General features: G+C 42.1%; 13 protein-coding genes, 5 long non-coding RNA genes and 1 pseudogene across 22 annotated transcripts; 15 read left to right on the top strand and 4 right to left on the bottom strand.

The window, feature by feature from the left end:
• The first annotated feature begins 10,666 nt into the window (after nucleotides 1-10,666).
• On the top strand, nucleotides 10,667-271,262 carry LOC108020539 (uncharacterized). 2 transcript variants are annotated; one of them, XM_070996948.1, is made up of 9 exons: nucleotides 10,674-10,798; nucleotides 11,435-11,513; nucleotides 11,567-11,688; nucleotides 11,744-11,815; nucleotides 12,115-12,324; nucleotides 12,456-12,752; nucleotides 12,881-13,040; nucleotides 13,168-13,252; nucleotides 271,007-271,262. In XM_070996948.1, the coding sequence occupies exons 2-9, from the start codon at nucleotides 11,435-11,437 to the stop codon at nucleotides 271,026-271,028; spliced, it is 1,047 nt and encodes a 348-aa protein (XP_070853049.1). In that variant the 5' UTR covers nucleotides 10,674-10,798; the 3' UTR covers nucleotides 271,029-271,262. The 2 variants fall into 2 exon arrangements, with proteins under 2 accessions (XP_036678182.3, XP_070853049.1); XM_036822287.3 differs by lacking the exon at nucleotides 271,007-271,262 and having other exon boundaries at nucleotides 10,667-10,798; nucleotides 13,168-15,222.
• Nucleotides 24,081-24,945, top strand: LOC108017575 (eukaryotic translation initiation factor 3 subunit J-like; annotated as a pseudogene).
• Nucleotides 271,263-308,699: 37,437 nt separating the features above from the next.
• Nucleotides 308,700-335,788, bottom strand: Tim17b (Translocase of the inner mitochondrial membrane 17b). Its single transcript, XM_017084667.4, has 3 exons — nucleotides 335,523-335,788; nucleotides 335,221-335,398; nucleotides 308,700-309,209 (listed from the first exon to the last, which is right to left on the bottom strand). The coding sequence occupies exons 1-3, from the start codon at nucleotides 335,664-335,666 to the stop codon at nucleotides 309,010-309,012; spliced, it is 522 nt and encodes a 173-aa protein (XP_016940156.1). The 5' UTR covers nucleotides 335,667-335,788; the 3' UTR covers nucleotides 308,700-309,009.
• A 292-nt stretch (nucleotides 335,789-336,080) lies between these two features.
• Nucleotides 336,081-337,344, top strand: LOC118879408 (uncharacterized). The gene is made up of 3 exons (XR_005015772.3): nucleotides 336,081-336,546; nucleotides 336,739-336,838; nucleotides 336,918-337,344. It is a non-coding gene; the product is annotated as an uncharacterized lncRNA (long non-coding RNA).
• Nucleotides 337,345-356,281: 18,937 nt separating this feature from the next.
• LOC139352770 (uncharacterized) lies at nucleotides 356,282-357,342 on the top strand. Its single transcript, XM_070995401.1, has 3 exons — nucleotides 356,282-356,686; nucleotides 356,766-357,033; nucleotides 357,108-357,342. The coding sequence occupies exons 1-3, from the start codon at nucleotides 356,408-356,410 to the stop codon at nucleotides 357,236-357,238; spliced, it is 678 nt and encodes a 225-aa protein (XP_070851502.1). The 5' UTR covers nucleotides 356,282-356,407; the 3' UTR covers nucleotides 357,239-357,342.
• Nucleotides 357,343-362,962: 5,620 nt separating this feature from the next.
• Nucleotides 362,963-364,694, top strand: LOC136117549 (uncharacterized). Of its 2 annotated transcripts, XR_011604387.1 has the most exons (3): nucleotides 362,981-363,485; nucleotides 363,552-363,631; nucleotides 364,523-364,694. It is a non-coding gene; the product is annotated as an uncharacterized lncRNA (long non-coding RNA). The 2 variants fall into 2 exon arrangements; XR_011604386.1 differs by having other exon boundaries at nucleotides 362,963-363,631.
• An 865-nt stretch (nucleotides 364,695-365,559) lies between these two features.
• LOC139353169 (uncharacterized) lies at nucleotides 365,560-366,381 on the top strand. Of its 2 annotated transcripts, XR_011604324.1 has the most exons (4): nucleotides 365,560-365,664; nucleotides 365,899-366,069; nucleotides 366,136-366,215; nucleotides 366,268-366,381. It is a non-coding gene; the product is annotated as an uncharacterized lncRNA (long non-coding RNA). The 2 variants fall into 2 exon arrangements; XR_011604323.1 differs by lacking the exon at nucleotides 365,560-365,664 and having other exon boundaries at nucleotides 365,695-366,069.
• Nucleotides 366,382-369,565: 3,184 nt separating this feature from the next.
• On the top strand, nucleotides 369,566-372,526 carry LOC136117577 (uncharacterized). The gene is made up of 5 exons (XM_065868551.1): nucleotides 369,566-369,845; nucleotides 369,935-370,099; nucleotides 370,154-370,348; nucleotides 370,423-370,830; nucleotides 371,010-372,526. The coding sequence occupies exons 1-5, from the start codon at nucleotides 369,566-369,568 to the stop codon at nucleotides 372,524-372,526; spliced, it is 2,565 nt and encodes an 854-aa protein (XP_065724623.1).
• A 30,112-nt stretch (nucleotides 372,527-402,638) lies between these two features.
• Nucleotides 402,639-403,801, bottom strand: LOC139352899 (uncharacterized). Its single transcript, XM_070995571.1, has 2 exons — nucleotides 403,205-403,801; nucleotides 402,639-403,093 (listed from the first exon to the last, which is right to left on the bottom strand). Exons 1-2 carry the CDS (start codon nucleotides 403,276-403,278, stop codon nucleotides 402,751-402,753), a joined length of 417 nt encoding a protein of 138 aa, XP_070851672.1. The 5' UTR covers nucleotides 403,279-403,801; the 3' UTR covers nucleotides 402,639-402,750.
• An 8,296-nt stretch (nucleotides 403,802-412,097) lies between these two features.
• On the top strand, nucleotides 412,098-412,623 carry LOC139353016 (uncharacterized). 2 transcript variants are annotated; one of them, XR_011604099.1, is made up of 3 exons: nucleotides 412,098-412,256; nucleotides 412,323-412,402; nucleotides 412,457-412,623. It is a non-coding gene; the product is annotated as an uncharacterized lncRNA (long non-coding RNA). The 2 variants fall into 2 exon arrangements; XR_011604098.1 differs by having other exon boundaries at nucleotides 412,098-412,402.
• Nucleotides 412,624-414,335: 1,712 nt separating this feature from the next.
• On the bottom strand, nucleotides 414,336-416,151 carry LOC139353015 (uncharacterized). Its single transcript, XR_011604097.1, has 2 exons — nucleotides 414,719-416,151; nucleotides 414,336-414,662 (listed from the first exon to the last, which is right to left on the bottom strand). It is a non-coding gene; the product is annotated as an uncharacterized lncRNA (long non-coding RNA).
• A 54,251-nt stretch (nucleotides 416,152-470,402) lies between these two features.
• On the top strand, nucleotides 470,403-471,650 carry LOC139352771 (uncharacterized). Its single transcript, XM_070995402.1, has one exon. It carries the CDS (start codon nucleotides 470,403-470,405, stop codon nucleotides 471,648-471,650), a length of 1,248 nt encoding a protein of 415 aa, XP_070851503.1.
• A 34,307-nt stretch (nucleotides 471,651-505,957) lies between these two features.
• On the top strand, nucleotides 505,958-506,956 carry LOC139352772 (uncharacterized). Its single transcript, XM_070995403.1, has one exon. The coding sequence runs from the start codon at nucleotides 505,958-505,960 to the stop codon at nucleotides 506,954-506,956; it is 999 nt and encodes a 332-aa protein (XP_070851504.1).
• A 546-nt stretch (nucleotides 506,957-507,502) lies between these two features.
• Nucleotides 507,503-509,137, top strand: LOC136117578 (uncharacterized). The gene has a single exon (XM_065868552.2). The coding sequence runs from the start codon at nucleotides 507,503-507,505 to the stop codon at nucleotides 509,135-509,137; it is 1,635 nt and encodes a 544-aa protein (XP_065724624.2).
• A 342-nt stretch (nucleotides 509,138-509,479) lies between these two features.
• Nucleotides 509,480-511,231, top strand: LOC136117579 (uncharacterized). Its single transcript, XM_065868553.2, has one exon. It carries the CDS (start codon nucleotides 509,480-509,482, stop codon nucleotides 511,229-511,231), a length of 1,752 nt encoding a protein of 583 aa, XP_065724625.2.
• Nucleotides 511,232-514,138: 2,907 nt separating this feature from the next.
• Nucleotides 514,139-517,711, top strand: LOC136117580 (uncharacterized). Its single transcript, XM_065868554.2, has 2 exons — nucleotides 514,139-514,331; nucleotides 514,383-517,711. Exons 1-2 carry the CDS (start codon nucleotides 514,139-514,141, stop codon nucleotides 517,709-517,711), a joined length of 3,522 nt encoding a protein of 1,173 aa, XP_065724626.2.
• A 3,723-nt stretch (nucleotides 517,712-521,434) lies between these two features.
• LOC136117581 (uncharacterized) lies at nucleotides 521,435-524,167 on the top strand. Its single transcript, XM_065868555.2, has one exon. The coding sequence runs from the start codon at nucleotides 521,435-521,437 to the stop codon at nucleotides 524,165-524,167; it is 2,733 nt and encodes a 910-aa protein (XP_065724627.2).
• Nucleotides 524,168-553,010: 28,843 nt separating this feature from the next.
• LOC139352773 (uncharacterized) lies at nucleotides 553,011-554,190 on the top strand. Its single transcript, XM_070995404.1, has 3 exons — nucleotides 553,011-553,088; nucleotides 553,222-554,023; nucleotides 554,090-554,190. The coding sequence occupies exons 1-3, from the start codon at nucleotides 553,011-553,013 to the stop codon at nucleotides 554,188-554,190; spliced, it is 981 nt and encodes a 326-aa protein (XP_070851505.1).
• Nucleotides 554,191-571,851: 17,661 nt separating this feature from the next.
• On the bottom strand, nucleotides 571,852-574,357 carry LOC139352774 (uncharacterized). Its single transcript, XM_070995405.1, has 5 exons — nucleotides 574,193-574,357; nucleotides 573,258-574,059; nucleotides 573,100-573,191; nucleotides 572,324-572,698; nucleotides 571,852-572,268 (listed from the first exon to the last, which is right to left on the bottom strand). The coding sequence occupies exons 1-5, from the start codon at nucleotides 574,355-574,357 to the stop codon at nucleotides 571,852-571,854; spliced, it is 1,851 nt and encodes a 616-aa protein (XP_070851506.1).
• Nucleotides 574,358-576,716: the final 2,359 nt, after the last annotated feature.

Here is a 576,716-nt window from a genome sequence, read left to right on the forward strand (position 1 = left end):
AGGCTCGCCCAGATTTTCAAAAATGCACGTGGCCGATCTTGGCCGGATTTCGCACGCTGGCCACTTTGTAATGAACTGATTTTTGTGGTCTGCTCGCTACGAGATTCGTGCGGCTAGCTCAGTAGATTGTGTGTTTGTCTCACCAAATTTTAATGAACGTGACCGCCCAGTAGGTCAGTAAGAAAGCACAGAATTCAAGGGTTCGTAGTGGGCTTATTGCGGGTATATTATTACATATGTCTTGGTAGCTTGGTTGGCCTTGATATCGCCACTTGTGGCTTCGGTACTTCCAACGGTCCTGGTTGTCTCAACGATCTCTCGCCTCGTTGACTCGGTGCTCCAGTCCTGTAGCTCCCTGAAGATCCTTGAGGCTCCCTGAAGATCCCTGAGGCTCCCTGAAGATGCTCGCTCGTTGCTTGTCTCTGACGCGTTGACTCGGTGACTGCTCGTGACGACTCGGACTCGCGAGGGGGATCAGCCGTGCGGGCTTAGGGAAGCGTCACCGTTCTCAGACTAGGGTGAAAAGAAGCTGCCCTCTCCAGGATCACTCTTTTCGACACACCGCCGCCTGTCCCTTGCTCTGTCCCGGATGGTCCCACTGGGGTTTTTGGTCAGCCCGCGCGGACAGTCAAGGCTGAACGCCAGGAAGCTGCCTCGCGCTTTACTTCGCTTCTACGCCTAGTGTAAACGAACATTCCACCCTAGCCTCACCCTTCTGCTTATTTTCCGGGACGTTCCGCGGGGCTCGCTCTGTGTTGCGTGGCTGTCGTGATGTGGTGGCTGGCTTGCTGCTGACAATGTCTTGCGCACTGCTCCTGGCGGTGCTGGCTGAGCGGCTGGACGTAGCGTGGCTTTTGGTACTCGGGGTTTCGGACGTTTGCCGATCCGGGACTTTACGGGTCGAAACCGTAGGGCTCTCCTTGACAACTCCACTCGAGACCGTACCGATCGACTGCTCTCCCTTCTGGCTTGTTATACTCGTTATTCTCCAGGCGTAATGCCAGGACTTAGTTGATAGGGATAATTTTACCGCCTTGACCTAGCCGTCTGACGTCCCCTGGACCTCAGCTACCTGTGTCTCAAACAGAAGATTCCTGGTATCCCAATCCCGAATGTCTCGAAGTAGCAATCTTGCCCCTCGTAGGCTCCCACGGCGCTGCTTTTCCGACGACTCGACTTGATGTGGCTCCCTTGCAGTTTATTTGGTTGACTGACTGTTCACCTTAGTATCTGACTCGATCTTGACGGTTTGACTCCTCTGCGGCCTTATAAAGGCCCTCCGGGAACCGTTATTTCCCTTTTGCGCACGGCCCGTTGAATCTCTCCACTCCGGGTCCGAAGTCAGTGACTCCTGTTTGACCCACTTGTCCTTCACTTACAGCTCTTAACCTATGTTCTGCCCACTGCTGCTGTCCCGCTGGTTCCCGTGATGCTTGTGGCACGCCTGTGTGCCGCTCCACTGCCGAGATGTGGCACTTCTTCTCCCGGTGCAAAGTTCACGGGAGAGTCCAATGTCCGGTGGAGTTCCGTTATCCGCTTTTGCACACGGCACTCTTGCTCTGCCCGCCAAGTCTCCACTCTCTTATTATCCGCTCCTTGGTCTTCAAACTCCCTTGTTCTCCATCCTTGGTCTCCAAACTCTCTTGTTCTCCATCCTTGGTCTCCAAACTCTCGTGTTCTCCATCCTTGTTCTCCGAATTGTCTTCTTCTCCAACCGCTCCTCGCTGCGCCGTTACTACCCGAATTCGCCTCGTATCTGGTAAAAGGCCGGCCATCTGTTGCTGCTGCTGCTTAGATTTGTGGGGAGTTATTCAACTCCTCACATTCCCCCCTTACTTCAGGAAACATTTAAGACTCGTTTCAACTCTCCGGCGTTTCCTTGCACATCCTTGTGATGGTCCTCCTGTTTCCAGCGGCGCTACCTCGTTGCTCCCTCGATGATCCCTCGACGCTCTTAAATTCATTAAGTTTCTACAGCGCTGGTCATCCTCCTTGTAGCAACTTGAAATCTCCTGCGCCGATATTTCCCATGTTTCAATTGGGACATCGATACTCATGGGCAATCAATCCCCAGCTCGCTGCTCATTGCTGCGCCCTACTCCTTTCCATGGTTCCTCCGTCTGGTCACACTATCCATGCGTGATCGATGTTTCATCGACTATCGATACCGACGGTGAGGCGTTGCCACCTGCTCGTTGCGATATTTCCACCTTTTGCCGATATTTCCATTTTCGTGTGCCCTTCGATCGCACTATCGTCCAGTGCCAGTGCCCTGGCTCATGGTGATTTTGAAACTTTCATAGGTAAGTGTTCGCATTTCTTACCTCCTTTCTATTTCGGCTTAGCCTGGCTCCACTCGAGAGCGGAGAGGACATCGCATTTGCTTCGCAGCAGGTAAGTATTGTGGTATTTGTTTGTCTGCTTCCTGCATTAACCCAATTTGAGTTTCAGGTTGCCGGAGCTGCCATGTATCCCCCTTTCTTCTTGCCCTTGTTTCAGCCGCGTTCCCCGCCCTATGCCGACTTCAAACTTGGTCTCGTTTTCTTTTGTTTTTTTTTTAAACTTTATTTGCCTGCTCCTCAAACACTCTCGTGACCGCGAGCCCCAACCGGACTCGGAACGCGCGCCCTTCTCTCCACCGTCGGTGCCTCCGCGATCCCCTCGGGCCACACGTGCTTCTCGATCTCGCGCCACCGCCACTGTCCCATCGGGACCCCTTGCTGTTGCTGCGGCGGATCGGGTTTTTGCTGCTGGCGTTGCTCGGGCTGCTGCTGTGGTGGTGGCTGCTCGAGTTGTTCGCATTGCTGCTGAGGTGGTGGCTGCTCGCGTTGTGGCTGCTCGAGTTGTTGCTGCTGTCGTTGCTAAAAAAAAGCATTTGGAAAGCATTTTTCAAGCCCTTTCCAATGGTATAATTTTCTCTGTTCTAAAATAAAAACTGCACATTTTGAACAAAACTCACAAAAAAAAATTTTACACCTTCGCGCACAAGCAGTCATGAGCAAGGACTCGAGGGTAGGGGGTGAGATTCGGGTTCGTGGGTACGCACGTTCACTTTCTCCTGCTCATTCTCAGAAGATAACGAGGGGTCACAATATTTGAAATGCAATAAAACGGGAGGGTTCCGTGGAATACCAAACACACTGATTATGGGATGAGTATACGCTTGCAATTAAAAACAACTCATACAAAATACATTTAAAACCGCCTAAAAAACCTCCGCAACCGCTTTTATTAACTACTCTTAGCTTAAGGCTTAGGAAATTCGAATGGTTGCATCGCGACATCTTATGCCAATGCTGGCCCGACCTTAACTGACCATTTATTCATATCTTGCTTACACAGAGATTGCCTTTCCTTAACCTATGTCGAAGTTGTACACCTTCGATATTTACCTACATCCAGACCCGTCCTACACCACGTTCACCCCCGGCAACTTGTTATCAATCCTTGTGTTCGTTTTCCTTCTAATAACCATTCTACTGGGGTATTGGGCTGTCCTTATGTTCGAGAACCAATCGGATTAGTTCTATGAGTACAACATGCCTGTATGCACTCCCTGTACATAGATGTCAACCTGTTAAGTGAACATTCTGGACTATAAAAATGACACCACTCAAATTGCTCAGGATCAGTTCTTCAAATGCCTCAGTACTGCATACCTATGGATCTAACCGTAGAATTTGTCGATTCGGAAAACGAGGTTGAGATTGACAACCTGGAATTACCACCCACGCAAGATTCTGATCTTGAAATAATCGAAAACTCGGATCTGGACCTTGTGCAGGTTTCCGAAGCAGAAGATTCGGTTGATCGCCTCCTACAAAGCGTATTTCAACCCGCTGCATCGTCGACCCAAAATAGGGACCCAGGATTGGAGTCTCTTGAGTGGAGCCAGTTTCCATTGGGGACTACTACGCAGGCTTTTTTGGAATCCCTTATCACACACGAAGAAGGTGAAGATGTATTTCAGTGTGCACAGGAATTTCAATTGGACGACGACCTATCCAGCCCAGAAGATGAGGTTTTTCCTAACGACGACCACATCTTTGAAGAACTTATGGGACCTCAACCGCCACCGACTAACCATTATTTAACTTAGCTTGATGATGGAGATGACGACGCATTACTAGATGTTTTATTTGATCTAGATTCTTAACTTTTTAATTATAAATACACGATGGATAAAGATAAATAAAGTAAAAACTATTTTAAAATTGAGGGCTTATAATTGTTTTTTATTTATTGGACAATTTTTCTTTGCCTTACAAATACTGTTTAGCTCTGCGTTGTGAACCAATAGACGATGCATATTAAAGTCGTATCGCAACCAAATTTTCCGTACTTTAGGACAGAAATAACAATAATAAAAGGAGGACTTAGATTTCTGATAGGCGAAGTTGTGTATTTTTAAAGTATGCGCTTTTAGGCCGCTGCGAGTAGTAAAGGATTTTGTTTCTTCTCACAACTCGCAATGATACTTCACCATTTCGATGTTTTTAAAAATAAACTGACTTTTCTATAAAAAATGTATCTTATATAGCATTTGAGGGACAATTCTTACGTTATATATACTAACTTTATTTAACGCTATATACATACTGATATGTATTTCTGACTTTATTCTCAAGTATTACATAGTTTGAATAAGTATTTTGGTACATATAATGAAGACATATTGTTATCTCATTTACTCCACATGAATTGATAGAAATGTATAGTTTTTGACAAGTATAAAAGACCATGTAATTTCTGGTTAAAGAATTAGTATACAAAAGATAGGTACTAGTGCACAACGAATCCAATCTTACGCTGATCAAGAATGGTATGCATATAAATTAAAAGTAAATACTTTATCACCTAATTTTGTTGAATTTGATAGGACTTCTTAGAGACCTTAAATAACGCGAAGCCTGTGATTGGCTACACAAAAATTGAAAATCTATGTATTGGATTTGAGTATAAGATCACTGGATGTAAGCTGAAAAAGACACCATATGGAACTAAAATAGCTCTGTATTTAACTGATAAGGACGATAAAGATGTTTGGATATTTCTACCTAAAAGTTATGTGAACAAATTTTCTACAAAGACACCATTTAGGAAATTAAATGAGAATGGAATAACTCATATGGTATATAAAGGAAAAGATCTGAACAGATATAGTTGTGCTCAAATTGAATTTTTATCAGTAAATAAGTAAAGTAAATATGATTCTTCAATATAAAGAGCTGAGTTTTTAAATCCAACAACAGTCTCAAAAAGAAATAGTTTTCCTTAAAAATGTACGCTCAACAGATAGAACTATTCTTGATGCAATTTGAAGGCATGCTTTTCGAGCAACACACAAAGGATGGAGTTCCTAAAAGCTACTTTGGAGGATTTAGAGGAAAAAGAGTTGATCCATTCGAAGTTTGGATTTCATTATAAACTTTGTCCCTTGAGCGACGATGATGCCTCATCTGGACCAGACACATGTCAGTGTCATATGCTGACTGCACTAAATGAGGAAGCCCTTAGTCTAATGATTAAATATTATAAGTTAAACAAACGTATTGCTCCAAAACCATAAAGAAAACGAATTAATTTTACTTAAATATATATGTTTTTTATTTTTTTAAATGGTTCTTAAACATTTTTATTATTGATTTATCATTAAATGAATAGTCGTTTTTCTTGAATTTTCTTTAAAAAAAATGTAGTGTTTTCTTTTTACTTTTAAAAAGACCGTACAGCATACAATAAAGTCCGCAAGTGTTAGAAGAGTATCCCTGCAGTTGTTGCTTATTAAAAAAAAATTTATAAGCGTTAGATTTTAAAAATTTGAAAAATTCTTTTTTCTGGGGATATTGTCAAAATAAAATGCAATCCAATGAGTTCCAGGTTGATTTGAAGTGTCGGTACTCGCAATTATTAGTGCGGGACACTTTAAAATAGTTTTTGGTAACCTATCCGAAAAAGAGCGTATGAATATTTCTATGCTTATCAATATCAATCAACGAATCGTATAATATAAAACTGTTTGAATCAAACATTTCCTTGCTAATTTGTAGTCCACGATCGTAATGTTTAATTCCACATGATCTAAAAAGCATATTATAACCTCTTGAGCTTTGAACCTTTTCAGCGTTCGAGTAATCGAACTCCAGAGCCTGGGAAGGAACTTGAACTCCATTGGCCAATAGGTTAAAGCGTTGAATTTTAAAATGTTCAATTTGAAATGGGTCTAAGGCTCGGTTTCCTGAGTATGAGCGGTTTTTAACCACACAAAAGGCCAGAAAATTTGGTATTTGACCAATAACTGCGTTGTCTATCGACAGTGTATTGTTGCCCGGATATATTGTAAATGATTTGACTTAAACCTTGCTGAAAGGGTACAGACCATTTTTTTTTTGTAAAACATGATGATGATCCAATAAAATGCTTGGGTTAACTGTTATGTGGTTCATGAAAAGTTGTGCTTCAAGTATCTTTAAATTTGATTCAGTACCAGTTTCCATTAAATAAAACGCTGTTTTTTCAATATTGAAATCAATCAATCATTCTTAAATCAACATTGTTAACAAGCAGTTTGGTTTGATTGAAAATATCTCCATGAACTTTTCCGAATAACTCAACCTTGTTACTTGTTGAAACATATTTTTAAGGGTTTCATTCGAGTCCCTGCTGTTATTCTTCCAAAATTGGGAAAATAACCTTGGGAGGCCAAGTGACTTTCAGAGGCGTCACTCCCATAGTTTAAAATTGTTTGCAAATACGCTCTATAGTGATAATTATTATCACTTTGCGATACCAGTATTTTATTTTAATAAGCTGACGAACTTCTAAATATTGAATGTAGAATATTGTTTACAACACCAACAGCATTTCCTTCAATGCTGTTGTTATCATTTTTTTTAAGTTGCACAACAAGTTGTAAATAAACACTTGATAAATCTCGATACGTTTCACCATTTCCCAAGCAAACAAATTCGATTGAAGAAGCGCCGTCCAAAGAAGCAATTGGATTGTATGAGACTTCTTCAGTTCTTAGAATAGAACTTTGCGTGGGGTGTGCCGCAAACAAATCTAATTCACTTTTCATACATTCAAAATTTTCAAAAATATCTTAAATATTTAATTTTCTTGTTGTTTTTCTTTTTATGTTGCGTTTGGGTACGTTTACGTTGTCGTTTAGATGTGTAATGAAGTCGTTTTTTCCTATTACCTAGCCTTTTATTTCTTTTTCCACTTCCACTTTGAAAACGGGTAATTTTATCAATTGCTTTATTTGAAAGATTTTGTAAAGCAACTTTACTTTGTTCTTGAATTATATTTCTTAAAGGCTTTCTCCCAAAAATGAATTGATTACAGCCTTACCAGTCTCAGCAGCCTGATTTTTTATAGCAGTTATGCCCGAAAGAAAAAGTTGTTTTTTGTAATTAAAAAGACCGCTAAAAAATTTCCGATTCCTCGTCCTTGTTGCACTATGTGCGGATATATGTAAAGACTTCCGATGTTGCTTAAGCCCCCACCACACTGATTTACATAATAATCCTGATAAGATTTCACCATGATGACTATTTTGGTTCTAAATAAATAATATTTGGGTATGCATTATTTATAGTCCTGACCTTCTCCTTCTTCTAAAGTGAAGAGTATCGAAAATCGGAACAGCTGAAGTTTCAAATGGTACCTTATATCCATTGGAATCAGTAATTAGTATTGAGATTTCATTTGGTGACCATATGTCCAAAGGGTAACATTCAATATTTTTAAATTGAATATTTTTTTCCTTTCCATTATAATGCATTACACGAAGACATCGCGGTCTTTTACTACCTACTGACCTTGGTTTTATTATGTCAGTGTAAATAAAAATCAATCCATTTTCAGGAATATTCGTTTGAACGGATACATTTTTATACCTAAATGTTTCAGCATTTACAAGACTAACAAACTCGGTTTTTTCAACGACATTTTTATCTTGGTTAGGTGTATATATAATGTAATTATTCAAATATATGTCTAAAATACCGACTTCCCAATCATCGTTCATGTCTTCTGGAATGTTTGTAAATGCACACTTTACGTTGTCAGGAAATACATTCATTGAGTCATTACTTAACAATGTGATAAAAATCTCATTTAAATAACCCATATTTGATTTTTATGGAAGTTAATGATTCGAAATCCAATTTAGTTTATTTTTACCAGTTTGTACTGGATTTTTTGTTCTAACCGATCGCATTAACCTTTCACGTCCTGTTACATATTTAAAATTTTGATAAGGTAAAGTTTCCGATCTAAATTTTTGTAGTTTTGCTTTGAATTTGCGTTGTCGTTCATTAAGCTTCACTTTGAGCACTGGTTTCTCTAATCCTATTTTCTTTTTATCTGTTTGACTATCTAAAAAAGAGGTATCACTCACTTTTCGTGTATCTGATACAACATTTTCTTTTTTATTTGAACTAAAATCCTCATCATCACTTTCAGGTGGTAAATCGGGAAACTCAAATTTTTCCGGACGTGGGTGATCGTACTTTGATGTTGATTTTGATGTGCTGGGTTTTATATCAATCCAATCAGTGGTTTGGGATTCAATTGTTTTGGTTGTAATAGGATTCGCTTTTTGTCCATTTTGAAAATTCCATGATTTATTACGTTTTTTATTTTGATAGTAACTTAATTCTGGACGAATTTTGATCCATTTATCGAAATCACTTATTTTGTTATTATTTAATATTGGTAAAAATTTTATATTTATTAATTCATTTCCTCTATCATTGTTTATCAATTTCTGATAGCTGTTAGGATGCATTAAAATTAATTTGCTTAAATTATGTTTATTCTTAATCATTTTCTAATAGTTTTCCAAAAACTCCAGAAAGCAATGAAGTTATTAGAATCTGTAGAAATCCCTCTTTTTGAATAAGGACTTTTCTCTTAGAGTTTAATGTACGCTTTGGGCACGAAAGGTAGCGCAATACATTTTTATTTTTTTTTAGAGCATTAAGATTGGATTTAGTAACTTTATGGTTTCCCTGTAATGTATTCAATACAATCTCTACTATTGTTTTTACCAGGTCACTATTACTATTGCTTATAATTGCCTTACGTAGTCTATTGTCGGCCCTTTTGAGCACATACAATAAATGTTTGTTCGCTTTCAAGCGATTTAGGCTCTTTTTGTAAACCATTTTCATTTGAATAGCACACAGAATATTCTGAATTAAAAATGTCAGATCTAAATCTTAAGAGATCGTTAATGCCCTGAGTGAGATCAATAAGTAAATATTCGTGAGGTTGCTCCGTTACTTCTTTATATATTCTAAATAGCTCCGTGGGGTTTTCTGGGTAAATTTGTCTTGCTAATCATTGAAATTGAAGCTTATCACGAAGATTTTGAAAGCAACAATGTATTTCGTATTTAGTGAAATATCTCTGGTGTGCGAAGATTTATGAAATATGTTCTGATTTACCACTATTACTGATAAATTCCTATGGTGTGATCCTTTTGTAAACAGCTCACACACATTTTTATTAAAGGCTCCCATCATCAAGTCATACAATATTAAAAGAATTGGTTCATTCGTTTCATTTTCAACTGTTTTAGGGACTCCTTTAAAATACACTGGTAGAAAAAACACGAAGTGAAATCAAATATATTTTTATTTGATTTTTTTTACTCCCATGCATAGTCATATTAAATATTAAAACCTTTCATTTAAATAAAAAACATATTTAAGCCGTATGTCAAATATGTAAGTATTCAATTCAAAGTGATTTTTATTTAAAAACAAGTTAGTCACATTCAAATCCAATGTGGCCATCTTGGTTTTAACTATTACAAAAAGTAGTTCAATTCATAATATATTTGATGGTTTTTTATATTTCGAGTAAATACTTTTTCCATTTGTTCGGAATATGAACTCTTTTAGTTTGAACATAGAACGCTTTTACAATTTGTATATGACCAAATAATAGTAAATTAGAAATCAAATTACATATATGCATATGTATCTATGTACATATATGTATTAAATTTGTGACCCATATTCACAACATAATTTAAATTATTAATAATTTGCAAAAGAAAAACAGCTTTAATATTTAAAGAACATGGTTTTAGTTACGGCTGCCCAACCATCGGCAGCCTCTTTCTATTTCCATGACAATTATCATAAGATTTGGCTTTGTAATTTACTATTAAAAGTACAAAAACATGCTTAGCCAAAGAAAAAAGGTGCGTGTATTGTAAACGCTGGGCCGTAAAACCAACGGCACAATGTGCATACTTACATACATTCAGACAAATTAGAGATAAATATGAACAAGCAAAACGGCAAACGCAAGCGCGTCTTCTTTTTCCATTCGCATTCGTACATTGGTAGTCAAGAAAATATGTATGCGCATAAGAACATTAATATTTCTTGTGTATCGATGTTTTGACAATAAGATATGGTCATATAATATATAAATATAATAAAATAAAATAAATATTACTAAATTGACATATACAAGTTATTAAACTTAAGGACTTATTTGTACATATTTTGTTATTTTCTTCCCCATTACTTTGACTTCTATTGTAAAGTAACGGCACGCGACAGAATTTGTCCGTCCTTTTTGCACACATGCATATGTATGTATGTATGTATACACGAAATATTTTGACACTCCGCTTTGTAGCGAATCCCGCGATCACTTCGAAGCAAGCGGTCCTCCTGATCAGAAGTAAAAGTAATTTATAGTTTTGTGAGTGAGTTTTTAGAGAGAGTTTGAGAGTTGAAAAAATGAAAAGTACAGCAAAAAGCAAAAGGTGAGTCAAATAAAAATACAATAATTACTTAATACATGTCCACGTTTTTTTTGTCGCATTTTTCCTTTTTGAGTTTCTTCTTTGTTGTGCGCGTTATTATTTCGTGATAATTTACATTTGAAGAAATTAAAGCTTAAAAGAGCATTACATTTAAAACAAAAAAAGACATACGGTTGTGAAATAAACATAAAGTGGATAAAAAATACGAGAAAGAAATGAAGAATACGAAAGAAAATTAAGTGAAAACCCGCCCAAGCTAGATAAAAGGAGTAGAATGCACGAGAAGAAAAACTCTAAAAGGGCGCTAAAAAGACGCTTTGCTGCCGTTGCATTCTGCTCTGTGGCGCAGTCGTTTCACCTTTTTTTACGCATACTATTCGGTAAGTGGTAAACACGTGTATCAGGATTTGGCTGAAATTACATTACCTAAATTACCTTTCCACTGATGCCAAAGTTTACAAGAAATAAGTTCAAATTATGAGTATATTTAACTTTTGTTTTGTCAAAATACTTATGCCGAACAGTGTACGTAAAAAAAATTTCAATAAAATCAAAAATGCGAAAAATTTAAAAAAACATTTGCACATAAATTCGAATTTATAAAAATATAACAACATTCCTTTACACATATAAAAGATGGACAAAAACGACGAACTCCAGCTGCAAAGTTTGCTCGTCTCCTTTGGCTTGCCCGAAGTTTTTGAAGAGTTAAATCGTAAGTTCCTCTTTTTTTAAAAATACATTTTTTGTGAATCAATTTTTTGGCAGGTAAAGGTGTGACCTTTAAGTCTCTCAAATTTTTGACCGCGGACGACATAAGGGATGCTATTGGCAATATAGGTATTCGAGCTGAGTTTCGGTACAAACTGTTAGGGTGGCAAAAATCACAGGTATGTATGGAAAAAAAGAGTTTTTAATATTACATTCTAACGTTTCTTTTAATAGAATTTCGGTGAAGACTCAGGTGAGGAACAAGACCAAGAGATCCCCATTGCAGGTGCTGCGAAACCCAAATTGGTAAGATTTAAAATTATATTTAACAACCTAACTACTTTTGAACAAGACTAACCTCTACATAATCTGAAAGGATTTTACGACCCAAATCAAAAACTTTCCATCACACCACAGTTTAAAGAAAGTATTGGTCGAAGTCTTTATAACAACAGAGCTAATTTATACTTTGACCACGATTTTTTTCAAGCTGTGACGTGAGGTAAAGTATCTAGGTCTGTGGTCGCCTACAGGTAAAATCCTTTTAGATCTTGTAGCGTTTAATCTTGTTAATTGTCGACCTGTCTTATTATTGTTTTTAACAGGTTGCAGACATTTTGAAGGGGTATCCACGGGGAAGGTTTCTCCTCGAGCAATATAACCTAAAAAACACCTTAACGACGGATCAAAGAGACCAGATAATTAATATCATTATAGAGGACATCTCAGCTAGGAAGCAGACGCTTAAAACTACAGATTTTGCTGATATTGTGGACCAAATCGTGGAGGTATTTCCCTCGGAGAAGAACTGGAGAGTAAGTTATGACCGTGCTTTGTTCTTAATCTAAACACTATCAATGTTTTTGAACTGTGTTTTGGCTTAACAAATCTGTTCTTCATTAAGTTATTTATGCTTTTATTAATTTCTTCCCGAAACCTTATACAGAAGCATCCTGCAGGAAAACTGTACTGGAAGTACGCAAATCTAAGGTCAAAGCTTTTGAAACGCGGTCGATCCGGTCCATTACAGGAATCCGATCCTGTGTCCCAAACAAGTGGTTTTGCTGACATAACAAGCTTTGCTTTGAAAGCAGAGTTAAAGCGGGAAATTTCTGATTGGCTCTCTGTGTGTCAGAAATGGAGGGAATCTCATGCCCAACGCAAAAAAGACATCGAATTGCTGGATGGTCCACAATTTCTAAAGAAGTGGCCAAAATACGGTGATTGCCGTGCTCCAGACTTGGTAACTTCTTTTAATTTCTATTCCGTACATTTGTATACCATCTCCTATTAGTTTATGTATTTAAATCCTTATATATAAAACAACCTACTCGAAACATATTATAAAACTACTTAACTTTTTCTTTAAAGATAAAAATTGATTTCAACTTATTATACCCTGAGAAAGGAGATATTTTATTTCGTAAATGGGACCCATTCAAAGAAAAGGTTTTTTGCTTTTACGGAGATCAGATACAAAACAAAGAGTGTCTTAGAATATTAAAGACAGCTCAGAAAACGGTATCAATCGGTAATATATAATTTTTTAAAATTCAATCTACACATTTTGCAGATTACACTTTATCTTCTTATGATAAGCTTAGCTTTTTCTAAATTATGCCATAACCAAAAATCTAATAAAATATTCTTATTCACAGATTCCAAGGACTACATTTACACTATTTTACTTACCTCAGTCGTGTCAAATAATTCATGGGCCGTAATAAAAGGAACAAACAAGAGAAAGAAATTCTCCCTACTGGACTCACTGGAAAGTCTTGTCCTCAGAATCAATTCCATTGCGGACTATGAGGAAAAGCTTCAGCAGTTAATTATTAAGTATTATATAAGCTCAGAAACGGTGCAGCCTTTTTTGATAGTTGAAGGTGAATGCATAGAAAATTTGAAAGGATTTTTCGTATACTTTGATAAGTCATTATATAAGTTTGACTCCTTTATAGAGTCGTTAGATGTATGCTTTAAGATTTTTAATACATTGAACTTAAAACATATTTGTAACTCGCATGCTGAGATTACATTATCGGAAAATGACAACATTGAAGAAATCAATATTATCGAAATTAATAATACTTATGTTACTGCAGCTTCCAATTGCGACTCAAGTGTCGCTCTAAAGAATAACTTAGCACATATTAAAACCACAGATTGTCAAAACAATTTTGAAGACAAGTCTTTTTTTTTCTTGTGGCTTGCACGCTCGACCTGGACTGCCAAGAAATGAGATTCTGTTTATACAAAAACAAATTGCTGATCTGCTAGCCCCAATAGCTAGTGCAGTTAAAGATGCTCTGACAAGTTCAACTTTATCATACGAAATACTTAATTATGTTTTAGATTTCTGTAAGAGTCCATTTAAGCCGATAGTATCTGAGTATAAATTTTTAAAGTTTTTAAAAGAGAAAAATCTCTATGAAAATCCTTTGGCATATACAATTTCAAACAAACTAGTACCTAAAATTAAAAGAGGCAAAGCAGAACTCATGCCTCACAAAGTGAACATACAACTTATGCCTGTAAAGTTCCAAATAACAAAATTTTTCGAGATTCCAGACGTTTTGAACCTTACTGTTAAAAATCAAGAAGAGCTAATGAAAAAGGAAACTATTTGCAACTTTGTCAATACCTGTACGTTTGCTAACAAGCTTTCACATTATGATATAAATGATATTATTATTCCGTTAAATTTCTATGCCGATGAATTTCAAATTAATAATGCCATAGGTGCACATGTTTCATCTATATGTGGCTGCTATTATTCTTTTCCTACTTTGCCTCAATACTTGCAATCTAAGTTAGACTTTATTTTTCCCTTTGCATATATACCAAGTCAAGCATTTAAGGAAATAGATAATGATGTTGTATTTTATCAAATATATCAGGTTTTAGAAGAACTAGAAAATGGAATTAGGGTAACAATAGGGAAAGAGTCATTTACTATATAGATTGTAGTAGGTCTAATTTTAGGTGACAATTTAGGACTCAACTCGATATTAGGTTTTATAAAATCATTTAGAGCAAAACGATTTTGCAGAGCATGCAGGCGAAACAACATAGAAATGAAAAGAGACATTTGTGAACATCCAAATTTGTTAAGAAACAGGGCTTCGTATGAAAATGACATAAAAGCACAAGATGTTCTTGAAACAGGAATTAAGAGCGACTGTTTATTTAACGAACTTAAAACTTTTCATGTAACAGAAAATTTTTATTTTGATCTCATGCACGATGTCCTAGAAGGCGTATGTGTTTATAGCGTATGCCAAACTCTCACAGCTTTGATAAAAGGAAAAATTTTAAGTTTAGACATTATTAATTATCGGAAAAAATGTTTTTCCTTTGGAGAGTTAGACATAAAAAATGCATCGCGTCCTCTTGTTCTGAGTAAGTTACAAAAAAACGAACTAAGAATGACCGCTAGTGAGAAACTTTGCCTAGCTAGGTATCTGCTATTTATGATAGCGAGCTATGTGCCCAAGAATAACAAAAACTGGATTTTATTCACGGAAATGCTAGAAATTATTGACATGTTATTTCAAAATGAATTTAATGATGCTGACTTACAAGTTCTTGATAGAAAGATTCAAGCTCATCATAAATTATATGTTTCGTTATATGGACCAACTTTGAAACCTAAGCATCATTTTCTTGTTCACTACCCGACCGCGATAAGAAAATGTGGACCTCCTAAGCTATCTTGGGTTATGAGATTCGAAGCTAAACACAGAAACTCTAAGTCATATTTAAGTTCTATAACGTCGCGGATAGCTGAATGTCGTTCTCTCGCTATAAAAGAAAGTCTTAGTTTCTCTTACTTTCTAATGAAGAACAAGGACGGAATTCCTCCCCACTTTAAAGTAATAAGTTTTGTAAATGACGACATACATAAAGAATACTTGAAACAAATTAGTTCCTATAAGTTGTCATCTGAAAATGTTCAAATATCTGAGCATATTTTGTACAAAGGTATAACATATAAGAAAGACTATTGTTTGGGAATAAGAAATACAAACTTTTTATTATTTAAGATACTTTTTTGTGTTTGTGGAAGCACAAACAGTTTACGTTGCCTGTAATAATATTGCAATTAAAAAGTTTTGTACGCACATGCAGGCGTACGAATGTGGCAAAATACAAAAATCTGTGATTATAAAAAACATTGAAGACTTTACTAGCTGCCCTATGCATACGTATCATATAAATTCTAAGACTTACGTTAAGTACAAATGTATTTAAAACAAAAGTAATGATGAAGTGTTAGCATGGTAAAAAAAGAGTTTAAGCAGAATTGTTTGGATTATAAGTTTACGTTTATTTTAAATAAAACCACATACTTATTTGGGTCTTTATTTAATATAAATCACGCTTGTTTTAAACTACGGATCGGTTTAAATTGAATATGCACCATAATAGTATGGCTTAAATACTATATTTAAATCAAAAATAAAGTACAGTTCTTTTAACGGGGATTATATTTAATTTAAATAAAATTTGTATTTATATTAAAGTTCATCCCAGTCTGATTTAAATATGAGAATTATTTAATCCAAATAAAAATATGCTGAGTTTGAGGGCGGGCTATAATTATTTTAACTATAAAAACCATTCAAATGAAATATTCTATTTACTGGAACTAAATATGAAAATATTTAAAATAAATATAAAAATATAATACTTTTTACTATGGAACATATTTAATTTAATTATTTTGTACTATTTTAACATATTTGATCGAAATTAAAAAATCGTTGAACTTACTACGAGAATTTTCAAAAAATAATTAACTATTTAACGTTTTCGTTTTTACGATTTTCATGTTAGGTTCTAAACCGCTGGGAAAAATAGTTGAAACGTTGGCGAAATAGTGACATTTACGATGTTTTTTTTTACCAGTGTATTCAATCTTTTCGAAATTGGGCTCGGCACTCTCCTCTGCATAACACCAAATAATTCGATCTATTGAAATATTAAAAAGATCATTCTTTTTGGTGATTAGATTTTCTAAAAAGGTTGTTTTTCCCGATCCTGAGGGTCCACAAATAAGCATTGTAAAAGGATGTATAAATTGTGTAAACATTTTTCTTAATAAAAAAATTTATTTTATTCGGAATGAATTTTAATATATTATATTATTACTAATTGCTTACATAATGTTTTTAAGTTACACTAGGTTTTATTAATATTCTCTTGATCGCGTTTCTTGGAGCAGTTCTTCTCGAAATGAGTATCAGATCCGCAATGATTACAACAAATAAGTTGCGTGTATCCATTTTTACGGGGATTATTTCCAAAAAATCTCTTAAAAGAATCCATAATAAGAGACAACCTGATAGGGCCATGAATCTATTTTTACTAAATTTTAAACACATGTGTCACCATTACTATATATTTCATAATTGGTGTTTTCTAAGAATACAAACAGCTTAAATAAATTATTTAACGAACATCGAAGTGGATGTTTTTTCTTGTGTATTCTACAATTTGTAAAAAAATTGGGTAGTTGAGTTAAACTTCATCCAATATGTAAAAAAATTCTTTTTAATTTCACCACGAACAACAACTGTGTGATACTTATTGAGTGGTGTGAGTATTTCTTCAAGATTTGTGTATGGAATATCTCCAGCTGACCAATCCAATCCGTTTACGTTCTGCTGGTTAAAGTGCTGCTGCTTAAGAGCTCCATTATCCAATTCTTTTATGTTACATGGCGGTTTGAAATGGAAAAAATTAGGTATAACAGTTCCAGCAGGCATAAACGCCAGCTCCTTAACGAAAACTTGTTTGTTGTTACCAAGTACATATTGAAAATCTACTATAATGCTTGAATTACGATCGACTGTGTTCATCATTGGTTGAGATTTTTTAATCAACTGAGGGTGTGCTTGCTAGGGCTTTCTCCTTTATATACCGGTAAGACTAGAACATATTTACAGTTTATTTAAAGTAGTCTTACCTGATGGACATGTGTGTAACTAAAAGAAATAAAATTTCTCGAAAGAAACAGGACCACGAAGTCATTTTTGGATTCGAGTATTATGTTGTTCATAACTTGTGAGGAGTTGAATAACTCCCCACAAATAGAAGCAGCAGCAGATGGCCGGCCGCTTACCAGATACGCGGCGAATTCGCGTAGTAACGGCGCGGCGTGGAGAGCGAGAGAGTTTGGAGACCAAGGAAGGAGAGCGAGAGAGATTGGAGACCAAGGATGGAGAGCGAGAGAGTTTGGAGACCAATGAAGGAGAGCGAGAGAGATTGGAGACCAAGAATGGAGATCGAGAGAGAATGGAGACTTCGCGGGCAGAGCAAGAGTGCCGTATGCAGAAGGGGATAACGGAACTCCTCTGGACTTTGGACTCTCCCGTGAACTTTGGACTTGGAGAGGAAGTGCCACATCTCGGCAGTGGAGCGGCACACAGGCGTGCCACAAGCGGCACGGGAATCAGCGGAACGGCAGCAGTGGGCGGAACGTCTATTGGAAGCGGTACATAAAGGACAAGTGGGTCATCCAGGAGGCACGGACTTTGGACCCAAAGTGGAGAGATCCAGCGGGCCGTGCGCAAAAGGGGAATAACGGTGCTTGGAGGCCCTATATAAGGCCGCAGAGCGCTGGCAGCAGGATCAGTCGATCACAAGGAGTCAAACCGTCAAGATCACTCAGATACCAAAGTGAACAATCAAACAACCCGATAACCTACAAGGGAGCAGCAGCAAGTCGAGTCGCCAGAGAAGCAGCGCCGTGGGAGCCTACAAGGAACGAGATTGCTACGTCGAGACGTTCGGGATTGGGATACCAGGAATCTCCGAATTGAGACGCAGGTAGCTGAGATCCAGAGGGCATCACACGGCTAGGTCAAGGCGGTCGGTTAACCCTGTCCACAAAGTCCTGGCGTTACGCCTGGAAAGAGTATAACAAGCCAGAAGGGAGAGCGGTCGATCAGTAAGGTCTCGAGTGGAATTGTCCAGGAGAGCCCTACGGATTCGACTTGCGAGGTCCCGGAGCGGCGTGCCCGAACCACGAATATAACAAGCCAGAAGGGAGAGCGGTCGATCGGTACGGTCTCGAGTGGAATTATCCAGGAGAGCCCTACGGATTCGACTTGCGAGGTCCCGGAGCGGCGTGCCCGAACCCCGAGTACCAAAAGCCACACGGAAACGTCCCGGACAAAAAGCAAAAGGGTGAGGCTAGGGTGGAACGTTCGTTTACACTAGGCGTGGAAGCGAAGTAAGGCGCGAGGCAGCTTCCTGGCGTTACCGCCTTGACTGTCCGCGCGGGCTGAGCAGAAACCCCAGTGGGACCATCCGGGACAGAGCAAGGGACAGGCGGCGGTGTGTCGAAAGGAGCGATCCTGGAGAGCGCAGCTTCTGTTCCCCCTAGTCTGAGAACGGTGACGCTTCCCTAAGCCCGTAGGGCCGATACCCCTCGCGAGTCCGAGTCGTTACCAGCAGTCACCAAGTCACGCGTGAGAAGTGAACCGCGAGCGAGCATCTTCAGGGAGCTGCGAGGATCTTCAGGGAGCTGCGAGGATCTTCAGGGAGCAGCGAGCATCTTCAGGGAGCTGCGAGGATCTTCAGGGAGCGGCGAGGATCTTCAGGGAGCTGCGAGTATCTTCAGGGAGCTACAGGACTGGAGCACCGAGTCATCAAGGCGAGAGGTCGTAGAGTCATCCAGGACCGTCGGAAGCACCGAAGGGCACAAGCAACGAGTCAAAGCCAACCAAGCGACTAAGACACTTGTAATAATATACCCGCAATAAAACCCAATACGAACCCGTGAATTCTGTGCTTTCTCACTGAGCTACTGGGCGGTCACGTTAATATAAATTTGGTGGGACGAACACACAATATACTGAGCTAGCCGCACGAATCTCGTAGCGAGCAGACAATAAAAATCAGTTCGTTACATCTGGCGCCCAACGTGATTGTCCCAGCAGTGAAAGCAATTTAAACAGAATGGGGAAGAAGTGGATCTACCGACTTAAAAAGGAGGATTTCGCCAATGTCGCACAGAGGCTTAATGTCACCCTGGACGGCAGATTAGAGGACATGAGAAAAGCATTATCCGAGTATTACTCAGAAACGGATAATGACCCACAACTCGTTGACATCTGGGCCGAGTTGGAAGCCACATACCACGACAAAGCCGGCCCCAGCATCACGTTAACAACCGTCGAAGGGGACAACTTAGTGGCAAGCCTGAGCGTTGACAACCTACAAAAGGAGGCAAACAGGAGAGAATCAAGCCAAGACAGGAAAACAACAGCGCTGATCTCGAGACCCAGTCAATCAGACTATGCAAGGATCGCTACACAGGTCCGCGAATGGTCGTTCAGGTTCGACGGGGCGGAAAAACCGTTCGAGTTCCTGGAACAGGTGGAATGGTCCGCCAACACATACGGCTTGGAGTTAGACATGATTCCCCGAGCGATGCCTGAATTACTGAAGGGAAAGGCTTTGAAGTGGTTCATCGCCAACAACAAACAATGGAAAACCTGGGCGGAGTTCATAGATAGTTTCCACACATACTTTCTACCGAGAGACTTCTTCATCAGGCTGGCGGATCAGGTCAGGCAACGGAAGCAGGGCTTCAGCGAGTCGTTCAAAGACTACATGATCGACATGCAGACGATGGTGAGGCCACTTAATTACTCCACTATAGAGACCCTAAGAATCATCAAGGAGAACTGCACTCCCAGTCTAAGGATCTTCCTAAGGGCATACAAAGTGTCGGACCTGGACACGCTGATGATATTAGCAGACGAGTATGAAGAACTCGAAAAGGAGCGGGAAGCGTTCGCGCAAGAAAACAAATTCTTGAAGAACAAGTCGTCATCGCCAGCGCAGGTAACACGCAGAAGATGCGAAGAGACAGGAATCCAGGAGACGCGGGGAAACGACCAATGGTCGCCACCTAACCGAGTACCACGGCAGCAGGCAACAGGAGCACCACGCGGAGGCCAATGGACACCACCACAACAGCAACAGATGCAACCAGCAAACAATGTTTGGAGGCCACCAAGTACAACACAAAGGCCTCGTGAAACGACACACATCACAGACCCCCAGGAGGCCTGCCGAAAGTGCGGCGGTCATGGACACTGGGCGCGGGGATGTCGGCACCAACGCCTGTTGTTCTGCTGGGTGTGCGGGAGAGTAGGCGTCAGGAGCGTTGAATGCTGCCAGCAGGCGGGAAATGCCCAGCGATCTCAGCCGCAGAGAGGCGAGCGGGGGTCGCAAGATGCTACCTCTCCAAACTAACGGGAAAGCTGATCGAGGAGGAGCAGCAGTTGTCCGCAGCGGTGACGATTGGTGGGGGCACATACAAGGCCACAATCGACACCGGGGCAACAGCAAGCTTTATAAGCAAAGAGCTGGCGGACGACCTGGCTGCCCTCGGAAAGATTACGAGGATACGACGGCAAGTTAGGTTGGCAGACGAAAGATGTGGCGGAAACGATGAGCAGCTGGAGGTGGAAATTGCGTTCGGGAACAAGCGACTGAGCATGAGCCTGCTGATACTACCAGGAGTAGTGGATTCATTGGTGTTGGGATGGAACTTTCTAACACAAGTCGGTACCGAAATTAAGTGCGCTGGACACGAAGTGATAATACCGGCCAGGAATCGTCACAAGGGATGGCTCGAGGAAAAGTTGTCGGTGGCAGTCGTACAACGGGCAAGCGAAGATGACGACACGACGAAATTCCTGGAGGCAGAGCTATCGACATTCAGCAGCATGAAGGGAACATCAAACATGGCAGAGCATCAGATCACGATGAAAGACGACAAACCAATAAAGCAGCGATACTATCCCAAGAATCCGAAAGTTCAAGGGGAGATCAATGCGAAGGTGGACGAGCTTCTCCAAATGGGATACATAGAACACTCAACAAGCCCATACAGTTCTCCCATCGTGATGGTTAGAAAAAAGACGGGCAAATGGAGACTGTGCGTCGACTTTAGGCAAATAAACGCCAAATCTGTAAAGGATGCCTACCCGATGCCCCGAATAAATTATATTCTCGACCAACTGAGGGAAGCACGGTACATCAGCAGCTTGGACCTAAAGGATGGGTACTGGCAAATCCCACTGAAAGCGGACAGCAGGCAGTATACGGCATTTACAGTGCCGGGGAAAGGTTTATTCCATTGGAAAGTAATGCCATTCGGACTTCATTCGGCGTCTGCGACTTTTCAACGGGTGCTGGACCGGGTGATCGGCCCAGAAATGTCGCCGCACGCATTTGCTTACCAGGACGACATCATAGTGATCGGGCGCTCGCTGGAAGAACATAAGGCCAACCTAAAGGAAGTTTTCCGACGACTAAAGGAGGCAAATCTGAGATTAAACCCGGAGAAGTATCAATTTTTCAAGAAAGAGCTGTTATATCTCGGTCATCGAGTGACTAGCGAAGGAATAGGCACGGATCCGGAAAAGGTAGCAGCCATCGCCGAACTAGAACCACCATCGACAGTAAGAGAGCTCCGACAGTACCTGGGCGTAGCATCATGGTACCGCCGGTTTGTACCTGACTTCGCAAAAATAGTCAAACCTCTCAACGATCTGCTACGCAAGGGCAATAAATGGGTGTGGACACAGGAACATCAGACGGCGTTCGAAGAGGTGAAGGCAAGACTCGTCGCAGACCCCGTACTGGCATGCCCGGACTTCGACAAACCATTCATCTTGCAAACTGACGCAAGCGACTACGGCATCGGGGCAATCTTGACCCAGGAAACTGAACGAGGCGAAAAGGTAATCTCTTACTCAAGCCGAACGCTCAACGGCGCTGAGAAGAATTACTCAACAACCGAGAAGGAGTGCTTGGCAATCGTCTGGGCAATCCGAAAGCTCAAGCCATATCTGGAAGGTTACCACTTTAAAGTAGTAACCGACCACATGGCACTGAAGTGGCTCAACAGCATAGAGAGCCCTTCAGGGAGGATCGCCAGATGGGCCCTGGAGTTGCAGCAGTACGACTTCGAAATAGCGTACAGGAAAGGGCAACTCAACGTGGTGGCAGACGCTTTGTCAAGGCAGCCACTGCCGGAAACGCTTCGAGGGATCAAGGAGACGTCGGCGGCGGAAGCTTCTGCAGTATGCAGCTGGATTCTGGAAATGCGCGAAAAGATAAGGACCCAGCCGCAAAAGTATCCAGACTACGTGATGGAGGGTAACACCCTCTACAGGAATATACCTCATAGAGCGGGCAGCGAAGAAGTTGCAACATGGAAGATGTGCGTCCCGAAAGCGCTGCGGAAAACGGTGCTGAAGGAGAACCACGACTCACCGGCGGCTGGCCATGTAGGAAGCCGAAAGACAATAGCACGTCTGGCAGCCCGGTACTACTGGCCAGGAATGCACAGAGACGCCCGAGCCCACGTGCGAGTATGCGAGACATGCATGAGGTTCAAGCCGAATCAGATGCAAATGGCTGGGAAATTGCTTACGCAGGTGCCAGAGGAACCATGGGCTACGGTATGTGCGGACTTCGTCGGACCCCTGCCGCGTTCGAAACACGGCAACCAAATGCTGCTGGTATTGATAGACAGGTTCTCCAAGTGGACTGAGTTGGTGCCGCTGCGAAGCGCGACGGCCGAATCCCTAAAGAAAGCTTTCAGAGAACGCATAATCGAGAGGTATGGGGTCCCCAAAATAGTCATAACGGACAACGGAGTCCAGTTTACCAGCAAAACCTTTAAGAGTTTCCTGGCCGAAATGGGAGCCAGGCAACAGTTCACAGCTCCATACACCCCACAGGAGAACCCGACTGAGAGAGCCAATAGGACGGTGAAAACAATGATTGCGCAGTTCGCAGGGCAGAACCAAAGAGACTGGAACGAAAAATGGCCAGAAATCATGCTGGCAGTAAATACGAGCGTTTCAGAATCCACAGGTTACACACCGTCGTTCATTACCCAAGGCAGAGAACCAAGACTACCGAGCGCCCTATACGACAGAGAAACCGTAGGGACCGGACGACCGACAGAGACCCCGGAAGAGAATGCTAACAAACTCAGGGAAATCTTCGAGATTGTAAGGCGGAACCTGGAGAAAGCATCCCAGGACCAGGCTAGGCATTATAACCTAAGGAGGAGGCAATGGACGCCAAAGGTGGGTGACGTCGTGTGGGCCAAGGAACACCATTTATCAAAAGCGGCCGAGGGGTTCGCAGCAAAATTGGCCCCAAGATACGACGGACCTTACCAAGTCATAGGTTTTGCGTCACCAGTGATCTGCAAAATAAGACACATAAACACAAAGAATGAGCGGACCATCCACGTAAGCGAGCTGAAACAGCAACGGAAAACACAAGCGAGCGGCTACAGCAAGCAGACACAACAGATGCAAAACAACATTAAAAGTCCAAGGATACCTCCAAGGATGACCAAAGGATAATACGAAAGGATCCCAAGGATACCTCCAAGGATGGCCAAAGGATACTACGAAGGGAGTCCAAGGATACCTCCAAGGATGACCAAAGGACACTACGAAAGGATCCCAAGGATACCTCCAAGGATGCCCAAAGGATACTACGAGAGGAGTCCAAGGATACCTCCAAGGATGCCCAAAGGATACTACGAAAGGAGTCAAAGGATACGTCCAAGGATTCCCAAAGGGTACTACGGAAAGAGTCCAAGGATACCTGCAAGGATTCCCAAAGGATACTACTAACAAATTCCAAGGATACCTCCAAGGATACTACAGGGCATCTACAAAGGCGCGATGAAACACATAAAGGACATCAGGAGAACGTTAAGAACACAAAGGGAGCGAACCAGAGCGTCTAAGGTCTCGATTGGGACTGATCGGAGGAAAAGAAAAACACGCATCAAAAGTCTGCCGAAGGAAGGGGGAAGACGGCACAGAGCAGAGAGCTGTACCGTAGATCTGGGTAGTAAGAAGGACGAGGAGAAGCCCACGAAAACAGAAGCCCCAGCCAAAACCAAGCCAAGCAAGGCACTAAATGCCAAATTGGAGCAGCAAGCGCGGCTGGAAGAGTAAGCGGAGGCGGAACGACTGGCTAACTTATCACCCGAGGATAAACTGGCCGAGAAGCTGCGCCTGCAAAAGATCCAGGAGGCCTCAGACCTCAAACACGCCCAAGACGCCTTCGGCGTGACGAGTACGAGCGGCGGCCTCGATGCCTTCAATCCGGAAAGCAAGGAGGAGTTCAAGGAGTTCGGCGCCACGATCAGCTGGAAGGTGGCCCAGTTCCGGGAATCGGAGCACTTTCCCCAGTTCGTCGAAGATCTGGTGCGCAGCCTATGCGTGAACCTGAGCGCCGCTGACATCAAAAGGGTCGAAATGACCGTGGAGATATTGCACTCGGAAAAGCTGAAACAGGGGCCAGAAGTAAGGGGCATACATGGCAGCTCCAGCATTCTGAAATTCATACTGGGTTAATACAGGAAGCAGCCAAGCGACACCAAAATACTTACCTGCAGCGAAGCAAATGCGAAGTCCTCTCCGCACCAGCGTTCGAGTGTTGCCAGCGTAAAGCCAGGCTCAGCCGGCTGAGGACGATTGAAATAGAAATAGAAAGGAGTGAGGAAATGCGAAAACTTACCTAGAAAGTTGCAAAATCACCATGAGCCAGGGAAGGGGGCGCCTCGATAGGCGATCGATTGGCACTAGATGAAAGTGCGATCGATGGGTACACGTCAAATGGTAATATCGGCCAAAGGTGGAAGTATCGCAACGAGCAGGTGGCAACGCCGCACCGTCGATAGCGAATAAATATCGATCACGCACGAATGGTGTGACCAGGCGGAGGAAACACGGAAAGGAGTGAGACGCAGCAATGAGCAGCGAGCTGGGGATCGATAGCCCAGGAGTATCGATGTCCCAGTGGGAACACAGGAAATATCGGCGCGGGAGATTTAAAGTTGCTACGAGGAGGATGACCCCCGCTGTAGAAACTCAAGGGAGTTAGGAGCGTCGAGGGAGCATCGAGGGAGCAACGAGGGAGCGCCGCGGGAATCACAAGGACTCAAAGGCTAGGATAAGCAAGGAAACGCCGGAGAGTAGGAACCAGTCTTAAATGTTTCCCGAAGTAAGGGGGGAATGTGAGGAGTTGAATAACTCCCCACAAATAGAAGCAGATGGCCGGCCGCTTACCAGATACGCGGCGAATTCGCGTAGTAACGGCGCGGAGTGGAGAGCTAGAGAGTTTGGAGACCAAGGAAGGAGAGCGAGAGAGATTGGAGACCAAGGATGGAGAGCGAGAGAGTTTGGAGACCAATGAAGGAGAGCGAGAGAGATTGGAGACCAAGGATGGAGATCGAGAGAGAATGGAGACTTCGCGGGCAGAGCAAGAGTGCCGTATGCAGAAGGGGATAACGGAACTCCTCTGGACTTTGGACTCTCCCGTGAACTTTGGACCGGGAGAGGAAGTGCCACATCTCGGCAGTGGAGCGGCACACAGGCGTGCCACAAGCGGCACGGGAATCAGTGGAACGGCAGCAGTGGGCGGAACGTCTATTGGAAGCGGTACATAAAGGACAAGTGGGTCATCCAGGAGGCACGGACTTTGGACCCAAAGTGGAGAGATCCAGCGGGCCGTGCGCAAAAGGGGAAAAACGGTGCTTGGAGGCCCTATATAAGGCCGCAGAGCGCTGGCAGCAGGATCAGTCGATCACAAGGAGTCAAACCGTCAAGATCACTCAGATACCAAAGTGAACAATCAAACAACCCGATAACCTACAAGGGAGCAGCAGCAAGTCGAGTCGCCAGAGAAGCAGCGCCGTGGGAGCCTACAAGGAACGAGATTGCTACGTCGAGACGTTCGGGATTGGGATACCAGGAATCTCCGAATTGAGACGCAGGTAGCTGAGATCCAGAGGGCATCACACGGCTAGGTCAAGGCGGTCGATTAACCCTGTCCACAAAGTCCTGGCGTTACGCCTGGAAAGAGTATAACAAGCCAGAAGGGAGAGCGGTCGATCAGTAAGGTCTCGAGTGGAATTGTCCAGGAGAGCCCTACGGATTCGACTTGCGAGGTCCCGGAGCGGCGTGCCCGAACCACGAATATAACAAGCCAGAAGGGAGAGCGGTCGATCGGTACGGTCTCGAGTGGAATTATCCAGGAGAGCCCTACGGATTCGACTTGCGAGGTCCCGGAGCGGCGTGCCCGAACCCCGAGTACCAAAAGCCACACGGAAACGTCCCGGACAAAAAGCAAAAGGGTGAGGCTAGGGTGGAACGTTCGTTTACACTAGGCGTGGAAGCGAAGTAAGGCGCGAGGCAGCTTCCTGGCGTTACCGCCTTGACTGTCCGCGCGGGCTGAGCAGAAACCCCAGTGGGACCATCCGGGACAGAGCAAGGGACAGGCGGCGGTGTGTCGAAAGGAGCGATCCTGGAGAGCGCAGCTTCTGTTCACCCTAGTCTGAGAACGGTGACGCTTCCCTAAGCCCGTAGGGCCGATACCCCTCGCGAGACCGAGTCGTTACCAGCAGTCACCAAGTCACGCGTGAGAAGTGAACCGCGAGCGAGCATCTTCAGGGAGCTGCGAGGATCTTCAGGGAGCTGCGAGGATCTTCAGGGAGCAGCGAGCATCTTCAGGGAGCTGCGAGGATCTTCAGGGAGCGGCGAGGATCTTCAGGGAGCTGCGAGTATCTTCAGGGAGCTACAGGACTGGAGCACCGAGTCATCAAGGCGAGAGGTCGTAGAGTCATCCAGGACCGTCGGAAGCACCGAAGGGCACAAGCAACGAGTCAAAGCCAACCAAGCGACTAAGACACTTGTAATAATATACCCGCAATAAAACCCAATACGAACCCGTGAATTCTGTGCTTTCTCACTGAGCTACTGGGCGGTCACGTTAATATAAATTTGGTGGGACGAACACACAATATACTGAGCTAGCCGCACGAATCTCGTAGCGAGCAGACAATAAAAATCAGTTCGTTACAAACTTAAAATTGAAATGTGGTCTGTCAACTACTCGAAAATTTTTGCCGATGGTTTGGATGCAGCAAAGTAAAAACAATTTCATTGGATTTGACATAGACGAATGGATGCAACTGCTTACGTATAAGGAATTTATACAGTTGAAACTGGACCAGTATGACTTCTTGATGCCTGATACAATTATTGATCATCCGTGCTTGCACTCCATAAAATGTAACTTTAGATTTAGGAAATCAGATAATCAGTACGTTTTTGTGATTAATCAGTATGGTAACAAAATTGAGTTTGATTCTGAGTCCTGGAGATCATTACTAAGATTAGGCATATTTATACCCGTTACTCGTAGAGTAAAAGGGTATACTAGATTCGTCGGAAAGTATGTAACAGGCAGAAGGAAGCGTTTCCGACCCCATAAAGTATATATATTCTTGATCAGGATCACTAGCCGAGTCGATCTAGCCATGTCCGTCTGTCCGTCTGTCCGTCTGTCTGTCCGTCCGGATGAACGCTGAGATCTCGGAAACTATGGGAGCTAGGCTATTGAGATTTGGCGTGCAGATTCCTGAGCTTCTTACGCAGCGCAAGTTTGTTTTAGCACAGTGCCACGCCCACTCTAACGCCCACAAACCGCCCAAAACTGTGGCTCCTACAGTTTTGATACTAGAATAAAAATTTTAGCTGAAATGTATTGTTCTCATCAATACCTATCGATTGATCCAAAAAAAAGTTTGCCACGCCCACTCTAACTCCCACAAACCGCGAAAACCTGTGACGCCCAAAATTGTTATGCTAGATAAAAAATTTTAACTGAAATGTATTGGTCTCGACAATACCTATCGATTGGTCCAAAAAAAAAATTTGCCACGCCCACTCTAACGCCCATAACGCTTAAATCTGTATACCGCCGGTAGGTGGCGCATTTTAATCTCGCTTTGCTGCTTGCATATCTCCATTTAGCTGAGTAACGGGTATCTGATAGTCGAGGTACTCGACTATAGCGTTCTTCCTTGTTTTTACTACATTTTTATGTTGGAACTCCATATTAAGACAGCAAGTAATATATCTTTACAATAATCATATTATTCCTAAGTGTGTATCTTTACAAAAATTTGATATTCAACCATCTGATTTAGAAGGTGTGCAAATAGATTTAACACGATTATGTTTTGAAATTTCAAAAAAGATGCGTACAGAAATAAAAAGGGATGTTCTTGTATATAAGCAAGCATTATTGATTTAGCAACCACCGTCATCAAATAAAAATAACACTAATAAATCAACACCTTAAGATGAGCAAACAACAAGTTGTCGATGAAATTCATAAGGCAGCGCGAAAAAACTTTATACGGAGAAAATTCGTTCAAAAAGGGATAAGTGACACATGGCAAATTGATTTAGTTGAAATGATACCGTTTTCGAAAGAAAATAGGGGTTTTACATATTTACTGACCGTTATTGACACGTTCTCAAAGTATGCATACGCCGAGGCAGTTAAGTCAAAGTCTGCCCTGGATGTAAAAGGGGCAATGAAATCTGTTTTTAAAAAGAGTAAAAGTACACCCAAGAATATTCAGTCAGATCAAGGGAAAGAATTTTTTAATTCCACTTTTAGGAAATTAATGGATAAATTTGATATAAATCAGTATCATACTTATACGCATCTCAAGGCTTCTATATGTGAACGCTTTAATCGAACATTAAAAAATCTTATGTGGAAAATGTTTAGTATGCAGGGTAAATATAAGTGGATTCATAACATTAATTATCTCGTAAATCAATACAATAATTCTTATCACCGAACAATTAAAATGAAGCCTATAGATGTCTGCACGAAAAATGAAGAGTTTATTTTAAAATCAGTATATAATATACCAAAAATATTTCCAAAACATAAATTTTTAGAAGGTGATTTTGTTAGAATAAGTAAATACAAGGGAGCATTTATGAAGGGATACGAACCTAATTGGACCACAGAAGTTTTTAAAGTTTTAAAAGTCAAGTCTACATACCCCGTAACATATGTAATACAAGATTATATGGGTACCCCTATTAATGGGTCATTTTATGAAGAGGAACTTCAAAAAGTGAAAGACAAAAATGCTTTCCTAGTAGAGAAAATACTAAAAATGAAAAATAATCAAGTGCTTTTAAAATGGAGCGGTTTCGATTCCAGCCACAATTCATGGATATCTGTAAATGACCTGGTAAATAATAAAACGCAACAATAACAAGTTTAATTTTTTATCTATTTATTTACAAATTTGGGTTTAATTTTGGTTACTACTTAATATATGTTCAATATTATAATGACCATGAGCCAATGTATTACAATTATCTGGTAAAATATATCTTTTATCATCCTTATAATTAAGACTTCTTTTATTCATAATTTCAGTATAGAGGATGTGCGACCTACTTCGAATAACTCGCTGGGATCCATAAAATGTTTTTTTATATTTTATACATTCTATATAATCTTCATGATTCAGTTTTTTAATAACTGATTTCTTAACTCCTTTAATTTTTTTTATACATTCGTTTTCGTTTCCTTCCTTATCAACTAAACAAGAGTATGCCTTAGCCTTAAGTCCAGCAAAAGAAGTCATATCCCTACCTGCATGTTCATCCTTCATTTTTCCAGGTTCCCTATTATTAGCTTAAACTATACTAAATTGGTTTTCTAGTTTATAATTTGAGGTATCGAATCGTTCAGGATTTTCTTTTATAGTTTCGTAAAAGTCTTCCTCTGAAGATAAAATAAATGAATCTGTATCCATATAAATTATTTTCGAAGAAGGACTTTTAAGTAATAGAAAATTATAATAAAATTCATACATTAAACATTAAGATAATTCTAAAACAGCAACTCCTATGTATATTGGCTTATCATACATAATTTTTGATGGTGTTGATTCAATCGCTGCAAGATCTGTCCCAAATATCTAAACGCCATGGAAGTCATGTCTAGCTATGCGTTGCCTGAAGCCTGGCGAATTTTGTCTTAATTTATAATGTATTACTAATACTATATTTCTTCGCTTGGCGACATTTTCCATTGTTTTGCCGTATACTGCCTTATTCATTAACTTAAAAAAATTTTTTTCAAAATCATTTTCGGCTAGCTTTCTTTGATCAGTGTTTAAATCAATATAAGGCTTTAACCAGCATGATTGTGTAAAAGCTAAAACCATATGTATTTGTTTTACAATTAAACCATGCTGTATACAAAGTTGAAGCTGTTTTAAGTGGATTATGTATTCGCTTTTATTCGTTAAATCAGCTATTAGTTTTTTCTGCTTACCTCCTGGAGGAACTTTGTTTTCTGGACAGAAAGGCAAGTAGTTATGTGAGTCATGCCGATCAGTAGGATATTCTAAATCCACTTCTAATATATATCCTACATTTCCCTCAGCAGAAATATTTATATAATCGAACGATTCTAATTGATCATTACTTAAAAATTTAAATTCTGAAAGCGGTAACGGTTGACTCATTGCCCAACCATATAAATTATTTGCATCAATATAGCTGAGGTAGTTATTTGGCTTACTTGAATTAAAGTTAGTTATATATTTATTATTAGCTATAGAAATTCTTTGGGTACATTGAGTTAACCCACCTCTTATCGCTCTTTTTAAAAAGTTGTACAAGTCTCCGTCGCTAATAAGTTCTAAATTTACATTAGTATTCTTGAGCATAGCATCCCAAGATATTGACGGTGCTGTAACATAGTTGATAGGGTCAAGCTTATAAATTTTCTGACAAATTTTTCAAAAATTTTCGAAAACATCGGTCAAAATTAAAACATCACTTTCTAAATAAAGTTTTATATAATCTTTTATAGTATTACAGTTGAAAGTTTTCCAAACCTTTTGTGCAAAATTGTAATCATCTATACTACAATTTTCTTCGCTGAGAGAATTGTAAAAACTATCAATGTCAGGAAGCTGGGTATCCTCAAATTTTTCAAAACTGTCTAAATAGTCGTAAGGGAAAACACCCTTCCTACGTATTTGCTTAAATTTTTCTCCCTGAAACTTAGTACTTAGAATTTTAAAATCTTTGTCCTCCATGTAGCTCTATAGTTTTTCTAAACTAGAATTTTAAAATCTAATCGAATCGATATATCTTATTTTATATCTATTTGGTGCATTTATTTTAATTGTTTGCGTTAGCGCTATATAAAGCTCTTTATTACAGGGTATGGGGCTTAAGTCTCCTTCTAATTCAGTAATGAATAAATGTATGTCATATTTAGATAAGTTATGAAATACTACAGGAAAGAAGGGATCACTTAATTTTTACTTTGGCTTACAATTTTTATGAATGGGACCCATGTATTTTCCAGAAAATTGATCAAAATATTTGTCCAGGTCGTCAGCGTTTATTTCCTTTTCACAGGCACAGCAATTGCCTTCCTGTTCATGGATTGTGCTAGCAATCGGGTTTTTGGGGGTCGACCAGTACATGTAAAACAAGCTCGTAGTTTTTTCCTTAAGTGATTTGCAGAATTTTTGTATGCAGTCAGTGCCTATAAAATTACACAAAATTTGAATTAGTTTTTAAAATACTAAGAAATTAAGTATTTGTTGTTTTTATACATACCTTCATATGTCCACAATTCGTTAAGATCCGGATTATATTTATGTGCTATATAAAATGATACGGCACATGCAGTATGCTTCTGCACTTTTGTTGTTGACGACGTTGAAGACGAACTTAGGCATGTTCTATAGTTTTCAAGAACAGCCTCAATATCGGCATATATCACCACCGGAGGAGATAATTTTTTGTGAAAGCCCTTTAATGAAGTTGTAGTATTTGGTTCAGGGTAAAACGAGGCCACTTTTCCGCATTCAAGTTTGTTGTGGAAAACTGTAGACAGTTATCACAAAATATCCTCCTGATTTGGCCTTAGAATGCTGTGAGTAGCATAATCTTTTTACACTTGTAATGTATGCGTAATGCATACTTTCTTGGTTTACGTTATTTATTCCCAATATATTGATGTGGTTAGTTCGAATACATTTGGTTCTAAACGTTGTACCGATAATTTTGTCACCATCAGCATCGATCTCATAAACATTTATACTAAAGTCCTTATTATTTTTCTCGAAATGGCTAATCCCTTTATTTGTTATTGGAAACTCGATTCCTGAAAAATCCAATCTTATTCCGTCATATACAATTATTTCGTTATTAATATTAATGTGGTAAGTTGTGGGCTTTGTCATTTTCTCTCGTGAATACTTTTTTTGCTTTGCTGTTGTAAAGGTAGCACTCTCATGAGTTTTGTTAGCTATGAATGCCAGTATGCACCATTTGAAACAAAATACGTCAGTATTCTGTACGTTTATAAGTGCATTTTGGGCTCTTATATTCTTCGGGGCCTGAATGTATCCGCTAGCAGGAATGTTTTCTAGCTTTATTATAGTACTTTCAAAATAATTGAAATTTGTTATTGCCCAACCAGAGTCTTTTTCTTGAAACTCACTGCTCGATGCTAATAAGCTACCTACTGCCATATTTAGTTCATCGATAATGTTTTCATTTTGGTTTACAGATTTATAAGATGTCCCAAAATGTTTTGTTGTTTCAACAGTAACTCCTTCGTCTGTTTGCTTAATATAGGTATACTCTTATAGGTAAACTCTTAAGTTGAATTTAATGGCTCTATATTCTATCTATAATTTCAATTATATTTTTTTGGCAATGCTCATAAAAATCTTTAAAATCAATAGTGTTTTGGACTGTACTATTGATTCGATATGATTTAACAGGAAAAACAGTTTGAGAGTTAAGAAGAATTATGTTTTCATTATTTTTTACTTCTCTGGCTGATGCATTTTTATGCTTATCGGTCAATATGTGTTGACGTTCCCTTGATGCAAGATATTTATCACCACAAGTACACATTAAAACCTCGAAGGCATTCCGAGGCTTTGAGCACTGAGCATAATGAGCTTCAACCTCACTCATCTCCACATTTTTGGTGCACAAATCACAAGCAACGAATGACTCCATTTTTAGGGTTTTTGTTTTAATATTTTTATTCAAAAAATATATTGTTATATGTTGTAATCTTGTTAACAATTTTCACCCACTCGTTAAAAAGGTAAAAAGCACGATAATGTTGTTAACAATTTTCACCCACTCGTTTAAAAGGTAAAAAGCACGATTAGAATTGTTAGGCGCGATTGCAAGGACCGATGTGGATCTAATTATTTTATTAGAATACAGTACTGAGGCATTTGAAGAACTGATCCTGAGCAATTTGAGTGGTGTCATTTTTATAGTCCAGAATGTTCACTTAACAGGTTGACATCTACAGGGAGTGCATACATACTCCTAGAACCAATCCGATTGGTTCTCGAACATAAGGACAGCCCAATACCCCAGTAGAATGGTTATTAGAAGAAAATTGAACACAAGGATTGATAACAAGTTACCGGGGGTGAACGTGGTGTAGGAGGGGTCTGGATGTAGGTAAATAGCGAAGGTGTACAACTTCGACATAGGTTAAGGAAAGGCAATCTCTGTGTAAGCAAGGTATGAATAAATGGTCATTTAAGATCGGGCCAGCATTGGCATAAGATGTCGCGATGCAACCATTCCTAAGCCTTAAGCTGAGAGTAGCTATTAAAAGCGGCTGCGGAGGTTTTTTAGGCGGTTTTAAATGTATTTCCCACTACTCGACTGAAAAAGGCAAAAAACGACGATGACCTCCGATACCGTAAATAGTATACTCCCTCACTAAAAAAAAAATTTGGTATCATTGGAAAGCATTTTTCAAGCCCTTTCCAATGGTATAATTTTCTCTGTTCTAAAATAAAAACTGCACATTTTGAACAAAACTCACAAAATTAAAATTTCACACCTTCGCGCACAAGCAGTCATGAGCAAGGACTCGAGGGTAGGGGGTGAGATTCGGGTTTCGTGGGTACGCACGTTCACTTTCTCCTGCTCATTCTCAGAAGATAACGAGGGGTCACAATATTTGAAATGCAATAAAACGGGAGGGTTCCGTGGAATACCAAACTGATTATGGGATGAGTATACGCTTGCAATTAAAAACAACTCATACAAAATACATTTAAAACCGCCTAAAAAACCTCCGCAACCGCTTTTAATAGCTACTGTTGCTGCTGCGGTGGTGGCTGCTCGAACCTTGGCGTGGGTGGTCGTGCTGGCGACCACTGCGGTGATCCCTCGTACCGCGGTGTGGGTCGGATTTCGGGCAGCCACCGCGGAGGTGAGGGCGCCCAGTCTTCTGCCACTTCTGGTGGCGGGATACAAGGCTCGGGCGCATATCTCGAGGTGGGTTGGTACCCCGGGTTCTCCCACAGCTGCTGCTCTTCCTCCTCGGCCGTCCGTAGTTGGGCCTGCCACTCCGGCTACTACTCCATCTCCTTCAACCGCCGCTCCTCGCTCCGCCGTCGCGTCCCGCACTTCCGGCGGGTACCGGGAGCCTGCTGCTCCTGGGGCGACTCCTCGCTGGCACATTCGACCTCCGCTGCGCCAGTGGGGATGCGGCCGTCGGTCCGGTTGACGTCTCCTCGAAGCCGCCATCGCCGCTGCTCCACCCGCGGGTCTTCCACCAACTCGTCGTCGCTGTCGGAGCTGATGACCGGCTCGGGCACGCCCCGCCCGGAGATCCTCCGCGAGGTTCGGGTAGGCCGGGCTGTCGACCATCCTTGCCCCGGGCTGGATCCTCCGGACGGCTGGTGGGCAGCCATCATGTGCTCATGTTGATCGTCGATTTTGATTGTTCATTTGAAGCCTGGGCTCCCTTTAACGATAGTTCGGTTCCGAGCTTTCCTCTTTGCCCAATTCCGCTATTTCTTTCGGCCCCTCCTTCTTCCTACCCAGATCTACGGTACAGCTCTCTGATCTGTGCCGTCTTCCCCCTTCCTTCGGCAGACTGTTGATGCGTGTTTTTTTCCTTTCCTCCAATCAGTCCCAATCGAGTCTTTGTAGTATTGTTTGAGAATCCTTGGAGTTATCCCTGGACTCTTTCGTAGTAACCCTTGAGAATCCTTGGAGTTGTCCTTGGACTCTTTTCGTAGTATCCTTTGAGTATCCTTCGAGATATCCTTGGACTCTTTTCGTAGTATCCTTTGAGTATCCTTTGAGTATCCTTGGAGATATCCTTGATCTCTTTTCGTAGCATCCTTTGAGAATCCTTGGAGATATCCTTGGACTCTTTTCGCAGTATCCCTTGAGAATCCTTGGAAATATCGTTGGACTCTTTTCGTAGTATCCTTTGAGAATCCTTGGACTCTTCACATAGTATCCTTTGAGAATCCTTGAAGATATCCTTGGTCTCTTTTCGTAGTATCCTTTGAGAATCCTTGAAGATATAATATATTGTTGAACGTTGATGCACTAAGAGCAGTACAAACAAGTGGCCCAAACGGCACCAAGCACGTGCTTGTTACGCGCTGGCCCAATTTTATTTCGGGCAAATACGGTTCGCGAGGATGGTACATAGAACAAATAAAGACAGGACATAATATAGATCAACAAGACTAAAGCAAAGATTTTAGTTTTTAGTACAGGGATAGAAGTTGAGGAACAAATTAAATGATATAACTTGTTATAATTATTAGAAAGAACGCGAAAGGGCTCATGCTGACTAAAATTAGATGAACATCGTGGCAAGTTGGTATGATGGTAGTTTCGCATTAGTCTAACAGGAACATTGAAAGTTAGGCGGCTTACCAAATCTACAGAATCAATATCGCCACTGATAAGATTATTCATAAAAATAGTACATAGCATAATTCTACGGCTTACTAGACTAGGCAAATTAATTAATAGCAATCTACTCGAGTAAGAAGGCAACCTGACGTTTTGATCCCAGTTCAAACCACGTAAGGCAAAAAGAAGAAATTGTTTCTGTACGGACTCTATACTTACTTATACACTTGATATTGAGGACTCCAAACGGCAGAACAGTATTCTAAATTAGGACGGACAAGTGAGGTAAATAATAATTTGGTAGTGTATGAATCATCAAATTCTTTAGACCAACGCTTTATAAACCCAAGAACACTAATAGCCAGGGACATGTTCTGAAGAGAGTAACTCATGAAAGTTGGCGTACCCCAATAAAAAGTCATAACGTGGCATTTAAGATACTTTAAATTCAAAAGGTTGTACTGACACCATTCCTGGAATCTATTAATGTCTGACAGCAAGCAGAAACCAGATTCAATATTATTGTATGTGTCGTATCTTAAATTATGGTAGTCAGTATAAAAGCATTAAATCAAATGCGTGTACCAAGTGACAATTCTCGTCTCTGCACTCTAACGGTTGTTTGTTAGCACGCTTTGTTCCGTCTATTCGCCAGGTGGTCAGTATAGTTCGATGCGAACACGAGAAAGAAAGTTGTGAGAGGTTAGAGGTTTGAGAGAGAGATGCGCACTACCATTGTTGTGCGTGTATCCTTGAGTCACTGCGAGAGACAGAGACACAAGTATGCTCGTTGCAGCATTTTCGGGAGGACTTTTTCGGTATGCAAGAAGGCTGGCGCGCATTCTCAAATCGACTGTGGTGTGCTCAAGGATATTCGCCGTATACAATCTGCGCCAAATATGGAAAATGAAATCCATAACCCGACATATGAAAAACAAAGCTTAACATCATCAGCATAGTACACGAGAGTGATTTACGATAGAAGGAAGATCATTTATAAGCAGAGTAAACAGCAAAGGGTCTAAATGACTGCAAAAATGTTGCAATTGAGAGGTAATAATGCGTTCAAATGTTTTAGGAATGGCAGGCAATTTGGAGATTCCTCTATAGTTCTGAACATTAACCTTCGCACCCTTTTTGTGGAGTGGAATAATAAAAGAATCTTTCCAGATAGTAGGAAAAACAGATGAACAGATAGACAAATGAAAAAGTTTAAGAATGGGTTTACAAATAGTTCGGGAACAATACTTAAGGACACACCCAGGGAGTCCATCTGGCCCCGGAGAATAGGTTAGCTTTATAGTTTCTAAATCACTTAAGAGAGAACTTTCGGTGACTACAGGAGAAACAAGGGAGAACGCTATAGTCGAGTACCTCGACTATCAGATACCCGTTACTCAGCTAAATGGAGATATGCAAGCAGCAAAGCGAGATTAAAATGCGCCACCTACCGGCGGTATACAGATTTAAGCGTTATGGGCGTTAGAGTGGGCGTGGCAAATTTTTTTTTGGATCAATCGATAGGTATTGACGAGACCAATACATTTCAGTTAAAATTTTTTATCTAGCATGAAAATTGTGGGCGTCACAGGGTTTTGCGGTTTGTGGGCGTTAAAGTGGGCGTGGCAAATTTTTTTTTGGGTCAATCGATAGGTATTGATGAGAACATTACATTTCAGTTAAAATTTTCTATCTAGCATCAAAACTGTAGGAGCCACAGTTTTGGGCGGTTTGTGGGCGTTAGAGTGGGCGTGGCAGTCTACTGAAACAAACTTGCGCTGCGTAGGAAGCTCAGGAATCTGCACGCCAAATCTCAATAGCCTAGCTCCCATAGTTTCCGAGATCTCAGCGTTCATCCGGACAGACGGACAGACGGACAGACGGACAGACGGACAGACGGACAGACGGACATGGCTAGATCGACTCGGCTAGTGATCCTGATCAAGAATATATATACTTTATGGGGTCGGAAACGCTTCCTTCTGCCTGTTACATACTTTCCGACGAATCTAGTATACCCTTTTACTCTACGAGTAACGGGTATAAAAATACAATTTGCCCTGTTTACGTGATTAAGGTAGCTAGAATAAGACCAAGAAACAGAACTATAAGTAGATTGGAAGAATTCAGCAAATAAATCTGCAATTTCGGGATCCGTAGATGCCTCAATAGCGTTTAATCGTACGGATGATGGCAATGCTGAAGATTTTCGCTTAGCATTGACAAAGCTATAAAACTGCCTCGGATCCTTTGAAAATTCAAATTTACATCGGTTCAAATACATGGAATACAGGCACAACTAGTGGGTCAATTATAGATACAGTGACTTCAGACGGGTCTAAAACAAATACAAGATCTAATTGTCTGTTTAGTGAATTACGTATAAAGCTAACTTGCTGTAATGATAATTCTAACAGACCGTCAAGGAAGCCATGGTCAGATAAAGGGGTAGAGACAAGTGAGTCAGTGGAAAGGGACCAAGAAATGTCAGGGAGATTGAAATCAACCAAAACAATTAAAAGATCCCTTTCGGAAAGATGAGATAAAACAGTTTATATTGCAGACAAATGTTGGTCATAAATTGTTAAGTCGGATCCAGGTGGAATATAAGAACAAATTACATAAATAGAAAAAGATTTCAAAGAAACTTTAACACCAACGAATTCTATGTCATTAAGATTAAGAAAGTATATTCTTTCCGATGTTAAAGTAGAGGTAACGGCAACCAGCAACCAGCAGAATTTAGTACATTAAATACTTCCGGAGGAGCAGATATTTTAAATTTAAACTCTTCCACTGTGATGTTTTGAGATGGGAATTCCTGTTGTATAAATTCCCAAACGAGACACAAATAATTGGAACAACCGAGAGGCTCTTTCTTCCACCAACAGCAATCTGAACATCGTTCGTCTGATTATCGAGACTAGGGTCTCCTATAGAGCTAACTTCACCTGTAGGCACAGAAAGCTGCGTAGGGTTTGACCCCTTAGGCTGACTAGCAGAAACAGGACTCCTCCAGAGCTTTTGGTACCTATGGGTACTGCTGTGAGTGAAACTTTAGGTGCCCCAGCCCCAGTAGATGCCGACATAGCTGCCATTACCGATCGGGAAAAAATGTTCGAAGCTACGTTGGGATTTGGAACAGATGCCTTTACTTAAACAGATTTTGAAGGAGCGGTCTTTTTGCGTTTAGGTGACCCTACTGACACTTTTTTATTATCAAGGTCCGCCTTAAACTCTTTAAAATCAGCAACTACGCTCATAAGTTTATACATAGCCATCCAAATCACGGTCTATTTCAACGCATGAGGCACAAGTCCACGAAAAACCAACACGTAGATCAATACAATATTTTACTCTGCCAACAAGTCCAGTACATTTTGGATGTATGACTGTATCGCAGAGACGACAGTAAATAAAAACGTCATTAGGTGACGATCCAAACTGACAATCTTTCTTGGAACAAAAAAGAGCCATTTTTAAGTATTTAAATTTAAGAAAAAAAGTTATTTATAAAACCAAAGAATCAAAAGAATTTTAAATACCTCACTTAATTTGACACTGGGATCAAACAATAAAAATGTAGACACACAAAATCACAAAAGTATAATAGCGCGTAGAGACTGCGAAAGCGAGAGAGCGCGGCAGAGAGGCTGTCGACTGAGCGTGGCTTGCGAAACGCAAGCAAAATATACACGACAACAGTTTTGACGGCAAGAAACGGGAGAGATATTACAAGAAAATTATGGGAAACAACAACAAAAGCTATTGAAACAAATGCACCGCAGCGTACAGAAGTTACAATAACAAAATGCACAGGCTAAAAACAGAGTTAGGTTTTGTTAAAATTGCTACAATGAAAAAGACAATTAAACATAAACAAACGATTTAAAACACAAGCACGGCTGGTAATGTTGGACTAAGTCACAAAGCAAGGCACCAGTAACACAGATATTAATGACAAATTGACAAAAAACACAGAGCACAAGATAAACACAACCGGTCACAAGCGACGCTTAATCGATACTTGGACTCTTTTCGTAGTATCCTTTGAGAATCCTTGGAGCTATCCTTGGACTCTTTTCGTAGTATCCTTTCAGAATCCTTGGAGATATCCTTGGACTCTTTTCGTAGTATCCTTTGAAAATCCTTGGAGATACCCTTGGACTCTTTACGTAGTATCCTTTGAGAATCCTTGAAGATATCCTTGGACTCTTTTCGTAGTATCCTTTGAGAATCCTTGGAGATATTCTTCGACTCTTTTCGTTGTATCCTTTGAGAATTCTTGGAGTTGTCCTTGGACTCTGTTCGTAGTATCCCTTGAGAATCCTTGGAGATATTCTTGCACTCTTTTCGTAGTGTCCTTTAAGAACCCTTGGAGTTATCCTTGAACTCTTTTCGTAGCGTCCTTTCAGAATCCTTGGAGTTTCAATCTTGTTTTGCGTCTGCTGTGTCTGCTTGTTGTAGCCACACGCTTGTGTTTTCCGTTTGTTGCTCTTTCAGCTCGCTTACGTGGATGGTCCGCTCTATCTTTGTGTTTATGTGTCGTATTTTGCAGATTACTGGTGACGCAAAACCCATGACTTGGTAAGGTCCGTCGTATCTTGGGGCCAATTTTGCTGCGAACCACTCGGCCGCTTTTGATAAATGGTGTTCCTTGGCTCACACGACGCCACCCACCGTTGGCGTCCATTGCCTCCTCCTTAGGTTATAGCCTAGCCTGATCCTGGGATGCTTTCTCCAGATTCCGTCTTTTAATCTCGAAGATTTCTCTGCGTTTGTTGGCCTTCTCCTCCGGGGTCTCAGTCGGTCGTCCGGTCCCTACGGTGTCTCTGTCGTATAGGGAGCTCGGTAGTCTTGGTTCTCCGCCTTGGGTAATGAACCTGTGGATTCTGAAACGCTCGTGTTAATTGCCAGCACGATTTGCGGCCATTTTTCGTCCCAGTTTCTTTGCGAACTGCGCTATCATTGTCTTCATTGTATGGAGCTGTGAACTGTTGCTTGGTTCCCATTTCGGTCAGGAAACTCTTGAACATTTTGCTGGTAAACTGTACTCCGTTGTCCGTCATGACTACTTTCGGAACCCCATACCTCGCGATTATGGGTTCTCTGAAAGCTTTCTTTAGGGACTCGGCCGTCGCGCTTCGCAGCGGGAACTCAGTCCACTTGGAGAACCGGCCTATCAAAACCAGCAGCATTTGGTTGCCGTGCTTCGAACGGGGTCCGACGAAGTCCGCACATACCGTCCTCTGCCCATGGTTCCTCTGGCACCTGCGTCAGCATTTTCTCAGCCATCTGCATCTGATTCGGCTTGAATCTCATGCATGTCTCGCATCCTCGCTCGTGGGCTCGGGCGTCTCTGTGCATTCCTGGCCAGTAATACCGGGCTGCCAGCCGTGCAATTGTCTTTCGGCTTCCTACATGGCCAGCCGCCGGTGAGTCGTGGTTCTCCTTCAGCACCATTTCCTTCCATAGAGCTTTCGGGACGCACATCTTCCATGTTGCGACATCTTCGCTGCCTGCTCTATGAGGTATATTCCTGTACAGGGTGTTACCCTCCATCACGTAGTCCGGATACTTTTGCGGCTGGGTCCTTATCTTTTCGCGCATTTCCTGAATCCAGCTGCATGCTGCAGAAGCTTCCGCCGCCGAAGTCTTCTTAATCCCTCGAAGCGTTTTCTATACTGGCCGCCTTGACAAAGCGTCTGCCACCACGTTTAGTTGTCCTTTCCTGTACGCTATATCAAAGTCGTACTGCTGCAACTCCAGGGCCCATCTGGCGATCCTCCCTGAAGGGCTTTCAATGCTGTTGAGCCACTTCAGCGCCATGTGGTCGGTTACTACTTTAAAGTGGTAACCTTCCAGATACGGCTTGAGCTTTCAGATCGCCCAGGCGATTGCCAAGCATTCCTTCTCGGTCGTTGAGTAATTCTTCGCAGCGCCGTAAAGCGTTCGGCTCGAGTAAGAGATTACCTTTTCGCCTCGTTCAGTTTCCTGGGTCAAGAATTCCCCGATGCCGTAGTCGCTCGCGTCAATTGCAAAATGAATGGTTTGTCGAAATCCGGACCTGCCATCACCTTTTGCCTCCTTTAGCCATCGGAACACTTTCTTCAGGTTAGTCTTGTGTTCTTCCAGCGGGCGCCCGATCACTATGATTTCATCCTGGTAAGCAAATGCGTGCGGCGACATTTCGGGACCAATCACCCGGTCCAGAACCAGTTGAAAGGTCGCAGACGCCGAATGGCATTACTCTCCACTGAAATAAGCCTTTCCCCGGCACTGTAAACGCCGTGTACTGCATGCTGTCTGCTTTCAGTGGGATTTGCCAGTACCCATCCTTTAGGTCCAAGCTGCTGATGCACCGTGCTTCCCTCAGTTATTCGAGAATATAATTTATTCGGGGCATCGTGTAGGCATCGTTTACAGACTTACAGGCCTTGATTTGCCTAAAGTCGACGCACAGTCTCACTTAATTTGACACTGGGATCAAACAATAAAAATGTAGACACACAAAATCACAAAAGTATAAGAGCGCGTAGAGACTGCGAAAGCGAGAGAGCGCGGCAGAGTGGCTGTCGACTGAGCGTGGCTTGCGAAACACAAGCAAAATATACACGACAACAGTTTTGACGACAAGAAACGGGAGAGAGATTACAAGAAAATTATGGGAAACAACAACAAAAGCTATTGAAACAAATGCACCGCAGCGTACAGAAGTTACAATAACAAAATGCACAGGCTAAAAACAGAGTTAGGTTTTGTTAAGAATTCTACAGTAAATAAGACAATTAAACATAAACAAACGATTTAAAACACAAGCACGGCTGGTAATGTTGGACTAAGTCACAAAGCAAGGCACCAGTAACACAGATATTAATGACAAATTGTCAAAAAACACAGAGCACAAGATAAACACAACCGGTCACAAGCGACGCTTAATCGATACTTGGACTCTTTTCGTAGTATCCTTTGAGAATCCTTGGAGCTATCCTTGGACTCTTTTCGTAGTATCCTTTCAGAATCCTTGGAGATATCCTTGGACTCTTTTCGTAGTATCCTTTGAAAATCCTTGGAGATACCCTTGGACTCTTTACGTAGTATCCTTTGAGAATCCTTGAAGATATCCTTGGACTCTTTTCGTAGTATCCTTTGAGAATCCTTGGAGATATTCTTGCACTCTTTTCGTAGTGTCCTTTGAGAACCCTTGGAGTTATCCTTGAACTCTTTTCGTAGCGTCCTTTCAGAATCCTTGGAGTTTCAATCTTGTTTTGCGTCTGCTGTGTCTGCTTGTTGTAGCCGCTCGCCTGTGTTTTCCGTTTGTTGCTGTTTCAGCTCGCTTACGTGGATGGTCCGCTCTTTCTTTGTGTTTATGTGTCTTATTTTGCAGATTACTGGTGACGCAAAACCCATGACTTGGTAAGGTCCGTCGTATCTTGGGGCCGATTTTGCTGCGAACCACTCGGCCGCTTTTGATAAATGGTGTTCCTTGGCCCACACGACGCCACCCACCGTTGGCGTCCATTGCCTCCTCCTTAGGTTATAGCCTAGCCTGATCCTGGGATGCTTTCTCCAGATTCCGTCTTACAATCTCGAAGATTTCTCTGCGTTTGTTGGCCTTCTCCTCCGGGGTCTCAGCCGGTCGTCCGGTCCCTACGGTCTCACTGTCGTTAGGGAGCTCGGTAGTCTTGGTTCTCTGCCTTGGGTAATGAACCTGTGGATTCTGAAACGCTCGTGTTAATTGCCAGCATGATTTGCGGCCATTTTTCGTCCCAGTTTCTTTGCTTCTGCCCTGCGAACTGCGCTATCATTGTCTTCATTGTATGGAGCTGTGAACTGTTGCTTGGTTCCCATTTCGGTCAGGAAACTCTTGAACATTTTGCTGGCAAACTGTACTCCGTTGTCCGTCATGACTACTTTCGGAACCCCATACCTCGCGATTATGGGTTCTCTGAAAGCTTTCCTTAGGGACTCGGCCGTCGCGCTTCGCAGCGGAAACTCAGTCCACTTGGAGAACCGGCCTATCAAAACCAGCAGCATTTGGTTGCCGTGCTTCGAACGGGGTCCGACGAAGTCCGCACATACCGTCCTCTGCCCATGATTCCTCTGGCACCTGCGTCAGCATTTTCTCAGCCATCTGCATCTGATTCGGCTTGAATCTCATGCATGTCTCGCATCCTCGCACGTGGGCTCGGGCGTCTCTGTGCATTCCTGGCCAGTAATACCGGGCTGCCAGCCGTGCAATTGTCTTTCGGCTTCCTACATGGCCAGCAGCCGGTGAGTCGTGGTTCTCCTTCAGCACCATTTCCTTCCATAGAGCTTTCGGGACGCACATCTTCCATGTTGCAACATCCTCGCTGCCTGCTCTATGCGGTATATTCCTGTACAGGGTTTTACCCTCCATCACGTAGTCCGGATACTTTTGCGGCTGGGTCCTTATTTTTTCGCGCATTTCCTGAATCTAGCTGCATGCTGCAGAAGCTTCCGCCGCCGACGTCTTCTTGATCCCTCGAAGCGTTTTCGGTACTGGCCGCCTTGACAAAGCGTCTGCCACCACGTTGAGTTGTCCTTTCCTGTACGCTATTTCAAAGTCGTACTGCTGCCACTCCAGGGCCCATCTGGCGATCCTCCCTGAAGGGCTTTCAATGCTGTTGAGCCACTTCAGCGCCATGTGGTCGGTTACTACTTTAAAGTGGTAACCTTCCAGATACGGCTTGAGCTTTCGGATTGCCCAGACGATTGCCAAGCACTCCTTCTCGGTTGTTGAGTAATTCTTCTCAGCGCCGTTGAGCGTTCGGCTTGAGTAAGAGATTACCTTTTCGCCTCGTTCAGTTTCCTGGGTCAAGATTGCCCCGATGCCGTAGTCGCTTGCGTCAGTTTGCAAGATGAATGGTTTGTCGAAGTCCGGGCATGCCAGTACGGGGTCTGCGACGAGTCTTGCCTTCACCTCTTCGAACGCCGTCTGATGTTCCTGTGTCCACACCCATTTATTGCCCTTGCGTAGCAGATCGTTGAGAGGTTTGACTATTTTTGCGAAGTCAGGTACAAACCGGCGGTACCATGATGCTACGCCCAGGTACTGTCGGAGCTCTCTTACTGTCGATGGTGGTTCTAGTTCGGCGATGGCTGCTACCTTTTCCGGATCCGTGCCTATTCCTTCGCTAGTCACTCGATGACCGAGATATAACAGCTCTTTCTTGAAAAATTGATACTTCTCCGGGTTTAATCTCAGATTTGCCTCCTTTAGTCGTCGGAAAACTTCCTTTAGGTTGGCCTTATGTTCTTCCAGCGAGCGCCCGATCACTATGATGTCGTCCTGGTAAGCAAATGCGTGCGGCGACATTTCTGGGCCGATCACCCGGTCCAGCACCCGTTGAAAAGTCGCAGACGCCGAATGAAGTCCGAATGGCATTACTTTCCAATGGAATAAACCTTTCCCCGGCACTGTAAATGCCGTATACTGCCTGCTGTCCGCTTTCAGTGGGATTTGCCAGTACCCATCCTTTAGGTCCAAGCTGCTGATGTACCGTGCTTCCCTCAGTTGGTCGAGAATATAATTTATTCGGGTATCGGGTAGGCATCCTTTATAGACTTGGCGTTGATTTGCCTAAAGTAGGCGCACATTCTCCATTTGCCCGTCTTGTTTTTAACCATCTCGATGGGAGAGCTTTATGGGCTTGTTGAGTGTTCTATGTATCCCATTTGGAGAAGCTCGTCCACCTTAGCATAGATCTCTCCTTGAACTTTCGGATTTTTGGGGTAGTATCGCTGCTTTGTTGGTTTGTCGTCTTTCATCGTGATCTGATGCTCTGCCATGTTCGATGTTCCCGTCATGCTGCTGACACTCGATATATCTGCCTCCAGGAACTTCGTCGTGTCGCCATCTTCGCTTGCCCGTTGTATGACTGACACCGATAGCTTCTCCTCGAGCCATCCCTTGTGTCGATTCCTGGCCGGTATTATCACTTTGAGTCCAGCACACTTAATCTTGGTACCGACTTGTGCTAGAAGGTTCCATCCCAACACCAATGAACCCGCTACCCCTGGTAGTATCAGCAGGTTCATGCTCAGTTGCTGGTTCCCGAACGCGATTTCCACCTCCAGGTGTTCATCGATTCCGCCACGTCTTCCGTCTACCAACTTAACTGGCCGTTGTATCCTCGTAATCTTCCCGAGGGCAGCCAGGTTGTCCGCCAGTTCTTTGCTTATAAAGCTTGCTGTTGCCCCGGTGTCGATTGTGGCCTTGTATGTGCTCCCACCAATCGTCCCCGCTGCGGACAACTGCTGCTCCTCCTCGATCAGCTTTCCCGTTAGTTTGGAGAGTAGCATCTTGCGACCCCCGCTCGCCTCTCTGCGGCTGATCTCGCTGGGCATATCCCGTCTGCTGGCAGCTTTCGACGCTCCTGACGCCTTCTCTCCAGCACACCCAGCAGAACAACAAGCGTTGGTGCCGACACCCCCGCGCCCAGTGTCTATGACCACCGCACTTTCGGCAGGCCTCCTGGGGTTTGTGTTGTGTGTCGTTTCACGAGGCCTTTGTGTTGTACTTGGTGGCCGCCAAACAGTGTTTGCTGGCTGCATCTGTTGCTTTTGTGGTGGTGTCCACTGGCCTTCGCGTGGTGCTCCTGTTGCCTGCTGCCGTGGGTCTCGGTTAGGTGGCGACCATTGGTCGTTTCCCCGTGTCTCCTGGGTTCCTGTTTCTTCGCATCTTCTGCATGTTACCTGCGTTGGCGATGCCGACTTGGTCTTCGAGAATTTGTTTTCTTGGGCGAACGCTTCCCGCTCCTTTTCGAGTTCTTCATACTCATCTGCTATCAGCGTGTCCAGGTCCGACACTTTGTACACCCTTAGGAAGATCCTTAGACTTGGGGTGCAGTTTTCCTTGATGATCCTTAGGGTATCTTTCGCGAAATAATAAAGAGGCCTCACCATCGTCTGCATGTCGATCATGTAGTCTTTGAACGACTCGCTGAAGCCCTGCTTCCGTTGCCTGACCTGATCCGCCAGCCTGTTGAAGAAGTCTCTCGGCAGAAAGTATGTGTGGAAACTATCTATGAACTCCGTCCAGATTTTCCATTGTTTGTTGTTGGCGATAAACCACTTCAGAGCCTTTCCCTTGAGGCATCGCTCGGGGAATGATGTCTATCCCCAAGCCGTATGTGTGGGCGGACCATTCCACCTGCTCCAGGAACTCGAGCGGTTTTTCCACCCCGTCGAACCTGAACGACCATTCGCGGACCTGTGTAGCGATCCTTGCATAGTCTGACTGACTGGGTCTCGAGATCACCGCTGTTATTTTCCTGTCTTGGCTTGATTCTCTCCTGTTTGCCTCTTTTTGTAGGTTTACAACGCTCAGGCTTGCCACTAAGTTGTCCCCTTCGGCGTTCGTTTACGTGATGCTCGGGCCGGCTTTGTCGTGGTATGTAGCTTCCAACTCGGCCCAGATGTCGACGAGTTGTGGGTCATTATCCGTTTCTGAGTAATACTCGGATAATGCCTTTCTCATGTGACATTAAGCCTCTGTGCGACATTGGCGAAGTCCTCCTTTTAAGCCGGTAGATCCACTTCTTTCCCAGTATCCTTTGAAAATCCTTGGAGATATCCTTGGACTCTTTTCGTAGTATCCTTTGAGAATCCTTGGAAATATCGTTGGACTCTTTTCATAGTACCCTTTGAGAATCCTTGGAGATATCCTTGGACTCTTTTCGTAGAGTCCTTTAAGAACCCTTGGAGTTATCCTTGAACTCTTTTCGTAGCGTACTTTGAGAATCCTTGGAGTTTCAATGTGTCGTATTTTGCAGATTACTGGTGACGCAAAACCCATGACTTGGTCACAGTCGGTCGTCCGGTCCCTACGGTCTCTCTGTCTTGTAGGGAGCTCGGTAGTCTTGGTTCTCTGCCTTGGGTAATGAACGACGGTGTGTAACCTGTGAATTCTGAAACACTCGTGTTTATTGCCAGCATGACTTCTGCCCTGCGAACTGCGCTATCATTGTCTTCACCGTCCTATTTGCTCTCTTAGTCGGGTTCTCCTGTGGGGTGTATGGCGCTGTGAACTGTTGCTTGGTTCCCATTTCGGTCAGGAAACTCTTGAAAATTTTGCTGGCAAACTGTACTCCGTTGTCCGTTATGACTACTTTCGGGACCCCATACCTCTCGATTATGCGTTCTCTGAAAGCTTTCTTTAGGGATTCGGCGTCGCGCTTCGCAGCGGCACCAACTCAGTCCACTTGGAGAACCGGTCTATCAATACCAGCAGCATTTGGTTGCCGTGCTTCGAACGGGGTCCGACGAAGTCCGCACATACCGTCCTCTGCACATGGTTCCTCTGGCACCTGCGTCAGCATTTTCTCAGCCATCTGCATCTGATTCGGCTTGAATCTCATGCATGTCTCGCATCCTCGCACGTGGGCTCGGGCGTCTCTGTGCATTCCTGGCCAGTAATACCGGGCTGCCAGCCGTGCAATTGTCTTTCGGCTTCCTACATAGCCAGCCGCCGGTGAGTCGTGGTTCTCCTTCAGCACCATTTCCTTCCATAGAGCTTTCGGGACGCACATCTTCCATGTTGCAACATCCTCGCTGCCTGCTCTATGCGGTATATTCCTGTACAGGGTTTTACCCTCCATCACGTAGTCCGGATACTTTTGCGGCTGGGTCCTTATTTTTTCGCGCATTTCCTGAATCTAGCTGCATGCTGCAGAAGCTTCCGCCGCCGACGTCTTCTTGATCCCTCGAAGCGTTTTCGGTACTGGCCGCCTTGACAAAGCGTCTGCCACCACGTTGAGTTGTCCTTTCCTGTACGCTATTTCAAAGTCGTACTGCTGCCACTCCAGGGCCCATCTGGCGATCCTCCCTGAAGGGCTTTCAATGCTGTTGAGCCACTTCAGCGCCATGTGGTCGGTTACTACTTTAAAGTGGTAACCTTCCAGATACGGCTTGAGCTTTCGGATCGCCCAGACGATTGCCAAGCATTCCTTCTCGGTCGTTGAGTAATCCTTCTCAGCGTCGTAAAGCGTTCAGCTCGAGTAAGAGATTACCTTTTCGCCTCGTTCAGTTTCCTGGGTCAAGAATTCCCCGATGCCGTAGTCGCTCGCGTCAGTTTGCAAGATGAATGGTTTGTTGAAATCCGGACACGCCAGTACGGGGTTTGCGACGAGTCTTGCCATCACCGTTTTGCCTCCTTTAGCCGTCGGAACACTTCCTTCAGGTTAGCCTTGTGTTCTTCCAGCGAGCGTTCGATCACTATGATTTCATCCTGGTAAGCAAATGCGTGCGGCGACATTTCGGGACCGATCACCCGGTCCAGAGCCCGTTGAAAGGTCGCAGACGCTGAATGAAGTCCGAATGGCATTACTCTCCACTGAAATAAGCCTTTCCCCGGCACTGTAAACGCCGTGTGTCTGCTTTCAGTGGGATTTGCCAGTACCCATCCTTCAGGTCCAAGCTGCTGATGTACCGTGCTTCCCTCAGTTGGTCGAGAATATAATTTATTCGGGTATCGGGTAGGCATCCTTTATAGACTTGGCGTTGATTTGCCTAAAGTAGGCGCACATTCTCCATTTGCCCGTCTTGTTTTTAACCATCTCGATGGGAGAGCTTTATGGGCTTGTTGAGTGTTCTATGTATCCCATTTGGAGAAGCTCGTCCACCTTAGCATAGATCTCTCCTTGAACTTTCGGATTTTTGGGGTAGTATCGCTGCTTTATTGGTTTGTCGTCTTTCATGTTCCCGTCATGCTGTTGACACTCGATATATCTGCCTCCAGGAACTTCGTCGTGTCGTCATCTTCGCTTGCCCGCTGTGTGACTGACACCGATAGCTTCTCCTCGAGCCATCCCTTGTGTCGATTCCTGGCCGGTATTATCACTTTGTGTCCAGCACACTTAATCTTGGTACCAACTTGTGTTAGGGGTTCCATCCCAATACCAATGAATCCACTACCCCTGGTAGTATCAGCAGGCTCATGCTCAGTTGCTGGTTCCCGAACGCGATTTCCACCTCCACCTCCAGGTGTTCATCGATTCCGCCACGTCTTCCGTCTACCAACTTAACTGGCCGTTGTATCCTCGTAATCTTCCCGAGGGCAGTCAGGGCACAGCCTTCTCACAAGGCGGATACGACGAAACCTGGCAACGACTAAAAGCCAGGTACCAAAACGGCACAATATTAGTCTTTGCTGCAATAGGGAAAATCGTCGATTATATGCCTATTAACGGGTCTGCACCACAGTTTCGAGCACGGCATGATACAGTGCGAAAGACTTCAAGTACCCTTAAAAACCTCGATATCAGCACCACATTCTCGGATCCAATCATGTCTTTTATTATCAGAAGAAAACTATTCCAGCAGGCTCTAGCTGCTCTGGAAAATTCAGCGGATGCACCAGCGGAAACTCCAACGTTAAGAAGTGTACTGACGTTTATTGAGCGGCGCGCTTGTATGCTGGGGACGATAAGCACACAACCTACAACAACGCACAGTCAGTTCACAACGAAGAGAGCTGTAAGATTTGTCACCTAGGACCACATCATCTTAGAGCGTGCAGCCGTTTTCAGGAAATGGACCCCCAAACGCGGCGCCAAGCTATTATTCAAGTAGGACCATGCACAAATTGTTTGTCTACAGCTCATAAGGTTGAAAGCTGTGTATCACTGACCTCTTGTCGAGTCTCCCAAGAACCGCATCATTCAATGCTACATAAATTACCGTTAATCAATTCAGTGTCTGGTAACCACTAAAGGCTACGACAACCCTAGAGGCTATGTTTCGCTCGGAATCGTTGTCACCGATTGAAATATCTGGAATCGGCGGGAAAAGAAACAATTGGATACCATTTACTCAGCTGAAGGGACAAAAGGGAAATTGAGATATGCAAGCAGCAAAGCGAAATTTAAATGCGCCACCTACCCGCGATCTCAATATATGGGAATGTGGGTGGTTGATTTAAGCTTTATGTAAGTTAGAGTGGGCGTGGCACACTTTTTTTGGTTCCATTGATAGGTATTGACGAGACTAATACATTTCAGTTAAAATTTGGTTCTAGCATAAAAACTGTGGGCGCCACAGGCTTAGGCGGTTTTTGGGCGTTAGAGTGGGCGTGGCAACTTTGTTTTTGGATCAATCGATAGGTATTGACGAGACTAATACATTTCAGCTAAAATTTGTTACCTAGCATGACAATTGTGGCCGCCATAGGTTTAGGCGGCTTGTGGGCGTTAGAATGGGCGTGGCATATTTGCGTAGCAAACTTGCGCTGCGTAGAAGGCTACGGAATTTAAATCTGAAGTCCCAATTCTCTGTCTTTGATAGTTTCCGAGATATCCGCGTTTATATTTTTATACCCGTTACTCCTAGAGTAAGAGGGTATACTAGATTCGTCAGAAAGTATGTAACAGGCAGAAGGAAGCGTTTCCAACCCCATAAAGTATATATATTCTTGATCAGAATCACTAGCCGAGTCGATCTAGCTATGCCCGTCTGTCCGTCCGTCAGTCCGTCCGTCTGTCCGTCTGTCCGTATGAACGCTGAGATCTCGGAAACTATACCAGCTACAATACTGGGATAAGGCATGCAGATTCCTGAGATTTCTGCGCAGCGCAAGTTTCTTTCATCAGAGTGCCATGCCCACTCTAACGCCCACAAACCGCCCAAAACTGTGGCCCCTACAGCTTTGATGCTAGAATAAAAATTTTAACTGAAGCGTATTGTTCTCATCAATACCTATCGATTGAACCAAAAAAAAATTTGCCACGCCCATTCTAACGCCCATAACGCTTAAATCTGTCGACCGCCGATAGGTTGCGCATTTCAATCTCGCCTTGCTGCTTGCATATCACCATTTCCTTTGGTCCCATTAGCTGAGTAACGGGAATCTGATAGTCGAGGTACTTGACTATGGCGTTCTTCCTTATTGAATTTTTGAAGTTTGTGGGCGGTATGTGGGCCTTAAAATTTTTTTTTTGGTTGAATCGATAGGTATTATTGAGAACAAAAAATTTCAATTTTGAATCTAGCATTAAAACTGTAGGAGGCACAGTTTTGGGCGGTTTGTGGGCGTTATGGTCGGCAGGAATCTCAGGAATCTGCATGCCTAGTCTCAGTATTGTAGCTGTTATAGTTTCCGAGATCTCAGCGTTCATACGGACAGACGGACATGGCTAGATCGACTCGGCTAGTGATCCTGATCAAGAATATATATACTTTACGGGGTCGCAAACGCTTCCTTCTGCCTGTTACATACTTTCCGACGAATCTGTTATATCCTTTTACCCAGTGGATAACGACCAATTTGATTATTTCTTTCTCGATTAAGAAGGGATCCATTTAACGAGCATTGATGGATCATAAAATAATAGAGCCCGACGATTCAAGTAGCCAATCAAGAACTATCGAAATTGACTGACACGAACAAGGTCCAACAAATAATAACAAATATCTAAAATAGAATTAACAAGAACCCAATCTCTCATCTGCTTCAGATCAACAAGGGCTCTGAATTTTAGATGACATTTCAAAATTTAACCAGGAAAGGTCTAGGTTCTGTTGCAGGAACTCCACATACCATAGACATGCCATATGTGTCTACGAGGGTACAATTTCACTCCCCATGGCAATGCCATATCTGTCGCAAAAGGGAGCATCCAGCAGCAAAAAAAAGATATGGAGGACTTTTATTATAAACAGTAACCTCCGCAGCTGAAAAGAGGATCCGCCATGGTGAGTGATTTGTTAGCTGCTTTTTTTACAGTTCGGTCAAGGGCTGACTGACATCACGCCTGTATTGAGAGTACCCTGGGGGAGGATGGGTGTTGAGCAACCTTGGTTACAAACATACTCTCAATAAAGGCGTGATGTCAGTCAGCCCTTGATCGTATTGTAAGGAAAGCAGCTAACAAATCTTTCCTTGCTTTTGGGGGGCTGAGTATGGATTTTTATGTACCAAGTAAGTCGTGAAACCGTTGCCAATCTAGATATTCGCCATCAAACTCGGGAATACTTATTGGCGGAAGAGATAGAATTAGAGTCATTAGAGCGTCGTTTTCTCAAACCAAGGTCATTTTATGTTCTTCATATTAGGACTGTAATTGACTAACATCTTCTTTGGCTTCGAGATCATCATGGGTCTGTCTCAATAATTCCCATTGAACCTCCAGATGTCGTTGTAGGTCTGGGGAGATCGTGGGCGCATTGGGCGCCAGACTTGGAGATGATTCTAAGTCGTTGCGTCGCCTTCATACTTGAAAAATTAACGTTTCGATCCATGAGTCACTCTGGATTTGCTTAACAAACGGGTCCTTTGGGTTGTCCTGGATTCGCCACTTGCTGAATCCATGTTGTCTTTAAATACTTCCTTATATGTCTCTATCAGGTCCTATGATCCTGTAAGTCTTGAGGCATTCTCATCTCTAGTCGGTAAAGCTGCTTGCTTGACTTCTTCATCTAGGTCACACAACTGTTGCCAGAGATTGTTGAACTGGGTTAGCTTACCGGAATAAAAGCCGTCTCGGTGGCGTCGTTCGACAGAATATTAGCCATAATTCGTTATGAGCCGTTGAATTTGTACTTGTAGCTCATTTTGGTTGTCTAGTAGTCGATTGTGTAAGTCGATTGCTCTATGAATTAAGTTGAAATAATGTGACGTTGACGGTCATGTTTGGGAAACGAAGAATTCTGTGATGATTCTGGATGAAGCTGTGAGCACTGTAAGGCTGGACAATGCTCGGTATTCTGTGAAGCAGGATAAGCTGAGATGGTGTAGTATTACGAGCCCTATTCCCGAAGGTTGGAAGGAGAACCGCGGAGTTATAAGTTGCGTTAATAAGTTAATTATTTTTAAATGAATAAATGCTTATACACTACTTGTAGATTACGGAAGTTTAGTGCAATGAATTGTGAAATAAGTTGTATTCTATAGTAGGTCAGTTAGTTTTGATTAGGTTAACAGTTTTCGTAGTTGGCTCGGCTGACACTGCAGAATGTGTTGACTGCTTGGCGGATGAGGGTGCCGTAGAGTCGTACGGTGAGTTTGTGAAACTTTGAGCTTTGTCATATAATATGCTGATCAGCAATATGTACGAACAGGACGTCTTACAGAAATTGTAAGCCTTGGAAATAAAGGAATAGAGTTTAAGAATATATATTTTCCGTTGAACATGTTTCTTGGTAAAACCACAAAAAAACACCCCGAAACTCTATCTGTATGGTATCTATATTAGCTATAAGCTGCAGAAACTCCAATCAGACTTCATAAAATTCAGTCAGCCATATTTTATCGCTTTAATCTTTTTACGAAATAAAATAATGGGAGATGCCAACGACGCTATAACCAATCATGGCACAATTTTAAATATTCAAGCAATCTTGTCTAGAATGAAAAGAAACTTTATATATAACAATAAACAAACAATTCAATTTCGGTTACCATTTTATCAGTAAATCAGCCCAATGCTTTGGCAAATGTCCGGAAACTAAAATCGAGCAAATTTCATGATCAGCTTGCAAAGAGGCATTATAGTTAAAAAAACAATCAATTACGATTTAATCCAGTAAGTTAAAAAGAAAATTTTAATGGACCCCCTTAGTGGAATGCCCCATTTAAATGGAGTAGGCAGTAAAACAAACAAGCAGTTAAACATCTAGCCAACATCCACCCAAATTATTATAACTGCAGACCGAAACCCAGTAAGCCGACACAGCTTACCGTATATACACTCAACCACAACCCCAGTAGTCTCTTTTTCTCAGGCGCGCTCTTACTACAGACCGAAACCCAGACAGCCGACACAGCTTACCGTAGATACACTCAACCTCAACCCCAGCAGCCTTTTTTGCTGAGGCCATGTGCTACAACAAAGAAACATACGCCTCAGTCCCTAAGTTGGGACCCTCGCAACCCATTGCAGGAGTACTGCAGAATCAACAATTTAAAGAGAACCCTGCACTTACTGCCCATTGAACCGATACATCCGACTCGCCTTGTGGAATCGAGTCACTGCTGATTACTAAAACAAATAAAGTGGTATCTCTAAAGTGTATATCTACATCAATCCATGCAGCAGCTTGAGCCCAATCAAAATCTTTTCCTGAAGTTTTTAATCAAACGGAAATCTGTTTAAATTACTTCTCTAAACATTTCTTTCTGGAATGCGAGTTGAATTTCTTCATAGCACAAATGCGATCTCTTGAAGTTTCTATGTCAACACGTCATTGATGTCTTACTTACACCAAATGCACATCTAACAAACAAATACTACTTCCATCTCGACGGCAATGCTTATAACGCAACAATTCATCCCGATGATAAAGCCCATGGGGGTAGAAGAATTGTGATTAAGCTAGACTTTATTTCTGTGGGCAGATTTAAATGATTTTGCTGTAACAAGCAAATTGTCAAATTAGTGTGGAGCGCTTAAAACATCAATCATCGGAAAGCGAATTCAGGCCTATGTCCACCAATTAAAAGCGATTCACCACGATTCACGTACACCTACAGAAGAGTGGGCTCGCAGTAACGAAGAGAATTACTATCAGTCTGATGCCATTCCTGTCAAAAATATTTAAAGAGCTGCTCTTGAATCGAATAAGGCAACACCTTCAAACCAAAAGTACCATCTCTATGCATCAGTTTGGGTTTCGCGAGAAACACGGAACCATCGAACAAGTAACCATCGAAGCAAAACGGCTAGGATACGCAACGCATTTAAAGAATGGAAGTAATGCTCCGCAGTTTTTCTGCGTGTCGCCCAGACTTTCAAAATATTGTTTCCACAAAACATCCATGCTATAACGGAGTCATACCTGCAGCAAAAAAGTTTCGCAGTACGATACAAAGACTTCCTCTCCGAATATCATCCAATTAAAGATGACGTACCACAGGGTAGCGTCCTTGGACGCTGTATATCATTTGCGAGAAACACGGAACCATCGAACAAGTAAACCACAAAACGACTAAGATACGCAACGCATTTAAAGAACGGGAGTATTGCAGTTTTTCTGTATGTCGCCCCTTTTCAAAATATTGTTTCCACAAAACATACATGCTATAATGGAGTCATACCTGCAGCAAAAAAGTTTCGCAGTAGTTTCATCCACAGGGTAGCGTCCTTGGACGCTGTATATAATCTACACAGCGGACTTACCGACAACAACTTCAAGAATTGCAGATGGTACTGCTAACCTAAGCCGCCCTAAATGCCCAAAAATAGCCACGGAACATTTATCTGCTCATCTTATGACATTGGATAAATGGCTTACAGACTGGAAAACGGGTAAAAGTGCAAACATGTCACCTTCACCCTTAATAGTTAAACTTGCCCTCCACTTACGTTCAATAACAAGGGGAAGATAACTAATAAGCCATTCTTAATGTCGATATATTATTTAAAACGCACAATAGGCTTAAATTACGAAAAGTCGTGTTTTTACTATTCAAGAACTTATATACAAAAATTGGCAGCTATTCTAAGCAGCACTCGGCTTACAGAGATAATTAAGAGATAAAGAGATAAAGAGAGAGGCTAAAAATCTCTGGCATGTAAAAACTTTAAGTACTGTGGGCTTCTTTCGCCGTATGTATTTATGGCAAAACAAACATTGGCCAATGGTTTGGTTCTGCTTCGAGCAAACACCATTCCACAAAAATCTGCTGTCCATCTGGACAGAAGGCTTACTTGGCGTAAACAGAGTGAAGCCATGAAAAATCAACTGACGGACGTTTAACAATAAAATGAGAACATAAAGTACAATTGTACAATGAAGTTCTGTAACCAATTTAATGGCTCGGAAGTATGGGAAAGCGCATTTGCCAATAGCATAGAAATAATCCAGAGAGCACAATCAAAGATATTAAGCACCATGGTTAATACGGAAAGATAATATTTACAAAACTCTAAACGTTGCATAAGTCAAAGATGAAATTGCCTAAGCTATATCAAAATACCAGGTCAAACTTCAAGCTCATACCAACAGACCTGCGCAGTCTCTAACCTGTCACGCTAACCATACACGACTTCGGCAAAGAGGCCTTCCTACCGAGCAATAATAGTTAGGGAAATATATTATTAGGATGACTTGTCCGATTTCAATAATGTAATGCATTTAGATGGTTATTGATAATAAGAACAAAATCTGCTGGGATTTAGTCGTGGCACCCTGTCCAACTTGCGCTGCGCAGGAAGTTCAAAGCTCTGCATGCAAAGTCTTAACATTATAGCCATTCTGAATTAAGTAATTCTGACTTTCAAAGCGAATGGTCGTGGTTTTTTTTCTACGCTTCGAACTTGTCATCCAGGTGGCTGGACGTTAAAGTAATATTTAAACCGAAGGCCGGCAAACCCTCCCACATCACCCCAAAGGACTTCCGTCCGATAAGTATTTTTTCTTCTTGTTGAAGACCTTGAAAAGACACCCACATTAGGCTACCAACTACCAACCCACACTGGTCCCAATGCCCAGTGTTTTAGCAAAAACCCATTTTTTTTTAAGTTACGAAAAAAAAACCTTTTATCTCCTTAGAATAATATACGTTGCATTTAAAAATCGCAATTTCGCTACTGAAATTGCAGCCCTGCTGTCAGCTGGCCCTGAAAGTCAGCTGTTCGTTGATCAGAAACGTTGACTTTTTGGCGCGCTAAATAATAGCACATTTTAAAGTAAGATTGCAAAAGTTCTACTTAACATTTTAAAACTAAGTAAACTGGAAAATATTAGTGGAGGTATATATAGTTTAAGTGTTTAATGTAATATTTGTTTAATGTGAGGTGTCTTTGTGTATATGTGCTTTTGTAAAGTTGTATATTAAACAATTTTAGCCTAGAATTTTTCGTGTTTCGTGGATTAAAAATATTTTGGATTGTGCCGGATTATAAAAACTATTAACGCAGTTTTGTTCTTGAATTTATTTACAATACGATGATATAAACCTTTTGTAACGATCTGATTTTTATTGTCTGCTCGCTACGAGATTCGTGCGGCTAGCTCAGTATATTGTGTGTTCGTCCCACCAAATTTATATTAACGTGACCGCCCAGTAGCTCAGTGAGAAAGCATAGAATTCACGGGTTCGTATTGGGTTTTATTGCGGGTATATTATTACAAGTGTCTTAGTCGCTTGGTTGGCTTTGACTCGTTGCTTGTGACCTTCGGTGCTTCCGCCGGTCCTGGATGACTCTACGACCTCTCGCCTTGATGACTCGGTGCTCCCGTCCTGTAGCTCCCTGAAGATACTCGCAGCTCCCTGAAGATCCTCGCCGCTCCCTGAAGATCCTCGCAGCTCCCTGAAGATGCTCGCTCGCGGTTCGCTTCTCACGCGTGACTTGGTGACTGCTGGTAACGACTCGGACTCGCGAGGGGTATCGGCCGTACGGGCTTAGGGAAGCGTCACCGTTCTCAGACTAGGGTGAACAGAAGCTGCGCTCTCCAGGATCGCTCCTTTCGACACACCGCCGCCTGTCCCTTGCTCTGTCCCGGATGGTCCCACTGGGGTTTCTGCTCAGCCCGCGCGGACAGTCAAGGCGGTAACGCCAGGAAGCTGCCTCGCGCCTTACTTCGCTTCCACGCCTAGTGTAAACGAACGTTCCACCCTAGCCTCACCCTTTTGCTTTTTGTCCGGGACGTTCCCGTGTGGCTTGTGGTACTCGGGGTTCGGGCACGCCGCTCCGGGACCTCGCAAGTCGAATCCGTAGGGCTCTCCTGGATAATTCCACTCGAGACCGTACCGATCGACCGCTCTCCCTTCTGGCTTGTTATATTCGTGGTTCGGGCACGCCGCTCCGGGACCTCGCAAATCGAATCCGTAGGGCTCTCCTGGACAATTCCACTCGAGACCTTACTGATCGACCGCTCTCCCTTCTGGCTTGTTATACTCTTTCCAGGCGTAACGCCAGGACTGTGTGGACAGGATTAACCGACCGCCTTGACCTAGCCGTGTGATGCCCTCTGGATCTCAGCTACCTGCGTCTCAATTCGGAGATTCCTGGTATCCCAATCCCGAACGTCTCGACGTAGCAATCTCGCTCCTTGTAGGCTCCCACGGCGCTGCTTCTCTGGCGACTCGACTTGCTGCTGCTCCCTTGTAGATTATCTGGTTGTTTGATTGTTCACTTTGGTATCTGAGTGATCTTGACGGTTTGACTCCTTGTGATCGACTGATCCAGCTGCCAGCGCTCTGCGGCCTTATATAGGGCCTCCAAGCACCGTTATTTCCCTTTTGCGCACGGCCCGCTGGATCTCTCCACTTTGGGTCCAAAGTCCGTGCCTCCTGGATGACCCACTTGTCCTTTATGTACCGCCTCCAATGGACGTTCCGCCCACTGCTGCCGTTCCGCTGATTCCCGTGCCGCTTGTGGCACGCCTGTGTGCCGCTCCACTGCCGAGATGTGGCACTTCCTCTCCCGGTCCAAAGTTCACGGGAGAGTCCAAAGTCCAGAGGAGTTCCGTTATCCCCTTCTGCATACGGCACTCTTGCTCTGCCCGCGAAGTCTCCATACTCTCTCGATCTCCATCCTTGGTCTCCAATCTCTCTCGCTCTCCTTCATTGGTCTCCAAACTCTCTCGCTCTCCATCCTTGGTCTCCAATCTCTCTCGCTCTCCTTCATTGGTCTCCAAACTCTCTCGCTCTCCTTCGTTGGTCTCCAAACTCTCTCGATCTCCCCGCCGCGCCGTTACTACGCGAATTCGCCGCGTATCTGGTAAGCGGCCGGCCATCTGCTGCTGCTTCTATTTGTGGGGAGTTATTCAACTCCTCACATTCCCCCCTTACTTCGGGAAACATTTAAGACTGGTTCCTACTCTCCGGCGTTTCCTTGCTTATCCTAGCCTTTGAGTCCTTGTGATTCCCGCGGCGCTCCCTCGTTGCTCCCTCGATGCTCCCTCGACGCTCCTAACTCCCTTGAGTTTTTTACAGCGGGGTCATCCTCCTCGTAGCAACTTTAAATCTCCCGCGCCGATATTTCCTGTGTTCCCACTGGGACATCGATACTCCTGGGCTATCGATCCCCAGCTCGCTGCTCATTGCTGCGTCTCACTCCTTTCCGTGTTTCCTCCGCCTGGTCACACCATTCGTGCGTGATCGATATTTATTCGCTATCGACGGTGCGGCGTTGCCACCTGCTCGTTGCGATACTTCCACCTTGGCCGATATTTCCATTGTCGTGTGCCCATCGATCGCACTATCGTCCAGTGCCAATCGACCGCCTATCGAGGCGCCCCCTTCCCTGGCTCATGGTGATTTTGCAACTTTCTAGGTAAGTTTTCGCATTTCCTCACTCCTTTCTATTTCATCCTTTCTCTCTCCACATGACCTCTCTCGCCTCTCGTCTCTCTCTCTCGCCCTTCAATCGTCCTCAGCCGGCTGAGCCTGGCTTTACGCTGACAACACTCGAACGCTGGTGCGGAGAGGACTTCGCATTTGCTTCGCTGCAGGTAAGTATTTTGGTGTCGCTTGGCTGCTTCCTGTATTAACCCAATATTGATTTCAGGACGCTGGAGCTGCCATGTATGCCCCTTACTTCTGGCCCCTGTTTCAGCCGCGTTTCCCGTTCTATGTCGGTTTTTTTTCCCTTTTTTTTTTTTAAACTCTGTGTTTTCTCGGTTTATTTAATTTTTTATTTTTGCTCCTCGAACACTCTCATGCCCGCCAGCCCCAACCGGACGCGGAACGCGCGCCCCTCTCTCCATACGCGCACGCTGCGCCTGCCGCCCAGGATGCGAGCCTCCTGCACCACCGGTGTCTCCGCGATCCCTTCGGGCCACTCCGTCTCCGCGATTTCTCGCCATCGCTGTCCTTCCGGCGCCGACACCGTCCGCGACAACTTTGGCCGGGCCACCACCTCGGCCACTTCGGGCGCCGAGTGCTGCCGCTTGAGCGGAGGACGGCCGTTTCCCACGGGCTCAGGCCACACCCAGGGTCCTCGCTCCAGATGCTCCGCGGTTCCTGCGCTCCCGGTTGACGTTGGCGTCGACGGCCCTGTCCTTGGCGTTGCTGGTCCGGTGCTCGGCGTCGGTGGTGCCCACTGCTCCGGTCTGCCACGGGTCCTGGGGTCCAGCGGGCTCACCCGGGGACCACACTCTTCCCATATCCGGGGTTCTTCCGCCGCTGCCGTCTCCTCCGCGGGTCCCTCCGGCCAGGTCCAGACGACCGTCTGCTGTCGCCACCTTACCCCTTCGGCCACGAACGTCCGGGTGCTGTGGCTCACGTGGGCCGCCGGGATATCGGTCCGGATGTGTTGCTGCTGCGGTGGTGGCTGCTGCTGCGGTGGCTGCTGCTGCTGCGGTGGCTGCTGCTGCGGTGGCTGCTGCTGCGGTGGTGGCTGCTGCTGCGATGGCTGCTGCTGCGGTGTCTGCTGCTGCGGTGGTGGCTGCTGCTGCGGTGGTGGCTGCTGCTGTGGTGGCTGCTGCTGCGGTGGTGGCTGCTGCGGTGGTGGCGGCTGCTGCGGTGGTGGCTGCTGCGGTGGTGGCGGCTGCTGCGGTGGCTGCTGCTGCTGCGGTGGCTGCTGCTCGTACCTCGGCGTGGGCGGTCGCGCTGGCGTCCACCGTGGTGACCCCTCGTACCGCGGTGTGGGCGGGATTTCGGGCAGCCACCGCGGAGGCGAGGACGCCCATTCGTCTGCCACTTCTTGCGGCGTGGTGCAGGGTTCGGGCGCATACCTCGGCGTAGGTGGGTACCCCGGGTTTTCCCACAGCTGCGCCTCCTCCTCCTCGGCCATCCGTAGCTGGGCCTGCCACTCCGGCGTCTCCTCCATTTCCTTCAACCGCCGCTCCTCGTCTCGCCTTCGCGCCTCGCACTTGCGCCGGAACTCCCACGTAGCCGCTACCACAGCCTCGGCATGGCTACTGAGAGCCAGCTGGTCCTGGGGCGGCTCTTCGCTGGCCCACTCTACCTCCGCCGCGCCAGTCGGGATGCGGCCGTCGGCCCTGTTGACCGCTTTGCGAAGCCGCCATCGCCGTTGCTCCACCCGTGGGTCCTCCACCAACTCGACGTCGCTGTCGGAGCTGATCACCGGATCGGGGACGCCCCGCCCGGAGATCCGCCGCGAGGTTCGGGTAGGCCGGGCTGCCGACCATCCTTGCCCCGGGCTAGATCCTCCGGACGGCTGGTGGACAGCCATCATCCTGCGCGCCTCGCTTCTGGTTACACGTGTGCTCATGATTGCTCGTTGATTTTGATTGTGCAGCTGGAGCCTGGGCTCCCTTTAACGACACCTCGGTTCCGAGCCTTCCTCTTTGCTCAATCCCGCTATTTCCATCGGCCTCTCCTTCTTACTACTCAGATCTACGGTACAGCTCTCTGCTCTGTACCGTCTTCCCTCTTCCTTCGGCAGACTTTTTGATGCGTGTTTTTTCTTTTCCTCCGATCAGTCCCAATCGAGACCTTAGACGCTCTGGTTCGCTCCCTTTGTGTTCTTAACGTTCTCCTGATGTCCTTTATGTGTTTCATTGCGCCTTTGTAGATGACCTGTAGTATCCTTGGAGTTATCCTTGGAATTTGTTCGTAGTATCCTTTGGGAATCCTTGCAGGTATCCTTGGACTCTTTCCGTAGTACCCTTTGGGAATCCTTGGACGTATCCTTTGACTCCTTTCGTAGTATCCTTTGGGCATCCTTGAAGGTATTCTTGGACACCCTTCGTAGTATCCTTTGGGCATCCTTGAAGGCATTCTTGGACACCCTTCGTAGTATCCTTTGGGCATCCTTGAAGGTATTCTTGGACACCCTTCGTAGTATCCTTTGGGCATCCTTGAAGGTATTCTTGGACACCCTTCGTAGTATCCTTTGGGCATCCTTGAAGGTATTCTTGGACACCCTTCGTAGTATCCTTTGGGCATCCTTGAAGGTATTCTTGGACACCCTTCGTAGTATCCTTTGGGCATCCTTGAAGGTATTCTTGGACACCCTTCGTAGTATCCTTTGGGCATCCTTGAAGGTATTCTTGGACACCCTTCGTAGTATCCTTTGGGCATCCTTGAAGGTATTCTTGGACACCCTTCGTAGTATCCTTTGGGCATCCTTGAAGGTATTCTTGGACACCCTTCGTAGTATCCTTTGGGCATCCTTGAAGGTATTCTTGGACACCCTTCGTAGTATCCTTTGGGCATCCTTGTGGGTATCCTTGGACTTTTAATGTTGTTTTGCATCTGTTGTGTCTGCTTGCTGTAGCCGCTCGCCTGTGTTTTCCGTTTGTTGCTGTTTCAGCTCGCTTACGTGGATGGTCCGCTCTTTCTTTGTGTTTATGTGTCTTATTTTGCAGATTACTGGTGACGCAAAACCTATGACTTGGTAAGGTCCGTCGTATCTTGGGGCCAATTTTGCTGCGAACCCCTCGGCCGCTTTTGATAAATGGTGTTCCTTGGCCCACACGACGTCACCGACCTTTGGCGTCCATTGCCTCCTCCTTAGGTTATAATGCCTAGCCTGGTCCTGGGATGCTTTCTCCAGGTTCCGCCTTACAATCTCGAAGATTTCCCTGAGTTTGTTAGCATTCTCTTCCGGGGTCTCTGTCGGTCGTCCGGTCCCTACGGTTTCTCTGTCGTATAGGGCGCTCGGTAGTCTTGGTTCTCTGCCTTGGGTAATGAACGACGGTGTGTAACCTGTGGATTCTGAAACGCTCGTGTTTACTGCCAGCATGATTTCTGGCCATTTTTCGTCCCAGTCTCTTTGGTTCTGCCCTGCGAACTGCGCAATCATTGTTTTCACCGTCCTATTGGCTCTCTCAGTCGGGTTCTCCTGTGGGGTGTATGGAGCTGTGAACTGTTGCCTGGCTCCCATTTCGGCCAGGAAACTCTTGAAGGTTTTGCTGGTAAACTGGACTCCGTTGTCCGTTATGACTATTTTGGGAACCCCATACCTCGCGATTATGCGTTCTTTGAAAGCTTTCATTAGGGATTCGGCCGTCGCGCTTCGCAGCGGCACCAACTCAGTCCACTTGGAGAACCTGTCTATCAATACCAGCAGCATTTGGTTGCCGTGTTTCGAACGCGGCAGGGGTCCGACGAAGTCCGCACATACCGTAGCCCATGGTTCCTCTGGCACCTGCGTAAGCATTTTCCCAGCCATTTGCATCTGATTCGGCTTGAACCTCATGCATGTCTCGCATACTCGCACGTGGGCTCGGGCGTCTCTGTGCATTCCTGGCCAGTAGTACCGGGCTGCCAGACGTGCTATTGTCTTTCGGCTTCCTACATGGCCAGCCGCCGGTGAGTCGTGGTTCTCCTTCAGCACCGTTTCCCGCAGCGCTTTCGGGACGCACATCTTCCATGTTGCAACATCTTCGCTGCCCGCTCTATGGGGTATATTCCTGTACAGGGTGTTACCCTCCATCACGTAGTCTGGATACTTTTGCGGCTGGGTCCTTATCTTTTCGCGCATTTCCAGAATCCAGCTGCATGCTGCAGAAGCTTCCGCCGCCGAAGTCTCCTTGATCCCTCGAAGCGTTTCCGGCAGTGGCTGCCTTGACAAAGCGTCTGCCACCACGTTGAGTTGCCCTTTCCTGTACGCTATTTCGAAGTCGTACTGCTGCAACTCCAGGGCCCATCTGGCGATCCTCCCTGAAGGGCTCTCTATGCTGTTGAGCCACTTCAGTGCCATGTGGTCGGTTACTACTTTAAAGTGGTAACCTTCCAGATACGGCTTGAGCTTTCGGATTGCCCAGACGATTGCCAAGCACTCCTTCTCGGTTGTTGAGTAATTCTTCTCAGCGCCGTTTAGCGTTCGGCTTGAGTAAGAGATTACCTTTTCGCCTCGTTCAGTTTCCTGGGTCAAGATTGCCCCGATGCCGTAGTCGCTTGCGTCAGTTTGCAAGATGAATGGTTTGTCGAAGTCCGGGCATGCCAGTACGGGGTCTGCGACGAGTCTTGCCTTCACCTCTTCGAACGCCGTCTGATGTTCCTGTGTCCACACCCATTTATTGCCCTTGCGTAGCAGATCGTTGAGAGGTTTGACTATTTTTGCGAAGTCAGGTACAAACCGGCGGTACCATGACGCTACGCCCAGGTACTGTCGGAGCTCTCTTACTGTCGATGGTGGTTCTAGTTCGGCGATGGCTGCTACCTTTTCCGGATCCGTGCCTATTCCTTCGCTAGTCACTCGATGACCGAGATATAACAGCTCTTTCTTAAAAAATTGACACTTTTCCGGGTTTAATCTCAGATTTGCCTCCTTTAGTCGTCGGAAAACTTCCTTTAGGTTGGCCTTATGTTCTTCCAGCGAGCGCCCGATCACTATGATGTCGTCCTGGTAAGCAAATGCGTGCGGCGACATTTCTGGGCCGATCACCCGGTCCAGCACCCGTTGAAAAGTCGCAGACGCCGAATGAAGTCCGAATGGCATTACTTTCCATTGGAATAAACCTTTCCCCGGCACTGTAAATGCCGTATACTGCCTGCTGTCCGCTTTCAGTGGGATTTGCCAGTACCCATCCTTTAGGTCCAAGCTGCTGATGTACCGTGCTTCCCTCAGTTGGTCGAGAATATAATTTATTCGGGGCATCGGGTAGGCATCCTTTACAGATTTGGCGTTTATTTGCCTAAAGTCGACGCACAGTCTCCATTTGCCCGTCTTTTTTCTAACCATCACGATGGGAGAACTGTATGGGCTTGTTGAGTGTTCTATGTATCCCATTTGGAGAAGCTCGTCCACCTTCGCATTGATCTCCCCTTGAACTTTCGGATTCTTGGGATAGTATCGCTGCTTTATTGGTTTGTCGTCTTTCATCGTGATCTGATGCTCTGCCATGTTTGATGTTCCCTTCATGCTGCTGAATGTCGATAGCTCTGCCTCCAGGAATTTCGTCGTGTCGTCATCTTCGCTTGCCCGTTGTACGACTGCCACCGACAACTTTTCCTCGAGCCATCCCTTGTGACGATTCCTGGCCGGTATTATCACTTCGTGTCCAGCGCACTTAATTTCGGTACCAACTTGTGTTAGAAAGTTCCATCCCAACACCAATGAATCCACTACTCCTGGTAGTATCAGCAGGCTCATGCTCAGTCGCTTGTTCCCGAACGCAATTTCCACCTCCAGCTGCTCATCGATTCCGCCACATCTTCCGTCTGCCAACCTAACTTGCCGTCGTATCCTCGTAATCTTTCCGAGGGCAGCCAGGTCGTCCGCCAGCTCTTTGCTTATAAAGCTTGCTGTTGCCCCGGTGTCGATTGTGGCCTTGTATGTGCCCCCACCAATCGTCACCGCTGCGGACAACTGCTGCTCCTCCTCGATCAGCTTTCCCGTTAGTTTGGAGAGGTAGCATCTTGCGACCCCCGCTCGCCTCTCTGCGGCTGAGATCGCTGGGCATTTCCCGCCTGCTGGCAGCATTCAACGCTCCTGACGCCTACTCTCCCGCACACCCAGCAGAACAACAGGCGTTGGTGCCGACATCCCCGCGCCCAGTGTCCATGACCGCCGCACTTTCGGCAGGCCTCCTGGGGGTCTGTGATGTGTGTCGTTTCACGAGGCCTTTGTGTTGTACTTGGTGGCCTCCAAACATTGTTTGCTGGTTGCATCTGTTGCTGTTGTGGTGGTGTCCATTGGCCTCCGCGTGGTGCTCCTGTTGCCTGCTGCCGTGGTACTCGGTTAGGTGGCGACCATTGGTCGTTTCCCCGCGTCTCCTGGATTCCTGTCTCTTCGCATCTTCTGCATGTTACCTGCGCTGGCGATGACGACTTGTTCTTCAAGAATTTGTTTTCTTGCGCGAACGCTTCCCGCTCCTTTTCCAGTTCTTCATACTCGTCTGCTAATATCATCAGCGTGTCCAGGTCCGACACTTTGTATGCCCTTAGGAAGATCCTTAGACTGGGGGTGCAGTTCTCTTTAATGACCCTTAACGTCTTTCGTAGAATAGTTAAGTGGCCTCACCATCGTCTGCATGTCGATCATGTAGTCCTTGAACGACTCGCTGAAGCCTTGCTTCCTTTGCCGGACCTGGTCCGCCAGCCTGGTGAAGAAGTCTCTTGGCAGGAAATATGTGTGGAAGCTTTCAATGAATTCTGCCCATGTTCTCCATTGCTTATTGTTGGCGATGAACCATTTCAAGGCCCTTCCTTTTAGCAACTCCGGCATCGCTCGAGGGATCATATCAAGCTCCAAACCGTACGTGTTGGCGGACCATTCTACCTGCTCCAGGAACTCGAATGGTTTTTCCGCCCCGTCGAACCTGAACGACCATTCGCGGACCTGCTTAGCGACCTTTGCATAGTCCGACTGGCTTGGTCTCGGGATCAGCGCTGCTGCTTTCTTTTCTTGGCTTGACTCTCTCCTGTGGGCCTCTTTCTGTATGTTGTCAACGCTCAGGCTTGCCACCAGGTTGTCCCCTTCAGCGTTCGTTAACGTAATGCTTGGGCCGGCTCTGTCGTAGTATGTCGCCTCTAGCTCGGCCCAGATGTCGACGAGTTGTGGATCGTTCTCTGTTTCGGAGTAGTATTCCGATAGTGCCTTCCTCATGTCGTCTAGCCTGCCCTCCAGGGCGACGTTGAGCCTCTGTGCGACATGGGCGAAGTCTTCCTTCTTGAGGCGGTAAATCCACTTCTTTCCCATTTTTACTGTGCTGTTCTCACTGTTGGGACAATCACGTTGGGCGCCAGATGTAACGATCTGATTTTTATTGTCTGCTCGCTACGAGATTCGTGCGGCTAGCTCAGTATATTGTGTGTTCGTCCCACCAAATTTATATTAACGTGACCGCCCAGTAGCTCAGTGAGAAAGCATAGAATTCACGGGTTCGTATTGGGTTTTATTGCGGGTATATTATTACAAGTGTCTTAGTCGCTTGGTTGGCTTTGACTCGTTGCTTGTGACCTTCGGTGCTTCCGCCGGTCCTGGATGACTCTACGACCTCTCGCCTTGATGACTCGGTGCTCCCGTCCTGTAGCTCCCTGAAGATACTCGCAGCTCCCTGAAGATCCTCGCCGCTCCCTGAAGATCCTCGCAGCTCCCTGAAGATGCTCGCTCGCGGTTCGCTTCTCACGCGTGACTTGGTGACTGCTGGTAACGACTCGGACTCGCGAGGGGTATCGGCCGTACGGGCTTAGGGAAGCGTCACCGTTCTCAGACTAGGGTGAACAGAAGCTGCGCTCTCCAGGATCGCTCCTTTCGACACACCGCCGCCTGTCCCTTGCTCTGTCCCGGATGGTCCCACTGGGGTTTCTGCTCAGCCCGCGCGGACAGTCAAGGCGGTAACGCCAGGAAGCTGCCTCGCGCCTTACTTCGCTTCCACGCCTAGTGTAAACGAACGTTCCACCCTAGCCTCACCCTTTTGCTTTTTGTCCGGGACGTTCCCGTGTGGCTTGTGGTACTCGGGGTTCGGGCACGCCGCTCCGGGACCTCGCAAGTCGAATCCGTAGGGCTCTCCTGGATAATTCCACTCGAGACCGTACCGATCGACCGCTCTCCCTTCTGGCTTGTTATATTCGTGGTTCGGGCACGCCGCTCCGGGACCTCGCAAATCGAATCCGTAGGGCTCTCCTGGACAATTCCACTCGAGACCTTACTGATCGACCGCTCTCCCTTCTGGCTTGTTATACTCTTTCCAGGCGTAACGCCAGGACTGTGTGGACAGGATTAACCGACCGCCTTGACCTAGCCGTGTGATGCCCTCTGGATCTCAGCTACCTGCGTCTCAATTCGGAGATTCCTGGTATCCCAATCCCGAACGTCTCGACGTAGCAATCTCGCTCCTTGTAGGCTCCCACGGCGCTGCTTCTCTGGCGACTCGACTTGCTGCTGCTCCCTTGTAGATTATCTGGTTGTTTGATTGTTCACTTTGGTATCTGAGTGATCTTGACGGTTTGACTCCTTGTGATCGACTGATCCAGCTGCCAGCGCTCTGCGGCCTTATATAGGGCCTCCAAGCACCGTTATTTCCCTTTTGCGCACGGCCCGCTGGATCTCTCCACTTTGGGTCCAAAGTCCGTGCCTCCTGGATGACCCACTTGTCCTTTATGTACCGCCTCCAATGGACGTTCCGCCCACTGCTGCCGTTCCGCTGATTCCCGTGCCGCTTGTGGCACGCCTGTGTGCCGCTCCACTGCCGAGATGTGGCACTTCCTCTCCCGGTCCAAAGTTCACGGGAGAGTCCAAAGTCCAGAGGAGTTCCGTTATCCCCTTCTGCATACGGCACTCTTGCTCTGCCCGCGAAGTCTCCATACTCTCTCGATCTCCATCCTTGGTCTCCAATCTCTCTCGCTCTCCTTCATTGGTCTCCAAACTCTCTCGCTCTCCATCCTTGGTCTCCAATCTCTCTCGCTCTCCTTCATTGGTCTCCAAACTCTCTCGCTCTCCTTCGTTGGTCTCCAAACTCTCTCGATCTCCCCGCCGCGCCGTTACTACGCGAATTCGCCGCGTATCTGGTAAGCGGCCGGCCATCTGCTGCTGCTTCTATTTGTGGGGAGTTATTCAACTCCTCACACTTTTTTGCTTGTTTTTGCCCCATTTTACAAAAAAAAACTTTTTGCTAGACAACAAGACCTAAGTTATGTAGAAATGCTGGAGTATTAGCTGGCATATGGACGCGAAGCCGAAAGCCTTTACAACTTTGTGTTGCAGCATCGAATTGGAAACTTCAAGCAAAACATAGAGGATCCTTTGAAAAAGAGGATTTAGAACTTTGTTGCTTATGTTGATGCTGGAATAAAAAAATGCTCTCGGATAGTTCCAAGGTATAAGGCGCAGAAAGAAAGCTTTTTTGCATTACGTTTTCAAGCGAAATTTAGCTTTTTTTTTGTTATGCAGATTGACTTTTACATTTAACAAAAATGGATAACTGGGACACTGAAAGAAGAATTTGGATTATCCGCCGCTATCACGCACTGGAGTCCGTAGTTTCGGTTCAAAGAGAGTAAAGGCGCACGTTTGGGGGCAATCCTCCGAGCAGATGGACCATAATGAGACTTGTAAACAATTTGGCCGAGCATGGGACAGTCAACAGAAGACCTTACCAACGAAACCCTTCAGTTCGAACGGAGGAAATAATCGCTGCTGGAGCTGCTGCCATACAAAACAATTCACGTGTTTCGACAAGAAGCTTATCTGCTCAAATGGGTGTAAGCAGACAGTCATTACAGTCAATTATGCACAAAGATTTGGACTTATTCCCATATAAAATTAAAATGGCCAACAAACTGAACGCTGCAGACTTGCCGATTCGCTTTGAATTTCGCCAGAAGATGCTTCAAATGGTGGAATAGGATGGAAACATGTTGAACTGTCTTTTCATGTCTGACGAGGCCCATTTCGATTTAAACGGCAACATAAACAACCAAAATTGTCAAATATGGAGTGCTTCCAACCCACAGATACTCCATGAGACGGAATTGCATCCACTTCATGTCACAGTGTGGTGTGCAGTTTCATTACGCTGCATTGTCGGGTCCTACTTCTTCGAAGAAAACGGTCACACCGTTACGGTTACTGGAGACCGTTACTTGAGCATGTTGAGAGAGTTTTTCTATCCAGAATTACGCCGAATGAGAATTTCTTTCAACTCTGTGTGGTTTCAGAAAGATGGTGCAGCTCCTCACATAGCCCAACCTGTTATGACAGAATTGCGACGAAAATTTCCCAATAAGCTGATATCCAAAAAAACTCCACATTTCGTTGGCCACCCAGGTCGCCTGACCTTACTGCACCTGACTTTTTCTTGTGGGGTTATTGCAAACAGGGGGTCTGCAAAACAAAACAAACAAATTTGAATGAACTAAGGCAATCCATTCGAGAAACAATTGCGGCTTTTCCTGTCTCAACTCTCCAAGCAGTAATGAACAACTTTTTGGTAAGATGCCGCACATGCATCAACGAGCAGGAGGGCATTTAAATTCCCTTGTTCTTAAAACTAATTAAGCTTTATTTAATAAAATTGAATGAGCTCTAACATGAATAAAAGAAAAATGAATTCCATACACTGAAAAAAAACAAAATCCAATATGTACATCAATACCGCTCGCCTTCTCCTTTTGTATTAGTTCACTCAATTTTATTTGTCGTGTTCAATCGTTCCTGGGTTTCACTGCGCCGATTACAATGATCCACTAACCTTACTTCCTACCGACCGGGCTTTCTTTTCTCCGCGTGTTTTTCTTGCCTTTTCTTTTTCGCGTGCGCAACCGTACACCTTCCGATACCCGACACGAGACAGACCGAAAACCGCCGTGTGCCCATTTCATCCTTCTTCCCTTTGCCTTGCCTGATCGGTTTTGTATTTTCTCTATTTTCTAGTATTTTTTTCCTGTGGTTGCCACCTCGGGTGGATGGCGCGGAACCAAACTTGACCTATTTTGGTTTTGCACCCCAAAAATCCATATGTTCGCTTTCCACTTAATAAATCATAATCCTTCATTTCATATCACTTACGTTCTAATACTAACAATGGCAAACAAGCCGTCGGGCAGGATCGTCACACCCAGGTTCTAGAACACCCGCCGGAACAGTGGGCGATCCTCCACCCCGTCCTTGCTATCGGTTGCCAACTCACATTCCGCAAAATACTTCACATGGTGAGTCCCAAAGTGTGAATTCCCGCGGTAACGCTTCGCCTCCTGCGCTCCGGTCTTCGGTGGTGAGCGCTGTGGTCCAATCGGGGATGTCTGAGCCGCCTGGGCGCGAGTCTTCTTTGGCGAGCGGCGCCGGTAAGCTGGGGACGTTTGAACAGACTGGACGCGGGTCTGCTTTGGAGAACGTTGCCTGCGAGTCGGCGAGCACTGCGGCCGATGTGGGGATGTCGGGACCTCTGCCTGGGGTCGGAACGTCGCGTCCCAATCCAGTGCGGGGGGCGAGGTCCACCCGTAGCCCCAGACTCCTGGTCGTCGGAAGACTCGGCGCCTTCGGGTACGTCTTCTTCACCTTGGCTATCGTTGATTAACTGGTCCTCTGCGACCTCTCCCCCTTCGTCTTCCGGTGCTTCCGAATCCCCTCCGCTGTACCCTTCCGCGACCCACTCGTCGCGATCCGAAAGGTCGTGATGAAAAGCCTCGGTATCGTCCGAACTATCCGACAACTCGATGACTTCATCTATCTGAAAGCGGTGACTAAACTTATAGATACAAGACCCTTATTGTTCAAGCTCCCTACCTATCGGTGCTGTGAAACCTCGACTTAGGGTACCTAGATAATAACATTGTGTGTCAGTACAATTCAACTTAAAAATTACCATGCGAACCTCTACCGTGCTTAACCTCAGTCCCGTCGTCTTCTTCCGTGGCTGCATTCCTAAAGTCCTCAGAGTAATAGGGCTTCATCTGACTGATGTTGGCAGAGCGTGAACGTCTTTCCCCTAAGCGTCGCAACAGGACCAGGTTAGGGGATATGAACCTCGTTACGGTGTAGGGACCGTCATACTTGGGGTCCAATTTGGCGGCGAAAACTTGGGCCGCCTTCGAGAGAGGATGTTGGCGTAGCCACACCTCGTCACCGAGCTTCGGTCTCCTCTCACGGCGTCGAAGGTTGTAATGGCGTGCTTGCTCTTGGGAAGCACGTTGGAGGTTGGATCTGACAATATCGAAGATACCTCTGAGTTGGAGCCCTTTTTCTGCGGGTCCTTATATATCACATCTGATCCAGGGGTGACCTCGTTGTATAACATAGTAGGGAGTCTGGGCTCACGTCCTTGTGTCAGGAAGGCGGGACTATATTCCGTAGAGTCGTCCCAGGAATTTTGGTCTCCCTCGGTGAGTTGGGCTATCATCGTCTTGACCGTCCGATTCGTCCTCTCGGTAGGGTTCTCCTGTGGACAGTATGGAGTAGTATATTGGATCTCTACCCCTATCGTGTGGAAGTACTCCTTCAAGATGCGGCTGGTAAATTGAGTACCGTTATCGCAGATGAACTTCCGAGGGATGCCGACTCGGCCCAGTTTCCGTTCCCGGAATGCCTTCTGAACTTGGGCTGCGGTAGCTTTCCGTAACGGGATCAACTCCACCCATTTAGAAAAGACGTCATGAAATACGAGGAGCATGGTGTTTCCGTGTTTCGACCGGGGTAGTGGGCCGACAAAGTCTGCGCATAAAACGTCAAACGGTTCGCTCGTTATGCGGGTTAACATTTTGCCTGCCGCTTTTGTCTGGGCGGCTTTAAACTTCTGGCACGACTCGCAGCGCTGGATGTAACGCTCCGCGTCCCTAAACATGATTGTCGGGATAACGCGTCCGCCACCACGTTCAATTTGCCTCGACGGTACCGCACGTCGAACTGGAACTGCTGCAACTCCAGCGCCCATCTTGCTACCCGACCGGAGGGACTTTCGATGGAGTTTAACCATTTGAGGGCTAGGTGGTCGGTAACCACCTCGAACCGATACCTTTCCAAGTAGCACCGCATTTTTCTGATAGCCCATATGATGGCCAGACACTCTTTCTCCGTCGTCGTGTAATTGCCCTCCGTGGCTGCGAGTCGACGGCTGGCGTACGCGATGACTCTCTCCTGGCCCTCGATATTTTGCGACAAGACCGCTCCTAGCCCCACGTCGCTAGCGTCAGTTTGCAACACAAACGTCTTGTCGAAGTCGGGACACCCTAACACGGGGGCGGTGTTTAACCTTCTTTTTACCTCTTCTAGCGCGTTCTGTTGCTCGGGACCCCATGCCCACTTCCGGCCTTTCTTAACAGGGTAGTCATTGGTTGTACCACGGTTGCGAAGTTAGGAACGAACCGGCGATACCAAGAGGCCATGCCTAGCCACTGTCGGAGCTCCTTGAGGCATGTATGGGACTTAAGGTTGGTAATGGCCGTTACTTTCTCCGGGTCAGTCTGGACTCCTTCGGCGCTAATCACGTGGCCTAGGTAAACTAACCTCCACTTGAAGAACGCGCATTTCTTCGGGTTCGCATTTCTTCAGGTTCGCCCTCCGTAGCCTACGGAAAACTTCGACCAGATTGGCCAAATGTTGTTCCTCCGTGGCGCCTATAACGATGATATCGTCCAAATAGGCGAAGGCGAACGGCTCCATGTCCGCACCAATCACGCTATCCAAGGCGCGCTGGAAGGTTGCGCTGGCCGAGTGCAGCCCGAAACCCGGAACGGTGAAGGCCGTGAACTGACGGCTATCCTTGGCCATGGGTATTTGCCAATAACCGTGCTTTAAGTCCAACGTCGAAATGTATCGGGCTTGACGTCGTTTTTCCAAGATGTGGTTGATCCTGGGGACGGGGTACGCGTCGGGCACTGAGTGAGCGTTCAATTGCCTATAATGAACGCACATGCGCCATTCACCCGTCCTCTTTTTGACCAACACTATGGGTGCGCTATGCGGGCTCCGCGAAGGTTCGATGGCATCTTCTCGGAGTAGTTCATCCACTTGGGCGTCAATCGCGCTCTTCATTGCCGGATTCCTTGGGTAGTACCTTTGTTTCAAGGGTTTATCGTCTCGCATTATAATCCGATGCTCCGCCACGTGTGATACCCCTCGAAGCCCCTTGAAGAGCGTCAACTCTCGGGTGATGAATTCCCGCTGGTCGGGTCTTAGGTCATCCTCTTCCGTCATTGATTCTCCATCCTCTGCTTCTTCGATTTCATCCGGCCGAAAGTCCTCCAAGACTCTTCCCGGTTCGTCGTACCTCCTGATCTCGTCTCCTCCGTGGTCGTCCTTTCGTTCTCCTGATGGGGTCATCTGGCGCATGATCCGGTTGTGCGCGGGGACCTCACTCTGCTCTGTATACATAGTGTCCTTGTCGTCCGATTCCTGCTTGCCTAGAACCGTCGTACTCCCTCCCTCGAGTACTTCCGGGCTCGTATCCTCTGAGGGCATCCGACCGACTTTACTCGGCCGCAGTCGGGGGTCTTCCGCCGACGGGCTCAATTTTACCTTTAAGGTGGCTTCTCCGCACTGTATTTGTGTTCCCATCGCCGCCAAGAAGTCCATGCCTAATATCACGCGATCCAACATGGTTGGCATCACCAAGAATGGCATCCACACTCGCGTGCCAGCTAATTCCAAGCGAGTGCGCCATAGCTTCTTCAACGGGGGGGCAAGAAGAAAGCTAAGAACTCGGCCCGAAACTCCGCCCACGTTGCTGTCTGTAAGTGGCTCGTGCGGAACCATCGTGCCGCTCTACCTTCGAAAATCTCTGACATAGCACGGGGGTAATTCCATACGTTGCTATTTTCTCCTCCACTTCGGCGAACAAGGTCAGAGGGTCTGACGCTTCGTCGAATCGTAGATTCCATTTGTGCGTTCGCGCGGTTAGCAAATGTCGGGGCATAGTGATGGTGAGTGGAACTTCTGACTCGGGCGGTTTCTGCCCGCCGTGGTTTCCGAGGGACGGGACGATGAAATCTCGTGACATGTCGGAATGGACTCCTCGATGGCTTGTCAGTCTTGCGGGAGAGGTGTTGCCGGCGAAATGCGGGACCTGACTCTGGCTAACTTGGGTCGTCTTGGCTCCCGACATAAACCCTTTGTCGTCTCCTAGCCGGTTCGGAGATGCAGCTCTCGAGCTATACTGCTCCTGTAGTTGAGCGAGTCGTTTCCACGCCGACTTTGGAAACGATCCTGTGCTCACAAGTGTGGCGAATGCCTTCTGTGTTTCTGCTACGGTGCCGTCGGCGCTAAACCCGAACTCGAGGGCTAGAGCGGCTAATTCGTCTTTGCGGCGGGCGTAAATCCATCGTACTCCTACGCCTGGGTTTGCGATCAAATCGGCTTCTTTGTATTCGCCGTCGGACTCCTTCGGGTTAGCCATAGTTTATTGCAGTGCGCGAATCTCCTTTTCCTTCTCCTTTTGCTCTTTGGAGTCCTTCACTCTAACGGTTGGTAACGCTCGGCAGTGGCGCGGTCCTTCGGGATAAAGGTCTCTATCTTAGTGGGTCTTTAGGCCACTCTGGTTGCTCTAGTTAGCCCCAATGTCCCTGTTCGGGCGCCACTTGTAAGGATGCTCTCTGGCCAGGATATAACTCTCAGTCGGATCCAGAGGTCCAGGACCTATGAGGTTACGGTACCGTCAGAATACCAAGTCCTTTCGTGGCCAAAAATCCCACGGGCTGGACCTTCGGGCGAGGCCGCAGCCGGGTTCTATCATACGTGGCCGAGGGATAAGGCTTGCGAGGCCAAAGTTTCCACGGGCGGAAGCTTCGGGCGAGGCCGCAGCCAGTGTTTGTCGTGTTTGACCGGCTGAAAACAAGGTCGATTAGTCAAAGTCGGAAGGGTCTGCCCTTCCGCTAAGGTGTGGGAGTTAACAGGACACGAAGGGATCTACCGCCTCGTGGGGGGGTTAATGGGGCACGAGGGGGTCTGCCACCTCGTGGGGGGGGGGGAGGAATTAATAGGGCACGAAGGGGTCTGCCACCTCGTGGGGAGTTAGTAGGGCACGAAGGGGTCAGCCACCTCGTGGGGAGTTAGTAGGACACGAAGGGATATACCACCTCGTGGGGAGTTAATAGGACACGAAGGGATCTGCCACCTCGTGGGGGGGAGGAATTAATAGGGCACGAAGGGATATACCACCTTTCATATCACTTACGTACTAATAATAACAATGGCAAACTTAGTCAACTATTACTTATGTCTCTATATTGTGACGGTCTAGCCGTCGGGCAGGATCGTCACAAGATTGGTTTGGCGGGAGGGGATAGGGTATTGAGGGGATATTTACTTAAGTTATTTTATGTATATTTAAAATTTATTGGATATATTGGCCCAATTTTTATGGATATTTTGTAAATTTTTGTCCCAGGGTGCATTGGTTTCTATGGGGCGGAAAGGAAGGCGTGGCCCGATCGGCCAAAAATTTTTATCCAGACTTTACATATATAATAACTATATAGTGTGCCAAGTTTTATGCTGTAGCTTCATTTTTCTAGTTTATGCAAGAACCCAAGCCTACTCTCCAACGCAGATCAACAGATCCGCCCTTCACTCCCTAGTATCTTGTATAGAAAGGGGTTTTCGCAACAAGGAATACTATCTGGCAGCTTTTTTAGATATAGAAGGCGCCTTCAACAACGTCACCCCAACGGCCATCAATGGTGCTCTGACTGAACTGGGCATGACTCTCACGAGAGGAACTCCGCAAGGGGGTGTACTCTTACCTCTTCTATGGGTTATAGTGGTCAACACACTACTATCACTTATATAAGAAGCGGGCACTAAAGTGGTAGCCCACGTGATCGACGTGGTTATCCTACTGCAGGGAAAATATCGTCTAATTGTCTGCAATCTGATGGAGAGCCCTATCCACCCTCTCTAGGTAGACAGCGAAATGAGGACTGAGAAAACGCAGTCAATATATGCACAGACGGCTCTCCTGAACTGGACATTAAAGTCTCATTTCGCCAACCAGAAGCCATGTCCAACCTAGATACATCACGACACAAATATTTACATATTTTCGGACATTCAAGCAGACCTCAGGGCCCTATACAACTTACACAGCAACTGTCTCTGAATGCCGCAAGTCTCTGATCGAGATGGCCACTCATCTGGGAATCAACCTCATCTGGGTGCCTGCACACCGTAATCTTGAGGGAAACTGCATAGCAGACGAGCTAGCAAGACAAGGGACAACCACCGATATTCTTTGCGATAACGTCACAGTGGGTAAGCACATGGCAAGCTTTAAGCTGCTCCTCAGGCAGAGATTGTACACCCTTTAACAACCGATAGAGCACAACCTCAACATGACACAATTCCAGGCTCACTTGGCCAAATTACAACCCGAAAAAACCAAAACTCTCCTGCAATGCAAGAGGGAAGACATTTCCACTCTCTTAACTGCCCACATGGGCCATTGTCTTTTAGGGACTCACGCGCGTAGGCTGAGACTCAGCAGCCATGGCAACTGCCGCTGCTGTAAGCAGATAAACGAAGAGGAGAGCATTGAACACCGCATAACCTCAAACGTCACAAACCCTAGGGAGCTACACACTTCCGGCCATTCAAAAACTCCTATGCTTCCAAAAAAGAACAAACTGGTTCGAGAAACCCAATAACCCATGAGCTAGGGAAAAGGATCTGCACAGAGATTACATGGTATCACAAGGGGCCCAGTGTGGCCTAAATGGGGGGATTAGTTGTCTAATCTCCAACCATAACTAGCTAAGCTAACCTAAGTGTGCTGGGTATACCGGTCGAACTAGTAATGACCTGGCTATGGGTCATTACCAATGGATTCACTACTCCTGGTAAAATCGAAAGGATCATGGTAAGTTCTTTGTTTCCGAATTTGACCTCCACTTTGAGCTGTGCATCTATTCCGCCTCATCTTCCGTCTGCCAACATAACTTGCCGTCTCGTCCTTTTAATTCTTCCTAGAGCAGCAACATTGTCCTCCAGTTCTTTGCTAACGAAGCTTGCCGTTGCCCCGGCTGATCTTACCAACCATCACCTCTGCGTATAACTGCTGCTCCCCTTTGATAAGCTAGCCCGTTAGTTTGGAGAGGTAGCACTGTGCTCGCCTCTCTGCGGCTAAGATCGCTGGCCAATTTCACGCTCGTCGGCAGAACTCGACGCTCCTCACACCTACTTTGCTCGCCTCTTTGCGGCTAAGATCGCTGGCCAATTTCGCGCTCGTCTGAAACGCATACAAATCGAGAAAAGGTTTTGTAGAATGCTGGGTCCAATGTGCAGAGCTTCGTTTAAGGACCGTCCATTCGTGTCCTTGAATGAGCCGTCAAATACGACGCGTAATTTTTGGGTAATTACAGGATGATGTGGCAAGTAAAAGCTCGGCCTTTTGTCAATGTCTTCTGGCGACAGTTCTCGCATGTTGCCCAACTGAAGATACGCACGCATAAATTGCACGTACTGTGAATGCAGATTGGGGTCTTTCTTTAGGCGGCGCTCTACACCCCCGAATCTTGTTAGCGCTCCCTGTAAAGTATCCGAAAACTGTTCCTTGGAGGTTTTGAACGGAAGTTCGACGATGTAACGCCTCTTAGAGTCCCGAGTGTGCGTCTTTACAAAGTGCTGCTCAACTTCATCGTCCTCCGGTTTCCCATGGAATTCCTGGTTGACATCCTCCAGCTCCCAAAAGCGCCGTAGCGTTTCGTCAATGTCAATAGCCGTGTGCATTGTTGTTGTAGATGAACATCCGGTAGTAACGATAGATGTTATGACCCATCCAAATATGGTCGAAATGGCGATAATGTTGCCCTGGTTGTCGAACATCTTTTGACCGGTGAACACGGTCCAAACGTAGTCGCTGCCCAGGAGTATATCAACTGGCGCCATCGATTGATAGTCAGAATCCGCAAGCTCAAAGCCAGCGAATGCCTTGAGTGCTGAGGCGGCGATATCATGTCTTGTCAACGTGGAGGTAATTTTGCTGAGTACGTGAGCACGTACCTTCATTGTGTGATCTGAGATCCTTGACTGCAAGTCCAGTGTGCTGCAGCCTCTAGTTGTCTCAGCCTTGATTGATGAGATTCCGGTCACCAAGATTCGTGACGGTGAGCGTGCCAGTCCGAGCGCCTGTACGCACCGCTCGGAGATGTACGACAGTTCCGAACCACTGTCCAAAAGCACCCGGCAGGTAGTGTGCGATCCTGTTGCGTTTCTAACAAACACTAGAGCTGTTGGCAATGCACTTTTTCGTAGCCCTTTTGGCTGTGTTGCGGTTGTTGATCCGTTGCACAAGGATTCAGCTGTGGGAGCCACTTGTGCCTGTGCGATATGGCTGATGGTGACCGTAGCATCTTCGGGAGAGCTTGGGATGTGCCTTTCATCATCTCGTGAGTGTGTCGAAGCGACAGCGGCTTGCGAACCAAGAATATCTGCATGTAGCAGAGAGTGGTGACGATTGTGGCAAAACTTGCATGTGAATTTGGAAGCACACTTTCGCGACACATGCCCAGGCTTAAGGCAGTTAAAGCACAGTGATTTTGTCTTAACAAATGTGCGTCTCTGCTCGATTGACAATTCACTGAACTTTGAGCAGGCGTAGATCTTGTGCTCCTTGGAGTTACACTTCACACTATTGATACTAAAGCGTGTGACGATCGCTTTGCCTTGCCATGTTGTGGGCCAACCTTGGAGTCAATGTCTGGCTCACTTTTGCTGAGCTCAAATTCCTCGCAACGTCGGTCTAAAAACTTGAGTAGATCATCCACAGACGGAGATTCGAGTTCTCGGCTTCCTTCGATCCATTTGCGACGGGTTTCAGCATCGATCTTGGCCAGAATGAAGTGTATAATCCAGCAGTCCCTATTAGTTTGCCCTGCTGCATCCAGGCCGCGTACAATTTCGGTGGCTCCGTCCGTCACTTTGCGCAGAACTGTTACATCTGCTCTGGCGGTCGAAGGTAAGTTAACAAATGTCTCCAGCAGAGTGTTAACAATGAGACGTGGTCTATTGTACCGATCAATTAGGCAAGTCCAAGCAGCCTCGTAAGCTGCATTCGTTATTGGCATATGTCGTATCAAGTCAGCTGCTTTGCCAGTGATAGTAGTGCAACTTTTGTATTGCTGTCAAATGCTGCTTGCTATGGATCGTACTCTCGAAGATGTTTTTAAAGGCTGGCCACTCCTTGTAGTCGCCAGTGAACAGCTTGATGTGGATTTTTGGCAGTTCATTATGCATTACATTTGCTGCCGAGTTTGCCCTTAAAAGCGTTGCTTGTTGCTCAGCCAAACGCTCGTTGAGCTGCTGTTGTTGTTCCAGAAAACGAACTAGGTTTTCGTTTCCCACTCCTGATGCCATTGATGCAGCCTCATCAGGGTTGCCAGCTTGTCTGAAGTTATTGCCTTCTCTTTCATTCTACTGAGATTCTTCACAGGTGCGTTTGAGGTTGCGAAATAATGTGCTCGCTTGCAAGTACTTGTCCTCGTACCTTTCGTTGTCGATGGCTGGATCGACGTACCCTTCCTCTTCGTCAAAAAGGACCATTTGGTCGCTGATGGACTCGAATTCTTTCCAGACGATGTTGAGCCTTTCCAATGAAAATTGTATTTCATCAAGCTCCCCTTTTTAATCCCGCACGTGGATCTTGAGACGCCGTTAGCAAACGCGTAATGCTTTCCTTCGCACGACTTCTAGCTGCCTTCAAAAGTTTAAACTGATCCATGTTAATCAGTAACTAAATCCGGCTCGAAGGACCAAAGATATGGTGTAGAATAAAAACGTTTTATTTCCCAATTTGAGTGGACTGTATTTCAATTATTAAATTTGTCACATTTTTATTGTGTGTCCGATGCTTTCCGTTGTAGTCTTAACACTAAGTCCTAAAAAATCTCTGAAGTGTGACACAACACCAAAATACATTAAAAAGGCAAAAGTTAGTATTTCATATACCAAAGGGACTAAGATTCAAAATTAAATAACGGCTGTAATGCGTTCATCAACACTGGGGAAGAAATCTTTCGACAGAAAATTGGTGTGAAAGCTTTCTATGAATTCCGCCCAGGTTCTCTATTGCTTGTTGTTGGCTATGAACCACTTCAAAGCACTTCCTTTAAGCAATTTCGGCATCGCTCGGGGAATCATATCCAAATCCAGGCCGTATGTGTTGGCTGACCATTTTACTTGCTCCAGGAACTCGACTGGTTTTTCCGCACCGTCGAGCCTGAACGACCACTCGCGAACTTTTTTAGCGACCTTTGCGTAGGCTGGCTGGGTCTCGAGGTCAACGCAGTTGTTTTCCTATCCTGGCTTATTTCTCTCCTATGTGCCTTCTTTTTCAGATTGTCGAAGCTCAAGCTGGATACTAGGCTGTCCCCTTCAGCGTTTGTTAATGTGATACTCGGGCCGTCTTTGTCGTGGAATGCTGCTTCCAGCTCGTCTCAGATATAGATAAGTTGTGGGTCCTTCTCCGTCTCTGATCATACTCCGACAATGCCTTTCTCATGTCGTCCAATCTGCCATCGAGGGTGATATAAAGCTTTTGTACGACATAGGCGAAGTCCTCCTTTTCGAGGCGGTAACTTCTTTCCCATTCTGCTTCTGTCGCTCTCACTTTTGGAACAGTCACGTTGGACGCCAGATGTAACGAACTAATTTGGTTGGTCTGCTACGAGATTCTCCACTACGAGATTTGTGCGGCTAGCTCAGTAGATTGTGTGTTCGTCCCACCAAATTTATATGACGTGACTGCCCCGTAGATCAGTGAGAAAAAGGAATTCAAGGAATAACAGTAGGTTTATTTTCGCTCTACCTATTACAGCTTGTTGGTGTCTAGGTTGGTCTCGGTGTCGTCGCGAGCTGTTTCCAATAGCTGCTGATACGACTCGTCTTGGCTCGCCGACGCGTTGACTCGGGGATCGCTGACTCCTTCCTTTAACTCGGGATGCTCCTGGTGCTCCTCGCCTCTGCTCGCTTGCCGAGGCGATCGTGACGTGGCTACCGGTGATGTTTACTGATGTCGTTGCCGATGTCCTCTGCTCCTTATCGTGCTTGCTGCGAGGCTGGATGTATCGTTTTCTGTGCTTCTTGAGGTCTTGGACGATCGCCGTTCCGGGACTTGCTGAACCGTTGGACCTCAACCCTTTCTGGCTGCTAGTGTGGCTTTCTGGCACTCGCGGCTCTGTTCGGTTGCTGTTCCGGGACTTCGCCGGTAATCGCTGGGCTCTCTAGGACAACGCCTCTTGAAACCACAAATCGATTGACCGCTCGATCTTCGCATTTGGTCCTGCACAGTCAGGAAAGGCACACTAGATCTAGACAACTTTCGCCTCGAGCTCACGGTTTCTCGTCACAGTTACTCGACTCAGACGGACCCGTGGGAAGATATGCTAGGGTGTGTTCGTGACAACATATGAAACAAACCGCCTTGTCTTAGCCGTGTAATGCCCGCAGAACCTCAGTTACCTGTGTCTTGACTTGGATATTTCTGATGCCCCAATCCCGAACATTTCGACTTGACTTGTTGTTCACTTGCTACTGGTTGTCTTTGACTCTTTGACTTTGATAACTGGCTGATCTTGAAGGATTGACTCCTCGTGATCGACTGATGCAGCTCCAAGACCTCTGCGGCCTTATATAGGGCATTCGGGAACCGTTATTCCCCTTCTGGGCACGGCCCACTGATACTCTCCACTCCAGGTCCAACGTCCACGTATCCAGTTTGGCCTCTTTGCCCTAGACCCACGGCTACCACCTGCAGGTTGATGTCTTCAAAGACCGGTGCGTTCAGTTATTTACTTTTGCACACGGCACCCTCACTCTCCCATCGAAGTCCACACTTTCCCTCTCTCTCCAACCTCTAGTTCTCCAAGCTCACTTTCTCTAAACTCTTTTTCTCCAACCTTTCTTTCTCCAAACTCTCTGCAAATTCTCTTTCTCCAAACTCTCAACTTCGCTATGTAGCCGACAGGACCTCATGTATAATTGCCACTGCAATTTGTGGGGAGTTATTGAACTCCTCACATTCCCCCTTTCTTCGGGAAACAAAATAAACTCGTTCCTCCTCTCCGGCTTGAATCCTCGTGTATCCTATAGCCTTTGAGTCTTTGCTACGCTCTCGATGCACCCGCGACGCTCACAGCTCTATCCTGAATTCCACAGCGCCGTGTCTCGATCAAGTTTGCATACCTTCCCTCTGTCGCGCCGATACTTCATGTGTTTCTACTAGAACATCGACAATCATTGGCTGTCGATCGCTGCTCGTTACTGCGTTTTTCTCCCTTTTTATGTTCCACCGTCTGGTCACACCATCCGAGCGTGATCGATAGTTCATCGACTATAGATACCGATGGTGAAGCGTTGCCACCTCGTTGTGATGTTTCACCCTTTGCCGATATTTCCAGTATTTATATATGCCCATCGATCGCCAGCATCGTCTAGAGACAATAGACCGCCTACTAATCGAGGCGCCCACTTCCCTAGGCAATGGTGAATTGGCAAAATTGGTTCTGCCAGTACAACTTTCGGTTGATTTGTTCTTGTCTTTCCTTTCCATTTTTTTCTCAGCTCATACCTGCCTATGCCGTTCGTTGTCCTAAAGCTTAAGTACAATGTCCCCAGCCTAGCAATGTTTTTCTGCCAGTGGTGAATAGCAATTTTGGTTGGACCGGCATTTACTTCTCTTTTATTCCATTGTTTTCCCGTGTTTTTTTTTCTTTTAATTGTTGATGCTGGATACGGTGAAGATCTGAAATCCTGATCGTGTCCTTGTGTCGTACCCTATGTATGTCCTTTCCGCCTGGCGTGATCACGGATGACTCTGGTCAATGCCTGACGCTGGAACCTTTTGCCTTGCGGTCTGGATCTGCCCTTGTGTCTGTTGTTGCTTAAGCTCACCAACGTGGATAGTCCTCTTTTTCTTGGTATGTATGTGGCGTATTTTGCAGATCACCGGAGAGACGAAATCGACAACCTGGTAAGGACCATCGTGACTTGGGGATAGTTTCCACCGCTTTGGACAGGGTGTGTCCCTTGGACCATACTACGTCGCCCACCGCTGGCGTCCATTGCCTCCTCCTCAGATTATAGTGTCTGGCTTGGTCCTGGGATGCCTTTTCCAGATTTCGCCGTACGATCTCAAAGATCTCCCCAAGTTTGTTGGCGTTTTCATCCGGGGTCTCCGTAGCTCGTCCAGTGCCTAGAGTTTCCCTATCGTATAGACTGCTGGGGAGTCGCGGATCCCTGGCTTAGATAACAAACGCCGGTGTATAGCCGGTGGACTCCGATATTCTTTTATTCACCGCTAGCATAATCTCCAGCCACTTCTGGTCCCAGTTTCTCTGGTTCGGACCTGTGAACTGCGCTATCATGGTGTTGACCGTTTTATTTCCTCGCTCTGTCGGATTTTCCTGTGGCTAGTAGGGTGCGTTGAATTGCTGTTTGATACCTTTTCAGCCAGGAAACTTTTGAAGATGCAGCTCGCTTTTTTATGCGACTCGGCTGTCGCACTGCGCAGCGGGACTAGTTCCGTTTATTTCGAGAATCTATCTATCTATCACCTTTGCATTTACATCTCTGCTTGATTGGCTTGTCATCCTTTATTTTGATCTGGTGCTCTGCCACGTTCGACGTTCCCTTCATGGTGTTTAAGTCTGCTAGCTCTGTTTCCAGGAACGTTGTAGTGTCGTGTACCTCGCTTGTCTATTGAACGACTGCTACCGGTAGCTTCTCCTCGAGCCATCCATTGTGTCGGTTCCTGGCTGGTATTATAATCTCGTGTCCAACACACCTTATTTCGGTCTCAACTCGTGTAAGGAAGTTCCATCCCAACACCAACGGATTCACTACTCCTGGTAAAATCCAAGGCTCATGGCCAGATCTTTGTTTCCGAATTTGACCTCCACTTCGAGCTGTGCATCTATTCCGCCGCATCTTGCGTCTGCCAATCTAACTTGCCGTCCCGTCCTAATAATTCTTCCTAAGGCAGCAAGATTGTCCGCCAGTTCTTCGCTAACGAAGCTTGTCGTTGTCCCGGTGTCGATTGTGGCTTTGTAGCTGTTCCCACCAATCATCACAGCTGCAAAAAACTGCTGCTCCTCCTCGATTAGCTTGCCCGTTGGTTTGGAGAGGTTGCATTGTGCGATCCCCACTCGCCTCTCTGCGGCTGAAATCGCTGGCCATTTCCCGATCGTTGGCAGCAATCGACGCTCCTGATACCCACCTTGCCGCATATCCAGCAGAATAACAGTCATTGATTTCGACATCCTCGAGCCCAGTGTCTGTTCCCCGTTTATCCTGTTTGCCTGATACTTCGTTTCTTCTGCACGCGACTTGCGTTGGGGCCGCCGACTTGGTCCTCGAGAACTTGTTCTTCTAAAATCATTAGCATATTGCTAAACTCAGTTCTATTCCTAAACTTTTTGAAAAAATTATTACCTGTCAGTTGCAGCATCATTGCAGGTCTATTATTTCACCTTGTCAGCATGGCTTCACTAGATGTCGCTCTACTTCTACAAATCTACTTGAATTTACGTCTTTAATTATTAGAGGTTTTCTGACACATCATCAAACTGATGTGATTTATACCGATTTCTCTAAAGCTTTTGATTCAGTGAACCATAGGATTCTTATTTATAAATTGTCCCTTTTAGGTTTTCCATCCAACCTACTAGAGTGGATACTTTCCTACCTTTCTAATAGAACTCAAATGGTCTGTTTTAATAATAAAATTTCCAAAATAATTAATGTTACTTCTGGAGTGCCACAGGGTAGCCACCTGGGACCTTTACTTTTTGGCTTAATGATTAATGATCTACTTTATGTCATAAAATCGCCAACTGTTTTAATGTATGCAGATGATGTCAAGCTATGTTTGTACATGTGTTTACCTAATTCATATAATGACCTTCAATTAGATCTTGATTGTTTGTATACGTGGTGCATGATTAACATGTTGAACTTGAACTATTCTAAATGTAACTTTATGACCTTTTATCGTAGTAATCCATCTCTGTATTCTTATTCTATCGGAAATAACGCCCTTGAACGTATTTTTTCTGTTCAGGATCTTGGCGTTCTATTTGATCACAAACTTAGTTTTAAAGACCATATATCTACTATAACTAACAAAGCCAGAAGTCTCCTGGCGTTTATGAAGCGCTGGTCAAGGGAGTTTGATGATCCATACACAACAAAGCTTTTGTATTTTTCTCTTGTTCGTCCGTCAATGGAATATTGCTCGTGTATATGGTCACCTCAAATTAGCTGATACCAAAATATGTTAGAGTCCGTTCAAAAACAATTCCTTTTATTTGCTTTGAGAGGTTTAAACTGGGACACAGGTAGTCGATTGCCCTCTTATCATGCGAGGTTGCGCCTGCTGGACTTACCAACCCTGAACCATCGTAGAAAGTGTCATGGAGTTATGTTTTTGCATAAATTAATTAATGGTGATGTCGACTCTCCCTTCCTTCTTAGTTCCCTCAACTGGAATGTACCCTGCAGAACAGTTCGTCGTTTTCGTCCGTTGTCCCTGCCAATTTGTAGATCCAATTATGCCCTTCATGATCCTTTTCGGGTTCTTTGTGACGACTACTAAATTTCTATGTTACTAGCCATTCTATGTTGGCATGTATTTTAAACTGTCTATTGTTATGTCGTCTTTTTCCATGTCCACGATTTCTTTTTCTAGCCCAAATCGGTTTAGGGCTCCGCGCGTAACAAGCATTGCTTGGTGTCGTAAGGGCCACTTGTTTGTACTGACCATAGTGCATCAACGTCCAAGAATGAATTAAGAATATCCAGGTCCGACACCTTGTACGCTCCTAGGAAGATCTTTAGACTCGATGTGCAGTTCTCCTTAATAATTCTTAAGGTCTCTCTCGGCGAGTCAATCCATCAAGATCAGTCAGATATAAAAGTCAAAGACTGAACGCCGACTAGCAGCACGTGAAGAACAAGTCAAGTCGTCGTAAGCAGCGCCGTGGGAAGCCTACAAGGAGCAAGATCGCTACGTCGATACGTTTGGGATTGGGTCATCTGGCATATCCGAGTTGAGACACACCTGTACCAAAGGCTTGCGTAGCAAGCAAACTTAATTGTATTCGCACAGTTTTTCTTTTGCATCTCATGTGAGACCTGGTTCAAACCGAAGATCCTAAACTCCGAAATTTCTCCTGGTAAGTACACCATTTATAGACATGATCGATTGTCCAGGCGAGGAGGCGCAGTCTTAACTGTCGTGGACTCTACCCTCAAGTCGCATGAGATTCTTGTTGAGGAATTCTATAATATTGAATTCATATGTGTAAGGTTATCGTTTCCTGGTAGTCATATATATCACCTTCTCGTACATTTCGCCTGCATCTGAATTTCCGGAGTATTTAAAATATCTTTTCGATATACAGTCAATAATAAATAGGCTGTCTAATAGAGATCAACTTGTGGTTCTAGGAGATTTTTATAAACCTGAAACTTCCATTAGCTGATCATGATTTCATTGACATATCCTTGTCTCAAGTTAACTGCATTATAAATTCCTTAGGACGTTTACTGCACCTGTGCTTTGTAACTAATTCGGACTGCCTGTTTTCATCCGAAATATCACCTCTTACTAAACCCGAAGATCCAAATGATGCTGCTTTCGAGGTCACGACACTGGTGCTGTGCTAGAAGAAATATCAGAGAAGTCAACTAAGGGATTACATTGTTTTCGCAAGACTGACTTTCAAAGGCCAAACTTTTATATATCAGAATTTGATTTGTCTGATCTCTACTCATCCCAAAATATGGACGACGCTATAAATATTTTCTATAGAACCGTAAATTCGTTTTTCAATTCCTGCATTCCGTTATACACCACAGAAATAAGAGGTCAAGATTTTATAGAAAATTCAAAGATACCGGATCTCAATCTATTTATTTTAGATACTTAAGTGCTCGGTCTTGTTTTACCGTGCTTAACTATTTGTGTTACAAAAACTATTTGCATCGTTGTAAAGTTAAATTCTCTCAGAATCCGAGAAAGTTTTATAACTTTGCTAGCACTAAGCGTAAATGTAGCAGTTATCCTCCTCGTCATCTTTTGCAAATATTACCGCAACAACTGAACAGGTGATAGCCGATCTTTTTGCCAAGTTCTTTCAAACGACGTATTCTACTTTACCACATTCTTCACAGCCATATTCTTACTTTGTATTAAGGTTATTATCTGTATATGTGCCACATATCTGTGAGGTGGACATTTGTGGTCGTCTTCGTGCTAACCAGCCTTCTGAAGTTGCTCATGCTGCTGTGGTTGGCCAACGCTTTAGTCCACCTTTTATGGCGGAGCAAGACTCAGCTGCTATTCCGTATCTGACCGCCGTCAGAGATTCATTGGGCACGAGTCTGCTGGCCGCTATGTTCCACTTGCTCCGGCGGGCCGAGAAGGAGTACGAAACTAGAAATCGACCATAATTGAGAATACGCTTCTAAGCTCGAAGTCCCGATAAAGAAACTGAGCAGACATTATTTTTAAACAGGAAGGAATTATATAGTCGCCTATGAAATGATCGTTACTGTGTTTTTTAAATTATATTTAAAAAAAATTCCACAGGATTTTTTTGGCGCGCGGTACACACTAACGAGTGGCACGCCAGCTCCAACGCCCACAAGCCGGTTTAAACTGTGGCTTCTACAATTTTAATGCTAGAATAATTGAAATGTGTTTCCCTCGTCAATACCAAAAAAAATCAAAAAGTGGCCGCGCCCACCCTAATGACCACAAGCCGCCGAAAAAAATAAAATATCGTCCATATGAACGCTGACTTTACAGGAACTATAAAAGCTAAAAACTTGGGACTACGCAAGGAGATTGTTGATCGCAAAAACTCGAAGGGTACTGTGGAGGTTTTTACGCGACGTGCGTAGGTGCTTATTGGTACACTTGGAAATAAGAACTAGTTAAGCCTAACTTACCTTAAGCGCTCCAGAGCGGAGTGGAGACTTAAAGGAAAGCGGACGGCAGTGTGATCGCGGAGATGTAGACATCTGGATTCTGAAATTAAACTCATTTTGACGTAAGGAAATTAAAGAGATTCTTGCTCATCGCAAATGTTTTTAAGCAGGGTGCCACGCTCACTCTAACGCACACAAACTTCCCAGATCTGTGGCTCCCACATTTTCAAAGGACAAAATTTAAAATATATTGTATATTATTCCTCTTGTCAATCCCTACAGGCATGTTATAAGCAATTAAATTGTGCACTTTTGGGAACAGCCTCACTCCGCTTAGCTGAGTAACGGGAGTCTGATAGTCGATGGCAACGACCAAGGCTTTCTCTCTGGTTACACCCTTTACTCGTAGAGTAAAAGGCTATACCAGATTCGTCGTAAAGTATGTAACAGGTAGGAGGAAGCGTTTTCGACCGTATATTCTTGATCAGTATATATATTTTTGATTTAAAAATTTAAATAAGATTTTGTTTTGATTATCAATCTCCATCCGCATGCCAAACATTGTTCAATTCGTACCATTCATTAAGAAATTTTAAGGAAATAAAGGGACAATCTTGGGAACAAAAGCTTCTCTACTTGTATGTCTCCATGTCGGTCGCACTGAGTAACGGGTATCTGATAGTCGATGGCGTTAGCGTTTGCTCTTGCTTTAATCTAAAATCGTTCTTATTAACAGCAAGGAAAGTATACATTACTCTACTGGTTCATTAACATGTACTTACAGCCATCACAAGAGCATGTTATGTCTTATTTTATATATAATAAAATGTTGTCACCCCACTTTAAACTTTACACCCGATTATTTTTCTAAGCAACAGCAACTTTCGTTTTGTCAAGGGCCGATAAACTTATCGACACACAGCAGCAGGACGAAACGGTCAAATAAAACATCCCGATGCCGAAACGATAAGGAACAACCTGCGAAAACAGTAACATGTAAAAACGAAAATTAAAACTTTTTAGAAACACGAAACGCTAGACTAATGGTTTGTGCCTTATCGGAGTAGACACTTCTGGGTCCCGCCGCGGCACAATGGGGTAGTGAGCACCCGTCGCTGGAACGGGGACACTTTGATGGCAGGACGATCGCGCCACGGCAATGGTAACGATGGTTACTGCGATGCCGGACCATGGGCGATGCGGGAACTGCTCTAATGTAGATCTAACGTGGGTTAGCTGCTAGTTGAGATAGTGTATTACGAGCCCTATTCCCAGAGGTAGGAGGTAGAACCGCGAAGTTATGAGCAGCGTTGATAACTGATTTGTTCTTAAATTGATACATGCTTATGCATGCATGTTGAGCCCCCTTGGGTACGAACGTTCTCCCCCATTGGAAGATACTGTATCGATCAGTATCATATTATTCTTCACTGTCACTCCAAGATAAATTATTTAATTTGTTTTAGTTGGCCATCGGCCAAGGCAAGTCCTTTATTTGTTCACTTCCCAAATTAGAGTGTCTTACAACTGGCCGTCATCTATATATCAATGTATATGCTCACAAATGTATTTGGCTGATAGCAGCGACAGCGCGAAAGAAGTTGTATATGTATGCATTTTATATGTGTGCACTCAGGCTATGGGAATATGCTGACACTAGCACTTCCCATATGTTGGGCTCTGAGGGGCGGTCATATTTTGGTTGGCCACTTGAGTTTAACGGCCGGGACTTTTATATTGTTGCTTAAGTACACTGAAGCACAGTGTTGGCATTGGGACAGTGGGTACTCGCTACAATGATACATGCATACTATAGTACCCTCTATTTAGGCGATTAGAAAGCAGCTAACAAATCATATATGGCATTGCTGTGGACTGAAATTGTGCCCTTTGTGGACCTTCTGCAACAAAGATTAGATATTTCTTAGTTAAATCTAGAAATGTTTATAAAAGTCAGAATTCTTGTAGTTTTTAAGTTGATAAGAATTTGGTTCTATATTAATTGGTTATTCTCTTGCAGTATGTAATTAGTCAGCTGCAAGGAACTATTATATGTAGCGATTGATTCTCGTTCGGACGAGTAAGTGCCCCTAGTTCTTGATTGACAACATATGTCTATATTATTAATCTAATGGCTGTTGTTATTATTCTCCGATTCCAGATATTGTAATCAGTGACGACATTTCCTTAAAAGACAGCAGAACTGCTATCCTTGTTGATATAAGATTAACCTGTGATCCAGAATCTATTACAGCGCGACATGTTTGTAGTTGACCGGTTGCCCCTTGTAATAATACCTTGGAGGTCGCAAACAGAACATATGGTCTAGGGTTATCGTAGCTATTGCTAACTGGTGCTTTGTGTCACAGTGATTTCACTCCATTCCATTATATTATGGATATGAATTATTCTTTGTATACTACTACTGAAATGGTAGTTTTACCAAATATGTCATGATCGCTAAAAATTGTTCTCACATAGACACCTGGGCTGGTGCTTATTACCATTGCTTTTTGCTTATTATAGCAATGTATTAATGGTGAGCTCTATTATTTATATAATGACAGAGTTATTTTTCTATCACAAAAATGTGGATCTCTCATATAGGTATTGTGAGGAGTTGGATAGCTCCCCACAAATAGAAGCAACAGCAGATGGCCTGCCGCTTACCAGATACGCGGCGAATTCGCGTAGTAACGGCGCGGCGAGGAGAGTTTGGAGACTTGGATGGAGAACGAGAGAGTTTGGAGACCAAGGATGGAGAGCGAGAGAGTTTGGAGACCAAGGATGGAGATCGAGAGAGTTTGGAGACCAAGGATGGAGAGCGAGAGAGCTTGGAGACCAAGGATGGAGATCGAGAGAGAATGGAGCCTTCGCGGGCAAGGCAAGAGTGCCGTGTGCAAAAGCGGATAACGGAACTCCACAGGACTTTGGACTCTCCCGTGAACTTTGGACCGGGAGAAGAAGTGCCACATCTCGGCAGTGGAGCGGCACACAGGCGTGCCACAAGCATCACGGGAATCCGCGGGACTGCAGCAGTGGGCGGTGCATCGATTGGAAGCGGTACGTGAAGGACAAGTGGGTCAACCAGGAGCCACGGACTTTGGACCCGGAGTGGAGAGATCCAGCGGGCCGTGCGCAAAAGGGAAATAACGGTTCACGCAGGCCCTATATATGGCCGCAGAGCGCTGGCAGTTGGATCAGTCGATCACGAGGAGTCAAACCTTTAAGATCAGTTAAAGTACCAAGTGAACAGTCAGTAAAGCAAGTAATCTACGAGGGAGTCACAACCAAGCGAGTCGTCGGAAGCAGCGCCGTGGGAAGCATACAAGGAGCAAGATCGCCACGTCGAGACGTTCGGGATTGAGACATCAGGAATCTCCGAATCGAGACACATGTGGCTGACTTCCGGAAGGTATCACATGGCTAAGTCAAGGCGTTTGTTTTCCAACTTTGTCACGACCACACCCTGTCGAGTCGCCCGGCGGGTCTGTCAGAGACAAACAAAAGAGTCCTACGACGAAGAACCGTCAGCTTGGGGAGGAAAGTTGTCTGCGATCCAGCGTACCTTGCCCGACCAAGCAGGACCTGGCGTGACGGACGAGCGGTAGATCGATTTGCGGTTTCAAGAGGCGGTCGCCTGGAGAGCCCTGCGATTACCGGCGAAGTTCCCGAACAGCAATCGCCCAACTCCCCGAGTGCCAGAACGACAAGCTACTGGTCAGGAGACAGCGCAGAGGACATCGGCAGCGACGCCAGCAGACATTTCCGGCAGCCACGTTACCATCGCCGCGCGGAGCTCATTGGCGAGCGCAGGAGCGTCGTGGACGTCACGCATTAGGGTGAAGCCAGGTGGAACGTTCGTCTGCGCTAGGCGTAAAGCAAAGTGAACTGCTAGGCAGCTTCCAGGCGACAGCCTTGACTGTCAGCGCGATCTGAGCAAGAACCTAGCGGGAACGTCCGGGACAGAGCAAGGGACAGGTATTGCCTCGAAAGGCGTCGGGCGTGAGAGCAAGGCTTGTTCACCCTAATCTGAGAACGGTGCCGCTTCCCTAAGCCCACAAGGCCGAACTCTCTGCGAGTCTAAGGCGCAACAAGCGACCCCGAGGCAGCGCGTCGGCAAGCAAGCAGAGGCGGCCACTACGAGCGTCCCGAAACCCAGGAGCCAGCGAAAGCCGAGTCAACGCGTCGACAAGCCAGAAAGAGGAGCGCCAGCACCCAGGGGAACCAGAGCCAGGAGATACCGAAGCCAGCCCAGTCACACACCCGCTGTACTTATACCACGAGAATAAATAATCGTCATATAAATTTGGTGGGACGAATCTTCTGAGCTAGCCGCACGAATCTCGTATCGAGCAGACGTCAAAATCTGTTCGTTACATCTGGCGCCCAACGTGATTGTCCCAACAGTGAGAACAGCACAATAAAATGGGAAAGAAGTGGATTTACCGCCTCAAGAAGGAGGACTTCGCCCATGTCGCACAGAGGCTTAATGTCGCCCTGGAGGGCAGGCTAGAAGACATGAGGAAAGCACTATCAGAATACAACTCAGAAACAGAGAACGATCCACAACTCGTCGACATCTGGGCCGAGCTGCATTGACAACATGCAAAGAGAGGCCCACAGGAGAGACCAAGCCAGTCGGACTATGCAAAGGTCGGTAAACAGGTCCGCGAATGGTCGTTCAGGTTCGACGGGTGGAAAAACCATTCGAGTTCCTGGAGCAGGTAGAACGGTCCGCCAACACGTACGGCTTGGATCTTGATATGATCCCTCGAGCGATGCCGGAGTTGCTAAAAGGAAGGGCTTTGAAATGGTTCATCGCCAACAACAAGCAATGGAGAACCTGGGCAGAGTTCATAGGAAGCTTCCACACATATTTTCTGCCAAGAGATTTCTTCACCAGGCTGGCGGACCAGGTCCGGCAACGGAAGCAAGGCTTCAGCGAGTCGTTCAAGCACTACATGATCGACATGCAGACGATGGTGAGGCCACTTAACTTTTCTACGAAAGAGACGTTAAGGGTCATTAAAGAGAACTGCACCCCAAGCCTACGGATTTTCTTAAGAGCATACAAAGTGTCGGACCTGGACACGCTAATGATCCTAGCCGATGAGTACGAAGAAATTGAAAAGGAACGGGAAGTTTTCGCACAGGAGAACAAGTTCTCAAAGACCAAGTCGGCGTCACCAACGCAGCTGACATGCAGAAGATGCGAGGAGACAGATAACCAGGACACACGAGGAAATGACCAATGGTCACCACCACACCAAGCCAGACGACAGCAGGCAACAGACGCAACACGCGGAGGCCATTGGACACCACCCCCACAGCAACAGAGGCAGCCAAACAATACCTTGTGGAGGTCGCCAAGCAACACACAGAGGCCACAAGATGCCACCCATATCACAGACCCGCAGGAGGACTGTCGAAAATGCGGTGGGAACAGATACTGGGCTAGAGGATGTCGAAGCTAGCGGCTGTTATTTTTCTGGAAATGCGGCAAGGTGGGTTATAGGAGCGTCGATTGCTGCCAACGATCGGGAAATGGCCAGCGATCTCAGCCGCAGAGAGGCTGACGGGGATCGCACAATGCCACCTCTCCAAACTAACGGGCAAGGTAATCGAGGAGGAGCAGCAGTTGTCCGCAGCTGTGATGATTGGTGGGAACAGCTACAAAGCCACAATCGACACCGGAGCAACGGCAAGCTTCGTTAGCGAAGAATTGACGGACAATATTGCTGCTCTAGGAAGGATTACAAAGACGAGACGGCAAGTTAGGTTGGCAGATGGAAGGAGCGGCGGAATTGATGCGCAGATCGAGGTGGAGGTCAATTTCGACAACAAACAACTGACCATGACCATTAGTGTTGGGATGGAACTTCCTGAAACAAGTCGGAACCGAGATAAGGTGTGCTGGACACGAGATAATAATACCAGCCAGGAACCGACACAATCGAGGAGAAGCTATCAGCAGCAGTCGTTCAACAACTAAACGAGTTGGACGATACTACAGCGTTCCTTGAAGCAGAGCTGGCAGACCTCAGCACAATGACGGGAACATCGAATATGGCAGAACACCAGATCAAAATGAAGGATGACAAGCCAATCAAGCAGAGATACTACCCAAAGAAGCCAACAATTCAAGGATAAATCAACGCAAGGGTGTACGAGCTTCTCCAAATTCATAGAGCATTCAAAGAGCCCATATCGCTCCCCCATCGTGATGGTGAAAAAGAAGACAGGCAAGTGGAGACTGTGTGTCGACTTCAGGCACATCAACGCGAAGTCAGTGAAGGAATGCCCCGCATAAACTGCATCCTAGATCAACTAAGGGAAGCGATGTACATCAGCAGTTTGAACCTGAAGGATGGATACTGGCAGATCCCAATGGAAGAGAGTAGCAGGCAATATACGGCGTTCACGGTACCATGCAAAAGTCTGTTTCAGTGGAGGGTAATGCAGTTCGGACTTCACTTGGCCTCGGCAACGTTTCAGCGAGTTTTGGACCAAGTAATTGGCCCCAAGATGTCACCTCACGCATTCGCCTACAAAAGAAACCTGAGAGAAATGTTCCGGCGTCTGAAGGAGGTAAATGTCCACGTGGACATAGTAAAAGGACATAGTAATAGGATTAAAAGAGGCATCGGCAACAATAACTTTAGAAGGGTGCAGCTGGATCAAGGGCATGGGCGAAAAGAAAGGGACCCAACCGCAGAAGTACTCGGACTACGTTATGGATGGTGAGACACTGTACAGAAACATACTTCACCGAGCAGGCAGTGAAGACGTCGCGTCATGGAAGATGTGCGTCCCAAAGTCGCTACGAGAAACAGTGTTGAGGGAAAACCACGACGCACCGTCTGCGGGGCACATAGGAAGCCGGAGGACAATTGCACGGTTGGCAGCCCGATACTACTGGTCAGGCATGAGAAGAGACGACCGAGCCCACGAAAGAAAATACGAGATTCGCATGCGGTTTAAGCCCAATGAGATGCAGGCGGCCGGGAAGATGTTGACCCAAGTGCCGGAGAAACCATGGGCCACGGTATGTGCAGACTTCGTTGAACCCCTACCAAGACCTACGCACGGGAACCAAATGCTGCTGGTCATGATAGACAGATTTTCGAAATGGACGAAACTGGTGCCCCTGCGCAGTGCGACAGCAGAGTCGCTCAAGAAGGTGTTTAGGGAGCGCATAATCGCAAGGTACGGGGTCCCGAAGGTGGTCATAACGGACAATGGAGTACAGTTTGCAAACCGCATCTTTAAAAGTTTCCTGGCTGAGATGGGTATCAGTCAACAATTCACCGCACCATACACACCACAAGAGAATCCGACCGAACGAGCAAACAGAACGGTCAAGACCATGATTGCGCAATTCGCAGGGCAGGACCAGAGAAACTGGGACGAGAATTGGCCGGAGATTATGCTAGCAGTGAACACGAGCACATCGGAATCCACCGGCCATACACCGGCGTTTCTTACCCAGGGCAGGGAACCACGTCTATCCAGCAGCCTGTATGATAAGGAAACCCTAGGCACTGGACGAGCTACGAAGACCCCTGGGGAAAATGCAAGCAAACTGAGGGAGGTATTCGAGATCGTACGGCGAAATATGGAAAGGGCGTCTCAGGACCAAGCCAGACACTCTAATCTGAGAGGGAGGCAATGGTCACCAGCGGTGGGCGATATAGTGTGGGCCAAGGAACATCACCTGTCCAAAGCGGCTGAAGGATTCGCTGCAAAACTAGCCCCGAGGTACGATGGCCCTTACCTGGTTGTAGATTTCGCCTCTCCAGTGATCTGCAAAATTCTCCACACACAGTCGAAGAAAGAAAGGACAGTTCATGTTGGCGAGCTCAAGCAACAACAAAACGAGCAGACAGCAGAAACGTCAGATGTCTAACAACAGGTACGAAGCGACATGATTAGGTGTCAGGCCGAAGCGAGAGTCATCCATACGCCACACGTAAAGGACAATCAGGACAACACAAGGACATGGATAAAGATTTCACGTTGATCCAGACTGCGAGGCCACAGGATTATGCGTCAGGCCTAAGCGAGAGTCATCCACATGCCACGCAGAAAGGTCAACCATAACGATAGGTCACAAGGACGTGGATAAGGATGGATGGTGATGCCGACCGCAAGGCAACAGGATTCATCGTCGGGCAGTTGCCAGAGTCATCCGCGATTACGCCAGGCGGAAGGGACACTTACAAAACGGCACAAGGATACGGGTAACGTGTAGGGATAACACCGCAAGGCAACAGGTCTCAGCGTCGGGCCAGAGTCAACCGATTACGCCACGTAGAAGAGAGTATGCGCAGAGGGACACAAGCAACACAAATCCAGACATACAACGCAGCATCCGGAGATTCTATACGGAATGCGCCGGACGAGCTCGTCAGATCTGCAGAATCAGATCTAAACCGTAGCCAGCTGGTCACAAAAGGCAGAAACACGCACCACACCAACAGTTAACTAAAAACAAGAAAAATAACGGGGCATGCATGGGCCGCACCAGCAACCTGAAATTCAAAGGGCGCTTAATGCAGGAAGCAGAAACGGACATCATAACAAATATATGTTTACCAGTTGTGACTAGCGCTGTAATTTATAAGTTTTAAAACTTGTAGCGTTAGGAAGCCTTAAACAATTAATAATAATAATAATAACACTTACCTGCTGTAACGGTTGCAAAGTGAATGCGAAGTCCTCTCCGCACCCGCTCTCGAAAGCTGCCAATATGGAGTCAGATGCTGCCAACAGAGGACGAGTGAAGGGCGAGACAGGACGAAAAGAGAGAAAAGGATGAGATAAAAAGGAGTGAAAGAAATGCAAAAAAAAACTTACCTCTGAAAGTTGCAAAATCACCACGAGCCAGAGAAGGGGGACTGGACGATAGTGCGATCGATGGGCACACGAAAATGGAAATATCGGCCAAGGTGGAAATGTCGCAATGAGCAGGTGGCAACGCCGCACCGTCGGTATCGTTTTTCGCAGAAACATCGATCACGCAGGGATGGTGTGACCAGGCGGAAGAACCATAGAAAGGAATGGGACGCAGCAATAATCAGCGAGCTGGGGATCGATAGTCCATGAGTATCGATGTCCCAGTGGAAACACGGGAAATATCGGCGCGGGAGATTTAAAGTTGCTACGAGGACGATGACCAGCGCTGTAGGAACTCAGTAGAGTTAAGAGCGTCAAGGGAGCATCGAGGGAGCAACGAGGAAGCGCCGCGGAAATCGCAAGGACTAGAAGGCTAGGATATGCAAGGAAACGCCGGAAAGTAGGAACAAGTTTTAAATGTTTCCCGAAGTTAGGGGGGAATGTGAGGAGTTGAATAACTCCCCACCAATAGAAGCAGCAGCAGATGGCCGGCCGCTTACCAGATACGCGGCGAATTCGCGTAGTAACGGCGCGGCGAGGAGAGTTTGGAGACTTGAATGGAGAACGAGAGAGTTTGGAGACCAAGGATGGAGAGCGAGAGAGTGTGGAGACCAAGGATGGAGATCGAGAGAGTTTGGAGACCAAGGATGGAGAGCGAGAGAGCTTGGAGACCAAGGATGGAGATCGAGAGAGAATGGAGACTTCGCGGGCAAGGCAAGAGTGCCGTGTGCAAAAGCGGATAACGGAACTCCACAGGACTTTGGACTCTCCCGTGAACTTTGGACCGGGAGAAGAAGTGCCACATCTCGGCAGTGGAGCGGCACACAGGCGTGCCACAAGCATCACGGGAATCCGCGGGACTGCAGCAGTGGGCGGTGCATCGATTGGAAGCGGTACGTGAAGGACAAGTGGGTCAACCAGGAGCCACGGACCTTGGACCCGGAGTGGAGAGATCCAGCGGGCCGTGCGCAAAAGGGAAATAACGGTTCCCGGAGGCCCTATATATGGCCGCAGAGCGCTGGCAGTTGGATCAGTCGATCACGAGGAGTCAAACCTTTAAGATCAGTTAAAGTACCAAGTGAACAGTACGTAAAGCAAGTAATCTACGAGGGAGTCTCAACCAAGCGAATCGTCGGAAGCAGCGCCGTGGGAAGCATACAAGGAGCAAGATCGCCATGCCGAGACGTTCGGGATTGAGACATCAGGAATCTCCGAATCGAGACACATGTGGCTGAGTTCCGGAAGGTATCACACGGCTAAGTCAAGGCGTTTGTTTTCCAACTTTGTCATGACCACACCCTGTCCAGTCGCCCGGCGGGTCTGTCAGAGACAAACAAGAGAGTCCTACGACGAAGAACCGTCAGCTTGGGGAGGAAAGTTGTCTGGCGTGACGGACGAGCGGTAGATCGATTTGCGGTTTCAAGAGGCGGTCGCCAGGAGAGCCCTGCGATTACCGGCGAAGTTCCCGAACAGCAATCGCCCAACTCCCCGAGTGCCAGAACGACAAGCTACTGGTCAGGAGACAGCGCAGAGGACATCGGCAGCGACGCCAGCAGACATTTCCGGCAGCCACGTTACCATCGCCGCGCGGAGCTCATTGGCGAGCGCAGGAGCGTCGTGGACGTCACGCATTAGGGTGAAGCCAGGTGGAACGTTCGTCTGCGCTAGGCGTAAAGCAAAGTGAACTGCTAGGCAGCTTCCAGGTGGCAGCCTTGACTGTCAGCGCGATCTGAGCAAGAACCTAGCGGGATCGTCCGGGACAGAGCAAGGGACAGGTATTGCCTCGAAAGGCGTCGGCCTGGAGAGCAAGGCTTGTTCACCCTAGTCTGAGAACGGTGACGCTTCCCTAAGACCACAAGGCCGAACTCTCTGCCAGTCTAAGGCGCAACAAGCGACCCCGAGGCAGCGCGTCGGCAAGCAAGCAGAGGCGGCCACTACGAGCGTCCCGAAACCCAGGAGCCAGCGAAAGCCGAGTCAACGCGTCGACAAGCCAGAAAGAGGAGCGCCAGCACCCAGGGGAACCAGAGCCAGGAGATTCCGAAGCCAGCCCAGTCACACACCCGCTGTACTTATACCACGAGAATAAATAATCGTCATATAAATTTGGTGGGACGAATCTTCTGAGCTAGCCGCACGAATCTCGTATCGAGCAGACGTCAAAATCTGTTCGTTACATCTGGCGCCCAACGTGATTGTCCCAACAGTGAGAACAGCACAATAAAATGGGAAAGAAGTGGATTTACCGCCTCAAGAAGGAGGACTTCGCCCATGTCGCACAGAGGCTTAATGTCGCCCTGGAGGGCAGGCTAGAAGACATGAGGAAAGCACTATCAGAATACAACTCAGAAACAGAGAACGATCCACAACTCGTCGACATCTGGGCCGAGCTGCATTGACAACATGCAAAGAGAGGCCCACAGGCGAGACCAAGCCAGTCGGACTATGCAAAGGTCGGTAAACAGGTCCGCGAATGGTCGTTCAGGTTCGACGGGGCGGAAAAACCATTCGAGTTCCTGGAGCAGGTAGAACGGTCCGCCAACACGTACGGCTTGGATCTTGATATGATCCCTCGAGCGATGCCGGAGTTGCTAAAAGGAAGGGCTTTGAAATGGTTCATCGCCAACAACAAGCAATGGAGAACATGGGCAGAGTTCATAGGAAGCTTCCACACATATTTTCTGCCAAGAGATTTCTTCACCAGGCTGGCGGACCAGGTCCGGCAACGGAAGCAAGGCTTCAGCGAGTCGTTCAAGCACTACATGATCGACATGCAGACGATGGTGAGGCCACTTATCTTTTCTACGAAAGAGACGTTAAGGGTCATTAAAGAGAACTGCACCCCAAGCCTACGGACTTTCTTAAGAACATACAAAGTGTCGGACCTGGACACGCTAATAATCCTAGCCGATGAGTACGAAGAAATTGAAAAGGAACGGGTAGTTTTCGCACAGGAGAACAAGTTCTCAAAGACCAAGTCGGCGTCACCAACGCAGCTGACATGCAGAAGATGCGAGGAGACAGATAACCAGGACACACGAGGAAATGACCAATGGTCACCACCACACCAAGCCAGACGACAGCAGGCAACAGACGCAACACGCGGAGGCCATTGGACACCACCCCCACAGCAACAGAGGCAGCCAAACAATACCTTGTGGAGGTCGCCAAGCAACACACAGAGGCCACAAGATGCCAACCATATCACAGACCCGCAGGAGGACTGTCGAAAATGCGGTGGGAACAGATACTGGGCTAGAGGATGTCGAAGCTAGCGGCTGTTATTTTTCTGGAAATGCGGCAAGGTGGGTTATAGGAGCGTCGATTGGCAAGCAACGGCAAGCTTCGTTAGCGAAGAATTGACGGACAATATTGCTGCTCTAGGAAGGATTACAAAGACGAGACGGCAAGTTAGGTTGGCAGATGGAAGGAGCGGCGGAATTGATGCGCAGCTCGAGGTGGAGGTCAATTTCGACAACAAACAACTGACCATGACCATTAGTGTTGGGATGGAACTTCCTGAAACAAGTCGGAACCGAGATAAGGTGTGCTGGACACGAGATAATAATACCAGCCAGGAACCGACACAATCGAGGAGAAGCTATCAGCAGCAGTCGTTCAACAAGTAAACGAGTTGGACGATACTACAGCGTTCCTTGAAGCAGAGCTGGCAGACCTCAGCACAATGACGGGAACATCGAATATGGCAGAACACCAGATCAAAATGAAGGATGACAAGCCAATCAAGCAGAGATACTACCCAAAGAACCCAACAATTCAAGGAGAAATCAACGCAAAGGTGTACGAGCTTCTCCAAATTCATAGAGCATTCAAAGAGCCCATACCGCTCCCCCATCGTGATGGTGAAAAAGAAGACAGGCAAGTGGAGACTGTGTGTCGACTTCAGGCACATCAACGCGAAGTCAGTGAAGGAATGCCCCGCATAAACTGCATCCTAGATCAACTAAGGGAAGCGATGTACATCAGCAGTTTGAACCTGAAGGATGGATACTGGCAGATCCCAATGGAAGAGAGTAGCAGGCAATATACGGTGTTCACGGTACCAGGCAAAGGTCTGTTTCAGTGGAGGGTAATGCAGTAGGGACTTCACTTGGCTTCGGCAACGTTTCAGCGAGTTTTGGACCAAGTAATTGGCCCCGAGATGTCACCTCACGCATTCGCTTACCAGGATGAACACAAAAGAAAACTGAGAGAAATGTTCCGCCGTCTGAAGGAGGTAAATGTCCACGTGGACATAGTAATAGGACATAGTAATAGGATTAAAAGAGGCATCGGCAACAATAACTTCAGAAGGGTGCAGCTGGATCAAGGGCATGGGCGACAAGATAAGGACCCAACCGCAGAAGTACCCGGACTACGTTATGGATGGTGAGACACTGTACAGAAACATACTTCACCGAGCAGGCAGTGAAGACGTCGCGTCATGGAAGATGTGCGTCCCAAAGTCGCTACGAGAAACAGTGTTGAGGGAAAACCACGACGCACCGTCTGCGGGGCACATAGGAAGCCGGAGGACAATTGCACGGTTGGCAGCCCGATACTACTGGTCAGGCATGAGAAGAGACGACCGAGCCCACGAAAGAAAATACGAGATTCGCATGCGGCTTAAGCCCAATGAGATGCAGGCGGCCGGGAAGATGTTGACCCAAGTGCCGGAGAAACCATGGGCCACGGTATGTGCAGACTTCGTTGAACCCCTACCAAGACCTACGCACGGGAACTAAATGCTGCTGGTCATGATAGACAGATTTTCGAAATGGACGAAACTGGTGCCCCTGCGCAGTGCGACAGCAGAGTCGCTCAAGAAGGTGTTTAGGGAGCGCATAATCGCAAGGTACGGGGTCCCAAAGGTGGTCATATCGGACAATGGAGTACAGTTTGCAAACCGCATCTTTAAAAGTTTCCTGGCTGAGATGGGTATCAATCAACAATTCACCGCACCATACACACCACAAGAGAATCCGACCGAACGAGCAAACAGAACGGTCAAGACCATGATTGCGCAATTCGCAGGGCAGGACCAGAGAAACTGGGACGAGAAGTGGCCGGAGATTATGCTTGCAGTGAACACGAGCACATCGGAATCCACCGACCATACACCGGCGTTTCTTACCCAGGGCAGGGAACCACGTCTATCCAGCAGCCTGTATGATAAGGAAACCCTAGGCACTGGACGAGCTACTAAGACCCCTGAGGAAAATGCAAACAAACTGAGGGAGGTATTCGAGATCGTACGGCGAAATATGGAAAGGGCGTCTCAGGACCAAGCCAGACACTATAATCTGAGAGGGAGGCAATGGTCACCAGCGGTGGGCGACATAGTGTGGGCCAAGGAACATCACCTGTCCAAAGCGGCTGAAGGATTCGCTGCAAAACTAGCCCCGAGGTACGATGGCCCTTACCTGGTTGTAGATTTCGCCTCTCCAGTGATCTGCAAAATTCTCCACACACAGTCGAAGAAAGAAAGGACAGTTCATGTTGGCGAGCTCAAGCAACAACAAAACGAGCAGACAGCAGAAACGTCAGATGTCTAACAACAGGTACGAAGCGACATGATTAGGTGTCAGGCCGAAGCGAGAGTCATCCATACGCCACACGTAAAGGACAATCAGGACAACACAAGGACATGGATAAAGATTTCACGTTGATCCAGACTGCGAGGCCACAGGATTATGCGTCAGGCCTAAGCGAGAGTCATCCACATGCCACGCAGAAAGGTCAACCATAACGATAGGTCACAAGGACGTGAATAAGGAAGGATGGTGATGCCGACCGCAAGGCAACAGGATTCAGCGTCAGGCAGTTGCCAGAGTCATCCGTGATTACGCCAGGCGGAAGGGACACTTACAAAACGGCACAAAGATACGGGTAACGTGTAGGGATAACACCGCAAGGCAACAGGTCTCAGCGTCGGGCCCGAGCCAGAGTCAACCGATTACGCCACGTAGAAGAGAGTATGCGCAGAGGGACACAAGCAACACAAGTCCAGACATACAACGCAGCATCCGGAGATTCTATACGGAATGCGCCGGACGAGCGCACACAAGGCCGAACTCTCTGCCAGTCTAAGGCGCAACAAGCGACCCCGAGGCAGCGCGTCGGCAAGCAAGCAGAGGCGGCCACTACGAGCGTCCCGAAACCCAGGAGCCAGCGAAAGCCGAGTCAACGCGTCGACAAGCCAGAAAGAGGAGCGCCAGCACCCAGGGGAACCAGAGCCAGGAGATTCCGAAGCCAGCCCAGTCACACACCCGCTGTACTTATACCCCGAGAATAAATAATCGTCATATAAATTTGGTGGGACGAATCTTCTGAGCTAGCCGCACGAATCTCGTATCGAGCAGACGTCAAAATCTGTTCGTTACATCTGGCGCCCAACGTGATTGTCCCAACAGTGAGAACAGCACAATAAAATGGGAAAGAAGTGGATTTACCGCCTCAAGAAGGAGGACTTCGCCCATGTCGCACAGAGGCTTAATGTCGCCCTGGAGGGCAGGCTAGAAGACATGAGGAAAGCACTATCAGAATACAACTCAGAAACAGAGAACGATCCACAACTCGTCGACATCTGGGCCGAGCTGCATTGACAACATGCAAAGAGAGGCCCACAGGAGAGACCAAGCCAGTCGGACTATGCAAAGGTCGGTAAACAGGTCCGCGAATGGTCGTTCAGGTTCGACGGGGCGGAAAAACCATTCGAGTTCCTGGAGCAGGTAGAACGGTCCGCCAACACGTACGGCTTGGATCTTGATATGATCCCTCGAGCGATGCCGGATTTGCTAAAAGGAAGGGCTTTGAAATAGTTCATCGCCAACAACAAGCAATGGAGAACATGGGCAGAGTTCATAGGAAGCTTCCACACATATTTTCTGCCAAGAGATTTCTTCACCAGGCTGGCGGACCAGGTCCGGCAACGGAAGCAAGGCTTCAGCGAGTCGTTCAAGCACTACATGATCGACATGCAGACGATGGTGAGGCCACTTAACTTTTCTACGAAAGAGACGTTAAGGGTCATTAAAGAGAACTGCACCCCAAGCCTACGGATTTTCTTAAGAACATACAAAGTGTCGGACCTGGACACGCTAATAATCCTAGCCGATGAGTACGAAGAAATTGAAAAGGAACGGGTAGTTTTCGCACAGGAGAACAAGTTCTCAAAGACCAAGTCGGCGTCACCAACGCAGGTGACATGCAGAAGATGCGAGGAGACAGATAACCAGGACACACGAGGAAATGACCAATGGTCACCACCACACCAAGCCAGACGACAGCAGGCAACAGACGCAACACGCGGAGGCCATTGGACACCACCCCCACAGCAACAGAGGCAGCCAAACAATACCTTGTGGAGGTCGCCAAGCAACACACAGAGGCCACAAGATGCCAACCATATCACAGACCCGCAGGAGGACTGTCGAAAATGCGGTGGGAACAGATACTGGGCTAGAGGATGTCGAAGCTAGCGGCTGTTATTTTTCTGGAAATGCGGCAAGGTGGGTTATAGGAGCGTCGATTGCTGCCAACGATCGGGAAATGGCCAGCGATCTCAGCCGCAGAGAGGCTGACGGGGATCGCACAATGCCACCTCTCCAAACTAACGGGCAAGGTAATCGAGGAGGAGCAGCAGTTGTCTGCAGCTGTGATGATTGGTGGGAACAGCTACAAGGCCACAATCGACACCGGTGCAACGGCAAGCTTCGTTAGCGAAGAATTGACGGACAATATTGCTGCTCTAGGAAGGATTACAAAGACGAGACGGCAAGTTAGGTTGGCAGATGGAAGGTGCGGCGGAATTGATGCGCAGCTCGAGGTGGAGGTCAATTTCGACAACAAACAACTGACCATGACCATTAGTGTTGGGATGGAACTTCCTGAAACAAGTCGGAACCGAGATAAGGTGTGCTGGACACGAAATAATACCACCCAGGAACCGACACAATCGAGGAGAAGCTATCAGCAGCAGTCGTTCAACAAGTAAACGAGTTGGACGATACTACAGCGTTCCTTGAAGCAGAGCTGGCAGACCTCAGCACAATGACGGGAACATCGAATATGGCAGAACACCAGATCAAAATGAAGGATGACAAGCCAATCAAGCAGAGATACTACCCAAAGAACCCAACAATTCAAGGAGAAATCAACGCAAAGGTGTACGAGCTTCTCCAAATTCATAGAGCATTCAAAGAGCCCATACCGCTCCCCCATCGTGATGGTGAAAAAGAAGACAGGCAAGTGGAGACTGTGTGTCGACTTCAGGCAAAGCAACGCGAAGTCAGTGAAGGAATGCCCCGTATAAACTACATCCTAGATCAACTAAGGGAAGCGATGTACATCAGCAGTTTGAACCTGAAGGATGGATACTGGCAGAGAGTAGCAGGCAATATACGGCGTTCACGGTACCAGGCAAAGGTCTGTTTCAGTGGAGGGTAATGCAGTTGGGACTTCACTTGGCTTCGGCAACGTTTCAGCGAGTTTTGGACCAAGTAATTGGCCCCGAGGACAATTACCAGGACATGGATAAAGATTTCACGTTGATCCAGACTGCGAGGCCACAGGATTATGCGTCAGGCCTAAGCGAGAGTCATCCACATGCCACGCAGAAAGGTCAACCATAACGATAGGTCACAAGGACGTGAATAAGGAAGGATGGTGATGCCGACCGCAAGGCAACAGGATTCAGCGTCGGGCAGTTGCCAGAGTCATCCGCGATTACGCCAGGCGGAAGGGACACTTACAAAACGGCACAAGGATACGGGTAACGTGTAGGGATAACACCGCAAGGCAACAGGTCTCAGCGTCGGGCCCGAGCCAGAGTCAACCGATTACGCCACGTAGAAGAGAGTATGCGCAGAGGGACACAAGCAACACAAGTCCAGACATACAACGCAGCATCCGGAGATTCTATACGGAATGCGCCGGACGAGCTCGTCAGATCTGCAGAATCAGATCTAAACCGTAGCCAGCTGGTCACAAAAGACAAAAACACGCACCACACCAACAGTTAACTAAAAACAAAAAAAAGAACGGGGCACGCATGGGCCGCACCAGCTACCTGAAATTCAAAGGGCGCTTAATGCAGGAAGCAGAAACGGACATCATAACACTTACCTGCTGTCCCGGTTGCAAAGTGGATGCGAAGTCCTCTCCGCACCCGCTCTCGAAAGCTGCCAATATGGAGTCAGATGCTGCCAACAGAGGACGAGTGAAGGGCGAGAGAGGACGAAAAGAGAGAAACGGATGAGATAAAAAGGAGTGAAAGAAATGCAAAAAAAAACTTACCTCTGAAAGTTGCAAAATCACCACGAGCCAGAGAAGGGAGACTGGACGATAGTGCGATCGATGGGCACACGAAAATGGAAATATCGACCAAGGTGGAAATGTCGCAATGAGCAGGTGGCAACGCCGCACCGTCGGTATCGTTTTTCGCAGAAACATCGATCACGCAGGGATGGTGTGACCAGGCGGAAGAACCATGGAAAGGAATGGGACGCAGCAATAATCAGCGAGCTGGGGATCGATAGTCCATGAGTATCGATGTCCCAGTGGAAACACGGGAAATATCGGCGCGGGAGATTTAAAGTTGCTACGAGGACGATGACCAGCGCTGTAGGAACTCAGTAGAGTTAAGAGCGTCAAGGGAGCATCGAGGGAGCAACGAGGAAGTGCCGCGGAAATCGCAAGGACTAGAAGGCTAGGATATGCAAGGAAACGCCGGAAAGTAGGAACAAGTTTTAAATGTTTCCCGAAGTTAGGGGGAAATGTGAGGAGTTGAATAACTCCCCACCAATAGAAGCAGCAGCAGATGGCCGGCCGCTTACAAGATACGCGGCGAATTCGCGTAGTAACGGTGCGGCGAGGAGAGTTTGGAGACTTGGATGGAGAACGAGAGAGTTTGGAGACCAAGGATGGAGATTGAGAGAGTTTGGAGACCAAGGATGGAGAGCGAGAGAGTTTGGAGACCAAGGATGGAGATCGAGAGAGAATGGAGAATGCAAAAACAAGATAACGGAACTCCACAGGACTTTGGACCCTCCAGTGATCTTTGGACCGGGAGAGGAAGTGCCACATCTCGGCAGTGGAGCGGCACACAGGCGTGCCACAAGCATCGCGGGAATCAGCGGGATGGCAGCAGTGGGCGGAGCATCGATTGGAAGCGGTACGTGAAGGACAAGTGGGTCAACCAGGAGTCACGGACTTTGGACCCGGAGTGGAGAGATCCAGCGGGCCGTGCGCAAAATGGAAATAACGGTTCCCGGAGGCCCTATATAAGGCCGCAGAGCGCTGGCAGCTTGATCACTCGATCACGAGGAGTCAAACCTTCAAGATCAGTTAAAGTACCAAGTAAGTCAAGCAAGTAATCTACGAGGGAGCTTTAACCAAGCGAGTCGTCGGAAGCAGCGCCGTGGGAAGCACACAAGGAGCAAGATCGCCACGTCGAGACGTTCGGGATTGGGACATCAGGAATCTCCTAATTGAGACACATTGGCTGAGTTCCGGAAGGCAACAAGCGGCTAAGTCAAGGCGTTTGTTTCCCAACTTTGTCACGACCACACCCTGGCGAGTCGCCCGGCGGGTCTGTCATAGACAAGCAAAAGAGTCCTACGACGAAGAACCGTCAGCTTGGGGAGGAAAGTTGTCTGCAACCCAGCGTACCTTGCCCGACCAAGCAGGACCTGGCGTGACGAACGAGCGGTAGATCGATTTGCGGTTTCAAGAGGCGGCCGCCTGGAGAGCCCTGCGATGACCGGCGAAGTTCCCGAACAGCAACCGCCCAACTCCCCGTGTGCCAGAACGACAAGCCACTGGTCTGGAGACCGCGCAGAGGACATCGACAGCGACGCCAGCAGACATTTCCGGTAGCCACGTTACCATCGCCGCGCGGAGCTCATTGGCAGGAGCGTCGTGGACGTCACGCATTAGGGTGAAGCCAGGTGGAACGTTCGTCTGCGCTAGGCGTAAAGCAAAGTGAACTGCTAGGCAGCTTCCAGGCGGCAGCCTTGACTGTCAGCGCGATCTGAGCAAGAACCTAGCGGGATCGTCCGGGACAGAGCAAGGGACAGGTATTGCCTCGAAAGGCGTCGGCCTGGAGAGCAAGGCTTGTTCACCCTAGTCTGAGAACGGTGACGCTTCCCTAAGCCCACAAGGCCGAACTCTCTGCGAGTCTATGGCGCGTCGGCAAGCAGGGGCGGCCACTACGAGCGTCCCGAAACCCAGGAGCCAGCGAAAGCCGAGTCAAGGCGTCGACAAGCCAGCAGACGGCGGAACCAGAGCCAGGAGATACCGAAGCCAGCCCAGCCACACACCCGCTTAACTAATACCACGATTCCCTTCCCGAATTTAAATATAAATTTTGTGGGACGAACACACAATCTTCTGAGCTAGCAGCACGAATCTCGTAGCGAGCAGACGTCAAAATCAGTTCGTTACAGTATTAAAAGCTGCCTGTACGATCATTTTTATTTTGTTTATGTTTTAAACTTTTAGGAAAATTTGTCCAGGTTGTTTGCTTGACTCTGGAATCACCTATTATGTAATTTACAGAGTTTTACCAATTTTGCAATTATCATAAACAGGATTGTTATGGTATCTAGATCAATAATTTGAGACTCTACCTTAAAAACTACGTTCGCCGTCGAATGAACAACTTTTGTGTCTACAAGGCCCATCTTGGGAATATTTTCCTAATCTCTTAATTTAATGCCAAGAATGTATGGCGAATTATTATTTTTAATAACTTCTGCTTTGTTTATATTGTTACTTATAAAGAAAACAAGAAAGGAAGATAACTTCGGCAAGCCGAAGTTTGCTAACCCTTGCAGTTATAATTATTTCAAAAAATACAAAAAAAATATTTTCCCAATGGTATAAGATCAAAAAACACCGAACCTATAATTTGTTTCATATTATTATCCAATTTTTCGATCGTTTCAATGGCAGCTATATGATATGCTCGTCCGATTTTGATAAAATTAAATTCGGACGGACATGGCTAGATCGACTCGTCTAGTGATTCTGATCAAGTATATATACACTTTATAAGGTCGGAAACGTCTCCTTCACTGCATTGCGAACTTCTGATTGAAATCATAATACCATCTGCAAGGGGATAATAAATGCAAGGGTATAATAATTATTTCATTATTTCTCTGACCGTTATTTTTGACAGCTATATGTTAAAGTCGTCCGTAATTCAAAATTCTTAAGAATACAATAAATGTTATTCCCAATAGTATAAGACAATATGTCAAAAAAACACCGAAGCTATGATTTGTTTCATATTATTTTCCCACCAATTTTCCGATCGTTCCTATGGCAGCTATATGATATAGTCGTTCGATTTTGATAAAATTAAATTCGAAATACGGAACTAATAAAAAAATCGTATTTCCAAGCGTAGGTGGCTATATATTAAAAATCAAGCCGAAAGCCCCAGCCGCTATGGCTGTCATCCCTCCCTGTAGCTTAATTTTTATAAGTAAGCCAACAGTGTACAAATAAACAAATATTAAAAATCACCATAGATATACTTTTTTTAAGTTTTTTTCCGATTTTTTCTATGGGAGCTATAAGATATAGTTGTCCGATCCGGCCGGTTCCGACCTATATACTACCTGCAAAAGAAATAAAACTTTTGGGAAAGTTTCAGCCCGATAGCTTCAAACTGAGAGACCAGTTTGCGTAGGAACGGACGGACAGACGGACATGGCTAGATCGACTCGTCTAGTGATGCTGATCAAGAATATATATACTTTATTATTTTATACGTCTCCTTCACTGCGTTGCAAACTTCTGACTAAAATCGTAATACCTTCTGCTATTGGGACTTGATTCAGCAGGGTGCCACGCCCACTCGAACGCCCACAAACCGCCCAAAACTGTGGCATTTAAAGTTTTAATGTTAGAATAAATAGTTTAACTGAAATGTATAAATTCAATAGCTATCGATTGACACAAAAAATTTGGCACGCCCACTTTAACGCCCAAAAACTACAAAAAATCGTAAGTATGAACGCGAATATCTTGGAAACTATCAAAGATAGAGAATTTGGATTTCGGATTTAGATTCCGTAGCCTTGTACGCAGCGCAAGTTTGTTAAGCGAATGACTTTGATTCTCGAAGCGAACGGTCGTGTTTTTTTCTACGCTCCGAATTTTTATTTATTTTTGTGTTTGCCTAGGACCGCCTAAATCAAAACTCTTAATATTCGGTCCTTAAATTGATTAGGATCACTATTTCGTTCGCTTCGCGAGTGAATTTATTCTATTCTGTGCAAATTCTAAGTAAATCCATTTACAATTGGAGTTTTATGTTCTGTTTTTTGTTTTTGTGATTTATATTGTTTTGTGCGTTGTCTGTAGAAGCTGGAGTTCTATTTGGTGTTGTTGTTTTCTGCATGCACATAACCTGCATTACAAATGCAACTGACGTATTGGCTCATACCAAGTGTGCCCGGTATACCGTTCGAACTAGTGATGACCTGGCTAAGGGTCATAACTTATTATATTTTTGTGACCCTTGTCTAGAATTTGCGCACGAGATGAGATCTTTTATGCGCCAAAGTAAAAGTTGCTTAAGGGGAGTAATTAATAGCTTCGGCGTAGCTAGAGACAGTTTTCGCCGTGCAGATGAGTTACTCTCAGCGCTGAATTCACAATTTAATGGCCTGAAGCTATGAGTCTCCAAAGCGTAAAAAAGCCACTGGTGGAAGGCAGCCTAGTGAGAACACCCCGCAACCCCCGGAAAGTGACGATCAGAGCTCCATCATAGAGCAGCGGTCGACCACAACAAATCTGCAAATGTTGCTAGGATCAGCAGCTAAAAAGATATAGATAAGCTGCAATCTGAATCGTCTGCAATTGACTCGCCAGTTCCTCCTTTACTAATTATCGTGACTCCGTCAGTTAATACTGAGCCTATTCTATCGGCACAAGTTGGCTCTCCAGAACCACAATCTGCCTCACCAAAACCCTTATCAGTGGGTCTGCCAATAAAACAAATATTTCTTTCTCGGCTTTTCCCTGACCAAAAGGCATCCGAGGTGTTGGACCATATGCAACATAAAACAAAGGCGAAAAATATTACCGTGCAAAAATTTAATTTTACCTATGCCAGGGACACCTCGCCTTTTAGGAGACTGTGCCAAACGATCTCTTTTCAATCATTTGTTCTGCAGATTTCTGGCCTGCACTCATGGTGGCTAAGGAATTCGAAACTACGAATAGGAACTTAAGTAAAAGAAAAAGACCTGTAAAAACAAGACTGCTCAGTAGTGTCGCACCTTCATCTTCTACCGTAGCACCTTCTTCAAAAAACTAAAAGCTAACTTAACTCTTTCCTATCAGATTACCAGAGGCTTGCGTAGCTTGCTCGTACATTCCGCCTGCATCTGAGTTCCACAGATGAAAAGACGAATGTCTTCCTTCCTTTAGCTCATAATGATTTCACTGAAGATTTGCTTGACATATCTTTATCGCACGTTAACTACATTACAAATTCCTTAGGCCGTTTACTGGACCTATGCTTCGTATCTAACCCGGACTGCGTGTTTCTGTCCAAAGTAGGACCTCTTACTCAACCCGAAGATCCATATCACCCTTATTTCGAGGTCTGAATCGGCCGTGGTGCTGTGTTGGAAGAAAAATCTGAGAAGTCAACTAAGCGATTACATTGTTTCCGCAAGGCTGACTTTCAGCGGCTAAATCTTTATACAGGGTGGCCCATCTAGCGTTTGTTTTTTGAACAATCGATAATTTTGACTTTGATATTTCGAATGTCATTGTCAATGTGTCAGATATTTAGTAGAAGGCTTGCGGCTTACGAAATGGTTAAGTTTACGCTCGAAAAAAATTGGGAAATAATGAAAATTTTCTTCCAAAAAGGAGAGTCTTCAACCGAAACTGCAAGAAAATTGCAGTCAAAATTCGGAAAAAAATAAAGCACATTCCAGGCAGCTTGTGGATAGTTTTGTGAAGCGTGTGCGTGGGGTTCAGAAAATCCACACGTCGTCTTGGAGAAGCCAATGCATCCACAACGAGTGACGGTTTGGTGCGGTATGTGGTCGGGTGGCATCATTGGGCCGTTTTTCTTTGAAAACGAGGAAGGAGCCGCCGTAACCGTTAATAGTGTCCGCTATCGCGGCATGTTGGAAGACCTTTTCTTTCCCCGAATGGAAGAGGAAGACATAGACGACATATGGTTCTAGCAGGACGGCGCTACGTGCCACAAAGCCAACGTCACAATCGATCTTTTGTGAGTTACTTTCGAAAACCGCATAATCAGCCGAAACGGCGATGTCAACTGGCCCGAGGCAGCCATATGAACAAAGTTGTGTTTCATACATAAACCGCAATGTTGAAGCTATCTAATAAAAAAAAAATTTGAAATATATTATCTCGTTGTTTTTTTATAGCGATTTTAAAACGCAAATCTTTCGTGGGCCGCCCTTTATATTAAACTTTGATTTGTCCGATCTCTACTCATCCTAAAATATGGATGATGCTTTTTATATTTTCTTTAGTACAGTAAATTCGATTTTCAATTCTCGTGTGCCGTTATACTATCCGTCAGTCTCCAACAAGCCACCTTGGTTAGGTAAAGAGTTGACACACCTTAGAAATAAGAAGTCAGATGTTAAAGAATGTTATTTATTATTAAATTTTTTCTTCTAATTTAAGTCAAGATGAATTCAAAACTTGTAGCCTTTATCATTTAATGATTAATTTACTTTCTTATTGATCATGTACGATTGTAAGCTCACGAAAGGCACAAAAGGGTGTCCATTTTTGTACTTTTGGCCGAGACAATTGGTACGTAGTCTCCGCATAAAATATTTATTTTGTGTTATAATTTAAGACTTTAAAACAGACACGCTTAAGCTTAAACACTGCAACCGCCAAGCTGAAAATATTTCCGCACTTATTATGTCCTGATCGACCTACAGAAGTTAACACCAGAATTTATAGGAAATTCAAAGATACCGGTTATCAATCTATTTATTATAGATACTTACGTGATCGGCTTAGTTTTAACAAAAACTATTTAAATAGTTGTAAAGTGAAATTCTCTCAAAACCCGAGAAAGTTTTATAATATTGTTAACACTAAACGTAATTCTACCAATTTTCATTCCTCGTTATCTTTTGAAAATATTAACTGATTAGGCAATAGCCGATCGTTTTGCCAAGTTTTTTCAAACCGACATATTCTACTTTACCTCATTCCTCACAGCCTTATTCTTACAACCACTAACCTTTTGGAACTTACATCATTTGTGACTTAAAAAACATCTTCAAAGAGAAGTCATTTTCATTGACTTAAGTAAAGCAATTGAATCTATAAGTAACGTTCTTCTGATTAAAAAACTCAATTTATTAGGGTTCCCTGTTGATCTTTTAAGATGGATCTTAAGTTATCTGAATTGCAGAACACAAAGAGTACTTTACCAATATACCCAGATGATATTAAATTATGACTGTAGTGCAAGAATGCATCTTTCCAGTCCAACTTACAATCCGATTTGAATAATTTTCAAACATGGTGCTGTGACAATTAACTGAACTTAAATGGCTCTAAGTGAAAGGTAATGAATTTTTGTCGAGTCAATCCTCAATACACGCTGTTTGACGTCTCATTGGATAGAATAACTCTAGCAAACGATCTTGGCGCTGTTTTGGACCCAAGAGTAAAATTTATTGATCACATATATTCGTCCATGGTAAATAAAGCTAGGGGTGCGCTTGGCTTTATTAAAAGGTGGTCAAAAAAATTTGATGATCCTTATATTAAAAAGACCTCAGTTATTTCGCTTGTCCACCTGGTATTTGAGAATGGATCTCCCGTCTGGAATTCATGTTGATCGTAGCGAATCTGTACAGAAGAACTTTTTGCTATTTGCTTTAAGGTCCCTAAACTGGGATGCAAGCCTGATTTTACCTTCTTATTCTAGTAGATTACTCTTAATTAACTTACCCACCCTAGCCAACCGCGGAACGATGCTTGGAACATTTTTATACCCGTTACTCGTAGTGTAAAAGGGTATACAAGATTAGTCGGAAAGTAAGTAACAGGAGAAGGAAGCGTTTCCGACCCCATAAAGTATATATATTCTTGATCAGGATGACTAGCCAAGTCGATCTAGCCACGTCCGTCTGACGGATGAGATATCGGAAACTATAAGAGCTACAATACTGGGACTAGGCATGCAGATTCTTGAGCTTCTTACGCAGCTCAAGTTTGTTTCAGCAGCGTGCCACGCCCACTCTAACGCCCACAAACCGTCCAAAACTGTGGCTCATACAGTTTTTATGCTACAATAAACAAATTTTACTGAGAAGTATTGTCCTAATCAATACCTATTGATTGACTCAAAAAAAAAGTTCGACACGCCCACTTTAACGCCAACAAACCGCCCACAAACTTCAAAAAATCGTAAATATGAACGCGGATATCTCGGAAACTATCAAAGATAGATTTAGATTTCGTTGCCTTGAGCGCAGCGCAAGTTTGTTACGCGAATATGCCACTCTAAAGCCCACAAGCCGCCCAACTCTGTGGCGCCCACAATTCTCATGATAGAAAAAAAATTTTAACTTAAATGTATTAGTCTCGTCAATACCTATCGATTGACCAAAAAAAAAGTTTACCACGCCCACCATATATTGTGATCAGGGGTAGGTGGCGCATTTCAGTCTCGCTTTGCTGCTTGCATGTCTCTATTTCCATTTTGTCCCTTAAGCTGAGTACCGGGTATTTGATAGTCGAGGTACTCGGCTATACCGTTCTTCCTTGTTATTTATAACTTTATTCGAGGTGAAATTGATAGCCCCGACTTAGTTACCGAGCTAAACTTTTCTGTTCCATGCAAATTAACCAGAAATTACAGTCCCCTAATTTTAAATCATTGTAGATCTAAGAATGTTTTGCATGAACCTTTCAGAGTATTAAGTTCTGACTATAATAGACTTTATCCTATTATCTCAAAATCTGCCTCTCTTAAATCGATTAATATTATATTAAGCGTCCTTCTACCTTTTACTCTAAGGATGTCGGGGATAAAGATCGGGGCTATAATAAATATAAAAAATTGTGTTTTTTGAGTAAATATTACTCTTCCATTTAAAAAATTTTTTATAAAAAGATATTTTAATAGAAAAAGGTGGGAAAAGATAGATTCGAGATTTGTGGAAAGCAGAGAGAAAATTTTGGGATTCAAAATCCTGAACATTATAATATTATGCTGCTTATATAAAAAAAAGGAAGAACGCTATAGTCGAGTACCTCAGCTAAATAGAGAGATGCAAGTAGCAAAGCGAGATTAAAATGCGCCACATACCGGCGGTATACAGATTTAAGCGTTATGGGCTTTAGAGTGGGCGTGGCATATTCGCGTAACAAACTTGCGCTGCGTATAAGGCTACGGAATCTAAATCTGAAATCCCAATTCTCTATCTTTGATAGTTTCCGAGATATCCACGCTCATATTTACGATTTTTTGAAGTTTGTGGGCGGTTTATGGGCGTTAGGGTAGGCGTGGCAAACTTTTTTTTGGGCCAATCGATAGGTATTGATGAGAACATTACATTTCAGTTAAAGTTTTATTCTAGCATCAAAACTGTAGGAGCCACAGTTTTGGGCGGCTTGTGGGCGTTAGAGTGGGCGTGGCACTCTACTGAAACAAACTTGCGCTGCGTAAGAAGCTCAGGAATCTGCACGCCTAATCTCACAAGCCTAGCTCCCATAGTTTCCGAGATCTCAGCGTTCATCCGGACAGACAGACGGACAGACGGACATGGCTAGATCGACTCGGCTGGTGATCCTGATCAAGAATATATATACTTTATGGGGTCGGAAGTGCTTCCTTCTGCCTGTTAAATACTTTCCGACGAATCTAGCATTCCCTTTTACTCTACGAGTAACGGGTATATATAAAAAGTTATATACAACGAACAAATAAGAAAATATCTCTCGAAAAATATATTATCCGGATTTTTACATTTAGGTTAAATTAATTTTAAATTTTCGGGATTCGAAAATTAAATCATTTTTGCATAAATATTTATATTTGAAATTGTGGAGTACGCGCATTATCTCACGTCCTGGTCCTGTTGCGTTGCCTCCAATCATACAACCAATAGAACTTATGACCTTATAAGGAGCAACAATATCGATGTGTATCCCGATGTCTAAATGTCAAAATGTATATATTTTCATAAAAATTTAAATTTTCATGAAAAACAAAATGAAAGGTCAAATAAGAGATAGTTATTTTTGCAAAGATTTGGTTTGTTTGTGACATTCTGCAATAGGAATCGTTATGGCGAAAGCATCGGAGCCGCAGGTCCCCAAGACACATCCCGATATTCACCTTGAGCGCTGGTACTGCACACTATTTCAAATAGCAATTCCATTTTTCCTGGCGGGAGTGGGAACAATTACTGCAGGACTGATGCTGGGAAACGTGCAGGATTGGACAGTGTACCGTCAAATGAATGAGCTTTTCGTTCTAGTAGCTACATTGTGTGGATTAAAAGGGAACCTGGATATGTGCGTAGCTTCAAGAATTTCTACTCACTCGAATCTGGGTCACCTTTCTACACGGAAAGCTGTGCTAAAAATCATCATTGGCAACATGGCTTTAGTTCAGTTGCAGGCCATTGCTTGTGCCATATTACTGAGTGCTCTGACGGTTGGGATCAGTGTTATTTCTAACCATAATTTTAGCCTTAAGGACTACCCCGTACCGACGGCCGCTGCCCTGATTACCTCAAGTACCTCCTGCTTCCTCCTAGACTCTATTGTGATGGCAGCCATCCTATTTTCGCAGCGCTTTAGCTTTAATCCAGACTACATGGCTATTCCTATCGTGGCCTCCTTGGGCGATATAGTTACAATTGGTCTCCTTTCTTTTAGCGCCGCTACGATGTACGACGTTAGCAAGTCGAACTTGTGGATATCTATTTGCGTGGTGGTCGGCTATTTAGTGATTATGCTGCCCATCTGGTTGTTGGTGGTGATTCCTAATGTCTATGTTCGGCCTATTCTCTTGGTTAGCTGGAAACCGGTCATTACTGCGCTGTGTATAAGCCAAATTGCAGGATTTGTTCTCAGCTCATCCGTTCACGGCTTCCGGGCATTTGCCATATTCTCACCCATTATAAACGGGATTGGGGGAAATTTGGTATCCGTGGAGGCCAGCCACATGAGCAGTGTGCTCTATCAGCGCTCAATTTTGGGCGTCCTACCCGAAGATTCACGTATCGTGTCTTCCTTAGAGGCACCGCTTACTCCCTTTCCAGGCAACGTCGTGCTCGTCATCCTGGACGATTATCTGTATATGTCCCACATATCTGTGAGGTGGACATTTGTGGTCGCCTTCGTGCTTACCAGCCTTCTGCAGTTGCTCATGCTGTTGTGGCTGGCCCACGCTTTAGTCCACCTGTTGTGGCGGCGCAAGATTGATCCGGACTCAGCTGCGATTCCGTATCTGACCGCCGTCAGAGATTCATTGAGCACGAGTCTGCTGGCCGCTATGTTCCACTTACTCCGGCGGGCAAAGGAGGAGTACGAAACTAGAAATCGACCATGGTTTCTAAGCTCGAAACCTTGATTTTTAAACATGAAGGAAATATGTAGTCGCCTATAAGATAATCGTTACTGTGTTTTTTAAATTTTAGTTAAAATAAAACTCCACAGCGTTTTTATTGGCGCGGTACACACTACCGAGCAAAGTGACACGCCAGCTCCAACGCCCACACCGCTTTAAACCGTGGCTTCTGCAATTTTAATGTTACAATAAAAACAAGGAAGATCGCTATAGTCGAGTACCCGTTACTCAGATAAAGGGACAAAAGGGAAATGGAGATATGCAAACAGCAAGGCGAGACTGAAATGCGCCACCTACCCCTGATCACAATGTATGGTTATGTAGGTGGTAGACCGATTTAGGCGTTATGGGCGTTAGAGTGGGCATGGTAAACTTTTTTTGGTAGGTATTGACGAGACTAATAAATTTCAGTTAACCTTTTTTTTCTAGCATGAATATTGTGGGCGCCACAGACATGGGCGGCTTGTGGGCGTTAGAGTGGGCTTGGCACATTCGCGTAACAATCTTGCGCTGCGCTCAAGGCTACGAAATCTAAATATGAGATCCCAATTCTCTACCTTTGATAGTTTCCGAGATATCCGCGTTCATATCTAAGATTTTTTGAAGTTTGTGTGCTGTTTGTGGACGTTAGAGTGGGCGTGGCACGCTGCTGAAACAAACTTAGGCTCTGTGAGAAGCTCAGGAATATAGATGCCTAATCCCAGTATTGTAGCTCTTATAGTTTCCGAGATCTCAGCGTTCATCTGGACTGACGGACAGACGGACAAGGCTAGATAGACTCGGCTATTGATCCTGATCAAGAATACGAGTATATATACTGTTCGGAGCAGATCGCCAGCGCCTAGTCATGCGCGCATAGGTGTACGACGGCACCTGCATCGCTCTCTGCTTATCTTTCGCCTTCTTTCTTATACCCATAAAGCTGTCGCTTATCTATTCAGCAACTACTTTGTAAGCCTGCATATGTCTATATGAAGATCTTGGAGCCAAGCTTTTTACACATTCACAGTCCGTCTGCCGCTCCGAATAAAAGCTATACATTTTAATATAACCTATTCGTGCGTTATTAATTATAAATATAAGGGTGGCATATTTGTTGTCTTCCCCATAAACATTTGGTGACCCCGACGTGATAGCAGTTTTAATCGGAGTCTGCAACTCGGTTTCGCGATTGTTTAATATAGTTTAAACAAACGCTTTGTTTCGCTGTCTTTATCGTGCATTCGGTCACAAACAGACAAACATACATACATATGTGCATATAAAAGTGCACAGCCGGCCGTTTGATTTTTTGTACATTTTGCGCTGTGAAAAAGCACCAAATTTGTGTTGTGCAAATAATTCTTAACAAAGTGAATCGCATTTAATCTTTGTTAATAGCGCATATTACATATATACATGTACATATAGCCATACATACATTCGTTTGCCAGTTACATAATCCGCTGTTGCTAGGCAGGCAATTTATCAGCAGCGTGCCACGCCCACTCTAACGCCCACAAACCGTCCAAAACTGTGGCTCATACAGTTTTTATGCTACAATAAACAAATTTTACTGAGAAGTATTGTCCTAATCAATACCTATTGATTGACTCAAAAAAAAAGTTCGACACGCCCACTTTAACGCCAACAAACCGCCCACAAACTTCAAAAAATCGTAAATATGAACGCGGATATCTCGGAAACTATCAAAGATAGATTTAGATTTCGTTGCCTTGAGCGCAGCGCAAGTTTGTTACGCGAATATGCCACTCTAAAGCCCACAAGCCGCCCAACTCTGTGGCGCCCACAATTCTCATGATAGAAAAAAAATTTTAACTTAAATGTATTAGTCTCGTCAATACCTATCGATTGACCAAAAAAAAAGTTTACCACGCCCACCATATATTGTGATCAGGGGTAGGTGGCGCATTTCAGTCTCGCTTTGCTGCTTGCATGTCTCTATTTCCATTTTGTCCCTTAAGCTGAGTACCGGGTATTTGATAGTCGAGGTACTCGGCTATACCGTTCTTCCTTGTTATTTATAACTTTATTCGAGGTGAAATTGATAGCCCCGACTTAGTTACCGAGCTAAACTTTTCTGTTCCATGCAAATTAACCAGAAATTACAGTCCCCTAATTTTAAATCATTGTAGATCTAAGAATGTTTTGCATGAACCTTTCAGAGTATTAAGTTCTGACTATAATAGACTTTATCCTATTATCTCAAAATCTGCCTCTCTTAAATCGATTAATATTATATTAAGCGTCCTTCTACCTTTTACTCTAAGGATGTCGGGGATAAAGATCGGGGCTATAATAAATATAAAAAATTGTGTTTTTTGAGTAAATATTACTCTTCCATTTAAAAAATTTTTTATAAAAAGATATTTTAATAGAAAAAGGTGGGAAAAGATAGATTCGAGATTTGTGGAAAGCAGAGAGAAAATTTTGGGATTCAAAATCCTGAACATTATAATATTATGCTGCTTATATAAAAAAAAGGAAGAACGCTATAGTCGAGTACCTCAGCTAAATAGAGAGATGCAAGTAGCAAAGCGAGATTAAAATGCGCCACATACCGGCGGTATACAGATTTAAGCGTTATGGGCTTTAGAGTGGGCGTGGCATATTCGCGTAACAAACTTGCGCTGCGTATAAGGCTACGGAATCTAAATCTGAAATCCCAATTCTCTATCTTTGATAGTTTCCGAGATATCCACGCTCATATTTACGATTTTTTGAAGTTTGTGGGCGGTTTATGGGCGTTAGGGTAGGCGTGGCAAACTTTTTTTTGGGCCAATCGATAGGTATTGATGAGAACATTACATTTCAGTTAAAGTTTTATTCTAGCATCAAAACTGTAGGAGCCACAGTTTTGGGCGGCTTGTGGGCGTTAGAGTGGGCGTGGCACTCTACTGAAACAAACTTGCGCTGCGTAAGAAGCTCAGGAATCTGCACGCCTAATCTCACAAGCCTAGCTCCCATAGTTTCCGAGATCTCAGCGTTCATCCGGACAGACAGACGGACAGACGGACATGGCTAGATCGACTCGGCTGGTGATCCTGATCAAGAATATATATACTTTATGGGGTCGGAAGTGCTTCCTTCTGCCTGTTAAATACTTTCCGACGAATCTAGCATTCCCTTTTACTCTACGAGTAACGGGTATATATAAAAAGTTATATACAACGAACAAATAAGAAAATATCTCTCGAAAAATATATTATCCGGATTTTTACATTTAGGTTAAATTAATTTTAAATTTTCGGGATTCGAAAATTAAATCATTTTTGCATAAATATTTATATTTGAAATTGTGGAGTACGCGCATTATCTCACGTCCTGGTCCTGTTGCGTTGCCTCCAATCATACAACCAATAGAACTTATGACCTTATAAGGAGCAACAATATCGATGTGTATCCCGATGTCTAAATGTCAAAATGTATATATTTTCATAAAAATTTAAATTTTCATGAAAAACAAAATGAAAGGTCAAATAAGAGATAGTTATTTTTGCAAAGATTTGGTTTGTTTGTGACATTCTGCAATAGGAATCGTTATGGCGAAAGCATCGGAGCCGCAGGTCCCCAAGACACATCCCGATATTCACCTTGAGCGCTGGTACTGCACACTATTTCAAATAGCAATTCCATTTTTCCTGGCGGGAGTGGGAACAATTACTGCAGGACTGATGCTGGGAAACGTGCAGGATTGGACAGTGTACCGTCAAATGAATGAGCTTTTCGTTCTAGTAGCTACATTGTGTGGATTAAAAGGGAACCTGGATATGTGCGTAGCTTCAAGAATTTCTACTCACTCGAATCTGGGTCACCTTTCTACACGGAAAGCTGTGCTAAAAATCATCATTGGCAACATGGCTTTAGTTCAGTTGCAGGCCATTGCTTGTGCCATATTACTGAGTGCTCTGACGGTTGGGATCAGTGTTATTTCTAACCATAATTTTAGCCTTAAGGACTACCCCGTACCGACGGCCGCTGCCCTGATTACCTCAAGTACCTCCTGCTTCCTCCTAGACTCTATTGTGATGGCAGCCATCCTATTTTCGCAGCGCTTTAGCTTTAATCCAGACTACATGGCTATTCCTATCGTGGCCTCCTTGGGCGATATAGTTACAATTGGTCTCCTTTCTTTTAGCGCCGCTACGATGTACGACGTTAGCAAGTCGAACTTGTGGATATCTATTTGCGTGGTGGTCGGCTATTTAGTGATTATGCTGCCCATCTGGTTGTTGGTGGTGATTCCTAATGTCTATGTTCGGCCTATTCTCTTGGTTAGCTGGAAACCGGTCATTACTGCGCTGTGTATAAGCCAAATTGCAGGATTTGTTCTCAGCTCATCCGTTCACGGCTTCCGGGCATTTGCCATATTCTCACCCATTATAAACGGGATTGGGGGAAATTTGGTATCCGTGGAGGCCAGCCACATGAGCAGTGTGCTCTATCAGCGCTCAATTTTGGGCGTCCTACCCGAAGATTCACGTATCGTGTCTTCCTTAGAGGCACCGCTTACTCCCTTTCCAGGCAACGTCGTGCTCGTCATCCTGGACGATTATCTGTATATGTCCCACATATCTGTGAGGTGGACATTTGTGGTCGCCTTCGTGCTTACCAGCCTTCTGCAGTTGCTCATGCTGTTGTGGCTGGCCCACGCTTTAGTCCACCTGTTGTGGCGGCGCAAGATTGATCCGGACTCAGCTGCGATTCCGTATCTGACCGCCGTCAGAGATTCATTGAGCACGAGTCTGCTGGCCGCTATGTTCCACTTACTCCGGCGGGCAAAGGAGGAGTACGAAACTAGAAATCGACCATGGTTTCTAAGCTCGAAACCTTGATTTTTAAACATGAAGGAAATATGTAGTCGCCTATAAGATAATCGTTACTGTGTTTTTTAAATTTTAGTTAAAATAAAACTCCACAGCGTTTTTATTGGCGCGGTACACACTACCGAGCAAAGTGACACGCCAGCTCCAACGCCCACACCGCTTTAAACCGTGGCTTCTGCAATTTTAATGTTACGATAAAAACAAGGAAGATCGCTATAGTCGAGTACCCGTTACTCAGATAAAGGGACAAAAGGGAAATGGAGATATGCAAACAGCAAGGCGAGACTGAAATGCGCCACCTACCCCTGATCACAATGTATGGTTATGTAGGTGGTAGACCGATTTAGGCGTTATGGGCGTTAGAGTGGGCATGGTAAACTTTTTTTGGTAGGTATTGACGAGACTAATAAATTTCAGTTAACCTTTTTTTTCTAGCATGAATATTGTGGGCGCCACAGACATGGGCGGCTTGTGGGCGTTAGAGTGGGCTTGGCACATTCGCGTAACAATCTTGCGCTGCGCTCAAGGCTACGAAATCTAAATATGAGATCCCAATTCTCTACCTTTGATAGTTTCCGAGATATCCGCGTTCATATCTAAGATTTTTTGAAGTTTGTGTGCTGTTTGTGGACGTTAGAGTGGGCGTGGCACGCTGCTGAAACAAACTTAGGCTCTGTGAGAAGCTCAGGAATATAGATGCCTAATCCCAGTATTGTAGCTCTTATAGTTTCCGAGATCTCAGCGTTCATCTGGACTGACGGACAGACGGACAAGGCTAGATAGACTCGGCTATTGATCCTGATCAAGAATACGAGTATATATACTGTTCGGAGCAGATCGCCAGCGCCTAGTCATGCGCGCATAGGTGTACGACGGCACCTGCATCGCTCTCTGCTTATCTTTCGCCTTCTTTCTTATACCCATAAAGCTGTCGCTTATCTATTCAGCAACTACTTTGTAAGCCTGCATATGTCTATATGAAGATCTTGGAGCCAAGCTTTTTACACATTCACAGTCCGTCTGCCGCTCCGAATAAAAGCTATACATTTTAATATAACCTATTCGTGCGTTATTAATTATAAATATAAGGGTGGCATATTTGTTGTCTTCCCCATAAACATTTGGTGACCCCGACGTGATAGCAGTTTTAATCGGAGTCTGCAACTCGGTTTCGCGATTGTTTAATATAGTTTAAACAAACGCTTTGTTTCGCTGTCTTTATCGTGCATTCGGTCACAAACAGACAAACATACATACATATGTGCATATAAAAGTGCACAGCCGGCCGTTTGATTTTTTGTACATTTTGCGCTGTGAAAAAGCACCAAATTTGTGTTGTGCAAATAATTCTTAACAAAGTGAATCGCATTTAATCTTTGTTAATAGCGCATATTACATATATACATGTACATATAGCCATACATACATTCGTTTGCCAGTTACATAATCCGCTGTTGCTAGGCAGGCAATTTATCGGCAAGAACAACAACAACAAAGTTAAAGGTTCCGTTGCATCTCGGCGACGCTTGTTAACCTTCACGTTTTCGCGGTAAAGGGTATACGGTGTTTTGTGCCTCTATCGCGGTCGGACATTTTACTTTCCTTCATTTTCATTTCATTTTTTTTCTTTCTCGTAATTGAAAAATGTCTGATACGGAAAACTCGGTTCGGGCTCAAAATGAATCCACAAGTGACGTCGACTACTACCGAGTCAAAGCCCAATCTATTTTGCGGCAAATGAGCTCGATGAAATGCTATTTAAAAGCTGATGCGGTTAATCAGTTTGACGAATCTGATTTGCTAGCGCGAATGGAATGGATCAATTCCTTAAACCAGGCATTTGATTCTGCGCAGACATCGTTGGAAAGACTGGACTTTGCAGAGATCTCGAGCGACCATCGGATTGAATTTGCTGAAGTCTTCATGGATGTGAAGGCGAAACTAAGCCGAGGCTTGGCGGCTCATCGCAAGTCACAATTGCCGGCTTCAACCGCTGCAAATTCAACATCTATTGACATAACTAATAATGCGGATCTTTCTTTTCGATCTAGAAAGCCTCGGTTGCCAAATTTGGAAATTGCTCGTTTTCATGGATCCTACTCTGAGTGGCCGGATTTTCTTGCGACTTTCACTACGGTCATCGGAAATGATGATGAGCTAAGCGACATTGAAAAATTACAATATTTGCGTTCGAGTTTGGGCGGCGTGGCTCTGGAAACCATACGATCGCTCGAACCCTCGAATGCTAATTTTAAAAAGGCTATGAATTTGCTGGTTAATCGATTTGATAATAAAGTTTTACACTTTCAGGCACATGTTCAGGCAATATTCGGTTTAAAGGGTGTCGAGAAGGGATCTTCGAAGGGTCTTCGGGAGCTGAGCGATTGCATGAATTCGCATCTGCGAGCAATTCGAACCCTGGCCAATACGCAACAAATTTTGGATGGACTTTTAATTCACATCGTCACTCGGAAACTGGATCAGAGGACGCGGGAAAAATGGGAAGAGGATTTGTCAATCACTGAGCTGTCTACCTGGGATGCTATGGAGTCGTTTTTGGAAAAGAGGTGCAGGATGATGGAAAACTTGGATCAAGCCTTGGTAACTCAAACACCAGGCCAGCAGGTGGGAAAAAACTTGCACAAATATAACCAAAATACACTTATTGCATCTGCTACTAACTCAAATCATTTGACATGCTTATTTTGCGATGCACGGGATCATTATTTGCCAAAGTGTCCTCGATTTTTAAATTTGAGTCCGAATCTTCGATATAGAGAAGCAAAGAAGTTGCACCTTTGCCTCAACTGTTTGCGCAAGGGGCATAGTTTGCAGCAATGCAAGTCGACTCACTGCAAGTATTGTCGCATGAAGCATCATTCATTATTACACATGAACCATGACCCATCCGCAACATCAACCTCATTTTCATCTCCATCATGCGATCCATCCTCGAGCTCTCAGCCATTACCATCTACTTCATCAGCATTAGTATCATGTTCGCATACATCATCGCATCCTGATCATCATTTACCAAGCCCTCCACCCAAAGCCTTAAATGTTTTGCCGATCGACTACGTATTGCTTCCAACTGCTATTATCTACGTCAGAAATAGAATTGGAGCATTTATGCCTTGCCGAGCAATTTTAGATTCGGCCTCCCAGTTAAACTTCATAACCTCTCGCTTAGCCAGCCAACTAAACTTGAATCACAGAAGATCGCAAACGTCGATTTCTGGGATAGGAGAATCTTCCATGATCTCTGATAAGACTGTCGATATTCTTGTGCAATCACGGGATGCAAGCTATCGAGCGGCATTCACAGCGGTTGTGACTCACAGTATTACTGATTATCAACCCCATTTCAATATAAATGCAACATCGTGGAGGATACCGCAAAACATTTCACTCGCTGACCCTAATTTCAATCAATCACAACGAATTGACCTTTTACTCGGCGCTGGGTTGTTTTTCGAAATAATTTCTATGGGACAAATTCATTTGGATAGGGCTTTGCCAACTCTTCAGAACACCAAGCTTGGTTGGATAGTCTCTGGAGGGTTATCATCGAACATGCCAACTCATAAGTCGGTTTTACAAGCCAGCATCAAGGACCCAGCTGATTATTCCGATGACGCACTTTCCGCCATTGTAAAGCGATTTTGGGAAATTGAGGACTTCACTTCGTCTAAGCCATCTTTATTGCCGGAAGACTTGCGATGTGAGCAACTTTTTACTGAAAATTGCATTCGACTTGGAAACGGCCAATACTCTGTTCGTCTCTTGACCACTTCCGGATTCGAATCTTTAGGTGATTCTTATTGCTTGGCTCGTCGTCGTTTCAAGAGTTTGGAAGCTAAATTAGATAGAAACCCAGCCCTGAAAGCTCAGTATTCAGCATTTTTGAGGGAGTATATCGACCTAGGTCACATGTCTCTTGTAACTAAGGAACCGCCAGAAACACAATTCTTTTTGCCCCATCATTGCGTACATAAGCAGGAAAGCACGAGTACGAAGCTTCGTGTCGTTTTTGATGGATCTGCCAAAACAACTTCTGGTAGCTCTCTGAACGACTTACTTCTCGCAGGACCAACAATTCAACAAAAAATCTTCAATATACTGCTTCGCTTTCGATTTTTTAAAGTTGCCCTTTGTGGAGATATCTGCAAGATGTACCGTTGCGTGCGTGTTTCGTACCCGGATGATTTCTTGCAGTGCATCGTTTGGAGAGAGAGCTCCAGGAAAGAATTGAGTGTTTTTAAATTGAACACGGTGACTTACGGAACCAAGCCAGCTGCCTTCTTGGCTATAAGGGCCATGCATCAACTCTCTTACGATGAGGAGGAATCATTTCCTATTGGAGCAAAAATTGTTCGTAGAGATTTCTATGTGGATGATTTAATATCTGGTGGGGACTCAGTTGAGGAGGTGAGAGAAATTCGTCGTCAGGTGAAGGAATTACTGTCGCGAGGCCACTTTCCAATTCGCAAATGGTGTTCGAATGAGTCAGCAGCCCTGAAGGGAGAGTCTGAATGCGACAAGGAGCAGTTAATCAAATTTCACGATGGATCGGATGTCGCCAAGGCATTGGGACTAGTCTGGGATCCATCTTCTGATCAGCTCCTATTTCATTTTTCTCAACTGCCAATCAATCAACGACCCACTAAGCGGGTTGCATTGTCGACGATTGCCAAATTCTATGATCCACTCGGTTTAATAACTCCTATTATCACAAAATCTAAGATTTTTCTGCAATCTCTATGGAGTGCGAACGTGGATTGGGATGATGCACTGCCAGAGCCCATTCTTTCGTCATGGGGGGAGTTGACCTCACAGTTATCGGTCGTACAGAACTTAAAATTCCCACGATTCGTACTGCAACCAAGGGCTTCCGTTGAGTTGCATGGATTCTGCGATGCTAGCATGTCAGCTTATGGAGCGTGTCTATACTTGCGATCGGAGACCAATGGAGAATCGAAAGTCCATCTGCTCTGTGCCAAGTCAAGGGTAGCTCCATTGAAGGCCTTAACAATTCCAAGATTAGAACTTTCCGCAGCGCTTTTATTGGCTGAGCTAATCGTAAACGCCAAGGAAGCCATAGATTTCGATTGCACCTTTCATTGCTGGTCGGACTCGTCCATTGTGTTGGCGTGGATTCGGCAACCTCCGAGGGAGTTTAACGTTTTCGTATCAAACAGAATCGCGAAAATTCAGGAGATGACGAAAGACATGTCTTGGCATCACGTTCCTACAAACTTGAACCCGGCAGACGTCGTATCGCGAGGATGTACCCCAAGAGAATTGTTGGAACATTCCCTTTGGGCTAACGGGCCTCCATTCCTTCTGCAAGGCTCGTCAAATTGGCCGTCCCTGCTAGACTCAGTAAAGGATCTTCCAGAGCGCCGTTCTGTGGCTCTAATTGGGGCCGTTTGCATAGACAGTTCATCAAACTGCAAATTCCTCAACTCTTTCGATAAGTTGCAGCGCGTATTTGCATACATTTATCGATTCATTTCAAATTGCAGAGCCAAATCTGCGCCGTTAAAAGGTCGACTTTCGGTGGAGGAGATCAACTCTGGAACTGTACTTCTTCTGAGGAGCATCCAACAGGTTAACTTGGCGATGGAGTATGGAACTCTTAGCCAGGGCAAGCCGTTTCCACAGAAAAGCAAGCTGGTTTCGCTTAGACCTATACTCGGCTCCGATGGGTTACTTCGCGTGGGTGGAAGGCTTCAGAACGCAAACTTGGACTACGACACGAGGCATCCGATACTGTTGCCCAAGGATCATCCAGTCACCAAGGCGATCATCGTTTATTATCATGAGAAATATTTGCATGGAGGATCGCAGGCGCTGCTTGCCGCATTACGGCAAAGGTACTGGCCGATTGGAGGCCGCAAGTTCGTCGCCAGCGTTATCAACAAATGCGTCCGATGTTTCCGAATGAAGCCTGTTACTTGGGAGCACGTCATGGGTAGCCTTCCAGCAAATAGAGTGCAGCCTAATCCAGCTTTTCATACCACAGGAGTGGACTATTGTGGGCCATTCTATCATAAAGCAGAGGCCAGAAATAAGGCACCCCACAAGTGCTATATCGCCGTCTTTGTCTGTTTTTCTACGAAGGCTGCTCATTTGGAAGTGGTCCAGGATCTCACGACGGATTCTTTCATCGCAGCGCTGAGGAGATTCATCAGCCTTAGAGGCAGTCCGCGTACCATTTGGAGCGACAATGCTACAAACTTTGTCGGTGCAAAGAGAGAGCTTGCCGAGCTGAAAGAGCTCTTTTTGAGCGAGCAACACACAGCATCGATATCTTCCGTCTGTTTAGCTGATGGGATCGATTGGAAGTTCATCCCTCCGCGTGCCCCGCACTTCGGTGGTTTATGGGAGGCCGCTGTGAAGTCAGCTAAATTTCACTTCTACAGAGTCGTCGGTGCATCCATCTTAGCCATCGATGAATTAAGAACTCTTGCATATGAGATTTCTGCCATCCTTAACTCCCGTCCACTCTGTCCAATTTCAGAAAATGCTGAAAGCCTTGAGGTGCTAACACCGGCGCATTTCCTGAAGGGTTCCAGCTACACTAAGTTTCCTGAGCCTGGCATTACTCATCTCCGCGAAGACCGCCTCAGCAGATGGCAGCGGGTTACCCAGATGCAGCAACATTTCTGGAAAAGGTGGAGCAGCGAGTATTTGTCCCTACTTCAAGAGAGGAGCAAGTGGCGCGTCGAAACGTCTAACATCAAGGTTGGACGCATAGTTTTGCTTAAGGAGGACAACGTTCCACCCTTGAGATGGCAGCTTGGGTGCATCCAAGAAGTCATACCCGGCGGGGACGGAGTCATCAGAGTAGCTATGGTCCGTACAGCTACGGGTCTGATCAAGAGAGCCGTCGCCAAGCTAGCCGTTCTGCCCATCGATTCCGAGATAGTTGGAACCTTACCTCTTCCAACGGGGGGAGTATGTTCGGAGCAGATCGCCAGCGCCTAGTCATGCGCGCATAGGTGTACGACGGCACCTGCATCGCTCTCTGCTTATCTTTCGCCTTCTTTCTTATACCCATAAAGCTGTCGCTTATCTATTCAGCAACTACTTTGTAAGCCTGCATATGTCTATATGAAGATCTTGGAGCCAAGCTTTTTACACATTCACAGTCCGTCTGCCGCTCCGAATAAAAGCTATACATTTTAATATAACCTATTCGTGCGTTATTAATTATAAATATAAGGGTGGCATATTTGTTGTCTTCCCCATAAACATATACTTTATGGTGTCGTAAACGCTTCCATCTGCCTTCTACATACTTTCCGACGAATTTAGTATACCCTTTATTCTACGAGTAACGGGTATAATTATAATTGAAATGTATTGCCCTCGTCAATACCTCTCAAACGCTTAAAACTTGAACTTCTGTATGATCAGTTAATGAACTTAATACGGTTCATGTTATTTCCTTAGCCGTGCTGTGAAACTTTTGTTTTTAACATTTTTAGAACAATCGAGAAAAGCTGTCAGATAAACATATAAAACACAAGGAAGAACGCTACGGTCGAGTACCTCGACTATCAGATACCCGTTACTCAGCTAAAGGGAAATGGAGATATGCAAGCAGCACAGCGAGTTTGAAATGCGCCAACTACCCGTGATCTCAATATATGGTTATGTGGGTGGTAGACAGATTTAAGCGTTATGGGCGTTGAAAACTTTTTTTTGGTTCAATGGATAGGTATTGATGAGAACAATACATTTCAGTTAAATTTTTTATCTAGCACCACAGGCTTGGGCGGCTTGTGGTGTATTTTCGATTATTCCTACGGAAGCTATAAGATATAGTTCTCCGATCAGACTGGTTCCGACTTATATTCTACCTGCAAAAGCAAGAAGACTTTTGGGAAAGTTTCAGACCGATAGCTTTAAAACTGAGAGACTACTTTGCGTAGAAACGGACGGACAGACGGGCATGGCTAGATCGACTCGTCTAGTGATGCTGATCAACCACTCCTTCACTGCGTTGCAAACTTCTGACTGAAATCATAATACTCTCTGCAAGGGTATGAAAATTGTATCCTAAACCAATATTTGTTGTATTCTAGATGTCCAACGATGCTAGCAACTTCATCCTTCATGAAGTATTTTTAAAATATTATTTTGTAATTTAGTGTTATTTCCATAGAGAGAAATAGCAAGCTTTAGTTTTTAAGTTGTTTATGAGAATGTTTTGTTTTGTCTTGCACCAAACATGAAAGTAAAAGAAAAAAAGGTTGGAACGAAGCATAGATATTCATAGGGTTCTTAAGGAAAGGTTTCTTGTTTCAGCATAGTGTCACGCTCACTCTAAGGACCACAAACTCCCATAACGCTAAGTCTGTCTGGCTCGCACATTTTGGATGATTTTGATTCATTGTAAATTGCAACTGATTTTATTGATCAATATCTATCTAAATGATGAGAGTCGAACCACTTAATCTTAGCGCCCGCATTTTTTTATATTTTGTAAAAATTTAAGTAATGTTTTCCGCTTATAATCAATATACACGCCAAAAATTAATTAAATAAATAATAATAAATAATAATAAATAATGGGCAAGTTCAATCGAGTGCTAGATGGATGAAAATAGATATTGATCAACCAACTAAATGGCTATAAAAGGCATTGAAATAACAAAGAAAAGATAACGTGAAGCATAACACTAATGAGGAAATTTAACAATTTTATAATAGTTCTACACAATTGTCTCAAGACGCTGGTTATCTGACATCCTCGTGCCCAAAGATCCCCAGGGTATCGACTCTTAAGTCTTCTTCTGGTTATTGAATTTGCCAAGGATGCTGCTAGTTGGTTGGTGTGGGCTAAAATGCGTTCTTTCTAACGGCTAGAACGCTAGACCTCGTTTCTGCGTAGCGCCAGGTTTTGCAGTTTTTGGACCCTCATGACATTTGAGTCTGAAGCGGTACATTTATATTTGATATTTGTCGACTTGTACAGCAACATTTTGTTGCTGAGAAAAATTTAAGCTTCCGAAGATTAGCGCGACATGTTAATGCTTTTTTATACCATTGCAGAGGGTATATTGATTTCAGTCAGAAGTTTGCAACGCAGTTAAGGAGACGTTTCAGACCCCATAAAGTATATAATCGGAAAAAAAATTTTAAAAAATATATCTTTGGTGTTTTTTTAAGATATAACCTCTAAGCTTAGACAATATATTTTTTAACATCGACTTAATATCGACGACTATATCATATAGCTGCCATAGGAACGATCAGAAAATTGGTGGGAAAATAATATGAAACAAATTATAGCTTCGGTGTTTTTTAACATATAATCTCCTTAGCTTGGAAATAACATTTTTTAATTAATTTTGGATTTCGAACAAAATTTTATCAAAATCGGACGACTATCACTGTGGACGGCAGTACACGTAGTGGCGAACCGCGCAAGAGAGCGTGCGAAGACAACTAATATATCACTGTGGACGGCAGTACACGTAGTGGCGAAGCGCGCAAGAGAGCGTGCGAAGACAACTACTATATATAGCCGCAGAATTGAAAATCTGCAATTATTTTCCGATCATAACGAGTGATACACCAATCGAAAGGTATCGCACCAACTAAGAACAATGCGTACCAAGACTTTCGAAATATAGATTTGTTTGGGAGAAAAAGCGGTGAAAGTGTAAAAGTAAAAATTTAGAAAATTGGAGCTGTTGGATACGGGGGGGATAAAAACCCCCGGCTGTTGTCGTCGATTGACACCTCATTTGCTGAAATCCGATGTTCCGTTCAAAAGTAATTCAAAAAACAAGATTTTCTTCTTCTTCCCAAAATGAAAATGTTTGTCCCTTTGTTTGTGGGTTTGTATGCATCCCATCTTAGTTTTAGGGTTTTGGAAACCCTATGGGTGTATAAAGTAGCCTGAAATAGAAAACGATTGTTCTACGACTTTTGGAAAAACCCGCTAGTTTAGCGGAAAATCCCAAAAAAAAAGCAAGATTTAAAATGCTTACAGTAGCCAAACAACTAGAGCTACAGAAACGTGCTATATATCTCTGAAAAGATAATTTAATATGCTAAATACTCTTCATATAGTAAAATTGTCTGAATATAATAGATTTCGAGTTATGACAAAAAGTTATTTTTTAAAACCACTTTTTGACTATTTTCTCAAAATTGAGTCGAACGATTTCTTTTTAAATTTTATATCATGTAGCCCTTGAGATTCCTCAACTTTTGATGTATAACACTTTTTGCCCTACAAATTACCGTTTGGAAGATATTAAGCGATAAAAAGTGCAACTGGTTTCAGCTCCGTATACGTAATATTTCATACTTGTTGGAATAAACAAAAAAAAAACCAATTTGATGAAAAACATTCTTATTCGATTTTTTCAAACGGAAAATCTGTTATGGTTTTAGGGTCCTTTACTTGCATGAAGCTAATCGAAATAGGAAACTTGATCTATTTGTTCTACCACTTTGGAAAAACCCGCTAGTTCAGCGGGAAATGTAAGAAACGACAGATTTCTCTTGGAATCTGAAACTATACAACCCTTGAGATTCCAAACTTGTGCTAATAAAATAGGTAATTGAAGCGATATAACTTGTTATTAAAAAGTTTAATATTCATATTATATGTTTCTTATTAAAATGTGAATGGTTTTTCAATAGCCAAGCCATATGGGGACGACTCCTAGTCATGGTATTGGGGTACTTAAACTCTTGTGAAAAAAAACTTCTGATATCAAAGAAAAACACCTCTTAACGAGGTAAAAAGTAGTGGCAAAAGCGCTCTTAAAAAAAATTTCTAATATCAACAATTGTGACGAAAAATGATATTACATTCGATAAAATAAATAAACTATATTAAATTTATGTATTCGGCACTCTACAGCAGAAAATTTACGTGTAGGTAAATGAATATTTACTGTTGCGGGCCGAAATCATAAATTTAATATAGTTTATATATTTTATCGAATGTAATATCATTTTCGTCACAATTGTTGATATCAGAAATTTTTGTTAAGAGCGCTTTCGCCACTACTTTTTACCTCGTTAAGAGGTATTTTTCTTTGATATAACTTTAAAGGTAGTACAAAATAAAACCGTTTTTATGTCATTGAATTCAATTTTGAGAAGGTTTACAGAAATGGGCCTTCTTAACATCTTTAAAAGCCCATAGCTTGGTCAAATGAACTCGGATTTCGATATGGCATACCTTTTTGGGCTGGTGGAATGATTTTGTTCTAATCTGTATTAAAATATATAACTTTAAAGGTAGTACAAAATAAAACCGTTTTTATGTCATTGATTTTAATTTTTCGAAGGTTTACTGAAATGGGCCTTTTTTCCATCTTTAAAAGCCCATAAATTGGTCAAATGAACTCGGATTTTGTTCTAATCTGTTTTAAAATATATGACTTTAAAGGTAGTAAAAAATATGACCGTTCTTATGTCATTGATTTTAATTTTGCGAAAGTTTACTGAAATGGGCCTTCTTTCCATCTGTAAAAGCCCATAACTTGGTCTAAAGGACTCGGAATTTGATATGGCATATATTTATGAGCTTGTGGAATGAGTATACTGTTATCCGCACTTAAACCTTTAATTAATTTTGATTTGATTTTAATTTTGCGAAGGTTTACTGAAATGGGCCTTCTTTCCATTTTTAAAAGCCCATAACTTGGTCAAATAAACTCGGATTTCGATAGGGCATACCTTTTTGGGCTTGTGGAATGATTTTGTTCTAATCTGTTTTAAAATATATGACTTTAAAGGTAGTAAAATATATGACCGTTCTTATGTCATTGATTTTAATTTTGCGAAAGTTTACTGAAATGGGCCTTCTTTCCATCTTCAAAAGCCCATAACTTGGTCAAATGAACTCGGATTTCGAAATGGCATACCTTTATGGGCTTGTGGAATGAATTTGTTCTAATCTGTTTTAAAATATATGACTTTAAGGTGGTCAAGGTGGTAAGGTGACTTTAAAGGTGGTCAAATGAACTCGGATTTCGATATGGCATACCTTTTTGGGCTTGTGGAATGATGTTGTTCTAATCTGTATTAAAATATATAACTTTAAAGGTAGTACAAAATAAAACCGTTTTTATGTCATTGAATTTAATTTTGAGAAGGTTTACAGAAATGGGCCTTCTTAACATCTTTAAAAGCCCATAACTTGGTCAAATGAACTCGGATTTCGATATGGCACACCTTTGTGGGCTTATGGAATGATAATGTTGTTATCTGCATTAAATTATATAACTTTAAAGGTAGTAAAAAATATGACCGTTTTTATGTCATTGATTTTAATTTTGCGAAAGTTTACTGAAATGGGCCTTCTTTCCATCTTTAAAAGCCCATAACTTGGTCAAATGAAATCGGATTTCGATATGGCATACCTTTTTGGGCTTGTGTAATGATTTTGTTCTAATCTGTATTAAAATATATAACTTTAAAGGTAGTACAAAATAAAACCGTTTTTATGTCATTGATTTTCATTTTGAGAAGGTTTACTGAAATATGCCTTCTTCACTAACTAAGAAGATTGCATACCAAGACTTTCGAAATATAGATTTTTTTGGGAGAAAAAGCGGTGAAAGTGTAAAAGTAAAAATTTAGAAAATTGGAGCTGCTGGATACGGTGGAGATAAAAGCCCCCGGCTGTTTAGCTAGTTTTATTCTTACTGAGAATACGCGTCGAATGACACCTCACTTGTTGAAATCCGATGTTCCGTTCAAAAGTAATTCAAAAAACAAAATTTTCTTCTTCTTCCCAAAATGAAAATGTTTGTCCCTTTGTTTGTGGGTTTGTATGCATCCCATCTTAGTTTTAGGGTTTCGAAAACCCTATGGGTGTATAAAGTAGCTTGAAATAGAAAACGACTGTTATACGACTTTTGGAAAAACCCGCTAGTTTAGCGGAAAATCAAGAAATAAAGCCAGATTTAAAATGCTTATAGTAGCTAAACAACTAATGCTACAGAAACGTGCTATATATCTCTGAAAAGATAATTTAATTTGCTAAATTCTCTTTATATAGTAAAATTGTATATATATAATAGATTTAGAGTAATGATAAAAAGTTATTTTTTAAAACCACTTTTTCACTATTTTCTCAAAATTGATATTTATATAATTTAATATAGTTTATTTATTTTATCGAATGTAATATCATTTTTCGTCACAATTGTTGATATCAGAAATTTTTGTTAAGAGCACTTTCGCCACTACTTTTTACCTCGTTAAGAGGTGTTTTTCTTTGATATCATATAGCTGCCATAGGAACGATCAAAAAAATTGGTAGGAAAATAATATGAAACAAATTATAGCTTCGATGTTTTCTAACACTTAACCTCCTACGCTTGGAAGAACATTTTTTGATTAGTTCTAAATTTTGAATTTAAGTTTATCAAAATCGGACGACTATATTATATAGCTGCCATAGGAACGATCGGAAAATTGGTCGGAAAATAATATGAAACAAGTTATAGCTTCGTTGTTTTTTAGCATATAACCTCATATGCTTGGAAATAACTTTTTAATTAGTTCTGAATTTCGAATTTAATTTTATCAAAATCGGACGACTATATCATATAGCTGTCATAGGAACGATCGGAAAATTGGTGGGAAAATAATATGAAACAAATTATAGCTTCGGTGTCTTCTGAAATATTATCTTATACTATTGGGAATATCATTTTTTGTTTTCTTAAATTTAATAATTATAACTGCAAGGGTATACAAGCTTCAGGTTGACGAAGTTAACTTCCTTTCTTGTTTTTTATGTGCTGCCTTCACGTAAGTCGTTTTTCCAAAATCAAACCCAAGTACTGAGCCTAGGGAAATTGCGGTATAGCTGTATCCTGGAATTTTACTCTGAGAAGGATATGACTTATTAGAGAGAATTTGCAGTGCTGAGAATTATTCCCGTTTATCGAGATGTTCCATCTATTCGTCCATTCGCCGTACAGGTCCAATAAGTTTTGCGTGACTTAAGTGGCTTTAATACACCTAACTTTAATCAAATCAAACAATAAATACACTTAAAAAAGTCATGGGTTCTTCTGCTCCATCCACTAAACGTACCCGCAACAATGCTGGAACTGCCAGCGAACGCATCTCGGATTTAAATTCGCCACAGCTTCTGGAGCTCCTAAAGACTCGCTTCGAGGAACAAACCGAGAAAATTGAGTCGGCCGTTCGGGAAGCTGAACAGCGAATGCTCAGCCGCCTTATGTATCGCTTGGACATAATCTCCGGGGAATTAAAGCAAATGGATGATCGTATCCTGACGTTGGAGCACGAGGTTGCCGATGAGGTTGCTCCATGAGGGACCGAATGGGTGAGCGGGTTGAGACGCTGAACTGGGAGATGGAAAATCTACAAGCAGTAGGTGAGAGGTTGGGTGCACTGGAGGCCAGGATGGCAACGCAATGCAGGGAGACCAGCTCATGTGACCTTAGGGTTCATGGAGTTCCCTATGTCGAAGGTGAAATTCTCAGAGCGCTCTATCACAAGCTATGCTTTAATCTCCAGCTGACGCCACCACCAAAAGACTCCAATATCTTCCGGGCAAGGAAATCACAACAAACACATGTGGATCCAGTAACTATAATTAAAATGTTAAGCCCACGCGAAAAGATCAAGCTGCTTGCTCAAGTCGGAATGTACAGGCGTGAGCACAAGAAAAAACTTAGCTTGCAGTTTCTGGGTTCCAACTCAGAAGCGATAATTTATAATAATGAGCAATTGTTAAAAGAGCATTATCTCATCTTTAAAGAGGCTATGCGTATGAGAAAGCATTAAGTCTTTGTGGCTGTCTTTACAAGAAGCGGCCTTGTGCACGTACGCTGCACTCGAAGAGAGGGTGTCTTTTCCATTAACAGTAGGAGGAACTTTCGTCCTTTAACCGTTCGCCTAATCCACTGAAGCTGATAGCTTTCGTTCTTAAGCGTGTAAATTGTATCCTCTTAATTAAGTTAGGTATAAAATTAGTTTACTTTAGGAAATGTATAAGTTACGCCTTGAATATTGAGATTAATCATTGATAACAACAATGCAGGATGAGGAAGCTTGTTCCATAGCTACTGCCATGATAAAAACTATAAGTAGTTATAAAAATGGTCCCAAAATCGTTCACTTAAATGCACAAAGTCTGTTAAAGAAGGTTGATGAGTTTAGATTCCTTTTTACCCAGTCTAATGTCGATGTGATATTTGTGTCTGAGACGTGGTTTGTACACGATCTATGTGATTCGTCTATTGTTTGTGAAGGCTTTAATGTTTATCGGTCCGATCGTACTGGTCATGCAGGAGGTGTTGCTATATATGTGAATGTGAAGCTGAAATGTAAAGGGGTACTTAAATAGCCAAGTGACAGTACTCTTGAATACATTATATTAGAACTTCCCAATAAATCCCATGGAAGAACCTGACTTCGGGTCATTACCCAATGTTATTTCAGACATTTCGTTGGAGTACACCGACATCATATTGGCAGGAGTTTTCAACAGCAACCTATTGTCAGAAAGCAACCTCGTGGATAACTATAAATCCCTAGGTCTGTATTCCGTAAATGATACGATTCCCACGCACTATAGCAGCCACTGTGATACATTACTTGACTTATATCTTCAATTACCCTAGCAAAATTATACATTTTGACCAGGTTTCTGTACCAGCATTCTCCAGACATGACTTAACATTTTTTACACACGACTTGACCTTTGAAAGCAAAATCAATTCTTTTACGTATAGAGATTACAAAAATATGAACTAATGAATTAAAAACGGATTTTTTCTGTTTTGACTGGTCATGTATTTACCATCTTCGACATGTAGATTGTCAATTAGAGGTTTTAGCCAACAATGTCCAGTGTTTGTTCAACAAGTTTGTGCCCCTAAGGACCAAGGTGATTAAGCCAATGCAAAATCCGTGGTTAAGTAGTGAAATTAAAAAACTAATCCGTCAGCGAGATGTAGCTTAACAAAAAACTGATTAATTTCGCAAGCAAAACGAAGAGGCTACGGTAAAAGTAAGCAAAAAGGTAAAATCAGCAAAGAGAGAGCATTATAATATACAACTTGATAATTATGTTAACTCAAAAAACAGATGGAACAAACTAAAACGGATAGGTATTGGAAAATGTAAGCAACAGACGGAGTCTGAGGTGGGAGTCGAAATAATAAACAAAAAGTTTTTTGAAATAGATGTATGTATGAAGCAACATGCAATCCGTACCTGAATACTTAACCCCTCTGAGATACTAATTTAAACTTTATATGTATAAACCAAAGTGATGTCCTACCTAGTATTCAGCATGTCAAGTCCGATGCTGTAGGTCTCGATAGTATAAGTCCAAAATTTGTTAAGCTTTTGCTCCACTTAATGTTGCCCCATGTTACATATATTTTTAGCACGGCTATTACAGCGTCTTCATTTCCAACAATATGGAAAACGCCAAAATTGTCCCAATTCCTAAGCTAAACAATGACTAAAGACTTATTTTAATATTACCTTTTCTATCAAAAGTCATTGAAAACCTTATGTCCTCACAAATTCAACTATACTTAGCTAATAATTCTCTACTCAATGAAAAACAATCTGGATTCCGTAAGAAAAGGAGTTGTATTACTGCAATCACTAATATTGTTGAGGATACAAGGCAAAAACTGGACAGGAACTGCGTAACGATTTTAGCGCTCCTTGACCACAGTAAGGTTTTTGAATCTGTGAATCATAATATTCTCTATACCAAGCTTAGGAATATGTTTACTTTCTCCACTAATGCGACGAATGTTATTAGGTCGTATTTAACGAATAGGTATCAAGCTGTCGTCTCTGGGACGCAAATTTCCTTTCTCCGGAACTTACCCAGGGGAGTGCCTCAGGGATTTGTGCTAGGCCCTTTATTGTTTTTTATATATGTCAATCATCTCCCTAGCATCCTGTCTGAGTGTAAAGTACATTTATATGCTGATGATGTCCAAATATATGTTGGTAGACCCGTAACTGAAATACATGCCTGTGTCCGTATAAGTAACAAAATGTTGTCACTAGTTGAAAAATGGGCAAAGGAAAATGTCTTGGGTATAAATCCTAAGAAATCGAAGTGCTTAGTAATTGGCAAAAAGCCAATTTCAACACTTTCACTCCAAAAATTATATATAAACCATACGCCGATAAGCTGGGGATAACATTAACCAATACTTTATCATGGAGCAACCACATAGTCAAAGCGACAGGACGTACATATGCTCTGTTGAGATAACTTTCATTCTCTAAATCGTTCCTAACTAAGGAAGTTAGATTATTAATCGCTAAAGTTATCCTCATGCCCACTCTCTTTTACGGCATAGAAATTTTTAAAAATTGTGATGGGCGGGATTTGCGCACATTAACTGTAGATTTTAATTCATTATGTGCTTAACTTAAGACTTAACAAACTGACATATAATATACTTGACCTTAATTTGACCTCCTGGATCGATCTTAAAACTTTAATATTCTTTCACAAAATAGTGACGAGTGCAGAACCAAATTATCTTTTTAATAAACTTACCCCAGCCACATCTGTAAGAACCAAAAATTACATATGCCCTCGATTACAAATGGTATCCTGTTATGAAACAATCTACCGTACCAATACAAAACAAGGAAGAACGCTATAGTCGAGTACCTCGACTATCAGATACCCGTTACTCAGCTAAATAGAGATATGCAAGTAGCAAAGCGAGATTATAATGCGCCACCTACCGGCGGTATACAGATTTAAGCGTTATGGGCGTTAGAGTGGGCGTGGCAAATTTTTTTTTGAACCAATCGATAGGTATTGACAAGACCAATACATTTCAGTTAAATTTGTTTATCTAGCATGAAAATTGTAGGCGTCACAGGTTTTCGCGGTTTGTGGGCGGTAAAGTGGGTGTGGCAAACTTTTTTTTTGACCAATCGATAGGTATTGATGAGAACAATACATTTCAGTTAAAATTTTTAATCTAGCATGAAAATTGTGGGCGTCACAGGTTTTCGCGGTTTGTGGGCGTTAAAGTGGGCGTGGCAAACTTTTTTTTGGGTCAATCGATAGGTATTGATGAGAACAATACATTTCATTTAAAATTTTCTATCTAGCATCAAAACTGTAGGATCCACAGTTTTGGGCGGTTTGTGGGCGTTAGAGTTGGCGTGGCACTCTACTGAAACAAACTTGCGCTGCGCAGGAATCTCAGGAATCTGCGTGCCTAATCCCAGTATTGTAACTCTCATAGTTTCCGAGATCTCAGCGTTCATACGGACAGACGGACATGGCTAGATCGACTCGGCTAGTGATCCTGATCAAGAATATATATACTTTATGGGGTCGGAAACGCTTCCTTCTGCCTGTTACATACTTTCCGACGAATCTAGTATACCCTTTTACTCTACGAGTAACGGGTATAACAATCAGGAGCGCAACTGAATTTTACAATAAAGTTAAAGATCTCTTAAAATACCAGTAAACATAGGTATTAAAAAAAATTAAATGAATATACAGAATAAATAAATGAACACAAAAAATATTAAAAACAATAATAATAGTAACTAAGAAACTACGAAAATTTGATGTAGTCATTAATATTAATTAAGAGAGTGAGAAAAATTGTTTTAATAATTAAAAAATAATAATAACTTAAAAATATAACCTTAATGTGACTAGCGCGATTAATTATAAGTGTGCACTTGTAGCGCTGGGATATAAATATAATAAATATGTCGGAGATGTATAAGAAGAAAGAAAATGTAAAAGAAACTGTAGAGCATTAAGAAAGAGATAGAATAAAGAATAAAATAAACTAGTCACTAGGTTATTTGTGGTTCCTTTTATTTGCACAACTGCTGAGAGCGTGGATTGAGAACGAGAGAGAGTGTCGTCTCAGCCGAGTGTGGCGCGGTCATGGTCAAAGTCATGGACTCTGAGAGAGAGAAGGACCAAAAAGGAATTGCAATTGAGAGAGAGAGAGAGAAAAGAAAGGAATTTGCAATTGGATGACGTTTGTCGTTTTGACGTGTGTCAGAAGAAGCCGGAAGAAGGAAGCCGACTTCACTTTGCTTTTGATATCTGAACGGAGAAGACGTTGACCGCGACTCACTGCGCATCTGCAACAATGTGCAAGAAGGAGACCAGCAAATGTCTCAGCCCCTGACATCAGAAGTGGGATCGGCTCAGGCCCAGCGTGATAGTGAATGGCGATCTCTGTTGGAAGCACAAAATCTATGATTCATCGAAATACTAAAAACAATGCAGCAGCCTGCTTCAACAACAACAAGTGAAAAATCATTGAGACTGCCAAAGTTTAATCCAGACGCGGCTCAAGCTGACGCCAGCGCGTGGCGCAAGACGGCCGACAATATTCTCACGGAGCACTAGAATGGAGCGCTTCCCAATGGCTTGCACAGATCAGCTATGCTGGTATTACCTGGCCACAATTCCAAGAGTTGTTTGTTCAGCGCTACGACGATTCTGAGACGCCGGCCGCCACCTTGTTGAACACTCTCAACGGACGGCCGAAAACGGGCGAGTGTTTGTCAGCGTACAGTAGCCGATTAGTGACGTCACTTTTGACAAAATGGAAGTCGATGGACATCGAGGGATGTGACGAATGTTATTAGGTCGTATTTAACGAATAGGTATCAAGCTGTCGTCTCTGGGACGCAAATTTCCTTTCTCCGGAACTTACCCAGGGGAGTGCCTCAGGGATTTGTGCTAGGCCCTTTATTGTTTTTTATATATGTCAATCATCTCCCTAGCATCCTGTCTGAGTGTAAAGTACATTTATATGCTGATGATGTCCAAATATATGTTGGTAGACCCGTAACTGAAATACATGCCTGTGTCCGTATAAGTAACAAAATGTTGTCACTAGTTGAAAAATGGGCAAAGGAAAATGTCTTGGGTATAAATCCTAAGAAATCGAAGTGCTTAGTAATTGGCAAAAAGCCAATTTCAACACTTTCACTCCAAAAATTATATATAAACCATACGCCGATAAGCTGGGGATAACATTAACCAATACTTTATCATGGAGCAACCACATAGTCAAAGCGACAGGACGTACATATGCTCTGTTGAGATAACTTTCATTCTCTAAATCGTTCCTAACTAAGGAAGTTAGATTATTAATCGCTAAAGTTATCCTCATGCCCACTCTCTTTTACGGCATAGAAATTTTTAAAAATTGTGATGGGCGGGATTTGCGCACATTAACTGTAGATTTTAATTCATTATGTGCTTAACTTAAGACTTAACAAACTGACATATAATATACTTGACCTTAATTTGACCTCCTGGATCGATCTTAAAACTTTAATATTCTTTCACAAAATAGTGACGAGTGCAGAACCAAATTATCTTTTTAATAAACTTACCCCAGCCACATCTGTAAGAACCAAAAATTACATATGCCCTCGATTACAAATGGTATCCTGTTATGAAACAATCTACCGTACCAATACAAAACAAGGAAGAACGCTATAGTCGAGTACCTCGACTATCAGATACCCGTTACTCAGCTAAATAGAGATATGCAAGTAGCAAAGCGAGATTATAATGCGCCACCTACCGGCGGTATACAGATTTAAGCGTTATGGGCGTTAGAGTGGGCGTGGCAAATTTTTTTTTGAACCAATCGATAGGTATTGACAAGACCAATACATTTCAGTTAAATTTGTTTATCTAGCATGAAAATTGTAGGCGTCACAGGTTTTCGCGGTTTGTGGGCGGTAAAGTGGGTGTGGCAAACTTTTTTTTTGACCAATCGATAGGTATTGATGAGAACAATACATTTCAGTTAAAATTTTTAATCTAGCATGAAAATTGTGGGCGTCACAGGTTTTCGCGGTTTGTGGGCGTTAAAGTGGGCGTGGCAAACTTTTTTTTGGGTCAATCGATAGGTATTGATGAGAACAATACATTTCATTTAAAATTTTCTATCTAGCATCAAAACTGTAGGATCCACAGTTTTGGGCGGTTTGTGGGCGTTAGAGTTGGCGTGGCACTCTACTGAAACAAACTTGCGCTGCGCAGGAATCTCAGGAATCTGCGTGCCTAATCCCAGTATTGTAACTCTCATAGTTTCCGAGATCTCAGCGTTCATACGGACAGACGGACATGGCTAGATCGACTCGGCTAGTGATCCTGATCAAGAATATATATACTTTATGGGGTCGGAAACGCTTCCTTCTGCCTGTTACATACTTTCCGACGAATCTAGTATACCCTTTTACTCTACGAGTAACGGGTATAACAATCAGGAGCGCAACTGAATTTTACAATAAAGTTAAAGATCTCTTAAAATACCAGTAAACATAGGTATTAAAAAAAATTAAATGAATATACAGAATAAATAAATGAACACAAAAAATATTAAAAACAATAATAATAGTAACTAAGAAACTACGAAAATTTGATGTAGTCATTAATATTAATTAAGAGAGTGAGAAAAATTGTTTTAATAATTAAAAAATAATAATAACTTAAAAATATAACCTTAATGTGACTAGCGCGATTAATTATAAGTGTGCACTTGTAGCGCTGGGATATAAATATAATAAATATGTCGGAGATGTATAAGAAGAAAGAAAATGTAAAAGAAACTGTAGAGCATTAAGAAAGAGATAGAATAAAGAATAAAATAAACTAGTCACTAGGTTATTTGTGGTTCCTTTTATTTGCACAACTGCTGAGAGCGTGGATTGAGAACGAGAGAGAGTGTCGTCTCAGCCGAGTGTGGCGCGGTCATGGTCAAAGTCATGGACTCTGAGAGAGAGAAGGACCAAAAAGGAATTGCAATTGAGAGAGAGAGAGAGAAAAGAAAGGAATTTGCAATTGGATGACGTTTGTCGTTTTGACGTGTGTCAGAAGAAGCCGGAAGAAGGAAGCCGACTTCACTTTGCTTTTGATATCTGAACGGAGAAGACGTTGACCGCGACTCACTGCGCATCTGCAACAATGTGCAAGAAGGAGACCAGCAAATGTCTCAGCCCCTGACATCAGAAGTGGGATCGGCTCAGGCCCAGCGTGATAGTGAATGGCGATCTCTGTTGGAAGCACAAAATCTATGATTCATCGAAATACTAAAAACAATGCAGCAGCCTGCTTCAACAACAACAAGTGAAAAATCATTGAGACTGCCAAAGTTTAATCCAGACGCGGCTCAAGCTGACGCCAGCGCGTGGCGCAAGACGGCCGACAATATTCTCACGGAGCACTAGAATGGAGCGCTTCCCAATGGCTTGCACAGATCAGCTATGCTGGTATTACCTGGCCACAATTCCAAGAGTTGTTTGTTCAGCGCTACGACGATTCTGAGACGCCGGCCGCCACCTTGTTGAACACTCTCAACGGACGGCCGAAAACGGGCGAGTGTTTGTCAGCGTACAGTAGCCGATTAGTGACGTCACTTTTGACAAAATGGAAGTCGATGGACATCGAGGGAATAGCTGTTTCTTTCGTGATGGCACACACGTCACAAATCGACGTCACAAACAGCGTCTACTGTTCACCACCAATATAACGAACAGAAATGAACTGCAGCAGCAGTTGAAGGCGTACGCATACAGCAAGCGAAGTGAAGAGATTCAAGGCACACACACCAATGAAGTGCCATTACTGTGGAATTTCTGGACACAAAATGCTGGAATGCCGTAAAAGGAAGGCAGAACAATCAAAACCAAATCAATCGTTTGGAAGACCTCTGGCGGGACGAGACAGGACTGTAGTGACTTGCTTTACGACGATGTGGAATCGTCGGTCATATTGCATCCGCATGTATGAAGGGGACAGCAGCATCGAGTAGCAGTATAAACGAGAAGCGAGTAGATGTCTTGGCAGTGTTGGAGCCGAAAGGAATTTAATATCAATTTGGTGAGGCCTTTCCATTCTTTTTCGACTCGGGTGCCGAGTGCTCCTTAATAAAGGAAAAGTTAGCAGTCAAACTGGCCGGAAAAAGATTTAATAATTTAGTCATTCTAAAAGGAATTGGAACAAATGTTGTACACTGTAATTTACAAATACTGTCCACCATACAAATTTGTTAATTTAATTTGGAAACAATTTTTACAATTTTTAAAAGTAAACAAATTAATTCAATATCCGGTGAAACTATTACAAATTATGATAAGCCATTTGATGAAAATTATCATTTAAGTGATAATGATAAGTCTAAATTGAAGAACATTGTTGACCAGTACACTGAGCATTTTATTATTGGAATACCGAGCACACGTGTCACGACTGGAGAATTAGAAATTCGTTTATTAGATGCCAACAAGACTGTGCAGAGACGTCCATATCGACTTGGCGTAGATGAAAAGGAATTAGTTAGAGATAAAATCAAAGAAATTTTGGCGGCAAATGTAATACATCCAAGTAATTCTCGATTCGCGAGTCCAATTTTGTTAGTTAAGAAGAAAGATGGCAGTGATCGTATGTGCATAGATTATAGAGAGCTAAATGCAAATACAGTGGCTGACAAATATCCTTTGCCTCTAATATCAGATCAAGTAAACAGATATAAAAAAATGTTCTTTTCTGAAAACTGAAATAGAATATCTTGGCTACTTGATCAAGGACGGTAGTATTGAACCAAATCCGCGAAAAATACAAGCTCTGGCTGGACTATCTCAACCAAAGAATGTTTCACAATTGCGACAATTTAAAGGATTAGCGTCGTACTTCCGTAAATTTGTCCCACAGTTCTCTGAACAGATGAAACCGTTATATCAGTTGACTTCCAAAATTAGTAGTTTCGTTTGGAAAGCTGAGCATGAAGAAATACGGCAGAAGATCATCTCAGTACTAACACATATCCCATAGAGCTGCATACAGATGCAAGTGCAAGTGGTTATGGTGCCATTCTCATGCACAAAATAGACGGTAAGCCTAGAGTGGTCGAATACTTTAGCAAGTGTACATCGCCCCAGAATCGAGGTATCATTCATACAAATTAGAAACCCTGGCAGTATACAACGCTGTAAAAAGTTTCCGACATTACCTTCACGGTCGAAAGTTTGTAATATTCACAGATTGTAATTCATTGAAAGCAAGTCGTGCTAAAGTATAACTAACGCCGAGAGTTCACCGTTGGTGGGAATATTTGCAATCATTTGATTTCACTGTAGAGTACCGCAAGGGAAATCGCATGGCGCACGTGGACTTTATATTCAGAAATCCGAATGTCACTGAATGTGAGGCAACAAATAGAGTACCCGAAGTCCGCATCGACCTGACAGAGGTGACAGATGTAAGGGAAATTATAGTCCAGTTGAATGATGGAGAGTTGCTGGCGAGTTTGTCTGTATCGAAAAATTCAGAGAAATGGAAAAACACGCTGTCTACCTGTAATTCCAAGAGCCTTTAGGTGGTCTTTAGTAAATCACGTCCATGAAGCAATCATGCATTTGGGGTGGCAGAAAACGTTAGACAAGGTTTATGAGCAGTATTGGTTCGAGCATATGTCCAAGTATACATATATGTACGAAAATTTGTAGAAAACTGCATCACATGCAAACTAGCAAAGCCTCCATCAGGGAAAATTCAAATGGAATTGCATCCAATTCCGAAAGTTGAGATACCTTGGCATACTGTGCACATTGATATTAGTGGAAAGCTGAGTGGTAAAAATGATACCAAGGAATATGTCATAGTACAAGTAGACGCATTTACTAAATTTGATCACCTGTATCATATTTTGCATTTAGATGCAGAAATCTGTATAAAGGCTGTAAAATCAACAAAATCACTTTTTGGGATACCTAACCGTATCATAGCAGATCAAGGCAGGAGTTTCTGTTGTGGAAAATTTCGTGAGTTCTGTTCAATGCATAAAATAGAGTTACATTTGATAGCAACAGGTGCAAGTAGGGCCAATGGACAGGTTGAAAGAGTCATGAGCACGATGAAGAGTTTGTTGACAGCGGTAGAGATAGGTGAACTTTCCTGGCAGGTTGCACTCAGTGAAGTACAGTTAGCCATGAATTGTACCATTAGAAATGTATAGCCCATTAGAAATATTGATTGGAAGAGAGGCCAGGCCAATGGGCTTATTGCCAATAAATGAAGAAATTAAAATAGATTGTAAGCAAGCGAGGGCTCAGGCCAAAGAAAATATTGAAATAAATGCGAAATATGAAAAGAATCGAGTTGATAATAATAAGTCCAAGATTGTTAAACACAAGGTTGGGGATCATGTCTTGCTTAGAAGTGAAGAGCGGCATCAGACCAAATTGGATCCTAAGTTCAAAGGACCTTTTGTGGTTGCCGAGTTGTTGGAAGGTGATCGATATCTGTTAAGATCGTTAACTAGCAAGCGAACCTACAAGAATTCGCGCGAGAGTTTGAGAAGGCTGCCGGATGAGCAGATCTCTGATGAGACTATTGAGGAAAGTGACAGTGGTGAAAAAGACACTCGTCGTGAGACATCAAACACAGGGGCTAGATTTGATCAACAACAGTCATGCCTGGTATGGATGATATTGTGTGATGCAGTTTGGATCTGAGCAGATCGTGGCACTAAAGGTGCAAAGCGTCGCCTGGGGCGGCAAGAGCCTGTAACTGTGGTTTGATAACAAGGATAGCCAAATGGTCGGGTTTGCGCAGAAGAGTACGAGCTACTGAGAGAAAGTTGAACCAGGTCCAGCCGAAGGTCATGGTGTGTGGCGCGGTTGACTGGTGTGACAAGTTTGAGTTGACTCACTGTATGATGTGAAAAAGCGAGATAGCCTGCGAAACCGACATTTGATGACGCAATTTATAAAGTTGTGTGTGTAGACTATTTGTTAAGCTAAGAATGATGTTGAGAGATGTAAAACATGAAAAGAGAAATTAAGCAAGAATGATACCAACCTAGTGTTACAGTATGCACACGAGGACGTGTGAAAGTCAGGATGGCCGTGTCGGAGATGTATAAGAAGAAAGAAAATCTAAAAGAAACTGTAGAGCATTAAGAAAGAGATAGAATAAAGAATAAAATAAACTAGTCACTAGGTTATTTGTGGTTCCTTTTATTTGCACAATTGCTGAGAGCGTGGATTGAGAACGAGAGAGAGTGTCGTCTCAGCCGAGTGTGGCGCGGTCATGGTCAAGGTCAAGGACTCTGAGAGAGAGAAGGACCAAAAAGGAATTGCAATTGAGAGAGAGAGAGAAAAGAAAGGAATTTGCAATTGGATGACGTTTGTCGTTTTGACGTGTGTCAGAAGATGCCGGCAGAAGGGAGCCGACTTCACTTTGCTTTTGATATCTGAACGGAAAAGACGTTGACCGCGACTCACTGCGCATCTGCAACAATATGCAAGAAGGAGACCAGCAAATGTCTCAGCCCCTGACAAATATAAATATAAATATAAATTCGACACGTGGAGTGGCAATGAAGGCTGTATAATCAGCACCCGTATGTGGCCAAGAGCGTACCCGGTTCCCTAGGACAAGGAAGGTCAGCGGTAAAAATGGTGTACAAAACCGGACCAAGTACGCTGGCCTGAGGTACGCCACATCGAGTTCATCTAATAGATGACCTTTAACCTCTCAAATCTACCATGAAATTTAGTTCTAAAAGATACAATTTTGGGAGAAGAAATTTAGTTCTAAAAGATACCATTTTGGGAGAAGATATTATTAAACATCGTACCATTCGCGATTAAAATTTTCTTTGATATCAATGAAAATTGATAAACTGTACTGTTTATTTTAGAAAGCTTCAACGATGTGCTGCGTTTCCCGCTGGGCTCGCTGTGGATCACAACGGTGACATCTAAAGCCAAACTGGTGGTCTGGAGTTACATCCTGTACCCTTCTTACTGCCATTGTTCTACTAAGAACTATTCCCTCAAATAATTTAGAAGAGGTGGACAGCAAGCTTATTGGCAGGTAGGACACACCAAGTTTTTTCACCATCGATATCACAGCACACCTTAACTGTGTAGGAAAATGGTGGATAAGTAACATGGAGTTGAAAAGAAGAACAAAAATAATATATCCTTCCTAGGTAAGGCTTTGGCTGTTCTGCTGTCGATGACGTCGAAACCTGGAGCCTTACTCGTTGCAGCTTGCCAATTTAAAGGCAGACCTCTTCCGGACTCACACGAGGAAAAGGTTCAATTGCCGGAGAAGGTGCATTTAGGTGTGCTAGGGTTTCATCGACGTCTTCACACCTACAAAGAACAAATGGCTGAAAGCGCCTTTCTAATTCCTCAGCAAAAGCCGTCGAAATTTCGCTGGTTTATCTGCACCATGTGTTGTCTGCGCGCTTTATTGAAATTCGACGCCGTTTTATATGCATTGTTTCTCTATAAAGGTTAAGTCCATACGACTTTGCGGAGCAAATCGGCAAAGTAAACACTCCTCGCTCTATGCAATAGTTTCTTAAAATCATCCTCAGCACGTTTCTCAGGACGATCTTGAGAGCGCATAAGTCTGCGACGCAATGTCTTTTTCAACCTTACCAGATCCAGGACCTCAGGTTTTAAAAGGGCATAAGGTGGATCAGATGGGATGTTTTGGGCTTTGGCCGCAGGTTGATGATTCAGCAGCGATTGGAATATTTCGCACAAAATATTTCAGTAGCACCGTCAATGTCATTAACAGAGTTCAGATACCTGTTGAGGTTGACTAAACCGTCAATCGCTCCCTGAAACTACGGTACATTTGCATTCTGAGGCAGGATGCACGTTTGGCGGGAAAGCTTACTAGCGGAAACTCTGTACTGGATTATTAATGGGATGTTGTTCGAACTCAGTTCAAAAATTGTCGAAATGGTTAGAAAATCAGAACGAATTCCTTTGTAGATGGCGAAGAGTACGTGCGTTTTCCTGTACTGGTTACGTTCGGCACTTTACATTAGTGCTTACAACAATCCTATTATCGATTTCTCATACAATCCTATCGATACTACACCGAAGTGCCTGTCAGAGCAACGGCTAAACCTCAAAAATTGTCGGCTATAATGTTAAGCTTTCGCCTCACGATCGCAATTTAATATAGACCTAAGGCCTGACTTTTAAAAAGAACGGTCGTGTTTCTTTTCTGCGCTGTGAATTTTAATTTGTTTTTGTGTTTTCCAAAGACGGTTTTCTGAGCAAACACTTAATTCAAGTTAAATCACAGATTGTCCTTTGCTTGACAGACAAACTAAGATAAGCGCATGGAGTCACTGGGTCGGCTCATCTTGTGTTCTCTCGATATCGTTTTTGCAACACAGTTTTCGCTGCAGAAATAAACACTTACATAAAATCAAACTCTCTTGGCGAACTCTCTCTTCGAACGTTGCATACGTTTCAGCATTACACTCGGCTGGAATCTCGTCAATACTCGGTCTATCTTCCTGCCAAAACCAGTTTCGATGTTCTAGAAAATTCATAAGACACTCGGGGCAAAATTAGTCAGAAATTTAAATCTGAAGTTGCAGTAAACAGTCTTTATAAAGCAATACTTCAACCTTGGCCACATGTCTCTGGTGTCTAAAAACGCGGCAGCGCATCAATACAAAAGTGCAAAAGGTGGAAAGGACAACTACGAAGCTGCAAGTTGTTTTCGATGGTTCACCGAAGTCCACTTCGGGATATTCTTTGAATGATTTGTTGTACGCAGGTCCCTTCGTTCAACCAAAAACCTGCACTAACTTGCTTCGTTTCGATTTTTTAAAGTTGCGATGTGCGGAGACGTCTGCAAAATGTATCGTTGCGTTCGAGTTTCTTCAATGGCGCGACAGGCACGGAGACGAAATTGGAGTATACTTGCTTGACACCATAGCTTACGTCACTAAGCCTGCTGCCTTTTGGCAATTGGTGCAATGCAGCAGCCGTCCTGTGATGAAGGAGTGGAGTTTTTATTAGCAGCCAAGATCATAGGCATAAACTTTTAGACAGTATTGAAGAGGTGGTTAAAATTTGTCAACAAGTTAAGGAACTCTTGGGCAGGGGACATTTTCCGATTCGCAAACGGAGCTCCAACGAGCCTGCGGTGCTAGAACATACAGTGCTTTTTTGTGTTTTTATACCCGTTACTCGTAGAGTAAAAGTGTATACAAGATTCGTCGGAAAGTATGTAACAGGCAGAAGGAAGCGCTTCCGACCCCATAAAGTATATATATTCTTGATCATTCACTCGAATGCCCACAAAACGCACAAAACTGTGGCTCATACAGTTTTGATGCTAGAATAAACATTGTAACTGAAATGTACGCCCACTTTAACGACCACAAACCGCCCACAAACTTCAAAAAATTGTAAATATGAACGCGGATATCTCGGAAACTATCAAAGATGGAGAATTGGGATCTCAGATTTAGATTTCGTAGCCTTGAACGCAGCGCAAGTTTGTTACGCGAATAAGCCACGCCCACTCTAACGCCCACGAACCGCCCAAATCTGTGGCGCCCACAACTTTCATGCTAGAAAAAAAATGTTAACTGAAATGTATTAGTCTCGTCAATACCTACAAAAAAAGTTTACCACGCCCACTTTAACGCCCATAACGCCTAAATCGGTCTACCGCCCACATAACAATACATTGTGATCAGGGGTAGGTGGCGCATTTCAGTCTCGCCTTGCTGCTTGCATATCTCCATTTCCCTTTTGTCCCTTAAGCTGAGTAACGGGTATCTGATAGTCGAGGTACTCGACTATAGCGTTCTTCCTTGTTGTATTTGCATTACACTCCCGCTCTGCGTACGAGAATAGATCGATTATGCGCCAAACTAAAGGTGGGATTAAGAGTGTAATTAAGCCATGGATTTTCATTTTAATAGCCTCAAGCTGTAGGATGAGTCTTCAAAGTGTAAAAATGCCACTGATGGTAGGCAGCCTAGGGAGAACACCCCACAACACCCAAAAAACGATGATCAGAGCTCCATAACGGAGCAGTAGCTAAAAATTATATTGATCAATTGCAATCTGGGCCTGTAGAATCAAGACTCGAACCTTCATCATCTTATAAAGCAATACTTCAACCTTGGCCACATGTCTCTGGTGTCTAAAAACGCGGCAGCGCATCAATACAAAAGTGCTAAAGGTGGAAAGGACAACTACGAAGCTGCAAGTTGTTTTCGATGGTTCACCGAGGTCCACTTCGGGATATTCTTTGAATGATTTGTTGTACCCAGGTCCCTCCATCATTGCAAATGTGGAAAAGGTGGAAAGGACAACTACGAAGCTGCAAGTAATTTTCGATGGTTCACCGAAGTCCACTTCGGGATATTCTTTGAATGATTTGTTGTACGCAGGTCCCTTCGTTCAACCAAAAACCTTCACTACCTTGCTTCGTTTCGATATTTCCATAACGGAGCAGTAGCTAAAAATTATATTGATCAATTGCAATCTGGGCCTGTAGAATCAAGACTCGAACCTTCATCTTCTATCGTAGCGTCTTCTTAAAAAAACTTAAGGCTAGCTTAACTCTTTCTAATTATAAATCCAAAGGCTTGCTTAGCAAGCTAACCTAATTGTATTACGATAGTCTTTCTTTTGCATCTCATATTATTGTGTTCACCGAGACCTGGCTAAAACCTGAGACCCCAATCTTCGAAATATTTCCTGGTAAGTACAAAATTAATAGGCATGATCGACCATCCAAGTGGGAATATGGAGTCTTAATCGCCGTGGACTCCACCCTTAAGTCAATAGATACTTGTTTAGAAATTTAAAAAAATTAAATTTATATGTGTAAGGCTATCGTTTTTTGATAGTATTGTATATATCACCTGCTCGTACATTCCGCCTGCATCTGGATTCCCGTAGTATTTAATTCATCTTTTCACTATACAGTTAGTATTAAATAAGCTGTTCAATAGAGACCAACTTGTAGTTCTGAAAGATTTTAAATTACCTGGAACTTCGTGGTCCCCAGATGAAAAAATGAGGAGTAATTTTTGATAGGTGATGTCGTCCTCATCAAGATTTGGTAAGCTTTTTCTTAGAATTTGGTTCCCATTCCTGTTGCTTGCATTTTTCAGGACCTCACTCGCAAGCTCCATATCCGAGATTATATTCCTGACGTTGTTTCTCTCTGATAGGACTTTGGCAGACAAGACGGCCGGCTAGTTAATCCCTAATTATATCCGTTACTCGTAGAGTAAAAGGGTATACTAGATTCGACGGAAAGTATGTAACACGGAGAAGGAAGCGTTTCCGACCCCATAAAGTTTTTATATTCTTGATCTGAATCACGCAATGACTTCATTGTAAGGGCTCGTTCACAAGGAAGCTGTCGCAGGATAAGGAGTGTGTTATCCCTGGCAAATCTTTGCGATCACCGGCTAGTGCATCACCTGCTAATCAAATTGCCAGGCACCACAAATGAAGCTTGACAAGAATCGTTGAAAAGTTCAATAGTGATCCCTACCTTTTCAATGTTTGAAAATTTCCTTCTGGAGCGCCTAGTCAGCATCGATTTAATCGTAAATCGGAATAAGCCCATAGCATCTCGCTCGATGCTCCCAGAAATTCGGCGAGAAACGCATCAAGAACCAATTGCTCAGAACACTCTCCTTGATTGCATTGCCTTTGAACCAGTAATGGAATCCACGCATCCAACAGTTCTTCGAGCTGGATAAAGTGCCGTCGGAGCGCCAACTAATACCAGAGAAGCAGCGGTGTTCGATGTACGGCAGCCTCCGCGCTACATTGCGATTCGGGTGATACACCAGATAGCTCAGGACAAACGATTAAACTCTCCTCTAGCAGGCTTTAAATTGCTATGCTAGTTTGATAGTTTTCAATTATTTTTTTGCTAGTGCTCCGAAAGTGAAATGCTATTTAGTATAGCTCTGCTACTGCTACAGTAGCGCTCCTATAGGTTTGGTATTTTTGAAATGCTACGTATATTGGTTACCTTATTAAAATTGTGGGATCGTGTTGCTACAGCTCCTAGAGACAGTGCTCCCACATATGCTATAACAGCTTGAAATTTTACTCTCTGTTATTCTGCATTCGTTTTTACTGTCCTGTTAAAGATATTTTTTGTACCACGGTATTTAAACGATCACTATTCATGCAATATTATATGCTACTTGAATACACTTCTGCCAATCGTTTCCTAGAAATAACAAAGTATTTTATTTTTTAGGCATTTCCAAGTATTTTCTGTGCGGTTTAATAGTATGAGGCCTGTCCATATATTACGTTGCGATTAAGGGAGTGAGGGCTCCAACAATTGATTAATCCTGTGAAACAAGGTATTATTCCAGTAAAACAAATTAAGGGAAATAAAAAAACCTTTAGTCCGTAATTGGAGAAGAAATTAAGATTTATTTCAAGCTGCGAATAAAACATTGCACTTTTTTATAGGTACACTTGTACATCGCTTAGCACGGACTCTTTTAGCACGAACTCGGTCTTACACGGTTACAAATTTGCTCCCATCCCCCTTTTAACACGTTAAAAACCTCGTTCTTACACGATTGCAATCGAAAATGACTGATTTTTTTTGATAAGAAGCCACCAAAAAAGAAAACATAAAACAAACTGGCTTAAACTATAAATGTCACCAAATGCATTTCAAATTTGATATGAATAGAAACATATGATCTCCTTACTTTTTAACATTTTTAAGTTTCTACAAAGATTAACTTGTTAATTAATTATTTGAAGAAACTTTTTAATTTATTACCAACTTTTAATTTTAAAAGTTTGAATGTTATGCATTTATTAAAGGCATATACATAATAACTTATGGCTATTTTTAAACAAATATATGAAACTTTAGTAAATACAGACCATGTTTGAACAATAAAAAAATTTTGAATTTTAAGAACGAAACCCCTAATTTTATACTGAATCCATGTTTCGCTTAACACTATTTCGCTTAACACGATGATTTTTAGGAACGTTACCCCCGTGTTAAGCGAGGGCCAAGTGTATACACAATATATAAGTAAATGTAAAAATATTTAAACATAACAAATTGTTAAAATGGTAGTTCGTCGTCTTCATCAAATTCCTCTTCGTCTTCTTCGAATAGCGGTAAGCTGTGAATGGCATTGTCCAAATGTGTTTAGTTTTACAAGTAAAAAGTTTTCTAGAGTTTAGTGTGTTTAAATTCTGCTTTCGGATAAAATTAACTTATGGACGAAAACGCTCTTTATATTGTAACCTGAAATTTAATTGAAATATTAAAACCAAGAACCATTAAAGTTCATACTTGTGTTGATGGTATTGCGATGCAAGCTCTGGTCAGCTCATAAAGCTCTGGATGGTTAGGTTTTCGTTGTGTTCAATAGATTAATATGTTGCTTACTTGGCATATAGGATTAATAACGTTTCCCATTAAAATATTTTTCCTTTTTAAAATCGTTTTTTGACATATTTTTCTCGATTTATTTTTGACACATCCAACACAGCATGATGAAATTATTATTTTGAAAGGATAAGCAATAAGTAATAAAATGAGATTTTAAGCGTTGTGGTACTGCCATGCTGCGTAGCATTTCGATTTCGTAGCAGTATCAGTATTTATTTTTTTTACTGCTACTGCTCTACGGAGCTAGTATTAAAACCCTTTCTAGAGGACCTCTAGCAGAAAGGGTGCTGAAAAAGGAGATTTATGTGGATGATGTGCAATGCATGCCATTCGAGTACAGAACGATGTGATGGCAGCCCTAAACCTTCACTACCTTGCTTCGTTTCGATTTTTCCATAACGGAGCAGTAGCTAAAAATTATATTGATCAATTGCAATCTGGGCCTGTAGAATCAAGACTCGAACCTTCATCTTCTATCGTAGCGTCTTCTTAAAAAAACTTAAGGCTAGCTTAACTCTTTCTAATTATAAATCCAAAGGCTTGCGTAGCAAGCTAACCTAATTGTATTACGATTGTTCGTACCCAAAGGTACTCAACATGACCACACCCAACAAATCAAGCAGTAGCCAAGTTCGGAACAGTACCAGGCGCTCAGTAGCACCCACTGCATATGAGAATGGCTGATCAGCATATTATATGCCTCACTAACTCACCGTCTCACCGACTCAACGGCACACTGACCGGCCAATGCAGTCAGCACATTCTGCAGTGTCTGCCGAGCCAACTACACAAACTGCTACCATAATCAAAACTCCCTGACCTACCTACCTACTTTAGAATATAGCGCACTTCACTAATCATTACACTAATCGTTCGTCTTCCAAGTAGTATATAAACATGTACCAAATGAAGAATAAATCAGTTATCAACACACCTCTTAACTCCGAGGTTCTACTTCCTACATCTGGGAATAGGGCTCGTAATACACTATCTTAACTAGCAGCTAACCACGTTAGCTCACCCTTAGCGCAGCTCCAGCATCGCCTGTGGTCCGGCATCGCAGTAACCATCGTTACCATTGCCGCGACGCGATCGTCCTGCCATCAAAGCGTCCCCGTGCCAGCGACAAGTGCTCATTACCCCCTTGTCCCGCGGTGTGACCCGGAAGTGTCTACTTCGGTTAGGCACAAACATTGGTGACCCCGACGTGATCCTTTAACAACAAAGGATCACACTCAAGCAACCCCCTTCCCACTGAAGGACTCACAGCTTTATCCAGCTTCACAAGATACGCTTCTTCTTCCAGCGTCACAGGAACTTCAGCTTAAACCAGCTTCACAGGATTCGCTTCTTCTTCCAGCGTCACAGGAACTTCAGCTTAACCCAGCTTCACTGGATACGCTTCGTCTTCCAGCGTCACAGGAACTTCAGCTTAATCCAGCTTCACAGGATACGCTTCTTCTTCCAGCGTCACAGGAACTTCAGCTTCATCCAGCTTCACAGGACTCGCTTCTTCTTCCAGCGTCACAGGAACTTCAGCTTCATCCAGCTTCACAGGATTCGCTTCTTCTTCCAGCGTCACAGGAACTTCAGCTTAATCCAGCTTCACAGGATACGCTTCGTCTTCCAGCGTCACAGGAACTTCAGCTTAATCCAGCTTCACAGGATACGCTTCGTCTTCCAGCGTCACAGGAACTTCAGCTTCATCCAGCTTCACAGGATACGCTTCTTCTTCCACCGTCACAGGAACTTCAGCTTCATCCAGCTTCACAGGATACGCTTCTTCTTCCACCGTCACAGGAACTTCAGCTTAATCCAGCTTCACAGGATTCGCTTCTTCTTCCAGCGTCACAGGAACTTCAGCTTCATCCAGCTTCACAGGATACGCTTCTTCTTCCAGCGTCACAGGAACTTCAGCTACATCCAGCTTCACAGGATACTCAGCTTCATCCAGCTTCACAAGATTCTTTGTTTCCAAGACACACAATATGTCTACTTCATTCATTGAGGAAACAAGTCACACAAGAATCGATTTACACAATCGATTACTAGACACACAAAACGAGCTGCAAGGGAAAATCCAACAGCTCATTAAGAATTATGGCAAGGATTCTGCCGACCGACGCCACCGAGACGGCTATTATTCTGGTAAGCTAAATCAGTTAAACGATCTCTGGCGGCAGTTTTGCGACCTAGATGAAGAAGTCCAGCAAGCGGCACTACCCACTGGAAGTGAGTACTCTTCACGACTAGTAGCACTTAAAGAGCTGGTCGAAAAATATCAGAATATCTTTCTGGACAACATGCCGACTGGAAGCGGGCTTCCGAAGGCCCCCAGACGAACTTCGGCCAACATCAAGCTCACAACAAAATATCAAGTCAAAGGAGATTCCGCAATTGACACGGTGATCCGACAGTTGCAGAGAAGATGCAACGAATTGGAGTCATTATTAACATTAGCCTCGAACGCCCCAACTGTCACCCCAGCCTTACAAAGGCACCTGGATTTTCATTGGGCGTTACTGAGGCAAGCCCACGACGAATTGGATAGCACACCTGGGGCCGCAGCTCTGGCAGAAGCAGAGCTAGCCCAATTCCACACATTATACGAGGAATACGAAATGAGCCTGCTACGAGAAAACGACGCGCCAATGAGCCTAAACTTGGAACTTCCGCCAATTAGCATTCCGGAGTTCAACGGCGAGTATCTAGACTGGCCACGGTTCCATGATCTCTTTGTGGAATTGGTACATAACAAACCATATTCGGCCAGTCAAAAACTACATATTCTACAGAGTTCGCTTCGTGGTGAAGCGAGGAACGTCTTGACAGACACAGCCTTCTCACAGGGTGGCTATGACGACACCTGGTTGCGGTTGAAGGCCAGGTACCAGAACGGCAAAATACTAGTATTCGCCGCCATAGCAAAAATTATTGACCATACGCCCATAGACGGTTCCTCGCGCCAACTAAGGGCATTACATGACACTATAAAAAACTCAATGAGTACTATTCAAAACCTCGATATCAGCACAAAATCCTGGGATCCAATCCTGTGTTTTCTTATCAGAAGAAAACTAGACCAGCAGTCTCTAACTGCTCTAGAAAATTCAGCGGATGCACCAACGGAAATTCCAACGTTATGGAGTGTACTGACGTTTATTGAGCGGCGCACTTGCATGCTGGAGACGATAAGCGCTCAACCTACAGCAACACTCCGCCATCAGTCAGTTCACAACGAAGAGAGCTGTAAGATTTGTCACCTAGGACAACATAATCTTAGAGCATGTAGCCGGATCCAGCAAATGGACCCCAAAGCACGGCGCCAAGCCATTATTCAAGTAGGAGCATGCACAAATTGTTTGTCTACAGCTCATAAGGTTGAAAACTGTGGATCACCGACCGCTTGTCGAGTCTGCCAGCAACGGCATCATTCACTGTTACACCAAGGACCGACTAGCAATCCAGTGGCCGGCGCAGTAACCATTGCAGGCTACGACGACGTAGGAGGATATACTCTGCTCGCGACCGCCAAGGTCTCATTACAAGGGCCAAACGGTCAATTACAAACATGTCGCGCTGTAATAGATGGTGGATCACAGGTGAATCTTATCTCAAGGAGAATGGCAGATCTGCTATCTCTTAAGGAAAGGTCACCGATTGAAATATCTGGAATCGGAGGAAAAATGTCAACAGCAATTAGATCAACACTAAAGCTCTCATCAGTTACATCAGGGTTTGAAAGACTAATAGAGGTATTTATTATTCCCACAGTCATTCCAGACCAACCGTCAGTATCGATTGATAACGATCTTAATATTCCCGGGGGACTGCCATTAGCAGATCCTGACTTTCGGCAACCTGGACCCATTGACCTAACCTTAGGGTCTGAGGTGTATTCTTGTGTAATAACCGGTGAACTTCTTGAACTAAGACCTAATAAACCTTTGGCACAAGGCACTAGGCTTGGTTATGTAATCATAGGTTATCTCAATATAGAAACCTCATCTGATACGGAAATCAACCCTATTCTGGTAGAAGGCAGAGGTGATTTTGCAGGACCGAACGCTGCTTATGAGTCAACAAAAGATAAAAATCCGATGAATATAGAACCGACTTCTCATCAATTCAAAACCGACAAGAAGGCTGACTTTGGTTCAACATGTCCAAACCTAACCAAGAAATATCTTAGTTTTATTGCAGAATGTCCACATACCATAGACGTGCCAAATAATCAAGTTCTACGAGAGCACAATTTCAGTCCCCACGGTAATGTCCATTTTATCGCAAAGGAGAGTGTTAAGCAGCATCAAGAAGATGTGAAGGACCTGAATCACAAACCGCAGTTGAAGGAAAGATCCACCTTGGTCAATGATTTGTTAGGTGCTTCCTATACAATTCGGTCAAGGGCTGACCGACATCACGACTTAATTGAGGGTACCCCTCAATGGGGGGGAGAATGTTCGTACCCAAAGGTACTCAACATGACCACACCCAACAAATCAAGCAGTAGCCAAGTTCGGAACAGTACCAGGCGCTCAGTAGCACCCACTGCATATGAGAATGGCTGATCAGCATATTATATGCCTCACTAACTCACCGTCTCACCTACTCAACGGCACACTGACCGGCCAATGCAGTCAGCACATTCTGCAGTGTCTGCCGAGCCAACTACACAAACTGCTACCATAATAAAAACTCCCTGACCTACCTACCTACTTTAGAATATAGCGCACTTCACTAATCATTACACTAATCGTTCGTCTTCCAAGTAGTATATAAACATGTACCAAATGAAGAATAAATCAGTTATCAACACACCTCTTAACTCCGAGGTTCTACTTCCTACATCTGGGAATAGGGCTCGTAATACACTATCTTAACTAGCAGCTAACCACGTTAGCTCACCCTTAGCGCAGCTCCAGCATCGCCTGTGGTCCGGCATCGCAGTAACCATCGTTACCATTGCCGCGACGCGATCGTCCTGCCATCAAAGCGTCCCCGTGCCAGCGACAAGTGCTTCGGTTAGGCACAAACAACGATAGTCTTTCTTTTGCATCTCATATTATTGTGTTCACCGAGACCTGGCTAAAACCTGAGACCCCAAGCTTCGAAATATTTCCTGGTAAGTACAAAATTAATAGGCATGATCGACCATCCAAGTGGGAATATGGAGTCTTAATCGCCGTGGACTCCACCCTTAAGTCAATAGATACTTGTTTAGAAATTTAAAAAAATTAAATTTATATGTGTAAGGCTATCGTTTTTTGATAGTATTGTATATATCACCTGCTCGTACATTCCGCCTGCATCTGGGTTCCCGTAGTATTTAATTCATCTTTTCACTATACAGTTAGTATTAAATAAGCTGTTCAATAGAGACCAACTTGTAGTTCTGAAAGATTTTAAATTACCTGGAACTTCGTGGTCCCCAGATGAAAAAATGAGGAGTAATTTTTGATAGGTGATGTCGTCCTCATCAAGATTTGGTAAGCTTTTTCTTAGAATTTGGTTCCCATTCCTGTTGCTTGCATTTTTCAGGACCTCACTCGCAAGCTCCATATCCGAGATTATATTCCTGACGTTGTTTCTCTCTGATAGGACTTTGGCAGACAAGACGGCCGGCTAGTTAATCCCTAATTATATCCGTTACTCGTAGAGTAAAAGGGTATACTAGATTCGACGGAAAGTATGTAACACGGAGAAGGAAGCGTTTCCGACCCCATAAAGTTTTTATATTCTTGATCTGAATCACGCAATGACTTCATTGTAAGGGCTCGTTCACAAGGAAGCTGTCGCAGGATAAGGAGTGTGTTATCCCTGGCAAATCTTTGCGATCACCGGCTAGTGCATCACCTGCTAATCAAATTGCCAGGCACCACAAATGAAGCTTGACAAGAATCGTTGAAAAGTTCAATAGTGATCCCTACCTTTTCAATGTCTGAAAATTTCCTTCTGGAGCGCCTAGTCAGCATCGATTTAATCGTAAATCGGAATAAGCCCATAGCATCTCGCTCGATGCTCCCAGAAATTCGGCGAGAAACGCATCAAGAACCAATTGCTCTGAACACTCTCCTTGGTTGCATTGCCTTTGAACCAGTAATGGAATCCACGCATCCAACAGTTCTTCGAGCTGGATAAAGTGCCGTCGGAGCGCCAACTAATACCAGAGAAGCAGCGGTGTTCGATGTACGGCAGCCAACCAGGAAAAACATGCTTTAGTTACCGCTAAAAACCTTATTCAACCCACCCCAAGTTCTCGGCAGATTCAAACATAAAGCCTTAAATTGTTCCACCGTTTGGAGCAAAGATTCCAGCATCACGATCAACTTTATTAACAATATGTCCACGCAATCAAGGAGTATTTTAACTTCAAATCCAGGAAGCCACTTCAAGCGAAGACAGTCACTCTCAGATTAGTTCGAAAGGCAAACTCGGCACCTTCTGAAGCACCCCTCTTTTAAAAGCCATTATAAAGCGGGGTTGCATCCAGATGACTCCGAATACCATCGCATTTTGTGGCGTGACAAAACGGGAGGCTTTAAGAAGTTCCATCTCACCACAGTTCCCTTCAGAAAGGCCTCCGCGCTACATTGCGATTCGGGTGATACACCAGATAGCTCAGGACAAACGATTAAACTCTCCTCTAGCAGGCTTTAAATTGCTATGCTAGTTTGATAGTTATACCCGTTACTCGTAGAGTAAAAGGGTATACTAGATTCGTCGGAAAGTATGTAACAGGCAGAAGGAAGCGTTTCCGACCCCATAAAGTATATATATTCTTGATCAGGATCACTAGCCGAGTCGATCTAGCCATGTCCGTCTGTCCGTCTGTCCGTCTGTCTGTCCGGATGAACGCTGAGATCTCGGAAACTATGAGAGCTAGGCTATTGAGATTTGGCTTACAGATTCCTGAGCTTCTTACGCAGCGCAAGTTTGTTTCAGTAGACTGCCACGCCCACTCTAACGCCCACAAACCGCCCAAAACTGTAACTCCTACAGTTTTGATGCTAGATAGAAAATTTTAACTGAAATGTATTGTTCTCAACAATACCTATCGATTGACCTAAAAAAAAGTTTGCCACGCCCACTAAAACGCCCACAAACCGCGAAAACCTGTGACGCCCACAATTTGCATGCTAGATAAGAAATTTTAACTGAAATGTATTGGTGTCGTCAATACCTATCGATTGATCCAAAAATAAATTTTCCACGCCCACTCTAACGCCCATAACGCTTAAATCTGTCTACCGCTGGTAGGTGGCGCATTTTAATCTCGCTTTGCTGCTTGCATATCTCCATTTCCCTTTGAGTAACGGGTATCTGATAGTCGAGGTACTCGACTATAGCGTTCTTCCTTGTTTTCAATTATTTTTTTGCTAGTGCTCCGAAAGTGAAATGCTATTTAGTATAGCTCTGCTACTGCTACAGTAGCGCTCCTATAGGTTTGGTATTTTTGAAATGCTACGTTTATTGGTTACCTTATTAAAATTGTGGGATCGTGTTGCTACAGCTCCTAGAGACAGTGCTCCCACATATGCTATAACAGCTTGAAATTTTACTCTCTGTTATTCTGCATTCGTTTTTACTGTCCTGTTAAGGATATTTTTTGTACCACGATATTTAAACGATCACTATTCATGCAATATTATATGCTACTTGAATACACTTCTGCCAATCGTTTCCTAGAAATAACAAAGTATTTTATTTTTTAGGCATTTCCAAGTATTTTCTGTGCGGTTTAATAGTATGAGGCCTGTCCATATATTACGTTGCGATTAAGGGAGTGAGGGCTCCAACAATTGATTAATCCTGTGAAACAAGGTATTATTCCAGTAAAACAAATTAAGGGAAATAAAAAAACCTTTAGTGCGTAATTGGAGAAGAAATTAAGATTTATTTCAAGCTGCGAATAAAACATTGCACTTTTTTATAGGTACACTTGTACATCGCTTAGCACGGACTCTTTTAGCACGAACTCGGTCTTACACGGTTACAAATTTGCTCCCATCCCCCTTTTAACACGTTAAAAACCTCGTTCTTACACGATTGCAATCGAAAATGACTGATTTTTTTTGATAAGAAGCCACCAAAAAAGAAAACATAAAATAAACTGGCTTAAACTATAAATGTCACCAAATGCATTTCAAATTTGATATGAATAGAAACATATGATCTCCATACTTTTTAACATTTTTAAGTTTCTACAAAGATTAACTTGTTAATTAATTATTTGAAGAAACTTTTTAATTTATTACCAACTTTTAATTTTAAAACTTTGAATGTTATGCATTTATTAAAGGCATATACATAATAACTTTTGGCTATTTTTAAACAAATATATGAAACTTTAGTAAAAACAGACCAAGTTTGAACAATAAAAAAATTTTGAATTTTAAGAACGAAACCCCTTATTTTATACTGAATCCATGTTTCGCTTAACACTATTTCGCTTAACACGATGATTTTTAGGAACGTTACCCCCGTGTTAAGCGAGGGCCAAGTGTATACACAATATATAAGTAAATGTAAAAATATTTAAACATAACAAATTTTTAAAATGGTAGTTTGTCGTCTTCATCATATTCCTCTTCGTCTTCTTCGAATAGCGGTAAGCTGTGAATGGCCATTGTCCAAATGTGTTTAGTTTTACAAGTAAAAAGTTTTCTAGAGTTTAGTGTGTTTAAATTCTGCTTTCGGATAAAATTAACTTATGGACGAAAAGGCTCTTTATATTGTAACCTGAAATTTAATTGAAATATTAAAACCAAGAACCATTAAAGTTCATACTTGTGTTGATGGTATTGCGATGCAAGCTCTGGTCAGCTCATAAAGCTCTGGATGGTTAGGTTTTCGTTGTGTTCAATAGATTAATATGTTGCTTACTTGGCATATAGGATTAATAACGTTTCCCATTAAAATATTTTTCCTTTTTAAAATCGTTTTTTCGACATATTTTTCTCGATTTATTTTTGACACATCCAACACAGCATGATGAAATTATTATTTTGAAAGGATAAGCAATAAGTAATAAAATGAGATTTTAAGCGTTGTGGTACTGCCATGCTGCATAGCATGTCGATTTCGTAGCAGTATCAGTATTTATTTTTTTTACTGCTACTGCTCTACGGAGCTAGTATTAAAACCCTTTCTAGAGGACCTCTAGCAGAAGGGGTGCTGAAAAAGGAGATTTATGTGGATGATGTGCAATGCATGCCATTCGAGTACAGAACGATGTGATGGCAGCCCTAAGCTATGCTGGTATGAATCTTCGGAAATGGGTAGCAAACCATCCGAACCACCCGCGAAATTCCCAAAGCCGATCTCTGCAATAATTCGATCTTCGAAATGAATAACAAAGGTAGCATTAAAACGCATAAACTTTACTGGCACCCAAACCCTGATGTCTACAGACTAAAAATTAATTTCTCGATCAATCCCACACTTTCGAGAAGGTCTCTTTTATCAACAGTGGCGCGGCTCTTCGATCCATTAGGATTTTTAGCGTGATAGTCATGTCAAAGATTCTCCATAAGGACGTAAGGAGTTTCCGTATTCAGCAAAACGAGCGTTGCTAGCGATACAACGAAGAGCTTTCAAAGGTGCAACACACTCACATTCCACGTTGGTTCGGGATCGACTCAAGCTAAGTGGTCTCACTCCAATTGCATATGTTCTGCGATGGATCGTCTCTCGCGTATGCAGCATGTGCCTACCTTCGAGTGCTGCACGCGTCTGGGACAACGCACACAAACGTAGACGCAGCTCGCAATAGGGGGGAGCAGTTCGCGCAACCAAACTCGCCACATGGAACCAGCAACAACTTCATTTTCCGCAGATTCCGGTCGCAGTACACTTCATGATCGTGCAGCACTGGCCCCATCATCAATCATTAATGGCAAGAAAGCGGTAAAAAGAGTGATTCGACAGTGTGCGTCTTGTTTTCAGCATAGTTCCAAACCCTCTTGGCGGCTGATGGGAGATCTCCCATATCACCGTGGATCTCACAAAATCAATCGACGTAAAGGCTTCGAGGCACAGATTTTATAGCTGAAGAGTTCGGTCAGGGAATCAACAAGATAGAACTCATAAATCGCTTTATTCAGCACACCACCACACCACACACCACAAACTTCGGAGGACTCTGGGAGGCTAACGTCAAAGCAGTAAAATCTTATCTTCATCTCTCCAGACAGAGGCATATCTCAACTCTCGACCACTATGCCCATTAACTGCGGACATTACCGATCTTGAACTGTTGACTCCAGCTAATTTTCTCATCCGAGACAACATTCAATCGGTCCCTACTCCTAGTGATTAGGACAAGTCGCTCATCGGACTCTACTTCAGTTCTGAAAACATCGGAGTTCAGATTGGTTGTCTCACCTTCAGACACTTCCTAAGTGGAGACAAGAAGAAGACGACTTATCAGTCAATGACATCGTTATTGTCAAGGACGACAGCACAGGTCCAACCGATTAGAAGCTAGGCCGTATAATTGAATTACAACCGGATGCCGACTGGATGGTACGAGTTGCAACTATCCAGACAGCTTCGGGTACATATAAGCGATCAGTATCTAAGATCTGCGAATTAGGAAGCTACAGTAAATAAAGAAGATATTGAACAACAGTTACGCACGCAGTTACAAATCACATCCATACCTCAGCAAGCATTAAACCTGTATTTTAGTTCCCGTGAGGAGGATGTCTTAATGCTGTACCCAGCATTGCGGGGCGCAATTTACAGTCGTTTTCCTGCAGTTGTTAAGTTCGTTTCTTTACAATAGTGCTTACAACAATCCTGTAATCGATTTCACATCGAGTCCTATCGATACCAGACTAAGGTCCCCCTCGAGGCAACGGAAAACTCAAGTGGTACAACTTTAATACACATTCTGAGTATTTCTTCAAAGGCAATAGCAAGTCCCCAAGCAGGTTTCTGCTAATCATTGACACTAGAATCCTACCGGCGCAGTCACAAAACGAAGTCTATGAGATGGCTCGCGTTCGCTGTATGAATAATGCGTAGGCCCTCCGGCAGCAAGAACCTGCATATGAGACGTGAGTTGCGAGAACCCCAGAGATGATGATGCGCATTCCAGTCTCCTGCAATGATAAAATATGATCCAAGCCCACTAAGAAACTGTTCGTAGGCGTCAGCTGAAAATTTGGGGGATAAAATATAGACGCAATGACTAATAACCCTTGGTCAGTTTTGATTTTGACTGCAACACACTGAGCCATTTTGAGTTCCACATATAAGAATTAAAATAGGAATAGTATTTAAGTATACATGTACCGAAAATTGTGTAAAATTTAAGGTTTTTTAATAATAACATACTTATTTGTTTAAATAGTTTTACCAATTTCCGATATTTCGTAAATAAAAACAAGCAGATACCCGTTACTCAGCTAAAGGGGCCAAAGAGAAATGGAGATATGCAGTAAAGCGAGATTGAAATGCGCCACCTACCCACGATCTCAATATATGGTTATGTGGGCGGTAGACAGATTTGGGCGTTTTGGGTTAATCGATAGGTATTGATGAGGACAATACATTTCAGCAAAAATTTTTGTTCTAGCATGAAAACTGTAGGAGCCACAGTTTTTGGCGGCTTGTGGGCGTTAGAGTGGGCGTGGCACATTGCTGAAACAAACTTGCGCTGCGTAAGAAGCTCAGGAATCTGCATGCCAAATCTATTTAACCATGCATTTTGTCAAAAAATGGCTTGTTCGCTTCGTATGGACTGTAACTTTAAGGTGGTGCACGTCTCGAAAAATGATCAGATTTTGTTTGCGTTTTTACGATGTACAGATCTATTAAAGTCTCTTAATAGCTAAAAAGTTCCACGTTTTCAAAGTTTGGCGAGTTGTAGCTCAAAATTATTCCTTTACTTGGAATCCCTGGGTAAGTGTCCAGATCAATAGGATTGAGAGGTTACAGAAAAAGTTTTTGAAGTTTGCATTGCAATTCTTGCATTTTACTGAACCGGCTCCGCCCTATGCTAGTCAGTGTTCCCTGCTTCACAATTGTTTCTTGAAGGATCACCGTGCAATTGCTGGAATTCTCTTTCTAAGTGATCTGCTAGTAGGAAGTATTGATTGTCCTTGCCTGTTGGGATGCATTAATTTTAATGTTCCTGACAGGAATCTCCGTACCATGATTCCAATCCTGGACCGTGCTGTCAGGACAAATTATGCACGTAATGAACCTAACTAAGGGCTCTTAGAATCTTTAGTTCCCTGCCTTCAAGCATTAGATTCAGCTGGTGGGGCAAGAAAGATATGCAAACCCTTAGGAAATATTTTTTTATTATCTTTCTATAATAGACTAGCACACCCGGAGAACTACGTTTCGCCACCAGATGGTTTCGTTTTATGTTACATTTCTTGTGGTGATTAAAAGATGAAGAAACAATTTTTTTGGTTTTATATTTGAAAAGGAAAAATTTTATTTCATTTCACAACAGTAGTTTATTTATTTATTCGGCCAAAGAGCTAGTGGGAGCCGAGCTGAAGGGTACCGAACGGGTCGCAGGTTGCGGATAGCGAGCGCCCTGGTTCTCCAGGGTACCTACGAATAAGCGAGGAAGCTGGTCACGGCCCGGCTACCGCCAAGCCCCCAACATTAAGCGTAAATAAGTAGCCCCGGACAGTCAGCGGGTATCTGCGCCGTAGCAGTACCGACGTCGCGCTTGTGCTCCCGCCTCCGACAAATAGCTCACACTCACTCCCTTCCCACACGTTTTGAATCTTCCTCTTCCCTACCCACACAACTCATCTCACCACGGGCTGGACTAAGGTGTCACTCATATCGTGCCGAGAGTCAATCTGGCTGGGAGCCCGAGCTTACAAAAAACTCAGTCTCAAACGGTGAGCTCAGGCAAGTGGCGACCGCCTGTTCTAAGTCAGCCTTACCCGGGTATAGCGGATCTCTGCCTGGGTGGAACTGTCCCTTCTTCGCAGCTCATGGGATTTAAGTATGGAGAAATTTAATAACAACAAAAAGAACAACAACACCAAACAAGAGCCCGACACTCTTAAAAAGTCGGAAGTCGCAACCAGCGACGATAAGACGAGCAAGAGCACTGCTCCAAAAGCTCAAGTCCATGTGACTTTAACCCCTGCGAAGGCCAGCGAACAACGCAGCCGTGTGAGCCCAATACACCAAAAAACCAGCCCAAGCCTCCTACCAGCGTAGGAGTGGCTAACCAGCTAATCCCACCTGAGGGGAGCGCCAAAGCTGGTCTTGTGGTGAGCACCAGGGCCAAGGAGTTCAGGAGGACACCTAACAAGGCAGGACCTCTTGAACGAAAGAAAGCATTCCGTCAAACGACGAAATTGGACTACCAAAAAATCCAAGAAGACATAGCCTGGGCAAAGGCGGTAATCCCAGACTTCAACATCGCTATGACCACCAGCAATAGCAGCAAGCGAGAGAGGTCGATGGAAGAAGCGCAACCAGCTAGCAAAAAGACCCAGACAACCAACCGCGGCACATGGTCAGGGTCCTTTGCGGAAGCGGTAAAGGATCGGAAGATCATTGGCGTCATCGACCAGAGCTATGAAGGTAGTAGGATCCCTAGGAACCATTGGGGTCTGGTTAGATGGGCCCTGGCGTCAGTGGCCTTGAAAGTGCTGGACGAGAATCCAGTCCGCCACCCCATTGCACAGACGCAGGGTGGTACCAGGGTAATGTAAAGTTGATCACCTGTGAGGACGAAAGATCGGCAGCGCTTTACAACGCTGCCATCAACAAAGTTGGCGAGGTCTACCCCGGGGCCAAGCTGGCAGTTTGAATAACGGGTTCGACAAGGTGTAGCTTCGTATGTACGACACGGACAAGCTAGCGGCAGACAACCTGGCTGCCTGCGCATTGTATGAACCCCCGAGTGACGATGAAATGAAACACGAGGAGGCCACCCATACAGGGTACGTGTCAACTGACAGCTAACCGACAGTCTGTAACAGCTGTGCACTCAGGTCGCGACCCGACCAGTGCGCACTGTTCTTCAAGACATAGCGGAGGAAGCGGAGGGTACCAAGCCCGACCACGAACTGGTCGAACACTCATCACACCATAGCATCATTCTATCTTGCTCACGACTAAGACGGGCCATTACCAAACACCACTACACAACAACTCATACATGCACACTCATCTAAAGAACTCATCCTGAGTGGGGACGCTAATTCACACCACACACAATGGGGAAGTGCAAACACAAACGAAAGGGGTGACTACGACTACCTCTTAATCAAATCTATTCATCTCCAACTTTCATCACTAGAAATAGGAGGGAAGTCTGAGTCATTCATCACTAATATCTGATCCCCTATTTAACCAGCTCGAAGCGTGGAAGGTGGGGATCGAGCACTCATTCTCAGACCACCGATACATATAATTTACAATAACTCTAGACTGTCCTCCCGCCGAGAACATTACTAATCTAAGATTAACCAACTGGGGATACTACAAAAATCTCCTCAATAGGAACCTACACGCTCCACCGACGCACGTACACAACGGTGAAGAATTAGATAACCTACTTAATATTTTCACTGACATCTGCGGGTAGGCCATAAAAAGGGCTTGGCTAACAGAACAGTCAAAGCAAAGCACAAGCCCCCATGGTGGAACACAACCCTGGCGAACCTTTAAAGAGAGTGTAGAACTCACTCCAATAGAGCTAAATACAACAATAGCGAATCTTCCTGGAATTTACACCATATAAAACTAAGCCTATACAAAAAGGAAATAAGAATATCAAAACGAAGAGCATGGGCTTACTTCTGTAGTAGCATAGAATCTACTGCGGGGGCATCCAGACTCAGAAGAATTTTAGCTAAATCTCCAGAAACCATTGGCTAACTTAAAAACCAATGCTGATACCTGGAAGGAAAACAGTCAGGAAACCCTTAAACTACACCCAATAAGTAGAGGATCTCTACAAAGAGGAGAACCTTGACGACCAGAGTATAGACAACATCTCGAACCCTGACTGCATTATGTGGGCTATAAACTCTTTAAGGCCCTTCAAATCCCCCGGCCTACTCTTTGACGCACAGCACGCGTATCGTAGGGGCAGATCAACAGATACTGCCCTCCACTCTCTAGTATTTAGTATAGAGAGAAGTTTCCGCAATAAGGTATACTCTCTGGCAGCGTTTCTAGACATAGAAAGCGCCTTCAACAACGTCACCCCAACGGCTATTACTGGTGCTCTGACTGAACTGGGCATTGAGCGGCCCATAGTGGGACTCATACACACCATGCTTACCAGGAGAGTGTACTCCACTATGGGATCAGCCCACTCGACCAGGAATGTCAGCAGAGGAACCCCACAAGGGGGTGTACTCTCACCTCTTCTATGGGTCAACAAACTACTATCACTTCTAGAAGAAGCGGGCACTAAAGTGGTAGCCTACGCGGATGACGTGGTTATCCTACTGCAGGGTAAATTCGCGCAAACTCTGTGCAATCTAATGGAGACAGTCCTATCCAACCTCTCAAGGTGGACGGCTGTCTGTCACAAGATCCAAAGAAGCGCAGAACTCTGCATCAGTGGGGCGCTCCGCACTACCGCCACTGAAGCACTAAACACAATTCTCGACCTCCAACCCCTGGACCTACTTGCCAAAAGCTGGGCATCTGCAACAGCGCTGAGGCTCCGCGAAGCAGCGGCATGAACAACAGGCTCTACCGGTCACTCCAGTGTCACATAGTACTACTACGTTCCACCCATAGTCAACTTCGAACGAAGATGCAAGATCTTCATTCCCACCCGTACAGGCTGAGACAACCTCCCACACCAATTCAAAAACGCCGTCAACATATATACAGACGGCTCCAAGCTTAATTTCCAAACAGGTGGGGGAGTCTTCTCTCCCGAACTGGACATAAAAGTCTCATTCCGCCTACCAGACCACTGTAGTGTTTCCAAGCGGGAGTCATGGCAACTCATGAAGCCATGGCCGACCTGGACACATCAGAACATCACGGCATAGACATTTTCATCTTCTCGGATAGTCAAGCAGCACTCAGGGCCCTCGACTCACAAACAGCAAACTCAAAAACAATCCCTTAATGCCGCAAATCTCTTAATGAGATGGCCACTCATCTGAGAATCAACCTCATCTGGGCCACCGTAATATTGAGGGCAACTGCATAGCAGACGAGCTAGCAAGACAAGGGACAACCGCCGACATCCTTCGCGATAAGGACACGGTTGGTATGCACATGGCTACCTGCAAGCTCGATCTCAGGCAGAGACTGTACACACTTTCCAACAACCGTTGGAACTCTATCTCAACATGCCACAATTCTTGACTTACATGGCAAAATTACAACTTGAAAAAAACAAAAACTCTCCTGCAATGTAGTAGGGAAGACATCTCCACTCTCCTAAATGCCCTCACGGGCCACTGTCTTATAGGGACTCATGCGCACAGGTTGGGACTCAGTAACAACGACTTCTGCCGCAGCTGCAAACAGATAGACGAAGAGGAGAGCATCTAACACCTCCTATGTTTTCTGTCCAGCGCATAATCTAAAGCGCATTCAAACCCTTGGAAGCTACACACTTCCGAACCTTGCGGCCATTCAAGGCGTAAACATTCAAAAACTTTCAAACGTTCAAACTTTTTTCGGTCAATCGATAAATTGAGGATAGGTATTGAGGAGACTAATACTTTACAGTTAACATTTTTTTTCTAGCATGAAAGTTTTGGGCGCCACAGGTTTGGGCGGTTTGTGGGCATTTGATTGGGCATGGCATATTGGCGTAATAAACTTGTGCTGCGCACACAGCTACGGAATCTAAATCTGAAATCCCAATTTTCTATCTTTCATATTTTCCGAGATATCCGCGTTCATATTTACGATTTTGTGAAGTTTGTGGGCGGTTTGTGGGCGTTAAATTGGGCGTGGCAAACTTTTTTTTGGTCAATCGATAGGTATTGGTGACAACAATACATTTCTTGCGCTGCGCAAGAAGCTCACGAATCTGCATGCTAAATCCCAATAGTCTAGCTTTTATAGTTTTCGAGATCAAGAATATATATACTTTGTGGGGTCGGAAACGCTTTCTTCTGCCTGTTACATACTTTCCGACGAATCTGGTATACCCTTTTACTTTACGAGTAACGGGTATAAGAACTAAAGAAAATTATAAAGCAAGGCTTAACCCAATACGAATATAATGGAAGTTGTTCATAATGGTATATACTTTGCTTATACAGATACATGTAAAAATATAACGTAAACGTAAAAGCGTACTTCTTATTTAGTTCGTAAATGTTGTGTATACAATGTTTAGGTAAAGTTTTAAGTGCTTCCGCCGTTTGCTCCCCAGTGATGTATAAATCCTGTTATTTGTTAATATTTGAAGATTGTAAAAATGTTTCCTTCAGCTGCAGATGCACCTGTGCCAGTAAAAAATTCAACCTAACCTCAATTTCTGTGTTGTGTGTCGGGGTATGTTGTTATGGCTGTTGTATTTTGTTGTTGCTGTTTAACTCGTTGCTTTTCGCTTTGAGTTAATAAATGTACGTATCATTACATAATGGTGTTTAGATAATTGGCATTTCATGAAAAGAGCTAATACTTCTTCAACTTTTATTTCGGAAATGTATTTATTCCCTTGGAAATCAGACGTAAAAGAGATTATCTCGAATCGCAACCCCTGCTATTCGTCGGAGTCTCGTATTGTTTGAAACCTCAGAGAAATTCTTTTTGGGACTTCCCGAAGTAAATTTGAAAACTTTGCTGGTGAACAGCGTTTTAGAACAATAATTTGCTTGCACTCGATCCTTTGAGCAAGAGTACGGCATTAATTGCTAAGACATGCTTTCGAAAATACTCGTAATGAGTTTTCGTTCCCTGTGACTGTTTCAGCAACTAACGCTCGCGGATATCGTTTTGTGCACTTTCCATCAGCCATGAAAGGCGATAATAGATTTATTGCACCGCACGGTCCATGCACCATCTATGTCGACACAATGTCGTGTAGATGGGGATCAGTGATTGGTTTGTAGTTCACGCTATGTATCAGAGATGTCGCTGTATGTAAAAAAAGATTTTCACGCTTTTCTGTTGAAATTTTTCCTGAATTTTCTTTGCTATAAACCTCACGGAGCCGGAGACCTTTCACAGAACTTAAGAGACCTTTCACAAAATATAATAATAGAAAATGCCCGATTGAGAAAACCCGTGAGCACACGATGATCATTGGCATCATACTCTTACCAACGACTTTGGCCGATTTTTAGACTCTCAATTAGCTCTTATTGAATATGTTTTCCCAAACATTAGTGAGAATTATCATCGTTGTATGATGCCAATGATCTTCGTGTACTCACGTGTTGTCGAGTAAAAAGATTTATACTCAACAATTTTCTATTATATACACCCCAGCCCCTTATAACACAATTCTAAATCAACCACTACTTACATCATACATTGATTTAACAGTTCCATCAAGATTTACACGTTCTTTTGACTTTTGAGTCTGTTTTCTATCATCTATTACCTCTTAACGAGGTAAAAATCTAGTGACAATCGCCCCTTTAGCAAACAAAAGTTCTGATATCAACTTTTGTGACGAAAATGTATTATACAGAAGATTGTATAATACATTTTCGTCACAAATACATTTTCTTAATTTTATTTATATTTGGAACGCTTTATGAAAACCGTACAGCTAAACCCGAGCATATGGATAGCAGCGTGCCGAATTTAAAAAAAGTTTGAAATCGTTAGAGACGTTTTTGAGAAATCAGGAAAAGGGATAAAAAAAATCTAAATAAAATTAACTTTGGACCATAATTTTTAACCGGTGGTATTTAGACAAATCGAGTTTAAAAGGCGTACATAGTATTTCGAATTACCTGTGGGATGAGGTAGTGGAGAGGCAAGGACCACTAGAAGCGGTCTCACCTACTGATCTTATATCTTTCCCTTTCTGTACTCGATATTCCAAAGTAATACTCGATATTCCAAAGTAATACTCAATATTCCAAAGTAATACTCGATATTCAAAAGTTATACTCGATACCAAGTTGCAACGTGAGTGAAATGTGGCAACGCACCGCCATACTCACTCGCTGCCAGAATCACGCAAAGTACAGTTCTATAGCACACGTATATTTTGTATAACCTAAGTTAACCAGTCGAATGTGAATAAAGCATATCATCATACTATTTAACTCAGCGATATCTTTTTTAAAAAGAGGACCCTGCAATTTTTGGGTGCTCAACCGAGATATAACCTACCATTCGACAGAACTTTCACCTTGGCAAAAACACGTGGAGTGCGTAAGCAGAGGGCTGGTGAAATTGAGCAAATCGGCTAGATATCTTCAAATCGTCATAAGCAATTTGGCTGGAGTGTGACAGAAGGCTGGCGTTGAAAGCAGACAAAGTTGGTGGCTTTTGCAAAGGCAAGAACTTGGAGAGCAATCGGATGAAGTGCGGAAAGGATTAGGAGGCAGCGGATCGTGGCTGGAGATCTAGGAGAAGCAGCAGACACGGGCTGGAAGCAGTGGAGATACAGCGAGCAAGACATTGGATCTGGTGTGGTCATCGGAGCATGCGTGCAGGATTGTGCAAGCGAAAGGCTAGTGCACAGATCTTGGCAGCAGACGAAGACATCCAGAAAGTTCCAGTTGAGTTTGGAAGTCTTCATTGTATGTGTGATGCTGCAAAAGCGGGAAGCGACAGAAGGAAATACGACGACGAACAAAAGCGACATCATTGAGCGAGTTGAACTTTTAACGGAGTGTTGCCGGAAGGTTTACTTCAAGTAGTAGTAGTGGGGTAACATTGATATCAAGCAGTTCTTGAGAGACAGGGTGGTTAATCTATTTACAATTTGCTTTTGATACTTATTTTAAGAAAATATTGTTGAATCTTAATAATCTACCGGACAAAGTTCTAAAATGGAGAGAAACGAGATCTTGACATCGCGAGTTGAAGAGTTGCGTCGGAAGTTGTCGGAGTTGCAATTGGGTACGACTGGATTGAAAGCGGACTTGCAAGAGAGGTTGTTAACCTAATATGGTCTAAATAACGATGGTGAGTCGGAAACGGAGAATAATGGTGATGGTCTATCAGTAACGTACGCAGAAACCACTATAAATCGGCCAAACGCAGCAGGTTGGCATTAAGGACTAGGTAATGAAAGGCAGGGTAGATCATGGTTCACGTTGAAAGATGTCGAAGGCAGTGTTTCGCAGTTTTCTGGGTCGAGCTCTCCAGATATAAACCAATGGATAGCAGTGTTGGAAGATTGTGCAGCTACAGTTGAGTGGAACCCTTTACAGTTGTTTGTGTATGCAAAACAGTTGCTTAGTGGAGCAGCAAAAATGTTTTGTGCGTAGCCAGAGGAATATCAAAGACTGGGCAAGTTTGAAATCGGCTTTGTTGGAGGAGTTTGGAATCAAGTTATCGCCAGCAGAAGTTCACCGCAGGTTAGGATGAGGACAGCAGCATAAGGGTGAATCTATGCACAAGTTCTTTTATGCACTTATGGAAATTGAAAAGCCCGAGTATTTCGTTGAGGGTATCCCAGATGGTAGATCAAATAAAACAATGCTATACCAGGCCAGAAACCTAAAGGATCTGAAGCTAAATATCGACGCGTATCAAAAATCACGTGGATCATCCAAACCAGTAAACAAGTATGGTTTACAGGGTAGCAAGGCTATGCACGACACAAAACAAGATGCAGTAGCTGGATCAGTTAGGAAATGTTTTCGGTGCGGGGATTCGTCGCACATGAAGAAAGACTGTCCCGTGAAGGAGAAATGTTTCAAATGCGATCAACCAGGACACCGAGCAGCGCAGTGTAAAGCAGAAGTACAGGTCAAAACAGAGAGATCAACCAATGTCGTTCAGGACGATAAAGTCGTTTCACAACCATCGCGTGAGTCCTTTTCTTCAAATTTAAAGGACTTGTGGACACAGGTGCTGAACTGTGTTTGATGCGTAGGCGTGTATTCTTGAAGCTAGGTGTTGGAGTAGGCAGTTTGATGGGTCGTCGGAGAGTTTTGACAGGTATCGGTGAAAGTCAGGTGCTAACATTCGGAAGCTTCGTTACAAAGGTCGTCATACCAGATGACGATATAAAGTTTGACGCAATCTTAGACACAACAATCTTAAACAGCGTTGACATGATGGTAACCAAGTCTGGCACTATATTTTCGCCAAGAGTTCGAAATGTTCAGTAAAGACCAACGACAGGATCAGACAACAACCAGGCAGGGCAAAGTACTTGTATGCAGCTAATTAGCGAATTCGAAAGTCTATGCATGATCAGCACGAAAGACTCTAAGACAGTTTCGGAAGTAGATTTAGAGCACTTGAGTCAGGAAGTAGCTTCTGAAGTCAAAAAGAAATCTCACTTCCCCAGTCGAGATGAGGATCTTGCTGACAGACGAGTTGCCTGTTTTCCAACATCCAAGACGATTAGCTTATTGCGATCAGAAAATTGTCGATGACCAGGTTCAAAAATGGCTAGAGGAAGGGATAATCAACCCTAGTACATCCGAGTTTGCTTCGCCAGTGGTGCTTGTAGATAAGAAGAACGGGAAGAAGCGCTTCTTGTGCGATTATATGTAGAAAGTTAAATGAAAAGATTTTCCGAGATAACTTCACAGCAGCTCAAATGGACTTTGTGATCGAAAAGCTACAAGGTGGACAAGTTTTTACAACTCTAGATTTGACTAATGGTTTCTTTCACGTGCCTGTTTCGCCAGAATCCCAAAAGTATACATCGTTCGTAACTCAGAGTGGTCAGTATAAATTCCAGTTTGTACCCTTCGGAATAACAAACTCTACAGGAATGTTTACAAGGCTTATCATGGCAGTAATACGTGATTCGATTAAGAACGAGGGTGGATGGGATCATTTCGAGCAAGAGTATCGATGAGGGCGTGCAGAAGTTGAAGCGAGTTTTGAAAGTAGCGCAAGGAAATGGCTTGCGCATAAGTTGGAGTAAATGTCAGGTGTTGAAGCGCAAAGTTAACTTTCTAGGCTATGTCGTTGAAAACGGTACCATCAAGCCAGGTAATGAAAAAATTCAAGCAGTGGCTGATTTTATAATTCCGCGTGACAAGAAAGGAGTCCAAAGATTCTTAGGTTTGACGTCGTACCTCCGCAGGTTTGTGGAAGGATACGCCATAATTGCCAAACCGTTGTCCGACATGTTGCACAAGGAGGTGAGGTTCTAGTTTCAAGACCAGCAGTTAGCAGCATTCAAAAAGCTTAAAGAAGCGTTGATCAGTGGTCCAGTTCGCTTGACACAGAAATTCATACCGATGCATTCAAGTTTGGATTTGGAGCCTTTTTGCTTCAACGAGATCCATGTGATAACTTGTGGCATCCAGTTTTCTACATGAGCCGAGGAAAAGTATTATTCCTATGAACTGGAAGTGCTTGCAGTCATTGCAGCCTTGGTAAAGTGGCGGGTGTACGTTCTAGCGAAGAAGTTTAAAATTATTACGGACTGTAACGCCTTTACCATGACCATACCATGTAGATCATGTTTGTCCGATGAAGTTAACCAAAAAACGATTTAATCACATCTTCGTGATTGTAGATGCCTTTTCCAAGTACGTATGGTTGTATCCTACACGAAGCATAGGGGTTGAAGAAGTGGTGACTTTATTGGAGCTCCAGGCTGTTTGTTTTGGAAATCCGTTAGTGTCAGATCGTGGAGCTGCATTCACATCCCCCCTCTTTAAGGAGTGCTGCGATAGGGAGACGATCCAACATTTGTTGATTGCAACAGGCGTACCAAGGGAAACGGACAAGTAGAACGCATGCATAAAATAGTTGTTCCGATGCTCTCCAAACTAAGCCTTGAAAGCCTAGGGTGCTGGTATAAGCATGTAGGTAAGGTACAGCAGATCATAAACAACACTGAGCCAAGGAGTACCAAAGTACCACCATTCAAACTGCTAACAGGATTAGATATGCGTATCTCAGGAGATGTCCAGCTGAAGTCATTGATACAGGATTGTTTGATTTCAGAGTTAGATGATGAAAGCGACAAACTGAGGAAGGAAGCAAGGGAGAACATTCAGAGTATCCAAGCGGAAAACAAGAAAGCTTTTGATGCAAAAAGATGATGCCAGGATCTCGCCAAGTACAGTTCTTTGGCCCATGTATATTTTGTAAAACCGAAGTTAACCAGTCGAGTGTGAATAAAGCATATCATCATACTATTTGAGCGTTATCTTTTCTGAAAAGAGGACCCTGCATACCTTTCTAACGACGTATAGCACAAGCCTGTAGCTTCTGGACTTCACAAGTTACGGGTGTACAAAATTTAGGTATTTATAGCTGTTTTCTCGCCAAGCTAGCTAGTTTTTCCAAAAGTGGTAGAACTAATGTTTATTATATTGAGCTGTTTAACATCGTTTAGAATTTTCAGGACCAGCGTTCGAAAAGCTAGGGTACTCTCGTAGTATTTCGTTTTGCTATTGCTATCGCTCTCTTTTTGACGAGCCATAGCAGAGCAACGAAAAAGTATGTGCTCTGCTCTGCTCGCAGTTTTGTCGTTTTTTATAACTCGGAAACATGATTTGCACTTAACGTGGTCGGAATCTATCTCCTCGTAATATTTTAAAATGTTGATACTTTTCTTTTCTGGTGTCATGTTTACGCAGTTAATCAAAACTCAAAAGTGTCAAAAATATTTTCTTAAAACTACAAAGCGACAATTAAAAAAAACGGTGCATAAGAAAGGTGCAGAAAAAGCGACAAAACTGCGAGCAGAGCAGAGCACACACTTTCTCGTTGTTCTGCTATGGCTCTGCTACGGCTGGAGTCTGACCATGATCGTTTGCTTTCTGAAGATCCTGAGCCTTGCGGCATTAGTTGTTTTTTCTATGTCAGAGCAGTAGGTCTGCCATGCAGTTCGTTTTGCTCTTCTAATGGCCTTTTTGTAAGAGGCTAGTTCATACTTGTGCCAGTTAGTGTCCTCATTTCCCGCCTTTGCCTGTAGCTTCTGGACTTCACAAGTTACGGGTGTACAAAATTTAGGTATTTATAGCTGTTTTCTCGCCAAGCTAGCTAGTTTTTCCAAAAGTGGTAGAACTAATGTTTATTATATTGAGCTGTTTAACATCGTTTAGAATTTTCAGGACCAGCGTTCGAAAAGCTAGGGTACTCTCGTAGTATTTCGTTTTGCTATTGCTATCGCTCTCTTTTTGACGAGCCATAGCAGAGCAACGAAAAAGTATGTGCTCTGCTCTGCTCGCAGTTTTGTCGTTTTTATACCCGTTACTCGTAGAGTAAAAGGGTATACTAGATTCGTCGGAAAGTATGTAACAGGCAGAAGGAAGCGTTTCCGACCCCATAAAGTATATATATTCTTGATCAGGATCACTAGCCGAGTCGATCTAGCCATGTCCGTCTGTCCGTCTGTCCGTCTGTCCGTCTGACCGTCTGTCCGTCTGTCCGTCTGTCCGTCTGTCCGTCTGTCTGTCCGTCCGGATGAACGCTGAGATCTCGGAAACTATGAGAGCTAGGCTATTGAGATTTGGCGTACAGATTCCTGAGCTTCTTACGCAGCGCAAGTTTGTTTCATTAGTCTGCCACGCCCACTCTAACGCCCACAAACCGCCCAAAACTGTAACTCCTACAGTTTTGATGCTAGATAGAAAATTTTAACTGAAATGTATTGTTCTCATCAATACCTATCGATTGACCTAAAAAAAGTTTGCCACGCCCACTTAAACGCCCACAAACCGCGAAAACCTGTGACGCCCACAATTTGCATGCTAGATAAAAAATTTTAACTGAAATGTATTGGTGTCGTCAATACCTATCGATTGATCCAAAAATAATTCTGCCACGCCCACTCTAACGCCCATAACGCTTAAATCTGTCTACCGCCGGTAGGTGGCGCATTTTAATTTCGCTTTGCTGCTTGCATATCTCCATTTCCCTTTGAGTAACGGGTATCTGATAGTCGAGGTACTCGACTATAGCGTTCTTCCTTGTTTATAACTCGGAAACATGATTTGCATTTAACGTGGTCGGAATCTATCTCCTCGTAATATTTTAAAATGTTGATACTTTTCTTTTCTGGTGTCATGGGTACGCAGTTAATCAAAACTCAAAAGTGTCAAAAATATTTTCTTAAAACTACAAAGCGACAATTAAAAAAAACGGTGCATAAGAAAGGTGCAGAAAAAGCGACAAAACTGCGAGCAGAGCAGAGCACACACTTTCTCGTTGTTCTGCTATGGCTCTGCTACGGCTCTCGTAAAAAAGAGCGCGATAGCAATAGCATAGCAATATTTGTATTCATCTCGCTGCTACGAAGTAGTAGTTGCAAACACTATTCAGGAATCTAAAATAGCGTTTTGGGACAAGGTTAGGATAGGTTAGGTTAGGGCGGCTGTCGGCCTATCACTATATCCGCCAACGTGTCCTTCTATTTTGGAACCATCTGTATAGAAACAGATTCCGTCCCTCGTGCCCGGCCGGCCCTGCTACCATTCCTCTCTATCTGGAATCAGGGCCTCATAGGGCGTGTGACTATATTCAATGGATTTGCATAGATCCGTGATCTTCGGAATCGATTTATCATGCTGGAGAATTTTAGCATGGCCATAAAATTGGGCTTTCCACTGCCCTGCGTCCCTCAATCGAATAGCTGCCGATTTGGCCCTTTCCATGCCTGCTAAGTCCGGGCTAGGGAGGTTCAAGATCGCATTCAGCGCTTCTTTCGGGGTGGTTTGAAGGGCTCCACTAATACACAAGGCCGCCATTGTTGTTTGTGCCACCACCACAGAGCCACTCAGTACAGTAGGATTGGCTTGACTACCGCTGTGTATATCCAGTTGACTATTTTAGGGGACATGCCCCATCTTAGCCCAATTGCTTTTTTATAGGAGTAAAGTGCAATGGTCGCTTTCTTGGTTCTCTCTTGGTTGTTTAAGCCCCATTTGAGGCGCTTATATAATACTAGCCCCAAGTAACTGGCGTGATCGCTAAAAGAGAGATTACAATTGTTTAGAATGGGTGGGTTGAGTTGTACAATTTTGTATCTATTTGTAAATAGAACAAGTTCCGTTTTCGAGGGATATACCCCAAGTACGTTCGTTATCGTCCATTCCTATAGTATTTTAAGTTTAGCGGTCATAAGATCGCAAAGTGTTTGTGGATATTTTCCATTAAAGATGATGGCGTCTGCGTATGCCACAACCTTACAACCTCCTCTTTCCAGAATCCGCAGTAGTTTACTTACTGCGATATTCCACAGGAGCGGTGACAGTACACCTCCTTGCGGGGTGCTTCTGTTCACTAGTCTAGTCTGGGTAGAGGACCCTAGTGTGGCTGTGACCATTCTGCTTATCAGCAATTTATGGATCAACCCCACCATTGGCGGCTCAACCCCTAGTTCTGTGAGACCTTCTGTTATTTCAGTGGGAAGCACGTTGTTGAAGGCTCCCTCTATATCCAGGAAGGCGATCAGTGTGTATTCCTTGATGTTGAGTGCTTTTTCGATGCTGCTTACCAGCAAGTGTAGCGCCGATTCGGTTGACTTACCTTTGGTGTAAGCGTGCTGTGCCTCTGATATTTGTGTCGGGTCTATGGTGGCCCTTTTGTGTAGGCTTATCATTCTTTCAAAGCTCTTAAGCAGGAATGATGTTAGGCTTATTGGCCTAAAATCCTTTGCTGTGGTGTGAGTGGCCTTCCCTGCCTTGGGAATGAAAACCACCTTTGATTCTTGCCATGCTGTTGTTAGATCTCCTACCGCCAGGATGGATTGGTAGATTTTCTTCAACCAGTTTATGGCTATTTGTCCTGCTTGTTGGATGTGAGCCGGTGTTATCCCGTCCGGTCCCGGCGATTTGTATGGTTTGAAACTATGGATGGACCATTTCATGTTGCGGTCTGATAGGAGTGGATCTCATTCGATTCCCTCTCCTGCTCCTCTTTCAGGAGGATGACCTGCTTGTTGGCTCCCCGGGAAGTGAGCCTCTAGGAGCAGGTCCAAGGACTCTTTACTGGAGTCTGACCATGATCGTTTGCTTTCTGAAGATCCTGAGCCTTGCGGCATTAGTTGTTTTTTCTATGTCAGAGCAGTAGGTCTGCCATGCAGTTCGTTTTGCTCTTCTAATGGCCTTTTTGTAAGAGGCTAGTTCATACTTGTGCCAGTTAGTGTCCTCATTTCCCGCCTTTGCTCTGTTAAACAGGCATCTGCAGTTGGTTCTGAGGATTGATAGTTGTTGGGTCCACCAGGGGGGTTTTTTCCTTCCCCTTGGTTTCACTGTGGGGCATGCAACTTTGAAGGTAGTGTTGCATGCCTCTGTGAATTTTTTTACTGTTCCGTCCAGCTCCTGTGGACGCCTTCGGTCAGGCGAAGCAGAAGTGCAGCAGACACTGCTTTACTGTGGTGCAGGTTTATTTGTGGAAGACTTATTGACATCTACAGCTGCTACCCCACAGTGACTTCGGCCTCCTCTGTGTGGCTGAGATTCACGTCCTTGATAGCCGGTCCGAGCGCTCGCATCTCCCGGCCCACCAGGTGCCTCCAACTCCTCAGCAAGCACCTGCTCGGCTGGGTTGCCGGCAGAGATGCTAGCGGCGTTGGAGTCGCCCTTGTACACCTTGATGTGGGTCGCACTGAACCCGAGGCTCAGCACTCCTCGAGCAGTCTCGATCGGAGCAACTGACTCCTTGTTCAGGACCAACACCGCCTGGTTGACATCCCCTTCATTCTTGCAACATGAAGAGGATGTCTTCCGGCGCCTCGATCGCTGCTAGGAGCCAAATCCTGGCTCGGGGCCTACTAGGGACATCACACCAGTCCAGTGCGACGATGTTCGCCTCTTCACCTCACCGAGCTTGCTCGTCACCTGTTTGTACAAGTCGACCGACCGCTGACTGTCGCAGGCCACCACTTTGACGCTGCTCTGGTATCAGCCCGTGTCCATGCAGCAGGGCGATGTGCCTGGCTTCTCCCGTACCATGCGCAGGCAAATGAGGGAAAGGTGGGACTCCACTGCCTTCCACTTGTTCCTGGGAATCCTGCCATCCGCATTTCTCTTGTCAATAAGGCCGAGTGGGACTCTGTCCTTCGTGATTTCGGCGAACGAGACCGATGGCTGGATCTTAGATCTCTTCGCCGATGGTCCAGGTAGTTCGATGGATCGCTGCCTTTTCGCCTGAGCCCCTTCTTGAGTGGGCTTATCCTGCCCGTAGTAAAGAAGCACTTTCCTTGCCCACTCTACCTTCTTTAGCCATTCAGGCGAAGGTGTGGCAACGTTGCTCCTAGTATGAGAGCGCAGAGTCTGGGCGGCAGTCCGCCTTTCTGCGTAAGTATATTTATTTGCTCCAGCGGGTGGCCCGAGCGCCTTGGCAGTGCCTACCGCTGCTTTAGGCGCAGATGCGCCCGTGGCAAAGTCGTCAGCGGCTGGCTTTTTGCCACCCGTCATCACCAGTTTGGGATGCGGCCCTTTCGGGACCGTGCTGATGCGGACGTTGGAGGGTTTTTGAGAGTTCCCGACTCTGTTTTTTGTTTTTTATTTATATTTGTTGATTCCATAATTGGTCCCAGTACACTATACTGTTTATTTACTGGGGTTTCCGTCCACGATTCTGTGTTTGACTTCTCCCACCACCTTACTCACAGTTGGCCTCGAGAGAGGTCGTCCGCTATCCGCAACCTGTGACCCGCTCGGTTGCCCCAGCTAGGCGGCTTTGGAACCATCTCACAAGTTCCTCAGGACAAACTGACAAAGAAAATAAAATTTTTATTCTGAGAAAACACCAAAAATCTTGTTTTGCGTATTACTTTTGAACGGAGCATCCGATTTTGACAGTGTAGGTGTCATTCGACTCGTATTTTAATTGAAAATACAAATTGGTTAAGAGCGGGGGGTAATTATTCCCACCGGCCTCAACAGATACAATTTTCCAAATTTTAACTTTTACACATTCACCACTTTTTCTTCCACACCAAGTCTTGGTATGCAATTCCTTTAATTTTGGCAATACCTTTCGATTGATGTATCTCTCGAAACAATCGGACGATTCCTGTAGATTTTCATTGCTTCGTGTATATATAGTAGTCGCCTTCGCACACCCTCCGCCGTCCACAGTGATATTCTTGATCTGGATCACCAGCCGAGTCGATTTAGGCATGTCCGACTGTCCGTATTAACGGTAAGATCTCGGAAACTATAAAAGCTAGAAAGTTTGAATTTGGCATTAATTTCCTGAGCTTCTTCCGCCGTGCAAGTTTATTTCAGCAGAGTGCCACGCGCTCTCTAACGCCCACAAGCCCCTATAACGCCAAACCCTGTCTACCGACTACATATTTGAAGATTGTGGAAAAAAGTAAATTACATTTTTTCAATATTAATATCCATCTACATGCCAACCATTGTTGAATTCTGACCATTCACCATTCACCATAAAGTTTCTTATCTTGGTTACAGTCGCTCATCTCAGTTAAAATGTTTATTCTAGCATTAAAATTGTAGGAGCCACAATTTTTGGCGGCTTCTGGGCGTTAGAGTGGGCGTGGCACCTTGCTAAAACAAACTTGCGCTGCTCCGAAATCTCAACGTTCATACAGACAGACGGACATGGCTCGATCGACTCGGCTATGGATCCTGATCAAGAATATATATACTTTGTGGGGTCGGAAACGCTTCCTTCTCTCTGTTACATACTTTCCGACGAATCTAGTACACCCTTTTACTCTAGAAGTAACGGGTATAACAAGGAAGAACGCTATAGTCGAGTACCCCGACAATCAGATACCCGTTACTCAGCTAAAGGGACCAGAGGGAAACCCAGATATGCAAGCATTAAAACGAGATTGAAGTGCGCCACCTACCCGCGATCTCAATATATGATTTTGTGGGCGGTATACAGATTTACGCGTTATGGGCGTTAGAGAGGGCGTGGCAAACTTTTTTTTGGCTCAATCGATAGGTATTGATATAGAGCGGTCGATAAGCTGATGGGGTGGCAGGTGCTCCCTCTCCTTTCCTTATCAAGTTAAACTTCTGTATTTCCCACGGATGGGGGAAATAGTATTCCATACTGTAGGCACTTCTTGTACATATTTAATAGCACATCGGGTCTGCTGTTTTAAAGCCGTCCTACGTTTCATTACTTTTCGGCTTTTTAGATGCCATTTGCTCGGACGGGCTAGAGGCAGTCCGCTTTTTGCGGGACCAACCTGGTGTGTCAGTTTCCTCTAGCCTTTTGTTAGCTTCAGATGCCAAGTTCACTTCCTTGACTCTCTCTGTTTCGGCAGTTAGCCAACTTTTCCTGTAATTCCGGACAATGTCAAGGAGTTTGCTCAATTCTGACGCTCCAACCTTAAAATCCATACTGATTTTTCGCTGCCTTAGCATCGCACGCTTCATTTTTCGAAGCATTGCTCTACATTTCTCGATCGTTTCCTCGATGTTTCTCGAGATGAACCACTTGCGCAGTCTTTCCTTCTTTTGAAACGACTTGATCTGGCGACCTCGTAATTTTTCTACTCTTCTGGAATATTTCTCTCTCTTCTTCTTGGGTTCTAATATTGTTCTGCATGCTATATGGGTCCAAACTTTAAACTTCTTTTGTGTCTGCCAATCTGAAAAAATACAATTGTGTAGCCGCCCAATATGAGACAGACGCCAACCCGGACGTCGCCCTTTTCGGGTACAGACGCGAACGGAACTTAAAAGCCTAGCAAGTACCCTGTCGGTTGACAGAGACACAAGTTACCGGGACCGCCTCGTGGAGGCGGTAAGATACTTGAAGCCGTTCTGCATGTATCATGCTGGGCTTTGTCTTGTTAAAGCCTAACAGACACTTTACCATGCAGACACAGCTCCCGGACCCCGAACAATAATAATAATAATAATAATAACAATAATAATAATAATAATAATAATAATAATAATAATAGTAATAATAATAATAATAATAGTAATAATAATAATAATAATAATAATAATAATAATAATAATAATAATAATAATAATAATAATAATAATAATAATAATAATAATAATAATAATAATAATAATAATAATAATAATAATAATAATAATAATAATAATAATAATAATAATAATAATAATAATAATAATAATAATAATAATAATAATAATAATAATAATAATAATAATAATAATAATAATAATAATAATAATAATAATAATAATAATAATAATAATAATAATAATAATAATAATAATAATAATAATAATAATAATAATAATAATAATAAAAATAATAATAATAATAATAATAATAATAATAATAATAATAATAATAATAATAATAATATGGCTAAATCGACTCATCTACAGATGCTGATCAAGAATATATATACTTTAAAAAAACTTTAAAAACTTGAACAGCTCTGTTAAATGTCCTGTTGTAAAGCAAACTTAAATTTTTTCCATTAACTATACAAGTTTGGTCGTTAATAATTATTTTTGCCCTCCGTCGTTAAAGGTTTATATTGCCTATAACTTTTTAAAAATCCGATTAGAATATTTTTTAATTTTTTTAATTCTCTTTTTTAAGACCTCTTAAAAATGTGGGCCAAGACCTTAGTATAGAAAGCGATTGGGTGTAAGAGTGGGCGTGGCACATTGGCGTAGAAATACGCAAAAATGTTTTGAAAACACACGAAAATTTTGAACCGTTAAAAATATAAAGCGTGTTCTTTTTCTTAATTAGGGAGTTTTTATTCATGGAAAACTTTGATCTCTGAAGTATTTTGTCGACTTAATAAGCTGGAGTAATAGAACAATCACCAATTTTCAAGAGGCGATTTAAGACATTCTCACCCAGTCAGATGAAAAGAATTGAGCTCATGTTCTCAGCAGGGCTTTATTTTCAGTTGAACGATTACGTAAGTTGGATCCTAATGTTCAAAAAAATTACGTTATTAAAGATATTGGCAAATTTAAGTTGGCAGAAAGAGCAATCCAGTTTCATCCCCATCCCAAAGTCGAACAATAATACGGAATAAATATTTTCAGTTGAATAAACTCTTTAAAAAATAAGGGTGAAATATAAATAATTGAGTTTTTCTTGTTTTTTAATTTAATGTTACACATTTTTGCATGTTGACATGTTTTTTTTCCAAGCCCGCTCTAACGTCCATAATGCTTAAATGTGTTTGACCCCCACAATTAATAAAAAAAATGAAATTTAAATGTTGTTTTAGTGTAAGTGTAAAATAATAAATAAAAGGATACAATAGATTCGTCGTAAAGTATGTAACAGGTAGAAGGAAGCGGTTTCAACCCTATATATATCTTTTACAAGCCGAACACATTTTATTTGATCACATTTTTGATTTATCTGATACTTTTTTAACGTATATTTTTCGGTAAATAAGTAAAAACGTGTATCACTGAGGACGGCAGTCCACGCATTAACAAACGCGCACAAGGAGAGTACACGAAGGCGACTACTGTATGTAGCCACAATATTTTAAATCAGCAGTGATGGTGTTTACATAACGAGTAATACACCAATCAAATGGTACTACAAAAACTAAAAAGATGACTTAGCAAGACTTTGGCCTGGAAGAAAAACAGGTGAAAGTAAGAATTTGAAAAATTGGACCGGTTGGTGCTGCGGTCGCTGGTGGGGATAAACGCGCAGGTTAATTACCCAAGTGTAATTCTTACTGAAAGTACACGTCGAATGAAACCTTGTTAAAATCCAATGCTCCATCCAAAAGCTATTCCAAAAACAAGACTTTGGGAGGCCAAAATGAAAATGTTTGTTCTTTGTTTGTGGGTTTGCATGAATCCCCTTTTGGTGGCCTTGCCCAGAGAAATACATACATTAATGCCATTACCATAGCTCATATATGAGTAATACATCAAAAGTAAACATAACTCTTAGTTTTTAAATGATTTTTAAAACAAAATCTTTTGATATCAAATGTAAGACATCTTAACGAGGTAAGGGCTCGGAACGATTGCACATTCAACTTACAAAATCAATTTGTGACAAAAATGGATTGTAAATTCGACTAAATAAATACACTTTTTAAAATGTTCTTGTATGCTTAAAAGCTTGAATATTATCCAGAAGAGGGCAGAATAAAAACATTTTATAAAGTGTATTTTTTTGTTCGAACTTACAAGCATTTATCGTCAAAAAATTAATCTTCACAACCACTAACCTCGTTAGGATTTGTTTTTATTTGATCAGTAATAAAACATAAATTTCAAATATTTAGAAAACTAAAAGCTTATTACAGAAATTGGAAGATAATGTTCCATTTAAATTTACTAGCGTATATGTTTACCGATATCGAAATAAAACAGTCTTTTGCAATATTTTGACATTAATTACACGATTGTTCTTAGGCAGCCAAATGATAAAGTCGTCCGATTTTTTTCATTTTACTTGAAATTCTGAAATAATAAAATTATGCTATCCTCAGAGTAGATGTTAATATTCAAAAAACACCAAAATTTTTTTATTCAGTTTTTAGAAAATATTTTTTTGATCATTTCTATAGGAGCTATAGAATATAGTTGTTTAATCCGACTCGATCCGACCTATATACTACCTGCAATAAAAATAAGACTTTTGGGAAGGCTTCACCCCAATAGCCTTAAAACTAACGGACTAGTTTGCGTAGAATCGGACAGATGGTAGGACAGCAAGTAGTGTTTCTCGCTCACTCTTGCGGGTCAATCGGACAAATACAGCTGGAGATATAGATTTTCCATATCCTTGCAGGTCGTTCCCGAGCATTGTATGTACACAGCTTTCTTATTTTAAGAAAACTTTAAACCAACTACAAAAATTCAAAGATAATGTTCCATTTTAATTTACTACCGCATATGCTTACCGAAAACGAAATATAGCGGTCTTTCTATTATTTTGACATTAATTACCCGATCGTCCTCCGATCTTTTTAATTTTATTTGATATTCTGAAATATTAAAACAATGCTATTCCCAACAGTATAAGTTTATATGTCAATAAACACCAAAAATATATATTTTTTGAATTTGTTTTAAATATTTTTTTGATCATTGCTATAGAAGCTATAGGAAATAGTTATCCGTTCTGGCTCATTCCGACTTAATAGAAATCCGACTTTTGGGAACTGAGAAACTAGCTTGCGTAAAAACGGACAGACGGACGGACAGTTTATCCACGTGCATACAATGGTATAAAAATGGTTTTATTCCTTTAACAAATCCAATGAAATATCCTCATAAAATCGCTTTAAGCCGAAATTAAAGCATACATTGGACAACAGATTCCAAGAAAAATAACAATTACTTTCATTTAAGATTTATTTTTCACAACCATATAAAAAACGGTTCGAAACCTTAAAAAATCAAGCTCAAACGGGGTAAAAAATTGAGTAAAGTCCGTTTGTTGACAATTCATTTTGCTGTTAGGCTTAACTTGAAAACATAAAAATAGAAAACAAAAAGAAAGAACGCTATAGTCGAGTACCTCGACTATTAGATACCCGTTACTCAGCTAAAAGGAAATGGAGATATGCAAGAAGCAAAGCGAAACTGAAATGCGCCACCTACCCCTGAACACAATATATGATTATTTGGGCGGTAGACAGATTAAAGCGTTGTGGGCGTTAGAGTAAGCGTGGCAAACTTTATTTGGGTCAATCGATAGGTATTGACGAGACTACTACATTTCAGTTAAAATTTTTTTATCTAGCATGAAAATTGTAGGCGCCACAGGTTTGGGCGGTTTGTGGGCGTTAGAGTGGGCTTGGCATATTCGCGTAACAAACTTGCGCTGCGTACAAGGCTACGAAATATAAATCTGAAATCCCTATTCTCTATTATTGATAGTTTCGGGCGGTTTGTGGGCGTTAAAGTGGGCGTGGCAAACTTTTTTTGGGTCAATCGATAGGAATTTATGAGAACAATTCATTTCAGTTAAAATTTTTACTCTAGCATCAAAACTGTAGGAGCCACAGTTTTGGGCGATTTGTGGGCGTTAAAGTGGGCGTGGAACGCTGCTGAATCAAACTTGCGCTGCTTAAGAAGCTCAAGAATCTGCATGCCAAATCAAAAAGCCTAGTTCTTATAGTTTTCGAGAACTCAGCGTTCATCCGGACGGACGGACAAACGGACAGACGGACAGTCGGACATGGTTAGATCGACTCGTCTAGTGATCCTGATCACTTTATGGGGTCGGAAACGCTTCCTTCTGCCTGCTACATACTTTCCGAAGAACCTAGTATACCCTTTTACTTTACGAGTAACGGGTTTAACAAGGTTTGTGTACAAGCTAGAAGTCTGGTAGAGATTTATGTCATTTCTTTACTTTTCTTTTGTTATCGCTAAAATATAATGTATTTTAGTTGTTTTGCTGAGAATTTATTTATTATTAGAAGTAGATATAAACATTACAAATAATTTTAAAAAAAACGTTTGAAGGCAACATAGCGAACGGATTATTTTCAAATCATGAAGAATGTTCTTTATTTTTTTACCCTTGCAGAGTCAGTCAGAAGTTTGCAACGCAGTGAAGGAGACGTTTCCGACCCAAAGAAGTATATATATTCTTGATCAGCATTCGGAAAAAAAATTTTAAAACGCTTGGAAATAACATTTTCTAATTAGTTCTGAATTTTGAATTTAATTCTATCACATCCGGACGACTATATCACATAGCTGCCATAGGAACGATCGGAAAATTGGTGGGAAAATAAAATGATCTAGCCATGTCCGTCTGTCCGTATGAACGCTGAGATCTCGGAAACTATAAAAACTACAATACTGGGCAGCGCAAGTCTGTTTCAGCAATGTGCCGCGCCCACTCTAACGCCAACAAGCCGCCCAAGCCTGTGGCGCCCACAATTTTTATGCTAGATAAAAAATTGTAGCTGAAATTTAATAGTCTTGTCAATACTATCGATTGATGCAAACATAAATTTGCCACGCCCACTCTAACGCCCACAAACCGCCCAAAACTGTGGCTCCTACAGTTTTGATGCTAGAATAAAAATTTTAAATGCAATGTATTGTTCTCATCAATACCTATCGATTGACCCAAACAGTTTGTTGGTTTAGGTAGAGCAGCTAGGCACGCGCTTGATCAAACTTCTCAGTTCGGCAGTCGGGGTGGGTTAAAACTGCTGACCTCTACTCTAATGATAAACTTCGTACATTTTTATCTAGACATAATATCGCGTGCAAAATCCAGGGGAAAAGGGGGAAGAAAAACAGGAGGAAAAAATAGAGAACTCTAGTTTAAGGACAAGTGTCAAGTGTATTATTATTATCCCCACCCTACCATGATCGCCTTTCGCATAGCCCACGGCTGGCGATCCCTTGGTCAATTGTTTCTTTTTTATTTCATGGGCTTCCTAGGGTTAAGCATGTTTTCCCAAATATATGCGCTGTAGTTCATTTTTATATTCATAACTTTAATAAAAAATATTTATATTTGAACTAACAATAATTCGACTTCATTTCAATGATATTATTTTATAAAGTATTGTTTATTTTGTTTTAGGCGCGGATATAGAAAGAGAAATACACTGCTGAAGGGATAGAAATAATCAATGTACATGTATGTATGTATGCAAATGTACATGCAAAAGTATATATCAATGTCATATAAGAAATATGGCATACAAATTCATTTTTACTCAATGGGGTCACTAAAAACATAATTATTTAGATAATTAAGGGAAAGCGAGCAATATAAATATTAAAATCATTAGTAGGGAATATTTTTGTTTTAATTTTTAAATCAATTATTTCGAAATGATTTTGCAATTTATGCCGTCAGTAACGTATTTATTTCAAAAAATAAAAGGGAAAGATTCTGTTTCATTGTAAACATACATCAATCATGGCCAAAATAAAATCCAATGCGGATGCATTACGACGGCACTATCTCGATAAGAAGCGGGCTAACAAAACAAACAGGAAATATGTACTTGCGCATTTTTGGGAGACTTAAGACTTACGATTTTGCTGGTCCATCGTCGAAAGATCTTTCGCTGGATAACAATTTACATTTTTGGGTATTGGGTTTTTATATTTTATGTATTATATATCTGTATTCTGTTTGCGCACGCGATTATGTATGTTTAACTTCTTTTTAGCCCTTGACTATTTGTATATAACACCGTAACGAATTGGTGGCCTTGCCCAGAGAAATGTATACATCGATTTTAATGCCATTACCATAGCTCATATATGAGTAATACATCAAAAGTAAACATAACTCTTAGTTTTTAAATTATTTTTAAAACAAAATCTTTTGATATCAAATGTAAGACATCTTAACGAGGTAAGGGCTCGGAACGATCGCACATTCAACTTACAAAATCAATTTGTGACAAAAATGGATTGTAAATTCGACTAAATAAATACACTTTTTAAAATGTTCTTGTATGCTTAAAAGCTTGAATATTATCCAGAAGAGGGCAGAATAAAAACATTTTATAAAGTGTATTTTTTTGTTCGAACTTACAAGCATTTATCGTCAAAAAATTAATCTTCACAACCACTAACCTCGTTAGCATTTGTTTTTATTTGATCAGTAATAAAACATAAATTTCAAATATTTAGAAAACTAAAAGCTTATTACAGAAATTGGAAGATAATGTTCCATTTAAATTTACTAGCGTATATGTTTACCGAAAACGAAATAAAACAGTCTTTTGCAATATTTTGACATTAATTACACGGTTGTTCTTAGGCAGCCAAATGATAAAGTCGTCCGATTTTTTTCATTTTACTTGAAATTCTGAAATAACAAAATAATGCTTTCCCCAGAGTAGGTGTCAAAAAAGACCAAAATTTTTTTTTTCAGTGTTTAAAAAGTATTTTTTTGATCATTTCTATAGGAGCTATAGAATATAGTTTTTTAATCCGACTCGATCCGACCTATATACTACCTGCAATAAAAATAAGACTTTTGGGAAGGTTTCACCCCAATAGCCTTAAAACTAACGGACTAGTTTGCGTAGAATCGGACAGATGGTAGGACAGCAAGTAGTGTTTCTCGCTCACTCTTGCGGATCAATCGGACAAATACAGCTGGAGATATAGATTTTCCATATCCTTGCAGGTCGTTCCCGAGCATTGTATGTACACAGCTTTCATATTTTAAGAAAACTTTAAACCAACTGCAAAAATTCAAAAAAAATGTTCCATTTTAATTTACTACCGCATATGCTTCATTAGGCTTAACTTGAAAACATAAAAATAGAAAACAAAAAGAAAAAACGCTATAGTCGAGTACCTCGACTATTAGATACCCGTTACTCAGCTAAAGGGAAATGGAGATATGCAAGCAGCAAAGCGAAACTGAAATGCGCCACCTACCCCTGAACCCAATATATGATTACGTGGGCGGTAGACAGATTAAAGCGTTGTGGGCGTTAGAGTGGGCGTGGCAAACTTTTTTTCGGTCAATCGATAGGAATTGATGAACACAATTCATTTTAGTTAAAATTTTTACTCTAGCATCAAAACTGTAGGAGCCACAGTTTTGGGCGATTTGTGGGCGTTAAAGTGGGCGTGGAACGCTGCTGAATCAAACTTGCGCTGCTTAAGAAGCTCAAGAATCTGCATGCCAAATCAAAATGCCTAGTTCTTATAGTTTTCGAGAACTCAGCGTTCATCCGGACGGACGGACAAACGGACAGACGGGCAGACGGACAGACGGACAGTCGGACATGGCTAGATCGACTCGTCTAGTGATCCTGAACAAGAATATGTATACTTTATGGGTTCGGAAACGCTTCCTTCTGCCTGTTACATACTTTCCGAAGAACCTAGTATACCCTTTTACTTTACGAGTAACGGGTTTAACAAGGTTTGTGTACAAGCTAGAAGTCTGGTAGAGATTTATGTCATTTCTTTACTTTTCTTTTGTTATCGCTAAAATATAATGTATTTTAGTTGTTTTGCTGAGAATTTATTTATTATTAGAAGTAGATATAAACATTACAAATAATTTAAAAAAAACGTTTGAAGGCAACATAGTGAACGGATTATTTTCAAATCATGAAAAATGTTTTTTATTTTTTTACCCTTGCAGAGTCAGTCAGAAGTTTGCAACGCAGTGAAGGAGACGTTTCCGACCCAAAAACGTATATATATTCTTGATCAGCATCACTAGACGAGTCGATCTAGCCATGTCCGACTATCCGTCTGTCCGTCCGTTTCTGAGCAAACTAGTCTCTCAGTTTTAAAGCTATCAGGCTGAAATTTTCCCTAAAGTCTTATTTCTTTTGTAGATAGTATTTAAGTAGGAACCAGATGGATTTGACAACTACATCTTATAGCTCCCATAGGAATAATCTGAAAAAAATCTAAAAAAAGTATATCGTTGGTGTTTCTTAACATATATCCTCCTAGGCTTGGAAATAACATTTTTAAATTAGTTTTGAATTTTGAATTACATTTTTTCAAAATCGGACGACTATATCATATAGATGCCATAGGAACGATCGGAAAATTGGTGGGAAAATAATGTGAAACAAATTATAGCCTCGGTGTTTTTTAACATATAACCTCCTACGCGTGGAAATAACATTTTTTAATTAGTTCTAAATTTCATATTTAATTTCATCAAAATCGGACGACTATATCATATAGATGCCACGATCGGAAATTTGGTGGGAAAATAATGTGAAACAAATTACAGCTTCGGTATTATTTAACATATAACATCCTACGCTTGAAAATAAAATTTTTAATTTAGTTCTGAATTTCTTATTTAATTTTATAAAAATCGGACGACTATATCATATAGCTGCCATATGAACGATCGAAAAATTGGTTGGAAAATAATATGAAAAAAATTATAGCTTCGGTAATTTTTGACATGTTATCTTATACTATTGGGAATATCATTTTTTGCATTTTTAGATTTAATAATTATAGCTGCAAGGGTATACAAACTTCGGCTTGACCAAATTAGCTTCCTTTCTTGTTTTCGTTCTTTTTAACTGGGTGTAGGGGAGGTTTTGGATCAAAGAATTATGAAAAACTTGGGAATCTGAACTTTGACGTCAAATTCCGAAGACATAGGCCAGGGTTCAATATGGGTATTATTGTACCTTTGCAGAGGCTATAATATTTTTAGTCAGAACTTTGCAACGCAGTGATGGAGTTGTTTCCGACGTCATAAGGTATATATTCTTAATCTGCATCACTAGACGAGTCGATCTAGCCATGAGCGTCTTTCCGTCCGTTTCTACGCAAACTAGTCACAGAGTTTTAAAGCTATCGAACTGAAACGTTCCCAAAAGTCTTCTTTCTTTTGCAAGTAGTATACAAGTCGAAGCCGGCCGGATCGGACAACTATATCTTATAGCTTCCATAGGAATAATCGGAAAAAAAATTTTAAAACGCTTGGAAATAACATATTCTAATTAGTTCTGAATTTTGAATTTAATTCTATCACATCCGGACGACTATACCACATAGCTGCAATAGGAACGATCGGAAAATTGGTGGGAAAATAATATGATCTAGCCATGTCCGTCTGTCCGTATGAACGCTGAGATCTCGGAAACTATAAAAACTACAATACTGGGATAAGGCATGCAGATTCCTGAGATTCCTGCGCAGCGCAAGTCTGTTTCAGCAATGTGCCACGCCCACTCTAACGCCGACAAACCGCCCAAGCCTGTGGCGCCCACAATTTTTATGCTAGATAAAAAATTGTAGCTGAAATTTAATAGTCTTGTCAATACCCATCTATTGATGCAAACATAAATTTGCCACGCCCACTCTAACGCCCACAAACCGCCCAAAACTGTGGCTCCTACAGTTTTGATGCTAGAATAAAAATTTTAACTGCAATGTATTGCTCTCATCAATACCTATCGATTGACCCAAACAATTTGCCTCTCCCACTCTAGCGCCCTTTCACCGCGCACAAACTTCAAGAAATCGCAAATATGAACGCGGATATCTCGTAAGCTATTAAAGATGGAGAATTGGGTTTTCAGATTAAGATTCCCTAGCCTCGTAGGCAGCGCAAGTTTGTTACGCGAATATGCTACGCCGACTCTAACGCCCTCCAACCGCCCAAACATGCGGCGCCCACAATTTCCATGCTAGATAAAAAATGTTAACTAAAATGATTTAGTCTCGTCAATACCTATCGAGCGAAAGAAAGTTTGCCACGCCCACTCAAACGCCCATAACGTTTAAATCAGTCTAGCGCCCCCATAACCATATATTGAGATCGCGGGTAGGCATTTCAATCTCGCTTTGCTGCTTGCATATCTTCACTTCTATTTTGTCCATTTAGCTGATTAACGGGTATCTGATAGTCGAGGTACTCGATAGCGTTCTTTCTTGTTTAATTAGTTTTGATTTCATATTTAACATACCACATAAAATTTCTCATATAGAATACCTCCGAGTTGACTAAGTTGTTAATCAGGACACTCTTTGTCATATATTAGGATCTGCAACGTGGACTATGCCTATGGGGGACACCACCAAAAAAAAAAAACGAGCCCGGAAAATTACCTCAATGGTGATTCGGAAAAGTGTTCATTGAACTTATTTGAATAAATATAAAGAATGAAATTGTTTGAGTGTTATTTAATGCATTAAAATGGTGGGGGGGGCCGTGGATGGCCATGATGGTTCATTGCCGTCAGTGAAATTACTGTACAGCATTTTGACATCAATCATGTGTCCTTTATAGACCGCACTCCAAGTATACACTCCAAGTATACTCCATACGCCAAAATAATAACATTTTTTATTAAATGACAAATGTTACATGATTTTTATAGGAACTCATTTGAAACCCTAATTAGTGTAGGGTATTACAAATTTAAATGTTTATTTCGGTTATAGTAAGTAAATTAAAGAAACAAAGGTATTTTATTTAAACTTCACGACTTTCGCACTCTATGGATGACACGACTTCCTCTGACAAAATTTCCACATCAACTGACTAGCTAATGAAAGAGGGTGATGGATATAGATTATTTTGATGGAAAGGGATAGGAACTCTTTTTCGATTTTGGCTGATGAAGAATGCTTGAGGTTGCGGAACTCTGAACAGTGTGTCCCCATGTGAAATTAAATAGGTTGCTGTAAATCCCTCAATGTATCCATATCCCACAATCGGCTATCCTGAATCTTCATTCGCCCCTGAATGAACCCCATTTTTTCATATATTCGGCTGCTGTTGTAGTAATATTTGGTCCCTCCTGATTGCCTTCTTTCTTTACTTCATAGCGTCCGTGATTAAGTTTTTTAGTAACTTTGTATGGGCCGAAAAATTTTGGACGGAGTTTCATTCCAGTTCCATACTGTGTTCTTTTTATGGCAACCAATTCACCTACAGCATATTCAGTTTCTACCTTCCTTTTTTCGTTAAGACTCTTTCTGTTTTCTTGCTGGACTTTCTCTATATTTTGCTGAGCTTTCTTTCGTATCTCTTCACGTTCGTCATTTAGTTCTTCTATTTCTAAGTTTTCAAAAAGTTTCGAGAATTCGTCGTCCCTCTTTCTCATATTCAATCCGGTCAAGACTTGGAACGGACTGTACTTAGTTGTTCGAGGTGGAGTGTTGTTAATTATCTGCTGAACTCTATCTACGTGACGATACCAATTCAGAGGGTTTTCCTGGCACATTTTGCTGAGCATCGGGGTGACAATTTTGTGAACTCTTTCCACTTGGCCGTTACCTCTGGGTACGCCTGTGGTGATGTGTAGAAGCTGGATTCCTTCACGGTTGCAGTACTCGTTAAAGAGTCCTGAAGTAAAAGCGGTGCCCCTGTCAGTAACTATTCGGCGAGGATTGCCAAAAACTGATGCTTGCTTTTCCAGTTTTTCTAAGACTTCTTCGGTTCCAGTCGACTTTGTTGGATAAAGCCAAACAAACTTGGAAAATCCATCCACGACAGCCAAAATGTGGTTATAGCGTTTCTTCGTGTCGGTGAGGGGTCCAACGTGGTCGATATGATAGGTTCCGAGAGGTTCCTGAGCCTTGTCAATGGGACTGAGTAACTCTTCCTTTTTTCCACGCTTGGAGTCGATGATCAGGCATTCCACGCATGCTTTGACAACTCGTTCTACCTTCTGTTGAATTCCAGGGATATAATACGACTTTTCCAGAATATCGCGAGTCTTCTTTATACCGAAGTGGCCCTCCTTGTGTGCTACGCTGATAATTTCCTCTTCCATTGAATTAGGAACAACTAACAGCTCGAGAACTGCTTCCTTGTAGAGGATATTATTTTTTAGGAAATAGTCTTCGTAGTCATCGTTGTTGGTTAATATGGATTTTACAGCTTTTATCCAGCTACCGTTGTCCTGTGCCTCCACTAAACGTGACTTTGTGGAATCTGCGATTAGAAAGCATGACAATCGGCTTAATGCGTCCACGTGCCTCATTTTGGTTCCAGCCCTGTGTTCTACCTTAAATTCAAACTCTTGCAGAGCCATGGCCCATCTGGCAACTCTTGGTGGTAGGTCATCTTTCTTGATCGTTATTGCGAAGGCGTTGCAATCGGTAACCACAGTAAAAGGTTTACCAAAAAGGTAAACTCGCCATTTTTTCAACGCATTTACGATTGCTAAAACCTCGAGCTCGTAGGAACTGTACTTTTCTTCACAACCGTTTGTCTTCCTGCTCATAAACTCTACAGGATGGAACTGCTGATCCTCCGAGTCTCTTTGCATTAAAACGCCTCCAAAGCCATACTTGCTTGCATCTGTATGCACTTCGGTTGTGGCTATCGGATCGAACAGTTTGAGTACTGGTGCTGACACTAGTAGCTGTTTCAAGAGGTTAAACGAAAGTAATCCTTGCTCTGTCAACGTGAGATTTCTGTTGTCCTTTTTGTTGCTTTTCATCCGAAGAAGGTCGCTTAAAGGTTTTGCTGTGAGGGCGTAGTCTTTAATGAAGCGCCGCATGTATGAAGTCAGACCCAAGTAGCGCTGCAAAGCTTGTCTGCTTTAAGGAATTGGAAAATTGACGACTGCTTTAATCTTCTCGTTGGTGGGTGCTATAGTTCCGTTCTCAATAGTGTAGCCTAAGAAATTGATCTTGCTCTTGAAAAATTGTGCTTTTTCCCACTTGATTCGTAATCCAGCCCTCGAAGCTACGCTCAATACTTTCTCCAACGCCTTCAGTCCTTCAGATTCGTTCTTAGTTGGCACGATTATATCGTCCATATAGACAACGATTGTTTGCGCTTGAATGAGATCCCTCAACGTAGCCGTGACATAACGACAGAAAACAGCAGGAGAATTTGAGATACCAAACGGTACATGAGTAAATTCGTACTGCCCGTTATGCGTCACGAACGCTGTGAACTTCCTAGATTCTTCTTCAATCGGCACATGAAAGAATCCGTTCATCATGTCCAGGGTTGTGAATATTTTTGAGCCCTGCAGCCTGTCGAGAACATCGTCAATTAGACTCATCGGAAAATTGTCCTTCTTGATTTTTTGATTGAGTCGACGATAATCGCAACAAAATCGTCTGGATCCGTCCTTTTTAGCTACCAGTACCACTGGCGAAGCATACTCTGAGGAGCTGGGTATAATAATTCCTTCTGTGAACCACTCCTGCACTTGCTTTTCTATGAAACACTTGTTCTCGTATGACGTGCGTCTTGGGCGTTGATATACAGGAATGTCGTCTTCCAAAACGATTCTCATGCTTACTGGAGACTCTATCGATTTTATTGGCTTGTACTCTGAAACAAGCTGCTGTACCTTTAGCTTTTGGCTATCGTCTAGGTGAGATAAATTAATTTTATCAAGAACAGAACTTTCTTCGATGCAAAGTCTCTCTCTTTTGCCCTGAACTCGACGCCGTTGGAACTGAAAATAACGTCGACTGATTGTAGAACATCGTTTCCCACAATCGCAGCGTACTCGAGTTCATTTTGTTTAGCGACATGGAAAGTTACTGAGAAGCATACGCCATCTGCTTCAAGATCGACGTCGAAGCATCCTAAGGTCACAAGTTCGCCCTTGCCGATACCTCTCAGTTGCTTAACTTTTGGCTTTAGCTTCAAGCCGTCAAAACTTTTGAAAATGTCCTCTCTCATCAAACACAAGTCACATCCCGAATCAACCATTGCTATGAATGTCACTCCCTCAGCTTTCATCTTTTTGTAAATGAGTCCCTTCGCAGCCTTCTCTTCCAGCACGTTTGCAAGCTCTTTCTTAATGGAAATAGTTGCTTTCTGCTCATCGCAATTTTTAGAAATGTGTCCTTTCTTGTTGCACTTGTAACATATTACTTCGCCCTTGCAATCCTTAGCGATATGGCCTTCGCTGTTACACTTGAAGCATTTTCTTAAAAAATTGCTCTGAGTCTGTTTACCTGTCGATTCCCTGTTAAAATTGTCTTTAGAATTTCCCTTACCCTTCATCTTTTCGTAAATAAATACTTCTTCTTTAAGTTCCCTAATGGATTTCGCTCTATACAACCCTGCCTTGTTGATCTTGCTATCTGGGATGCCATCTACGAAGTACGATACTAGACTTTCCTCATCAAGATTTATCGGTTTGCTGATCTCCATTAAACTATAGAGATATTCGATGCATGTCTCTTTTGGTTGTTTTTGCCTTTGGCGCAAAATCTTGTGTATCTCTGCCGAACATAGTTTTTTACCGAATTCTTCCTTCAACGCGTTTTTTAGCTCAATCCAACCCTAACTCCACTTGTACTTTTGATATAAAGCTTGGCTGCTCCAATCAGAAGTTGCTTAGCATAAATGAATTTCTGCAAATTATCCCAACCCACGGTAACTGCAACGTCATCGAATTCAGACAGCCAGTGATTGACGTCTTCTTGTTCGGAGCCTGAAAATGATGATACACTGTCCTGAATATCGCGTAGGGTAAATCTCGAGCTACTAGGTTGAACCGCTTCTTGGTAATTGGAAGAACCACTAACACTCGCACCATCCTCATCAGCATCGTCGTCCTCATCGTCAGCCACAACTAATCCATAATGATCGAACAACCGATCCTGCAAAGCTCCTTTTCTGCCAGTTGTATTCAAACCTAGTTCGGATAACTTTGCCCTTAGAAGAGGCACTGTCATAGCGAGGATCGTTCTAGCATCCATGGTAATGCGTTTAAGCCGTTTACAAACAGTGGTACAATTCAATATCTAAATATTTTGATACAAAGTAATAATTTAATTAACGTTAAACAATTCGTGTGATCAAAAAAAGTTCAAATCAGATTCAATATGTGAAATCGCCTCAGTCGCTCACCACGCCCAATTGGATTTTTCTGTCTTCTACAACTGCTTGAATTTTTGCCAATTCCAGTCCACTCAGCTTCTCCAGCTCGTACTCTTCAACAATGTCGACACACCGCACTGCTTGATCGTCTCGTCCACTTTTTACAAATTGCGTCGTTTGCAAGTTCTTGCAGCTGCTCCTTTCGCCACAGGGAAACTTTTGTTGTAGCAAAAGTAGCAAGTGGCCACTCCGTTGCTGTATGTCGTCCTTCTCTTCTCTCGCCAATAACACCCTCGCCTTCGTTGCAAGGATCACCTCTCGTTGTCCTCCTCTATCGCAGGCTACCTTCGTTTTCACCTGCCACCGTGTCGTCAAAATTCGATCACAGGCACTGCATCAAATTGTCGTCGAAATTTTTTTCGTCGTGTTTCATCAGAATTGCTTTTCTTTCTATACTGCGTACATTACTTCGTTGCGGGCACTCACACAATCAAGTTTTGCACAAATTTTGGAAATTTTTTCGTGGTCTTCGTAATCGTTCAAACTCCTCTAATACACAAATCTGCTAGTCGATTTGTTTAACTGTTCAGATTTTTCTCGGCTTCAATTGTTTCTATAACAGGTACTTCCCCCGCTTTAAACTGTTTCTTTTCAGCTTTTGCTTCGTTCTTTGTCGCGGCATTTTTTCGTTGTGTTAACGCACAGTTTTCTCTTTGTTCTTTTACTTTATCCCGGACGAGCCCCCAATAATTTGTAGGGTATTACAAATTTAAATGTTTATTTCGGTTATAGTAAGTAAATTAAAGAAACAAAGGTATTTTATTTAAACTTCACGTTTTTCGCACTCTATGGATGACACGACTTCCTCTGACAAAATTTCCACATCAACTGACTAGCTTACATTTATAAGGCGCAATTTTTAATGAAAGAGGGTGATGGATATAGATTATTTTGATGGAAAGGGATAGGAACTCTTTTTCGATTTTGGCTGATGAAGAATGCTTGAGGTTGCGGAACTCTGAACAGTGTGTCCCCATGTGAAATTAAATAGGATGCTGTAAATCCCTCAATGTATCCATATCCCACATTAGTTTTATAGGAACTCTTTTTAAAAAGTAATTAATTTTATAACTTCTTATTAAAATATAAATACTTTGATTGAAATATGAGAAAAGCACCCTTGTTTTTTATAGAAAATCCGGGAACTTTGAAATTCAATTACAAAAGAACCATGTCCGACCGCCAAGTTCTATTTGCATGTAAATTCTTAAGAAATCGCGGTCCATCGAGGACAATTTTTTTCGCGAATTACGGGGGTGAGTCCCCTAATCTAGAGTATTACGAAAAGATTTTATACAAAAGTGAAACATTTATGTTGTTTATTTTGTTTTGCAAATAGTTAGTATCCTACATTCAATTGTATTTACTTTATGTTTGTATAATTCTCTTTTTTTTTAGTTATTGGACACTGTATCATAGCTTTCGGTGGCTGGAGTACACACACTGCACTACACAAAGAAAAATAGCTGGTTAGGATGCCGAGCTGGGCAAGTTGTCGTTCGCCACTTTGCTGGAAAGCTTTGTAGCATGCAACGTAGAGATGGAGCGGATGGTTGGTTTAGGTAGAGCAGCTAGGCACGCGCTTGATCAAGCTTCTCAGTTCGGCAGTCGGGGTGGGTTAAAACTGCTGACCTCTACTCTAATGCGAAACTTCATACATATTTATCTAGACATAACATAGCGTGCAAAATCCAGGGGAAAAGGGCGAAGAAAAACAGGGGGAAAAAAATAGAGAACTCTAGTTTAAGGACAAGTGTCAAGTGTATTAAGTGTCCTTATCCCCACCCTACCATGATCGCCTTTCGCATAGCCCACGGCTGGCGATCCCTTGGTCAATTGTTTCTTTTTTATTTCATGGGCTTCCTAATTCGACTTCATTTCAATGTTATTACTTTATAAAGTATTGTTTATTTTGTTTAAAGCACGGATATAGTAAGAGAAATACACTGCTGTAGGGATAGAAATAATCAATGTACATGTATGTATGTATGCAAATGTACATGCAAAAGTATATATCAATGTCATATAAGAAATATGGCATACAAATTCATTTTTACTCAATGGGGTCACTAAAAACATTTTATTTTGATGGGTTTTTACTTTAAGGGAAAGCGAGCAAAATGAATATTAAAATCATTAGTAGGGAATATTTTTGTTTTAATTTTTAAATCAATTATTTCGAAATGATTTTGCAATTTATGCCGTCAGTAACGTATTTATTTCAAAAAATAAAAGGGAAAGATTCTGTTTCATTGTAAATATACATCGGAAAAGAAACGATCAAAATTCAGAATCATGGCCAAAATAAAATCCAATGCGGATGCATTACGACGGCATTATCTCAATAAGAAGCGGGCTAACAAAACAAACGTGAAATATGTACTTGCGCATTTTTGGGAGACTTAAGACCTACGATTTTGCTGGTCCATCCTCGAAAGATCTTTCGCTGGATAACAATTTACATTTTTGGGTATTGGGTTTTTATATTTTATGTATTATATATCTTTATTCTGTTGGCGCACGCGATTATGTATGTGTAACTTCTTTTTAGCCCTTGACTATTTGTATATAACACAGTAACGAACTGATTTTGTTAGTCAGCTCGCTACGAGATTTGTGCGGCTAGCTCAGAAGATTGTGTGTTTGTCCCACCAAATTTATATGACGTGACTGCCCCGTAGTTCAGTGAGAAAACGCAGGGTCCGAATGGTAGCAGTGGGTTTTATTCTCGTGTTATTAATACAGCGGGTAGGTGGCTGGGCTGGCCTCGGTATCTCCTCGCGCTGGTTTCACAGGCTGCTGATGTTCCTCGTGCTGGCTTGTCGACGCGTTGGCTTGACGACCGCTGGCTCCTGTGTCTCGGTATGCTCGTTGTGGCCCGCCTCTGATCGTTTGCTGACGCGCTGCCTCGGAGTCGCTTGTCGCGGCCTGGACTCGAAGAGAGTTCGGCCTTTCGGGCTTAGGGAAACGTCACCATTCTCAGACTAGGGTGAACTAGCCTTGCTCTCCACGGCAACGTCTTTCGAGGCAATAACTGTTCCTTGCTCTGTCCCGGACGGTCCCGCTAGGTTCTTGCTCAGTTCGCGCTGACAGTCAAGGCTAACGCCAGGAAGCTGCCTAGCCGTTCTCTATGCTTTACTCCTAGCGCAGACGAACCTTCCACCCGGCTTCACCACAATGAGCTCCGCGCGGCGGTGGTGACGTGGCTACCGGTGATGTCTGCTGGCGTCGCTGCCGATGTCCTCTGCGCTGTTTCTTGTCTTGTGTGGCCCCGGACAACCGATGTTCCGGGACTTGCTGAACCGCTGGGCTTCTCCAGGACAACGCCTCTTGAATGCCTCAGCGGGTCGGTCGCTCGCCCTTCCTGACTGGTAGGCTGGCGGGGTTTTGGGCAGTTGCTGCTTGGAGACTTCGCCGGTAATCGCAGGGCTCCCCAGGACAACGCCTCTTGAAACCACAAATGTGTGGTCGTGACAATGTTCGAAACCAAACGCCTTGACTTAGCCGTGTGATGCCTTCCGGACTTTAGCCACCTGTGTCTCAATTCAGAGATTCCTGATGTCCTTGTCTTCTTGTCTCCTTGTAGGCTTCCCACGGCGCTGCTTCCGACGACTGGATCTGTTGTTGCTGACTTGCTGCTGATTGACTTGGTACTTTGAATTTTACAATTCACTGATCGTGGCGGATTGACTCCTTGTGATCGACTGATCTAGCTGCCAGTGCTCCGCGGCCTTACATACACCTCGGGGAACCGTTATTTCCCTTTTGCGCACGGCCCGCTGAATCTCTCCACTCCGGGTCCAAAGTCCGTGGCTCCTGTTTGAACCACTTGTTCTTTACGCACAGCTTCCAACCGAAGTCTTGCCTAATGCTGCCGTCCAACTAATTCCCGTGATGCATGTGGCACGCCTGTGTGCCGCTACCCTGCCGAGATGTGGCACTTCTTCTCCCTGTCCAAAGTTTACGGCAGAGTTCAAAGTCCGGTGGAGTTCCGTTATTCCCTTTTGCACTCGGCACTCTCGCTCTACCGAAACTCTCTTCTTCTCTAACCTTGGTCTCCAAACTCTCTTCCTCTCCAACCGCTCCTCGCCACGCGGATACTACGCGAATTCGCCACGTATCTGATAAGCGGACGGCCATCTGTTGTTGCTGCTGCTGAGATTTGTGGGGGGTTATTTAACTCCTCACAACACACGGAATTATGTAATTTGCATATTATGTAATAGCAATGATGATTATGTAAGACATATGCACTTTATTGTTTCTTGGATTTTGGGAGCCAACATATATGTTTATTGGGCAGTGATTTTACCTTTGATTTTTCACATTTATCACAATTTTTGCATCCATTTACTCTTTTTTTCCCTCATTGGCGATATTCACAATAAAAACAAGGATAGTCGAGTGCCTCGACTATCAGATACCCGTTACTTAGCTAACGGGACCAAAGGGAAATAAAGAAATACAAGCAGAAAATCGAGATTGAAATGCACTGTAGGTGGTGCGATCTCAATATATGGTTATGAGGGTGATAGACAGATTTAAGCGTTATGGCCGTTAGAGTGGGCGTGTCAAACTTTTTTTTGGGTCAATCGATAGGTATTGACGAGACTAATACATTTCAGTTAAAATATTTTTCTAGCATGAAAATTGTAGGCGCCACAGGTTTGGGCGGTTTGTGGGCGTGGCATATTCGCTTAACAAAGTTGCGCTGCGTACAATGCTACGAAATATAAATCTGAAGTCCATATTCTCAATATTTGATAGTTTTCGAGATATCTGCGTTCATAAATACGATTTTTTTAAGTTTGTTTGGGCGTGGAAAACTTTTTTTTTGGGTCAATCGATAGGTATTGATGAGCACAATACATTCAATATATTCTATATTCTAGCATTAAAACTGTAGGAGCCACAGTTTTGGGCGGCTTGTGGGTGTTAGAGTGGGAGTCGCACCTTGCTGAAACAAACTTGAGCTGCGCAGGAAGCTTAGGAATCTGCATCCCAAATGCCAATAGCCTAGCTCTTAACGTTCATACGGACAGACGGACACACGGACACGGCTAGATCGTCACGGCTAGTGGTCCTGATCAAGAATATATATACTTTATGGGGATGAAAACGCTTACTTCTGCCTATTACATACTTTCCGATGAATCTAGTATACCTTTTTACTCTACGAGGAACGGGTATAAATATCATCAGCTGGATTCTTCGTTTTCTGTTTCGTTCGACGATCATCAAACGCTCACTGCAGATGCGCTTTCACCAGATTCCATCAAGATTCCCGCTCTAAGAGATGTGCACTCATTACAATCAAAGCAACAACGACATCAGCTGGAGTTGTCGTTGTCTGTTTCGCGCGACATTCGTCATACGCTGACCGATGCGGCGCTCTCATCATATTCCATCACGCTTGTCGCTCTAAGCGCGCTCGACCGGGATGTGCACGCATCACAATCAAAGCATCAGCTGGAGTTTTCGTTGTCTGTTTCGCACGACTTTCGTCAAACGCTCTTTGGAGAGGCGCTCTCAAATTTCATTAAGATTCCCGCTCTGAGCGCTCTCTTCGGAGTTTTACGCTCATCACAATCGAACCAACAACAAAATCAGCTGGAGTTGTCGTTGTCTGACTTGCGTTACGTTTGTCTAATGCTCACAAAAACCCAACATCTTGAGCTTTCGAAATTTGCTTTGAGTGATACTCGTAATCACAATATCATTGCCTTATCAGCGCACTCCTCTCTGAAGCTTCGATTTCGCCTGGATTTCTCATCGACTGCTTTGTGTGGCTCTTCTCGATGGCTGCATCAACAACAATATTGCCCTTCTCTTCTCAACTTGAACAGATATGCTCTTTTAACGGCGACTGTGCCATCGCTCTTAAGAACTAGTTGCTCTTTACTAAAAGTATTTAGCAAACTTCAGGAATGCATCGTTCCTAGTCTGCATGATAAAATTCGTATCAAAATCACATAATTTCTGAACGCGATCTGCGGGCCTACAACATTGGGAACGCAAGAACAAATACTTTATACGTTTTGGACTATGATGCCTTAAATGCGAGTCCGGAAATTGTTGATCGTGCTATTGTGAGTATAGCCCCGCTAAAAGTTTATTTTCAAAACATCTCTGGAATACGGACAAAGGCGGAGCAAATAGAGCTTGCCACATCCCAATGCGAGTTTGGTGTTATAGTTTTAGTTCAAACTTGGCTCAACATAAGCTTTTACTCAAATGAATTCTTTGACCCCAATTTGTACCATGTGTTCCGCAAAGACAGAGATAGCACGAAAACCCACTGTGCTAGAGGGGGTGGTGTAATTGTTGCTGTTCGCTGCAATTTGCGCTGCTTGTCAATTGGACTTCTCATTTCTCATTGAAGATACCCTTCTTAATCAAGTTGCGGTGTCGATAATTGGAGAATCGGAAACGCTGCAAATTGTGTGTACCGAATGGTTCATATAAACTTTACAAGGCTCATTTTGAAAACATCACCGACATCTACAATAATCTGCAGGACCATCAACATATCTGAGTGATTGGCAACTTTAATCTATCATCCCTCGCTTGGTCTCAGGATCCGGAGCATCACTCTTCACTGCCAAGCAACATACATCAACCACACGAGATTCTTTTCATCGATGCAATTTTCAGTATGGGCTTAATACGAGTCAATAATATACTCAATAACTTACATAACATTTTAGACTTAGTATTCGATAGCGCTGATACTAACTTTCCTTTAGTCCAATGTAATTCACCTACTCGTATAAGCAATTGTGATATCCATCATAGGCCATTGCTACTAGGTATACACTTTTACAGATTTGCGCCTTCATCGGAATATTCTCCTAGATTTATTTTCAATGAAACCAGCCTTTGTGTCACCAGAAATGAGATCTCTGCCATTAACTGGGAGTCAGTTTTATCGCATGTCAGTTTGGAGTCGTGTTATGACACTTGTTTAGTTGGTTTTTTAAACATCATCAAGAACAATGCTCGGGAAAGGGTCCACAGTTAATTTAAGTTGCCTTGGTATACGAAAGGTTTTAAAAAGCTTAAAAATCTTAGAAATAAATTCTATAAAAGGTTTTTAGTTACACAGGATCCTGTTGATTGGAATAGACACTTGCAGTACTAACGAGAATTTGAATTTCTAAATAAATTTCTTTACAGTCAGTATAAAGCGAATGTTGAGAACGATGATTTAAAAATTTGTAAGTCTATTAAAATAGCGACAGACTCACAATTGGTTCAACTTGACTTAGATTCGTTGAGCTCTTGGTGTAGCCGAAACTCGCTTCCTCTTAACATAAACAAGTGCTTCTATGTCACTTACAGTAAATCCGAGTACAATTTCCTCACATCCTATAATATCAATGGTCAACGTCTACAACAGCGGCAGGAATCCTTAGATCTAGGTGTGATTTTTGACCCGAAATTTAAGTTCGCAGCACACTTCGATTACATCGTGCCCAGGGCCTATGCCATGTTTGGATTTGTGAAACGGAACGCAGCACAATTCACGGATCCCTTCACCAGACTCGCGCTTTATTTTGCATTTGTCCGATCTAAACCAGAATATGCAGCTCTTACTTGGAATCCCTTCACTACCATTCATGGAAATAGAAGAGAACGACTACAGAAACAATTTCTGAAATTCGCTTTGTTGCCGCTAAGGTTGTTAGACCCTGTCCCTTCATCCCTTCAGCAATGTAGGCTTGTTCACCTACCACCCCTTGCGCATCGTAGAAGTATCCTCGCCATTTGCTTCATCTCTGATTTGATGAATGGTAGTATCGACTGTCCGGAACTACCCTCGAAAGTTGGATTTCCCGCTCCGTCTAGACAACTTCGGAGTTTTGATCCCTTTTTTCTCGAGCTGCGGCGAAAAAACTATTCCCAAAATGAGCCCCTCTATAGCGCCTTAGATGAGTCTAACGCACTTCCAATTGATATGCAATTGGACTACTACTCAAACAAATCAATTCTTAAGCATAGGCTAGCGAATTATTTTGTAAGTTTTAGTGCTTAAGGCAAGTTGTTGAATTCTATAAGTAGCCAGTAAACACTGATAAAAAAAACGTAGTAAATTTAAATATTTCATATTCAACCCAAATATTTTTCGCTTCGATTTTCATCCATTGCGGTTTTTATTAACTTTAAATATGCGCATATTAACTTTTTTCCATATTAAGGTTAAATATTTTCGGAATAGATTTTAGTATTTCAAATATTTAAGTTAAATATAAGTCATATTTAAATTAAATACAAAGCATATTTATATTAAATACAATGACTATTTGATTTTAAATTTTAAAAATTTGAATCAAATAGTACACGTGTTTAATATAAACAGAAACCATATTAAATTCTAAAACTTTAATAGTTAAATGAATAACCGAAATGTTAAAATTCAATATAAGTCATATTAAGATTCAATACTAGACATATTTATCCGAAATATGCCAATTGTAATATTAATTATAATTAATATTTGTTGTACACTAAAACAAATTAGTACTCAAATTATATTTTGTTTTATTTTTCGATTTTATTTAAACATTTCTTTCTCATAATGGCTGGCTGGAAGGTAAAAATAATACAGTTACACTTATATTTATTTTACAGAGATCTGTATACAACATATTTTTTATCACTTACATCATACATGTGCATTGCATGGCTTAAAAACTCTTCAATGTTTTTAAGAACTAATACATTTTTAATTATTCCGGATTCATATGCCTGCATATGGTTACAGAATGTTTTAACTTATATTGCTTTACAGGTTGTCAATTCAGAAACAAAAAGTGTACCTTAAACAGTCTTAGAGTATTACCAATCTTAATAGCTAAACAATAGTTAATTTTGTAAGTTATCAGTGAAATAAATAGTAAGACAAAAAAGAAAATTATATATTTCATTTTAAAGAGATCAATAAAATTATTAAATTACCAATAGTCTCTGCTTTTGAATCAAAATCTGAAAAAAACAACAAAAGAGCGCAAAAAAGTAAATAAAAAGACAAAATCTGAATGTACTCTGACTAAAATTATAAATTACCAATTCCGGCGCCTGCGAATCAGCATATTTTGGCCATCCTTTCAAAAACTCAGCTCCATGGGTTTTATTTCATTTTTCGATGGTGAGATTCCAGTCTGAGATCTCCCTCATTAATTTTGTTTTGTCAGCCAAGTACTAATTTCGTCGAAATCTAGCAGTTTCCACTTTTTGTTTCCATCTCAACAGAAACCTCCGAGATTTTATGCAGTTTTATACGCTTCGTTCTGGAATTTGTATATTTGCGAGAAATGAAATAGAAAAAAGTTATTATTTATTATAAAACCTACTTTCTTACTTTAAAAAATGTATTTCTTTCTACGTTTTTTACTTACCTATGACTTTGTCAGGAACGGTAAACCCACGCTGTGTGTGGGTAGATGTGTTGCATTAAATTTGCTGTACATGAATGTACATCTGTATGTTCGCTAGGGCACGCTTAACTTTGTTGGCGACCAAGCAGCAGTAAAAGCACGCTGTGATATATGTATGTGTTTTTTTTTTTTTGTGTTAGTGGTGGTTTAAAGCATCGAAAGCCAACTCGGAGCTGAGCTAGCTTGCCGAAGTCTGGGACTCTAATCCAGTAAAAACTCCACCATCTCCCCGCTTCCCCGGCGGTACTGCCGTTAGGTATAGGATTCTAGGATTCTATCCGATGCGCAGTTTTTTGAGTACTTTTGTGGCCATGTTGCATACCGCAGACCAATTTACTTCTGATTCAAGCATAATGTCCACCAGGTTACAAGCGGCTGGCGTCCTCCCAACACTTATGCTTAGATCTCTTCGTTCATTTCCGAATCTCGGACAGACAAAACACGTGTTCTGCGTCTTCATTATCCGACTCGCAGATTGGGCAGTGCGGATAACGTTCATGCTTAAACTTATTCAGGTAGTATTTAAAGCATCCATGTCCCGTCAACAGTTGCGTTAAGTAAAAGTCCACATGTCCTCTGCAGTTCTGGGATAAGCTTATACGTCCATCGTCCTTTGCTACTATTTACCCACCTCTCTTGCCACTTAGCAATGGTGAGTTCTCTGCACCTTTTCCGTAGGGATTCAGCAGTTGCGACCCCTGTGCTGCCTGCGCGGATGTTAGCTGATTCCACTGCCAGCAGACCAATCGGTATGCCTCCCGATATTACCAGCGCCACGTCATGGGATACCGTGCGGAATGCACAGCACACCCGCAGGGCACACAATCTTTGCACGGAGTCGCCGTCTTGCGTATAACTTCCATTTTTTGTGGCTCGAGCCCATATGGGAGCAGCGTACATCAGCGTCGATGTGACAACACTAACCAATAATCTAAGTCCTGGTTGCCTTGGTCCCCGAGTGTTCACCATAATTCGCGAAATCGCGGCCGCGGTCCTACTTGCCTTGCCACTAGCGGTGGTCGATCATGACGCCCAAGTATTTTAGGCTTGGACGCGATGTAATTGTGGTTTCTCCAATTTTGATAGTAGCCGCCTCCACTTTCTGCCTGCTACTTATCAGGACTGCTTCAATCTTGTGCGCTGCCAAGGCGAGTCCCTTGGAGTCGAGCCATGCACTTGCTCGTTTCCCAGCTTCGTTGCAGATTCTTTCGACATCTGGGAGTTTCTTTGCCGTAACTACCATGGCCACGTCATTTGCGAAACCAATGAGTCGTGCCCCTTCGGGCATCGTGGTCCTAAGGATTCCATCGTAGATGGCATTCCATAAAAAGGGCCTAGGACTGATCCTTGGGGAACTCCCCCGGTGACCCTGTGGGTCGATTGCCCGGAATCAGTTTCGTACAGGAGCAGGCGGCCTGCGAAGTAGCTCGCTATTACTCTCTGTATATACACTGGTACATTTAGGTTGCTCAGTGCTCAGTTTCCATCTGGTCCCGGTGCCTTGTCGTCCAGTATTGTCTTCAATACCTGGAGGACTTCTTCGGCACTTGTTAGCTTTATGCTCGCCCTGTTCATTGTATTTCTTCGTATATATTGTTAAAGCACCTGCGTTTGCTCTCTTTTATAGTTTTTTCCAGGGCTCGTTTTTTTTCCCTGAAATATATTTGAAGTGCCTCAAATTCGGGCCTTCCTCTTGAGCGTTGGTATGCGCGTCTTTCCCTGTGGCAGTCTTTCCTGGCTTCCGCAATGGATTGGTTCCACCAGTATGCAGGTCTTCATCTTGATGGGATTTTCCCCCTTCTCTACATAGATGCATCACAGGCTACCTTACTGTATTCTGCGATGTGGTTTGCCCTTTCTTCAGCTGAGCCGCTTGTGGAGAGGTCCTCGAACAACATCTGTACCATCTCCACGTCTAGCGTTTCTATTTTGTACCCTGGCACGGTCTTAGGAACTCGTGGTGGGCCATTTCTAGAATTTATCGTGCAGATTATTGCTGCATGGTCATTACCCGTGTAGGTGTCACTAACCTCCCAGCTGGAGCCCGAGGCCAATCCAGCGTTCACAAATGTGAGGTCAATAATAGAACTGGTGCCGGCTCTTGAAAAAGTCGGTTTTGTTCCAGAGTTCAGCAGCACTAGGTCAAGTGCGGCGAAGCTCTCAAGTAGCACCTTTCCCCTCGCGGTGGTTCGGGGGGAGTCCCACTCCGTAGCCCAGGCATTAAAGTCCCCGGAAATTACGGCGGGGCGATTTTTCCGGGCGTCTTCTGCAATCTCATCGAGCGCAGATATTGCCTGGGGAAGGCTAAGGCTTGGGGGTAGGTAACAGCTGTAGAAAGCTATACCATTCACATGGGCCCTAGCGAAGCAATTTCCGCAGTTTTTCTTGCTAATCTGTCGCCTTGGATTACCGCAACTCCATATTGCCGATTTTTTGCTATTATTTGTTACCCATTCTCCGGAATTTTTATTCCTGTATTGCTCGCTTATGAGTGTCATGTCTACGTTTTTCTCGATGACATATTGCTCCAGCAACGATTGGGCGAACTTCATTTACCCCATAGCCCTTGCATAGCCCTCCTGAAGTACGGGCATTTCCCACTCATTGTTGGGTGATCGCAATCTTTCTGCTTTTTGCGTTTGCATAGCATGCAGCAGGCCTTTGCTTTGCAGCCTCTGGCTTGGTGCTCCTTTGCGCCACAGTTGTGGCAGCATTTTGAGCAGTTCTCCTGGACCCTGCAATTCCCTGCTATATGGTTAAACTCCATACATTTAAAATACCTTTTAGGTGTTAGCTTTGGATGGACTCTACACCAAGTCCATCCCAGCCTAGTTTTGCTTGTCCAAGAGTCGTCTCCCTATGTCGGGCACAACTCTTAGTGTGGCGGTTTGGGTGCCTCCGTATTCCACCCTTAGATTTACTACCGCGGATTCTGGCAGTTCCACATCGAACTGTGATTGAACCTCGCATAGGATGTCCGTTTTGTCGGTGGTCTCATCGATGTCTTTTACCTCGATCAGCATTGTCTCAGTCAGCGCTCTGACGTCAACATTGTTGCCCAGGACAGCCTTCATTGTGGTCTAAAGCTCTACGGTTTTAGGGTCAGAGACCTTGTTTAGAATGACTAGGAGTTTACCCTTAGGTGTGCGCCTAACGGCCTGTACTGCTTGTTCCATCTTCTTAAGCTGGGGTTCAGCCGTAACCTTTTAAAGGATGTCGACATAGGACCCTCCAGCGGAGGCTGCGATGACTATCGCGTCGTTCCGTGGCGGTCGCACCTTGGGCTCCCTAGCCTTCTGCTTCACCTGTGTCCACTCCTCTGGCTTCTTCCCAGGTTTTTGGGGCTTGCTGGTGCTAACTGTCCCAGCGTGTTTCCCTTTATTTGCACCTTGACTGGGATTACTTGCCGGTGCCTTATGCATCGCCTTTTTCGCTGGTACCGCTAACGTCATCCCAGTTTCATGACCCCTGGGTCGCTTCCTGGTGCCGCTCGCGAGCATTTCTGCGCAGGTTTTTTTTAGCTATCTCCTTAGCTTTTTCCTGTTATTCGACTATGCATTGCACAGCCGACAGGACTTCCCTCTGGAGATAGTCAATTTCGTCGACTATATCCCTCATGGGGTTCGTAATGGAACGCTTTCCTTCCATTAGTTTCTTCAGCTCCCTGGCCTTCGATCCCAGGCCAGTCAGCTGTTTCAGCATATCCCCCTTTTCCTCATCAGCAGTTTTTTTCTCCTGCTGGGGGGTGCCAGGCTGCCTGCCACTGCACTCCACCCTTTTTTCTGGCGATCTCGCCATTACACTGCTTTTTTTAAACGGGTCAACTCCCATGTTGGCCCAGTCAGGTAGATTGGACAAAGGCGTGTTGAAGCCGTTGGCAATAGCCGGCGCCGCCAGGCCTTTGTTTGCCGGCGTGCCTCCACTATTGGTTGGCCCAACCCCTAGGCTAGCGCCAGAATGTTGTGCCCCCGATTCCCTGCCCGCCATTTCCCCAGTTCAGTGGTACTGCAGGAAGCTTGGATCTTTACCCGCAGTATCCTGCTGTTCTTCGATCGGACTTTACTATTTTTATAAATTATTTAATAAAAGGGATAAGTCTTAGTAATAAGGTTTATGGTTTTTATTTTCTAATTTGTAAAAGAGCCGCCCAAAATTCCCTACGTGCTACGGCACGCACTTATGTGCTTGGCCTGCACCCTGTCCGAAGCTTGCTGCTATAGCACCCGCAGCCCCATTCGTACACTACGTTCAGCTGGTCGCGCAAGCGCTTTCCACCACTGATTTAGTGTTTGCGAAAATAGAAAGCGTGAGTGAAAAAATTTGGCAATCCAGGTGCGTGTCCCAAGTGCTCCACGCCGGATGGCCGGCTGCACTTCTGGCTTTATGCTGAAAACTTTAAGAAATAAACGGAGCGATTTTAGAACGCGTCCGCACTCTCTGCTTTCAGTGTGTAGCTGCACTTGAATGTATGTACATACATACGTTTGCGAGAACCGAAAAATTTAAGCCTCTTAATAATTCATACAAACTTCACTTTAGTTAGAATTCTTTTTATTCACGACGTGCATATGTATGTATATGTATGAGTGTGGCGGCGCGCGCTAATTTGTTGGATTCTACGAAAACGAAGTACGGGTGAAATAATTTGATAATTTCAATTTAACTTTTATACACATGCACATATTTATGCATAGGCTATTTGCACTTTAACAAAGCTCCGACACGTCCTACTTCTTTGGCTGAAACTATTAAATGGCCAGCGTCGTGCTGTCTTGAAGAGGCGGAATCAATTGTACATACATTTGTACATATATGTATGGCCGAGTACAGTTCAAAGAAAAAGACAAGTTTCGAGATATGTCCTTTTTGGCTTTGAATGTTGCTGCCCACATACACACTTATGTATCTAAAGAAACTTCACATCAATTTTTTAATAGCGCGATCAATTGTCCTTTTTGGCTTTGATAGTTGCTGCCCACACATTGAATATTATATTTTTATGCCGACTTCGCTTTAATAAAGGCCCGACATGTCCAACTTCTTCGGCTGCAACTTTTCAATGGCACGCGTCGTGTAGTGGTGAAGAAGAAGAGTCGTTGATCAGACCAAACGCGAAAGAATGAATATGAATGTGTGTAGCATAGCACAAAAGAAAACCGCCAAAAATTACTTAGCGCCTTGGTTTTTTTTCTGCCCATTTACATTCTTATTTACATATGTATGTCAATTTACTTTGATGTATATCAATTTGATTTTAAAAATGTACAATGTACAGTTTATGAAATAAATCTTTTTGTAAAAGAAGTCAGCTTAAAATTAAAATATTTATTTTTAATATTACCGTACTTAAAAACGGACAGGGTAGAAAATTATTTAAATATGAAACATTTTTAAAAGTGATAATAAAAATTAAATACATTTTAATTAATAAATTTGTATGTAAACATAAAAGATATTTTTTTGAGGTGTTTTTGTTTCATATAAACATTGAAAAACCCTTTCAAATTGACACTTTTAATATTAATTTTACAAACATTTTTATTTTAAATATTAAAAACTCTAAAACAAAATAATTTGAATACTTAAAATTAATATGAAACATTTTTAATATAAATACGGATTTTTTTAATTCTGAAAATATTAACTATAAATATAATATTTTTTAAAATAAATATACCCAAATTTAAATTAAGTATGCTCTTCCTTGATTTAAATATTTTTATATTTAACTAGGCAATATAATATGTTTCATATTTAATAAAATGTTTTTTGTATTAAATTTAAATATGAAATATGAAATTTCGGATTCAATAGGCGCATACTTAAATTTACTATTCCATTTTTTTTATCAGTGAAGGTATTCCGTTCGGCCAAAAAGCTAGTGGGATGGCTTGGAGGGCGCCGAGCTGAAGGCTACCGAACGGGTAGCAGGTTATCGGTACCGCCGCCTAAACCTCCCCGAGCTACCTCGTATCGGGATGATGGCCGGCAGCTAGCCGTTCATCGCCCTACAGAACATTCTGCTAAAATTGCACAGTCAGCAATAGACAGGATGTGCGACAACACTCTCTTGAGCAGTGCACAGAAAATCTACTTGTTAAATAAATGTAACACACAAACGTTTCCGGGCTGAGGTTCCAACATGCCACCAACATGCTATGATAGATATATTCTGATTTTGGAAACCAACGAGTACAGACGTGTACTATTAATTGAAGACACATAAACTGACAATTAACAGTTAGTTAACTGGCGCAGCTGGTCACCTCATTTGGACGAAGAAGAAGCCAACAAGGATTGCTTATTAGCCAGGGAACTGGGGAGGACCATGGAAACATTTATTGGATTGCTGAACCTAATTGGGCAGTGAGCAAATAGAAATGTGGTGGAAGTGAGGCGTGACGCATACAGAGCTAGATAATTTAAATAAAAAGTAAAAGCTTGTTGGAAGAAGTCGGAGAAAAGAATGACTATAGAAGATTGCAAGGCTTGCAGAAATAAGCAGAGGAGAGGGGTAGAGACGGAATCTAACCAAAACGAACCAAGGATCGTTGCAGCTCAATCGAGCCAACATGGATAGCAGGATAGCAACAGGTTCCAGATGGAGGTCCGACGCATCGAGAGGTTCGACCGAAATGGAAGTGGTGACAGAGACTAGTCGCCGAGTGAATACCCTGAATATCACGATGCGGCACATAATACGGAAGTGCGTGAAGAAACAAATGACAGGGTGACTGTCCGTTCTTGGCTAAAATAACTGCATCGCGCAGGAATTTTGGTTAGCTTCAGCACGGTTATTTGTAAGAAAAATATGTCAAAAAAAATAAAACGAATTAATAAATCGAATGACGTGGCTGAAAGGATGGAAGTGCGTGAGAAATCGTATACAAATCACAGGGTGACTGTCCGCTCTGGGCCGAAACAACTGCATTGTGCAGGAATTTTGGTTAGCTTCAGCGCAGTGATTTGTGAAGAAAAATATGAAAAATGAAACAGATATGTTAATCTTATGATGTGGCTCGTAGGGCGGAAAAGGTGAAAAAGTTGAAAACAAATCACAGGGTGACTGTCAGCTCTTGACTGGAATAACTGCATCGCGCAGGTATTATAGTTAGCTTCAGCAAGGTGATTTGTGAAAAGTATGGAGAAAGTAAAAAAATTATGAAGTTTGAAGCCAGTGCATCGCGCAAGGGTGGTCGGAATAGAGAAAGGAGAAGAGAAGAGAACGGTTACGTTTACATTTTGAAGCCACTGTATCGCGCAAGGACGGTCAGAATGAGAACAGAAAATAAGTAAAAAAAGAAAGATTATATACTCGTAACTTGAACAAAATACACTTCCAGAGCTATTCGAAAAAGAAGAGAAGAAAGAAAAGTTGCTATATTTTAGAAACAAAATAACCAACAGAAAATTTTTCATAAAGTAGTAATGACAAACCTCGCTTTTAAAAAGACAAATTAGAAGAAGGAATCTGACACTATTCTACAAGATCACACCACACCAATATACGGAGAAGGAAAAGATAAGAGTATTTAAGAAATCTGAAACTATTATTAAGTGACACCGAATATGTTTAAGTAAGATAATTCCAATATAGAAATTCTTAACAAGGGAAACAAAGAAATAGATGTCAAAGTTAAACAAGGTTAAGGAATCACTGAATAGAGTCTTAAAAAAGGCCACGAGCTTGCCGACAATTGCAGAACAGATACAGGCAGAGACTCCAACATCAGGTACGGCAGGAAACAGGAACAAAGTAATTAAGATGGAGGACCAGTTAGTAGGCCAGCAACCGGAGGAATGCATGTGTACTAAGGAAGTGCAGAAAAGCTTAACGAATTCATTTTAAATGCAGAAGAGATTCTTTTGATGATTAGGGGAGCAGACCAGACTCCCATGGGGAGATTCAAGGAAAGGCAGATGATGGTCTAGTGAAATCTAACTCGCGTCTAAACTTGGAAGAGATCATACAGCTATTAATCACTCACTTTGCGGACAAAAGATCAGAACCAGACTTATTAAGAGAGTTGAATTAATTAGCAAACAAAGATATGTCGGTAGAAGCATTTTACGATGAGATTTCTGACAAACATAAGGCCTTATGTAATATCATCGACATAACGGAGACTAATTCACGGCCTTGCAGACAAAAAAGAAGTTGTATGATGTGACCTGTTTAGAGACCTTCGTTACAGGGTTAAAGGGCAACTTAGGTAGTGCTGTTCGGAGTAAAGAACAGAACACATTGCATAAGGCGTACGAAATAGCTGTTCGAGAAAGGGATATCTATCTGAGGACAAGGGAAGTAAATAGATCAAGTAACCCCTTTAACTCTGGAAACTACGGCAGACAACAATATCAGGGATATAATAAAAACAGGATCCAATAATTATTACTGAAGAGGTAATACTGGCTTTAACGACCGGTACAGGCAACAAGGAATACTGGGTGCTAATAGGCGAGAAAATTACAGGTGGAATAGGGGCGAGAAAAGTGGAAATAGGCGTTATGATGACCAGTCTACAGGGAGTATTTTGAATTTCAACAGACGAGAAATTATGCCGAAACAAGAGGAAGCGGAAATGTCAACTTCGGGAAATGCAAAACATTCGAGTAGGGGACAAATTAATACACACAGTTGTGACGAACCCGCCTAGAAGGCGCGTGCGCCACAATCATTATTACTTTCTTTATAATAGCTTTAATAGAAATACCGTTAATTACAATAAACATTAAGTTGAAATAAGAATAAATAAGTTTTAGGTAAGTTCAGAACCCGGAATGGCAACGCCAACCGATAGTTCATCAAGACATGTTAAATACTAGAAAAGCAAAGGAGGAAAATACCAGTAGTAGGAAAATACTAGAAATCCCGAATGCAGGAAAAGGGCGGAAAATGGAAGACGGTCACGGAGCGATCCTGGCGTCTCTCTCTTCTCTCGGGATCGCGGAACGGGTAAGACGTGTGATCTAGACACGGCCTAGCGAGGCTTCGAAACCTCGAACTTTTCCGCTGGTGGGGAATCGCAGCAGAGGCCAGCCTGGACGCCTGACGCGACCACTCTCCGCCTTCTGATCGGGCGTGCTCTGACAACCGAAGGCGACCAAGTTTTATGCGGTAGTTACGCGGACGATTTCCAGACACACATTTATATCTTAGCAAGTCAGCTGAGGTTAGTACGACCAGATAATCATGTGCTCAAAACGGTTTAGCGGACCCGAGTGAGGATAAATTGAATAAACGGAAAATAATATATAATTGTACCTCTCGATCGTGTGTTTCCTTCTCGTAGTCAGGCCCCTAGTCTAACCTAACCTTACCCCGTCCACATTGCTACTTCGGACCTGAATGTGGACCCCCTTCCCGTTCGGTCCGGTAGTTTTCCTACCTCTGTAGTTTTGGGATTTGCGCGTGGACACCCTTCTCCGTAAGCCTAGTTTTCCTACCTCAGTAGTTTTTGGGATTTGCGCGTGGACATCCTTCCCGCCTTATCCGGAATCCTAGTTTTCCTGCCTCTTCCGTAGTTTTGGGATTTGCGGGTGGACATCCTTCCCGCCTTATCCGGAATCTTAGTTTTTCCTACCTCTTCCGCGGTTTTGGGATTTGCGCGTGGACACCCTTCCCGCCTTATCCGCAATCCTAGCCCCTTCGTCGCGAGACCCAACACTTACACCCACAAAGTACCCTCCCGGCTTGGCCTCGCCCGAAGGTCCAGCCAGGTGGATTTTTTGCCTCTGACACGAAGTACAAGACTCTGGCTAGCCCGTTAGGTCGTAGCCCAGGAATTGGACTCTGCATAACCAACGTCATCTGCCTTTCCGGTGAAGACTCCCCTCAAAGCTACCCGTTCCCCTGTGGAGTGGAACCCTCTAGTCCGGTGTTTCGGTGATTTACAAATTTTCTTGTAAAGAACTCTTGAATCCGACTGAGATCTGTACCCCGGCCGAGAAAGCACCCTTACAATTGGCGCCCGAGCAGTTACGCCGAGACTAGCTGGAGATTTATCCAAGTGGCCTAAAGAACCACCGTGAAAAAGGAAGAGTCGCCCGCAGAGTCGAGACGACTGCCCCTACCCAGAGTCGGGAAAATTTAGGAGGATTTAAGAAGGAAGTCCGCCCAGGAAAATAAGACGAGGAGTACCCCTAAGGAATCAGACGGTGAGTCCGAAGAAGCCGATTTTATCAAAAACCCTGGTGTAGAAGTTCGATGGATATATGCTCGCCGAAAAGACGACCTCAACTCACTCGCCGTTAAGTTTGGCTTTAAAGCGGATGGTACCGTCGAGGAGGCCAGGAAGGCGGTCGCTAACCTAGTCAACGCAGGATCCTTCCCACAACGGGTGTGGAACCGACTGGCCCAGTTGCAGGAACAGTATAGCAGTCGGGCCCCGAGCCCCAACCCTGCCGGGAAGAACGATGAGATGGGACAATTTGCGGAGTCCCTCCGGATCCCCGTCGGTTCTGACGCTGCGCAGATCAAGGTTCCAACGCGTCATCGAGGGATACATCCAGGAACGATACACGGCGTCTGGGTGCCGCCAGGAGATGGTCGCTCAGCCACAGGCCTACAGGAAGAAAATGTACGTGGTAACACGTCTCCCACTCAGCATTTGCTCCCCGAGAAGATGCATAAGTGGAACCTGCGGTTCCACGGTAGCTCAGACCCGTTGGCTCTCGTCGCCGCACTCGAGGAGAAGATGACGACATATAGGATAAATCCGGATGAGATCCCCCGGGCTATGTCCGAAATCTTCGAGGGCCCGGCGGCACGGTGGTTTCGCACTAGCCATCAAGCACGGCGAATTCGTGTCATTGAAGCAGCTGACCCACATGGCTACCGAGTACGGGAGCGTCAAACAACTCGAGTTGATTCGATGTGGAACCCCAGGGGTGACGGGCGGAAACCGCGAGGGGTCACAACTTCGACGGTTGCCGAATCCCTTCCGGAACTCGGAGAGTACTACACAAGGTACCTCACGAGTAGACGAGCAGCGAGCCTGCGGCCGCTGCGGTGAGAATGAACACTTCCGTCGAGTCTGTCCCAACACACGCCGCGACTTCTGTTGGGATTGTGGCCGAGTAGGAGTGTTAACCAGAGTGCTGCCCTCAGAATGCCTCGGGAAATGGAGGTCGTCTCCGCCGGAACCCGAGTGCAACGGAGACGAGCGAAGCATCGGCCCGACCCCAGCAAACCCCCCATTAAGGGTACACGGTGGACTCATCATGGCAGCGATAGAAGTCGGAAGGAGATGTGTGGACGACACCGTTGATACCGGGGCATCGAGGAGTTTCGCCAGCGAAAGTTTTACAAACCTGGTCGCCCGCGCCGGCGAGGTTCGGGATGTGGTCACTAGAATACCGTTGGCCGATCGGTCATGTCTGGACGTGACGAAATTGTGGCGAACTCCGGTCACGTTGGCGGGCACCACAGTACTCTCACCCATGTTGGTGATGCCCACCAAGTTCGATCGAGTGATACTTGGGATGGATTTCCTCAAGACCGCAGGAACGCGCGTGCGATGTGGGCAAGCCACCCTTGACTTGCAGCCTGAGCCACAAGCGGTAGGCGATCCGTTGTTACTTCCAGTGCTCATACCACCGAGGGACGATCGAGGAGATTTGGGGACTGCCAGACAAGGAGGGCCAGAGGTTCTCAGCCCGACGCCTACGCTGGCGACGGCCACGACAGACGACACTGGGATACCCCTAAGGATGGAAGCGGGACAGCACGACGAAGAGCGACAAATTATACCTTTGAGCCTGGGACAACAAGGCTTCATCGACCAGGAGTTAGCTTTGTTCGAGAGTCTCCAGGGGGTATCGCATGTCGCCGAACACCGTATCGTTATGCGCGACGATAAACCATTGAAGCAAAGGTATTATCCCAGGAACCCCGCGATGCAACATGTCATCGATACCCAAGTAAACGAGCTGCTCCGCTCCGGAGCCATCGAGACTTCCAGGAGCCCACACAGCGCACCAATCGTTTTGGTGAAGAAAAAGGCTGGCGATTGGCGCATGTGCGTTGACTACCGACAGTTAAACGCACACTCGGTGCCCGACGCCTACCCGGTCCCGAGGATCAATCACATCCTGGAGAAGTTGCGACACGCACGGTACATCTCCACGTTGGATCTGAAAAACGGTTATTGGCAAATACCCATGGCCAGGGATAGTCGCCAATACACGGCCTTCACCGTTCCAGGGCGGGGACTATACCAATGGAAGGTCATGCCCTTTGGGCTGCACTCCGCCAGCGCCACGTACCAACGTGCTCTGGAAAGCGTAATCGGGGCGGAGATGGAGCCGGTCGCCTTCACTTATTTAGATGACATTATTGCCATTAGCGCTACGGAGGAACAACACTTCGCTAACCTCGCCGCAGTGTTCCGCAGATTGCGGGCGGCAAATTTAAGGATAAATCCAAAGTGTACTTTCTTTAAGCAAAAACTGGTTTACCTAGGTCATGTGATCAGTGGCGAAGGGATTCAGACTGGCCCCAAGAAGGTGTCCGCGATTAATGGGTTGAAGACCCCCACCAACCTGAAGGAACTCCGCCAATGGATCGGGATGGCATCTTGGTATCGGAGGTTTCGACCAGAAGTTTGTTTTGCAGACTGACGCGAGTGACGTCGGTTTGGGAGCGGTGTTATCTCAGGACATCGAGGGTCAAGAGAAGGTCATCGCATACGCTAGCCGCCGACTAACTCCTGCGGAACATAACTATACGACGACAGAGAAAGAGTGTCTGGCCGTCATCTGGGCCATCAGAAAGATGCGGTGTTACTTGGAGGGCTACCGATTCGAAGTCATTACCGACCACTTGGCTCTCAAATGGTTAAGTTCTATTGAGAGTCCTTCCGGCCGAATAGCGCGCTGGGCTTTAGAACTGCAACAGTTCCAATTCGACGTGCGCTACCGACGAGGGAAGCTGAACGTCGTGGCCGATACACTTTCGCGACAGCCCTGTGAGGTACTTAGAGGCGCTGTCGAGCTCAAGGAGCATTGCGAGTGGATTGGTAAGATGAAGAACAAGGTACTCGACAAGCCTGAGAAGTTCACGGACTATACGCTAGAAAACGGCCAGCTGTACAGGAACATGGGTTACCGAGCTGACGACGAGGACTACTTCCCGTGGAAACTCTGTGTACCCACTCCCCAAAGAGCCCGCGTCTTATACGAGTGTCATGATTCCCCGACCGCAGGACACTTGGGGGTCCGAAAGACGTTTAACCGCCTGTCACAAAGATATTTCTGGCCCGGCATGTACCGCGACGCAAAACACCATGTTCGGCACTGCGAGTCGTGCCAGAAATTGAAGACCGTTCAGACCAAAGCAGCAGGGAAAATGCTAACCCGCGTCGTAAGCGAAACCTTTGACATTTTTGTGCCGACTTCGTAGGTCCACTGCCCCGTTCGTTTTCCACGACGTGTTCTCCAAATGGGTAGAGTTGATCCCACTCTGGAAAGCCATCACCGCTGTAGTACAGAAAGCGTTTCGGGAACGCAGGAGAATCCCACCGAGAGGACCAACCGTACTGTGGAGACGCTGATATCTCAGCTGTCGGAAGACAACCAAAGTTCTTGGTATAGTATGTTGCCGGAGATTTCCCTCGCTATTAATAGTAGCATATCGGATTCGACGGGCTATACTCCCGCATTTCTCACTCAGAGACGGGAGTTACGCCTGCCTGCGATGTTGTACGACGAACTTACCCCTGGATCGGGGGTCGTACATACAGGTCCTGAAGACAAGGCGTCGCATCTCAAAGGAATCTGCGACATCGTACGATCGAATCTACAACGTGCATCTCTAGAGCAGGCGAGGCACTATAACCTTCGAAGGCGCGAATGGAGACCAACTAGAGGGCGCGTGCGCCACAATCATTATTACTTTCTTTATAATAGCTTTAAGAGAAATACCGTGAATTACAATAAACATTAAGTCGAAATAAGAATAAATAAGTTATAGCTAAGTTCAGAACCCGGGGTGGCAACGCCAACCGATAGTTCATCAAGGCATGTTAAATACTAGAAAAGCAAAGGAACTAAAATAACAGTAGTAGGAAAATACTAGAAGCCCCGAATGCAGGAAAAGGGCGGAAAATGGAAGAAATGGAAGAGCGATCGTGGCGTCTCTCTCTTTTCTCGGGATCGCGGAACGGGTAAGAGGTGTGAAAGAATATATAATTGCACCTCTCGATCGTGTGTTTCCTCTCGTAGTCAGGCACAAAGTCTAACCTAACCTTACCCCGTTCACATTGCTACTTCGGACCTGAATGTGGACCCCCTTCCCGTTCGGTCCGGTAGTTTTCCTACCTCTGTAGTTTTGGGATTTGCGCGTGGACACCCTACCCGCCTTATCCGCAATCCTAGCCCCTTCGTCGTTCTGGGGCTCGTGCGCGACCCCGCCCTCGTGCTACCTAACGCCCGCCAAGTATTCTCTCCAGCCCCGTGGATTTTTCGCATCCGACGCGAGACCCAAGTCTTACGCCCGCAAAGTATTCTCCCGGCTTGGCCTCGCCCGAAGGTCCAGTCCGGTGGATTTTTCGCCTCCGACGCGAAACACAACACTTACACCCACAAAGTACCCTCCCGGCTTGGCCTCGCCCGAAGGTCCAGCCCGGTGGATTTTTCGCCTCTGACACGAAGTACAAGACTCTGGCTAGCCCGTTAGGTCGTAGCCCAGGAATTGGACTCTGCATAACCAACGTCATCTGCCTTTTCCTCGACGTAAATAAGGACGTCCGGTTAAGACTCCCCTCAAAGCTACACGTTCCCCTGTGGAGTGGAACCCTCTAGTCCGGTGTTTCGGTGATTTACAAATTTTCTTGTAAAGGACTCTTGGATCCGACTGAGATCTGTCCCCCGGCCGAGAAAGCATCCTTACACAGTTCAGTGTTGCCCTACATTGTGATCAATGGAAAAAGGAAAGAAGCATCGAAACTATTAATTGACTCTGGGGCTACGAATTCGTATTTAAACCCCGAGTTAATAGAAGAAAATCGAAAAGTAAAGCTTGATAAAACCTTTATAGTTAAAATACCTATAAGGAGTCATGGTATTAACGAAAGCATAAAGGATGTTAAATTTCAAGAATTTCCTAATGAACCTTTTGATTTCTACTTATTTCATTTTCATTCATATTTTGACGGAATATTGGGTATGGATATACTTAGAAGAATAGGTGCTAAGTTAGATCTACAAAATCTATTTTTAGAAACAAAGAATAGAAGGATTCCAGTCCAGCTGAGGCTGAATAGGGTTACAGACGTACACCTATTAGAAGAGGCATCAAAAACAAATATAACTCTACAATGAATAACGAGGCATTTTTGTTAAACAACGGTGGTAGAGGAAAGAGTGCAGATTACCGGTGAGATCTACCAAGCAAAAAAAGGACAAGCAGAACTGGAGGTGGCCACTTTAACGGACAGCAAGAGAAAACTATATCTGGAGGCGCCATTGGCAGTAATACCATATAACAAGAACAACTTTGTAGAAATGGAAATGCTGGCACCATTTGGGCAAATCGCCGATAGCGAATTGAATTTAATAGATAGTGACGACACTGAGGTGGTGCAAGCCAAACCGGCAATCGACCATTTAAATGATATGGAGTTAAACAGAGATATGAGATAAAAACAAGGAAGAACGCTATAGTCGAGTACCTCGACTATTAGATACCCGTTACTCAGCTAAAGTGACCAAAGGGAAATGGAGATATGCAAGCAGCAAAGCGAGATTAAAATGCGCCACCTACCGGCGGTAGACAGATTGAAGCGTTATGGGCGTTAGAGTGGGCGTGGTAAATTTTTTTTGGATCAATCGATAGGTATTGACAAGACCAATACAATTCAGTTAAAATTTTTTATCTAGCATGAAAATTGTGGGCGTCACAGGTTTGGGCGGTTTGTGGGCGTTAAAGTGGGCGTGGCAAATTTTTATTGGGTCGATCGATAGGTATTGATGAGAACAATACATTTCAGTTAAAATTTTTATTCTAGTATCAAAACTGTAGGAGCCACAGTTTTGGACCGCTTGTGGGCGTTAGAGTGGGCGTGGCACTCTGCTGAAACAAACTTGCGCTGCGTAAGAAGCTCAAGAATCTGCACGCCAAATCTCAGTAGCAGCTCTTATAGTTTCCGAGATCTCAGCGTTCATCCGGACAGACAGACGGACAGACGGACATGGCTAGATCGACTCGGCTAGTGATCCTGATCAAGAATATATATACTTTATGGGGTCGGAAACGCTTCCTTCTGCCTGTTACATACTTTCCGACGAATCTAGTATACCCTTTTACTCTACGAGTAACGGGTTTAAACATATGCAGGAGCTATTAGACCAGGAAGTTATCAGGCACAGTCACTCACCATGGAGTGCACCAGTATGGTTAGTACCAAAGGATACGGACATGTCAGGAAAACAGAAGTGGCGATTAGTAGTGGATTTTAGGAAGCATGCCAGTAATCACCGAACTACTGATAATATAGGTAAGGCAATGTATTTTTTGGTTTTGGATTTGGCAATTGGCAAATCGGAATGGAAAAGAACGACATCCCAAAGACTGCATTTACGGCAGAAAATGGGCATTTTGAATACGTGAGGATGCCGTTTAGATTAACTAATGGTCCGGCTACGTTTCAAAGGGTAATGAATAATATTCTGGGAGAGTTAGTTGGAAAGTTTTGTTTAGTATACATCACCATCATTACAGAGCCACATGCAGAACTTGAAAACAGTATTTAAGAGACTAAATGAAGAAAGATTCAAATTACAAACAGACAAGTTGGAGCTTTTCAAGAAGGAGATAGAGTACGTGGGTCATGTAGTGGCTCAGAAGGGGGTTAAGCCAAACCCAATGAAGATTGAATCCATTAAACTTTTTCCATTACCAAAGACAACTATAGAAATAAAATCATTCGTTGGTCTGATTGGATATTACAGAAAGTTCATAAAAGATTTTGCAAGGGTAACAAAACTTTTTGCAAAAAGATTAAAGGGGAAGCAACAAACTGTTGTTGATGAAGAATATATTCGGCCATTTGAACACTGCAAGACCTTGCTATGTAATGACCTTCTCCTAAGATACCCAGATTTTACAAAGCCGTCAATATGAGGACGGATGCGAGCAATTTCGCCGTGGCTGCAGTGTTGCCCCAGGGCACAATGGGGAGTGACAGACCTATCGCATTTGGCAGCAGAACCTTGAACGACGCAAAAGTCAACTATTCTACAGGAGAAGGAAATGTTTTCTATAGTTTAGGGTATAAAACACTTCAGACCATACTTATTCGGTCACAAATTCACAATAGTCACAGTTCACCGTCCACTGACCTGGTTAATGGGCTTTAAGGAGCCCAATTTTCAGATAGTGAGGTGGAAACTTCTACTATTGAAATATGATTATGATGTGTATGATTAAGATGGGTTTGCAAAATGTAGTAGCAGATGCTCTCAGTAGAATAGAGCTACCAATTAACAACAGCGAGTTGGATTCTAAACAGATGCTGACCATACGGGAGTAGGTTCCGAAGAAAGAATTCAAGTGGCAGAAAAGCCACTGAATGATTTCAATATTCAACTAATATTTGAAGTCGGGCCGAAATCAAATAGGACGGTATAATCACCATTTAGGAACAAGACTAGAAGAGTAATAACCGAACCAAAGTTCGAAAGAGAATGAGTCGCAAAAATTATGAAAGAATAGAATGTACCCGATTTTCGCCCCTGACGAAATCTTTAAAGAAATAGAGAGATCTTTTGACGCATATTTGTGGAAGAGTGGGTTTTACAAAGTAGTGAGGTGTCTAACGATCATGCAGGAAATAACGGACATTGATGAGGCAAAGCAGGGAAGAACAGATAATTTAAACTAGGAAAGAGAAGAACCACTGGATTTCCAGGAAGGAGATATTGTTTATAGAAAGGGAAATAGAAGAAATAAGTTAACACCTAGGTTCACAACACATGAAATTGAGCAAGACATGGGAGTTACTTGTAGGACAAAGAAGAAACAAAAAATACACAAGTCTCAATTAAGGAAAAGAGTTCGAAAATAGCAATTCATGTTTAAATAAATTACAGGTACATTTCGACCAACGGACAGACTTTGGACATTCGAAGATTATAAGAAAGGAGAGATGATCGCAAAGTTGGATTTGGGAAGAGCGAGAATCGTTGCAGGGTCAAAGTTATTTAACCATGTCGTTAATCTTAAGGATTATCAGTTTATAATAGAACAGATATAAAAGGCACTGACCAACGTAGAGAATGTAAGGTTTTCTGGTGAAGCAGTCTAAATAACAAATGGAAAATTAAGGCTAGTAAGAGAAAGGTTAGGGACACTTACACCAAAAAAAAAATTATTAGGAGAGGAATATTTAATGGGTACGGAAGTGTTATAAAAATAGTATCAGGAAACATGGTTGCCGAGGCACAAGATTTTGACAGAGGAGGCAGCTGAACAAATAAACTTTTATCAAGAGACCCTTAGTAGGTTCAAGAATATAACGAAGCACATAAATAAAGAGCAAAGAGATATTCAGTTATTTATAAGAAATTACAAGAATAATGTATTTAAGGAACTGTCTCGAGAACATAATAAAATTTACATGTTGCAGCATTTAAACCGAATAAGCTACAATATCGATATGTTAGCAGAGCACTTAAACTACATAGCAGAAAGCATGTTAATAGCAAAGCTTCAAAATTTTCCGAAGTTCATTTTATCAGAAAAAAAGTTCAATAAAATTGAGAAAAATTTTTGAGTAATCAAAACCTTGAAATCGTATCTAATGAGCACATATATTATATTACAATGCATACGCAAATTAATGAACAGACATAATATTTAGTGTAAGAGTACCGGTATTAGGACCAGCGGAATATCAACTATATCGTGTCATACCGGTACGCATAAACAAAACACTTTTACTAATTAACCCTAAATTCGTAGCAATAAGTAATGATAAGATCATCAAGAAATGTAACGGATTTAAAGAGGTGTACATTTGCGAGAGCGCGGAGTTGGAAGTCGCCGCCAAGGAGTGTCAAGAGGAGTGTCTTTTTAAAATACTAAAGAATAAGTCACACAACTGCGATTTAATCGACATTAATTAGAGAGAGTTGATTATAGAACCAGAGGATATTTATTTTCAACGCAAGGAACACAACGATTAACAATACCTGCGGAGAAGCCGTAAAAATATCTGGATCTGTTGCGGTGAATTATATAAATTTTTCACTGAAGGTAAATGGAGTAATTTACGGCGATCAAATTGTGGAACAAAAGGAAGAGAGGATAAGGTTAACAGCGATGATGGTAAGGGAGGTACCCGTTAATAATAAGAGAATGGATCTGAACCTTAAGACTCTTCACCTATAAGATATAAAACATATCAAAAGTGTCATCTTCATTCAAAGAAATCATGAACGACATCTTTCTATCATATACGGAACGTTGTTAATACTCTCAATAATACATGGAGTACTTTGGAAAATCAAGAGATCAAAATCCATGTTTGTTCCATTCTCGGGGGGGAGGAATTACCGTATCAGTACCGCCGCCTAAACCTCCCCGAGCTACCTCGTAGCGCAGCGAACAGAAAAACTACTTGTTAGCATTTAAGCACTAACACATAAATAAATGTAACACAAATATTTCCGGGGTGAGATTCCAAGTGGACCAACATGCTATAATAAATTTATTCTGATTTTGGAAATCAAAGAGTACAATCGTGTACTATTAATTGAAGATACATTAAATGACAGTTAACAGTTAGTTAACTCGAGTGCCCTGGTTCTCCAGGGTAGCTACGATTAAGCGTTCAAGTTGGACACCGCCACCGCCAAGCCCCCAATATTAAGCATAAATAAGTAGCCCCGAACAGTCAGCGGGTATCTGCGCACACTCTTCCCTACCCACACATAACTCAGTCTTAAACGGTGAGCTCAGGCAAGTGGCGACCGCCTGTTCTAAAAAAGAACAACAACACCAAACAAGAGCCCGATCTTAAAAACTCAGGAGGACACCTAACAAAGGAGGACCTCTTGAACGAAAGAAAGCATTCCGTATCTTCAAACGGCTAACCACCAACCCAATACGTGAGGATCAAACGGCGAAATTGGACTACCAAAAAATCCAAGAAGACATAGCCTGGGCAAAGGCGGTAATTCATGACTTCGACATCGCTATGACCACCAGCAATAGCAACAAGCGAGAAAGGTCGATGGAAGCAGCGCAACCATCGAGCAAAAAGACCCAGACAACCAACCGCGGCACATGGTCAGGGTCCTTTGCGGAAGCGGTAAGGGATTGGAAGATCATTGGCGTCATCGACCAGAGCTATGAAGGCGGTAGGATCCCTAGGAACCATTGTGGTCTGGTTAGATGGGACCTGGCGTCAGTGGCCTTGAAAGTGCTGGCCGAGAATCCAGTCCGTCACCCCATTGCACAGACGCAGGGTGGTACCAGGGAAATGTAAAGTTGATCGCCTGTGAGGACGAAAGATCGGCAGCGCTTTACAACGCTGCTATCAACAAAGTTGGCGAGGTCTACCCCGGGACCAAGCTGGCAGTTTGAGTAACGGGTTCAACAAGGTGCAGCTTCGTATCTACGACACGGACAAGCTAGCGGCAGACAACCTGGCTGCCTGCGCATTGTATGAACCCCCGAGTGACGACGAAATGAAACACGAGGAGGCCACCCATACAGGGTACATGTCAACTGACAGCTTACCGACAGTCTGTAGCAGCTGTGCACTCAGGACGCGACCCGACCAGGGCGCACTGTTCTTCAAGACATAGCGGAGGAAGCGGAGGGTACCCAGCCCGACCACGATCCTAAAGATGGTGCAGTTCCTGCAGATTAATCTGCACCACAGCACGCTAACTCACACCACACGCAATGGGGAAGTACAAACATAAACGAAAGGGGTGAATTACTCTACGACTATCATCTTCAATCAAATCTATTCATCTGCAACAAAGGTAATGACCCAACTTTCATCTCTAGAAATAGGAGTGAAGTCTGAGACATTACACTAATATCTGATCCCCTACTTAACCAGCTAGAAGCGTGGAAGGTGGGGATCGAACACTCATTCTCAGACCATCGATACATCAAATTTACAATAACTCTAGACTATCCTCCCGCCGAGAACATTACTAATTAAAGATAAACGAACTGGGGATACTACAAAAATCTCCTCAATAGAAACTTACTCGCTCCACCTACGCACGTACTCACCGGTTAAGAATTAGAAAACCTAGTTTATACTTTCACTGTCATTTGCGGTGAGGCCATAAAAATGGCTTGTCCAAGCAGAACAGCCAAAGCAAAGCACAAACAGCTATGGAGAGTGCAGAACTTACTTCAATAGAGCTAAATACAACAACAGCGAATCTTCCTGGAACTTATACCATACAAAACTAAGCCTATACAAAAAGGAAATAAGATTATCAAAGCGACGAGCATGGGCTAATTTCTGTAGTAGCATAGAGTCTACTGTGGTGGCATCCAGACTCAGAGGAATTTTACCAAAATCTTCAGCAACCATTGGCTACCTAAAAACTAATGCTGATAGCTGGACGGAAAACAGTCAGAAAACCCTTGAACTCCTGTTAGACACCCATTTCCCTAAAAACACCCAAGTAGTGGAGGACCTCTACATAGAGGAGAACCTTGACGACTAGAGCATAGACAACATTTCAAGCCCTGACCACATTAAGTGGGCTATTAACTCTTTTAAACCCTTCAATTCCCCCGGCCCGGACGGGTTCTTCCCGCCCCAACTACAACGGGCACTAGCTACAATATATCCCTTTCCCCTGCTGACTGCCATCTTCCACGGCTGCCTTGTTCTAAACCACATTCCAACAAGGTGGCTGGACGTCAAAGTAATTTTTATACCGAAAGCCGGCAAACCCTCCCACACCAACCCAAAGGACTTCCGTCCGATAAGTCTCTCTTCCTTCTTTTTGAAGACCCTGGAAAGGCTAACTGACATCCATATCAGGCTAACCATCAACCCAAGCCTACTCTCCGACGCACAGCACGCGTACAATCACTGGCGCTCTGACTGACTGCTCATTGAGCGGCCCATAGTGGGACTCATACACACCATGCTTACGAGCAGAGTAGTGTACTCCACTATGGAATCAGCTCACTCGACCAGGAATGTCAGCAGAGGGACCTCAAAAGGGCGTGTACTCTCACCTCTTCTATGCGTTATAGTGGTCAACAAACTACTGTCAATTTTAAAAGAGCCGGGCTCTAAAGTGGTAGCCTACGCGCATGACGTGGTTATTCTATGGCAGGGTAAATTCCGTCAAACTCTTTGCAATCTGATGGAGACAGCCCTATCCACCATTTCAAGGCGGACAGCTAATTTGTGGACTGGGAGTTAACCCAGAAAAGACCGAACTAGTTCTTTTTACATGGATGTATAAGATACCACATCTAACTCTCTCAAAACTACACCAAGCGCGGCCAACCCGCCCTCAACATAAACACAGACGGCTCCAAGCTTAACTTCCAAACAGGTGGTGGAATTTTCTCTCCCGAACTGGACATAAAAGTCTCATTCCGCCTACCAGAACACTGTAGTGTTTCCAAGCGGAAGTCATGGCAATTCAGGAAGCCATATCCCACCTGGATACTTCAGAACATCACGACATAGACATTTTCATCTTTTCGGATAGGCAAGCAGGGCCCTCGACTCCTACACAACAAACTCAAAAACTATCTCTGAATGCCGCATATCTCTGAACGAGATCGCCACTCATCTGAGAGTAAACCTCATCTGGGTGCCTGGACACCATAATATTGAGGGCAACTGCATAACAGACGAGCTAGTAAGACAAGGGACAACCGCCGACATCCTTCGCGATAAGGACACGATAGGTACGCCCATGGCTACCTGCAAGCTCCACCTCAGGCAGAGACTGTACACCCTCTCCAACAACCGATGGAACACAATCACAACATGCCACAATTCTAGACTCACGTGGCCAAATTACAACTTGAAAAGAACTAAAACTCTCCTACAATGCAATAGGGAAGACATATCCACTCTCCTAAATGCCCTCTCGGGCCATTGTCTTCAAGGGACTCACACGCACAGGCAGAGAGTCAGTAACCACGACTACTGCCGCAGCTGCAAGCAGATGGAGAAGGAGGAGAGCATTGAGCACCTCCTATGCTTCTGCTTAGCACATAACCTAAAACGCTTTCAAACCATAGGGAACTACACACTTCCGAACCTTGCGGCCATTCAGGGCGTAAGCATTCCAAGACTCTTATGCATCCTAAAAAGAACAAACTATTTCGTGAAAACAAATAACCCATGATCTAGGGAAAAGGATTTGCTCAGAGATCACGTGGTATCACAAGGGCCCAGTGTGGCCTAAGTGGGGGGATTTGTTAACTTATATCCAACCACACCTACCTAACCTAACCTAGAGGTATTCCGTTGGCGTAATAAATAAATAATGCAACAATTCTTCTATTTTTTTTTGCATGAACAAATCAAAAAATTAAGGGCGTGAATTCAATGCACCAACATTGGTTAGAAATATAAACGACGACGTGTGGACTGTATGTAATTTTATTCTTGACGGTTTCGAAGCCTATTTGATACTGATCTGAATTTCACAAAAAGACGCCGTCGTAGCAGCGTTGGCAGATTCGATATAGTAGATATATATATGTATGTCGTTATTCTGTTACATAGGATAGAGATGGCATTATGCGCCTAATGATGAGAGGTTATTAAAGACTGCAACCGTTCAGGAACATCCCCGCCCGCCCTGAAACACAGTTTCTGAACTGGGCAAAACGGCAATCTTCGTGATTGGCCTGGTCATCTCTCCTGTTGATGTCTTCAGCTTGACTGCTCGAACGAGGTTGTCCTTCCCTGGATAGGTTTTCATAACCAGTCCGATGTGCCAAGATGCTGGTGGTGTATTAGACTCCTTAACGAGACTACATCATCGATCGAGAGGTTGTTGCAGAGTAGTCAGATACTCTTGATGCCATTTCTTCCAGAATCCTTGAAGCATTGCCTGGATGCTTTGCCAATATCCTAATCGGCCCACAGGGATGTGGCTTAAGTCAGGATCTGGCACGGTGGTTAACGGTCGCCCAATTAAGAAGTGGGCGGGTGATAAGTAGTTGTCTTCGGTATCAGATGTGTAGCACAAGGGGCGTGAATTTATCACTGCGCTGATTTGAGCGTTGAGTTGCCGGTGACTCGGCGCAGATGCAGTTTGACACAGCGAACTGCCGACTCCCATTTCCCTCCCCAATGAGGAGCTCTGGGGGGAATGAGTACCCACTGAATTCCGTCATCCGCCAAAGTGGATGTGACGATGTCCTTGTGTCGTTGTGATGAAAGCAATTCTTGCATTTCGTTGAGAGATCGTTTAGGTCCAATAAAGTTGGTTCCGTTGTCGCTGTAGATCTTGCTACACTTGCCACGTAGGGATATGAAGCGCCGCAAGGCAGCCAATAAGGTTTCTGTTGTCAGGTCTGTGACAAGTTCCAGGTGTATGGCTGAGGTGACCATGCAGACGAACAGGCAAATGTAGCCCTTGCTGATACGTGGCTTCCGAACTTTGGCATCCTTCAGAAAGATTGGACCTGCATAGTCGCAACCAGTATTGACAAATGGAAGGGCTTGAGTGACACGCACGCTGGGTAAATCAGCCATTTGTTGTTGGGCGGTGTGGTGGCGTTGACGAAAGCAGCATAAGCAGTCGTGTGTTATTCTGCGAATGAGATTACGTGCTCCGATTATCCAGAATCTCTGCCGAACGATTACAAACAGGAAAGAAACGCCAGGGTGAAGATTTACTCGGTGCTCGTGTTCCAGGATCAACTTCGAGATTCGGTGCGTTTTTGGTAGCAAAACTGGGTGTTTTGCCTCTCGTGACAACTGCGATTGGTGCAGTCTTCCGCCTACCCTCAGTAAATCGTTTTCGTCTATCATTGGTGCAAGTTTGATCAGCTGCGATCGGTTCCTTAGGGGTTTCTTGGCAAGGAGCAATTGATAGTCCTCGTGGAAACAATGCTGCGCGTGTTTTATACAAATGATCCTTGCTGCCTTAATCTCTTTAAATGTAAGAGCTCTTGAGGCCCTATCGCAGGACGGGTTTTGTGTGCGTTGAATGAATCGCTTCACATAGGCGACAATGTGAACGAGCTTGAGCCAAGAAGAAACTCGTGCTATCAGCTCATCGAGTGGATGAACCTGAGTTGCAACAGCCACTGTAGCTAAACAGTTGGACTTGACTTCTCCTTGAATTCGTTTGTCTGAAAGATATAAACCAAAACGTGAATCGTTCAACTTTACCAGGTATTGATCCTTGTCCCGAAGCCACAAAGGTCCATTTCACCACAAATGGAAGTCGATGAGGTCAGCAGCCAACAACCCCTGGAAGCACAGTCAGCTGGGTTTGATTTGGAGTCTACGTGCCGCCAGGCCTTCCTAGGAAGAGTGTCAAGGGTTTTCGAGGTTCTGTTTCCAACAAAAGTCTTTAGTTAGGCTGGTGCATAAGATAACCAGGAGAGCACTATTGAAGAGTCGGACCAGGCAAAAACAGTTATGTTCTTGTGGCGTAATCCAGAAGAGATCGATCGAATGAGTTGGCTTAGAAGAAGTGCTGCGCAAAGCTCCAGGCGTGGCAAAGATTGTTGTTTCAGTGGCGCCACCCTTGTTTTCGCAGCCACAAGGGACACCGATATGGATCCGTCGTCATTTGTAACTCTGCTGTACACCACAGCAGCATACGCCTTGGTTGAGGCATCCGAAAATCCGTGAAGATCGATATTGTCTGCGTCGTTGGCAACGAAGCGTGGTAATTGGAATTTTTGTAGAGTGCCTAGATCTTCTCTACACTTCAGCCAGTTGTCCGCTAGTTTAGTTGGGAGCGGGTCATCCCAATCCAAGTTTAAGAGCCAAAGTTTTTGGAAAATAATCTTAAATTGGATTACAATTGGTGCTAAGAGTCCGAGAGGATCAAATATCCTGGAGACGTCGGACAAGACTTGTCTCTTTGTGCAGTCAGGATTTGCCGCTAGACCAATGTTGTATGTTAGAATGTCTTTTCCAGGATCCCAGTATAGCCCAAGAACCTTAACTGGCGACGATTGTGCGGTGGTATCATCCGTTTGTATGATTGATGTATTTGATACCCATTTCCCGAGTTCAAGACTTGCGCACGACATCAGCTGAATCAACTCGTCTCGGTTTCGACGTAGTTCATCCTCATTGTTTGACCTGGTAAGAACATCATCTACATAAAAATCCTCCTATATGATTTTTGAAGCATTCGGGTATTCGTCTTGATGATCCACGGCGAGTTGTTCCAGCACTCGTACCGTCAGGAATGGTGCACATGACGTTCCGTAGGTTACAGTGCACAATTGGAAATGCTTGATCGGATTCTGATAGTTTCTGTGCTTTTCGTTTACCCATATTTGGCGGAACATTTTTACGATGTCCGCTGAGAATGCGAACTTGTACATTCGAAAGCGTAGGCACACAGCAAATAGATCGCGCTGAATACTGGGCCCTGTGAAAAGAGTGTCATTTAAGGCCTACCATTGGCGTCGCGAAAGGATCCATCAAAGACCACTCGCAGTTTTCGGCCTAGCACTGGGTGGTGGGGAAGAAAGAAGTGATTCCCAGTAGCGATTTCCTCTGGCGGCACCTCACGCATGTGTCCCAGATTGATATACTCCCGCATAAAGTATACGTACTGTGTCCGCAGCTGCTCGTTTTGTTGAAGTCGTCGCTCCACCGATTTGAGTCGTTTAAGAGCTCCCTGTAGAGTTTCTCCAAATTCAGGACTTTCCGTGTTGAATGGAAGTTCAACGATATACTTCCCGTTTTGATCGCGACTGTGGGTGGCGAGAAAGTGCTTCTCGACCTGATCGTCATCCGGTTCCAATTTTGTGTTGCTTTGAACGTTCTCCAGTTCCCAAAACCTCTGAAGCGTGTTGTCGATATCCATTGTTGTGGTTAGTGCAATAGCGTTGCTTGAGTTCGATGTGATGAGTGAAGTGATTACCCATCCGAATACCGAGGAAATAGCGATAAGATTACCCTTGTTGTCGTACATCTTTCGTCCTGTGAACACTGACCAACACGTGTGGTTCGCTTCCCAATAGTATATCTACTGGTGTGTTTGCGTTGAAATGTGTATCCGCCAGCTGCAGATCCTTAAATACCTCGAGTGTCGATGCGTCGATATTTTGGCGTTCCAGAGATGAGGTGATTCTGCCGAGCACGTGGGCATAGACAACCAAACGATCATCGGATATGCGAGACTTGATTTGCAGCGTGCTGCATCCCCTTGTCGTGTCTGCTTTTACGGAAGAGATTCCCGTAACCAAAATGCGTGATGCCGACCGTGTCAATCCGAGAGCTTGAATGCAACGCTCAGATACATAAGACAGCTCTGATCCTGTGTCCAATAGAAGACGACATGTTACGTGGTCACCTTTTGCGTTTTTAACATACACCATAGCATCCGTTAGATGTGTAGATTTTGCAGTGCCTTGTGCACATACAACCTTTTGGGTGCCCGCTCCTTGGGCCAAATGACTGAGTGTCACTGAGTTTGTGTAAGACGCGCTTAAGTTTTGCTCGTCCCCCTCCGCTATCTGGGCAAGATTCCCACTAGCCTGTGGATTCGGTTGGACGTGAAGAAGGGAGTGATGATTTCCTTTGCATTGCCTGCACTTGTATGTGGACTTGCACCTGTTGACCCCATGACCAGGTCGCAAGCAGTTGTAGCATAGTGATTTCTCCTTCACAAATGATCTCCTCTGCAATCCAGACATATCCAGAAACTGCTGACAGCCATATAGAGTGTGTTCCGTAGAACTACATTTGGTGCATCCACTACTTTCAACCGCAACCATCGAGTGTGTGATCCGTTTTGGCTTTTCAGGATGTGTTGTTGTCTTGCTTCCAGTCGCAAGCTCCCTTTTGCTCAGCTCCAGTTCCTCGCAGCGAGAATCGAGAAACTTGAAGAATTCCTCTAGAGTGGGCGAATCGGTCTCCATGCTGCGCTCAATCCACCTGCGCCGTGTGTCAGCGTCAAGTTTCTCTAGGGCTAGATATATGATCCAACAATCGCGTCCCGCCTGATTCACCGCATCCAATCCACGAACAATTTCGTTTGCTCCATCCGAAACCTTCCGTAAGACTATTGCATCGATCTTTGTAGTTGTTGGCAGGCTCATAAACTGTTCCAAAAACGAGTTTACAATGTGCCGTGGACGATTGTATCTTTCCTTAAGACGTTCCCATGCAGTGTTGTAAGCCGTGTCCGTAATTGCCAAGTGTCGAATTAAGTTGGCAGCCTCATCAACGAGTAGTGTTTTTAAGTGATGGAACTTCTGGGTGTTGGACAAATGCTGTTTGTTATGAATTGTGCTTTCATATATGTCTTGAAAGGATGGCCACTCTGTGTAGTTGCCCGAGAACCGTTTGATTTGAATTTTAGGCAATTCGCTCAGATTTGAATTCGCCGTGAGTACCGAGTTCCGAGAATTCGATAATGTGAAGTCATCACCAACATGATCAGGCGTGTTCGGTGTGCTCTGACTTAAAGCAAGTCGCTCAAATAGTTGTTGCAGCAAGTTCAACGCCGTCGTAGCAGCGTTGCCAGATTCGATATAGTAGATATATATATGTATGTCGTTATTCTGCTACATAGGATAGAGATGGCATTATGCGCCTAATGATGAGAGGTTATTAAAGACTGCAACCGTTCAGGAACAAACATTTTGTATATATTAAGTTTAGTTATTTATATACTTAGTTGGTCAATTATCTAAGTGGCTGAAAATGTTCATGTTGGGAATAGAGGCAAACAGCTTGGTCGAAATGAACGTGTACATCTTGATAAAACCACTAAGTCTATGTATTAAAGAATGTTCCAGTACAGGGCGCTCAAAAGCTATACACAAGAATTTTTTTAGCATTTCTTTACAAAAGATTACACCTTCTTGGCTTTGTTTACTATTGCAGAAATGTGGCTATTGAAGCATATATTCAAAATCGCTGTTTCCACGTGGTATCTGTAGTGCCTCAGGGCAGTCGTATTCGGGTCGTGGGATCTTGGTAAGCCTCTCCTCTCCAACATAACGCGAATAAATATTTAAAGTGCCTGGGAAATGTCCCACAAGATTAGCTGCCGGCTGATCGCAATAAGATCGGGCTGTGTTTTGTCCATACTCCCTCCCCTTCACACTTTTGTGTGCCGCTGGATCATCGCGGGCCGCGCAATACGATCCCCTATTGTCAAGGTTGTCCGTCGAAAGTTATGTCATTGTTCTTGACCTACTATACTTCTCGCGTCAGCACACCCCACTTGTTAAAGTTCTAGCACTTCATGGTTTTGATTTCTTTTTTACTTTATAAATTTATTGAGTAATATATGTCGGCGTGCGCCGGGGATGAGTAACATAATTTTGACTAATGAATAAGGAATTAATTAATTGACAACTATGTTTGTTAGCGGAAAGTATCGAACTTACTTCAAACGTTGCTCAGAGGGCTTTTGCCGCTTTACATATAATTACAAGGCTGATACTCGCCGCTGGAAAGTTAATATTTAATTAATATATAAAAATGTAAATTTATAAAGAGTATGTCTAGTATATCTAATTGATTACGTAGATACGATTATTTATTGGGAACTAATTTTTGAGCTTAGCAATGAACGTATTAATATTGCAAAATAATGCATTTCTCTCTAAGCGAAAACGAATTATTACATTTGGTACTGTAGAGATGACAATCGCTTTTTCTGTCATGTTACAATGTATGAGTGGTGAAAAATCTAAACGGAAGGTCTCAATGTATGAATCCTCCAACTCAGTTATAGTTATTGGTAAACTTACTTTAAACAATAAATATTGGATTCTTAAATTGATCTGGATCTTGGCTAATAGTATTTTCTAAAGCTTCTGTCGTAACCTTGATGTACGGACGTATACACATATATATATAGATACATTTTAAAATGGGACCTTCGTTCCGACACACTTACCTCCTTTTAATCCTGGGCGATGAGATCTCGACGCTCTGGATCCTGGGCCTTGGGATACGTTACAATGGGCTTATATATACATATACGTGTGATATTAGTTGGTGGTTCACAAAAACATAACACAACAGGCAAATGTGGCAAATTTTTTCAGTTAATATTTTTTATCTAGCATGAAAACTGTGGGCGCCACAGGCTTTGGCGGTTTGTGGGAGTTAGAGTTGGCGTGGCATACAAGGCTACGGAATCTAAATCTGAAATCCCTTTGGCCTATTACATACTTTCCGACGAATCTAGTACACCCTTTTACTCTACGAGTAACGGGTATAAAAATGGCTGAGTTTGCAGTAACCACGGTATTGACCGGGGTCACACAGCTGTATTTGGAGAAAAAAAGATTTCTCATTTCCTGAAGAAAAATATAAGATGGTAGAGTTATATTAATTTTATGTTTATTTATTAATGTATTGGTTACAATTTCTTATCTTATTGTTTTCTTAATATTAGTACAATGTCCTCCCGCGCTAGGAGTCCTTGGCACGGGCTTCTTTTGGCCAATCTCTCATTTGATCCTCCTCCTGGATCCGACATATGTGTCTGTGCGTCCTTTTTAGTTGCTCCTGGACTCGAAGCAACTGCCTTTGGTCCCATTTTTGGTTACGGGGCCGTTGTCGGATCTCACGCTTTAAAGTCTCTTCCTCATTAAGATGGGTTTTCTGAGTGGAATGGAGTTGTATCGAGCTCCACTGGATACACTCCTCATTGATGATTAGGCTCCTGCAGAGCCCTTTTATCCATTCCGTGAGGAAGGCCAAATAGGATGTCCGTCCCTCATATGTCTCCTTTAGTCGTCGAAGCTGGCGAGCAGCTTCGATGGCTTGTTCATATAGTTGGAAGGCGCTCAATATGTCTGGTGAAGTATCGGTCCCCGGTTGTGGCTTTTATAGCGGAAAAAGGTTAGTTCGATTACGTGTTCATCTCATGTGATCGGAACCTTCTATCAATTAATGCGATCACGCAATTCTGAGCTTATCGCATTTTAAAGTCGTCGGATTACGTTCAGGGGCTGGATACTTCAGAACATCACGACATAGATATTTTCATCTTTTCGGATAGGCAAGCAGGGCCCTCGACTCCTACACAACAAACTCAAAAACTATCTCTGAATGCCGCATATCTCTGAACGAGATGGCCACTCATCTGAGAGTAAACCTCATCTGGGTGCCTGGACACCATAATATTGAGGGCAACTGCATAGCAGACGAGCTAGTAAGACAAGGGACAACCGCCGACATCCTTCGCGATAAGGACACGATGGGTATGCCCATGGTTACCTGCAAGCTCCACCTCAGGCAGAGACTGTACACCCTCTCCAACAACCGATGGAACACAATCACAACATGCCACAATTCTAGACTCACGTGGCCAAATTACAACTCGAAAAGAACTAAAACTCTCCTACAATGCAATAGGGAAGACATATCCACTCTCCTAAATGCCCTCTCGGGCCATTGTCTTCAAGGGACTCACACGCACAGGCAGAGAGTCAGTAACCACGACTACTGCCGCAGCTGCAAGCAGATGGAGAAGGAGGAGAGCATTGAGCACCTCCTATGCTTCTGCCTAGCACATAATCTAAAACGCTTTCAAACCATAGGGAACTACACACTTCCGAACCTTGCGGCCATTCAGGGCGTAAGCATTCCAAGACTCTTATGCTTCCTAAAAAGAACAAACTATTTCGTGAAAACAAATAACCCATGATCTAGGGAAAAGGATCTGCTCAGAGATCACGTGGTATCACAAGGGCCCAGTGTGGCCTAAGTGGGGGGATTTGTTAACTTATATCCAACCACACCTACCTAACCTAACCTAGAGGTATTCCGTTGGCGTAATAAATAAATAATGCAACAATTCTTCTATTTTTTTTTGCATGAACAAATCAAAAAATTAAGGGCGTGAATTCAATGCACCAACATTTTGTATATATTAAGTTTAATTATTTATATACTTCGTTGGTCAATTATCTAAGTGGCTGAAAATGTTCATGTTGGGAATAGAGGCAAACAGCTTGGTCGAAATGAACGTGTACATTTTGATAAAACCACTAAGTCTATGTATTAAAGAAGTGATTGAAAATCGACAAGACTCATAAGAGGCTTGTGAACGAAAACGAACGTAAAGTCCATTAATTCAAATCTTTATCGATAAGATGGCAATAGTCTAGCACAATTCCAGCCTAAATTACGCAGTGCAAATATCAGAAATTGCTTTTGAACGGACTCAATAAGGGTTTCAGATTCTTTATACTCTGAACTCCACACACAGGAACGATGTTCCAGTACAGGGCGCTCAAAAGCTATACACAAGAATTTTTTTACCATTTCTTTACAAAAGATTACACCTTCTTGGCTTTGTTTACTATTGCAGAAATGTGGCTATTGAAGCATATATTCAAAATCGCTGTTTCCACGTGGTATCTGTAGTGCCTCAGGGCAGTCGTATTCGGGTCGTGGGATCTTGGTAAGCCTCTCCTCTCCAACATAACGCGAATAAATATTTAAAGTGCCTGGGAAATGTCCCACAAGATTAGCTGCCGGCTGATCGCAATAAGATCGGGCTGTGTTTTGTCCATACTCCCTCCCCTTCACACTTTTGTGTGCCGCTGGATCATCGCGGGCCGCGCAATACGATCCCCTATTGTCAAGGTTGTCCGTCGAAAGTTATGTCATTGTTCTTGACCTACTATACTTCTCGCGTCAGCACACCCCACTTGTTAAAGTTCTAGCACTTCATGGTTTTGATTTCTTTTTTACTTTATAAATTTATTGAGTAATATATGTCGGCGTGCGCCGGGGATGAGTAACATAATTTTGACTAATGAATAAGGAATTAATTAATTGACAACTATGTTTGTTAGCGGAAAGTATCGAACTTACTTCAAACGTTGCTCAGAGGGCTTTTGCCGCTTTACATATAATTACAAGGCTGATACTCGCCGCTGGAAAGTTAATATTTAATTAATATAAAAAAATGTAAATTTATAAAGAGTATGTCTAGTATATCTAATTGATTACGTAGATACGATTATTTATTGGGAACTAATTTTTGAGCTTAGCAATGAACGTATTAATATCGCAAAATAATGCATTTCTCTCTAAGCGAAAACGAATTATTACATTTGGTACTGTAGAGATGACAATCGCTTTTTCTGTCATGTTACAATGTATGAGTGGTGAAAAATCTAAACGGAAGGTCTCAATGTATGAATCCTCCAACTCAGTTATAGTTATTGGTAAACTTACTTTAAACAATAAATATTGGATTCTTAAATTGATCTGGATCTTGGCTAATAGTATTTTCTAAAGCTTGTGTCGTAACCTTGATGTACGGACGTATACACATATATATATAGATACATTTTAAAATGGGACCTTCGTTCCGACACACTTACCTCCTTTTAATCCTGGGCGATGAGATCTCGACGCTCTGGATCCTGGGCCTTGGGATACGTTACAATGGGCTTATATATACATATACATGTGATATTAGTTGGTGGTTCACAAAAACATAACACAACAGGGAAGAACGCTATGTGGCAAACTTTTTCAGTTAATATTTTTCATCTAGCATGAAAATTGTGGGCGCCACAGGCTTTGGCGGTTTGTGGGAGTTAGAGTTGGCGTGGCATACAAGACTACGGAATCTAAATCTGAAATCCCTTTGGCCTATTACATACTTTCCGACGAATCTAGTACACCCTTTTACTCTACGAGTAACGGGTATAAAAATGGCTGAGTTTGCCGTAACCACGGTATTGACCGGGGTCACACAGCTGTATTTGGAGAAAAAAGATTTCTCATTTCCTGAAGAAAAATATAAGATGGTAGAATTATACTAATTTTATGTTTATTTATTAATGTATTGGTTACAATTTCTTATCTTATTGTTTTCTTAATATTAGTACAATGTCCTCCCGCGCTAGGAGTCCTTGGCACGGGCTTCTTTTGGCCAATCTCTCATTTGATCCTCCTCCTGGATCCGACATATTTGTCTGTGCGTCCTTTTTAGTTGCTCCTGGACTCGAAGCAACTGCCTTTGGTCCCATTTTTGGTTACGGGGCCGTTGTCGGATCTCACGCTTTAAAGTCTCTTCCTCATTAAGATGGGTTTTCTGAGTGGAATGGAATTGTATCGAGCTCCACTGGATACACTCCTCATTGATGATTAGGCTCCTGCAGAGCCCTTTTATCCATTCCGTGAGGAAGGCCAAATAGGATGTCCGTCCCTCATATGTCTCCTTTAGTCGTCGAAGCTGGCGAGCAGCTTCGATGGCTTGTTCATATAGTTGGAAGGCGCTCAATATGTCTGGTGAAGTATCGGTCCCCGGTTGGGGCTTTTATAGCGGAATAAGGTTAGTTCGATTACGTGTTCATCTCATGTGATCGGAACCTTCTATCAATTAATGAGATCACGCAATTCTGAGCTTATCGCATTTTGAAGTCGTCGGATTACGTTCAGGGGCTTAGGCGACATATAGGTCTTAAGCATAAAATACCCCAACACTTTTCCCCACTGCGTTTCCCAGCTCATATAGCGCTTTTGCCTTACGCTAGTACCCTAGAACAACACAACGAATTCCATTCGGGCCGAGCTTTGCATTATATCCGTCAGCTTTGTTACTCTGAATGTAGTTTTTCCCATAGACAACATGTCCCAGGGAAATTTCTACGAGTTTACTAGGCGCGTTCCCGAGCTCGGATTATTCCCTGGGTCACCTTTTGTTGGATTGGTACTCATCCGTCATCTTGTCTGGAAGAATTGGTTGTGCATCTTCTGCCTATATTACCCCCAGCTTCCGTAAAATCGGATAGGCTGTTCCATGGGTAACATTTTCCTAAATTCTACTGCCTGACCCATCAGCCATTTTAGACTAGCGTAGTCAGTGATCACTTTGAAGGGCACCCCCTCTACTTAGGCACGGAATTTGGTAATGCTGAGAATGGCAGCATAACTTTCCAATTCGGTTATGCTATAATTCCGCTGTGCTTTGTTCAATTCGGCTAACATATAGGCATCGGTTGGGAACAAAACTCCCCCCACTCCAGTGGTGGAGGCATCGCATTGAATGGTAGAGGGTTTTTTAAAATCTGGGCCATGCTGGTTTTTAAAAGTTCAAGCGCCTTAATTGCCTCTCCTGGCAATTCAAACGGTGCCGCTGTCTGGGCGTATTTTTGGATAAACCTCCGGTCATTCCCAGGAACCTCCGCGTCTGTTTGGCGGAGCTAGGCTGGGAAAATTCCTGTATCGGTTGTATTTTTGCATCGTCAGTTTGAATGCATCCTCCACCAACCACGTATCTAAGGTATCTTACCTGGCTGTAGCAAAACTTGCTTTTGTCTATATTTATTGTAAGCTCTGCCCGCTGTAAACAGGCCCTGACCTGGCTCAACATATCAAGGTGCGCTTCAAATGTAGGTGACCAGACCAGTAAGTTATCCAGATACACAAATACATTTTCGCGTAACGCCGCTGTTATAACTTTATCCATTAGTCGGCACATTCGCTGCGCGGCATTGCACAAGCCGACCGGCATGACTGTAAACCGATATAGCTAACGTTAACAGCAGCCCATCCATCTGGGAGTTCATGTTGTCCTTCAACAGCTCGACAAATTCAACTTCAGAGACTTTAAGCATCAGCTTGAAATGGAAATTGTGCATATCAGAAACATAGTCGCTAAAGGTTTCATGCGGCCCTTGCTGGCGTTCCATTAACTCCTTGACTTTCATAAGGTCACATCCGGTAGTGGAAAACGCCCGTCTCATTTCCTGGGTCAATGAGTAGTAGTAAAAATCGTAATCTTCCGCCTTGTCCTCCGTTAGCTACCAATACCATTTAGTGGCCGCACCTACCAGCAGAATATCGAATTCCCGAAAGACTTTTTGGTGGCCGGTGTGTTCTTAACCGGCGCATCTGGCTATTGAGCATGTCTTGTCTTACCGGCTCTAGGGGTGGCGTCTCTTGATACCTCAAAAGACTGTCGGTGGGATTCGGAATGGATCGGGACAGTTCTTATGTTCGGGCCTCCTAGATGATGGAGACTGCAACTCTGACACTTGCGCCTTCAGAGCTTCTATCTGGGAAATCATGCTTCGCTGCATTTCATTGCTCTGCCTTAAAGGGTCCATTAACCGCTGCTCACGCCGCTCCACAGCCTCCAAATTGTCCTCCTCGTGCCTCTGGTATTGGGGAATCTTCCTTTTGGCGGTCCTTGGGGTAGATTCTCCCCACCAGCGGCTCCTTCTTATTCGTTTAATTGTTCCAGAATGTTTTATTCGGACAGGGTATCTACCTGTCCTGGCTGATTTTGTGCTAGCTCTCACGGCTCTCTTTCAGGTGAATCTGCTAACCTTGGAGCGCTCGCACTCCGGGGTTGGTGATTTTCTCCCAAACTAGGGCTGCTATCCGCTTCTACACAACTGGGTTCCGCTAAGCTAACATGCCCTTACTTTATCTTTTATAGTCAGCTCAAATGTTCCAAACGTAAACTGGTTGTGTTTAGACAAAGAATCTGTTAATAAACCCCCTCCCGCCAGTCACCGGAAAACAGGTTGTTTGACCGATCATTCTCGGGCTCCACATCCGTTTCCTATTTCTCTGGGCTCGAACCAAGCAAACGACCTAACAAACTAGCCGGCATAGCGTCATAATTCCGACGACATAATTCCGCCCAGTTTATTTGGTCCGCGAGCCTATGTCGTTTTTTCTGTCGAAATTTCTGTCGAAATTATGTATATATACATATATATATACATATATATATACATATATATATAGACAGTACTGCAGGGGAGCCATGCCGCGCCATCTAATTCTGAAACGACACAATTTCGCGCAAACTTACGAGTATGTCGTTTAGCAGTGACTTAATTCCGCGGGTGGCGAAATTATGTCATTTTTCCTGCGGCGGACTTATGGCTTTCTTAAACGTCATAAGATCGCGCGATCGAACTACAAGGCTGATACTCGCCGCTGAAAAGTTAATATTTAATTATTATATAAAAATGTTAATTTATAAAGATTCTGTCTAGTATATATAATTCTTGATCTTAACAATGAACGTATTCATATTGGCAAATGCTGTATTTCTGTATAAGCGAGAAAGAGCAATTACATTTGGTACTGTAGAGATGACAATCGCTTTTCCTATCTTGTTACAATGTATGAGTGGTGAAAAATCTAAACGGAAGGTCTCAATGTACGAATTCTCTAAGTAAGTTTTAGTTATTGATAAAATCACTTTTGACAATAGATATTGGATTCTTAAATTGAAATGTGGATCTTGGCTAATAGTATTTTCTAAAGCTTGTGTGGTTACCATGATGCACGGACATATACATACAAATATAAATCCTGGGCCTTGGGAGACGTTACAAAGGGTTTACATATATATATACATGCGATATTAGTTGGCGGTTCACAAAAACATAATATAATAAGGAAGAACGCTATAGACGAGTACCTCGACTATCAGATACCCGTTACTCAGCTAAAGGGACCAAAGGGAAATGGAGATATGCAAGCAGTAAAGCGAGATTGAAATGCGCCACCTACCCGCGATCTCAATATATGGTTATGTGAGCGCTAGACTGATTCAAGCGTTATGGGCGTTAGAGTGGGAGTGGCAAACTTTCATTCGCTCGATAAGTATTGACGAGACTAATACATTTTAGTTAACATTTTTTATCTAGCATGCAAATTGTGGGCGCCACATGTTTGGGCGGATGGTGGGCGTTAGAGTTTGCGTGGCATCTTCGCGTAACAAACTTGCACTGCGTACAAGGCTACGGAATCTAAATCTGAAATCCCAATTCTCTATCTTCTATAGTTTCTGAGATAGTCGCGTTCATAGTAAAGTGGGCGTTGCAAACATCAGGATCACTAGCCGAGTTGATCTAGCCATGTCCGTCTGTCCGTATGAACGCTGAGATCTCGGAAACTATAATACAAACTACAATACTGGGATTAGGCATGCAGATTCCTGAGATTCCTGCGCAGCGCAAGTTTGTTTCATCAGAATGCCACGCCTCATCTAACGCCCACAAACCGCACAACCGTAACTGAAATGTATTGTTCTCATCAATACCTATCGATAGACCTAAAAAAAAGTTTGCCGCGCCCACTCTAATGCCCACAAACCAAAAAAAATCGTACATATGTACGTGGATGTCTCGGAAACTATCAAAGATAGAGAATTGGGATCTCAGATTAATATTCCGTACCCTTGTACGCAGCGCGCACTCTAATGCCCACAAGCCGCCCAAACCTGTGACGCTCACAATTTTAACTAAAATGTATTGGTCTCGTCAATACCTATCGATTGATCCAAAAAAAAAAATTTGCCACGCACACTCTAACGCCCATAACGCTTAAATCTGTCTACCGCCGGTAGGAGACGCATTTCAGTCTCGCTTTGCTGCTTGCATATCTCAATTTCCCCGTGGTCCCTTTAGCTGAGTAACGAGTATTTGATAGTCGAGGTACTCGACTATAGCGTTCCTACTCTTTTTAACTCGAAATACAAAGTCAGAAGTTTATTTTGTAGCATAATAATACATTTACTCATTTATTTTGATTGCGATGTTGTATTCTATATTGAAATTAATTTTCTGACTTCGTTCCGGCGATTTGCATAGAAGAGGCAGGCGCACGTTTCCAACGTCAATTTAGGATTATAAAATGTAAAGTGTTCACCATAATTCGTAGTTTTGAGATCATGTCCACATCGATTCATGAACATAGTTTTTGTGTTTAGAAGGTATTGAACATGTCGACCAGTTATCTGTCCTTTAAATTGTTCAATAAATTGGTCAATTTCCTCATGAAATTTAATTTCGTCTTCTTGTAGGTCAAGTCTTAAGTTTAAAATGATGTATAAAAATTATTTTATTGTTTTAGAGCTACTTTTAAAAAATGTCAAAATAATGTATGCATTGTTAAGGGCACATACCTTGCCCTTAAGGTGTGTTTCACAATAGGGAACCCGGTTTCCTTTGAACCTGTTTAATGACGGACAGCCCATTTCCTCGATATTAATGAGTTGACGACTCCCAAAAAAAAGTCTGTAGAAACCGTTTAATTGTCCTTAGATACTTTCAAGTTTGTGGAAAACTGTTTTCTCCATCGTTCCAAAAATTTTTGATATGTGTATAGGTTAACCAAATGGCAGTCTTTCGAGATTTTGTATTTTTTTTTTTTATTAAAAAACTTTTTTTCAGGTTTGGATATTTTTCGAATACAATTCCAATTTCCTTTAGAAAAAATTATTATTATTATCAAAGAAACCTTGATCATCAATCGAAACAGTATCTTTCAAGATTTTTCTTATGTTAAACAACTCGTTGTACTAGTCCGTTTAATGGGTTATATTCAATTAAACGGTCATGTGTGGGGAGACAATAAGCTTGGGTATTTTCATGACTTCGTGTCTTCAGTTCTATTGAAATTCTCACATCAATAGGACCACTTTTCACTGATTCGTTTTGATATGAAAAATCAACCACAATAATAGGGGCCTACAATTTAAATTAATTTGGGGTGAAAAATTCACGATTATAGTAACTAGATTGAAATCTTGTATACATTTTTTATAGAGGTGAGCATATTGATTCTTTCTAAAATCAACATTTAGATTATCATATGGATATGACTAAGAACTCAAGTTAACTTTCAAGTTTGATAAATTATTTGTGATAAGTTTTCCATTTAGTGTAAATCCAATTACAATTTCACATTCCAGCTGTGTTGACTCCCATACCCCGATTTGGGGTTAACATATGAAACCCAACTCTGGAACGCGATTGGTAGGTTTACACCACTTTTAATAATACCGTACATCTTAATTTTTGCAAAATCGCTCGGAGTTACATGGTTATATTCGTCATTTCCAGTTTAAAAGTTTGTTCATTTCTAGTTTTTAAAACACATCGCCAACATTCTTAGTTAGCATCAACACTAGTTCGTGTTTACAATTTAACAAATCTTTTTTATAATCCTTAGCGAATCTCAACGAATTTTTTAATATTACAGAAAAGTTGAAGGGGTCCCGTAGAAATTTCGTCCCCAATGCTCCATCCGGAATTTAATAGATTTTGACTTTGAAGATTATCCAGAGATATATCATATTTTAGGATTGAAGTCATACCGACAAATCGTGTTTCATCAATCTCACATCCATTTATTTCGTACTTAATTCAATCCAAAAAGTAAGCCATACAATTACTTTTAAAAAAAGTGGTAACATTATCAGATGTTCGGAGAATCTTTTCTAATAATTCCTTGAAAATTAATGTAACTTTCGTGAGGAAGCACGTACAAGTCTTGATTTTGGATAGTAATTCGAAATTCATCGTTCGGTTTAAATGTTTGATTACACGATAAATAAGTATGAAAATCTTTCTTCGAAATACTCTCATCTGAGCAAACCTTTTCTCGAACATTTAAAATTTCGTTAATTGTTTTCCTTTCCACCTTTTATATTATACTCGAAGCTTCATTCCTAACGACTTTAAAAATATTTTATTTTTCAAAGTAAATGGGCTTCATTTTACTGTTGATCCTTTTTCTAAAGTTTTACAATTAGTAGGGTCCTTGGCTGAGGACTTAAGCTACGTTTTTATTATAAATAATCATTCTATTTACCGAATGTGCATGAGAATCGAAACGATACCACGTAAATGTACCATATCACCGTTTTTATCAACTATGCGTATAGATAGTTTTCTTATTTCGTCAAATTGGATTGGTAAATAAATTAGGTTATGTGGTGTCACTGTCTTTTTATACCCAGGTGGAACATTAACGCCAAACTCATGTAACCTATGATTAGGTGATTTATCTACTTACGAACTGTTACGTGGGCATATTAGTGCCCGAGTCCTGACAAGGACTTGGGCCGAGGGAGAGGTGTCCGATATTCAGGCACCATTTGCCGGCATAAGCTACGTCGTATTCGGGTCGTGGGATCTTGGTAAGCCTCTCTCCTCTCCAACATAACGAGAATAAATATTAAAAGTGCCTGAAAAATAATATTAGTCATAAAGTTCGTCAGTCATCAGTCCACACTGTCCAACAAGCTTAGCTGTCGCTTGATCGCAATACGATCGGGCTGTGTTTTGGCCATATTCCCTCCCCTTCAAACATTCGTGTGCCAATGGATCGTCGCGGGCCGCGCATTACGATCCCCTTTTGTCAAGGTTGTCCGTCGAAAGTTATGTCATTGTTCTTGACCTACTCCACTCCTCGCGTCAGCACACCCCCTTTGTTAGAGTTCTAGCACACCATGGTTTCCAATTCTTTTTCACATTATAAATTTATTAGGTAATATATATCTGCGTCTGCTGATTAATCTAATTTAATTGACAATTATTCTGTTAGCGGAGAGTATCGAATTTATCGCCTGTGAAGGTGCACACATCAGCTATGTTAAATACTGACTATTCACGACTACAAACGCCGCTCAGAGGGCTCTTGCAATTGTCATATAACTACAAGGCTGATACTCGCCGCTGAAAAAGTTTATAGTAGGCTATAAAACTGTAGGATACTGCACGAATATTTATATATGTATGTATTTATATATGTATGTAGAAAGGAACTGTGTCCCGACAAACTTACCCCCTCTTTAAATCCTGGGCGATGAGATCTCGACGCTCAGGATCCTGGGCTTTGGGAAAATATTATATTAGATATATATATATAAATATACGTGTACCAAAATACGGCTGCTCTTAAGTATACCAATTCACTTAAACACAAAATATATATATATTATGCCAGAGGCATGCGGCTTCTTCAACGACTGGTGGAGAGATTCGTCCTCTCTAATTGTTTATCATGATTCGCACTTTGTCTATTGATTCGGTTGGTTTAAATCAGTGGTCGGCACACACATACCATCACAAGTTTGCCTTGCATTAGTGTGAGTGTAACAAACACGAAGTTTGCGCGCGGCGTGCTGAAGCGAGACGTTTCTCTGCTTTGCACTGAGATCCTCTGCCGCAGCAACAAAAAAGCGAGCCGAAGTTGAGAAAAAAATGACCCGAAGACCCATGCCGAAGTCACACGAACACGTACGCTGTGCGTGAGCGAGCAGAGGATGGGCAGAACACTTCTCTATGCTCACTAGATAGGCCGCTGCCGACCACTGGTTTAAATATATTTCAATGCATGTTTGAATGCTTCCAATGTTTTTTTTGATTTTCACTTGTTATCCAATTGTATTATTTGAGGATATTGGTCCTTGGTTATGCATGAGTTCACTTTAGCTTTGGTTGGCTCGATTAACACATTTATATTACATCACTACTTTCTCCGACGTATGCTATTGGTCGCTACGCTCTGAACGGATGGTTCCTACAGCTGAACAAATTTCAGGAGCATGGAGATCACGGATACTGCGTCCACAAACATCGCAGTATGTCGGATTTCGTCCTTATTGTTGATCTTCTCCACGTTCTTTGATGACAATAGCGGCGCTGGTTCGACACAAGATTATTTCGAGCTGCAATTGTGTTCTCCTCAAGGACTGTTGGATATGGTGGCTGGTCCTGGTGGTAGAAGACTCCATGGACGACTGCCCCAGGGAAAGTCGCATGTCCTCGAAGCTGCCGGCTTCCGTCAGCAAGACACCCAAATGGATTCTCCCTCTTTCTCTATTTGTCTAAGGTCTTTTATACCAGACTAGAGCTTTTACTTGGCTGCGGGTATGGATCGGATAAACTAGGTGTTCCCACCTAGAATTACTGTTTCTTGATATCTGCTATCTTGGGAGTCAACGGCTGGCTGTTGCCCTTTGCCAGCTACCGGAGTATGGTTACCAATAGGTCGATAGTGTCCGTTGTTCTGGCCACGCGACACCCGAGAATTGCCGAATAGCTTTTTCTTCTGCCTTTACCAGTATGAGTCTGGTTAGTCACATGCACCCCTCCCCCTGGCTGTCGTTGTTTCTCTATGTGAATCTTTCTATGTGGAGGGCGTACGTAACAGAACCGCTGAATATATTACACTCCAAACGAATTGTATTAATTTTTAATATGTTCACAGTCTGATCGGATCGATAGGTTTTTGTAGGACGTGGTTCTAGTACATACTTTTAGATGGAAACCAAACAGTGGTCGAACCGGTCTTTCCTTATTAAAGTTAACTGACTCTCGCAACCTGAAGCGAATTGTTGTTACTTTAAATTTAAAAGGTATTCTTTTAGTTTATTGTAAATAAATTCGGTGATATTATTCAATTCGTATGATCCAGTAGGAATTCTAATAACATTGTCACGGATGTGAAAGAGATTATTTTTTTCATCAATATTTGGAATTGAATTATACATATTAAAATCGATAAGAGCGCACTCATATCGACATTCAATTCGATAGGTGGAAAAATGTTTGTATTTATGAAGGAACTATTTCCATTCTAGGATAATGCAAGTGATCTAGACATATTGAAATCTCTTGGTAAACTGTGGGATTGTAAGAATCTAACCCAGCTTTATATTGAAAGTACTTCTTAAATCATAATAATTTGATCAAATCCCTTTCTGTATTTTCCGTTATCCATTTCGTTATCCTTCCTAATTAATAAAAGCCCGTGCTTGTCCTCCCAACATTTTTGACAAATTTTCACAAATGTTTGATAATTCATATCAGTCTTAATATGTTCCCGATATATACGCCGCTTATTTAAATTATCCTTTTTAAACTTTAAAATAAAGTTGGCATTGTCACGAATCAAATATTTCGGTATATGACTAAAGGTTTGACATAAATAAAAAGAACCGATATTTTTATGTCGTCCCATACAAAAATAAGATCTTATGTTATCTTGTTTTTCACAAGCTACGTTATCGAATATCATAGAGAAATTGTTTTTGGTTTCACTGGGGTCTAGTACACCGTCATTATGGGAGAATGTATGATACCCCATTCCTTTAATCGGTTTGATTAATTTCTCCAAGTACTCATATTTAGGTTGATATAAACTTTTTGAAAATATATAAACATTTTCGAATTTTATTCCATTAGGATTCTCGATTCGAAGGCCCAACAATTAGAGCTCTTATTGTGTTCGTTTTCATCGTTAATATTTCTAACTACCTATCAATCTAATGTACCGCATTCAATGAGAAATCTTTGATGATTAAACATAAATAAAATGGGAAAACATTTTTATAATCGCATCAGTCGTATTTTTAATTGTAAACTCGGTGGTGGTCTTGTCGAAAAGCTAATAAATATTCCGGCCTAGAATTTTTGTGGATCGGGTACAAAGTTACAGAAACGGTTGGAACGTGGTGATCAAGGAATAAACCCATTGGATGAAGCTTGCAAAGAGCACGATATTGCATATTCTCAAAACAAGGCATTGAGTGAACGACATTGGGCAGACTCCAATTATTTGACAAGGCCTGGTCGCGTATCAAGGCACCATATAGCAGTCTTGGATTGTAAACCTAGATAATTCACGATAAAGTGGTACACATTGGGTTGCACATAATAAAAATAATATACTTTATTTCGATAGTTTTGGAAATCTTCAGCCACCTAGAGAAGTTGCGAAATACTTGGGATACAGAATACAATACAATTACGATAGAGTTCAAGACTTTCATACATACAACTGTGGACACCTGTGCCTCGCTTTTCTATTTTCTTTCGTAGAAGATGTGGAGTCAAAACGGGTATATTTAAATTGTTAATTTACATTTGAGGGGTGGGTGGTGTTTTAAAAATCAATGTATAGGTACGTGTATGAGTGAACTCTGTATAGTATAAAAAGTAAACCTGCACGCGTTTAAATTTACTGTCTAAGTTTTAAGTTTTTTTTTAATCGAACGTCGCCTAGAGGACAAGAATTTTTGATCATTCGTAATAAAATTCTATAACAGCTCATAACAGCTAGTTACCAGCTTATAACAAGCCATCGAATAACAGCTAGTAACCAGCTAAAAACAACTAGTAAGCAAGTAATAAACAAGTACTGAGCAACTACTAAACAGGTAGTAAACATCAAAATACATCTAAATACAACGTATAACAAATGTACCAAGTCCAAATGATGTATCATGAACCAGGAAAACCAGATGAATATTGAAATTAAAGAATTTTATAAATTTAATGAAAAGATACTGCTATCGAAGACAAGGATGTCTGAAAATGTAAGATTTCCGATCCTCAAGGCAGAGCGCAAAACAACAAAGGTTGGAGAATCTATTGCTCTCGAGTTGGAGGAGCACATCCTGTACATGCCGGAAAGGTACACCTCTCTTCAGGATGATATCAACAATGATATAGTTGATGGAAAATTTAATATTCGTAAAAGTAATGACAATTTGTATTTAGATTATTCCGCATACAATTCATGCATATTGAAGCAGATTTTACTAAGTCAAACTTTTGCAAAAGCGAAAGTCGACCAAACGGACCAACTGCAATACCAAGCAGTTAAAATTTTTGCTGGGATTTACAGTTGGACGAAGAACAAGAAATTGAGCTACGACATAACTTTATCTTGCATCGGTTTCGTCGATTCTTCAGCGGATAAATGCTGATATCTGCGATTTAAAATTTTTTTAAATTGCACCATAGCGGTAACCTTTTATAATCGTACTGTTCTTCCCTTTTTTGTTTGGTCACTGAGTCGACTCTGTTCAAGACAAGTGGATCAACATTGCTTTCGAAATTTTTGTGTCGTCTCCTATCAATAACACAAAAAACCGTATACAGATGGCACGGTATCGATACGATTTCTAATAGACGACGCTGTATGTTGCGATATTTTCGGAAGACTAAAGAATGTTGAAATATTGTTAATAGAAATTACTCATTCGTTATCATACATTTTTTTCAGACTAACCATAGCCTTTTCATAATTGCTCTCGTTGAATTGGTATGCATCAATAATTCCCAAAGCTTCACCAGAAAGACAAGAGATTAAGTGATTGAATTTATCAATAACGGGAATGCTATCGTGTTGATGAACGAGCGTTTCGAAAAGGCCAATAAAATTCATAAGCTCCGTATATTTGCCGCTGAATTTTGGCAATGCCAAATTCGGAGGTCGAGCTCAAGTTGGGTCTACTGAAGGGGATCCTAGAATTTTTAGGTTCGCTTTCTGTCTTCAAGGCCTATTGAAAGCTCTTCCAACTCTTTTCCGAACTTATCGCCATCATCTTAATCTTCTATCTGTTCTTGTTATTGATATGCCTTACTAATTTCAGCATTTAAACTCTTTACGTTACTGGTTTTATGAGCTTGGTCTTAAGTTCAGCAAGAAGTTCCAGACATTTTGGCTTATCTGGACTCATTTAAAATTAATTTATATATATAAGCCATGAAAAAAAAATTTATACAGTGTATAATATTTATCCACAAAACAATGTAAATGAATTAAAAATACATTTAAAAAATGTGTAATTCAAATCAGAACAATGACGAAAACAAAAAAACAATTTCGAAACAAAACGAGAGTAGAATAATAATTTTGTATATAATTGTTTAATTTGTTCGAAAAATGTTTTTCAATAATTACTCACAATGAAAGTGACATAACAAAACATGGAAGAACGCTATAATCGAGTACCTGAACTATCAGATACCCGTTACTCAGCTAAAGGGACCAAAGGGAAATGGAGAAACGCAAGCAGCAAAGTGATATTAAAATGCGCCACCTACCTGCGATCTCAATACATGGTTATGTTGACGGTAGTCAGATTTATGCGTTATGGGCGTTAGAGTGGGAGTGGCAAACTTATTGATCAATCGATAGGTATTGACGAGACTGAAACATTTCAATTAAAATTTTGTATCTAGCATGAAAATTGTGGGCGCCACAGGTTTGGGCGCCTTGTCGGCGTTAGAGTGGGCGTGGCATATTCCCGCAACAAACTTGCGCTGCCTACAAGGCTACGTAATCTAAATGTGAAATCCCAATTCTCTATCTTTGATAGTTTCCGAGATATCCGCGTTGATACTTACGATTTTTTGAAGTTTGTGGGCGGTTTTTGTGCGTTGAAGTGGGCGTTGAAGAGGGCGTGGTCATTTAATCAATTTTGGATCAATCGATAGGTATTGATGAGGACAATACATTTCAGCTAATATTTTTATTCTAGCATTAAAACTGTAGAAGCCACAGTTTTGGGAGGTTTGTGGGCGTCTCAATCGAGACAGGCCACAATCGCCGTAAGCAACTGACCCCTTCTGGTTCGGGGTCTGGAGTTCTGGTGTGGCGAGCAGCGGCCCGCCTGTCAGCAGGTACGCAGGAGTAAGCGCCTCTCCGTCTCTTGGGTCGTTGCTGATAGCTCTTCTGCGCTCATGAGTATGAGTAGGTGCTTGGCAGTTTTGACGCTTCGTCTTCCTTCTTGATCCGCTCTCGAAGAATCTGGAAATGGCGACTCGCTCCGACGAAGTTTGACCCGTTGTCGAACGACTGGATGACTTGGGGACATTCTCGGCGCCCAAGGAACCTTTAAAAAGCCAACAAAAAGGAATATGTGCTTAAATCTGAAACAACTTCTGGATGATCAGCCCTAGACGCAAGGCAAACAATTAGCGCAATGTAGGACCTATACGGAGGCCTACCACGAATTTTCAATGTCGTAAGGAAATGGCCACAAAAATCAAACGGGCGGAGAGCACTAAGACGATGTGTTCATAATCTGTGTCATCAGTCAAGGTTTGCACTTAAAGCAGCCTACGCATGATCGAACTTTCTGACTACAGACAGTCCACAAGTGCTTGTGGACCAACATGAAAATTGGATTGGTGCAGATGCCGGACATAGCTCTGCACAAATTGGGAGCGGTCCGTCAACAATAAATGAAACTTGGCATCGTATGATAAAGAAACGTAAGCTAGTCGCCCCGAACCCGCAACAACGAAAAGTGGTACCAAGTCCCCTTAACTTCACGGATGAGTGGAATCAATAGCTGAACTCTGGAGCTTTTACCAACCCTTTCCCATTCTTCAAGATACTTCTGATTTTGTTATATATTGACAATAGTTAGAAAAGCTTAATTATATTCAGTTGGCGACAAAGTTTTGTCCAATACTATACTTTTGTCCTTGAATTTTCTCATGAAGCGGAACATATAAACAAACACCCTGAGCAGTTTAACGTGTGACCAAATCCAAATTTCGTACAGCAACGGTCAGCCCGACCGCAATCTTCCTAATTTCATGTAGTAAGACTTCATCATCTAGGTCAAAGCATGCATATTGGGGCCAGTTTTTATCTTCCTCCTTCAAATACGCTGGTCCAGTAAACTATATCGTCAGAATGATATCGTCGACGTCATAACCTCTTGATACAATATGTGCTGGGTTCTGTTTCGTCGGGACATGCCGCCATGTAGCTTCACCTGACAACTCTTAACTCTCCGCAACAGTATTTGATACAAACGTGAACATAGAAGGTGGATGAGACCGGATACAATGAAGCGCCACTTCAAAATCCGACCAATAAACCATTCGTTCGATATTCGATATATGATTCTATGACAGGGATCTGCGAGAAGGTGAGCGGCAAATAACTCAAGCCTTGGGAGCGTCTTAGTCTTGAGCGGAGCTACTTTTGACTTTGAAGTCAACAACGTCGTTTTATAACCATCTGCAGTTTTGCTATGAGCTTAGACGCAAGCTCCATAAGCTCTTAGGCCATGAGCTCGAATCGGTGACATTGGATCAGTATGCACAAACCGAGGAATAGATATTTCTTCTAATTTAGACAGTGTCATTTTTATCATATTTCATGCTGTTTCCAAGTGCATCGGAATCGACTCACCCCAATCTAAGTTATTTAGCCAAAGTTCCTGCAAACGGGATATTTCCTCTAATTACAATGGAACTTAATAAGCCAAGGGGGTCAAACAGATTCGATGTCACCGTCCGTAGACCCATGACAATTTGGAACTTAAAGGCATCTTCGTTAATCAACCCCGATATTCCTAGCGTCTTAGTTGACTCTGAGTCCGAGATGGGTATGGATTTAACTATGCTCTCATATTCGGTGACGTCAAATGTGTTTGAAAACCACTTTTTCAATTTTAAACCTGCAGTTTGAAGAACCTCAGATACTTCAGATTAAATAGTAATTAATTCCAGTACGCATGCAGTATTAGTCAGCATATCATCAACATAAAAGTCGGATCCAATAACTGCAGAAGCTCTAGAAAAAAAAGACAGACTCACTTAAACTTTTTAAACACCGAATAGCCAGAAATGGCGCAGCTCTGGTAACATATGTTACGGTATTAAGCCTATATAATATTAAGGACTCTGAGGTAGTGTTGGGTAAATAATGATCATTTGGGTGAACATGTTCACTTGTTCTTTTTATTAATGGGTGAACTCACTCATTTTGCACTTGGCCTGGTAATCTCCTAAATTCTGAAAATGGATCCTAATTTCGGATTACTTTCTAGATCACATCATAGTGAGAATTTGACATCAAATATACGGAAAGATAAGCTCGCTTGTGCGCTGTGAGACAACAGTGAACACAGCTGTTTAGATGTAGGACCGTATGCAAATATGCTTGCAAAAATGCAGATAAAAATCATATTTGAAGCAACTTTATCAACTGAACACAAAAGAGCAAAACTGAGCAAGTGATCTAAAAATAAGCAAGTGAACAAAAAAGAACAATTAGGAAGGAACATGTTCACTCACTCAGTTTAGTAAACAACTCTTTTTTGTTCACTCACTCATGAGCAGCCCAACGCCACTCAGAGGGGTCTCTTCTCCACACTATAAGTTCAAACTGCCTATCCGCTTCACTTGCCGATGCATTTTCTTTACCTCGGCGGTCATGGCGATCCTATGCAGCCGAAAGCGAAGTAACGTTGAGTAAAATCCAACCATATAAATATCATTTAGAGAGATCTTATTTGACGATTTACAAGACGCATCCAAAAGGACACGTAACGTGGTTGACGGTCTTAGAATTCATAACTTAGAATATCTTAATGTGGAGCAGACGAGATTTTATCTGTAGGAGACTTATGACCTAGGGAAAGGTACTCTTCCATGAACTCTAAGTACATTTTCTTCATCTCAGAGTCTCGAGGCAACCCTCTTTCAAAAACCGCCGTTTTGCAACTTCAAAGAGTTACCTACCCCATTTGGATCATATTTAAACGGCACCCTTACTTTAAATTGACTTCATGGAAATCCTGAGAGGTCCGGTAGTGTTCCCACAAAACTTTTGCTCAGGCGACAGGATTTTCTTTAAAGATAGCATTTTTTCAGTGTGTTCTGTAGTGTGCTCTCATTAGATACTAACAACTCCTCACTACACCTTTAACTTTTTACAACTTCTGTAGGGGAAGATGCTTTATATATACCACATACAACCCAGCGTAGGAAGGTTTTCTGCAGAGTGGGAAAGTCAGGACCTCGTCTTATTTGTCTAACAGCTAATATTTCGAATAATGATTCTGCTCCTATAAACATATCTAATCTTTGTGGCTAGGTTCTATGGAATTTTCCAGTCACTGATATTAACAGACTGATCAGAATGGTATCCTGATATAGATTTTAAAATCCAAAAATCCAACGACTTCACCACTGGGTATACCTTTTTCTTAACTTAAGAATTGGACACGCCAATACCAAGTAAGTTGATACGCGACTCCTCTTTCCGAATCTGTAAGCTATTAGCAAGCTCCTATTTTATAACATTAGTTTGGGACCGATAGTCAAGAAGTGCTTGGGCCAAAACATATTAGCCCGTTCAAGACGAGTGGACCAATATTGCTTTCGAAATATTTGTGTCGTCTTCTATCAATAATATAAACAATCGTATATAGATGGCACGGTATCGATACGATTTCTAAGAGACGACGCTGTATGTTGCGATATTTTCGGAAAACTAAACAATGTTGAAATATTGATAATAGAAATTACTCATTCGTTATCATGCATTTTTTTCAGACTGACCAAAGCCTTTTCATAATTGCTCTCGTTGAATTGGTATGAATTAATAATTCCCAAAGCTTCACCAGAAAGACAAGAGATTAAGTGGTTGAATTTATCAATAACAAGAATGCTATCGTCTTGATCAACGAGAGTTTCGAAAAGGGTAATAAAATTCATAAGCTCCGTATATTTGACGCTGAATTTTGGCAATGCCAAATTCGGAGGTCGAGCTCAAGTTGGGTCTACTGAAGGTGATCCTAGAATTTTTAGTTTCGCTTGCTGTCTTCAAAGCCTATTGAAAGCTCTTCCAACTCTTTTCCGAACTCATTGCCATCATCTTAATCTTCTATCTGTTCTTGTTATTGATTTGCCTTACTAATTTCAGCGTTTAAACTCTTTACGTTACGATTTAATTATACTTCGTCGTTACTCATAATGAAAGTGACAAACAAAACAATGAAGAACGCTATAGTAGTAGTAGTAGTAGTATTCTTTATTTATAAAAAACATTGAACAAACGGCATTTCAAGTGTACAATTAAAAAGATTTACAAATTTGTATATAAACAAGAATTAAAAAAGGAAATGAAATATATCGACTTGGTTATTTTAACCGTCTGTCGATCTCCGCTTTCCCAGTGTCAAAACTGCACAGTGGTCTACACCTGACTTCCCGGGTCTTCCCCAGATATCAGATCGTTCTACCAATCAGTTTAACAACTAGGTGAGCTGAGTTACGGGTTGGGTTTATAATATGAAGTGCTTAAAAGCTTTCCGTTAAAATGTTGTTTCGGTACCTTACAGCCTGGTTGATGTAGCTGTAGAGAGTTGACCAACATTGCCCATCCAGCGAATTGAATACTTCCCGCGGTTGCAGCTGTGCCTTACCAAAATCTAGCAGGCGGATCTCCCGTAGAATGGGGCAGCGTCCTATAAAGTGCACGACGTTTTCCTGCTCCCTCATATTGCAGATTGCAATTTTATTGCAATTGTAGCCTTTCTCCGTAGGTCTCGGCAAGCGTCTCCCATTCTATGACCCATTGCTTACGCTCCTGCACCAAAAAGTTCGCTAGAATTCGTGGCAGCCTATGTTCGGGCATGGTTACCACTTTCTGGATATACCTGAAATGCATTTCAGCTGTAAAGATATGCAGCGGCGACAGTCCTGTTTCAAGATATAGCCTCCTGTTCGGAGTAAATCTGGGTAGACGAAATATTTTCTGTAAGAACAATCTTAGAAGGCTTTCAACTTCTTCATGAGGTGAGATGCCCCAGACCTGCGCGCCGTAACAAAGGATTGACCGCATTGCTGCACTAAACAGTTTGTACTTGCTACTCATTGGAACGTCCTTTTTTCCTAGCAGCGATTTCCATGTGCAGTTTATGGCTAGTTTTGCTTCTCGAAGTTTCTCCTGTAAATGGTTGTTGAAACGACCGTTGTGGTGAATCCAGACTCCAAGATACTTATACGACTTGACAATTTCTAGCTGAATATACCCTTAATTCCACTTTTCGTTTTTTGCTAACCTTCTCCAATGCCTCTTGAAAATCAGAACTTTCGACTTCTCGGTGTTTACTAACAATCCCCATAACAAAAAGTATTTGTGTAGAGCATTAATCATTGTTTGCAGTTCAACGGGGGATTCGGCGAGGATCACAATGTCATCTGCATACAGCAGAGAATTGATCGAGCATCCGCATATTTGAATACCGCAAGGCAGGCTATCCGTTATGTCGTTTAAAAAAAGGGAAAACAGGACGGGGCTGAGTAGACATCCTTGCTTTACTCCAGCTTCCGTGGTAAACCACTCGGATAGTTGTTCTTCATCCCATAATGTCGCCAGGTTATCCGTGTACAAGCTTTGTAGGACGTTTAAAAATGCCGTTGATATGCCGATATTGCTGAGCTTGTAGTTTAGGGTTCTTCTGTCCGTAGAGTCAAAGGCAGCTCTGAAATCTACAAAGAACGCGTATAACTTTTTCCCGCTATCGATATATGACCTTGCTATACTTGTAAGACTGAAAATGTTGTCTATCCTTTTCTAAAACCGGCTTGGAATTCAGTAAGAATATTGTTGTTTTTTACCCAGTTTTTTAGCCGCTCGAGTAGCAACGCAGAGAAGACCTTAGTTAACGCATTTTGAAAGGAGATTCTTCTGTAGTTAGATGTCACTTTCGGGTCGCTTTTCTTAAAGATGGGAAAAATTATAGCTTTTTGAAAGCTTTTTGGGACTGTTTCCGATCCCAAGAACTTGTTGAAAGCAGTGACAAGGCTGGCTTTAAATTGAGGAGTAGCGTACTTTATGAATTCCGATGGTATTCTGTCAGGCCCGTGTGCTTTTCTTTCTTTTAACATTGAAAGTACATTTTCCACTTGTAGTCCTGTCACACATTCATCTAAAGAACGATTCTTTACCCACGGCATTGCAAAGTGCAGCGATAGCGTCCAGTCTGGAGGCGCTAGAAGATCACGGAAATGTTTTCCTAGAACATCTGCATTAACTTCCATTGATTTTACAAATGAGTTTCCATTGAGTTTCCTAATAGTACTCCAATATGCCCTGCTATCTGTTATGGAATCCAATGATCTCGCTAGGTTAATGTAAAATTGCGTCCGAGCGATTTGACAAGTTAACTTGTATGCGGCGTTTGCTTCATGATACATTACCGCTGCACTTGCTGCGTTAGTTGATTTGGCCTGCCCTAGCAAGTTGAAGGAAAGTATTCGAGCTGCCTCACACTGCTCCGTGTACCACTCTTGCTTAAAGTCTCTGGGCTTTCTTCGTCCTTGATTATTAGCGGCATTGGTAATGCACTCTGTAAGAAATCCTTCAATTTCGTCAGGGGTTATCAAATCTGCCACACAATTTGTTGCCAGGTTTCATTCCAACTTTGTCCTATAGTTTTCACTCTCTCGATTTCGCCAGATCAAACTTGGTAGAAGTCCAAGCGGCGCTGTGCTTGCGTCCGATGTTGTGGAGAGGATGACTAACTACCAACGGGAGATGGTCAGAGAATATCTGACTGCTCACTTGGAAGTCCTTGATAGTTTCTATCCATGTACCGCGTGCCATACATAGGATGATGGTGGACCGGGCTTCACCTCTCATAAAGGTGAAATCGCCCAAAGGATCGCTTGCCGACCGTCCATTGACCACCGTGAAGCCAAACAGCTCGACCAAGTCCATTAGGTGCCGGCCGTTGGCGTCTGTTACTTTGTCTTTGGCATTACGGGCTTCATTGAGGGAGCTTGTGACTACCTGTTGGTCGAATCCATGAAGTTGAGCTTCACCCAGCCTTGCGTTACAATCTCCTATGATCAGTGCACTTTCATTTAGTCGAGCATGGTTTAAAACCTCATAAAACTTCTCTTCAGTTGGATAGTAGTGGTCTCATCTACATTTATGAATCTGATTATATTCCGGTCGTGAAGTTCTTTTTTTATTCCAAATAGCATTCCACCACTTGCTCGTCCTCTTGCGCTAGTTCGGATGGCGGGCACCCATCTAAGAACAAAATCTTTAAATTTGACTTCGACAGCATCCAATTTGGCTTCAAGGAATGTTTCAGATAGAATGAAAATTTGAAACGACGCAATGTACTGAAAAAAATCGTTATATATAAGCTTACTTTTTATTCCTGCCACGTTATAGGACAATATTCTGATCTCCAGTCTCTTCATTCGCCTCTTCATTCGCATTTGCACCTGCAACGATACTATATTTTAACAAAGGACTACATCGACTACATTTATTCTTGTTTCTTTTTAGTTTTTTGACTTCGACTTTTGGGTTAGGGACGCATAATTAATGTCAGACATTTTCAAACTATTTCCGTATATTTCCTTTAATTTTGTTTCAGCTGGTTTTCCTTGCCACATAAGCACCTTATTATTATTAAAGGACAATCAATTTCCGTCTACGTTAATACTGTCGTTTTGGACTTTTACTTTTGATTCCCTGCGAATGGCCAGAAGAAACTTTTTAGCTCTAGAAGAGCCATTTTATTCGCCTGTTTTTCCAATGTAAAATCCTTGTCAAGGAACACCTGACTTCCACGCAATTTATGGCCATTCTTCAAAATATTCTCCGCTTCTCCTTGGGATTCACATTCCACTAGAACCATCATTTTGCCATCCCGCTCATTAAGCTTTCGCACATCGGCAACCCTTGATCCTTTCAATTGTAGTTTCTCTTCAATTAGAGTTTTTACAGCCAATTTGCAGTTTTTTCCACCTTCAGACCTTTTACAACTACATTTTTTTTCTTTTGCTGTTCTAGCAGCATATTTATGGTTCGCTTATCAGCTTCTCTATCTGCGCGAAGGCTTATAACCTCTTCTTTGAGCAGCGCATTGTCGTCGGTAAGCCGTTTGACCTGCAGAGAAATAGCCCCAATATCGCTTTTCAGCTCTTATTTAAGCCCTTCGACGTCCGATTTAGTTGGCAGATTTTTTAACTTTATGTCGAGCAGCTTCGACATAGCTGATGTCACATCCTTCAAGGATGTTCCACCTGCAATGTTTTGTGACATATTCTCCAGCTTCCGCTTGCCTGCACCGGTGATAAGTAGTTATCTTTTTCATCCGAACTCGACATGACTAATTATTAACCCGCCTAGCAGTATGCTCTATATTAATAAAAAAAAGGTACCTAGCGACCTTCCGTGGTGGCCGCTACCCGATATGTTCAACGTTCTCGTTGAGTGTTAGGCCACTCACTGCGGCTGCGACCAGCTGATGGTTACCACCTCTAGTCTTGTTTACTTCTTCCCACGCCGGTTCAACTCATCCGCGCTTTCCGTCCTTTTCACGGTTTTCCACAACTTTCGCCGAAAAAATGAGTGAAGCGACATTTTTCTCGGAGAATGATAAGAACGCTATAATCGAGTACCTCGACTAAAGGGACCAAAGGGAAATGGAGAAACGCAAGCAGCAAAGTGATATTGAAATGCGCCACCTACCTGTGATCTCAATATATGGTTATGTTGACGGTAGTCAGATTTAGGCGTTATTGGTATTGATCAATCGATAGGTATTGACGAGACTGAAACATTTCAATTAAAATTTTGTATCTAGCATGAAAATTGTGGGCGCCACAGGTTTGGGCGGCTTGTCGGCGTTAGAGTGGGCGTGGCATATTCCCGCAACAAACTTGCGCTGCGTACAAGGCTACGTAATCTAAATCTGAAATCCCAATTCTCTATCTTTGATAGTTTCCGAGATATCCGCGTTGATACTTACTATTTTTTGAAGTTTGTGGGCGGTTTTTGGGCGTTTAAGTGGGCGTGGTCAATCAATCAATTTTGGATCAATCGATAGGTATTGATGAGAACACCGCTCGTAGGAGTAGGTGCTTGGCAGTTTTGACGCTTCGTCTTCCTCCTCGATCCGCTCTCGAAGGATCTGGAAATGGCGACTCGCTCCGACGAAGTTCGACCCGTTGTCGAACGACAGGATGAATTGGGGACATTCTCGGCACCCAAGGAACCTTTAAAAAGCCAACAAAACGGAATATGTGCTTAAATCTGAAACAACTTCTGGATGATCAGCCCTAGCTCTGCACAAATTGGGAGCGGTCCGTCAACAATAAATGAAACTTGGCATCGTATGATAAGGAAAGGTAAGCTAGTCGTCCCGAACCCGCAACAACGAAAAGTGGCACCAAGTCCCCGTAACTTCACGGATGAGTGGAATCAATAGCTGAACTCTGGAGCTTTTACCAACCCTTTCCCATTCTTCAAGATACTTCTGATTTTGTTATATATCGACAATAGTTAGAAAAGCTTAATTATATTCAGTTGGCGACAAAGTTTTGTCAAATACTATATATTTGTCCTTGAATTTTCTCATGAAGCGGAACATATAAACAAACACCCTAAGCAGTTTAACGTGTGACGAAAATCCCTCGATGACATCTACCAAATCCAAATTTCGTACAGCAACGGTCAGCCCGACCGCAATCTTCCTAATTTCATGTAGTAGGACTTCATCATCTAGGTCAAAGCATGCATATTGGGGCCAGTTTTTATCTTCCTCCTTCAAATACGCTGGTCCAGTAAACTATATCGTCAGAATGATATCGTCGACGTCATAACCTCTTGATACAATATGTGCTGGGTTCTGTTTCGTCGGGACATGCCGCCATGTAGCTTGACCTGACAACTCTTAACTCTCCGCAACAGTATTTGATACAAACGTGAACATAGAAGGTGGATGAGACCAGATACAATGAAGCGCCACTTCAAAATCCGACCAATAAACCATTCGTTCGATATTCGATATATGATTCTATGACAGGGATCTGCGAGAAGGTGAGCGGCAAATAACTCAAGCCTTGGGAGCGTCTTAGTCTTGAGCGGAGCTACTTTTGACTTTGAAGTCAACAACGTCGTTTTATAACCATCTGCAGTTTTGCTATGAGCTTAGACGCAAGCTCCATAAGCTCTTAGGCCATGAGCTCGAATCGGTGACATTGGATCAGTATGCACAAACCGAGGAATAGATATTTCTTCTAATGGAGACAGTGTCATTTTTATCATATTTCATGCTGTTTCCAAGTGCATCGGAATCGACTCATCCCAATCTAAGTTATTTAGCCAAAGTTCCTGCAAACGGGATATTTCCTCTAACTACAATGGGACTTAATAAGCCAAGGGGGTCAAACAGCTTCGATGTCACCGTCCGTAGACCCATGACAATTTGGAACTTAAAGGCATCTTCGTTAATCAACCCCGATATTCCTAGCGTCTTAGTTGACTCTGAGTCCGAGATGGGTATGGATTTAACTGTGCTCTCATATTCGGTGACGTCAAGTGTGTTTGAAAACCACTTTTTCAATTTTAAACCTGCAGTTTGAAGAACCTCATATACTTCAGATTAAATAGTAATTAATTCCAGTACGCATGCAGTATTAGTCAGCATATCATCAACATAAAAGTCGGATCCAATAACTGCAGAAGCTCTAGAAAAAAAAAACAGACAGACTCACTTAAACTTTTTAAACACCGAATAGCCAGAAATGGCGCAGCTCTGGTAACATATGTTACGGTATTAAGCCTATATAATATTAAGGACTCTGAGGTAGTGTTGGGTAAATAATGATCATTTGGGTGTTCTTTTTATTAATGGGTGAACTCACTCATTTTGCACTTGGCCTGGTAATCTCCTAAATTCTGAAAATGGATCCTAATTTCGGATTACTTTCTAGATCACATCATAGTGAGAATTTGACATCAAATATACGGAAAGATAAGCTCGCTTGCGCGCTGTGAGACAACAGTGAACACAGCTGTTTAGATGTAGGACCGTATGCAAATATGCTTGCAAAAATGCAGATAAAAACAAGGAAGAACGCTATAGTCGAGTACCTCGACTATCAGATACCCGTTACTCAAAGGGAAATGGAGATATGCAAGCAGCAAAGCGAAATTAAAATGCGCCACCTACCGGCGGTAGACAGATTTAAGCGTTATGGGCGTTAGAGTGGGCGTGGCAAATTTATTTTTGGATCAATCGATAGGTATTGACGACACCAATACATTTCAGTTCAAATTTTTCATCTAGCATCCAAATTGTGGGCGTCACAGGTTTTCGCGGTTTGTGGGCGTTTAAGTGGGCGTGGCAAACTTTTTTTTAGGTCAATCGATAGGTATTGATGAGAACAATACATTTCAGTTAAAATTTTCTATCTAGCATCAAAACTGTAGGAGTTTCAGTTTTGGGCGGTTTGTGGGCGTTAGAGTGGGCGTGGCAGTCTACTGAAACAAACTTGCGCTGCGTAAGAAGCTCAGGAATCTGTACGCCAAATCTCAATAGCCTAACTCTCATAGTTTCCGAGATCTCAGCGTTCATCCGGACAGACGGACAGACGGACAGACGGTCAGACGGACAGACGGACAGACGGACAGACGGACATGGCTAGATCGACTCGGCTAGTGATCCTGATCAAGAATATATATACTTTATGGGGTCGGAAACGCTTCCTTCTGCCTGTTACATACTTTCCGACGAATCTAGTATACCCTTTTACTCTACGAGTAACGGGTATAATCATATTTGAAGCAACTTTATCAACTGAACACAAAAGAGCAAAACTGAGCAAGTGATCTAAAAATAAGCAAGTGAACAAAAAAGAACAATTAGGAAGGAACATGTTCACTCACTCAGTTTAGTAAACAACTCTTTTTTGTTCACTCACTCATGAGCAGCCCAACGCCACTCAGAGGGGTCTCTTCTCCACACTATAAGTTCAAACTGCCTATCCGCTTCACTTGCCGATGCATTTTCTTTACCTCGGCGGTCATGGCGATCCTATGCAGCCGAAAGCGAAGTAACGTTGAGTAAAATCCAACCATATAAATATCATTTAGAGAGATCTTATTTGACGATTTACAAGACGCATCCAAAAGGACACGTAACGTGGTTGACGGTCTTAGAATTCATAACTTAGAATATCTTAATGTGGAGCAGACGAGATTTTATCTGTAGGAGACTTATGACCTAGGGAAAGGTACTCTTCCATGAACTCTAAGTACATTTTCTTCATCTCAGAGTCTCGAGGCAACCCTCTTTCAAAAACCGCCGTTTTGCAACTTCAAAGAGTTACCTACCCCATTTGGATCATATTTAAACGGCACCCTTACTTTAAATTGACTTCATGGAAATCCTGAGAGGTCCGGTAGTGTTCCCACAAAACTTTTGCTCAGGCGACAGGATTTTCTTTAAAGATAGCATTTTTTCAGTGTGTTCTGTAGTGTGCTCTCATTAGATACTAACAACTCCTCACTACACCTTTAACTTTTTACAACTTCTGTAGGGGAAGATGCTTTATATATACCACATACAACCCAGCGTAGGAAGGATTTCTGCAGAGTGGGAAAGTCAGGACCTCGTTTTATTTGTCTAACAGCTAATATTTCGAATAATGATTCTGCTCCTATAAACATATCTAATCTTTGTGGCTAGGTTCTATGGAATTTTCCAGTCACTGATATTAACAGACTGATCAGGATGGTATCCTGATATAGATTTTAAAATCCAAAAATCCAACGACTTCACCACTGGGTATACCTTTTTCTTAACTTAAGAATTGGACACGCCAATACCAAGTAAGTTGATACGCGACTCCTCTTTCCGAATCTGTAAGCTATTAGCAAGCTCCTATTTTATAACATTAGTTTGGGACCGATAGTCAAGAAGTGCTTGGGCCAAAACATATTCACCCGTTCAAGACGAGTGGACCAATATTGCTTTCGAAATATTTGTGTCGTCTTCTATCAATAATATAAACAATCGTATATAGATGGCACGGTATCGATACGATTTCTAAGAGACGACGCTGTATGTTGCGATATTTTCGGAAAACTAAACAATGTTGAAATATTGATAATAGAAATTACTCATTCGTTATCATGCATTTTTTTCAGACTGACCAAAGCCTTTTCATAATTGCTCTCGTTGAATTGGTATGAATTAATAATTCCCAAAGCTTCACCAGAAAGACAAGAGATTAAGTGGTTGAATTTATCAATAACAAGAATGCTATCGTCTTGATCAACGAGAGTTTCGAAAAGGCTAATAAAATTCATAAGCTCCGTATATTTGACGCTGAATTTTGGCAATGCCAAATTCGGAGGTCGAGCTCAAGTTGGGTCTACTGAAGGTGATCCTAGAATTTTTAGTTTCGCTTGCTGTCTTCAAAGCCTATTGAAAGCTCTTCCAACTCTTTTCCGAACTCATCGCCATCATCTTAATCTTCTATCTGTTCTTGTTATTGATTTGCCTTACTAGTTTCAGCGTTTAAACTCTTTACGTTACAATTTAATTATACTTCGTCGTTACTCATAATGAAAGTGACAAAAAAAACAATGAAGAACGCTATAGTAGTAGTCGTAGTAGTATTCTTTATTTATAAAAAACATTGAACAAACGGCATTTCAAGTGTACAACTAAAAAGATTCACAAATTTTTATATAAACAAGAATTAAAAAAGGAAATGAAATATATCGACTTGGTTATTTTAACCGTCTGTCGATCTCCGCTTTCCCAGTGTCAAAACTGCACAGTGTACTACACCTGACTTCCCGGGTCTTCCCCAGATATCAGATCGTTCTACCAATCAGTTTAACAACTAGATGAGCTGAGTTACGGGTTGGGTTTATAATATGAAGTGCTTAAAAGCTTTCCGTTAAAATGTTGTTTCGGTACCTTACAGCCTGGTTGATGTAGCTGTAGAGAGTTGACCAACATTGCCCATCCAGCGAATCGAATACTTCCCGCGGTTGCAGCTGTGCCTTACCAAAATGTAGCAGGCGGATCTCCCGTAGAATGGGGCAGCGTCCTATAAAGTGCACGACGTTTTCCTGCTCCCTCATATTGCAGATCGGGCACACCGTGTCGCTGGCTGTCACGTTTGGGATATAGCTTAGTGGGAGGATTTCTCCCCTGGCCATGAAAAGGGTACGAATCTTCTCAACCGTGAAAGCGTCAGTAAAATAGTTATCAAGCCCCAGATCATAATTAAGGGATCTATGAGTCATCCGCGTTGTGCTTCTCCTTGTTTCCATTTTGAACTGAGTCCTATATGTTTCGTTCATATGTGCTAGAATATTTTTCGCCCATTGCGACCATTGTGAAGGATCGCCTAATTGTAGCCTTTCTCCGTAGGTCTCGGCAAGCGTCTCCCATTCTATGACCCATTGCTTACGCTCCTGCACCAAAAAGTTCGCTACAATTCGTGGCAGCCTATGTTCGGGCATGGTTACCACTTTCTGGATATACCTGAAATGCATTTCAGCTGTAAAGATATGCAGCGGCGACAATCCTGTTTCAAGATATAGCCTCCTGTTCGGAGTAAATCTGGGTAGACGAAATATTTTCTGTAAGAACAATCTTAGAAGGCTTTCAACTTCTTCATGAGGTGAGATGCCCCAGACCTGCGCGCCGTAACAAAGGATTGACCGCATTGCTGCACTAGACAGTTTGTACTTGCTACTCATTGGAACGTCCTTTTTTCCTAGCAGCGATTTCCATGTGCAGTTTATGGCTAGTTTTGCTTCTCGAAGTTTCTCCTGTAAATGGTTGTTGAAACGACCGTTGTGGTGAATCCAGACTCCAAGATACTTATACGACTTGACGATTTCTAGCTGAATATACCCTAAATTATACTTTTCGTTTTGTGCTAACCTTCTCCAATGCCTCTTGAAAATCAGAACTTTCGACTTCTCGGTGTTTACTAACAATCCCCATAACAAAAAGTATTTGTGTAGAGCATTAATCATTGTTTTCAGTTTCACAATATCATCTGCATACAGCAGAGAATTGATCGAGCATCCGCATATTTGAATACCGCAAGGCAGGCTATCCGTTATGTCGTTTAAAAAAAAGGGAAACAGGACGGGGCTGAGTAGACATCCTTGCTTTACTCCAGCTTCCGTGGTAAACCACTCGGATAGTTGTTCTTCATCCCATAATGTCGCCAGGTTATCCGTGTACAAGCTTTGTAGGACGTTTAAAAATGCCATTGATATGCCGATATTGCTGAGCTTGTAGTTTAGGGTTCTTCTGTCCGTAAGTCCAAGGCAGCTCTGAAATCCGCTATCGATATATGACCTTGCTATACTTGTAAGACTGAAAATGTTGTCTACTGTCGAATATCCTTTTCTAAAACCGGCTTGGAATTCAGTAAGAATATTGTTGTTTTTTACCCAGTTTTTTAGCCGCTCGAGTAGCAACGCAGAGAAGACCTTAGTTAACGCATTTTGAAAAGAGATTCTTCTGTAGTTAGATGTCACTTTCGGGTCGCTTTTCTTAAAGATGGGAAAAATTATAGCTTTTTGAAAGCTCTTTGGGACTGTTTCCGATCCCAAGAACTTGTTGAAAGCAGTGACAAGGCTGGCTTTAAATTGAGGAGTAGCGTACTTTATGAATTCCGATGGTATTCTGTCAGGCCCGTGTGCTTTTCTTTCTTTTAACATTGAAAGTACACAAAGTCCTGTCACACATTCATCTAAAGAACGATTCTTTACCCACGGCATTGCAAAGTGCAGCGATAGCGTCCAGTCTGGAGGCGCTAGAAGATCACGGAAATGTTTTCCTAGAACATCTGCATTAACTTCCATTGATTTTACAAATGAGTTTCCATTGAGTTTCCTAATAGTACTCCAATATGCCCTGCTATCTGTTATGGAATCCAATGATCTCGCTAGGTTAATGTAAAATTGCGTCCGAGCGTTTTGAAAAAGTTAACTTGTATGCGGCGTTTGCTTCATGATACATTACCGCTGCACTTGCTGCGTTAGTTGATTTGGCCTGCCCTAGCAAGTTGAAGGAAAGTATTCGAGCTGCCTCACACTGCTCCGTGTACCACTCTTGCTTAAAGTCTCTGGGCTTTCTTCGTCCTTGATTATTAGCGGCATTGGTAATGCACTCTGTAAGAAATCCTTCAATTTCGTCAGGGGTTATCAAATCTGCCACACAATTTGTTGCCAGGTTTCATTTCAACTTTGTCCTATAGTTTTCACTCTCTCGATTTCGCCAGATCAAACTTGGTAGAAGTCCAAGCGGCGCTGTGCTTGCGTCCGATGTTGTGGAGAGGATGACTAACTACCAACGGGAGATGGTCAGAGAATATCTGACTGCTCACTTGGAAGTCCTTGATAGTTTCTATCCATGTACCGCGTGCCATACATAGGATGATGGTGGACCGGGCTTCACCTCTCATAAAGGTGAAATCGCCCAAAGGATCGCTTGCCGACCGTCCATTGACCACCGTGAAGCCAAACAGCTCGACCAAGTCCATTAGGTGCCGGCCGTTGGCGTCTGTTACTTTGTCTTTGGCATTACGGGCTTCATTGAGGGAGCTTGTGACTACCTGTTGGTCGAATCCATGAAGTTGAGCTTCACCCAGCCTTGCGTTACAATCTCCTATGATCAGTGCACTTTCATTTAGTCGAGCATGGTTTAAAACCTCATATAACTTCCCAGAATCTCTTTCCCAATGATTCATTTTCCACCGTCCTCAGTTGGATAGAAGTGGTCTCATCTACATTTATGAATCTGATTATATTCCGGTCGTGAAGTTCTTTTTTTATTCCAAATAGCATTCCACCACTTGCTCGTCTTCTTGCGCTAGTTCGGATGGCGGGCACCAATCTAAGCACAAAATCTTTAAATTTGACTTCGACAGCATCCAATTTGGCTTCAAGGAATGTTTCAGATAGAATAAAAATTTGAAACGACGCAATGTACTGAAAAAAATCGTTATATATAAGCTTACTTTTTATTCCTGCCACGTTATAGGACAATATTCTGATCTCCAGTCTCTTCATTCGCCTCTTCATTCGCATTTGCACCTGCAACGTTACTATATTTTAACAAAGGACTACATCGACTACATTTATTCTTGTTTCTTTTTAGTTTTTTGACTTCGACTTTTGGGTTAGGGACGCATAATTAATGTCAGACATTTTCAAACTGTTTCCGTATATTTCCTTTAATTTTGTTTCAGGTGGTTTTCCTTGCCACATAAGCACCTTATTATTATTAAAGGACAATCAATTTCCGTCTACGTTAATACTGTCGTTTTGGACTTTTACTTTTGATTCCCTGCGAATGGCCAGAAGAAACTTTTTAGCTCTAGAAGAGCCATTTTATTCGCCTGTTTTTCCAATGTCAAATCCTTGTCAAGGAACACCTGACTTCCACGCAATTTATGGCCATTCTTCAAAATATTCTCCGCTTCTCCTTGGGATTCACATTCCACTAGAACCATCATTTTGCCATCCCGCTCATTAAGCTTTCGCACATCGGCAACCCTTGATCCTTTCAATTGTAGTTTCTCTTCAATTAGAGTTTTTACAGCCAATTTGCAGTTTTTTCCACCTTCAGACCTTTTACAACTACATTTTTTTTCTTTTGCTGTTCTAGCAGCATATTTATGGTTCGCTTATCAGCTTCTTTATCTGCGCGAAGGCTTATAACCTCTTCTTTGAGCAGCGCATTGTCGTCGGTAAGCCGTTTGACCTGCAGAGAAATAGCCCCAATATCGCTTTTCAGCTCTTGTTTAAGCCCTTCGACGTCCGATTTAGTTGGCAGATTTTTTAACTTTATGTTGAGCAGCTTCGACATAGCTGATGTCACATCCTTCAAGGATGTTCCACCTGCAATGTTTTGTGACATATTCTCCAGCTTCCGCTTGCCTGCACCGGTGATAAGTAGTTATCTTTTTCATCCGAACTCGACATGACTAATTATTAACCCGCCTAGCAGTATGCTCTATTTTAATAAAAAAAAAAAAGGTACCTAGCGCCCTTCCGTGGTGGCCGCTACCCGATATGTTCAACGTTCTCGTTGAGTGTTAGGCAACTCACTGCGGCTGCGACCAGCTGATGGTTACCACCTCTAGTCTTGTTTACTTCTTCCCACGCCGGTTCAACTCATCCGCGCTTTCCTGCCTTTTCCCGGTTTTCCACAACTTTCGCCGAAAAAATGAGTGAAGCGACACTTTTCTCGGAGCCTGATAAGAACGCTATAATCGAGTACCTCGACTAAAGGGACCAAAGGGAAATGGAGAAACGCAAGCAGCAAAGTGATATTGAATTGCGCCACCTACCTGTGATCTCAATATATGGTTATGTTGACGGTAGTCAGATTTAGGCGTTATTGGTATTGTTCAATCGATAGGTATTGACGAGACTGAAACATTTCAATTAAAATTTTGTATCTAGCATGAAAATTGTGGGCGGCACAGGTTTGGGCGGCTTGTCGGCGTTAGAGTGGGCGTGGCATATTCCCGCAACAAACTTGCGCTGCGTACAAGGCTACGTAATCTAAATCTGAAATCCCAATTCTCTATCTTTGATAGTTTCCGAGATATCCGCGTTGATACTTACGATTTTTTGAAGTTTGTGGGCGGTTTTTGGGCGTTTAAGTGGGCGTGGTCAATCAATCAATTTTGGATCAATCGATAGGTATTGATGAGAACACCGCTCGTAGGAGTAGGTGCTTGGCAGTTTTGACGCTTCGTCTTCCTCCTCGATCCGCTCTCGAAGGATCTGGAAATGGCGACTCGCTCCGACGAAGTTCGACCCGTTGTCGAACGACAGGATGAATTGGGGACATTCTCGGCACCCAAGGAACCTTTAAAAAGCCAACAAAAAGGAATATGTGCTTAAATCTGAAACAACTTCTGGATGATCAGCCCTAGCTCTGCACAAATTGGGAGCGGTCCGTCAACAATAAATGAAACTTGGCATCGTATGATAAGGAAACGTAAGCTAGTCGCCCCGAACCCGCAACAACGAAAAGTGGCACCAAGTCCCCTTGACTTCACGGATGAGTGGAATCAATAGCTGAACTCTGGAGCTTTTACCAACCCTTTCCCATTCTTCAAGATACTTGTGATTTTGTTATATATCGACAATAGTTAGAAAAGCTTAATTATATTCAGTTGGCGACAAAGTTTTGTCCAATACTATACTTTTGTCCTTGAATTTTCTCATGAAGCGGAACATATAAACAAACACTCTAAGCAGTTTAACGTGTGACGAAAATCCCTCGATGACATCTACCAAATCCAAATTTCGTACAGCAACGGTCAGCCCGACCGCAATCTTCCTAATTTCATGTAGTAGGACTTCATCATCTAGGTCAAAGCATGCATATTGGGGCCAGTTTTTATCTTCCTCCTTCAAATACGCTGTTCCAGTAAACTATATCGTCAGAATGATATCGTCGACGTCATAACCTCTTGATACAATATGTGCTGGGTTCTGTTTCGTCGGGACATGCCGCCATGTAGCTTCACCTGACAACTCTTAACTCTCCGCAACAGTATTTGATACAAACGTGAACATAAAAGGTGGATGAGACCGGATACAATGAAGCGCCACTTCAAAATCCGACCAATAAACCATTCGTTCGATATTCGATATATGATTCTATGACAGGGATCTGCGAGAAGGTGAGCGGCAAATAACTCAAGCCTTGGGAGCGTCTTAGTCTTGACCGGAGCTACTTTTGACTTTGAAGTCAACAACGTCGTTTTATAACCATCTGCAGTTTTGCTATGAGCTTAGACGCAAGCTCCATAAGCTCTTAGGCCATGAGCTCGAATCGGTGACATTGGATCAGTATGCACAAACCGAGGAATAGATATTTCTTCTAATTTAGACAGTGTCATTTTTATCATATTTCATGCTGTTTCCAAGTGCATCGGAATCGACTCATCCCAATCTAAGTTATTTAGCCAAAATTCCTGTAAACGGGATATTTCCTCTAACTACAATGGGACTTAATAAGCCAAGGGGGTCAAACAGCTTCGATGTCACCGTCCGTAGACCCATGACAATTTGGAACTTAAAGGCATCTTCGTTAATCAACCCCGATATTCCTAGCGTCTTAGTTGACTCTGAGTCCGAGATGGGTATGGATTTAACTGTGCTCTCATATTCGGTGACGTCAAGTGTGTTTGAAAACCACTTTTTCAATTTTAAACCTGCAGTTTGAAGAACCTCAGATACTTCAGATTAAATAGTAATTAATTCCAGTACGCATGCAGTATTAGTCAGCATATCATCAACATAAAAGTCGGATCCAATAACTGCAGAAGCTCTAGAAAAAAAAGACAGACTCACTTAAACTTTTTAAACACCGAATAGCCAGAAATGGCGCAGCTCTGGTAACATATGTTAGGGTATTAAGCCTATATAATATTAAGGACTCTGAGGTAGTGTTGGGTAAATAATGATCATTTGGGTGAACATGTTCACTTGTTCTTTTTATTAATGGGTGAACTCACTCATTTTGCACTTGGCCTGGTAATCTCCTAAATTCTGAAAATGGATCCTAATTTCGGATTACTTTCTAGATCACATCATAGTGAGAATTTGACATCAAATATACGGAAAGATAAGCTCGCTTGTGCGCTGTGAGACAACAGTGAACACAGCTGTTTAGATGTAGGACCGTATGCAAATATGCTTGCAAAAATGCAGATAAAAATCATATTTGAAGCAACTTTATCAACTGAACACAAAAGAGCAAAACTGAGCAAGTGATCTAAAAATAAGCAAGTGAACAAAAAAGAACAATTAGGAAGGAACATGTTCACTCACTCAGTTTAGTAAACAACTCTTTTTTGTTCACTCACTCATGAGCAGCCCAACGCCACTCAGAGGGGTCTCTTCTCCACACTATAAGTTGAAACTGCCTATCCGCTTCACTTGCCGATGCATTTTCTTTACCTCGGCGGTCATGGCGATCCTATGCAGCCGAAAGCGAAGTAACGTTGAGTAAAATCCAACCATATAAATATCATTTAGAGAGATCTTATTTGACGATTTACAAGACGCATCCAAAAGGACACGTAACGTGGTTGACGGTCTTAGAATTCATAACTTAGAATATCTTAATGTGGAGCAGACGAGATTTTATCTGTAGGAGACTTATGACCTAGGGAAAGGTACTCTTCCATGAACTCTAAGTACATTTTCTTCATCTCAGAGTCTCGAGGCAACCCTCTTTCAAAAACCGCCGTTTTGCAACTTCAAAGAGTTACCTACCCCATTTATATCATATTTAAACGGCACCCTTACTTTAAATTGACTTCATGGAAATCCTGAGAGGTCCGGTAGTGTTCCCACAAAACTTTTGCTCAGGCGACAGGATTTTCTTTAAAGATAGCATTTTTTCAGTGACCTAAACTTCTGTAGTGTGCTCTCATTATATACTAACAACTCCTCACTACACCTTTAACTTTTTACAACTTCTGTAGGGGAAGATGCTTTATATATACCACATACAACCCAGCGTAGGAAGGTTTTCTGCAGAGTGGGAAAGTCAGGACCTCGTCTTATTTGTCTAACAGCTAATATTTCGAATAATGATTCTGCTTCTATAAACATATCTAATCTTTGTGGCTAGGTTCTATGGAATTTTCCAGTCACTGATATTAACAGACTGATCAGGATGGTATCCTGATATTGATTTTAAAATCCAAAAATCCAACGACTTCACCACTGGGTATACCTTTTTCTTAACTTAAGAATTGGACACGCCAATACCAAGTAAGTTGATACGCGACTCCTCTTTCCGAATCTGTAAGCTATTAGCAAGCTCCTATTTTATAACGTTAGTTTGGGACCGATAGTCAAGAAGTGCTTGGGCCAAAACATATTCACCCGTTCAAGACGAGTGGACCAATATTGCTTTCGAAATATTTGTGTCGTCTTCTATCAATAATATAAACAATCGTATATAGATGGCACGGTATCGATACGATTTCTAAGAGACGACGCTGTATGTTGCGATATTTTCGGAAAACTAAACAATGTTGAAATATTGATAATAGAAATTACTCATTCGTTATCATGCATTTTTTTCAGACTGACCAAAGCCTTTTCATAATTGCTCTCGTTGAATTGGTATGAATTAATAATTCCCAAAGCTTCACCAGAAAGACAAGAGATTAAGTGGTTGAATTTATCAATAACAAGAATGCTATCGTCTTGATCAACGAGAGTTTCGAAAAGGCTAATAAAATTCATAAGCTCCGTATATTTGACGCTGAATTTTGGCAATGCCAAATTCGGAGGTCGAGCTCAAGTTGGGTCTACTGAAGGTGATCCTAGAATTTTTAGTTTCGCTTGCTGTCTTCAAAGCCTATTGAAAGCTCTTCCAACTCTTTTCCGAACTCATCGCCATCATCTTAATCTTCTATCTGTTCTTGTTATTGATTTGCCTTACTAATTTCAGCGTTAAAACTCTTTACGTTACAATTTAATTATACTTCGTCGTTACTCATAATGAAAGTGACAAACAAAACAATGAAGAACGCTATAGTAGTAGTAGTAGTAGTATTCTTTATTTATAAAAAACATTGAACAAACGGCATTTCAAGTGTACAATTAAAAAGATTCACAAATTTGTATATAAACAAGAATTAAAAAAGGAAATGAAATATATCGACTTGGTTATTTTAACCGTCTGTCGATCTCCGCTTTCCCAGTGTCAAAACTGCACAGTGGTCTACACCTGACTTCCCGGGTCTTCCCCAGATATCAGATCGTTCTACCAATCAGTTTAACAACTAGGTGAGCTGAGTTACGGGTTGGGTTTATAATATGAAGTGCTTAAAAGCTTTCCGTTAAAATGTTGTTTCGGTACCTTACAGCCTGGTTGATGTAGCTGTAGAGAGTTGACCAACATTGCCCATCCAGCGAATTGAATACTTCCCGCGGTTGCAGCTGTGCCTTACCAAAATGTAGCAGGCGGATCTCCCGTAGAATGGGGCAGCGTCCTATAAAGTGCACGACGTTTTCCTGCTCCCTCATATTGCAGATCGGGCACACCGTGTCGCTGGCTGTCACTTTTGGGATATAGCTTAGTGGGAGGATTTCTCCCCTGGCCATGAAAAGGGTACGAATCTTCTCAACCGTGAAAGCGTCAGTAAAATAGTTATCAAGCCCCAGATCATAATTAAGGGATCTATGAGTTATCCGCGTTGTGCTTCTCCTTGTTTCCATTTTGAACTGAGTCCTATATGTTTCGTTCATATGTGCTAGAATATTTTTCGCCCATTGCGACCATTGTGAAGGATCGCCTAATTGTAGCCTTTCTCCGTAGGTCTCGGCAAGCGTCTCCCATTCTATGACCCATTGCTTACGCTCCTGCACCAAAAAGTTCACTAGAATTCGTGGCAGCCTATGTTCGGGCATGGTTACCACTTTCTGGATATACCTGAAATGCATTTCAGCTGTAAAGATATGCAGCGGCGACAGTCCTGTTTCAAGATATAGCCTCCTGTTCGGAGTAAATCTGGGTAGACGAAATATTTTCTGTAAGAACAATCTTAGAAGGCTTTCAACTTCTTCATGAGGTGAGATGCCCCAGACCTGCGCGCCGTAATAAAGGATTGACCGCATTGCTGCACTAAACAGTTTGTACTTGCTACTCATTGGAACGTCCTTTTTTCCTAGCAGCGATTTCCATGTGCAGTTTATGGCTAGTTTTGCTTCTCGAAGTTTCTCCTGTAAATGGTTGTTGAAACGACCGTTGTGGTGAATCCAGACTCCAAGATACTTATACGACTTGACAATTTCTAGCTGAATATACCCTTAATTCCACTTTTCGTTTTTTGCTAACCTTCTCCAATGCCTCTTGAAAATCAGAACTTTCGACTTCTCGGTGTTTACTAACAATCCCCATAACAAAAAGTATTTGTGTAGAGCATTAATCATTGTTTGCAGTTCAACGGGGGATTCGGCGAGGATCACAATGTCATCTGCATACAGCAGAGAATTGATCGAGCATCCGCATATTTGAATACCGCAAGGCAGGCTATCCGTTATGTCGTTTAAAAAAAGGGAAAACAGGACGGGGCTGAGTAGACATCCTTGCTTTACTCCAGCTTCCGTGGTAAACCACTCGGATAGTTGTTCTTCATCCCATAATGTAGCCAGGTTATCCGTGTACAAGCTTTGTAGGACGTTTAAAAATGCCGTTGATATGCCGATATTGCTGAGCTTGTAATTTAGGGTTCTTCTGTCCGTAGAGTCAAAGGCAGCTCTGAAATCTACAAAGAACGCGTATAACTTTTTCCCGCTATCGATATATGACCTTGCTATACTTGTAAGACTGAAAATGTTGTCTACTGTCGAATATCCTTTTCTAAAACCGGCTTGGAATTCAGTAAGAATATTGTTGTTTTTACCCAGTTTTTTAGCCGCTCGAGTAGCAACGAAGAGAAGACCTTAGTTAACGCATTTTGAAAAGAGATTCTTCTGTAGTTAGATGTCACTTTCGGGTCGCTTTTCTTAAAGATGGGAAAAATTATAGCTTTTTGAAAGCTCTTTGGGACTGTTTCCGATGCCAAGAACTTGTTGAAAGCAGTGACAAGGCTGGCTTTAAATTGAGGAGTAGCGTACTTTATGAATTCTGATGGTATTCTGTCAGGCCCGTGTGCTTTTCTTTCTTTTAACATTGAAAGTACATTTTCCACTTGTAGTCCTGTCACACATTCATCTAAAGAACGATTCTTTACCCACGGCATTGCAAAGTGCAGCGATAGCGTCCAGTCTGGAGGCGCTAGAAGATCACGGAAATGTTTTCCTAGAACATCTGCATTAACTTCCATTGATTTTACAAATGAGTTTCCATTGAGTTTCCTAATAGTACTCCAATATGCCCTGCTATCTGTTATGGAATCCAATGATCTCGCTAGGTTAATGTAAAATTGCGTCCGAGCGTTTTGACAAGTTAACTTGTATGCGGCGTTTGCTTCATGATACATTACCGCTGCACTTGCTGCGTTAGTTGATTTGGCCTGCCCTAGCAAGTTGAAGGAAAGTATTCGAGCTGCCTCACACTGCTCCGTGTACCACTCTTGCTTAAAGTCTCTGGGCTTTCTTCGTCCTTGATTATTAGCGGCATTGGTAATGCACTCTGTAAGAAATCCTTCAATTTCGTCAGGGGTTATCAAATCTGCCACACAATTTGTTGCCAGGTTTCATTTCAACTTTGTCCTATAGTTTTCACTCTCTCGATTTCGCCAGATCAAACTTGGTAGAAGTCCAAGCGGCGCTGTGCTTGCGTCCGATGTTGTGGAGAGGATGACTAACTACCAACGGGAGATGGTCAGAGAATATCTGACTGCTCACTTGGAAGTCCTTGATAGTTTCTATCCATGTACCGCGTGCCATACATAGGATGATGGTGGACCGGGCTTCACCTCTCATAAAGGTGAAATCGCCCAAAGGATCGCTTGCCGACCGTCCATTGACCACCGTGAAGCCAAACAGCTCGACCAAGTCCATTAGGTGCCGGCCGTTGGCGTCTGTTACTTTGTCTTTGGCATTACGGGCTTCATTGAGGGAGCTTGTGACTACCTGTTGGTCGAATCCATGAAGTTTAGCTTCACCCAGCCTTGCGTTACAATCTCCTATGATCAGTGCACTTTCATTTAGTCGAGCATGGTTTAAAACCTCATATAACTTCCCAGAATCTCTTTCCCAATGATTCATTTTCTACCGTCCTCAGTTGGATAGTAGTGGTCTCATCTACATTTATGAATCTGATTATATTCCGGTCGTGAAGTTCTTTTTTTATTCCAAATAGCATTCCACCACTTGCTCGTCCTCTTGCGCTAGTTCGGATGGCGGGCACCCATCTAAGCACAAAATCTTTAAATTTGACTTCGACAGCATCCAATTTGGCTTCAAGGAATGTTTCAGATAGAATGAAAATTTGAAACGACGCAATGTACTGAAAAAAATCGATATATATAAGCTTACTTTTTATTCCTGCCACGTTATAGGACAATATTCTGATCTCCAGTCTCTTCATTCGCCTCTTCATTCGCATTTGCACCTGCAACGTTACTATATTTTAACAAAGGACTACATCGACTACATTTATTCTTGTTTCTTTTTAGTTTTTTGACTTCGACTTTTGGGTTAGGGACGCATAATTAATGTCAGACATTTTCAAACTGTTTCCGTATATTTCCTTTAATTTTGTTTCAGCTGGTTTTCCTTGCCACATAAGGACCTTATTATTATTAAAGGACAATCAATTTCCGTCTACGTTAATACTGTCGTTTTGGACTTTTAGCTCTAGAAGAGCCATTTTATTCGCCTGTTTTTCCAATGTCAAATCCTTGTCAAGGAACACCTGACTTCCACGCAATTTATGGCCATTCTTCAAAATATTCTCCGCTTCTCCTTGGGATTCACATTCCACTAGAACCATCATTTTGCCATCCCGCTCATTAAGCTTTCGCATCGGAAACCCTTGAACCTTTTAATTGTAGTTTCTCTTCAATTAGAGTTTTTACAGCCAATTTGCAGTTTTTTCCACCTTCAGACCTTTTACAACTACATTTTTTTTCTTTTGCTGTTCTAGCTGCATATTTATGGTTCGCTTATCAGCTTCTCTATCTGCGCGAAGGCTTATAACCTCTTCTTTGAGCAGCGCATTGTCGTCGGTAAGCCGTTTGACCTCTTGTTTAAGCCCTTCGACGTCCGATTTAGTTGGCAGATTTTTTAACTTTATGTCGAGCAGCTTCGACATAGCTGATGTCACATCCTTCAAGGATGTTCCACCTGCAATGTTTTGTGACATATTCTCCAGCTTCCGCTTGCCTGCACCGGTGATAAGTAGTTATCTTTTTCATCCGAACTCGACATGACTAATTATTAACTCGCCTAGCAGTAAGCTCTATTTTAATAAAAAAAAAAGGTACCTAGCGCCCTTCCGTGGTGGCCGCTACCCGATATGTTCAACGTTCTCGTTGAGTGTTAGACAACTCACTGCGGCTGCGACCAGCTGATGGTTACCACCTCTAGTCTTGTTTACTTCTTCCCACGCCGGTTCAACTCATCCGCGCTTTCCTGCCTTTTCCCGGTTTTCCACAACTTTCGCCGAAAAAATGAGTGAAGCGACACTTTTCTCGGAGCCTGATAAGAACGCTATAATCGAGTACCTCGACTAAAGGGACCAAAGGGAAATGGAGAAACGCAAGCAGCAAAGTGATATTGAAATGCGCTACCTACCTGCGATCTCAATATATGGTTATGTTGACGGTAGTCAGGATTAGGCGTTATTGGTATTGATCAATCGATAGGTATTGACGAGACTGAAACATTTCAATTAAAATTTTGTATCTAGCATGAAAATTGTGGGCGCCACAGGTTTGGGCGGCTTGTCGGCGTTAGAGTGGGCGTGGCATATTCCCGCAACAAACTTGCGCTGCGTACAAGGCTACGTTATCTAAATCTGAAATCCCAATTCTCTATCTTTGATAGTTTCCGAGATATCCGCGTTGATACCTACGATTTTTTGAAGTTTGTGGGCGGTTTTTGGGCGTTTAAGTGGGCGTGGTCAATCAATCAATTTTGGATCAATCGATAGGTATTGATGAGAACACCGCTCGTAGGAGTAGGTGCTTGGCAGTTTTGACGCTTCGTCTTCCTCCTCGATCCGCTCTCGAAGGATCTGGAAATGGCGACTCGCTCCGACGAAGTTCGACCCGTTGTCGAACGACAGGATGAATTGGGGACATTCTCGGCACCCAAGGAACCTTTAAAAAGCCAACAAATAGGAATATGTGCTTAAATCTGAAACAACTTCTGGATGATCAGCCCTAGCTCTGCACAAATTGGGAGCGGTCTGTCAACAATAAATGAAACTTGGCATCGTATGATAAGGAAACGTAAGCTAGTCGCCCCGAACCCGCAACAACGAAAAGTGGCACCAAGTCCCCGTAACTTCACGGATGAGTGGAATCAATAGCTGAACTCTGGAGCTTTTACCAACCCTTTCCCATTCTTCAAGATACTTCTGATTTTTTTATATATCGACAATAGTTAGAAAAGCTTAATTATATTCAGTTGGCGACAAAGTTTTGTCAAATACTATATATTTGTCCTTGAATTTTCTCATGAAGCGGAACATATAAACAAACACCCTAAGCAGTTTAACGTGTGACGAAAATCCCTCGATGACATCTACCAAATCCAAATTTCGTACAGCAACGGTCAGCCCGACCGCAATCTTCCTAATTTCATGTAGTAGGACTTCATCATCTAGGACAAAGCATGAATATTGGGGCCAGTTTTTATCTTCCTCCTTCAAATACGCTGGTCCAGTAAACTATATCGTCAGAATGATATCGTCGACGTCTTGATACAATATGTGCTGGGTTCTGTTTCGTCGGGACATGCCGCCATGTAGCTTCACCTGACAACTCTTAACTCTCCGCAACAGTATTTGATACAAACGTGAACATAAAAGGTGGATGAGACCGGATACAATGAAGCGCCACTTCAAAATCCGACCAATAAACCATTCGTTCGATATTCGATATATGATTCTATGACAGGGATCTGCGAGAAGGTGAGCGGCAAATAACTCAAGCCTTGGGAGCGTCTTAGTCTTGACCGGAGCTACTTTTGACTTTGAAGTCAACAACGTCGTTTTATAACCATCTGCAGTTTTGCTATGAGCTTAGACGCAAGCTCCATAAGCTCTTAGGCCATGAGCTCGAATCGGTGACATTGGATCAGTATGCACAAACCGAGGAATAGATATTTCTTCTAATTTAGACAGTGTCATTTTTATCATATTTCATGCTGTTTCCAAGTGCATCGGAATCGACTCATCCCAATCTAAGTTATTTAGCCAAAGTTCCTGCAAACGGGATATTTCCTCTAATTACAATGGAACTTAATAAGCCAAGGGGGTCAAACAGATTCGATGTCACCGTCCGTAGACCCATGACAATTTGGAACTTAAAGGCATCTTCGTTAATCAACCCCGATATTCCTAGCGTCTTAGTTGACTCTGAGTCCGAGATGGGTATGGATTTAACTATGCTCTCATATTCGGTGACGTCAAATGTGTTTGAAAACCACTTTTTCAATTTTAAACCTGCAGTTTGAAGAACCTCAGATACTTCAGATTAAATAGTAATTAATTCCAGTACGCATGCAGTATTAGTCAGCATATCATCAACATAAAAGTCGGATCCAATAACTGCAGAAGCTCTAGAAAAAAAAGACAGACTCACTTAAACTTTTTAAACACCGAATAGCCAGAAATGGCGCAGCTCTGGTAACATATGTTACGGTATTAAGCCTATATAATATTAAGGACTCTGAGGTAGTGTTGGGTAAATAATGATCATTTGGGTGAACATGTTCACTTGTTCTTTTTATTAATGGGTGAACTCACTCATTTTGCACTTGGCCTGGTAATCTCCTAAATTCTGAAAATGGATCCTAATTTCGGATTACTTTCTAGATCATATCATAGTGAGAATTTGACATCAAATATACGGAAAGATAAGCTCGCTTGTGCGCTGTGAGACAACAGTGAACACAGCTGTTTAGATGTAGGACCGTATGCAAATATGCTTGCAAAAATGCAGATAAAAATCATATTTGAAGCAACTTTATCAACTGAACACAAAAAAGCAAAACTGAGCAAGTGATCTAAAAATAAGCAAGTGAACAAAAAAGAACAATTAGGAAGGAACATGTTCACTCACTCAGTTTAGTAAACAACTCTTTTTTGTTCACTCACTCATGAGCAGCCCAACGCCACTCAGAGGGGTCTCTTCTCCACACTATAAGTTCAAACTGCCTATCCGCTTCACTTGCCGATGCATTTTCTTTACCTCGGCGGTCATGGCGATCCTATGCAGCCGAAAGCGAAGTAACGTTGAGTAAAATCCAACCATATAAATATCATTTAGAGAGATCTTATTTGACGATTTACAAGACGCATCCAAAAGGACACGTAACGTGGTTGACGGTCTTAGAATTCATAACTTAGAATATCTTAATGTGGAGCAGACGAGATTTTATCTGTAGGAGACTTATGACCTAGGGAAAGGTACTCTTCCATGAACTCTAAGTACATTTTCTTCATCTCAGAGTCTCGAGGCAACCCTCTTTCAAAAACCGCCGTTTTGCAACTTCAAAGAGTTACCTACCCCATTTATATCATATTTAAACGGCACCCTTACTTTAAATTGACTTCATGGAAATCCTGAGAGGTCCGGTAGTGTTCCCACAAAACTTTTGCTCAGGCGACAGGATTTTCTTTAAAGATAGCATTTTTTCAGTGTGTTCTGTAGTGTGCTCTCATTAGATACTAACAACTCCTCACTACACCTTTAACTTTTTACAACTTCTGTAGGGGAAGATGCCTTATATATACCACATACAACCCAGCGTAGGAAGGTTTTCTGCAGAGTGGGAAAGTCAGGACCTCGTCTTATTTGTCTAACAGCTAATAATTCGAATAATGATTCTGCTCCTATAAACATATCATATCTTGTAAAAATGCGGGTCCGCTAAAGGTAGGTTCTATGGAATTTTCCAGTCACTGATATTAACAGACTGGTCAGGATGGTATCCTGATATAGATTTTAAAATCCAAAAATCCAACGACTTCACCACTGGGAATACCTTTTTCTTAACTTAAGAATTGGACACGCCCATACCAAGTAAGTTGATACACGACTCCTCTTTTCGAATCTGTAAGCTATTAGCAAGCTCCTCTTTTATAAAATTAGTTTGGGACCGATAGTCAAGAAGTGCTTGGGCCAAAATATATTCACCGTTTTTTGTGCGTACACCTACGATCGAATCCATAACATGTGACGTGGAAGGCTGATCTTGATTAAGAGAGGGAGAAAGAATCTCCTAAGGGGGTGGCAACGCTAAACTATTCTCGGAAACTGTATATCTATGCAGTAAATCGTGTTGTGAACGGCCACGACCCTTCATGCATATTGAAGCAGATTTTACAAGTCGAACCTTTGCATTAACGAAAGTCGACCAAACGGACCAATTGCAATTCCAAACAGCTACAACTTTGGTGGGATGTACAGCTGGACGAAGAACAAGAAAATGAGCTACGACATAACTTTATCTTGCTTTGGTTTCGACGATTCCTCAGCGGATAAATACTGATATCGACGAATTAACATTTTTTTAAAATCGGACCACAGCGTTAACCTTTTATAATCGAGTCGACTCTGTTCAAGACAAGTAGATCAACATTGCTCTCGAAATATTTGTGTCGTCTCCCATCAATAATATAAAAAATCGTATATAGATGGCACGGTATCGATACGATTTCTAAGAGACGACGCTATATTTTCGGAAGAGCAAACAATGTTGAAATATTGATAATAGAAAGTACTCAATCGTTATCATACATTTTTTTCAGGCTGACCACAGCCTTTTTATAATTGATCTCGGTGAATTGGTATGCCTCAATAGTTCCCAAAGCTTCACTAGAAAGACAAGAGATTAAGTGATTGATTCCCAATAACGGGAATGCTATCGTCTTGATGAACGAGAGTCTTAAAAAGGCTAATAAAATTCATAAGCTCCGAATATTTGCCGCTGAATTTTGGCAATGCCAAATTCGGAGGTCGAGCTTAAGTTGGGTGTACAGAAGGTGATCCTAGAATTTTTAGTTTCGCTTGCTGTCTTCAAGGCCTATTGAAAGCTCTTCCAACTCTTTTCCGAACTCATCGCCATCACCTTAATCTTCTATCTCTTCTTGTTATTGGTTTGCCTTATTGATTTCAGCACTTAAACTCTTTACGTTACAATTTAATTATACTTCGTCGATCATTAAATCGGATAATGCTTTTCACTGATTTAATGAGCTTGGTATTAAGTTCAGCAAGAAGTTCAAGACATTTTAGCTTACCTGGACTCATTTTGAATTATTTTTATATATAAAAATATATAAAGTGCATACCATTTATCCACAAAACAATGTAAATAAATTAAAAATACATTTTAAAAATGTGTAATTCAAATCAGAACAATGACGAAAACAAAAAACATTTTCGAAACAAAACGAGAGTAGAATAATAATTTTGTATATAATTGTTTAATTTGTTTGAAAAATGTTTTTCAATAATTACTCACAATGAAAGTTACAAACAAAAAAAAACAAAAAATCTAGTGCCTCGACTATGGAAACGGAGATATAAGGCAGCAAAGCGATATTGAAATGAACCTACCCGCGATCTCAATATATGGTTATGTTGTCGGTAGTCAGATTTAAGCGTTATAGGCGTGGGGACATTCTCGGCGCCCAAGGAACCTTTAAAAAGCCAACAAAAAGGAATATGTGCTTAAATCTGAAACAACTTCTGGATGATCAGCCCTAGACGCAAGGCAAACAATTAGCGCAATGTAGGACCTATACGGAGGCCTACCACGAATTTTCAATGTCGTACGGAAATGGCCACAAAAATCAACTCCACATACAGCAAACGGGCGGAGAGCACTAAGACGATGTGTTCATAATCTGTGTCATCAGTCAAGGTTTGCACTTAAAGCAGCCTACGCATGATCGAAGTGTCTGACTACAGACAGTCCACAAGTGCTTGTGGACCAACATGAAAATTGGATTGGTGCAGATGCCGGACATAGCTCTGCACAAATTGGGAGCGGTCCGTCAACAATAAATAAAACTTGGCATCGTATGATAAAGGAACGTAAGCTAGTCGCCCCGAACCCGCAACAACAAAAAGTGGCACCAAGTCCCCTTGACTTCACGGATAAGTGGAATCAATAGCTGAACTCTGGAGCTTTTACCAACCCTTTCCCATTCTTCAAGATACTTGTGATTTTGTTATATATCGACAATAGTTAGAAAAGCTTAATTATATTCAGTTGGCGACAAAGTTTTGTCCAATACTATACTTTTGTCCTTGAATTTTCTCATGAAGCGGAACATATAAACAAACACCCTAAGCAGTTTAACGTGTGACGAAAATCCCTCGATGACATCTACCAAATCCAAATTTCGTACAGCAACGGTCAGCCCGACCGCAATCTTCCTAATTTCATGTAGTAGGACTTCATCATCTAGGTCAAAGCATGCATATTGGGGCCAGTTTTTATCTTCCTCCTTTAAATACAGATATACAGATTTTAGTAAAGCCTTTGACTCTGTTAACCACTCTCTTCTTTTATTCAAATTAGATCTGCTTGGGTTTCCGACTAATCTGTTAACTTGGATTTCAAGTTATTTGAATGGTAGATCTCAGAGGGTTTTATTCAAAAACGCTGTTTCCAAGATGATCAACGTGACATCTGGAGTGCCTCAGGGCAGTCATTTAGGCCCTTTGCTGTTTACTCTGTTTATAAATGATCTTCCTTCTATCGTAAATCACTCTCGTGTACTAATGTATGCTGATGATGTTAAGCTTTGTTTTTCATATAATAACATTGAATCTGGTTTCTGCTTGCAGTCAGACTTAAATAGATTCCAGGAATGGTGTCAGTACAACCTTTTGAATTTAAACTATCTTAAATGCAACGTTATGACTTTTTATAGGGGTACGCCAACGTTCATGAGTTACTCTCTTCAGAACATGTCCTTGGACCGAATATACTCAGTAAACGATTTAGGTGTTCTCCTAGATCCTAAACTTAAATTTGACTCCCACATAACCTCTACTGTAAATAAAGCTATGAGTGTTCTTGGGTTTATAAAGCGTTGGTCTAAAGAATTTGATGATCCATACACTACCAAATTATTATTTACCTCACTTGTCCGACCTAATTTAGAATACTGTTCTTCCGTTTGGAGTCCTCAGTATCAAGTGCACATTGACCGTATAGAGTCCGTACAGAAACAATTTCTTCTTTTTGCCTTACGTGGTTTGAACTGGGATCAAAACGTCAGGTTGCCTTCTTACTCGAGTAGATTGCTATTAATTAATTTGCCTACTCTAGTAAGCCGTAGAATTATGCTTGGTACTATTTTTATGAATAATCTTATCAGAGGCGATATTGATTCTGTAGATTTGGTAAGCCGCCTAAGTTTCAATGTTCCTGTTAGACTAATGCGAAACTACCATCCTATTAACTTGCCACGATGTTCATCTAATTTTAGTCAGCATGAGCCCTTTCGCGTTCTTTCTAATAATTATAACAACCTGTATCATTTAATTTGTTCCTCAACTTCTATCCCTGTACTAAAAACTAAAATCTTAGCTCATTTGCTTTAATCTTGTTGATCTATGTTTTGACCTGTCTTTATTTGTTCTATGTACCTTCCTCGCGAACCGTATTTGCCCGAAATAAAAATGGGCCCGCGCGTAACAAGCACGTGCTTGGTGTCGTTTGGGCCACTTGTTTGTACTGCTCTTAGTGCATCAACGTTCAACAATAATAAAAAAAAAAATACGCTAGTCCAGTAAACTATATCGTCAGAACGATATCGTCGACGTCATAACCTCTTGATACAATATGTGCTGGGTTCTGTTTCGTCGGGACATGCCGCCATGTAGCTTCACCTGACAACTCTTAACTCTCCGCAACAGTATTTGATACAAACGTGAACATAGAAGGTGGATGAGACCGGATACAATGAAGCGCCACTTCAAAATCCGACCAATAAACCATTCGTTCGATATTCGATATATGATTCTATGACAGGGATCTGCGAGAAGGTGAGCGGCACATAACTCAAACCTTGGGAGCGTCTTAGTCTTGAGCGGAGCTACTTTTGACTTTGAAGTCAACAACGTCATTTTATAACCATCTGCAGTTTTGCTATGAGCTTAGACGCAAGCTCCATAAGCTCTTAGGCCATGAGCTCGAATCGGTGACATTGGATCAGTATGCACAAACCGAGGAATAGATATTTCTTCTAATTTAGACAGTGTCATTTTTATCATATTTCATGCTGTTTCCAAGTGCATCGGAATCGACTCATCCCAATCTAAGTTATTTAGCCAAAGTTCCTGCAAACGGGATATTTCCTCTAACTACAATGGGACTTAATAAGCCAAGGGGGTCAAACAGCTTCGATGTCACCGTCCGTAGACCCATGACAATTTGGAACTTAAAGGCATCTTCGTTAATCAACCCCGATATTCCTAGCGTCTTAGTTGACTCTGAGTCCGAGATGGGTATGGATTTAACTGTGCTCTCATATTCGGTGACGTCAAGTGTGTTTGAAAACCACTTTTTCAATTTTAAACCTGCAGTTTGAAGAACCTCAAATACTTCAGATTAAATAGTAATTAATTCCAGTACGCATGCAGTATTAGTCAGCATATCATCAACATAAAAGTCGGATCCAATAACTGCAGAAGCTCTAGAAAAAAAAGACAGACTCACTTAAACTTTTTAAACACCGAATAGCCAGAAATGGCGCAGCTCTGGTAACATATGTTACGGTATTAAGCCTATATAATATTAAGGACTCTGAGTAGTGTTGGGTAAATAATGATCATTTGGGTGAACATGTTCACTTGTTCTTTTTATTAATGGGTGAACTCACTCATTTTGCACACCTGTTCATTTGGTGACTTTCTCACTTGCTCACTTGTTGTACAGCTTATTGTTGTCTGGCAATACTTGCACTTGGCCTGGTAATCTCCTAAATTCTCAAAATGGATCCTAGTTTCGGATTACTTTCTAGATCACATCATAGTGAGAATTTGACATCAAATATACGGAAAGATAAGCTCGCTTGTGCGCTATGAGACAACAGTGAACACAGCTGTTTAGATGTAGCACCGTATGCAAATATGCATGCAAACATGCAGATGAAAATCATATTTGAAGCAACTTTATCAACTGAACACAAAAGAGCAAAACTGAGCAAGTGATCTAAAAAGAGAAAGAGAGCAAAACTGAGCAAGTGAACAAAAATAAGCAAGTGAACAAAAAAGAACAATTAGGAAGGAACATGTTCTTTCACTCAGTTTAGTAAACAACTCTTTTTTGTTCACTCACTCATGAGCAGCCCAACGCCACTCAGATGGGTCTCTTCTCCACACTATAAGTTCAAACTGCCTATCCGCTTCATTTACCATCACTTGCCGATGCATTTTCTTTCCCTCGGCGGTCATGGCGAACCTATGCAGCCGGAAGCGAAGTAACGTTAAGTAAAATCTTGGATTGCCGTCCCAACCATCTAAATATCATTTAGAGAGATCTTATTTCACGATTTACAAGACGCATCCGAAACGACACGTAACGTGGTTGACGGTCTTAGAATTCATAACTTAGAATATCATAATATGGAGCAGAAGGGATTTTATCTGTAGGAGACTTATGACCTAGGGAAAGGTACTCTTCCATGAACTCTAAGTACATTTTCTTCATCTCAGAGTCTCGAGGCAACCCTCTTTCAAAAACCGCCGTTTTGCAACTTCAAAGAGTTACCTACCACATTTGGATCATATTTAAACGGCAGCCTTACTTTAAATTGACTTCATGGAAATCCTGAGAAGTCCGGTAGTGTTCCTCACAAAACTTTTGCTCAGGCGACAGGATTTTCTTTAAAGATAGCATTTTTTCAGTGACCTTAACTTCTGTAGTGTGCTGTCAATAGATACTAACTACTCCTCACTACCCCTTTAACTTTTTACAACTTCTGTAGGGGAAGATGCCTTATATATACCACATACAACCCAGCGTAGGAAGGTTTTCTGCAGAGTGGGAAAGTCAGGACCTCGTCTTATTTGTCTAACAGCTAATAATTCGAATAATGATTCTGCTCCTATAAACATATCTAATCTTTGTGGCTTGTAAAAATGCGGGTCCGCTAAAGGTAGGTTCTATGGAATTTTCCAGTCACTGATATTAACAGACTGGTCAGGATGGTATCCTGACATAGATTTTAAAATCCAAAAATCCAACGACTTCACCACTGGGAATACCTTTTTCTTAACTTAAGAATTGGACACGCCCATACCAAGTAAGTTGATACACGACTCCTCTTTTCGAATCTGTAAGCTATTAGCAAGCTCCTCTTTTATAAAATTAGTTTGGGACCGATAGTCAAGAAGTGCTTGGGCCAAAATATATTCACCGTTTTTTGTGCGTACACCTACGATCGAATCCATAACATGTGACGTGGAAGGCTGATCTTGATTAAGAGAGGGAGAAAGAATCTCCTAAGGGGGTGGCAACGCTAAACTATTCTCGGAAACTGTATATCTATGTAGTAAATCGTGTTGTGAACGGCCACGACCCTTCATGCATATTGAAGCAGATTTTACAAGTCGAACCTTTGCATTAACGAAAGTCGACCAAACGGACCAATTGCAATTCCAAACAGCTACAACTTTGGTGGGATGTACAGCTGGACGAAGAACAAGAAAATGAGCTACGACATAACTTTATCTTGCTTTGGTTTCGACGATTCCTCAGCGGATAAATACTGATATCGACGAATTAACATTTTTTTAAAATCGGACCAAATCGGTAACCTTTTATAATCGAGTCGATTCTGTTCAAGACAAGTAGATCAACATTGCTCTCGAAATATTTGTGTCGTCTCCCATCAATAATATAAAAAATCGTATATAGATGGCACGGTATCGATACGATTTCTAAGAGACGACGCTATATTTTCGGAAGAGCAAACAATGTTGAAATATTGATAATAGAAAGTACTCAATCGTTATCATACATTTTTTTCAGGCTGACCACAGCCTTTTTATAATTGATCTCGGTGAATTGGTATGCCTCAATAGTTCCCAAAGCTTCACTAGAAAGACAAGAGATTAAGTGATTGATTCCCAATAACGGGAATGCTATCGTCTTGATGAACGAGAGTCTTAAAAAGGCTAATAAAATTCATAAGCTCCGAATATTTGCCGCTGAATTTTGGCAATGCCAAATTCGGAGGTCGAGCTTAAGTTGGGTGTACAGAAGGTGATCCTAGAATTTTTAGTTTCGCTTGCTGTCTTCAAGGCCTATTGAAAGCTCTTCCAACTCTTTTCCGAACTCATCGCCATCACCTTAATCTTCTATCTCTTCTTGTTATTGGTTTGCCTTATTGATTTCAGCACTTAAACTCTTTACGTTACAATTTAATTATACTTCGTCGATCATTAAATCGGATAATGCTTTTCACTGATTTAATGAGCTTGGTATTAAGTTCAGCAAGAAGTTCAAGACATTTTAGCTTACCTGGACTCATTTTGAATTATTTTTATATATAAAAATATATAAAGTGCATACCATTTATCCACAAAACAATGTAAATAAATTAAAAATACATTTTAAAAATGTGTAATTCAAATCAGAACAATGACGAAAACAAAAAACATTTTCGAAACAAAACGAGAGTAGAATAATAATTTTGTATATAATTGTTTAATTTGTTTGAAAAATGTTTTTCAATAATTACTCACAATGAAAGTTACAAACAAAAAAAAACAAAAAATCTAGTGCCTCGACTATGGAAACGGAGATATAAGGCAGCAAAGCGATATTGAAATGAACCTACCCGCGATCTCAATATATGGTTATGTTGTCGGTAGTCAGATTTAAGCGTTATAGGCGTGGGGACATTCTCGGCGCCCAAGGAACCTTTAAAAAGCCAACAAAAAGGAATATGTGCTTAAATCTGAAACAACTTCTGGATGATCAGCCCTAGACGCAAGGCAAACAATTAGCGCAATGTAGGACCTATACGGAGGCCTACCACGAATTTTCAATGTCGTACGGAAATGGCCACAAAAATCAACTCCACATACAGCAAACGGGCGGAGAGCACTAAGACGATGTGTTCATAATCTGTGTCATCAGTCAAGGTTTGCACTTAAAGCAGCCTACGCATGATCGAAGTGTCTGACTACAGACAGTCCACAAGTGCTTGTGGACCAACATGAAAATTGGATTGGTGCAGATGCCGGACATAGCTCTGCACAAATTGGGAGCGGTCCGTCAACAATAAATAAAACTTGGCATCGTATGATAAAGGAACGTAAGCTAGTCGCCCCGAACCCGCAACAACAAAAAGTGGCACCAAGTCCCCTTGACTTCACGGATAAGTGGAATCAATAGCTGAACTCTGGAGCTTTTACCAACCCTTTCCCATTCTTCAAGATACTTGTGATTTTGTTATATATCGACAATAGTTAGAAAAGCTTAATTATATTCAGTTGGCGACAAAGTGTTGTCCAATACTATACTTTTGTCCTTGAATTTTCTCATGAAGCGGAACATATAAACAAACACCCTAAGCAGTTTAACGTGTGACGAAAATCTTTCGATGACATCTACCAAATCCAAGTTTCGTACAGCAACGGTCAGCCCGACCGCAATCTTCCTAATTTCATGTAGTAGGACTTCATCATCTAGGTCAAAGCATGCATATTGGGGCCAGTTTTTATCTTCCTCCTTTAAATACGCTGGTCCAGTAAACTATATCGTCAGAACGATATCGTCGACGTCATAACCTCTTGATACAATATGTGCTGGGTTCTGTTTCGTCGGGACATGCCGCCATGTAGCTTCACCTGACAACTCTTAACTCTCCGCAACAGTATTTGATACAAACGTGAACATAGAAGGTGGATGAGACCGGATACAATGAAGCGCCACTTCAAAATCCGACCAATAAACCATTCGTTCGATATTCGATATATGATTCTATGACAGGGATCTGCGAGAAGGTGAGCGGCACATAACTCAAGCCTTGGGAGCGTCTTAGTCTTGAGCGGAGCTACTTTTGACTTTGAAGTCAACAACGTCATTTTATAACCATCTGCAGTTTTGCTATGAGCTTAGACGCAAGCTCCATAAGCTCTTAGGCCATGAGCTCGAATCGGTGACATTGGATCAGTATGCACAAACCGAGGAATAGATATTTCTTCTAATTTAGACAGTGTCATTTTTATCATATTTCATGCTGTTTCCAAGTGCATCGGAATCGACTCATCCCAATCTAAGTTATTTAGCCAAAGTTCCTGCAAACGGGATATTTCCTCTAACTACAATGGGACTTAATAAGCCAAGGGGGTCAAACAGCTTCGATGTCACCGTCCGTAGACCCATGACAATTTGGAACTTAAAGGCATCTTCGTTAATCAACCCCGATATTCCTAGCGTCTTAGTTGACTCTGAGTCCGAGATGGGTATGGATTTAACTGTGCTCTCATATTCGGTGACGTCAAGTGTGTTTGAAAACCACTTTTTCAATTTTAAACCTGCAGTTTGAAGAACCTCAGATACTTCAGATTAAATAGTAATTAATTCCAGTACGCATGCAGTATTAGTCAGCATATCATCAACATAAAAGTCGGATCCAATAACTGCAGAAGCTCTAGAAAAAAAAGACAGACTCACTTAAACTTTTTAAACACCGAATAGCCAGAAATGGCGCAGCTCTGGTAACATATGTTACGGTATTAAGCCTATATAATATTAAGGACTCTGAGTAGTGTTGGGTAAATAATGATCATTTGGGTGAACATGTTCACTTGTTCTTTTTATTAATGGGTGAACTCACTCATTTTGCACACCTGTTCATTTGGTGACTTTCTCACTTGCTCACTTGTTGTACAGCTTATTGTTGTCTGGCAATACTTGCACTTGGCCTGGTAATCTCCTAAATTCTCAAAATGGATCCTAGTTTCGGATTACTTTCTAGATCACATCATAGTGAGAATTTGACATCAAATATACGGAAAGATAAGCTCGCTTGTGCGCTATGAGACAACAGTGAACACAGCTGTTTAGATGTAGCACCGTATGCAAATATGCATGCAAACATGCAGATAAAAATCATATTTGAAGCAACTTTATCAACTGAACACAAAAGAGCAAAACTGAGCAAGTGATCTAAAAAGAGAAAGAGAGCAAAACTGAGCAAGTGAACAAAAATAAGCAAGTGAACAAAAAAGAACAATTAGGAAGGAACATGTTCTTTCACTCAGTTTAGTAAACAACTCTTTTTTGTTCACTCACTCATGAGCAGCCCAACGCCACTCAGAGGGGTCTCTTCTCCACACTATAAGTTCAAGCTGCCTATCCGCTTCACTTGCCGATGCATTTTCTTTACCTCGGCGGTCATGGCGATCCTATGCAGCCGAAAGCGAAGTAACGTTGAGTAAAATCCAACCATATAAATATCATTTAGAGAGATCTTATTTGACGATTTACAAGACGCATCCAAAAGGACACGTAACGTGGTTGACGGTCTTAGAATTCATAACTTAGAATATCATAATGTGGAGCAGAAGGGATTTTATCTGTAGGAGACTTATGACCTAGGGAAAGGTACTCTTCCATGAACTCTAAGTACATTTTCTTCATCTCAGAGTCTCGAGGCAACCCTCTTTCAAAAACCGCCGTTTTGCAACTTCAAAGAGTTACCTACCACATTTGGATCATATTTAAACGGCAGCCTTACTTTAAATTGACTTCATGGAAATCCTGAGAAGTCCGGTAGTGTTCCTCACAAAACTTTTGCTCAGGCGACAGGATTTTCTTTAAAGATAGCATTTTTTCAGTGACCTAAACTTCTGTAGTGTGCTGTCAATAGATACTAACTACTCCTCACTACACCTTTAACTTTTTACAACTTCTGTAGGGGAAGATGCCTTATATATACCACATACAACCCAGCGTAGGAAGGTTTTCTGCAGAGTGGGAAAGTCAGGACCTCGTCTTATTTGTCTAACAGCTAATAATTCGAATAATGATTCTGCTCCAATAAACATATCATATCTTGTAAAAATGCGGGTCCGCTAAAGGTAGGTTCTATGGAATTTTCCAGTCACTGATATTAACAGACTGGTCAGGATGGTATCCTGATATAGATTTTAAAATCCAAAAATCCAACGACTTCACCACTGGGAATACCTTTTTCTTAACTTAAGAATTGGACACGCCCATACCAAGTAAGTTGATACACGACTCCTCTTTTCGAATCTGTAAGCTATTAGCAAGCTCCTCTTTTATAAAATTAGTTTGGGACCGATAGTCAAGAAGTGCTTGGGCCAAAATATATTCACCGTTTTTTGTGCGTACACCTACGATCGAATCCATAACATGTGACGTGGAAGGCTGATCTTGATTAAGAGAGGGAGAAAGAATCTCCTAAGGGGGTGGCAACGCTAAACTATTCTCGGAAACTGTATATCTATGCAGTAAATCGTGTTGTGAACGGCCACGACCCTTCATGCATATTGAAGCAGATTTTACAAGTCGAACCTTTGCATTAACGAAAGTCGACCAAACGGACCAATTGCAATTCCAAACAGCTACAACTTTGGTGGGATGTACAGCTGGACGAAGAACAAGAAAATGAGCTTTGGTTTCGACGACTTGTCAGCGGATAAATACTGATATCGACGAATTAACATTTTTTTAAAATCGGACCACAGCGGTAACCTTTTATAATCGAGTCGACTCTGTTCAAGACAAGTAGATCAACATTGCTCTCGAAATATTTGTGTCGTCTCCTATCAATAATATAAAAAATCGTATGTAGATGGCACGGTATCGATACGATTTCTAAGAGACGACGCTATATTTTCGGAAGAGCAAACAAGGTTGAAATATTGATAATAGAAAGTACTCAATCGTTATCATACATTTTTTTCAGGCTGACCACAGCCTTTTTATAATTGATCTCGGTGAATTGGTATGCCTCAATAGTTCCCAAAGCTTCACTAGAAAGACAAGAGATTAAGTGATTGATTCCCAATAACGGGAATGCTATCGTCTTGATGAACGAGAGTCTTAAAAAGGCTAATAAAATTCATAAGCTCCGAATATTTGCCGCTGAATTTTGGCAATGCCAAATTCGGAGGTCGAGCTCAAGTTGGGTGTACAGAAGGTGATCCTAGAATTTTTAGTTTCGCTTGCTGTCTTCAAGGCCTATTGAAAGCTCTTCCAGCTCTTCCGAACTCATCGGCATCACCTTAATCTTCTATCTCTTCTTGTTATTGGTTTGCCTTATTGATTTCAGCACTTAAACTCGTTACGTTACAATTTAATTATACTTCGTCGATCATTAAATCGGATAATGCTCTTCACTGATTTAATGAGCTTGGTATTAAGTTCAGCAAGAAGTTCAAGACATTTTAGCTTACCTGGACTCATTTTAAATTATTTTTATATATAAGCCATTAAAAAAAAATATATAAAGTGCATACCATTTATCCACAAAACAATGTAAATAAATTAAAAATACATTTTAAAAATGTGTAATTCAAATCGGAACAATGACGAAAACAAAAAACATTTTCGAAACAAAACGAGAGTAGAATAATAATTTTGTATATAATTGTTTAATTTGTTTGAAAAATGTTTTTCAATAATTACTCACAATGAAAGTGACAAACAAAAAAAAACAAAAAATCTAGTGCCTCGACTATGGAAACGGAGATATAAGGCAGCAAAGCGATATTGAAATGAACCTACCCGCGATCTCAATATATGGTTATGCTGTCGGTAGTCAGATTTAAGCGTTATAGGCGTGGGGACATTCTCGGCGCCAAAGGAACCTTTAAAAAGCCAAGATTCCTCCTTCGAATACGCTGGTCCAGTAAACTATATAGTCTGAATGGTTTCGTCGACGTCATAACCTCTTGTTACGATATGTGCTGGGTTCTGTTTCGTTGGGACATGCCGTCATGTAGCTTCACCTGACAACTCTTGAATCTCCGCAACTGTATTTATACGAACGTGAACATAGAAGGTGGATGAGACCGGATACAGTGTGAGCGGCACGTAACTCAAGCCTGGGGAGCGTCATAGTGTTCTCAACAACGACATTTTATAACCGTCTGCAGTTTTGCTACAAGTTTATACGCAAGCTCCATAAGCTCTTAAGGATCCGTCGGCATAGGCATGGAAACTTCCTTCGGCGAAGCACATGTGTTGGCTTTCAAGCGATGATTTAGGGCGGCCAGTCAGCCTTGAGGCCACAGTGCAATGGAGGTCCATGAGCCCAGAAAGAACACACATTCAGTTCAGTGGGTAAAGCACCTCGGGACAGAATGTCGGCTGGATTTTAAGATATTGGAAGGTAACGCCAATCCACTGACGCAATTCGTTTCGCTACAAAAATGTTGAATCTGGATAGCTTGTCTCGGATGCATGAAAGTGCAACCGCGGAGTCGCACAAGCAAAAGCACTTTCCTCGAATTCGTTCGAGCTGCGATGAGCCTAGACAGAAGTTTGGCACAGTGTTTGTTCAGCGTAGGCACAGTTAGTGTTTTTAGAGGCGCTATTCTTGACTTTGAACATAGCAAACGAGCTTGTCCCTTGCAAACGACGATGTAGACACGGGCGCCATGTGCTTCTATGGGCACAAGGCACAACAAAATCCATCTCTGTTTCAGCATTTGGAAAAATAAACCAAACGGGGAAATGACGCGTGGCTAATCCGTCCAAAACTCTTGCATACAGCATTCCATTCCGGGTTGTGAGACTCAGAAAGGTTTTCATCCCAAGATAACTTCTCCTAACCCTAAAACAAAGGTACATATCGAAAATGTCTCCTTTGATTGCACCTGGATGTGAACAAAAACGAAAAGACGCAATGATGAGGCAAGAAGTATCGGCACGACCCGATGTCAGCGGCAGAGGAATTCCTTTATGAATGCTGCATATTGAGCCCTCAAGGCTGGCCGACGATCCAGCTTTCTCTCTAAGGACAAGAGTCTACGATGAGCTTGCTGGTAGGTCAAGATACAGTTTGGCAGGTAATCGGTCGAAATAACCACCAGTGCCTCACAGTCTAACTCTTCCTTTGGAAACCGTATAATTGGCTCGGCGCAGGTTTTCCCTTCCAAAAATCGTCGAAGAAGATCATCTAACCGATCCAATCTATTCTGCTATCTAGCGAATGGTAGATCATGAGACGACATTAAGGAGGAGCCACGACCTCCAGAAACAGCCCAGCCCAGGCAAGTCCTTTAAATTAGAGGCAATTTAGGGGGAAGCTTGATTTGCCCAACCCATAAAAGCTCGCAGAAAAGGCTGGCTACAATTAAGAGGTCCACACGCTGGAGAACATAAAACTTGGGGTCACCTAACTGTATATTTTAAGGTATATAACAGTTCCCGAAGTCGACATTGAAGATAGGCTGACGATTGATTCTCTTTGGTGCGATTACTGCGTTAATGTTAACACTCAGTCATTCAGGCGTTCGGGACTGCATTGTTATATTAACCAAGTTACCATCCGTCACAAAATTATCATCTTTTATTCCTGTTATCCTGTTCTTATCTTCTTTGTTTGAAGCTGGTTTGCTAGTCGGGATGTTATTAGGTGCAGCTGAGAGCCCGAATCGAGTAAGGCTCGACAAGGGACGAAAAACCCTAGAATGGGTGCTGTTAAGAGCACAATGTCACTACTGAAATCCTGTGCAAAAAGTACAGTTGAGGTGGAAGGCAATAGAGAGGGTTCTGTGAGACGATTTAGTGAGGCAGGGGCTAGCGCTTCTGAAGACTGCGATGTTTTTTGCTTAGATCCGCATGTACGATCCTTTTTGCCTCCTGAGAGCGATTCGTAGGAATACGGTTTTTAAAATTCTCACAATGGTAAGCATTTTAACATCACTAGAGAATGCACAGATCCAAGGGATAAAATTTGTGGGCACAAATGCAGATCTATTGGAAAATCGGATACTTGTCACCTGATTGCCCGGCGCATAGTTTGTCATGGCAATATCCATTTTCTCCAACGTCCTGCATCGCTGCTTCAGAAAGTATTCCATAGATTCCCACGTCGGAATTAAATTGACAAAAGCCGGGTCCTTCAGACGCTCTTCCCATTTGGCATGACTTGCCGGATCCAGCTTTTGGAGCAGTATTTGGACAACGATGCAACATGCGATTAGAGAACCTATGTGAACTTTGAATTTATCCGACAGCATGGAAACTGAACCACTCTGCACTGCCTTTAGCCTCAGGATCTAAGTAATGTATGCCTGAAAATCCAAACGACGATCATCAAATCCGTTTTGCAACAAATCTGAAGCAATAGAATAGTTGCGACTATGTATAACGCAACTAGGCCGTTATATGCAAGCTTGAGTAATTTCAAACCTTCAATTATTTTTTAATGTTAACTGCAATTAATTTGCACTGTTCACTGAATTTAATACTTAATTGTATTTTGGAAACGAATGTATTGTTGCTCTGCCAACGCACCGCAGTCGCAACAAATGCAGAGTCATATAAATAGATTCATAGGATTTGCACTAAATATTGCCTCCTTCACTGCGTTGAAAACTTCTGACTGAAATCATTATTCCCTCTGCAAGGATATTAAAATAAGTGGAAAGTTGAAGCGTCCAAAAAAAGAGTTTTAACGCACTTGGCTTAAGATAAAATTACACAGAAAGTCAAGCGAAATGCGCATCGAAAAACTGATTGCTTGACCTCCTGTTCACGCCAGAAGGGCGTTTAATTTCTGGAGGAACGTCGAGCGGCAGTCTTATCCAGATGTCAACAACATTTTGGTCCAGTCATAGCCGGATTTCATAATCTTCCGATTTTCCTCTCCTGAAGATTCCTTGCATTTTGCATCAGATACAAGTTACTCAGCTGAAGGGACCAAAGGGAAATGGAGATATGCAAGCAGCAAAACGAGATTGAAATGCGCCATATACCCGCGATCACAATATATGGTTATGAGGGCGGTAGACAGATTTAAGCGTTATGTCCGTTAGAGTGGGCGTGGCGAACTTTTTTTGGGTCAACCGATAGGTATTGACAAGACTAATACATTTTAGTCAACATTTTTTTCTGGCATGCAAATTTTGGGCGCCACAGGTTAGGCGGTTTGTGGGCGTTATAGTGGGCGTGGCAAATTTTTTTGGGTCAATCGATAGGTATTGACGGCTTTGGCAAACTTTCTGTATGACTTATTGTATAAATCCGAAAGTGATATATGTAATTCAATTACGTTATTTGTGGCTGAAAAAAAATTAATGATTTTAAAAATTTTTCTTAAAAATTGCACAATTATTTTACTGTGTTCCAACTGCGTGTTTATATTTACCTAAAAATTCCAACACAGTCCACTTTAACTACTAACCAACAACTTTTCTCGACCAACAGTTAAGGCTAAATTAATTATAACATTAAAAACAAAATTACAATATCCACAAATTTACTCCAGAAAATCGTCTGCAATTGAATTGTGCATGTGACAAACAAACATAAGCGAAGTCTTTACAATTTCCGCAACGTTATCCCGCTATTCGCACCCTACATATGTACACTGTGCATACATACGTACATCGACATTTTCTCCAGCGCACAATGGGTCAAGGGCTCACAAAAAATGTCCTCAGTTTTTTTACAAGAATCCGAACATCCGATATATTTATTAAATTTGCCTATCCGACAGTGTGACCGTATATTTTACATAGTTCGATTGGTTCCTAAATTCCATTCAATTTCTACCCGATTCCGTTTCCTTACTTCTGAATTAAAATTCATTCACATTAGCAAAATCCGCTTATGAAATGTTCCCCGAGGAGCTCATGGCGCAAATCCAACAGGGCTCCTCCCAAGTTTCTCAAACTCCAACAGCAGTTTTCCAAGGTTCTACGTCTAATGGCTGTCGGCTCTCTCCCGTCGACACAGACGTTTTCTATGGCGATTATCTTCGCTGGCCCACTTTCGGGGTCCTTTTCACGTCGATATTCATAGACAACAGGAGTCTAACTCCCGTTGAAATATTATTCCACCACAAAAACAAGTGTCGAAGCTCATTCCATTGTTTCCAAATCCCCACTCACTAATGATGGCATTGGCTCAGCCTGGAATATCCTGAGCGTTTCGAAAATAAGCGATTGCAGGTGAACAGTCCCCTGAAACTCTCTTCAATGTGCAGTCCATAGCACTGGAGTCTGGATCAGTCTTAAAAGAACTTCAACGCACTATTCAAGGTTGCTTAACATTCTTAAAATTTTCCGGCATTAATATTGAGAATAAGGAGATCTTTACTCGACAAATCTAGCAAAGCTCACGCTCCCATTTTGGGAGCAATCCAACCAAAATAAAGGCGAAATTCCTAAAAATTCCTAAAATTCCGTTGTTCGACCGTGATTCCTTTTCGACGGAGCGCCATCGAACTCTTGAGGCCGCCGATAGCTTCCGATCTGCCAATTTCCTCCACGCCCAGTACAAAGACACAAATCTAATGGCCGAATTTCCAAAAATGCATTCCTTCAACTCAAGGGTAGTTCCGATACCCAAAGGCTGCGATCTGTGTTTAAAGAAGGTGGTTCTTCTTTATGTCCACGCTTCCTACAAATGTCGGTAGATGATCGCCTAGCCCACATCCAAAGAAAACATTTGTGCTTCAATTGCTTTGCAAGCAAACATCAATTCCGGAGGGAATGTTCACGTCAGAAGGGCGTTTTATTTCTGGAGGCAGTGTCGGGCGGCATTTTTCTCCAGATGTCTACATCACTCGCGCTCGCACTGCCCTCCGCTCCCCCTTTCCATCTATTCCCTAAGTCTCCGCTCTAGAGCGTTAGATTAAGTTAAGCAAGGCTTAAGCAGTTATTTTTTCCAAGTGTCACAATAAACACTCACGCAAGTCGCGTACAAAACCCGAAAGTACCCCGTGTTTTTGCGTACCATTTCTCTTGGGACATCCTACAGTTTCAGGGATCAACCCAGCCTGAACACTTCCACTTATATATAATAATACATCGACTTTCTAAAGCGGTTCTGTTTGAATTTGTAAACAATTACACGGTATAGCTCGTTGCACGATTTATAGCTTTTTATTTATGCCAAAGGTTTTTCGCAATACGCATTTTTCTGTAACACGAATGATGTACTACCTGCAACAAAAAGAAGACTTATAGGAAAATCACCCACTTATTTTTGAGCATATATGCGACAGCATTTCATTAAAGTACGCACTGAGCCAGGGAAATTAGATACCTTAGCTACGTGAAATGGCGAGGTGGTATACCATATCTAAGGTTTGACTAGGACATCTACTTACATCTAAGCAATTTTTATATCATTCAAAATATTTTGTTTGTCGTTCTTAAAAGTTTATCATGTTATTGATATTGTTTTTGATTAGAAGTTGATCCAAAAGAAAAATTACTTCCAGGATCTCCAAGAGCCGAAGGGTCATCCGCCGGAGGAACAGGATTTCTGAACTGTTCTGCAGATATTCTAGTAAATAATATTCCAACACCTTCGATAAGAGCCAAGAGCACGCCACCTATTATTGCACTTCCTGCCATAGCTGGAACGCCTACAAATAAATTGTAAAAAGGATTTTAATTAGTGTTATAGAAAAATATGTGTGACGACTAAATTTTAAAACTTGGTTTAAATTCACAGAATCTAAAATCTAGGGAAAGTCAACTTACGACAATGTGTTCCACAAACAATTTTGTTTTGCTAATGTAATGATTTTCAAAGATCTTACATTTAGTGAACGTTTTGGAAAAACATACAAACAACCTTTTAGATTTCATGTATCTACGTTTTTTTCAGTGACAAAACTTTTAATAAAAGAATTATAAGTTAAGCTCAATCCAGGTGTAAGCTGTGACAGTCGTGTAATATTATTTACCATAACATCATTTTACCAGATTTTAAATTCTTTAAATTGGGCAGGTTATAATCATCAGTTTTTTTATTGTTAACAATACCCAAAATATATTTATATATTTAATCGATCGGATAACTACTTTAAGACATATAAAATATAAAATAAGTCAACCTACAAAGCAGCGGTCGGCAGCTTCCCATTAAGGTGGCAAAGAATATAGCTTTGCTTAGCCTCTGCCTTACAATACAATGTATTGCCTTGCAATACATCGGTAGTTTTTAATATCCGATTTACTCTCTTTTTTATGAAGTGGAATAATAAAAGGTTCCTTCCAAACTTCAGGGAGATAAGAGTGTAGAAAGGAGATCTGAAAAAGTTTAGATAACGGTTTGCGCAAAGCGTCAGCACATTTTTATAAAACAGTTCGGTACAAGATTAGGGCCCGAAGAGAAAGACAACTTGACTGTTTGAAGTTTTTGAAAAACGTCATCCTCACTTATAAGTGGCATAAAAATATAGTTGGAGTGAGGGAGAGGGCATGGATAGGATGAACAAATTTGGCAAACAAGTTAGCAATATCGGAATCACAAGAGGCGGATGAAATATCAAAGTGAAAACAAGTTGAAAATTGTTGTGATTTTTTGTGATTAACAAAAGCGTAGAACTGTTTGAGGTTATCTTGAAATTCGGTTCTACAACGGTTTAGGTAACTAAAGTAGTATTATCGTAAATAAAGGACTGAACAAATTTGGCAAACAAGTTAGCAATATCGGAATCACAAGAGGCGGATGAAATATCAAAATGAAAACAAGTTGAAAATTGTTGTGATTTTTTGTGATTAACAAAAGCGTAGAACTGTTTGAGGTTATCTTGAAATTCGGTTCTACAACGGTTTAGGTAACTATTGTAGCAGTCGGAATTATGGATTAAGAAAATAAAGCGAGCTATTAGATACCTCGAATGGTCAGCCGCAGCCCGGTTCTCTTAAAATTCTTTAAGATTCTGGACTTGTAATTTTTTAGGAAAGAGTTTACGAGAAAGCTAGGGTGGCTTACGAGACTCGATGGCTATAAAGCTAAAGTTCTTCCAATAGCCCGCATATTTGAAGCTAGGATTGACATTCAGATTTCACAGTGAAATAGTTGTCTATATATATGTCATCTATATGGTCTTCTTTGATTTGTCATCCTAACCTAAGCAAAAAGGATGATATGCGCATTTAAAATTATAAAGTCGCATCAAAGTTTTAAAAATTCAATTTGTAAACTGCCTTTTAAACTCAAATAATATTTTCTTCTCCAATTATTTTTTACACAAAGAAAACCTCATTCGCTTAATTTAAAACCATTCATCCGTTTCTGTGAAATGTTTAGGATTGTGACGATTCGCAAACTGTGCTCATACCTATATATACCACTAGCAAGGTCGCCAGCAGCTTCCGCAGCTGCGGAAAATTCGTAAATAGATCGTTATATAATCCTACACTTTTACATTGCTTTTATCTTTGCTACTTAGGCCAAATTTAGAACATTCCTCATTACACCACCATAGAGGTTAAAGGTTTTGTCTCGTTGGTTGTGTGGTTCCCCAAGAACCTATTCCACAATGGAAACACTTTACTGAACTCTTTTTTTTAATTCGATATTTTACCACTGGGAAATATTTTACATTTTCGTCCTCATAATATATCATGTTGTTTTGCTGAACGCGGCCAATGTTCTGAAAACCACGAAAGACTATAGTATTTTCTATATGTACTCAAGGTCAAAGTTATAGGAAAGGTTTATAAGTTCATAATTAGAAAAGCATATTATAAACAAATATTTTTATACGATAAGCATATTATAAACAAATATTTTAATAACATCACACAAAAAAAAAATAATTTTATAATGGATATTGGATATGAGAGATTTACTAGTTTCAAATTCCATAGAGCTAATAAGGTGAAATACCCTAATCGCCTGCAAGATTTGTATCAGCATAGTTCACTGTGATATCTGATCTGACAGAAGGTTGGTTAGATTAGATCGTATCATAATTCATTCAATTCATAATCGGGTTCCATAAGTCAAGAAATACGTCTTTAGTTGCACTATTGACTGGGTGTTGGCAAATATGTTTCGTTCATGTTTTGTTTTTATATATAGTACCTTCACCCTCATGGTGATAATGTTTTGGAACCACTAGGTAAACATTTAATTTTATATTTTTATATTTTGTCACTGATTTTAATTTTGCTAAGTTCTACAGAAACTGTCTTTTATTACAACTATCAATGCTCATATATTGGCTAAACTAGAACGGATTTTAATTTGCCATAGCTTAATAATGTTCTGGAACCTCTAGGTAAACATTTAATTTTATTTTTGTATTATTTGTAACTGATTTTCATTTTGCTAAGTTTTACAGAAACTGTCTTCTATTTCAACTATTAAAGCTCATATATTGGCTAATTTAATTTTTTAGTTTTAATTTAATTTCATTTTTATATTATTTGTAGCACGGATTTTAATTTACCATAGCTTAAAAATGTTCTGGAACCACTAGGTAAACTGACTTCTATTTCAACTATTAAAGCTCATATATTGGCTAAAGTAGCACGGATTTTAATTTGCCATAGCTTAATAATGTTCTGGAACCTCTGGGAAAACATTTAATTTCATTTTTATATTATTTGTAAGTGATTTTAATTTTGCTAAGTTTTACAGAAACTGTCCTTTATTTCAACTAATAAAGCTCATATATTGGCTAAACTATCACGGATTTTAATTTGCCATAGCTTAATAATTTTCTGGAACCTCTAGGTAAACATTTAATATCATTTTTATATTATTTGTAAGTGATTTTCATTTTGCTAAGTTTTACATAAACTGTCTTTTATTTCAACTATTAAAGCTCATATATTGGCTAAACTAGCACGGATTTTAATTTGCCATAGCTTAATAATGTTCTGGAACCTCTGGGAAAACATTTAATTTTATATTTTTATAATTTGTTAATGATTTTAATTTTGCTAAGTTTTACAGAAACTGTATTCTATTTCAACTGTTAAAGCTACTATATTGGCTAAACTAGCAAGGATTTTAATTTCTCTCTAGGTAGAAATTTAATTTTATTTTTGTATTATTTGTTACTGATTTTCATTTTGCTAAGTTTTACAGAAACTGACTTTTATTTCAACTATCAAAGCTTATATATTGGCTAAACTAGCACGGATTTTAATTTTCTATAGCTTAATAATGTTCTGGAACCTCTGGGAAAACATTTAATTTCATTTTTATATTATTTGTAAGTGATTTTAATTTTGCTAAGTTTTACATAAACTGTCTTTTATTTCAACTATTAAAGCTCATATATTGGCTAAACTAGCACGGATTTTAATTTGCCATAGCTTAATAATGTTCTGGAACCTCTGGGAAAACATTTAATTTCATTTTTATATTATTTGTAAGTGATTTTAATTTTGCTAAGTTTTACAGAAACTGTCTTTTATTACAACTATCAATGCTCATATATTGGCTAAACTAGAACGGATTTTAATTTGCCATAGCTTAATAATGTTCTGGAACCTCTAGGTAAACATTTAATTTTATTTTTGTATTATTTGTTACTGATTATAATTTTGCTAAGTTTTACAGAAACTGTCCTTTATTTTAACTATCAATGCTCATATATTGGCTAAACTAGCACGGATTTTAAAATGCCATAGCTCAATATTGTTTTGGAACCTCTAGGTAAACATTTAATTTTTCTTTTAAATTTTTTGTTAATGATATTAGTATTGCTAAGTTTTACAGAAACTGTCTTTTATTTCAACTATCAATGCTCAACATTTAAAACATTTAATTTTATATTTTTATAATTTGTTAATGATTATAATTTTGCTAAGTTTTACAGAAACTGTCTTCTATTTCAACTATTAAAGCTCATATATTGGCTAATTTAATTTTTTAATTTTAATTTCATTTCATGTTTATATTATTTGTAAGTGATTTTAATTTTGCTAAGTTTTACAGAAACTGTCTTCTATTTCAACTGTTAAAGCTACTATATTGGCTAAACTAGCAAGGATTTTAATTTCTCTCTAGGTAGAAATTTAATTTTATTTTTGTATTATTTGTTACTGATTTTCATTTTGCTAAGTGTTACAGAAACTGTCCTTTATTTTAACTATCAATGCTCATATATTGGCTAAACTAGCACGGATTTTAATTTGCCATAGCTTAATAATGTTCTGGAACCTCTAGGTAAACATTTAATTTTATTTTTGTATTATTTGTTACTGATTATAATTTTGCTAAGTTTTACAGAAACTGTCCTTTATTTTAACTATCAATGCTCATATATTGGCTAAACTAGCACGGATTTTAAAATGCCATAGCTCAATATTGTTTTGGAACCTCTAGGTAAACATTTAATTTTTCTTTTAAATTTTTTGTTAATGATATTAGTATTGCTAAGTTTTACAGAAACTGTCTTTTAGTTCAACTATCAAAGCTCATATATTGGCTAAACTAGCACGGATTTTAATTTTCCATAGCTTAATAATGTTCTGGAACCTCTGGGAAAACATTTAATTTCATTTTTATATTATTTGTAAGTGATTTTAATTTTGCTAATTTTTACATCAACTGTCTTTTATTTCAACTATTAAAGCTCATATATTGGCTAAAATAGCACGGGTTTTAATTTGCCATAGCTTTATAATGTTCTGGAACCTCTAGATAAACATTTAATTTTATTTTTGTATTATTTGTTACTGATTTTAATTTTGCTAAGTTCTACAGAAACTGTCTTATTTCAACTATCAAAGCTTATATATTGGCTAAACTAGCACGGATTTTAAAATGCCATAGCTCAATATTGTTCTGGAACCTTTAGGTAAACATTTAATTTCATTTTTATATTATTTGTAAGTGATTTTAATTTTGCTAAGTCTTACAGAAACTGTTCTTTATTTCAACTATCAATGCTCATATATTGGCTATACTAGCACAGATTTTAATTTGCCATAGCTTAATAATGTTCTGGAACCTCTAGGTAAACATTTAATTTTATTTTTGTATTATTTGTTACTGATTTTAATTTTGCTAAGTTCTACAGAAACTGTATTTTATTTCAACTATCAAAGCTCATATATTGGCTAAAATAGCACGGATTTTAATTTGCCATAGCCTAATAATGTTCTGCAACCTCTAAGTAAACATTTAATTTCATTTTTATATTATTTGTAAGTGATTTTAATTTTGCTAAGTTTTACAGAAACTGTCTTTTATTTCAACTATCAATGCTCATATATTGGCTAAACTAGAACGGATTTTAATTTGCCATAGCTTAATAATGTTCTGGAACCTCTAGGTAAACATTTAATTTTATTTTTGTATTATTTGTTACTGATTATAATTTTGCTAAGTTTTACATAAACTGTCTTTTATTTCAACTATTAAAGCTCATATATTGGCTAAACTAGCACGGATTTTAATTTGCCATAGCTTAATAATGTTCTGGAACCTCTGGGAAAACATTTAATTTTATATTTTTATAATTTGTTAATGATTTTAATTTTGCTAAGTTTTACAGAAACTGTATTCTATTTCAACTGTTAAAGCTACTATATTGGCTAAACTAGCAAGGATTTTAATTTCTCTCTAGGTAGAAATTTAATTTTATTTTTGTATTATTTGTTACTGATTTTCATTTTGCTAAGTTTTACAGAAACTGACTTTTATTTCAACTATCAAAGCTTATATATTGGCTAAACTAGCACGGATTTTAATTTTCTATAGCTTAATAATGTTCTGGAACCTCTGGGAAAACATTTAATTTCATTTTTATATTATTTGTAAGTGATTTTAATTTTGCTAAGTTTTACATAAACTGTCTTTTATTTCAACTATTAAAGCTCATATATTGGCTAAACTAGCACGGATTTTAATTTGCCATAGCTTAATAATGTTCTGGAACCTCTGGGAAAACATTTAATTTCATTTTTATATTATTTGTAAGTGATTTTAATTTTGCTAAGTTTTACAGAAACTGTCTTTTATTACAACTATCAATGCTCATATATTGGCTAAACTAGAACGGATTTTAATTTGCCATAGCTTAATAATGTTCTGGAACCTCTAGGTAAACATTTAATTTTATTTTTGTATTATTTGTTACTGATTATAATTTTGCTAAGTTTTACAGAAACTGTCCTTTATTTCAACTAATAAAGCTCATATATTGGCTAAACTATCACGGATTTTAATTTGCCATAGCTTAATAATTTTCTGGAACCTCTAGGTAAACATTTAATATCATTTTTATATTATTTGTAAGTGATTTTCATTTTGCTAAGTTTTACATAAACTGTCTTTTATTTCAACTATTAAAGCTCATATATTGGCTAAACTAGCACGGATTTTAATTTGCCATAGCTTAATAATGTTCTGGAACCTCTGGGAAAACATTTAATTTTATATTTTTATAATTTGTTAATGATTTTAATTTTGCTAAGTTTTACAGAAACTGTATTCTATTTCAACTGTTAAAGCTACTATATTGGCTAAACTAGCAAGGATTTTAATTTCTCTCTAGGTAGAAATTTAATTTTATTTTTGTATTATTTGTTACTGATTTTCATTTTGCTAAGTTTTACAGAAACTGACTTTTATTTCAACTATCAAAGCTTATATATTGGCTAAACTAGCACGGATTTTAATTTTCTATAGCTTAATAATGTTCTGGAACCTCTGGGAAAACATTTAATTTCATTTTTATATTATTTGTAAGTGATTTTAATTTTGCTAAGTTTTACATAAACTGTCTTTTATTTCAACTATTAAAGCTCATATATTGGCTAAACTAGCACGGATTTTAATTTGCCATAGCTTAATAATGTTCTGGAACCTCTGGGAAAACATTTAATTTCATTTTTATATTATTTGTAAGTGATTTTAATTTTGCTAAGTTTTACAGAAACTGTCTTTTATTACAACTATCAATGCTCATATATTGGCTAAACTAGAACGGATTTTAATTTGCCATAGCTTAATAATGTTCTGGAACCTCTAGGTAAACATTTAATTTTATTTTTGTATTATTTGTTACTGATTATAATTTTGCTAAGTTTTACAGAAACTGTCCTTTATTTTAACTATCAATGCTCATATATTGGCTAAACTAGCACGGATTTTAAAATGCCATAGCTCAATATTGTTTTGGAACCTCTAGGTAAACATTTAATTTTTCTTTTAAATTTTTTGTTAATGATATTAGTATTGCTAAGTTTTACAGAAACTGTCTTTTATTTCAACTATCAATGCTCAACATTTAAAACATTTAATTTTATATTTTTATAATTTGTTAATGATTATAATTTTGCTAAGTTTTACAGAAACTGTCTTCTATTTCAACTATTAAAGCTCATATATTGGCTAATTTAATTTTTTAATTTTAATTTCATTTCATGTTTATATTATTTGTAAGTGATTTTAATTTTGCTAAGTTTTACAGAAACTGTCTTCTATTTCAACTGTTAAAGCTACTATATTGGCTAAACTAGCAAGGATTTTAATTTCTCTCTAGGTAGAAATTTAATTTTATTTTTGTATTATTTGTTACTGATTTTCATTTTGCTAAGTGTTACAGAAACTGTCCTTTATTTTAACTATCAATGCTCATATATTGGCTAAACTAGCACGGATTTTAATTTGCCATAGCTTAATAATGTTCTGGAACCTCTAGGTAAACATTTAATTTTATTTTTGTATTATTTGTTACTGATTATAATTTTGCTAAGTTTTACAGAAACTGTCCTTTATTTTAACTATCAATGCTCATATATTGGCTAAACTAGCACGGATTTTAAAATGCCATAGCTCAATATTGTTTTGGAACCTCTAGGTAAACATTTAATTTTTCTTTTAAATTTTTTGTTAATGATATTAGTATTGCTAAGTTTTACAGAAACTGTCTTTTAGTTCAACTATCAAAGCTCATATATTGGCTAAACTAGCACGGATTTTAATTTTCCATAGCTTAATAATGTTCTGGAACCTCTGGGAAAACATTTAATTTCATTTTTATATTATTTGTAAGTGATTTTAATTTTGCTAATTTTTACATCAACTGTCTTTTATTTCAACTATTAAAGCTCATATATTGGCTAAAATAGCACGGGTTTTAATTTGCCATAGCTTTATAATGTTCTGGAACCTCTAGATAAACATTTAATTTTATTTTTGTATTATTTGTTACTGATTTTAATTTTGCTAAGTTCTACAGAAACTGTCTTATTTCAACTATCAAAGCTTATATATTGGCTAAACTAGCACGGATTTTAAAATGCCATAGCTCAATATTGTTCTGGAACCTTTAGGTAAACATTTAATTTCATTTTTATATTATTTGTAAGTGATTTTAATTTTGCTAAGTCTTACAGAAACTGTTCTTTATTTCAACTATCAATGCTCATATATTGGCTATACTAGCACAGATTTTAATTTGCCATAGCTTAATAATGTTCTGGAACCTCTAGGTAAACATTTAATTTTATTTTTGTATTATTTGTTACTGATTTTAATTTTGCTAAGTTCTACAGAAACTGTATTTTATTTCAACTATCAAAGCTCATATATTGGCTAAAATAGCACGGATTTTAATTTGCCATAGCCTAATAATGTTCTGCAACCTCTAAGTAAACATTTAATTTCATTTTTATATTATTTGTAAGTGATTTTAATTTTGCTAAGTTTTACAGAAACTGTCTTTTATTTCAACTATCAATGCTCATATATTGGCTAAACTAGAACGGATTTTAATTTGCCATAGCTTAATAATGTTCTGGAACCTCTAGGTAAACATTTAATTTTATTTTTGTATTATTTGTTACTGATTATAATTTTGCTAAGTTTTACATAAACTGTCTTTTATTTCAACTATTAAAGCTCATATATTGGCTAAACTAGCACGGATTTTAATTTGCCATAGCTTAATAATGTTCTGGAACCTCTGGGAAAACATTTAATTTTATATTTTTATAATTTGTTAATGATTTTAATTTTGCTAAGTTTTACAGAAACTGTATTCTATTTCAACTGTTAAAGCTACTATATTGGCTAAACTAGCAAGGATTTTAATTTCTCTCTAGGTAGAAATTTAATTTTATTTTTGTATTATTTGTTACTGATTTTCATTTTGCTAAGTTTTACAGAAACTGACTTTTATTTCAACTATCAAAGCTTATATATTGGCTAAACTAGCACGGATTTTAATTTTCTATAGCTTAATAATGTTCTGGAACCTCTGGGAAAACATTTAATTTCATTTTTATATTATTTGTAAGTGATTTTAATTTTGCTAAGTTTTACATAAACTGTCTTTTATTTCAACTATTAAAGCTCATATATTGGCTAAACTAGCACGGATTTTAATTTGCCATAGCTTAATAATGTTCTGGAACCTCTGGGAAAACATTTAATTTCATTTTTATATTATTTGTAAGTGATTTTAATTTTGCTAAGTTTTACAGAAACTGTCTTTTATTACAACTATCAATGCTCATATATTGGCTAAACTAGAACGGATTTTAATTTGCCATAGCTTAATAATGTTCTGGAACCTCTAGGTAAACATTTAATTTTATTTTTGTATTATTTGTTACTGATTATAATTTTGCTAAGTTTTACAGAAACTGTCCTTTATTTTAACTATCAATGCTCATATATTGGCTAAACTAGCACGGATTTTAAAATGCCATAGCTCAATATTGTTTTGGAACCTCTAGGTAAACATTTAATTTTTCTTTTAAATTTTTTGTTAATGATATTAGTATTGCTAAGTTTTACAGAAACTGTCTTTTAGTTCAACTATCAAAGCTCATATATTGGCTAAACTAGCACGGATTTTAATTTTCCATAGCTTAATAATGTTCTGGAACCTCTGGGAAAACATTTAATTTCATTTTTATATTATTTGTAAGTGATTTTAATTTTGCTAATTTTTACATAAACTGTCTTTTATTTCAACTATTAAAGCTCATATATTGGCTAAAATAGCACGGGTTTTAATTTGCCATAGCTTTATAATGTTCTGGAACCTCTAGATAAACATTTAATTTTATTTTTGTATTATTTGTTACTGATGTTAATTTTGCTAAGTTCTACAGAAACTGTCTTATTTCAACTATCAAAGCTTATATATTGGCTAAACTAGCACGGATTTTAAAATGCCATAGCTCAATATTGTTCTGGAACCTTTAGGTAAACATTTAATTTCATTTTTATATTATTTGTAAGTGATTTTAATTTTGCTAAGTCTTACAGAAACTGTTCTTTATTTCAACTATCAATGCTCATATATTGGCTATACTAGCACAGATTTTAATTTGCCATAGCTTAATAATGTTCTGGAACCTCTAGGTAAACATTTAATTTTATTTTTGTATTATTTGTTACTGATTTTAATTTTGCTAAGTTCTACAGAAACTGTATTTTATTTCAACTATCAAAGCTCATATATTGGCTAAAATAGCACGGATTTTAATTTGCCATAGCCTAATAATGTTCTGCAACCTCTAGGTAAACATTTAATTTCATTTTTATATTATTTGTAAGTGATTTTAATTTTGCCAAGTCTTACAGAAACTGTCCTTTATTTCAACTATCAATGCTCATATATTGGCTAAACTAGCACGGATTTTAATTTGCCATAGCTTAATAATGTTCTGGAACCTCTAGGTAAACATTTAATTTTATTTTTGTATTATTTGTTACTGATTATAATTTTGCTAAGTTTTACAGAAACTGTCCTTTATTTTAACTATCAATGCTCATATATTGGCTAAACTAGCACGGATTTTAAAATGCCATAGCTCAATATTGTTTTGGAACCTCTAGGTAAACATTTAATTTTTCTTTTAAATTTTTTGTTAATGATATTAGTATTGCTAAGTTTTACAGAAACTGTCTTTTAGTTCAACTATCAAAGCTCATATATTGGCTAAAATAGCACGGATTTTAATTTGCCATAGCTTAATAATGTTCTGGAACCTCTAGGTAAACATTTAATTTCATTTTTATATTATTTGTAAGTGATTTTAATTTTGCTAAGTCTTACAGAAACTGTCCTTTATTTCAACTATCAATGCTCAACATTTAAAACATTTAATTTTATATTTTTATAATTTGTTAATGATTTTAATTTTGCTGTTTTACAGAAACTGTATTCTATTTCAACTGTTAAAGCTACTATATTGGCTAAACTAGCAAGGATTTTAATTTCTCTCTAGGTAGAAATTTAATTTTATTTTTGTATTATTTGTTACTGATTTTCATTTTGCTAAGTTTTACAGAAACTGACTTTTATTTCAACTATCAAAGCTTATATATTGGCTAAACTAGCACGGATTTTAATTTTCCATAGATTAATAATGTTCTGGAACCTCTGGGAAAACATTTAATTTCATTTTTATATTATTTGTAAGTGATTTTAATTTTGCTAATTTTTACATAAACTGTCTTTTATTTCAACTATTAAAGCTCATATATTGGCTAAAATAGCACGGGTTTTAATTTGCCATAGCTTTATAATGTTCTGGAACCTCTAGATAAACATTTAATTTTATTTTTGTATTATTTGTTACTGATTTTAATTTTGCTAAGTTCTACAGAAACTGTCTTATTTCAACTATCAAAGCTCATATATTGGCTAAACTAGCACGGATTTTAAAATGCCATAGCTCAATATTGTTCTGGAACCTTTAGGTAAACATTTAATTTCATTTTTATATTATTTGTAAGTGATTTTAATTTTGCTAAGTCTTACAGAAACTGTTCTTTATTTCAACTATCAATGCTCATATATTGGCTATACTAGCACAGATTTTAATTTGCCATAGCCTTATAATGTTCTGGAACCTCTAGGTAAACATTTAATTTTATTTTTGTATTATTTGTTACTGATTTTAATTTTGCTAAGTTCTACAGAAACTGTATTTTATTTCAACTATCAAAGCTCATATATTGGCTAAAATAGCACGGATTTTAATTTGCCATAGCCTAATAATGTTCTGCAACCTCTAGGTAAACATTTAATTTCATTTTTATATTATTTGTAAGTGATTTTAATTTTGCCAAGTCTTACAGAAACTGTCCTTTATTTCAACTATCAATGCTCATATATTGGCTAAACTAGCACGGATTTTAATTTGCCATAGCTTAATAATGTTCTGGAACCCTTAGGTAACCATTTAATTTAATTTTTGTATTATTTGTTACTGATTATAATTTTGCTAAGTTTTACAGAAACTGTCTTCTATTTCAACTATTAAAGCTCATATATTGGCTAATTTAACTTTTTAATTTTAATTTCATTTCATGTTTATATTATTTTTAAGTGATTTTAATTTTGCTAAGTTTTACAGAAACTGTCTTCTATTTCAACTGTTAAAGCTACTATATTGGCTAAACTAGCAAGGATTTTAATTTCTCTCTAGGTAGAAATTTAATTTTATTTTTGTATTATTTGTTACTGATTTTCATTTTGCTAAGTGTTACAGAAACTGTCCTTTATTTTAACTATCAATGCTCATATATTGGCTAAACTAGCACGGATTTTAATTTGCCATAGCTTAATAATGTTCTGGAACCTCTAGGTAAACATTTAATTTTATTTTTGTATTATTTGTTACTGATTATAATTTTGCTAAGTTTTACAGAAACTGTCCTTTATTTTAACTATCAATGCTCATATATTGGCTAAACTAGCACGGATTTTAAAATGCCATAGCTCAATATTGTTTTGGAACCTCTAGGTAAACATTTAATTTTTCTTTTAAATTTTTTGTTAATGATATTAGTATTGCTAAGTTTTACAGAAACTGTCTTTTAGTTCAACTATCAAAGCTCATATATTGGCTAAACTAGCACGGATTTTAATTTTCCATAGCTTAATAATGTTCTGGAACCTCTGGGAAAACATTTAATTTCATTTTTATATTATTTGTAAGTGATTTTAATTTTGCTAATTTTTACATAAACTGTCTTTTATTTCAACTATTAAAGCTCATATATTGGCTAAAATAGCACGGGTTTTAATTTGCCATAGCTTTATAATGTTCTGGAACCTCTAGATAAACATTTAATTTTATTTTTGTATTATTTGTTACTGATTTTAATTTTGCTAAGTTCTACAGAAACTGTCTTATTTCAACTATCAAAGCTTATATATTGGCTAAACTAGCACGGATTTTAAAATGCCATAGCTCAATATTGTTCTGGAACCTTTAGGTAAACATTTAATTTCATTTTTATATTATTTGTAAGTGATTTTAATTTTGCTAAGTCTTACAGAAACTGTTCTTTATTTCAACTATCAATGCTCATATATTGGCTATACTAGCACAGATTTTAATTTGCCATAGCTTAATAATGTTCTGGAACCTCTAGGTAAACATTTAATTTTATTTTTGTATTATTTGTTACTGATTTTAATTTTGCTAAGTTCTACAGAAACTGTATTTTATTTCAACTATCAAAGCTCATATATTGGCTAAAATAGCACGGATTTTAATTTGCCATAGCCTAATAATGTTCTGCAACCTCTAGGTAAACATTTAATTTCATTTTTATATTATTTGTAAGTGATTTTAATTTTGCCAAGTCTTACAGAAACTGTCCTTTATTTCAACTATCAATGCTCATATATTGGCTAAACTAGCACGGATTTTAATTTGCCATAGCTTAATAATGTTCTGGAACCCTTAGGTAACCATTTAATTTAATTTTTGTATTATTTGTTACTGATTATAATTTTGCTAAGTTTTACAGAAACTGTCTTCTATTTCAACTATTAAATCTCATATATTGGCTAATTTAATTTTTTAATTTTAATTTCATTTCATGTTTATATTATTTGTAAGTGATTTTAATTTTGCTAAGTTTTACAGAAACTGTCTTCTATTTCAACTGTTAAAGCTACTATATTGGCTAAACTAGCAAGGATTTTAATTTCTCTCTAGGTAGAAATTTAATTTTATTTTTGTATTATTTGTTACTGATTTTCATTTTGCTAAGTCTTACAGAAACTGTCCTTTATTTTAACTATCAATGCTCATATATTGGCTAAACTAGCACGGATTTTAATTTGCCATAGCTTAATAATGTTCTGGAACCTCTAGGTAAACATTTAATTTTATTTTTGTATTATTTGTTACTGATTATAATTTTGCTAAGTTTTACAGAAACTGTCCTTTATTTTAACTATCAATGCTCATATATTGGCTAAACTAGCACGGATTTTAAAATGCCATAGCTCAATATTGTTTTGGAACCTCTAGGTAAACATTTAATTTTTCTTTTAAATTTTTTGTTAATGATATTAGTATTGCTAAGTTTTACAGAAACTGTCTTTTAGTTCAACTATCAAAACTCATATATTGGCTAAAATAGCACGGATTTTAATTTGCCATAGCTTAATAATGTTCTGGAACCTCTAGGTAAACATTTAATTTCATTTTTATATTATTTGTAAGTGATTTTAATTTTGCTAAGTCTTACAGAAACTGTCCTTTATTTCAACTATCAATGCTCATATGTTGGCTAAACTAGCACGGATTTTAATTTGCCATATCTTAATAATGTTTTGGAACCTCTAGGTAAACATTTAATTTTATTTTTGTATTATTTGTTACTGATTATAATTTTGCTAAGTTTCACAGAAACTGTCTTCTATTTCAACTATTAAAGCTCATATATTGGCTAATTTAATTTTTTAATTTTAATTTAATTTCATGCTTATATTATTTGTAAGTGATTTTAATTTTGCTAAGTTTTACAGAAACTGTCTTTTATTTCAACTACTAAAGCTCATATATTGGCTAAACTAGCACGGATTTTAATTTGCCATAGCTTAATAATGTTCTGGAACCTCTAGGAAAAACATTTAAGTTTTACAGAAACTGACTTCTATTTCAACTATTAAAGCTCATATATTGGCTAAACTAGCACGGATTTTAATTTGCCATAGCTTAATAATGTTCTGGAACCTCTAGGTAAACATTTAATATTATTTTTTTATTAATTGTTAGTGATTTTAATTTTGGTAAGTTTTACAGAAACAGTCTTTTATTTCAACTATTAAAGCTTATATATTGGCTTAACTAGGACCTTATTAAAGCGGTAAACTTATATTATATCCACCACACTATTAAAAACTCATATGAACTCGGGACAAAACAGATTTCAAATAGACAGATGAAATCAATTATCAAATTTGTAAGCATGTGCCTAAACTCTTCAATGAATCTATGAGGATGATTTGGGCATTTATTTGTACAAAAAGGTTAGAACTATTTTTCCATTACTAATAGTTTTAAGTCCCAAACGCTTTTTTTAAAAGATCATAACAAAAACAAAAGAGATCGCTATAGCCGTCTAACAGATACCCGTTACTCAACTAAGGGGAGTGCGAGGGAGATGGAGACATACAAGCAGCAAAGCGATTGGTCCCAAGATTCCCCATCTCGCAACAGCGCCATCTAGCGTCGATTTCATTATATATTTATAACTTTTTAATGAATGGTCCGATTGGGCATGAATATAGGATTGATAACCAAACAAAATCCCATTTACACCTTTAAAATATATTAGGTTGTTAAAAAAGTCTTGCGGTATTTTCGCTAGTTGTCACTGCAAGCGCGTAGTTCTAGTTTTATTCGTCGCATCAGGTCGTGCTATACCTTTTTGGAAAGCTCTCTTTTAACGCGCTAGCACGTGATTGATTGATTGTTGTTTCTTTTTAGTCATTCGTAAGCCAAAATAAAGATAAAATACGGCATGTTTTACAGTAATACTACGATAAAGGCAAAAATGGATCTCAAGCCGCCAATAAAATTAGTGCAGTTTATGGACCCGATACAGTTTTCATATTCACCGCACCGATGGTTTCAACGTTTTCGTTCTGGTGTAGAGGTGGTCGAAGATGCGCCACGCTCCGGATGGCCAGTCGTCGAAAATTTCGATAAAATCGCTGAATTGGTCGAAAGATGCCGGCATAGTAGCAGACGTAGCATCGGTCAAGAGTCATCAAACCGTTATAAGCCACTTGAAGAAGCTTGGAGTCACTAAGAAGCTCAATGTATGGTGCCACATGAATTGACGCAAAAATACATCTTAGACCGTATCGACGCATGCGTATCGCTTCTGAATACCAACAAAATTAACACATTTTTGAAGCTCGGATGGGAGGTTCTTTTGCATCCGCATCTCGCACCAAGTGATAACCACCTGTTTCTGTCCATGGCGAGAGTCCTGTGAAAATTGACTCCGAGTTATTTGCCAATAGGGAAGCGAGATCCTATAAGAGGGGCATTATGAAGATGGCATCTCGTTGGGAACGCATCATCGAACAAAACGGCGCATAATTGACTTGAATCGCATTATTGTAACCTACCTTATGAACAATTGGAATTTCAATAAAAATACCGCAGGACTTATTTGACAACCTAATATTAAATAAGAAAGGAAGTTAACTTCGGCAAACCGACGCTTGTATACCCTTGCAGTTATAATTATTAAATTAAAAAATACAAAAAATTATATTCCCAATAGTATAAAATAATATGTCAGAAAACACCGAAGCTATAATTTGTTTCATATTATTTTCCCACCAAATTCCGATTTTGTTTAAACTTAATTCGAAATTCAAAACTAATTTATATATGTTAAATATGTTATATATGTTAAAAAAACACCAAGGTTATAATTTCTTAAAGTTTTTTTTCCGATTATTCCTATGGGAGCTATAAGATATAGTTGTCCGATCCGGCTGGTTCCGACTTATATTCTACCTGCAAAAGATATAAGACTTTTGGGAAAGTTTCAGCACGATAGCTTAAAAACTGAGAGACTAGTTTACGTAGAAACGGACGGACAGACGGATCGACTCGTCTAGTCATACTGATCAAGAATATATATACTTTATGGGGTCGGAAACGTCTCCTTCACTTCGTTACAAACTTCTGACTGAAATCAATATACCCTCGCAAGGGTATAAAAATGTGGGCGCTAGATATGAAAGCAGCAAAGCGACAATATTGCGCTCTCTCGAAACAGCGCGAGCTAGCGTCGACTCCTTTATTTTCTTATAGCATCTTAATATTTGGACCAAATTTGGCCTGGAGGTATTTATTGATAATAAATAAAAATAAAATTGCATTTTACACACAAAAGCTTCAAAAACGTGGACGCTAGACAGGTTTTAGCGTGGGCGTATGTGCGTTGGAGTGCGATTAAATAGGCGCCCTGCTGAAATATACTTGCGCTGCGCAGGTCAAGAATCTACAAGCCAAATCACAACTTTCTAGCTTTTACAGCTTCTGATATCTCAACGTTCATGCGGTTGGACAAACAGATGGACATGGAGAGATCGACTCGGCTAGTGATCCTAATCAAGAATATATATATATATACTTTATAGTTTCCAAAACGCCTTCTTCTACTAATGCAATGTCAATATTGAGGCATTATTTATATGTGCGGTTTTGCATTGTCCAACGTTATTTCCTGCTTCATTCATAAGAACAATTTTGATACTTTAATTAAATTGTCACTTATATGTTATATAGCTGATATATAGCTGACAAAGGTTGTAAAATTTTGTAAAATGTCATCGCAGTTTGAATATTTATAGGTAATTAATCCTTTTTTTGTTTTTATAACCTTTAAGAAGTAAAGAAAAGAAGTATATTGTATAAGTTATTAACATGTAGAAGGAAGCGTTGCCGACCCTATAGTGTTCATATTCTTGATCACCGTCTGTCCATTCCTATGAAAAACAGCTAGGTAGTTGGGATTACACATAAAGGTTCTAAAGAATCTTAGGCAACGAAAGTTTGTTGTAGCAATACGTTTTTTGATTATCAATTATCAATTCGTGTATATAAGGAAATTTATGTGAAAATTTCCAAGACGAAAATATATATATGTAATAAACACAAAATATATATGTACCTATGTAGACCATATAGAGCGTAGAATGTTCCGAACGGTAAAAATGTCTTCGGGGCACCCATTCTCAAACGTTAGTATACAATATCGCAAATGGTTTACTATTTTACAGTATCACAATATCACAAATGATTTACTATTTTTCTTCAGGGTTAAGGGTATTTTATTTATATATATATACTTATATATATTATACATATATATATACATATATATACACACATAGGCAGATACCAAGCTTCAAGTGGCAAAAGGATCACATACAAGGATGACAACCCTCAGATCAACTCATTTCAGACCCAAGTTTTAGATAGAAAGAAATTTGGCAAGGATATTTACCAAATAGCCTTCCGAAAGGCCATTCAAAGTTCATAGAACCAATTTCGGGAAGCTATTAAAAACAATTGATTTCCCAGGATAAATACCGAAACCTTCATCCCGTGAAAGAATATTTTTACATTAGAATATGAAAAGGACTCAAAAGTCGATTGGAGTACTAAGATACAGCCTTTCGTTTTATAAATGTATGTGTTCTTCACCTTTCTTATCAGTACTTGTACGTAGCACTTGACATGACCTTTCGGTATGCTATTGGGTAAATATCCTTGCCAAAGTCCTTCATTCCCTAAGGTTGTAATCTACTGAGTTTATCTGAGGGTTTTTATTATCCTTTTATGTGATCTTTTTGCCTCCGTGGCCATATCAAACTATGCGCCTTTAATTTTTGCAGAGTGAGAGTCCTTTAAAACGCTGTTGACGTCTGCAGAGCAGCCGACGCAGCGTAGACGACTGCCGATGAAAGCAGTAGTGCAACAAAGAAAGGCAGATATTCGGAGGTTCGATCTCTTTGACTTATAATCGGCCAATTGTCTTATAATCTAATTTTTGTGGCTCAGCGACATGTGAATTTCCTGATATTTTAGGATCATTATTGAATTTTGAAAAAAGCAACTAATATTGATTTATAAAAGTAAATTATTTCACTATAGTAATCATACAGTAAATTTAATTTACTTATAATGTAATGTTTATGTATTATCAAACAGAAATACCTCCGAACGAGGTAAAAATCTAGTGACGATCGCACCTTCAACAAACAAAATTTCGATATCAACTTTAGTAACGAAAACGATCTACTAAATAAATACACTTTCTAAATTTTTTACATTCGGCATAAATAATTTTGTTTTGATATCAGAAGTTTTTGTTTTAAACATATAATTAATCTACTTTTCCAAAAGTGGCAGAGTTCAAGTTTCTTATATGTAATTATGGAATAAATAAAATATCGTTTGGACACACACATACAAATTTCAATGTTGCCCAAAGATGGGGAATCTCAAGGGCTATACATTTTAAAGTTAAAGCCGAAATCGTTTTAAAAAGAGAATAAAGTCAAGATAAAAAAACTTTGGTCATAATTTTTAAACGATGGTATTTAGACAAATCAAGTATTTCGAAGTACCTTTCTAACGACGGGTGTTCGAAATTAAGGTTTTTATGGTTGTTTTCCCGCCGAACTATAAAGTTTATCCATAAGTGGTAGAACTAAAGTTTCTTATATTAAGCTGTTTAGCATCGTCTAGAATCACTGTGGACGGGAGTCCACGTAGTGACGAAGCGCACCAGGAGGGTGTGCGAAGGCGGTTACTATATATACACGAAGAAATGACAATTTACTGTAATAGTCCGATTGTTTCGAGAAAGGTATTTCAATCAAAAGGTATTGCAAAAACTAAAAGGATTGCATACCAAGACTTTAAAAAAATCAATTGGTTTGGAAGAAAGAGCGGTGAAAGTAAAAAATTTTAAAAATTTCATCTGATGGGTGCGGTGGGGATAAATAACCCCCCGCTATTAACCGCGCCTCAACTGTCAAAATCGGATGCTTCGTTCAAAAGTAATACACAAAACAATATTTAGGGGGACTTCTCACAATAAAAATTTTAAAAAATTTGTTTGTCAGTTTGTCCCAAAACGTTACTTTAGAATCCTGAAAATTGTAGACGATGTTAAACAGCTCAATATTACAAACATTTAAAAACTTTTGGAAAAACTAGTTAGTTTGGCGAGGAAACAGCTATATATAGCAAAGTTTTGTACACCCGTAACTTGTGAACTCCCAAAAGGCATGAATGATTCACGACTGACTTTGAACAATTTTCATATGACCTGTCACGAGTGAATGCATGCGTCAAGCGTGATTAATTACATGTTACTGTGAATCACCAGGTGATTTACGAGGAAAAACTGATTTTAAAAACTGAAGGGTATATTTTTTAATTCCAATTTATTTCATCATGACAGATAGAAAGAGGGGTGAATTACGAAGGTACAGTGGTGCTCATAGACGTAAGCCACTGCCCTACCATAAACTGTTTCCATAAAAACTTTTTTGAACATATTTATTTCGGCCTGAAATTTTGCAACACTGCGCTCTGCTCATATACTTAAGCCCCCTTGAGCTAAAACCGTCAAACTAGTGTTTTTTCCGGGAAAGTTTTGCTAGTTATTTTTTAAACTAAAATATTGAATACTAAATACGTTTCCCAAAACAATTTGACCGCTATGGCTAAAAATAAAAATACAAATCCGGCCGAAAAAAAACACAAGTATTCTACAAATTTGTAGGACTACATTTTTCGCGTGGCAAAGTCAGAAATGCCATTGCATTTTATAAGAAACATGGAAACTGGGAAAATATTCCAAGCGAAAAGCCCAGAAAAACCAATTTAAACGACGATAGACGGATTGTCAAAATCCGACGCAAATCAGAGGTCAAAGGGTGGCAGATTATGGCGTGAATGTGTCAGCTCTGACCATGATAAGACGGCTAAATGAATTTGGGTTATATGGACGCATTGCCCAAAAAACCATTGCTGTCCATTAAAAATGTTTTTAACGTAACAGCGCCTTCAATTCGCCAGAGAGCATAAAAAAGGTCCAAATTTTTGGAACATGAGTGTTTGGAGCGACGAATCCAAGTTTAATGTCTCTGGGAGTGATGGTAAACCATATGTACGACGTCCTCCCAACTATCATTTGGACCAAAAATACACGAAGAAGACCGTTAAACATGGTGGCGCTTCGATTATGGTCTGGGGCTGTTTCACCGCATCGGGCGTAGGTCCCCTAGTGAAGATAGAAGGCATTATGAACGGCGAATTGTACAGGGACATCCTTCTTAACAATTTATCTGGAGAATATGCCGATAATGTGCCACTTGCCTGGATATTTCAACAGGACAACGATCCGAAACACACCAGCAAGATAGTCAAGTCGTCTGCCACCGCAGAGCCCCGACTTAAGCCCAATAGAGAACTTGTAAGGAATTCATAAACAAGCCGTTGGCCAAAAAAAGCCGGGAAATAAAAACGATTTGTGTCGAATTTTGCAAGAAGAATGGAAGAAAAACACCCCTCAACAGTGCGCACGTCTTGTGGATTCAAAGCCAAAGCGTTGCTCCGGTGTTCTTAAGCAGAAAGGTAATCCCACTCAATATTAAAGAAAATTTATTAAAACTATAAGGAATATTGGGCAAATTTAAACTTTTTCAACCATTTTTTTCCAGGTGGCTTAAGTATGTGCGCAGGACATTTTGGAGATGGTCTCAGACTTTGTAAGTTTTTCGTTGAATATATATACACAATTAGGGTGTTCAATTGCGTTGCAAACGTTTGAAAAGTGTAAAAGTGTAAGCAGTGTAAGTGTAAACAAAAATTTCCATATAAAATAGTTTTCAAGGCCTACAACACCCCAGCCTATGTATACAAATCTGTTGCGCTTGTGTAGAATATGAGTAGGAATTTTATCTAAAATACTAAAAATATACTGAAAAGTTGGGTTTAAATCCATGGTAGTGACAGTGACAGGAAAGAAAAACAAGGAAGAACGCTATAATCGAGTACCCGGACTATCAGATACCCGTTACTCAGCTAAAGGGACCAAAGGGAAATATGCCAGCAGCAAAGCGAGATTAAAATGTGGACGTGGATAATTTTTGTTTGAACCAATCGATAGGTATTGACGAGACCAATACATTTCAGTTAAAATTTTTTATCTATCACAGGTTTGGGCGGTTTGTGGGCGTGGCAAACTTTTTTTTGGGTCAATCGATAGGTTTTGATGAGAACAATACATTTCAGATAAAATTTTTATTCTAGCATCAAAACTGTAGGAGCCACAGTTTTGGGCGGTTTGTGGGATTGGCACATTGCTGAAACAAACTTGCGCTGCGTAAGAAGCTCAGGAATCTGCACGCCAAGTCTCAATAGCCTAGCTCTTAGTTTCCGAGATCTCAGCGTTCATCCGGACATGGCTAGATCGACTCGGCTAGTGATCCTGATCAAGAATATATATACTTTATGGGGTCGGAAACGCTTCCTTCTGCCTGTTACATACTTTCCGACGAATCTTGTATACCCTTTTACTCTACGAGTAACGGGTATAAAAATTTGAATTTTAAGTGCAAAAGCAAAAAATTGGTCTTCTATAAAACTAAATCATTGAATAACAATTTCAATGGAAGAAAAAGTCTCAAGAAAGCGAGCGAGGGAGGTCAAAACTAAGCGATGGTCTGAGAGCGAAGTTAATAAAGTCCTAGATTATATGTTGGAGCACAAAAATGTCGAGGTAAGAGCTTGCAGAATGGGAGTTATATTTGTAGCTAATAGTTAAGCCTATAGAAACCAACGGCCCAGATTTATTACAAGAAGTTGTTGGAGGCCACAAAAATTGAAGCCACTTGGAACAGTCTCCGTTTTAAAGTGCGTCATTTGAAATTAACTTGACGAAAGGCCGAAGACTTTTGTAAGTCAACAGGAGCAGGAATAGAGGGGGAAGATTCTGAAACAATCATAGAGGGTAACATATCATATTTTCTAAGTTATTTTAAACTATCTAAAATATTTTCGCATCAAAAATCTTAAAGATGTGTCCAAAGCACTACTTACTACAATCAATATTCTTTGTGGAAAAAGATTTGGGGGTCGAAAAATTCTGAAGGAGACATAAAAGAGATTCCAGAAGAACAAGTTGATATAGATATCGCTTTGGATCTCTCCTTTGAAGGTAAATCTAAACGGAAGACAGACAAAACTGCAATGGCGAAACTAATTGAAATGGACTCTGAAAGAATGAAAATTAGGCAGGATACGCTTGCTCTGGAAAAAGAGAAGTTTATGTGGGTCAAAGAAATAGACAAGCGGAAAATTGAATTACAGGAAAAGCGCTTGGACAACGATTTGAAAAAACTGAAAATGAAATTAGAACACAAAGAGCGAAGGTTGAAGACGGAGCTTGAAATGAAAAATAAATCTTAAAAAAGGGATTTTATTTATTGTTTAAACATCAGGTGGTACAAGTTATTCCTTTTGTTTTCGGTGGCAGCAGAATTTTGAGTATTTCCTATTTTCGATTCATTGCCGTTCTGAAATTCATTTAGATGTACGTGTTGGTCCGGTATATCGTGATCAGTCAGCAAAATGTTATGAGTTATACAGCACACCATAACCCAATCGCAGAGAGATGCCTGGGCTGAACTATTTGATAGTCGTATTCTAAGTTCTTTTAAACTACAGAATTTTCCTTTCAAAATCCCAAAACAATTTTCGATTCTAACGTGGTATTGGCTGTGGATTTTATTGAAATTCAGCAGCTCGTTCGGTTCCAACTGACGTGAATTGCTGCGGTATGGGGTAATTAAATTTACCGGGTAGGCAGAGTCGCCTGCAATCCACTGATTTTCACTAAAATGTCTTTTAATGTGCTTTCCAATTATTGGATTTTTAATTATTTTAGAGTCGTGGTAGCTACCGGGACTTCCTATTACAACATCTCGAATTCGGAGTTTGTGGTCACATACATTGCATCTTCACAGAATATATGCGATGGCGCGAGTAATATACTTCATGATTTGTTGGGGGCTTTTAAAAAAGTTTTATATCGCTGCCATCAATATAGCCAATGCAGTAGGGAAACTTATTTGAAACTATATTATCGCGGTCTTCACTTTTAGGCCAATAGATATACTTCCTTGAAAGTCGCAAAATGGCCGTAAAAACTCGTTCCGTGAATAGTGCTAACGTCCCACCATCACCGACCCCATATATTGTAGAGATTTTTCTTACGGAAGCGCTGTTCCCTGATGAGCCCAATCGAAACAAAACTATTGCTAGTTGCAAGTCTATAGGATGTTGCATTTAGGTTCCAGTCGATTAAAATATTTTGTCGTTTCTTATTAGATTCAACAACATTGAAGACTGATCTTTGGACACCCTCAACATTTGCTTAAAACAATCATTAATAAAAGAGCTCAGGATGTTATCTCGCCAATCGTGGGATTTTTTAAAACCCAAAAAGTCTCCTCGACGAAACGACTGAATAAGACTAATATCATAACTAATGGTATCCATTATTTCATCAATTTCTTCATCCACTTGATCCCTCGGACTGGCATCTTCAATGGTTTAATTTAATTTACGCAAATAATGTATAGCTCTTTTACCTATACCTTCAGTTATTTCAATATCAAGCACAGCATTTTTTATGACCCATTCCAGCATTACATCCTTTACACTTTTACGTGGCATTTTGGGTTGCGTTATGCATACATACATATACATATATTTTACACACGTAAAAGCGATTTATTTTTAATGACAGAAAACTTCATAGCCTCACTCACAAAAATTTAAAAGTCGGCTTTCTTTTGTACGTCAATATCCTGCAAAGTTTACACTTTTGCTTATTTGGGTTTTAAATACATTTACTTAACGAAAAAAATGAAAAAGACACATAATGAAACTAAGAAAATGTGCTGAATAAATCTAACCCAGGAGGATAACTTTCTCTCCAATTATTCTTGCACCACAGGGAAAATCGAAAAAAATCTAAATCCTACAGAAATTGTAAGCCCTTGCAATTAAAGGAATTGAGTTTAATAAAATATATTTATTGCGGAATATACTATCCTAACTCTACTCACAAAAATTTAAAAGTCGGCTTTCTTTTGTACGTCAATATCCTGCAAAGTTTACACTTTTGCTTATTTGGGTTTTAAATACATTTACTTAACGAAAAAAATGAAAAAAGGCACATAATGAAACTAAGAAAATGTGCTGAATAAATCTAACCCAGGAGGATAACTTTCTCTCCAATTATTCTTGCACCACAGGGAAAATCGAAAAAAAATCTAAATCCTACAGAAATTGTAAGCCCTTGCAATTAAAGGAATTGAGTTTAATAAAATATATTTATTGCGGAATATACTATCCTAACCCCTATCTCTACGATGGCGTGGAAATGAGGAATGACTTAAGTTTAGTTTAAGTAGCATATACTAGGTGTATAGGATATTGCCGATATATTCGTGCAATTTTCAATCTTAATTTCCACAGGCGAAGCTGTGGGCGATCTTGCTAGTTGTTAATAAAAGCAAGTGTGCCATTTTTATGTTTTTTCAATAAAAAAAAACAAAAATAAGAGATACATCAGCGAAATAATTTAAATTTATAAGTTAAATATTCCCTTCATCCAAATAAGTTTTGTTAAATATTAATTTTAATATAGCGCACAGAAAAGAGGACTTGAAGTTCAAGATGCTAACTGTGCCAACAATAAGGTCTACCTGTACTTGTAATAATAAACTTGCTACATATATAAAAATACATTTTTTAATTGCAACTTCAATGAAATAAATATTCAAACCGTACCATTTCTTGCAGCCAAAATTCCTCCTGTTGCAGCACCGCTTATTATAGAGTTCCACGGATCTTCCTTTTTTCGGAAGTGGACGAGTGTACAGTCAATAGTACTGAACATACCACCCCACACAGCAAAGTTTCCTGCTATAACGGGTGACCGAGTTTTTATGGCAACTATACTTCCGATCTAATAACATGTAATTTGAAATATGTTAAAGAAATATTTAAACCAGTAATGAATACGTTGGTCGCATTAGCCGATCTGATATACTGGTGACTTTTACAATACATTAAAATTGTATATTCCATACCAATCTTCTGTTTAGGCCAGACGGTGCATTACGAAATCCTTTAATTGCTTGAAATACACCGCCCCCAATGCATCCCATGGCAAAGGCACCTCCGCAATCATCTACGATCCTATATGGACATGGTTCTCTAGCGTATTCTTCCATAATAATTTACTGTTAATCCAATTTACTTTAAATAAGTTATTCGTACGATTTTATAATAACATGCGTTTTTATGTAATGTATTATTTCGTCATTAAAATGAAATGACTTAAGATGAACTCAGGTACTAGCATTTTCCCACAGAGTCCATCCGTTTGAAACGGGTGGGATTTTTGACAAATGTGAAACTTCTATCCGATAACACATGACGTGCAGGGCGGCTGCCAGCACAAAACATACTGTGTTTATGCGATGCCGAATTCACGCTTTCATTTCGAGATTTCAGCCGATTCATGTGTGCATAAACGCCATTTCGTGAATTCGGCAACACACGAAAGTTGACTATGAATTCAACCTGAAAGCGTGAAATGGTAACAATTAAACTCCGGTAACCCTAAATAATTATCGGAGTTGCCAGATTGATATAAATACATAAATACACCTTACTTAAAAAATTTTTTTTAAAATGTAGTGCCAATGGAAACTAGTTTTTGTCTTTTATTTTGATTTTAGAAAATATGTTATACTGGCTCGCACACACTTTATCTTTAATATTAGCAAGATTATTTCATGAGAATCGAAAAAAATGTTCGGTTTAATTATCGCTCACACCTATTTCCGCCGGTCCGGCATCTCTGTCAGCTGAGATTGATAAAATGCATGAATTCGGCCGCGTCGCATAAACAGGAGCAAATTTTATTTCACGCTTTCAAGAAATCATGAAACCCTTAGCATAAACATAGTAACAGATACACTGTATCTGATACAGTAAAACGCCCAGCCATGCCATGGGATAAACGTATTGATGTTGCCCTTTATTCGCTTGGGTTATTGGAATGCATAACTATTGACAGATTATTTAAAAACCTTGGTTTGCAAAACTGTAAGCAAATTCTGTATCGAATTCATATCTGTTATGGATCCCAAGAACTTGTTTCCAAACCTTTTGACCGCAGAGGAGATTCTAGAATGCGTGGAAGGATTTGAGAAACTAGCGTTTCACAATGTTTTGCAGCAACGGGTTAAGTCTAAAAAAAATGTCATGATATTAAAGTGATGATTTATTTCGTTCCAGATGGTTGCCATATAGAAAAACGGCCCACGGCCCAGAACGAAACGGCAACTCGCGGTCGGATGTTCAGGACAATGTCACGACTCACAAATTTACATAAAGAGTAAGCTGAAAACAATGTTGGGGGAGACTCCAACCCTTTTATGTGTTATACGTTATGAAGTCATATCCCTTTTCAATAGATATTTTCGCCGAAAATCGAGCCTTTAACTACAATTTGTCTAAGTGTCGACGTGTTGTTGAAAATGCATTCGGACAGTTGAAAACTCTGTTTCGGATAATCGGAAGGGCCTCGATCATATTACAAGAATAAACAATTTGATAATATGCTGCTACATGCTCCACAATTTCTTAAATATGAGCAACAGCTTTATTCAATCAAGATGGGCAACGGAACTCAAAGAAGTTCGCCAGCAACCTGAAAATGCGAAGTCAGAACGCAGAAGCCGAAGCTATTCGACAAGCACTTGCAGTGCACGTTGATGAACCAGACAACTAAATAAGGAATTATTGTGCGAAACTGACTGAAGCGAAAACCCCTTGGGTGTGAATAGGGTATGAGGACTGTAAACTAGAGTACTACCAAAATTATAAAATATATTAAATGCAACGAATTACCTGCTCTGTATTCCATTTTTCCGCATTTGTCAGTTGTCTGTGTGGCTAATGGTGGTGGGAAATTTCAGACAATCGACATTGCAGCCCTGTTTCGCGGAATGTTTCTACCTCCCCGCACCATATAGTTTTTATGGGACTAAAGGCGCGTTAATCCCAACTTTAACTGTGCGGTATTTGTGTGATTTTTCAATAGGCAACATGTTTCCATTGGCAAAAGCATTTGCAAGACCGTTTCTGTGTTATTGTAATTTGCGAGCTAATAGCGTCTTCCCACAGAGATCCATCCATCACCACCATCCGTTAAACGGATAATCCATAATGTTTTGCCGTTCCGAAAATTTCCCAGTTAGTTTCCCATCCAAATTTGACGGACTCTTTTATGCGATAGTTAGGTAATGTTATTTCGATGCAACTTTGAGTTCTTCTTCTTGATAGTGGAAATTGAAACATTCACCACGAAAATATAAGCAATGATGACAGGGAACAATCGAAAATGGGAGTTTGGTTAGATTAGCCAGATCAGCTTCTATCAGATGGTATATGGTCGATGTGCTCTGTGGGAATCGGAGTTTCACATTTGAAAACGGGAGGCGCAGAGGCAACAGATTTGGATTGAGGTCCACAGGTCATCAGATCAGCATTTATCCGATGGTAGATGGTGGATGCGTCCTATCGGAGCATTACATATGTCAAAAATCCGAACCGGTTGGAACGGATGGACTATATGGGAAGGGGGTATAATTAATATCTCTTTAAAAGTCGTGCAGCTTTTTGTTAAGGCGATTATTTATGTTCAAACATAGGAAAGCAATTTCAGTTTGAGAAAAACAAAATAAGTTTGTAATTTCAAATTAGTTTTGCCCTTTGAGGGAAATGTGTTAAGTCTTTTAAAGATTTCAAATGAAGTATGTCAATGGGTATTATAGAAAATTTGTGTTTAAGCGAATCTAATTTCCCCCATCAGCTAAAATTGCATATATACACTCTCAGACGCCCGCATATCTGGTTTTCAGTATTATTGTTTTCATAAGTTTTCCACCTGGACTAGACTTATTATAACATTTTCTTTCTTCAATTAAACGCCTTTTTAAAGACGCCTTTTATATAACAAATAATAATTTAAATAATGTGGTATATTTTTAGTATGCCCTTACACTTAACGGCTGGCTATTCCCATATGCCATATGTTGAGGCCATAAACAACGAACAAAGCAGAATTGGAAAAAATTGGGCAACTTGGTTAATGAGACCTAAATAACAAAAAAATTGTAAGCACCTATTTGCGAGTATACCTTAAAAATATGACCAGCACATTTTAATATTACTTTTAAAAATTTGTAACTGAGATATGGCAAAAGAAAAAGTGAAAAAAATAAGAAAGGACATTTTGGAGCAATGTTGGGTCGCTTTTTGTACCAATTTAATCATCGCACGCTTCTTTAAACTATTTCAGAATTTCTGTTTTTAGATTTTTATGTCAAGCCATTTTGCTACAGGAGCTACTTGCCAATCACTTTATTGGTCCATATATAAACTTAGAATAGATAGAAGCGAAATTAAACGTTTTGGGAGAATAGCCATTCACTTGGGTCATCCTGGGAATACAGAGCAATTATTTGGCATATCAAAAACCTGGGTATGTAAAACTGTTAGCAAATGTGTGGTAGAATTTGAGAAATTAAATATTTGGAGCAATTGCTAAAGTCCATCCCATGTTCTGCTCCCCCAAATCCTGTCATTTTTTTTGGTAATTAAATAGAATGCAACAAATTATGTGATTTCGATTTTTCCGATTTCCATTTTTACCGCTTCTGCCAAATGTTTCGGTCGTACCTTGTTAATGGTGTTGGAAAATACCACAAATCAATTGTGCAGCCCTTTAACGCGGAATTTTCCTCCAACACCTCATTAAAAAGTTTGTATGGGACTTAACACCCTCTGCACACAGCCGGAGCTAGATTAATAAGGTACGTTTTTATGCAACAGGTTAAAGTCTTGGCAAGAAGGACATAGACATTTTTTTAAAGAAGAGATTAATTGCTTCGTTCCGAGCCGTTGGATGGCCAACAACAAATTCCTTATAACGGAGCCATTGCAGTTTAAATGAATTCCCTTCTTAAAAGATTACCAAAACACCAAGTACAAAAATCACCTAAAATTTTAAAAGATACTGAATAAAACATCGAAATGCTGAATAGATTTGTGTGTGCGGTCCTATAACGGGGCCTTAAACGGTAAGTTGATGCAAGCGCGACCCGTTTTTGTCGGCGAGTTAGCAAAGAAAGTGGAATGGTGGTAATAAGAATATGGGGGTTGTCTTAAAAACAAGAGAAATCGCTATCGTCGATGACCTCGACTATTAGATACCCGTTACTCAGCTCAAGACATTGCGAGAGGGATGGAGATATGTTTAAAGCAACTCTGCTTTTTTTACGTACACATATTGCCTATAGCGACACCTATCATCTGTTATGTCGCCATCCCTCAATAATCGATTAATCGAGAAAATCAGGGATGCAAAGATGGTTTAGGGTCCAGTGATGGGCAACGTGAAAATTGGAGTCAGTTCGGGGGCGAATTCAAATTTAAACCAGAATGCAGGGAACAGAGGTCCGTAATCTGCATGGGTTGGCGGAAGGAAAATGGCCGACACTAGATCAGTTCAGATTTGGTGTCGGCGGCGCGCAGTCTCAGCTGGTTCTGTGAAATAGCTATCTCCTTACAGCGGTCGCGGTGTTCAAGTGGCCATCAGCGCCAAGATAATTGCAATCAAAATTTCGAACGCAGTACCGACAAATAAGAAGGAGTGATCCCGCCCGTTCAAAGTTTTCGCCGGTCGCCGACGCTGAAGAACGGTCTCTAAAGCCGGACTGGCCAAGACCTTACGGCGAGTGCGTTCCGGTTAGTGGGGGGAAGAGAAAAGTCCAATAGGAATCCCATTTCAGCCCAGCCGAGAGGAGACGAGGAAGGTAGTGGCCAGGTTCCATGGCCAAGTTTTTTTGGAGCAACATCGGTTCTCAGCCGAAGGTTACGTAATCGGCGGATCCGGTTCCTCCAGCCCCTAGCTACCTGGAGGAACCCGTCGTGCCTGCCAGAATTTTATCCGGGAAGGGGCATAATCCTCTCCAGAATTCGGTGGAGGACTCGATCGCGCGTAACAGCACGTGGTGGAGTTACGTCACCAACCGGATCTGGAAGAGATCGGCGGCTTAACGCGAAATAATCCTTTTATCTTTATGTTGTGTTGTCCATTAATTCAGCCATTTATTTATTTATTTAATTATTTATATTCTTTTCGTAAAATATTTGTTGGGGGATGGGATTTTATATTACACTTTAAAATTAACCTATTTATTGCACAGTATCTATTGCACGATTATTTATTTATTTACATCACAAATTTAAACCAATTTATTTATTGCCGGATGTGAACAATTCACGGCGAGTGTTTTCATATTTGTATCTATTTGTTATTTACCACTTATCGCTCCTTCTGGGCGAGACTTAAATCGTCAAAGCCAAAGATAAAAAACACAAAGAAAAAAAAACATAACCGCAATTGTATCGCGGAGCAAGGGGAATCCTCTCCAGCGACCGCATCGAATAGGTTCGCGTGCTATCATCGAGGCTAGGATCTACTTAAGAGAGCTCTTTTAGGTAGGGACCGAAAGAAGGAAAACAGACCAGTCTATCCGTCTACATAAATCCTTTTGTGTGACTGTTGCACCCGGCGGGCGGTGGTTGATGGGTTTCCTTACGGGAAGCTGAAGAAGTTCTGTAAATAATCTAACTAAATAAATGGTAATAGAATGAATATGGAGTAGACCTATCTTTCAGAGGGGAGGGAACATGTAGACAGTTCCTAGGTATCCTACGGTGACCGGTCCAAGGGGCAGTCCGAGACATCTACGACTGTTACGGTTGGGTGGGAGCGCAGAGACTTTGGGTTTGCCCCCAAAAGCCCACAATATATCCGATGGTGCCCTGTGACCTAGAAGGGAACAAGTGGGGGAGTTAGTTTTGCGATAAACACGTGTTGTGTTAGTTTTATAGTTGCGCACATTTCGTCAATGTTTTGGTCCAGCAATAAGACAGCTGTTGCAGCGTGAAGTGTTGTAAAGTACAAACATCTGTTTGTTTATTGTTTCGTGTGTGTGGGCAGGGTTGGAGTACCCACACCCCAAGTGCTCTAGAGCTAGCCGGCGCTGCCCACTCGCGGACACACGTAGTCCTATTTTGGGACATAACAATATTGGCGCCCAACTTCAAATATAAATGGCAACGCACCAGGCTCAAATAGGATTTTCCTCTTCCCATAGACCATTTTGAAGTCCGCGTCTGACCGGTAGGCGAACAGCAGAAAGATCTGGGGAAAAGACGAGAAATAAAGTTTGGATTAGGAAAGTAAAAAAAAAGAAAACGTTCTGTACTGTGTTTCTTGCTCGACGACATCAGCTGGTCCAAGCAGACTAGAAGACTTGCGATCGAGATACAGGTGCAACAGTCGGGGGGACGTAAAAAGATCCTTTTTCTTTGGGCAGTCGCCAACACAACCGAAATCCGAAGTCCTGAGTCTCTTAAGAACAGGAGTCTCAGAAGCTTCTGGATGAGATGTATCGAGAGGTCGATGGGATGATGGCGGGTGAAGAAACGTGGATTTTTTATTACTAAATAAAATGACACCCTTGACTCCCAAACTTCGACTGAGTCGAAGTTGGAAGAAGTAGACATTGTCATTGTTTTGTGTTAAACGTTAAATGTTGTTATCATGTACCATGGTCGAGGGCAGTCCATTAGAGAATTAGGTCCGCACATCAGTTCATCGTGTAGGATGGGACAGTTCAAAGTAGTTATTTCCCCTTATGTTTCCTGAAAGAAAAAGGTCGAAAGGTGGTCGACGATGCGTCGGATTGGTATTGGCTGCTGGTCCGTACTAACAACATAGCAACCTGTATTGAGCGTCGGTATAGCGACACTAGATGCGACTATGAGAGGATCCAGGACCTGAGTGAGCAGAGGCAAGTGCCAGGAGAGTCTCTGGATTCTTTCTTCCACGCGATGCGAACACTGAGGGCTGCGGTGCGGTTACCAATTACGGAAGAATGGATGATCAAGACCGTCAAGCGTAATCTGTGCGAGCCCTTGAAGCAGTATGTGTTTCCGATTCGGGCATACACCTTAGAGCATCTCAGAGACAAATGTCGAGAAGCTGAAAGAGCTTTCGCGGGGGAAGTGGGACGAGCCAGAGGCAGAGGGTAGACGACAGACAGTAGTCGAAGATGAAAGCGATAGAGGATTAGTAGAGGCCATCCAATCTGTCAGCCAGCGGAAAGCCTTGGTATGTTGGAACTGCAAACAAGCCGGACACGTCTACAAGCAATGTGAAACACCGCAAAAGTCCTACTTCTGTTTCAAATGTGGGCGAGCCGACACGTTGACGCCGAAATGCCCAAACTGCAATCCGGGAAACTCGAAGGGGAACGTAGTAAACCCAGTGGATTTGCGTTCCGGACGGGAGACCCAGAGTCGTGCCAAGTAAACGCAGGATCAAGAGTGGAATGGCAAGGCAGACTGGCTATACCACTGGAGGAGAGATGGCGGCGATACAAGGAGGCTCGGGAACGCATTTTTAAGGACCACCAACAGCGCTTCAAGAAGAGGAAAATGGAAAGGCAGGAGGTTCAGCGCATGAAATCGCAAATAGAATCCCTTAAGTATACTAACGACGATCCAAGGCCCTACGCGACAGTGACTATAGCAGATCAGGAGATCCAAGGACTGCTGGGTTCCGGAGCTTCCGTTAGCGTTTTAGGTACCGGCTGCCAGGAGTTGGTGGATCGACTTGGATTGGATTGGTTACCAGGGGAAACGTGAAGACAACGAACGGCAAGGATCAACGGATACTAGGCAAGGTCTTCGTGAGAGTGGGTTTCTGGGGACGAGAGGCCAGCATGTGTTTGTATCTGTGTTCTGCTTTAAAGCAACAGTTATATTTGGGGGTAGACTTTTGGAAGGCGTTCGATATTGCTCTGGAACTATTTGGAGGTGGCGTCGAAGAATGTGTAGAATCGCAACCAAAGGAATGTACAACTGTCGAGTTCGAGCGTCATCAACTATCGGCGTCCCAGGAATCCCGACTCTCTGAAGTCCGAGGAGTTTTTCTTTCTTACGAAAAGGTTGGATTGGGACGAACTAAACTTCTAAAGCACAGGATAGAACTAGAAGAAGGTACCGATGAAGTCAAGGCACTATCCGATGTCTCCGGCTAAACAGGCGGCGGTCTATGCTGAAGTGAATGAGATGCTGCGACTAGGCGTCATCGAGGAAAGTGAGAGTGCTTGGAACAATCCTGTGACGTTGGTCATGAAACCTGGGAAAAATAGGCTTTGCTTGGACGCGCGCAGGTTGAGCAAGGTGACAAAGAAGGACGCGTATCCTCTTCAAAACATAGATGGGATCCTAAGCATATTTATCAGCAGTGTCGACCTGAAACATGCTTACTGGCAAATCGAGCTGGAGGAAGAGAGTCGACCGATCACTGCATTTACTATCCCTGGATGGATAAGGTCATCCCATCCAAACTACGGGAAAAAGTCTTTGTTTATCTCGACGATCTACTGATAGTAACCCCAGACTTTGAATCACATCTGTCCATTTTGAAAGAAGTAGAAGAATGTTTGAAGGCAACAGGACTCAAAATCGGGTTTCAAAAATCACATTTCTGCTTCAAAGAATTGCGCTATTTGGGTTTCGTAATTGGCGGAGGGGAATTAAGAACAGATCGCAAGAAGGTAGAAGCTGTTCAAAAGCTAAGAAATCCCCGTAATCCGCGGGAGGTTCGTAGTCTGTTGGGTACAGCAGGATGGTACCGCAGGTTCATCCGTAATTTCGCAGAAATTTCCGCCCCTCTTACAGATACCTTGAAGAAGAGTGGAAAATTCCACCTAAATCCCGCGGCTTAGCAAGCCATAGAAACCCTGAAAACATTTAACATACAGTGCGATGCGTCCGACACGGGAGTTGGGGCGGTGTTATCCCAGCTGGATGATCAGGCAAACAAAAGACCCATTGAATACTTCTCACAGAAGCTGAACAAAAGCCAAAAGAACTACAGCGTCACAGAAAAGGAATGTCTGGCGGCCATCCTCGGAGTGAAACGATTCAGACCGCATGTCGAAATGATGCCCCTTACTATTATAACAGACCACGCCAGCCTGAAGTGGCTGATGTCATTGAAGGACCTGGATGGGTGGCTTGCTCGATGGTCGTTAAAGCTTCAGATCTATAACTTTGTTATATTGGACTTTGTTATTATAGGAAGGGATCAGAAAATGTAGTGGCTGACACTCTTTCCAGGATGATAGAGTCAATTGACTTGGAACCCTTGCTGGGGTTCGAGACGACAGAATTCGAGTCTCCAGAGTAGTGTGGATGGAGTTTCTGCGGTCTAAACGAGATGATAATAGGCCCGAATTAGGGGAACACTCCGGGAAGCTGTGGATACCGGCTAGCCTCACAAGCATTCTGATGGAGCAAACGCATAGCCCGAAAAAAATAGAGCCTATGGTGGAATGGCGAAAACATTGAGTTGGCTGCGTCAGAGATAACAACATGTATGAGACCGAGACATTGCAAGGGAAACCTAGTCTTATATATCACGCGAAGGATTTGAAGCAGTAAGAACGGACCTACAAGCGACGCACGACGAGCACTGGGAGAGAAGGTGTTGGTGAAAAAAGTTAGTTGCGATTATGTACTCACCTGGCACCCGCGACGAGATTCCAAGTCCGTTAGTGGCCATCCACCCAAAAACCAAAACAAACACAATCCGATGTCCAGCTGGGGAAGAAGAAGACATCTTAACAAGCTGTTCGGTAGTATATGTGGGTGTGATCCCTCGTTGTGCCTTGTCCTGATGTCCCAAAATGATCCTCCGTGTTTTCAGGGTAGTTCAGGAGGTCCAGATGTTTGGAAGACGTCCATAGGAGGGATGTCTTCTATATTTTACTAGCGTTTCGGAAAAAGAAGCATCCGAAACGCTAGTTAGGTTGTTATGTCGCCATCCCTTAGTAATCGATTAATCGAGAAAACCAGGGATGCAAAGTGGGTTTAGGGTCCAGTGATGGGCAAATTCAATCCGGACAAATGTAGGTTATAGGGACATTGACCCAGAATGCAGGGAACAGAGGTCCGTAATCTGCAGGGGCTTGCGAAAGGAAAATGGCCGACACTAAATCAGTTCAGATTTTGTGTCGGCGGCGCGCAGTCGCAGCGGGTTCGGTGAAACAGCTATCTCCTTACAGCGGTCGCGGTGTTCAAGTGGCCATCAGCGCCAAGATAATTGCAATCAAAATTTCGAACGCAGAAAAACACAAAGAAAAAAAACATAACCGCAATTGTATCGCGGAGCACTTGTTAATCGCACGGGGAAAACTCTCCAGCGACAGCGTCGAATAGGTTCGCGCGTTATCATCGAGGCTGGGATCCACTTAAAAGAGCTCTTTTAGGTAGGGACCGAAAGAAAAAAAACAGACCAGTCTAGCCGCCTACATAAATCCCTTTGTGTGACTGTTGCACCCGGAGGGCGGTGGTTGATGGGTTTCCTTACGGGAAGCTGAAGAAGTTCAGTAAATAATCTAAGTGAATAAATGGTAATAGAATGAATACGGAGTAGACCTATCTTTCTGAGGGGAGGCAACATGTAGACAGTTCCTAGGTATCCTACGGTGACCGATCCAAGGGGCTGTCCGAGACATCTACGGCTGCTACGGTTGGGTGGGAGCGCAGAGGCTTTGGGTTTGCCCTCAAAAGCCCACAATATATCCGATGGTGTCCTGTCACCTAGAAGGGAACAAGTGGTGGAGTTAGTTTTGCGATAATCACGTGTTTTGTTAGTTTTATAGTTGCGTACATTTCGTCAATGTTTTGGTCCAGCACTAAGACAGCTGTTGCAGCGTGAAGTGTTGTAAAGTACAATCATCTGTTTGTTTATTGTTGCGTGTGTGTGGGCAGGGTTGGAGTTCCCACACCCCAAGTGCTCTAGAGCTAGCCGGCGCTGCCCACTCGCTGACACACGCAGTCCTATTTTTGGACATAGAACATCTTATTCTATAACGCCACTTGGCCTACAGCGCCAACTAACCCATAGCACCCCAAGCAGATTGGTGGTGCTATCTCGACTGAATTGCAAAATATTGATTGTTATTTGGTTATGTCATTTTAATGACTACGGTGACCGATCCAAGGGGCTGTTCGAGAGATCGACGGCTGCTACGGTTGGGTGGGAGCGCAGAGATTTTCGGTTTGCGCCCAAAAGCCCACAAAATATCCGATGATGTCCTGTGACGTGGTGGTGTCCTAATGTTGGTGTCCTAATCACGTGTTTTGTTAGTTTTATAGTCGCGTACATTTCGTCAATGTTTTGGTCCAGCAGTAAGACAGCTGTTGCAGCGTGAAGTGTTGTAAAGTACAATCATCTGTATGTTTATTGTTGCGTGTGTGGGCAGATTGGTGGTGCTATCTCGATTGAATTGCAAAATATTGATTGTTATATGGCTGTATCGTTTTAATGACTGGTGCGATTTTAATCATTTGTTACGTGGGCATATTAGTGTCCGAGTCCTGACAGGGACTTGGGCCGAGGGAGAGGCGTCCGATGTTCAGGCACTATTTGCCGGCATAAGCTACGTCGTATTCGGGTCGTGGGATCTTGGTAAGCCTCTCTCCTCTCCAACATAACGAGAATAAATATTAAAAGTGCCTGGAAAATAATATTAGTCATAAAGTTCGTCAGTCATCAGTCCACACTGTCCAACAAGCTTAGCTGTCGCTTGATCGCAATACGATCGGGCTGTGTTTTGGCCATATTCCCTCCCCTTCACACATTCGTGTGCCAATGGATCGTCGCGGGCCGCGCAATACGATCCCCTTTTGTCAAGGTTGTCCGTCGAAAGTTATGTCATTGTTCTTGACCTACTCCACTCCTCGCGTCAGCACACCCCCTTTGTTAGAGTTCTAGCACACCATGGTTTCCAATTCTTTTTCACATTATAAATTTATTAGGTAATATATATCTGCGTCTGCTGATTAATCTAATTTAATTGACAATTATTCTGTTAGCGGAGAGTATCGAATTTATCGCCTGTGAAGGTGCACACATCAGCTATGTTAAATACTGACTATTCACGACTACAAACGCCGCTCAGAGGGCTCTTGCAATTGTCATATAACTACAAGGCTGATACTTGCCGCTGAAAAAGTTTATAGTAGGCTATAAAACTGTAGGATACTGCACGAATATTTATATATGTATGTTTATAAGAAAGGAACCGTGTCCCGACAAACTTACCCCCTCTTTAAATCCTGGGCGATGAGATCTCGACGCTCCGGATCCTCGGCTTTGGGAAAATATTATATTAGATATATATATATAAATATACGTGCACCAAAATACGGCTGCTCTTAAGTATACCAATTCACTTAAACACAAAATATATATATATTATGCCAGAGGCATGCGGCTTCTTCAACGCCTGGTGGAGAGATTCGTCCTCTCTAATTGTTCATCATGATTCGCACTTTGTCTATTGATTCGGTTGGTTTAAATGTATTTTAACGCTTTTTCGAATGTTTCCAATCTTTTTTGACTTTCACTTGTTCTTCAATTGTATTACTTGAGGATATTGGTATTTGGTTATGCATGAGTTCTCTTCAGCTTTGGTTGGCTCGATTAACACATTTATATTGCATCGCTACTTTATCCGATGTATGCTATTGGTCGCTACGCCTCTGAACGGATGGCTCCTACAGCTGAACAAATTTCAGGAGCATGGAGATCACGGACACTGCGTCCACAAACACCACAGTATATCGGATGTCGTTTTTATTGTGATCCTCTCCACGTTCTTTGATGACAATGGCGGCGCTGGTTCGACACATAAGATTCTTTTGAACTGCAATTGGGTTCTCCTCAAGGACTGTTGGACATGGTGGCTGGTCCTGGTGGCAGACGACTCCGTGGACGACTACCCCAAGGAAAGTCGCCTTCCCTCGAAGCATGCTGGCTTCCGTCAGCAAAAGACCCAATTGGATTCTCTGCTTTCTCTATTTGTCTAAGGTCTTTTATACCAGACTAGAGCTTTTACTGCCGGTATGGATCGGATAAACTAGGTGTTCCCACCTAGGATTACTGTTTCTTGATATCTGCTATCTTGGGAGTCAACGGACGGCTAATGCCCTTTGCCAGCTACCGGAGTATGGATACTACTAGATCAATCGTGGCCGTTGTTCAGGCCACGCGACACCCGAGAATTGCCGAATTGCATTTTCTTCCACCTTTACCAGTATGAGTCTGGTTAGTCACATGCACCCTTCCCCCTGGGTTCAGATTCGTCGTTGTTTCTCTATGTGAGTCTTTCTATGTAGATATTGATTATAAGTATCAACTTTTTTAATTTGTTCCAAAATATGTGGGTGCTAGACGGGTTTAAGTGTTAGAAACCTTTGTGGACGTTAAGGTGGGTGTGGCAGGTCCCAATGCTATAGCTCTTATAGCTTAAGAGATTTCGTCGTTCAGACGGACACGGCTTGATTGACTCGGATAATGATCAAGAATATATATACATTATGGGGTCGAAAACGCTTCCTTCTACCTGTTAAAAATTTTCCGACGAATCTAGCATACCCTTTTACTTTACGAGTAACGGGTATAAAAAATAAAATTCAGAATTGTTTAGAAGAAAGATCTTACAATCAAGGTAGGTTTGGAGCAAATCCCAGGCCTACTATTGTTTCAAAAATGCTTTTAGAAAATCGTGTCCCCACAATTTTGTTAACTGCTCTCCTTACAGAGGTTGTGCCTATATGTACGTTGCTAGCAAGTTTCATTAAATCTGGCATCGCTGAAAACTCCTCAGAATAGATTTGTATCATAAACCTTATCTGGTGCCACTCCCTTAAGAGCCACGCCAAAAAGCCCACCAAGAAAATAGATCGCAATTGCAACAGCCACTCAGTTTTAACAAAGTACAAAATATTCATTATAATCTAAGCACCCCAGTTCTGTGTTTTACTTAAGTGCAGGACATACTTTTGATTGAAAACAAACCATACACTCATTGAAAAATAAGTCTATATCCGACGCAAACTTTTAATAAAACTCTCAAAGAGGATGTGCCAACTAGCACGGTACCTCATTAGAATAGACTTTTTTGATTTAACTTATGCAAAAATTGCAGTCAAATTAAGCACACAGGTCTCGAGAATATAAAGTATTAAATTTTTTTCTTTTAAATTTAGTCTACTAACTAACACGATGTCTACTTAATAATTATTAAAAACATAAAGAAAAAAGGAAAGCGACTTCCGATCATTGCATACCAAGTAATTTTCCAGTTTTTCTTCTATTCAGCGTACAGGAGTAAAGGAGGCGACACTGATTTTTATACCCGTTACTCGTAGAGTAAAATGGTATACTAGATTCATCGGAAAGTATGTAACAGGCAGAAGGAAGCGTTTCCGACCCCAAAGTACATATATTCTTGATCACGATCACTAGCCGAGTCGATCTAGCCATGTCCGTCTGTCTGTCGGGATGAACGCTGAGATTTCGGAAACTATAAGAGCTAGGCTATTGGGATTTGGAATGCCTATTCCTGAGCTGTGCCACGCCCACTCTAACGCCCACAAGCCGCCCAAGCCTGTGGCGCCCATAATTTTCATGCTAGATAAAAAATTTGAACTAAAATGAATTAGTTTCGTCAATACCTATCGATTGATCCAAAAAAAATTTTCCACGCCCACATAACCATATATTGAGATCGCGGGTAGGTGGCGCATTTCAATCTCGCTTTGCTGCTTGCATATCTCCATATTCCTTTTGTCCCTATAGTTGAGTAACGTGTATCTGACAGTCGAGGTTGTTGTTTTTTTAGAGTGAGAAGCATACTCATGTATTTACAAAGAGTTACAACTCTAAAAAACACATTAAATGTGAGTACCGTATACGCCTGTAAAACTGTACGTTCAGGAATTAGTGCATTGACGCAGACTCTAATTCTTATTCGGTTTTGGTGTCTCAAAATACATATGTAGCTTTATATTATATTTATATATAATTATAAAACAATTCATGCTTATCGCTGTTTACTTCGATATAATTTTTATCAGTGCTTTCTTTCGTATTGTACTCATTACGTTTAATTAAAAAAACATTATTTTATCATCCATTCGCTTTTTCTGTCTTTTTATATATATTAAGTTTAAGGCATTGAGTTATGAAATGTTGCTGAAAATAGAAGGGGTAAGGAAAAATAGTCACATTTCTTTCCAGTGAATAAATATCAGTACATACCTATTAATTAACAGGACAAGAGAAAATGGGATAATTTTAGTTAAGGGGATGTCACGGTGGGTGTATTAATAAATTGCATTTAGTTTATATAAGTTAACCCGACTAAGGTCATCGATCTGGGCCCAACACCGGATGCACGCGAAAGCGGGAATCCGGCCGGTGAAATCCGATATGGCTCATGGAAGCGCTGAATGGTCACGAGGCGCAGCGTCCACAATTGCGTCATCAGCATCTTAGCCGAACGATGGAGTGGCGAGCCGCAGTTTTATTGTGAATTGTATTTCAGTTTCTAAACAGAGCTGAAGCTGCCTTAACGGGTTACTAAAAAATAAATTTAGATATACAAGTTACGCGATTCCGAATTCAAAAAAGGAATTTGATGGCATTGTGGGTCTGGATTTCCTAAAGGCGGCCAATGCTAAAAACAATTTAGTAAAACACATTATAGAATATGATAGCGGCATAGAGGCCCTTCAATTTGCTGAATTTAAGGATGTACATTTTGTAAAAGTTGACGATAAAGACGTACCGATGGTCATTAAAATTGTTTTTCAAAAGATAATTAAGTTAAGATCAAACGCATTTGTGGACCCTAACGAGTCCCTGCCGTATAACACAAACACGGTTGCTACAATCCCAACTGATGAAAAACCCATTTATTCAAAAATGTACCCCTACACTCAAGGAGTATCGGATTTTGTCAACACTGAGGTTTAACAACTTTTTGCTGATAGCATTATTCGACCATCAAAATCACCCTACAATAATCCCATCTGGGTTGTAGACAAAAAGGGTGTTGCCAAAGATGGCCACAAAAAAAGAGGCTGGTTATTGACTTTAGGAAACTAAATAAAACAAGGGAGAACGCTATAGTCGAGTACCTCCACTATCAGATACCCGTTACTCAGCTAAAGGTACAAAAGGGAAATGGAGGTATGCAAGCAGCAAAGCGAGACGAAAATGCGTCCCTTACCCCTAATCACAATATATGTATGGTTATGTGGGCGGTAGATAGATTTAAGCGTTATGGGCGTTATAGTGGGCATGGCAAACTTTTTTGGTTAATCTTTGGGTTAATCGATAGGTATTGACGCCACAGGTTTGGACGGTTTGTGGACGTTAGAGTGTGCGTGGCATATTCGCGTAACAAACTTGCACTGCGCTCAAGGCTACGGAATCTAAATCTGAAATCCCAATTCTCAATCTTTGACAGTTTCCGTGATATCCGCGTTCATACTTAGAATTTTTTGAAGATTGTCGGCGGTTTGTGGGCGTTAAAGTGGGCGTGGCAAACTTTTTTTTGGGTTTTTGGATTTAAGTTAAAATTTTTATTCTAGCATCAAAACTGTATGAGCCACAGCTTTGGGTGGTTTGTGGGCGTTAGAGTGGGCGTGGCACGCTGCTGAAAAAAATGTTCGCTGCGTATGAAGCTCAGGAATCTTTATGCCAAGTCTCAATAGCCTAGCTCCTATAGTTTCCGAGATCTCAGCGTTCATCCGGACAGACCGACAGACGGGCAGACGGACATGTCTATATCGACTCGGCTAGTGATCCTGATCAAGAATATATATACTTTATGGGGTCGGAAACGATTTCTTCTGCCTGTTACATACTTTCCGACGAATCTAGTATACCCTTTTACTCTACGAGTAACGGGTATAAAAACCGAAGATGATAAGTACCTCATCCCTAACACATCGGTAATACTGTCAAATTTAGGAAAAGACCAATACTTAAATCTTTTTCGAAACAAAAGAGGATCACATCAAACATGTTGATGAGATCCTAAGTCGTTTATGCACCGCCGGTATGCGCTTGTTCGTCAAAAGTCCACGATTTTCCACGAGAGGGGGAGAGGGGTCGAGGTAAATGTCCACGTGGACATAGTAAAAATTTAATTTTAACCTTTATGTTATTTATTCCACTTTTAAATTTCGCGCCACTGTATATTATACAGCGCTGCGCAGATCATTCGATATATTTATCAAATTCGTTCTATATTTATCGACTGAATTCCGAATAAGTAAATACAACGGCCGGCCGGCAGGTCCACACGTGTAGAATCATAACAAACCCGTGTCGATGAAAAAATGTCTTCCAAAAATGGTGATTTATATCATCAATTATATTTAGCTTATAAAAGCAATCATTCATTTAAAAGTGCTGCTTTATGCCGTTGTGGCAAGGATCTAAATCAAAATTCAGTAAAAGTGATAGTGAATTTCATGCTGAGATTAGAAAATTAATAGAAAATTTTCAAATTAAATCCACACGGAAAAAAACTGGATTCTTAAATTTCTTCTTCAAGGTAAGTTTCTTATGTACATATTATACATATAAAAACAAACATCAAGCAAGCAAATTGAATATGTGAGCCGAAAAAAGGGGAATTCCCGCGTTATAATTGCGTAGCGCAATAAAGGTGTTGCCACACTTTAAAAACATATTAACGACTTCATCCTTCCCTATTTGTTATTTGCAATGAAAATATAAATAATAATAAAAATTTCTGCTTTCATAGACTGGTGAGAGTTCAAAAAGCTCTCCTGACCCGCTTTCCAGTTCTTCACCTTCCACAAGCTTAAAGACTTTGGATTCACATGACGAAACTAATAATAGCAATGTGACCCTTCCTACTCCTTGTAGTGAAAATGCAGAAATTTTAAGCATAGATGAAGACAGTCCAACCAAAGGTAATTTATTTAATAATTAATTAATTATATAATTCTTCTAAAACTATCTGTTCAAAGTACTTTGTTCTAATTTGTAAAATATATATTAAGAATCTTGTAATAATTTAAAATTGTTTATAATTACTTTTAATTTTTATTTAATGTAGCTCGGCAGAAAGGGCGTGCTATTTCCATTAATAGCAGTGATGAAGAAAATAAAGTCGATAATCCAGAAAGCGTCGTGCAACTTCAAAAAAGGACATGTCCTGCACAAGAAAACATAACAAAGGAAATATGCCTACCTGAACATTAAATCAACAACGCTAAACGAGCAAGAGATGCCGGTTTTTATAAAGAAGACACGAATAAACAAATCACTGCATTGGAAGAAAAATTAAGAACATCGAAAAAACTTCTGTCGAGAAAAAAGCAAAACACGAAAAAAAATATAGACTTCAAAAAAAGACGACAATTAAAAAATTGATTGCAAATAACACCAGTTTACAAAAGAAAATTGATGAAATACGCCTTTCAGGAAACCTTTGTTTTCCGGTAAGATACATCTCCCTGATTAAGAAAAGGGCACTTAAAATTTTTTCTATGGTACCAATTTTTTTTAAAGTGTAAAAAACGTTTTTCGCACTTTTTTATTTTATAACTCGAGTTGTGATAAACCGAATTCGGTCATTAAGGACTCATTTTACAGGTAATAGAATGCCCTTTAACTTTCTTATACACATCATTAAGTTCCATTCATTAGTTCAAAAGCTACACTTCGTCAAAGTTGAAAAATTTGGAAAAAAATCAAAAACGCTGGCATAAATGGCTTCTTTAAAAATACACGCGTAAAAACCGAAATTAGTTTTACGTTGTTTTCTTGATGGCTGAACCATAACGGAGAATATGCGCCATAGATCACGACAATCCGTTGGTAAATCGATTTTTAACAGATTTTTAAACGTATATACCCAAGTTCATTATTCGGGAGCAGCGGCCGTTAAACGTTATTTTAAATTTTCAGTGCTGGGGAACGTAAGAATTTGGTGCAAGTTGTTATGCATAACGTCAGTTTCTTTGCTATTAGCGCTGGGCAAGCTAAAGAGTATGCGATTGCAGTTACGAGGAAATCATTTTCATATATTTTTAGCAAGGAAACTGACGTTATGCATAACAACTTGCACCAAATTCTTACGTTCCCCAACACTGAAAATTTAAAATATCGTTTAACGGCCGCTGCTCCCGAATAATGAACTTGGGTATATACGTTTAAAAATCTGTTAAAAATCGATTTACCAACGGATTGTCGTGATCTATGGCGCATATTCTCCGTTATGGTTCAGCCATCAAGAAAACAACGTAAAACTAATTTCGGTTTTTACGCGTGTATTTTTAAAGAAGCCATTTATGCCAGCGTTTTTGATTTTTTTCCAAATTTTTCAACTTTGACGAAGTGTAGCTTTTGAACTAATGAATGGAACTTAATGATGTGTATAAGAAAGTTAAAGGGCATTCTATAACCTGTAAAATGAGTCCTTAATGACCGAATTCGGTTTATCACAACTCGAGTTATAAAATAAAAAAGTGCGAAAAACGTTTTTTACACTTTAAAAAAAATTGGTACCATAGAAAAAATTTTAAGTGCCCTTTTCTTAATCAGGGAGATGTATCTTACCGGAAAACAAAGGTTTCCTGAAAGGCGTATTTCATCAATTTTTTTTTGTAAACTGGTGTAATCCAACTTTATCTCAACAATTGAAGGTATCTTTGATTTTTGTTGATGATTTTAGATTAATATTATATACAAACTAAAATATTATAAAAATAGTAAAGATAAATAAGATTTGACATGATAAATAATTATTAATTGATTTCTGTTAATTATTCAACGTCGGATAAAAATTAATTAAAAAGAAATAATAATAAAATGAAGAAAATGTGCAAATTATGAACATTCTACTGAAAATTACAATTATTTTCATTAAATACTTTAGATGTGAGAGAAAATAGGACGTCCACGTTTGGAAGAGGACCAACATGAGTTGCTAAAGACTATTATGGACATTGCATTAATCGGCAGCTCAGCAGATGAACGCCGAAGAACTGAAAAAACACGTTCGATAAAACTTTGACTCAGCTTCAGGAGGAGATGATCATAATGGGCTATCATTTATCGCGCAGTGCTACTTATTTACGTCTCATACCACGAGATTCTCGAACGAGCGAAGGAAAACGTCACGTTGTTACTGTGCCGGTGAAGTTATGTCGTGCGAATACAAATCACCATAAAGATCATCCAGATGGAAAGTTTTGCGTTGCGAGCATTAGGTAAATGATTCAGTTCTTCCTAATATTTTTTATTTCTTTATGTTCATAATTACTGTGCCTATGATATTTGATTACTCTAATCATTTAATAAAAATTGAACTTTACGATACTTATTTTTCAAGATAATTTTAGTCCTATACTTATTTTTTAAATTCATTTCTAGATCTGTTGAATCGCTTTTGTCACTTCTCGGACCAAAACAAGCGGCATTGATTTCGCAGGATGACAAGATCACACTTCCAGATCATGATTGGGTAGTTGCCGAACGTCACCAGCTGATTCCAAGCGTGTATGCGGGCATTGTCATCCGCGAAGCCAAACTTGATGGTTCACCATCAAATGTTTCATACTCTGGACCAACATATGTAGCGATTCGAAGCGGAAAACATTCGTCAACATCAGCTTCCAGTCATGCTTTCGATCTCCGAAAACTAATGGCTTTGCAAGAATTCGATGATTTATTAAAAGGTAATCAGGTAATATAAAGTATTAAACAGGACAGTTTAAAATAATGATTGTTTTTTTAGTTAATGGCATCGTGAAGCCCGTGCTCGCCTTGTCTGTGGATGGGGGTCCTGACTAGAACCACCGGTATCCACAGGTGATCAGATACGCAGTGCAGAATTTTAGGGAGTATGACCTGGATGCACTCTTTGTATTTACTAACGCTCCAGGGCGCAGTGCGTTTAACCGCGTTGAGCGAAGAATGGCGCCCTTGAGTAAAGAACTGTCTGGTGTCATACTCCCCCACGATCATTTCGGGAGTCATTTGAATTCTGCTGGCAAGACCATAGATTCGGAACTAGAAGAAATCAATTTTAAGAAAGCTGGCGAAGTCCTTGCCGAAATATGGAATTCATTGGAAATTGATGGTCATTCAGTGATAGCTGAATTTGGCGACACTGACAGCAAGCTACCGCTTCCTGAAATGCCGTCAGCAGAATGGTTCGCAATACATGTTCGTGAAAGCCAGTATTTTTTTCAGGTAGAACTATCTTCTTAAAGCTATTATTATATATCTATTTATGAAATTTTTAAAAATTATACTGTCCTCTTTCTATTAGATCGTCAAATGTGATGAAATTGCTTGCTGTAGTTCGACGCGCAGTGACATAAAGCAAATATTGGCAGAAGGTTTCTTTCCTCCACCTGTTCCACTTCGACGCACTGAAGATGGTTTAAAAACTCCTGATACTTCGGAAGTAGAAAACAAAGATGAATTTCCTTCTTTGTTTGTCAGGCAAGCGACTAATTTGAAAATTCAAGGGAAGGATTTACCTCAAAATCTCCCTTATGTTTTGTACTGCCCTACAGTACTGCCTGTACTGAAAGGTACGTACTCCCTTAAAAACTACTATTGTTTGGAAATATTTTTATTAACTAACGAACTATTTTTTAAATTTTAGAACGCATTTGCAAATATTGCGGAGTTTATTTTGCTGCAAAATCTCACGTAACTGATCACATTAAAGCCCTTCATTCACAGGGGCGTAAAAAACAAATGGACGATGAAAAAATGAAGAAACGGAGCTTTTAGAAGTGTCCTGTGTCGAGGTGGAGAGCGAAATTAATTATGTTCCAATTGATAACATTGAAGATTGGTTAACACAACCATGGACCATCAAAGACCCAAATGAAATCACTAATGATGACTATTACATTTTTTAAGTTCTTTTACCTTAAACCAAAGATAGTATTCATAATTAATAAAAAAATGATAAAATGTTTCTAAATACTATTAAACTTCTATTTATTTACCATTTTTAAAAATCTCTACAGATATCTTTTTTAATAAGAAAAAAAAAATTTTTCAATGAAAAAGTCCACGTGGACAAAATGGGGGGCGGGGGCGGGTTAGTTGAAAATCCACGATTGTCCACGAGGGGGGGTCAAAAAGTGCTTAAAATTTGTCCACGTGGTTTATGGACGGCCCCTTACCATGATTTCGCACGCAATTCGCAATGTCGAGGAACACCTGGCGGCAAATGTAAAGGAACTCTTAGCCATAGTATGGGCGCTAAAGAGTTTAAGAAACTATCTATATGGGGCATAAAATTTGACGATCTACACAGGTCACAAGCCCCTGACATCAGCTGTATTACGAAAAAACACAAACGACAAAATAATACGCTGGAAAGCGTTTGTCGACGAGCACAATGCAACGGTCGTTTATACCCCGTTTATACGCCTGGCAAACAGAATCAAGTGGCGGATGCTCTTTCCCGCCAAAATTTAAACGCGCTACAAGATAGTGGTGACTCTGACGCCACCACTATTTACAGTGGAGAGTCCCTGACATACACCATTGAAACAACGGACAGACCGGTAAACTGCTTTGCAAATCAAATTGTGATTGAAGAATCACTGCATCCAGCAACCAAAAACTATGCTCTACTCCAAAATAAAATGAGACTTATTATTCAGTTCAGGGACAAGGACTCTCTACTACATCTCCTAAAAGACGTCGTGAGGCCAATAAATAAAAATGAGACTTATTATTCAGTTCAGGGACAAGGACACTCTACTACATCTCCTAAGAGACGTCGTGAGGTCTTAATATATTGCGAACTTCCTGTTCTCGCACACCCTTTGATTCAGGAATTCCCCTCGACAGTGTTTAGATATTCGAAATTTCTTGTAATTGACGTAACCGACAAATCAGAGCAACTCAAAATAGCTGTGACTGAGCACATCGAGCGGATCAAGAAAACGTTAAACAAATACTATTAGACTACTTCTTTCCCAAAATGACAAGAATTGTTACTGAAGTAGTAACGAATTGTAGAGTATGCTCGAAAGGGAAATACAGTCGTTATCCTGAAAAACAGGCTATTGCTAAAACACCCGTCCCAACCTACGTAGGAGAAATTTTACACGTCGATATTTTTTCTACGGACGGAAAATATTTTTTAACCGCCGTGGACAAGTTCCCTAAGTTTGCCTCCGTTAAACACATTAGCTCACGAGCAATTATAGACATTAAAACACCTTTACTTCAACTTGTCAGTCTGTTTCCAAAAATATAAACCCTATACTGCGACAACGAACGCTCTCTTAATCAAAACAAGAATCTTTGGAATTAGTATTGCAAATGTCCCACCTCTGCACCTCAAACGGAACGGTAGAAGGTTTTCTAGTACGTTTGCCGAGATAGCTCGTTGCCTAAAATTAGGCAGAAAAATTAACGATACCATTGACATAGTGCTATTAGCAACTATAGATTACAAAACCTGTCGAAGTTATTTATTCAACCCCTATCGAACTTGAAATATAAATTAAAGAAAAAAATACAAATAGCTCAGGAAAAAACCGTGGACCACGTTAACAAAGACAGGGCTTACAAAAGTTTTCAGGTAGGGGACAAAGCTTGGATAAAATCAAATAAACGGCTAGGAAACAAATTATCACCACTTTGTTCCAAGGAAACCGTTGAGGCGGACATGGGGACAACGGATATAATAAAGGGGAGAGTGGTCCATAAGGACAGCCTAAGATAGATTAAGAAATATTAGTATTAACCATTTTCCTTTTGTTCCTTTTAGGCTAAACCATATCGTCATATTCCTCCTGACAGTACTGACCACGAACGCGATTTTTCGACTTAGTGACTATTCACACGCTGATTACAAACCGGTGATCGACAAGGACGTAACTATCTGGGACGAGTACGGATACCTTGGACACACAGCTAGTATATCCTTTTATGGGACCTTTGTAGACGAGACATCATCATTAACGAAAACCTTACCAAGAAAGCATAAGGTACTGGTCATACTTTCCGGCATTCTAAAAATCCGTAAATTAATAGACACAATTAAAATATACCACAGATAAAGCCGTTGTGTTAACATGCTAGGGTCTGCATTAAAAGTAACAGCAGGGATTCCAGATTTTGAGGATTGGGAGTAAATCAAGTTTAGACAATTACAATTAATACAGGCTGAGAACAATCAGATACACATCAATAGCAAAATTCAAACTCAATTTAACCATGTCCTGTCACAACGAATAAACTTCATTAGCAAGTCAGGTGAATTAGACTCAGTAATAACTGAATTAAAAAATCTCATCACAGCTATAGCTTTGGCAAAACTAAATATATTGGGCCCAGTTATTTTAGACAACATTGAGGTCGGAGAGATAACCAATGAACACCTTACAAATGTCAGTGTGGCTGATGTGCTGGCGGTATACAAAATTAATAATTTACGACGTTCAGCACAATAACACTTTAGCATAACAAGCGGCACTACTCATCAAGCTGTTTTTGGAACATTCCGATAACCTTTGACGACAAAATAAACCTAATGGTACCCCTTACATCAACCACCATAAGGTTTTGAAGAAAGCACCAGCCGTACCATCTATGGGAAAGACCAACGCGACTGAACACCACCAACCAGGAAAAACCAAGGGCGGCTTTAACTTAAAACTGGGAGCTGCCCTAACGGTTACTAACAAATAAATTAAAATATAATAAAATCACTTTTGTAATAATTTATATTTAATGAGAAAACAATAGAAATGAATCATATGTATGTATAAATGTATAACGATGGTTAGCATTGAGCAGCGCTTGGCCTAGATCAGTTACGCCATTCAAGGGCACGAAAGGGAAAGAATATAGTCAAATATAAACTTTCAATAAAAAAAAACGTAAAGGCGATGCGGCGGCGATCGGCTGGAAAAAAGGGGGTTTTTCATGCTCCTTGTGCACAATGACGTCATTCTATCTTCTGCTTTTAATTAACTTTACTTCCTTTTTTTTAACTTAGGGATATTATTTAATTTTATTTAATACACGCACGATCCTCTTTTTTCTTGATATTTTATTCTTATTCTCTTTTTCTCTTTCTTTCTTTTCACTTTAAATTTTTTCGTTGATTTCTACGTTATGTCCGCAACATTTTATTTTTTTAACACTTTTGCCTTGTTTGCCTTAAATTTTCTTTCTTTCCATTTCAATATATTTGTTCTTCTGTTCTAATCACATTAAAAAACAAGAATGGAAGTCAACTTCGGCAAGCCGAAGTTTGTATACCCTTGTAGTTATAAGAAATAATCAATGTTAGTAACACCATGTTATATTTTTAAGAATTGTTCCTAGCTTCAGTGATATTTGTGTAAAATAAAATTCATAATGCTGAAAAGATAAAATATTTTATATCCCAGAGTAAAAGAAATTACGATCAAAATCAAAAAAGCAAACATTTTTTTTTAAATAATTATTGTATTATTTCTCTGACCGTTTCTTTGACAGCTATATGTTAGAGTCGTCCGATTTGATGTTCCCAATAGTATAAGATAATATGTCAAAAAACACTGAAGCTGTAATTTGTTTCATATTATTTTCCCACCAATTCAGAACTAATTAAAAAATGTTATTTTTAGGAAGTTACATGTTAAAAAACACCAAAGATATAATTCTTTTAATTTGTTTTTTGATTATTTCTACGGCAGCTATAAGATATAGTTGTCCGATCAAGTTGGTTCCGACTTATATATTCCCTGCAAAAGAAAGAAGACTTTTGGGAAAGTTTTAGACCGATAGCTTTAAAACTGAGATACTAGTTTGCGTAGAAATAGACGGACAGACGGACATGGCTAGATCGACTCGTCTAGTGATGGTGATTATGAATATGTATATTTTATGGGGTCGGAAACGTTTCCTTCACTGCGTTGCAAACTTCTGACTGTAATCATAATAGCCTCTGCAAGGGTATTAATATGTACGACCAGAAAAAAAATAAACTTATAAATTTACCCCCTTGTTACTTATTTTACATTTTAACCGCGTTGCCGATCAGTTGGGTTTTAACAGCGCGATTTCCTTTGTGTGCGAATTACTGTCCAACTTCGAAAAATATGTGCGGCTAGACTTCTGGCAATATGTTTCCGGCTGAAACAAGTGTGGCAAAGTAGTAGATGCGGGACTCTCTGGGAACTTCTTGGCACTGGATGGTTATGGTAGTAGATCCTTCCACTTTCTATCATCGAATCGTTGCCAGTAATAGCTTGCACAAATTTTGGGAAGGTGGGAGAGGCCTGCAAACTAGGTGTACCCTTGTTACACATGATGGAGAACTTTGTTACAGGTGTCAAACTTGAAGTTCTTCCTGGTACAGAGAAAATCTGCACGTCCGGTTCCTCTACAAAAAAGTACTTTTTTTTCAACTTCATTTTTTGTGCTTGTTAACTTGGACTGGCCTCGTTTACAATCAAAATCGAAATGAAATGGCTAAGCGCGTGGCCAAGGTATGTTACCTCAAACCGGATGTATTGGGTATACTAGATTCGTTGGAAAGTATGTAACAGGCAGAAGGAAGCGTTTCCGACAACGTAAAGTATATATATTCTTGATCAGGATCACTAGCCGAGTCGATCTAGCCATGTCCGTCTGTCTGTCCGTCCGGACGAACGCTGAGATCTCGGAAACCTTAGAAGCTAGGCTATTGAGATTTGGCGTGCAGATTCCTGAGCTTCTTACGCAGCGCAAGTTTGTTTGAGTAGAGTGCCACGGCCACTCTAACGCCCACAAACCGCCCAAAAAAAAATGTGGCTCCTACAGTTTTGATGGTAGATAGAAAATTTTAACTGAAATGTATTAGTCTTGTCAATACCTATCGATTGACCCACTCTTACGCCCACAAACCTCCCAAGAAAAAAGCTATGACGTCAGAGCCAGACAATGCGAAATGTTTTTACCCGTGTATGTGTGTGTATGTAAATAGTTGTCGGCCGAACTTAGCGGCAAAGAAAAAAGCCCTGCCGACGCTCAAAGAGAGCAAAGTGCGCGGCTAACTTATTCTATTGAATAATGAACCCTTTATCCATTTGTCCCATTGACGGGCAAAAACCTTTAAAGATCTGTACATCTTTATTTATCTCTTTCAAAGAATATGTATTAGCTTAATAAATACCTATAGATTGTCCCAAAAAAACTTTTCCGTTTTCGGTCCAATGCTCTCAAACCAAAGTAGTTAGGACAAGCCTTGACACTACCCTTCAGTTCTGCAGTAGGGACGCGGTGACATGGCTCAAGGCAAAAAGCTTTTTTTGTGCCTAAAACGCTGTGCCGCTGTTGACGTCAGCAGAGCAGTCGGCGCAGCGTAGAAGACTGCCCACGAAAACGATCGTGCAACAAAGAGAGGCAGATATTCGGATATTTCCCTCTCTTTCTTGTCTTATAATCTGCTGCACTCCGCGCTCGCAGAGACAAATTTCGGCTGGTCCGTTATTTTTTTTTGCGCCTCTCCGTTATGTTCGGCTAGCGACTAATATTTCGGCGGAAAAATTTTCGTGGAGAAGCGACATGTGAATGCCCTAATATTTGAGGAGCATTATTGTGTATCGAAAAAAACAACTAATATTGTTTTATAAAAGTAAACTATTTGATTATAGTAAAATTTAGAAAATTGAATTTACTTATAATGTTATATTTACTTATTATACATTCTTATTACAATATAATTTTATAGTTAAGTTATAGAAATTTAGTCCGTTAAAATTGATTTAAGTATTTAAAACATTTAAGTATTAACATTTAAAAAAAATCGTATTGTATTTTTTACTCAAGAAGTAAAAACTATATAGTCGGATATATTTCACTTTAGAAAGGGTATAGGTGCAGTGGCACGCGCCAACAGCGAAGAGAAAACAAAAGAAATCTAGTAAAGGGGTGAGAAGACTTGGTGCATTCTGTTTGAGTGATTGAAAGGGAAGCATCCATTTTAATGGTGCGCAGCAGAGTTACTTTAATCGTTTAGTTAATATATTAAACACAGGTAAGTGCTACATTAAGTTTAAGATGTTGTGCATTGATCTTAGTTTAAAGTACGTAAATTTTGAAGGTATTCAATGGGTTCCGTTAGCCGAAAGTGGATGACGAAATGTTTTGTGCCAATAAAAATTCTGCAACAAGCTATAAAAGGTAAATATACAATTAAACAAATAAAACGCATTTTTATACCCGTTACTCGTAGAGTAAAAGGGTATACTAGATTCGTCGGAAAGTATGTAACAGGCAGAAGGAAGCGTTTCCGACCCCATAAAGTATATATATTCTTGATCAGGATCACTAGCCGAGTCGATCTAGCCATGTCCGTCTGTCCGTCTGTCCGTCTGTCCGTCTGTCCGTCTGTCCGTCTGTCTGTCCGTCCGGATGAACGCTGAGATCTCGGAAACTATGGGAGCTAGGCTATTGAGATTTGGCGTGCAGATTCCTGAGCTTCTTACGCAGCGCAAGTTTGTTTCAGCACAGTGCCACGCCCACTCTAACGCCCACAAACCGCCCAAAACTGTGGCTCCTACAGTTTTGATGCTAGAATAAAAATTTTAACTGAAATGTATTGTTCTCATCAATACCTATCGATTGACCCAAAAAAAAGTTTGCCACGCCCACTCTAACGCCCACAAACCGCCCAAAACTGTGGCTCCTACAATTTTGATGCTAGAATAAAAATTTTAACTCAAATGTATTGTTCTCATCAATACCTATCGATTGACCCAAAAAAAAGTTTGCCACGCCCACTTTAACGCCCACAAACCGCGAAAACCTGTGACGCCCACAATTTTCATGCTAGATAAAAAAATTTTAACTGAAATGTATTGATCTCGTCAATACCTATCGATTGGTTAAAAAAAAAAATTTACCACGCCCACTCTAACGCCCATAACGCTTAAATCTGTATACCGCCGGTAGGTGGCGCATTTTAATCTCGCTTTGCTGCTTGCATATCTCTATTTAGCTGAGTAACGGGTATCTGATAGTCGAGGTACTCGACTATAGCGTTCTTCCTTGTTTAAACATATGTTTTTTCAGGAGCGTTGGCCAAGGATTCAGAGGACCCGGACAAAGGTTTAAGAACGGCGATGTCTAACGTTAAAAATAAGCTTACGAAGCAAAAAAACAGAAACAATAATTGTACAATTTTTGAAAATCTAAATAGTACCATATAATTAAAATGAATTAAAATAAAATGAATTAAATTCTATATTTTTTTAATTGAAAACTCAAGGAAAAATTCTGATTTTCACAAGTGATTCACTTGGGACGTGTCCCTTGCAAGTGATTTCACAAGTGAAAACTCAAGGAAAAATTCCGATTTTCCCAAGTGTTTCATTTGGAACGTGTCCCTTGCAAGTGATTTCACAAGTGAAAACTCAAGGAAAAATTCTGATTTTCCCAAGTGATTCACTTGGGACGAGTCACCGGCACGTGACAGGCCATACGAAAAATGAGTATAAGGAACAAGTGAAATCCCGTAGGACTTCGAAAAATTTTCATTTGAATTTTCACTTGTGAAAATGCGGACATACCATACAATTTTCTATATGGAGCGTCACTTGTTCTTCACTTGTGCAAGAGGACATGTCCCACGGGATTCACAAGGTGATTCACAAGTGAAACTTTTTTTTGGAACTGAAGGGTAGAGCCAGAAAACGACATACATACATACATATGTAGTTATGCATGTGTGTGGATGTACAAAATTGCAAACTAATATCCGCGGCAAATAGAATTCTTTCAAACAAAGCTATTCAACCAAATATTTTGAAATACAGAATGTGCCTTAAATTAAGTAAATTACCCTTCAGTTCTGCAGTAGGGACGCGGTGACATGGCTCAAGGCAAAAAGCTTTTTTTGTTTTTTTTTTGTGCCTAAAACGCTGTGCCGCTGTTGACGTCAGCAGAGCAGTCGGCGCAGCGTAGAAGACTGCTCACGAAAACGATCGTGCAACAAAGAGAGGCAGATATTCGGATATTTCCCTCTTTTTCTTGTCTTATAATCTGCCTGCACTCCGCGCTCGCAGAGACAAATTTCGGCTGGTCCGTTATTTTTTTTTGCGTCTCTCCGTTATGTTCGGCGGAAAAATTTTCGTGGAGCAGCGACATGTGAATGCCCTAATATTTTAGGAGCATTATTGTGTATCGAAAAAAACAACTAATATTGTTTTATAAAAGTAAACTATTTGATTATAGTAAAATTTAGTATATTGAATTTACTTATAATGTTATATTTACTTATTATACATTTTTATTACAATATAATTTTTTACTTAAGTTATAGAAATTTAGTCCGTTAAAATTGATTTAAGTATTTAAAACATTTAAGTATTAACATTTAAAAAAAAATCGTATTGTATTTTTTACTCAAGAAGTAAAAACTATATAGTCGGATATATAATTCACTTTAGAAAGGGTATAGGTGCAGTGGCACGCGCCAACAGCGAAGAGAAAACAAAAGAAATCTAGTAAAGGGGTGAGAAGACTTGGTGCATTCTGTTTGAGTGATTGAAAGGGAAGCATCCATTTTAATGGTGCGCAGCAGAGTTACTTTAATCGTTTAGTTAATATAATAAAGTCAGGTAAGTTCTACATTAAGTTTAAGATGTTGTGCATTGATCTTAGTTTAAAGTACGTAAATTTTGAAGGTATTCAATGGGTTCCGTTAGCCGAAAGTGGATGACGAAATGTTTTGTGCCAATAAAAATTCTGCAACAAGCTATAAAAGGTAAATATACAATTAAACAAATAAAACGCATTTTTGGAACATGTTTTTTCAGGAGCGTTGGCCAAGGATTCAGAGGACCCGGACAAAGGTTTAAGAACGGCGATGACTAACGTTAAAAATAAGCTTACGAAGCATAAAAACAGAAACAATAATTGTACAATTTTTGAAAATCGAAATAATACCATATAATTAAAATGAACTAAAATGAAATTAAATATGTATGTATTTTAAATTTTATATTTTTATAATTGAAAATTCAAGGAAAAATTCTGATTTTCACAAGTGATTCACTTGGGACGTGTCCCTTGCAAGTGATTTCACAAGTGAAAACTCAAGGAAAAATTCTGATTTTCCCAAGTGATTCACTTGGGACGAGTCCCTTGCAAGTGATTTCACAAGTGAAAACTCAAGGAAAAATTCTGATTTTCCCAAGTGATTCACTTGGGACGAGTCACCGGCACGTGACAGGCCATACGAAAAATGAGTATAACGAACAAGTGAAATCCCGTAGGACTTCGAAAAATTTTCATTTGAATTTTCACTTGTGAAAATGCGGACATCCCATACAATTTTCTATATGGAGCGTCACTTGTTCTTCACTTGTGCACGAGGACATGTCCCAGGTGATTCCCAAGGTGATTCACAAGTGAAACTTTTTTTTTGGAACTGAAGGGTAAGTTTTGAAACTAGTTGTTTTATAAAATTATTAAATGGCGAAAAAGCCAACTGCTCTAAAATAAGAGAAATTAATAAGGAAATAGATATCTTACAGGATGGTGCCATTTTAATAACAGGAACATATATATAGTATATAGTATAGACTACACTCAACTAAAAGGTTCATATTTAATTTTGTTCAATGACTCAATCATTATAAATAACAACACCTACATTAACAGCGAAAACAAAATATTGAACTATACAGCTCAGCATAAATTCATAAATTATGACATTTCACAATATATTGCTTCAAACAATTCGGAACTAACTCTTGACAATATAAACATTATCAATCCATTTATAAAGATTATTAATACCAAAATATCAATTTCCTTAATATTATTAATTTGTATTATTATATTTTTAAAATTTATAATTTATATAAAATACAGAAATTTTATTTTTGTAACCAAAAAACAACGGCCAGAACTAGAAAACAATACAAGCCAAGAAATAATTTTAAAAGAAGAAAATCTAAATGAAGAAGAAATTTTGAAAGGAGAAATTACAAACCAAGAAGAAATTTTGAAAGAAAAAGATACAAGCCAAGATCAATGTTTTTTTTTCAAAACTAAGAGATCGTTTAAAAGAAATTCATAATAATAATATATCGATTTAGCGTCGCTTGTGCTCTGTGATTTTTGTCAATTTGTCATTAATATCTGTGATACTTGTTCCTGAACGGTTGCAGTCTTTAATAACCTCTCATATTTAGGCGCATAATGCCATCTCTATCCTATGTAACAGAATATCGACATACATATATATATCTACTTTTTCGATTCTGGCAACGCTGCTACGACAGCGTCTTTTTGTGAAATTCAGATCAGTATCAAATAGGCTTCGAAACCGTCAAGAATAAAAATTACATACAGTCCACACAACAAAGTCGTTTATATTTCTAACCATATTGCTGGTTCATTGTTCCGGATTCTTGGACAGTTTTGAAGTGCTTTGATTCTCATTTGTAATTGTTTGCAATGGAACAATTAAAATCATTAGTGAAAAGCCGTGCAAGACTCAAGGCCAACATCACACGTGTCTTGGCATGGGCTGAACAAACGGAGATTGCTACACACACAGAGATCGTCACACGGATAGATCTTCTCAACGAAGTTTGGAAGGAGTTCAACCAGTTTAGCGATTGCATTGCGCCTCACGAGGAAGTGGAAGGCTATGTCGATCCGGAGATTGACAATGCGGTCTACGAAGCAAAATACCTAAGGGCAAGCGCTATTCTCAAGGAAAGGAGTAATGATCTACAACCGGGGACATCTACAAGCGGTGCGAGTGGCAGCAACGGGCTACACTCAAACAACGATGCAATCTTGAACTTGCTGCAACAAAACCAACAACTATTTGAGCGACTTGCTGTAAGTCGGAGCACACCGAACATGCCTGATCATGTTGGTGGTGACGTCACATTAGCGAATTCTCGGAACTCGGTACTCACGGCGAATTCGAATCTGAGCGAATTGCCTAAAATTCAAATCAAACGGTTCTCGGGCAACTACACAGAGTGGCCATCCTTTCAAGACATATATGAAAGCACAATTCATAACAAACAGCATTTGTCCAACACCCAGAAGTTCCATCACTTAAAAACACTACTCGTTGATGAGGCTGCCAACTTGGTTCGACACTTGGCAATTATGGACACGGCTTACAACACTGCATGGGAACGTCTTAAGGAAAGATACAATCGTCCACGGCACATTGTAAACTCGTTTTTGGAACAGTTTATGAGCCTGCCAACAACTACAAAGATCGATGCAACAGTTCTACGGAAGGTTTCGGACGGAGCAAACGAAATTGTTCGTGGATTGGATGCGGTGAATCAGACGGGACGCGACTGTTGGATCATCTATCTAGCCCTAGATCTAGCCCTTGACGCTGACACACGGCGCAGGTGGATTGAGCGCAGCATGGAGACAGATTCACCCACTCTAGAGAAATTCTTCAAGTTTCTCGATTCTCGCTGCGAGGAACTGGAGCTGAGCAAAAGGGAGCTTGCGACTGGAAGCAAGACAACAACACATCCTGAAAAACCAAAACGGATCACACACTCGATGGTTGCGGTTGAAAGTAGTGGCTGCACCAAATGCAGCTCTACGGAACACACTCTATATGGCTGTCAGCAGTTTCTGGATATGTCTGGACTGCAGAGACTATCATTTGTGAAGGAGAAATCACTATGCTAAAACTGCTTGCGACCTGGTCATGGGGTCAACAGGTGCAAGTCCACATACAAGTGCAGGCAATGCAAAGGAAATCATCACTCCCTTCTGCACGTCTAATCGAATCCACAGGCTAGTGGGAATCTTGCCCAGATAGCGGAGGGAGACGAGCAAAACTTAAGCGCGTCTAACACAAGCTCAGTGACACTCAGTCATTTGGCCCAAGGAGCGGGCACCCAAAAGGTTGTATGTGCACAAGGCACTGCAAAATCTACACATCAAACGGAATTCAAACGAAGGATATTACCAACTGCTATGGTGTATGTTAATAACGCAAAAGGTGACCACGTAACATGCCGTCTTCTATTGAACACAGGAGCAGAGCTGTCTTATGTATCTGAGCGTTGCATCCAAGCTTTCGGATTGACACGGTCGGCATCACGCATTTTGGTTATGGGAATCTCTTCCGTAAAAGCAGACACTACAAGGGGATGCAGCGCGCTGCAAATCAAGTCTCGCATATCCGATGATTGTTTGGTTGTCTATGCCCACGTGCTAGGCAGAATCACCTCATCTCTGGAACGCCAAAATATCGACGCATCGACACTCGAGGTATTTAAGGATCTGCAGCTGGCGGATACACATTTCAACGCAAACACACCAGTAGATATACTATTGGGAAGCGAACACGTATGGTCAGTGTTCACAGGACGAAAGATGTACGACAACAAGGGTAATCTTATCGCTATTTCCTCGGTATTCGGATGGGTAATCACTTCACTCATCACATCGAACGCAAGCAACGCTATTGCACTACCACAGCAATGGATATCGACAACACGCTTCAGAAGTTTTGGGAACTGGAGAACGTTCAAAGCAACACAAAATTGGAACCGGAAGACGACCAGGTCGAGAAGCACTTTCTCGCCACCCACAGCCGCGATGAAAACGGGAAGTATATCGTTAAACTTCCATTCAACACGGAAAGTCCTGAATTCTGAGAAACTCTACAGGGAGCTCTTAAACGATTCAAATCGGTAGAGCGACGACTACAACAAAACGAGCAGCTGCGGACACAGTACGTATACTTTATGCGGGAGTATATCAATCTGGGACACATGCGTGAGGTGCCGCCAGAGGAAATCGCTACTGGGAATCACTTCTTTCTTCCCCACCACCCAGTGCTAGGCCGAAAACTGCGAGTGGTCTTTGATGGATCCTTTCGCGACGCTAATGGTAAGGCCTTAAATGACACTCTTTTCACAGGGCCCAGTATCCAGCGCGATCTATTTTCGCATTCGCATTCTCAGCGGACATCGTTAAAATGTTCCGCCAAATATGGGTAAATGAAAAGCACAGAAACTACCAGAAGATCGTTTGGAGAGAGGATCCATCCGATCCGATCAAGCATTTCCAATTGTGCACTGTAACCTACGGAACGTCATGTGCACCATTCCTGGCGGTAAGTGTGCTGGAACAACTCGCCGTGGATCATCAAGACGAATACCCGAATGCTTCAAAAATCCTACTGGAGGATTTTTATGTCGATGATGTTCTTACTGGATCAAACAATGAGGATGAACTACGTCGAAACCAAATCTTGAACTCGGGAAATGGGTATCAAATACATCAATCATACAAACGGATGATACCGCCGCACAATCGTCCCCAGTTAAGGTTCTCGGACTATACTGGCATCCTGGAAAAGACATTCTTACGTACAACATAGGTCTAGCGGCAAATCCTGACTGCACAAAGAGACAAGTCTTGTCCGACGTCTCGAGGATATTTGATCCTCTCGGACTCTTGGCACCCATTGTAATCCAATTTAAGATTATTTTCCAAAAACTCTGGCTCTTAAACTTGGATTGGGATGACCCGCTCCCAACCAAACTAGCGGACAACTGGCTGAAATGTAGAGCAGATCTAGACACTCTACAAAAATTCCAATTACCACGCTTCGTTGCCAACGACGCAGACAATATCGAACTTCACGGATTTTCGGATGCCTCAACCAAGGCGTATGCTGCTGTGGTGTACAGCAGAGTTACAAATGACGACGGATCCATCTCGGTGTCCCTTGTGGCTGCGAAGACAAGGGTGGCGCCACTGAAACAACAATCTTTGCCACGCCTGGAGCTTTGCGCAGCACTTCTTCTAAGCCAACTCATTCGTTCGATCTCCTCTGGATTACGCCACAAGAACATAACTGTTTTTGTCTGGTCCGACTCATCAATAGTGCTCTCCTGGTTATCTTATGCACCAGCCCAACTAAAGACTTTTGTTGGAAACAGAACCTCGGAAATCCTTGACACTCTTCCTAGGAAGGCCTGGCGGCACGTAGACTCCAAATCAAACCCAGCTGACTGTGCTTCCAGGGGTCTGATGGCTGCTGACCTCATCGACTTCCATTTGTGGTGGAATGGACCTTTGTGGCTTCGGGACAAGGATCAATACCTGGTAAAGTTGAACGATTCACGTTTTGGTTTATCTCTTTCAGACAAACGCATTCAAGGAGAAGTCAAGTCCAACTGTTTGGCTACAGTGGCTGTTGCAACTGAGGTTCATCCACTGGATGAGCTGATCGCACGAGTTTCTTCTTGGCTCAAGCTCGTTCACATTGTCGCCTATGTGAAGCGATTCATTCAACGCACACAAAACCCGTCCTGCGATAGGGCCTCAAGAGCGCTTACGTTTGGAGAGATTAAGGCAGCAAGGATCATTTGTATAAAACACGCGCAGCACTATTTCCACGAGGACTATCAATTGCTCCTTGCCAAGAAACCCCTAAGGAACCGATCGCAGCTGGTCAAACTTGCACCAATGATAGACGAAAACGATTTGCTGAGGGTAGGCGGACGACTGCACCAATCGCAATTGTCACGAGAGGCAAAACACCCAGTTTTGCTACCAAAAACGCACCGAATCTCGAAGCTGATTCTGGAACACGGGCACCGAGTAAATCTTCACCCTGGCGTTTCTTCCCTGTTTGTAATCGTTCGTCAGAGATTCTGGATACTTGGAGCACGTAATCTCATTCGCAGAATAACACACGACTGTTTATCCTGCTTTCGTCAACGCCACCACACCGCCCAACAACAAATGGCTGATTTACCAAGCGTGCGTGTCACTCAAGCCCTTCCATTTGTCAATACTGGTTGCGACTATGCAGGTCCAATCTTTCTGAAGGATGCCAAGGTTCGGAAGCCACGTATTAGCAAGGGCTACATTTGCCTGTTCGTCTGCATGGTCACCTCGGCCATACACCTGGAACTTGTCACAGACCTGACAACAGAAACCTTCTTGGCTGCCTTGCGCCGCTTCATATCCCTACGTGGCAAGTGTAGCAAGATCTACAGCGACAACGGAACCAACTTTATTGGAGCTAAGCGATCCCTCAACGAAATGCAATAATTGCTTGCATCACAACGACATAAGGACATCGTCACATCCACTCTGGCAGATGACGGAATTCAGTGGGTACTCATTCCCCCTAGAGCTCCTCATTGGGGAGGAAAATGGGAGTCGGCAGTTCGCTGTGTCAAACTGCATCTGCGCCGAGTCACCGGCAACTCAACGCTCACCTTCGAACAAATGCGCACCTTGCTTGCTCAAATCAGCGCAGTGATAAATTCACGCCCCTTATGCTATACATCTGATACCGAAGGCAACTACTTATCACCCGCTCATTTCTTAATTGGGCGACCGTTAACAACCGTGCCAGATCCTGACTTAAGCCACATCCCTATGGGCCGTTTAGGATATTGGCAAAGCATCCAGGCTATGCTTCAAGGATTCTGGAAGAAATGGCATCAGGAGTATCTGACTACTCTGCAACAACGTCCGAAATGGACCACTTCAACACCCAACCTCTCGATCGGTGATGTAGTTCTCGTTAAGGAGTCCAATACGCCACCAGCATCGTGGCACATCGCACGGGTTATGGAAACCTATCCAGGGAAGGACAACCTAGTTCGAGCAGTCAAGCTGAAGAAATCAACAGGAGAGCTGATCAGGCCAATCACGAAGATTGCCGTATTGCCCAGTTCAGAAACTGTGTTTCAGGGCGGGCCGGGATGTTCCTGAACGGTTGCAGTGTTTAATAACCTCTCATATTTAGGCGCATAATGCCATCTCTATCCTATGTAACAGAATATCGACATACATATATATATCTACTTTTTCGATTCTGGCAACGCTGCTACGACAGCGCCTTTTTGTGAAATTCAGATCAGTATCAAATTGGCTTCGGAACCGTCTAGAATAAAATTACATACAGTCCACACATCCCAGTCGTTCATATTTCTAACCAATACTGGTTCCTTGCTTTGTGACTTAGTCCAACATAACCTGCCGTGCTTGTGTTTTAAATCGTCTGTTTATGTTTAATTGTCTATTTTATTCACAGAAAAAAAACGAGCCAGGATCAATTTGATATGCGCATTTGTGTTTGTGTTTTTTAGACACAAATCATTTTTACCATTAAATAATGTCAAATTGATATAGCAATATGGCGACATCAATCACGTAAGTGGAAGTGAAAAAGATATATTCGAAATTCGAATTGGCCTACTTCGATCATGTTGTCTCGCTTGCACTTACATACGTTTTAGTGGATTTTTTGACACTTAAGTTTTATAGTGAAGCCAGTCAGACGTACATTGTTCAGTTTCCCTAAGTGTGCAAAACAAGGAAAAGGTGATTTAACTTCATATATAATGTGTATATGTATAATTTATTTATTTAACAAATTAAGCTTATCATACAATGTTAAACTTAATACTAAATTTCCGAGCACTGGCTGCGGAGGCCTTCGACTCTGACTGTAACTAATCTGCTGTGTTTAAATCTGTACATGCGGTTTTTTATGGGCTTAGTTTGTTATTATATTGCTAGCTTTGATTTACTTATAATCTCGTACATTTTTTGTTAATATTTTCTACGGTTGGGCAATCGAGGATTTGGGGGGGCTGTGTGCCGAACAGGTGGGATCTAATATTGGCCAGTCCAGGGCAATTGTCTAAAAGGTGGTCGGTGTTTGGGATTCCTCCGCAGAGACTGCAGATCGGATTGTTGATGCCTTTTAATAGGTGTTCGTGTGTGTGTTTAGTGTGTCCTATACGAAGCCGGATAAAGGTACTGCATTGTCGTCTCCCGATTGCCGCTGGGAGAGGTATTTTTGTACATGTTGGATTAAATTTGCAGTATCTATGGGTGAAAGTGGACCATTCCTCCATCTTTTGGTTTTCCAAGTTGCGATCTATTAGCTTGTGTATGTCCTTGCTGTTTATTGGAGTGAAAACGAATGTTGGTGAGAGGCCAATGTTGTGGGCTGCCTGGTCCGCGTCTTCGTTACCCTTTATGCCTTGATGGCTTGGGACCCAAAAGAGTGTTATTTTTTTTGGATGTTCTTTAGTTAATCTTTGTTTCTCTCTTATGGTGGGATCGCGATACTCGGGGTTATTTATTGCCAGGAGTGACGACAGACTGTCAGTGCAGACAACAAACTCTCCGTTTTTACTGGTGGCAAAGCGGCAGGCAAGTTATATAGCCGTAGCTTCTGCCACGAATATAAAATTGTAGAGGGGGAGCGCCCCTCCCGCTATGATGGTGTTGTTAGCGTCGATAACTGCGAAAGTGGTTGATTCCAAAGTTTTGGATCCGTCGGTAAACAGCCAATGTTTTTCACCGAGGAGTTCTTTTTCGTTTTGAAAGCGGGTGCGATGAACTGAGCTGGGAGTATGGTTTTTTGTGGAGATACGCAGCTTGGTGTTGATGTTGGGTTGGTTCCGAGACCAGGGTGGAGATGACCCGGACGATCTAAATCTGTTTGGTGGGGGTAGGTCCAATTTCTTGCTAGAGTTGGCTAAGGATATTTGTATCTCCTTCTTTCTTTAAATATGTTTTTGAAGTCGTCAGCTAATAACCGATTTGGAGTGGTATATAATTTTGAGTCGGGTTGTAGTTTCTTTTATCCTGTTGGTGATGCTGGGTAGTTCGGACTCCGCTAGAGTGCACTCGGTCGGAGAGGTCGGAAAGGCGTAGATAGATCTGCGTACAGCTGCGTGGTATGGTGGTTGAATACTCTTGATATTGGAGGCTGCAATCTAGCCGAATATCGGGAGCCCGTAATCTATTTTTGAGAGTATTAATGCCCTTGTTATGTTAGTTGAAGTATTCATATGTATATGAGAGTATTTTGAGCTTTAAAATTTAATTATATTGAGACGAGATTCTAACTGTTTTCTAAGTCTTAGGCAGTGTTCTTTAAATGTAAGCCTAGAGTCGAAGGTAATTCCTAAGATTTTTAAATGATTGGTTTGTTTAATGACTTTGTTTTTAAATACAATTTCGGGAAAGTTGCAATTTTGTTTTCGGCAAATGTGTAGGACCTGACATTTTCCAATGGAAAGAGATGCCCCAGATGAAGCGCCCCACTGTTCCAGTTCGTCCAGAACGTTTGAGAAGGTATCTTTAACGGAATTGAGATCTTTCTTGTTGGTGTAAATAAATGCGTCATCAGCATACAATGAAATGGAAATGTCTTTGTGTCTGTTAAAAATTGAAGATACTTGCTCAAAAGCAATCATAAAGAGTACCACCGAAAGAGGAGAGCCCTGAGGAATGCTATTGTGGAGCTTATGTAGATTTGATGTTGAGTTATTGACTCGGACCCTAAAAGTTCTGTTGGTCATGAAGGCTTTTATAAGGTTATAAAGGCTCGGACACTGAGTGTAACCCCACGCGATCGAAAGCCTTTTCAAAATCCGTAGCCAAAATGAATACGTGATTTTTTGTAGAAAGGGCCTTCGACGCAAAGTGTTGGAATCTCAACAGAGCATCCATAGTGCTGTGACTCTTTTTGAATGCAACCTGGTAATGAGAGATACGGTTTTTTGGGTGGTAAACCACATGAGCCTGCGTGCAATCATTTTCTCGACTGTTTTTCCTAGGCAGGGGAGAAGTGAAATGGGACGGAAGCTATTAATTTCTGGGTTTGTTTTGTTTGGTTTGGGTATAGGGATTACCGTGGCTGACTTCCAGGTATGTGGATAGGATCCTGTTTGGAGCATTGTGTTAAAGACCTCTAAAAGTTTATCTTTAACAGCTGGTGGTAGGTTTTTAAGCATGGGATACGAAATTCTGTCAATGCCGGGACTTTTTCATTTTGCCTTTTGAATTGCGATTTCTAATTCCAGTTTTGTAAAATTTAAATCAAGTTGCCTCGCGGAAAGAGATGTGGAAATGGGTTGGTAGGTGTGGTTTAAATAGGTTTGCTTAGATTGACAGTACTGCTGAGAGAAGTTGTAGTCGGCCGAGTACTCTGACCAACAATCTCCAAATAGCTCTGAAATTTTCATTGGACAGGTAAGAAGGCCAATTTCCGTTTTTAAATATTTTATAGGGGTGGGGGGTACCCCGGCTAGTTTTATTAATAAGCGTCGAATGACTCCTCATTTATTGAAATCCGATGTCCCGTTCAAAAGTAATTCAAAAAACAAGATTTTCTTCTTCTTCCCAAAATGAAAGTGTTTGTCCCTTTGTTTGTGGGTTTGTATGCATCCCATCTTAGTTTTAGGGTTTTGGAAACCCTATGGGTGTATAAAGTAGCTTGAATTAGAAAACGTTTGTTCTACGACTTTTGGAAAAACCCGCTAGTTTAGCGGAAAACCTTAACAAAAATGACAGATTTAAAATGCTTATTGTATCTAAACAACTAATGCTACAGAAACGTGCTATATACAAGGGTGGTCAAAAGTATTTTCACAAAAAAAAAGTTAAATATATTCATAATTTGAACTTACATCTTGTTAACTTTGGCATCAATGGAAGGGTAATTTAAATGCCGTTTGAATGATACAATACATTTCTTAACACATTCAGTACTTATTGAAAAGGACGAATTTGTGTGAAAATGTCCTTTTTGAACTTTTTTCCTCGACTTGAAAACTTAAATTTTTTGATGCAAAAAGTTTCTTCAAACAAAAATAATAGTTACTGCAAAAAGAATTTTTTGAAATTGCAAAATTGTTTAGAATAAAAATATCTATCGATCTAGATAGTTTGCAAACATATCCGACTTCTAGAAATTTATTAAAAATCTATTTAAAAAATCGGGTCCCCACAATTTCGTTTATTGCTCCCCTCACAGAGGTTGTACCAATATGCACGGTAAACCTGGTTATTGGGCGTTAATTCAAGTTTCTTGTCAGAAAGTATCATTGAGCTAAAGCCGTCAGTTTTTGAGAAAATAGCTTAACAGTGAAGGCACCTCGGATTTTCCCCATACAAAAAAGGGGGGCAAATAGTAAATTGCACAGGGCTCCACTCTCAGACGTTGTACCAACATGCACGGTATATTGGCAGATTGGGGATAGCCTAAAGCAAGTTCAGTGCAAAAATCATAACGATAAAGCCGTCAGTTTTTGAGAAAATCGCTTTACAGTGGGGGAAGATAAATAATTAAAAGAAGTGGCGCCAGATTAAAATTTGAACCAGTAAGTTCCAAGACATGGACCACTATGTAAAAAGTGTATCTCTATTTGTAATAATTTTGACTTTCACAGACGTTGTACCAACATGCACGGTACCTCGTTGGAAAGGAAATTCATTTTACTAAATAACAAATGCGGTTCGGCGAACGAAAATCCTTCAGTTTTTGGGCATCTCATTTGTAACAAAATTGTTCCACCCTGTTCTAAGCTCCCAAGACACTAACCATATGGGAAAAAAATAATGTTTCGACGCTATCTCTATTTTTAATTAATTTGACTTTCGCAGACGTTGTACCAACATGCACGGTACCTCGTTGGAAAGGAAATTCATTTTACTTTGTAACAAATGTGGTTCGGCAAACGAAAAGCCGTCAGTTTTTGAGAAAAAAGCATAGTGCGTTGTGGGCATTTCATTTGTACCAAAATTTTAGCTAGGAACACATTAACCTTATATCGATACCCTATATCGATAAAAACGAATGCACGAGGCCTGGAGAAGAAATAATTAATATATTTTACTAAAACTCTTAAAATGGGAATTTCTAATAAACTACGGACCCGATTTTAATAAATAATACATCAAATTTATCAGGTGTGCGAGTATAATCGAAGGTATGTCTTTATTTCGTTGAAAATATTATTAAACATAATTTCGCTTTTATGTATTATGGCGCCAAGACGTTGCCAGAGCGCAAGGGCAGCTTCTTCAAATGCACGAGGGCTGGAGAAGAAATAATTAATATATTTTACTGAAACTCTTAAAATGTGAATTTCTAGTAAAATAGTAAACTACTATTTCAATAAATAATATATCAAATTGATCAGGCATGTCTTTAATTCATTAAAAATATTCTTTAACACAAGTCCGTTTTTATCGGACTTTTTTTTTTATTTTACTAGTGTATTTTATAAAAAAATAATTGTTATGAAAATCGGTGGGAAACAGCATTGTGTAGCTGACCCCGTTTAAGGAACTCCGAATTTGTACAAAATACACGGATTTGTCATACCCTACAAAATATAATATTAAAAAAAACTCGATATTTCCCTTAAATAAAAATTCGACGCATTTACTTTTGATGTTTTTATTTCTTGATATTTATTTATTGGCCATCAGCCTTATCGACGGCCGCCTCCTGGCTAGCCGCCTCCTGATTTTCCCACCGATTTTCATAACAATTATTTTTTTTATAAAATACACTAAGGGAAATATCGAGTTTTTTAATTTTATATTTTGTAGGGTATGACAAATTCGTGTATTTTGTACAAATTCTGAGTTCCTTAAACGGGGTCAGCTACACAATGCTGTTTCCCACCGATTTTCATAACAATTATTTTTTTATAAAATACACTTAGGAAAATATCGAGTTTTTTAAATTTTATTTTTTGTAGGGTATGACAAATTCGTGTATTTTGTACAAATTCTGAGTTCCTTAAACGGGGTCAGCTACACAATGCTGTTTCCCACCGATTTTCATAACAATTATTTTTTTATAAAATACACTAGTAAAATAAAAAAAAAAGTCCGATAAAAACGGACTTGTGTTAAAGAATATTTTTAATGAATTAAAGACATGCCTGATCAATTTGATATATTATTTATTGAAATAGTAGTTTACTATTTTACTAGAAATTCACATTTTAAGAGTTTCAGTAAAATATATTAATTTTTTCTTCTCCAGCCCTCGTGCATTTGAAGAAGCTGCCCTTGCGCTCTGGCAACGTCTTGGCGCCATAATACATAAAAACGAAATTATGTTTAATAATATTTTCAACGAAATAAAGACATACCTTCGATTATACTCGCACACCTGATAAATTTGATGTATTATTTATTAAAATCGGGTCCGTAGTTTATTAGAAATTCTCATTTTAAGAGTTTTAGTAAAATATATTAATTATTTCTTCTCCAGGCCTCGTGCATTCGTTTTTATCGATATAGGGTATCGATATAAGGTTAATGTGTTCCTAGCTAAAATTTTGGTACAAATGAGATGCCCACAACGCACTATGCGTTTTTCTCAAAAACTGACGGCTTTTCGTTTGCCGAACCACATTTGTTACAAAGTAAAATGAATTTCCTTTCCAACGAGGTACCGTGCATGTTGGCACAACGTCTGCGAAAGTCAAATTAATTAAAAATAGAGATAGCGTCGAAACATTATTTTTTTCCCATATGGTTAGTGTCTTGGGAGCTTAGAACAGGGTGGAACAATTTTGTTACAAATGAGATGCCCAAAAACTGAAGGATTTTCGTTCGCCGAACCGCATTTGTTATTTAGTAAAATGAATTTCCTTTCCAACGAGGTGCCGTGCATGTTGGTACAACGTCTGTGAAAGTCAAAATTATTACAAATAGAGATACACTTTTTACATAGTGGTCCATGTCTTGGAACTTACTGGTTCAAATTTTAATCTGGCGCCACTTCTTTTAATTATTTATCTTCCCCCACTGTAAAGCGATTTTCTCAAAAACTGACGGCTTTATCGTTATGATTTTTGCACTGAACTTGCTTTAGGCGATCCCCAATCTGCCAATATACCGTGCATGTTGGTACAACGTCTCAGAGTGGAGCCCTGTGCAATTTACTATTTGCCCCCCTTTTTTGTATGGGGAAAATCCGAGGTGCCTTCACTGTTAAGCTATTTTCTCAAAAACTGACGGCTTTAGCTCAATGATACTTTCTGACAAGAAACTTGAATTAACGCCCAATAACCAGGTTTACCGTGCATATTGGTACAACCTCTGTGAGGGGAGTAATAAACGAAATTGTGGGGACCCGATTTTTTAAATAGGTTTTTAATACATTTCTAGAAGTCGGATATCTCTGCAAACTATCTAGATCGATAGATATTTTTATTCTAAACAATTTTGCATTTTGTTATGTGCTAAATGATAAGGAAATATGCACAAGTTGTAAATTTAGCAAAGCTGTTTACATTAGGACTGATAACGATAGTCGAAAAATCGATACAACACTATCGACGACTCGTGAGTTCAGGGAGTCGTGCAGCTTGGACAAGTCATGGAACTGGTTCCTTAAACCGGATAACTCCCAAATGAACCAAGGTTTAAATTCGGAAAGTTTGAGTGGTTTTTGGGCTAAGAGAGGCTTGAAAAATTGAAACAAGCAAGGGTGTTGAAAGGGCAAATATAGTTGGTCGCAGACGGTTCTGGTGGACAAAAAAAAAATATATAAGATTAGAAGTCAAGTTCCAAATATTCCGTGAGGGAAAAGTCTGGAGCAGGAAAATATTCTGACGTAAGGAGAGACGAAGACCAGCCACCAGGAGGAGATCTACATTTTCGACAGGAAAATTGGCCGCTCATCCTCGGGTGGCCCCAGGTTTTTATTCGCCCCTTACATTTGCCACAGAATTAGCAAAAGGTTCCCGAAAGCTACAAGCGGCAAACCAATTCAAAAAGCCGAAAATTAATACAACAAAATTTGAGACTGATGATATTAATTATGTAACCCGCCCAAATTAAGTTATTCCTAATTATATCCATTTAAATTATTTATTTATTTAACCTATTTATTTACTATTGGAATATTGTTTATTGTTATTTATTTATTTATATATATATATATGTGTTCCCTGTGAAAGTGCGGTACCGTAGGTAGGGTTATAAAATGTTAAAATTTAAGCAAAAATTATGAATTATAACGTGAAAACGAAATGAAGTCGTGTGAGTAGAGATTCGTGTTGGGGGTGAGATGAGTTAGGCGAGGTAGCAGGATCCACCGACCAGGATTGGGAGATGTGCCCAAATGATGTTGAAGGATACACTCATGGTTGGGAGGGACTCCAGGACCACAATAAGATCTGTGTTGTCCAGTCCAGATGTTCGAGAAAAATCCGTCGTGAAATTGCCAGTTGTCCGAGTTTGAATTTCCGTTTTGTTTGTTTTTTTTTGTTGTGTCTGCTGCGTAGACAACAGTGTTGGTTGTTCCCCTCCCTGGGATGTTCGTTGACTAGCCGGCATATACACTGCGCGAAAAGCAGGACACGACAAATGGCGCCCAATGAAAATTTAAGAAATTAATGAAATGGAATCGATAAAAGTAAAAATTTTCAAGCATAACGTAAAAAGTGAATACTCACCAGAGAATGTGTCAATAGAAAGCGACATCGGAAACCAGCTGTTTGGACCGTGGGCGGGCGTAGAAAGTCGAACCCATCGTAGCCACAGTGAGTGAAATCCCGAAAAGTCCTTTCTGCTGAGCACAATCCTTGCTGAGAGAGAGAAGACCGACTAGAAGTGGACCCATGACCAAGTAAAGCGGGACATGCGAAGCCAGGCTAGGAGGTTCATCAGCATATGAAATAGAAAAAGAAAACAATTGTCTTTTTAATATGTTGTCTGTGGTAAAGTAAATGTGTAATAACTTATTTAAATTTGTTTGCTATGTTTGGAGTTGGTGTGGTCCATGTACGCTGTGAATAAAGTGTAACATCGTTGCCCAGCCAGTTTCAAGTAAAGTCTGAAAGATAAGGAGTAAATTAAATTATTGAAATCGTTTAAATACTTGTGAAAATTGACACGAACGGATTAGGAACTGAAGGAAAGGAGAGAAAAGTTAGTGGATAATGTAAATAGCTACGTCTCATCCCCCCCCAGATTAGAAAAATTTGAAGAGATAAGAAAAAAACAAATATACATGAGAAAGGAACTAGGATATGCCAAATAGTGATAGGAATAGGGTTCAAATCGGAAGAAAATTGAGGAGAAGTTTGGAGTTCATCCGGAATAGGGGACCAGCAGGTATGACTCCGCCAGTAACTCGCTCACAAGCTAATCAAGAGGAGAAATTGGAGAACATATCGGCACCCGAAGGCATGGAGTCGCTAAGGGAGCAGAATCCTGAAGGAATTGGAAGCGGAAGTCCAGGAGAAGCTAGTGGTCTTCAAGCGGTAGGCGGAACCGGGGCCATACCAAAGTCTTTGCCATCTGAGATAAAATCAGGTGTTAATGCGGCACTGGTTCAAGCTCAACATACGTACCAGGTGGGAATGTCGACGGAGTACGAAATGTTTAAACAGCAGATGCAGCAGGATATGATGCAGTTCATGAAGGACATCAATGACTGCATGGCGGAGTGGCGCAGGGATTTCGTGAAGGAAAAAGCAGCATGGCAGGCATCTACGCAGGTTCGCCAGGCCCAAGGACAGCAAGTTGGACAGGGCCAAATACCCTCTTCGGGGACGCCGATGCCGCCACCTCATGGCCTTGCCGAGCAGCCGCGGGCAAATCCGAGTCAGGTGCCACCATTCGACCCGAGGATGCTACAACAACCTCCGCCAATCATACTGCCGGGGGTAAGTCACCACATGGGTTTCCCGCCGCCAACATCTGGGGCGCTGTCCGAGAAGCAGGAGATAAATCGCCACGCATCGGAAGGGTATCGGCAAACCGCCTGGTCGACGGAGCAGGAACCAAGGAGATGGAATGGGTCTCACATGACGCCGCCAGAAAATCCTCCTGGAAACGGCGGGGCTCATATCAACTTCAATCCAGGACCGGATCAGCGTCGGTCAAGCGGGGCAGTGGGCGATTCTGCGTTTAAAGCCGGCCAACTGCGGAAGTGGGGGCTCAGTTTTGATGGAAGTCCCAGAAGCATGCCCGTGTCAGAGTTTATATTCCGCCTCGAACATCTCCAAAGGTCGTATCAGGTGCCGTGGAAGGAGGTCCTAAGAGAATTTCACGTGTTAGTTGAAGGACAAGCCAAGGAATGGTACTGGATGTACGTGAGGTCAACGGAGAAGCAAGAGTGGACTTACCTGAGGTACGCACTACAGCAGCAGTTCCAGAGTCACCGATCCAACTTCGAGCGAGAGTATGAGCTGCGAGAACGGAAGCAGAAGCCGGGAGAAACGATCGAGGTGTATATCCAGACCATGCTAGCGCTCAGATCTCGACTAGAGATGCCGTTTTCCGACTTTGACCTAATAAAAGTAATAAAAATGAACATTAGGGATCAGATTTCGAGAATTATATACCCGATATACATCACTAATATGGATCAACTCCGACATGAATGCCACGACGCGGAGAGGATATTGGCGACTCGGTGGACCCGACATCCCAGCAACCTCGAAACTCACCGAGGGTATAAAGATCGTCCGAGGATCGATGAGCTTTGTCCGGAATCAGTCGGAGAAGAGAGTGTACCTGGAGAACAAGAGGAAGTGGAGGCATTAGCTAGACACTGGGAGACCAACAGGGAACGACAGCCACTGACATGCTGGAATTGTGGAACCGTGGGACACCCATTCAACGCGTGTGAATCGGAGGTGTTGAAGGTGTTCTGCTTCAAGTGTGGACTACCCGGTGTGAGGACTCCAAGATGTACTCGATGCCAGACGGGAAACGGCATGAGGAGCTTGGGCAAGAACGAGGAACCACGCTCCAATCCGTTTGCCATGAACAAGTGAAAGCCTCGTCAAATTGCATGCCTAATGATAAGGATAGCTGTAAGGAGAATAAAATTAGTAAAATTATGATAAACATAAATAGACCAGAACATACCATTAAATGGTCGACACGTGAACCGATAGCAGTCCGAGAAGCACATTACCAAGAGGTCAGGAACCGAATATTTGGGAAAAATGATCCGGACCGGAACATTTCGCCAAAAATTGCCAGAGCCCGTAGGAGAAGTCAGCAGCGGAAGGCAGAAAGAAGGATGATTTGTTCGGCCATCAGAGCAGCGGTGGAAGGCGACAACAGACCATTCGCACAGGTGAAGATCGAAGACCTGGAGGTCGTGGGTCTCTTGGATTCCGGGGCATCAGTAAGCTTGCTTGGGGAAGGTTGCCTAGAAACAGTGGAAAGGTTAGGACTGAAATTAGAGAGATCACAATCGATAATGAAATCAGCAGGAGGTACACAGCATCGAGTAGTGGGGAAGATTCAACCCAGCATCTCGTATAATGGGTTAACACATCGATTGCCGATACTCCTTTGTCCATCCTTGAAGCAAAAATTATACCTGGGCATAGATTTCTGGAGAAAATTCGAATTGGCACCAGAGGTGGTGGGCGTAGAATCCTTGCACCAGGTGGAATCCGAATTTATGGCCAAAGGAGAACCGATAGAGGCACATATCCTATCCCCCGAGCAGACTGAGCAACTGGAAGAAGCAAAAGGACGTTTTCTGACCTACGAAAGTCAAGGATTAGGACTCACCAAAGTAGAAGAACACTCGATCCAGTTAGTTGAAGGAGCTGTACCCGTCAAGGAGAGATTCTTTCCCGTGTCTCCGGCGAAACAACAACTGCTATTCGCAGAAGTCGATGAAATGCTACGGTTAGGAGTCATCGAGGTAAGTGAAAGTCCCTGGAACAACCGAACGACACTGGTACAGAAACCTGGAAAGAATAGGCTGTGCTTAGACGCGAGAAAACTGAACACACTTACAGTGAAGGATGCTTACCCGCTACAGAACATTGAGTCGATTTTGAGCCGGGTGGATGAGACGATTTTCATCAGCAGTATCGATTTGAAACATGCGTTCTGGCAAGTGGAACTCGATGAGAAAAGTCGTCCCTTGACTGCTTTCACAATACCTGGAAGGCCACTGTATCAGTTTCGACGGATGCCATTCGGGTTATGTAATTCGGCTCAAAGGTTGTGTAGGGTAATGGACAAGGTAATCCCACAGCGTCTTCGCAGCCGCGTCTTTGTATACTTGGATGACTTGCTGATGATATCCAAGACTTTCGAAGAACACTGCATGTTGCTGAAAGAAGTGGCAGAGTGTTTGAATAAAGCAAATTTGACGATCGGGCTACACAAGTCAAAATTTTGTTTTAAATACTTGCGATATTTGGGATTCATAATCGGTGATGGGGCCTTGCGGACGGATCCGAAGAAAGTTGAGGCGATTATGAAGATAGAGGTGCCCAAAAATACGCGACAACTACGCAGCTTCTTAGGAACCGCAGGCTGGTATCGCAGATTCATCCAAAATTTCTCCGGTGTAAGTGCGCCGCTCACGGACTGCCTTAAAAATAAAACAAAATTTATGTGGACGGAGGAAGCAACTACGGCATTCGAAACGCTGAAGAAAGCACTTACCTGTGCGCCGGTATTAGCTCATCCAGACTTTGGAAAACACTTCTGGATACAGTGTGACGCCAGCCATGTAGGAATTGGGGCAGTATTATACCAGCAAGACGTCGAAGGATCGGACCGGCCAATAGCATTCTTTTCGGCGAAGCTGAGAGGAGCACAACTCAATTACAGTGTAACGGAAAAAGAGTGTCTCGCAGCAGTAAAAGCCGTAGAAAGATTCCGTCCCTATGTGGAGTTGATGCCGTTCACGATCGTTACCGACCATGCAAGCCTGCAATGGCTTATGACGCTCAAGGACTTGAACGGGAGGCTGGCGCGGTGGTCATTAGCGTTACAGGCATTCGACTTCAACATAGAGCATCGGAAAGGGAAAGACAACATCGTGGCCGACATGCTATCTCGGCCGAATGAAACCGCCGAAGTAGAGTTCTTCGAGTTTGAAACAACTGAATTTGAGAGTCCTGAATACCTGGAAAGACTGCAGTTGGTTGAAGAGCAAGGAAGAGATAAATTTCCGGACTTACGTGTGGAAGAAGGACTTCTATTCAAGAAGACACACTTCAATAGAGAGGGAAGTGGGGAATTTGAATGGAAACTGTGGATTCCGGAAGCATTGACGACAACTTTAATCCAGCAAGCCCACAGCGGTGACATGGCGATGCATGGGGGTATGGCAAAGACCTTGGCGAGACTTCAGCAGATGTATTACTGGCCCAAAATGGTAGTTCAAGTCCGAGACTTTGTAGCAGCCTGCGAAAACTGCAAAGAGAACAAGCACACCACACAGATAAAGCGACCAGTGATGGGGAAGGAAGTACGGACAGATCGACCCATGCAAAAGATGTACCTGGATTTCTTAGGAAAATATCCGCGGTCTCGCCGAGGAAATACCATGCTATTTATCGCATTAGATCACTTGACCAAGTTTGTGTGGCTAAAAGCGATGCCGAAGGCCACGTCGACAGCTGTAATCCGATTCCTGCAAGAAGGAATATTCACCCAATTCGGAGTTCCGGAAACAATCCACACGGACAACGGAAGGCAGTTTGTATCCAAGGAATTCGAGAATATGCTACAAGAATATGGAATTACACACATGAAGACAGGGAGATACGCACCACAATCCAATGCTTCGGAGAGAGTGAACCAATCCGTATTAGCAGCAATCCGAGTAAACATCCAAGATGACCACACGCGATGGGATGAACACTTACCGGACGTACAAGCGTCGCTGAGGTCATCCATACATAGCAGCACCGGAACTTCGCCGTATTTTGCCATGTTCGGACAGCACATGTTCACGAACGGGAAAGATTACTCGCTGGCTCGCAAGTTGAATGCCCTGAATGAAGCTGAGATAGCCCAATTGCCCAGGTCGGAACGACAACAGCTATCCAGAGAAAGAATAAAGGAAAGGATACATCAGGCCTACGAGAAAGCAGCGAAGAGTTAATAACTTAAAGGCCCGAGAGATTCGATACTCACCGGGACAAGAAATATACAAGAGAAACTTTGTCCTAAGTGACTTCAGCAAGAATAGAAATTCCAAGTTTTGCAGAAAGTACACTAAATGTCGAGTCACAAAAGCGTTGGGAAACTCTTTGTACGCTTTAGAAAACTTGCGCGGCAATCCTTTGGGAGTTTTCCATGCAAAGGATCTGAAACAATAGTGCCCGGCTAGCAAATCACACTCACCAGGCATTAATCTCAGGGTTGTGGGCGGTGGCCTACGTTGGGAAGTACAACCAGCAGAACACGCACATCCTCCACTCCAGTTCCGAGACGAGCATCGAAACCGTAGTGTGCTTGTTATGTGCTAAATGATAAGGAAATATGCACAAGTTGTAAATTTAGCAAAGCTGTTTACATTAGGACTGATAACGATAGTCGAAAAATCGATACAACACTATCGACGACTCGTGAGTTCAGGGAGTCGTGCAGCTTGGACAAGTCATGGAACTGGTTCCTTAAACCGGATAACTCCCAAATGAACCAAGGTTTAAATTCGGAAAGTTTGAGTGGTTTTTGGGCTAAGAGAGGCTTGAAAAATTGAAACAAGCAAGGGTGTTGAAAGGGCAAATATAGTTGGTCGCAGACGGTTCTGGTGGACAAAAAAAAAATATATAAGATTAGAAGTCAAGTTCCAAATATTCCGTGAGGGAAAAGTCTGGAGCAGGAAAATATTCTGACGTAAGGAGAGACGAAGACCAGCCACCAGGAGGAGATCTACATTTTCGACAGGAAAATTGGCCGCTCATCCTCGGGTGGCCCCAGGTTTTTATTCGCCCCTTACATTTGCCACAGAATTAGCAAAAGGTTCCCGAAAGCTACAAGCGGCAAACCAATTCAAAAAGCCGAAAATTAATACAACAAAATTTGAGACTGATGATATTAATTATGTAACCCGCCCAAATTAAGTTATTCCTAATTATATCCATTTAAATTATTTATTTATTTAACCTATTTATTTACTATTGGAATATTGTTTATTGTTATTTATTTATTTATATATATATATATGTGTTCCCTGTGAAAGTGCGGTACCGTAGGTAGGGTTATAAAATGTTAAAATTTAAGCAAAAATTATGAATTATAACGTGAAAACGAAATGAAGTCGTGTGAGTAGAGATTCGTGTTGGGGGTGAGATGAGTTAGGCGAGGTAGCAGGATCCACCGACCAGGATTGGGAGATGTGCCCAAATGATGTTGAAGGATACACTCATGGTTGGGAGGGACTCCAGGACCACAATAAGATCTGTGTTGTCCAGTCCAGATGTTCGAGAAAAATCCGTCGTGAAATTGCCAGTTGTCCGAGTTTGAATTTCCGTTTTGTTTGTTTTTTTTTTGTTGTGTCTGCTGCGTAGACAACAGTGTTGGTTGTTCCCCTCCCTGGGATGTTCGTTGACTAGCCGGCATATACACTGCGCGAAAAGCAGGACACGACAATTTAATATTTTTCGATTCGGCCCCAAAAAGCCGAGAAAAACAAAAAATAAAAATTGGCCCCATGTTCCAGATTCCACCGTTCCGCCAGCGCCGCTAAGTCATCGACGCTAATTTGACGGACATCGAATTGATACTGGATTTCATCAAATTGACCATCATATCATATCAATTTTTTTTAACTAAACCTAACTCTGTTTTTAGCCTATGCATTTTGTTATCGTAAGTTCTGTACGCTGTGATGCATTTGTTTCAATAGCTTTTGTTGTTGTTTCCCATAACTTTCTTGTAATCTCTCTCCCGTTTCTTGTCGTCTAAACTGCTGTCGTGTATATTTTCTTTGCGTTTCGCAAGCCACGCTCAGTCGACAGCCACTCTGTCGCGCTCTCTCGCTCTTGCAGTCTCTACGCGCTCTTATACTTTTGTGTTCTTGTGTGTCTACATTTTTATACCCGTTACTCGTAGAGTAAAAGGGTATACTAGATTCGTCGGAAAGTATGTAACAGGCAGAAGGAAGCGTTTCCGACCCCATAAAGTATATATATTCTTGATCAGGATCACTAGCCGAGTCGATCTAGCCATGTCCGTCTGTCCGTCTGTCCGTCTGTCCGTCTGACCGTCTGTCCGTCTGTCCGTCTGTCCGTCTGTCCGTCTGTCTGTCCGTCCGGATGAACGCTGAGATCTCGGAAACTATGAGAGCTAGGCTATTGAGATTTGGCGTACAGATTCCTGAGCTTCTTACGCAGCGCAAGTTTGTTTCAGTAGACTGCCACGCCCACTCTAACGCCCACAAACCGCCAAAACTGTAACTCCTACAGTTTTGATGCTAGATAGAAAATTTTAACTGAAATGTATTGTTCTCATCAAAACCTATCGATTGACCTAAAAAAAAGTTAGCCACGCCCACTTAAACGCCCACAAACCGCGAAAACCTGTGACGCCCACAATTTGCATGCTAGATAAAAAATTTTAACTGAAATGTATTGGTGTCGTCAATACCTATCGATTGATCCAAAAATAATTCTGCCACGCCCACTCTAACGCCCATAACGCTTAAATCTGTCTACCGCCGGTAGGTGGCGCATTTTAATTTCGCTTTGCTGCTTGCATATCTCCATTTCCCTTTGAGTAACGGGTATCTGATAGTCGAGGTACTCGACTATAGCGTTCTTCCTTGTTATTGTTTGATTATATTGAACGCGTGCCTCATGCGTTGAAATAGACCCTGATTTGGATGGCTATGTTGCGCTGACCAATGATCGTTTTATGAAACTCTTTGATAAACTTATGAGCGTAGTTGCTGATTTTAAAGAGTTTAAGGCGGACCTTGATAATAAAAAAATGTCAGTAGGGTCCCCTAAACGCAGAAAGATCGCTCCTTCAAAATCTGCTCAAGTAAAGGCATCACTTCCAAATCCCAACTTAGCTTCAAATATTTTTACCCGATCGGTAACGGCAGCTATGTCGGCATCCACTGGACCTGGTGGACCTAAAGCTTCACTGACAGCAGTACCCATAGGTACCAAAAGCTCTGGAGAAGTACCTGTTTCTGCTAGTCAGCCTAAGGGTTCAAATCCTTCTGTGCTTTGTGCGCCTACAGGGAAGTTAGCCCTATAGGAGTCCCTAGTCTCGATAATCAGACGAACGATGTTCAGATTGCTGGTTGTGGAAGAAAGAGCCTCTCGGTTGTTCCATATAGAAAGCAATTATTTGTGTATCGTTTAACACCTGAAACTACATATGCATATGTTTTGGAGTTTACACAACAGTGGAGGAGTTTAAATTTCCATATGTTCGTAGGATATCTTCATTTAAAATATCTAATGTACTAAATTCTAAAAGTTTTTGGCTAATGATGAATTGGTCATTAAAAAATATGTTCCAAACAGACGGAGAACTAATAATAACCCTTCCACGACAGTACCTGCACCAAAAAACTGAGAAGTTTATTTTTGGCCTATCAAAATGTTAGGGGACTTAATTTGAAGCTACGTAAGCTTTATGCTGACTCCTTTGCCTTTTCTGAAGACATTCTGGCCTTTACTGAGACTTGGCTGAAACCGGAGATATCAGACTCTAAGGTTCTGTCCAAAAATTTTAATACGTATAAAACTGATCGCTCTCCTCGTATGAGGGGTGGGGTGCTGGTTGCCGTTACCTCTACTTTAACATCGAAGAGAATATACTTTTTTAATCCCAATGAAATAGAATTCGTTGGTGTTAAAATTTCTTTGAAATCTTTTTCTATTTATGTAACTTGTTCTTATATTCCACCTGGATCCGACTTAAGAATTTATGAGCAACATTTGTCTGCAATAAAAACTGTTTTTTCTCATCTTTCCGAAAGGGATCTTTTAATTGTTTTGGGTGATTTCAATCTCCCTGACATTTCTTGGTGCCTTTCCACTGACTCAATTGTCTCTACCCCTTTATCTGACCATGACTTCTTTGACGGTCTGACGGTCTATAAGTAATTCACTAAACAGACAGTTTGATCTTGTATTTGTTTTAGATCCGTCTGAAGTCACGGTATCTAGAATTTACCCAATAGTTGTGCCAGAAGACAGGTATCATCCCACATTAGAACTAACAATTTGTCTTCTCTGCGTTGATACCCTCTCTCCCTCTCTTTCTTCAACTAAAAGTAGATGCTTTCGTAAATGTGACTTTAGTAAACTCAACAACTTGATTTCACAATATAACTAAACAAATTTATATAATTGCTTGGATATTGAAAGTGCTACGGAACTATTTTATAGTGTCCTAAACTCTTTTTTCTGTGAATGTGTTCCTCATAGTTTTCCTCCTAAGTTAGACAGGCCTCCTTGGTTTACAAATCAGTTGCAAAAACTTAGAAACCTAAAAACAAACTTCTATAAAAAGTACAAAAAATCGGGTAGGCCATCCGATTTTTCAAGATATGTGGTGGCTCGTACTAATTTTTATGGACTTAACAGTCATTGCAATTCCATGTACTTGAACCGATGTAAATTTGAATTTTAAAAGGATCCGAGGCAGTCTTATAACTTTGTCAATGCCAAGCGAAAGTCTTCAGCATTGCCATTATCTGTACGATTAAACTCTATTGAGGCATCTACGGATCCCGAAATTGCAGATTTATTTGCTGAATTCTTCCAATTTACTCATAGTTCTCTTTCTTGGTCTAGTTCTTGCTACCCTAATCACTTAAACTGGGCAAATTGTATTTCTTCTGTAATCACCGAAAGTTCTCTCTTAAGTGATTTACAAACTATAACGCCAACCTATTCTCCGGGGCCAGATGGACTCCCTGGGTGTGTTCTTAAGTTTTGTGCCCGAACTATTTGTAAACCCATTCTTAAACTTTTTCATTTGTCTATCTCATCATCTGTTTTTCCTACTATCTGGAAAGATTCTTTTATTATTCCATTCCACAAAAAGGGTGCGAAGGTTAATGTTCAGAACTATAGAGGAATCTCCAAATTGTCTGCAATTCCTAAAACATTTGAACGCATTATTACCTCTCAGTTGCAACATTTGTGCTCCTCTTTAATATCGCCGTGTCAACATGGTTTTGTTAAGCGTAGATCGACCACCACTAACCTGCTCGAATTGACATCTTTTGTACTAGATGGATTTAACAAAAAATTACAGACGGACGTTGTATATACAGATTTTAGTAAAGCCTTTGACTCTGTTAACCACTCTCTTCTTTTATTCAAATTAGATCTGCTTGGGTTTCCGAATAATCTGTTAACTTGGATTTCAAGTTATTTGAATGGTAGATCTCAGAGGGTTTTATTCAAAAACGCTGTTTCCAAGATGATCAACGTGACATCTGGAGTGCCTCAGGGCAGTCGTTTAGGCCCTTTGCTGTTTACTCTGTTTATAAATGATCTTCCTTCTATCGTAAATCACTCTCGCGTACTAATGTATGCTGATGATGTTAAGCTTTGTTTTTCATATAATAATATTGAATCTGGTTTCTGCTTGCAGTCAGACATAAATAGATTCCAGGAATGGTGTCAGTTCAACCTTTTGAATTTAAACTATCTTAAATGCAACGTTATGACTATTTATAGGGGTACGCCAACGTTCATAAGTTACTCTCTTCAGAACATGTCCCTGGACCGAATATACTCAGTAAACGATTTAGGTGTTCTCCTAGATCTTAAGCTTAAATTTGACTCCCACATAACCTCTACTGTAAATAAAGCTATGAGTGTTCTTGGGTTTATAAAGCGTTGGTCTAAAGACCAAATTATTATTTACCTCCCTTGTCCGTCCTAATTTAGAATACTGTTCTTCCGTTTGGAGTCCTCAGTATCAAGTGCACATTGACCGTATAGAGTCCGTACAGAAACAATTTCTTCTTTTTGCCTTACGTGGTTTGAACCGGGATCAAAACGTCAGGTTGCCTTCTTACTCGAGTAAATTGCTATTAATTAATTTGCCTAGTCTAGTAAGACGTGCTTGGTACTATTTTTATGAATAATCTTATCAGAGGCGGTATTGATTCTGTAGAATTTGGTAAGCCGCCTAACTTTCAATGTTCCTGTTAGACTAATGCGAAACTACTATCCTATCAACTTGCCACGATGTTCATCTAATTTTAGTCAGAATGATCCCTTTCGCGTTCTTTCTAATAATTATAACAACCTATATCATTTAATTTGTTCCTCAACTTATATCCCTGTATTAAAAACTAAAATCTTAGCTCATTTGCTTTAGTCTTGTTGATCTATGTTTGTCCTGTCTTTGTTTGTTCTATGTACCTTCGTCGCAAACCGTATTTGCCCGAAATAAAAATGGGCCCGCGCGTAAAAATCACGTGCTTGGTGTCGTTTGGGCCACTTGTTTGTACTGCTCTTAGTGCATCAATGTTCAACAATATAATATAATGAATCGGGACGATCCATTTTAGAAGGGGGAGAGTTATCCAACCCGTGAAACCGGGCCTCATATGGAATTAATATACAATTTTCAAAATTCAATCGAAGCAATCTTTGCATATGCCTTTTCATTTGCTTTTGTCTTTGCCCTCGCCTTTGGCATTGGGGTCCGCTTTTGGTGGCCCAGCCAAGATAAACAAACATCAGAGTAAGCATCAGCTTCCGCTCGAGGGCCACAGTATTGCGTTCTAAGTTCAGATCATATTGCGTTCCGATTTTCAATCAAATTGCATCGGTCAGCATAATTTCATTTCACAGAAGATGCGACAGTTTCAGCATAAGCTTTTATTTTAAACAAAAATTAAGGTTCTGGAATCTTAAAAAAGAAAAGCATCTGGCCGAGGTTCGTTGGATAAAAGAGAATTAAGCGGCAGTCCTATTTTGTCCGAGACCGCGATCGGTTCGAAACTTATACATAAGTGTCTTGTATAAGTGATAAGAAATTAAAGGTTTAACACCAAGTTTGATTAAATAATAAAATATATTTTTTTAAATAATTAGCAGTGACAAACTTAATTTGCATACAACACAGATCCTGAAAATTTCAAGCAAGCATTTCAACTGCAGAATTTCATGAAAATTACGCACCTTTTGAGATTAAAGTAAAGCTCTAGAATGCCTAAGAATATCCAATCCGGTAATACCCTAAGAGAACAACACCGCGAAGTTGTTACGTGGCAGGACATAGAATTCCTATATATTATCCATATCCAATTGCAAGTAACAACTTATCAAGCTCCTGTCTCATTAACGGCAAATCAAAGGAAAATTCTCGGAGCGTACCTACATCCTTGGATCGCTTATCCAGAATTTACCTGTTGCCGTTATGAGAATTCTCCTTTTTTTGACAAAGCCAACGGGCATAATTAATTGGGCTAAAATGGTAAGGAAAGTAATAGTAATGTTTCCAGCGGTTCACATTATTTTTATACAATAAGTAAACTCCGTTTCGTCTGATATTGTGGATTATTTTATATTTTAACAAGACAGCCAAGATCAGGCGTCACACGTTGGGGCGCTATAATTATCTGTAGCGTATAGGTTAGGTTAGGTTAGGTTAGGGCGGCTGCCGGACTATAGTCCGACACACTTAGACCTCTATGGGCCCATTGTGATATCGCATGATCTCATTTTTCCTTCTCTAGGGTCCCGTTTTTAGTAGTTTCAACCTGTGTTAAGCTGATCATCATGTCTTCCACCCGGAAGATTTAATAAAGGCACTTATGTTTTTGAGATTAATCTCCGATATTTCGGTAAGATCGTCGATGAGGGACTTCTTAAGTGTTTCACTCTGAGTCTGCATAGGGCTGGGCAGAAGCAGAGAAGGTGTTCTACCGGTTCCACTTCTTCCTCATCCCTGCAGCTTTTGCAGAAATCATTTTGCGGGGCTGTGCGCCAACAAGCCAATGGCCTGTAAGAGCTCGAATCCACATGCCACACTCTGTGCAGCTGAGTTTGAGTAGCTCCGAAGTTTTTTTGTTGTTTGTCACAGGCCATGTCTGGTGAGACATACGACACTGTGGTGCGTTTTGCCAATGGGTGTTGGCTAGTGTGGTGAAGTAGTTTTTTATATTTAGATTGCAAGTAGCCATGGGCATACCGACATTCTCCTCTCCTGGGAGGAGAGGTTTGGATGTGCCCTGCCTGGCTAATTCGTCCGCTATGCAGTTGCCTACGATGTCCCGGTGACCCGGAACCCATATTAGACTGATAGTATATTGATTTGCCATCTCGTGGAGAGATCTGCGACAGTCTGCTATTGTACGGGAGTTGGTGTTTGTCGAGTAGATCGATTTAATAGCCGCTTGGATGTCACTATATATGTTTAGGTGTCCTCTTTGGAAGCTAAAGTTCCCTAAACAGGTTAGTGCTTCTTTTATAGCGTGGACCTCCGCCTGAAAGACGTTACAGTGGTCCTGGAGCCTGAATGACTTCCTGATATCTAATTGTTCGGAGTATACACCTCCGCCAAAGTGTCCTTCTAATTTGGAGCCATCTGTATAGAAACAGATTGCGTCCTTCGTGCCCGGTCGGCCCTGCTCCCATTCCTCTCTATCTGGAATTAGGGCCTCAAAGGATGTGTGACTATATTCAATGGATTTGCATAGATCCGTGATCTTCGGAATCGATTTATCATGCTGGAGAATTTTAGCATGGCCATAAAATTGGGCTTTCCACTGCCCTGTGTCTCTCAGTCGAATAGCTGCCGATTTGGCCCTTTCCATGCCTGTTAAGTCCAGGCTAGGGAACTTCAAGATAGCATTCAGCGCTTCTTCGGGGTGGTTCGAAGGGCTCCACTAATACACAAAGACGTTATTCGCTGTACTTTGTTTAGAGGAGTCAGTATGCATGGTTTGTGCAGGGCGGTCCACCACAGAGCCACTCCGTACAGTAGGATTGGCTTAACTACCGCTGTGTATATACAGTTGACTATTCTAGGGGACATGCCCCATCTTAGCCCAATTGCTTTTTTGCAGGAGTAAAGTGCAATGGTCGCTTTCTTGGTTCTCTCTTGGTTGTTTAAGCCCCATTTGAGGCGCTTATCTAGTACTAACCCCAAGTACCTGGCGTGATCGCTTAAAAAAAAATTACAATTGTTTAGAATGGGTGGGTTGAGTTGTGGAATTTCGAATCTATTTGTAAATAGAACAAGTTCCGTTTTCGAGGGATTTACCCCGAGTCCGTTCGCTATCGTCCATTCCGATAGTATTTTAAGTTTAGCGATCATAAGATCGCAAAGTGTTTGCGGATATTTTCCATTAAAGATGATGGCGACGTCGTCTGTGTATGCCACAACCTTACAACCTCCTCCTTCCAGAATCCGCAGTAGTCTATATACTGCGATATTCCACAAGAGGGGTGATAGTAGTTCTCTAGTCTAATCTGGGTTGAGGTCCCTAGTGTGGCTGTGACCATTCTGCTTATCAGCAATTTATGGATTAGCCTCACCATTGGCGGCTCAACCCCTAGTTCTGTGAGAGATTCTGTTATAGCAGTGGGGAGTACGTTGTTGAAGGCTCCCTCTATATTCAGGAAGGCGATCAGTGTGTATTCCTTAATGCTGAGTGATTTCTCGATGCTGCTTACCACCAAGTGTAGCGCCGATTCGGTTTACTTACCTTTGGTGTAAGCGTGCTGTGCTTCTGATATTTGTGTCGGGTGTACGGTGGCCCTTATGTGTAGGCTTATCATTCTTTCAAAGCTCTTAAGCAGGAATGATGTTAGGCTGCTGTGGTGTGAGTGACCTTCCCTGCCTTGGGAATGAAAACCACCTTTGTTTCTTGCCACGCTGTTGGTAGTTCTCCTACCACCAGGATGGATTGGAAGATTTTTTTCAACCAGTTTATGGCTATTTGTCCTGCTTGTTGGATGTGAGCCGGTGCTATCCCGTCCGGTCCCGGCGATTTGTATGGTTTGAAACTATCAATGGACCATTTCATGTTGCGGTCTGATAGGAGTGGATCTAATTCGATTCCCTCTCCTGCTTCTCTTTCAGGAGGATGACCTGCTTGTTGGCTCCCCGGGAGGTGAGCGTCTAGGAGCAGGTCCAAGGACTCTTTTCTGGAGTCTGACCATGATCCATTTGCTTTTTGCAGATAGCCCAAAGGCGCGGCTGTCTTAGAGAGTACTTTGGTCTGGCATGCCGTTCGTTTTGCTCTTCTAATGGCCTTTTTGTAAGAGGCTAGTTCATACTTGTAGTTCAGCCAGTTAGTGTCCTCATTTACCGCCATTGCTCTGTTAAACAGGCATCTGCAGTTGGTTCTGAGGATTGATAGTTGTTGGGTCCACCAGGGGGGTTTTTCCTTCCCCTTGGTTTCCCTGTGGGGCATGCCACTTTAAAGGTAGTGTTGCATGCCTCTGTGAATTTATATCCTGTTCCGTCCAGCTCCTGTGGGTTTGTGATGCTTTCTGACGGTTCCATGGGGAGGATATTTGTCAGAACTTCTTTGTACCTGTGCCAGTCGGCTCTTCTGGGGCTAGCGAAGCTGACCGGCAAGGACGAATCAAGGGACAATACGGTTTCTATGAATCTATGGTCCGAAAAGGAGTGCTCGTCAGAGACTGTTAGTTAGATCTATGATCGCTTGGCAAGCTTTAGTTATGAATGTAGGGACATTGCCCCTATTCCACAAGATTAGGTTCGAATTTAGAATAAAATTAAAAAGAGACTCACCTCTGTCGTTGTCTGTAGCGTATAACGATCTATAATATGAAAGAGCTGGTGGGAAAAATCCATTTGTCTGGTCGGCTTGCGGTGGGTTAATAAGTATGGGGTTAGGTTGCTCAATTGCTATTCTACAGAGATTAAATTTCGCGTACATTAATTTTTGAGGAAGGGAAAGTAGACGAAAATGAAATAGAAAAGTACAACCACAAGAAGAGGGATACACATCCCTACGTAATTGCGAAGTGCCCAGCATACCATGATCCTTTTGATCCTGGCACTCCCACTTCCATAATTCCTGGATAAGGAGACTAAGTTATGCTTCATATTTAATTATAATTTAAAACTAAATTATTTCTTCATTAGTTTTATTTCTTTTCTTTTTATTTTAGTAGCTATAATTTCATAAATAAAGATATTTCATTCTCTCTTCTTCTGCTTTTACTTAACATTTCTTCTTTTTTTCTAATTTAGGTTTAATATTTTATTTTATTTAATACGACCCTCATATTTCCTTGATATTTTATTATTATTCTCTTTTTCTCTTATTTTCATTTTCACTTCACATTTTTCTTCAACATTTCATTTCTTTTACACTTTTGCCTTGTTTGCCATAACTTTTCTTTCTTCTTATTTCATTATATATGAAATGGTCGCTTTCTTGGTTCTCTCTTGGTTGTTTAAGCCCCATTTGAGGCGCTTATCTAGTACTAACCCCAAGTACCTGGCGTGATCGCTAAAAGAGAGATTACAATTGTTTAGAATTTTATTTAATACGACCCTCTTATTTCCTTGATATTTTATTCTTATTCTCTTTTTCTCTTATTTTCATTTTCACATCACTTTTTTCTTCAACATTTCATTTCTTTTACACTTTTGCCTTGTTTGCCATAACTTTTCTTTCTTCTTATTTCATTATATATGAAATGGTCGCTTTCTTGGTTCTCTCTTGGTTGTTTAAGCCCCATTTGAGGCGCTTATCGAGTACTAACCCCAAGTACCTGGCGTGATCGCTAAAAGAGAGATTACAATTGTTCAGAATTTTATTTAATACGACCCTCTTATTTCTTTGATATTTTATTCTTATTCTCTTTTTCTCTTATTTTCATTTTCACATCACATTTTTCTTCAACATTTCATTTCTTTTACACTTTTGCCTTGTTTGCCATAACTTTTCTTTCTTCTTATTTCATTATATATCCTGTGTTTTAACTTTGATGGCCTTGTTTTAACCTTTTGTTTTAATCATAACAAAAAATATTTACGACCAAAAAAAAAAGAAATAGTCTTTCCCTGGGAAATTTCATAGCCGACTTTTAGCAGCGCGATTCCCTACGTGTCGATTTAAAACGGAGCGAATTACTGGCCACCTTCGAAAAATGAAACGAAATGACTTCTGGAAAACATTTCCCGGCTCTGGAAGTTGTAGCTCTTTCCACTTTCCCAGCTGAAATAAATGTGGGAGAGTAGTAGATGTGGGACTCCCTGGTATCTTATTGGCACTGGATGTTTATGGTTGTAGATCTTTCCACTTTCTCTTATTGAATCGTTGCCAGTAGTAGCTTGCACAAATTTGGGAGAGGCTCTCATTAGCCCCGAAACTAGTAGTACCTTTGGTACACCTAACGGAAAACTTCGATAAAGGTGTCGAGTCTGAAGTCTTTTCTAGTACAGAGAAAATTTGAACAAGCAGTTCCTTTAAAATAAGTTACTTTTTATTTTTTTAACTTCCATCTTTGAGCTCACTAAGCTGGAATGCTTGACGAGCTTGACGATCAAAATCCAAAAGAAATGGCTAAGCGCGTTGCCAAGGTATGTTACCTCCAACCGGATGTATTGGGCCGCCAAAGCTGATCTTTTTTTTCCTTTTTTCCTGTTCCCCAAAAAACAACCAGGAATGGCAAATTGTTCTAATTTTTTTTTGCCCTAGTCGATACCAACATACTTGATGGGCAGTACCGTTTTGCTTGCTTCTATCTTTATATTTAAATGGGTGGGTTTATATTTAATTGTTTACAGTTGGGGACTTTCTTTATTATTTATTTTTTTTTTATGAAAGCTCGAACAAGCATTTCTACAAAGCCTGCAATGTTAATAAAACTTCGGCTTGTCGAATCCTGGGATCCTGTTCTTCTGAGACACTTTGCCGTTCAGAATTATATTAAATGATTTTGGACTTTTCGAATAATAAAACAAGGAAGAACGCTATAGTCGAGTACCTCGACTATCAGATACCCGTTACTCAGCTAAATGGACCAAAGGGAAATGGAGATATGCAAGCAGCAAAGCGAGATTAAAATGCGCCACCTACCGGCGGTAGACCGATTTAAGCGTTATGGGCGTTTGAGTGGGCGTGGACATTTTTTTTTTTTATCATACGAAAGATATTGACGATACCAATACATTTCAGTTAAAATTTTTAATCTATCATGAAAATTGTGGGCGTCAAAGGTTTGGGCGGTTTGTGGGCGTTAAGGTGGGCGTGGCAAACTTTTTTTGGGTCAATCGATAGGTTTTGATAAGAGCATTACATTTCAGTTAAAATTTTTATTCTAGCATTAAAACTGTAAGAGCCACAGTTTTGAGCGGTTTGTGGGCGTTACAGTGGGCGTGGCACATTGCTGAAGCAAACTTGCGCTGCGTAAGAAGCTCAGGAATCTGCATGCCAAATCTCAATAGCCTAGCTCTTATAGTTTCGGAGATCTCAGCGTTCATCCGGACAGACAGACAGACAGACGGACAGACGGACATGGCTAGATCGACTCGGCTAGTGATCCTGATCAAGAATATATATACTTTGTGGTGTCGGAAACGCTTCCTCGTGCCTTTTACATACTTTCCGACGAATCTAGTATACTAGATTCGTAACAGGCAGAAGGAAGCGTTTCCGACCCCATAAAGTATATATATTCTTGATCAGGATCACTAGCCGAGTCGATCTAGCCATGTCCGTCTGTCCGTCTGTCTGTCCGGATAAACGCTGAGATCTCGGAAACTATGGGAGCTAGGCTATTGAGGTTTGGCTTGCAGATTCCTGAGCTTCTTACGCAGCGCAAGTTTGTTTCAGTAGAGTGCCACGCCCACTCTAACGCCCACAAACCGCCCAAAATTGTGGCTCCTACAGTTTTGATGCTAGAATAAAAATTTTAACTGAAATGTAATGTTCTCATCAATACCTATCGATTGACCCAAAAAAAAGTTTGCCACGCCCACCGTAACGCCCATAAACCGCCCACAAACTTCAAAAAATCGTACATATGAACGTGGATATCTCGGAAACTATCAAAGATAAAGAATTGGGATTTCAGATTTAGATTCCGTAGCCTTATACGCAGCGCAAGTTTGTTACGCGAATATGCCACGCCCACAAACCGCGAAAACCTGTGACGCCCACAATTTTAATGCTAGATATAAAATTTTAACTGAAATGTATTGGTCTCGACAATACCTATCGATTGGTCCAAAATTTGCCACGCCCACTCTAACGCCCATAACGCTTAAATCTGTATACCGCCGGTAGGTAGCGCATTTTAATCTCGCTTTGCTACTTGCATATCTCTATTTAGCTGAGTAACGGGTATCTGATAGTCGAGGTACTCGACTATAGCGTTCTTCCTTGTTAGGTTAGGAAAATTCCACAAAACAATGAAAAATAAATTAACCGCGAATTCTTCAGAGGAAGACTTTCTTTGCGAACATTCGTTATTGATGTAAAGTGGAGGAACGTCGTCTAGACATTTATGTCACTGGCTAGCCAGTCACCACGAACGATGGCTTGCAACATATATTGGTGACAGGGTAGTTACACGGCTGATTAGGTTAGGGGACAGCAATAGAGGTAATGGCATCCTGGCCTAAGACAGGGTTTGCATCACGAGGCTCAATTAAGCAATACACGATTACACTGAGAAGTCTGCGATAGAGCAGGCTAAGATTTTCCTCGATTTGAGAACTTGGTTTCTTTAGTTATTGATTTGTTATTTTTGTATTACATGTTGGTATATGATGTATTTCTTGGTTCTGCTCCCCTTGTGATTTTAAAATTTCCTGTCGGTTGTCAACTTTAATAGAATAGAATACAAAATGCAGAAAGGAAGGTAAGCCCAGCAGGAGTCCAAAGCAGCAGATGTCCTTAACTGTTGACGACCGGTGGTGACGGAGAAAAATGGATTGTTGAGATAGCGCACGACGAAGTAGGTCGGAAGTCCACCGGCGAAGGTGGTTAAGTCTGAAAAGAAAAAATAGAAAAAAAGGCCTCAAAACCACCAGCATGGAAAAGCATCCCATTGAGTTGGTAGAAGGAGCTCGGTTGTATCCGATGTCTCCGGCGAAGCAAAAGGTGGTTAAGAATGAAATCGACAAGATGCTAGGGCTCGGGGTCATCGAGGAGAGCAAAAGCCAAAGGAAACGCAAGCAAGGAATACGCAGGCAGTAGATGACCTGAAGTTGGCCTTGACGAGCGAGCCGGTCCTGATTCATGCGGATTTCAAGAAATATTTCTTCATCCATTGCGATACAACTAACGTTGGCATCGGAGCGGTGTTGTTTCAGCGGAACCAGGATGAAAAAGCACCAGGTGAACTACTCGGCACGGAGGAATGGGTGGCAGCCATCTTGGCAATTCGGAAGTTCTTGTCGTATGTGGAAGGGATGCCGTTCACATGCATAACCAATCACGCTAGCCTTAAGTGGTTAATAACGAGGAAGAATTTGTCAGAAGGACTCTCCAGCTGCAGAGCTTCGATTTCAGCATTGAACATCGCAAAGATAGCGAGAACGTAGTTGTCGCTTCATCAAAGAAGTAGATCCGACGGAGTTGTTGGGATATGAGACGACGAAATTTGCTGTAGAGGATTATTTGGATTTAGTGCAAGACGTGGAGGCCAATATGGAGCTCTTACCGGACCTCAAGGTGAGCAGCGGGCTTATCTTCAAGCGCATGGGTAATCCCAACCTGTACGATGAACTGGAAGGAACAGAATGGAAGCTGTGGATTGACGCACAGCTCGATAGAGCGTGCCCATTCAGACCCCAAGGCTGGCCGTGGTGGAATGGGGAAGACATTGGAGATACTGCGACGACAGTTCTGTTGGCAAGAAATGACTATCCAGGTTCGTGAAATCGTCCGGGGATGCGACGCGTGTAAGGAGTCCAAATCGTCGAATTTCAGGATGCAAGTAGGAATCTGAAAAGGGAAAGAGAAGAAAAAGCCATTCCAGAAACTCTACATCGATCTTCCGGTAGAGTATCCGAGGTCCAAAAGTTGTCACGCGTGGATATTCTTCGTGGTGGATGGTGGGTTTTTCGAAGAAGTAAATGAATTGGTAAATTTCCTGGTGAACGAGGTATTTTAAAAGTTCGGGGTGCCTGAAACGATACATTCGGATAACGGAAAGCAGTTCACATCCAAGGCTTTTGAGGAGATGATTGATGGTTTCGGTATCCAGCACATCAAGACTCTAATATACGAGTACTCACCACAAAGCAACGCCGTGGAGAGAGTAAGTCGGAATGTGTTGGCAGCTATTCGGAGCTTCCTGGACAGAGATCATCAGGAATGGGATGGCATCTGCCTGGGAGTCTACCACGCCATTGCTAGCGTGATTTGGAAGGAAAAGAAAGTATACGAACGCCTCATCGAAAGCTGTGTGGCTTCCCGTTATGTGTGGGCCCCGCGTAAGGTGCCGTTCGAACTTCAAGGTGCCGTGTCGATTCCTGTCGAACCTCCAAAACTACCAATTATTTCGTCGTTTCGCTAAGACTCCGGATAGAGCCTCTCGAAATCTTTGTTGATGGTTGATGGGGGAGATGCTATCGATAGGTTGGACCGATAAGACGATGGTTTTGGTGCCGCCCTCTTTTGGAAATCTGTCGGGCGATTTAGCCATTCGCAAAACTCGTTCGACCCAGTTTTGAGAGAGGCTAGGGAATATATTGGGGTAAACGAAGATGGCAGGGCAGACCTTAGGGGTAATAGTTGGAGTGCGGCAGGTGAAGTCCGAAATAAGTGATTGTGCCTAAACTTAAAAAAATGAGTATTAGATATGTATTGTGTTTTTTTTATTATTTGTAGGCTATCTGGGGTCCCAATACAAAGGGCCCCAGTGTATTTATTTCGGAGATTCAGACCAAGCTTTGCCACAACTTCGAGATTGCATTTTTGGACACCAATACCTGGTTACTGTTCGTCACCCCGAACGAAACTGGACCGCTTAGGTATCGATAACACCGTATTCGACGGTGTGTCCGTTACGGGCTACTACTCCCCAACTCGCCTCGGGAATCTCCGACAGCCGTACGGCTCAGCTTCCCGGTACGGTCGAAGTCCTCATTTTAAGGCATTCGGCCAGAAGATGGCTACGATCGCGGCATCTGCCTAGACGACGCCCTTGGTGCGCTGGTCACTTTGCTCTTGTTGGTCCCAGAGTCCGCAATCTTTCATCGGGCTGGTAACACGGAACTCCTGGACCTCGGCCATAGCCAATACTCCTATCCAGTATCCGCTCAGAAATGGCTGAAACTTATGGGAATGTAGTACATATTGTTGTTTTTCCTAAGTTCCCAAACTTATATTCTACCCTGTTTTTTCTGTAAATTTATCCGTAATTAGAACCGAGTGTATTAGTTGTCCTCGTCGTTTATTTATAGGAAAGGTCGCGACTTAACATTTTCTGACGGATAGTTTACAGCGCATGTTTACGTACCGCCTGGCCTGCCTATTCTTTTCTCAAGAAGCTCCTTAGGATTGGAAAACCTGCGACACACTTAAAAAGTATGTGTCCATTGATTGTGGAGTGTTTTTCTGTGAGTTCTACCAATATATGACTTGTAGAGCATTATTTCCCGCAGCGATTGTAGCCTATCCAATGGGGACCGCTCTAATTTAATATCAGAGGCTTACGAAAGATAAATGACTAAACAGAAGTCAAGAATGTTGAAGAACTTACTTACCATAATTAATGTTTGTAAAATCCAATATGCGTGTGTTAGTAGACTGTAGAGGATATGAAACAGTCATAGTAGCAAGGAGCGGTTTCGGCTATCCCTTAACAACTCTGCTTACATTTTATTAACTTCCCAAGCACTCACTCTTCCTTCTAACTAAGGCCTCTGGGTCACAAATATTAATATTGCGAAATTTTAATCAAATCATAAGTCGCCTGTTATGGTGATTTCTTCCAAAATTGATATAATTGTTTTGATCTTCTGTCTCATGTTTTTCTTATTAACAGGTTCCGGTCCAATTACCGATTGGATGAACAATCTTTTATAATGGACTGTTTATAAATGCTTTAAATCGTTCCAAGTGTCTAGCTGTCTTAAAAGTTATGAACAACTAAGTTTAACAGGTTCTTGCATGGTTAGTAGTACCGCTACCGTCCGCTAAGTGCATTTATGATATCATCTTTTTGTCAATCAGCTGGGTTTGTTGATAAAGGGCGAACAAATCAATTGGATAAAATTAATCAAGGAAGATCGTTATAGTCGAGCGCCATGACTATCAGATACCCGTTACCCAGCTAAGGAACCAAAGGGATATGGTGATATGCAATCAGAAAAGAAATTGTAATGCACCACTTTTCTCCAGAAGCTCCTCAGGTTTTAAAAACCTGCGACTCACGTAATAAGTATGTGTCCATTGATTGTGCTCTTTTCCTGTGGGTTCTACCAATACATGACTGGTAGAGCATAATTTCTCGCGGTGATTGTAGCCTATCCACTGACTACGGCCTCTGGGTCACAAATATTAATATTGCGAAATTGTAAGCAAATCATTAGTCGTCTGCTATGATGATTTAAACCGAAATTATATCTCTTGTCTCATGTTGTTCTAAATAATAAGTTTTGGTACAATTACCGATTTGATAAACAATCTTTTATGACGGTCTTTCATTTGATCGAGCATCACATCCTAAAATTTTAATTCTTGCCATTCTTCCATCTCAACTCTACTGCGGTTTGCAGATAGGCAATTTCAAAAGGTCATAGGAACAGACTCGGACTTGGTCATCCCAACCAGTGCAGTGATTAAAAGAAAATGGTAGCTCCGAGCTCCCCTAACAATGTCGACATTCTATCGAATAAAACGCAATAAAATGCCGGCATGTTCTTCCGTCATTTGATTACTCCGAAGAACTAGCAATGTTTAGTAATCTAAACATATTTGTTTACTTGCTCTAATATGTGTTTTATTGTACTACTTCTCATTTGTACGGACAAAAAAATGTTATCTTTTACGGCCGTGGTGTCACCTTTTGGAAAGGGTGGCATGTTTTTATTACTTTCCCAATAACTAGAACTTATTTTTACTACAACTATATTTATTTTTGTAGAAGTTACTCTTAGAGTAAGAGGGTATACTTTAATCGTCGGAAATTATGAAAGGGGCAGGAGGAAGCGTTTCCGACCCTATAAAATATATATATTCTTGATCAAGATCACTAGCCGAGTCGATCTAGCCATGTCCGTCTGCCTGTCCGTATAAACGCTGGGATCTCGGAAACTATAAAAGCTAGAAAGTGAAGATTTGGCATGTAGATTCGTGAGCTTCTTGCGCTGCGTAAGTTTGTTTCAGCAGGGTGATATCAACATTATTTTGTCTCCATACAAAATTAAAATAATACAAAAAAAATTCAGCAAATCGAAGACTACACAAAAAAATTTGTTGTTTGTCTCTTTAGCCCGTTATCCTTTAGTCCCTTTTACCCGTAATCTCGTTACAACGTCGCGTTTTGCCCATATTTCCAAATTGCCTTTGCTTATTAAAACTACAATATTAAACAAGGAAGAACGCCATAGTCGAGTGCCGGGACTATCAGATACCCGTTAGTCAGCTAAAGGGACGAAAAATAGCAAGCTGCAATTCGAGATTGTAAAACTGTAGGAACCATTAAACATTTTGAATGCACTTTGAAACCAAATTAAATTGTTTTTTTTTTTTTTTAAATGCTTCGCTTTTTATTTATTGAATCTTCTCCCTTTGGATACTAACAATAAGTGTATCAAATCTTGGACTAATTAATCTAACTCACAGTCATATGACTGGTGTTGTGCTAAAGGGGCCCGACAGTTATAGCTGGCTTGGCAGGTCGTTGCGTTGTAGACGGGATCGGCTGGAAACCCAAGTCAAGCCTCTTGCGAGGCGATTGGGGTGCACAGAGAGTTTTTCGTTGTAGGACGCTTTTTGTTTGTCTATTTCATCTTTTACGGTAAGAATGCTTAGGTCCCTGTGGATGTTTTGGTTGCGAATATACCATGGTGCCCCAGTGATAGTTCGCAGGATTTTCGATTGAAGGCGCTGTATAATGTCTATGTTGCTTCTGCTGGCGTTCCCCCATAGCTGGGAGCCATATGTCCAGATGGGCTTGAGAGTGGAGTTGTAGAGCAAAACCTTGTAGTCCAGACGCAGGGGCGAACGAGCGTTAAGAATCCAGTGGAAGCTGCTGGCCTTTAGTTTTAGATGTACTTTCTTGCGTTCGATGTGTCTTCTCCAGGTTAGTCGTCTGTCAAGGTGGACGCCGAGATACGTTACATCGTTGACTTGGGGAATCTGCGTATTATTCAATAATAGTGGAGGGCATGTTTGCCTGTTGAGAGGAAACGTTATGTGTTTACATTTTTGTTCATTTATTTTAATCCGCCAATCAGATAGCCACCTCTCTACTACGAGGAGGTGGTTCGCTAGCTGCGTTGTGGCTCGGCCTGGGCACCTCGAGCGACATAAAATTGCGGTGTCGTCAGCAAACGTAGATGTTGTTAGCTGCTCGTTCGTGGGAATATCCGCTGTGTATAGGAGGAACAGAGTAGGCCCTAGCGCGCTTCCTTGCGGGACTCCAGCTTTGATAATGTAGTCGTCGGATGTTGTTGTATTGCACCTTACTGCGAAGGTCCTGTTGTATAGATACGACTCAAGAAGCTTGTGAGTGTAATCAGGTAAGTGTGTTTTGATTTTGTGCATGAGGCCATCTAGCCATACTCGATCGAAGGCTTGGGATACATCGAGGAATATTGCGCTGCAGTATTCCCGATGCTCAAAGGCTGTGCGTATTTCTGATGTTATTCTGTTAACTTGTTCGATTGTTCCATGGTTTTGACGAAATCCAAATTGATGAGCAGGGATAACATTGTGTGCTCCTAGATATTGTGTTATGCGAGTTAGAAGGCATTTTTCGAACAGCTTAGACAGACACGATAATAAACTAATTGGTCTGTAGGATGACGGAATTGTGTGGTCTTTTCCGGGCTTCGGTATCATAATGATAATAGATTTTTCCATTTTTTCGGATAGTAGCCGAGAGTTATAATCCCATTGAAGAGCTTACAAATAACCTCAATGGCAGAATTTGGAAGTTCAATTAACATTTTTGGGGTTATTTGATCACCGCCAGGGGCCTTTTCGGTTTCAGTTCCCCAATGACTTTCGCGATCTCCTTTGGCTGAAACAATGGTGGTAGGGAAATAGATTCAGATTCGATTTGTGGTAGGAAAAATGAACCAGTGGCAGGGTTCGGCTGGAAGACGTTTCTTAGATGTAAAGCAAAAGTTTCGGCTCTATCTTCGTCGCTGCGAGCCCAGATGCCAGATGAGTTTCTTATCGGAGTGACTGTTTCGACTGGAGAGCTCAGATTTGGGTGAGCCCACCACAGAGGATGTTTTGTACTGGTTGGCGATAGTTTTTTAATGTACTGCAGCTGTGCTTTTTCTGTTTCTTGCTTTAGAGCTCGATTTAGTGAGCGAGTGGCTTCCTTAAGATGTTGTTTTGATGACGGCGATCTGTTAGTTTGCCAGGCATGTCGCAGGCGCCTCTTTTCTAGGACTAACCGTTCAATTTGCAGATTAGTTTTGAAGTGGTTGGTTTGCACGTCCCTGCCTTGTGGTGTTGAGATAGTGGCTGCCTCCACGAATACTTCTTCAAGAGCATCGGTAGAGCAGTCGATGTCCGCTTCGATGTTGAAGTGAGGGGTTAATTTGATGTGTGAGCTTACATACTTTTTATATTTTAACCAGTTGGTTCTGTGCGACGTCAGCCTGAGGGGGTGATCTGTGGTTTTTGTGCTTTGAAGGAGAGTTATTAGCACTGGCGAATGGTCTGACGACAGGTCCGAAAGCGCTTTGGCGCATATTATATTGCGGGGAATGGTTTTTGTCACCGCAAAGTCTATTAGTCTGGAACTCCTGGGGTCTGTTGGCCAGTATGTGGGGCTGCCAGGGGAAACATAGTCTAATTTGTGGTTCGGTTTTATGATAGCATTGTATAATTGCCTTCCTTTGAGAGTCACAAGGCGTGATCCCCAGTGCGTGTGTTTGGCATTATAGTCCCCTGCATCTATAAAGCGGTCTCCAAGCAAGTTGTAGAAGTCCATGAATTGTCCTTCAGAAATTGTTAAGCGAGGCGGGCAGTAGACAGCGGCTATGGTGAGGTTTCCGTTGCCTGACTGCACTTTGATAGACGTGGCTTGCAAGTAATTAGTTGAAAACCTTTGGTGAAAGTGGTGCTTGATGCGTTCCCTGATTAGGATGCCGGTTCCGGGCTTTACCATCTGGATGGTCTGAGCGGTAGAAAGTGTAGCCTCTTATTTGAAAATTGTATTTGTTTGTGAGGTGCGTCTCGACCAGTAGCATAATGTCGATATGATTTTCATTCAGGATCTGTGTTACTTCAAGGTTGTGCCGTGAAACGCCAATGGCGTTCCACATTGTTATTCGTAGATTTGCCATTATTTGGACTGCTTAGCTGCAAGTAGCTGTAACATCATGTCCTGATTTTGAACCAGTGTTTGCATGGTCCTTTTCATGAATGACATGAGTTCCATCATACTTTGTTGCATGGTGACCATCATAGTTTGCGACTGTTCTTGGATCTGCTGAGCGTTTCCTAGATTAGACTGGAGTGGGTTTTCCGTCCCCGATCGAAGGGCATCGGCGTATGAGAATCCCTTCTGGGTACTTAGTTGACCAAAGGAGGATCTTGCAGCCGTGCCGAAAAATTCTTCCGGCGTCGTACGCGAGTAAGTGTACGCATTTCGGGTATTCTGATGACGCGTTGCTATCACTTTTCGCATGCGGTCCTTCATCTCCTTGTAGACCGGACAGCCACTGTAGTTTGCCGTGTGGTTACCTTGGCAGTCAACGCATTTTTTCTTTTTGGGGTCTTCTTTGTTGGCAGGGCAGTTAGCCGAATTGTGGAAGTCTCCACAAGCTACACAGACTGTTCGAAGCGAACTGTATGCCCTGGTGTGTCCATACTCCTGACAGTTTGTGCATTGCACTGGGCCGTTCCTTTTATGTGGCTCTTCCACGTTAATTCTTCGGTGCAATAAGTATTGCAGGTTATAAATGGGGTGCACTTCATTTTTCTTCAAGACTCTGCTGTCTGGCTCCAGCTCGACCCTGAAGAGTGGTTGCGGCTCTTTTTTCCTGTTTATAATGTTACTGACGTTCATTGCAGAAAACCCTTTTTCCTTGAGAGCATCGATAACTTCCTTGGCGGTTACGTCGGGCTCGATTCCTTTTATAACCACTTGCAGGCCCTTGCTGCTTTTTCGTTGGTAGCTTCCTCCAGGTATTTGGATACTGCTCGGAAATGTTCTTCAGATTTGGTCTGAAGCTTGGTTTCATGGATATCCCCTTTTGTGACCGGAACAACATGAAAGTTTCCGTCTCCGGTCAGCGCAACAATTTTGTTACCAGGGCGTTCGAGATTTTCTCCCTAATGTAAATTGGTGGGGGCTTAGGTTTCGGTTGGGTCTCCTGAGCCCGTCCTGAAGCGCAAATCGATTGCTGTCGGATCTCCCGGGTAATATATCTTCTACTTGGACACGGTTTATTTTTGACTTGTTACCTACCGCGGTGTTCTGCGGGCTAAGCTTACGCTTGATATGGATGTACCGATCTAGTCCGGTCCGTATGGCCGGACCCGCTTGCTGAATTTTGTTTTGGTTTTGATTTGTTGTCGTGGTTTTTGTTGCCGTTGTATTTAGAGCTGCGGTTGCAGTCGATTCCGAAATAATAGTCGTAGGTGTGGTTGTCGTTGGTTTTTTTTGCCGTAGCTGTAGTTGTTGCTGACAAATTTAGTGCGGATGCAGAAGTTTTACCGTTGCATGTTGTTGGTGCGCCAGGGGTCGAAACTGATGGTGGGGGGTTTTGCATTGTTGACTCCACGCCGTCGGAGTAGGGGTAGCCGTAAGTAAGCATGGTGAGCAAGATCGTGCTCTCTGGCTATCGACCGACAGTATGGTCGTTTTTTGCACTTCGCTATCACGCGTTGAGACATACGAAAAGTAACCGTCTCTTCGGCTCGCGGAGCTGAGTCGCTCTTTATTCTGTTCGTAGCTCATTGAGCTTTTATTAGCGTGGCACTTATTTATTATTATAAGATGAAAAAATGTATGTGCTAGTTAAAGTTATTACACCGATTTTGTGTTGAAACCTAAATTTCTTTGGGTTTTAGCATCTTTTCGCTTATTTGATATTAACCAGTTTAGTTTTTGTGTTTTGTTTGCATTTAATTTATCAACTTTCTTGCACTTTTCGCGGAGCTCGCACAAGACACGTCCACTCTCTTCAGCGGTCGCGAATCTTCTGTTTGTTGTAAGTTAAAATTAATTTTACCATTTTAAGTAAAACATTTCCTAATGTTTTTAAATGGAAAATGCAAAGAAGCCAGACGTCTAAAATCCATCAGCTGAGAATAAATAAATACATGACTTGGGCGATTTTGTTACAATTTCCCCTGGTGCAAGAATACCCTTCAGTTCTGCAGTAGGGACGCGGTGACATGGCTCAAGGCAAAAAGCTTCTTTTGTGCCTAAAACGCTGTGCCGCTGTTGACGTCAGCAGAGCAGTCGGCGCAGCGTAGAAGACTGCCCACGAAAACGATCGTGCAACAAAGAGAGGCAGATATTCGGATATTTCCCTCTCTTTCTTGTCTTATAATCTGCCTGCACTCCGCGCTCGCAGAGACAAATTTCGGCTGGTCCGTTATTTTTTTTGCGTATCTCCGTTATGTTCGGCTAGCGACTAATATTTCGGCGGAAAAATTTTCGTGAAGAAGCGACATGTGAATGCCCTAATATTCTAGGAGCATTATTGTGTATCGAAAAAAACAACTAATATTGTTTTATAAAAGTAAACTATTTGATTATAGTAAAATTTAGTAAATTGAATTTACTTATAATGTTATATTTACTTATTATACATTCTTATTACAATATAATTTTATAGTTAAGTTATAGAAATTTAGTCCGTTAAAATTGATTTAAGTATTTAAAACATTTAAGTATTAACATTTAAAAAAAAATCGTATTGTATTTTTTACTCAAGAAGTAAAAACTATATAGTCGGATATATTTTACTTTAGAAAATGTATAGGTGCAGTGGCACGCGCCAACAGCGAAGAGAAAACAAAAGAAATCTAGTAAAGGGGTGAGAAGACTTGGTGCATTCTGTTTGAGTGATTGAAAGGGAAGCATCCATTTTAATGGTGCGCAGCAGAGTTACTTTAATCGTTTAGTTAATATAATAAAGTCAGGTAAGTGCTACATTAAGTTTAAGATGTTGTGCATTGATCTTAGTTTAAAGTACGTAAATTTTGAAGGTATTCAATGGGTTCCGTTAGCCGAAAGTGGATGACGAAATGTTTTGTGCCAATAAAAATTCTGCAACAAGCTATAAAAGGTAAGTATACAATTAAACAAATAAAACGCATTTTTTAAACATATGTTTTTTCAGGAGCGTTGGCCAAGGATTCAGAGGACCCGGACAAAGGTTTAAGAACGGCGATGTCTAACGTTAAAAATAAGCTTACGAAGCAAAAAAACAGAAACAATAATTGTACAATTTTTGAAAATCTAAATAGTACCATATAATTAAAATGAATTAAAATGAAATGAATTAAATTCTATATTTTTTTAATTGAAAACTCAAGGAAAAATTCTGATTTTCACAAGTGATTCACTTGGGACGTGTCCCTTGCAAGTGATTTCACAAGTGAAAACTCAAGGAAAAATTATGATTTTCCCAAGTGTTTCACTTGGGACGTGTCCCTTGCAAGTGATTTCACAAGTGAAAACTCAAGGAAAAATTCTGATTTTCCCAAGTGATTCACTTGGGACGAGTCACCGGCACGTGACAGGCCATACGAAAAATGAGTATAAGGAACAAGTGAATTCCCGTAGGACTTCGAAAAATTTTCATTTGAATTTTCACTTGTGAAAATGCGGACATCCCATACAATTTTCTATATGGAGCGTCACTTGTTCTTCACTTGTGCAAGAGGACATGTCCCACGGGATTCACAAGGTGATTCACAAGTGAAACTTTTTTTTTGGAACTGAAGGGTAATTAAAGCGTCAGAAAAGCAAAATCTTTGACAGGCTATGTTAAACTGACCATTAAGTATACTATATAACGCGGTTTAAGTGATTTCACCAATATTTTAATATTTAACGTTTAGCTAAAAAAATTGCGCAAAGAAAAAGATTACCTATATAATCGCATCTCTAATCACCATTTTTTCAAAGGATTTCTGTTTGTCTTGTTTGTTTGTCACCTGTATTAGATTTATTCGCACATTTTCATTGTTCAATGTATTTTTAAATTTGTCATTATATTATGTATTTAAATAGAAAGCAACCATTACCAATTTTTTTAAATGCTTAAGCCCAGTACTCAGATCGGCTAAGAGTTTCACTAATTGAATAATCTTATTCTTTGTAGTGTGACCGAAGTCTTCAAAGTTCACCCGCAACGCATGTAGCATGGTCCTACTGTCAAGCAGTTGGGTTTTGTTGCCAAACGGAAAACAAATCAATTGGAGAAATTTAAAAAGGAGGATACTGCTGGTACACTAAGAAATTAGAATAAAAACAAGGAAGAACGCTATAGTCGAGTACCTCGACTATCAGATACCCGTTACTCAGCTAAATAGAGATATGCAAGTAGCAAAGCGAGATTAAAATGCGCCACCTACCGGTGGTATACAGAACTAAGCGTTATGGGCGTTAGAGTGGGCGTGGCAAATTTTTGGACCAATCGATGGGTATTGTCGAGACCAATACATTTCAGTTAAAATTTTTTATCTAGCATACAAATTGTGGGCGTCACAGGTTTTCGCGGTTTGTGGGCGTTAGAGTGGGCGTGGCATATTCGCGTAACAAACTTGCGCCGCGTTTAAGGCTACGGAATCTAAATCTGAAATCCCAATTCTCTATATTTGATAGTTTCCGAGATATCCACGTTCATATTTACGATTTTTTGAAGTTTGTGGGCGGTTTATGGGCGTTAGGGTGGGCGTGGCAAACTTTTTTTTGGGTCAATCGATAGGTATTGATGAGAATGGCACCTCTACTGAAACAAACTTGCGCTGCGTAAGAAGCTCAGGAATCTGCACGCCAAATCTCAATAGCCTAGCTCCCATAGCTTCCGAGATCTCAGCGTTCATCCGGACAGACAGAAGGACAGACGGACATGGCTAGATCGACTCGGCTAGTGATCCTGATCTAGAATATATATACTTTATGGGGTCGGAAACGCTTCCTTCTGCCTGTTACATACTTTCCGACGAATCTAGTATACCCTTTTACTCTACGAGTAACGGGTATAATAAATGGAACGTTCAAAGAATGTTTTTATTTTTGTAAATTAGTAGCTTAAAGCTTCCTTCTCGTCCTACGGATGCTTCGCAGTCTTTCCGCGCCACCGCAGTCCAGCTCCGAGTCCCAATGGGCATATTGGGCCTTGAGGAAGTGGAAGAACGTGGTTGATCCGCTGATGCTGCAGGAAGTCGCCCAGCATCCTGGCAGGGGCTGACTATGGCTTCTCCAACTGTTCCTTAGCGGGCGCCCTATTTTCTCCCTCCCTTTAGAAGCCAGCGGGTCCTCCATCTCCGCTTAAGCTGCCAAGTAGCTGGTGGCGGTGGTATCCGGAGTCCTAAGTGCTAAAAAGATACTTCTATTAGTACAACACAACCAAATTCGTTTGGCCAGATCTTACTTTGTTTGCGAGGACGCGCCCGGAAGGATGTCCATGTAGAGATCGAAGTCCCACTCGGCATGTTTCTACCCACTGGGATTCTTTAGTGGATCTCATCCTGCACTTCAACTATTCTACGAATTTGCCCCTTTTGTGGAATTGCTTCTTGTCGGGGAAATCCCACAATAAAGGGCAACAGCTTGGATTAGGCGTCCTATTTCATCTGCACTGACCTCCTGCAGTCGATTTTGGGGTTTTCCTTCCATGTTTAATTTTTAGTTTCCACATCGCCTTTGCACGAACACCGGCAAAGATTAAATTTCTTATTCTTTGGGCCTCGGCTAACGGCGTTCATCGAAAATTCACTCGCGAAATCTGGATTTTTTTTCTGGTATTTCCTTAGCACTTCTGAGTACCGCGCTGAAAAACAGACCCGACGAAAAGCGTTAGCCACGTATTTGCCTCTCGCTCACTCCTATGGTTAGCTCGCGGTTTTCGTCGCTCTGAGTACTAGGCTTTAAAAATGAAATACCCTTCTAAGGCCCGTTCCCATTATGAGCGCGTCCAGCTTGCATCCGTTTTTCGTTTAATGCGCCTTAAATCCCATGCAAACTTGTAGAGGAGCAGAGAGGGAAAAATTCCGCGTTGCATTGCTGCAAAGTCGACTTTGTGGTATTTTCCACAACCATTACCAGCTGACAAAAGCGGGAAAATGGAATACGGAGGAGGTGTTGTGATTTATTTTTTTTACCAATTTTTATTGAATCATTCCCTTCACAGCAGATAGAAAAATTACCTGGTCATTTGTGGGGGAAAACATGGTATGGAGCTTTGCAGTTGCTCAAAATCATTGTGTGTATCCTAAATCCGCAAATCCTTCCACACATTCTTGAATATTCTCTTTGGTCAAAAAAGTTTGGAGACAAGTACTCGGGAGATATGACTTCGATACAAAATTCTATTCCAATTTTGAAGGGTTGGCCTTAAGATTTAAGCAGCACATGTGAGAACCACTTAGGCATCATTTATAACAGAGAAATGAAAAAACTAGACAGCATAAGAAAAAAAGCATGTGGAATTTTGGTGAAGTATGGGGTCGTACCACTTTATACTTAGCAGGCGTCTTCGAAATATTTCCAAATATACGTTTTTTTCAGGTTTTTATGTCAAGCCATTTTGGCTGCTGAGGTTGCTATATAAACTTTAGTATAGTATGGAATGTACTAGGTTGCTTTTTTTTACTGAACAAATATTTCTAATAAATTTTTTGTTATGTATTAGGGGAGAAAGGTGTAAGGATAGTTAGAAATATAAGCTATAAATGAAGAGTCATTACATTGAAGTGGTATCATTGGAAAGCCCGTTTTGGCTATAACTTTTTCCTACTCCATTTTGAAGTCAATTGCAGAGCTTTCGAGAAATTTTAAATGTTATGGTTAAGAAAAAAGTTTTTTAAATTTGATTGAAGTCTATGGATACTAATCTTTTCATCTGAAATGGAATAGATTTTCTGTTTTTTTTTAGCGAATTTACAGCGAATCTGTACCATGGCACCGCTATCCTATTGCACCGCTCTCCGGCCCTTTTCCCATCTTACCGGCGTGAAGTCTTTACTGCGCATTGCTTACGTAGGCTTGAAAGCAGCAGTCCGCTGCAACAGCATCAAAGCCAGCCCCAGCGGCCCGTTGCCACCGCAAGACCACGATGGCGCACCCCCAGTGTTGGTGGAGTCCGTCGTTTCCCCAATAGCGAGCTCGTCGGAGATCGTATTACTGGTGGATCTGCTAAAAAGTTACCTTTATTAGTACACCAAAACAAAAACAGGATATCCATGTAGGGAGCGAAGTCCACTTCCGCAAGTTCTTCCCATTGGTATTGTCTAGAAGATCTCCTCCAGCACTTCAACTGTCCTGCAGATTTGCCCTGTCGGTAACGTCCTTTAATAATGGGCAACAGATTGTTTTCGGCGTCTTTTTTCATCTGCACTGACCATTCTTAATTTTTTGTTTCCACATCGCATTTACACGAACACTGCCGAAGATTAAATTTCTTGTTCTTTGGGCCGCGGCTAACGGCGTTCATCGAAATTCCTTCGCTAAATTTGGTATTTTTTCTACTATTTCCTTACCTCATTCGAGTACCGCGCTGAAAAACAGACACGAGGAAAATGTTAGCCGCGTATTTGCCTCTCGCTCACTGCTATGGTTAGCTCGCAATTTCGTCGACGTTAGTAGTAGGCTTAATCAAATAAAAATTCACCAACCAACGTGAAAAACTTTTATTTGGCCAGTGCGTTTTTTATTTTGTACAACAATTGCATTGAATCTCCAAATTCTCGTCCCCTTACGCAGTGTTCCGCAATACCGTTTTTAATTAATCCTAGTACTCACAACGATGAAAACCGCGAGCTAAGGGTTTTCGTCGTGTCTATTTTTCAGCGCGGTACTTAGATGAGCTAAGGAAACACCAAAAAAAAAAAACATATTTCGCGGTGAATTTTGATGAACGCCGTTAGCCGCGTCTTAAAGAATAAGAAATGTAATCTTTGGCTGTGTTCGTGCAGAGGCGGTGTGGAACTTTATTGTGGGATTTGACCGACAGCAAGCAATGCCACGACAGGACAAATCCGCAGTGTTTGAGGAAGATCCACTAGAGAATTCCAGTGTGAAGGAACATGCCGAGTGGGATTTCGCTCGATCTCCAACGAGCTCTTCATTTAGGAACCACCGGACTCCACCTCCATCAGCTACTTGGCAGGTAAAGCGGCCAGCTTTTATAGGGAGAAGGAAATAAGGTCGCCCGCTAAGGGAAAGCTGGAGGAGCCGTCACCAGCCAGTACCAGGATGCTGGGCGACTTCATGGCTCCCACTTCCTCAAGGTCCAATATTCCTATTGGGACTCGGAGGTGGACTGCGGTGGCGGTGATCAGGATCACTAGCCGAGACGTTCTAGCCATGTCCGTCTGTCTGTCTGTCCGGATGAACGCTGAGATCTCGGAAACTATAAGAGCTAGGCTATTGAGATTTCGCATGCAGATTCCTGAGCTTCTTACGCAGCGCAAGTTTGTTTCAGCAATGTGCCACGCCTACTATAACGTCCACAAAACGTCCAAAACTGTGGCCCCTACAGTTTTGATGCTAGAATAACAATTTTAACTGAAATGTATTGGTCTCAGCAATACCTATCGATTAATCCAAAAAAAAGTTACCATGCCCAGTTTAACGCCCCAAACCGCCCACAAACTTCAAAAAATCGTAAATATAAACGCAGATATCTCGGAAACTATAAAATATAAAAAATTGGGATTTCAGATTTAGATTCCGCAGCCTTGTACGCAGCGCAAATTTGTCACGCAAATATACAACGCCCACTTTAACGCCCACAAGCCGCCCAAGTCTGTGGTGCCCACAATTTTCATGCTTGAAAAATATGTTAACTTAAGTGTATTAGTCTTGTCAATACTTATCGATTGATCCAAAAAAAAGTTTGCAAAGCCTCTCTACTCAAACCGCCTAGCCTGTGCGCCCACAATTTTCATGCTTGAAAAAATATTAACTGAGATGTATTAGTCTCGTCAATACCTATCGATTGACCCCAAAAAAAAGTTTTCCATGCCTACTCTAACGCCCATAACGCCTAAATCTGTCTACCGCCCACATAACCATATATTGAAATCGCGGGAGATCTGCCTTTACTGCTTGCATATCTCCATTTCCCTTTGGTCCCTTTAGCTGAGTAACGGGTATCAGAAAGTCGAGGTAATCGACTATAGCGATTTTCTTTTGCACCAGCAGACTCTCCTTTTTTAAATTGCTCCAGTTGATTTCTTTTCCGTTTGTCAATAATCACAGCTGCTTGACAGTAAGACCATGGTACATGCATTGCGGGTGAACTTTGAGGACATCGGTCACACTACTAAGAATAAGATTTTTCAACTAGTGAAACTCTTAACCGATCTGAGTACTAGGTCTAAGAATTAAAGACCATACACCATCCACCAAATCATTTCTTGGCATTTTGTTCCTCCGTCTACATATTAAAGAAGGCAAAATAATAGCACCAAATTACTTGGTACTTGGTTATTTTTCAACCGCAGATTATATAGATTACAATAACACTCATTAAATACTATCCACCAAATCATTTGGTGTTTTGTTGGATGTTTTGTATTTTTTCCAAACAAAATTATTACAAAGGCAAGAAAAATAATTCCAGTACTCCACAAAAAAAATTCAAATTCGGTCCCAGTTCTAGAATAATACAATAAACATATACCAACAAAAATACTTAATTTTTCACGGGTGATATACAAACTTGTTTAGTACCGTTCCTCACCCGTATTATTGGGTTTAATTCCGCAAAGTAACTAGGTTGGTCCGTGCTCCAATTCCTTTTTGTACCAATCCACGACATTTCTCTTGTCGACCAGGGACAGGTTTCCCTTTTTCGACGGAAACACAAGCAGGTATATTCTGACCCAAAAGAGTTCCATTTTTTGGTATGTCCCTTGGACAACAATTTGTTTATCCCACCTGCAGTAGTCCCAGGCATCTCCGTAGATCCGCCCACACCCGAACTAAGCACTAATTCTTCGTCGCCCCGGAAAAGGGTAACAGCTTACCAAATTTATCCGAGCCAATTCATTGAGGTCTCGGATTGACTGAGTGAACTTGAAACCAGAACAAACACTCCTTCGCCGGTCCCTCCAACTCTATCGATGTTAAGCATTCGCCGCGAAGAAATCCGCGCGTTATGGGACCGCATCAAGGCAGAGTACGACGAACGTACCGGGTGCATGGCAAAAGTCGGAAAAAGTGCAGCTGATAGCTTGCCGATTCTCCGAGCTAAATACAGCTATTGCTATTCCGTTTACGAATGATGTGGTGCTCAGATTGCGGATATGATAGCCCAAGCTCCCCAAGTTCAAGCTGTTCCTACTCAGACCTACATGTCCTCTGGCTGTCGGCTGCCTCCGTGCGATTCCGAGGTTTTCACCGGAGATTATCTTCGTTGGCCAACGTTTAGGGATGTGCTTTCGTCAATTTATATAAATAATACAAAGCTAAAGATGGATTTTAAAGATTTACCTGAATGACAAAACGAGTGGCGATGCGCACAACATAGTCTCGAACTCCCCCGCTATGCATGTAGCATGGTCTTACTGTCAAGCAGCTGGGTTTGTTGCTAAACGGAAAACAAATCAATTGGATAAATTAAAAAAGGAAGTGTCTGCTGGCACACAAAGAAATTAAAATAAAAACAAGGGAGAACGCTATAGTCGAGTACCTTGACTTTCAGATACCCGTTACTCAGCTAAAGGGACCAAAGGGAAATGGAGATATGCAAGCAGCAAATCGAGATTGAAATGCGCCACCTTCCCGCGATCTCAATATATGGTTATGTGGGCGGTAGACTTAGGATTTAGGCGTTATGGGCGTGTCAAACTTTTTTTGGGGTCAATCGATAGGTATTGACGAGACTAATAAATCTCAGTTAGTATTTTTTCTAGCATGAAAATTGTGGGCGCCACAGGCGCCTAATCGATAGGTGTTGATGAGTACAATACATTTCAGTTAAAATTTTTATTCTAGCGTCAAAACTGTAGGAGCCCCAGTTTTGGGCGGTTTGTGGGCGTTAGGGTCGGAAACGCTTCCTTTTGCCTGTTACATACATTCCGACGAATCTAGTATACCTTTTTACTCAACGAGTAACGGGTATAATAAATGGAATGTTCAACGAATGTTTTTATTTATGTAATTTAGTAGTTTAAAGCTTCCTTCTCGTCCCACGGATGCTTCGCCATCTTTCCCGCGCCACCGCAGTCCAGCTCCGAGTCCCAATAGGCATCCAGCACTTCAACTATTCTGCGGATATGCCTCTGTTGTGGTATTGCTTCCTGTCGGTGAAATCCCACAATAATGGGTAACAGCTTGGATTAGGCGTCCTATTTCATCTGCATTGAACTCCTGCAGTCGATTTTGGGGTTTTTCTTCCAGTTTTAATTTTTAGTTTCCCCATCGCCTTTGCACGAACACCGCCAATGATTACATTTCTTATTCTTTGGGCCGCGGCTAACGGCGTTCATCGAAAATTCACTCACGAAATCTGGTATTTTTTCTGGTATTTCCTTAGCTCATATGAGTACCGCGCTGAAAAACAGACGCGACGAAAAGCGAAACAAGCGATTGTTAGTAAATAGCCAATTCAAAATTTTTTTCAATGTGGACTGCACATCAGGAATCTGTTTCAGTTATCTGTGGTCTTCAAAACACCACCCAGGGTTGCCTCACGGCGTTAAAATTGTCCAGAATTTATACAGAAGATTGGGATTGCCTCTTTGTTTACATGTGCTCTTCTTAACTCCCTAAGTTCTCTCTATCCTTGTGGGAAAAGTCCCCCAAGAGCTACACGTATATCTTACAGAGTGTCACCGGATTCTAGAAAATATCCGCCACCAGTGCAGCGTCTCAACGAATAAATTCTTACAAGACAAGGGTAAGAAGAAAAACCATTCTGTCCACACATGTGCACGATTTCTTCAGATAACGGTCAACGAGCGGTCAGCATACATAAAGAGAAAGCAGCTGTGTCTGAACTGCTTCGCACTAATGAATCAGCAAAAGCGCTCATTGATGCTTTACGTACCGCAGCCGCCATCACACCCTACTACACCGAGACAACTCCACCCCAGCGCTTATAAATCCTTCTCCGAGTCCCACATCAAGACGAAATACACTAGTTGCCTAGGCTACCGTGTCTACGGATTCAACAGTCCAAAATTACTTTGAGACGGGGTTTAGATCCGTCTTGCTGGGTACCGCCACTATTGACATCTGTCATTTGTGGTCGAATTTTAAAGCTCGTGCCCTGATAAATTCAGGCTGTGAGGCAACCTTTATTTCTGAGCTGCTTTTCAGACTAATTAGGTTGCCTTGCTTAATCCAGACAGACGCTGAGTCCAAAAAGTTCTGTCAGTTTATCTTTCGTTCTCCGAACAGGCCTAGCTTGCAAATAAATACGACTGTCTATGCTCTTCCGGAATTAGCTGAATACCTTCCATCTTATCCGTTTCCGCAACAGTTTTTATGGGATCTTCCGAACTGCCGCTAGCGGATCCAACGTTTTACGAGAGCGCACAAATATATATTCTGATCGGGGCCGATGTACTGCCATCCATACTCATAAGCGGAACCCGGCCGATCCTCTGTGGCTCTCCCCCGTGGTCAAGAAATCATTTTCCGATGGATCCCAACAGGACCAGTGCCTGCTCCAATGCAAAATCAATTTTCCGTCTTTTCCTCGCAAATTTCCCACGCTTTCGATACATCCCTGGACAAATTGCAATTATCCGATGTGGCTAGTGAGGACAATTTTCTCCGGAATTCCAAGAGAGAAGATAGAGGCAAGTATATAGTAAGCCTTCCGTTTTGTGATTCTGAAAACGTAAATTGCGCCCTAGGACACTCACCTAAAAAGGGACAGTCAGCTGAAAACCAAATATGACTCCGTGATCCAAAAGTATCTCGATCTTAACCATCTACCCATGATTCTGTCAGATATTACCTTCCTCAGCATGCCGTTCTCAAGCCGGATAGGACGACCACCAACCTTTGTGTGGTATCCAATGCCTCCAGCCTTTCAGAAAATGGGGTCAGCTTAAATTATATCCTTCATGCTGGCCCATGTATCGACAGATCTGGGTAGATCCAAAAGATACCCCGTTTCACACATCTCATTCCGCAATAGAGAGGCGTACATTCCAGATTATAAATTACAGAATGTAACTTTTGGAGTCGATTGTGCGCCATTTCTGGCGATTCGAGCTATGCAACAGCTGGCGACTGACGTGCAGCTCAGCCACCCAAGACCGAACAACTTCATTCGCAAAAACATGTTTATAGACGATGTCCTTTCGGGAGCTGACTCCTCAGTCCTCCTTTGCGAGCTGCAAAGTGGACTAGAATCTGCGTGCTTTCCGTTAAGAAAATGGAACTCCAACCACAAAGAACAGGCTGGCTCGCTCCATTTGTTGTGTGTGCCAAAATCTTTATGCAAGAGATTTGGGTTCAGGATCTCGATTGGGACGATGAACTTTCAACTGAACTGTGCTGAAGGTGGAGCAGCTTTCTCCACAGCCATTCGGCTCTTGATCAGGTCCGAATTCCAAGGTGGGTTTCCTTACATCATCACGGATTCAATGACGCCTCGCAAAATGCATACGGAGCTGCGATCTATGTGAGCTTAGAGATTGGGCATACGACGATGATGCATTTGCTCACAACCAAGACGCCAGTCAAAGCGGTGTCACTTCCTAGGCTGGAGCTGTGTGGAGCTCTACTGTTGTCCAAGATGGCGAAGCCATTTTTCCTAGCCAGGGCACCGACTTGCCGATGACCGAGGTAGAAAAGCATGCCGTCAAAGGCCATGTGGCGTCTATGCCGACAGAAGATATTCTGGATCGCTTTTCTTAGTTAGACAGAGCATTGCCGGTTCTCGCGTATGTCTATCGATTTGTCCAGCGATGTCGAAAACAATCGTCGTTTTCAGGGGTCCGTCTAGAGGCCCAGGACGTTTCAGCCGCTGAACGGCTCATGACCATTTGTACTCAGCGCAGTAATTTTTCTGAAGAATACCGCTGATTAACTCAAAAGCGTCATGTGTCCGCGTCAAGCTTGATTCTCTCATGCAACCCCTTTTTAGATCAAAAAGGGCTAGTCAGGGCTTGCGGCCGAGTAACGGCCTCTGAAAGTTCGCGTTATGATGAACGACATCGAATAATCCTACCGTGCGAATATGCCAAGCCCACAATAACGCCCACAAACCGCCCAAACCTGTGGCGCCCACAATTTTCATGCCAGAAAAAAATGTTGACTGAAATGTATTAGTCTTGTCAATACCTATCGATTGATAACGCTAAAATCTCTAAAATCTCCCTCATAACCATATTTTGAGATCGCGGGTAGGTGGCGCATTTCAATCTCGATTTGCTGCTTGCATATCTCCATTTCCCTTTGTTCTCTTTAGCTGAGTAACGGGTGTCTGATAGTCGGGGTACTCGACTATAACGCTTTTCTTTGCTCTTTATTGTTATACAGAATATCATTGTCCCCTGAAAATTCGGTGATGTCATCTTTTCTTTGGGCGTCCCCGACCTCGTTTTGGACCGTTAGACTTAGTACTACTGTATCTTCGGTCATCGAGTTCTCGTTAACAGGTGCAATCACCACTGACAGCATCACTGGCTCCATGAAAACTATTAAATTTTTAGGAACAAGCATGAGGACAAATTTGAATCGAAAACAAGGAAAGAAAAATGATTAAAGAAATCCATCATACTCTGGGTACTCATGTTAGTGGCACATACTCTTTTAGAAATAGTAAATTTACTGTTACATTTAGGAAAAATATTTTTTTAAGAGACATTAATATGAAACAAGAAAGGAAGCTCCCTTCAGCTAGCCAAAGTTATAAGCGCTGCAATCGTCTTGCGAGGAAGCAGAAAAAGGGGTCCAAATCTGGATCGCAGACTGTAAATGATTTGATTATTTTTCTTGCAGGTAAGTGTAGCTGAGAGTCGGACGGCTGCGTTGACTTGGTTTCTGGTTGGCCGCTCATCGGCCGAACAATAATTGGACGGAGGGTGAATACAAAGGCCCCAGTAAGTTTCGCCGCCCGTCGGACACCCCGATATGGTTCCTGTGGCGACGTAATTACGTGTTCGTTCGCAGACGGTTCCTGCTACTGTGAATGAAAGAATCATCTCTGATCCCATCTCCCATCTCACCTAGCTGTCCTCACTCGCCATTTTCTAAGCCTGGTGCTCTAAAAAGTCGGTTATTGGACGATCCTATACCGTTTAATTCCCATATAAGAGAATTCCCTCAACCCTGCCTTCGATATCAATAACCTGTCTGTCCCAATATCGGTGAACTTCCAGCGAGTTCCAACTTAATATGCAACACCACCCAAGGATTTAGAGAGACGCCACACGGTCTGAAGCCACTCGACGAAGTCATAGGGAGCATTGAAATCCTTTTCTGATGGAATCTGGTGTGTCATCTAACAAGCACTTCCATACGGGATGTATGACCACGTTGTTGAAATTTTCCCCTTTGTTGCCTCCTTTCAGATTACAGACGGATGTCTTTCGCGGGGTAAACTCCCAGACGACGTCCTTGCAAGGCTTCCAGCTCGCAGGCTCTCACCACTCGAGCTTTTAGGAAATTCCTTGCAAACTTGGCGTTGAACGACTTGCTAAAGTCACTGAGGAAGAAGTTGCGCCGGTATACTTCCTGACCTGGCTTGACCAAGAAGATTCGAGCGCGCTAGTCATACCGATGGCGGCTTCTCTCATATGCTGTTTTTAGATTCTTTCGCACTTTTTTTTTTGGTGAATCACACGCAGTTTGTCCGCAGTCTTCATCCCAGTCATATTATGGTCGCACAAAGACTTTAACTTATAATTGGCTCCGTTCAGGAACTCGTGATGTCTGAACACCATGAAGAAGGGCACTTTTCTTGTGATCGTGTAAATCGCGATGCGAAGATGTTGTGTGCTAAACGACTTGCTTGGAAAAGTAAAACTAGCAAGGGTGATTAAAGGGCAAAAGTAATTGGTCGCAGACCATAATATAATATTAGCAGAATATTAAGTTTCTACCCAGTGAGTGATAAAAAATACTTGTTGATGTGAGTGGAGTTAAGATATAAATATTTGTAGTATATTCCGTGAGGGATAAGCCTGGATCAGGAAAAGAGACTTACGTAAGGAGAGACGAAGACCAGCCACCAGGAGGAGATCTACATTTTCGACCAGAAAATTGGCCACTCATCCCCGGGCCCCGTCCACAGGTTTTTATTCGCCCCTTAGAATTATATTTGCCACAGAAAAATAAAACTTGTTCCCGAAAACTGCAAACTGCAAACCAAGTCAGCAAGCCGAAAATTAAAATATAAAAATTGAGACTGGTATCTCAGATTGTGTAACCCGCCCAAACTAATTTATAATATAATACTAAATGTTACAATTTAAGAGAAAATCCTGAATTATAAAGTGAAAACGAAATGAAGTGTGAATAGAAATTCGTGTTGGGGGGTGAGATGAGTTAGGCGAAGTAGCACGACCCACAAAACAGAATTGGGAGATGTGTCCAAAATGTTGAAGGATACACTCATGGTTGGGAGGGACTCCAGGACCACGATAAGAGCTGTGTTGTCCAGTCCAGGTGTTCAAGAAAAATCCTTCGTGAAGATTGCCGTTGTCCGAGTGTGAATTTCCGTTTTGTTTTTGTTGTGTCTGCTGCGTAGACAACATTGTTGGTTGTTCCCCTCCCTGGGACGGTCGATGACTAGCCGGCATCTACACTGCGCAAAAAGCAGGTCACGACAAGGAGCTACCTAAATCTCTGGAAGATAAGCATCCCAGTCCCGATGGTCTCCATCCAAAAGACCCCGGATTGCTGCCAACACGCTTCGATTGACTCGTTCCACTGCGTTGCTCTGCGGAGAGTATATCGGTGTCTTTAGGTGAGTGATCCCGAAACTCTCTATCGCTTCCTCGAAGATCTTGGACGTGAACTGCCGACCATTGTCCGAATGTACTACTTCCGGGATGCCGAGTTTGTAAAATATCTCGTGAATACGGAAATCTTCCACGTTTGAGGTAGCGGTAGCTTCCTTCAGAGCCTTTAAGAATGTGTATTTGGAGAAGTGATCCACAACGATATATTTCCTAAGGATGTCGATATACAGCTTTTGAAACGGCTGTTCCGTCTGGACTCTTTCTCCAATTCCGAGTTCCATCCGGAATATAGGTGCCGTCGATTCCTTGCAGACTTCGCATCCCCACACGAAGTAGCGGACTTGGATTGCCACCCCTGGCCAGTAGTAGTCCATTCGCAAGATTTCCACAGTCTTTCCCATTCCGCCATGAGCTGCTGTTGGATCCGTAAGTGCACGCTCAATTATGCTGTGGGTCAGACTTTGCGGAATCCACAGTTTACACTCGGCCTCTTCCACCTCCCCATTAAGATTCGTTGGAAAAACTCTTTTGAAGATGAGACCATCCTCGATCTTTAAGTCCGGTAAGTTTGTCAAATTCTGCTCCACATCCTTTACTAACTCCCAGTATTCTTCTCCAGTGAATACAGTGGTTTCGAAACCCAACAACTCCGTCGGATCCACCGCTAGCTCTTCTACGCACGGCGAGAGGGTGTCTGCCACGGCGTTCTCCCTGTCTTTTCTTGGACGTTGATGCACTATGGTCAGTACAAGCAAGTGGCCCTTACGACACTATGCAATGCTTGCTACGTGCGGAGCCTTTAACCGTTTTGGGCAAACGAAATCGCGGACATGGAAAAAGACCATATAACAATAGATTGCTTAAAATACATGTTCACATAGAATGGTTAGCAACATAGAAATTTACAAATTATTGGAAAATAGAAAATAAATAAGATTATCGTAATTACTTGCATTAAGGCTATCAACAGTAAGACTGAAACACTGCGCTATTTTCTCCACAAAGAACCCGAAAAGGATAATGAAGGGCATATTTGTGTCTAAAAATTGGCAGGGACAACGGACGAAAACGACGAACTGTTCTACAGGGTACATTCCAAGTGAGGGAAATAAGAAGGCAAGGAACATCACCATTAATTAGTTTATGAAAAAACATAACTCCATGACACTTTATACGATAGTTCAGGGTTGGGAAGTCTGGCAGGCGCAACCTCGCATGATAAGAGGGCAATCGACTTCCTGTGTCACAGTTTACCTCTCAAAGCAAATAAAAAGAATTGTTTTTTAACGGACTAGAATATTTTGGTAACAGATTAACAATTTGAGGTGACTATATACACGAGCAATATTCCATAGCCGTCTATGGAAACAAGAGAAACATACAAAACCTTAATTGTGTAAGGATCATCAAACTCCTTTGACCAACGCTTAATAAACGCAAGGAGACTTCTGGCTTTGTTAGGTTTAGTAGATATATGGTCTTTAAATCTATGTTTGTGATCAAATATAACGCCTAGATCAAACTCCTTTGACCAACGCTTCATAAACGCAAGGAGACTTCTGGCTTTGTTAGATTTACTAGATATATGGTCTTTAAATCTATGTTTGTGATCAAATATAACGCCTAGATCCAGAACTGAAAAAATACGTTAAAGTGGATTTTTTCCAATAGAATAAGAATACAAAGATGGATTACAACGATAAAAGGTCATAAAGTTACATTTGGAATAGTTTAAATTTATCATGTTAATCATGCACCACGTATACAAACACTCAAGATCTAATTGAGGGTCATTTGATGAATTAGGTAAACACATGGACAAACATTTATTATTTTGGAAATTTTATTATTAAAACAGAGCAATTGAGTTCTATAAGAAAGGCAATAAAACATCCACTCTAGTAGGTTGGGAGGAAAACCTAAAAAGGAAAACCTAAATAAGAAACGGTCTACGGCCGCTCTATCTTCCCCAAAATGGTAAACACTCACTATATAACGCTTAGTTTAGTAATTGTAATGTGATCTATAAATTGTCCTAAGCCTTAACTCCCTTTCCCGACACACGATGCAATTTGACCACCGTTTCTTATTGTTTTAGGGTTCAAGGCAGGGGTTCCAGAGACGAGAGAGAACAGACGCCTGATAAGTTGATCGCCTGGCATAAGCCCAGGCTTTTCAACACTAGGACGATCTTCTTTCTCTTTATTTTTCGCTTATTTGAATGCACTGCATGTTAGAATGGTGAGTGGGGTTATGCAAAGGGTGGGAGGCCCCCTTCCCGCGCCCCTTCCATTGTTTTTCAGGAACTTAAAGTTAACATCAACATAATCAGAATTAGATAATTTAAATTGGTATTGACTTTTTTGGAGAGATAGAAGTTGAGCGCTACTCGTTTCGCCGCTCAGTTCGGCCTGCAACTACACATACATGCCTAAGTACATCTGTTGTTGTCTGGATCTGACGTCGTTGCTTTTTTCTTGGGAAACTTGGAAAACTTGTTTTTAGGTCAATCGAATGGTATTGACGAGACCAATACATTTCAGTTAATTTTTTTTTTCTAGCATCAAAACGGTGGGCGCAAAAATTTAACCTAAGAGTCTCACACTAATTTGTATCTAATAATCTAGTCTAAGCCATTGATAACAAAATCTCCGTAAACATAAAGAAGATGAACACCCGGGAATCTAAAAATTGAAGTTTCATTTAACAATTTCCGAGGGTCTGTGCAGCGTTAAATACAATGCATTAGTTGAAGTCTTCAAATTTCCTCAGACCCCGCTCAAAATTTTTCACAACACATCCTATCGGTACAAAATAGAAAATAAATTACTTTAAATATATAACACCCATCTAAACAAAGATAATCAATCATCTTTACAAAACGAATTTTTAAGTTATGTTAATGTCGACAAGATCAACAACTATTTATTACCCGTTACTCAGCTAAGGGGAGTGCAAGGGAGATAAAGATATGCAAAGCGACTGTCCCCAAGATTAGACATTTTATTTGCCTACAACCTTATTTGAAAAATGTAGATGGCCACTGATAATAGAAACAAAGTCTCACAAAAATTTTTACAACATATTATGAAATGTGGGCGCTAGACAGGTTTTAGCGTTATGGTCGTTTGTGGGGGTTAGAGTGGGCGTGGCACCCTGCTGAAAGAAACGTGCGCCCAAGAATCTACATGCCAAATCCCAACTTTCTAGCTTATATAGTATAGTATCTGGGTTATATAGTAACGACCATAAAGACTTGTCTTCAGAAAATACAGATGTTTTTTTAAAACTTCGCAAGCGACTTAATGATGAAAGTGGACTCTAGTGAAAAACAAGAATGGAGAATAGTCATCAATTACACTAGCTTACAAAAATAAATTTCTTTTGGAATTCAGCTTTAAAACCAATTTTTCAAGACTAATATGTCTTTCCTGTACACGCTGGTATTACTCAAAATTCTACAGATATTCGCGAAAAACATATTTTTTCGGTGTTGCTTGATTAAAGAGCTAATGTTAAAGACTCCAATTATCTAACCGTTTGACAGCTTACACAATCTAAAAGAAGATAGATGTACCCTTCCGAAGACATATCTCTTTTTGGGATCGGATTTCAATTAACCAAGGAATTTACCAACATCTACAATACTCTACCCTTTTTTTGAAATAGCTAGTTTTCTTTCAATTTTACTACCTTAAGAAAAATTTTATAAATTATTTTGAGTACTTGATTCAATAGATTAATTTGTCCCTTAAATGTTAGGACCAACTTTGCAAAAAATTGTGGCAAATCAAAAGCGCTATGGTTAATTTAGTAAAAGTTTTCCATTTCATAACATAACATTTTTGAATGCACACGCGCAGTAACTTTGGTTTGGCTAAAGAGTCGGGGGAGCGACTGCGGTTTATTCATTGGTGACAGACTTAACACTAACTTAAGCCTAAGTAAGCTATGCGCTCCAGTGCGCAGTAAAGATTTCACGGCGGGGAGATGAGAACAGAGCGGGAGAGCGCCGCTCTCAGAGCAGTGCACTGGGAGCGCGGTGCAATGGGATAGCGGTGCAATGGTCCAGATTCACTTAACATTGGGCCTGAACATTCCGCCGGAGAAGATCCACCCGAACACCATCTTTTGGGCCACTGGCAGTCTCTCGTAGATCATGTGGAAGCCCGGCTGAATGACCTTGGGATATACGATGGAACCGCTCATCCGCAAGCTGTAGCTTCCGGAATTCCTCGACCACGCACTCACTGAGCGCTCGGATTGGAAAACGGATCCGCAAGTTCGGTCGGGAGGACATTGACGCTGGGGCGCTAAAGAAGTGCCGCGAGCGACGGAGCTGGTGGCGAGGATGCTGAGCGGGGTGAAGTAGCAAGCGAAATGAACTTGACGAGGACACCCTCTTCTGGATACCAAGCGAAGGCGGCAAGAAAGTTCTCAGTCGTTAAATCGGATGTAGGCTCTAGATAGATGGCCTTGTAGAAAAGCAGACGAAGACCAACACATACTCCTTTGTGATGAGACAAGCTCTTACGGTGCATTTTTTATATCGAAAGGGCTGGCGTAGTCCATTCCTGTGCACGTGAATGAACGGCAAAAAGACACTCGCTCTTTCAGCTAACTTTCCATCATCAGGACTTGCAATTTTGACTGAAGCAGCGGCATTCTTCAGAAAAATATCTGCGCTAAGTACAAATGGCCATGGGCCGTTCAGCGGTGGCAACGTCTTGGGCCTCTAGACGGACCCTTGAAAGCGGTGATTGTTCTCGACATCTCTGGACAAACGTGAGGACCCGCAATGCTCTATCTAACTTAGAAAAGCGATCCAGTATATCTTCTGTTGGCATAGACGCAACATGGGCTTTGAAGGCACGCTTTTCAACCTCGGTCACTGGCAAGTAGGTACCCTGGCTAGGCCATTGATTGCGTGGCCTTTGCAGCCAAGTGAGTCGATGCCACCAAAGCGGGTTATCCACCAGCTCATGAAGGGAAATTCCTCGACTAGTCAAATCACCAGGATTATATTCGGATTGAACGTGCGATTTTCGTCATCCTTTTGGCAACGAACGTTGTCGAATAACTTGCTGGTTTGGCTAACCATCCCGGCACTATCGTGGAGTCGGTCCAGCAATGGATTTTCGAGGTCAGCCCCGGCATACTAGGAAGGATAGCTTCGGCCATTTCGGACAACAGTAGAGCTCCACGCAGCATCTTTACAAAACGAATTTTTAAGTTATGTTAATGTCGACAAGATCAACAACTATTTATTACCCGTTACTCAGCTAAGGGGAGTGCGAGGGAGATAAAGATATGCAAAGCGACTGTCCCCAAGATTAGACATTTTATTTGCCTACAACCTTATTTGAAAAATGTAGATGGCCACTGATAATAGAAACAAAGTCTCACAAAAATTTTTACAACATATTATGAAATGTGGGCGCTAGACAGGTTTTAGCGTTATGGTCGTTTGTGGGGGTTAGAGTGGGCGTGGCACCCTGCTGAAAGAAACGTGCGCCCAAGAATCTACATGCCAAATCCCAACTTTCTAGCTTATATAGTATAGTATCTGGGTTATATAGTAACGACCATAAAGACTTGTCTTCAGAAAATACAGATGTTTTTTTAAAACTTCGCAAGCGACTTAATGATGAAAGTGGACTCTAGTGAAAAACAAGAATGGAGAATAGTCATCAATTACACTAGCTTACAAAAATTAATTTCTTTTGGAATTCAGCTTTAAAACCAATTTTTCAAGACTAATATGTCTTTCCTGTACACGCTGGTATTACTTAAAATTCTACAGATATTCGCGAAAAACATATTTTTTCGGTGTTGCTTGATTAAAGAGCTAATGTTAAAGACTCCAATTATCTAACCGTTTGGCAGCTTACACAATCTAAAAGAAGATAGATGTACCCTTCCGAAGACATATCTCTTTTTGGGATCGGATTTCAATTAACCAAGGAATTTACCAACATCTACAATACTCTAGCCTTTTTTTGAAATAGCTAGTTTTCTTTCAATTTTACTACCTTAAGAAAAATTTTATAAATTATTTTAAGTACTTGATTCAATAGATTAATTTGTCCCTTAAATGTTAGGACCAACTTTGCAAAAAATTGTGGCAAATCAAAAGCGCTATGGTTAATTTAGTAAAAGTTTTCCATTTCAAAACATAACATTTTTCAATGCACACGCGCAGTAACTTTGGTTTGGCTAAAGAGTCGGGGGAGCGACTGCGGTTTATTCATTGGTGACAGACTTAACACTAACTTAAGCCTAAGTAAGCTATGCGCTCCAGTGCGCAGTAAAGATATCACGGCGGGGAGATGAGAACAGAGCGGGAGAGCGCCGCTCTCAGAGCAGTGCACTGGGAGCGCGGTGCAATGGGATAGCGGTGCAATGGTCCAGATTCACTTAACATTGGGAATTGGAATTCAGTTTTCTTTCAATTTTACTACCTTAAGAAAAATTTTATAAATTATTTTGAGTACTTGATTCAATAGATTAATTTGTCCCTTAAATGTTAGGACCAACTTTGCAAAAAATTGTGGCAAATCAAAAGCGCTATGGTTAATTTAGTAAAAGTTTTCCATTTCATGCGCACAAGCGCAGTAACTTTGGTTTGGCTAAAGAGTCGGGGGAGCGACTGCGGTTTATTCATTGGTGACAGACTTAACACTAACTTAAGCCTAAGTAAGCTATGCGCTCCAGTGCGCAGTAAAGATTTCACGGCGGGGAGATGAGAACAGAGCGGGAGAGCGCCGCTCTCAGAGCAGTGCACTGGGAGCGCGGTGCAATGGGATAGCGGTGCAATGGTCCAGATTCACTTAACATTGGGCCTGAACATTCCGCCGGAGAAGATCCACCCGAACACCATCTTTTGGGCCACTGGCAGTCTCTCGTAGATCATGTGGAAGCCCGGCTGAATGACCTTGGGATATACGATGGAACCGCTCATCCGCAAGCTGTAGCTTCCGGAATTCCTCGACCACGCACTCACTGAGCGCTCGGATTGGAAAACGGATCCGCAAGTTCGGTCGGGAGGACATTGACGCTGGGGCGCTAAAGAAGTGCCGCGAGCGACGGAGCTGGTGGCGAGGATGCTGAGCGGGGTGAAGTAGCAAGCGAAATGAACTTGACGAGGACACCCTCTTCTGGATACCAAGCGAAGGCGGCAAGAAAGTTCTCAGTCGTTAAATCGGATGTAGGCTCTAGATAGATGGCCTTGTAGAAAAGCAGACGAAGTCCAACACATACCCCTTTGTGATGAGACAAGCTCTTACGGTGCATTTTTTTATATCGAAAGGGCTGGCGTAGTCCATTCCTGTGCACGTGAATGAACGGCAAAAAGACACTCGCTCTTTCAGCTATCTTTCCATCATCAGGACTTGCAATTTTGACTGAAGCAGCGGCATTCTTCAGAAAAATATCTGCGCTAAGTACAAATGGCCATGGTCCGTTCAGCGGTGGCAACGTCTTGGGCCTCTAGACGGACCCTTGAAAGCGGTGATTGTTCTCGACATCTCTGGACAAACGTGAGGACCCGCAATGCTCTATCTAACTTGGAAAAGCGATCCAGTATATCTTCTGTTGGCATAGACGCAACATGGGCTTTGAAGGCACGCTTTTCAACCTCGGTCACTGGCAAGTAGGTACCCTGGTTAGGCCATTGATTGCGTGGCCTTTGCAGCCAAGTAAGTCGATGCCACCAAAGCGGGTTATCCACCAGCTCCTGAAGGGAAATTCCTCGACTAGTCAAATCACCAGGATTATATTCGGATTGAACGTGCGATTTTCGTCATCCTTTTGGCAACGAACGTTGTCCAATAACTTGCTGGTTTGGCTAACCATCCCAAGTGCACCATCTCTACGCGCACATGGATCGCAGCTCTGTACGCTTTTTGCGATGCGTGAATCCGTGTTGCTCTACGCGGAACTTTGGACGGAAGGAACCCCACCTTGAAATTCGGATCTGATCAAGGACCGAATAGCTCTGGAAAAAACTGTTCCACCTTTGGCACAGTTTCGTTGGAAAGTCGTCGTCCCAACCGACATCCTAGAGCCAAATCTCTTGCATAAAGATTTTGGCACACACAACAAACGGAGCGAGCTAGTCTGCTGGGTCAAACATCTTGGCAATTTGGGAAAGGACCTGGCGTTTCGTGGTGGAAATCTGGTGGGACGAAGAAAAATTCATTGGACGTCACTTTCCAACGTACTACGAGAGTTTTGGCTGTGCTTTCTGTGTCGATCTCGAGGAAGTCTGTGGTTACAAGATGATCGCTTTGGATATGAGCTAAGATTTATTTGTGGTCGGAGGTCCATTTTCTTAATGGAAAGTCCGCGGAATCTAGAGCACTTTGTAGCTCGAGAACAATGAGTTGAGCGTCCTCTGCGGAGTCAACTCTCTCGAAAGGACACACATGTGATTGCGAATGACGTTGCTTAGATGGCTAAGCTGCACGTCAGTCGCCAGCTTTTGCAGGACTCGAATCGCCAGAAATGGCGTACAATTGAGTCCAAAGGATACCGTCTGTAATTCAAAATCTCGAATGTGCCCCTCGCTGTTGCGGAATAAGATGTGTTGGACCGGGGTTTGCTTCGAACCTACTCAGATCTGTCGATACATTTTCTTGATTTCGGCACTGTAGACATATCGGAAATATCGCAACTTCATGTTCTGGATGGTTAGATCGGACTTTAAGACTAGGCCAGCATGAAGGATATAATTTAAGCTGACCCCATCCTCTGAAAGGCTGGAGGCATTGACTACCACATGCAGCTTGGTGGTCGTACTTTACGGCTTGAGAACGGCATGATGCGAAAGGTAATAACTGGCAGAATTATGGCTAGAAAGGAAGTCTCTCATGTGGTTGGGATCGAGATACTCTTGGATCACGGAGTCATATTTTTTATTTCAGCGTTGCTCGGTTCTTAGGAATTGCGACAACGCGGAGGATCTGGAGTAATCTAGGGCGGATTTCATGTTTTCAGGATCACGAAACGGAAGGCTTCTTATATACCTGCCGCTATCGGCTCTTGTGGCAGTCTGGAGAAAATTTTACCTCACAAGTCACATCGGATGATTTTCCCGCTTTTAATGGCAGTTCCTCCACCCCCCATAATGTTGGAAGCATTTTGCCAGGGATGTGTCAAACGCGTGGGAAACTCGCGTGGAAATGTCGGAAATTTGATTTTGCCTTGGAGCAGGCACTGTATCTGTTTGGATCAATCCGAAAATGGTTTCTTGACCAAGGAGAGAGACACAGATGTTCGGCCGGGTACCGCTCCGATCAGAATATCTGTTTGTACACTTTCATAAAACTTTGGATCCGCTAGTGGCAGTTCAGGAAGATCCTGCAATAACTGCTGCGAAATCGGACAAGATGGGAGGTTTCCAGCTATGTTAGGTTAGGGAGGCTGTCGGACTATGGTCAGACACAATTAGACCTCTGTGGGTTCATTGTGATACCGCATGATCTCGGTTTTCCTTCTATAGGGTCCCATATCTTATATGATTCAACCTGTGTAAAGCTGATCAGCATGTATTCCACCCGGAAGATTTCATAAAAGCACTTATGATTTTATGATTAATCTCCGATATTTCGGTAAGATCGTCGATGAAGGGGTTTCCTAAGTGTTTCAGTCTGAGTCTGCAGAGGGCTGGACAGAAGCATAGAATGTGTTCTACCGTTTTTTCTTCTTTTTCATTCCTGTAGCTTCTACAGAAGTCATTTCTTGGGGCTTTTAGCCTGCCGGCATGTGTGCCAACAAGCCAGTGGCCTGTAAGAGCTCGAATAAGCATGCCACACTCTGTGCGGCTGAATTTGAGTAATTCCGAGGTTTTTTTTATTGCTTATCACAGGCCATTTCTCATGGTGCATTTTGCCAATGGGTGTTGGCTAGATTGTTAAAGCAGTTTTTTATATTTAGCTTGGGCATACCGACATTCTTCTTTCCTGGGAGGAGAGGATTGATGGTGCCCTGCCTGGCTAACTCGTCCGCTATGCAGTTGCGTACGATATGCCACGTGACCCGGAACCCAAATTAGGCTGATAGTAAACTGACTAACCATCTCGTGGAGAGATCTGCTGTTGTACGGGAGTTGGCGCTTGTCGAGTGGATTGATTTAATTGCCGCTTGGCTGTCACTATGTATATTTAGGTGTCCTCTTTGGAGGCTTATGTTCCCTAAAAAGTTTAGTGCTTTCTTGCGTGGACCTCCGCTTGGAAGACGCTACAGTGGTCCGGGAGCCTGAATGACTTCCTGATATCTAATTTTTCGAAGTATACACCTCCACCAACTTGTCCTTCTAATTTTGAGCCATCTGTATAGAAGCAGATTGCGTCCGTCGTGCTCGGTCGGCCCAGCTCCCATTCCTCTCTATCTGGAATCAGAGCCTCAAAAAGTGTGTGACTGTATTCAAGGGATTTGCATAGATCCGTTTTTTTCGGAATGGATTTATCATGCTGGAGAATTTTAGCATGGCCATAAAATTGGGCTTTCCACTGCCCGGTATCCCTCAGTCGAATAGCTGCCGATTTGGCCGTTTCCATTCCTGCTAAGTCCAGGCTAGGGAGGTTCAAGATCACATTCAGCGCTTCATTCGGGGTGGTTCGAATGGCTCCACTAATACACAAAGCCGCCATTCGCTGTACTTTTTTTAGGGGAGTCAAAATGCATTGTTTGTGAAGAGCGGTTCACCACAGAGTCACTGCATATAGTAGGATTGGCTTGACTACCGCTGTGTGTATCCAGTTGACTATTCTAGGGGACATTCCCCATCTTAGCCCAATCGCTTTTTTACAGAAGTAAAGTGCAATGGTCGTTTTTATGGTTCTCTCTTGGTTATTTAAGCCACATTTGAGACGCTTATCTAATACTAATACTACCTTTGGCGTGATCACTAAAGGAGAGATTACAATTGTTTAAAATTGGTGGGTTAAGATGTGGGATTTTGTATCTATTTTTAAGAAGAACAAGTTCCGTTTTTGGGGGATTTACCCCAAGTCCGTTCTCTTTCGTCCATTCCGATAGTATTTTTAGTTTAGCGGTCATAAGATCGCAAAGAGTTTGTGGATATTTTCATTAAAGATGATAGCGACATCGTCTGCGTATGCCACTACCTTACAGCCTCCTCTCTCTAGAATCCGCAGTAGTTTATTTACTGCGATATTCCACAGCAGGGGTGATAGTACACAACCTTGCGGGGTGCCTCTGTTTACTAGTCTAGTCTGGGTTTGTGGCTGTGACCATTCTGCTTATCAGCAATTTATGGATCAACCTCACCATTGGCGGCTCAACCCCTAGTTAGGTGAGAGATTCTGTTATAGCAGTGGGATGCACGTTATTGAAGGCTCCCTCTATGGCAAGGAAGGCAATCAATGTGTATTCCTTGATGCTGAGCGATTTCTCGATGCTGCTTTCTACCAAGTAAAGCGCCGATTTACCTTTGGTATAAGAGTGTTGTGATATTTGTTTCTTGCCACGCTTTTGGTAGTTCTCCTACTGCCAGGATGGAGTGGAAGATTTTTTTCAGCCAGTTTATAGCTAGTTGTCTTGCTTGTTGGAAGTGTGCCGGTGTTATCTCGTCCGGTCCCGGCGATATGTATGGTTTGAAACTCTGAGTGGACCATTTCATGTTGCGGTCTGATAGGAGTAGCTCTAATTCGATTCCCTCTCCGAAACTTCTTTCTGGAGGATGACCAGCTTTTGGCTCCCTGGGAAGTGAGCGTCTAGGAGCAGGTCCAAAGACTCTTTACTGGAGTCTGACCATGATCCATTTGCTTTCTGAAGATAGCCCAAAGGCGCGGCTGTCTTAAAGAGTATTTTCCTGAGCCTTGCAGCATCAGTCGTTTTTTCTATGTCAGAGCAGAAGGTCTGCCATGCAGTTCATTTCGCTCTTCTTATGGCCTTTTTGTAAGAGGCTAGTTCATGCTTGTAGTTCTGCCAGTTAGTGTCCTCATTTCCCGCCTTTGCTCTGTTAACAGGCATCTGCAGTTGGTTCTAAGGATTGATAGTTTTTCATTCCTCTTGGTTTCCCTGTGGGGCATGCAACTTTGAAGGCAGTGTTGAATGCTTCTGTGAATTTATCTACTGTTCTGTCCAGCTCCTGTGGGTTTGTAATGCTTTCTGACGGTTCCATGGGGAGGATATTCGTCAAAACATCTTTTTACCTGTGCCAGTCGGCTCGTCTGGGGTTAGCGAAGCTGACCGACAAGGGCGAATCAAGGAACAATACTGTTTCTATGAATCTATAGTCTGAAAGAGAGTGCCCAGTTTTTGACTGCGCCTACGAGTGAGTCTGATACCACTGTTAGATCTATGATCGTTTGGCAAGTTTTAGTTATGAATGTAGGGACATTGCCCATATTTCATAAGAATAGGTTCAAAATAAGAATAAAATAAAAAAAAAAACTCACCTCTTTCGTTATTGTTTGGGCAACCCCATTGGGTGTGATGGGCGTTGGCGTCACAGCCCATTACCAAACCATTCCTGAGGTTTTCGCATTCCTAGTCCAGCAACCTTGCCTCCTACTACCCAAGGTTCCAGTACTGGGACTAGGTCGGCTTCGCCTTCGGTCAGGCGAAGCAAAAGTGCAGCCGACGCTGCTTTACTGCGGTGTACGTTGATTAGTAGAAGTCTTATTGACATCTACAGCTGCAACCTCCACCACAGTGCCGTCGGCTCCAACTCCTCAGCAAGCACCTGCTCGGCTGGGTTGCCGGCAGTGCTTCCAGCGGCGGTGGAGTCGCCCTTGTATACCTTGATATGGCACTAAACCCGAAGTTCAGCACTTCTCGAGCGCTCTCGATTGGAGTAACTGACTCCTTTTTTAGGACCAACACCGCCTGGTTGACATCCCCTTCATTCTCCTCGACCTTGACGTCTTTCCTGTCCTTCGAGGGGAGGTACGGGTTGCATTCCTGCAACATATAGAGGATGTCCTCCGGCGCCATGATCGCTGCTGGGAGCCAAATCTGAGCTTGGGGCCTACTGGGGACATCTCACCAGTCTAGTGCGACAATGTTCGCCCCTTCGAAGACCTCGCCGAGCTTGCTCGTCGCCTGTTTGTATAGGTCAGCCGACCGCTGACTATCGCAGGCTACCAGCCCGCGTCCTTGCAGAAGGGCGATGTACCTGGCTTCTCTCGCACCATGCGCAGGCATATGAGGGAAAGTTGGGACTCCACTGCCTTCCACTTATTCCTGGAAATCTTGCCCTCCGAATCGCCCCTGTCTATGAGACCGAGTAATATTCGGTCTTTGGCGATCTCGGCGATAGAGACCGATTGCTGGATCTTGGATCACTTCGCCGATGGTCCGGGTAGATCGAGGGATCGCTGCCTTTTCGCCTGAACCCCTTCTTGGGTGAGCTTATCCTGCCCATAGTTAGGAAGCACCTTCCTTGCCGATTTTACCTTCTTTAGGCACTCAGGTGTGGCAATGTTGCTCTTGGCATGAGAGCGCAGAGTTTGGGCGGCAGTCCGCCTTTCTGCGTATGTAAATTTATTGGCGCCAGCGGGTGGCCCGAGCGCCTTGGCTATGCCTACCGCTGTTTTAGGCGCAGAAGCGCCCGTGGCGGAGGCGTTCGCGGCTGGCTTTCTGCCACCCGTCATCCCCAGTTTGGGATGCGGCCCTTTCGGTACCGTGCTGGTGCGGATGTTGGAACCAGTGTTCAGCGTTTCCGTGGGTTTTTTGAGAGTTCCCGTCTCTGTGTTTTGTATTTCTGTGTTCTTTGTTGCTTCCATAATAGGTAAGGCGATAGTTAGAACAGGGGGTCGCCATGTCCCTGAGCACACCGTTTGAGACTGGGCTAGGGGAGATGGGTAGGTATTGTGTTGGGTATGGGTTTGTGTAAAGCAACTATTCAGATGCGGCTGAAAAATTCGCTTCGTCGGTATTGCTTCGTTGCAGGATACCCACTGGCTGTTTGCGACTGTTTATTTTCTGTCCACGATTCCGTGTTTGACTTCCCCCACCAGCTTTTTCACAGTTGACCCCGAGAGAGGTTGTCCGCTATCGGCAACCTGCGAACCTCTCGGTTGCCCCAGCTAGGCGACTTTGGAACCATCTTACAAGTTCCTCAGCCGAGGGTTTCCAGCTAACTACGAAAAAACATTGGCTGTCGCAGTGGCGTTGCTGACGCTGGAGGGCGGTGACGCTGAGTTGCGGTGGCGGCGAGGCGATGTGGCTGGCTTCGGTGCGGGTGTAGCGGAGTGCCGGCTGTAGGGAAGAAACACTCGAAAGCACTAGCGAGAAACCCAAGGAAAAAATGTATGCAAACGAGCAATATTTTCGGCTGAGCATAAAAGTCAGGGGTGCGACCGCGTTTTATTATTATTAAGTAAGCTATGCGCTCCAGTGCGCATTGGAAACTTCACGGCGGGAAGATAAGAACAGAGCGGGAGAGCGGTGCACTGGGTATGCGGTGCAATAGGATATCGGTGCCATGGTCCAGATCGTTGTACACTGGGCCTAAACACACTCAATTAATACATTTTGTTACGTATGGGAAAGATTTATATTCATCGGAAGAAAATGCAGTAATACATGCGCATTTCAACAGTATTTGCAGCGGGGGAAAAAAAAACACTTTCTTTTCGATCTAGGGCTTGTTTTTGGACACTGCTTTTACCAAACGTGTGTAGAGAAATGCAAATCATCTTCCCTACTTTCCCAAAAAGCAGCTGCACTTCGTAAACCCACCTTGCAGATCAGTGAGCATGACAAGCAGTTTTCAGTCGCAACATATTTTCCAGTTGTAGTTTTTTAGCTTAAATAAAACCGAGATACTGGATAAATTGGATAATGCGTGTTCTTCTCATTACTCTACCACGCTGGTGGATTCCATTAAATTAAGCCTTCTAACATACCTAAAGAAGCTTTTAATATAGAAGGAGGTCATTACAAGGATGGAAAAATGCCGATCGGATTGAAATTGCCCCGGCTTCTTTTCAAAGAGTAATGAAACCAGTGTGTTTTTCTAGCCGAACCCTCTCCCAAAGTGGCACCAATTACTCTACAATAGAAAAATAATTCCTTACTAGAGTATGGGCATCCAAATATTATCGACCTTCCCTAAACGGTACGAAATTTACCATTGTAATCAATCTTCTGTGGCTTTCAAAGTGAACGGTCGTGTTTCTTTTTGGGCTCCGAATTTTTATTTGTTTTTTTGTTTGCCTAAGTCGGCTCAAATCAAAAGGTGTTATATTCGGTACCTAAAATGACTAGGCTTATTATTTCGTTGGCTTCGCGAGCGAAAATATTCTTTTAAAAGCTTAAACTTGCAGAGTTTGTGCTCTACCCGCACTTTAACTGCTCGCTTGCAATTTTCGGTCATTAAATATCCCTTGGTACAGTGCACTATGGGGTAAATGGCCACTTTACCTGGCATTTATTATTGCGAGTGTTTGTGCCTAACCGAAGTAGACACTTTCGGGTCACACCGCGGGACAAGGGGGTAATGAGCACTTGTCGCTGGCACGCGGACGCTTTGCTGGCAGGACGATCGCGTCGCGGCAATGGTAACGATGTTTACTGCGATGCCGGACCACAGGCGATGCGGAACTGCGCTGAGGTTGAGCTAACGTGATTAGCTGCTAGTGGAGATAGTGTATTACGAGCCCTATTCCCAGAGGTCGGAAGTAGAACCGCGGAGATATGAGATGCGTTGATAAATGTTTTATTCTTCATTTGGAAAATGCTTATATACTACTTGGAACACGGAAGTTTAGTGTAATGATTAGTGAAGTGAGCTATATTCTAAAGTAGGTCAGGGAATTTTGATTATGGTAGCAGTTTGCGTAGTTGGCTGACAATGCAAAATGTGCTGACTGCATTGGCGGGTCAGTGTGTCGTTGAGTCGGTGAGACGGTGAGTTAGTGAGACATATAATAAGCTGATCAGCAATTCTCACATGCCGTGGGCGCTACTGAGCGCCTGGTACTGTTCCCAACTTGGCTACTGCTTGATTTGTTGGGTGTGGTCATGTTGAGCACCTTTGGATACGAACAGCGAGTAAGTCAAAAGAGATTTCTCACTGCTATTATGTTATTATAGATTTGACCACCCACCACCCAACCCCAACCCTACAAAAATGAATAAAAAAATTGAATACTACGGGAATTACTAAACCTAGTGTTATTAAATTGGGACACCAATTTTGTGCTTAGAATTTAGAATCGTAGAATTTTTTCACGTCCTTCTGCTGAAAAATATAATATTGAGAGTAATTTTTAAATTGATAGGAAAATATAATTAATATGTTTATTATTCATGATGTTCGTTTTCTACTTCAATGTTGTCCAAAAAAACTAGACTTCAAACTCAATTTCTTTATCATTATCATTTTCGAATTCACATGAATTCACAACTGTTTTACTTCAATAGGAAGTGAAAGGCTTTTGTGATTTTTTATGCGCCTCGACAAGCTAAGGGACAAAATGATTGGATCTGATGTATCCATAGCAAGGTTGAACACATCAGCAAAAGAATGAAGTCTGCAGTGTTTTCTAGAGTGGTGAAGTCTGTCATATTTATAAACTTTGTTGCGGGATTCAGATGCTTCTTCGCCAAAACATCCGACTGGAAGCACCGTATTTTCCATGATCTGCCTAGAGTGCACGATTATTTTGTGGACTGTTGCTGTCATCGGCAACCACGGATATTTATCCACGATCTATTCACCAGTTTGATGACAACACGTTTCGAATTTGCCTAAATTGATTGGCAACTGACTGGACAAACATTGTAAAATTATCCTTAGATTGTAGATAATTTGTTGATCAAAACCAGTAATTTCGGAAAAAGTCTCAACATTTGCAAATGCATGGCTTGCGGTGTTACCCATATTTGTATTTCCAAAGCCTCCCTGCTTAGGATTATCCACTTTCAAAGAGAGCTTGTCCCAAAAGTCTTGCTGTATATTTGACTTACGTTCCAACATCGCTTTCTTTTCGGATGGATTAGCAATTCGCCATTTTTTGATGCCCATCTTATATACAGCATGTAAGACAAACTCAAAAAAGTGTAGCCAGCAATGAAAGGGGCTCACGCCGTATTTAAAGTTATGCATGATTGGCAAAAACTTAAAGCACTTAAAATTTTTGATTCCTAAGAAATCTTTTTGGTTTGACTGGCATATTGGGCATTGTTGAAATGATTTTGTATCTGTCAAGGCATTCAGTTCTTTACCATCAATGGCAGTAAGATATATTCTGAATTTGACATATACGTATTGACTTTCCGTAAGTGGTATCTTGAATGACAGTAGCTTTTTAATTTCACATTCTATATCTCTTCTTTGATTCAAAATCACTTTCTTTGTTTCTTTGAGGAACTCTAACTTTAGTGAACTACAGAACCTTATAGACTGTGGGGTGCGATTGTCCAACAAAAATTTCTAGATGAGTCAATCAGTCGAAGAGGCATTACAGTAGTGGCAAAAAGACATGAGTCTGCATCAGACGATCTTTTATTTCCGTAAGCCTGGTTATAACTCCCCCCCTGTCCAGTACTCCCATCGAATCCATAGCTTACGATGAGCTCAGCAAATAATAATTCGGTTCGTTGGTTGACCAAAGCATTATTGATTACATCCTCTTGTAGAGACGCAATGCGAGAAGCCGTATGCACCAAAAGACCACTTTAGCTGCAGTCTCCGAAATATCAATATTGTCTGGACTTATGCTTTTGCTCTGCTACATCTTTGTATAGGGGGTAGATATCCACTTTTCTTTTTCGAATGTCATCCCGGAAAGCACAATACTGTTCCTTGGTAAAACCCTGATCTAAAATTAATGCCAATGCTTCATCTTTGGACCCACCTATGTGGCTCACTGGGCTTTGTTAAGCCTTCCCTGACTTGCTTGGCTTTCTCCGGGGCATTTGCAAGTATTCTAAGAACGGCAGCGAGATCATGTAGTCCTTGCTTCCAGGCGGCTGCGCTTGCTGCTTGGACTAGCAGGAGGACTTCATTGCTCTGCGAGTTAGCCAGTTCAGCTGCTTGCAATATTTGAGCCCTTTCCCCTTTCATTGCAAATGAAATTTAAAGGCGTCCAACTGACAGACAGACAGACGAACATGGCTAGATCGCCTTGGCTAGTGATCCTGATCATATATATACTTTTTGGGGTCGGAAACTCTTCATTCTGCCTGTTACATACTTTCCGACGAATCTAGTATACCTTTTACTCTACGAGTAACGGATATAAAAATATTAGTATAAACACGCACAATTTAAACAATTAATAACATTTAACATATAGTAGAAATATGGGAAATCCATATTCAAGAGTTGGTGCGTTTGTTTTTTGAGTTCTATGTGAATAAGTGAAAAACAAAGTTCACGGCCAAAAATGTGCAAACTTGGCGAGCGTGCTTTCGGATGCAACATCTGACTTTACATCTTTTTTGCTAATATAAAACTGTTTAATATTAACATTTTGAGTTTGAGACCTAATAGTGGTAAGTTTTTAATACTTTCACACTAATTTTATTCCTATTGGAAAGTTTTTAAAAAACTTTTAAGTGCCAGATAAAGTTGTGATTTACCCCATAGTGCAGTGGTGTAAATAAAAACAAGTTATGGATACTTTTTTCTGCCCCATTTAAAAATGCCATCAATTAATCAGAGCTGACCAGTCAAAACTGAAGTGTTGGCTTTGTGAAAAAATGGCTCAAACCAAGTGTGCCGGTCGACCTTGCGATGATCTTGCTCAGGGTCACAACTTACTATATTGTTGTGACCCCTGTCTTGAAGGTGCGCACGAGATGAGATCGTTAAGGGGGCTTAAAGGGTGTAAGGGACCGTCCATAAACCACGTGGACAAATTTTAAGCACTTTTTGACCCCCCCTCCCCCCTCGTGGACTTTTTCATTGAAAAATTTTTTTTTCTTTTTAAAAATGATATCTATAGAGATTTTTAAAAATGGTAAATAAATAGAAGTTTAATAGTGAATTTAAAAGGGGAATAAGTAACATAAAGGTTAAAATTAAATTTTTACTATGTCCACGTGGACATTTATCTCGACCCCCCCTCGTGGAAAATCGTGGACTTTTGACGAATCCCCCCCTCCCCCCAAAACTGTCCACGTGGTTTATGGACGGCCCCTAATATATACGAGGGCAGTCCGATAAGTACTTAGCCTCACCGCCCGATGGCATCACTATCGCAAGAGAAATTTACTATCGTGTAAATCATTCTCGTGGTCGGCTACTGTCGAAATTTCAGCCGAATCGGACTCATAGTTTTGTTTTGACTGCGTGTGGAATCGGACGTGTCCGCGGATTTTAGAAAAATGTAGAAAGAGCAATATCGGTCTGTGATTCGCTTCTTGTTTTTGGAAGGGAAATTGCGCAGCGAAATCAAAGAGCGCTTGGATGCTGTGTACGGTGACTCTTTTCTTTTTCGATGGCGACCGTCAAAAATTGGTTTAATGAGTTTCAACGTGGTCGCACGTCGGTTTTTGATGAGCCACGCCCAAGTGCCCTGAAAACTACCACGGAGGATAACGTGATAAAAATCCACGATCTCGTACTGGCAGACCGCCGATGGAAGATACGCGAGATAGCTGAGACAGTTGGCATGTCAAAAGACTGCGTGGGTCATATGCTGCATGAAATGTTGGGCATGATAAAGCTGTCGGCGCGATGGGTGCCGCGTTGGCTCACTCCGGCCAACAAACGCAACCGTGAGACCACTTCAGAGCAGTGTTTGACGCTGTTTAAGCGCAATCCGAAGGAGTTTCTGCGTCGTTTCGTGACCATCGACGAAACATGGATCCACTGGTACACACCAGAGAACAAGGAACAGTCGAAACAATGGACTTCACCCGGCGAACCTGCACCGAAGAAAGCGAAGACTGTCCCATTGGCCAGAAAGGTGAAGGTTACCTTTTTTTTGGGATTCACAAGGTGTGATCTACATCGACTACCTGAAGAAGGGCAAAACGGTCACAGGGCTGTACTATGCCGAATTATTGGGCCGCTTCGCCGCCGAATTGCAGAAAATACGGTCCCATTTGGCGGGTTAAAGAAGTTGGAGTGTCAAGTGTATCGAGCTAAAAAAAGATTATGTTGACAAATAAATCGCCACTTTTCCAAAATTTTCGTTTTTCTTATGGATGCTAAGTACTTATCGGACCACCCTCGTAGATAATTAAGTGCTCGGTGTAGTTTTTGCGTGCTAAACTCTCTCAACTCTCCCAATTCTCTCAGAATCCGAAAAAGTCATATAATTTTGTCAACCCTAAGCATAAATCTAACAATTATCCTTCCTCGCTTTCCTTTGAAAATATTGCTGAAAATAATAAAAAGGCAACAGCCGATCTATTTGCAAAGTTTTTTCAACCGACATACTATACTTTACCTCATTTTTCACAGCCTTATTCCTAGACTGTATCCAAGTCGAATTTAATATTCTGTCTGACCCCAAATGAAAGCTCTTCACTTGTTGATTTTCAACGCGTCTATTCCGTCTATTCACCTGGTCCCGATAGAATTCCCGGATAAATAAATAAATATAAATATAAATAAATATACATAAAAAAAAAAATTTTGCTCGGAGGCCCCTTCTCAAATTGTTTACCTTATCTTTATAATCGTTACAATTTCCCCATATGTTGAAGGAATCGTTTGTAATTTGTAAAACGTAGATCAACATCCACTTACCTTTTGGAACTTATTTCATTTGTGATAAGGGTACTTAAAAAATATTCTCAAACAGACGTAATTTACACTGGCCTTAGTAAAGCATTTGACTCTGTAAATCAAGTTCTTCTGGTTAGAAAACTCAATTTATTAGGGTACCCTATTGATCTTTTAAGATGGATCTTAAGCTATCTGAATTGAAGAACACAATGAGTACATTTTAAAAGTTCTTTCTCTTGTCAACTCCACGTTACCTCCGGTCTCCCACAAGGAAGTCATCACTATTCCAAGTTAAATAGAGCATTGCGAGTCCTCGCGTACGTCCATCGACGCCATGTTCAGGGGTCCATCTAGAGGCACTCGGCGTAGATATTTTGCTATGAATATTGCTGCTTGAGTCAAAAGCGCCACTATCGACCTATTGGTAACCATACTCTGGTAGCTGGCAAAGGGCAACAGCCGGCCGTTGACTACCAACATAGCAGATATCAAGAAACAGTAATTCTAGGTGGGAACACCTAGTTTATCCGATCCGTACCCGCAGCCAAGTAAAAGCTCTAGTCTGGTATAAAAGACCTTAGACAAATAGAGAAAGGGGGAGAATCCATTTGGGTGTCTTGCTGATGGAAGCCGGCAGCTTCGAGGGAAGGCGACTTTCCCTGGGGCAGTCGTCCATGGAGTCTTCTGCCACCAGGACCAGCCACCATATCCAACAGTCCTTGAGGAGAACACAATTGCAGCTCGAAATAATCTTGTGTCGAACCAGCGCCGCTATTGCCATCAAAGAACGTGGAGAAGATCAACAATAAGGACGACATCCGACATACTGCGATGTTTGTGGACGCAGTATCCGTGATCTCCATGCTCCTGAAATTTGTTCAGCTGTAGGAACCATCCCTTCAGAGCGTAGCGACCAATAGCATACGTCGGAGAAAGTAGTGATGCAATATAAATGTGTTAATCGAGCCAACCAAAGCTAAAGTGAACTCATGCATAACCAAGGACCAATATCCTCAAATAATACAATTGGATAACAAGTGAAAATCAAGCATTCAAACATGCACTGAAATATATTTAAACCAACCGAATCAATAGACAAAGTGCAAATCATGATAAACAACTAGAGAGGACGAATCTCTCCACCAGCCGTTGAAGAAGTCGCATGCCTGTGGCATAATATATATATATTTTGTGTTTAAGTGAATTGGTATACTTAAGAACAGCCGTATTTTGGTGCACGTATATTTATATATATATATCCAATATAATATTTTCCCAAAGCCCAGGATCCGGAGCGTCGAGATCTCATCGCCCAGGATTTAAAGAGGGGGTAAGTTTGTCGGGACACGGTTCCTTTCTTATAAACATACATATATAAATATTCGTGCAGTATCCTACAGTTTTATAGACTACTATAAACTTTTTCAGCGGCGAGTATCAGGCTTGTAGTTATATGATAATTGCAAGGGCCCTCTGAGCGACGTTTGTAGTCGTGAATAGTCAGTATTTTGCTGATGTGTGCACCTTCATAGGTGATAAATTCGATACTCTCCGCTAACAGAATAATTGTCAATTAAATTAGATTAATCAACAGACGCAGATATATATTACCTAATAAATTTATAATGTGAAAAAGAATTGGAAACCATGGTGTGCTAGAACTCTAACAAAGGGGGTGTGCTGACGCGAGGAGTGAAGTAGGTCAAGAACAATGACATAACTTTCGACGGACAACCTTGACAATAGGGGATCGTATTGCGCGGCCCGCGACGATCCATTGGCACACGAATGTGTGAAGGGGAGGGAATATGGCCAAAACACAGGCCGATCGTATTGCGATCAAGCGACAGCTAAGCTTGTTGGGCAGTGTGGACTGATGACTGACGAACCTAATGCCTAATATTATTTTCCAGGCACTTTTAATATTTATTCTCGTTATGTTGGAGAGGAGAGAGGCTTACCAAGATCCCACGACCCGAATACGACGTAGCTTATGCCGGCAAATGGTGCCTGAACATCGGACGCCTCTCCCTCGGCCCAAGTCCTTGTCAGGACTCGGGCACTAATATGCCCACGTAACAGAATTGGCGCCCAACGCTAGGACATTTCATATTCCTTAAGGAATTTTACCAGGGTCCACAATCTCGAAGCCTGCGGTATCGGAGTGGATATACCTAGGGATGGCATAGCTTTCATCTTTATTTGCCATGAGTAATTTGACTGTTTGATAGAACAGGGAGCTTAAATAATTTGAAATATGCGCATACTTATTTTATCTTTAAATTAGTAACTTTAAAGTCCCCAACTTCTGTGACTGTCCGTGTTGAGAGGCCGCTCAATCAGAACTTTGTCGCAGAATAGAGGCCTGACCTTGAAATGTTTTTAACCTTAAAAATTCTATGTTTTGTTCATGGACAAATTTACCAGAACTTCCTTAATTCAAGAACTATGAGTTATCCTTTTTATAATACTATACCTACAACTAAGTGTCGACGACTACTTGCTAAAATTAACGTAAATACAATTTATAGGTGCTTTCTGGCCGACGCCACACGACGTACTACGCATTTGCCCGGTCGTTTGAATTGGTTCGAGTCAACGAACCGCATTTAGCAGTTGCGGTGCGGGTCTACTGTTCGCAGGAAACGCAAAGCCGACGCCCTACAACGTACTAGGCATTGGTCCGGTCGTTTGCTTGGTTCGAGTCTTTGCTGTTTCCCTTGACATATTTGGGCGGTGGACGATTTTTAGTTTCTCTGGCCGACGCCCCACAACGTATTAGGCTAGTTGGTCAGGTCGTTTGCTTGGTTCGAGTCCAGAGAAATAGGAGACGGTTGTGGAGCCCGAGAATGATCGGTCAAATAACTTGTTTTCCGACGACTGGCGGGAGGGGGTTTTTGGACAGACCCCTTATCTAAACACAGCCAGTTTCCGTTTGGAACATTTGGGATGTCTAGAAAAAGGGAAAGTAAGGGCATGATAGCTTAGCGGAACCGCGTTGTGTACAAGCGGCTAACACCCCTAGTTAGGGATATTTATTTTGTTTTGTTTTTGGGGCTTAACTATCGGACGGTTCTTGACCGAAGAGAAACTTGAGAAGCAGAGGGAAGCACCCCCAGTTTATAAACATTCTTATTGTCGACTTATTCAGCGTTTACGTCGCTGACCGGGTGTTTTGAAAAGAATCACGTAAAGCTTTTATACCAATCGAAATAGAGGAACTAATGGAACGCAGGCAAGGACAGCACGAAACCTTCCGCGATTATGTCTCCGATATGCACAACTTGCATTTCAAACTAAAGCATAAAATCGATGAAGATGAATTTGTTGAGCTTTTGAAAGACAACATACTGTTCTTCCGTTTGGAGTCCTCAGTATCAAGTGCACATTGACCGTATAGAGTCCGTACAGAAACAATTTCTTCTTTTTGCCTTACGTGGTTTGAACTGGGATCAAAACGTCAGGTTGCCTTCTTACTCGAGTAGATTGCTATTAATTAATTTGCCTACTCTAGTAAGCCGTAGAATTATGCTTGGTACTACTTTTATGAATAATCTTATCAGAGGCGATATTGATTCTGTAGATTTGGTAAGCCGCCTAAGTTTCAATGTTCCTGTTAGACTAATGCGAAACTACCATCCTATTAACTTGCCACGATGTTCATCTAATTTTAGTCAGCATGATCCCTTTCGCGTTCTTTCTAATAACTATAACAACCTGTATCATTTAATTTGTTCCTCAACTTCTATCCCTGTACTAAAAACTAAAATCTTAGCTCATTTGCTTTAATCTTGTTGATCTATGTTTTGTCCTGTCTTTATTTGTTCTATGTACCTTCCTCGCGAACCGTATTTGCCCGAAATAAAAATGGGCCCGCGCGTAACAAGCACGTGCTTGGTGTCGTTTGGGCCACTTGTTTGTACTGCTCTTAGTGCATCAACGTTCAACAATATAAACTCCCGGATGGGCGGCTTGTTGCTAACATCGCCATTAACTTCGTTAGCGGAGTTCAAAAAGGAGGGTCTCCGTGTGGACCGCTGGTTAAAAAATACTGCGAAAAACATGCCCAGCACTACAAAGCTTTTCTAGTAGTACAAAAGTTCTTACACCTTATAAACATATAAATCAAACCATTTCTAATAAATATGCTTTAATCGATCGTCAGTTGGATCAAAAGAGGAAACATTAAAACACAGATTCCATGCACCAAGTTTAAGAAAGATAATAATGTACAGAATAACCTTTAACATAAAGCAACAGCAGTGAAGATATCAGCCCGGACAGCTCAGCCGATAAAACATGAGACCCTTGATCACAGGATTGGGTCGAAGCCACACGTGAATGGGCGCCTAAAAAGGAGAAGAAACACGGAACAGACAACGATGGTCGTACGCAGATTCCTTTTGCGAAGTCATTCCATGCGGTCCGCATCGATCACTTCGAGCCTGTTACGTACGCCCTCCACATAGAAAGATTCACATAGAGAAACAACGACGAATCTTTAGCCAAGGGGAGGGGTGCATGTGTTTAACCAGACTCATACTGGTAAAGGCAGAAGAAAAAGCAATTCGGCAATTCTCGGGTGTCGCGTGACCATAACAACGGCCACTATCGACCTATTGGTAACCATACTCCGGTAGCTGGCAAAGGGCAACAGCCGGCCGTTGACTACCAACATAGCAGATATCAAGAAACAGTAATTCTAGGTGGGAAAAACCTAGTTTATCCGATCCGTACCCGCAGCCAAGTAAAAGCTCTAGTGTGGTATAAAAGACCTTAGACAAATAGAGAAAGGGGGAGAATCCATTTGGGTGTCTTGCTGACGGAAGCCGGCAGCTTCGAGGGAAGGCGACTTTCCCTGGGACAGTCGTCCATGGAGTCTTCTGCCACCAGGACCAGCCACCATATCCAACAGTCCTTGAGGAGAACACAATTGCAGCTCGAAATAATCTTGTGTCGAACCAGCGAACGTGGAGAAGATCAACAATAAGGACGACATCCGACATACTGCGATGTTTGTGGACGCAGTATCCGTGATCTCCATGCTCCTGAAATTTGTTCAGCTGTAGGAACCATCCGTTCAGAGCGTAGCAACCAATAGCATACGTCGGAGAAAGTAGTGATGCAATATAAAAGTGTTAATCGAGCCAACCAAAGCTAAAGTGAACTCATGCATAACCAAGGACCAATATCTTCAAATAATAAAATTGGATAACAAGTGAAAATCAAGCATTCAAACATGCACTGAAATATATTTAAACCAACCGAAACAATAGACAAAGTGCGAATCATGATAAACAATTAGAGAGGACGAATCTCTCCACCAGCCGTTGAAGAAGTCGCATGCCTGTGGCATAATATATATGTATTTTGTGTTTAAGTGAATTGGTATACTTAAGAACAGCCGTATTTTGGTGCACGTATATTTATATATATATATATCCAATATAATATTTTCCCAAAGCCCAGGATCCGGAGCGTCGAGATCTCATCGCCCAGGATTTAAAGAGGGGGTAAGTTTGTCGGGACACGGTTCCTTTCTTATAAACATACATATATAAATATTCGTGCAGTATCCTACAGTTTTATAGACTACTATAAACTTTTTCAGCGGCGAGTATCAGGCTTGTAGTTATATGATAATTGCAAGGGCCCTCTGAGCGACGTTTGTAGTCGTGAATAGTCAGTATTTTGCTGATGTGTGCACCTTCATAGGTGATAAATTCGATACTCTCCGCTAACAGAATAATTGTCAATTAAATTAGATTAATCAACAGACGCAGATATATATTACCTAATAAATTTATAATGTGAAAAAGAATTGGAAACCATGGTGTGCTAGAACTCTAACAAAGGGGGTGTGCTGACGCGAGGAGTGAAGTAGGTCAAGAACAATGACATAACTTTCGACGGACAACCTTGACAATAGGGGATCGTATTGCGCGGCCCGCGACGATACATTGGCACACGAATGTGTGAAGGGGAGGGAATATGGCCAAAACACAGGCCGATCGTATTGCGATCAAGCGACAGCTAAGCTTGTTGGGCAGTGTGGACTGATGACTGACGAACCTAATGACTAATATTATTTTCCAGGCACTTTTAATATTTATTCTCGTTATGTTGGAGAGGAGAGAGGATTACCAAGATCCCACGACCCGAATACCACGTAGCTTATGCCGGCAAATGGTGCCTGAACATCGGACGCCTCTCCCTCGGCCCAAGTCCTTGTCAGGACTCGGGCACTAATATGCCCACGTAACAAGTCAGAGTTTTTTTTGTGCATCAATAAAAAGCTTACACGACTTATTTTTATATTTAGCAATATATTTGTATTCCCTAAAATTAAAAATACTTAATAAGAATAGAGAAGAACCAAAGTCTCTTAGCCCTGGTGACGTTGTTATTAGGAAAACAGTCCCCCATCCCTGATGACATTTTTATTCGGAAAAAATACAGACCCAACAAACTAACATCCAGATTTTCCACTCATGCTTAGGCGCCTGCTTAGAATATAAGAACATACCTATTTTCGACCAATAAAAAAATAGAGGAAAGCAAATAAATATTTCCAAAAGATGGAGTACATTGGGAGACCATTCTCTTGAGAATAAAAACAAAAATTAATGTATGATAGGGCGGGTCATTTTGTATTCAAAACCAAAAAGCACTAATCGAGTTGCTTGTGTCGGAACTAAAATAAATTTATAGAAATGTGGCAATGTTGCCAGTACTATAATGCCATGTCGCTCTTACGAAAATTTAGCATCACCAATGTATTATAATTGTATTGTTCTTTATGTTAGTTGCAAGTATTCTCGTCATGTCAACACGGCGGCTTATATTCTAAGATTTGCCAGCTCAATAGGTTATGGGCTGAGGCACGGCTAAATCGAAAGTGCTTGAAAGTTAAGAAAATTTTTGTAACTCAATAGAAAAGTATGAGTGGTATATGATCGAAGACAATAACTATGATTCGTGACGCATACATATGCGATCTGTGTTGGTGCATTCTAGATTGTGGAGTGTTACGTTCAGAGAATTGAATGCTACAAATGCCGCTGAAGGCGTCGATTGAAGTGCTTAGGACATCGCAGTTATCCTACTTTAAAAGTGAAGCGTTTCAGGTCCCAGAAAGTATATGTATTATTGAGCTGAGTCGATCTAGCCATGTCCGTCTGTCCGACTGTTCGTCTGTTCCGTATGAACGCTGTGATCTCGAAATCAATAAAAACTGCAATACTAGGATTAGGCCTGCAGACTATAACGCCCACAAACCGCACAAAACTGTGGATCCTACAGTTTTAGTGCTAGAATAAAAATTTCAATTGAAATGTATTAATCTCATCAATACCCATCGATGGACCCAATAAAAAGTTTGCCACGCCCACAAGCCTCCCACAAAGTTCAAAAAATTGTATATATGAGCGCGGATATCTCCGAAACTATCAAAGAAAGATTATTGGGATTTCGATTCCGTAGTCTTGTACGCAGCGCAAGTTGGTTGCGCGAACATGCCACGCCCGCTCGAATGCCCACAAGCCGCCCAAGCCTGAGGCACCCACAATTTTTATGCTAGAATAATAATATTAACTGAAATGCATTAGTCTCGTCAATACCATTCGATTGACCCAAAAAAGTTTTCAACGCCCCCTCTAACGCCCACAAGCCACCCTACCCTGTGGCGCCCACAATTTTCAATTTAGGAAACAATTTTAACTGAAATGTGTTAGTCTCATCAATACCTATTGCAGATGAGCCGGACGACAATACCAAGGCGTTTGTTGCAATACAGAACAAAAAATCTTATACGAAGATGAATTGGGCAGAAGAAAAGAAATATTATTGTTTGGTGCAAGCGTCGTGAGCGTGGACATGTAAAGTCCCAGTGTCCACAAGCGGTTGAAAGAGACAACCATATTCGTACGCCGACCACCAGTGGACGGAACCGACAGTGCAGCTTGCTAAATGCGATGTGATGTTTGGACATCGGGGCGACAAGACAGATGTGTTGTTATAAGAATACACACAATTTATTTATGTGTGTGTGTGATTTCCTGGAAGCGTCACACTATTTCGTCAGAATCCAGATTTCACGTGTTGTCTCTTGTATTCGTCCTCCCACATCATGTATAATGTGCTCGGCGCAATACTACACTTCCCACCAACTCACAAACCAAGTTAAATACACTTTATGTATAGTTTTAGATATATATCTTAAGTTCCTTGGATCACGTCTCGTCACTTCAAAATTATGCGGAATAAGTGAGAGCTGAACCAGCTCATCGGAACCAAAACGATATTAGTGTTACCAGTAGTGAGCAGAATACTTTTGCTTATACGATATTCTTATCGATATGAAGTAATGTCATATTCCAACACACCTCCTCAAAAGTCTGATGCTCATGATTTATAAATTTAAGGTTTAATAAAAAATTTGAAATTTGAATTGGCAAGACAAGATATTTCTGGGAGTGCACATTGACCCAACATTTGTTGCTTGAATTGGGGAAACCCAGTAAAACCCAATTAGGTCAATCTTAAAATTAATACAAAGAAAAATGACTATTCAAAATGACAAAATGATGTGATGCAAAATTAACATACAAAACAATTAAAGGCAATTTCAGGAAGTAATCTTATAAATTTGAAAATTATAAAGTAATTAGGAATATCTTCTGTTTCCAAACTTAATAACTAGAAAATATAACAGATTTTAAATTCAATAACATAGTTTCAAAAAATTATTCTTTTAAATGATAAATTAAATTATGTCTTCAACTTTTATGTAAGTATATAAAAAAAAATTGTCGTCTGCATCCATCAATCGGTTAAGCCAAGACGCTGTCTTAGTTGTGCGAAGCGTGGAGCTGGGAGTGGTTTTGTTAATATATCCGCCAGTTGATGATCTGTAGAAATATACTCAAGTTTTATTAGTTTATTTTCAACTTGTTCACGTGAAAAATGATATTTGATGTCTATATGTTTTGAACGTTTGTGGCAAGAGGGGTTGTTGGCGATACTAATACAGCCCTGATTATCTTCAAAAATTGTAATAGGTTGCTTTAGATTTATGTTCAAACTTTCTAGTAAAGATTTTAACCATAGGGCTTCCCTTACAGCCTCAAACAATGCCATATATTCGGCTTCGGTTGATGATGCTGCCACTGAATTCTGTTTTCTAGTACTCCAACAACTCAGGTTTGTTTTAAACATCTTGAAAAGATATCCTGTTGTACTTCTCCTATCCAATTGACTTCCACCCCAATCTGAATCTACATATCCAACAAAGAAGTCGTCATTCTTCTCAGTTTTAGTGAATGTTAGCTTAAAATCAATAGTACCTTTCAGATATCTTAATACCCTTTTTAAGCATAGCCAAAGCTCTTTATTATTTTTCTGACCTTGTACATAGCATTACATACATAAGGCATCCAATCAAACTTTGACAAGGAGAATCGTCTCTTTCATCAGAGTCTAATAAATCAAAGTTCAGTTTACTTGGAAGTGGTGAATTTACAGAATTACATTGCTCCATTTTAAATTTTAATAAAATATTTTTAATATAAGCTGATTTGCTTAATTCCACTTTACTTTCTTTTGTGTCTATTTTAATACCAATAAAATACTTAATTTCCATTAAATCTGTCATTTGAAACTTGCTCATTAAATATGACATAAATTTATTCATTGTTAAAATGTTTTCTGTACAAATAACCAAGTCATCTACGTATAACAAAACATATATATTTTTTAAAATAGACCCTTTATCCAAAATATATATACATCTATCTACAGGTGAATTTTTAAAACCAATATCTTTTAAAGCCTTTTCAAACACTTTAAACCAACATCTAGCCGCCTGCTTAAGACCATAAATTGCTTTATTCAATTTACAAACATGACAGCTATTACAAGACAGTCCATGAGGAACTCTCATGTATATTTCCTCTTTTAAATCTCCATTTAAAAAAACAGTTTTTACATCCATATGATGTACTTTAAGGCTATACTGGTTTGAAAAAGACATTATAAGTAAGAAACTTGCAATTCTAGCCACAGGGGCAAATGTTTCGTCGTAATCGATTAAATATTCCTGTGTAAATCCTCGTGCTACAAGTCTGGCTTTATATTTTACTGGTCTACCAAACTCGTTCTGTTTTATTGTAAATATCCATTTACAATCGACTATGTTTTTGTTTTCAGGTCTTTCTACCAGTGACCATGTTTTGTTAATTTCATGAGAATTAAGCTCATCTTCAATAGCTGCTCTCCACTGTTCTTTATCACTCCTATTATTAATTTCATCAAAAGATATTGGAGCACTACCTGTTAAAGTTTGCGCATTCATAACACAATTTTTAATCATATCTCTATATGACAATTTGGGCTTTTCTTTTAGTCTCTTGCTTTTTCGAATTTGAGTATTAGAGTCACTTGGTTCACCTTCAGATAAAACACCAGATATCTCTGGATCGGCATTTTCCACTTCATTCTCCACTTCATTTTCAATTTCACTAGGCTGCACATCTGATACTACCATATCAGTGTTTTTCTGAACCGTTTCACTCTCAATAAGACCAGAGTCTTGAAAAGCAGGTTCAATATTTTCTTCAAGAATGGGAAAATCTATGTTGTTATCAACATCCACAGCTCTAGACATTATCCTGCTTGATTCATCAAACACTACATCTCTTGCAATAACAAATTTGTTATTCTCCACATCCCATACTTTATATCCATTTGGTTCATACCCGACAAGTATACCTTTCCATGATTTGTCATCAAATTTTCTTTTTCTCGTTTTATTGAGAACGTATACTGTCGAACCAAAAACTCTTAAGTACTTCAGGCACGGCTTTTTGCGTGCCACATTTCAAAAGATATCTTTCTGCATTCATGTAATGCACTAGTTGGGCTTCTATTAATAAGGTAGGTGGCTGTTAGCACTGCTTCACCCCAGAAAGTTTTCTGAATCTTGCCCCCTATAACTAAAGCTCGAGCTTTTTCCGTTATAGATCTAATCATCCTTTCGGATACACCATTTTGTTGTGGAGTATGTGGAACCGTCAAGTGGTAACTAATGCCTTTTTGAACACAGAACTCTTTCATTTCATTCGATAAATACTCCCTACCATTATCAATATAAAGGTTAACTATATTTAAATTAAACAAAGCATGCGTTTTAGCTACATAGTCTTGAAATACACTAAAAACTTCTGACTTATAACTCAACAGGTAAGTTGCACAATAATGCCTATACTCATCAGTAAAAACTACATAATAATTCTTATGATCAACAGTAGATGGGGTTATTGGACCACACAAATCAGAATGTACAACAAATAATGGAATTATGTGGTCCTTATTTTTAAATTTATTAAAACTTAATCTCGCCTGCTTTCCCTTGACACAAGCTTCACATAATTCATTTTCTGGTTTTATGTTATTCAGCAAATCTGTATCGTCAAACATATTTTTGGTTTTAATTTCTAAAAACTTTCCCTTACTCAAATGACCTAGCCTCTCATGCCACAAACTATTATTGTTATTTTTAGCTGCATTTGCAATACAAGCTAGTTTATTAGAAAAGAAATTAACCAATGGAACATTTCCAAATATACTTCCATTCATTACAATTATTTTACCTTTTCTAACAGTTACACCTCCTGGGTGAAATACAATGGTAAGGCCTGCCTCCTGCATTTTTTAACTGAGATCAAGTTTTCAGGGATATCAGGACAGTATAAGACATCTTTAAGCTCAATTTTCTCATTTGAATCTGTGTACAGCTTCACTGTTCCTTTCTTAACTGCATAAATGAATACATCGTTCTTGGCAACAGAAATTTTAATAGGTTCATCTAGTTCAGTGATAGTTGTAAACAAACTCTCATTGTTGGCCAAATGGTCTGATGCGCCAGAATCCAATAAGAACCCAATGTTTGGTTGGCTATTTGCGCGTCTCATCATAAATGCGATCCCATTATGATTTCCTTGGCTTTGTGTGGATGTCATCTGCGCCTGTTTGCCATTTTCATGTTTCTCTTTTTCCCTTTTTAGAGCAAAGCAATCTTTTTTAATGTGACCACTCTTGCCGCAATGAAAACATTTTTTCTGGAACTTTGAAACTCTATTTGTTGCAAATTTGCTACTTTTCTTATAAGAAAATTGAGGCTTACTGTCCTTTTCTACAGCCTGCATAACCTTTAGACTGGTATCTTTGCTAATATTTCTTAGCTTGATCTCGTGATCTCGTGCTAAAGTTTCTATTGCCGTTATAACGCCGTCATACGCAGATGGCAGTGTTAGTAGTAAATGCGAAACCTTGTCCATTTCTTCAACTTTAGCACCTTATGCTAGCAATTCGGCAATGAGTTCGTCAAACAAATTAAAATGGCTTAATAACTGAGAATCGCTCTTAAGTTTTAAAGATAGCAGTTGCTTGCGTGTAGACAACTGTGAGGCCAAACTCTTCCTCTCATGGATTGAATCTCAATTTTGGAAAACCTGCTTTGCAGTATCTTCACTTTTAGCAAAACCTAAAAACGAGTCACTTATGTAAGTACTCAATGATCACGCTGTTTTGCGCATTTCTCCTTTTTCTGCCATTCAACCAAATCTTCTTCTTCTTCTTCTTCTTGGTCTATAACCTTCAAAACATCTATTTCGTTTAACAATGCCCTTATACGAAATTTCCAGATGGAATATTTTTCTCCATCAAATGGCCTTATATTTCGTTTATTGGTTTTCTCCATTTTTTGTTTAATATATATAATAAAATGATACTTTTACTTAGCTGCAGTTATGGCGCGGTCTGGGCCCATAACCTATAAGAATACACACAATTTATTTATGTGTGTGTGTGATTTCCTGGAAGCGTCACACTATTTCGTCAGAATCCAGATTTCACGTGTTGTCTCTTGTATTCGTCCTGTGGTCCTCCCACATCATGTATAATGTGCTCGGCGCAATACTACACTTCCCACCAACTCACAAACCAAGTTAAATACACTTTATGTATAGTTTTAGATATATATCTTAAGTTCCTTGGATCACGTCTTGTCACTTCAAAATTATGCGGAATAAGTGAGAGCTGAACCAGCTCATCGGAACCAAAACGATATTAGTGTTACCAGTAGTGAGCAGAATACTTTTGCTTATACGATATTCTTATCGATATGAAGTAATGTCATATTCCAACAGTTGTGAAAGAGAGCTTTTCACTAAATTCGAAAAACACACAGAAATGATCGGTCTTGCCAATGCTTGTTTCCTTGAAAATTAAGAAAAAAATGATGTAAAGTTGCAGACAGAGCTGTGCACTTTAATCTTGAAGAACATGCCATATGTTCAAAAAGGGCATGCCAATACTACGGCAGTAAGCAGAGCGTTGAAAAACAGGTGCACGGTGAATTTCGATCTGAAATACGCAAAGGTCATGCAAGACGGGGAATGCGTTGTCAGTGCCAACAGAATTGGCAATCTATACTTGTTTCAAATCACAAACTGCAAGTTTTTTTCCGCCACTGTAATTGGTGTCGTTTAATTGCACAAGAGATATGGTCACCATAATTTTTCGAGTCTGAGGGAAATTATTTTGAAGGGCATGGTGGGTAAAGTGGAAAATATGATTCTTGCACAGAATGTCGAGTGCAGGACTTGCATGCTCAGCAAGATCCACCAACAACCGATCCTAGCAGCTACCGCCAACAGAACCACGGAGCTTTTGTATGTATGTGGCCCGTTTCCCACACAATCTCTGGCGGGATCAAAGTATTTCCTGACGTTCATTGAAGACAAATCCAGGAGGATTTTTGTGTATTTCTTGCGCAAGATAGATGAAGTGCTATCAAAGTTCATGGAGTTCTGGTTGAACGGCAGACAGATCGAATCCTTAAAGAATTAGTTTACAAAGAGTTCGATGACTTTCTTCATCATCATAGTATTGCTAGGCAGCTTACTATAGCTTACACACCACGGCAGAATGAAGTTGCTGGAAATCTCTAGATGCCTACTCGTGCAGTCAGGATTATGCGAATTCTTATACGCTAAGGCTGTTAACAGAGCTGTTTATTTACTAAATCGTTCTCCAACCAGCGCAGTGAATTGCATGACCACAATAGAAGCGTGGACTTGTAAGAAACCTTGTATAAATCATCTGAAGGTTTTTGGTTCTATTGCTGGAGTCCTGAAAAGCACTTGGGCCGAGGGAGAGACGTCCGATGTTTAGGCACCACTTGCACCATTTCACATATTTGTGTTCTAAACGGATCTTCGCGGGCCGTGCAATACGATCCCCTATTGTCAAGACTATCCGTCGAATGTTATGTCATTGTTCTTCACGCGTCAGCACACCCCTCCTTTGTTAAAGGTCTAGGTCCATCATGGAATATTGGGTTTTCATTGTAGGACACTGCACGAATACGAATATATGTTTATAAGAAAAGAACTGTGTTCCGACAAACAACCCGATGGTGTGCTGGCGATCAGATAGTAGGGGTAGTAGGTTACTGATACTCCGCAACGAAAATTGTGAATTTGGAGGGAAATTTCCAGCAATCACACTATTTCGCTGTCAACGTCCAGAAGTCCACGAGTAAACACAGACACAGAGATCGAGAGTTCTAGCAGGTTGGCTCAAGAAGGTTAGGATATAACCATATTCAAGTGCGTGCTCGTCGGCGATGGCGGCACCGGAAAGACCATCTTCGTCAAGCCTCACATGACCGACCAGTACGAGAAAAGTACGTGTCCACACTTGAAGTCGAGGTGATCGCGCTGATTTTGCTCACCAATCGAGGCTCCATCCGCATCAACGTGTGGGACACCGCCAGCCAGGAGAAATTCGGATGCCTACGCGACTACATCCAGGGGCAGTGTGCCGTCAATATGTTCGACGTTACCTCGCGTGTGAAATATATTCCTACTACTTCTGTAGTAGCCACAGAGGTAGCTCCGTGCACTCGGCGGAAGAAGATTTTAATGTTGATATACAAATTCGGAATAAGACACAAACGAATTTATCTTAAAACCATAGAGATAAAATATCGAAACTTATTAATAATTGCACTACTAGAAAAACAGCTAAACTATAAGTAGAACATGACAAACTACTTTCGAAGACCCTAGCCCCGAAGTTTGGCCACACTTAAAGATTTAATCAACGAAATCGAACAATGTACGCGGAGTGCCCCAAGAATTGCAGAGCGCCCATTCAGTGTGAGTTTATTTTGTGCATCAATAAAACAGTTTATATTTAGCAACATATTTATATTCCCTAAAATTAAAAATACTTAATAAGAATAGACAAGAACCAAAGTCTCTCAACCCTGGTGAGGTTGTTATTAGGAAAAAAGTCCCCCAACCCTGGTGACATTTTTATTCGGAAAAAATACAGACCCAACAAACTAATATCCAGATTATCCACTCATGCTTAAATGCCTGATAAGAATATGAGAATATACCTATTTCCGAACAATAAAAAGTAGAAGAAAGCAAATAAATATATCCAAGACATGTACTCCTTTGGGAGATCATTCCCTTGTGAATACCGTCCTTTGTATCGTCGATGGACGATTCTAAGCAATATTGCCAAAGAAACTTTTAAAAAATCACGTTTGACGCCGAGTGCCTCGATTATCAGATGCCGTACAAAAGAAACGGACACGTGCAATGCACCATAACAGAAATTACAGCAACTATACAGCGAACTACACTCTCAAACAACTCCTGTTGTCTTCTTCCCTAAAGCACCTAGATCGTCCTATGGGCCGTTAAGCACATTGGAGTGCACCTCATATGAAAACAGGTCTAGACAAACCCGAGCAAACCATGCAACGTATGCAGCAGAAAATGGGTCAAGTGCATAGCAACATAAAAGCTATGATGATGACTCTTCAAGAAATATGATGGACTTTAGACAAACAGCAATGCAAAATCGTTTTCAAAACCAAAAAGCACTAATCGAGTTGCTTGGGTCGAAACTAAAATAAGTTTATAGAAATCTGGAAATGCTGCTATGTACTATAATGTCATGTCGCTCTTACGAAAGTGGAGCATCACCAAAATATGATAATTGTATTCTCCTTTATGTTAATTGCAAATATACTCGTCATGTCAACAGTCGCACGGCGGCTTCTACTTTAAGACCAATACATTTCAGTTAAAATTTTTTATCTAGCATGAAAAATGTGAGCGTCACAGGCTTGGGCGGTTTGTGGGCGTTAAAGGGGGCGTGGCCAACTTTTTTTTGGGTCAACCGATAGGTATTGATGAGAACAATACATTTCAGTTAAAATTTTTATTCTAGCATTAAAACTGTAGGAGCCACAGTTTTGGGCGGTTTGTGGGCGTTAGAGTAGGCGTGGCACTTTGCTGAAACAAACTTGCGCTGCTTAAGAAGCTCAGGAATCAGCACGCCAAATCTTAATAGCCTAGCTCTTATAGTTTCCGAGATCTCAGCGTTCATCCGGACGGACAGACGGACATGGCTAGATCGACTCGGCTAGTGATCCTGATCAAGAATATATATACTTTATGGGGTCGGAAACGCTTTCGTCTGCCTGTTACATACTTTCCGCCGAATCTAGTATACCCTTTTACTCTACGAGTAACGGGTATAAATATGAGTGGTCTATATCAAATAGATAAAATCGAAGACAATAACTATGATTCGTGAGGCATACAAGTGGGATGCGGTAGTGGAGAGACAAGGACCACTAGAAGCGGTCTCACCAACTGATCTAATCTCGATATTCCAAAGTTATACTCGATATTCCAAAGTTGTACTCGATACCCAGTTGCAACGTGAGTGAAAAGTGGCAACGCACCGCCATACTCACACGCTGCCAGAATCTCGCAAAGTACAGTTCATTAGCACACGTATATTTTGTAAAACCTAAGTTAACCAGTCGAATGTCATCATACTATTTAAAGTCAGCGTGCACAGGCTGGTGCACAGGTCTTGGCAGCAGACGAAAGCATCCAGAAAGTTCCAGTTGAGTTTGTAAGTCTTCGTTGTATGTGTGACGCTACAAACGCGGGAAGCGTGGGAAGGAAATACGACGACGAACAAAAGCGACATCATTGAGCGAGTGGCTGAAATCTGTAGAGGGTGGCTGGGGTGAGCTGCGGCGTCGGTCTTAAGCTGCGGCGTCGGTAAATAGCTGGCGGGGCGCTGTTGGTGGCTTCTGTGGGTTGCTGCTGGGGCCGGCTGTAAGGATTTAAGACACTCGAAAGCGCTATCGCCAAAGAAGGCGACAAAAAATAGCAATGACTACACACGTGCAAGTGCTTCGATATTCTAAAAGTCGGGGGAGCGACTGCGGTTTATTCACTTGGCTACAGAATTACAACTGAATAAGTTGCGGTCGTTCCTCGACGTTTGTATGCCAAGCATACAGTGAAAATAAATTAATTCTCAGTGTTCTGCCAATCTTAGCCCCCAAAAATGCTTCAATATCTTTATAATTTCACTTAATAAACCTATAAAAAATAGAATACAAATACATACACGATCCACCAAATTAGTTGTTACTTTTCGGTATTTTCTTCCCTCAATTTATTGTAAAAGGAAAAATACCAGTACTACTACCATACATCAATAATAAAAAAAATATAAAATACTGTTGTTTTTCCACGGGTGACATATAAATTGCTTTCACACCGTCCCTATACAGTATTGCTGGGGCTTTTTCCGCAACCTAATTTGATGTTGGCCGTGCTTTAATTTCTGTTCATCCGATCCACGGCCAAGTACCACACAGCATTTTTCTTGTCAATACCTCGTTCCACCGTTCCAGAACTGGGTCAGGTTTCCGTTTTCTCGACAAAAATATAAGCGCGCATCGAAACCGTTCCACATTATTGGTATGTCCCTTGGAAGTGATAATAACAAGTTGTCTTTTCGACCTGCAATAGTCCCAGGCATATCCGAAGATCCGGCCATACACGAACTAAACACTAAGTGTTCGTCTCCCCTGAAAAAAGTTACTCGTGCAAACGTCAAAATGGCTCTAACAGCTTCCCAATTTGCTCTGAACAAATTTATTGAAATCTCGGATCGACTGAGTGAATTTGAATCCAGGACAAGCACTCCTTCGTCGGTCCCTCTTACTCTTTCGATGTGAAGCATTCTGACCTCGTCAAGGCAGAGTATGTCGAATGTTTCAGGTGGTTGCCAGAAGCCGGAGAAAGCTAAGCTGATAGCATTCCGATTCTCCGAGCTAAATACAGCTATTGCTATTCGGTTTACGAAAGCTGTGATGCTCAGATCGCGAATATGATAGCGCAAGCTCTACCAGTTCCTATCCAGGTCTACATTTCCTCTGGCTGTCGGCTGCATCCGTGCGATACCGTGCTTTTTTCCGACCCTCAGGGATCTTTTTTCCCGGAACATCCTGGGCGTTTCGAAATCAAGCGGTTGTTAGAAAATAGCCAATTAAAAATAATTTTCAATGTGGACTGCACATTAGGCATCTAGGTCATCTATCTGTGAATTTCAAGGATTCATCTGGGGTATCTCACGGCGTTAGAAATGTTCGGAATTCAATCCGAAAATTGGGATTGCCTCTTCCAAACTCTATAAGCTCACTCTATCCTATGAGCTGAACGTACTCTTACACAAACGGGATCTTCCCTAACTGCCACTAGCGGATCCAAAGTATTACCCGCGCGCTCAAATAAATATTTTGATCAGGGCCGATGTACTGCCATCTATACTCTTAAGCGGTACCCAACCGAACATCTGGGGCTTTCTCCTCGGTGAAGAAACCATTTTCGCGTTTGACACTTTCCTGGACAAGCTTCTTACCAAATATGGAGGAACTGCCAGAAGCTGACTCCGCAGAGGACGCTCAGCTCGTTGTTTGCGAGTTACAAAGTGCCCTAGATTCCTTTCCGTCGTCCTTTGTCCTCGTCAAATTAAATTCTCTCCTTGAACGTTTTTCTAGATAAGAAAGTTTGAATCAGGGCATGCGGTCGCGTAACGGCCTCCTAAGTTTGCGTTCTTATGAACGAAATCCTTTAATCCTCCCGTACGAATGTTCACTCTCTCAGCTACTGGTATGGTGTTAAGGGGGTCGATGGTGTGCTGGCAATCAGATAATAGGAATAGTAGGTTACTGATACTCCGCAACGAAAGTTGTGAATTTGGAGGAAAATTTCCAGCAATCACACTATTCCGCCGTCAACGTCCAGAAGTCCACGAGTAAGCACAGACACAGCGATCGAGATTTCTACCAGGTTGGCTCAAGAAGGTCAGGATGCTCGTCGGCGATGGCGGCAACGGAAAGACCACCTTCGTCTAGCGTCACATGACCGACCAGTTCGCGAAAAGTACGTGGCCACACTTGAAGTCGAGGTGAACGCGGTGATTTTGCTCACCAATCGAGGCTTCATTCTCATCAACGTGTGGGACACCGTCAACTAGGAGAAATTCGGATGTCCGACCGCCTGCGCAACCCAGCAGACAACAACATCGCTCTTTGCCCCACTGCAAGAAGGCATGGCGCGGGAAACCCAGGCAGGGTCCCGCCGAGAAACCCGCCTTGGCAGCAGGTGAGACGCAAAAACAAGAAGCCTCATGAGACTGCAGCGAGTATTGGGGGAAGCGAAGACCACGTGAGCCGCACCGCGAAGCGCAGGAATCAGCGCTTAGACGCTATCCTCATCAAATGCAGCGATGGATCGTACTGGTACTGGTCAAAGCAGAGTCTACCCTTCAGGGGCTTAAGGATGGTGTGCAAGGCATGCGCAGGACAGCCAATGGGAGTCTGCACTCAAGATGCAGAAACCCTCAGACCCAGCCACGCAGAAACAGCCATCAAGTCCGCCTTCAGCGGCAAAGCCGAAGTGGCTATGCTGGAGGACACGGTGCAAGTGGAAATCCGCGACCTAGACGAGATGACCACCTGCGAGGAGTTGTTACAGGCAGTTTACGCTGAGGAGGAGTGCGACATCCCGCGGTCGCTGCGCCTAGGATGCGAAAGGCGTATGGCGGAACCCAAACGGCAACGGTCCACCTCAGACCTGAGCATGCGCAGCGGATCCTCGACAAGGGGAAAGTCAGGGTTGGATGGGTCGTCTGCCGCATACGACAGAAAATGGAGCCCAGGCGATGCTACAAATGTATGGGATTAGGCCACATGTCTGCCATATGCCCAGCGTCAGAGGCAACAGCCAAAAACACGCAGCAATCCTGCTTCAGATGTGGCAAGGATGGCCACAAGTATAAAACTTGTACCCAGAGCAAACCGAAATGCATCATCTGCACAAGAAGCGGCAAGTCTGGAGGAGAGGCCGAACACTCGACCCTAAGCAGGGCGTGCCCTGAGTACCGGAAAGCCATGCACGATACACAGAATGGTTAAGGTCATACAGCTCCACCTAAACCACTGCAGAGGGTATAGTCGAGTGCGCTCTGAAGTTATCTCGTTTTAAAGTCAGTGTAGCGACGGTCGTTACCTAAAAAGTGTACTGTGTATAGTGCGAGACACTCCGGGACTAGAGGTACGTACCAGGGCACTGTTCCGGCGGGGCCTGCGAACGTATCCCCAAGTCTTGGACTTTGTGGGCCAGGGGGGGATACTCTCCCGCGCCCATCGAGTGAGAGTCTTTCACCTCGAAAATCTCTCTCACGCTCACAGCATCCACAAGCTGCCACCCGCGCGTTTTTTCCCTCATCACTGCAAACAACAAAATTAGCTGTTTACAGTGTTGAACAAAGTGGGGGTAGGAGCTTAAGAGCGTGGATCCCCGCGCTTAACAGCACATAGTGTTGGAAAAGAACAGCAGACAACGCCTGTCTGGAGGAGAGATTCTGCAGCGCAAACGGAGCCTTGGCGAAGGATAAGCCAGCCGACTGTGGCTGGAGGATCTGCGGCTCAAATGGCCCCACCATCCACGCGCTCAACGCAGCAGAAAAGTGCCAAAGCTCCCAGGAGCACCCGAAAGAACCCGCCAAAAGGGCCACAAGAAAGAGATGCGATGCACGCTGGCGCCAGTAAGACTGTGAGCCGCGCAATTCCGGTCGCTGAGTGGGAGGTGGTCAAGAAAAAGCCTAGGGCCACGCGTCGCGCCAGACCCGACGCCGTCGTTGTCCAGGCGAGCGGGAAATCGTACAGCGAGGTGTTAGCCATGGTGACTCGAAGGGAAGATAAACAGCTGTCGGACTTGGGAAGCTGTGTATCCAAGGTACGCCGCACCATTAACGGCAACTTACTGCTCGAGGTGGCCAAAGGCAGCGCAGAAAGTGCAGAAGCCATGAAGGAGAGCATTGCGAGGGTGTTAGACGACGCAGCGTCAGTGCGAGCCATGTCGGACGAGACTAAACTGCTTGTTCGTAACCAAGGTGACTCGGATCGATCTAGCATGGTTACGAACACGGGTAAAACGCACGCAATCTCCAACACGACGGAGTTGCAAGTTGTCAGCGAGCCGAACATACGACCAATGCAACTTATACGGAACAGCGACCAGGCGCACAGTAGCAGCACAATATAGTGCCGACGCTGCAAGTATGGGACAGCCGGTCACGACTCAGTGGGTCAGCAGTCACGAGCAGCATACTACTGTCATTGCAGCGTAGACGACAAAAATGTAGGTGAACCCCAATATGAGGCATAACGTATCAGATAATATAGGCACCCAAGTTCCGGGTCATAATAGTATTTAAGCTCTGATCAACAGCTCAATAAAGTCAGTTACAAATCTAAGCACTCACAAGTCTTATTACTTCTATCACGTAAAGACTCTTGTCAACTCACCCTAACACAGCTCATCGATCGCCTGTGGTCCGGCACCATACTACCCTAGCTATATGTGTCGCGACGCGAATCGTCCTGTGCTCTCTAGTGTCCCCGTGCTAGCGACAGGTGTGTCATTATCCTCCTTGTCCCGCGGCGTGACCTCAACACACTGTTGATCCCCGGTTACACGAGTATCCGATACCTCACTCACACAGTCCATATCGCCTGTGGTCCGGCACCGTGATACCCATAGTCACCCGTGTCGCGACGCGATCCGACTGCAATAAACAGCGTCCCCGTGCCAGCGACGAGCGTCTATACCCCTCCTCGTCACGCGGAGAGACCCGACCTTGTCCATCTAACTTAAGCAAGAACATTGGTGACCCCGACGTGATCCTTTACCAACAAAGGATCACACTTCAGCATCCGCCTTCCACATAGGCAACACACACGCCGGTTTGCTCAGGTAAGACGTTCTTACACAAACACCTGTGAAGCCTAGCTTAAGAACCGCAGTCAGCAAAGACTTACTGAACACCTGCACTATGTCGACCTCATTCATTGAGCAGACAAACCAAACCAGAATCGATTTACACAATCGATTGTTAGACGACCAAAACGAGCTGCAAGGAAAAATACAACAGCTTATTAAGAATTATGGCAAGGATTCTGCCGACAGACACCTCCGAGAAGGCTATTATGCCGGTAGATTAGAACAACTAAAGGAGCTCTGCCAACAATTTTGTGATCTGGATGAAGAGGTCCAGCAAGCGGCACTACCCACGGAAAGTGAATACTCCTCACGACTAACAGTACTTAAGGATATCAAAGGGTCTTCCTGGACAACTTACCTACTGGAAGCGATCCACCAAAGGCCCCCAGACGAACCTCAGCCAACATCAAGATCACAACAGGAGAGCAAGTAAAGGGAAGCTCCACAATTGACACGGTAATTCGACAGCTGCAGAGAAGATGCAACGAATTGGAATCATCATTAACATTAGCCTCAAACGCTCCAACCGTCACCCCAGCCCTACAAAGTCACCTGGATCTCCATTGGGCATTACTGAGGCAAGCCCACGATGAATTGGATAGCACACCTGGGGCCGCAGCTCGGGCAGAAGCAGAGCTAGCCCAATTCCACACGTTATATGAGGAATACGAAATGAACCTGCTTCGAGAAAAAGATGCGCCAATGAGCCTAAACTTGGCATTGCCGCCAATTAGCATTCCGGAATTCAATGGCGAGTATCTAGACTGGCCACGGTTCCATGACCTTTTTGTAGAGTTAGTACACAATAAACCATATTCGGCCAGCCAAAAACTACATATTCTACAAAGCTCGCTTCGTGGTGAAGCGAGGAACGTCTTGACAGACACAGCTTTCTCACAGGGTGGCTATGACGACACCTGGTTGCGCTTATAGGCCAGGTACCAGAACGGAAAGATACTAGTATTCGCCGCCATAGCAAAAATCGTTGATTATAAACCTATAGATGGCTCTTCACGCCAACTCAGGGCCTTACATGACACGATCAAGAATTCAATGAGTACTTTAAAAAACCTGGAAATTTGCACAAAGAGCTAGGATCCAATTATAGGGTTCTTAGTGCGGCGGAAACTGTTGCTGGAAAGTGTTTTAGCCTTTTTAGAACGGCGATCCGGCATGTTGGAAACACTGGACGCTCAACCCAAAACATTGGTATCACGAGATAACATTCGTAAAATTTGCAACATAGCCACACACCGGCCATTATCCTGCAACATGTTTCAAAGAATGAATCCGGAAGAACGTCGGCGGGCAATGACGAAGATTGCAGGCTGTGCCAATTGTCTGTCAAACTACCATGAGACAAACAGCTTCCCGTCGCCAATGACCTGTCGTTTTTGCCGTCAACGGCATCATTCCATGTTGCACAAGCATCCAGAATCTACGGCGCCGGTTGTTGCCATTGCTACCAGAGATCAACCATTGCAAGCGATGGATGCTTCAGGTCCAAATCTGCAGACCCCAATGATCAACAAGGTGTCTGCGTTGACCCTCGGCCAACCGCCAAACACGTACGTATTACTCCCCACAGCCATTGTGGCAATACAAGGACAAACCGCAAGGCGAGAAAATTGTCGCGCACTCATCGACCTTGGCTCTCAGCTAAATCTCATGTCCAGAAGGATGGCGGACCAACTTGCTCTCCCCACCTTCAGCACATCACAAGGTATCCTAGGAATTGGAGAAACGGCGCAAGGATCTTCGTCATCGGCACGTGTGCGACTGTCATCGTTAAGGTCGAACTTTCAGAAGGAGATTGTTGTGTTTATCTTACCACAACTGACGAAAAACCAACCGTCGGAATCTATAGACGAAGGACTTAGTATTTCGAGCACGGTAGTGTTGGCGGACCCCGAATTCGGCCAACCCGGAAGCATAGATTTGCTTCTGGGAGCCGAGGTGTATTCTCTATTGATAAGACCCGGACTTATCGAGTTGGGGGATGATAAGCCAACTCTACAAGAAACCACTCTTGGGTGGATTGTGTTCGGCGCAGTGAGGCGACGAGTGCCAGCAGCCATGGCAGGAAATGTCATGACAATAACACAGGAGGATCCATTACCAGCTCTGGAAAAATTTTGGAAGCTAGATACGTTTAACACTGAGGTACCAGCAATGACAGTCCAAGAGAGGCTTTGTGAAGAACATTTTTTATCAAACGTTCAAATCTGCCCGGATCAACGACTAATGGTAAGATTGCCGTTCGCAGAAAATCCAAGGGAACTAGGAAAAACATTAGCTTTGGCTCAACGGACATTTTCCAGCACAGACTGTCGGTTAGAACGGGATCCAGCAATGCTAGAAGGATACGTGAGTTTTGTGGATGAGTATGAACGTTTGAATCACATGACGGAGGTACAGCTTTCCAGTGTACCAAGGAATCATTATTTCATTCCCCACCATTATGCCCTAAAACCAGACAGCACAAAATTAAGAGTGGTCTTTGACGCTTCGGCTCCTAGCTCAACATCCTAAGGGTCGGGCCGACAGTTTAGAGTGATTTACTATCAATATTGTTACGGTTCCGGAGTCACCGATTAGTGTTCACAGCAGACGTAGAGAAAATGTATCGACAAATCTGGGTTCATCCTCAAGACAAGGGCTATCAACTCATAGTATGGCGACGAAACCCACTAGAGAAAATGCGTTACTTTCATTTGAATACGGTGACCTACGGGACTGCATGTGCACCTTACTTAGCAACAAAATGTTTACAACATCTGGCACAGAGAGCGCCGACAAGCCAGCAGCTAGGCGCGGACGCCATTCAGCAAAACTTCTATGTCGACAATTGCTTATCGGGAGCCGACACGCTGGAGGAGGCAATACGGCAACGAGATCAGATTTGTGCAATTCTAGGGTCGGCAAAACTAAGATTGAGAAAGTGGTGCGCAAATCACCCAGAGTTACTTAAGGATATTCCAAGGGACGACCAGGCGTTGGACCTCGATTTCAGCAAATTTTCGGATGCAACAATAAAAACACTAGGGATAGTGTGGAATCCTAAGGAAGATAAACTCCAAGGACGCGCGACGCCATACGAACAAGGGACGGTCACAAAACGAGTTCTGTGCTCTGAACTAGCCAAAATATTTGATCCACTAGGGTTACTATGCCCCATAACGACAGCAGCAAAAATATTTATGCAGCAACTATGGCAAAAATCGTTAGACTGGGATACTGAATTGGACAAGGAAGATACAACCCATTGGCAGGCGTTTCGAAATGATAGTCAGGTATTGGCTACCATTGAGCTCGCCAGGCATCCGCTTCCACAGGCAGACCCAGCAGCCATTCAACTGCATATATTTTCTGATGCTTCAGAAGTCGTTTATGGGACGGCTGCTTATCTTCGTACGATCACATCCGCCGGTCCAATAGTAAGTAAGCTGCTATGCGCGAAGTCACGAGTTGCGCCCCTAGCAAAACAAACATTGACTAGACTAGAATTATGTGCAGCGGTCCTAGGAGCTGAGCTAGCAGAAAGAATCAAAAAAGATCTACGGATAGGGATCGATGAAGTCCAATATTGGAGGGATTCTACAATAGTGTTAGCATGGATAAACGCAACAGCATCATCATTTCATACGTTCGTAGATTCATGAAATATCAAATCCGGAGCAATGGGTGCATGTGGCATCAGAAGACAACCCAGCAGACCTTGCGTCGAGAGGATGTTCAGCAACACAGCTTAAACATAAGGAGTTGTGGTTTAATGGTCCGCCATTTCTAACAACTAACCAAGAAACCTGGAAACAACAGACTAAGCAGACGCTGAACACGAAGGACCCAAAACAACGGACTATAACCAATCACGTCCTGAGTCTAATCAAAATCGATGATTGGAACACGGAAATCAGTCACCACGGGTCATTTGACACGCTGGTAGGAATAATAGCCTGGATATTGCGGTTTGGAAACAATTGTCGACCAGGCAATCAGAGAGAAACAGGACCAATAACTCCGGAACAACGAGCAAGGGCATTACAACGAATAATGCGACAGATACAAGGAATAGCATTCGAGCCTACCATAACGCAGTTGCAGAAGAACGGTTGTGTGGCAGTATCAGATCCTTATCGGTCATTAGACCCGTTTCTGGACAATTGCAAGGTACTGCGAGTAGGAGGACGACTCCAGAATTCAAGTCTAGCATTCGATGAAAAACATCCTGTTGCTGCCAGCAGGTCATGAAATAACTCGGCTCATATTTGAGAACAAGCATCGGCAGCTTAAGCATTGTGGCCGCAGGAACTGTTGGCAAACACGCGACAACAATTTTGGACGATCAAGGGAAAACAACATGCATTGACGACAGTACGACGCTGCATCACCTGCTGCCGAGCTCGACCAAGGTTGTTAAATCAGGTCATCAGTCCGCTACCAACCGATCGGGTACAAATTGCAAGACCGTTTAATATTAGTGGGGTGGATTACTGCGGACCATTTTTTGTGCATTACAAAATCCGAGGAAAGAAACCCCATAAGGTCTATTTAGCCATTTTCTGTTGTTTCACCACCAAGGCAGTACATTTAGAAGTGGTGTCAGATCTAACCACTCAAGCATTCTTGGCAGAACTTAAAAGATTTAATGGAAGGAGAGGAGTCGCAAGGAGCATCTATTGTGACAACGCCATGAATTTTGTCGGGGCGAAGAACGAGTTACGAGAGTTAAAAACCACGATATACTCGGATGAGGCTTGAGAGACAATTACTAAAACATGCTCGCATTTAGGAACAGAATTCTATTTTATTCCACCGCGGGTACCTCATTTCGGAGGACTGTGGGAGGCGGCAGTAAAATCAGCAAAACATTTGTTGATCCGCACGGTGTCAACGGCAGATTTGACATATGAGGAATTAGAAACAGTGATTATCGACATAGAGGCAATACTAAACTCACGGCCTCTTACTCCCATTTCTTCCAGCCCACGCGACCTGTCTGCATTGACTCCAGGGCACTTATTGATCGGAGGACCAATAACCGCATCTCCCGACATTCATAACAAGGAGGTACGATCGGGTCTAGTGACAAGATGGAAACAAATAGACAAGGTCAGACAGGACTTCTGGAAAAGATGGAGCCACGAGTACATGCAGGAACTACAAAACCGATCAAAGTGGACAAGAAAGCACAAGACGGTTGTCGTAGGAGACCTAGTGGTGATAAAGGAAGACAACATTCCACCATTACAGTGGCCACTTGGGAGAATAGTGACGGTACACGCAGGAAAGGACGGTGCAATCCGAGTCGTCAGCATCCGGACATCAGCAGGAGAATGCACGAGAGCGATTCATCGGCTGGCTGTGCTACCACTAGACAATCAAAGGGCACCCAAAGAAGTGACAAAGGGTGCCAGAAGATCCCCAAGGCTATGTTCCAATTCATAGTGCTGCTGGCCATTGCCAACGCCACTCAAGCCGTCCCAATCATGGCTGAACTTCCCGTAAAGGTAGGTCCATTACCTAACAATACGGGAACATATGTAGAATTAAGGAATAGAATAGCTCTGATGTCCGCAGAATGGACGATCATGTCATATTTTGATCTACGGCTGTTAGCGCAGGATATCACTGCGTTTAAGAAAAATATTGAAGAATTATCAACCTGGTGCCTACGAGGCGGGTCATGTCCAACAATAATACAGGTGCTCGAACAAGAGGCCAGCGAACTATACGATGGTCAACAGCTATTCAATCATCATCGACAACGGAGAGGAGCCATGAATCTGGTAGGAAATCTCGCCAACGGGCTATTTGGAGTTTTAGACTCTCAGTATGCGCAGAATATGGAAGAGGTCATCCGAAGAATCCAAGCTAAGGAATTGCACATTACGCATTTACTCAAGAATCAGATGTCTATCTTAGACAGCACAATAAACGTGATGAGAACGAGTAATGATGAAATGGAACGCGGGGTAAGACACATGGAAACACACGTCACAGACCTCGAAAATACCATACGAACTGGGAACATAGCGCAGGTGTCATCAGAACTAGCATTAATAGCAGCGCATATCAAGAGGACCCAGACGGCAGTCATCAAAAAGGGGCATAGTCAGCCCAGCATTAATATCCGTAAGTCAGCTGCAAAGGGAGCTTATAAACATACAGGCCCATCTCCCGAAAGGGAGGCGACTACCTGTTACACACGAGACTATGCATGGTATCTATCAAATTATGGTATCAGAAGTCCAGGAATTGGACAACACCCTCATATTCCATACTAAAATACAATTAGTGGACGAAGAGGAGTACGACATGTATCAATTGACGCCAATTCCAGTAGCCACCCAAGATCATATAACCGCGCACCAACAGTTCCAATGCGCCCTAGCAGCCGTTCAATCTGAACAAAAATTCAGCTGCAAACCCGAAAGGATTAACACGACAAGCATATGGTACCCTCTTGATGCTCCAAATTTTTGGATTTTTTCTACAACACAAGAAGTAACATTAACCTATGTGTGCGGGGATGAACGAGGAAAAATACAAGTGCATAATAATGGAATCGTGACAATGAATGCGGACTGCATTGCAAGAAGTCCAGTGGTTACGCTACAGGGACACCCAGCGTTAAGATCGACAATAGAGAAAAAACCAGCGACAATTGTTACTCATTCGTTCAAGAGTCCAATACAGGAGAGGCAGCAATACACGACCATACATGCAATACAACGATCAATCTAAAGCATCTGCAGGGAGAAGTCCATCTACTTCAGGAGCAGCTAGACAGAGGGGATTCGGAGGCAACTACGAATACGCAGGTGAACTACGTTAACCAAATCTCCATTGCGGCAGGGCTCGTAATATTACTGTTGCTAGCAGCAATTTGTTTACTCATCAGAAAAGGTAAACAAACAAGAATATGTCAACAAGAGAACGTCTCGGAACAAAGCGTCACTTCCAAAATACCTATGAGTCGGGTGAAAACACTGACGACCACAGAATGAATAAAAAACAAAAATTCATTACCATATAAGAATATATTTAGTTATCAAGTAAATCAAAAAAAACAAGGACGAACGCTATAGTCGAGTACCTCGACTATCAGATACCCGTTACTCAGCTATATAGAGATATGCAAGCAGCAAAGCGAGATTAAAATGCGCCACCTACCGGCGGTATACAGATTTAAGCGTTATGGGCGTTAGAGTGGGCGTGGCAAATTTTTCGACGAGACCAATACATTTCAGTTAAAATTTTTATTCTAGCATCAAAACTGTAGGAGCCACAGTTTTGGGCGGTTTGTGGGCGTTAGAGTGGGCGTGGCACTGTGCCGAAACAAACTTGCGCTGCGTAAGAAGCTCAGGAATCTGCACGCCAAATCTCAATAGCCTAGCTCCCATAGTTTCCGAGATCTCAGCGTTCATCCGGACGGACAGACAGACGGACAGACGGACATGGCTAGATCGACTCGGCTAGTGATCCTGATCAAGAATATATATACTTTGTGGGGTCGGAATCGCTTCCTTCTGCCTGTTACATACTTTCCGACGAATCTAGTATACCCTTTTACTCTACGAGTAACGGGTATAAAAAGGGGAGGTCACTACTCATGACCCGAATCACTAGTGGAGTCGTAATACATCTCCAACGGATCGGCGTCCGGCTCTGGAGGACCACGCAAAGTAACGGCAAGCACAGCCAATCGAAAAACAGCAAAACGATTGTTAGGAAGAAGGACGAAGGAGCCGTCGTGGACCGTCACAGTCCGATTGGGAGGATAACGCAGACCATCTATAATAGGGCCACATGAGGTACGGATCGAGACCGTACGGCGTTTACGACGCAGATATTATCCAGTAAAGACCAACAGGTGGGAACACGAGTACAACGCAGCGAACCGTCAAGGTCCAAAACGACTTCGCAACGGTCTTCAAGCACCATTGCGACAAACTGAGACCCAATAACACAGAACACCGCAGTTTTATAGATGATTAACGAGACCTCAGCAAAAAAATATATATACATATGTAACAGTAGAATAAGCAATTTATTAAGTATTAAACATTAACAAAGGCAGATCCAATATCGCATTCGACACCGGAATCTGATTCATCATACCAGGATGGCACGTCCGCTCGCAAAACAGGACTGCCACTACGGTGCAAGGCCAGGACAGCACGCCGAAAAACCAAGACAGACCCGTCGTCCAATAAGAGAAAGGACTCAGGATGAAGTTGGACCACACGACCAGCTGGATATCGTAGGTTGCGCCAAACAAAACCAATCGGACTACGTATCCACAGTTGATTTCCTCGACGAAATATGTTAGGACCATTTGGATAAAGGAGATGCAGTCCTTGTGGGAGACGAGTAGACTCCTCCGCACATGCGAACTGAAACACGAGATCCGTACAAGGAACGAGCAACATGTCGACAATTGACAAATAGTGGCTATCCTCCGCTTTTATTGACGAACCCGTCAATGGGGGGAGAATGTTCGTAACCAAGGTGACTCGGATCGATCTAGCATGGTTACGAACACGGGTCAAACGCACGCAATCTCCAACACGACGGAGTTGCAAGTTGTCAGCGAGCCGAACATACGAAAAATGCAACGGAACAGCGACCAGGCGCACATTAACAGCACAATATAGTGCCGACGCTGCAAGTATGGGACAGCCGGTCACGACTCAGTGGGTCAGCAGTCACGAGCAGCATACTACTGTCATTGCAGCGTAGACGACAAAAATGTAGGTGAACCCCAATATGAGGCATAACGTATCAGATAATATAGGCACCCAAGTTCCGGGTCATAATAGTATTTAAGCTCTGATCAACAGCTCAATAAAGTCAGTTACAAATCTAAGCACTCACAAGTCTTATTACTTCTATCACGTAAAGACTCTTGTCAACTCACCCTAACACAGCTCATCGATCGCCTGTGGTCCGGCACCATACTACCCTAGCTATATGTGTCGCGACGCGAATCGTCCTGTGCTCTCTAGTGTCCCCGTGCTAGCGACAGGTGTGTCATTATCCTCCTTGTCCCGCGGCGTGACCTCAACACACTGTTGATCCCCGGTTACACGAGTATCCGATACCTCACTCACACAGTCCATATCGCCTATGGTCCGGCACCGTGATACCCATAGTCACCCGTGTCGCGACGCGATCCGACTGCAATAAACAGCGTCCCCGTGCCAGCGACGAGCGTCTATACCCCTCCTCGTCCCGCGGAGAGACCCGACCTTGTCCATCTAACTTAGGCAAGAACACTGCTCGTTCTGGAGATAAGAGACATCGACTCCATCGCGACGGAGCAGGAAATCTGCGCTGCGATTGCGAGCCAGTATGGTATCGACGCGGAGCGCATCAGAGATCGGAGTCTGCGTCGAGGCTACGCGGAGTCGCAGTTAGCTGTGATCACTTTGCCCTACTCCCTTGGAAAAGCCGTCCTCCATCGTGGCGAGGTGCGGATCGGATGGACCATCTGCAGGATCCGGGAAAGAACAGGCCCCCCAAGATGTTTTTAAATGCTTGGAGTCCGGGCATATTGCAGTTAACTGCAAGAGCCTAGTGGACAGGAGCGATTGCTGCATAAGATGTGGTGAAAAAGGGCACAAGGCAGCCAAGTGCAGCAAGGAGCCTTCATGCTTATTCTGCTCTGCGGCAGGAAGAAAGGAGACCAGGCAGGAAGCAGACTCTGGCCAGCCACAACCAGCGGGACAGGGAGACCTCGACCGTCATGCAATTGATTCAGCTAAACCTGAACCATTGTAGGGCTGCGCAGGACCTCCTGAAGCAGACGGTGCGCGAGCTGGGTTCTGAGGTGACGATACTCAGTGAGCCCTACAGAGTGGAAAGCAGCAGCGATTGGGTTACGGATCGCACAGGCAAAGCGGCACTGTGGCTCTGCGGAGTGAGTGTTCCACCAATGCGGGACACGAGTAGAGGGATTTGTCCGAGCGAACGTAGGCGGCACGTGGATCTACAGCTGCTACCTGGCCCCCAGTCTATCACTGACGTCCTTTAGCAGGATCCTGGACGAGCAACTTGCTGATCGGAGGCGACTTTAACGCGTGGGCCAAGGAATGGGGCTCCCTCTATACCAACGCCAGGGGGCGCACCATCCTTGAAGCTATTGCGCCGCTGGACATCGTCCTGTTGAACGAGGGTTCCCAGCACACCATCAACAGAGCTGGGGCCGGTTCAATCATAGACCTATCGTTCGCGAGCAGCTCGTTATCCCGTAGCACACACTGGAGGATAGGCGAGGTGTTCACGGCCAGCGACTATGAGGCCATCCTGCTGACAGTTGGCGGTCCACCGTGCCAAAGCCAGCCGATGACCGGGCCAAGAAAAGCCTACCGCCAGGACACCTTTAGGACACAGACCTTCGCCAGCGCACTGGAGGGATTGGCTGTATCTGAGCTGGACTCGGCAGATGTAGCAGCGAACAAATTGGCAGCCAGACTGGAGGAAGCCTGTGACCAAAGCATGCAGCAGCGTAAGACCTTTCGGAAGCACCACGCGCCAGTGTACTGGTGAAGCGAGGAAATCGCTAGCTTGCGCAGGACCTGCCTTCGAGCCAGGAGGTTAGTCCAAAGGGCGAGAGGCACCGCAAACCTTTCTGCCTGCAACTCTAGCTTTAAGAGTGCAAAGAAGGCACTCAAACTGGCGATTCGGGACAGCAACAGAGAGAGCTACCTCAAGCTCTGTGACGAGCTGGAAAACGACCCATGGGGAAGAGCCTACAAGACGGTGGTCAAGCGTGTGAGTGCCGGCAACAGGTCGCCTACTGACCCGGCGGTCCTGGAAGGCATTGTCCAAGTGCTGTTTCTAGAGGGTCGCCGCTATTGCATCCCCCGATGGACGCGACAAATTGGGAGCCTGATATGTCCGGTCACGGAGACGGAACTATTGTCTGCGGCAAGGAACCTGAAGAGCAGGAAGGCTCCTGGGCCGGATTTGGTCCCGAACAGGGCAGTGAAGACCCTGCTATCCCTCCATCCGGGCGCTGTAGCATCGCTCTACAACACATGCCTGCTGGAAGGGACCTTCCCCGACAGGTGGAAGCGACAAAAACTTCTGCTTCTGCCAAAGCCAGGGAAACCAGCGGGCGAAGCTTCTTCCTATAGACCCATCTGCCTTCTGGACACTATAGGCAAGGTCTTCGAAAGGGTCATTGCAACAAGGCTTAACGCTGTTATGGAGGATGCCGGTGGACTCTCTTCCAACCAGTACGGTTTCCGGAAAGGGAAATCTACACTGGAAGCGATAGAGAGGGTCACCAACATTGCTGCTAAAGCCATCGCGGGTACCAGATGGAAAGGTGGGACGAAAAAGTATTGTCTAGTGGTCACGCTGGACATACGGAACGTGTTCAACTCAGCCGATTGGGGGAGGACACTGGAGGCACTACGGTCCTTCAACATCCCGGATTACCTGCTGAATGTAGTGCACAGCTACCTCAGCAAAAGGGAGCTGGTCCTAGATACCTCTGTGGGCCCCACGACTTACGAGGTGACAGCCGGTGTTCCTCAGGGCCCGGTACTGGGCCCTCTGCTTTGGAACACGATGTATGACGGTGTTCTGAAGCTCCCACTGCCGAGCAGCACCAACATTGTGGGCTTTGCGGATAATGTCGCGCTGGTTGTGGTGGCCAAGGAAGTTGCTGCCGTGGAGGCAGCTGCAAACTGCGCAATTCGTCCAGTGGAGGAATGGCTCGCAGTGGCGGGCCTAGAGCTGGCCTCACACAAAACTGAAGCGGTGCTGATTTCAAGCAGGAAAGCGTGGAGTCGGCGCATATTCAGATCGGAGGGACAACGGTAACATCTCAGCGTGCCATAAGGTAGCTGGGAGTCATGCTGGACACCCGCCTCTCCTACCGCGAACACCTGGAGTTCGTAAACAAGAAGGCAAGCGAGACCACAGAATCGCTCTGCAGGATCCTGCTGAATACCAGGGGACCGAAGCAGGACAGACGCAGGCTCCTCGCGACTGTTGTCAAGTCGCAGTTGCTGTACGGTGCTCCAGTGTGGGCTGAGGCCACTGCTGTGAGCAGCTACATGCGAGGTGTTAACTCGACGTACCGCCTGTGCGCCGTCAGAATTTCGAGTGCCTTCAGGACGATCTCGGACGACGCAGCGCTTGTCATCGCAGGCCAAGTTCCCCTGTGTGAACTGGTGCGGGAGGCCAAGGAGATTCGCGCGGCTCTATCAGGCGAACAGGCGAACCGCAGTACCAAGACCGAGGTGAAGAGAAGGGCCAGGATGCAAAGCGTCGTCAACTGGCAGGCAGCCTGGGACAACTCCAGCAAGGGTCGCTGGACGCACCAGCTCATCCCCAGATTAGAGCCATGGCTAAATAGGAAGCACGGCCAGGTGGATTTTTACCTCACGCAGGCGCTGAGTGGACACGGCTGCTTCCGAAGCTTCCTTAAGCGCTTCGGGCACGACACGGAGGACGGTTGCCCAGAGCGCGGCAGTGGTATTGTCGAGGACGCTCAGCATGTCCTTTTTGAATGTCGCCGCTTTGGCTATGGCCGCCAAATACTCATGGAGACCACCGGGGCACGAGTTCGGCCAGAAACTTTTGTGACCCTCATGCTGCTGAAGGAGGCGAATTGGAAAGCGACGGCAGCCTACGCAGCGAGCGTACTGCGAACGCTGCGTCGCACCGACAACGAGAGGAGAGAAGCTACAGCCTAGGTGGCTACCATTGCGGTGATACCGCGCAACCACGGCCTTCTACTCCTGTTCTTGCACTTACTTTTACTTGTATATAATTGTAGGGAATAAATGAATAAAAAAAAAAACCACTGCAGAGCGGCGCAGGACCTGCTAGCACAGACGGTCATCGAGCAGCAGGCTGAGGTGGCAATACTCAGTGAGCCCTACAAGGACAGGCATGAAGGCGTATGGCAACATAGCTCGGTCGGAAGAGCAGTAATATGGAGATGCGGGCAGCCCCCTGGACACCTATCGCAAAGGGCTTCCAGAACGGGATACACCAGAGCGAAGATCAACGGTATACCATTCTACAGCAGCTACATAGCCCCGAGCGTACACATTAGCGAGTTCAGAACAATAATGCAGGAGATCGCTGACGACACACGCGGTGGTCCCCTATCCTCATCGCAGGTGATTTCAACGCATAGTCCACAACATGGGGCAGCGCTAGTACGACACAGCTGGGAACCATCCTCCTTGAGGCAGTGGCTTCGTTAAACGTATGCCTACTCAACGAAGGTAACAGGCCAACCTTCAGCAAGTCAGGTCGGGAGTCAATTATCGACCTGACCTTCGCTAGTCCTGAACTGTCGCGTAACTGCGTACGGAGGGTGTCAGACATATGCACCCACAGCGACCACGCCCTGATCATCACCCAGACTGACGACCAAACGCCAAACGACCTAGAAAGCGCATTCCCTGAACACAGTGTCCCTCCTAGCACACAGGGAAGGCGTCTGCGTTACAGGAGACGCTAAAACATGCGCGAGGACCATAGCCGATAGAGTGAAGGTGGCGTGCGATGCATCTATGGAGAAGGTTACTAAAGGTGGTAACGGGCGAAGACCAGTACCATGGTGAAATGACGAGATAGGCAGCGCGAGGAGAGATTGCCTAGCGGCCCGACGCAGGTGCTAAAAAAGCAGAGGACGCGGAAACCAGGAGCTAAGGGAAACAACCTATAGAGCCAAGAGAAAAGTGCTGAAGAACGCGGTCAAAGCTGGCAAGGCCAGATGCTTCCAGGAGCGGTGCGAAGCGGCGGATGCAGAACCATTCGGGTCAGCATACAGGATGGTCATGGGTAAGCTCAACAGACAGCCGACCCCTACTGGCCACTTACAGCTTGACCAAATAGTGTCCATCCTGTTCCCTACCCAGCCGCCCCTTACATGGCAAGCTACCGGGGAAGGCGATACTGTTCTTACCAGCGAAGCCGAAGTCCTGGCTGCACTAAGGAAAACAAAGTTCGAAAAAGCCCCTGGCCCCGATGGTATTCCCAATGCTGCACCCACATCGAAAAAGAACTCGACCAACTTAGAGCGTTATCGGACCACCAGCACCATTGACGCGATCCAAGCGGTCACCCAATTGGCTGCTAACGCAATCGAATGAGAAAGGTGGCTAGGTGGCTCAGAAGAGTACTGTCTCGTCTGCACCCTGGACGTCAAGAATGCGTTTAACTCTGCCAACTGGAACCTTCATCGCATGGGAATCTCGTACTACCTGATCGACCTCGTAGCGGACTTCTTCAAGGACAGAATGCTCACATATTCCTCTGATGTCGGAGAGTATGAGTACCAGGTGACAGGAGGAGTACCTCAAGGCTCAGTCCTGGGCCCTGGACCACAGGTTATCGTTTAAGACACACCTATCGTATGCAGCAGCCAAAGCATCCAGATCGACTGCAGCCATCTCAAGAATGATGGCCAATACTCGAGGACCAACGAGGCACAGCAGAAGGATCATAGCCACAGTGGTGACATCTACTATACTGTACGCCGCGCCCATATGGGCCGAAGCTATGAAGACCGCATCATACAGCCGCCAGTGCAAAGCTGTCTACAGACGCTGCGCACTGCGCATCACAAGCAGCTTCTGCACGGTATCTGAGGAAGCCGCGCTAATGGTAGCCGGTACTATACCGATAGACCTGCTGGCGGCAGAACGAAGAACTGGGAGCACAGGAAGCAGGACCCAGCGCAGTAACACGATCGAGGCATGGTAAAGGAGGTGGAACAATGCGACCACAGGGCGGTGGACGCACAGGCTAATTCCCAGCCTAACCCCCTGGCTGCAGAGACGACACGGACAGGTAGACTTCTGCCTCACGCAGATGATTTCTGGGCACGGATGCTTTAAGGAATACTTGCATACGTTTAAGCACGAGCCAAACCACTATTGCGACCACTGCGGCACAGGAAGCATCGAAGACGCGGAGCACGCGCCATTCAGCTGCCCCCTATACGGTAGTAGCCGAGCCGAAGCTAAACCAACAACCGATTGTAACCTGACAGCGGACAACGTGATCAGCTGCATGCTGGAAAACCAAAGCAAGTGGGACGCGATAGCCAACATGGCCGCTGGCATCCTGAAGGATCTAAGACGTCGAGAACGGAGTCGACGCAACGAGTCATAAGGACGAGCGGCAACCTGACCGCCATCCGTCCCGCGAAGTATAGCTTTGCGGCAGTCCCGCGGGAACGGAACACTTCTATCTCTTCTCTTCTTCTACCACTCTTATTCTTGTATATATTTAAGCTTTATTAATAAAAAAAAATACAAAAAAACTAAGTCATATCAACATAGAAATATAAGCGATGGCTACTACTTCTGTAATAGCCACAGAGGTAGCTCCGTGCACTCGGCGGAAGAAGATTTAATGTTGATAATTCGGAAATAAGTCCCAAACGAATTTATCTTAAAAACTTAGAGATAAAAGATTCAAGCTTATTAATAATTTCACTACTAGAAAAACAGCTAAACTATCAGTAGAACATGACAAACTACTTTCGAAGACCCTTATAACTTTCAATAAGGCAATTCATTTTGCTACCAATCTAACCCCTTTAGAAATTTTCTGGTAGAGCCCCGAAGTTTGACCACTCTTAAAGATTTAATCACGTTCACTAATATCTGAATAAAATCAACGAAAACAAAAATGTATGCCGCAGGAATCGCAGAGCGCCCATTCAGTCTGAGTTTTTTTTGTGCATCAATAAAAAGTTTACACGATTTATTTTTATATTTAGCAATATATTTATATTCCCTAAAATTAAAAATACTTAATAAGAATAGACAAGAACCAAAGTCTCTCAACCCTGGTGACGTTGTTATTAGGAAAAAAGTCCCCCCTCCCTGGTGACATTTTTATTCGGAAAAAATACAGACCCAACAAACTAACATCCAGATTTTCCACTCATGCTTAGATGCTTGCTTAGAATATGAGAACATACCTATTTTCGACCAATAAAAAAATAGAGGAAAGCAAATAAATATTTCCATTCGCTTGTGAATAAAAACAAAAATAAATGTATGATAGGGCGGGTCATTTTGTACCGTGTATGGACGATTCTAAGCAATATTGCCAAATAAACTTTGTGATAAAAATCACGTTTGACGCCGAGTGCCTCGATTATCAGATGCCGTACAAAATAAACGGCATCGCTAAAGCACCTAGATCGTCCAATGGGCCGTTAAGCACATCGGAGTGCACCTCGTCAAAATATGCAGCAGAAAATGGGTCAAGCACATAGCAACATAAAAGTTATGATGATATATATGATGGACTTCAGACAAACAACAATGCAAAATCGTATTCAAAACCAAAAAGCACTAATCGAGTTGCTTGTGTCGATACTAAAATAAGTTTATAGAATTCTGGCAATGCTGCCAGTACTATAATGTCATGTCGCTCTTACGAAAATGGAGCATCACCAATGTATTATAATTGTATTCTCCTTTATGTTAGTTGCAAATATACTCGTCATGTCAACAGTCGCACGGCGGCTTCTATTTTAAGATTTGCCAGCTCAATAGGTTATGGACCGAGGCACGGCTAAATCGGAAGTGCTTGAAAGTTAAGAAAATTTTTGTAACTCAATAGAAAACAAGGAAAGACGCTATAGTCGAGTATCCCTCAGATACCCGCTACTCAGCTAAAGGGACCAAAGGGAAATGGAGATATGCAAGCAGCAAAGCGGGATTAAAATCCGCCACCTACCGGCGGTAGACAGCTTTAAGCGTTATGGGCGTTAGAGTGGGCGTGGCAATTTTTTTTTTAGATCAATCGATAGGTATTGACGAGACCAATACATTTCAGTTAAAATTTTTTATCTAGCATGAAATGTGGGCGTCAGAGGCTTGGCTCATGGTAACTTGTTTGTTGCCAAATTTGACCTCCACCTCGAGCTGCGCATTAATTCCGCCGCACCTTCCGTCTGCCAGCCTAACTTGCCGTCTCGTCCTTGTAATCCTTTCTAGAGCATCAATATTGTCCGCCATTTCTTCGCTAACTAAGCTTGCCGTTGCTCCGGTGTCGATTGTGGCTTTATAGCTGTTCCCACCAATCATCACAGCTGCGGACAACTGCTGCTCCTCCTCGATTAGCTTGCCCGTTAGTTTGGAGAGGTGGAATTGTGCGATCCCCGCTCGCCTTTCTGCGGCTGAGATCGCTGGCCATTTCCCGATCGTTGGCAGCAATCGACGCTCCTGACACCCACCTTGCCGCATATCCAGCAAAATAACAGCCGCTGGTTTTGACATGGTGGTGTGGAAGCTTTCTTTGAACTCTGCCCAGGTTCTCCATTGCTTGTTGTTGGCGATGAACCATTTCAAAGCCATTCCCTTAAGCAACTCCGGCATCGCTCGAGGGATCATGTCAAGGTCCAAGCCGTACGTGTTGGCAGACCATTCTACCTGCTCCAGGAACTCAAATGGTATTTCCGCCCCGTCGACCCTAAACGACCATTCGCGGACCTGTTTAGCGACCATAGTCCGACTGGCTTGGTCTCGGGGTCAGCGCTGCTGTTTTCTTATCTTGGCTTGACTCTCTCCTGTGGGCCTATTTTTACATGTTGTCAATGCTCAGGCCTGCCACCAGGTTGTCCCCTTCATCGTTCGTTAACGTAATGCTTGGGCCGGCTCTGTCGTGGTATGTTGCTTCCAGCTCGGTCGACGAGTTGTGGGTCTTTCTCTGTTTCTGAGTAGTATTTCGACAGTGCCTTCGTCATTTCGTCTAGCCTGCTCTCCAGGGCGACATTAAGCCTCTTTGCGACATGGGCGAAGTCCTCCTTCCTAAGGCGGTAAATCCAAATCTTTTTTCCCATTTTTATTGTGTAGTTCTCACTGTTGGGCGCCATATGTAATGAACTGATTTTGTTGTCTGCTCGCTACGAGAGGCAATACCTGTTCCTTGCTCTGTCCCGCTAGGTTCTTGCTCAGATCGCGCTGACAGTCAAGGCTACCGCCAGGAAGCTGCCTAGCAGTTCACTATGCTTTACGCCTAGCGCAGACGAACGTTCCAACCGGCTTCACCCTAATGCTTGACGTCCGCGACGCTCCTGCGCTTCCCAATGAGCTCCGCGCAGTGATGGTTACGTGGCTGCCGGAGATGTCTGCTGGCGTCGCTGCCGATGTCCCCTGCGCTGTCTCCTGACCAGTAGCTAGGTGTTCTGGCGCTCGGGGAGTTGGGCGCTTGCTGTTTGGGAACTTCGCCGGTAATCGCAGGGCACTCCAGGCGAACGCCTCTTGAAACCGCAAATCGATCCATCCCTCGTCCCTCACGCCAGGTTCGGCTTGGTCGGGCAAGGTACGCTGGGTCTCAGACAATTTTCCTCCCCAAGCGGACGGTTCTTCGTCGTAGGCCTCTTTCGCTTGTCTCTGACAGACCCGCCGGGCGACTCGCCAGGGTGTGGTCGTGACAAAGTTGGAAAACAAACGCCTTGACTTAGCCGTGTGATGCCTTCCGGAACTCAGCCACTTGTGTCTCAATTCGGAGATTCCTGATGTCCCAATCCGAACGTCTCGACGTGGCGATCTTGCTCCTTGTATGCTTCCCACGGCGCTGCTTCCGACGACTCGCTTGGTTGTGGCTCCCTCGTAGATTACTTGATTGTTATTTCCGTACGTATTTCCGTTTTGCGTACGGCCCGCTGGATCTCTTCACTCCGGGTCCAAAGTCCGTGCCTCCTGGTTGACCCACTTGTCCTTCACGTACCGCTTCCAACCGATACTCTGCCCACTGCTGCCGTCCCGCTGATTCCCGTGATGCTTGTGGCACGCCTGAGTGCCGCTCCACTGCCGAGATGTGACACTTCTTCTCCTGGTCCAAAGTTCACGGGAGAGTCAAAAGTCCGGTGGAGTTCTGTTATCCCCCTTTGCACACGGCACTCTTGCCCTGCCCGCCAAATCTCCATTCTCTCATTATCCGGTCCTTGGTCTCCAAACTCTCTCGATCTCCATCCTTAGTCTCCAAGCTCTCTCGTTCTCCATTCTTGGTCTCCAAACTCTCTTGTTCTCCGTCCTTGGTCCCCAAACTCTCTCCTCGCCGCGCCGTCACTACACGAATTCGCCAAGTATCAGGTGAGCGGCCGACCATCTGCTGCTGCTTAGACTTGTGGAAAGTTATTCAACTCCTCACAAACTGAAAAACTTTTCTAGTTGCTAAGACCACAATTATTTATTTATTTGTACACTGTAGGCTTACTTACAAAAATTAAGCTACAGGGAGGGATGACAGCCATAGCTGCTGAGGCTTTCGGCCAGACCAGAATTAACATGGTCGTATAAGATCGAATTGGATTTTAATTTTTGAAAATGTTGACAATAAGGTATTAAAATCCTCGAGTTTGCATAATAAGTCATTTAAGACATTTCGAAAATAACTTTATCTATTTTTGAAAAAAACCGTTTCATAAATGGACCATCTGTAAACACTTATATACCCAAATAAGGAAGGACAAAGGACGCAATTTTCAATTTTATATGTATATTTATTATTTAAAAACTAATAAGCATATGCATAAGTATTTCTGTCGTTTGCTCGCTTCGTTAACGCTGCACCAAATTTATAGAGGACACTAGATAATACGGATCTCTTAGATAGTAAATCCGTTGTGTCAAATTTGGATTTTAGATGACCAACCAAAAACATTTCGGAATTGTCAATTTTTTACTAACATTGACTGAGTTTAGAATGTTGACAAAGTTGGGGGTGGGAAATCGCAAAGTCTAAATCTTAACAAAATTTTTTTTTTTGATTACGTTTTTTACAGACCTTAATCTACTATGTAAAATGGTGAGAACTAGTTTTTATTTTTTAGACCACCCTAGTGTACATGGACCACACAAACTCCATACAACGACAACGGATTTAGATAAGTTAATACAAAATTACATTACTTCAGACAAAAAATAAAAAAGATAATTTCTTATTTTAGATATTGATGATCCATCTAGCCTGGCTTCGCATGTACCGTATATACTCGGTCATGACGGTCACTTTCTCCCCAAGGATTGTGCTCAGCAGAAAGGACCTTCCAGGATACTACCCACTGTGGCTGCGGTGGACTTGACCTTCTTCGCCTGCCAACGGTCCACACAGCTGGTTTCCGATGTCGGTTTGTAGTGGCACATTATCCTGGTGATTGCTTACTTTTTTCCGATATGCTTTTTATTACTTTTAGTGAATCCATTTCATTAATTTATTTATTTTTAGATTGGGCGCCATTGTCAGGATCCGCAGATTGCGCGGTGTAGTTGCCGGCAAGTCATCAAATGATGACAAAAATAAACAGTGCCCAAGTGGAAGATATATTACCCGGGAGATCCGACATCAATCTATTTGCGCTTCTAGCTGAAAATGAATCAGGACGGGCTCAGGAGGCCCAACCGAAACCTAAGTCTCCACCAATTTACATTAGGGAGAAAATCTCAAACGCCCTAGTCAACAAAGTTGTTGCGCTGACCGGGGACGGAAACTTTCATGTTGTTCCGGTCACAAAAGGGGATTTCCATGAAACCAAGCTTCAGACCAAATCTGAAGAACATTTCCGAGCAGTATCCAAATACCTGGAGGAAGCTAAGAAAAGCTACTACACGTACCAACTAAAAAGCAGCAAGGGCCTGCAAGTGGTAATAAAAGGAATCGAGCCCGGCGTAACCGCCAAGGAAGTTATCGATGCTCTCAAGGAAAACGGGTTTTCTGCAAAGAACGTCAGTAACATTATAAACAGGAAAAAATAGCCGCAACCACTCTTCAGGGTCGAGCTGGAGTCAGACAGCAGAGTCTTGAAGAAAAATGAAGTGCACCCCATTTATAACCTGCAATACTTATTGCACCGAAGAATTAACGTGGAAGAGCCACATAAAAGGAACGGCCCAGTGCAGTGCACAAATTGTCAGGAGTATGGACACACCAGGGCATACTGTTCACTTCGAACAGTCTGTGTAGCTTGTGGAGACTTCCACAATTTGGCTAACTGCCCTGCCAACAAAGAAGACCCCAAAAAGAAAAAATGCTTTAACTGCCAAGGTAACCACACGGCAAACTACAGGGGCTGTCCGATCTACAAGGAGATGAAGGACCGCATGCGAAAAGTGATAGCAACGCGTCATCAGAATACCCAAAATGCGTACACTTACTCGCGTACGACGACGGAAGTATTTTTCGGCACGGCTGCAAGATCCTCATTTGGTCAACTAAATACCCAGAAGGGATTCTCATACGTCGATGCCCTTCGATCGGGGACGGAAAACCCACTCCAGTCTAATCCAGGAAACACTCAGCAGATCCAAGTACAGTCGCAAAGCACTCTGGAAACTATGATGGTCACCATGGAACAAAGTATGATGGAACTCATGTCATTCATGAAAACGACCATGCAAACACTGGTTCAAAACCAGAACATAGTGTTACAGCTACTTGCAGCTAAGCAGTCCAAATAATCAGATGGCAAATCTACAAATAAAACAATGTGGAACGCCAATGGCGTTTCACGGCACAGCCTTGAAGTAACACAGTTCCTGAATGAAAATCATATCGACATTATGCTATGCATTATGGTAGAGATGCACCTCACAAACAAATACAACTTCCAAATAAGAGGCTACACTTTCTACCGAGACCATCCAGAGACCATCCAGATGGTAAAGCCCACGGCGGAACCGGCATCCTAATCAGGGAACGCACCAAGCACCACTTTCACCAAAGGTTTTCAACTAATTACTTGCAAGCCACGTCTATCAAAGTGCAGTCAGGCAACGGAAACCTCACCATAGCCGCTGTCTACTGCCCGCCTCGCTTTACAATCTCTGAAGGACAATTCATAGACTTCTACAACTTGCTTGGAGATCGCTTTATAGTTGCAGGGGACTATAATGCCAAACACACGCACTGGGGATCACGCCTTGTGACTCCCAAAGGAAGGCAATTATACAATTCAATCATAAAACCGAACAACAAATTAGACTATGTTTCCCCTGGCAGCCCCACATACTGACCATAAGACCCCAGGAAAGTTCCAGACCTAATAGACTTTGCGGTGACAAAAAACATTCCCCGCAATATAATAAGCGCCAAAGCGTTTTCGAACCTGTCGTCAGACCATTCGCCAGTGCTAATAACTCTTCTTCAAAGCACAAAAACCACAGATCACACCCTCATGCTGACGTCGCACAGAACCAACTGGTTAAAATATAAAAAGTATGTAAGCTCACACATCAAATTAACCCCTCACTTCAACATCGAAGCGGGCATCGACTGCTCTACCGATGCTCTTGAAGAAGTATTTGTGGAGGCAGCCACTATCTCAACACCACAAGGCAGGGACGTGCAAACCAACCACTTCAAAACTAATCTGCAAATTGAACGGTTAGTCCTAGAAAAGAGGCGCCTGCGACGTGCCTGGCAAACAAACAGATCGCCGTCATCAAAACAACGTCTTAAGGAAGCCACTCGCTCACTAAATCGAGCTCTAAAGCAAGAAACAGAAAATGCACAGCTGCATTACATTAAAAAACTATCGCCAACCAGTACAAAACATCCTCTGTGGAGGGCTCACCCAAATCTGAGCTCACCAATCGAAACAGTCACTCCGACAAAAAATTCATCTGGCAGCTGGGTCCGCAGCGACGAAGACAAAGCCGAAACTTTTGCTTTACATCTCAGAAACGACTTCCAGCCGAACCCTGCCCCTGGTTCATTTTTCCTACCACAAATCGAATCTGAATCTATTTCCCTACCACCATTGTTTCAGTCAAAGGAGATCGCGAAAGTCATTGGGGAACTAAAACCGAAAAAGGCCCCTGGCGGTGACCAAATAACCCCAAAAATGTTAATTGAACTTCCAAACTCTGCCATTGAGGTTATTTGTAAGCTCTTCATTATAACTCTCGGCTACTATCCGAAAAAATGGAAAAAATCTATTATCATTATGATACCAAAGCCCGGAAGAGACCACACAATTCCGTCATCCTACAGACCAATTAGTTTATTATCGTGTCTGTCTAAGCTGTTCGAAAAATGCCTTCTAACTCGCATAACACCATATCTAGGAGCACACAATGTTATCCCTGCTCATCAATTTGGATTTCGTCAAAACCATGGAACAATCGAACAAGTTAACAGAATAACATCAGAAATACGCACAGCCTTTGAGCATCGGGAATACTGCAGCGCAATATTCCTCGATGTATCTCAAGCCTTCGATGGAGTATGGCTAGATGGCCTCATGCACAAAATCAAAACACACTTACCTGATTACACTCACAAGCTTCTTGAGACGTATCTATACAACAGGACCTTCGCAGTAAGGTGCAATACAACAACATCCGACGACTACATTATCAAAGCTGGAGTCCCGCAAGGAAGCGCGCTAGGGCCTACTCTGTTCCTCCTATAAACAGCGGATATTCCCACGAACGAGCAGCTAACAACATCTACGTTCGCTGACGACACCGCAATTTTAAGTCACTCGAGGTGCCCAGGCCCAGCCACAACACAGCTAGCAAACCACCTCCTCGTAGTAGAGAGGTGGCTATCTGATTGGCGGATTAAAATAAATGAACAAAAATGTAAACACATAACGTTTACTCTCAACAGGCAAACATGTCCTCCACTATTATTGAATAATACGCAGATTCCCCAAGTCAACGATGTAACGTATCTCGGCGTCCACCTTGACAGACGACTAACCTGGAGAAGACACATCGAACGCAAGAAAGTACATCTAAAACTAAAGGCCAGCAGCTTCCACTGGATTCTTAACGCTCGTTCGCCCCTGCGTCTGGACTACAAGGTTTTGCTCTACAACTCCACTCTCAAGCCCATCTGGACATATGGCTCCCAGCTATGGGGGAACGCCAGCAGAAGCAACATAGACATTATACAGCGCCTTCAATCGAAAATCCTGCGAACTATCACTGGGGCACCATGGTATATTCGCAACCAAAACATCCACAGGGACCTAAGCATTCTTACCGTAAAAGATGAAATAGACAAACAAAAAGCGTCCTACAACGAAAAACTCTCTGTGCACCCCAATCGCCTCGCAAGAGGCTTGACTTGGGTTTCCAGCCGATCCCGTCTACAACGCAACGACCTGCCAAGCCAGCTATAACTGTCGGGCCCCTTTAGCACAACACCAGTCATATGACTGTGAGTTAGATTAATTAGTCCAAGATTTGATACACTTATTGTTGGTATCCCAAGGGAAGATTCAATAAATAAACAGCAAAGCTTATAAAAATAAAAAAAAACCTCCTTTTGCTTCTTCCAGCTGCTTGTCCTGTTCAGGGGTTAGGTTATGTGCGTCTATTGGTTCTGTTATGGATTCCACCTGGTATAATGATTCCAATAATATTTGGACAAACGAGTATCAGCAATCAACGCGTTAACCCCTTGTACGAGATGTTGTGTTGAATTTCCAACGGTCTGCTGGTTTCCAATGTCGGTTTCTAGTGGCACATTACCCTGGTGAGTGTTTACTTTTTCCGTTATGCCTTTTAATACTTTTAGTGATTTCATTTTAGAAATTTATTTATTTTTAGATTGGGCGCCGTTGTCAGGATCTGCTGTTCGCCCGGTGTAGTCGCCGGCTAGTCATCGAATGTCCCAAAGACGGGAACAACCGAAATTGTATCCTGACACAACAAAAACAAAACGGAATTTTAACTTGGACAACGGTTATTTTCGCGACGGACGGAACATCATGGCTGGACTACACCAGTATAATCGTAGTCCTTGGAGTCCCACCCAACCATTAGTGTATCCTGAATCATACAGCGGACACAACTACCAACTTTGTGTTGTGGCTCATATTTAATCGCCTGTTTCATCTCACTCCCCCAACACGAATCTCTACTCAGATGAGTTCATTTCGCTAGCACGTTATATTTCAAAATTTTGTCTTAAGCTGTAACATTTGTTAAGACTACCTACGGTACCGAAGGACTTTTACAAGGAACATGCATACACAAATAAGTACTAAATAATATTGCTAGTATGTGAATGTGAAAACTTCTTCTTTTCCTGGTGTCTCGTCTTCTTGCTTTATTCCCTCAAGATTATTTGGTAAAAGTCGTAATTTTTGTATATACATTTTTTTGAGAATATAACTGTCGTTAGTCACTGAATTAAGCCCTTTACTTCCTCTTGCAGGAAATTTTCTAACTCTCTCCCTTCGCCCAGAAACCACTTAACATTTTTGGGTTTAAACCTCGGTTCATTTTGGAGTCAACCGGTTTTAAGAACCAGTTCCCTGATTTCACTCATAACAAGTGTTGCTGTTGGAGTCGATAATGGGAGAGACTCTTTCGGTAAGGACGATAGAGCGATAGTTGCAGCAGCGGGTCGCATATGGCGGACCATCTGGGATTAATCCCGGTTCTCTTACAGGTTACCTTATATGGCACCCAGGGGTCCAATGACCCACTTCTATGTAATATGGCCGGGGAGGAACAACGATGATAAGCAGATTAAGATAGTCGCAGCAATATTGTCCAAGCAGACAGATGCAGTGGCAGCAGTAAAAACATAATAGAAGTGAGTGATAGAACAATGTAGCTTTTTCTTTTATTTTTAAATAATTATCCGTAGGGCAATCGCGGTCCCAACACAACAGGCCCCGGAATATTTATTTGGGAGTTCCATGAACGTATGCACAGTTTCGCAGTAACTGAGAGCAACAATTTGGTGATGCAACCGGTGTCCGTTCGTCCCGTTTAGAAAAACTTGGACCAGCTAAGGTCGCCTTCCCCGGTCGCCGCCGACGTCATCTAACTTTCCCGGTGAGTCCGTTCCGTACTATTACGTCCACGATGGAATTGACGTAGTCGCGAGGAGTGGCTCCGTCCGACCGATAATGGGTGGTGTCCCGGCAGAATCATACGGGCGTCCTTGGTTGTGTGGGAGCACTTGGGTAAGTCGACGATAGCCACCAATTTTTATATATATATACCTTTGTTTATGTTTTTTCTTAGTGATGACAGATAGTTATGTGACGTGAGACAGCGAAGTTATCGATCTTTTATGTTGCGAGCTAAGGCATTACGGGTACTCCGCCCTGGGGTAAAAATGGGCTGGCGGCACTGCCACCGAAAAAAATGCAGTTCGTAACACAAGCCTACTACGGTTCGTAGGCCACCACAGCCCTGAGATTAATGCTTGGTAAATATGGCTTGCTAGCCGGTCACTGTTATTTAAGGTCCTTCGCATGGAAGTCTCCCAAAATACAATAAGATCACCAACGCTTTTGTGACTCGAAATTTTGTATAATATCTGCAAAACTTGGAGTTTCTATTCTTAGAAGTCACTTAGAACTTAGTTTCTCTTGTATAATTCCTATCCCGCTGAGTATCGAATCTCTCATGCTTCAAATTGTATTGTATCGCTCCTTTCTCATAAGCCTGATGTATCTTTTCTTTAAAATTTTTCCTGTATAGCCGTTGTCTCACCTTCATTCAGAGCATTCAGCTTGTAAGCCAGTGAGATATCTTTACCATGGGCAAACATATGTTGCCCGAACATGGCAAAGTACGAAGAGGTTCCGGTGCTGTTATGGATGGATGATCTCACCAATGCTTGTACGTCCGCTAAGTGTTCATCCCATCGAGCATTGTTAGTGGACGGCTTTTTCATCGAGTTCGACTTGCCAGAACTTTTTCATCAAGGTCCACTTGCCAAACGCGTGCTTTAGATCGATACTGCTAATGAAAATCGTCTTTTGTACACGGCTTAAGATCGACTCAATTTTTTGTAATTGGGTAAGAATTTTTTACTGTAAGTGTTTTCAGTTTCCTTGCGTCTAAGCATAGCCTATTCCTTCCAGATTTCTGTACCAGCGTTGTTTGGTTATTCCAAGTACTTTTACTGAACTCGACGACTGCTAACCGTAGCATTTCAGCTATTCCAACAAACAGCAGTCCTTGTTTTGCCTGGAAATAAGCTCTTCCTGACGGGTACGTCTCCTTCAACTTACTGGATCGAGTGTTCTTCTACCTTGGTAAGTCCTAATCCATGACTTTTGAATGTCAGAAACCGTCCTTTTGCTTCTTCCAGCTGCTCGGCTTGTTCAGGGGTTATGTTATGTGCGTCTATTGGTTCTGTTATGGATTCCACCTGGTGTAATGATTCCAATAATATTTGGACAAAGGAGTATCAGCAATCAACGACTTAACCCCTTGTACGAGAAGTTGTGTTGAATTTTCCCCATTGCTCGGTGCAGCGTACCACCTGCTGATTTCATGATCGATTGTGACCTCTTTAATCGCAGTCCTAACTCTTTCACTATTTCTGTGCAAGCTCACTAATGCTCCGGAATCCAAGAGACCCACGAACTCCAGGTCTTCTATAGTGACATGTGCGAATGGTCTATTGTCGTCTTCCACAGCCTCTCCGATGGCAGAACATATCATCCTTCTTTTTGTCTTCCGCTGCTGACTACTTCTACAGGCTCTGGTAATTTTTGGAGAAATGTTCCGGTCTGGGATACGTGTCCCCAATATTCGATTTATGACCTCTTGGTAGTGTGCTTCCCGAACTGCCATAGGTTCACTTCTCGACCATTTAATGATAAATATTCGTATATAACTATCATAATCTTCCTAATTTTATTCATCTTACAGCTATCTGTATCATTATACATGCAATCTAACGAGGCTTTCATTTGTTCTTGGCAAACGGATTGGAGCGTAGTTCCTCGTTATTGCCCAAGTTCCTCCCACCGTTTTCCGATTGGCATCGTGCACACCTTGGAGTCCTCACACCAGCTAGTCCACACTTAGGCAGAATACCATTAATAGCTCAGACTCACACGCTTTGAATAGGTGTCCCGAAGTTCCACAATTCCAGCATGTGAGTGGCTGTCGTTCTCTGTTGTTCTCCCAGTGTCTATCTAACGCCTTCACTTCCTCTTGTTCCATAGGTCTTCGCAGGATCTCTGGAGCTCCGTGGCTTATGAAAACCAGAGACATCGAACGGGATCTCAATGTGCCCAAACTTGGAGACAAGCTGCAGGAACTCTGTTGGAAATATATGGAAAGGCTAAATGAGCACCCCAACAGCCTAGCCAGAAAACTTGGTACCGCTGCTATAAACAGCGCTGAACCAAGCAACCGAGTCAAAAGAAGACTAAAAAGACATTACCTTCAAGACCTAACGGACCGGGTTTTGACCTAGCAACATCACCACCCTCAATATTAATATCAAAAAAAATAAATATAACGAAATTATTTCTTGCCTTAAGCAACCCTTAGACTAAGTATTGTACTATTTTTGTAAAAACTGATTAGATAAAGCTGCCAGTCGGGTAGCAGTGTGCTAATCCTAAGAATAAAATTTCCACATTAATAAAAGTAAAAAAAAACAAAAAAGTTCCATAGGTAAACTCCAACTTGTTCCGGACAAAGCTCATCCCCTTGCTCAGTCCCCATATTCGCAGCTGGCCGACTTTAAACGCTGAATCGCCTGCATTCTGTCGACGCAGATCTTGACCTGGATTAAACCTGTGCTGTGTCCTGCCGTTTCCGGGAAAAAGTGCTGGCGATGTCGTGTGAGACCCATTTCATCTTCCTTGCTCCTGATCGGTCGACCAGGAGGCTTTACCGATACCCTTCCTTTGCTTTCTAAATTCTCTGCGCCACTCCGCCATGCAGTCATTGATGTCCTCCAGAACCGCATCTTATCCTGCTGCATCTGTTCTTTGAAGTCCTTATGTTCCGTCGTCATTCCCTACCTGGAAAGTCTGATGTGCTTGACCAAGGGCTGGAATCACCCCTGACATTATTTTAAATGGCAGAGACATTTGTACGGTCCCTGTCCAGCCTGATGACCACTAGCTTCTCCCGGACTTCTACCTCCTTCAGGAATCTGTTCCCATAGTAACTCCATGCATTCCGGACCAGATATATTTTACAACTTCTCTTGATTTGTTTGCGAGCGAGTTACTGGCGAAGTCATTCTTGCTGGTCCCGTATTCCAAATGAACTCGAAACTTCTCCTTAATTTTCTTCCGATTTTAGTTCTATCCCTATCACTATTTGGCATATCCAATCTCCTTTCTTATTTATATTTGTATACCCGTTACTCGTAGAGTAAAAGAGTATACTACATTCGTCGGAAAGTATTTAACAGGCAGAAGGCAGCTTTTCCGACCCCATTAAGCATATATATTCTTGATCAGGATCACTAGCCGAGTCGATCTAGCCATGTCCGTCTGTCCGGATGAACGCTTAGATCTCGGAAACTATAAGAGCTGGGCTATTGAGATTTGGCATGATTCCTTAGCTTCTTCTTCTGCCACGCCCACTCTAACGCCCAAAAGCCGCCTAAATCTGTGGCGCCCAAAATTTTCATGCTAGAAAAAACTTAAATGTATTAGTCTCGACAATATCCATCGATTGATTCAAAAAATGTTTGACACGCCTACTCCAACGCCCACAAACCGCTCAAACCTGTGGCGCCCAAAATTTTCATGTTAGAAACAAAATTTTAACTAAAACGTATTATTCTCGTCAATACCTATTGATTGGCCGAAAAAAAAAGTTTGCCCCGCCCACTCTAACGCTCATAACACATAACCACATATTGAGATCAGGGGTAGCTGGCGCATTTCAGTCCCGCTTTGCTGCTTGCATATCTCCATTTCCTTTTTGTCCCTTCAGCTGAGTAAAGTATCTGAACGTATAGCGTTCTTCCTTGTTTTATTTTTGCTTTTACTTCAAGTCTTTTCTAATCTATTTAATTTATTTTATAATCTTTTTTTTTATCTTTCAGTCTCTCCCTGCAATTTGCTGGGCATCGATGTCACACTTTGTTAACAGTGTACATGGACCACACTTACTCCACACAACGACAACAGATTTAGATAAGTTAATACGAAATTACATTACTACAGACAACAAATTAAAAAGATAATTTTTTATTTTTGATATTGATGATCCATCTAGCCCGGCTTTGCATGTTCCTTATTTACTCGGTCATGACGGTTCTCACTTTCTCCCCAAGGACTGTGCTTATCAGAAAGGACCTTCCAGGATACTACCCACTGTGGACTCTACCTTCTTCGCCTGCCAACGGTCCACACAGCTGGTTTCCGATGTCGGTTTCTAGTGGCACATTAACCTGGTGAGTGTTTACTTTTTCCCTTATGCTTTTTATGCTAGTCATCGAATGTCCCAGATAGGGGAACAACCGAAATTGTATCCACGCAGCAGACACACAACGGTTATTTTCACGACGGATTTAGTAGTAGTCCTTGGAGTCCCACCCAACCATCAGTGTATCCTGAATCATACAGCGGACACATCTACCAACTTTGTGTTGTGGAATATATTTAATCGCCTATTTCATCTCACTCCCCCCAACACGAATATCTACTCAGACGAGTTCATTTCGCTAGCACGTTATATTTCACAAATTTTACAATGAACATGCATACATAAATAAATACTAAAAAATATTGATAGTATTTGTTAAAAATATATAAATAATTTAAATGAATATAATAATATAATTTTAAATAAACACAAATTTCGATAAATTAATGGGGCGGGTCAAATTATGTTTATCAGTCTATTTTAATGTGAAATTTTAAGATTCGTTGCTCGCAATTTCGCTTGAAGTTTAATTTCTTATTTGTGTAAGAAGATTTTTATTTAAGATCTTATGTGTGAAAACTTGTTCTTTTCCTGGTGGCTCAGCTTCTTTTATTTCCCATAAATTCTCTGCCCCTGATCCTGTATTAATCAGTCAAGATTATTTGGTAAATTTGTAATTTTTTTATATAACATTTTTTGCTAATATAACCATTGTTAGCCACTTAATTAAGCCCTTTACTTCCTCTTACTGCAATCTGTCTCACTCTCTCCCTTCGCACAGAAACCTCTCAAAATTTTCGGGGTTAAACCTCTGTTCATTTTGGAGTCACCCGGCTTAAAGAACCAGCTCCCTGATTTGACTCTGTAGCTCGACCCTCTGGACTCACGAGTCGTCGATAGGCGGTTACCGAAAAATGCCAATCGATATCTGGCCTAACGTAAACAAGATGGAGATATAACTCGCACAGTCGCGGGGAACGGCTCCGGCTGACAGAGAATGGGTGTAAATTCCACTGGGACATTGTTGGCAGAGTGGGTGCGCCTGGCTAAGTCATTAATAGCCACAAAATTTACAGTTTCCCTCACTTATATTTGTTTTTTCGTTTGTTTACCATTTTGTATAAGTAAGTTACACATGGTTAGTGCTGTGGCATTAGGAGTTTTCCACCCTGCTAGCGGCACTGCAAAAAAAAAGAACTGCAGTTCGTAACATGTTTTTTTTTTAACTAAACAAAATTAAAATAAAAAAAACATTTTCTTCCAAAAAAACAAGTATTAAGCCGCCAAAGACCCTTATTTTTACCTTTTTACCCTTCTGGTTTCGAAATAGGCGAATAACACAAGAAAAGCAGGAGAAAATAAGTAAGTAGTGATATTTTCTGGCTACTCGGATTAGGCAACACAGTTTTTCCCCTTTCTGAGGAACAGATTTTCAACACCTTCCTGTAATAACTGCTTTTTCACTGCCTTTACAACCCCATGCAGTAGCTGTACCACCCTCACCCCACCCACAATCTCTCCAGCAGCGCTTTATAGAAGGAATTATTAAAACTTTTTACAGCCAAAGGGCTGAAATATAAAAGTTTTTGTTACGTATGGCACACATACGAGTATATCAATCCGGCCACCCCGATTTTTTATTTTTAAAGTGCATAGTACCACTTTGAGATCAAACACAACTTGTTGAAGATTTATCCTCATACCTATTTCAACAATATTACCAATCATTCGCCGATAGTTTACACTAAAACAAGAGAATACGCTATAGTCTATGGCCTCGACTATTAGATACCCGTTACTCAGCTTACTCAGTGCGAGAGGGATGAAGATATGCTTAAAGAAGCTGTGATTTTTTCCCTTACACACCTAGTTGATAGCGCCACCTATCTTCTTCTTCTATATCGCCACTTGGCCTACAGCGCCAATTAGCCTACTGCACCTCTAGCGGCTTGGTGGCGTATTAGTGAAAACAACTTATTTGCTGCTTGTGGTGTGCAATCTCGGTTGAATTGCAAAACATTGATTATTATTTGGATATAACTTTTTAATGAACGGTCAGAATTTAATAATTTTTGCATGATGACAGGTATTTATAATATAAATAAACGCTCAATTAAATTTTTACAAGATATTAAGAAATGTGGGCGCTAGACGGGTTTTAGTGTTATATTCGTTTGTGGGCGAAACAAAATTGCGCTGCGCAGAAGGCCAAAAAATCTGTATGCCAAATCCCAACAATTTCGCTTTCATAGTTTCCAAATCTCTTACGGACAGACGGACATGACTAGATCGACTCGGCTTGTGATCCTAATTAGAATATGTGTACTTTATGGGCGAAACCGCTTTCTTATACCTGTTACATACATTCCGACGAATCTAGTATACCATATTACTCCACGAGTAACAAGTGTAAAACTGTTGAGCACGTGAAACTTTGGTGAGGAAAAAAACAATTTTTAGTACTGAAATGTATAATTTAGTGTCTGTCAGGCGGCCTCGCTTATCAGAAACAACAGAATTGATTAATGAGTCCAGCCGCTCAGATGATACTAAGCTACCTAGCGTAATAACGTAATAATGTAGCTGACCCTTAGATACGAAGGCCGTATAAAGTAAATAATTTCGTCTCGGCGCTGATTTGCCAAATCACATAAAAACAAAGAATGTCTGCTTCTTTCTTATCAACGTTAGAGAGCTAAAACAACATGATTAAAATGCACTGGCGAGGAACATCGGCATGCGGACAACACGCAAGATTTGCAATGGAGGCTGGCACAGACTGCGAGTCAACAAGACTCGGCGTCGAGCATCAGCCAGAGTCATCCATGATTGCGCTACGCAGAAAGGAAAAACACATAATGGACAGTGAAAGGACATTATCTTCACAAGGATAATGATAAAAAAGCCGTTTAGTCGTCAGGCCGAACCCGTTTTTAACGGTATAGGTAAACAGACATGCAAGTTATCCAACCCGTGAAACTAGGCCGCTTATGGCTTTTGTAAACAATATTTTCAAACTGCATTTGCCTTTGGCTTCGAGGGCCGAACTTGGTTCCCCAGCTAAGTTGAACAAATCAAAATTAAAGTAAGCATCAGCTTACGTTCGAAGCTTAATCAATTGCGCCTTTTCAAACTCTGCATTTGCCTTTGTCTTTGCCCTTGGCGTTGAAGTCCGATCTTGGATCCCAGCTAAGTTAAACAAATTAAAATTAAAGTAAACATCAGCTTCCCTTCCCAATCAATTGCGCCTTTTGCGTTTCAAGTTCCCACCAAATTGCATCGGTCAGCATAATTGAATTTCACAATGAGATGCGACAGTTTCATCTTAAGCTTTTAATCTAAACATAAATTGAATTTCTATTTCAGTAGATCAGATTAAGAAACGAAGAAGGCAGTCCTCTTTTGTCCGAGACCGCGATCAGTTCACAAGTATTAAAAGTGTCTTGTATTAATTGTGTATTAAGAATAAAGGTTTAACACCCGAGTTTTAAAATAAAAAAATTTTTTTTTAAATCATCTTCAAACAACGAATTTAATTGGAGCCCAACGTTGGGCCGCGATAAAAAAAAGTTCCATAAATTGTTTAATGAAAAATAAGTTAAGTATAAACGGAGCTCGCGCGGCCAACAACACATTTTTAGTGGAAAAATTAAAAAGTCCGCCAAACGATACAACAAAGTGACAGTGATCGTTAACAAGTTAAAATAATCCATTTAAAGTAAAACAACGCACAAAATAAATTAAAAATAACGCAAAAAATGATTTAAAATCAGAAACGCATTAAACTATAACATTTAAACAAACAAGAACTAACAACAACAACAAAAAAACAACACGCTGAAAAAAGAAAAACTGAAGAAGAAAGGAAGGGCACTCTATCGCCATTAATCTACACTGAATCCAGGAAGGAAGATCAAACCACAATCTCACAGAAGGAAGACCCCATCGGGACAGTCTCGTGAGGAATTAATTTACAATAATAAAAAATTAAAGATTATAATTTAAGACCAGGGAATTTTATAAAAATAATAAAAGATTTAAACATTGACAAAAAGTAAGATAGATGATAGCTTTGGTGTATACAATTTAACAATGGCAACCGGAGGTTTAGCACCAAATGTTTCTGCAGGTAGTATAGCCACAGCCGGCGGCTTAACAGTGGAATTAATACAAAGATTGATAAATGTTCAATTAAATGAAGTGAGCAGGAAAATAGAAGGTTTAGAAGGAAGGTTAGCCACAAATGCAAACACTTTAGAGGATTACAAAAAAAAAAAACAATCGACCCAACTATAAAATGCGATTCAACACATGAAATAGTAAAATCTTTACCAAAATTCACCAGGGAACCAACACAATATGTAGGGTGAAGGGCAGCCGCAGAAACTGTAATGAGTCTTTACAAAATTCAAAGTGAACAATATTTTATCGCCTTAACGATTTTACGAAATAAAATTATGGGAGCTGCCCATGATGCTCTTACCAATCATGGCACCGTTTTAAACTTTCGAACAATCTTATCTACATTGGACTTTATATATGGCGATAAACGACCAATACATATTCTCGAGTCAGAACTAAGTATCCTCAGGCAGGGACGAATGACAGTTACTGAATACTATAATGGAGTCAATAAAAACATGCCTTTACTAATAAACAAAACCATAATAACATACGAAAAGGACAGCGTAATTACCAAGGATACATACAAAACAGTAAGGAATAAGGAAGGGATGCTCTACGAATATTTATATCCGGGCTAAACGGATCTATCTCAGAAACTCTTTTTCCACCAGATTTGCCCAATGCTTTGGCAAAGGTCCACGAATTAGAATCAAACAATTTCCGTGCTCAATTTGCAAGCAGGTTTAATGGATTTAAAAATGAAAATAAATATCAGGGAAACAACTTACGATTTGATCAAATACGACAGAAAAAGAATACTAATAAAATGATAAATAATTGGAGTAATAACTAGAATTATAATTGGCCACAAAAAGGAATTTTGTAGCAAAGCAATAATAAAAATAACAATCAAAAGCAACAAGCGGTCGAGCCAATGGATGTTGATCCATCGATTCAAACCTAATTACAATCGGCAGCCGAATAATAATTGGCAGGCAAATAATAATCGAGAAAGATATAATAATAATTATTATCGTTCAAATTACTATCGCACAAATCAAAATAGAGAGCAAACTCAAACTCAGAAAAGGGAACCAGATGGAACAGTAAATCAGCCAGTTAATAAAGTAACCAGATTAAATAATATCAATGAAGAGAATTTTTTAGACCAGACCCCTACAGGGGAATGCCTTATTTAAATAGGAGACAGAAAAACTAAGAAGCAGTTAAAGATTTCAATACACAAAGGAGCCACTGCTTGTTATTTAAAAAACGGAATTTTCGAAAATAAAAATGAGTTATCAATATACAAAAAGGTAACTACAGTTCTTGAGTATTAAATTATAAGATATTACCTAACATAAATGTTGGGGAACCAGACACCCTATACATTTATTCTTGTAAACTTTATCTCTCGCTCGCCTGTGTTATCTATTTACACATACAGGCGCATGAAGCGCAGCTTAATCGTATGTACATGCAAGAGCTTTGCCAAATGCATTGCCTCGGTCAGTACTTTTTCATTCATCTCTTACGGTAACGTGTTTACGACTTAATTCAGCCTATTCTTGTAGTTACTAAATGATATAGAATGTTCGGTGAATACAAATAAAAATCAATTTAAACAGTTACACTTCTGGCGTCTAATTTGTTAACATAAAATTACTGGTCCTTCGATCGCGGATAGCCAGGAAAGCGTTTGTTTTCGGGACATTTTATTTAAAACAAGGAAGAACGCTATAGTCGAGTACCTCGACTATCAGATACCCGTTACTCAGCTAAATGGAGATATGCAAGCAGCAAAGCGAGATTAAAATGCGCCACCTACCGGCGGTATACAGATTTAAGCGTTATGGGCGTTAGAGTGGGCGTGGCAAATTTTTTTTTGGACCAATCGATAGGTATTGTCGAGACCAATACATTTCAGTTAAAATTTTTTATCTAGCATAACAATTTTGGGCGTCACAGGTTTTCGCGGTTTGTGGGAGTTAGAGTGGGCGTGGCAAATTTCTTTTTGGATCAATCGATAGGTATTGACGAGACCAATACATTTCAGTTAAAATTTTTTATCTAGCATGAAAATTGTGGGCGTCACAGGTTTTCGCGGCTTGTAGGCGTTAAAGTGGGCGTGGCAAACTTTTTTTTGGATCAATCGATAGGTATTGATGAGAACAATACATTTCAGCTAAAATTTTTATTCTAGTATCAAAACTGTAGGAGCCACAGTTTTGGGCGGTTTGTGGGCGTTAGAGTGGGCGTGGCACTGTGCTGAAACAAACTTGCGCTGCGTAAGAAGCTCAGGAATCTGCACGCCAAATCTCAATAGCCTAGCTCTCATAGTTTCCGAGATCTCAGCGTTTATCCGGACAGACGGACAGACGGACAGACAGACAGACGGACATGGCTAGATCGACTCGGCTAGTGATCCTGATCAAGAATATATATACTTTATGGGGTCGGAAACGCTTCCTTCTGCCTGTTACATACTTTCCGACGAATCTAGTATACCCTTTTACTCTACGAGTAACGGGTATAATTAGTACTTGTCAACGGTGATCTATAGATATCTGCATCGTATAGAACCGTCCTCTAACCTCAATCGTCATGCGGAGTGTGATTCAACAGCGGGGCTTTTGCAAAAGCCAAATCACTCGTGCGCATAACAATGCCACGAAATTTGTGGAAGATTTTCAGTCAATCCCGACATTAGTCGCGCGATTGGCCCAGCTGCAGGACAACTATTTGCGGTTTGTGCGACTTACGGAGGATTTGTACGCCTACGAGTCTGAAGAGGGTTGGGAAGACCCTGCTGAAGACGTTGATATATACGAGGAAAAACACTACGCTACATACGCTATTCTCAGTAATACGCTTGAAGATTTAAAGGCTGAAGTCGCTAACAATACTCTTCTTGTTTCCGATCAATCATTCAACACTACTCGCAGAAGCCATGTGGACTTTCAGTTCGAGCGAATCAAGCTCCCAACCTTTTCAGGAAATTATGAGGATTGGAAGCATTTTTCGGACATGTTCACGGCATTGATTGCATCAAATACGAATTTCACTGAGTGCCAAAGATTTCACTATTTGAAATCATACCTGTCTGGCGAGGCACTCGCTTTAGTGAAACATATTCCCGTGACCAATGAAAACTACAGTGAAGCCTGGGACAAGTTGGAAAAGCGGTACAACAAAAAACCGCTTATAATCCGATCATTTCTGAACAATTTTTTAACGCTACCTAGTGCCACAACCAGTAGCATCAGCACTGTGCGTAAATTGGTGGACGGCGCAGATGAAGTTATTCGTGGGTTAAGAGCACTTCAGTGCGATGAACGAGATCCCTGGTTAATATTTATATTATTATCAAAGTTAAATCCTGAAACTCGGCAGTCATGGGCCCAGCGCGCAGAATCTGAAAATTCCAGTGTGACCATCGAGCAATTTCTAACCTTTCTCACATCTCACTGTGACACCTTTGAAGCCTGCCAACTCGGTCGCGCGCCTCAAGCTCGACGATCGGCTGCTACTCATCATGCTGACGCCCACCAGAGACGCGACGACAACAAGTGTTTATATTGCCAGCAGGCTCATCAACTGTAGTACAGGTGTGACCAATTTCTAACCCTGGACATCGCAGCTCGCCGAGAATTCCTGAAAACCAGAAAGCTCTGTTTTAACTGCCTCAGCGCTTCACACATGGTCGGCAATTGCACATCGAAACACACATGCCGGGTCTGCCGCCGCAAACATCATACATTGGTCCACAACGCAACCACAGCGCATCGAAATTGATTGTACTAAATTATATAGAATGTTCGGTGAAAACAAATAAAAATCAATTTAAACAGTTACACTTCTGGCGTCTAATTTGTTAACATAAAATTACTGGTCCTTCGACCTGGAGAGCCTAATGAGTCACCTAGCGTAAACACTGGCAATCTGTCCTCAACCCCCCGAGATAGATCATTCAGCACAAACAATAAACTTCGCACTCACGAAGAGACACCATCAGGCAGCGTTCCTCCTGTGGGGAACAATTACACTCATCATACCCTGGAAAATATTCCGTATGCAGGTTCGCAAACCCTATTGCCAACCATTCTCGCAGACGTCGACGACGCTTGGGGAAATACAACAAAATGCAGAATGCTCTTAGACACGGGGTCCACCATTACTTTGGCATCGGAATCATTTGTTCAGCGGATTGGCGTGCATCGAACGCATGCACGAATTTCAATTCTTGGTCTGGCCGCAAACAACGCCGGTCATACTCGAGGGCGCGCACACTTTAAGCTGCGCTCTCGGCATTCGGATCATATCATCGAGATGGACTCCTTCATTTTGTCCTCGCTGACGTCATCGCTTCCAGCGCAAACTATTGACACATCATCTTCAACCTGGAAGGAAATCTCAGCACTTCCCTTAGCAGATCTGACGTTCTGCACTCCTGGATCTATAGATGTCATCGTTGGATCTGATCAACTTTGGTCTCTTTATACCGGAGAAAGAAAATATTTTGGTATCTCGCGGATCGCGGATCTCGACACGATGGTTCGATCGTTCATGGAAATGGACAATGTGCAACCTAACCAATCTCTCCTGGACTCCAGTGATCCCACAGAGAGTCATTTCGCAAACACTCACACGCGCTCCGAAGACGGGGTCTATATCGTCGAGTATCCCTTCAAGGATGGAGCCCCGCCTATCGAATCAACTCTTCCCCAGGACACCAACCGCTTAGTCTCATTGGAGCGACGGTTTCGTCGACATCCGGAACTCAAAAAACAATACGAGGAGTTTTTGGATGACTACTTGCAACGCGGTCATATGGAACAACTGACATCAGCCCAAGTAATGGACGACCCTGACACTTGCGTTTATCTACCGCATCACGCTGTCATCAAGAAGGATAGCCTGACGACCAAATGTCGGGTGGTCTTCGATGGATCTGGAAAAGACAGTTCTGGAATCTCCTTAAACGACAGACTTCATATTGGACCACCGATTCAGCGGGACTTGCTGGGGGTTTGCCTACGTTTCCGGCAGCACCGATATGTTCTATGCGCAGATATTGAAAAGATGTTTAGAGGGATTCAAGTTTTTGGGCGTCACACCAATTTTCAACGTATTGTGTGGCGCAAAAATGAGAATGAACCTATGCTTCATTTTCGTCTGTTAACAGTCACGTACGGCCTAGCGCCCTCTCCATTTCTGGCCGTTCGAGTTTTGAAGCAACTAGCTGACGATCATCGCCTCGAGTACCCGGCCGCATCACAAGCATTATCACAAGATGCTTATGTGGACGATATCCCAACTGAATGCGATTCGGTAGAAGATCTTCTGGTTCTAAAGACGGAGCTGATTGGACTCTTAGGAAAAGCGAAGTTCAAACTGCGGAAATGGAGCTCTAACTGCTGGAACCTTCTGCAATCATTACCTAAAGAGGATCGATGTTATGACCCAACACAGCTCACCAAAGGTTCACCCATGGAATCGCCCGTCAAGGTCCTTGGAATTCAGTGGAATCCAGGTCGTGATGTAATGTTCGTCAAACCTACAGAATTCGATCTCAGCATTGTCCCCACGAAACGAGAACTATTATCGCAACTTTCCAAGATCTATGACCCACTCGGGATTGCAGCGCCTACCACCGTGCTTCTCAAGCTCATCTTCCAAGAAAGTTGGACCGCTGTAATACACTGGGACGAACCTATTCCTGAAGCCCTGAATGCACGCTGGAGGGCATTAGTAGAGGATTTCTCGTCGCTGACAAAATGCTAAGTACCTCGGTATATTGCTGCACCCTACCAACACATCCAACTGCACGGATTCGCAGACGCATCCATGCACGCGTACGGTGCTGTTGTTTATAGTCGAGTAGCATCGGATGGGAAGTTCCACATAAATCTCGTAGCCGCCAAAACACGTGTGGCTCCAATAAAATCAGTCTCAATTCCACGCCTGGAATTGAACGCTGCCCTACTCCTGACACGGCTGCTCACTATTGTTAAAGCGTCGTTAACTATTCCTGTTAACAACACGATCTGCTGGACAGATTCGGAGATCGTGCTACACTGGCTGTCCGCACCACCACGGAATTGAAACACATACGTCTGGAACAGAATGGCTGAGATACTGAGCGAATACCCACGTAGCTGCTGGAGCCATGTCCGCTCCGAGGATAATCCTGCCGACTGCGCATCCAGGGGACTTCACCCATCTAAGCTTCTTGACCACGAACTTTGGTGGAAAGGCCCATCCTGGATGGCCTTGCCACAATACGAATGGCCTCTGTCTACTAGCAAGTTCCGAGTTGATACACATTTGGAGGCCAGAGCAGAGGAACGTCCAGCCAAGCCAACAACTCTACATAGCTTTCCTGACGAAAGTATGGACGAGTTGCTCATCAACAAGATCTCATCCTGGACTCGGCTCATAAGGGTAACTAGCTATTGTTATCGCTTTATTCATCGTCTTCGTTTGCAGCACAGGCCTTATTCTGAGTACCTAACTTCAACGGAACTGCAGGCAGCACGAAACCAACTTCTTCGTCACATCCAACGAAAGGCCTTTCAAAGAGAGTTTACGCAGCTAGAAAACGGACGCCAGCTTCATGCAAAATCGCAGCTGATCCGGTTTTCTCCATTTCTGGATAAGGACGGACTAATGCGAGTTGGCGGACGAATCGAGAGGTCGACCCTTAACTACAACGCCAAGCACCCGGTTATAATTCCAAAGAGTTCTCCAGTCGCCGTGCTCCTGGTACGACATTCTCATGTGACGAATCTTCACACTGGAGTGGACGCCACGTTCACAAATCTTCGACAACAGTACTGGATCCTGGGTGCACGAAATATCGTCCGAAAGACTGTCTTTCAATGTAAACGCTGTTTTCTCCAACGCAAGAGCACAAGTAGCCAGATCATGGGAGAGCTACCTGTACCTCGGGTTCAAGCCAGCCGTTGCTTTCAACATACCGGCTTGGATTATGCCGGGCCAATTTCAATTAAAGGTTCAACTGGGCGCACACCAGTGATCGGAAAGGCAAGGTTCGCAGTATTCGTTTGTCTAACAACGAAGGCTCTCCACATCGAAGCAGTCACCGATTTAACAACCAAGGCCTTTATTGCGGCTTTCCAACGATTCATTGCTCGGCGATCTAAACCAACTGATCTCTACTCAGACAACGGTACCACCTTTCATGGCAGCAAACGAGTACTCGACGAAATGCGGCTGCTAGCCATGGAGCAACGCAAGGATGAGAATTTAGCAAACTTCTTCGCCAACGAAGGAATCCTGTGGCACTTCATACCGCCTTCTGCCCCACACTTCGGGGGAATATGGGAAGCCGGAGTTCGGTCCATCAAGTTACATATGAAAAGAATAATGGGATCGTCAGCCCTAACCTTCGAGGAATTGTCTACAGTTTTAATACAGATTGAAGCCTTACTTAATTCTCGCCCTCTTTGCTCATCAGGGGATTCTACTTGGGATCCGCTTACTCCGGCCCATTTTTTGACTGGCACTCCCTATACTGCCTTACCGGAGCCATCCCGTCTAGACGTCCCCATCAACCGCTTGGAACGATGGACTCAACTACAAGCAATGGTCCAAGGCTTTTGGAAACGCTGGCATATGGAGTACCTAACCTCTCTGCACGAGCGCACCAAATGGCAACTGGAAGACGATAATTTGAAGGTCGACACACTGGTAGTGCTTAAGGAACCAAATCTACCTCCATCGAAATGGATTCTAGGACGTATCCAGGAGGTACACGCCGGACAAGACGACAAGGTCCGAGTTGTTACCGTCAAAACCGCCCAAGGAGTCTTCAAGCGGCCAGTTACCAAATTGGCGATCTTGCCCCTTTGCTGAACAGCCGTTCAGGGGGGGCGGTATGTTGGGGAACCAGACACCCTATACATTTATTCTTGTAAACTTTATCTCTCGCTCGCCTGTGTTATCTATTTACACATACACGCGCATGAAGCGCAGCTTAATCGTATGTACATGCAAGAGCTTTGCCAAATGCATTGCCTCGGTCAGTACATTTCCATTCATCTCTTACGGTAACGTGTTTACGACTTAATTCAGCCTATTCTTGTAGCAATATACCCAGCTACAGTCAGTCACATTTTTGCTACCAACGCAACCACAGCGCATCGAAATTGATTGTACTAAATGATATAGAATGTTCGGTGAATACAAATAAAAATCAATTTAAGCAGTTACACTTCAGGCGTCTAATTTGTTAACATAAAATTACTGGTCCTTCGATCGCGGATAGCCAGGAAAGCGTTTGTTTTCTGGACATTTTAATTAAAACAAGGGAGAACGCTATAGTCGAGTACCTCGACTATCAGATACCCGTTACTCAGCTAAATGGAGATATGCAAGCAGCAAAGCGAGATTAAAATGCGCTACCTACCGGCGGTATACAGATTTAAGCGTTATGGGCGTTAGAGTGGGCGTGGCAAATTTTTTTTTGGATCAATCGATAGGTATTGACGAGACCAATACATTTCAGTTAAAATTTTTTATCTAGCATGAAAATTGTGGGCGTCACAGGTTTTTGCGGTTTGTGGGCGTTAAAGTGGGCGTGGCAAACTTTTTTTGGGTCAATCGATAGGTATTGATGAGAACATTACATTTCAGTTAAAATTTTCTATCTAGCATCAAAACTGTAGGAGCCACAGTTTTGGGCGGTTTGTGGGCGTTAGAGTGGGCGTGGCAGTCTACTGAAACAAACTTGCGCTGCGTAAGAAGCTCAGGAATCTGCACGCCAAATCTCAATAGCCTAGCTCTCATAGTTTCCGAGATCTCAGCGTTCATCCGGACAGACGGACAGACGGACAGACGGACAGACAGACAGACGGACATGGCTAGATCGACTCGGCTAGTGATCCTGATCAAGAATATATTTACTTTATGGGGTCGGAAACGCTTCCTTCTGCCTGTTACATACTTTCCGACGAATCTAGTATACCCTTTTACTCTACGAGTAACGGGTATAATTAGTACTTGTCAACGGTGATCTATAGATATCTGCATCGTATAGAACCGTCCTCTAACCTCAATCGTCATGCGGAGTGTGATTCAACAGCGGGGCTTTTGCAAAAGCCAAATCACTCGTGCGCATAACAATGCCACGAAATTTGTGGAAGATTTTCAGTCAATCCCGACATTAGTCGCGCGATTGGCCCAGCTACAGGACAACTATTTGCGGTTTGTGCGACTTACGGAGGATTTGTACGCCTACGAGTCTGAAGAGGGTTGGGAAGACCCTGCTGAAGACGTTGATATATACGAGGAAAAACACTACGCTACATACGCTATTCTCAGTAATACGCTTGAAGATTTAAAGGCTGAAGTCGCTAACAATACTCTTCTTGTTTCCGATCAATCATTCAACACTACTCGCAGAAGCCATGTGTGCTCCCAACCTTTTCAGGAAATTATGAGGATTGGAAGCATTTTTCGGACATGTTCACGGCATTGATTGCATCAAATACGAATTTCACTGAGTGCCAAAGATTTCACTATTTGAAATCATACCTGTCTGGCGAGGCACTCGCTTTAGTGAAACATATTCCCGTGACCAATGAAAACTACAGTGAAGCCTGGGACAAGTTGGAAAAGCGGTACAACAAAAAAGCGCTTATTATCCGATCATTTCTGAACAGTTTTTTAACGCTACCTAGTGCCACAACCAGTAGCATCAGCACTGTGCGTAAATTGGTGGACGGCGCAGATGAAGTTATTCGTGGGTTAAGAGCACTTCAGTGCGATGAACGAGATCCCTGGTTAATATTTATATTATTATCAAAGTTAAATCCTGAAACTAGGCAGTCATGGGCCCAGCGCGCAGAATCTGAAAATTCCAGTGTGACCATCGAGCAATTTCTAACCTTTCTCACATCTCACTGTGACACCTTTGAAGCCTGCCAACTCGGTCGCGCGCCTCAAGCTCGACGATCGGCTGCTACTCATCATGCTGACGCCCACCAGAGACGCGACGATAACAAGTGTTTATATTGCCAGCAGGCTCATCAACTGTACAGGTGTGACCAATTTCTAACCCTGGACATCGCAGCTCGCCGAGAATTCCTGAAAACCAGAAAGCTCTGTTTTAACTGCCTCAGCGCTTCACACATGGTCGGCAATTGCACATCGAAACACACATGCCGGGTCTGCCGCCGCAAACATCATACATTGGTCCACAACGCAACCACAGCGCATCGAAATTGATTGTACTAAATTATATAGAATGTTCGGTGAAAACAAATAAAAATCAATTTAAACAGTTACACTTCTGGCGTCTAATTTGTTAACATAAAATTACTGGTCCTTCGACCTGGAGAGCCTAATGAGTCACCTAGCGTAAACACTGGCAATCTGTCCTCAACCCCCCGAGATAGATCATTCAGCACAAACAATAAACTTCGCACTCACGAAGAGACACCATCAGGCAGCGTTCCTCCTGTGGGGAACAATTACACTCATCATACCCTGGAAAATATTCCGTATGCAGGTTCGCAAACTCTATTGCCAACCATTCTCGCAGACGTCGACGACGCTTGGGGAAATACAAAAAAATGCAGAATGCTCTTAGACACGGGGTCCACCATTACTTTGGCATCGGAATCATTTGTTCAGCGGATTGGCGTGCATCGAACGCATGCACGAATTTCAATTCTTGGTCTGGCCGCAAACAACGCCGGTCATACTCGAGGGCGCGCACACTTTAAGCTGCGCTCTCGGCATTCGGATCATATCATCGAGATGGACTCCTTCATTTTGTCCTCGCTGACGTCATCGCTTCCAGCGCAAACTATTGACACATCATCTTCAACCTGGAAGGAAATCTCAGCACTTCCCTTAGCAGATCCGACGTTCTGCACTCCTGGATCTATAGATGTCATCGTTGGATCTGATCAACTATGGTCTCTTTATACCGGAGAAAGAAAATATTTTGGTAAGAACTATCCCATCGCACTCAATACAATTTTTGGTTGGATTATTGCAGGCTCGTACACTGCCTGCGACGACCACATCACTCCGGCCGTGACCCATCACGCGGATCTCGACACGATGGTTCGATCGTTCATGGAAATGGACAATGTGCAACCTAACCAATCTCTCTTGGACTCCAGTGATCCCACAGAGAGTCATTTCGCAAACACTCACACGCGCTCCGAAGACGGGGTCTATATCGTCGAGTATCCCTTCAAGGATGGAGCCCCGCCTATCGAATCAACTCTTCCCCAGGCCACCAACCGCCTAGTCTCATTGGAGCGACGGTTTCGTCGACATCCGGAACTCAAAAAACAATACGAGGAGTTTTTGGATGACTACTTGCAACGCGGTCATATGGAACAACTGACATCAGCCCAAGTAATGGACGACCCTGACACTTGCGTTTATCTACTGCATCACGCTGTCATCAAGCAGGATAGCCTGACGACCAAATGTCGGGTGGTCTTCGATGGATCTGGAAAAGACAGTTCTGGAATCTCCTTAAACGACAGACTTCATATTGGATTACCGATTCAGCGGGACTTGCTGGGGGTTTGCCTACGTTTCCGGCAGCACCGATATGTTCTATGCGCAGATATTGAAAAGATGTTTAGAGGGATTCAAGTTTTTAGGCGTCTGTTAACAGTCACGTACGGCCTAGCGCCCTCTCCATTTCTGGCCGTTCGAGTTTTGAAGCAACTAGCTGACGATCATCGCCTCGAGTACCCGGCCGCATCACAAGCATTATCACAAGATGCTTATGTGGACGATATCCCAACTGAATGCGATTCGGTAGAAGATCTTCTGGTTCTAAAGACGGAGCTGATTGGACTCTTAGGAAAAGCGAAGTTCAAACTGCGGAAATGGAGCTCTAACTGCTGGAACCTTCTGCAATCATTACCTAAAGAGGATCGATGTTATGACCCAATACAGCTCACCAAAGGTTCACCCATGGAATCGCCCGTCAAGGTCCTTGGAATTCAGTGGAATCCAGGTCGTGATGTAATGTTCGTCAAACCTACAGAATTCGATCTCAGCATTGTCCCCACGAAACGAGAACTATTATCGCAACTTTCCAAGATTTATGACCCACTCGGGATTGCAGCGCCTACCACCGTGCTTCTCAAGCTCATCTTCCAAGAAAGTTGGACCGGTGTAATACACTGGGACGAACCTATTCCTGAAGCCCTGAATGCACGCTGGAGGGCATTAGTAGAGAATTTCTCGTCGCTGACAAAATGCCAAGTACCTCGGTATATTGCTGCACCCTACCAACACATCCAACTGTACGGATTCGCAGACGCATCCATGCACGCGTACGGTGCTGTTGTTTATAGTCGAGTAGCATCGGATGGGAAGTTCCACATAAATCTCGTAGCCGCCAAAACACGTGTGGCTCCAATAAAATCAGTCTCAATTCCACGCCTGGAATTGAACGCTGCCCTACTCCTGACACGGCTGCTCACTATTGTTAAAGCGTCGTTAACTATTCCTGTTAACAACACGATCTGCTGGACAGATTCGGAGATCGTGCTACACTGGCTGTCCGCACCACCACGGAATTGGAACACATACGTCTGCAACAGAACGGCTGAGATACTGAGCGAATACCCACGTAGCTGCTGGAGCCATGTCCGCTCCGAGGATAATCCTGCCGACTGCGCATCCAGGGGACTTTACCCATCTAAGCTTCTTGACCACGAACTTTGGTGGAAAGGCCCATCCTGGATGGCCTTGCCACAATACGAATGGCCTCTGTCTAGTAGCAAGTTCCGAGTTGATACACATTTGGAGGCCAGAGCAGAGGAACGTCCAGCCAAGCCAACAACTCTACATAGCTTTCCTGACGAAAGTATGGACGAGTTGCTCATCAACAAGATCTCATCCTGGACTCGGCTCATAAGGGTAACTAGCTATTGTTATCGCTTTATTCATCGTCTTCGTTTGCAGCACAGGCCTTATTCTGAGTACCTAACTTCAACGGAACTGCAGGCAGCACGAAACCAACTTCTTCGTCACATCCAACGAAAGGCCTTTCAAAGAGAGTTTACGCAGCTAGAAAACGGACGCCAGCTTCATGCAAAATCGCAGCTGATCCGGTTTTCTCCATTTCTGGATAAGGACGGACTAATGCGAGTTGGCGGACGAATCGAGAGGTCGACCCTTAACTACAACGCCAAGCACCCGGTTATAATTCCAAAGAGTTCTCCAGTCGCCGTGCTCCTGGTACGACATTCTCATGTGACGAATCTTCACACTGGAGTGGACGCCACGTTCACAAATCTTCGACAACAGTACTGGATCCTGGGTGCACGAAATATCGTCCGAAAGACTGTCTTTCAATGTAAACGCTGTTTTCTCCAACGCAAGAGCACAAGTAGCCAGATCATGGGAGAGCTACCTGTACCTCGGGTTCAAGCCAGCCGTTGCTTTCAACATACCGGCTTGGATTATGCCGGGCCAATTTCAATTAAAGGTTCAACTGGGCGCACACCAGTGATCGGAAAGGCAAGGTTCGCAGTATTCGTTTGTCTAACAACGAAGGCTCTCCACATCGAAGCAGTCACCGATTTAACAACCAAGGCCTTTATTGCGGCTTTCCAACGATTCATTGCTCGGCGATCTAAACCAACTGATCTCTACTCAGACAACGGTACCACCTTTCATGGCAGCAAACGAGTACTCGACGAAATGCGGCTGCTAGCCATGGAGCAACGCAAGGATGAGAATTTAGCAAACTTCTTCGCCAACGAAGGAATCCTGTGGCACTTCATACCGCCTTCTGCCCCACACTTCGGGGGAATATGGGAAGCCGGAGTTCGGTCCATCAAGTTACATATGAAAAGAATAATGGGATCGTCAGCCCTAACCTTCGAGGAATTGTCTACAGTTTTAATACAGATTGAAGCCTTACTTAATTCTCGCCCTCTTTGCTCATCAGGGGATTCTACTTGGGATCCGCTTACTCCGGCCCATTTTTTGACTGGCACTCCCTATACTGCCTTACCGGAGCCATCCCGTCTAGACGTCCCCATCAACCGCTTGGAACGATGGACTCAACTACAAGCAATGGTCCAAGGCTTTTGGAAACGCTGGCATATGGAGTACCTAACCTCTCTGCACGAGCGCACCAAATGGCAACTGGAAGACGATAATTTGAAGGTCGACACACTGGTAGTGCTTAAGGAACCAAATCTACCTCCATCGAAATGGATTCTAGGACGTATCCAGGAGGTACACGCCGGACAAGACGACAAGGTCCGAGTTGTTACCGTCAAAACCGCCCAAGGAGTCTTCAAGCGGCCAGTTACCAAATTGGCGATCTTGCCCCTTTGCTGAACAGCCGTTCAGGGGGGGCGGTATGTTGGGGAACCAGACACCCTATACATTTATTCTTGTAAACTTTATCTCTCGCTCGCCTGTGTTATCTATTTACACATACACGCGCATGAAGCGCAGCTTAATCGTATGTACATGCAAGAGCTTTGCCAAATGCATTGCCTCGGTCAGTACATTTCCATTCATCTCTTACGGTAACGTGTTTACGACTTAATTCAGCCTATTCTTGTAGCAATATACCCAGCTACAGTCAGTCACATTTTTGCTACCAACGCAACCACAGCGCATCGAAATTGATTGTACTAAATGATATAGAATGTTCGGTGAATACAAATAAAAATCAATTTAAGCAGTTACACTTCAGGCGTCTAATTTGTTAACATAAAATTACTGGTCCTTCGATCGCGGATAGCCAGGAAAGCGTTTGTTTTCTGGACATTTTAATTAAAACAAGGGAGAACGCTATAGTCGAGTACCTCGACTATCAGATACCCGTTACTCAGCTAAATGGAGATATGCAAGCAGCAAAGCGAGATTAAAATGCGCTACCTACCGGCGGTATACAGATTTAAGCGTTATGGGCGTTAGAGTGGGCGTGGCAAATTTTTTTTTGGATCAATCGATAGGTATTGACGAGACCAATACATTTCAGTTAAAATTTTTTATCTAGCATGAAAATTGTGGGCGTCACAGGTTTTTGCGGTTTGTGGGCGTTAAAGTGGGCGTGGCAAACTTTTTTTGGGTCAATCGATAGGTATTGATGAGAACATTACATTTCAGTTAAAATTTTCTATCTAGCATCAAAACTGTAGGAGCCACAGTTTTGGGCGGTTTGTGGGCGTTAGAGTGGGCGTGGCAGTCTACTGAAACAAACTTGCGCTGCGTAAGAAGCTCAGGAATCTGCACGCCAAATCTCAATAGCCTAGCTCTCATAGTTTCCGAGATCTCAGCGTTCATCCGGACAGACGGACAGACGGACATGGCTAGATCGACTCGGCTAGTGATCCTGATCAAGAATATATTTACTTTATGGGGTCGGAAACGCTTCCTTCTGCCTGTTACATACTTTCCGACGAATCTAGTATACCCTTTTACTCTACGAGTAACGGGTATAATTAGTACTTGTCAACGGTGATCTATAGATATCTGCATCGTATAGAACCGTCCTCTAACCTCAATCGTCATGCGGAGTGTGATTCAACAGCGGGGCTTTTGCAAAAGCCAAATCACTCGTGCGCATAACAATGCCACGAAATTTGTGGAGGATTTTCAGTCAATCCCGACATTAGTCGCGCGATTGGCCCAGCTACAGGACAACTATTTGCGGTTTGTGCGACTTACGGAGGATTTGTACGCCTACGAGTCTGAAGAGGGTTGGGAAGACCCTGCTGAAGACGTTGATATATACGAGGAAAAACACTACGCTACATACGCTATTCTCAGTAATACGCTTGAAGATTTAAAGGCTGAAGTCGCTAACAATACTCTTCTTGTTTCCGATCAATCATTCAACACTACTCGCAGAAGCCATGTGTGCTCCCAACCTTTTCAGGAAATTATGAGGATTGGAAGCATTTTTCGGACATGTTCACGGCATTGATTGCATCAAATACGAATTTCACTGAGTGCCAAAGATTTCACTATTTGAAATCATACCTGTCTGGCGAGGCACTCGCTTTAGTGAAACATATTCCCGTGACCAATGAAAACTACAGTGAAGCCTGGGACAAGTTGGAAAAGCGGTACAACAAAAAAGCGCTTATTATCCGATCATTTCTGAACAGTTTTTTAACGCTACCTAGTGCCACAACCAGTAGCATCAGCACTGTGCGTAAATTGGTGGACGGCGCAGATGAAGTTATTCGTGGGTTAAGAGCACTTCAGTGCGATGAACGAGATCCCTGGTTAATATTTATATTATTATCAAAGTTAAATCCTGAAACTAGGCAGTCATGGGCCCAGCGCGCAGAATCTGAAAATTCCAGTGTGACCATCGAGCAATTTCTAACCTTTCTCACATCTCACTGTGACACCTTTGAAGCCTGCCAACTCGGTCGCGCGCCTCAAGCTCGACGATCGGCTGCTACTCATCATGCTGACGCCCACCAGAGACGCGACGATAACAAGTGTTTATATTGCCAGCAGGCTCATCAACTGTACAGGTGTGACCAATTTCTAACCCTGGACATCGCAGCTCGCCGAGAATTCCTGAAAACCAGAAAGCTCTGTTTTAACTGCCTCAGCGCTTCACACATGGTCGGCAATTGCACATCGAAACACACATGCCGGGTCTGCCGCCGCAAACATCATACATTGGTCCACAACGCAACCACAGCGCATCGAAATTGATTGTACTAAATTATATAGAATGTTCGGTGAAAACAAATAAAAATCAATTTAAACAGTTACACTTCTGGCGTCTAATTTGTTAACATAAAATTACTGGTCCTTCGACCTGGAGAGCCTAATGAGTCACCTAGCGTAAACACTGGCAATCTGTCCTCAACCCCCCGAGATAGATCATTCAGCACAAACAATAAACTTCGCACTCACGAAGAGACACCATCAGGCAGCGTTCCTCCTGTGGGGAACAATTACACTCATCATACCCTGGAAAATATTCCGTATGCAGGTTCGCAAACCCTATTGCCAACCATTCTCGCAGACGTCGACGACGCTTGGGGAAATACAACAAAATGCAGAATGCTCTTAGACACGGGGTCCACCATTACTTTGGCATCGGAATCATTTGTTCAGCGGATTGGCGTGCATCGAACGCATGCACGAATTTCAATTCTTGGTCTGGCCGCAAACAACGCCGGTCATACTCGAGGGCGCGCACACTTTAAGCTGCGCTCTCGGCATTCGGATCATATCATCGAGATGGACTCCTTCATTTTGTCCTCGCTGACGTCATCGCTTCCAGCGCAAACTATTGACACATCATCTTCAACCTGGAAGGAAATCTCAGCACTTCCCTTAGCAGATCCGACGTTCTGCACTCCTGGATCTATAGATGTCATCGTTGGATCTGATCAACTATGGTCTCTTTATACCGGAGAAAGAAAATATTTTGGTAAGAACTATCCCATCGCACTCAATACAATTTTTGGTTGGATTATTGCAGGCTCGTACACTGCCTGCGACGACCACATCACTCCGGCCGTGACCCATCACGCGGATCTCGACACGATGGTTCGATCGTTCATGGAAATGGACAATGTGCAACCTAACCAATCTCTCTTGGACTCCAGTGATCCCACAGAGAGTCATTTCGCAAACACTCACACGCGCTCCGAAGACGGGGTCTATATCGTCGAGTATCCCTTCAAGGATGGAGCCCCGCCTATCGAATCAACTCTTCCCCAGGCCACCAACCGCCTAGTCTCATTGGAGCGACGGTTTCGTCGACATCCGGAACTCAAAAAACAATACGAGGAGTTTTTGGATGACTACTTGCAACGCGGTCATATGGAACAACTGACATCAGCCCAAGTAATGGACGACCCTGACACTTGCGTTTATCTACTGCATCACGCTGTCATCAAGCAGGATAGCCTGACGACCAAATGTCGGGTGGTCTTCGATGGATCTGGAAAAGACAGTTCTGGAATCTCCTTAAACGACAGACTTCATATTGGACCACCGATTCAGCGGGACTTGCTGGGGGTTTGCCTACGTTTCCGGCAGCACCGATATGTTCTATGAGCAGATATTGAAAAGATGTTTAGAGGGATTCAAGTTTTTAGGCGTCTGTTAACAGTCACGTACGGCCTAGCGCCCTCTCCATTTCTGGCCGTTCGAGTTTTGAAGCAACTAGCTGACGATCATCGCCTCGAGTACCCGGCCGCATCACAAGCATTATCACAAGATGCTTATGTGGACGATATCCCAACTGAATGCGATTCGGTAGAAGATCTTCTGGTTCTAAAGACGGAGCTGATTGGACTCTTAGGAAAAGCGAAGTTCAAACTGCGGAAATGGAGCTCTAACTGCTGGAACCTTCTGCAATCATTACCTGAAGAGGATCGATGTTATGACCCAATACAGCTCACCAAAGGTTCACCCATGGAATCGCCCGTCAAGGTCCTTGGAATTCAGTGGAATCCAGGTCGTGATGTAGTGTTCGTCAAACCTACAGAATTCGATCTCAGCATTGTCCCCACGAAACGAGAACTATTATCGCAACTTTCCAAGATCTATGACCCACTCGGGATTGCAGCGCCTACCACCGTGCTTCTCAAGCTCATCTTCCAAGAAAGTTGGACCGCTGTAATACACTGGGACGAACCTATTCCTGAAGCCCTGAATGCACGCTGGAGGGCATTAGTAGAGAATTTCTCGTCGCTGACAAAATGCCAAGTACCTCGGTATATTGCTGCACCCTACCAACACATCCAACTGTACGGATTCGCAGACGCATCCATGCACGCGTACGGTGCTGTTGTTTATAGTCGAGTAGCATCGGATGGGAAGTTCCACATAAATCTCGTAGCCGCCAAAACACGTGTGGCTCCAATAAAATCAGTCTCAATTCCACGCCTGGAATTGAACGCTGCCCTACTCCTGACACGGCTGCTCACTATTGTTAAAGCGTCGTTAACTATTCCTGTTAACAACACGATCTGCTGGACAGATTCGGAGATCGTGCTACACTGGCTGTCCGCACCACCACGGAATTGGAACACATACGTCTGCAACAGAACGGCTGAGATACTGAGCGAATACCCACGTAGCTGCTGGAGCCATGTCCGCTCCGAGGATAATCCTGCCGACTGCGCATCCAGGGGACTTTACCCATCTAAGCTTCTTGACCACGAACTTTGGTGGAAAGGCCCATCCTGGATGGCCTTGCCACAATACGAATGGCCTCTGTCTAGTAGCAAGTTCCGAGTTGATACACATTTGGAGGCCAGAGCAGAGGAACGTCCAGCCAAGCCAACAACTCTACATAGCTTTCCTGACGAAAGTATGGACGAGTTGCTCATCAACAAGATCTCATCCTGGACTCGGCTCATAAGGGTAACTAGCTATTGTTATCGCTTTATTCATCGTCTTCGTTTGCAGCACAGGCCTTATTCTGAGTACCTAACTTCAACGGAACTGCAGGCAGCACGAAACCAACTTCTTCGTCACATCCAACGAAAGGCCTTTCAAAGAGAGTTTACGCAGCTAGAAAACGGACGCCAGCTTCATGCAAAATCGCAGCTGATCCGGTTTTCTCCATTTCTGGATAAGGACGGACTAATGCGAGTTGGCGGACGAATCGAGAGGTCGACCCTTAACTACAACGCCAAGCACCCGGTTATAATTCCAAAGAGTTCTCCAGTCGCCGTGCTCCTGGTACGACATTCTCATGTGACGAATCTTCACACTGGAGTGGACGCCACGTTCACAAATCTTCGACAACAGTACTGGATCCTGGGTGCACGAAATATCGTCCGAAAGACTGTCTTTCAATGTAAACGCTGTTTTCTCCAACGCAAGAGCACAAGTAGCCAGATCATGGGAGAGCTACCTGTACCTCGGGTTCAAGCCAGCCGTTGCTTTCAACATACCGGCTTGGATTATGCCGGGCCAATTTCAATTAAAGGTTCAACTGGGCGCACACCAGTGATCGGAAAGGCAAGGTTCGCAGTATTCGTTTGTCTAACAACGAAGGCTCTCCACATCGAAGCAGTCACCGATTTAACAACCAAGGCCTTTATTGCGGCTTTCCAACGATTCATTGCTCGGCGATCTAAACCAACTGATCTCTACTCAGACAACGGTACCACCTTTCATGGCAGCAAACGAGTACTCGACGAAATGCGGCTGCTAGCCATGGAGCAACGCAAGGATGAGAATTTAGCAAACTTCTTCGCCAACGAAGGAATCCTGTGGCACTTCATACCGCCTTCTGCCCCACACTTCGGGGGAATATGGGAAGCCGGAGTTCGGTCCATCAAGTTACATATGAAAAGAATAATGGGATCGTCAGCCCTAACCTTCGAGGAATTGTCTACAGTTTTAATACAGATTGAAGCCTTACTTAATTCTCGCCCTCTTTGCTCATCAGGGGATTCTACTTGGGATCCGCTTACTCCGGCCCATTTTTTGACTGGCACTCCCTATACTGCCTTACCGGAGCCATTCCGTCTAGACGTCCCCATCAACCGCTTGGAACGATGGACTCAACTACAAGCAATGGTCCAAGGCTTTTGGAAACGCTGGCATATGGAGTACCTAACCTCTCTGCACGAGCGCACCAAATGGCAACTGGAAGACGATAATTTGAAGGTCGACACACTGGTAGTGCTTAAGGAACCAAATCTACCTCCATCGAAATGGATTCTAGGACGTATCCAGGAGGTACACGCCGGACAAGACGACAAGGTCCGAGTTGTTACCGTCAAAACCGCCCAAGGAGTCTTCAAGCGGCCAATTACCAAATTGGCGATCTTGCCCCTTTGCTGAACAGCCGTTCAGGGGGGGCGGTATGTTGGGGAACCAGACACCCTATACATTTATTCTTGTAAACTTTATCTCTCGCTCGCCTGTGTTATCTATTTACACATACACGCGCATGAAGCGCAGCTTAATCGTATGTACATGCAAGAGCTTTGCCAAATGCATTGCCTCGGTCAGTACTTTTCCATTCATCTCTTACGGTAACGTGTTTACGACTTAATTCAGCCTATTCTTGTAGCAATATACCCAGCTACAGTCAGTCACATTTTTGCTACCAACGCAACCACAGCGCATCGAAATTGATTGTACTAAATTATATAGAATGTTCGGTGAATACAAATAAAAATCAATTTAAACAGTTACACTTCTGGCGTCTAATTTGTTAACATAAAAAGTATTTGAAACAAGACAATTATTTTATGAAATCGAAGGATTAGAATCTGATCTTCTAATTGGATTCAATTTATTAAGAAAATGGAGGTATAATAAATATAGAAAAGGGTGTCGTGGAATATGAAGGGAAAACAGAAAAGTTAAAATATTATGATAATTAGGAAAAAAATTAAATAAGTTTAAATAAAAAAATTAATATTCTTCCGTTAAAAAAATAAATAAAAATTGTTTGAAATGTAAAAATTTCAAGCCCGTCGTCGTTGAGTTATCCGACACACAACAGATAAATAATATAGGTACTGATTAATTCGACGGACTAAAGAAAAAAATAGTTCACTATTGTAAACTTATCGGTTTTTATTTAAAATTTTTAAATTTGGTTGCGCTTTTTTGCTCTTCTTGATCGGCGTCGCTTATTTGTAGTGTGCCCGTTCATTATTATTTACAATATCTCTTAAAACTAAATCGATTAATACTAGATTGCACTAAATATACTAAATAACATTATGCACTGGAATTACACAGCTTACATTCGGCCAATCCTGACTCTAGATCGACCTCGATCTTTACATATTTACTAACTACATAGTCAACTACAAGAATTAACGGTCTTCGTACACGTTTGCACCCAAGGTTTAAGTCTGGCGGCTTCAAGAATGCCCTTGTAAGGAAGTTGGGTGAGCTGGCACTCTTCTATGTCGGTGACTTCATATCTATCATTCGGGAATACACGGTTGATTTTATAAGGACCACGATATTTCGGCGAGAATTTCTTACATGATCCTGGAGTAACATCAACATTTCGGATAGCTACAAAATCGTTAACCTTATGACGGGGGGGTGCCTTATGTTTCAAAGCATATCGAAACTCATTCTGCTCTTGTGACCGTTTTATATTTTCACTTGCTTTTATCCTTTCGGAGGTAACATCACGCGGGTTAGAAAGGCTAAACTTCTCCTCAAGATACTCGGATAATTCGTCTACAATAGGTCCCCGTTGGTTACTACCAAAAAGCAAAATACTAGGAGTCTTTCCGGTACTCTTCTGAACGGAATTATTGATTGCAAATTCAACTCGGTTGACCAACTTGTACCAATCGGATTGATTCAACGGTTCGGATAATTTACCTAACATCGGGGTTAACACTCGGTTTATGCGTTCCACCTGACCATTCGCCTGTGGGGCAGCGGTAGCAACTTTAATGTGCTCTATATTTCGCTCACTTAGGAAACTAGAAAACTCAAATGATGTAAAACAAGTACCACGATCCGAAATAATTCGTCGTGGTCGGCTATAATACTCAAAATATTTCAAAAGACTGGAATTAACTTCTTTGGTACTGGTAGAATTAACCGGGTACAATTTCACGAACTTGGTAAAAGCATCGATAGCAACTAACAGGTGTTTTCTTTTCGAATTGATGCACGGCAACGGACCCAAATGGTCAATGTGAACGGTATCAAACGGAATTGGGGCTTTCGGAATGCTATGAAGGGTACGGTCTTGAACACTTTTAGGTACTGAATGCAGGATACACGGCAAACAATTGCGGATAAAGGATTCGACTTTGCTTCTCAACAACGGAAACCAATACTTATCTTTCAGGTCATCAACACACTTATCAACACCAAGATGACCCAACTTTTCATGACATAATCTGATCAACTGTTCTTGTATTTGAGTTGGAGCATACAAACATAACCTTCCGGCATCATTCTTTCTATAAATTATTCCATCAATAAGTTCAAAACGACCAACGGCTTCTCTTTCTAATTTATGACGGAGTTTGACAATTTCCGGATCCCTAATCTGCTCGGTCTGTAAGAGTAAATCTATATCCCCAGGGGTAGCTCCAACTACATTTACTACGGTATACATATTTACATCGCACGGAAGAGACGGTTTATACGCTTCACACAGATTTACGGAACTTTCGGGAATAGCTATCGCGAGACGATTAACGAGATCTAACTGGTTTACGGAGTCACACGGACCTAACGGTTTTTCTTTATCGTACTGGCTCGAGGATCTAACGGTCTTAAGCGGATCTATCGGATTCATATGGCTAACGGATTCACACGGATCTATCGGATTCATATGGCTAACGGATTCACACGGATCTATCGGTTTCAAAGGACCGTACGGGTATATCGGTTCTAAAACACTTTCATGAAGGGATTTCGGCTTAGTCGGAAGCACACACGGATCGCAAATTTCATCTATCACGGTATCTAACAATTCGGTTTGTCGACTCAAGGCGTCAACGTGCGTCATACTAGCACCGGGTCTATGTACAATAGAGTAGTTATAACTTTCCAATTCTAAAGACCATCGTGCAATACGGGGATTTATGGATTTCTTACTAAACGTCTGACAAAGGGAATTACAATCGGTAACGATACGGAACGGCTTGTGTTCTAAATACACACGGAAACGACGGAGAGAATATATTATCGCAAGGGTCTCAAGCTCAAAACTATGATAACGAGATTCGGCGGCAGTCGCTTTACGGGAATAGAAAAAGACCGGATGTAACTTGCCATCATCTTGGCGCTGCATCAGCACAGCTCCAAACCCGTGGGAGCTCGCATCGGTATGCAGTTCGGTTTCGCTATTAGGGTTAAATAAGGAAAGAACGGGCGGACTTGACAATGCTTTCTTTAAGCTAGTAAAAGCTTCCATTTCCAGTTTTCCCATCGGGAACGGACCTCCATTTTTAAGCAAATCAGACAACGGTTTAGCAATACGTGAAAATGACGGAACAAACTTACGGAAGTATGAGAATAAGCCTAAACAAGAATGAAGGGACTTACAATTCAGAGGTTCAGGGTATTCACGAATGGCCTTTAGGTGTGACTCGTTTGGAAGAATACCATTCGTACAGACATTGTATCCTAAATAATCAATGCGGTTTTTTAGGAATACACTTTTCTTGTAATTAATTTCAAGACGATTTTCATTAAGACGGTCTAGTAATTTGGAAAGTAAAACAAGATGTTCTTCTACCGAACAAGTCGCCAGGATGATGTCATCCATATAAACATAAACCTGACGATTACGTATCATTTCATGGAGTACGTTGGAAATAAATCGTTGAAAAACGGCAGGGCCATTTTTTAGGCCGAAAGGCATACGCAGGTATTCATAGTGTCCGTCAGGTGTTATAAATGCTGTGTATTTCACGGACTCGGGGTCCATACCGATTTGGTGGAATCCACTCTTTAAATCTACAACTGAAAAAACCTTTTTACTTTCGAGATATTCTAAGCAATCTTCGATCAATGGGGACGGAAAGTTATCTCTAATTGTTAATTTATTTAACGCTCGGTAATCGATGCACATGCGGATTTCTCCATTCTTTTTCTTGACAAGGACTATGGGAGATGCATAAGGGGACTGACTAGGTCTAATAATATTACTGGCTAACAACTCGGCAACTGTTTTATTAACAACGTCTCTCTCTAAGTATGATAATCTTCTCGGTGCACTATGAAACGGTGTAGAATCAGTTAATCGTATGCTCATTAAACATTTAGGCGACCCGTACGCGTTAGTTATATTACCCGAGTAATGCTTTATGATACTACTACATTTCTCAGCTGAAGAAACACCAAAATCGCGACCTATATCTACGTTATCAAGGTCAATAGACATAGCTCCACAAATGCTTTTCATATCAGAAAGCCAATCCGCGAGAGAATCATCAGGAACCAAGGGTGCATTCGGGTTTACAGAATCAATAATTAGTTTAAAGGGTTGCGTTTTATCTAAAATTAATCTATTATTTATATCGCGTAGCAAGGATGCACAGAATGATTCATTAACGAAAGCAATACGATTATTTATTGAAATTAAATTTGATTCATTTCTTTCATGATTTCTTTTCACAAAAAGTTTAATATTGAGTAACTTAAGGGCGTCTCTGCCAAGGAGAAGCGCTGTAGGTAAGATGAGATCGGGAATAACGTATACTTCTAAATCGTGATACTTTTTCTCGAACAAAATTGAACAGGGTACTTTTCCGTACGTTGGTATTGATGTGCCATCAATTCCGCGAAAGGGACTTTTCTGTAGCTGATGATCTTCATTTAAATATGGATAGTATGACTTTCCCAAAAAGCTTATTGGGCTTCCGGTATCTAACAAAGGGAAAACATCTTTAATATCGGTGCATCCTGCTAAACGACTTAATCTTAAACTTACTAACTGAATAAACGGCTTTTCATCCATGGTTTCTTCAGCTTCTGGCAAGGTAAAGCCCACGGTGCGCTTGGGACACTGACGGTGCATATGGCCCACTTCGAAACAGATGAAGCATCCGTTGTCCGGTCTTTTCGGCTTCTTGCAATCTTTGGCGGTGTGCCCCATTTGTCGGCAGTTGTAGCATCTAGTGTCTTTCGGAATTACGGCTCCTGGGCGAGGGATCATGGTGACGGCTTTACGATTGGACGTACAGACTGGAATCGCATTAACTTTTGACGTAGCTCATCCAACGTGATACAATAGTAGAGTGGAGCAGCGCGTCCACTGTGGTCCTCTAGTCCATCGACGATGTACTTCACGACGTCTACTTCATCAAAGTTGCCTTGCTGGGCGATATTACGCATTGTGATGAAATACTGCATCAAGGTCTCGGACTTCCCAATTGTGCGTTTTTGCAGTTGTTTCGCAATTTCCTGGTTTGACATTCTGTTTCCAAAAACTTGGGTGAGCGTGGCGCTCATTTCTGGCCAGGAAGACAACTTTTCGTACAGCATGTATTGCCTAGCTGATCCTCGGAGAAGACGGGTGCCAATAGATAGGCATTGTGTAACGCTTAGTTTATGAACCTCGGCAGCTTTTTCCAATTCACGGATCCAAACCTGGACCGACAGGTTGTCGTCTCCTGAAAACTCCGGGATCATGGCCTCCACATCCTTCAGATCGACTTGATGTATGGAAGCATTCGCTGTAGTCATGCCTTCCAATTCGACGACTATCAACTTGAGTTCGGCTAGCTTCTTTCTAGCGGTGTACAGTTCCATCATCTGATTGATTTCCGACGTTTCGCGAGCCATTGAGCGAATGTTCTGCTCAATCGGTTTTTGCCTCGACATGTTCATAACGGTTTGCTGCGAACTTCCAGAAGGTTCCAATAACGGCGCCACAGCGTCGGCCATTTGCAATTTCTCACAGTCTTGGATCAGCGTTAGCATGCGGTTTGCAAGCTTCGGTGTGCTCGGGGAATCCTGCTCCTCATCTTGACCCTGGATCTCTGTGTCCTCGGCGTCCTCGATGTTAGCCTCCAGATTCCTTGCACGGTTTGACGCAGCACGGAGTTGGTAAATTGTTGCATCAGCCCCGAACATGATGCCCTTCTCGGAAAGGAGCTCCAGCAGCTCGTCTTTGGACATCTTAACAACCTCACTGTATGATAACATTGCGCAACATTTGGGCAAACCCCAAACCTGATTTGTAAACTTATCGGTTTTTATTTAAAATTTTTAAATTTGGTTGCGCTTTTTTGCTCTTCTTGATCGGCGTCGCTTATTTGTAGTGTGCCCGTTCATTATTATTTACAATATCTCTTAAAACTAAATCGATTAATACTAGATTGCACTAAATATACTAAATAACATTATGCACTGGAATTACACAGCTTACACTATATTGAAAAAGAGCATTCAAAGATAAATATGCAAATTTCTTTTAGAACAGACATAAAGGGGAAAATAAATCTTATTCACGACAGGCCAATATACGGGAAAAAATGTCCGTATTTTATATCTGTCACCGACTTCGTGAATAGCGAAATCAGTAGAGAATTATAAGGCCTAGCCAAAGCCCTTAGTCCCAAAGAAAGGAGAAAATCCAAACGGAAGCCGTAAATTAAGACTCGTCATTGACTATAAAAAATTAAATGAAAGTACCATACCTGACAGGTACCCAATGCAAGACCCATCAGTAATTCTATATAATTTGGGAAAAGTAAGATATTTTTCAACAATAGATTTAGAATCAGGTTTTCATCAGATATTAATGAACGAATCTGATGTGGGAAAAAACATATTTTTCAATAAATAATGGAAAATACGAATTTTTAAGAATGCCATTCGGACTAACAAATGCACCAAGAATTTTTCAGAGAGCGATGGACGACGTCCTAAGTGAACAAATAGGGAAGACATGTCATGTCTACATGGTTGGCATTATATTATTCTCAAATTCGATTGAATAACATTATATAGACTTAAACTAAATTATATATATATTATTAAGGGCAAACATGATAATCTTTTTAGAAAAATCAAAGTTTTTTAAACGCGAAACCAATTTTCTAGGATATACAGACCCATAAAAAATTGACACCATTATTAAATATCCGCTTCCAAAAAATATTCGGAAACTAAGAAGTTTCTTAGGCCTTACGGGCTATTATAGAAAATTTGTTTTAAATTACTCCTCTATAGCCAAACCTCTAACAAAATATCTTGGAGGTCATAATGGCAAAATTTCAAAAAGAATGTCAAGATAAATTTTAATTCAGCTGGATGACCAAGCTATTAAAGCATTTAACAAGCGGAAAGCAAATCTCATTGCCCAAGTAGAATTAGTTCAACCGGATTATAATAAAAAATTTACCCTGACCACCGACGCTTTCGACGTGGCAATTGGTGCAGTATTATCTCAAGAAGGTAAACCAATTACTTTTATTTCAAAAACCTTGACTAAAACGAAAAAAGTTTATGCAACTAATAAGAAGAAACTTTTAGCCATAGGGCTCTTAAAAATCGAAGAAACTACTCATACGGAGTGATTGGAATTGAAATTCCAATATCCAATACCAATATCTTTCGCAATCTCTGATAAAAATCCTAATATCGAAATGAAACGCTGGTACTCCTTCATAGAAAGTTTCACTCCAAAAGTCATATATAAGCCAGGTACAACTAATGTAGTTGCAGACGCCCTATCAAGGATACAGATCAACAACTTAACTGACAGTAACGACTCGGCCTCAGATCAAAACACTCAGCATTCAGCAGAGAGTTGTTTTGAGAGTGTTATACAAGAAACCCGTAAACCGTTAAACTAGTTTAACAATTGCTATTAGCAACGGGGAGGTATACAATACGTGACTCGACTAATATATTCGAAAATACCATACATATAATAGAATTTGACACTCCCGAATATTTGATATCAATCTTAAGGGAATATATTCCTCCTGATTTAACGGTAGGTATTCATTGTACTTTAGAGGACTTTTATAGAATTCAAAAACCACTTAAAGATAATTTTATGAATAGATTTTTGTATACAAGAAAATTTGTCCTAGATGTGGCAAATTCTGAAGACAGAGCACTTATAATAGAAGAAACACATTGCAGAGCACACAGGGGACTTGACTTGATATTGGACAAACTTACTTACAAAATTAAAAGAATGTATAAAAAATTTTAAAATTTGCAATGAAAACAAATATAACAGACACCCATTTAAAATTCCAGTTGGAGAAGCCCCAACCCCGAGTAAAGAAGGCGAAAACTTACACATCGACATATATTACGCGCAAAGTCTTACTTTCATAACTTGTAGTGACGCTTACTCAAAATTTTTAGTAGTAAAAGATATCCAAAATAAATTAAATATCGAAAACAAAGTAATGGAATTTCTTCAACAATTTCCATAAGCCAAAGTAACAATGACCGATAATAAACCGAGCTTTACCTCAGCCCAATTTAATTCTTTTGCACAAAGGTGCGGTTTAACTTTACATTACGCAGACCCGAGGCACAGGAACTCAAAACAGACAAGTTGAAAGGGCACATTCTACATTAACAGAATTAGCTCGATGCATTAAAGAAGACTTTTAAAGTAACAGACTATTCCGAAATAGTAATAAGAGACGCTCAAGAATATAATCAGAGCTTTCATTCTACAACGAACCAAAACCCTTTTGACGTACTACATAATAAAATAGAGCACGATAACATTCCTCAAATTTTTAAAAATTCACAAGAGGAAATGTTAGAAACACATAATGAAAACAGAAAAAAAAAGTATATCATGTAGGACAGGTAGTTTATACAAAGATACACAGAGAAAGAAATAAACTTAAAAATAGATTTAATATAAAATTCTGAATATTTATATGTTACTTTTTTACCTTTTCCAGAAAAAGTTTTATCAGGTGCTCATACTACACCTTATTTTATTAACAAAATTAGAAATAATTGATTATACAAGTCACGAGTATCTTTTATTCAAGGACAATAAAAACGTACGATTCATACGCAGATTTATTCCACGGAACTAACTTAAGTTTTTATAGATAAATAATAAAATTGGAATCAGATAATATAAAAAGGGATACTAATAAAAGGTCACAATGGGAAATTAAATATGACATAATCGAATAAATTTTATCACAATTAATATCAACTAGATCAAAAAGGGGGATAAATAAGTTTGGCACTGTGTGGAAATGGTTAGGTGGAACTCCGGATTATGATGATTTTATTAAAATTCAGAATAAAATCAATGAATTAATCAAAAAAAATAATAAGCAATTTATTATCAATTCCAAATTGTTCAAAGAAATAGAATCTCTTTCTGATCATTTTAAAAATGTTTTTATTGATCAAGAATTACCACTGCGAAAACATCGCTAACGCTTAATGGTGAGAAATCCACTTGTAAAAAATAAAAGAAAAGAAATAAAACAAGGAAGAACGCTATAGTCGAGTACCTCGACTATCAGATACCCGTTACTCAGCTAAATAGAGATATGCAAGCAGCAAAGCGAGATTAAAATGCGCCACCTACCGGCGGTATACAGATTTAAGCGTTATGGGCGTTAGAGTGGGCGTGGTAAATTTTTTTTTTTAACCAATCGATAGGTATTGACGAGATCAATACATTTCAGTTAAAATTTTTTTATCTAGCATGAAAATTGTGGGCGTCACAGGTTTTCGCGGTTTGTGGGCGTTAAAGTGGGCGTGGCAAACTTTTTTTTGGGTCAATCGATAGGTATTGATGAGAACAATACATTTGAGTTAAAATTTTTATTCTAGCATCAAAATTGTAGAAGCCACAGTTTTGGGCGGTTTGTGGGCGTTAGAGTGGGCGTGGCAAACTTTTTTTTGAGTCAATCGATAGGTATTGATGAGAACATTACATTTCAGTTAAAATTTTTATTCTAGCATCAAAACTGTAGGAGCCACAGTTTTGGGCGGTTTGTGGGCGTTAGAGTGGGCGTGGCACTGTGCTGAAACAAACTTGCGCTGCGTAAGAAGCTCAGGAATCTGCACGCCAAATCTCAATAGCCTAGCTCCCATAGTTTCCGAGATCTCAGCGTTCATCCGGACAGACGGACAGACGGACAGACGGACATGGCTAGATCGACTCGGCTAGTGATCCTGATCAAGAATATATATACTTTATGGGGTCGGAAACGCTTCCTTCTGCCTGTTACATACTTTCCGACGAATGTAGTATACCCTTTTACTCTACGAGTAACGGGTATAAAAATAGACATTATACAAGATTCTAATAAATGGTAACAATACTGTTAAAAACTCCCATTTAAACGGTTCATTTTTGATAACATTTAACGGTACAACCTAAATTAGTAATATTTCATATACCAATTTGAAAAACAAAATTCTTAACTACATATCTACGAACCACTTCAAAAATTATGAAATATCCGATTACATATTATTAAATAACTCAGAACTTTCTTTAGATAATATAAACATTTTAAGTCCTTTCATTAAAATAAATAATACTAAAATATCATTAACTTTATATTATTAATTTTTATAATTATATATTTAATTTTTTTACTTATTATAAAATACAAAAATGCTATATTATTTGTAACCAAAAAACAACGGCCAGAACCAGACAAATCTACTAACTAATCTACTACTAATGTTCTTGACATTTTTCAACAGAATTAAGAGGTCAGTTAAATGAATTTCATATTGAATCGGGACGATTCATTTTAGAAGGAGAGAGTTATCCAACCCGTCAAACTAGGCCGCTTATGGCTTTTATAAGCAATATTTTCAAACTCTGCATTTGCCTTTGGCTTCGAGGTCCGATATTCGTTCGCCAGCTAAGTTAAACACATCAAAATGAAAGTAAACATCAGCTTACGTTCGAAGCTTAATCAATTGCGCCTTTTCAAACTCTGCATTTGCCTTTATCTTTGCCCTTGGCGTTGAAGTCCGATCTTGGATCCCAGCTAAGTTAAACAAATCAAAATTAAAGTAAACATCAGCTTCCCTTCCCAATCAATTGCGCCTTTTGCGTTTCAAGTTCCCACCAAATTGCATCGGTCAGCATAATTGAATTTCACAATGAAATGCGACAGTTTCATCTTAAGCTTTTAATCTAGACATAAATTGAAGTTCTAAAAGTTCAAAAAGAAAAGCTCCTGACCGAGGTTCATTGGATCAGATTAAGAAATGAAGGCAGCCCTGTTTTGCCCGAGATCGCGATCGGTTCACAAGTATTAAAAGTGTCTTGTATTATTTGTGAATTAAGAATAAAGGTTTAACACTCGTGTTTTAAAATAAAAAATACATTTTTTTAAATCATCTTCAAACAACGAATTTAATTTGCACTCGCAGGCCAGAAACCCGTTTATCCAAACACATACCGGAGCCAAAAAACAGCTTAACGAGCAGGATCTTAAGAAGCCGTTTAATCGTCAGGCCAAAGCCGAAGTCATTGCCAGGTATAGGTAAACAGACATGGAGACTTGTCAGGTGAGCGTAGAACCACCACAGTCCAGGAAGACAGTGTCAACAGTATCTGCGTCAGGACAAGGACGGTGTCAAACAAGCACGCCACACGCAGGGCAGGAATCTGGTTGTTCAAAACACTCAGCTGAGTCAACAGATCACACGAAACACAACCGACTACTAATACGTGCCACTGAAGAAAGGGAGAGAAAGTACAGCTTAAAGATCGGGACCGTTGGGCTTGGCTAAAAAGGAACACCCAAGATTTGACTGGGACTTTTATTTAGTGTTTATAATCCTAAGATTTCTAGGTACTCTTTATACGTGCATATTACATTTCCCTTCTTTTGAATATTAACATAAAATATAAATATGTTACCACTTTTCTTGTTTGTTTTTTTTTTTGTGTAGATATTAACATAAACTGTTATATTTGAAAATATGGTGTTAAATTGTTTTGTGCGAATATATATTTTTTATATTTGGTTATGATATCATACGATGTTGATTAAATTAATAAGAATAGAGATACTTATTATACCCGTTACTCGTAGAGTGAAAGATTCGTCGGAAAGTATGTAACAGGCAGAAGGAAGCGTCTCCGACCGCATGAAGCATATATATTCTTGATCAGGATCACTAGCCGAGTCGATCTAGCCATGTCCGTCTGTCCGGATGAAAGCTGAGATCTCGGAAACTATAAGAGCTGGGCTATTGAGATTTGGCATGACTCCTTAACTTCTTACGCCGCGCAAGTTCGATTGACTCAAAAAAACGCCCACTAGATTCCGTAGCCTTGAGCGCAGCCTAAATCTGTCTACCGCCCACATAACCACATATTGAGATCAGGGGTAGCTGGCGCATTTCAGTCTCGCTTTGCTGCTTTCATATCTCCATTTCCTTTTTGTCCCTTGAGCTGAGTAACGGGTATCTGATAGTCGAGGTACTCGACTATAGCGTTCTTCCTTGTTTTATTTTTGCTTTTACTTCAAGTCTTTTGTAATCTATTTAATTTATTTTATAATTTTATTTTTTATCTTTCAGTCTCTCCTTGCAATTTGCTGGGCATCGATGTCACACTTTGTTAACAGTGTACATGGACCACAATAACTCCCCACAACGACAACAGATTTAGATAAGTTAATACAAAATTTTATTACTATATACAACAAATTAAAAAGATAATTTTTTATTTTAGATATTGATGATCCATCCAGCCTTTCTTCGCATGTGCCGTATTTACTCGGTCATGACGGTCCTCACATTCTCCCCAAGGATACTACCCACTGTGGCTACGATGAACTCGACCTTCTCCGCCTGCCAACGGTCCACACAGCTGGTTTCCGATGTCGGTTTCTAGTGGCACATTATCCCGGCGAGTGTTTACTTTTTCCGTTATGCTTTTTATTACTTTTAGTGATTCCATTTTATAAATTTATTTATTTTTAGATTGTTCGCCCGGTGTAGTTGCCGGCTAGTCATCGAATGCCCCACAGACAAGAACAACCGAAATTGTATCCACGCAGCAGACACAACAAAAACGAAACGGAATTTCAAACTTGGACAACGGTTATTTTCACGACGGACGGAACATCATGGCTGGACCACACGGGTATAATCGTAGTTCTTGGAGTCCCACCCAACCATTAGTGTATCCTGAGTCATTCAGCGGACACATCTACCAACTTTGTGTTGTGGAATATATTTAATCGCCTATTTCATCTCACTCCCCCAACACGAATCTCTACACAGACGAGTTCATTTCGCTGGCACGTTATATTTCAAAAATTTCTCTTAAGCTGTAACATTTATTAAGACTACCTACGGTACCGAAGGACTTTTACAATGAACATGCATACATAAATAAATACTAAAAAATATTGCTAGTATTTGTTAAAAATATATAAATAATTTAAATGAATATAATAATATAACTTTAAATAAACACAAATTTCGATAAATTAATGGGGCGGGTCAAATTATGTTTATCAGTCTATTTTAATGTGAAATTTTAAGATTCGTTGCTCGCAATTTCGCTTGAAGTTTAATTTCTTATTTGTGTAAGAAGATTTTTATTTAAGATCTTATGTGTGAAAACTTGTTCTTTTCCTGGTGGCTCAGCTTCTTTTATTTCCCATAAATTCTCTGCTCCTGATCCTGTATTAATCAGTCAAGATTATTTGGTAAAGTTGTAATTTTTTTATATAACATTTATTGCTAATATAAACATTGTTAGCCACTTAATTAAGCCCTTTACTTCCTCTTACTGCAATCTTTCTCACTCTCTCCCTTCGCACAGAAACCTCTCAAAATTTTCGGGGTTAAACCTCTGTTCATTTTGGAGTCACCAGGCTTAAAGAACCAGCTCCCTGATTTGACTCTGTAGCTCGACCCTCTGGACTCACGAGTCGTCGATAGGCGGTTACCGAAAAATGCCAATCGATATCTGGCCTAACGTAAACAAGATGGAGATATAACTCGCACAGTCGCGAGGAACGGCTCCGGCTGACAGATATTGGGTGTAAATTCCACTGGGACATCGTTGGCAGAGTGGGTGCGCCTGGCTAAGTCATTAATAGCCACAAAATTTACATTTTCCCTCACTTATATTTGTTTTTTTCGTTTGTTTACCATTTTGTATAAGTAAGTTACACATGGTTAGTGCTGTGGCATTAGGAGTTTTCCACCCTGCTAGCGGCACTGCAAAAAAAAAGAACTGCAGTTCGTAACATGTTTTTTTATACCCGTTACTCGTAGAGTAAAAGGGTATACTAGATTCGTCGGAAAGTATGTAACAGGCAGAAGGAAGCGTTTCCGACCCCATAAAGTATATATATTCTTGATCAGGATCACTAGCCGAGTCGATCTAGCCATGTCCGTCTGTCCGTCTGTCTGTCCGGATGAACGCTGAGATCTCGGAAACTATGAGAGCTAGGCTATTGAGATTTGGCGTACAGATTCCTGAGCTTCTTACGCAGCGCAAGTTTGTTTCAGTAGAATGCCACGCCCACTCTAACGCCCACAAACCGCCCAAAACTGTAACTCCTACAGAAAATTTTAACTGAAATGTATTGCTCTCATCAATACCTATCGATTGACCTAAAAAAAAGTTTGACACGCCCACTTAAACGCCCACAAACCGCGAAAACCTGTGACGCCCACAATTTGCATGCTAGATAACAAATTTTAACTGAAATGTATTGGTGTCGTCAATACCTATCGATTGATCCAAAAATAAATTTGCCAAGCCCACTCTAACGCCCATAACGCTTAAATCTGTCTACCGCCGGTAGGTGGCGCATTTTAATCTCGCTTTGCTGCTTGCATATCTCCATTTCCCTTTCAGTAACGGGTATCTGATAGTCGAGGTACTCGACTATAGCATTCTTCCTTGTTTTTAACTAAACAAAATTAAAAAAGAAAAACATTTTCTTCCAAAAAAACAAGTATTAAGCCGCCAAAGACCCTTATTTTTACCTTTTTACCCTTCTGGTTTCGAAATAGGCGAATAACACAAGAAAAGCAGGAGAAAATAAGTAAGTAGTGATATTTTCTGGCTACTCGGATTAGGCAACACAGTTTTTCCCCTTTCTGAGGAACAGATTTTCAACACCTTCCTGTAATAACTGCTTTTTCACTGCCTTTACAACCCCATGCAGTAGCTGTACCACCCTCACCCCACCCACAATCTCTCCAGCAGCGCTTTATAGAAGGAATTATTAAAACTTTTTACAGCCCAAGGGCTGAAATATAAAAGTTTTTGTTACGTATGGCACACATACGAGTATATCAATCCGGCCACCCCGATTTTTTATTTTTAAAGTGCATAGTACCACTTTGAGATCAAACACAACTTGTTGAAGATTTATCCTCATACCTATTTCAACAATATTACCACTCATTCGCCGATAGTTTACACTAAAACAAGAGAATACGCTATAGTCTATGGCCTCGACTATTAGATACCCGTTACTCAGCTTACTCAGTGCGAGAGGGATGAAGATATGCTTAAAGAAGCTGTGATTTTTTCCCTTACACACCTAGTTGATAGCGCCACCTATCTTCTTCTTCTATATCGCCACTTGGCCTACAGCGCCACTTGGCCTACAGCGCCAATTAGCCTACTGCACCTCTAGCGGCTTGGTGGCGTATTAGTGAAAACAACTAATTTGCTGCTTGTGGTGTGCAATCTCGGTTGAATTGCAAAACATTGATTATTATTTGGATATAACTTTTTAATGAACGGTCAGAATTTAATAATTTTTGCATGATGACAGGTATTTATAATATAAATAAACGCTCAATTAAATTTTTACAAGATATTAAGAAATGTGGGCGCTAGACGGGTTTTAGTGTTATATTCGTTTGTGGGCGAAACAAAATTGCGCTGCGCAGAAGGCCAAAAAATCTGTATGCCAAATCCCAACAATTTCGCTTTCATAGTTTCCAAATCTCTTACGGACAGACGGACATGACTAGATCGACTCGGCTTGTGATCCTAATTAGAATATGTGTACTTTATGGGCGGAAACGCTTTCTTATACCTGTTACATACATTCCGACGAATCTAGTATACCATATTACTCCACGAGTAACAAGTGTAAAACTGTTGAGCACGTGAAACTTTGGTGAGGAAAAAAAAAATTTTTAGTACTGAAATGTATAATTTAGTGTCTGTCAGGCGGCCTCGCTTATCAGAAACAAAAGAATTGATTAATGAGTCCAGCCGCTCAGATGATACTAAGCTACCTAGCGTAATAACGTAATAATGTAGCTGACCCTTAGATACGAAGGCCGTATAAAGTAAATAATTTCGTCTCGGCGCTGATTTGCCAAATCACATAAAAACAAAGAATGTCTGCTTCTTTCTTATCCACGTTAGAGAGCTAAAACAACATAATTAAAATGCACTGGCGAGGAACATCGGCATGCGGACAACACGCAAGATTTGCAATGGAGGCTGGCACAGACTGCGAGTCAACAAGACTCGGCGTCGAGCATCAGCCAGAGTCATCCATGATTGCGCTACGCAGAAAGGAAAAACACATAATGGACAGTGAAAGGACATTATCTTCACAAGGATAATGATAAAAAAGCCGTTTAGTCGTCAGGCCGAACCCGTTTTTAACGGTATAGGTAAACAGACATGCAAGTTATCCAACCCGTGAAACTAGGCCGCTTATGGCTTTTGTAAACAATATTTTCAAACTGCATTTGCCTTTGGCTTCGAGGGCCGAACTTGGTTCCCCAGCTAAGTTGAACAAATCAAAATTAAAGTAAGCATCAGCTTACGTTCGAAGCTTAATCAATTGCGCCTTTTCAAACTCTGCATTTGCCTTTATCTTTGCCCTTGGCGTTGAAGTCCGATCTTGGATCCCAGCTAAGTTAAACAAATCAAAATTAAAGTAAACATCAGCTTCCCTTCCCAATCAATTGCGCCTTTTGCGTTTCAAGTTCCCACCAAATTGCATCGGTCAGCATAATTGAATTTCACAATGAGATGCGACAGTTTCATCTTAAGCTTTTAATCTAAACATAAATTGAATTTCTATTTCAGTAGATCAGATTAAGAAACGAAGAAGGCAGTCCTCTTTTGTCCGAGACCGCGATCAGTTCACAAGTATTAAAAGTGTCTTGTATTAATTGTGTATTAAGAATAAAGGTTTAACAACCGAGTTTTAAAATAAAAAAATTTTTTTTTAAATCATCTTCAAACAACGAATTTAATTGGAGCCCAACGTTGGGCCGCGTTAAAAAAAAGTTCCATAAATTGTTTAATGAAAAATAAGTTAAGTATAAACGGAGCTCGCGCGGCCAACAACACATTTTTAGTGGAAAAATTAAAAAGTCCGCCAAACGATACAACAAAGTGACAGTGATCGTTAACAAGTTAAAATAATCCATTTAAAGTAAAACAACGCACAAAATAAATTAAAAATAACGCAAAAAATGATTTAAAATCAGAAACGCATTAAACTATAACATTTAAACAAACAAGAACTAACAACAACAACAAAAAAACAACACGCTGAAAAAAGAAAAACTGAAGAAGAAAGGAAGGGCACTCTATCGCCATTACCCTACACTGAATCCAGGAAGGAAGATCAACCCACAATCTCACAGAAGGAAGACCCCATCGGGACAGTCTCGTGAGGAATTAATTTACAATAATAAAAAATTAAAAATTATAATTTAAGATCAGGGAATTTTATAAAAATAATAAAAGATTTAAACATTGACAAAAAGTAAGATAGATGATAGCTTTGGTGTATACAATTTAATAATGGCAACCGGAGGCTCAGCACCAAATTTTTCTGCAGGTAGTATAGCCACAGCCGGCGGCTTAACAGTGGAATTAATAGAACGATTAATAAATTTTCAATTAAATGAAGTGAGCAGGAAAATAGAAGGTTTAGAAGGAAGGTTAGCCACAAATGCAAACACTGTAGAGGATTACAAAAAAAAAAACAATCGACCCAACTATAAAATGCGATTCAACACATGAAGTAGTAAAATCTTTACCAAAATTCACCAGGGAACCAACCAACACAGAAACTGTAATGAGTCTTTACAAAATTCAAAGTGAACAATATTTTATCGCCGTAACAATTTTACGAAATAAAACAAGGAAGAACGCTATAGCCGAGTACCTCGACTATCAGATACCCGTTACTCAAAGGGAAATAGAGATATGCAAGCAGCAAAGCGAGATTAAAATGCGCCACCTACCGGCGGTAGACAGACTTAAGCGTTATGGGCGTTAGAGTGGGCATGGCAAATTTGTTTTTGGATCAATCGATAGGTATTGACGACACCAATACATTTCAGTTAAAATTTTTTATCTAGCATGCAAATTGTGGGCGTCACAGGTGTTCGCGGTTTGTGGGCGTCTAAGTGGGCGTGGCAAATTTTTTTTTAGGTCAATCGATAGGTATTGATGAGAACAATACATTTCAGTTACAGCTTTGTGCGGTTTGTGAGCGTTAGAGTGGGCGTGGCAGTCTACTGAAACAACAATTTGCGCTGCGTAAGAAGCTCAGGAAGCTGTACGCCAAATCTCAATAGCCTAGCTCTCATAGTTTCCGAGATCTCAGCGTTCATCCGGACAGACAGACGGACAGACGGACATGGCTAGATCGACTCGGCTAGTGATCCTGATCAAGAATATATATACTTTATGGGGTCGGAAACGCTTCCTTCTGCCTGTTACATACTTTCCGACGAATCTAGTATACCCTTTTACTCTACGAGTAACGGGTATAAAAATAAGAGAAAATAAATAAAAAAAATAGACATTATACAAGATTTTGATAAATGGTAACAATACTGTTAAAAACTCCCATTTAAACGGTTAATTTTTGATAACATTTAACGGTACAACCTAAATTAATATTATTTCATATACCAATTTGAAAAACAAAATTCTTAACTACATATCTACGAACCACTTCAAAAATTATGAAATATCCGATTACATATTATCAAATTACTCAGAACTTTCTTTAGATAATATAAACATTTTAAGTCCTTTCATTAAAATTAATAATACTAAAATATCATTAACTTTATATTATTAATTTTTATAATTATATATTTAATTTTTTTACTTATTATAAAATACAAAAATGCTATATTATTTGTAACCAAAAAACAACGGCCAGAACCAGACAAATCTATTAACTAATCTACTACTAATTTTCTTGACATTTTTTAACAGAATTAAGAGGTCAGTTAAATAAATTTCATATTGAATCAGGACGATTCATTTTAGAAGGGGGAATGGCTTTTATAAGCAATATTTTCAAACTCTGCATTTGCCTTTGGCATCGAGGTCCGATATTCGTTCCCCAGCTAAGTTAAACAAATCAAAATGAAAGTAAACATCAGCTTCCGTTCGAAGCCCAATCAATTGCGCCTTTTCAAACTCTGCATTTGCCTTTGTGTTTGCCTTTGGCTTTGAGGTCCAATCTTGGTTCCCAGCTATGTTAAACAAATCAAATCCCTTCGAAGCCCAATCAATTGCGACTTTTGCGTTTCGAGTTCCCACCAAATTGCATCGGTCAGCATAATTGAATTTCACAATGAAATGCGACAGTTTCATCTGAAGCTTTTAATCTAGACATAAATTGAAGTTCTAAAAGTTCAAAAAGAAAAGCTCCTGACCGAGGTTCATTGGATCAGATTAAGAAATGAAGGCAGTCCTGTTTTGTCCGAGATCGCGATCGGTTCACATTTATTAAAAGTGTCTTGTATTATTTGTGAATTAAGAATAAAGGTTTAACACCCGTGTTTTAAAATAAAAAATACATTTTTTTAAATCATTTTCAAACAACGAATTTAATTTGCACTCGCAGGCCAGAAACCCGTTTATCCAAACACATACCGGAGCCAAAAAACCGCTTAACGAGCAGGATCTTAAGAAGCCGTTTAATCGTCAGGCCAAAGCCGAAGTCATTGCCAGGTATAGGTAAACAGGCACGGAGACTTGTCAGGTGAACGTAGAACCACCACCGTCCAGGAAGACAGTGTCAACAGTATCTGCGTCAGGACAAGGACGGTGTCAAACAAGCACGCCACACGCAGGGCAGGAATCTGGTTGTTCAAAACACTCAGCTGAGTCAACAGATCACACGAAACACAACCGACTACTAATACGTGCCACTGAAGAAAGGGAGAGAAAGTACAGCTTAAAGATCGGGACCGTTGGGCTTGGCTAAAAAGGAACACCCAAGATTTGACTGGGACTTTTATTTAGTGTGTATTCTCCTAAGATTTCTAGGTACTCTTTATACGTGCATATTACATCTCCCTTCTTTTGAATATTAACATAAAATATAAATATGTTACCACTTTTCTTGTTTGTTTTTTTTTGTGTAGATATTTAACATAAACTGTTATATTTGAAAATATTGAGTTAAATTGTTTTGTGCGAATATATATTTTTTATATTTGGTTATGATATCATACGATGTTGATTAAATTTATAAGAACAGAGATACTTATTATACCCGTTACTCGTAGAGTGAAAGGGTATACTAGATTCGTCGGAAAGTATGTAACAGGCAGAAGGAAGCGTTTCCGACCCCATAAAGTATATATGCCGAGTCGATCTAGCCATGTCCGTCGGTCTGTCCGTCGGTCTGTCCGTCCGGATGAACGCTGAGATCTCGGAAACTATAAGAGCTAGCCTATTGAAATTTGGCATGCAGATATCTGAGCTTCTTACGCAGCGCAAGTTTGTTTCAGTAATGTTCCACGCCCCCTCTAACGCCCCAAGCCTCAAAAAACAGTGGCTCCTACAGTTTTGATGCTGGAATAACAGTTTTAACTGAAATGTATTGTCCTTATTAATACCTATCGACTAACCCAAAAAAAGTTTGCCACACCCACATTAACGCCCACAAACCGCACACAAACTTCAAAAAATCGTAAATATGAACGCGGATATCTCAGAAACTATAGAAGATAGAAAGTTGGGATTTCAGATTTAGATTCCGTAGCCTTGAGCGCAGTACAAGTTTGTTACGCAACGATGCCACGCCCACTTTAACACCCACAAACCGCCCAAACCTGTGGTGCCCACAATTTTAATGCTAGATAAAAAAAATGTTAACTGTAAATGTATTTGTCTTGTTAATACCTATCGATTGATCCAAGGAAGAACGCTATAGTCGAGTACCGCGACTATCAGATACCCCTTACTCAGCTAAAGGGGAAATGGAGATATGCAAGCAGCGAAGCGGGATTGAAATGCGCCACCAACCCGCGATCTCAATATATGGTTATGTGGGCGGTAGATAGATTTAAGCGTTATGGGCGTTAGAGTGGGCGTGATAAACTTTTTTTTGGATCAATCGATAGGTAATGACACGACTTATACATATCAGTTAACATTTTAACCTAGCATTTAAATTGTGGGCGCCACAGGTTTGGACGGTTTGTGGGCGTTAGAGTGGGCGTGGCTGCTGAATCAAACTTGCGCTGCGTAAGAAGCTCAGGAATCTTCATGCCAAATCTCAATAGCATAGCTTCTATAGTTTCCGAGATCTCAGCGTTCATCCGGACAGACAGACGCACAAACGCACAGACGGACAGACGAACATGGCTAGATCGATTCGGCTAGTGATCCTGATCAAAAATGTATATACTTTATGGGGTCGGAAACGCTTCCTTCTGCCTGTTACATACTTTCCGACAAATCTAGTATACCCGTTACTCGTAGAGTAAAAGGGTACCAAACGCACATAACGCTAAAACCACCTAGCATCCACATTTTTAAATATTTTTTAAAAATTTAAATGAGTTTCTATTGCGATTATCAATGTCCAACTACAAGATTAAAATGGTTCAATTAAACAGCTATGAGCAAATAAGGTGTGCCATTTTCGGATAGACGCTTTGCTACTTTTATATCTCTATCTCCCTTAGTGTAGATACCGGGTATCTGATATTTGATTTTTTTTATTATCAAAATCGATCTTCACTCCTAAAATTGTAGAAATCGGACCATCCATTAAGGGGATTCACCTGTGTGAATGTCGATTTTCAAGCGCTTTTTCGGATATTTCGTGTAAGTAAACTTTTCAAGGTTTTTGAGTAATTATTTTTGTATTTTGCTAGTTTATTATTTAAATTTATATATTTTTATGTGCAACAGTTTTATCAAGAATGTCCCTACGTCAGTACCTCGGCTACTTGATTACGAATAACGGAGTATTTTTTTTCAGACGACTTATTTGTGGTGTATCCTGCACACCGTTTAGGTTCGTAAATTTGGAAAAGTCTCGTTTCAGCTTCGGTCACCAGTACACTTTCTTGATAAAACTGTTGTACATAAAAATATATAAACTTAAATAATAAACTAACAAAATACAAAAACAGTTATTCAAAAACCTTGAATAGTTTACTTACACGAAATATCCGAAAAAGCGCTTGAAAATCGACATTCACACAGGTGAACCCCCTTAAAAAGTTATAAGCAAATAAAGAAATCGACGCTTGCTGCATATCTCCATCTCCACCGCACTCGTCTTAGCTGAGTAACGGACATTGATAATCGATGGCATGGACAATAATGTTTTCTCTTGTTTTTAGTTTCCATACCTCTGCTTATGTATGGCTATACTACAAGTTATGATGTAATTTAGCCCATTTTTATGTAATTTTTGTTTTCTGTTTCTAATGTTTGAAATCGTTTTTTTTTTTTTATCTACCGTATATGGTCGATCACATTTAAAATCTAACTTAGTAAGACCTGTTTCGTTCTGTAATAAAACTTGATCTCCTACTTTCAATACAAAGTTTAAACAGCCTTTATATTAATTGATTTCATGTTTCTGTTTATTGGTTTCTAACATTAATCTTAATCTTTTTTAAAAGCTTGTTCTAATTAAAATTTTGATTCACTAGAATAGTCATCTATATTATTTAGAGGGAGAAATTAAATATTTGACCCGTTTCCAGTAGAAAAGTAAGCTGCTTCGCTGTTTTTGCATTATGAAATGACTCGAAGATATTGAGATTGAGATTGATTTTAAAAACGTTGAATTTATTAATTTCCTGTATCTAAAGGTGCCTAGGAGTTTCCCGCGGTTGCTTGGGTCGCGGACATTGTTATTTTGTTTGAGTTATGCCTGCGGCTTTCGTTTACGTATCACATGTTACATGTTACATTATATATTCCCCTAATTGTTCTTGGTACAGTGGGTACTGTGATACGTGCCTATTATAGTTAGCCTTTGAAATTATTTTAGTCTTAAATACTTCGAAAGGAGTGCTTTAACCAACGGAATTCTGAATTAATTTAAAGAAAAGTTCTATCTATGAATTGCGATATATATATGAATGCGATACCAAAGTCCACCAAATTCGATTTGTTTCTTTTTTATTTTTTCTTTTCCCTTATCTCTGTTTTAAACAAGAAAGAAAGTTAAATTAGGCAAGCCGAAGTTTTTATACCCTTGCAGTTATAATTGCTAAATTTAATTCGAAGTTCTTAAAAAATCAAATAATGATATTCCCAATAATATAAGATAATATGTCAAAAAGCACCGAAGCTATAATTTGTTTCATATTATTTTCCCACCAATTTTCCGATCATTTCTATGGCAGCTATATGATATAGTCGTCCGATTTTGATAACATTAAATTCGAAACTCAAAACTAATTAAAAAGTTTTATTTCCATGCGTGGGAGGTTATATGTTAAAAAAACACCAAAGATATAATTTTTAATTTTTTTCCCCGATTACACCTATGGGAGCTATAAGGTATAGTTGTCCCATCCGGCTAGTTCCGACTAATACACTACCTGTAAAAGGAATACGACTTTTGGGAAAGTTTCAGCCCGATTGCGTAGAAACGGACGGACAGACGGACAGACGGACATGGCTAGATCGACTCGTCTAGTGTTGCTGATCAAGAATACATATACTTTATGGGGTCGGAAAGTGAAGAAGACCACTGCGTTGCACACTTCTAACTGAAATCATAATACCCAAGGGTATAAAAATAAAGTTAAACGGATAACTGCAGCTGGAAAGATAGATATCGAACAAAGGAGCTTTTTTACAAGCAAACAAACAAAAACAAAAAATTCAACTCAACAATTTTTTTTCCTTTTAATTGTGATACAATTTTTTTGCGAAATCCGTTTGGTTAGTAAAAGAACGGCCTCTGTGCTGATAGACTCTCGGCTTCTGTTCTTGATCTCACTTTTGCCAACTCGAATGCCAGTTTTAACAGCAGTATCAACCTTGTGTGGATATGTGGTAGCCATCACGTTCCTATTACATTTGAGCTGAAAAAGGAGCTTGGAAAAATAAGTTAAGTCTCTTTAATCCAAGAGTCATCTACCAAGACGAAAAATCTATGCTTGAAAAAACCAGTGGACCCTCTTCAATCCAAGAGTTATCTCATGATTAAAGAAAAATTTTCTTTAGCCACTTTTATTCTGTTCAAAAATCAGCATCCCAAATATTGTTGGACTCAGGAACTATCAAGATAGTTTACATAAGCGGTGGCAGCCGAAAGGAATCTTTTTGGGGCTCAACCCCAGAAAAGTGAGGCAGGGCTCTTCTTCTCAGAACAAAGTGGAAAAAAGCAGTCGGGGCAAAGAATTCTAGCTATATGGAAAATATTGAGGAAATTAACACTTAGCATTCTTTGAAGAAAGCGTGGCGCTTTCTATCAAGCCTAAAAGGAAATCACTGATCAGTGCAAAGTTCTCAACCCGAGTAACCATCAAGAATATCTTTATATTCTTAAAAATCAAGTAGCTAGGCAATAAATATTTTCATACCAAGAAGAGCTACTTCTCAGAATACCCTTGAAAGATTCTCCTTAGGTGAACTCAACGTTGTTCTGTTGAAGAAAATGGCTCGGCAGGAGCTTAAATGGCATAATTTATGAAATGGTTAATGTTTTGTCTGACAACGCGCAAAACGATAGAGCTAAAAAAAATAGAGCTAAATGGCAGCCTTCCTTCATATGCTTTTAAAAAAGACAGATCTACTGGAACGTGTGTAATGACATTATCTCAAATGTCACATTTCAAAAACAAAATGTAAGCAAAGTTTTGTTAGTATTCCTTGATATCATGTTTGCCTTTAATGCTGTGTACCTGTAAACCCTTGATCTTTTACTCAGACTTGAACCAATTCCTCACATTTGAATGGATTATTTATTTCTTATCAAAACGGGTTTTAGTCCTAGGAATGAGCAGAGAAGATGTTTTTGGTGGAATTAACCTGTCTCATAAGAACTGAGCAAGTTTTCAGCATAAAACAAGGAAGAACGCTATAGTCGAGTACCTCGACTATCAGATACCCGTTACTCAAAGGGAAATAGAGATATGCAAGCAGCAAAGCGAGATTAAAATGCGCCACCTACCTGTGGTAGACAGATTTAAGCGTTATGGGCGTTAGAGTGGGCGTGGCAAATTTATTTTTGGATCAATCGATAGGTATTGACGACACCAATACATTTCAGTTAAAATTTTTTATCAAGCATGCAAATTGTGGGCGTCACAGGTTTTCGCGGTTTGTGGGCGTTTAAGTGGGCGTGGCAAACTTCTTTTAGATGAATCGATAGGTATTGATGAGAACAATACATTTCAGTTAAAATTTTCTATCTAGCATCAAAACTGTAGGAGTTACAGTTTTGGGCGGTTTGTGGGCGTTCGAGTGGGCGTGGCAGTCTACTGAAACAAACTTGCGCTGCGTAAGAAGCTCAGGAATCTGTACGCCAAATCTCAATAGCCTAGCTCTGATAGTTTCCGAGATCTCAGCGTTCATCCGGACAGACAGACGGACAGACGGACAGACGGACAGACGGACAGACGGACAGACGGACATGGCTAGATCGACTCGGCTAGTGATCCTGATCAAGAATATATATACTTTATGGGGTCGGAAACGCTTCCTTCTGCCTGTTACATACTTCATGAGTTTAATTTAGAGAAGTTGGACACATATTTCTTTAATTTTGGAAATCGAGTATTTGAGCATTTGAATATTTCGACCAAATTAGAATTAGGTAGGCAATTATCTCGTAATTATAGTCAGAGAAAATCATTATTTGGATTCCACCAATATAAACAACCATACTGAGTTTTGTATACAGAATCTACTGGAAAACAGAGGTAAATTCACATTAGTTTCCCTGTCCGAGATCGGACGGTATAAATTATTCATTTGGTTGGGGGGACATCTTTAGTGCAATAGCCCAGAAAAACAGAAATAAAATCAAAGTTGAATAGATTTAATTATTATTTATTTCGGAGCTTCCGAAATTGTCCAAGGAAAGAAAAACAAAACAATAAAATATAATACAATCATGCCAGTGGAGCATACACCAGATGAATTTAGACAGCCACCACCAGCTTCACAAGATGTCTGCATATTTTGTGGAGAGCGTATGGAAGATACGGAGCCGTGTGCAGTAACCAAATGCCAACACATATTCCATAAATCCTGTTTAGAAAAACGAGTAACGGAGACAAAAGAATGTCCTAGTTGTATGGTTCTAGTAAGCCTCAAAGATGTAAAATACATTGTTGGAAATCATTCTCCGAAACCAAAAGATAACCCAAAAAGACATAAGAAATTACCTGTAGGTCCTCGGCCATGTACTCGCTCTTTAACGAAGGAATTAGAACTAGTAGGTGGAGAGGAGGAAGGAGCTGTATTACCTTTACTAGACGTTGACGAAGAAAGGTTAAGACAACAAAGGGAAAGTACTCCGGCAGGTAAAGTCGATCTCCTCCGGCAACGACGAGGGCCTCGGGGAGGAATTGCTGGAAGGCCGCGGGGAAGACCACGTACTCGCGGTAGATCCGAGGGCTTGTCAGTTGAAGAATTTCTGTACCGCTTAAACATATTAACTCAAGAAAACTTGGGTATTGACTTTGAACTTCTAAATAAAAACATTCACCAGTTGCTAATTGGGAAGGCCAGTAGTTGGTATTGGAGGTTCCACAAACGAGTCCAAACTTTTACATGGTCTGAATTTTGTGAAGCGTTACGAGAGCAATATAGGGAAAGTCGGTCCACAACTGAATTACGGGAGCAAATAAGAGCCAGAAAACAAAAACCCGGGGAATCTTTTTATTCTTTTTATGAAGCCGTTTGCAAGCTTATAGATAAATTGTCCGTAACCTTTGGAGAAGATGAATTGGTTGAAATGATTCAGGGAAACTTACTCACAGAAATGAAAGACAGATTATTGTTTGAAAAGGTTTCTTCGATTTCTGAATTGCGTCGATTAGTGCAGAAGCGAGAAAACTTTCTTAAGGATCTTGGTAAACCGCGATTGGTACCTCAAAAAGGTAAAGACTCACCTAACTTTCGCGTTTACGCACTAGACAAAACGCCCGATGAGGAAATAGATAATAGTGAGTCGGATCTTTCGATCGCCGTAGTCAATCATACTGGGTCGGCGAAAATTACATGCTGGAATTGTGAGATGCCTGGACATGTGTGGGAAGACTGTTTGGCTGAAAAGCGAGTATTTTGTTATGGTTGCGGAGCACCACAAATGTATAAACCCAATTGTGCAAACTGTAAGCGCAAGTCGGAAAACCACCTAGCGGGGACATTCAATCAAAATCGAGTGTCCCACAAATAAGAGGTATTCTAGATAACGTAAATAATCCCACTATAAATGTAAGTCAACCATTGCAAGTTAGAAGTCAGCAAATTAACGTTAAGTTTATACCATACCATGAAAGATTGAAGAACTATAATGAAGTCAGAGAACGCATTTTTTCGGGAATTGATAGGAAGAGTCATCGCAATACCATACGAATGCGTCTGAACGGGTGTTTCTGTCGATTAGGAGAAGCTGGACAGCTGTTTTCTGGCGACTCTGAGATGCAGTGGACAACAGCAGTTTTAACAGCGAATGTTAGATTTCTGCTGCTAATGTTAGCAGCACTACACTACGAAGAAGACATAAGGAGAAGCTGGTCACGTTTATAACCGAGCTTTTATATTTCCTAATTTGTAAATCAAAGTTAGCAATAAGTCAAAGATTGAAAGTATACAAATGAATACAACTGGTGAAGTTCAACATATTTCCGAGTTTTTATTACAAAGTGTGTGAAAGACCCCCAGAGTAGACTTCTGCTCAACTTTGACGATCGGGTGCGAATCGTCACAACATTTTGGTGGCCCATGAGGGGAACATACACTCATAACTTCATCAGCTTCCAATATTTGTAAACATACTTCAATCTTTGTGCTTACTTGTTTGCAAATCTATTATTAATTTAAACCAGCAAAGTTACGCAACCTTTGCCGCGTACATCGCCATAACGGAGCCTCGAATAACGGAGGAATCAAGAAGTCGAGGAGAATAGCGGATTCAACCCATGCCTATTGCCATCTCATGCGACACAATAGTCTCGTGAAGTTTGCCGTCCCCTTCCTTCAAAGTTTGATCGCAACACGAGCGGAGCGACTGAAACAGGTGAGTGTGTTTGTGAGAGTATTTGTGCGTGGTATTTCAAAGCAGAGTGCAATAGGAAAACATTAAAATGGGTAAAAATGAAAGTAATGGTAGTGATTTGGCACAACAGAGCTCGGCACCTTTGGCTGTGGTCGAGCCTTTTGCAGACATGTACGCAATGCAGATGGACTTATCTTCCAGGTTGACCCAACTAATTAAAAATGCTAAAAAGGACGGTCAAATAAAGAAAACTAAATCCTACTATGAGTTTCGCCTCAACAAGCTCAACGAGCTTTCAAAACAATTTTACACAAATCATCAAGCGCTCATTTTACAGCAATGTCCACGATCGCATCCATATTTTGCGGATGCTGTTGAAGACAATTTTGAGCAAGCATACAGCCACATTTATTGTTCTTTCGCCGATGAATACGAAACCAGGTTTCCAGTCCCAATACAGGTATCAGGTGATCAATCCATAAACAACACCCTTGTGCCCATTCCTGTTTCCACAATTCAGCTGCCCAAATTGCCCGTACCCCACTTTTCAGGAAATTTTGCAGATTGGCTATCTTTTTATGACAGCTTTACGCAGCTAATACATGAAAATCAATCTCTTTCAAACATTCAAAAATTTCATTTCTTGAAGCAAGCACTACCGCACGGACGAGACCAGGATATAAACCATGGCATTAACAGAAACCAACTAATCAGTGGCATGGAACCTTGTGGTAAAACGATACAACAACCCTCGACTGCAGTTCATGTACAATATGAATGCACTGTACGGAATCGAGCCACTATCCAAGGAGATCGCGGTGGACCTTAGGAATTTGTTAAACTTGGCAAATGTATGTACACATTGCCATTGATTCCTGTGATCATTGGTTGGTACATCACTTACTCACAAAGCTGCCTATCAGCACAACACAGGCCTGGGAACATTCCCTGGGCAACAACGTGGAAATCCCCACCTTCACATAGCTGGAGGTGTTTCTTCACAATCGATTGGTCAGCATCGACCTAATCGAGAGTAGGAAACCAGCCGTTCCAGTTAGATCATCTATACAATCGACCAACCATCGCCAGACAACCAGACCATCGGGAAACTCCATTGTTAGGGGACACAGCTTCCACAGTACTCTTGAGTCTGGATCCATCAGGTGCTCGCTCTGCCAACAGAATCACGTTCTAAGACGGTGCCCGGACTTCCTTGCCAAGGATTGTTTCGCGCGAAAGGTTATAGTCGACCGCTCGAAGGCATGCATCAACTGCCTTAGTGCTTCCCATTCTCTCAGTCAATGCAGCAGCAACCGAAACTGCTCGCAATGTGGTCAACGGCACCACACTTTGTTACATTTCCCGAATGCTCAACAAAGTTCTTCATTGACTCCTGAAGTATCCCGACAGCATGCTTCAGACTCTGGTCGGAGCGCAGCCGCTGTACAAAATGCACCATCAACGCAACTCTTCAGCGCAGTTGCCTCCCATCTGAACTCAACGACCCTTCTTGCTACTGCACTGGTTCGGATCGTAAATAACTCCACTGGGCAGTCAGCTTTAGTTCGAGCTCTAATCGACCATGGCTCGGAAGGCACCCTCATCACGGAAAACATCGTTCAAGCGCTTAGACTCAAACGGCATCCTGTTCGATCTGAGATCACGGGAGTTGGTAATACTTCGCATAATCAGTGCAGGCACAGCACCGACTTCACCATAATCTCATGTTCAGGATCGGATTTTAATGCCTACGTATCCTCAGTTTTCATCCTTCGGTCACTAACAGGTCATTTACCAAAACAAAATGTAAACATTAAGTCCTGTAAACATCTCCAAGGGTTATCCTTTGCAGATCCTAATTTCATCAAGTCGGGTCGCATTGACCTACTTATCGGTGTCGACATTATCCCGCAATTAATGCTTCCGGACATACGCAAAGGGACGGTTGCATAACCAATTGCACAAAACACACAGCTGGGCTGGATAGTTTTTGGACCAGCTGAAGCAGCCCAGACGACATCAATCTCCATTCGTTGTAATTTGGCAAACCTAAACAACATGGTACAGAAGTTTTTCGAATTGGATCAGGTCTCCACAACAAGACAACTCAACGCAGAGGAAAAATGGTGTGAAGACCATTTTCAACAAACTCATGTCCGTCAGCCGAATGGGAAATATCTAGTTCGTTTGCCTTTAAAAACGTTGTTTGACCCCACACAGGGGATCGGCCGGTCAAGACAAATCGCATTAAACCGTTTCCACGCCCTGGAAAGGAAACTTAATCATCGGCCAGATTTCAGTCAACAGTATGCCAGCACTATTCAAGAGTACTTTGATCTAAAACAGATAAAAGAGGTAAAAGGTAGTGAGGAAGAACACACTAGGATCAACGCTCAAAGGCAACTCTCAATCTCTGCGTGCACCGTTCCACATCATGCTGTGATCGAAGACGACAGTTTAACTACAAAGATGCGCGTCGTATACGACGCTTCGTGCAAAACGTCTAACGGGAGGTCTTTGAATGATATTTTATGCACGCCCTACAAAACGATCTTGGAGGAGTTATACTCAACTGGCTCAAGGAATATTTTTTGACTACAGTAACGTTTGGCACTGCCTCGGCACCCTTCACAGCGATTCGAGTCATACATCAGATTGCGTCCGACGAGCGCGAACGCTATCCTCTGGTCGAGCATGTCCTTAAAAAAGAAATCTATGTGGACGATGTTCAAACAGGACACGAGACCATCGACGGAGCTCTAAAAATTCGCAATGATGTCATCGCAGCTCTGCAATCAGCAGGCATGGAGCTCAAGAAGTTTGCATCCAACCTTCCAGATATCTTAGAAAGCATCCCAACTACAGATCTCTCTAACAGTAGCATTTTTTAGATAGACAATAAGGACTCCATTAAAACTTTAGGGTTGTATTGGCATCCAAACAAAGATGGTTTTGGTCTTAATCTAAAGTTTTCTCTCATTCCTATATTCACCAAACGTTCTATACTATATTCTATATATTCTATATAACGTTATTCGATCCGTTGGGATACCTGGCACCAGTGATCATCGCTGCGAAAATCCTGTTGAAGGAAGTTTGGAGTTTTCGTATCGAGCGCAAGGATGAGCCCCCCGCATCATTAGATTGGGACGACCCATTGCCAGGTCAACTCGCCGAGCGGTGGCGACATCTCATTCAAGAGCTCCCCGACATTGAAGAGACACACATCCCTCGGTGGTTAGGCTTCGATTTAAGGCATGTCTCGACGTTGCAACTACACATGTTTTGTGATGGATCATCCATGGCGTATGCAGCATGCGCTTATCTTCGAGCTAGTTGTACGGATGGTTCCGTGCAGGTTAACTTAACAATTCCGAGAGTTGAGTTATCCGGAGCCCTGCTGTGTACACAATTAGCCGATTGGATTGTCAATCAACTTCAAGCATCACATCACACCATATCCGTACACTACTGGTCGGATGCAATGATAGTGCTGTATTGGATCAGCGGTGACCCCAGGAAGACATTTGTGTCCTTCTTACGCAAGAAAACCCAGCAGATTGTGCTACACGCGGACTCACCCCTTCCCAGCTGAAACACCACACGCTTTGGTGGAACGGACCACATTGGTTGCATCTTTCAGAGGAGCATTGGCCAGTCAATCCAGTTTAGTCCCCAAAATCAGAACTTATTTCAGGAGAGCAATCCTTAAAGCACATCGGAGCCCACATTTGTATAGAAGTGCAACCATTTATCGAATCATATTCCTCCTATAATAAACTCTTATTCGTTACAGCCTACGTCAAACGATTCATTTATAATACTCGTCACAAAAAAGCGGATAGACTCACCGGCCCTATTCAGGTATCTGAATTTCAACAGGCTTTGTTCGCACTGGTGCGGATGGTTCAACAAGAAGTCTATTCGGAAGAATTATCAAGACTACGATCCAACAAATTTCTATCCAAACACAACAAACTCAGCCAGCTATCACCGTTTCTCGACGATGAGGGGCTCATGAGAGTTAAAGGCAGACTTAAGAATGCTTTGCAGCTCTCCATGTCTCAACGCACACCAATAATCCTTCCAAAGGCCCACCACCTGACGATTTTGGTTATAAGGAACGCTCATCACAACACCTTACATGGCGGTGTGCAACTAACTTTATCCACAATTCATCAAGTTTTCTGGATCGTCAACGGTAAACAGGCAGTAAAAAGGATTCTGCGACAGTGCGTAACCTGTTTCAAACACCGGCCGTCACCATCAAGCCAACTGATGGGAGATTTACCAGCGCACCGTGTCAATCCGCCCAAACGTGCGTTCGAAGCAACTGGAGTTGATTACACTGGTGCGATTGAGATAAAGTCATCCAGATTCAGAGGTCACACTTGCTATAAAGCATACATTGCAGTTTTCATTTGCTTAGCGAGCAAAGCGATTCATTTGGAAGCAGTCACGGGAATGTCGGCACAGCATTTTCTGTGGGCGCTGCAGCGCTTTATCGGACGGAGGGGTTTTTGTCAACATCTATACAGCGACTGTGGAACCAACTTTATCTCATCCGACAAGTCTCTAAAGCTGTGGACCAATGAATTCTACAAAGGAATTGAAGAGACAGTAGTTCCTGAACTTACTCGTCGAAACATTCAGTAGCATTTCAATCCTCCACATAGTCCAAACTTTGGAGGACTCTGGGAATCCAACGTAAAAGCTGTTAAAACCCATCTTTATCGATCGTTTAATGGGATTCGAATGACGTACGAGCAGCTGTCTACCATTCTTGTCCAGATAGAAGCGTGCTTGAACTCTCGGCCATTATGCCCCTTAACGTCTGACTTAGATGATTTGCAAGCTCTCACCCCTGCACATTTTGTAATCGGGGATTCGATGATGTCACTCCCTGAGCCTAGTCTTAAGGATTCTTCATTAAACACAGAGTTCCTGAATGGTCAAAGGATGTTTCGCCTCTTTTGGAGAAAATGGAGTGCAGATTGGCTATCTCATCTGCAGGCGCGCCCCAAGTGGCGCCACGAAACTGACAATCTTCAGCGTAACGACATGATCATCATCAAGGATGATCGAACTGGTCCTTCTGACTGGAAATTAGGGCGAATCATCGACTTACATCCTGGGGCCGATGGGCTCGTTCGAGTAGCTACAATTAAGACCTCAACGGGTATTTACAAGAGGTCTGTGTCAAAGATTTGTCGTTTGCCCTTGCCAAGATTTACTGAAGAGTCTAACCCAAGTACACAACCCATGCACCTTTGAATATACCCGCATTCACACCATAACACACTTCAACCTTTTCAGAGTTTAAGCATGGTCTAAGGCTTTGAATACTGGGTCCAGTATTGGGGGCGGCATGAACGGGTGTTTCTGTCGATTAGGAGAAGCTGGACAGCTGTTTTCTGGCGACTCTGAGATGCAGTGGACAACAGCAGTTTTAACAGCGAATGTTAGATTTCTGCTGCTAATGTTAGCAGCACTACACTACGAAGAAGACATAAGGAGAAGCTGGTCGCGTTTATAACCGAGCTTTTATATTTCCTAATTTGTAAATCAAAGTTAGCAATAAGTCAAAGATTGAAAGTATACAAATGAATACAACTGGTGAAGTTCAACATATTTCCGAGTTTTTATTACAAAGTGTGTGTAAGACCCCCAGAGTAGACTTCTGCTCAACTTTGACGATCGGGTGCGAATCGTCACAACAGCGTCAATATTTTGGAGAACGAAAGGCTCAAAAACGTTTAGTCGTCTCAACAATATTTGAATGTAATATAGATAATCGTAGTTATGCTAAAGTTTCGTTTATGAATTATTCTGAGATAGGTTTGCTCGATACAGGGGCAAATGTAAGTTGTATTGGTTCCACATTGGCGAAAGAATCTTTTACAAACTTGTCGAATTATAAGACAATTAAGTCGCATGTACGCACCGCTGATGCGAGATTGCATCCTGTGTCTGGAATACTGATATAAGGACCAGGAAAAAGTGCTTGATTTGTATGTGATTCCTTCCATTTCTCAGAGGTTGATATTGGGTATCGATTTTTGGAGAGTATTCTCTTTAGCTCCCAATATTCTGGGTTCCATAAATTGCTTAGAATCCAAAACCAAGGAACTGGGAGATCAGTATCCATTATCCGAATTTCAGCGTAGACAACTTGAAACCGTCAAGGAAATGTTTCCAAATTTCGAACGCAAAGGGCTTGGCCGTACTGATTGGATAAAGCATGATATAGACATAGGAGAAGCAAAACCTGTGAAGCAACGATATTACCCCGTTAGCCCTGCAGTCGAGAAACTTCTATATACCGAAATTGATCGGATGCTAAGCTTGGGTGTAATCGAGCCGTCACAAAGTGCGTGGAGTTCACCTGTTCGATTAGTTGTCAAGCCAAATGAGGTAAGGCTTTGTTTAGATGCTAGGAAACTAAATGAAGCAACTAAGAAGGATGCCTACCCGTTACAAAGCATCATGGGAATTTTGGCGCGACTTCCAAAGGCAATCAATATTTCAAAGCTCGACCTAAAAGATGCCTATTGGCAGATCGGATTGTCTGAAGAAGCAAAGCCGCTAACAGCATGTACAGTCCCAGGGAGAGCTCTCTTCAAATTCACTGTCATGCCTTTCGGGTTATGTAATTCCCCGTCAACTATGTGTCGACTGATGGATACATTAATTCCACCTGACTTACGATACTGTGTATTTGGCTATTTGGATGACCTGTGTATTGTATCGGAAGACTTTTCGTCTCATTTAACCGTACTAGTGCGTATAGCTAACCAATTCAAGAAAGCTAATCTCACTCTTAACATTGCAAAGAGTCACTTTTGTGTAACGAAGGTCAACTACTTGGGTTATGTAATTGGAAGTGGAGGAATAACAACTGACCCTAGTAAAGTCTCTTGCATAGTAAATTGGACGACCCCGAAAAATCTTAAACAAGTTCGTGGTTTTCTTGGTGTTTGTGGGTGGTATCGCCGATTTATTAAAAATTATTCAGACGTTACGTTCCCAATAACCGAGGTGTTGTCCTCCAAGAAAACATTTAAGTGGACCGAGGCCGCCCAAACAGCTATGAACACTTTAAAAAATCTTCTAACCGCAGCTCCGGTTCTACAGAATCCCGACTTCGATAGAAAATTCTATTTACATTGCGACGCAAGCGATTTTGGTATTGGCGCGGTGCTCGTGCAAATATCCAAAGATGGAGAAGAGATGCCAATTGCTTTTATGTCCCGGAAATTGTCGAAGTCCCAAAGATTCCTTTACAGCGTGACAGAACGCGAATGTCTGGCGGTCATGTTAGCTATAGAGAAATTTCGCTGCTGTGCAGCCGTTCGAAGTAGTTACTGATCATAGCAGTTTACAGTGGCTAATGAGACAACAAGAGGTAACAGGGAGACTGGCTCGTTGGGTTTTCCGCTTACAGTCTCTTTCATTCAAAGTTACCCATAGAAAGGGAAAGGATCACATTGTACCCGATGCTCTGTCCAGAATTAGCGCAGATGAGATTGCAAGTTATGAATTGATTGCCCCAGAAATCGATTTAGAGTCCACATCGTTTCTCGATCCCGAATATTTAAAAATGAAGGCGAGAATAATAGAAAATTCCGAACAATTCCCAGATTTGCAGGTTGTGGATCGTTTTGTTTATATTCGCACGGAACACGTTTCCGGAAACGAGGAACTAGATTCCGCTAAATGGAAATTATGGGTACCAGAACCGCTACGTGCTTCTGCAATTCGTCAAGCACATGATAGCATTGTAAATGCTCATGGTGGTATGCAAAAGACTATAGAAAGACTGCGAAGGAATTTTTATTGGCCAGGACTATCTAAAGAGGTGCGAGATCACATACGTAATTGTGAGATCTGCAAAGAAACAAAAGCTCCCAATATGACTTTGCGTCGTCCGATGGGCCAGCAGAGCATCTCAGTTAGACCTTTTCAAAAACTTTATGTAGATATTTTAGGTCCTTATCCAAGGAGTAAGAAGGGTAACATCGGCTTATTAATAGTATTAGATCACTTCTCCCGATATCATTGGTTGTGCCCTTTAAGAAAATTTACAACGAGTCTGATCAATGAGTTCTAAAGCCAGAGAATCTTTCCAGAATTTGGAGTTCCCGAGGTAATTGTGAGCGACAACGGCGTGCAATTCAAAGCAAATGAATTTAAAGCCTTGTTAAGTAAACTAGGAATTCGACACGTATATACTGCTTTGTATTCCCCGCAAAGTAATGCGGCAGAGCGTGTAAATCGTTCCTTACTGTCGGCTATACGATCGTATATCAGCAAGGACCAAACCGAATGGGACTTACATTTACCCAGTATCTCTTCTGCTTTAAGATCAGCCTTACATCAGTCGATAGGGTGCTCCCCTTATAAAGCCTTATTCGGGATAAATATGATTAATCACGGGGACGACTATAAACTATTAAAGGAAATGTCGATATTGGAAGAGTCACCTAGGTTAGAGCGCGAGGATCACCTGCAGTTAATAAGACAACAAATAAAGAAAGCCAGTCGCAAGGCGTATGAAAAAAACGTTAAGCAGTATAACTTGCGGTCAAAACCCGTATCATACCGAGTAGGACAAGAGGTCTTTAAAAGAAATTTTCATTTAAGTCAATTCAACAACAATTTCAATAAAAAGTTGGCTCCTCAGTTCTCCAAGTGTAGAGTCAAACAAAAGCGAGGGAATTCTTTCTATTTACTGGAAACTCTACAGGGCAAAGAAATCGGAACATATCATGCTAAAGACATACGTAGCTAATTCCAGCTAATCATTCCTCGCCAGGTTCGTCAGATTATCTGGTGGGTGTAATGTACCAGCCTTAAGATCTTGAAACGAAAATTTTGAAAAGTAACTGATAATAAAGCTAGCACTCGTTACTTATCCGAGTTAATTACCGGAGAATGTAACCCCATGTAATCACAAGCAAAATTGTCTAAATAAAGACGGAAGTGATCCAAAGCGAAACGTCAAAATTTACATTTTTGACGGATGTTTAACCTCCCAGATTTTGAATTCCGATCTACTCAGTCTTTCTGTTTCGAGAACTCTAAGAGTACGGTTGACTTCAAAAAGTTAGTCCAACTTCAATTCTGGCCACACCACGTGCAGCCGAAATTCACATAAATCTTTTTCGTCAGTGATTATTAAGGCTAAAACACAATAAAATAACCAACTAGTCAAGCTCCTAAATCAGAAAACAGAAAGAAACAACACAAAAATTGAAGGAAGACAAACTGAACGTAAGTAAAAGTAAAAGGAGATAGCCAACGTGAAATTAACATATAGTTCTCTAGCAGAAGATTAGGCTATAAACATCTAGCCAGCAGCAGGTTGTCCGTGGGGTTCGGAACCAAGCTGTTCACAATCCAGGCTAGGATAGTCGGCGGTAAAATCATTTGTCAGCTGGGAATAGGATCCCTTCAGTTGGGAAGGCGGAGGGTCGGCAAACTGCGGCCACAAAAGTCCACAAAGATTCATCGACGACTTCCCAACGGCGCCTCCAGACACCTACACCCCCCAATTGCGACCGCCACGTGCCAACCCCCCCGACAGGGCAGCTGCTCCTAGATTAGAGAGAGAGAGTTAGCCAGTATCACTTGGAAACAACCCCAAAACAAAATATTAAAATCTATCCAAAAATTATGTAAATCAAAGTGCAGTTGATCGTGTTACGCTATTGGAAATACTTACGAACCCAAAGCTGGTACAAGCGTTGCATAACTCTCTTCTTTCACCTGTAAATGTCTGCACGAGAATCAGCAATAAGTCTTGGGTATCGACGGCGGTTGCGAAGAAATAATTAAAAACTTGTCTCTCTAAGGAATTTCAACTAGTTAACCCCTGGAACCATGGAGCGCTTCATCGGAATTTTCATAGGGTAAGTGATCGCATGCTACTCTAGTTTTGATTGTTTCGGGCAAACCGCCGATTGAAAAAAAATTTACCCCAAAAGCGAATGGGTGAGCTAAAACCCTCCAAAACGAATAACCGGCTGCCGTACCAAAATACAAAACCTTCGGTGATGATCTGGTTTGCCTAAACATAAGTCCGGCCGAGATAAGCTTTCCAGGCAGTTTTGTTTTGATTGCGTTATTCGTCTTGGAGAATTTTGGCTGCCTTCAAATATGAGTTAAAGGGAACTCATTGCGTGTAATTATGGTTTGCCTTGCATAAGTAAATCAAAGAAAATAAAAGGAAAAGAAAAACAAATATGTAAACAGACAAGCCCGGTGAAGAAAAGGAAAGAAATGAATTAATAAATGTGACCCATACAAAGAAACCAATCACCTGCACTTAAAACTAAGAAAACCTATGCCTAGAATAAAAATTTAAAAGACCAGTTTTGTTAGATAATATAACTTGAATTGAAATCATGAAGTTAAGTAAATGAAATCTTAAATAATGTACGTTAATTACACCCCTACAACATTTGTTTGTAAAACTTAATTATATATATACCATGATGAAAGGCTAAGTTCCCTTTTAATTTTTTCCGAGGACATGGGGCTCTAAAATAAAATAATAATTAACTTTACATTTTGGGGTTCTTAATTAACACCTTAACAGAAGGTTGGGAGGGTATAGAAGGGTAGGACGAACAACATCTCAGTCCCATCCGCTTTTATCTATTCAACTTATGTGCTGCATACTGATTTAGTTCATCCGCCATTCATTGTTCAGTTCCATTATTAATTTGAGGTTTTAGTGCGGAATTTCGATTAGTTAGTTTCTGGAGGGATCTTTAAATATTTCGACGTAATCGCGATCTACAACAGCCGCAACAACCCACCCAATTCCTCCCGCTGAAGCTAGGAGTATCAAAAGGTTGTGGATTCATGGCCAGTAGGTTATCTCCAGAAGGTGAGACAGAAAAGACTTTTCCTACAAGGCGAGCGTTACACTCATTTAATTTAAAAACAGATTATATGATGTGCTCCTGCTTCGATCGCATACAACTTTTGTCAATATATATTGGCTATTTAGGAATATGATTCGATAAATGGTTGCACTTCTATACAAATGTGGGCTCCGATGTGCTTTAAGGATTGCTCTCCTGAAATAAGTTCTGATTTTGGGGACTGAACTGGATTGACTGGCCAATGCTCCTCTGAAAGATGCAGCCAATGTGGTCCGTTCCACCAAAGCGTGTGGTGTTTCAGCTGGGAAGGGGTGAGTCCGCGTGTAGCACAATCTGCTGGGTTTTCTTGCGTAAGAACATGTCTCCACTGCGATGGCGAGCTTGCCTCCAGGATGGCTCCAATTCTATTCGACACAAATGTCTTCCAACGCCTGGGGTCACCGCTGATCCAATACAGCACTATCATTGCATCCGACCAGTTGTGTACGGATATGGTGTGATGTGATGCTTGAAGTTGATTGACAATCCAATCGGCTAATTGTGTACACAGCAGGGCTCCGGATAACTCAACTCTCGGAATTGTTAGCGGCTTAACAGGTGTGACTCGACTGCGGGCGGCTAATAAGTTAACCTGCACGGAACCATCCGTACAACTAGCTCGAAGATAAGCGCATGCTGCATACGCCATGGATGATCCATCACAAAACATGTGTAGTTGCAACGTCGAGACATGCCTTAAATCGAAGCCTTACCAATGCCTTCAATGTCGGGGAGCTCTTGAATGAGATGTCGCCACCGCTCGGCGAGTTGATCTGGCAATGGGTCGTCCCAATCTAATGATGCGGGGGGCTCATCCTTGCGCTCGATACGAAAACTCCAAACTTCCTTCAACAGGATTTTCGCAGCGATGATCACTGGTGCCAGGTATCCCAACGGATCGAATAACGTTATATAGAATATATAGAATATAGTATAGAACGTTTGGTGAATATAGGAATGAGAGAAAACTTAAGATTAAAACCAAAACCATCTTTGTTTGGATGCCAATACAACCCTAAAGTTTTAATGGAGTCCTTATTGTCTATCTCAAAAATGCTCCTGTTAGAGAGATCTGTAGTTGGGATGCTTTCTAAGATATCTGGAAGGTTGGATGCCCACTTCTTGAGCTCCATGCCTGCTGATTGTAGAGCTGCGATGACATCATTGCGAATTTTTAGAGCTCCGTCGATGGTCTCGTGTCCTGTTTGAACATCGTCCACATAGATTTCTTTTTTAAGGACATGCTCGACCAGAAGATAGCGTTCGCGCTCGTCGGACGCAATCTGATGTATGACTCGAATCGCTGTGAAGGGTGCCGAGGCAGTGCCAAACGTTACTGTAGTCAAAAAATATTCCTTGATGAGTCCCTTTTCATCGCGCCAGAAAATTCGCTGATACTGGGCATCTTCTTCATGCATATCTATGCAGCGATACATTTTCGTTATATCGGCCACGAAGACATACCGATGGAGACGCCAGTTGAGTATAACTCCTCCAAGATCGTTTTGTAGGGCGGGACCCGTGCATAAAATATCATTCAAAGACCTCCCGTTAGACGTTTTGCACGAAGCGTCGTATAGGAGAGCGAGAGAGTTGGGAGACCAACGAAGGAGAGCGAGAGAGTTTGGAGACCGACGAAGGAGAACGAGAGAGTTTGGAGACCAATGAAGGAGAGCGAGAGAGTTTGGAGACCAAGGATGGAGATCGAGAGAGAGTGGAGACTTCGCGAGCAAGGCAAGAGTGCCGTGTGCAAAAGAAGATCACTCAGATACCAAAGTGAACAACCAAACAACCAGATAATCTACAAGGGAGCAGCAGCAAGTCGAGTCGCCAGAGAAGCAGCGCCGTGGGAGCCTACAAGGAGCGAGATTGCTACGTCGAGACGTTCGGGATTGGGATACCAGGAATCTCCGAATTGAGACGCAGGTAGCTGAGATCCAGAGGGCATCACACGGCTAGGTCAAGGCGGTCGATTAACCCTGTCCACAAAGTCCTGGCGTTACGCCTGGAAAGAGTATAACAAGCCAGAAGGGAGAGCGGTCGATCGGTAAGGTCTCGAGTGAAATTGTCCAGGAGAGCCCTACGGATCCGACTTGCGAGGTCCCGGAGCGGCGTGCCCGAACCACGAGTATAACAAGCCAGAAGGGAGAGCGGTCGATCGGTACGGTCTCGAGTGGAATTGTCCAGGAGAGCCCTACGGATTCGACTTACGAACTCCGAGTACCAAAAGCCACACGGAAACGTCCCGGACAAAAAGCAAAAGGGTGAGGCTAGGGTGGAACGTTCGTTTACACTAGGCGTGGAAGCGAAGTAAGGCGCGAGGCAGCTTCCTGGCGTTCCGCCTTGTCTGTCTGCGCGGGCTGAGCAGAAACCCCAGTGGGACCATCCGGGACAGAGCAAGGGACAGGCGGCGGTGTGTCGAAAGGAGCGATCCTGGAGAGCGCAGCTTCTGTCCACCCTAGTCTGAGAACGGTGACGCTTCCCTAAGCCCGTACGGCCGATACCCCTCGCCATTCCGAGTCGTTACCAGCCGTCACCAAGTCACGCGTGAGAAGTGAACAGCGAGCGAGCGTCTTCAGAGAGCTGCGAGGATCTTCAGGGAGCGGCGAGGATCTTCAGGGAGCTGCGAGTATCTTCAGGGAGCTACAGGACTGGAGCACCGAGTCACCAAGGCGAGAGGTCGTCGAGTCATACAGGACCGTCGGAAGCACCGAAGGTCACAAGCAACGAGTCAAGGCCAACCAAGCGACTAAGACACTTGTAATAATATACCCGCAATAAAACCCAATACGAACCCGTGAATTCTGTGCTTTCTCACTGAGCTACTGGGCGGTCACGTTAATATAAATTTGGTGGGACGAACACACAATATACTGAGCTAGCCGCACGAATCTAGTAGCGAGCAGACCATAAAAATCAGTTCGTTACAACATTTACAGGTGAAAGAAGAGAGTTATGCAACGCTTGTACCAGCTTGGGGTTCGTAAGTATTTCCAATAGCGTAACACGATCAACTGCACTTTGATTTACATAATTTTTGGATAGATTTTAATATTTTGTTTTGGGGTTGTTTCCAAGTGATACTGGCTAACTCTCTCTCTCTAATCTAGGAGCAGCTGCCCTGTCGGGGGGGTTGGCACGTGGCGGTCGCAATTGGGGGGTGTAGGTGTCTGGAGGCGCCGTTGGGAAGTCGTCGATGAATCTTTGTGGACTTTTGTGGCCGCAGTTTGCTGACCCTCCGCCTTCCCAACTGAAGGGATCCTATTCCCTGCTGACAAATGATTTTACCGCCGACTATCCTAGCCTGGATTGTGAACAGCTTGGTTCCGAACCCCACGGACAACCTGCTGCTGGCTAGATGTTTATAGCCTAATCTTCTGCTAGAGAACTATATGTTAATTTCACGTTGGCTATCTCCTTTTACTTTTACTTACGTTCAGTTTGTCTTCCTTCAATTTTTGTGTTGTTTCTTTCTGTTTTCTGATTTAGGAGCTTGACTAGTTGGTTATTTTATTGTGTTTTAGCCTTAATAATCACTGACGAAAAAGATTTATGTGAATTTCGGCTGCACGTGGTGTGGCCAGAATTGAAGTTGGACTAACTTTTTGAAGTCAACCGTACTCTTAGAGTTCTCGAAACAGAAAGACTGAGTAGATCGGAATTCAAAAGCTGGGAGCTTAAACATCCGTCAAAAATGTAAATTTTGACGTTTCGCTTTGGATCACTTCCGTCTTTATTTAGACAATTTTGCTTGTGATTACATGGGGTTACATTCTCCGGTAATTAACTCGGATAAGTAACGAGTGCTAGCTTTATTATCAGTTACTTTTCAAAATTTTCGTTTCAAGATCTTAAGGCTGGTACATTACACCCACCAGATAATCTGACGAGCCTGGCGAGGAATGATTAGCTGGAATTAGCTACGTATGTCTTTAGCATGATATGTTCCGATTTCTTTGCCCTGTAGAGTTTCCAGTAAATAGAAAGAATTCCCTCGCTTTTGTTTGACTCTACACTTGGAGAACTGAGGAGCCAACTTTTTATTGAAATTGTTGTTGAATTGACTTAAATGAAAATTTCTTTTAAAGACCTCTTGTCCTACTCGGTATGATACGGGTTTTGACCGCAAGTTATACTGCTTAACGTTTTTTTCATACGCCTTGCGACTGGCTTTCTTTATTTGTTGTCTTATTAACTGCAGGTGATCCTCGCGCTCTAACCTAGGTGACTCTTCCAATATCGACATTTCCTTTAATAGTTTATAGTCGTCCCCGTGATTAATCATATTCATCCCGAATAAGGCTTTATAAGGGGAGCACCCTATCGACTGATGTAAGGCTGATCTTAAAGCAGAAGAGATACTGGGTAAATGTAAGTCCCATTCGGTTTGGTCCTTGCTGATATACGATCGTATAGCCGACAGTAAGGAACGATTTACACGCTCTGCCGCATTACTTTGCGGGGAATACAAAGCAGTATATACGTGTCGAATTCCTAGTTTACTTAACAAGGCTTTAAATTCATTTGCTTTGAATTGCACGCCGTTGTCGCTCACAATTACCTCGGGAACTCCAAATTCTGGAAAGATTCTCTGGCTTTAGAACTCATTGATCAGACTCGTTGTAAATTTTCTTAAAGGGCACAACCAATGATATCGGGAGAAGTGATCTAATACTATTTATAAGCCGATGTTACCCTTCTTACTCCTTGGATAAGGGCCTAAAATATCTACATAAAGTTTTTGAAAAGGTCTAACTGAGATGCTCTGCTGGCCCATCGGAGGACGCAAAGTCATATTGGGAGCTTTTGTTTCTTTGCAGATCTCACAATTACGTATGTGATCTCGCACCTCTTTAGATAGTCCTGGCCAATAAAAATTCCTTCGCAGTCTTTCTATAGTCTTTTGCATACCACCATGAGCATTTACAATGCTATCATGTGCTTGACGAATTGCAGAAGCACGTAGCGGTTCTGGTACCCATAACTTCCATTTAGCGGAATCTAGTTCCTCGTTTCCGGAAACGTGTTCCGTGCGAATATAAACAAAACGATCCACAACCTGCAAATCTGGGAATTGTTCGGAATTTTCTATTATTCTCGCCTTCATTTGTAAATATTCGGGATCGAGAAACGATGTGGACTCTAAATCGATTTCTGGGGCAATCAATTCATAACTTGCAATCTCATCTGCGCTAATTCTGGACAGAGCATCGGGTACAATGTGATCCTTTCCCTTTCTATGGGTAACTTTGAATGAAAGAGACTGTAAGCGGAAAACCCAACGAGCCAGTCTCCCTGTTACCTCTTGTTGTCTCATTAGCCACTGTAAACTGCTATGATCAGTAACTACTTCGAACGGCTGCACAGCAGCGAAATTTCTCTATAGCTAACATGACCGCCAGACATTCGCGTTCTGTCACGCTGTAATTCCTTTGGGACTTCGACAATTTCCGGGACATAAAAGCAATTGGCATCTCTTCTCCATCTTTGGATATTTGCACGAGCACCGCGCCAATACCAAAATCGCTTGCGTCGCAATGTAAATAGAATTTTCTATCGAAGTCGGGATTCTGTAGAACCGGAGCTGCGGTTAGAAGATTTTTTAAAGTGTTCATAGCTGTTTGGGCGGCCTCGGTCCACTTAAATGTTTTCTTGGAGGACAACACCTCGGTTATTGGGAACGTAACGTCTGAATAATTTTTAATAAATCGGCGACACCACCCACAAACACCAAGAAAACCACGAACTTGTTTAAGATTTTTCGGGGTCGTCCAATTTACTATGCAAGAGACTTTACTAGGGTCAGTTGTTATTCCTCCACTTCCAATTACATAACCCAAGTAGTTGACCTTCGTTACGCAAAAGTGACTCTTTGCAATGTTAAGAGTGAGATTAGCTTTCTTGAATTGGTTAGCTATACGCACTAGTACGGTTAAATGAGACGAAAAGTCTTCCGATACAATACACAGGTCATCCAAATAGCCAAATACACAGTATCGTAAGTCAGGTGGAATTAATGTATCCATCAGTCGACACATAGTTGACGGGGAATTACATAACCCGAAAGGCATGACAGTGAATTGGAAGAGAGCTCTCCCTGGGACTGTACATGCTGTTAGCGGCTTTGCTTCTTCAGACAATCCGATCTGCCAATAGGCATCTTTTAGGTCGAGCTTTGAAATATTGATTGCCTTTGGAAGTCGCGCCAAAATTCCCATGATGCTTTGTAACGGGTAGGCATCCTTCTTAGTTGCTTCATTTAGTTTCCTAGCATCTAAACAAAGCCTTACCTCATTTGGCTTGACAACTAATCGAACAGGTGAACTCCACGCACTTTGTGACGGCTCGATTACACCCAAGCTTAGCATCCGATCAATTTCGGTATATAGAAGTTTCTCGACTGCAGGGCTAACGGGGTAATATCGTTGCTTCACAGGTTTTGCTTCTCCTATGTCTATATCATGCTTTATCCAATCAGTACGGCCAAGCCCTTTGCGTTCGAAATTTGGAAACATTTCCTTGACGGTTTCAAGTTGTCTACGCTGAAATTCGGATAATGGATACTGATCTCCCAGTTCCTTGGTTTCGGATTCTAAGCAATTTATGGAACCCAGAATATTGGGAGCTAAAGAGAATACTCTCCAAAAATCGATTCCCAATATCAACCTCTGAGAAATGGAAGGAATCACATACAAATCAAGCACTTTTTCCTGGTCCTTATATCAGTATTCCAGACACAGGCTGCAATCTCGCATCAGCGGTGCGTACATGCGACTTAATTGTCTTATAATTCGACAAGTTTGTAAAAGATTCTTTCGCCAATGTGGAACCAATACAACTTACATTTGCCCCTGTATCGAGCAAACCTATCTCAGAATAATTCATAAACGAAACTTTAGCATAACTTCGATTATCTATATTACATTCAAATATTGTTGAGACGACTAAACGTTTTTGAGCCTTTCGTTCTCCAAAATATTGACGCTGTTGTGACGATTCGCACCCGATCGTCAAAGTTGAGCAGAAGTCTACTCTGGGGGTCTTACACACACTTTGTAATAAAAACTCGGAAATATGTTGAACTTCACCAGTTGTATTCATTTGTATACTTTCAATCTTTGACTTATTGCTAACTTTGATTTACAAATTAGGAAATATAAAAGCTCGGTTATAAACGCGACCAGCTTCTCCTTATGTCTTCTTCGTAGTGTAGTGCTGCTAACATTAGCAGCAGAAATCTAACATTCGCTGTTAAAACTGCTGTTGTCCACTGCATCTCAGAGTCGCCAGAAAACAGCTGTCCAGCTTCTCCTAATCGACAGAAACACCCGTTCATGCCGCCCCCAATACTGGACCCAGTATTCAAAGCCTTAGACCATGCTTAAACTCTGAAAAGGTTGAAGTGTGTTATGGAGTGAATGCGGGTATATTCAAAGGTGCATGGGTTGTGTACTTGGGCTAGACTCTTCAGTAAATCTTGGCAAGGGCAAACGACAAATCTTTGACACAGACCTCTTGTAAATACCCGTTGAGGTCTTAATTGTAGCTACTCGAACGAGCCCATCGGCCCCAGGATGTAAGTCGATGATTCGCCCTAATTTCCAGTCAGAAGGACCAGTTCGATCATCCTTGATGATGATCATGTCGTTACGCTGAAGATTGTCAGTTTCGTGGCGCCACTTGGGGCGCGCCTGCAGATGAGATAGCCAATCTGCACTCCATTTTCTCCAAAAGAGGCGAAACATCCTTTGACCATTCAGGAACTCTGTGTTTAATGAAGAATCCTTAAGACTAGGCTCAGGGAGTGACATCATCGAATCCCCGATTACAAAATGTGCAGGGGTGAGAGCTTGCAAATCATCTAAGTCAGACGTTAAGGGGCATAATGGCCGAGAGTTCAAGCACGCTTCTATCTGGACAAGAATGGTAGACAGCTGCTCGTACGTCATTCGAATCCCATTAAACGATCGATAAAGATGGGTTTTAACAGCTTTTACGTTGGATTCCCAGAGTCCTCCAAAGTTTGGACTATGTGGAGGATTGAAATGCTACTGAATGTTTCGACGAGTAAGTTCAGGAACTACTGTCTCTTCAATGCCTTTGTAGAATTCATTGGTCCACAGCTTTAGAGACTTGTCGGATGAGATAAAGTTGGTTCCACAGTCGCTGTATAGATGTTGACAAAAACCCCTCCGTCCGATAAAGCGCTGCAGCGCCCACAGAAAATGCTGTGCCGACATTCCCGTGACTGCTTCCAAATGAATCGCTTTGCTCGCTAAGCAAATGAAAACTGCAATGTATGCTTTATAGCAAGTGTGACCTCTGAATCTGGATGACTTTATCTCAATCGCACCAGTGTAATCAACTCCAGTTGCTTCGAACGCACGTTTGGGCGGATTGACACGGTGCGCTGGTAAATCTCCCATCAGTTGGCTTGATGGTGACGGCCGGTGTTTGAAACAGGTTACGCACTGTCGCAGAATCCTTTTTACTGCCTGTTTACCGTTGACGATCCAGAAAACTTGATGAATTGTGGATAAAGTTAGTTGCACACCGCCATGTAAGGTGTTGTGATGAGCGTTCCTTATAACCAAAATCGTCAGGTGGTGGGCCTTTGGAAGGATTATTGGTGTGCGTTGAGACATGGAGAGCTGCAAAGCATTCTTAAGTCTGCCTTTAACTCTCATGAGCCCCTCATCGTCGAGAAACGGTGATAGCTGGCTGAGTTTGTTGTGTTTGGATAGAAATTTGTTGGATCGTAGTCTTGATAATTCTTCCGAATAGACTTCTTGTTGAACCATCCGCACCAGTGCGAACAAAGCCTGTTGAAATTCAGATACCTGAATAGGGCCGGTGAGTCTATCTCAAAAATGCTACTGTTAGAGAGATCTGTAGTTGGGATGCTTTCTAAGATATCTGGAAGGTTGGATGCCCACTTCTTGAGCTCCATGCCTGCTGATTGCAGAGCTGCGATGACATCATTGCGAATTTTTAGAGCTCCGTCGATGGTCTCGTGTCCTGTTTGAACATCGTCCACATAGATTTCTTTTTTAAGGACATGCTCGACCAGAGGATAGCGTTCGCGCTCGTCGGACGCAATCTGATGTATGACTCGAATCGCTGTGAAGGGTGACGTTTGGCACTGCCTACGTTACTGTAGTCAAAAAATATTCCTTGATGAGTCCCTTTTCATCGCGCCAGAAAATTCGCTGATACTGGGCATCTTCTTCATGCATATCTATGCAGCGATACATTTTCGTTATATCGGCCACGAAGACATACCGATGGACCCGCCAGTTGAGTATAACTCCTCCAAGATCGTTTTGTAGGGCGGGACCCGTGCATAAAATATCATTCAAAGACCTCCCGTTAGACGTTTTGCACGAAGCGTCGTATACGACGCGCATCTTTGTAGTTAAGCTGTCGTCTTTGATCACAGCATGATGTGGAACGGTGCACGCAGAGATTGAGAGTTGCCTTTGAGCGTTGATCCTAGTGTGTTCTTCCTCACTACCTTTTACCTCTTTTATCTGTTTTAGATCAAAGTACTCTTGATAGTGCTGGCATACTGTTGACTGAAATCTGGCCGATGATTAAGTTTCCTTTCCAGGGCGTGGAAACGGTTTAATGCGATTTGTCTTGACCGGCCGATCACCTGTGTGGGGTCAAACAACGTTTTTAAAGGCAAACGAACTAGATATTTCCCATTCGGCTGACGGACATGAGTTTGTTGAAAATGGTCTTCACACCATTTTTCCTCTGCGTTGAGTTGTCTTGTTGTGGAGACCTGATCCAATTCGAAAAACCTCTGTACCATGTTGTTTAGGTTTGCCAAATTACAACGAATGGAGATTGATGTCGTCTGGGCTGCTTCAGCTGGTCCAAAAACTATCCAGCCCAGCTGTGTGTTTTGTGCAATTGGTTATGCAACCGTCCCTTTGCGTATGTCCGGAAGCATTAATTGCGGGATAATGTCGACACCGATAAGTAGGTCAATGCGACCCGACTTGATGAAATTAGGATCTGCAAAGGATAACCCTTGGAGATGTTTACAGGACTTAATGTTTACATTTTGTTTTGGTAAATGACCTGTTAGTGACCGAAGGATGAAAACTGAGGATACGTAGGCATTAAAATCCGATCCTGAACATGAGATTATGGTGAAGTCGGTGCTGTGCCTGCACTGATTATGCGAAGTATTACCAACTCCCGTGATCTCAGCTCGAACAGGATGCCGTTTGAGTCTAAGCGCTTGAACGATGTTTTCCGTGATGAGGGTGCCTTCCGAGCCATGGTCGATTAGAGCTCGAACTAAAGCTGACTGCCCAGTGGAGTTATTTACGATCCGAACCAGTGCAGTAGCAAGAAGGGTCGTTGAGTTCAGATGGGAGGCAACTGCGCTGAAGAGTTGCGTTGATGGTGCATTTTGTACAGCGGCTGCGCTCCGACCAGAGTCTAAAGCATGCTGTCGGGATACTTCAGGAGTCAATGAAGAACTTTGTTGAGCATTCGGGAAATGTAACAAAGTGTGGTGCCGTTGACCACATTGCGAGCAGTTTCGGTTGCTGCTGCATTGACTGAGAGAATGGGAAGCACTAAGGCAGTTGATGCATGCCTTCGAGCGGTCGACTATAACCTTTCGCGCGAAACAATCCTTGGCAAGGAAGTCCGGGCACCGTCTTAGAACGTGATTCTGTTGGCAGAGCGAGCACCTGATGGATCCAGACTCAAGAGTACTGTGGAAGCTGTGTCCCCTACCAATGGAGTTTCCCGATGGTCTGGTTGTCTGGCGATGGTTGGTCGATTGTATAGATGATCTAACTGGAACGGCTGGTTTCCTACTCTCGATTAGGTCGATGCTGACCAATCGATTGTGAAGAAACACCTCCAGCTATGTGAAGGTGGGGATTTCCACGTTGTTGCCCAGGGAATGTTCCCAGGCCTGTGTTGTGCTGATAGGCAGCTTTGTGAGTAAGTGATGTACCAACCAATGATCACAGGAATCAATGGCAATGTGTACATACATTTGCCAAGTTTAACAAATTCCTATGGTCCACCGCGATCTCCTTGGATAGTGGCTCGATTCCGTACAGTGCATTCATATTGTACATGAACTGCAGTCGAGGGTTGTTGTATCGTTTTACCACAAGGTTCCATGCCACTGAATAGTTGGTTTCTGTTAATGCCATATGGTTTATATCCTGGTCTCGTCCGTGCGGTAGTGCTTGATTCAAGAAATGAAATTTTTGAATGTTTGAAAGAGATTGATTTTCATGTATTAGCTGCGTAAAGCTGTCATAAAAAGATGGCCAATCTGCAAAATTTCCTGAAAAGTGGGGTACGGGCAATTTGGGCAGCTGAATTGTGGAAACAGGAATGGGCACAAGGGTGTTGTTTATGGATTGATCACCTGATACCTGTATTGGGACTGGAAACCTGGTTTCGTATTCATCGGCGAAAGAACAATAAATGTGGCTGTATGCTTGCTCAAAATTGTCTTCAACAGCATCCGCAAAATATGGATGCGATCGTGGACATTGCTGTAAAATGAGCGCTTGATGATTTGTGTAAAATTGTTTTGAAAGCTCGTTGAGCTTGTTGAGGCGAAACTCATAGTAGGATTTAGTTTTCTTTATTTGACCGTCCTTTCTAGCATTTTTAATTAGTTGGGTCAACCTGGAAGATAAGTCCATCTGCATTGCGTACATGTCTGCAAAAGGCTCGACCACAGCCAAAGGTGCCGGCTCTGTTGTGCCAAATCACTACCATTACTTTCATTTTTACCCATTTTAATGTTTTCCTATTGCACTCTGCTTTGAAATACCACGCACAAATACTCTCACAAACACACTCACCTGTTTCAGTCGCTCCGCTCGTGTTGCGATCAAACTTTGAAGGAAGGGGACGGCAAACTTCACGAGACTATTGTGTCGCATGAGATGGCAATAGGCATGGGTTGAATCCGCTATTCTCCTCGACTTCTTGATTCCTCCGTTATTCGAGGCTCCGTTATGGCGATGTACGCGGCAAAGGTTGCGTAACTTTGCTGGTTTACATTAATAATAGATTTGCAAACAAGTAAGCACAAAGATTGAAGTATGTTTACAAATATTGGAAGCTGATGAAGTTATGAGTGTATGTTCCCCTCATGGGCCACCAAAATGTTGTGACGATTCGCACCCGATCGTCAAAGTTGAGCAGAAGTCTACTCTGGGGGTCTTTCACACACTTTGTAATAAAAACTCGGAAATATGTTGAACTTCACCAGTTGTATTCATTTGTATACTTTCAATCTTTGACTTATTGCTAACTTTGATTTACAAATTAGGAAATATAAAAGCTCGGTTATAAACGCGACCAGCTTCTCCTTATGTCTTCTTCGTAGTGTAGTGCTGCTAACATTAGCAGCAGAAATCTAACATTCGCTGTTAAAACTGCTGTTGTCCACTGCATCTCAGAGTCGCCAGAAAACAGCTGTCCAGCTTCTCCTAATCGACAGAAACACCCGTTCAGACGCATTCGTATGGTATTGCGATGACTCTTCCTATCAATTCCCGAAAAAATGCGTTCTCTGACTTCATTATAGTTCTTCAATCTTTCATGGTATGGTATAAACTTAATGTTAATTTGCTGACTTCTAACTTGCAATGGTTGACTTACATTTATAGTGGGATTATTTACGTTATCTAGAATACCTCTTATTTGTGGGACACTCGATTTTGATTGAATGTCCCCGCTAGGTGGTTTTCCGACTTGCGCTTACAGTTTGCACAATTGGGTTTATACATTTGTGGTGCTCCGCAACCATAACAAAATACTCGCTTTTCAGCCAAACAGTCTTCCCACACATGTCCAGGCATCTCACAATTCCAGCATGTAATTTTCGCCGACCCAGTATGATTGACTACGGCGATCGAAAGATCCGACTCACTATTATCTATTTCCTCATCGGGCGTTTCGTCTAGTGCGTAAACGCGAAAGTTAGGTGAGTCTTTACCTTTTTGAGGTACCAATCGCGGTTTACCAAGATCCTTAAGAAAGTTTTCTCGCTTCTGCACTAATCGACGCAATTCAGAAATCGAAGAAACCTTTTCAAACAATAATCTGTCTTTCATTTCTGTGAGTAAGTTTCCCTGAATCATTTCAACCAATTCATCTTCTCCAAAGGTTACGGACAATTTATCTATAAGCTTGCAAACGGCTTCATAAAAAGAATCAAAAGATTCCCCGGGTTTTTGTTTTCTGGCTCTTATTTGCTCCCGTAATTCAGTTGTGGACCGACTTTCCCTATATTGCTCTCGTAACGCTTCACAAAATTCAGACCATGTAAAAGTTTGGACTCGTTTGTGGAACCTCCAATACCAACTACTGGCCTTCCCAATTAGCAACTGGTGAATGTTTTTATTTAGAAGTTCAAAGTCAATACCCAAGTTTTCTTGAGTTAATATGTTTAAGCGGTACAGAAATTCTTCAACTGACAAGCCCTCCGAAGATCCATCAAAGCGTACACCCCATTTTTGGAGAATGTCTGCGATTTTATGCGAGCTA

Source organism: Drosophila suzukii, chromosome 3 (assembly GCF_043229965.1).
Source record: "Drosophila suzukii chromosome 3, CBGP_Dsuzu_IsoJpt1.0, whole genome shotgun sequence".
NCBI lineage: Eukaryota > Metazoa > Arthropoda > Insecta > Diptera > Drosophilidae > Drosophila > Drosophila suzukii.

Bases quoted from the DNA above. Each gene is read 5' to 3' on its own strand.
- LOC108020539 (XM_036822287.3), top strand. From the start codon at position 11,435: ATGGACAAAAACGACGAACTCCAGCTGCAAAGTTTGCTCGTCTCCTTT. The intron at 12,325-12,455 runs GTAAGTTATGAC...AACCTTATACAG, and splicing joins CCTCGGAGAAGAACTGGAGA to AAGCATCCTGCAGGAAAACT. The intron at 13,041-13,167 runs GTAATATATAAT...TCTTATTCACAG, and splicing joins TCAGAAAACGGTATCAATCG to ATTCCAAGGACTACATTTAC.
- Tim17b (XM_017084667.4), bottom strand. From the start codon at position 335,666: ATGGAAGAATACGCTAGAGAACCATGTCCATATAGGATCGTAGATGAT. The intron at 335,399-335,522 runs GTATGGAATATA...ACATGTTATTAG, and splicing joins CTGGCCTAAACAGAAGATTG to ATCGGAAGTATAGTTGCCAT. The intron at 309,210-335,220 runs GTACGGTTTGAA...ATTTATTTGTAG, and splicing joins AATTTTGGCTGCAAGAAATG to GCGTTCCAGCTATGGCAGGA.
- LOC139352770 (XM_070995401.1), top strand. From the start codon at position 356,408: ATGGCGCCCTTGAGTAAAGAACTGTCTGGTGTCATACTCCCCCACGAT. The intron at 356,687-356,765 runs GTAGAACTATCT...TCTTTCTATTAG, and splicing joins AAAGCCAGTATTTTTTTCAG to ATCGTCAAATGTGATGAAAT. The intron at 357,034-357,107 runs GTACGTACTCCC...TTTAAATTTTAG, and splicing joins AGTACTGCCTGTACTGAAAG to AACGCATTTGCAAATATTGC.
- LOC136117577 (XM_065868551.1), top strand. From the start codon at position 369,566: ATGGGAATCTCTTCCGTAAAAGCAGACACTACAAGGGGATGCAGCGCG. The intron at 370,100-370,153 runs GTCCTGAATTCT...TCAAATCGGTAG, and splicing joins ACTTCCATTCAACACGGAAA to AGCGACGACTACAACAAAAC. The intron at 370,831-371,009 runs GTACAACATAGG...CAACCAAACTAG, and splicing joins CCTGGAAAAGACATTCTTAC to CGGACAACTGGCTGAAATGT.
- LOC139352899 (XM_070995571.1), bottom strand. From the start codon at position 403,278: ATGATCTCTGTCCAGGAAGCTCCGAATAGCTGCCAACACATTCCGACT. The intron at 403,094-403,204 runs GTGAGTACTCGT...GTATCGTTTCAG, and splicing joins CTCCACGGCGTTGCTTTGTG to GCACCCCGAACTTTTAAAAT.
- LOC139352771 (XM_070995402.1), top strand. From the start codon at position 470,403: ATGAATCCGGAAGAACGTCGGCGGGCAATGACGAAGATTGCAGGCTGT.
- LOC139352772 (XM_070995403.1), top strand. From the start codon at position 505,958: ATGCGGAGTGTGATTCAACAGCGGGGCTTTTGCAAAAGCCAAATCACT.
- LOC136117578 (XM_065868552.2), top strand. From the start codon at position 507,503: ATGCTCTTAGACACGGGGTCCACCATTACTTTGGCATCGGAATCATTT.
- LOC136117579 (XM_065868553.2), top strand. From the start codon at position 509,480: ATGGCTGAGATACTGAGCGAATACCCACGTAGCTGCTGGAGCCATGTC.
- LOC136117580 (XM_065868554.2), top strand. From the start codon at position 514,139: ATGGACTCCTTCATTTTGTCCTCGCTGACGTCATCGCTTCCAGCGCAA. The intron at 514,332-514,382 runs GTAAGAACTATC...GGATTATTGCAG, and splicing joins CGGAGAAAGAAAATATTTTG to GCTCGTACACTGCCTGCGAC.
- LOC136117581 (XM_065868555.2), top strand. From the start codon at position 521,435: ATGTTTAGAGGGATTCAAGTTTTTAGGCGTCTGTTAACAGTCACGTAC.
- LOC139352773 (XM_070995404.1), top strand. From the start codon at position 553,011: ATGAATGCACTGTACGGAATCGAGCCACTATCCAAGGAGATCGCGGTG. The intron at 553,089-553,221 runs GTATGTACACAT...ACCTTCACATAG, and splicing joins ATTTGTTAAACTTGGCAAAT to CTGGAGGTGTTTCTTCACAA. The intron at 554,024-554,089 runs GTCATTTACCAA...TATCCTTTGCAG, and splicing joins CATCCTTCGGTCACTAACAG to ATCCTAATTTCATCAAGTCG.
- LOC139352774 (XM_070995405.1), bottom strand. From the start codon at position 574,357: ATGGCATTAACAGAAACCAACTATTCAGTGGCATGGAACCTTGTGGTA. The intron at 574,060-574,192 runs GTATGTACACAT...ACCTTCACATAG, and splicing joins ATTTGTTAAACTTGGCAAAT to CTGGAGGTGTTTCTTCACAA. The intron at 573,192-573,257 runs GTCATTTACCAA...TATCCTTTGCAG, and splicing joins CATCCTTCGGTCACTAACAG to ATCCTAATTTCATCAAGTCG.